Raw genomic sequence first — 560,181 nt, forward strand, 5'->3', positions numbered from 1 at the left:
TGTGACGGCATGCCTGCGCGGCCTGCGCGGCGTGTGCCGGCCTGCCCGCGCGGGCCTGCGCGGCGTGTGCCGGCCTGCCTGCGCGGCCTGCGCGGCCTCTGCCGGCATGGCCGAGCGGCCTGCGCGGCCTGTGCCGGCCTTCCTGCGCGGCCTGCGCGGCCTGTGCCGGCCTGCCTGCGCGACCTGCGCGGCGTTCGCCGGCCTGCCCACGCGCGCCTGCGCGGCCTGCACCGGCCTGCCCGCGCGCGCCTGCGCGGCCTGTGCCGGCCTGCGCGCGCGCGCCTGCGCGGTCTGTGCCGGCCTGCGCGCGCGCGCCTGCGCGGCCTGTGCCGGCATGTGCGCGCGCGCCTGCGCGGCCTGTGTTGGCCTGCGCGGACCGTGCCGGCCTGCGCGCGCGCCTGCGCGGCCTGTGCGGCCTGCGCGGCCCGTGCCGGCCTGCGCGCGCGCGCAGGCAGCCCGTGCCGACGCGCGCGCGGGCGCGCCTTGGCCGACCACTGCATGAAAATTTGCACGTCCCTCAAAATGACATGATTAATTCATTTTTGTTGAAATAATTAATTTTTGAGGTGTGAAAATTTTTATTTAATTATTTTAATTATTAAAAAAATAATAAATAAAAGGAAAAAAATGGGAAAAATATGAAGACACAATAGAATAATATTTTAATTTTTTACGCATCGTATTTGTATCGCGAAATATTTATTTTATTATATTCAGTTATATTCTGCGTCCCAAATGTTTGAAAAATAATTGAGAAAAAAACTGGAGAGTTCACGTTCGCGCGGACACTGCCGACGTGCGCGCGCAGGCAGCCACTGCCGACGTGCGCGCGCAGCAGCCACTGCCGACGGTCGCGCGCAGGCAGCCACTGCCGACGTGCGCGCGCGCGCCTGTACGGACAGTGCCGACGGCCGCGCGCGCGCCTGTGCGGGCACTGCCGACGTGCGCGCGCGCGCGCAGGCAGCCCGTGCCGACGTGCGCGCGCGCGCGCCTCGGGCGTCGCGTCACCTCAAAATCACATGATTAATTCATTTTTGTTGAAATAATTTATTTTTGAGTTATGAAAATTTTTATTTAATTATTTTAATTATTAAAAAAAAAAAAAAAAAACGCTTGCGCGGACGCCGGGCCTCGGGCGTCCACTGCATGAAAATTTTCGCGTCACCTCAAAATCACATGATTAATTCATTTTTGTTGAAATAATTTATTTTTGAGTTATGAAAATTTTTATTTAATTATTTTAATTATTAAAAAAAAAAAAAAAAAAACGCTTGCGCGGACGCAGCCGGCGCGCGCGCGCAGGCGGGCAATGCCGGGCGGGCGCGCGCCGCGCGCGCAGGCGGGCACTGCCGGGCGGGCGCGCGCAGCAGCCACTGCCGACGGCCGCGCGCAGGCAGCAACTGCCGACGTGCGCGCGCGCGCCTGTACGGACAGTGCCGACGGCCGCGCGCGCGCCTGTGCGGGCACTGTGCGCGCGCGCGCGCAGGCAGCCCGTGCCGACGTGCGCGCGCGCGCGCCTCGGGCGTCGCGTCACCTCAAAATCACATGATTAATTCATTTTTGTTGAAATAATTTACTTTTGAGTTATGAAAATTTTTATTTAATTATTTTAATTATTAAAAAAAAAAAAAAAAAAAAAATGCTTGCGCGGACGCCGGGCCTCGGGCGTCCACTGCATGAAAATTTTCGCGTCACCTCAAAATCACATGATTAATTCATTTTTTTTGAAATAATTTATTTTTGAGTTATGAAAATTTTTATTTAATTATTTTAATTATTAATAATAATAAAAAAAAAAAAAAAAAAACGCTTGCGCGGACGCTGCCGGCGCGCGCGCGCAGGCGGGCACTGCAGGGCGGGCGCGCGCGCGCCTGCGCGGGCACTGCCGGGCGGGCGCGCGCGCGCCTGCGCGGGCACAGCCGGGCGGGGCCGGGCGCGCCTGCGCGGGCACTGCCGGGCGGGGCCGCGCGCGCCTGCGCGGGCACTGCCGGGCGGGGCCGCGCGCGCCTGCGCTGGCACTGCCGGGCGGGCGCGCGCGCGCCTGCGCGGGCACTGCCGGGCGGGGCCGGGCGCGCCTGCGCGGGCACTGCCGGGCGGGCGCGCGCGCGCCAGCGCGGGCACTGCCGGGCGGGGCCGCGCGCGCCTGCGCGGGCACTGCCGGGCGGGCGCGCGCGCGCCTGCGCGGGCACTGCCGGGCGGGCGCGCGCGCGCCTGCGCGGGCACTGCCGGGCGGGCGCGCGCGCGCCTGCGCGGGCACTGCCGGGCGGGCGCGCGCGCGCCTGCGCGGGCACTGCCGGGCGGGCGCGCGCGCGCCTGCGCGGGCACTGCCGGGCGGGCGCGCGCGCGCCTGCGCGGGCACTGCCGGGCGGGGCCGGGCGCGCCTGCGCGGGCACAGCCGGGCGGGGCCGGGCGCGCCTGCGCGGGCACTGCCGGGCGGGGCCGCGCGCGCCTGCGCGGGCACTGCCGGGCGGGCGCGCGCGCGCCTGCGCGGGCACTGCCGGGCGGGGCCGCGCGCGCCTGCGCGGGCACTCGGGCGGGCGCGCGCGCGCCTGCGCGGACTGTGCCGGCCTGCGCGCGGGCGCCAGTGCGAGCACTGCCGGGCGCGCGGGCGCCTGCGCGCGCGCGCCTGCGCGGTCTGCGCGGCGTGTGCCGGCCTGCCCGCGCGCGCCTGCGCGGCCTGCGCGGCGTGTGCCGGCCTGCCCGCGCGCGCCTGCGCGGACTGTGCCGGCCTGCGTGCGCGCGCCTGCGCGGCCTGTGCGGCCTGCGCCGGCCTGCCCGCGCGCGCCTGCGCGGCCTGTGCCGGCATGCCTGCGCGGCCTGTGCCGGCATGCCTGCGCGGCCTGTGCCGGCATGCCTGCGCGGCCTGCGCGGCGTGTGCCGGCCTGCCCGCGCGGGCCTGCGCGGCGTGTGCCGGCCTGCCTGCGCGGCCTGCGCGGCCTCTGCCGGCATGCCCGCGCGGGCCTGCGCGGCCTGTGCCGGCCTGCCTGCGCGGCCTGCGCGGCCTGTGCCGGCCTGCCTGCGCGACCTGCGCGGCGTGCGCCGGCCTGCCCACGCGCGCCTGCGCGGCCTGCACCGGCCTGCCCGCGCGCGCCTGCGCGGCCTGTGCCGGCCTGCGCGCGCGCGCCTGCGCGGTCTGTGCCGGCCTGCGCGCGCGCGCCTGCGCGGCCTGTGCCGGCATGTGCGCGCGCGCCTGCGCGGCCTGTGTTGGCCTGCGCGGACCGTGCCGGCCTGCGCGCGCGCGCCTGCGCGGCCTGTGCGGCCTGCGCGGCCCGTGCCGGCCTGCGCGCGCGCGCAGGCAGCCCGTGCCGACGCGCGCGCGGGCGCGCCTTGGCCGACCACTGCATGAAAATTTGCACGTCCCTCAAAATGACATGATTAATTCATTTTTGTTGAAATAATTAATTTTTGAGGTGTGAAAATTTTTATTTAATTATTTTAATTATTAAAAAAATAATAAATAAAAGGAAAAAAATGGGAAAAATATGAAGACACAATAGAATAATATTTTAATTTTTTACGCATCGTATTTGTATCGCGAAATATTTATTTTATTATATTCAGTTATATTCTGCGTCCCAAATGTTTGAAAAATAATTGAGAAAAAAACTGGAGAGTTCACGTTCGCGCGGACACTGCCGACGTGCGCGCGCAGGCAGCCACTGCCGACGTGCGCGCGCAACAGCCACTGCCGACGGCCGCGCGCAGGCAGCCACTGCCGATGTGCGCGCGCGCGCCTGTACGGACAGTGCCGACGGCCGCGCGCGCGCCTGTGCGGGCACTGCCGACGTGCGCGCGCGCGCGCCTCGGGCGTCGCGTCACCTCAAAATCACATGATTAATTCATTTTTGTTGAAATAATTTATTTTTGAGTTATGAAAATTTTTATTTAATTATTTTATTTATTAAAAAAAAAAAAAAAAAACGCTTGCGCGGACGCCGGGCCTCGGGCGTCCACTGCATGAAAATTTTCGCGTCACCTCAAAATCACATGATTAATTCATTTTTGTTGAAATAATTTATTTTTGAGTTATGAAAATTTTTATTTAATTATTTTAATTATTAAAAAAAAAAAAAAAAAAACACGCTTGCGCGGACGCCGGGCCTCGGGCGTCCACTGCATGAAAATTTTCGCGTCACCTCAAAATCACATGATTAATTCATTTTTGTTGAAATAATTTATTTTTGAGTTATGAAAATTTTTATTTAATTATTTTAATTATTAAAAAAAAAAAAAAAAAACGCTTGCGCGGACGCAGCCGGCGCGCGCGCGCAGGCGGGCAATGCCGGGCGCGCGCGCGCGCGCAGGCGGGCACTGCCGGGCGGGCGCGCGCAGCAGCCACTGCCGACGGCCGCGCGCAGGCAGCAACTGCCGACGTGCGCGCGCGCGCCTGTACGGACAGTGCCGACGGCCGCGCGCGCGCCTGTGCGGGCACTGTGCGCGCGCGCGCGCAGGCAGCCCGTGCCGACGTGCGCGCGCGCGCCTCGGGCGTCGCGTCACCTCAAAATCACATGATTAATTCATTTTTGTTGAAATAATTTACTTTTGAGTTATGAAAATTTTTATTTAATTATTTTAATTATTAAAAAAAAAAAAAAAAAAAAAAACGCTTGCGCGGACGCCGGGCCTCGGGCGTCCACTGCATGAAAATTTTCGCGTCACCTCAAAATCACATGATTAATTCATTTTTTTTGAAATAATTTATTTTTGAGTTATGAAAATTTTTATTTAATTATTTTAATTATTAATAATAAAAAAAAAAAAAAAAAAAAAAAACGCTTGCGCGGACGCTGCCGGTGCGCGCGCGCAGGCGGGCACTGCAGGGCGGGCGCGCGCGCGCCTGCGCGTGCACAGCCGGGCGGGCGCGCGCGCGCCTGCGCGGGCACTGCCGGGCGGGGCCGCGCGCGCCTGCGCGGGCACTGCCGGGCGGGCGCGCGCGCGCCTGCGCGGGCACTGCCGGGCGGGCGCGCGCGCGCCTGCGCGGGCACTGCCGGGCGGGCGCGCGCGCGCCTGCGCGGGCACAGCCGGGCGGGGCCGGGCGCGCCTGCGCGGGCACTGCCGGGCGGGGCCGCGCGCGCCTGCGCGGGCACTGCCGGGCGGGGCCGCGCGCGCCTGCGCTGGCACTGCCGGGCGGGCGCGCGCGCGCCTGCGCGGGAACTGCCGGGCGGGGCCGGGCGCGCCTGCGCGGGCACTGCCGGGCGGGCGCGCGCGCGCCAGCGCGGGCACTGCCGGGCGGGGCCGGGCGCGCCTGCGCGGGCACTGCCGGGCGGGCGCGCGCGCGCCAGCGCGGGCACTGCCGGGCGGGCGCGCGCGCGCCTGCGCGGGCACTGCCGGGCGGGCGCGCGCGCGCCTGCGCGGGCACAGCCGGGCGGGGCCGGGCGCGCCTGCGCGGGCACTGCCGGGCGGGGCCGCGCGCGCCTGCGCGGGCACTGCCGGGCGGGGCCGCGCGCGCCTGCGCGGGCACTGCCGGGCGGGGCCGCGCGCGCCTGCGCGGGCACTGCCGGGCGGGCGCGCGCGCGCCTGCGTGGGCACTGCCGGGCGGGGCCGCGCGCGCCTGCGCGGGCACTCGGGCGGGCGCGCGCGCGCCTGCGCGGACTGTGCCGGCCTGCGCGCGGGCGCCAGTGCGGGCACAGCCGGGCGCGCGGGCGCCTGCGCGCGCGCGCCTGCGCGGCCTGCGCGGCGTGTGCCGGCCTGCCCGCGCGCGCCTGCGCGGCCTGCGCGGCGTGTGCCGGCCTGCCCGCGCGCGCCTGCGCGGACTGTGCCGGCCTGCGTGCGCGCGCCTGCGCGGCCTGTGCGGCCTGCGCCGACCTGCCCGCGCGCGCCTGCGCGGCCTGTGCCGGCATGCCTGCGCGGCCTGTGACGGCATGCCTGCGCGGCCTGCGCGGCGTGTGCCGGCCTGCCCGCGCGGGCCTGCGCGGCGTGTGCCGGCCTGCCTGCGCGGCCTGCGCGGCCTCTGCCGGCATGGCCGAGCGGCCTGCGCGGCCTGTGCCGGCCTTCCTGCGCGGCCTGCGCGGCCTGTGCCGGCCTGCCTGCGCGACCTGCGCGGCGTTCGCCGGCCTGCCCACGCGCGCCTGCGCGGCCTGCACCGGCCTGCCCGCGCGCGCCTGCGCGGCCTGTGCCGGCCTGCGCGCGCGCGCCTGCGCGGTCTGTGCCGGCCTGCGCGCGCGCGCCTGCGCGGCCTGTGCCGGCATGTGCGCGCGCGCCTGCGCGGCCTGTGTTGGCCTGCGCGGACCGTGCCGGCCTGCGCGCGCGCCTGCGCGGCCTGTGCGGCCTGCGCGGCCCGTGCCGGCCTGCGCGCGCGCGCAGGCAGCCCGTGCCGACGCGCGCGCGGGCGCGCCTTGGCCGACCACTGCATGAAAATTTGCACGTCCCTCAAAATGACATGATTAATTCATTTTTGTTGAAATAATTAATTTTTGAGGTGTGAAAATTTTTATTTAATTATTTTAATTATTAAAAAAATAATAAATAAAAGGAAAAAAATGGGAAAAATATGAAGACACAATAGAATAATATTTTAATTTTTTACGCATCGTATTTGTATCGCGAAATATTTATTTTATTATATTCAGTTATATTCTGCGTCCCAAATGTTTGAAAAATAATTGAGAAATTCTGCGTCCCAAATGTTTGAAAAATAATTGAGAAAAAAACTGGAGAGTTCACGTTCGCGCGGACACTGCCGACGTGCGCGCGCAGGCAGCCACTGCCGACGTGCGCGCGCAGCAGCCACTGCCGACGGTCGCGCGCAGGCAGCCACTGCCGACGTGCGCGCGCGCGCCTGTACGGACAGTGCCGACGGCCGCGCGCGCGCCTGTGCGGGCACTGCCGACGTGCGCGCGCGCGCGCAGGCAGCCCGTGCCGACGTGCGCGCGCGCGCGCCTCGGGCGTCGCGTCACCTCAAAATCACATGATTAATTCATTTTTGTTGAAATAATTTATTTTTGAGTTATGAAAATTTTTATTTAATTATTTTAATTATTAAAAAAAAAAACGCTTGCGCGGACGCCGGGCCTCGGGCGTCCACTGCATGAAAATTTTCGCGTCACCTCAAAATCACATGATTAATTCATTTTTGTTGAAATAATTTATTTTTGAGTTATGAAAATTTTTATTTAATTATTTTAATTATTAAAAAAAAAAAAAAAAAACGCTTGCGCGGACGCCGGGCCTCGGGCGTCCACTGCATGAAAATTTTCGCGTCACCTCAAAATCACATGATTAATTCATTTTTTTTGAAATAATTTATTTTTGAGTTATGAAAATTTTTATTTAATTATTTTAATTATTAATAATAAAAAATAAAAAAAAAAAAAAAAAACGCTTGCGCGGACGCTGCCGGCGCGCGCGCGCAGGCGGGCACTGCAGGGCGGGCGCGCGCGCGCACGCCTGCGCGGACTGTGCCGGCCTGCGCGCGGGCGCCAGTGCGGGCACTGCCGGGCGCGCGGGCGCCTGCGCGCGCGCGCCTGCGCGGCCTGCGCGGCGTGTGCCGGCCTGCCCGCGCGCGCCTGCATGGCCTGCGCGGCGTGTGCCGGCCTGCCCGCGCGCGCCTGCGCGGACTGTGCCGGCCTGCGTGCGCGCGCCTGCGCGGCCTGTGCGGCCTGCGCCGGCCTGCCCGCGCGCGCCTGCGCGGCCTGTGCCGGCATGCCTGCGCGGCCTGTGCCGGCATGCCTGCGCGGCCTGCGCGGCGTGTGCCGGCCTGCCCGCGCGGGCCTGCGCGGCGTGTGCCGGCCTGCCTGCGCGGCCTGCGCGGCCTCTGCCGGCATGCCCGCGCGGGCCTGCGCGGCCTGTGCCGGCCTGCCTGCGCGGCCTGCGCGGCCTGTGCCGGCCTGCCTGCGCGACCTGCGCGGCGTGCGCCGGCCTGCCCACGCGCGCCTGCGCGGCCTGCACCGGCCTGCCCGCGCGCGCCTGCGCGGCCTGTGCCGGCCTGCGCGCGCGCGCCTGCGCGGTCTGTGCCGGCCTGCGCGCGCGCGCCTGCGCGGCCTGTGCCGGCATGTGCGCGCGCGCCTGCGCGGCCTGTGTTGGCCTGCGCGGACCGTGCCGGCCTGCGCGCGCGCGCCTGCGCGGCCTGTGCGGCCTGCGCGGCCCGTGCCGGCCTGCGCGCGCGCAGGCAGCCCGTGCCGACGCGCGCGCGGGCGCGCCTTGGCCGACCACTGCATGAAAATTTGCACGTCCCTCAAAATGACATGATTAATTCATTTTTGTTGAAATAATTAATTTTTGAGGTGTGAAAATTTTTATTTAATTATTTTAATTATTAAAAAAATAATAAATAAAAGGAAAAAAATGGGAAAAATATGAAGACACAGTAGAATAATATTTTAATTTTTTACGCATCGTATTTGTATCACGAAATATTTATTTTATTATATTGAGTTATATTCTGCGTCCCAAATGTTTGAAAAATAATTGAGAAAAAAACTGGAGAGTTCACGTTCGCGCGGACACTGCCGACGTGCGCGCGCAGGCAGCCACTGCCGACGTGCGCGCGCAGCAGCCACTGCCGACGGCCGCGCGCAGGCAGCCACTGCCGACGTGCGCGCGCGCGCCTGTACGGACAGTGCCGACGGCCGCGCGCGCGCCTGTGCGGGCACTGCCGACGTGCGCGCGCGCGCGCAGGCAGCCCGTGCCGACGTGCGCGCGCGCGCGCCTCGGGCGTCGCGTCACCTCAAAATCACATGATTAATTCATTTTTGTTGAAATAATTTATTTTTGAGTTATGAAAATTTTTATTTAATTATTTTATTTATTAAAAAAAAAAAAAAAAAAACGCTTGCGCGGACGCCGGGCCTCGGGCGTCCACTGCATGAAAATTTTCGCGTCACCTCAAAATCACATGATTAATTCATTTTTGTTGAAATAATTTATTTTTGAGTTATGAAAATTTTTATTTAATTATTTTAATTATTAAAAAAAAAAAAAAAAAAACACGCTTGCGCGGACGCCGGGCCTCGGGCGTCCACTGCATGAAAATTTTCGCGTCACCTCAAAATCACATGATTAATTCATTTTTGTTGAAATAATTTATTTTTGAGTTATGAAAATTTTTATTTAATTATTTTAATTATTAAAAAAAAAAAAAAAAACGCTTGCGCGGACGCAGCCGGCGCGCGCGCGCAGGCGGGCAATGCCGGGCGCGCGCGCGCGCGCAGGCGGGCACTGCCGGGCGGGCGCGCGCAGCAGCCACTGCCGACGGCCGCGCGCAGGCAGCAACTGCCGACGTGCGCGCGCGCGCCTGTACGGACAGTGCCGACGGCCGCGCGCGCGCCTGTGCGGGCACTGTGCGCGCGCGCGCGCAGGCAGCCCGTGCCGACGTGCGCGCGCGCGCCTCGGGCGTCGCGTCACCTCAAAATCACATGATTAATTCATTTTTGTTGAAATAATTTACTTTTGAGTTATGAAAATTTTTATTTAATTATTTTAATTATTAAAAAAAAAAAAAAAAAAAAAAACGCTTGCGCGGACGCCGGGCCTCGGGCGTCCACTGCATGAAAATTTTCGCGTCACCTCAAAATCACATGATTAATTCATTTTTTTTGAAATAATTTATTTTTGAGTTATGAAAATTTTTATTTAATTATTTTAATTATTAATAATAAAAAAAAAAAAAAAAAAAAAAACGCTTGCGCGGACGCTGCCGGCGCGCGCGCGCAGGCGGGCACTGCAGGGCGGGCGCGCGCGCGCCTGCGCGTGCACAGCCGGGCGGGCGCGCGCGCGCCTGCGCGGGCACTGCCGGGCGGGGCCGCGCGCGCCTGCGCGGGCACTGCCGGGCGGGCGCGCGCGCGCCTGCGCGGGCACTGCCGGGCGGGCGCGCGCGCGCCTGCGCGGGCACTGCCGGGCGGGCGCGCGCGCGCCTGCGCGGGCACAGCCGGGCGGGGCCGGGCGCGCCTGCGCGGGCACTGCCGGGCGGGGCCGCGCGCGCCTGCGCGGGCACTGCCGGGCGGGGCCGCGCGCGCCTGCGCTGGCACTGCCGGGCGGGCGCGCGCGCGCCTGCGCGGGAACTGCCGGGCGGGGCCGGGCGCGCCTGCGCGGGCACTGCCGGGCGGGCGCGCGCGCGCCAGCGCGGGCACTGCCGGGCGGGGCCGGGCGCGCCTGCGCGGGCACTGCCGGGCGGGCGCGCGCGCGCCAGCGCGGGCACTGCCGGGCGGGCGCGCGCGCGCCTGCGCGGGCACTGCCGGGCGGGCGCGCGCGCGCCTGCGCGGGCACAGCCGGGCGGGGCCGGGCGCGCCTGCGCGGGCACTGCCGGGCGGGGCCGCGCGCGCCTGCGCGGGCACTGCCGGGCGGGGCCGCGCGCGCCTGCGCGGGCACTGCCGGGCGGGGCCGCGCGCGCCTGCGCGGGCACTGCCGGGCGGGCGCGCGCGCGCCTGCGTGGGCACTGCCGGGCGGGGCCGCGCGCGCCTGCGCGGGCACTCGGGCGGGCGCGCGCGCGCCTGCGCGGACTGTGCCGGCCTGCGCGCGGGCGCCAGTGCGGGCACAGCCGGGCGCGCGGGCGCCTGCGCGCGCGCGCCTGCGCGGCCTGCGCGGCGTGTGCCGGCCTGCCCGCGCGCGCCTGCGCGGCCTGCGCGGCGTGTGCCGGCCTGCCCGCGCGCGCCTGCGCGGACTGTGCCGGCCTGCGTGCGCGCGCCTGCGCGGCCTGTGCGGCCTGCGCCGACCTGCCCGCGCGCGCCTGCGCGGCCTGTGCCGGCATGCCTGCGCGGCCTGTGACGGCATGCCTGCGCGGCCTGCGCGGCGTGTGCCGGCCTGCCCGCGCGGGCCTGCGCGGCGTGTGCCGGCCTGCCTGCGCGGCCTGCGCGGCCTCTGCCGGCATGGCCGAGCGGCCTGCGCGGCCTGTGCCGGCCTTCCTGCGCGGCCTGCGCGGCCTGTGCCGGCCTGCCTGCGCGACCTGCGCGGCGTTCGCCGGCCTGCCCACGCGCGCCTGCGCGGCCTGCACCGGCCTGCCCGCGCGCGCCTGCGCGGCCTGTGCCGGCCTGCGCGCGCGCGCCTGCGCGGTCTGTGCCGGCCTGCGCGCGCGCGCCTGCGCGGCCTGTGCCGGCATGTGCGCGCGCGCCTGCGCGGCCTGTGTTGGCCTGCGCGGACCGTGCCGGCCTGCGCGCGCGCCTGCGCGGCCTGTGCGGCCTGCGCGGCCCGTGCCGGCCTGCGCGCGCGCGCAGGCAGCCCGTGCCGACGCGCGCGCGGGCGCGCCTTGGCCGACCACTGCATGAAAATTTGCACGTCCCTCAAAATGACATGATTAATTCATTTTTGTTGAAATAATTAATTTTTGAGGTGTGAAAATTTTTATTTAATTATTTTAATTATTAAAAAAATAATAAATAAAAGGAAAAAAATGGGAAAAATATGAAGACACAATAGAATAATATTTTAATTTTTTACGCATCGTATTTGTATCGCGAAATATTTATTTTATTATATTCAGTTATATTCTGCGTCCCAAATGTTTGAAAAATAATTGAGAAAAAAACTGGAGAGTTCACGTTCGCGCGGACACTGCCGACGTGCGCGCGCAGGCAGCCACTGCCGACGTGCGCGCGCAGCAGCCACTGCCGACGGTCGCGCGCAGGCAGCCACTGCCGACGTGCGCGCGCGCGCCTGTACGGACAGTGCCGACGGCCGCGCGCGCGCCTGTGCGGGCACTGCCGACGTGCGCGCGCGCGCGCAGGCAGCCCGTGCCGACGTGCGCGCGCGCGCGCCTCGGGCGTCGCGTCACCTCAAAATCACATGATTAATTCATTTTTGTTGAAATAATTTATTTTTGAGTTATGAAAATTTTTATTTAATTATTTTAATTATTAAAAAAAAAAACGCTTGCGCGGACGCCGGGCCTCGGGCGTCCACTGCATGAAAATTTTCGCGTCACCTCAAAATCACATGATTAATTCATTTTTGTTGAAATAATTTATTTTTGAGTTATGAAAATTTTTATTTAATTATTTTAATTATTAAAAAAAAAAAAAAAAAAACGCTTGCGCGGACGCCGGGCCTCGGGCGTCCACTGCATGAAAATTTTCGCGTCACCTCAAAATCACATGATTAATTCATTTTTTTTGAAATAATTTATTTTTGAGTTATGAAAATTTTTATTTAATTATTTTAATTATTAATAATAAAAAATAAAAAAAAAAAAAAAAAACGCTTGCGCGGACGCTGCCGGCGCGCGCGCGCAGGCGGGCACTGCAGGGCGGGCGCGCGCGCGCACGCCTGCGCGGACTGTGCCGGCCTGCGCGCGGGCGCCAGTGCGGGCACTGCCGGGCGCGCGGGCGCCTGCGCGCGCGCGCCTGCGCGGCCTGCGCGGCGTGTGCCGGCCTGCCCGCGCGCGCCTGCATGGCCTGCGCGGCGTGTGCCGGCCTGCCCGCGCGCGCCTGCGCGGACTGTGCCGGCCTGCGTGCGCGCGCCTGCGCGGCCTGTGCGGCCTGCGCCGGCCTGCCCGCGCGCGCCTGCGCGGCCTGTGCCGGCATGCCTGCGCGGCCTGTGCCGGCATGCCTGCGCGGCCTGCGCGGCGTGTGCCGGCCTGCCCGCGCGGGCCTGCGCGGCGTGTGCCGGCCTGCCTGCGCGGCCTGCGCGGCCTCTGCCGGCATGCCCGCGCGGGCCTGCGCGGCCTGTGCCGGCCTGCCTGCGCGGCCTGCGCGGCCTGTGCCGGCCTGCCTGCGCGACCTGCGCGGCGTGCGCCGGCCTGCCCACGCGCGCCTGCGCGGCCTGCACCGGCCTGCCCGCGCGCGCCTGCGCGGCCTGTGCCGGCCTGCGCGCGCGCGCCTGCGCGGTCTGTGCCGGCCTGCGCGCGCGCGCCTGCGCGGCCTGTGCCGGCATGTGCGCGCGCGCCTGCGCGGCCTGTGTTGGCCTGCGCGGACCGTGCCGGCCTGCGCGCGCGCGCCTGCGCGGCCTGTGCGGCCTGCGCGGCCCGTGCCGGCCTGCGCGCGCGCAGGCAGCCCGTGCCGACGCGCGCGCGGGCGCGCCTTGGCCGACCACTGCATGAAAATTTGCACGTCCCTCAAAATGACATGATTAATTCATTTTTGTTGAAATAATTAATTTTTGAGGTGTGAAAATTTTTATTTAATTATTTTAATTATTAAAAAAATAATAAATAAAAGGAAAAAAATGGGAAAAATATGAAGACACAATAGAATAATATTTTAATTTTTTACGCATCGTATTTGTATCGCGAAATATTTATTTTATTATATTCAGTTATATTCTGCGTCCCAAATGTTTGAAAAATAATTGAGAAAAAAACTGGAGAGTTCACGTTCGCGCGGACACTGCCGACGTGCGCGCGCAGGCAGCCACTGCCGACGTGCGCGCGCAACAGCCACTGCCGACGGCCGCGCGCAGGCAGCCACTGCCGACGTGCGCGCGCGCGCCTGTACGGACAGTGCCGACGGCCGCGCGCGCGCCTGTGCGGGCACTGCCGACGTGCGCGCGCGCGCGCCTCGGGCGTCGCGTCACCTCAAAATCACATGATTAATTCATTTTTGTTGAAATAATTTATTTTTGAGTTATGAAAATTTTTATTTAATTATTTTAATTATTAAAAAAAAAAAAAAAAAAACGCTTGCGCGGACGCCGGGCCTCGGGCGTCCACTGCATGAAAATTTACGCGTCACCTCAAAATCACATGATTAATTCATTTTTGTTGAAATAATTTATTTTTGAGTTATGAAAATTTTTATTTAATTATTTTAATTATTTAAAAAAAAAAAAAAAAACGCTTGCGCGGACGCAGCCGGCGCGCGCGCACAGGCGGGCAATGCCGGGCGCGCGCGCGCGCGCAGGCGGGCACTGCCGGGCGGACGCGCGCAGCAGCCACTGCCGACGGCCGCGCGCAGGCAGCAACTGCCGACGTGCGCGCGCGCGCCTGTACGGACAGTGCCGACGGCCGCGCGCGCGCCTGTGCGGGCACTGTGCGCGCGCGCGCGCAGGCAGCCCGTGCCGACGTGCGCGCGCGCGCCTCGGGCGTCGCGTCACCTCAAAATCACATGATTAATTCATTTTTGTTGAAATAATTTACTTTTGAGTTATGAAAATTTTTATTTAATTATTTTAATTATTAAAAAAAAAAAAAAACGCTTGCGCGGAAGCCGGGCCTCGGGCGTCCACTGCATGAAAATTTTCGCGTCACCTCAAAATCACATGATTAATTCATTTTTTTTGAAATAATTTATTTTTGAGTTATGAAAATTTTTATTTAATTATTTTAATTATTAATAATAAAAAAAAAAAAAAAAAAAAAAACGCTTGCGCGGACGCTGCCGGCGCGCGCGCGCAGGCGGGCACTGCAGGGCGGGCGCGCGCGCGCCTGCGCGGGCACTGCCGGGCGGGCGCGCGGGCGCCAGCGCGGGGACTGCCGGGCGGGGCCGCGCGCGCCTGCGCGGGCACTGCCGGGCGGGCGCGCGCGCGCCTGCGCGGGCACTGCCGGGCGGGCGCGCGCGCGCCTGCGCGGGCACTGCCGGGCGGGCGCGCGCGCGCCTGCGCGGGCACAGCCGGGCGGGGCCGCGCGCGCCTGCGCGGGCACTGCCGGGCGGGGCCGCGCGCGCCTGCGCGGGCACTGCCGGGCGGGCGCGCGCGCCTGCGCGGGCACTGCCGGGCGGGGCCGCGCGCGCCTGCGCGGGCACTCGGGCGGGCGCGCGCGCGCCTGCGCGGACTGTGCCGGTCTGCGCGCGGGCGCCAGTGCGGGCACTGCCGGGCGCGCGGGCGCCTGCGCGCGCGCGCCTGCGCGGCCTGCGCGGCGTGTGCCGGCCTGCCCGCGCGCGCCTGCGCGGCCTGCGCGGCGTGTGCCGGCCTGCCCGCGCGCGCCTGCGCGGACTGTGCCGGCCTGCGTGCGCGCGCCTGCGCGGCCTGTGCGGCCTGCGCCGGCCTGCCCGCGCGCGCCTGCGCGGCCTGTGCCGGCATGCCTGCGCGGCCTGTGCCGGCATGCCTGCGCGGCCTGCGCGGCGTGTGCCGGCCTGCCCGCGCGGGCCTGCGCGGCGTGTGCCGGCCTGCCTGCGCGGCCTGCGCGGCCTCTGCCGGCATGCCCGCGCGGGCCTGCGCGGCCTGTGCCGGCCTGCCTGCGCGGCCTGTGCCGGCCTGCCTGCGCGACATGCGCGGCGTGCGCCGGCCTGCCCACGCGCGCCTGCGCGGCCTGCACCGGCCTGCCCGCGCGCGCCTGCGCGGCCTGTGCCGGCCTGCGCGCGCGCGCCTGCGCGGTCTGTGCCGGCCTGCGCGCGCGCGCCTGCGCGGTCTGTGCCGGCCTGCGCGCGCGCGCCTGCGCGGCCGGTGCCGGCATGTGCGCGCGCGCCTGCGCGGCCTGTGTTGGCCTGCGCGGACCGTGCCGGCCTGCGCGCGCGCGCCTGCGCGGCCTGTGCGGCCTGCGCGGCCCGTGCCGGCCTGCGCGCGCGCGCAGGCAGCCCGTGCCGACGCGCGCGCGGGCGCGCCTTGGCCGACCACTGCATGAAAATTTGCACGTCCCTCAAAATGACATGATTAATTCATTTTTGTTGAAATAATTAATTTTTGAGGTGTGAAAATTTTTATTTAATTATTTTAATTATTAAAAAAATAATAAATAAAAGGAAAAAAATGGGAAAAATATGAAGACACAATAGAATAATATTTTAATTTTTTACGCATCGTATTTGTATCGCGAAATATTTATTTTATTATATTCAGTTATATTCTGCGTCCCAAATGTTTGAAAAATAATTGAGAAAAAAACTGGAGAGTTCACGTTCGCGCGGACACTGCCGACGTGCGCGCGCAGGCAGCCACTGCCGACGTGCGCGCGCAGCAGCCACTGCCGACGGCCGTGCGCAGGCAGCCACTGCCGACGTGCGCGCGCGCGCCTGTACGGACAGTGCCGACGGCCGCGCGCGCGCCTGTGCGGGCACTGCCGACGTGCGCGCGCGCGCGCAGGCAGCCCGTGCCGACGTGCGCGCGCGCGCGCCTCGGGCGTCGCGTCACCTCAAAATCACATGATTAATTCATTTTTGTTGAAATAATTTATTTTTGAGTTATGAAAATTTTTATTTAATTATTTTAATTATTAAAAAAAAAAAAAAAAAAAACGCTTGCGCGGACGCCGGGCCTCGGGCGTCCACTGCATGAAAATTTTCGCGTCACCTCAAAATCACATGATTAATTCATTTTTGTTGAAATAATTTATTTTTGAGTTATGAAAATTTTTATTTAATTATTTTAATTATTAAAAAAAAAAAAAAAACGCTTGCGCGGACGCAGCCGGCGCGCGCGCGCAGGCGGGCAATGCCGGGCGCGCGCGCGCGCAGGCGGGCACTGCCGGGCGGGCGCGCGCAGCAGCCACTGCCGACGGCCGCGCGCAGGCAGCAACTGCCGACGTGCGCGCGCGCGCCTGTACGGACAGTGCCGACGGCCGCGCGCGCGCGCCTCGGGCGTCGTGTCACCTCAAAATCACATGATTAATTCATTTTTGTTGAAATAATTTACTTTTGAGTTATGAAAATTTTTATTTAATTATTTTAATTATTAAAAAAAAAAAAAAAAAAAAAAAACGCTTGCGCGGACGCCGGGCCTCGGGCGTCCACTGCATGAAAATTTTCGCGTCACCTCAAAATCACATGATTAATTAATTTTTTTTGAAATAATTTATTTTTGAGTTATGAAAATTTTTATTTAATTATTTTAATTATTAATAATAAAAAAAAAAAAAAAAACGCTTGCGCGGACGCTGCCGGCGCGCGCGCGCAGGCGGGCACTGCAGGGCGGGCGCGCGCGCGCCTGCGCGGGCACTGCCGGGCGGGCGCGCGCGCGCCTGCGCGGGCACTGCCGGGCGGGGCCGCGCGCGCCTGCGCGGGCACTGCCGGGCGGGCGCGCGCGCGTCTGCGCGGGCACTGCCGGGCGGGGCCGCGCGCGCCTGCGCGGGCACAGCCGGGCGGGGCCGCGCGCGCCTGCGCGGGCACTGCCGGGCGGGGCCGCGCCCGCCTGCGCGGGCACTGCCGGGCGGGGCCGCGCGCGCCTGCGCTGGCACTGCCGGGCGGGCGCGCGCGCGCCTGCGCGGGCACTGCCGGGCGGGGCCGGGCGCGCCTGCGCGGGCACTGCGGGGCGGGCGCGCGCGCGCCAGCGCGGGCACTGCCAGGCCGGGCCGCGCGCGCCTGCGCGGGCACTGCCGGGCGGGCGCGCGCGCGCCTGCGCGGGCACTGCCGGGCGGGGCCGCGCGCGCCTGCGCGGGCACTCGGGCGGGCGCGCGCGCGCCTGCGCGGACTGTGCCGGCCTGCGCGCGGGCGCCAGTGCGGGCACTGCCGGGCGCGCGGGCGCCTGCGCGCGCGCGCCTGCGCGGCCTGCGCGGCGTGTGCCGGCCTGCCCGCGCGCGCCTGCGCGGACTGTGCCGGCCTGCGTGCGCGCGCCTGCGCGGCCTGTGCGGCCTGCGCCGGCCTGCCCGCGCGCGCCTGCGCGGCCTGTGCCGGCATGCCTGCGCGGCCTGTGCCGGCATGCCTGCGCGGCCTGCGCGGCGTGTGCCGGCCTGCCCGCGCGGGCCTGCGCGGCGTGTGCCGGCCTGCCTGCGCGGCCTGCACGGCCTGCCTGCGCGACCTGCGCGGCGTGCGCCGGCCTGCCCACGCGCGCCTGCGCGGCCTGCACCGGCCTGCCCGCGCGCGCCTGCGCGGCCTGTGCCGGCCTGCGCGCGCGCGCCTGCGCGGTCTGTGCCGGCCTGCGCGGCCTGTGCCGGCATGTGCGCGCGCGCCTGCGCGGCCTGTGGTGGCCTGCGCGGACCGTGCCGGCCTGCGCGCGCGCGCAGGCAGCCCGTGCCGACGCGCGCGCGGGCGCGCCTTGGCCGACCACTGCATGAAAATTTGCACGTCCCTCAAAATGACATGATTAATTCATTTTTGTTGAAATAATTAATTTTTGAGGTGTGAAAATTTTTATTTAATTATTTTAATTATTAAAAAAATAATAAATAAAAGGAAAAAAATGGGAAAAATATGAAGACACAATAGAATAATATTTTAATTTTTTACGCATCGTATTTGTATCGCGAAATATTTATTTTATTATATTCAGTTATATTCTGCGTCCCAAATGTTTGAAAAATAATTGAGAAAAAAACTGGAGAGTTCACGTTCGCGCGGACACTGCCGACGTGCGCGCGCAGGCAGCCACTGCCGACGTGCGCGCGCAGCAGCCACTGCCGACGGCCGCGCGCAGGCAGCCACTGCCGACGTGCGCGCGCGCGCCTGTACGGACAGTGCCGACGGCCGCGCGCGCGCCTGTGCGGGCACTGCCGACGTGCGCGCGCGCGCGCAGGCAGCCCGTGCCAACGTGCGCGCGCGCGCGCCTCGGGCGTCGCGTCACCTCAAAATCACATGATTAATTCATTTTTGTTGAAATAATTTATTTTTGAGTTATGAAAATTTTTATTTAATTATTTTAATTATTAAAAAAAAAAAAAAAAACGCTTGCGCGGACGCCGGGCCTCGGGCGTCCACTGCATGAAAATTTTCGCGTCACCTCAAAATCACATGATTAAATCATTTTTGTTGAAATAATTTATTTTTGAGTTATGAAAATTTTTATTTAATTATTTTAATTATTAAAAAAAAAAAAAAAAAAACGCTTGCGCGGACGCAGCCGGCGCGCGCGCGCAGGCGGGCAATGCCGGGCGCGCGCGCGCGCGCAGGCGGGCACTGCCGGGCGGGCGCGCGCAGCAGCCACTGCCGACGGCCGCGCGCAGGCAGCAACTGCCGACGTGCGCGCGCGCGCCTGTACGGACAGTGCCGACGGCCGCGCGCGCGCCTGTGCGGGCACTGTGCGCGCGCGCGCGCAGGCAGCCCGTGCCGACGTGCGCGCGCGCGCGCGCCTCGGGCGTCGCGTCACCTCAAAATCACATGATTAATTCATTTTTGTTGAAATAATTTACTTTTGAGTTATGAAAATTTTTATTTAATTATTTTAATTATTAAAAAAAAAAAAAGAAAAAAAAACGCTTGCGCGGACGCCGGGCCTCGGGCGTCCACTGCATGAAAATTTTCGCGTCACCTCAAAATCACATGATTAATTCATTTTTTTTGAAATAATTTATTTTTGAGTTATGAAAATTTTTATTTAATTATTTTAATTATTAATAATAAAAAAAAAAAAAAAAACGCTTGCGCGGACGCTGCCGGCGCGCGCGCGCAGGCGGGCACTGCAGGGCGGGCGCGCGCGCGCCTGCGCGGGCACAGCCGGGCGGGCGCGCGCGCGCCTGCGCGGGCACTGCCGGGCGGGGCCGCGCGCGCCTGCGCGGGCACTGCCGGGCGGGCGCGCGCGCGCCTGCGCGGGCACTGCCGGGCGGGCGCGCGCGCGCCTGCGCGGGCACTGCCGGGCGGGCGCGCGCGCGCCTGCGCGGGCACAGCCGGGCGGGGCCGGGCGCGCCTGCGCGGGCACTGCCGGGCGGGGCCGCGCCCGCCTGCGCGGGCACTGCCGGGCGGGGCCGCGCGCGCCTGCGCTGGCACTGCCGGGCGGGCGCGCGCGCGCCTGCGCGGGCACTGCCGGGCGGGGCCGGGCGCGCCTGCGCGGGCACTGCCGGGCGGGGCCGGGCGCGCCTGCGCGGGCACTGCCGGGCGGGCGCGCGCGCGCCAGCGCGGGCACTGCCGGGCGGGGCCGCGCGCGCCTGCGCGGGCACTGCCGGGCGGGCGCGCGCGCGCCTGCGCGGGCACTGCCGGGCGGGCGCGCGCGCGCCTGCGCGGGCACTGCCGGGCGGGCGCGCGCGCGCCTGCGCGGGCACTGCCGGGTGGGGCCGCGCGCGCCTGCGCGGGCACTCCCGGGCGGGCGCGCGCGCGCCTGCGCGGGCACTGCCGGGCGGGGCCGCGCGCGCCTGCGCGGGCACTCGGGCGGGCGCGCGCGCGCCTGCGCGGACTGTGCCGGCCTGCGCGCGGGCGCCAGTGCGGGCACTGCCGGGCGCGCGGGCGCCTGCGCGGCCTGCGCGGCGTGTGCCGGCCTGCCCGCGCGCGCCTGCGCGGACTGTGCCGGCCTGCGTGCGCGCGCCTGCGCGGCCTGTGCGGCCTGCGCCGGCCTGCCCGCGCGCGCCTGCGCGGCCTGTGCCGGCATGCCTGCGCGGCCTGTGCCGGCATGCCTGCGCGGCCTGTGCCGGCATGCCTCCGCGGCCTGCGCGGCGTGTGCCGGCCTGCCCGCGCGGGCCTGCGCGGCGTGTGCCGGCCTGCCTGCGCGGCCTGCGCGGCCTCTGCCGGCATGCCCGCGCGGGCCTGCGCGGCCTGTGCCGGCCTGCCTGCGCGGCCTGCGCGGCCTGTGCCGGCCTGCCTGCGCGACCTGCGCGGCGTGCGCCGGCCTGCCCACGCGCGCCTGCGCGGCCTGCACCGGCCTGCCCGCGCGCGCCTGCGCGGCCTGTGCCGGCCTGCGCGCGCGCGCCTGCGCGGTCTGTGCCGGCCTGCGCGCGCGCGCCTGCGCGGCCTGTGTTGGCCTGCGCGGACCGTGCCGGCCTGCGCGCGCGCGCCTGCGCGGCCTGTGCGGCCTGCGCGGCCCGTGCCGGCCTGCGCGCGCGCGCAGGCAGCCCGTGCCGACGCGCGCGCGGGCGCGCCTTGGCCGACCACTGCATGAAAATTTGCACGTCCCTCAAAATGACATGATTAATTCATTTTTGTTGAAATAATTAATTTTTGAGGTGTGAAAATTTTTATTTAATTATTTTAATTATTAAAAAAATAATAAATAAAAGGAAAACAATGGGAAAAATATGAAGACACAATAGAATAATATTTTAATTTTTTACGCATCGTATTTGTATCGCGAAATATTTATTTTATTATATTCAGTTATATTCTGCGTCCCAAATGTTTGAAAAATAATTGAGAAAAAAACTGGAGAGTTCACGTTCGCGCGGACACTGCCGACGTGCGCGCGCAGGCAGCCACTGCCGACGTGCGCGCGCAGCAGCCACTGCCGACGGCCGCGCGCAGGCAGCCACTGCCGACGTGCGCGCGCGCGCCTGTACGGACAGTGCCGACGGCCGCGCGCGCGCCTGTGCGGGCACTGCCGACGTGCGCGCGCGCGCGCAGGCAGCCCGTGCCAACGTGCGCGCGCGCGCGCCTCGGGCGTCGCGTCACCTCAAAATCACATGATTAATTCATTTTTGTTGAAATAATTTATTTTTGAGTTATGAAAATTTTTATTTAATTATTTTAATTATTAAAAAAAAAAAAAAAAACGCTTGCGCGGACGCCGGGCCTCGGGCGTCCACTGCATGAAAATTTTCGCGTCACCTCAAAATCACATGATTAAATCATTTTTGTTGAAATAATTTATTTTTGAGTTATGAAAATTTTTATTTAATTATTTTAATTATTAAAAAAAAAAAAAAAAAAAACGCTTGCGCGGACGCAGCCGGCGCGCGCGCGCAGGCGGGCACTGCAGGGCGGGCGCGCGCGCGCCTGCGCGGGCACAGCCGGGCGGGGCCGCGCGCGCCTGCGCGGGCACTGCCGGGCGGGGCCGCGCGCGCCTGCGCGGGCACTGCCGGGCGGGCGCGCGCGCGCCTGCGCGGGCACTGCCGGGCGGGGCCGCGCGCGCCTGCGCGGGCACTGCCGGGCGGGGCCGGGCGCGCCTGCGCGGGCACTGCCGGTTGGGCGCGCGCGCGCCAGCGCGGGCACTGCCGGGCGGGGCCGCGCGCGCCTGCGCGGGCACTGCCGGGCGGGCGCGCGCGCGCCTGCGCGGGCACTGCCGGGCGGGCGCGCGCGCGCCTGCGCGGGCACTGCCGGGCGGGCGCGCGCGCGCCTGCGCGGGCACAGCCGGGCGGGGCCGGGCGCGCCTGCGCGGGCACTGCCGGGCGGGGCCGCGCGCGCCTGCGCGGGCACTGCCGGGCGGGGCCGCGCGCGCCTGCGCGGGCACTGCCGGGCGGGCGCGCGCGCGCCTGCGCGGGCACTGCCGGGCGGGGCCGCGCGCGCCTGCGCGGGCACTCGGGCGGGCGCGCGCGCGCCTGCGCGGACTGTGCCGGCCTGCGCGCGGGCGCCAGTGCGGGCACTGCCGGGCGCGCGGGCGCCTGCGCGCGCGCGCCTGCGCGGCCTGCGCGGCGTGTGCCGGCCTGCCCGCGCGCGCCTGCGCGGCCTGCGCGGCGTGTGCCGGCCTGCCCGCGCGCGCCTGCGCGGCCTGCGCGGCGTGTGCCGGCCTGCCCGCGCGCGCCTGCGCGGACTGTGCCGGCCTGCGTGCGCGCGCCTGCGCGGCCTGTGCGGCCTGCGCCGGCCTGCCCGTGCGCGCCTGCGCGGCCTGTGCCGGCATGCCTGCGCGGCCTGTGCCGGCATGCCTGCGCGGCCTGCGCGGCGTGTGCCGGCCTGCCCGCGCGGGCCTGCGCGGCGTGTGCCGGCCTGCCTGCGCGGCCTGCGCGGCCTCTGCCGGCATGCCCGCGCGGGCCTGCGCGGCCTGTGCCGGCCTGCCTGCGCGGCCTGTGCCGGCCTGCCTGCGCGACATGCGCGGCGTGCGCCGGCCTGCCCGCGCGCGCCTGCGCGGCCTGCACCGGCCTGCCCGCGCGCGCCTGCGCGGTCTGTGCCGGCCTGCGCGCGCGCGCCTGCGCGGTCTGTGCCGGCCTGCGCGCGCGCGCCTGCGCGGCCGGTGCCGGCATGGGCGCGCGCGCCTGCGCGGCCTGTGTTGGCCTGCGCGGACCGTGCCGGCCTGCGCGCGCGCGCCTGCGCGGCCTGCGCGGCCCGTGCCGGCCTGCGCGCGCGCGCAGGCAGCCCGTGCCGACGCGCGCGCGGGCGCGCCTTGGCCGACCACTGCATGAAAATTTGCACGTCCCTCAAAATGACATGATTAATTCATTTTTGTTGAAATAATTAATTTTTGAGGTGTGAAAATTTTTATTTAATTATTTTAATTATTAAAAAAATAATAAATAAAAGGAAAAAAATGGGAAAAATATGAAGACACAATAGAATAATATTTTAATTTTTTACGCATCGTATTTGTATCGCGAAATATTTATTTTATTATATTCAGTTATATTCTGCGTCCCAAATGTTTGAAAAATAATTGAGAAAAAAACTGGAGAGTTCACGTTCGCGCGGACACTGCCGACGTGCGCGCGCAGGCAGCCACTGCCGACGTGCGCGCGCAGCAGCCACTGCCGACGGCCGTGCGCAGGCAGCCACTGCCGACGTGCGCGCGCGCGCCTGTACGGACAGTGCCGACGGCCGCGCGCGCGCCTGTGCGGGCACTGCCGACGTGCGCGCGCGCGCGCAGGCAGCCCGTGCCGACGTGCGCGCGCGCGCGCAGGCAGCCCGTGCCGACGTGCGCGCGCGCGCGCCTCGGGCGTCGCGTCACCTCAAAATCACATGATTAATTCATTTTTGTTGAAATAATTTATTTTTGAGTTATGAAAATTTTTATTTAATTATTTTAATTATTAAAAAAAAAAAAAAAAAAAACGCTTGCGCGGACGCCGGGCCTCGGGCGTCCACTGCATGAAAATTTTCGCGTCACCTCAAAATCACATGATTAATTCATTTTTGTTGAAATAATTTATTTTTGAGTTATGAAAATTTTTATTTAATTATTTTAATTATTAAAAAAAAAAAAAAAACGCTTGCGCGGACGCAGCCGGCGCGCGCGCGCGCAGGCGGGCACTGCCGGGCGGGCGCGCGCAGCAGCCACTGCCGACGGCCGCGCGCAGGCAGCAACTGCCGACGTGCGCGCGCGCGCCTGTACGGACAGTGCCGACGGCCGCGCGCAGCGCGCCTCGGGCGTCGCGTCACCTCAAAATCACATGATTAATTCATTTTTGTTGAAATAATTTACTTTTGAGTTATGAAAATTTTTATTTAATTATTTTAATTATTAAAAAAAAAAAAAAAAAAAAAAAAACGCTTGCGCGGACGCCGGGCCTCGGGCGTCCACTGCATGAAAATTTTCGCGTCACCTCAAAATCACATGATTAATTCATTTTTTTTGAAATAATTTATTTTTGAGTTATGAAAATTTTTATTTAATTATTTTAATTATTAATAATAAAAAAAAAAAAAAAAAAAAAAAAACGCTTGCGCGGACGCTGCCGGCGCGCGCGCGCAGGCGGGCACTGCAGGGCGGGCGCGCGCGCGCCTGCGCGGGCACAGCCGGGCGGGCGCGCGCGCGCCTGCGCGGGCACTGCCGGGCGGGGCCGCGCGCGCCTGCGCGGGCACTGCCGGGCGGGCGCGCGCGCGTCTGCGCGGGCACTGCCGGGCGGGGCCGCGCGCGCCTGCGCGGGCACAGCCGGGCGGGGCCGCGCGCGCCTGCGCGGGCACTGCCGGGCGGGGCCGCGCCCGCCTGCGCGGGCACTGCCGGGCGGGGCCGCGCGCGCCTGCGCTGGCACTGCCGGGCGGGCGCGCGCGCGCCTGCGCGGGCACTGCCGGGCGGGGCCGGGCGCGCCTGCGCGGGCACTGCCGGGCGGGCGCGCGCGCGCCAGCGCGGGCACTGCCGGGCGGGGCCGCGCGCGCCTGCGCGGGCACTGCCGGGCGGGCGCGCGCGCGCCTGCGCGGGCACTGCCGGGCGGGCGCGCGCGCGCCTGCGCGGGCACAGCCGGGCGGGGCCGGGCGCGCCTGCGCGGGCACTGCCGGGCGGGGCCGCGCGCGCCTGCGCGGGCACTGCCGGGCGGGGCCGCGCGCGCCTGCGCTGGCACTGCCGGGCGGGCGCGCGCGCGCCTGCGAAGGCACTGCCGGGCGGGGCCGGGCGCGCCTGCGCGGGCACTGCCGGGCGGGCGCGCGCGCGCCAGCGCGGGCACTGCCGGGCGGGGCCGCGCGCGCCTGCGCGGGCACTGCCGGGCGGGCACTGCCGGGCGGGGCCGCGCGCGCCTGCGCGGGCACAGCCGGGCGGGGCCGCGCGCGCCTGCGCGGGCACTGCCGGGCGGGGCCGCGCGCGCCTGCGCGGGCACTGCCGGGCGGGGCCGCGCGCGCCTGCGCGGGCACTGCCGGGCGGGCGCGCGCGCGCCTGCGCGGGCACTGCCGGGCGGGGCCGCGCGCGCCTGCGCGGGCACTCGGGCGGGCGCGCGCGCGCCTGCGCGGACTGTGCCGGCCTGCGCGCGGGCGCCAGTGCGGGCACTGCCGGGCGCGCGGGCGCCTGCGCGCGCGCGCCTGCGCGGCCTGCGCGGCGTGTGCCGGCCTGCCCGCGCGCGCCTGCGCGGCGTGTGCCGGCCTGCCCGCGCGCGCCTGCGCGGACTGTGCCGGCCTGCGTGCGCGCGCCTGCGCGGCCTGTGCGGCCTGCGCCGGCCTGCCCGCGCGCGCCTGCGCGGCCTGTGCCGGCATGCCTGCGCGGCCTGTGCCGGCATGCCTGCGCGGCCTGCGCGGCGTGTGCCGGCCTGCCCGCGCGGGCCTGCGCGGCGTGTGCCGGCCTGCCTGCGCGGCCTGCACGGCCTGCCTGCGCGACCTGCGCGGCGTGCGCCGGCCTGCCCACGCGCGCCTGCGCGGCCTGCACCGGCCTTCCCGCGCGCGCCTGCGCGGCCTGTGCCGGCCTGCGCGCGCGCGCCTGCGCGGTCTGTGCCGGCCTGCGCGCGCGCGCCTGCGCGCGCGCGCCTGCGCGGCCTGTGCCGGCATGTGCGCGCGCGCCTGCGCGGCCTGTGGTGGCCTGCGCGGACCGTGCCGGCCTGCGCGCTCGCGCAGGCAGCCCGTGCCGACGCGCGCGCGGGCGCGCCTTGGCCGACCACTGCATGAAAATTTGCACGTCCCTCAAAATGACATGATTAATTCATTTTTGTTGAAATAATTAATTTTTGAGGTGTGAAAATTTTTATTTAATTATTTTAATTATTAAAAAAATAATAAATAAAAGGAAAAAAATGGGAAAAATATGAAGACACAATAGAATAATATTTTAATTTTTTACGCATCGTATTTGTATCGCGAAATATTTATTTTATTATATTCAGTTATATTCTGCGTCCCAAATGTTTGAAAAATAATTGAGAAAAAAACTGGAGAGTTCACGTTCGCGCGGACACTGCCGACGTGCGCGCGCAGGCAGCCACTGCCGACGTGCGCGCGCAGCAGCCACTGCCGACGGCCGCGCGCAGGCAGCCACTGCCGACGTGCGCGCGCGCGCCTGTACGGACAGTGCCGACGGCCGCGCGCGCGCCTGTGCGGGCACTGCCGACGTGCGCGCGCGCGCGCAGGCAGCCCGTGCCAACGTGCGCGCGCGCGCGCCTCGGGCGTCGCGTCACCTCAAAATCACATGATTAATTCATTTTTGTTGAAATAATTTATTTTTGAGTTATGAAAATTTTTATTTAATTATTTTAATTATTAAAAAAAAAAAAAAAAAACGCTTGCGCGGACGCCGGGCCTCGGGCGTCCACTGCATGAAAATTTTCGCGTCACCTCAAAATCACATGATTAAATCATTTTTGTTGAAATAATTTATTTTTGAGTTATGAAAATTTTTATTTAATTATTTTAATTATTAAAAAAAAAAAAAAAAAAAACGCTTGCGCGGACGCAGCCGGCGCGCGCGCGCAGGCGGGCAATGCCGGGCGCGCGCGCGCTCGCGCAGGCGGGCACTGCCGGGCGGGCGCGCGCAGCAGCCACTGCCGACGGCCGCGCGCAGGCAGCAACTGCCGACGTGCGCGCGCGCGCCTGTACGGACAGTGCCGACGGCCGCGCGCGCGCCTGTGCGGGCACTGTGCGCGCGCGCGCGCAGGCAGCCCGTGCCGACGTGCGCGCGCGCGCGCCTCGGGCGTCGCGTCACCTCAAAATCACATGATTAATTCATTTTTGTTGAAATAATTTACTTTTGAGTTATGAAAATTTTTATTTAATTATTTTAATTATTAAAAAAAAAAAAAAAAAAAAAAACGCTTGCGCGGACGCCGGGCCTCGGGCGTCCACTGCATGAAAATTTTCGCGTCACCTCAAAATCACATGATTAATTCATTTTTTTTGAAATAATTTATTTTTGAGTTATGAAAATTTTTATTTAATTATTTTAATTATTAATAATAAAAAAAAAAAAAAAAACGCTTGCGCGGACGCTGCCGGCGCGCGCGCGCAGGCGGGCACTGCAGGGCGGGCGCGCGCGCGCCTGCGCGGGCACAGCCGGGCGGGCGCGCGCGCGCCTGCGCGGGCACTGCCGGGCGGGGCCGCGCGCGCCTGCGCGGGCACTGCCGGGCGGGCGCGCGCGCGCCTGCGCGGGCACTGCCGGGCGGGCGCGCGCGCGCCTGCGCGGGCACAGCCGGGCGGGGCCGGGCGCGCCTGCGCGGGCACTGCCGGGCGGGGCCGCGCCCGCCTGCGCGGGCACTGCCGGGCGGGGCCGCGCGCGCCTGCGCTGGCACTGCCGGGCGGGCGCGCGCGCGCCTGCGCGGGCACTGCCGGGCGGGGCCGGGCGCGCCTGCGCGGGCACTGCCGGGCGGGCGCGCGCGCGCCAGCGCGGGCACTGCCGGGCGGGGCCGCGCGCGCCTGCGCGGGCACTGCCGGGCGGGCGCGCGCGCTCCTGCGCGGGCACTGCCGGGCGGGCGCGCGCGCGCCTGCGCGGGCACTGCCGGGCGGGCGCGCGCGCGCCTGCGCGGGCACTGCCGGGCGGGGCCGCGCGCGCCTGCGCGGGCACTGCCGGGCGGGGCCGCGCGCGCCTGCGCGGGCACTGCCGGGCGGGGCCGCGCGCGCCTGCGCGGGCACTCCCGGGCGGGCGCGCGCGCGCCTGCGCGGGCACTGCCGGGCGGGGCCGCGCGCGCCTGCGCGGGCACTCGGGCGGGCGCGCGCGCGCCTGCGCGGACTGTGCCGGCCTGCGCGCGGGCGCCAGTGCGGGCACTGCCGGGCGCGCGGGCGCCTGCGCGGCCTGCGCGGCGTGTGCCGGCCTGCCCGCGCGCGCCTGCGCGGACTGTGCCGGCCTGCGTGCGCGCGCCTGCGCGGCCTGTGCGGCCTGCGCCGGCCTGCCCGCGCGCGCCTGCGCGGCCTGTGCCGGCATGCCTGCGCGGCCTGTGCCGGCATGCCTGCGCGGCCTGTGCCGGCATGCCTCCGCGGCCTGCGCGGCGTGTGCCGGCCTGCCCGCGCGGGCCTGCGCGGCGTGTGCCGGCCTGCCTGCGCGGCCTGCGCGGCCTCTGCCGGCATGCCCGCGCGGGCCTGCGCGGCCTGTGCCGGCCTGCCTGCGCGGCCTGCGCGGCCTGTGCCGGCCTGCCTGCGCGACCTGCGCGGCGTGCGCCGGCCTGCCCACGCGCGCCTGCGCGGCCTGCACCGGCCTGCCCGCGCGCGCCTGCGCGGCCTGTGCCGGCCTGCGCGCGCGCGCCTGCGCGGTCTGTGCCGGCCTGCGCGCGCGCGCCTGCGCGGCCTGTGTTGGCCTGCGCGGACCGTGCCGGCCTGCGCGCGCGCGCCTGCGCGGCCTGTGCGGCCTGCGCGGCCCGTGCCGGCCTGCGCGCGCGCGCAGGCAGCCCGTGCCGACGCGCGCGCGGGCGCGCCTTGGCCGACCACTGCATGAAAATTTGCACGTCCCTCAAAATGACATGATTAATTCATTTTTGTTGAAATAATTAATTTTTGAGGTGTGAAAATTTTTATTTAATTATTAAAAAAATAATAAATAAAAGGAAAACAATGGGAAAAATATGAAGACACAATAGAATAATATTTTAATTTTTTACGCATCGTATTTGTATCGCGAAATATTTATTTTATTATATTCAGTTATATTCTGCGTCCCAAATGTTTGAAAAATAATTGAGAAAAAAACTGGAGAGTTCACGTTCGCGCGGACACTGCCGACGTGCGCGCGCAGGCAGTTACTGCCGACGTGCGCGCGCAGCAGCCACTGCCGACGGCCGCGCGCAGGCAGCCACTGCCGACGTGCGCGCGCGCGCCTGTACGGACAGTGCCGACGGCCGCGCGCGCGCCTGTGCGGGCACTGCCGACGTGCGCGCGCGCGCGCAGGCAGCCCGTGCCAACGTGCGCGCGCGCGCGCCTCGGGCGTCGCGTCACCTCAAAATCACATGATTAATTCATTTTTGTTGAAATAATTTATTTTTGAGTTATGAAAATTTTTATTTAATTATTTTAATTATTAAAAAAAAAAAAAAAAAACGCTTGCGCGGACGCCGGGCCTCGGGCGTCCACTGCATGAAAATTTTCGCGTCACCTCAAAATCACATGATTAAATCATTTTTGTTGAAATAATTTATTTTTGAGTTATGAAAATTTTTATTTAATTATTTTAATTATTAAAAAAAAAAAAAAAAAAAACGCTTGCGCGGACGCAGCCGGCGCGCGCGCGCAGGCGGGCAATGCCGGGCGCGCGCGCCGCGCGCAGGCGGGCACTGCCGGGCGGGCGCGCGCAGCAGCCACTGCCGACGGCCGCGCGCAGGCAGCAACTGCCGACGTGCGCGCGCGCGCCTGTACGGACAGTGCCGACGGCCGCGCGCGCGCCTGTGCGGGCACTGTGCGCGCGCGCGCGCAGGCAGCCCGTGCCGACGTGCGCGCGCGCGCGCCTCGGGCGTCGCGTCACCTCAAAATCACATGATTAATTCATTTTTGTTGAAATAATTTACTTTTGAGTTATGAAAATTTTTATTTAATTATTTTAATTATTAAAAAAAAAAAAAAAAAAAAAAACGCTTGCGCGGACGCCGGGCCTCGGGCGTCCACTGCATGAAAATTTTCGCATCACCTCAAAATCACATGATTAATTCATTTTTTTTGAAATAATTTATTTTTGAGTTATGAAAATTTTTATTTAATTATTTTAATTATTAATAATAAAAAAAAAAAAAAAAACGCTTGCGCGGACGCTGCCGGCGCGCGCGCGCAGGCGGGCACTGCAGGGCGGGCGCGCGCGCGCCTGCGCGGGCACAGCCGGGCGGGCGCGCGCGCGCCTGCGCGGGCACTGCCGGGCGGGGCCGCGCGCGCCTGCGCGGGCACTGCCGGGCGGGCGCGCGCGCGCCTGCGCGGGCACTGCCGGGCGGGCGCGCGCGCGCCTGCGCGGGCACAGCCGGGCGGGGCCGGGCGCGCCTGCGCGGGCACTGCCGGGCGGGGCCGCGCCCGCCTGCGCGGGCACTGCCGGGCGGGGCCGCGCGCGCCTGCGCTGGCACTGCCGGGCGGGCGCGCGCGCGCCTGCGCGGGCACTGCCGGGCGGGGCCGGGCGCGCCTGCGCGGGCACTGCCGGGCGGGCGCGCGCGCGCCAGCGCGGGCACTGCCGGGCGGGGCCGCGCGCGCCTGCGCGGGCACTCGGGCGGGCGCGCGCGCGCCTGCGCGGACTGTGCCGGCCTGCGCGCGGGCGCCAGTGCGGGCACTGCCGGGCGCGCGGGCGCCTGCGCGGCCTGCGCGGCGTGTGCCGGCCTGCCCGCGCGCGCCTGCGCGGCATGCGCGGCGTGTGCCGGCCTGCCTGCGCGCGCCTGCGCGGACTGTGCCGGCCTGCGTGCGCGCGCCTGCGCGGCCTGTGCGGCCTGCGCCGGCCTGCCCGCGCGCGCCTGCGCGGCCTGTGCCGGCATGCCTGCGCGGCCTGTGCCGGCATGCCTCCGCGGCCTGCGCGGCGTGTGCCGGCCTGCCCGCGCGGGCCTGCGCGGCGTGTGCCGGCCTGCCTGCGCGGCCTGCGCGGCCTCTGCCGGCATGCCCGCGCGGGCCTGCGCGGCCTGTGCCGGCCTGCCTGCGCGGCCTGCGCGGCCTGTGCCGGCCTGCCTGCGCGACCTGCGCGGCGTGCGCCGGCCTGCCCACGCGCGCCTGCGCGGCCTGCACCGGCCTGCCCGCGCGCGCCTGCGCGGCCTGTGCCGGCCTGCGCGCGCGCGCCTGCGCGGTCTGTGCCGGCCTGCGCGCGCGCGCCTGCGCGGCCTGTGTTGGCCTGCGCGGACCGTGCCGGCCTGCGCGCGCGCGCCTGCGCGGCCTGTGCGGCCTGCGCGGCCCGTGCCGGCCTGCGCGCGCGCGCAGGCAGCCCGTGCCGACGCGCGCGCGGGCGCGCCTTGGCCGACCACTGCATGAAAATTTGCACGTCCCTCAAAATGACATGATTAATTCATTTTTGTTGAAATAATTAATTTTTGAGGTGTGAAAATTTTTATTTAATTATTTTAATTATTAAAAAAATAATAAATAAAAGGAAAACAATGGGAAAAATATGAAGACACAATAGAATAATATTTTAATTTTTTACGCATCGTATTTGTATCGCGAAATATTTATTTTATTATATTCAGTTATATTCTGCGTCCCAAATGTTTGAAAAATAATTGAGAAAAAAACTGGAGAGTTCACGTTCGCGCGGACACTGCCGACGTGCGCGCGCAGGCAGCCACTGCCGACGTGCGCGCGCAGCAGCCACTGCCGACGGCCGCGCGCAGGCAGCCACTGCCGACGTGCGCGCGCGCGCCTGTACGGACAGTGCCGACGGCCGCGCGCGCGCCTGTGCGGGCACTGCCGACGTGCGCGCGCGCGCGCAGGCAGCCCGTGCCAACGTGCGCGCGCGCGCGCGCCTCGGGCGTCGCGTCACCTCAAAATCACATGATTAATTCATTTTTGTTGAAATAATTTATTTTTGAGTTATGAAAATTTTTATTTAATTATTTTAATTATTAAAAAAAAAAAAAAAAACGCTTGCGCGGACGCCGGGCCTCGGGCGTCCACTGCATGAAAATTTTCGCGTCACCTCAAAATCACATGATTAATTCATTTTTTTTGAAATAATTTATTTTTGAGTTATGAAAATTTTTATTTAATTATTTTAATTATTAATAATAAAAAAAAAAAAAAAAAACGCTTGCGCGGACGCTGCCGGCGCGCGCGCGCAGGCGGGCACTGCAGGGCGGGCGCGCGCGCGCCTGCGCGGGCACAGCCGGGCGGGCGCGCGCGCGCCTGCGCGGGCACTGCCGGGCGGGGCCGCGCGCCTGCGCGGGCACTGCCGGGCGGGCGCGCGCGCGCCTGCGCGGGCACTGCCGGGCGGGCGCGCGCGCGCCTGCGCGGGCACTGCCGGGCGGGCGCGCGCGCGCCTGCGCGGGCACAGCCGGGCGGGGCCGGGCGCGCCTGCGCGGGCACTGCCGGGCGGGGCCGCGCCCGCCTGCGCGGGCACTGCCGGGCGGGGCCGCGCGCGCCTGCGCTGGCACTGCCGGGCGGGCGCGCGCGCGCCTGCGCGGGCACTGCCGGGCGGGGCCGGGCGCGCCTGCGCGGGCACTGCCGGGCGGGCGCGCGCGCGCCTGCGCGGGCACTGCCGGGCGGGCGCGCGCGCGCCTGCGCGGGCACTGCCGGGCGGGGCCGCGCGCGCCTGCGCTGGCACTGCCGGGCGGGCGCGCGCGCGCCTGCGCGGGCACTGCCGGGCGGGGCCGGGCGCGCCTGCGCGGGCACTGCCGGGCGGGCGCGCGCGCGCCAGCGCGGGCACTGCCGGGCGGGGCCGCGCGCGCCTGCGCGGGCACTGCCGGGCGGGCGCGCGCGCGCCTGCGCGGGCACTGCCGGGCGGGCGCGCGCGCGCCTGCGCGGGCACTGCCGGGCGGGCGCGCGCGCGCCTGCGCGGGCACTGCCGGGCGGGGCCGCGCGCGCCTGCGCGGGCACTGCCGGGCGGGGCCGCGCGCGCCTGCGCGGGCACTGCCGGGCGGGGCCGCGCGCGCCTGCGCGGGCACTCCCGGGCGGGCGCGCGCGCGCCTGCGCGGGCACTGCCGGGCGGGGCCGCGCGCGCCTGCGCGGGCACTCGGGCGGGCGCGCGCGCGCCTGCGCGGACTGTGCCGGCCTGCGCGCGGGCGCCAGTGCGGGCACTGCCGGGCGCGCGGGCGCCTGCGCGGCCTGCGCGGCGTGTGCCGGCCTGCCCGCTCGCGCCTGCGCGGCCTGCGCGGCGTGTGCCGGCCTGCCCGCGCGCGCCTGCGCGGACTGTGCCGGCCTGCGTGCGCGCGCCTGCGCGGCCTGTGCGGCCTGCGCCGGCCTGCCCGCGCGCGCCTGCGCGGCCTGTGCCGGCGCGCCTGCGCGGCCTGTGCCGGCATGCCTCCGCGGCCTGCGCGGCGTGTGCCGGCCTGCCCGCGCGGGCCTGCGCGGCGTGTGCCGGCCTGCCTGCGCGGCCTGCGCGGCCTCTGCCGGCATGCCCGCGCGGGCCTGCGCGGCCTGTGCCGGCCTGCCTGCGCGGCCTGCGCGGCCTGTGCCGGCCTGCCTGCGCGACCTGCGCGGCGTGCGCCGGCCTGCCCACGCGCGCCTGCGCGGCCTGCACCGGCCTGCCCGCGCGCGCCTGCGCGGCCTGTGCCGGCCTGCGCGCGCGCGCCTGCGCGGTCTGTGCCGGCCTGCGCGCGCGCGCCTGCGCGGCCTGTGTTGGCCTGCGCGGACCGTGCCGGCCTGCGCGCGCGCGCCTGCGCGGCCTGTGCGGCCTGCGCGGCCCGTGCCGGCCTGCGCGCGCGCGCAGGCAGCCCGTGCCGACGCGCGCGCGGGCGCGCCTTGGCCGACCACTGCATGAAAATTTGCACGTCCCTCAAAATGACATGATTAATTCATTTTTGTTGAAATAATTAATTTTTGAGGTGTGAAAATTTTTATTTAATTATTTTAATTATTAAAAAAATAATAAATAAAAGGAAAAAAATGGGAAAAATATGAAGACACAATAGAATAATATTTTAATTTTTTACGCATCGTATTTGTATCGCGAAATATTTATTTTATTATATTCAGTTATATTCTGCGTCCCAAATGTTTGAAAAATAATTGAGAAAAAAACTGGAGAGTTCACGTTCGCGCGGACACTGCCGACGTGCGCGCGCAGGCAGCCACTGCCGACGTGCGCGCGCAGCAGCCACTGCCGACGGCCGCGCGCAGGCAGCCACTGCCGACGTGCGCGCGCGCGCCTGTACGGACAGTGCCGACGGCCGCGCGCGCGCCTGTGCGGGCACTGCCGACGTGCGCGCGCGCGCGCAGGCAGCCCGTGCCGACGTGCGCGCGCGCGCGCCTCGGGCGTCGCGTCACCTCAAAATCACATGATTAATTCATTTTTGTTGAAATAATTTATTTTTGAGTTATGAAAATTTTTATTTAATTATTTTAATTATTAAAAAAAAAAAAAAAAAACGCTTGCGCGGACGCCGGGCCTCGGGCGTCCACTGCATGAAAATTTTCGCGTCACCTCAAAATCACATGATTAATTCATTTTTGTTGAAATAATTTATTTTTGAGTTATGAAAATTTTTATTTAATTATTTTAATTATTAAAAAAAAAAAAAAAAAAACGCTTGCGCGGACGCAGCCGGCGCGCGCGCACAGGCGGGCAATGCCGGGCGCGCGCGCGCGCGCGCAGGCGGGCACTGCCGGGCGGGCGCGCGCAGCAGCCACTGCCGACGGCCGCGCGCAGGCAGCAACTGCCGACGTGCGCGCGCGCGCCTGTACGGACAGTGCCGACGGCCGCGCGCAGCGCGCCTCGGGCGTCGCGTCACCTCAAAATCACATGATTAATTCATTTTTGTTGAAATAATTTACTTTTGAGTTATGAAAATTTTTATTTAATTATTTTAATTATTAAAAAAAAAAAAAAAAAAAAAAACGCTTGCGCGGACGCCGGGCCTCGGGCGTCCACTGCATGAAAATTTTCGCGTCACCTCAAAATCACATGATTAATTCATTTTTTTTGAAATAATTTATTTTTGAGTTATGAAAATTTTTATTTAATTATTTTAATTATTAATAATAAAAAAAAAAAAAAAAACGCTTGCGCGGACGCTGCCGGCGCGCGCGCGCAGGCGGGCACTGCAGGGCGGGCGCGCGCGCGCCTGCGCGGGCACAGCCGGGCGGGCGCGCGCGCGCCTGCGCGGGCACTGCCGGGCGGGGCCGCGCGCGCCTGCGCGGGCACTGCCGGGCGGGCGCGCGCGCGCCTGCGCGGGCACTGCCGGGCGGGCGCGCGCGCGCCTGCGCGGGCACAGCCGGGCGGGGCCGGGCGCGCCTGCGCGGGCACTGCCGGGCGGGGCCGCGCCCGCCTGCGCGGGCACTGCCGGGCGGGGCCGCGCGCGCCTGCGCTGGCACTGCCGGGCGGGCGCGCGCGCGCCTGCGCGGGCACTGCCGGGCGGGGCCGGGCGCGCCTGCGCGGGCACTGCCGGGCGGGCGCGCGCGCGCCAGCGCGGGCACTGCCGGGCGGGGCCGCGCGCGCCTGCGCGGGCACTCGGGCGGGCGCGCGCGCGCCTGCGCGGACTGTGCCGGCCTGCGCGCGGGCGCCAGTGCGGGCACTGCCGGGCGCGCGGGCGCCTGCGCGGCCTGCGCGGCGTGTGCCGGCCTGCCCGCGCGCGCCTGCGCGGCATGCGCGGCGTGTGCCGGCCTGCCTGCGCGCGCCTGCGCGGACTGTGCCGGCCTGCGTGCGCGCGCCTGCGCGGCCTGTGCGGCCTGCGCCGGCCTGCCCGCGCGCGCCTGCGCGGCCTGTGCCGGCATGCCTGCGCGGCCTGTGCCGGCATGCCTCCGCGGCCTGCGCGGCGTGTGCCGGCCTGCCCGCGCGGGCCTGCGCGGCGTGTGCCGGCCTGCCTGCGCGGCCTGCGCGGCCTCTGCCGGCATGCCCGCGCGGGCCTGCGCGGCCTGTGCCGGCCTGCCTGCGCGGCCTGCGCGGCCTGTGCCGGCCTGCCTGCGCGACCTGCGCGGCGTGCGCCGGCCTGCCCACGCGCGCCTGCGCGGCCTGCACCGGCCTGCCCGCGCGCGCCTGCGCGGCCTGTGCCGGCCTGCGCGCGCGCGCCTGTGCCGGCCTGCGCGCGCGCGCCTGCGCGGTCTGTGCCGGCCTGCGCGCGCGCGCCTGCGCGGCCTGTGTTGGCCTGCGCGGACCGTGCCGGCCTGCGCGCGCGCGCCTGCGCGGCCTGTGCGGCCTGCGCGGCCTGTGCGGCCTGCGCGGCCCGTGCCGGCCTGCGCGCGCGCGCAGGCAGCCCGTGCCGACGCGCGCGCGGGCGCGCCTTGGCCGACCACTGCATGAAAATTTGCACGTCCCTCAAAATGACATGATTAATTCATTTTTGTTGAAATAATTAATTTTTGAGGTGTGAAAATTTTTATTTAATTATTTTAATTATTAAAAAAATAATAAATAAAAGGAAAACAATGGGAAAAATATGAAGACACAATAGAATAATATTTTAATTTTTTACGCATCGTATTTGTATCGCGAAATATTTATTTTATTATATTCAGTTATATTCTGCGTCCCAAATGTTTGAAAAATAATTGAGAAAAAAACTGGAGAGTTCACGTTCGCGCGGACACTGCCGACGTGCGCGCGCAGGCAGCCACTGCCGACGTGCGCGCGCAGCAGCCACTGCCGACGGCCGCGCGCAGGCAGCCACTGCCGACGTGCGCGCGCGCGCCTGTACGGACAGTGCCGACGGCCGCGCGCGCGCCTGTGCGGGCACTGCCGACGTGCGCGCGCGCGCGCAGGCAGCCCGTGCCAACGTGCGCGCGCGCGCGCCTCGGGCGTCGCGTCACCTCAAAATCACATGATTAATTCATTTTTGTTGAAATAATTTATTTTTGAGTTATGAAAATTTTTATTTAATTATTTTAATTATTAAAAAAAAAAAAAAAAAACGCTTGCGCGGACGCCGGGCCTCGGGCGTCCACTGCATGAAAATTTTCGCGTCACCTCAAAATCACATGATTAATTCATTTTTTTTGAAATAATTTATTTTTGAGTTATGAAAATTTTTATTTAATTATTTTAATTATTAATAATAAAAAAAAAAAAAAAAAACGCTTGCGCGGACGCTGCCGGCGCGCGCGCGCAGGCGGGCACTGCAGGGCGGGCGCGCGCGCGCCTGCGCGGGCACAGCCGGGCGGGCGCGCGCGCGCCTGCGCGGGCACTGCCGGGCGGGGCCGCGCGCGCCTGCGCGGGCACTGCCGGGCGGGCGCGCGCGCGCCTGCGCGGGCACTGCCGGGCGGGCGCGCGCGCGCCTGCGCGGGCACTGCCGGGCGGGCGCGCGCGCGCCTGCGCGGGCACAGCCGGGCGGGGCCGGGCGCGCCTGCGCGGGCACTGCCGGGCGGGGCCGCGCCCGCCTGCGCGGGCACTGCCGGGCGGGGCCGCGCGCGCCTGCGCTGGCACTGCCGGGCGGGCGCGCGCGCGCCTGCGCGGGCACTGCCGGGCGGGGCCGGGCGCGCCTGCGCGGGCACTGCCGGGCGGGCGCGCGCGCGCCTGCGCGGGCACTGCCGGGCGGGGCCGCGCGCGCCTGCGCTGGCACTGCCGGGCGGGCGCGCGCGCGCCTGCGCGGGCACTGCCGGGCGGGGCCGGGCGCGCCTGCGCGGGCACTGCCGGGCGGGCGCGCGCGCGCCAGCGCGGGCACTGCCGGGCGGGGCCGCGCGCGCCTGCGCGGGCACTGCCGGGCGGGCGCGCGCGCGCCTGCGCGGGCACTGCCGGGCGGGCGCGCGCGCGCCTGCGCGGGCACTGCCGGGCGGGCGCGCGCGCGCCTGCGCGGGCACTGCCGGGCGGGGCCGCGCGCGCCTGCGCGGGCACTGCCGGGCGGGGCCGCGCGCGCCTGCGCGGGCACTGCCGGGCGGGGCCGCGCGCGCCTGCGCGGGCACTCCCGGGCGGGCGCGCGCGCGCCTGCGCGGGCACTGCCGGGCGGGGCCGCGCGCGCCTGCGCGGGCACTCGGGCGGGCGCGCGCGCGCCTGCGCGGACTGTGCCGGCCTGCGCGCGGGCGCCAGTGCGGGCACTGCCGGGCGCGCGGGCGCCTGCGCGGCCTGCGCGGCGTGTGCCGGCCTGCCCGCTCGCGCCTGCGCGGCCTGCGCGGCGTGTGCCGGCCTGCCCGCGCGCGCCTGCGCGGACTGTGCCGGCCTGCGTGCGCGCGCCTGCGCGGCCTGTGCGGCCTGCGCCGGCCTGCCCGCGCGCGCCTGCGCGGCCTGTGCCGGCATGCCTGCGCGGCCTGTGCCGGCATGCCTGCGCGGCCTGTGCCGGCATGCCTCCGCGGCCTGCGCGGCGTGTGCCGGCCTGCCCGCGCGGGCCTGCGCGGCGTGTGCCGGCCTGCCTGCGCGGCCTGCGCGGCCTCTGCCGGCATGCCCGCGCGGGCCTGCGCGGCCTGTGCCGGCCTGCCTGCGCGGCCTGCGCGGCCTGTGCCGGCCTGCCTGCGCGACCTGCGCGGCGTGCGCCGGCCTGCCCACGCGCGCCTGCGCGGCCTGCACCGGCCTGCCCGCGCGCGCCTGCGCGGCCTGTGCCGGCCTGCGCGCGCGCGCCTGCGCGGTCTGTGCCGGCCTGCGCGCGCGCGCCTGCGCGGCCTGTGTTGGCCTGCGCGGACCGTGCCGGCCTGCGCGCGCGCGCCTGCGCGGCCTGTGCGGCCTGCGCGGCCCGTGCCGGCCTGCGCGCGCGCGCAGGCAGCCCGTGCCGACGCGCGCGCGGGCGCGCCTTGGCCGACCACTGCATGAAAATTTGCACGTCCCTCAAAATGACATGATTAATTCATTTTTGTTGAAATAATTAATTTTTGAGGTGTGAAAATTTTTATTTAATTATTTTAATTATTAAAAAAATAATAAATAAAAGGAAAAAAATGGGAAAAATATGAAGACACAATAGAATAATATTTTAATTTTTTACGCATCGTATTTGTATCGCGAAATATTTATTTTATTATATTCAGTTATATTCTGCGTCCCAAATGTTTGAAAAATAATTGAGAAAAAAACTGGAGAGTTCACGTTCGCGCGGACACTGCCGACGTGCGCGCGCAGGCAGCCACTGCCGACGTGCGCGCGCAGCAGCCACTGCCGACGGCCGCGCGCAGGCAGCCACTGCCGACGTGCGCGCGCGCGCCTGTACGGACAGTGCCGACGGCCGCGCGCGCGCCTGTGCGGGCACTGCCGACGTGCGCGCGCGCGCGCAGGCAGCCCGTGCCGACGTGCGCGCGCGCGCGCCTCGGGCGTCGCGTCACCTCAAAATCACATGATTAATTCATTTTTGTTGAAATAATTTATTTTTGAGTTATGAAAATTTTTATTTAATTATTTTAATTATTAAAAAAAAAAAAAAAAACGCTTGCGCGGACGCCGGGCCTCGGGCGTCCACTGCATGAAAATTTTCGCGTCACCTCAAAATCACATGATTAATTCATTTTTGTTGAAATAATTTATTTTTGAGTTATGAAAATTTTTATTTAATTATTTTAATTATTAAAAAAAAAAAAAAAAAAACGCTTGCGCGGACGCAGCCGGCGCGCGCGCACAGGCGGGCAATGCCGGGCGCGCGCGCGCGCGCAGGCGGGCACTGCCGGGCGGGCGCGCGCAGCAGCCACTGCCGACGGCCGCGCGCAGGCAGCAACTGCCGACGTGCGCGCGCGCGCCTGTACGGACAGTGCCGACGGCCGCGCGCGCGCGCCTCGGGCGTCGCGTCACCTCAAAATCACATGATTAATTCATTTTTGTTGAAATAATTTACTTTTGAGTTATGAAAATTTTTATTTAATTATTTTAATTATTAAAAAAAAAAAAAAAAAAAAAAACGCTTGCGCGGACGCCGGGCCTCGGGCGTCCACTGCATGAAAATTTTCGCGTCACCTCAAAATCACATGATTAATTCATTTTTTTTGAAATAATTTATTTTTGAGTTATGAAAATTTTTATTTAATTATTTTAATTATTAATAATAAAAAAAAAAAAAAAAACGCTTGCGCGGACGCTGCCGGCGCGCGCGCGCAGGCGGGCACTGCAGGGCGGGCGCGCGCGCGCCTGCGCGGGCACAGCCGGGCGGGCGCGCGCGCGCCTGCGCGGGCACTGCCGGGCGGGGCCGCGCGCGCCTGCGCGGGCACTGCCGGGCGGGCGCGCGCGCGCCTGCGCGGGCACTGCCGGGCGGGCGCGCGCGCGCCTGCGCGGGCACAGCCGGGCGGGGCCGGGCGCGCCTGCGCGGGCACTGCCGGGCGGGGCCGCGCCCGCCTGCGCGGGCACTGCCGGGCGGGGCCGCGCGCGCCTGCGCTGGCACTGCCGGGCGGGCGCGCGCGCGCCTGCGCGGGCACTGCCGGGCGGGGCCGGGCGCGCCTGCGCGGGCACTGCCGGGCGGGCGCGCGCGCGCCAGCGCGGGCACTGCCGGGCGGGGCCGCGCGCGCCTGCGCGGGCACTCGGGCGGGCGCGCGCGCGCCTGCGCGGACTGTGCCGGCCTGCGCGCGGGCGCCAGTGCGGGCACTGCCGGGCGCGCGGGCGCCTGCGCGGCCTGCGCGGCGTGTGCCGGCCTGCCCGCGCGCGCCTGCGCGGCCTGCGCGGCGTGTGCCGGCCTGCCTGCGCGCGCCTGCGCGGACTGTGCCGGCCTGCGTGCGCGCGCCTGCGCGGCCTGTGCGGCCTGCGCCGGCCTGCCCGCGCGCGCCTGCGCGGCCTGTGCCGGCATGCCTGCGCGGCCTGTGCCGGCATGCCTCCGCGGCCTGCGCGGCGTGTGCCGGCCTGCCCGCGCGGGCCTGCGCGGCGTGTGCCGGCCTGCCTGCGCGGCCTGCGCGGCCTCTGCCGGCATGCCCGCGCGGGCCTGCGCGGCCTGTGCCGGCCTGCCTGCGCGGCCTGCGCGGCCTGTGCCGGCCTGCCTGCGCGACCTGCGCGGCGTGCGCCGGCCTGCCCACGCGCGCCTGCGCGGCCTGCACCGGCCTGCCCGCGCGCGCCTGCGCGGCCTGTGCCGGCCTGCGCGCGCGCGCCTGTGCCGGCCTGCGCGCGCGCGCCTGCGCGGTCTGTGCCGGCCTGCGCGCGCGCGCCTGCGCGGCCTGTGTTGGCCTGCGCGGACCGTGCCGGCCTGCGCGCGCGCGCCTGCGCGGCCTGTGCGGCCTGCGCGGCCTGTGCGGCCTGCGCGGCCCGTGCCGGCCTGCGCGCGCGCGCAGGCAGCCCGTGCCGACGCGCGCGCGGGCGCGCCTTGGCCGACCACTGCATGAAAATTTGCACGTCCCTCAAAATGACATGATTAATTCATTTTTGTTGAAATAATTAATTTTTGAGGTGTGAAAATTTTTATTTAATTATTTTAATTATTAAAAAAATAATAAATAAAAGGAAAACAATGGGAAAAATATGAAGACACAATAGAATAATATTTTAATTTTTTACGCATCGTATTTGTATCGCGAAATATTTATTTTATTATATTCAGTTATATTCTGCGTCCCAAATGTTTGAAAAATAATTGAGAAAAAAACTGGAGAGTTCACGTTCGCGCGGACACTGCCGACGTGCGCGCGCAGGCAGCCACTGCCGACGTGCGCGCGCAGCAGCCACTGCCGACGGCCGCGCGCAGGCAGCCACTGCCGACGTGCGCGCGCGCGCCTGTACGGACAGTGCCGACGGCCGCGCGCGCGCCTGTGCGGGCACTGCCGACGTGCGCGCGCGCGCGCAGGCAGCCCGTGCCAACGTGCGCGCGCGCGCGCCTCGGGCGTCGCGTCACCTCAAAATCACATGATTAATTCATTTTTGTTGAAATAATTTATTTTTGAGTTATGAAAATTTTTATTTAATTATTTTAATTATTAAAAAAAAAAAAAAAAAACGCTTGCGCGGACGCCGGGCCTCGGGCGTCCACTGCATGAAAATTTTCGCGTCACCTCAAAATCACATGATTAATTCATTTTTTTTGAAATAATTTATTTTTGAGTTATGAAAATTTTTATTTAATTATTTTAATTATTAATAATAAAAAAAAAAAAAAAAAACGCTTGCGCGGACGCTGCCGGCGCGCGCGCGCAGGCGGGCACTGCAGGGCGGGCGCGCGCGCGCCTGCGCGGGCACAGCCGGGCGGGCGCGCGCGCGCCTGCGCGGGCACTGCCGGGCGGGGCCGCGCGCGCCTGCGCGGGCACTGCCGGGCGGGCGCGCGCGCGCCTGCGCGGGCACTGCCGGGCGGGCGCGCGCGCGCCTGCGCGGGCACTGCCGGGCGGGCGCGCGCGCGCCTGCGCGGGCACAGCCGGGCGGGGCCGGGCGCGCCTGCGCGGGCACTGCCGGGCGGGGCCGCGCCCGCCTGCGCGGGCACTGCCGGGCGGGGCCGCGCGCGCCTGCGCTGGCACTGCCGGGCGGGCGCGCGCGCGCCTGCGCGGGCACTGCCGGGCGGGGCCGGGCGCGCCTGCGCGGGCACTGCCGGGCGGGCGCGCGCGCGCCTGCGCGGGCACTGCCGGGCGGGGCCGCGCGCGCCTGCGCTGGCACTGCCGGGCGGGCGCGCGCGCGCCTGCGCGGGCACTGCCGGGCGGGGCCGGGCGCGCCTGCGCGGGCACTGCCGGGCGGGCGCGCGCGCGCCAGCGCGGGCACTGCCGGGCGGGGCCGCGCGCGCCTGCGCGGGCACTGCCGGGCGGGCGCGCGCGCGCCTGCGCGGGCACTGCCGGGCGGGCGCGCGCGCGCCTGCGCGGGCACTGCCGGGCGGGCGCGCGCGCGCCTGCGCGGGCACTGCCGGGCGGGGCCGCGCGCGCCTGCGCGGGCACTGCCGGGCGGGGCCGCGCGCGCCTGCGCGGGCACTGCCGGGCGGGGCCGCGCGCGCCTGCGCGGGCACTCCCGGGCGGGCGCGCGCGCGCCTGCGCGGGCACTGCCGGGCGGGGCCGCGCGCGCCTGCGCGGGCACTCGGGCGGGCGCGCGCGCGCCTGCGCGGACTGTGCCGGCCTGCGCGCGGGCGCCAGTGCGGGCACTGCCGGGCGCGCGGGCGCCTGCGCGGCCTGCGCGGCGTGTGCCGGCCTGCCCGCTCGCGCCTGCGCGGCCTGCGCGGCGTGTGCCGGCCTGCCCGCGCGCGCCTGCGCGGACTGTGCCGGCCTGCGTGCGCGCGCCTGCGCGGCCTGTGCGGCCTGCGCCGGCCTGCCCGCGCGCGCCTGCGCGGCCTGTGCCGGCATGCCTGCGCGGCCTGTGCCGGCATGCCTCCGCGGCCTGCGCGGCGTGTGCCGGCCTGCCCGCGCGGGCCTGCGCGGCGTGTGCCGGCCTGCCTGCGCGGCCTGCGCGGCCTCTGCCGGCATGCCCGCGCGGGCCTGCGCGGCCTGTGCCGGCCTGCCTGCGCGGCCTGCGCGGCCTGTGCCGGCCTGCCTGCGCGACCTGCGCGGCGTGCGCCGGCCTGCCCACGCGCGCCTGCGCGGCCTGCACCGGCCTGCCCGCGCGCGCCTGCGCGGCCTGTGCCGGCCTGCGCGCGCGCGCCTGCGCGGTCTGTGCCGGCCTGCGCGCGCGCGCCTGCGCGGCCTGTGTTGGCCTGCGCGGACCGTGCCGGCCTGCGCGCGCGCGCCTGCGCGGCCTGTGCGGCCTGCGCGGCCCGTGCCGGCCTGCGCGCGCGCGCAGGCAGCCCGTGCCGACGCGCGCGCGGGCGCGCCTTGGCCGACCACTGCATGAAAATTTGCACGTCCCTCAAAATGACATGATTAATTCATTTTTGTTGAAATAATTAATTTTTGAGGTGTGAAAATTTTTATTTAATTATTTTAATTATTAAAAAAATAATAAATAAAAGGAAAAAAATGGGAAAAATATGAAGACACAATAGAATAATATTTTAATTTTTTACGCATCGTATTTGTATCGCGAAATATTTATTTTATTATATTCAGTTATATTCTGCGTCCCAAATGTTTGAAAAATAATTGAGAAAAAAACTGGAGAGTTCACGTTCGCGCGGACACTGCCGACGTGCGCGCGCAGGCAGCCACTGCCGACGTGCGCGCGCAGCAGCCACTGCCGACGGCCGCGCGCAGGCAGCCACTGCCGACGTGCGCGCGCGCGCCTGTACGGACAGTGCCGACGGCCGCGCGCGCGCCTGTGCGGGCACTGCCGACGTGCGCGCGCGCGCGCAGGCAGCCCGTGCCGACGTGCGCGCGCGCGCGCCTCGGGCGTCGCGTCACCTCAAAATCACATGATTAATTCATTTTTGTTGAAATAATTTATTTTTGAGTTATGAAAATTTTTATTTAATTATTTTAATTATTAAAAAAAAAAAAAAAAAACGCTTGCGCGGACGCCGGGCCTCGGGCGTCCACTGCATGAAAATTTTCGCGTCACCTCAAAATCACATGATTAATTCATTTTTGTTGAAATAATTTATTTTTGAGTTATGAAAATTTTTATTTAATTATTTTAATTATTAAAAAAAAAAAAAAAAAAAACGCTTGCGCGGACGCAGCCGGCGCGCGCGCACAGGCGGGCAATGCCGGGCGCGCGCGCGCGCGCAGGCGGGCACTGCCGGGCGGGCGCGCGCAGCAGCCACTGCCGACGGCCGCGCGCAGGCAGCAACTGCCGACGTGCGCGCGCGCGCCTGTACGGACAGTGCCGACGGCCGCGCGCGCGCGCCTCGGGCGTCGCGTCACCTCAAAATCACATGATTAATTCATTTTTGTTGAAATAATTTACTTTTGAGTTATGAAAATTTTTATTTAATTATTTTAATTATTAAAAAAAAAAAAAAAAAAAAAAACGCTTGCGCGGACGCCGGGCCTCGGGCGTCCACTGCATGAAAATTTTTGCGTCACCTCAAAATCACATGATTAATTCATTTTTTTTGAAATAATTTATTTTTGAGTTATGAAAATTTTTATTTAATTATTTTAATTATTAATAATAAAAAAAAAAAAAAAAACGCTTGCGCGGACGCTGCCGGCGCGCGCGCGCAGGCGGGCACTGCAGGGCGGGCGCGCGCGCGCCTGCGCGGGCACAGCCGGGCGGGCGCGCGCGCGCCTGCGCGGGCACTGCCGGGCGGGCGCGCGCGCGCCTGCGCGGGCACTGCCGGGCGGGCGCGCGCGCGCCTGCGCGGGCACTGCCGGGCGGGCGCGCGCGCGCCTGCGCGGGCACAGCCGGGCGGGGCCGGGCGCGCCTGCGCGGGCACTGCCGGGCGGGGCCGCGCCCGCCTGCGCGGGCACTGCCGGGCGGGGCGGCGCGCGCCTGCGCTGGCACTGACGGGCGGGCGCGCGCGCGCCTGCGCGGGCACTGCCGGGCGGGGCCGGGCGCGCCAGCGCGGGCACTGCCGGGCGGGGCCGCGCGCGCCTGCGCGGGCACTGCCGGGCGGGCGCGCGCGCGCCTGCGCGGGCACTGCCGGGCGGGCGCGCGCGAGCCTGCGCGGGCACAGCCGGGCGGGGCCGGGCGCGCCTGCGCGGGCACTGCCGGGCGGGGCCGCGCGCGCCTGCGCGGGCACTGCCGGGCGGGGCCGCGCGCGCCTGCGCGGGCACTGCCGGGCGGGGCCGCGCGCGCCTGCGCGGGCACTCGGGCGGGCGCGCGCGCGCCTGCGCGGACTGTGCCGGCCTGCGCGCGGGCGCCAGTGCGGGCACTGCCGGGCGCACTGGCGCCTGCGCGGCCTGCGCGGCGTGTGCCGGCCTGCCCGCGCGCGCCTGCGCGGCCTGCGCGGCGTGTGCCGGCCTGCCCGCGCGCGCCTGCGCGGACTGTGCCGGCCTGCGTGCGCGCGCCTGCGCGGCCTGTGCGGCCTGCGCCGGCCTGCCCGCGCGCGCCTGCGCGGCCTGTGCCGGCATGCCTGCGCGGCCTGTGCCGGCATGCCTGCGCGGCCTGCGCGGCGTGTGCCGGCCTGCCCGCGCGGGCCTGCGCGGCGTGTGCCGGCCTGCCTGCGCGGCCTCTGCCGGCATGCCCGCGCGGGCCTGCGCGGCGTGTGCCGGCCTGCCTGCGCGGCCTGCGCGACCTGTGCCGGCCTGCCTGCGCGACCTGCGCGGCGTGCGCCGGCCTGCCCACGCGCGCCTGCGCGGCCTGCACCGGCCTGCCCGCGCTCGCCTGCGCGGCGTGTGCCGGCCTGCGCGCGCGCGCCTGCGCGGTCTGTGCCGGCCTGCGCGCGCGCGCCTGCGCGGCCTGTGCCGGCATGTGCGCGCGCGCCTGCGCGGCCTGTGTTGGCCTGCGCGGACCGTGCCGGCCTGCGCGCGCGCGCCTGCGCGGCCTGTGCGGCCTGCGCGGCCCGTGCCGGCCTGCGCGCGCGCGCAGGCAGCCCGTGCCGACGCGCGCGCGGGCGCGCCTTGGCCGACCACTGCATGAAAATTTGCACGTCCCTCAAAATGACATGAATAATTCATTTTTGTTGAAATAATTAATTTTTGAGGTGTGAAAATTTTTATTTAATTATTTTAATTATTAAAAAAATAATAAATAAAAGGAAAAAAATGGGAAAAATATGAAGACACAATAGAATAATATTTTAATTTTTTACGCATCGTATTTGTATCGCGAAATATTTATTTTACTATATTCAGTTATATTCTGCGTCCCAAATGTTTGAAAAATAATTGAGAAAAAAACTGGAGAGTTCACGTTCGCGCGGACACTGCCGACGTGCGCGCGCAGGCAGCCACTGCCGACGTGCGCGCGCAGCAGCCACTGCCGACGGCCGCGCGCAGGCAGCCACTGCCGACGTGCGCGCGCGCGCCTGTACGGACAGTGCCGACGGCCGCGCGCGCGCCTGTGCGGGCACTGCCGACGTGCGCGCGCGCGCGCAGGCAGCCCGTGCCGACGTGCGCGCGCGCGCGCCTCGGGCGTCGCGTCACCTCAAAATCACATGATTAATTCATTTTTGTTGAAATAATTTATTTTTGAGTTATGAAAATTTTTATTTAATTATTTTAATTATTAAAAAAAAAAAAAAAAAAACGCTTGCGCGGACGCCGGGCCTCGGGCGTCCACTGCATGAAAATTTTCGCGTCACCTCAAAATCACATGATTAATTCATTTTTGTTGAAATAATTTATTTTTGAGTTATGAAAATTTTTATTTAATTATTTTAATTATTAAAAAAAAAAAAAAAAAACGCTTGCGCGGACGCAGCCGGCGCGCGCGCGCAGGCGGGCAATGCCGGGCGCGCGCGCGCGCAAGCGGGCACTGCCGGGCGGGCGCGCGCAGCAGCCACTGCCGACGGCCGCGCGCAGGCAGCAACTGCCGACGTGCGCGCGCGCGCCTGTACGGACAGTGCCGACGGCCGCGCGCGCGCCTGTGCGGGCACTGTGCGCGCGCGCGCGCAGGCAGCCCGTGCCGACGTGCGTCACCTCAAAATCACATGATTAATTCATTTTTGTTGAAATAATTTACTTTTGAGTTATGAAAATTTTTATTTAATTATTTTAATTATTAAAAAAAAAAAAAAAAAAAAACGCTTGCGCGGACGCCGGGCCTCGGGCGTCCACTGCATGAAAATTTTCGCGTCACCTCAAAATCACATGATTAATTCATTTTTTTTGAAATAATTTATTTTTGAGTTATGAAAATTTTTATTTAATTATTTTAATTATTAATAAAAAAAAAAAAAAAAAAAAAAAACGCTTGCGCGGATGCTGCCGGCGCGCGCGCGCAGGCGGGCACTGCAGGGCGGGCGCGCGCGCGCCTGCGCGGGCACAGCCGGGCGGGCGCGCGCGCGCCTGCGCGGGCACAGCCGGGCGGGCGCGCGCGCGCCTGCGCGGGCACTGCCGGGCGGGGCCGCGCGCGCCTGCGCGGGCACAGCCGGGCGGGGCCGGGCGCGCCTGCGCGGGCACTGCCGGGCGGGGCCGCGCGCGCCTGCGCGGGCACTGCCGGGCGGGGCCGCGCGCGCCTGCGCTGGCACTGCCGGGCGGGCGCGCGCGCGCCTGCGCGGGCACTGCCGGGCGGGGCCGGGCGCGCCTGCGCGGGCACTGCCGGGCGGGCGCGCGCGCGCCAGCGCGGGCACTGCCGGGCGGGGCCGCGCGCGCCTGCGCGGGCACTGCCGGGCGGGCGCGCGCGCGCCTGCGCGGGCACAGCCGGGCGGGGCCGGGCGCGCCTGCGCGGGCACTGCCGGGCGGGGCCGCGCGCGCCTGCGCGGGCACTGCCGGGCGGGTCCGCGCGCGCCTGCGCGGGCACTGCCGGGCGGGCGCGCGCGCGCCTGCGCGGGCACTGCCGGGCGGGGCCGCGCGCGCCTGCGCGGGCACTCGGGCGGGCGCGCGCGGCCTGCGCGGCCTGCGCGGCCTCTGCCGGCATGCCCGCGCGGGCCTGCGCGGCCTGTGCCGGCCTGCCTGCGCGGCCTGCGCGGCCTGTGCCGGCCTGCCTGCGCGACCTGCGCGGCGTGCGCCGGCCTGCCCACGCGCGCCTGCGCGGCCTGCACCGGCCTGCCCGCGCGCGCCTGCGCGGCCTGTGCCGGCCTGCGCGCGCGCGCCTGCGCGGTCTGTGCCGGCCTGCGCGGCCTGTGCCGGCATGTGCGCGCGCGCCTGCGCGGCCTGTGTTGGCCTGCGCGGACCGTGCCGGCCTGCGCGCGCGCGCCTGCGCGGCCTGTGCGGCCTGCGCGGCCCGTGCCGGCCTGCGCGCGCGCGCAAGCAGCCCGTGCCGACGCGCGCGCGGGCGCGCCTTGGCCGACCACTGCATGAAAATTTGCACGTCCCTCAAAATGACATGATTAATTCATTTTTGTTGAAATAATTAATTTTTGAGGTGTGAAAATTTTTATTTAATTATTTTAATTATTAAAAAAATAATAAATAAAAGGAAAAAAATGGGAAAAATATGAAGACACAATAGAATAATATTTTAATTTTTTACGCATCGTATTTGTATCGCGAAATATTTATTTTATTATATTCAGTTATATTCTGCGTCCCAAATGTTTGAAAAATAATTGAGAAAACAACTGGAGAGTTCACGTTCGCGCGGACACTGCCGACGTGCGCGCGCAGGCAGCCACTGCCGACGTGCGCGCGCAGCAGCCACTGCCGACGGCCGCGCGCAGGCAGCAACTGCCGACGTGCGCGCGCGCGCCTGTACGGACAGTGCCGACGGCCGCGCGCGCGCCTGTGCGGGCACTGCCGACGTGCGCGCGCGCGCGCCTCGGCTGTCGCGTCACCTCAAAATCACATGATTAATTCATTTTTTTTGAAATAATTTATTTTTGAGTTATGAAAATTTTTATTTAATTATTTTAATTATTAAAAAAAAAAAAAAAAAAACGCTTGCGCGGACGCTGCCGGCGCGCGCGCGCAGGCGGGCACTGCAGGGCGGGCGCGCGCGCGCCTGCGCGGGCACTGCCGGGCGGGCGCGCGCGCGCCTGCGCGGGCACAGCCGGGCGGGGCCGGGCGCGCCTGCGCGGGCACTGCCGGGCGGGGCCGCGCGCGCCTGCGCGGGCACTGCCGGGCGGGGCCGCGCGCGCCTGCGCGGGCACTGCCGGGCGGGGCCGCGCGCGCCTGCGCTGGCACTGCCGGGCGGGCGCGCGCGCGCCTGCGCGGGCACTGCCGGGCGGGGCCGGGCGCGCCTGCGCGGGCACTGCCGGGCGGGGCCGCGCGCGCCTGCGCGGGCACTGCCGGGCGGGCGCGCGCGCGCCTGCGCGGGCACAGCCGGGCGGGGCCGGGCGCGCCTGCGCGGGCACTGCCGGGCGGGGCCGCGCGCGCCTGCGCGGGCACTGCCGGGCGGGGCCGCGCGCGCCTGCGCGGGCACTGCCGGGCGGGGCCGCGCGCGCCTGCGCGGGCACTGCCGGGCGGGGCCGCGCGCGCCTGCGCGGGCACTGCCGGGCGGGGCCGCGCGCGCCTGCGCGGGCACTGCCGGGCGGGGCCGCGCGCGCCTGCGCGGGCACTGCCGGGCGGGGCCGCGCGCGCCTGCGCGGGCACTGCCGGGCGGGGCCGCGCGCGCCTGCGCGGGCACTGCCGGGCGGGGCCGCGCGCGCCTGCGCGGGCACTGCCGGGCGGGCGCGCCCGCGCCTGCGGGGGCACTGCCGGGCGGGGCCGCGCGCGCCTGCGCGGGCACTCGGGCGGGCGCGCGCGCGCCTGCGCGGACTGTGCCGGCCTGCGCGCGGGCGCCAGTGCGGGCACTGCCGGGCGCGCGGTCGACTGCGCGCGCGCGCCTGCGCGGCCTGCGCGGCGTGTGCCGGCCTGCCCGCGCGCGCCTGCGCGGCCTGCGCGGCGTGTGCCGGCCTGCCCGCGCGCGCCTGCGCGGACTGTGCCGGCCTGCGTGCGCGCGCCTGCGCGGCCTGTGCGGCCTGCGCCGGCCTGCCCGCGCGCGCCTGCGCGGCCTGTGCCGGCATGCCTGCGCGGCCTGTGCCGGCATGCCTGCGCGGCCTGTGCGGCCTGCGCGGCCCGTGCCGGCCTGCGCGCGCGCGCAGGCAGCCCGTGCCGACGCGCGCGCGGGCGCGCCTTGGCCGACCACTGCATGAAAATTTGCACGTCCCTCAAAATGACATTATTAATTCATTTTTGTTGAAATAATTAATTTTTGAGGTGTGAAAATTTTTATTTAATTATTTTAATTATTAAAAAAATAATAAATAAAAGGAAAAAAATGGGAAAAATATGAAGACACAATAGAATAATATTTTAATTTTTTACGCATCGTATTTGTATCGCGAAATATTTATTTTATTATATTCAGTTATATTCTGCGTCCCAAATGTTTGAAAAATAATTGAGAAAAAAACTGGAGAGTTCACGTTCGCGCGGACACTGCCGACGTGCGCGCGCAGCAGCCACTGCCGACGGCCGCGCGCAGGCAGCCACTGCCGACGTGCGCGCGCGCGCCTGTACGGACAGTGCCGACGGCCGCGCGCGCGCCTGTGCGGGCACTGCCGACGTGCGCGCGCGCGCGCAGGCAGCCCGTGCCGACGTGCGCGCGCGCGCGCCTCGGGCGTCGCGTCACCTCAAAATCACATGATTAATTCATTTTTGTTGAAATAATTTATTTTTGAGTTATGAAAATTTTTATTTAATTATTTTAATTATTAAAAAAAAAAAAAAAAAAAACGCTTGCGCGGACGCCGGGCCTCGGGCGTCCACTGCATGAAAATTTTCGCGTCACCTCAAAATCACATGATTAATTCATTTTTGTTGAAATAATTTATTTTTGAGTTATGAAAATTTTTATTTAATTATTTTAATTATTAAAAAAAAAAAAAAAAAACGCTTGCGCGGACGCAGCCGGCGCGCGCGCGCAGGCGGGCAATGCCGGGCGCGCGCGCGCGCGCAGGCGGGCACTGCCGGGCGGGCGCGCGCAGCAGCCACTGCCGACGGCCGCGCGCAGGCAGCAACTGCCGACGTGCGCGCGCGCGCCTGTACGGACAGTGCCGACGGCCGCGCGCGCGCCTGTGCGGGCACTGTGCGCGCGCGCGCGCAGGCAGCCCGTGCCGACGTGCGCGCGCGCGCGCCTCGGGCGTCGCGTCACCTCAAAATCACATGATTAATTCATTTTTGTTGAAATAATTTACTTTTGAGTTATGAAAATTTTTATTTAATTATTTTAATTATTAAAAAAAAAAAAAAAAAAAAAAAAAACGCTTGCGCGGACGCCGGGCCTCGGGCGTCCACTGCATGAAAATTTTCGCGTCACCTCAAAATCACATGATTAATTCATTTTTTTTGAAATAATTTATTTTTGAGTTATGAAAATTTTTATTTAATTATTTTAATTATTAATAAAAAAAAAAAAAAAAAAAAAACGCTTGCGCGGACGCTGCCGGCGCGCGCGCGAAGGCGGGCACTGCAGGGCGAGCGCGCGCGCGCCTGCGCGGGCACAGCCGGGCGGGCGCGCGCGCGCCTGCGCGGGCACTGCCGGGCGGGGCCGCGCGCGCCTGCGCGGGCACTGCCGGGCGGGCGCGCGCGCGCCTGCGCGGGCACTGCCGGGCGGGCGCGCGCGCGCCTGCGCGGGCACTGCCGGGCGGGCGCGCGCGCGCCTGCGCGGGCACAGCCGGGCGGGGCCGGGCGCGCCTGCGCGGGCACTGCCGGGCGGGGCCGCGCGCGCCTGCGCGGGCACTGCCGGGCGGGGCCGCGCGCGCCTGCGCTGGCACTGCCGGGCGGGCGCGCGCGCGCCTGCGCGGGCACTGCCGGGCGGGGCCGGGCGCGCCTGCGCGGGCACTGCCGGGCGGGCGCGCGCGCGCCAGCGCGGGCACTGCCGGGCGGGGCCGCGCGCGCCTGCGCGGGCACTGCCGGGCGGGCGCGCGCGCGCCTGCGCGGGCACTGCCGGGCGGGCGCGCGCGCGCCTGCGCGGGCACAGCCGGGCGGGGCCGGGCGCGCCTGCGCGGGCACTGCCGGGCGGGGCCGCGCGCGCCTGCGCGGGCACTGCCGGGCGGGGCCGCGCGCGCCTGCGCGGGCACGGCCGGGCGGGCGCGCGCGCGCCTGCGCGGGCACTGCCGGGCGGGGCCGCGCGCGCCTGCGCGGGCACTCGGGCGGGCGCGCGCGCGCCTGCGCGGACTGTGCCGGCCTGCGCGCGGGCGCCAGTGCGGGCACTGCCGGGCGCGCGGGCGCCTGCGCGGCCTGCGCGGCGTGTGCCGGCCTGCCCACGCGCGCCTGCGCGGCCTGCGCGGCGTGTGCCGGCCTGCCCGCGCGCGCCTGCGCGGACTGTGCCGGCCTGCGTGCGCGCGCCTGCGCGGCCTGTGCGGCCTGCGCCGGCCTGCCCGCGCGCGCCTGCGCGGCCTGTGCCGGCATGCCTGCGCGGCCTGTGCCGGCATGCCTGCGCGGCCTGCGCGGCGTGTGCCGGCCTGCCCGCGCGGGCCTGCGCGGCGTGTGCCGGCCTGCCTGCGCGGGCTGCGCGGCCTCTGCCGGCATGCCCGCGCGGGCCTGCGCGGCCTGTGCCGGCCTGCCTGCGCGGCCTGCGCGGCCTGTGCCGGCCTGCCTGCGCGACCTGCGCGGCGTGCGCCGGCCTGCCCACGCGCGCCTGCGCGGCCTGCACCGGCCTGCCCGCGCGCGCCTGCGCGGCCTGTGCCGGCCTGCGCGCGCGCGCCTGCGCGGCCTGTGCCGGCCTGCGCGCGCGCGCCTGCGCGGCCTGTGCCGGCATGTGCGCGCGCGCCTGCGCGGCCTGTGTTGGCCTGCGCGGACCGTGCCGGCCTGCGCGCGCGCGCCTGCGCGGCCTGTGCGGCCTGCGCGGCCCGTGCCGGCCTGCGCGCGCGCGCAGGCAGCCCGTGCCGACGCGCGCGCGGGCGCGCCTTGGCCTACCACTGCATGAAAATTTGCACGTCCCTCAAAATGACATGATTAATTCATTTTTGTTGAAATAATTAATTTTTGAGGTGTGAAAATTTTTATTTAATTATTTTAATTATTAAAAAAATAATAAATAAAAGGAAAAAAATGGGAAAAATATGAAGACACAATAGAATAATATTTTAATTTTTTACGCATCGTATTTGTATCGCGAAATATTTATTTTATTATATTCAGTTATATTCTGCGTCCCAAATGTTTGAAAAATAATTGAGAAAAAAACTGGAGAGTTCACGTTCGCGCGGACACTGCCGACGTGCGCGCGCAGGCAGCCACTGCCGACGTGCGCGCGCAGCAGCCACTGCCGACGGCCGCGCGCAGGCAGCCACTGCCGACGTGCGCGCGCGCGCCTGTACGGACAGTGCCGACGGCCGCGCGCGCGCCTGTGCGGGCACTGCCGACGTGCGCGCGCGCGCGCAGGTAGCCCGTGCCGACGTGCGCGCGCGCGCGCCTCGGGCGTCGCGTCACCTCAAAATCACATGATTAATTCATTTTTGTTGAAATAATTTATTTTTGAGTTATGAAAATTTTTATTTAATTATTTTAATTATTAAAAAAAAAAAAAAAAAAAACGCTTGCGCGGACGCCGGGCCTCGGGCGTCCACTGCATGAAAATTTTCGCGTCACCTCATAATCACATGATTAATAAATTTTTGTTGAAATAATTTATTTTTGAGTTATGAAAATTTTTATTTAATTATTTTAATTATTAAAAAAAAAAAAAAAAACGCTTGCGCGGACGCAGCCGGCGCGCGCGCGCAGGTGGGCACTGCAGGGCGGGCGCGCGCGCGCCTGCGCGGGCACTGCCGGGCGGGGCCGCGCGCGCCTGCGCGGGCACTGCCGGGCGGGCGCGCGCGCGCCTGCGCGGGCACAGCCGGGCGGGGCCGGGCGCGCCTGCGCGGGCACTGCCGGGCGGGGCCGCGCGCGCCTGCGCGGGCACTGCCGGGCGGGGCCGCGCGCGCCTGCGCTGGCACTGCCGGGCGGGCGCGCGCGCGCCTGCGCGGGCACTGCCGGGCGGGGCCGGGCGCGCCTGCGCGGGCACTGCCGGGCGGGGCCGCGCGCGCCTGCGCGGGCACTGCCGGGCGGGCGCGCGCGCGCCTGCGCGGGCACTGCCGGGCGGGCGCGCGCGCGCCTGCGCGGGCACAGCCGGGCGGGGCCGGGCGCGCCTGCGCGGGCACTGCCGGGCGGGGCCGCGCGCGCCTGCGCGGGCACTGCCGGGCGGGGCCGCGCGCGCCTGCGCGGGCACGGCCGGGCGGGCGCGCGCGCGCCTGCGCGGGCACTGCCGGGCGGAGCCGCGCGCGCCTGCGCGGGCACTCGGGCGGGCGCGCGCGCGCCTGCGCGGACTGTGCCGGCCTGCGCGCGGGCGCCAGTGCGGGCACTGCCGGGCGCGCGGGCGCCTGCGCGCGCGCGCCTGCGCGGCCTGCGCGGCGTGTGCCGGCCTGCCCACGCGCGCCTGCGCGGCCTGCGCGGCGTGTGCCGGCCTGCCCGCGCGCGCCTGCGCGGACTGTGCCGGCCTGCGTGCGCGCGCCTGCGCGGCCTGTGCGGCCTGCGCCGGCCTGCCCGCGCGCGCCTGCGCGGCCTGTGCCGGCATGCCTGCGCGGCCTGTGCCGGCATGCCTGCGCGGCCTGCGCGGCGTGTGCCGGCCTGCCCGCGCGGGCCTGCGCGGCGTGTGCCGGCCTGCCTGCGCGGCCTGCGCGGCCTCTGCCGGCATGCCCGCGCGGGCCTGCGCGGCCTGTGCCGGCCTGCCTGCGCGGCCTGTGCCGGCCTGCCTGCGCGACCTGCGCGGCGTGCGCCGGCCTGCCCACGCGCGCCTGCGCGGCCTGCACCGGCCTGCCCGCGCGCGCCTGCGCGGCCTGTGCCGGCCTGCGCGCGCGCGCCTGCGCGGCCTGTGCCGGCCTGCGCGCGCGCGCCTGCGCGGCCTGTGCCGGCCTGCGCGCGCGCGCCTGCGCGGCCTGTGCCGGCATGTGCGCGCGCGCCTGCGCGGCCTGTGTTGGCCTGCGCGGACCGTGCCGGCCTGCGCGCGCGCGCCTGCGCGGCCTGTGCGGCCTGCGCGGCCCGTGCCGGCCTGCGCGCGCGCGCAGGCAGCCCGTGCCGACGCGCGCGCGGGCGCGCCTTGGCCTACCACTGCATGAAAATTTGCACGTCCCTCAAAATGACATGATTAATTCATTTTTGTTGAAATAATTAATTTTTGAGGTGTGAAAATTTTTATTTAATTATTTTAATTATTAAAAAAATAATAAATAAAAGGAAAAAAATGGGAAAAATATGAAGACACAATAGAATAATATTTTAATTTTTTACGCATCGTATTTGTATCGCGAAATATTTATTTTATTATATTCAGTTATATTCTGCGTCCCAAATGTTTGAAAAATAATTGAGAAAAAAACTGGAGAGTTCACGTTCGCGCGGACACTGCCGACGTGCGCGCGCAGGCAGCCACTGCCGACGTGCGCGCGCAGCAGCCACTGCCGACGGCCGCGCGCAGGCAGCCACTGCCGACGTGCGCGCGCGCGCCTGTACGGACAGTGCCGACGGCCGCGCGCGCGCCTGTGCGGGCACTGCCGACGTGCGCGCGCGCGCGCAGGCAGCCCGTGCCGACGTGCGCGCGCGCGCGCCTCGGGCGTCGCGTCACCTCAAAATCACATGATTAATTCATTTTTGTTGAAATAATTTATTTTTGAGTTATGAAAATTTTTATTTAATTATTTTAATTATTAAAAAAAAAAAAAAAAAAAACGCTTGCGCGGACGCCGGGCCTCGGGCGTCCACTGCATGAAAATTTTCGCGTCACCTCATAATCACATGATTAATAAATTTTTGTTGAAATAATTTATTTTTGAGTTATGAAAATTTTTATTTAATTATTTTAATTATTAAAAAAAAAAAAAAAAAACGCTTGCGCGGACGCAGCCGGCGCGCGCGCGCAGGCGGGCAATGCCGGGCGCGCGCGCGCAGGCGGGCAATGCCGGGCGCGCGCGCGCGCGCAGGCGGGCACTGCCGGGCGGGCGCGCGCAGCAGCCACTGCCGACGGCCGCGCGCAGGCAGCAACTGCCGACGTGCGCGCGCGCGCCTGTACGGACAGTGCCGACGTCCGCGCGCGCGCCTGTGCGGGCACTGTGCGCGCGCGCGCGCAGGCAGCCCGTGCCGACGTGCGCGCGCGCGCGCAGGCAGCCCGTGCCGACGTGCGCGCGCGCGCGCCTCGGGCGTCGCGTCACCTCAAAATCACATGATTAATTCATTTTTGTTGAAATAATTTACTTTTGAGTTATGAAAATTTTTATTTAATTATTTTAATTATTAAAAAAAAAAAAAAAAAAAAAAACGCTTGCGCGGACGCCGGGCCTCGGGCGTCCACTGCATGAAAATTTTCGCGTCACCTCAAAATCACATGATTAATTCATTTTTTTTGAAATAATTTATTTTTGAGTTATGAAAATTTTTATTTAATTATTTTAATTATTAATTAAAAAAAAAAAAAAAAAAAAAAAAAAAACGCTTGCGCGGACGCTGCCGGCGCGCGCGCGCAGGCGGGCACTGCAGGGCGGGCGCGCGCGCGCCTGCGCGGGCACTGCCGGGCGGGCGCGCGCGCGCCTGCGCGGGCACTGCCGGGCGGGCGCGCGCGCGCCTGCGCGGGCACAGCCGGGCGGGGCCGGGCGCGCCTGCGCGGGCACTGCCGGGCGGGGCCGCGCGCGCCTGCGCGGGCACTGCCGGGCGGGGCCGCGCGCGCCTGCGCGGGCACTGCCGGGCGGGCGCGCGCGCGCCTGCGCGGGCACTGCCGGGCGGGGCCGCGCGCGCCTGCGCGGGCACTGCCGGGCGGGGCCGCGCGCGCCTGCGCGGGCACTGCCGGGCGGGCGCGCGCGCGCCTGCGCGGGCACTGCCGGGCGGGCGCGCGCGCGCCTGCGCGGGCACTGCCGGGCGGGGCCGCGCGCGCCTGCGCGGGCACTCGGGCGGGCGCGCGCGCGCCTGCGCGGACTGTGCCGGCCTGCGCGCGGGCGCCAGTGCGGGCACTGCCGGGCGCGCGCGCGCCTGCGCGGCCTGCGCGGCGTGTGCCGGCCTGCCCGCGCGCGCCTGCGCGGCCTGCGCGGCGTGTGCCGGCCTGCCCGCGCGCGCCTGCGCGGACTGTGCCGGCCTGCGTGCGCGCGCCTGCGCGGCCTGTGCGGCCTGCGCCGGCCTGCCCGCGCGCGCCTGCGCGGCCTGTGCCGGCATGCCTGCGCGGCCTGTGCCGGCATGCCTGCGCGGCCTGCGCGGCGTGTGCCGGCCTGCCCGCGCGGGCCTGCGCGGCGTGTGCCGGCCTGCCTGCGCGGCCTGCGCGGCCTCTGCCGGCATGCCCGCGCGGGCCTGCGCGGCCTGTGCCGGCCTGCCTGCGCGACCTGCGCGGCGTGCGCCGGCCTGCCCACGCGCGCCTGCGCGGCCTGCACCGGCCTGCCCGCGCGCGCCTGCGCGGCCTGTGCCGGCCTGCGCGCGCGCGCCTGCGCGGTCTGTGCCGGCCTGCGCGCGCGCGCCTGCGCGGCCTGTGCCGGCATGTGCGCGCGCGCCTGCGCGGCCTGTGTTGGCCTGCGCGGACCGTGCCGGCCTGCGCGCGCGCGCCTGCGCGGCCTGTGCGGCCTGCGCGGCCCGTGCCGGCCTGCGCGCGCGCGCAGGCAGCCCGTGCCGACGCGCGCGCGGGCGCGCCTTGGCCGACCACTGCATGAAAATTTGCACGTCCCTCAAAATGACATGATTAATTCATTTTTGTTGAAATAATTAATTTTTGAGGTGTGAAAATTTTTATTTAATTATTTTAATTATTAAAAAAATAATAAATAAAAAGAAAAAAATGGGAAAAATATGAAGACACAATAGAATAATATTTTAATTTTTTACGCATCGTATTTGTATCGCGAAATATTTATTTTATTATATTCAGTTATATTCTGCGTCCCAAATGTTTGAAAAATAATTGAGAAAAAAACTGGAGAGTTCACGTTCGCGCGGACACTGCCGACGTGCGCGCGCAGGCAGCCACTGCCGACGTGCGCGCGCAGCAGCCACTGCCGACGGCCGCGCGCAGGCAGCCACTGCCGACGTGCGCGCGCGCGCCTGTACGGACAGTGCCGACGGCCGCGCGCGCGCCTGTGCGGGCACTGCCGACGTGCGCGCGCGCGCGCAGGCAGCCCGTGCCGACGTGCGCGCGCGCGCGCCTCGGGCGTCGCGTCACCTCAAAATCACATGATTAATTCATTTTTGTTGAAATAATTTATTTTTGAGTTATGAAAATTTTTATTTAATTATTTTAATTATTAAAAAAAAAAAACGCTTGCGCGGACGCCGGGCCTCGGGCGTCCACTGCATGAAAATTTTCGCGTCACCTCAAAATCACATGATTAATTCATTTTTGTTGAAATAATTTATTTTTGAGTTATGAAAATTTTTATTTAATTATTTTAATTATTAAAAAAAAAAAAAAAACGCTTGCGCGGACGCAGCCGGCGCGCGGGCGCAGGCGGGCAATGCCGGGCGCGCGCGCGCGCGCAGGCGGGCACTGCCGGGCGGGCGCGCGCAGCAGCCACTGCCGACGGCCGCGCGCAGGCAGCAACTGCCGACGTGCGCGTGCGCGCCTGTACGGACAGTGCCGACGGACGCGCGCGCGCCTGTGCGGGCACTGTGCGCGCGCGCGCGCAGGCAGCCCGTGCCGACGTGCGCGCGCGCGCGCCTCGGGCGTCGCGTCACCTCAAAATCACATGATTAATTCATTTTTGTTGAAATAATTTACTTTTGAGTTATGAAAATTTTTATTTAATTATTTTAATTATTAAAAAAAAAAAAAAAAAAAAACGCTTGCGCGGACGCCGGGCCTCGAGCGTCCAATGCATGAAAATTTTCGCGTCACCTCAAAATCACATGATTAATTCATTTTTTTTGAAATAATTTATTTTTGAGTTATGAAAATTTTTATTTAATTATTTTAATTAGTAATAAAAAAAAAAAAAAAAAACGCTTGCGCGGACGCTGCCGGCGCGCGCGCGCAGGCGGGCACTGCAGGGCGGGCGCGCGCGCCTGCGCGGGCACTGCCGGGCGGGGCCGCGCGCGCCTGCGCGGGCACTGCCGGGCGGGCGAGCGCGCGCCTGCGCGGGCACAGCCGGGCGGGGCCGGGCGCGCCTGCGCGGGCACTGCCGGGCGGGGCCGCGCGCGCCTGCGCGGGCACTGCCGGGCGGGGCCGCGCGCGCCTGCGCTGGCACTGCCGGGCGGGCGCGCGCGCGCCTGCGCGGGCACTGCCGGGCGGGGCCGGGCGCGCCTGCGCGGGCACTGCCGGGCGGGCGCGCGCGCGCCAGCGCGGGCACTGCCGGGCGGGGCCGCGCGCGCCTGCGCGGGCACTGCCGGGCGGGGCCGCGCGCGCCTGCGCGGGCACTGCCGGGCGGGGCCGCGCGCGCCTGCGCGGGCACTGCCGGGCGGGGCCGCGCGCGCCTGCGCGGGCACTGCCGGGCGGGCGCGCGCGCGCCTGCGCGGGCACTGCCGGGCGGGGCCGCGCGCGCCTGCGCGGGCACTCGGGCGGGCGCGCGCGCGCCTGCGCGGACTGTGCCGGCCTGCGCGCGGGCGCCAGTGCGGGCACTGCCGGGCAAGCGGGCGCCTGCGCGCGCGCGCCTGCGCGGCCTGCGCGGCGTGTGCCGGCCTGCCCGCGCGCGCCTGCGCGGCCTGCGCGGCGTGTGCCGGCCTGCCCGCGCGCGCCTGCGCGGACTGTGCCGGCCTGCGTGCGCGCGCCTGCGCGGCCTGTGCGGCCTGCGCCGGCCTGCCCGCGCGCGCCTGCGCGGCCTGTGCCGGCATGCCTGCGCGGCCTGCGCGGCGTGTGCCGGCCTGCCCGCGCGGGCCTGCGCGGCGTGTGCCGGCCTGCCTGCGCGGCCTGCGCGGCCTCTGCCGGCATGCCCGCGCGGGCCTGCGCGGCCTGTGCCGGCCTGCCTGCGCGGCCTGCGCGGCCTGTGCCGGCCTGCCTGCGCGACCTGCGCGGCGTGCGCCGGCCTGCCCACGCGCGCCTGCGCGGCCTGCACCGGCCTGCCCGCGCGCGCCTGCGCGGCCTGTGCCGGCCTGCGCGGTCTGTGCCGGCCTGCGCGCGCGCGCCTGCGCGGCCTGTGCCGGCATGTGCGCGCGCGCCTGCGCGGCCTGTGTTGGCCTGCGCGGACCGTGCCGGCCTGCGCTCGCGCGCCTGCGCGGCCTGTGCGGCCCGTGCCGGCCTGCGCGCGCGCGCAGGCAGCCCGTGCCGACGCGCGCGCGGGCGCGCCTTGGCCGACCACTACATGAAAATTTGCACGTCCCTCAAAATGACATGATTAATTCATTTTTGTTGAAATAATTAATTTTTGAGGTGTGAAAATTTTTATTTAATTATTTTAATTATTAAAAAAATAATAAATAAAAGGAAAAAAATGGGAAAAATATGAAGACACAATAGAATAATATTTTAATTTTTTACGCATCGTATTTGTATCGCGAAATATTTATTTTATTATATTCAGTTATATTCTGCGTCCCAAATGTTTGAAAAATAATTGGAAAAAAACTGGAGAGTTCACGTTCGCGCGGACACTGCCGACGTGCGCGCGCAGGCAGCCACTGCCGACGTGCGCGCGCAGCAGCCACTGCCGACGGCCGCGCGCAGGCAGCCACTGCCGACGTGCGCGCGCGCGCCTGTACGGACAGTGCCGACGGCCGCGCGCGCGCCTGTGCGGGCACTGCCGACGTGCGCGCGCGCGCGCAGGCAGCTCGGGCGTCGCGTCACCTCAAAATCCCATGATTAATTCATTTTTGTTGAAATAATTTATTTTTGAGTTATGAAAATTTTTATTTAATTATTTTAATTATTAAAAAAAAAAAAAAAAAAACGCTTGCGCGGACGCCGGGCCTCGGGCTTCCACTGCATGAAAATTTTCGCGTCACCTCAAAATCACATGATTAATTCATTTTTGTTGAAATAATTTATTTTTGAGTTATGAAAATTTTTATTTAATTATTTTAATTATTAAAAAAAAAAAAAAAAAAAACGCTTGCGCGGACGCAGCCGGCGCGCGCGCAAAGGCGGGCAATGCCGAGCGCGCGCGCGCGCGCAGGCGGGCACTGCCGGGCGGGCGCGTGCAGCAGCCACTGCCGACGGCCGCGCGCAGGCAGCAACTGCCGACGTGCGCGCGCGCGCCTGTACGGACAGTGCCGACGGCCGCGCGCGCGCCTGTGCGGGCACTGTGCGCGCGCGCGCGCAGGCAGCCCGTGCCGCATGCGCGCGCGCGCGCCTCGGGCGTCGCGTCACCTCAAAATCACATGATTAATTCATTTTTGTTGAAATAATTTACTTTTGAGTTATGAAAATTTTTATTTAATTATTTTAATTATTAAAAAAAAAAAAAAAAAAAAAACGCTTGCGCGGACGCCGGGCCTCGGGCGTCCACTGCATGAAAATTTTCGCGTCACCTCAAAATCACATGATTAATTCATTTTTTTTGAAATAATTTATTTTTGAGTTATGAAAATTTTTATTTAATTATTTTAATTATTAATAAAAAAAAAAAAAAAAAACGGTTGCGCGGACGCTGCCGGCGCGCGCGCGCAGGCGGGCACTGCAGGGCGGGCGCGCGCGCGCCTGCGCGGGCACTGCCGGGCGGGCGCGCGCGCGCCTGCGCGGGCACTGCCGGGCGGGCGCGCGCGCGCCTGCGCGGGCACAGCCGGGCGGGGCCGGGCGCGCCTCCGCGGGCACTGCCGGTCGGGGCCGCGCGCGCCTGCGCGGGCACTGCCGGGCGGGGCCGCGCGCGCCTGCGCGGGCACTGCCGGGCGGGGCCGCGCGCGCCTGCGCTGGCACTGCCGGGCGGGCGCGCGCGCGCCTGCGCGGGCACTGCCGGGCGGGGCCGGGCGCGCCTGCGCGGGCACTGCCGGGCGGGCGCGCGCGCGCCAGCGCGGGCACTGCCGGGCGGGGCCGCGCGCGCCTGCGCGGGCACTGCCGGGCGGGCGCGCGCGCGCCTGCGCGGGCACAGCTGGGCGGGGCCGGGCGCGCCTGCGCGGGCACTGCCCCGCGGGAGCGCGCGCGCCTGCACGGGCACTGCCGGGCGGGGCCGCGCGCGCCTGCGCGGGCACTGCCGGGCGGGCGCGCGCGCGCCTGCGCGGACTGTGCCGGCCTGCGCGCGGGCGCCAGTGCGGGCACTGCCGGGCGCGCGGGCGCCTGCGCGCGCGCGCCTGCGCGGCCTGCGCGGCGTGTGCCGGCCTGCCCGCGCCCGCCTGCGCGGCCTGCGCGGCGTGTGCCGGCCTGCCCGCGCGCGCCTGCGCGGACTGTGCCGGCCTGCGTGCGCGCGCCTGCGCGGCCTGTGCGGCCTGCGCCGGCCTGCCCGCGCGCGCCTGCGCGGCCTGTGCCGGCATGCCTGCGCGGCCTGCGCGGCGTGTGCCGGCCTGCCCGCGCGGGCCTGCGCGGCGTGTGCCGGCCTGCCTGCGCGGCCTCTGCCGGCATGCCCGCGCGGGCCTGCGCGGCCTGTGCCGGCCTGCCTGCGCGGCCTGCGCGGCCTGTGCCGGCCTGCCTGCGCGACCTGCGCGGCGTGCGCCGGCCTGCCCACGCGCGCCTGCGCGGCCTGCACCGGCCTGCCCGCGCGCGCCTGCGCGGCCTGTGCCTGCCTGCGCGCGCGCGCCTGCGCGGTCTGTGCCGGCCTGCGCGCGCGCGCCTGCGCGGCCTGTGCCGGCATGTGCGCGCGCGCCTGCGCGGCCTGTGTTGGCCTGCGCGCGCGCGCCTGCGCGGCCTGTGCGGCCTGCGCGGCCCGTGCCGGCCTGCGCGCGCGCGCAGGCAGCCCGTGCCGACGCGCGCGCGGGCGCGCCTTGGCCGACCACTGCATGAAAATTTGCACGTCCCTCAAAATGACATGATTAATTCATTTTTGTTGAAATAATTAATTTTTGAGGTGTGAAAATTTTTATTTAATTATTTTAATTATTAAAAAAATAATAAATAAAAGGAAAAAAATGGGAAAAAGATGAAGACACAATAGAATAATATTTTAATTTTTTACGCATCGTATTTGTATCGCGAAATATTTATTTTATTATATTCAGTTATATTCTGCGTCCCAAATGTTTGAAAAATAATTGAGAAAAAAACTGGAGAGTTCACGTTCGCGCGGACACTGCCGACGTGCGCGCGCAGCAGCCACTGCCGACGGCCGCGCGCAGGCAGCCACTGCCGACGTGCGCTCGCGCGCCTGTACGGACAGTGCCGACGGCCGCGCGCGCGCGCCTCGGGCGTCGCGTCACCTCAAAATCACATGATTAATTCATTTTTGTTGAAATAATTTATTTTTGAGTTATGAAAATTTTTATTTAATTATTTTAATTATTAAAAAAAAAAAAAAAAAAAACGCTTGCGCGGACGCCGGGCCTCGGGCGTCCACTGCATGAAAATTTTCGCGTCACCTCAAAATCACATGATTAATTCATTTTTGTTGAAATAATTTATTTTTGAGTTATGAAAATTTTTATTTAATTATTTTAATTATTAAAAAAAAAAAAAAAAACGCTTGCGCGGACGCAGCCGGCGCGCGCGCGCAGGCGGGCAATGCCGGGCGCGCGCGCGCGCGCAGGCGGGCACTGCCGGGCGGGCGCGCGCAGCAGCCACTGCCGACGGCCGCGCGCAGGCAGCAACTGCCGACGTGCGCGCGCGCGCCTGTACGGACAGTGCCGACGGCCGCGCGCGCGCCTGTGCGGGCACTGTGCGCGCGCGCGCGCAGGCAGCCCGTGGCGACGTGCGCGCGCGCGCGCCTCGGGCGTCGCGTCACCTCAAAATCACATGATTAATTCATTTTTGTTGAAATAATTTACTTTTGAGTTATGAAAATTTTTATTTAATTATTTTAATTATTAAAAAAAAAAAAAAAAAAAAAAAAACGCTTGCGCGGACGCCGGGCCTCGGGCGTCCACTGCATGAAAATCTTCGCGTCACCTCAAAATCACATGATTAATTCATTTTTTTTGAAATAATTTATTTTTGAGTTATGAAAATTTTTATTTAATTATTTTAATTATTAATAAAAAAAAAAAAAAAAAAAAAAAAAAACGCTTGCGCGGACGCTGCCGGCGCGCGCGCGCAGGCGGGCACTGCAGGGCGGGCGCGCGCGCGCCTGCGCGGGCACAGCCGGGCGGGCGCGCGCGCGCCTGCGCGGGCACAGCCGGGCGGGGCCGCGCGCGCCTGCGCGGGCACTGCCGGGCGGGCGTGCGCGCGCCTGCGCGGGCACAGCCGGGCGGGGCCGGGCGCGCCTGCGCGGGCACTGCCGGGCGGGGCCGCGCGCGCCTGCGCGGGCACTGCCGGGCGGGGCCGCGCGCGCCTGCGCGGGCACTGCCGGGCGGGGGCGCGCGCGCCTGCGCGGGCACTGCCGGGCGGGCGCGCGCGCGCCTGCGCGGGCGGGGCCGGGCGCGCCTGCGCGGGCACTGCCGGGCGGGGCCGCGCGCGCCTGCGCGGGCACTGCCGGGCGGGGCCGCGCGCGCCTGCGCGGGCACTGCCGGGCGGGCGCGCGCGCGCCTGCGCGGGCACTGCCGGGCGGGGCCGCGCGCGCCTGCGCGGGCACTCGGGCGGGCGCGCGCGCGCCTGCGCGGACTGTGCCGGCCTGCGCGCGGGCGCCAGTGCGGGCACTGCCGGGCGCGCGGGCGCCAGTGCGGGCACTGCCGGGCGCGCGGGCGCCTGCGCGCGCGCGCCTGCGCGGCCTGCGCGGCGTGTGCCGGCCTGCCCGCGCGCGCCTGCGCGGGCTGCGCGGCGTGTGCCGGCCTGCCCGCGCGCGCCTGCGCGGACTGTGCCGGCCTGCGCGCGCGCGCCTGCGCGGCCTGTGCGGCCTGCGCCGGCCTGCCCGCGCGCGCCTGCGCGGCCTTTGCCGGCATGCCTGCGCGGCCTGCGCGGCGTGTGCCGGCCTGCCCGCGCGGGCCTGCGCGGCGTGTGCCGGCCTGCCTGCGCGGCCTGCGCGGCCTCTGCCGGCATGCCCGCGCGGGCCTGCGCGGCCTGTGCCGGCGTGCCTGCGCGGCCTGCGCGGCCTGTGCCGGCGTGCCTGCGCGGCCTGCGCGGCCTGCGCCGGCCTGCCCACGCGCGCCTGCGCGGCGTGCGCCGGCCTGCCCACGCGCGCCTGCGCGGCCTGTGCCGGCCTGCGCGCGCGCGCCTGCGCGGACTGTGCCGGCCTGCGCGCGCGCGCCTGCGCGGCCTGTGCGGCCTGCGCCGGCCTGTCCCCGCGCGCCTGCGCGGCCTGTGCCGGCATGTGCACGCGCGCCTGCGCGGCCTGTGTTGGCCTGCGCGGACCGTGCCGGCCTGCGCGCGCGCGCCTGCGCGGCCTGTGCGGCCTGCGCGGCCCGTGCCGGCCTGCGCGCGCGCGCAGGCAGCCCGTGCCGACGCGCGCGCGGGCGCGCCTTGGCCGACCACTGCATGAAAATTTGCACGTCCCTCAAAATGACATGATTAATTCATTTTTGTTGAAATAATTAATTTTTGAGGTGTGAAAATTTTTATTTAATTATTTTAATTATTAAAAAAATAATAAATAAAAGGAAAAAAATGGGAAAAATATGAAGACACAATAGAATAATATTTTAATTTTTTACGCATCGTATTTGTATCGCGAAATATTTATTTTATTATATTCAGTTATATTCTGCGTCCCAAATGTTTGAAAAATAATTGAGAAAAAAATTGGAGAGTTCACGTTCGCGCGGACACTGCCGACGTGCGCGCGCAGGCAGCCACTGCCGACGTGCGCGCGCAGCAGCCACTGCCGACGGCCGCGCGCAGGCAGCCACTGCCGACGTGCGCGCGCGCGCGCAGGCAGCCCGTGCCGACGTGCGCGCGCGCGCGCCTCGGGCGTCGCGTCACCTCAAAATCACATGATTAATTCATTTTTGTTGAAATAATTTATTTTTGAGTTATGAAAATTTTTATTTAATTATTTTAATTATTAAAAAAAAAAAAAAAAAAAAAACGCTTGCGCGGACGACGGGCCTCGGGCGTCCACTGCATGAAAATTTTCGCGTCACCTCAAAATCACATGATTAATTCATTTTTGTTGAAATAATTTATTTTTGAGTTATGAAAATTTTTATTTAATTATTTTAATTATTAAAAAAAAAAAAAAAAAAACGCTTGCGCGGACGCAGCCGGTGCGCGCGCGCAGGCTGGCAATGCCGGGCGCGCGCGCGCGCGCAGGCGGGCACTGCCGGGCGGGCGCGCGCAGCAGCCACTGCCGACGGCCGCGCGCAGGCAGCAACTGCCGACGTGCGCGCGCGCGCCTGTACGGACAGTGCCGACGGCCGCGCGCGCGCCTGTGCGGGCACTGTGCGCGCGCGCGCGCAGGCAGCCCGTGCCGACGTGCGCGCGCGCGCGCCTCGGGCGTCGCGTCACCTCAAAATCACATGATTAATTCATTTTTGTTGAAATAATTTATTTTTGAGTTATGAAAATTTTTATTTAATTATTTTAATTATTAAAAAAAAAAAAAAAAAAAAACGCTTGCGCGGACGCCGGGCCTCGGGCGTCCACTGCATGAAAATTTTCGCGTCACCTCAAAATCACATGATTAATTCATTTTTGTTGAAATAATTTATTTTTGAGTTATGAAAATTTTTATTTAATTATTTTAATTATTAATAAAAAAAAAAAAAAAAAAACGCTTGCGCGGACGCTGCCGGCGCGCGCGCGCAGGCGGGCACAACAGGGCGGGCGCGCGCGCGCCTGCGCGGGCACAGCCGGGCGGGCGCGCGCGCGCCTGCGCGGGCACAGCCGGGCGGGGCCGCGCGCGCCTGCGCGGGCACTGCCGGGCGGGCGCGCGCGCGCCTGCGCGGGCACTGCCGGGCGGGCGCGCGCGCGCCTGCGCGGGCACAGCCGGGCGGGGCCGGGCGCGCCTGCGCGGGCACTGCCGGGCGGGGCCGCGCGCGCCTGCGCGGGCACTGCCGGGCGGGGCCGCGCGCGCCTGCGCGGGCACTGCCGGGCGGGCGCGCGCGCGCCTGCGCGGGCACTGCCGGGCGGGCGCGCGCGCGCCTGCGCGGGCACTGCCGGGCGGGGCCGCGCGCGCCTGCGCGGGCACGCGGGCGGGCGCGCGCGCGCCTGCGCGGACTGTGCCGGCCTGCGCGCGGGCGCCAGTGCGGGAACTGCCGGGCGCGCGCGCGCCTGCGCGGCCTGCGCGGCGTGTGCCGGCCTGCCCGCGCGCGCCTGCGCGGCCTGCGCGGCGTGTGCCGGCCTGCCCGCGCGCGCCTGCGCGGACTGTGCCGGCCTGCGCGCGCGCGCCTGCGCGGCCTGTGCGGCCTGCGCCGGCCTGCCCGCGCGCGCCTGCGCGGCCTGTGCCGGCATGCCTGCGCGGCCTGCGCGGCGTGTGCCGGCCTGCCCGCGCGGGCCTGCGCGGCGTGTGCCGGCCAGCCTGCGCGGCCTGCGCGGCCTCTGCCGGCATGCCCGCGCGGGCCTGCGCGGCCTGTGCCGGCCTGCCTGCGCGGCCTGCGCGGCCTGTGCCGGCCTGCCTGCGCGACCTGCGCGGCGTGCGCCGGCCTGCCCACGCGCGCCTGCGCGGCCTGCACCGGCCTGCCCGCGCGCGCCTGCGCGGCCTGTGCCGGCCTGCGCGCGCGCGCCTGCGCGGTCTGTGCCGGCCTGCGCGCGCGCGCCTGCGCGGCCTGTGCGGCCTGCGCCGGCCTGTCCCCGCGCGCCTGCGCGGCCTGTGCCGGCATGTGCGCGCGCGCCTGCGCGGCCTGTGTTGGCCTGCGCGGACCGTGCCGGCCTGCGCGCGCGCGCCTGCGCGGCCTGTGCGGCCCGTGCCGGCCTGCGCGCGCGCGCAGGCAGCCCGTGCCGACGCGCGCGCGGGCGCGCCTTGGCCGACCACTGCATGAAAATTTGCACGTCCCTCAAAATGACATGATTAATTCATTTTTGTTGAAATAATTAATTTTTGAGGTGTGAAAATTTTTATTTAATTATTTTAATTATTAAAAAAATAATAAATAAAAGGAAAAAAATGGGAAAAATATGAAGACACAATAGAATAATATTTTAATTTTTTACGCATCGTATTTGTATCGCGAAATATTTATTTTATTATATTCAGTTATATTCTGCGTCCCAAATGTTTGAAAAATAATTGAGAAAAAAACTGGAGAGTTCACGTTCGCGCGGACACTGCCGACGTGCGCGCGCAGGCAGCCACTGCCGACGTGCGCGCGCAGCAGCCACTGCCGACGGCCGCGCGCAGGCAGCCACTGCCGACGTGCGCGCGCGCGCCTGTACGGACACTGCCGACGGCCGCGCGCGCGCCTGTGCGGGCACTGCCGACGTGCGCGCGCGCGCGCGCCTCGGGCGTCGCGTCACCTCAAAATCACATGATTAATTCATTTTTGTTGAAATAATTTATTTTTGAGTTATGAAAATTTTTATTTAATTATTTTAATTATTAAAAAAAAAAAAAAAAAAAAACGCTTGCGCGGACGCCGGGCCTCGGGCGTCCACTGCATGAAAATTTTCGCGTCACCTCAAAATCACATGATTAATTCATTTTTGTTGAAATAATTTATTTTTGAGTTATGAAAATTTTTATTTAATTATTTTAATTATTAAAAAAAAAAAAAAAAAAACGCTTGCGCGGACGCAGCCGGCGCGCGCGCGCAGGCGGGCAATGCCGGGCGCGCGCGCGCGCGCAGGCGGGCACTGCCGGGCGGGCGCGCGCAGCAGCCACTGCCGACGGCCGCGCGCAGGCAGCAACTGCCGACGTGCGCGCGCGCGCCTGTACGGACAGTGCCGACGGCCGCGCGCGCGCCTGTGCGGGCACTGTGCGCGCGCGCGCGCAGGCAGCCCGTGCCGACGTGCGCGCGCGCGCGCCTCGGGCGTCGCGTCACCTCAAAATCACATGATTAATTCATTTTGTTGAAATAATTTACTTTTGAGTTATGAAAATTTTTATTTAATTATTTTAATTATTAAAAAAAAAAAAAAAAAAAAAAAAACGCTTGCGCGGACGCCGGGCCTCGGGCGTCCACTGCATGAAAATTTTCGCGTCACCTCAAAATCACATGATTAATTCATTTTTTTTGAAATAATTTATTTTTGAGTTATGAAAATTTTTATTTAATTATTTTAATTATTAAAAAAAAAAAAAAAAAAAACGCTTGCGCGGACGCTGCCGGCGCGCGCGCGCAGGCGGGCACTGCAGGGCGGGCGCGCGCGCGCCTGCGCGGGCACAGCCGGGCGGGGCCGGGCGCGCCTGCGCGGGCACTGCCGGGCGGGGCCGCGCGCGCCTGCGCGGGCACTGCCGGGCGGGGCCGCGCGCGCCTGCGCGGGCACTGCCGGGCGGGCGCGCGCGCGCCTGCGCGGGCACTGCCGGGCGGGGCCGCGCGCGCGCCTGCGCGGACTGTGCCGGCCTGCGCGCGGGCGCCAGTGCGGGCACTGCCGGGCGCGCGGGCGCCTGCGCGCGCGCGCCTGCGCGGCCTGCGCGGCGTGTGCCGGCCTGCCCGCGCGCGCCTGCGCGGCCTGCGCGGCGTGTGCCGGCCTGCCCGCGCGCGCCTGCGCGGACTGTGCCGGCCTGCGCGCGCGCGCCTGCGCGGCCTGTGCGGCCTGCGCCGGCCTGCCCGCGCGCGCCTGCGCGGCCTGTGCCGGCATGCCTGCGCGGCCTGTGCCGGCATGCCTGCGCGGCCTGCGCGGCGTGTGCCGGCCTGCCCGCGCGGGCCTGCGCGGCGTGTGCCGGCATGCCCGCGCGGCCTGTGCCGGCCTGCCTGCGCGACCTGCGCGGCGTGCGCCGGCCTGCCCACGCGCGCCTGCGCGGCCTGCACCGGCCTGCCCGCGCGCGCCTGCGCGGCCTGTGCCGGCCTGCGCGCGCGCGCCTGCGCGGTCTGTGCCGGCCTGCGCGCGCGCGCCTGCGCGGCCTGTGCGGCCTGCGCGGCCCGTGCCGGCCTGCGCGCGCGCGCAGGCAGCCCGTGCCGACGCGCGCGCGGGCGCGCCTTGGCCGACCACTGCATGAAAATTTGCACGTCCCTCAAAATGACATGATTAATTCATTTTTGTTGAAATAATTAATTTTTGAGGTGTGAAAATTTTTATTTAATTATTTTAATTATTAAAAAAATAATAAATAAAAGGAAAAAAATGGGAAAAATATGAAGACACAATAGAATAATATTTTAATTTTTTACGCATCGTATTTGTATCGCGAAATATTTATTTTATTATATTCAGTTATATTCTGCGTCCCAAATGTTTGAAAAATAATTGAGAAAAAAACTGGAGAGTTCACGTTCGCGCGGACACTGCCGACGTGCGCGCGCAGGCAGCCACTGCCGACGTGCGCGCGCAGCAGCCACTGCCGACGGCCGCGCGCAGGCAGCCACTGCCGACGTGCGCGCGCGCGCCTGTACGGACAGTGCCGACGGCCGCGCGCGCGCCTGTGCGGGCACTGCCGACGTGCGCGCGCGCGCGCAGGCAGCCCGTGCCGACGTGCGCGCGCGCGCGCCTCGGGCGTCGCGTCACCTCAAAATCACATGATTAATTCATTTTTGTTGAAATAATTTATTTTTGAGTTATGAAAATTTTTATTTAATTATTTTAATTATTAAAAAAAAAAAAAAAAAAAACGCTTGCGCGGACGCCGGGCCTCGGGCGTCCACTGCATGAAAATTTTCGCGTCACCTCAAAATCACATGATTAATTCATTTTTGTTGAAATAATTTATTTTTGAGTTATGAAAATTTTTATTTAATTATTTTAATTATTAAAAAAAAAAAAAAAAAAACGCTTGCGCGGACGCAGCCGGCGCGCGCGCGCAGGCGGGCAATGCCGGGCGCGCGCGCGCGCGCAGGCGGGCACTGCCGGGCGGGCGCGCGCAGCAGCCACTGCCGACGGCCGCGCGCGCGCCTGTACGGACAGTGCCGACGGCCGCGCGCGCGCCTGTGCGGGCACTGTGCGCGCGCGCGCGCAGGCAGCCCGTGCCGACGTGCGCGCGCGCGCGCCTCGGGCGTCGCGTCACCTCAAAATCACATGATTAATTCATTTTTGTTGAAATAATTTACTTTTGAGTTATGAAAATTTTTATTTAATTATTTTAATTATTAAAAAAAAAAAAAAAAAAAAACGCTTGCGCGGACGCCGGGCCTCGGGCGTCCACTGCATGAAAATTTTCGCGTCACCTCAAAATCACATGATTAATTCATTTTTTTTGAAATAATTTATTTTTGAGTTATGAAAATTTTTATTTAATTATTTTAATTATTAATAAAAAAAAAAAAAAAAACGCTTGCGCGGACGCTGCCGGCGCGCGCGCGCAGGCGGGCACTGCAGGGCGGGCGCGCGCGCGCCTGCGCGGGCACAGCCGGGCGGGCGCGCGCGCGCCTGCGCGGGCACTGCCGGGCGGGGCGCGCGCGCGCCTGCGCGGGCACTGCCGGGCGGGGCCGCGCGCGCCTGCGCGGGCACTGCCGGGCGGGGCGCGCGCGCGCCTGCGCGGGCACTGCCGGGCGGGGCCGCGCGCGCCTGCGCCGGCACTGCCGGGAGGGCGCGCGCGCGCCTGCGCGGGCACAGCAGGGCGGGGCCGCGCGCGCCTGCGCGGGCACTGCCGGGCGGGGCCGCAGGCGCCTGCGCGGGCACTGCCGGGCGGGGCCGCGCGCGCCTGCGCTGGCACTGCCGGGCGGGCGCGCGCGCGCCTGCGCGGGCACAGCCGGGCGGGGCCGGGCGCGCCTGCGCGGGCACTGCCGGGCGGGGCCGCGCGCGCCTGCGCGGGCACTGCCGGGCGGGGCCGCGCGCGCCTGCGCGGGCACTGCCGGGCGGGCGCGCGCGCGCCTGAGCGGGCACTGCCGGGCGGGGCCGCGCGCGCCTGCGCGGGCACTCGGGCGGGCGCGCGCGCGCCTGCGCGGACTGTGCCGGCCTGCGCGCGGGCGCCAGTGCGGGCACTGCCGGGCGCGCGGGCGCCTGCGCGCGCGCGCCTGCGCGGCCTGCGCGGCGTGTGCCGGCCTGCCCGCGCGCGCCTGCGCGGCCTGCGCGGCGTGTGCCGGCCTGCCCGCGCGCGCCTGCGCGGACTGTGCCGGCCTGCGCGCGCGCGCCTGCGCGGCCTGTGCGGCCTGCGCCGGCCTGCCCGCGCGCGCCTGCGCGGCCTGTGCCGGCATGCCTGCGCGGCCTGTGCCGGCATGCCTGCGCGGCCTGCGCGGCGTGTGCCGGCCTGCCCGCGCGGGCCTGCGCGGCGTGTGCCGGCCTGCCTGCGCGGCCTGCGCGGCCTCTGCCGGCATGCCCGCGCGGGCCTGCGCGGCCTGTGCCGGCCTGCCTGCGCGGCCTGCGCGGCCTGTGCCGGCCTGCCTGCGCGACCTGCGCGGCGTGCGCCGGCCTGCCCACGCGCGCCTGCGCGGCCTGCACCGGCCTGCCCGCGCGCGCCTGCGCGGCCTGTGCGGCCTGCGCGGTCTGTGCCGGCCTGCGCGCGCGCGCCTGCGCGGCCTGTGCGGCCTGCGCCGGCCTGTCCCCGCGCGCCTGCGCGGCCTGTGCCGGCATGTGCGCGCGCGCCTGCGCGGCCTGTGTTGGCCTGCGCGGACCGTGCCGGCCTGCGCGCGCGCGCCTGCGCGGCCTGTCCGGCCTGCGCGGCCCGTGCCGGCCTGCGCGCGCGCGCAGGCAGCCCGTGCCGACGCGCGCGCGGGCGCGCCTTGGCCGACCACTGCATGAAAATTTGCACGTCCCTCAAAATGACATGATTAATTCATTTTTGTTGAAATAATTAATTTTTGAGGTGTGAAAATTTTTATTTAATTATTTTAATTATTAAAAAAATAATAAATAAAAGGAAAAAAATGGGAAAAATATGAAGACACAATAGAATAATATTTTAATTTTTTACGCATCGTATTTGTATCGCGAAATATTTATTTTATTATATTCAGTTATATTCTGCGTCCCAAATGTTTGAAAAATAATTGAGAAAAAAACTGGAGAGTTCACGTTCGCGCGGACACTGCCGACGTGCGCGCGCAGGCAGCCACTGCCGACGTGCGCGCGCAGCAGCCACTGCCGACGGCCGCGCGTAGGCAGCCACTGCCGACGTGCGCGCGCGCGCCTGTACGGACAGTGCCGACGGCCGCGCGCGCGCCTGTGCGGGCACTGCCGACGTGCGCGCGCGCGCGCCTCGGGCGTCGCGTCACCTCAAAATCACATGATTAATTCATTTTTGTTGAAATAATTTCTTTTTGAGTTATGAAAATTTTTATTTAATTATTTTAATTATTAAAAAAAAAAAAAAAAAAAACGCTTGCGCGGACGCCGGGCCTCGGGCGTCCACTGCATGAAAATTTTCGCGTCACCTCAAAATCACATGATTAATTCATTTTTGTTGAAATAATTTATTTTTGAGTTATGAAAATTTTTATTTAATTATTTTAATTATTAAAAAAAAAAAAAAAAAACGCTTGCGCGGACGCAGCCGGCGCGCGCGCGCAGGCGGGCAATGCCGGGCGCGCGCGCGCGCGCAGGCGGGCACTGCCGGGCGGGCGCGCGCAGCAGCCACTGCCGACGGCCGCGCGCAGGCAGCAACTGCCGACGGGCGCGCGCGCGCCTGTACGGACAGTGCCGACGGCCGCGCGCGCGCCTGTGCGGGCACTGTGCGCGCGCGCGCGCAGGCAACCCATGCCGACGTGCGCGCGCGCGCGCCTCGGGCGTCGCGTCACCTCAAAATCACATGATTAATTCATTTTTGTTGAAATAATTTACTTTTGAGTTATGAAAATTTTTATTTAATTATTTTAATTATTAAAAAAAAAAAAAAAAAAAAACGCTTGCGCGGACGCCGGGCCTCGGGCGTCCACTGCATGAAAATTTTCGCGTCACCTCAAAATCACATGATTAATTCATTTTTTTTGAAATAATTTATTTTTGAGTTATGAAAATTTTTATTTAATTATTTTAATTATTAATAAAAAAAAAAAAAAAAACGCTTGCGCGGACGCTGCCGGCGCGCCTGCGCGGGCACAGCCGGGCGGGCGCGCGCGCGCCTGCGCGGGCACTGCCGGGCGGGGCGCGCGCGCGCCTGCGCGGGCACTGCCGGGCGGGGCGCGCGCGCCTGCGCGGGCACTGCCGGGCGGGGCGCGCGCGCGCCTGCGCGGGCACTGCCGGGCGGGGCCGCGCGCGCCTGCGCGGGCACTGCCGGGCGGGCGCGCGCGCGCCTGCGCGGGCACTGCCGGGCGGGCGCGCGCGCGCCTGCGCGGGCACAGCAGGGCGGGGCCGCGCGCGCCTGCGCGGGCACTGCCGGGCGGGGCCGCAGGCGCCTGCGCGGGCACTGCCGGGCGGGGCCGCGCGCGCCTGCGCTGGCACTGCCGGGCGGGCGCGCGCGCGCCTGCGCGGGCACAGCCGGGCGGGGCCGGGCGCGCCTGCGCGGGCACTGCCGGGCGGGGCCGCGCGCGCCTGCGCGGGCACTGCCGGGCGGGGCCGCGCGCGCCTGCGCGGGCACTGCCGGGCGGGGCCGCGCGCGCCTGCGCGGGCACTGCCGGGCGGGCGCGCGCGCGCCTGCGCGGGCACTGCCGGGCGGGGCCGCGCGCGCCTGCGCGGACTGTGCCGGCCTGCGCGCGGGCGCCAGTGCGGGCACTGCCGGGCGCGCGGGCGCCTGCGCGCGCGCGCCTGCGCGGCCTGCGCGGCGTGTGCCGGCCTGCCCGCGCGCGCCTGCGCGGACTGTGCCGGCCTGCGCGCGCGCGCCTGCGCGGCCTGTGCGGCCTGCGCCGGCCTGCCCGCGCGCGCCTGCGCGGCCTGTGCCGGCATGCCTGCGCGGCCTGCGCGGCGTGTGCCGGCCTGCCCGCGCGGGCCTGCGCGGCGTGTGCCGGCCTGCCTGCGCGGCCTGCGCGGCCTCTGCCGGCATGCCCGCGCGGGCCTGCGCGGCCTGTGCCGGCCTGCCTGCGCGGCCTGCGCGGCCTGTGCCGGCCTGCCTGCGCGACCTGCGCGGCGTGCGCCGGCCTGCCCACGCACGCCTGCGCGGCCTGCACCGGCCTGCCCGCGCGCGCCTGCGCGGCCTGTGCCGGCCTGCGCGCGCGCGCCTGCGCGGTCTGTGCCGGCCTGCGCGCGCGCGCCTGCGCGGCCTGTGCGGCCTGCGCCGGCCTGTCCCCGCGCGCCTGCGCGGCCGGTGCCGGCATGTGCGCGCGCGCCTGCGCGGACCGTGCCGGCCTGCGCGCGCGCGCCTGCGCGGCCCGTGCCGGCCTGCGCGCGCGCGCAGGCAGCCCGTGCCGACGCGCGCGCGGGCGCGCCTTGGCCGACCACTGCATGAAAATTTGCACGTCCCTCAAAATGACATGATTAATTCATTTTTGTTGAAATAATTAATTTTTGAGGTGTGAAAATTTTTATTTAATTATTTTAATTATTAAAAAAATAATAAATAAAAGGAAAAAAATGGGAAAAATATGAAGACACAATAGAATAATATTTTAATTTTTTACGCATCGTATTTGTATCGCGAAATATTTATTTTATTATATTCAGTTATATTCTGCGTCCCAAATGTTTGAAAAATAATTGAGAAAAAAACTGGAGAGTTCACGTTCGCGCGGACACTGCCGACGTGCGCGCGCAGGCAGCCACTGCCGACGTGCGCGCGCAGCAGCCACTGCCGACGGCCGCGCGTAGGCAGCCACTGCCGACGTGCGCGCGCGCGCCTGTACGGACAGTGCCGACGGCCGCGCGCGCGCCTGTGCGGGCACTGCCGACGTGCGCGCGCGCGCGCGCCTCGGGCGTCGCGTCACCTCAAAATCACATGATTAATTCATTTTTGTTGAAATAATTTCTTTTTGAGTTATGAAAATTTTTATTTAATTATTTTAATTATTAAAAAAAAAAAAAAAAAAACGCTTGCGCGGACGCCGGGCCTCGGGCGTCCACTGCATGAAAATTTTCGCGTCACCTCAAAATCACATGATTAATTCATTTTTGTTGAAATAATTTATTTTTGAGTTATGAAAATTTTTATTTAATTATTTTAATTATTAAAAAAAAAAAAAAAAAAACGCTTGCGCGGACGCAGCCGGCGCGCGCGCGCAGGCGGGCAATGCCGGGCGCGCGCGCGCGCGCAGGCGGGCACTGCCGGGCGGGCGCGCGCAGCAGCCACTGCCGACGGCCGCGCGCAGGCAGCAACTGCCGACGGGCGCGCGCGCGCCTGTACGGACAGTGCCGACGGCCGCGCGCGCGCCTGTGCGGGCACTGTGCGCGCGCGCGCGCAGGCAGCCCGTGCCGACGTGCGCGCGCGCGCGCCTCGGGCGTCGCGTCACCTCAAAATCACATGATTAATTCATTTTTGTTGAAATAATTTACTTTTGAGTTATGAAAATTTTTATTTAATTATTTTAATTATTAAAAAAAAAAAAAAAAGAAAAAACGCTTGCGCGGACGCCGGGCCTGGGGCGTCCACTGCATGAAAATTTTCGCGTCACCTCAAAATCACATGATTAATTCATTTTTTTTGAAATAATTTATTTTTGAGTTATGAAAATTTTTATTTAATTATTTTAATTATTAATAAAAAAAAAAAAAAAAACGCTTGCGCGGACGCTGCCGGCGCGCGCGCGCAGGCGGGCACTGCAGGGCGGGCGCGCGCGCGCCTGCGCGGGCACAGCCGGGCGGGCGCGCGCGCGCCTGCGCGGGCACTGCCGGGCGGGGCGCGCGCGCGCCTGCGCGGGCACTGCCGGGCGGGGCCGCGCGCGCCTGCGCGGGCACTGCCGGGCGGGGCGCGCGCGCGCCTGCGCGGGCACTGCCGGGCGGGGCCGCGCGCGCCTGCGCGGGCACTGCCGGGCGGGCGCGCGCGCGCCTGCGCGGGCACTGCCGGGCGGGCGCGCGCGCGCCTGCGCGGGCACAGCAGGGCGGGGCTGCGCGCGCCTGCGCGGGCACTGCCGGGCGGGGCCGCAGGCGCCTGCGCGGGCACTGCCGGGCGGGGCCGCGCGCGCCTGCGCTGGCACTGCCGGGCGGGCGCGCGCGCGCCTGCGCGGGCACAGCCGGGCGGGGCCGGGCGCGCCTGCGCGGGCACTGCCGGGCGGGGCCGCGCGCGCCTGCGCGGGCACTGCCGGGCGGGGCCGCGCGCGCCTGCGCGGGCACTGCCGGGCGGGGCCGCGCGCGCCTGCGCGGGCACTGCCGGGCGGGCGCGCGCGCGCCTGCGCGGGCACTGCCGGGCGGGGCCGCGCGCGCCTGCGCGGGCACTCGGGCGGGCGCGCGCGCGCCTGCGCGGACTGTGCCGGCCTGCGCGCGGGCGCCAGTGCGGGCACTGCCGGGCGCGCGGGCGCCTGCGCGGCGTGTGCCGGCCTGCCCGCGCGCGCCTGCGCGGCCTGCGCGGCGTGTGCCGGCCTGCCCGCGCGCGCCTGCGCGGACTGCGCCGGCCTGCGCGCGCGCGCCTGCGCGGCCTGTGCGGCCTGCGCCGGCCTGCCCGCGCGCGCCTGCGCGGCCTGTGCCGGCATGCCTGCGCGGCCTGTGCCGGCATGCCTGCGCGGCCTGCGCGGCGTGTGCCGGCCTGCCCGCGCGGGGCTGCGCGGCGTGTGCCGGCCTGCCTGCGCGGCCTGCGCGGCCTCTGCCGGCATGCCCGCGCGGGCCTGCGCGGCCTGTGCCGGCCTGCCTGCGCGGCCTGCGCGGCCTGTGCCGGCCTGCCTGCGCGACCTGCGCGGCGTGCGCCGGCCTGCCCACGCGCGCCTGCGCGGCCTGCACCGGCCTGCCCGCGCGCGCCTGCGCGGCCTGTGCGGCCTGCGCGGTCTGTGCCGGCCTGCGCGCGCGCGCCTGCGCGGCCTGTGCGGCCTGCGCCGGCCTGTCCCCGCGCGCCTGCGCGGCCTGTGCCGGCATGTGCGCGCGCGCCTGCGCGGCCTGTGTTGGCCTGCGCGGACCGTGCCGGCCTGCGCGCGCGCGCCTGTGCGGCCTGTGCGGCCTGCGCGGCCCGTGCCGGCCTGCGCGCGCGCGCAGGCAGCCCGTGCCGACGCGCGCGCGGGCGCGCCTTGGCCGACCACTGCATGAAAATTTGCACGTCCCTCAAAATGACATGATTAATTCATTTTTGTTGAAATAATTAATTTTTGAGGTGTGAAAATTTTTATTTAATTATTTTAATTATTAAAAAAATAATAAATAAAAGGAAAAAAATGGGAAAAATATGAAGACACAATAGAATAATATTTTAATTTTTTACGCATCGTATTTGTATCGCGAAATATTTATTTTATTATATTCAGTTATATTCTGCGTCCCAAATGTTTGAAAAATAATTGAGAAAAAAACTGGAGAGTTCACGTTCGCGCGGACACTGCCGACGTGCGCGCGCAGCAGCCACTGCCGACGGCCGCGCGTAGGCAGCCACTGCCGACGTGCGCGCGCGCGCCTGTACGGAAAGTGCCGACGGCCGCGCGCGCGCCTGTGCGGGCACTGCCGACGTGCGCGCGCGCGCGCCTCGGGCGTCGCGTCACCTCAAAATCACATGATTAATTCATTTTTGTTGAAATAATTTCTTTTTGAGTTATCAAAATTTTTATTTAATTATTTTAATTATTAAAAAAAAAAAAAAAAAAAACGCTTGCGCGGACGCTGCCGGCGCGCGCGCGCAGGCGGGCACTGCAGGGCGGGCGCGCGCGCGCCTGCGCGGGCACAGCCGGGCGGGCGCGCGCGCGCCTGCGCGGGCACTGCCGGGCGGGGCGCGCGCGCGCCTGCGCGGGCACTGCCGGGCGGGGCCGCGCGCGCCTGCGCGGGCACCGCCGGGCGGGGCGCGCGCGCGCCTGCGCGGGCACTGCCGGGCGGGGCCGCGCGCGCCTGCGCGGGCACTGCCGGGCGGGCGCCCGCGCGCCTGCGCGGGCACTGCCGGGCGGGCGCGCGCGCGCCTGCGCGGGCACAGCAGGGCGGGGCCGCGCGCGCCTGCGCGGGCACTGCCGGGCGGGGCCGCAGGCGCCTGCGCGGGCACTGCCGGGCGGGGCCGCGCGCGCCTGCGCTGGCACTGCCGGGCGGGCGCGCGCGCGCCTGCGCGGGCACAGCCGGGCGGGGCCGGGCGCGCCTGCGCGGGCACTGCCGGGCGGGGCCGCGCGCGCCTGCGCGGGCACTGCCGGGCGGGGCCGCGCGCGCCTGCGCGGGCACTGCCGGGCGGGGCCGCGCGCGCCTGCGCGGGCACTGCCGGGCGGGCGCGCGCGCGCCTGCGCGGGCACTGCCGGGCGGGGCCGCGCGCGCGCGCCTGCGCGGACTGTGCCGGCCTGCGCGCGGGCGCCAGTGCGGGCACTGCCGGGCGCGCGGGCGCCTGCGCGCGCGCGCCTGCGCGGCCTGCGCGGCGTGTGCCGGCCTGCCCGCGCGCGCCTGCGCGGCCTGCGCGGCGTGTGCCGGCCTGCCCGCGCGCGCCTGCGCGGACTGCGCCGGCCTGCGCGCGCGCGCCTGCGCGGCCTGTGCGGCCTGCGCCGGCCTGCCCGCGCGCGCCTGCGCGGCCTGTGCCGGCATGCCTGCGCGGCCTGTGCCGGCATGCCTGCGCGGCCTGCGCGGCGTGTGCCGGCCTGCCCGCGCGGGGCTGCGCGGCGTGTGCCGGCCTGCCTGCGCGGCCTGCGCGGCCTCTGCCGGCATGCCCGCGCGGGCCTGCGCGGCCTGCGCGGCCTGTGCCGGCCTGCCTGCGCGACCTGCGCGACCTGCGCGGCGTGCGCCGGCCTGCCCACGCGCGCCTGCGCGGCCTGCACCGGCCTGCCCGCGCGCGCCTGCGCGGCCTGTGCGGCCTGCGCGGTCTGTGCCGGCCTGCGCGCGCGCGCCTGCGCGGCCTGTGCGGCCTGCGCCGGCCTGTCCCCGCGCGCCTGCGCGGCCTGTGCCGGCATGTGCGCGCGCGCCTGCGCGGCCTGTGTTGGCCTGCGCGGACCGTGCCGGCCTGCGCGCGCGCGCCTGCGCGGCCTGTGCGGCCTGCGCGGCCCGTGCCGGCCTGCGCGCGCGCGCAGGCAGCCCGTGCCGACGCGCGCGCGGGCGCGCCTTGGCCGACCACTGCATGAAAATTTGCACGTCCCTCAAAATGACATGATTAATTCATTTTTGTTGAAATAATTAATTTTTGAGGTGTGAAAATTTTTATTTAATTATTTTAATTATTAAAAAAATAATAAATAAAAGGAAAAAAATGGGAAAAATATGAAGACACAATAGAATAATATTTTAATTTTTTACGCATCGTATTTGTATCGCGAAATATTTATTTTATTATATTCAGTTATATTCTGCGTCCCAAATGTTTGAAAAATAATTGAGAAAAAAACTGGAGAGTTCACGTTCGCGCGGACACTGCCGACGTGCGCGCGCAGCAGCCACTGCCGACGGCCGCGCGTAGGCAGCCACTGCCGACGTGCGCGCGCGCGCCTGTACGGAAAGTGCCGACGGCCGCGCGCGCGCCTGTGCGGGCACTGCCGACGTGCGCGCGCGCGCGCCTCGGGCGTCGCGTCACCTCAAAATCACATGATTAATTCATTTTTGTTGAAATAATTTCTTTTTGAGTTATCAAAATTTTTATTTAATTATTTTAATTATTAAAAAAAAAAAAAAAAAAAACGCTTGCGCGGACGCTGCCGGCGCGCGCGCGCAGGCGGGCACTGCAGGGCGGGCGCGCGCGCGCCTGCGCGGGCACTGCCGGGCGGGGCCGCGCGCGCCTGCGCGGGCACCGCCGGGCGGGGCGCGCGCGCGCCTGCGCGGGCACTGCCGGGCGGGGCCGCGCGCGCCTGCGCGGGCACTGCCGGGCGGGCGCCCGCGCGCCTGCGCGGGCACTGCCGGGCGGGCGCGCGCGCGCCTGCGCGGGCACAGCAGGGCGGGGCCGCGCGCGCCTGCGCGGGCACTGCCGGGCGGGGCCGCAGGCGCCTGCGCGGGCACTGCCGGGCGGGGCCGCGCGCGCCTGCGCTGGCACTGCCGGGCGGGCGCGCGCGCGCCTGCGCGGGCACAGCCGGGCGGGGCCGGGCGCGCCTGCGCGGGCACTGCCGGGCGGGGCCGCGCGCGCCTGCGCGGGCACTGCCGGGCGGGGCCGCGCGCGCCTGCGCGGGCACTGCCGGGCGGGGCCGCGCGCGCCTGCGCGGGCACTGCCGGGCGGGCGCGCGCGCGCCTGCGCGGGCACTGCCGGGCGGGGCCGCGCGCGCCTGCGCGGGCACTCGGGCGGGCGCGCGCGCGCCTGCGCGGACTGTGCCGGCCTGCGCGCGGGCGCCAGTGCGGGCACTGCCGGGCGCGCGGGCGCCTGCGCGCGCGCGCCTGCGCGGCCTGCGCGGCGTGTGCCGGCCTGCCCGCGCGCGCCTGCGCGGCCTGCGCGGCGTGTGCCGGCCTGCCCGCGCGCGCCTGCGCGGACTGCGCCGGCCTGCGCGCGCGCGCCTGCGCGGCCTGTGCGGCCTGCGCCGGCCTGCCCGCGCGCGCCTGCGCGGCCTGTGCCGGCATGCCTGCGCGGCCTGTGCCGGCATGCCTGCGCGGCCTGCGCGGCGTGTGCCGGCCTGCCCGCGCGGGGCTGCGCGGCGTGTGCCGGCCTGCCTGCGCGGCCTGCGCGGCCTCTGCCGGCATGCCCGCGCGGGCCTGCGCGGCCTGTGCCGGCCTGCCTGCGCGGCCTGCGCGGCCTGTGCCGGCCTGCCTGCGCGACCTGCGCGGCGTGCGCCGGCCTGCCCACGCGCGCCTGCGCGGCCTGCACCGGCCTGCCCGCGCGCGCCTGCGCGGCCTGTGCGGCCTGCGCGGTCTGTGCCGGCCTGCGCGCGCGCGCCTGCGCGGCCTGTGCGGCCTGCGCCGGCCTGTCCCCGCGCGCCTGCGCGGCCTGTGCCGGCATGTGCGCGCGCGCCTGCGCGGCCTGTGTTGGCCTGCGCGGACCGTGCCGGCCTGCGCGCGCGCGCCTGCGCGGCCTGTGCGGCCTGCGCGGCCCGTGCCGGCCTGCGCGCGCGCGCAGGCAGCCCGTGCCGACGCGCGCGCGGGCGCGCCTTGGCCGACCACTGCATGAAAATTTGCACGTCCCTCAAAATGACATGATTAATTCATTTTTGTTGAAATAATTAATTTTTGAGGTGTGAAAATTTTTATTTAATTATTTTAATTATTAAAAAAATAATAAATAAAAGGAAAAAAATGGGAAAAATATGAAGACACAATAGAATAATATTTTAATTTTTTACGCATCGTATTTGTATCGCGAAATATTTATTTTATTATATTCAGTTATATTCTGCGTCCCAAATGTTTGAAAAATAATTGAGAAAAAAACTGGAGAGTTCACGTTCGCGCGGACACTGCCGACGTGCGCGCGCAGGCAGCCACTGCCGACGTGCGCGCGCAGCAGCCACTGCCGACGGCCGCGCGCAGGCAGCCACCGCCGACGTGCGCGCGCGCGCCTGTACGGACTGTGCCGACGGCCGCGCGCGCGCCTGTGCGGGCACTGCCGACGTGCGCGCGCGCGCGCAGGCAGCCCGTGCCGACGTGCGCGCGCGCGCGCCTCGGGCGTCGCGTCACCTCAAAATCACATGATTAATTCATTTTTGTTGAAATAATTTATTTTTGAGTTATGAAAATTTTTATTTAATTATTTTAATTATTAAAAAAAAAAAAAAAAAAAAACGCTTGCGCGGACGCCGGGCTTCGGGCGTCCACTGCATGAAAATTTTCGCGTCACCTCAAAATCACATGATTAATTCATTTTTGTTGAAATAATTTATTTTTGAGTTATGAAAATTTTTATTTAATTATTTTAATTATTAAAAAAAAAAAAAAAAACGCTTGCGCGGACGCAGCCGGCGCGCGCGCGCAGGCGGGCAATGCCGGGCGCGCGCGCGCGCGCAGGCGGGCACTGCCGGGCGGGCGCGCGCAGCAGCCACTGCCGACGGCCGCGCGCAGGCAGCAACTGCCGACGTGCGCGCGCGCGCCTGTACGGACAGTGCCGACGGCCGCGCGCGCGCCTGTGCGGGCACTGTGCGCGCGCTGCGCGCAGGCAGCCCGTGCCGACGTGCGCGCGCGCGCGCCTCGGGCGTCGCGTCACCTCAAAATCACATGATTAATTCATTTTTGTTGAAATAATTTATTTTTGAGTTATGAAAATTTTTATTTAATTATTTTAATTATTAAAAAAAAAAAAAAAAAAAAACGCTTGGGCGGACGCCGGGCCTCGGGCGTCCACTGCATGAAAATTTTCGCGTCACCTCAAAATCACATGATTAATTCATTTTTGTTGAAATAATTTATTTTTGAGTTATGAAAATTTTTATTTAATTATTTTAATTATTAAAAAAAAAAAAAAAAAACGCTTGCGCGGACGCAGCCGGCGCGCGCGCGCAGGCGGGCACTGCCGGGCGGGCGCGCGCAGCAGCCACTGCCGACGGCCGCGCGCAGTTAGCAACTGCCGACGTGCGCGCGCGCGCCTGTGCGGGCACTGTGCGCGCGCGCGCGCAGGCAGCCCGTGCCGACGTGCGCGCGCGCGCGCGACTCGGGCGTCGCGTCACCTCAAAATCACATGATTAATTCATTTTTGTTGAAATAATTTACTTTTGAGTTATGAAAATTTTTATTTAATTATTTTAATTATTAAAAAAAAAAAAAAAAAAAAAACGCTTGCGCGGACGCCGGGCCTCGGGCGTCCACTGCATGAAAATTTTCGCGTCACCTCAAAATCACATGATTAATTCATTTTTTTTGAAATAATTTATTTTTGAGTTATGAAAATTTTTATTTAATTATTTTAATTATTAATAATAAAAAAAAAAAAAAAAAAAAAACGCTTGCGCGGACGCTGCCGGCGCGCGCGCGCGGGCGGGCACTGCAGGGCGGGCGCGCGCGCGCCTGCGCGGGCACAGCCGGGCGGGCGCGCGCGCGCCTGCGCGGGCACAGCCGGGCGGGGCCGCGCGCGCCTGCGCGGGCACTGCCGGGCGGGCGCGCGCGCGCCTGCGCGGGCACTGCCGGGCGGGGCCGGGCGCGCCTGCGCGGGCACTGCCGGGCGGGCGCGCGCGCGCCTGCGCGGGCACAGCCGGGCGGGGCCGGGCGCGCCTGCGCGGGCACTGCCGGGCGGGGCCGCGCGCGCCTGCGCGGGCACTGCCGGGCGGGGCCGCGCGCGCCTGCGCTGGCACTGCCGGGCGGGCGCGCGCGCGCCTGCGCGGGCACTGCCGGGCGGGCGCGCGCGCGCCTGCGCGGGCACTGCCGGGCGGGCGCGCGCGCGCCTGCGCGGGCACAGCCGGGCGGGGCCGGGCGCGCCTGCGCGGGCACTGCCGGGCGGGGCCGCGCGCGCCTGCGCGGGCACTGCCGGGCGGGGCCGCGCGCGCCTGCGCGGGCACTGCCGGGCGGGGCCGCGCGCGCCTGCGCGGGCACTCGGGCGGGCGCGCGCGCGCCTGCGCGGACTGTGCCGGCCTGCGCGCGGGCGCCAGTGCGGGCACTGCCGGGCGCGCGAACGCCTGCGCGCGCGCGCCAGCGCGGCCTGTGCGGCCTGCGCCGGCCTGCCCGCGCGCGCCTGCGCGGCCTGTGCCGGCATGCCTGCGCGGCCTGTGCCGGCATGCCTGCGCGGCCTGTGCCGGCATGCCTGCGCGGCCTGCGCGGCGTGTGCCGGCCTGCCCGCGCGGGCCTGCGCGGCGTGTGCCGGCCTGCCTGCGCGGCCTGCGCGGCCTCTGCCGGCATGCCCGCGCGGGCCTGCGCGGCCTGTGCCGGCCTGCCTGCGCGGCCTGCGCGGCCTGTGCCGGCCTGCCTGCGCGACCTGCGCGGCGTGCGCCGGCCTGCCCACGCGCGCCTGCGCGGCCTGCGCCGGCCTGCCCGCGCGCGCCTGCGCGGCCTGTGCCGGCCTGCGCGCGCGCGCCTGCGCGGTCTGTGCCGGCCTGCGCGGCCTGTGCGGCCTGCGCCGGCCTGTCCCCGCGCGCCTGCGCGGCCTGTGCCGGCATGTGCGCGCGCGCCTGCGCGGCCTGTGTTGGCCTGCGCGGACCGTGCCGGCCTGCGCGCGCGCGCCTGCGCGGCCTGTGCGGCCTGCGCGGCCCGTGCCGGCCTGCGCGCGCGCGCAGGCAGCCCGTGCCGACGCGCGCGCGGGCGCGCCTTGGCCGACCACTGCATGAAAATTTGCACGTCCCTCAAAATGACATGATTAATTCATTTTTGTTGAAATAATTAATTTTTGAGGTGTGAAAATTTTTATTTAATTATTTTAATTATTAAAAAAATAATAAATAAAAGGAAAAAAATGGGAAAAATATGAAGACACAATAGAATAATATTTTAATTTTTTACGCATCGTATTTGTATCGCGAAATATTTATTTTATTATATTCAGTTATATTCTGCGTCCCAAATGTTTGAAAAATAATTGAGAAAAAAAACTGGAGAGTTCACGTTCGCGCGGACACTGCCGACGTGCGCGCGCAGGCAGCCACTGCCGACGTGCGCGCGCAGCAGCCACTGCCGACGGCCGCGCGCAGGCAGCCACTGCCGACGTGCGCGCGCGCGCCTGTACGGACAGTGCCGACGGCCGCGCGCGCGCCTGTGCGGGCACTGCCGACGTGCGCGCGCGCGCGCAGGCAGCCCGTGCCGACGTGCGCGCGCGCGCGCCTCGGGCGTCGCGTCACCTCAAAATCACAAGATTAATTCATTTTTGTTGAAATAATTTATTTTTGAGTTATGAAAATTTTTATTTAATTATTTTAATTATTAAAAAAAAAAAAAAAAAAACGCTTGCGCGGACGCCGGGCCTCGGGCGTCCACTGCATGAAAATTTTCGCGTCACCTCAAAATCACATGATTAATTCATTTTTGTTGAAATAATTTATTTTTGAGTTATGAAAATTTTTATTTAATTATTTTAATTATTAAAAAAAAAAAAAAAAAAACGCTTGCGCGGACGCAGCCGGCGCGCGCGCGCGCGCGCAGGCGGGCACTGCCGGGCGGGCGCGCGCAGCAGCCACTGCCGACGGCCGCGCGCAGGCAGCAACTGCCGACGTGCGCGCGCGCGCCTGTACGGACAGTGCCGACGGCCGCGCGCGCGCCTGTGCGGGCACTGTGCGCGCGCGCGCGCGCGCAGGCAGCCCGTGCCGACGTGCGCGCGGCGCGCGCCTCGGGCGTCGCGTCACCTCAAAATCACATGATTAATTTATTTTTGTTGAAATAATTTACTTTTGAGTTATGAAAATTTTTATTTAATTATTTTAATTATTAAAAAAAAAAAACGCTTGCGCGGACGCCGGGCCTCGGGCGTCCACTGCATGAAAATTTTCGCGTCACCTCAAAATCACATGATTAATTCATTTTTTTTGAAATAATTTATTTTTGAGTTATGAAAATTTTTATTTAATTATTTTAATTATTAAAAAAAAAAAAAAAAAAAAACGCTTGCGCGGACGTCGGGCCTCGGGCGTCCACTGCAGAAAATTTTCGCGTCACCTCAAAATCACATGATTAATTCATTTTTGTTGAAATAATTTATTTTTGAGTTATGAAAATTTTTATTTAATTATTTTAATTATTAAAAAAAAAAAAAAAAACGCTTGCGCGGACGCAGCCGGCGCGCGCGCGCAGGCGGGCACTGCCGGGCGCGCGCGCGCGCGCGCAGGCGGGTACTGCCGGGCGGGCGCGCGCAGCAGCCACTGCCGACGGCCGCGCGCAGGCAGCCACTGCCGACGTGCGCGCGCGCACCTGTACGGACAGTGCCGACGGCCGCGCGCGCGCCTGTGCGCGCACTGCCGACGTGCGCGCGCAGGCAGCCCGTGCCGACGTGCGCGCGCGCGCCTCGGGCGTCGCGTCACCTCAAAATCACATGATTAATTCATTTTTGTTGAAATAATTTACTTTTGAGTTATGAAAATTTTTATTTAATTATTTTAATTATTAAAAAAAAAAAAAAACGCTTGCGCGGACGCCGGGCCTCGGGCGTCCACTGCATGAAAATTTTCGCGTCACCTCAAAATCACATGATTAATTCATTTTTGTTGAAATAATTTATTTTTGAGTTATGAAAATTTTTATTTAATTATTTTAATTATTAAAAAAAAAAAAAAAAACGCATGCGCGGACGCTGCCGGCGCGCGCGCGCAGGCGGGCACTGCCGGGCGGGACCGCGCGCGCCTGCGCGGGCACTGCAGGGCGGGCGCGCGCGCGCCTGCGCGGGCACAGCCGGGCGGGCGCGCGCGCGCCTGCGCGGGCACAGCCGGGCGGGGCCGCGCGCGCCTGCGCGGGCACTGCCGGGCGGGCGCGCGCGCGCCTGCGCGGGCACTGCCGGGCGGGACCGCGCGCGCCTGCGCGGGCACTGCAGGGCGGGCGCGCGCGCGCCTGCGCGGGCACAGCCGGGCGGGGCCGCGCGCGCCTGCGCGGGCACTGCCGGGCGGGCGCGCGCGCGCCTGCGCGGGCACTGCCGGGCGGGTGCGCGCGCGCCTGCGCGGGCACTGCCGGGCGGGGCCGGGCGCGCCTGCGCGGGCACTGCCGGGCGGGCGCGCGCGCGCCAGCCCGGGCACTGCCGGGCGGGGCCGCGCGCGCCTGCGCGGGCACTGCCGGGCGGGCGCGCGCGCGCCTGCGCGGGCACTGCCGGGCGGGGCCGCGCGCGCCTGCGCGGGCACTCGGGCGGGCGCGCGCGCGCCTGCGCGGACTGTGCCGGCCTGCGCGCGGGCGCCAGTGCGGGCACTGCCGGGCGCGCGGGCGCCTGCGCGCGCGCGCCTGCGCGGCCTGCGCGGCGTGTGCCTGCCTGCCCGCGCGCGCCTGCGCGGCCTGCGCGGCGTGTGCCGGCCTGCCCGCGCGCGCCTGCGCGGCCTGTGCCGGCCTGCGCGCGCGCGCCTGCGCGGACTGTGCCGGCCTGCGCGCGCGCGCGTGCGCGGCCTGTGCGGCCTGCGCCGGCCTGCCCGCGCGCGCCTGCGCGGCCTGTGCCGGCATGCCTGCGCGGCCTGCGCGGCGTGTGCCGGCCTGCCCGCGCGGGCCTGCGCGGCGTGTGCCGGCCTGCCTGCGCGGCCTGTGCCGGCCTGCCCGCGCGCGCCTGCGCGGCCTGCGCCGGCCTGCGCGCGCGCGCCTGCGCGGTCTGTACCGGCCTGCGCGCGCGCGCCTGTGCGGCCTGTGCGGCCTGCGCCGGCCTGTCCCCGCGCGCCTGCGCGGCCTGTGTTGGCCTGCGCGGACCGTGCCGGCCTGCGCGCGCGCGCCTGCGCGGCCTGTGCGGCCTGCGCGGCCCGTGCCGGCATGCGCGCGCGCGCCTGCGCGGCCCGTGCCGGCCTGCGCGCGCGCGTAGGCAGCCCGTGCCGACGCGCGCGCGCGCGCCTTGGCCGACCACTGCATGAAAATTTGCACGTCACCTCAAAATGACATGATTAATTCATTTTTGTTGAAATAATTAATTTTTGAGGTGTGAAAATTTTTATTTAATTATTTTTATTATTAGAAAAATAATAAATAAAAGGAAAAAAATGGGAAAAATATGAAGACACAATAGAATAATATTTTAATTTTTTACGCATCGTATTTGTATCGCGAAATATTTATTTTATTATATTCAGTTATATTGTGCGTCCCAAATGTTTGAAAAATAATTGAGAAAAAAACTGGAGAGTTCACGTTCGCGCGGACACTGCCGACGTGCGCGCGCAGGCAGCCACTGCCGACGTGCGCGCGCAGCAGCCACTGCCGACGGCCGCGCGCAGGCAGCCACTGCCGACGTGCGCGCGCGCGCCTGTACGGACAGTGCCGACGGCCGCGCGCGCGCCTATGGGGCACTGCCGACGTGCGCGCGCGCGCGCAGGCAGCCCGTGCCGACGTGCGCCCGCGCGCGCCTCGGGCGTCGCGTCACCTCAAAATCACATGATTAATTCATTTTTGTTGAAATAATTTATTTTTGAGTTATGAAAATTTTTATTTAATTATTTTAATTATTAAAAAAAAAAAAAAAAAAAAACGCTTGCGCGGACGCCGGGCCTCGGGCGTCCACTGCATGAAAATTTTCGCGTCACCTCAAAATCACATGATTAATTCATTTTTGTTGAAATAATTTATTTTTGAGTTATGAAAATTTTTATTTAATTATTTTAATTATTAATAAAAAATAAAAAAAAAAAAAAAAACGCTTGCGCGGACGCTGCCGGCGCGGGCGCGCAGGCGGGCACTGCCGGGCGGGACCGCGCGCGCCTGCGCGGGCACTGCCGGGCGGGGCCGGGCGCGCCTGCGCGGGCACTGCCGGGCGGGCGCGCGCGCGCCTGCGCGGACTGTGCCGGCCTGCGCGCGGGCGCCAGTGCGGGCACTGCCGGGCGCGCGGGCGCCTGCGCGCGCGCGCCTGCGCGGCCTGCGCGGCGTGTGCCTGCCTGCCCGCGCGCGCCTGCGCGGCCTGCGCGGCGTGTGCCGGCCTGCCCGCGCGCGCCTGCGCGGCCTGTGCCGGCCTGCGCGCGCGCGCCTGCGCGGACTGTGCCGGCCTGCGCGCGCGCGCGTGCGCGGCCTGTGCGGCCTGCGCCGGCCTGCCCGCGCGCGCCTGCGCGGCCTGTGCCGGCATGCCTGCGCGGCCTGCGCGGCGTGTGCCGGCCTGCCCGCGCGGGCCTGCGCGGCGTGTGCCGGCCTGCCTGCGCGGCCTGTGCCGGCCTGCCCGCGCGCGCCTGCGCGGCCTGCGCCGGCCTGCGCGCGCGCGCCTGCGCGGTCTGTACCGGCCTGCGCGCGCGCGCCTGTGCGGCCTGTGCGGCCTGCGCCGGCCTGTCCCCGCGCGCCTGCGCGGCCTGTGTTGGCCTGCGCGGACCGTGCCGGCCTGCGCGCGCGCGCCTGCGCGGCCTGTGCGGCCTGCGCGGCCCGTGCCGGCATGCGCGCGCGCGCCTGCGCGGCCCGTGCCGGCCTGCGCGCGCGCGTAGGCAGCCCGTGCCGACGCGCGCGCGCGCGCCTTGGCCGACCACTGCATGAAAATTTGCACGTCACCTCAAAATGACATGATTAATTCATTTTTGTTGAAATAATTAATTTTTGAGGTGTGAAAATTTTTATTTAATTATTTTTATTATTAGAAAAATAATAAATAAAAGGAAAAAAATGGGAAAAATATGAAGACACAATAGAATAATATTTTAATTTTTTACGCATCGTATTTGTATCGCGAAATATTTATTTTATTATATTCAGTTATATTGTGCGTCCCAAATGTTTGAAAAATAATTGAGAAAAAAACTGGAGAGTTCACGTTCGCGCGGACACTGCCGACGTGCGCGCGCAGCAGCCACTGCCGACGGCCGCGCGCAGGCAGCCACTGCCGACGTGCGCGCGCGCGCCTGTACGGACAGTGCCGACGGCCGCGCGCGCGCCTATGGGGCACTGCCGACGTGCGCGCGCGCGCGCAGGCAGCCCGTGCCGACGTGCGCCCGCGCGCGCCTCGGGCGTCGCGTCACCTCAAAATCACATGATTAATTCATTTTTGTTGAAATAATTTATTTTTGAGTTATGAAAATTTTTATTTAATTATTTTAATTATTAAAAAAAAAAAAAAAAAAAAACGCTTGCGCGGACGCCGGGCCTCGGGCGTCCACTGCATGAAAATTTTCGCGTCACCTCAAAATCACATGATTAATTCATTTTTGTTGAAATAATTTATTTTTGAGTTATGAAAATTTTTATTTAATTATTTTAATTATTAATAAAAAATAAAAAAAAAAAAAAAAACGCTTGCGCGGACGCTGCCGGCGCGGGCGCGCAGGCGGGCACTGCCGGGCGGGACCGCGCGCGCCTGCGCGGGCACTGCCGGGCGGGGCCGGGCGCGCCTGCGCGGGCACTGCCGGGCGGGGCCGCGCGCGCCTGCGCGGGCACTGCCGGGCGGGCGCGCGCGCGCCTGCGCGGGCACTGCCGGGCGGGGACGCGCGCGCCTGCGCGGGCACTCGGGCGGGCGCGCGCGCGCCTGCGCGGACTGTGCCGGCCTGCGCGCGGGCGCCAGTGCGGGCACTGCCGGGCGCGCGGGCGCCTGCGCGCGCGCGCCTGCGCGGCCTGCGCGGCGTGTGCCTACCTGCCCGCGCGCGCCTGCGCGGCCTGCGCGGCGTGTGCCGGCCTGCCCGCGCGCGCCTGCGCGGCCTGTGCCGGCCTGCGCGCGCGCGCCTGCGCGGACTGTGCCGGCCTGCGCGCGCGCGCCTGCGCGGCCTGTGCGGCCTGCCCGCGCGCGCCTGCGCGGCCTGTGCCGGCATGCCTGCGCGGCCTGCGCGGCGTGTGCCGGCCTGCCCGCGCGGGCCTGCGCGGCGTGTGCCGGCCTGCCTGCGCGGCCTGTGCCGGCCTGCCCGCGCGCGCCTGCGCGGCCTGCGCCGGCCTGCGCGCGCGCGCCTGCGCGGTCTGTACCGGCCTGCGCGCGCGCGCCTGCGCGGCCTGTGCGGCCTGCGCCGGCCTGTCCCCGCGCGCCTGCGCGGCCTGTGTTGGCCTGCGCGGACCGTGCCGGCCTGCGCGCGCGCGCCTGCGCGGCCTGTGCGGCCTGCGCGGCCCGTGCCGGCATGCGCGCGCGCGCCTGCGCGGCACAGGCAGCCCGTGCCGACGCGCGCGCGCGCGCGCCTTGGCCGACCACTGCATGAAAATTTGCACGTCACCTCAAAATGACATGATTAATTCATTTTTGTTGAAATAATTAATTTTTGAGGTGTGAAAATTTTTATTTAATTATTTTTATTATTAAAAAAATAATAAATAAAAGGAAAAAAATGGGAAAAATATGAAGACACAATAGAATAATATTTTAATTTTTTACGCATCGTATTTGTATCGCGAAATATTTATTTTATTATATTCAGTTATATTGTGCGTACCAAATGTTTGAAAAATAATTGAGAAAAAAACTGGAGAGTTCACGTTCGCGCGGACACTGCCGACGTGCGCGCGCAGGCAGCCACTGCCGACGTGCGCGCGCAGCAGCCACTGCCGACGGCCGCGCGCAGGCAGCCACTGCCGACGTGCGCGCGCGCGCCTGTACGGACAGTGCCGACGGCCGCGCGCGCGCCTATGGGGCACTGCCGACGAGCGCGCGCGCGCGCAGGCAGCCCGTGCCGACGTGCGCCCGCGCGCGCCTCGGGCGTCGCGTCACCTCAAAATCACATGATTAATTCATTTTTGTTGAAATAATTTATTTTTGAGTTATGAAAATTTTTATTTAATTATTTTAATTATTAAAAAAAAAAAAAAAAAAAACGCTTGCGCGGACGCCGGGCCTCGGGCGTCCACTGCATGAAAATTTTCGCGTCACCTCAAAATCACATGATTAATTCATTTTTGTTGAAATAAATTATTTTGCAGTTATGAAAATATTTATTTAATTATTTTAATTATTAAAAAAAAAAAACGCTTGCGCGGACGCAGCCGGCGCGCGCGCGCAGGCGGGCACTGCCGGGCGGGCGCGCGCAGCAGCCACTGCCGACGGCCGCGCGCAGGCAGCCACTGCCGACGTGCGCGCGCGCGCCTGTACGGACAGTGCCGACGGCCGCGCGCGCGCCTGTGCGCGCACTGCCGACGTGCGCGCGCAGGCAGCCCGTGCCGACGTGCGCGCGCGCGCGCCTCGGGCGTCGCGTCACCTCAAAATCACATGATTAATTCATTTTTGTTGAAATAATTTACTTTTGAGTTATGAAAATTTTTATTTAATTATTTTAATTATTAAAAAAAAAAAAAAAAAAAACGCTTGTGCGGACGCCGGGCCTCGGGCGTCCACTGCATGAAAATTTTCGCGTCACCTCAAAATCACATGATTAATTCATTTTTGTTGAAATAATTTATTTTTGAGTTATGAAAATTTTTATTTAATTATTTTTATTATTAAAAAAATAATAAATAAAAGGAAAAAAATGGGAAAAATATGAAGACACAATAGAATAATATTTTAATTTTTTACGCATCGTATTTGTATCGCGAAATATTTATTTTATTATATTCAGTTATATTGTGCGTCCCAAATGTTTGAAAAATAATTGAGAAAAAAACTGGAGAGTTCACGTTCGCGCGGACACTGCCGACGTGCGCGCGCAGGCAGCCACTGCCGACGTGCGCGCGCAGCAGCCACTGCCGACGGCCGCGCGCAGGCAGCCACTGCCGACGTGCGCGCGCGCGCCTGTACGGACAGTGCCGACGGCCGCGCGCGCGCCTATGGGGCACTGCCGACGTGCGCGCGCGCGCGCAGGCAGCCCGTGCCGACGTGCGCCCGCGCGCGCCTCGGGCGTCGCGTCACCTCAAAATCACATGATTAATTCATTTTTGTTGAAATAATTTATTTTTGAGTTATGAAAATTTTTATTTAATTATTTTAATTATTAAAAAAAAAAAAAAAAAAAAACGCTTGCGCGGACGCCGGGCCTCGGGCGTCCACTGCATGAAAATTTTCGCGTCACCTCAAAATCACATGATTAATTCATTTTTGTTGAAATAATTTATTTTTGAGTTATGAAAATTTTTATTTAATTATTTTAATTATTAATAAAAAATAAAAAAAAAAAAAAACGCTTGCGCGGACGCTGCCGGCGCGGGCGCGCAGGCGGGCACTGCCGGGCACTGCCGGGCGGGACCGCGCGCGCCTGCGCGGGCACTGCAGGGCGGGCGCGCGCGCGCCTGCGCGGGCACAGCCGGGCGGGCGCGCGCGCGCCTGCGCGGGCACAGCCGGGCGGGGCCGCGCGCGCCTGCGCGGGCACTGCCGGGCGGGCGCGCGCGCGCCTGCGTGGGCACTGCCGGGCGGGACCGCGCGCGCCTGCGCGGGCACTGCAGGGCGGGCGCGCGCGCGCCTGCGCGGGCACAGCCGGGCGGGCGCGCGCGCGCCTGCGCGGGCACAGCCGGGCGGGGCCGCGCGCGCCTGCGCGGGCACTGCCGGGCGGGCGCGCGCGCGCCTGCGCGGGCACTGCCGGGCGGGGCCGGGCGCGCCTGCGCGGGCACTGCCGGGCGGGCGCGCGCGCGCCAGCCCGGGCACTGCCGGGCGGGGCCGCGCGCGCCTGCGCGGGCACTGCCGGGAGGGCGCGCGCGCGCCTGTGCGGGCACTGCCGGGCGGGCGCGCGCGCGCCTGCGCGGGCACTGCCGGGCGGGGCTGGGCGCGCCTGCGCGGGCACTGCCGGGCGGGGCCGCGCGCGCCTGCGCGGGCACTGCCGGGCGGGCGCGCGCGCGCCTGCGCGGGCACTGCCGGGCGGGGACGCGCGCGCCTGCGCGGGCACTCGGGCGGGCGCGCGCGCGCCTGCGCGGACTGTGCCGGCCTGCGCGCGGGCGCCAGTGCGGGCACTGCCGGGCGCGCGGGCGCCTGCGCGCGCGCGCCTGCGCGGCCTGCGCGGCGTGTGCCTGCCTGCCCGCGCGCGCCTGCGCGGCCTGCGCGGCGTGTGCCGGCCTGCCCGCGCGCGCCTGCGCGGCCTGTGCCGGCCTGCGCGCGCGCGCCTGCGCGGACTGTGCCGGCCTGCGCGCGCGCGCCTGCGCGGCCTGTGCGGCCTGCGCCGGCCTGCCCGCGCGCGCCTGCGCGGCCTGTGCCGGCATGCCTGCGCGGCCTGCGCGGCGTGTGCCGGCCTGCCCGCGCGGGCCTGCGCGGCGTGTGCCGGCCTGCCTGCGCGGCCTGTGCCGGCCTGCCCGCGCGCGCCTGCGCGGCCTGCGCCGGCCTGCGCGCGCGCGCCTGCGCGGTCTGTACCGGCCTGCGCGCGCGCGCCTGCGCGGCCTGTGCGGCCTGCGCCGGCCTGTCCCCGCGCGCCTGCGCGGCCTGTGTTGGCCTGCGCGGACCGTGCCGGCCTGCGCGCGCGCGCCTGCGCGGCCTGTGCGGCCTGCGCGGCCCGTGCCGGCATGCGCGCGCGCGCCTGCGCGGCACAAGCAGCCCGTGCCGACGCGCGCGCGCGCGCGCCTTGGCCGACCACTGCATGAAAATTTGCACGTCACCTCAAAATGACATGATTAATTCATTTTTGTTGAAATAATTAATTTTTGAGGTGTGAAAATTTTTATTTAATTATTTTTATTATTAAAAAAATAATAAATAAAAGGAAAAAAATGGGAAAAATATGAAGACACAATAGAATAATATTTTAATTTTTTACGCATCGTATTTGTATCGCGAAATATTTATTTTATTATATTCAGTTATATTGTGCGTCCCAAATGTTTGAAAAATAATTGAGAAAAAAACTGGAGAGTTCACGTTCGCGCGGACACTGCCGACGTGCGCGCGCAGGCAGCCACTGCCGACGTGCGCGCGCAGCAGCCACTGCCGACGGCCGCGTGCAGGCAGCCACTGCCGACGTGCGCGCGCGCGCCTGTACGGACAGTGCCGACGGCCGCGCGCGCGCCTATGGGGCACTGCCGACGTGCGCGCGCGCGCGCAGGCAGCCCGTGCCGACGTGCGCCCGCGCGCGCCTCGGGCGTCGCATCACCTCAAAATCACATGATTAATTCATTTTTGTTGAAATAATTTATTTTTGAGTTATGAAAATTTTTATTTAATTATTTTAATTATTAAAAAAAAAAAAAAAAAAAACGCTTGCGCGGACGCCGGGCCTCGGGCGTCCACTGCATGAAAATTTTCGCGTCACCTCAAAATCACATGATTAATTCATTTTTGTTGAAATAAATTATTTTGCAGTTATGAAAATATTTATTTAATTATTTTAATTATTAAAAAAAAAAAACGCTTGCGCGGACGCAGCCGGCGCGCGCGCGCAGGCGGGCACTGCCGGGCGGGCGCGCGCAGCAGCCACTGCCGACGGCCGCGCGCAGGCAGCCACTGCCGACGTGCGCGCGCGCGCCTGTACGGACAGTGCCGACGGCCGCGCGCGCGCCTGTACGGACAGTGCCGACGGCCGCGCGCGCGCCTGTGCGCGCACTGCCGACGTGCGCGCGCAGGCAGCCCGTGCCGACGTGCGCGCGCGCGCGCCTCGGGCGTCGCGTCACCTCAAAATCACATGATTAATTCATTTTTGTTGAAATAATTTACTTTTGAGTTATGAAAATTTTTATTTAATTATTTTAATTATTAAAAAAAAAAAAAAAAAAACGCTTGTGCGGACGCCGGGCCTCGGGCGTCCACTGCATGAAAATTTTCGCGTCACCTCAAAATCACATGATTAATTCATTTTTGTTGAAATAATTTATTTTTGAGTTATGAAAATTTTTATTTAATTATTTTAATTATTAATAAAAAAAAAAAAAAAAAAAAAAAAAACGCTTGCGCGGACGCTGCCGGCGCGCGCGCGCAGGCGGGCACTGCCGGGCGCGCGCGCGAGCGCAGGCAGGCACTGCCGGGCGGGCGCGCGCAGCAGCCACTGCCGACGGCCGCGCGCAGGCAGCCACTGCCGACGTGCGCGCGCGCGCCTGTACGGACAGTGCCGACGGCCGCGCGCGCGCCTGTGCGCGCACTGCCGACGTGCGCGCGCAAGCAGCCCGTGCCGACGTGCGCGCGCGCGCGCCTCGGGCGTCGCGTCACCTCAAAATCACATGATTAATTCATTTTTGTTGAAATAATTTACTTTTGAGTTATGAAAATTTTTATTTAATTATTTTAATTATTAAAAAAAAAAAAAAAACGCTTGCGCGGACGCCGGGCCTCGGGCGTCCACTGCATGAAAATTTTCGCGTCACCTCAAAATCACATGATTAATTCATTTTTGTTGAAATAATTTATTTTTGAGTTATGAAAACTTTTATTTAATTATTTTAATTATTAAGAAAAAAAAAAAAAAAAAATGCTTGCGCGGACGCTACCGGCGCGCGCGCGCAGGCCGGCACAGCCGGGCGGGCGCGCGCGCGCCTGCGCGGGCACAGCCGGGCGGGACCGGCCGCGCCTGCGCGGGCACTGCCGGGCGGGCGCGCGCGCGCCAGCGCGGGCACTGCCGGGCGGGGCCGCGCGCGCCTGCGCGGGCACTGCCGGGCGGGCGCGCGCGCGCCGTCGCGGGCACTGCCGGGCGGGGCCGCGCGCGCCTGCGCGGGCACTGCAGGGCGGGCGCGCGCGCGCCTGCGCGGGCACAGCCGGGCGGGCGCGCGCGCGCCTGCGCGGGCACAGCCGGGCGGGACCGCGCGCGCCTGCGCGGGCACTGCCGGGCGGGCGCGCGAGCGACCGCGCGCGCCTGCGCGGGCACTGCCGGGCGGGCGCGCGCGCGCCTGCGCGGGCACTGCCGGGCGGGCGCGCGCGCGCCTGCGCGGGCACTGCCGGGCGGGGCCGGCCGCGCCTGCGCGGGCACTGCCGGGCGGGCGCGCGCGCGCCTGCGCGGGCACTGCCGGGCGGGGCCGGCCGCGCCTGCGCGGGCACTGCCGGGCGGACGCGCGCGCGCCAGCGCGGGCACTGCCGGGCGGGGCCGCGCGCGCCTGCGCGGGCACTGCCGGGCGGGCGCGCGCGCGCCGTCGCGGGCACTGCCGGGCGGGCGCGCGCGCGCCTGCGCGGGCACTGCCGGGCGGGCGCGCGCCCGCCTGCGCGGGCACTGCCGGGCGGGCGCGCGCGCGCCTGCGCGGGCACTGCCGGGCGGGGCCGGGCGCGCCTGCGCGGGCACTGCCGGGCGGGGCCGCGCGCGCCTGCGCGGGCACTGCCGGGCTGGGCCGCGCGCGCCTGCGCGGGCACTGCCGGGCGGGCGCGCGCGCGCCTGCGCGGGCACTGCCGGGCGGGGCCGCGCGCGCCTGCGCGGACTGTGCCGGCCTGCGCGCGGGGGCCAGTGCGGGCACTGCCGGGCGCGCGGGCTCCTGCGCGCGCGCGCCTGCGCGGCCTGCGCGGCGTGTGCCTGCCTGCCCGCGCGCGCCTGCGCGGCCTGCGCGGCGTGTGCCGGCCTGCCCGCGCGCGCCTGCGCGGCCTGTGCCGGCCTGCGCGCGCGCGCCTGCGCGGACTGTGCCGGCCTGCGCGCGCGCGCCTGCGCGGCCTGTGCGGCCTGCGCCGGCCTGCGCGCGCGCGCCTGCGCGGCCTGTGCGGCCTGCGCCGGCCTGCCCGCGCGCGCCTGCGCGGCCTGTGCCGGCATGCCTGCGCGGCCTGCGCGGCGTGTGCCGGCCTGCCCGCGCGGGCCTGCGCGGCGTGTGCCGGCCTGCCTGCGCGGCCTGCGCGGCCTCTGCCGGCATGCCCGCGCGGGCCTGCGCGGCCTGTGCCGGCCTGCCTGCGCGGCCTGCGCGGCGTGCGCCGGCCTGCCCACGCGCGCCTGCGCGGCCTGCGCCGGCCTGCCCGCGCGCGCCTGCGCGGCCTGTGCCGGCCTGCGCGCGCGCGCCTGCGCGGTCTGTGCCGGCCTGCGCGCGCGCGCCTGCGCGGCCTGTGCGGCCTGCGCCGGCCTGTCCCCGCGCGCCTGCGCGGCCTGTGCCGGCATGCGCGCGCGCGCCTGCGCGGCCTGTGTTGGCCTCCGCGGACCGTGCCGGCCTGCGCGGCCTCAAAATCACATGATTAATTCATTTTTGTTGAAATAATTTATTTTTGAGTTATGAAAATTTTTATTTAATTATTTTAATTATTAATAAAAAAAAAAAAAAAAAAAAAAAAACGCTTGCGCGGACGCTGCCGGCGCGCGCGCGCAGGCGGGCACTGCCGGGCGGGCGCGCGCGCGCCTGCGCGGGCACTGCTGGGCGGGACCGCGCGCGCCTGCGCGGGCACTGCAGGGCGGGCGCGCGCGCGCCTGCGCGGGCACAGCCGGGAGGGCGCCTGCGCGGGCACAGCCGGGCGGGGCCGCGCGCGCCTGCGCGGGCACTGCCGGGCGGGGCCGGGCGCGCCTGCGCGGGCACTGCCGGGCGGGGCCGCGCGCGCCTGCGCGGGCACTGCCGGGCGGGCGCGCGCGCGCCTGCGCGGGCACTGCCGGGCGGGCGCGCGCGCGCCTGCGCGGGCACTGCCGGGCGGGGCCGGGCGCGCCTGCGCGGGCACTGCCGGGCGGGGCCGCGCGCGCCTGCGCGGGCACTCGGGCGGGCGCGCGCGCGCCTGCGCGGACTGTGCCGGCCTGCGCGCGGGCGCCAGTGCTGGCACTGCCGGGCGCGCGGGCGCCTGCGCGCGCGCGCGCGCCTGCGCGGCCTGCGCGGCGTGTGCCTGCCTGCTCGCGCGCGCCTGCGCGGCCTGCGCGGCGTGTGCCGGCCTGCCCGCGCGCGCCTGCGCGGCCTGTGCCGGCCTGCGCGCGCGCGCCTGCGCGGCCTGTGCCGGCATGCCTGCGGGGCCTGCGCGGCGTGTGCCGGCCTGCCCGCGCGGGCCTGCGCGGCGTGTGCCGGCCTGCCTGCGCGGCCTGCGCGGCCTCTGCCGGCATGCCCGCGCGGGCCTGCGCAGCCTGTGCCGGCCTGCCTGCGCGGCCTGCGCGGCCTGTGCCGGCCTGCCTGCGCGGCCTGCGCGGCCTGTGCCGGCCTGCCTGCGCGGCCTGCGCGGCGTGCGCCGGCCTGCCCACGCGCGCCTGCGCGGCCTGCGCCGGCCTGCCCGCGCGCGCCTGCGCGGCCTGTGCCGGCCTGCGCGCGCGCGCCTGCGCATTCTGTGCCGGCCTGCGCGCGCGCGCCTGCGCGGCCTGTGCGGCCTGCGCCGGCCTGTCCCTGCGCGCCTGCGCGGCCTGTGCCGGCATGCGCGCGCGCGCCTGCGCGGCCTGTGTTGGCCTGCGCGGACCGTGCCGGCCTGCGCGCGCGCGCCTGCGCAGCCTGTGCGGCCTGCGCGGCCCGTGCCGGCCTGCGCGCGCGCGCAGGCAGCCCGTGCCGACGCGCGCGCGCGCGCGCCTTGGCCGACCACTGCATGAAAATTTGCACGTCACCTCAAAATGACATGATTAATTCATTTTTGTTGAAATAATTAATTTTTGAGGTGTGAAAATTTTTATTTAATTATTTTAATTATTAAAAAAATAATAAATAAAAGGAAAAAAATGGGAAAAATATGAAGACACAATAGAATAATATTTTAATTTTTTACGCATCGTATTTGTATCGCGAAATATTTATTTTATTATATTCAGTTATATTGTGCGTCCCAAATGTTTGAAAAATAATTGAGAAAAAAACTGGAGAGTTCACGTTCGCGCGGACACTGCCGACGTGCGCGCGCAGGCAGCCACTGCCGACGTGCGCGCGCAGCAGCCACTGCCGACGGCCGCGCGCAGGCAGCCACTGCCGACGTGCGCGCGCGCGCCTGTACGGACAGTGCCGACGGCCGCGCGCGCGCCTGTGCGGGCACTGCCGACGTGCGCGCGCGCGCGCAGGCAGCCCGTGCCGACGTGCGCGCGCGCGCGCCTCGGGCGTCGCGTCACCTCAAAATCACATGATTAATTCATTTTTGTTGAAATAATTTATTTTTGAGTTATGAAAATTTTTATTTAATTATTTTAATTATTAAAAAAAAAAAAAAAAAAACGCTTGCGCGGACGCCGGGCCTCGGGCGTCCACTGCATGAAAATTTTCGCGTCACCTCAAAATCACATGATTAATTCATTTTTGTTGAAATAATTTATTTTTGAGTTATGAAAATTTTTATTTAATTATTTTAATTATTAAAAAAAAAAAAAAAAAAACGCTTGCGCGGACGCAGCCGGCGCGCGCGCGCAGGCGGGCACTGCCGGGCGCGCGCGCGCGCGCAGGCGGGCACTGCCGGGCGGGCGCGCGCAGCAGCCACTGCCGACGGCCGCGCGCAGGCAGCCACTGCCGACGTGCGCGCGCGCGACTGTACGGACAGTGCCGACGGCCGCGCGCGCGCCTGTGCGCGCACTGCCGACGTGCGCGCGCAGGCAGCCCGTGCCGACGTGCGCGCGCGCGCGCCTCGGGCGTCGCGTCACCTCAAAATCACATGATTAATTCATTTTTGTTGAAATAATTTACTTTTGAGTTATGAAAATTTTTATTTAATTATTTTAATTATTAAAAAAAAAAAAAAAAAAAAAACGCTTGCGCGGACGCCGGGCCTCGGGCGTCCACTGCATAAAAATTTTCGCGTCACCTCAAAATCACATGATTAATTCATTTTTGTTGAAATAATTTATTTTTGAGTTATGAAAATTTTTATTTAATTATTTTAATTATTAAAAGAAAAAAAAAAAAAAACGCTTGCGCGGACGCCGGGCCTCGGGCGTCCACTGCATGAAAATTTTCGCGTCACCTCAAAATCACATGATTAATTCATTTTTGTTGAAATAATTTATTTTTGAGTTATGAAAATTTTTATTTAATTATTTTAATTATTAAAAAAAAAAAAAAAAAAACGCTTGCGCGGACGCAGCCGGCGCGCGCGCGCAGGCGGGCACTGCCGGGCGGGCGCGCGCGCGCAGGCGGGCACTGCCGGGCGGGCGCGCGCAGCAGCCACTGCTGACGGCCGCGCGCAGGCAGCCACTGCCGACGTGCGCGCGCGCGCCTGTACGGACAGTGCCGACGGCCGCGCGCGCGCCTGTGCGCGCACTGCCGACGTGCGCGCGCGCGCGCCTCGGGCGTCGCGTCACCTCAAAATCACATGATTAATTCATTTTTGTTGAAATAATTTACTTTTGAGTTATGAAAATTTTTATTTAATCATTTTAATTATTAAAAAAAAAAAAAAAAAAAAAACGCTTGCGCGGACGCCGGGCCTCGGGCGTCCACTGCATGAAAATTTTCGCGTCACCTCAAAATCACATGATTAATTCATTTTTGTTGAAATAATTTATTTTTGAGTTATGAAAATTTTTATTTAATTATTTTAAATATTAATAAAAAAAAAAAAACGCTTGCGCGGACGCTGCCGGCGCGCGCGCGCAGGCGGGCACTGCCGGGCGGGACCGCGCGCGCCTGCGCGGGCACTGCAGGGCGGGCGCGCGCGCGCCTGCGCGGGAACTGCCGGGCGGGCGCGCGCGCGCCAGCGCGGGCACTGCCGGGCGGGGCCGCGCGCGCCTGCGCGGGCACTGCCGGGCGGGCGCGCGCGCGCCTGCGCGGGCACTGCCGGGCGGGGCCGGGCGCGCCTGCGCGGGCACTGCCGGGCGGGGCCGCGCGCGCCTGCGCGGGCACTGCCGGGCGGGGCCGCGCGCGCCTGCGCGGGCACTGCCGGGCGGGCGCGCGCGCGCCTGCGCGGGCACTGCCGGGCGGGGCCGCGCGCGCCTGCGCGGGCACTCGGGCGGGCGCGCGCGCGCCTGCGCGGACTGTGCCGGCCTGCGCGCGGGCGCCAGTGCGGGCACTGCCGGGCGCGCGGGCGCCTGCGCGGCCTGCGCGGCGTGTGCCTGCCTGCCCGCGCGCGCCTGCGCGGCCTGCGCGGCGTGTGCCGGCCTGCCCGCGCGCGCCTGCGCGCCTGCGCAGACTGTGCCGGCCTGCGCGCGCGCGCCTGCGCGGCCTGTGCGGCCTGCGCCGGCCTGCCCGCGCGCGCCTGCGCGGCCTGTGCCGGCATGCCTGCGCGGCCTGCGCGGCGTGTGCCGGCCTGCCCACGCGGGCCTGCGCGGCGTGTGCCGGCCTGCCCGCGCGGGCCTGCGCGGCGTGTGCCGGCCTGCCTGCGCGGCCTGCGCGGCCTCTGCCGGCATGCCCGCGCGGGCCTGCGCGGCCTGTGCCGGCCTGCCTGCGCGGCCTGCGCGGCCTGCGCGGCGTGCGCCGGCCTGCCCACGCGCGCCTGCGCGGCCTGCACCGGCCTGCCCGCGCGCGCCTGCGCGGCCTGTGCCGGCCTGCGCGCGCGCGCCTGCGCAGTCTGTGCCGGCCTGCGCGCGCGCGCCTGCGCGGCCTGTGCGGCCTGCGCCGGCCTGTCCCCGCGCGCCTGCGCGCCCTGTGCCGGCATGCGCGCGCGCGCCTGCGCGGCCTGTGTTGGCCTGCGCGGACCGTGCCGGCCTGCGCGCGCGCGCCTGCGCGGCCTGCGCGGCCCGTGCCGGCATGCGCGCGCGCGCCTGCGCGGCCCGTGCCGGCCTGCGCGCGCGCGCAGGCAGCCCGTGCCGACGCGCGCGCGCGCGCGCCTTGGCCGACCACTGCATGAAAATTTGCACGTCACCTCAAAATGACATGATTAATTCATTTTTGTTGAAATAATTAATTTTTGAGGTGTGAAAATTTTTATTTAATTATTTTAATTATTAAAAAAATAATAAATAAAAGGAAAAAAATGGGAAAAATATGAAGACACAATAGAATAATATTTTAATTTTTTACGCATCGTATTTGTATCGCGAAATATTTATTTTATTATATTCAGTTATATTGTGCGTCCCAAATGTTTGAAAAATAATTGAGAAAAAAACTGGAGAGTTCACGTTCGCGCGGACACTGCCGTCGTGCGCGCGCAGGCAGCCACTGCCGACGTGCGCGCGCAGCAGCCACTGCCGACGGCCGCGCGCAGGCAGCCACTGCCGACGTGCGCGCGCGCGCCTGTACGGACAGTGCCGACGGCCGCGCGCGCGCCTGTGCGGGCACTGCCGACGTGCGCGCGCGCGCGCAGGCAGCCCGTGCCGACGTGCGCGCGCGCGCGCCTCGGGCGTCGCGTCACCTCAAAATCACATGATTAATTCATTTTTGTTGAAATAATTTATTTTTGAGTTATGAAAATTTTTATTTAATTATTTTAATTATTAAAAAAAAAAAAAAACGCTTGCGCGGACGCCGGGCCTCGGGCGTCCACTGCATGAAAATTTTCGCGTCACCTCAAAATCACATGATTAATTCATTTTTGTTGAAATAATTTATTTTTGAGTTATGAAAATTTTTATTTAATTATTTTAATTATTAAAAAAAAAAAAAAACGCTTGCGCGGACGCAGCCGGCGCGCGCGCGCAGGCGGGCACTGCCGGGCGGGCGCGCGCAGCAGCCACTGCCGACGGCCGCGCGCAGGCAGCCACTGCCGACGTGCGCGCGCGCGCCTGTACGGACAATGCCGACGGCCGCGCGCGCGCACTGCCGACGTGCGCGCGCAGGCAGCCCGTGCCGACGTGCGCGTGCGCGCGCCTCGGGCGTCGCGTAACCTCAAAATCACATGATTAATTCATTTTTGTTGAAATAATTTACTTTTGAGTTATGAAAATTTTTATTTAATTATTTTAATTATTAAAAAAAAAAAAAAAAAAAAGCGCTTGCGCGGACGCCGGGCCTCGGGCGTCCACTGCATGAAAATTTTCGCGTCACCTCAAAATCACATGATTAATTCATTTTTGTTGAAATAATTTATTTTTGAGTTATGAAAATTTTTATTTAATTATTTTAATTATTAATAAAAAAATAAAAAAAAAAAAAAACGCTTGCGCGGACGCTGCCGGCGCGCGCGCGCAGGCGGGCACTGCCGGGCGGGCGCGCGCGCGCCTGCGCGGGCACTGCCGGGCGGGACCGCGCGCGCCTGCGCGGGCACAGCCGGGCGGGCGCGCGCGCGCCTGCGCGGGCACAGCCGGGCGGGGCCGCGCGCGCCTGCGCGGGCACTGCCGGGCGGGCGCGCGTGCGCGGGCACTGCCGGGCGGGCGCGCCTGCCGGGCGGGGCCGGGCGCGCCTTCGCGGGCACTGCCGGGCGGGCGCGCGCGCGCCTGTGCGGGCACTGCCGGGCGGGGCCGGGCGCGCCTGCGCGGGCACTGCCGGGCGGGGCCGCGCGCGCCTGCGCGGGCACTGCCGGGCGGGCGCGCGCGCGCCTGCGCCGGCACTGCCGGGCGTGCCCGCGCGCGCCTGCGCGGGCACTCGGGCGGGCGCGCGCGCGCCTGCGCGGCCTGCGCGGCGTGTGCCTGCCTGCCCGCGCGCGCCTGCGCGGCCTGCGCGGCGTGTGCCGGCCTGCCCGCGCGCGCCTGCGCGGCCTGTGCCGGCATGCCTGCGCGGCCTGCGCGGCGTGTGCCGGCCTGCCCGCGCGGGCCTGCGCGGCGTGTGCCGGCCTGCCTGCGCGGACTCTGCCGGCATGCCCGCGCGGGCCTGCGCGGCCTGTGCCGGCCTGCCTGCGCGGCCTGCGCGGCGTGCGCCGGCCTGCCCACGCGCGCCTGCGCGGCCTGCGCCGGCCTGCCCGCGCGCGCCTGCGCGGCCTGAGCCGGCCTGCGCGCGCGCGCCTGCGCGGTCTGTGCCGGCCTGCGCGCGCGCGCCTGCGCGGTCTGTGCCGGCCTGCGCGCGCGCGCCTGCGCGGCCTGTGCGGCCTGCGCCGGCCTGTCCCCGCGCGCCTGCGCGGCCTGTGCCGGCATGCGCGCGCGCGCCTGCGCGGCCTGTGTTGGCCTGCGCGGACCGTGCCGGCCTGCGCGCGCGCGCCTGCGCGGCCTGTGCGGCCTGCGCGGCCCGTGCCGGCCTGCGCGCGCGCGAAGGCAGCCCGTGCCGACGCGCGCGCGCGCGCGCCTTGGCCGACCACTGCATGAAAATTTGCACGTCACCTCAAAATGACATGATTAATTCATTTTTGTTGAAATAATTAATTTTTGAGGTGTGAAAATTTTTATTTAATTATTTTAATTATTAAAAAAATAATAAATAAAAGGAAAAAAATGGGAAAAATATGAAGACACAATAGAATAATATTTTAATTTTTTACGCATCGTATTTGTATCGCGAAATATTTATTTTATTATATTCAGTTATATTGTGCGTCCCAAATGTTTGAAAAATAATTGAGAAAAAAACTGGAGAGTTCACGTTCGCGCGGACACTGCCGACGTGCGCGCGCAGGCAGCCACAGCCGACGTGCGCGAGCAGCAGCCACTGCCGACGGCCGCGCGCAGGCAGCCACTGCCGACGTGCGCGCGCAGGCAGCCACTGCCGACGTGCGCGCGCAGGCAGCCACTGCCGACGTGCGCGCGCGCGCCTGTACGGACAGTGCCGACGGCCGCGCGCGCGCCTGTGCGGGCACTGCCGACGTGCGCGCGCGCGTGCAGGCAGCCCGTGCCGACGTGCCCGCGCGCGCGCCTCGGGCGTCGCGTCACCTCAAAATCACATGATTAATTCATTTTTGTTGAAATAATTTATTTTTGAGTTATGAAAATTTTTATTTAATTATTTTAATTATTAAAAAAAAAAAAAAAAAAAAAACGCTTGCGCGGACGCCGGGCCTCGGGCGTCCACTGCATGAAAATTTTCGCGTCACCTCAAAATCACATGATTAATTCATTTTTGTTGAAATAATTTATTTTTGAGTTATGAAAATTTTTATTTAATTATTTTAATTATTAAAAAAAAAAAAAAAAAAACGCTTGCGCGGACGCAGCCGGCGCGCGCGCGCAGGCAGGCACTGCCGGGCGCGCGCGCGCGCGCAGGCGGGCACTGCCGGGCGGGCGCGCGCAGCAGCCACTGCCGACGGCCGCGCGCAGGCAGCCACTGCCGACGTGCGCGCGCGCGCCTGTACGGACAGTGCCGACGGCCGCGCGCGCGCCTGTGCGCGCACTGCCGACGTGCGCGCTGCGCGCGCCTCGGGCGTCGCGTCACCTCAAAATCACATGATTAATTCATTTTTGTTGAAATAATTTACTTTTGAGTTATGAAAATTTTTATTTAATCATTTTAATTATTAAAAAAAAAAAAAAAAAAAAAAACGCTTGCGCGGACGCCGGGCCTCGGGCGTCCACTGCATGAAAATTTTCGCGTCACCTCAAAATCACATGATTAATTCATTTTTGTTGAAATAATTTATTTTTGAGTTATGAAAATTTTTATTTAATTATTAATAATAAAAAAAAAAAAAAAAAAAAAAAAAACGCTTGCGCGGACGCTGCCGGCGCGCGCGCGCAGGCGGGCACTGCCGGGCGGGACCGCGCGCGCCTGCGCGGGAACTGCAGGGCGGGCGCGCGCGCGCCTGCGCGGGCACAGCCGGGCGGGGCCGCGCGCGCCTGCGCGGGCACTGCCGGGCGGGCGCGCGAGCGCCTGCGCGGGCAATGCCGGGCGGGGCCGGGCGCGCCTGCGCGGGCACTGCCGGGCGGGCGCGCGCGCGCCAGCGCGGGCACTGCCGGGCGGGGCCGCGCGCGCCTGCGCGGGCACTGCCGGGCGGGCGCGCGCGCGCCTGCGCGGGCACTGCCGGGCGGGCGCGCGCGCGCCTGCGCGGGCACTGACGGGCGGGCGCGCGCGTGCCTGCGCGGGCACCGCCGGGCGGGGCCGGGCGCGCCTGCGCGGGCACTGCCGGGCGGGGCCGCGCGCGCCTGCGCGGGCACTGCCGGGCGGGGCCGCGCGCGCCTGCGCGGGCACTGCCGGGCGGGGCCGCGCGCGCCTGCGCGGGCACTGCCGGGCGGGGCCGCGCGCGCCTGCGCGGGCACTGCCGGGCGGGGCCGCGCGCGCCTGCGCGGGCACTGCCGGGCGGGCGCGCGCGCGCCTGCGCGGGCACTGCCGGGCGGGGCCGCGCGCGCCTGCGCGGGCACTCGGGCGGGCGCGCGCGCGCCTGCGCGGACTGTGCCGGCCTGCGCGCGGGCGCCAGTGCGGGCACTGCCGGGCGCGCGGGCGCCTGCGCGGCGTGTGCCTGCCTGCCCGCGCGCGCCTGCGCGGCCTGCGCGGCGTGTGCCGGCCTGCCCGCGCGCGCCTGCGCGCCTGCGCGGACTGTGCCGGCCTGCGCGCGCGCGCCTGCGCGGCCTGTGCGGCCTGCGCCGGCCTGCCCGCGCGCGCCTGCGCGGCCTGTGCCGGCATGCCTGCGCGGCCTGCGCGGCGTGTGCCGGCCTGCCCGCGCGGGCCTGCGCGGCGTGTGCCGGCCTGCCTCCGCGGCCTGCGCGGCCTCTGCCGGCATGCCCGCGCGGGCCTGCGCGGCCTGTGCCGGCCTGCCTGCGCTGCCTGCGCGGCCTGTGCCGGCCTGCCTGCGCGGCCTGCGCGGCGTGCGCCGGCCTGCCCACGCGCGCCTGCGCGGCCTGCGCCGGCCTGCCCGCGCGCGCCTGCGCGGCCTGTGCCGGCCTGCGCGCGCGCGCCTGCGCGGCCTGTGCCGGCCTGCGCGCGCGCGCCTGCGCGGTCTGTGCCGGCCTGCGCGCGCGCGCCTGCGCAGTCTGTGCCGGCCTGCGCGCGCGCGCCTGCGCGGCCTGTGCGGCCTGCGCCGGCCTGTCCCCGCGCGCCTGCGCGGCCTGTGCCGGCATGCGCGCGCGCGCCTGCGCGGCCTGTGTTGGCCTGCGCGGACCGTGCCGGCCTGCGCGCGCGCGCCTGCGCGGCCTGTGCGGCCTGCGCGGCCCGTGCCGGCATGCGCGCGCGCGCCTGCGCGGCCCGTGCCGGCCTGCGCGCGCGCGCAGGCAGCCCGTGCCGGCGCGCGCGCGCGCGCGCGCCTTGGCCGACCACTGCATGAAAATTTGCACGTCACCTCAAAATGACATGATTAATTCATTTTTGTTGAAATAATTAATTTTTGAGGTGTGAAAATTTTTATTTAATTATTTTAATTATTAAAAAAATAATAAATAAAAGGAAAAAAATGGGAAAAATATGAAGACACAATAGAATAATATTTTAATTTTTTACGCATCGTATTTGTATCGCGAAATATTTATTTTATTATATTCAGTTATATTGTGCGTCCCAAATGTTTGAAAAATAATTGAGAAAAAAACTGGAGAGTTCACGTTCGCGCGGACACTGCCGACGTGCGCGCGCAGGCAGCCACTGCCGACGTGCGCGCGCAGCAGCCACTGCCGACGGCCGCGCGCAGGCAGCCACTGCCGACGTGCGCGCGCGCGCCTGTACGGACAGTGCCGACGGCCGCTCGCGCGCCTGTGCGGGCACTGCCGACGTGCGCGCGCGCGCGCAGGCAGCCCGTGCCGACGTGCGCGCGCGCGCGCCTCGGGCGTCGCGTCACCTCAAAATCACATGATTAATTCATTTTTGTTGAAATAATTTATTTTTGAGTTATGAAAATTTTTATTTAATTATTTTAATTATTAAAAAAAAAAAAAAAAAAAACGCTTTTGCGGACGCCGGGCCTCGGGCGTCCACTGCATGAAAATTTTCGCGTCACCTCAAAATCACATGATTAATTCATTTTTGTTGAAATAATTTACTTTTGAGTTATGAAAATTTTTATTTAATTATTTTAATTATTAAAAAAAAAAAAAAAAAAAAAACGCTTGCGCGGACGCCGGGCCTCGGGCGTCCACTGCATGAAAATTTTCGCGTCACCTCAAAATCACATGATTAATTCATTTTTGTTGAAATAATTTATTTTTGAGTTATGAAAATTTTTATTTAATTATTTTAATTATTAATAAAATAATAAAAAAAAAAAAAAAACGCTTGCGTGGACGCTGCCGGCGCGCGCGCGCAGGCGGGCACTGCCGGGCGGGCGCGCGCGCGCCTGCGCGGGCACTGCCGGGCGGGACCGCGCGCGCCTGCGCGGGCACTGCAGGGCGGGCGCGCGCGCGCCAGCGCGGGCACAGCCGGGCGGGCGCGCGCGCGCCTGCGCGGGCACAGCCGGGCGGGGCCGCGCGCGCCTGCGCGGGCACTGCCGGGCGGGCGCGCGTGCGCGGGCACTGCCGGGCGGGCGCGCCTGCCGGGCGGGGCCGGGCGCGCCTGCGCGGGCACTGCCGGGCGGGGCCGCGCGCGCCTGCGCGGGCACTGCCGGGCGGGGCCGCGCGCGCCTGCGCGGGCACTGCCGGGCGGGGCCGCGCGCGCCTGCGCGGGCACTGCCGGGCGGGCGCGCGCGCGCCTGCGCGGGCCCTGCCGGGCGGGGCCGCGCGCGCGCGCCTGCGCGGGCACTGCCGGGCGGGGCCGCGCGCGCCTGCGCGGGCACTCGGGCGGGCGCGCGCGCGCCTGCGCGGCCTGCGCGGCGTGTGCCTGCCTGCCCGCGCGCGCCTGCGCGGCGTGTGCCGGCCTGCCCGCGCGCGCCTGCGCGGCCTGTGCCGGCCTGCGCGCGCGCGCCTGCGCGGACTGTGCCGGCCTGCGCCCGCGCGCCTGCGCGGCCTGTGCGGCCTGCGCCGGCCTGCCCGCGCGCGCCTGCGCGGCCTGTGCCGGCATGCCTGCGCGGCCTGCGCGGCGTGTGCCGGCCTGCCCGCGCGAGCCTGCGCGGCGTGTGCCGGCCTGCCTGCGCGGACTCTGCCGGCATGCCCGCGCGGGCCTGCGCGGCCTGTGCCGGCCTGCCTGCGCGGCCTGCGCGGCGTGCGCCGGCCTGCCCACGCGCGCCTGCGCGGCCTGCGCCGGCCTGCCCGCGCGCGCCTGCGCGGCCTGCGCCGGCCTGCCCGCGCGCGCCTGCGCGGCCTGTGCCGGCCTGCGCGCGCGCGCCTGCGCGGCCTGTGCGGCCTGCGCCGGCCTGCCCGCGCGCGCCTGCGCGACCTGTGCCGGCATGCCTGCGCGGCCTGCGCGGCGTGTGCCGGCCTGCCCGCGCGGGCCTGCGCGGCGTGTGCCGGCCTGCCTGCGCGGCCTCTGCCGGCATGCCCGCGCGGGCCTGCGCGGCCTCTGCCGGCATGCCCGCGCGGGCCTGCGCGGCCTGTGCCAGCCTGCCTGCGCGGCCTGTGCCGGCCTGCCTGCGCGGCCTGCGCGGCGTGCTCCGGCCTGCCCACGCGCGCCTGCGCGGCCTGCGCCGGCCTGCCCGCGCGCGCCTGCGCGGCCTGTGCCGGCCTGCGCGCGCGTGCCTGCGCGGCCTGCGCCGGCCTGTCCCCGCGCGCCTGCGCGGCCTGTGCCGGCATGCGCGCGCGCGCCTGCGCGGCCTGTGTTGGCCTGCGCGGACCGTGCCGGCCTGCGCGCGCGCGCCTGCGCGGCCTGTGCGGCCTGCGCGGCCCGTGCCGGCATGCGCGCGCGCGCCTGCGCGGCCCGTGCCGGCCTGCGCGCGCGCGCAGGCAGCCCGTGCCGACGCGCGCGCGCGCGCGCCTTGGCCGACCACTGCATGAAAATTTGCACGTCACCTCAAAATGACATGATTAATTCATTTTTGTTGAAATAATTAATTTTTGAGGTGTGAAAATTTTTATTTAATTATTTTAATTATTAAAAAAATAATAAATAAAAGGAAAAAAATGGGAAAAATATGAAGACACAATAGAATAATATTTTAATTTTTTACGCATCGTATTTGTATCGCGAAATATTTATTTTATTATATTCAGTTATATTGTGCGTCCCAAATGTTTGAAAAATAATTGAGAAAAAAACTGGAGAGTTCACGTTCGCGCGGACACTGCCGACGTGCGCGCGCAGGCAGCCACTGCTGACGTTCGCGCGCAGCAGCCACTGCCGACGTGCGCGCGCAGCAGCCACTGCCGACGGCCGCGCGCAGGCAGCTACTGCCGACGTGCGCGCGCGCGCCTGTACGGACAGTGCCGACGGCCGCGCGCGCGCCTGTGCGGGCACTGCCGACGTGCGCGCGCGCGCGCAGGTAGCCCGTGCCGACGTGCGCGCGCGCGCGCCTCGGGCGTCGCGTCACCTCAAAATCACATGATTAATTCATTTTTGTTGAAATAATTTATTTTTGAGTTATGAAAATTTTTATTTAATTATTTTAATTATTAAAAAAAAAAAAAAAAAAACGCTTGCGCGGACGCCGGGCCTCGGGCGTCCACTGCATGAAAATTTTCGCGTCACCTCAAAATCACATGATTAATTCATTTTTGTTGAAATAATTTATTTTTGAGTTATGAAAATTTTTATTTAATTATTTTAATTATTAAAAAAAAAAAAAAAAACGCTTGCGCGGACGCAGCCGGCGCGCGCGCGCAGGCGGGCACTGCCGGGCGGGCGCGCGCAGCAGCCACTGCCGACGGCCGCGCGCAGGCAGCCACTGCCGACGTGCGCGCGCGCGCCTGTACGGACAGTGCCGACGGCCGCGCGCGCGCCTGTACGGACAGTGCCGACGGCCGCGCGCGCGCCTGTGCGCGCACTGCCGACGTGCGCGCGCAGGCAGCCCGTGCCGACGTGCGCGTGCGCGCGCCTCGGGCGTCGCGTCACCTCAAAATCACATGATTAATTCATTTTTGTTGAAATAATTTACTTTTGAGTTATGAAAATTTTTATTTAATTATTTTAATTATTAAAAAAAAAAAAAAAAAAAAAACGCTTGCGCGGACGCCGGGCCTCGGGCGTCCACTGCATGAAAATTTTCGCGTCACCTCAAAATCACATGATTAATTCATTTTTGTTGAAATAATTTATTTTTGAGTTATGAAAATTTTTATTTAATTATTTTAATTATTAATAAAAAAAAAAAAAAAAAAAAACGCTTGCGCGGACGCTGCCGGCGCGCGCGCGCGCCTGCGCGGGCACTGCCGGGCGGGCGCGCGCGCGCCTGCGCGGGCACTGCCGGGCGGGCGCGCGCGCGCCTGCGCGGGCACTGCCGGGCGGGCGCGGGCGCGCCTGCGCGGCGCTGCCGGGCGGCGCCGGGCGCGCCTGCGCGGGCACTGCCGGGCGGGGCCGCGCGCGCCTGCGCGGGCACTGCCGGGCGGGCGCGCGCGCGCCTGCGCGGGCACTGCCGGGCGGGGCCGCGCGCGCCTGCGCGGGCACTCGGGCGGGCGCGCGCGCGCCTGCGCGGACTGTGCCGGCCTGCGCGCGGGCGCCAGTGCGGGCACTGCCGGGCTCGCGGGCGCCTGCGCGGCCTGCGCGGCGTGTGCCTGCCTGCCCGCGCGCGCCTGCGCGGCCTGCGCGGCGTGTGCCGGCCTGCCCGCGCGCGCCTGCGCGGCCTGTGCCGGCCTGCGCGCGCGCGCGCCTGCGCGGCCTGTGCGGCCTGCGCCGGCCTGCCCGCGCGCGCCTGCGCGACCTGTGCCGGCATGCCTGCGCGGCCTGCGCGGCGTGTGCCGGCCTGCCCGCGCGGGCCTGCGCGGCGTGTGCCGGCCTGCCTGCGCGGCCTGCGCGGCCTCTGCCGGCATGCCCGCGCGGGCCTGCGCGGCCTGTGCCGGCCTGCCTGCGCGGCCTGCGCCGGCCTGCCCGCGCGCGCCTGCGCGGCCTGTGCCGGCCTGCGCGCACGCGCCTGCGCGGCCTGTGCGGCCTGCGCCGGCCTGTCCCCGCGCGCCTGCGCGGCCTGTGCCGGCATGCGCGCGCGCGCCTGCGCGGCCTGTGTTGGCCTGCGCGGACTGTGCCGGCCTGCGCGCGCGCGCCTGCGCGGCCTGTGCGGCCTGCGCGGCCCGTGCCGGCATGCGCGCGCGCGCCTGCGCGGCCCGTGCCGGCCTGCGCGCGCGCGCAGGCAGCCCGTGCCGACGCGCGCGCGCGCGCGCCTTGGCCGACCACTGCATGAAAATTTGCACGTCACCTCAAAATGACATGATTAATTCATTTTTGTTGAAATAATTAATTTTTGAGGTGTGAAAATTTTTATTTAATTATTTTAATTATTAAAAAAATAATAAATAAAAGGAAAAAAATGGGAAAAATATGAAGACACAATAGAATAATATTTTAATTTTTTACGCATCGTATTTGTATCGCGAAATATTTATTTTATTATATTCAGTTATATTGTGCATCCCAAATGTTTGAAAAATAATTGAGAAAAAAACTGGAGAGTTCACGTTCGCGCGGACACTGCCGACGTGCGCGCGCAGGCAGCCACTGCCGACGTGCGCGCGCAGCAGCCACTGCCGACGGCCGCGCGCAGGCAGCCACTGCCGACGTGCGCGCGCGCGCCTGTACGGACAGTGCCGACGGCCGCGCGCGCGCCTGTGCGGGCACTGCCGACGTGCGCGCGCAGGCAGCCCGTGCCGACGTGCGCGCGCGCGCGCTTCGGGCGTCGCGTCACCTCAAAATCACATGATTAATTCATTTTTGTTGAAATAATTTATTTTTGAGTTATGAAAATTTTTATTTAATTATTTTAATTATTAAAAAAAAAAAAAAAAAAAAAACGCTTGCGCGGACGTCGGGCCTCGGGCGTCCACTGCATGAAAATTTTCACGTCACCTCAAAATCACATGATTAATTCATTTTTGTTGAAATAATTTATTTTTGAGTTATGAAAATTTTTATTTAATTATTTTAATTATTAAAAAAAAAAAAACGCTTGCGCGGACGCTGCCGGCGCGCGCGCGCAGGCGGGCACTGACGGGCGCGCGCGCGCGCGCAGGCGGGCACTGCCGGGCGGGCGCGCGCAGCAGCCACTGCCGACGGCCGCGCGCAGGCAGCCACTGCCGACGTGCGCGCGCGCGCCTGTACGGACAGTGCCGACGGCCGCGCGCGCGCCTGTGCGGGCACTGCCGACGTGCGCGCGCAGGCAGCCCGTGCCGACGTGCGCGCGCGCGCCTCGGGCGTCGCGTCACCTCAAAATCACATGATTAATTCATTTTTGTTGAAATAATTTACTTTTGAGTTATGAAAATTTTTATTTAATTATTTTAATTATTAAAAAAAAAAAAAAAAAAAACGCTTGCGCGGACGCCGGGCCTCGGGCGTCCACTGCATGAAAATTTTCGCGTCACCTCAAAATCACATGATTAATTCATTTTTGTTGAAATAATTTACCTTTGAGTATGAAAATTTTTATTTAATTATTTTAATTATTAAAAAAAAAAAAAAAACGCTTGCGCGGACGCTGCCGGCGCGCGCGCGCGTAGGCGGGCACTGCCGGGCGGGCGCGCGCGCGCCTGCGCGGGCACTGAAGATATGACTTACTTTAACCATAGCTGAAGATTTCCTTTGTAGTCTTAGTATTTCCTAGCTTTCAGATGGCAACATATCCTTCCATAAAAGGATTTATGGGAATTTTACATCAGTTTGTTGTTTCAATTAATGAACTGTAGATAGATCTTTAATGCTGGACTTGCACATGATGTTGTCCCAATAACATGTCCTGCGTAGCCAATCTATGCCAGCAGCAAGCTTTTGCGTCTTTCTTATCCAAAATTTGAAATGCAAAGGCTTCAATGTTATCTGATGTTTCCTCATTGTAAAACAATTTATTGGTATTTGCCTATACCATACCCAACTGGTTTCGATTTTTACAGTTGTCCAGCACTTTAACGTGGTTGCTGGCTTTTGTAATGTGTTTTGATTAGCTTTCACTTGTATAGCTAATTTTCTCACAGAATCTGATACTTCGTCCCAGAAAACTCAATGGCTTAAGTTTCTCCTTTCAGTTACAGTTCTTGCATGTTGTCGTCATTTTGATACAACTCCCAATAAATAATATTTGCTTCTTGTGGTTATGGTTATGTTTGTACAGCTCTTCCCATCCTTCCTGGAACTTGTTTGGATCCCTGCTATTACATGGATTGCATTATGAGCAAGCTTTTTTCTCTTGGATCTGTTAAAACGCCAATCACAGTTTAAAACTTTTCTACTTTGTTATTCTTACAATTTTAGAGTGTAATATGCAGCTTATACATACCATCTTCTTCAATCACTAAAGACTAAAGAATAATCATTTCATAGTTTCATAACCATGGAGCAGTTTTATCTTGCTGAAAATGTGGTTTTCTACAATTTGCCTTGCAACGGTTCTTCAAGTCATAAATATTATCATTTGTTTGTTTCCCAACTGCAGTTGATGTGGATGAGGACTTTTCAAGAGATTGCATCATCTTTCAGGCATCCAAGGATTCAGAATTGCCTTGACTTTTGTGTATGGTGTAAAGTTTCTTTCTTGAAATAGTAATTTTGTAACTAGAGAGAAGATGAAGCAGAAGTTATGAAAGGAGTTGGCAGAAGCAGAAGCAAGAAGGTGAAGTATACTTGAGATGATGTAATCAAACTTGTCATATCTCAGACAAATATATCTTTTGAGAACTTAATTCCTGCAGAGAGTGAATGATATTTATACAACTGATTTTTGTTTCATATTGGGCGACTGGAGAACATACCATAAACTCACCTGCTTCATGCATCATTAATATTATAAACCTAAGGCGTTGTTTTAGAAAGGATTTCTTATGTAGATATATGTCATGTTCTGTCGTTTGTACAATTATAAGTACATTAACGGGATGTCAATGTCTTGTGTAAGGATATTTTCCTTTCTGGAGTGTCAATGTAAATCAAAATTGAAATAGTAAATCCTCTCCCGTTTATAATAGTGTAGATGCAAGCCCTTCTTCAAACCGCAGTTCTAGTAACGAGCTGTAGCCTGCTTTGTCTAATTTTATAATTTTCTTCTAAATTGATGGTTTTGCTTCTTGAATTTGTCTTCTTTGAGGACCTATTTTTCATTGCAGTAAGTAGGGTGTTTTTTTCCTCTTTTTTCAATTTTTCTTTCTTTTTTTGGGTGAGAAAGTTGCACTTCTGGTACTCAACAAAGAATAAGACAACAAAAATACATTGTGGAGGCTCGAAGCCCGCCGGACCTCTATTCGCACTCCTATCTAACGTGAGATCAACTCTATTGGTCTCCCTATACACTAAGACCGTGTTTGCTGGATGGGACAGGATATCCCTACCTGGGATTGAGTTGGGACAACCAAATGGATTGTCTCAAATGGGACAGGCTACACATAAGTTTACTAGGGCATACAGAATCCATATTTATCCGCCAAAATATGTTTACAATCCTAGATTAAGTGCGATCATTTAACTGTGAAATTACTTTCTTGTTCCCTTGAATTTGAAATTCCACCTTGCCTAACATCCGTCCTAGTTCGTCTTTCCTCTGGTGTCCCCATTCTGTTTTTTGTTGTTCGACACAGAGAGGCAAAGCCAGAGCATTTGCAGGTTTGGATGAACAGCACGATGTCAACAACAATCTTCTGGGTAAGTTTCCGCAACACCTTCTCGTTCTCTGCAACCATTTATTAATGTGGTTTACTGGTTCTAATTTTTTTCAAAACCCCTTTTCTGGGTTCTAGGGTTAATCGACCGTAGTCCTTCTGCGGCGCACCAAGCCGATTATGTGGCATTCCAACAATTTTCGAACCAGTATAAGTCAGCTTATCACTGTTTCTCACTCGTAATTGCTACAATTGGTTGACATGTGCATTCTAATTTGTGCCGCAAATTATTTTACCGTACTTTGTTTTGTGCGCGATGTTCTACCTTACATTCTGCTTTGACATCGTAATACACCGTTATGCACTGCAGCATATACAATAACTTGGCACCCTGTTATTTGTAACTGTATCTGTTTCACAAGCTTTCTTGATTTCGATTGTGTTGTACTACACCGTAAATTAGGTATAATGGGTATTTTACACTGTCCAATAGCAGATTCCTACTCTGAATACATTTTAGTTTTTCCCTTATTCCCTTTACATTCATATGCTTGACAGTAATATATAGTAGAAATAACTAAGGGCCATCTAATATCGGACATTTGATGCTCGTAATATTGCATCCTTGCACTTAATATATAGGGAATACTACGCGGAGAACAATCAATTCACACACAATTTCAGTAGTACCAATTCTGGGGGTAGATCGACTAGTAGGCAGCATTCCTCTGGGTCATCTGACGCTGTAGTGCGGTTTTGCAGTTGCGGTAAGGATATCATTCTACGAACTTCATGGACTAGTCTTAATCCAGGTCGAAGATTTCGAGGTTGCCCTGGTAGTGAGGTTCATTTTACAAAAATATAATGATCTCCAAAGAATATTAGGTTGATAATTGTCATTGGTTAGCTTCAGCGTCAACGAATGATTTTTACATTTGTCGCGCTTGTATAATTGAGGATCAATACATACATCACATATCATTGTTTTGACTGCGGTACATTCGAATGGGTTGACCCCCCAAGTACCGTAGGTTTCAATGAACGTCTCGAAGCCGAGGAGACGCATTGGCGAACTTTACAGAAGTATTGTATCGTCTTACTAGTTGTTTGGCTATTGACCCTTTGTATTGCTCTCAAAGGTTAACTTTGTTGAAGCCGTCATTGTTAGTATATCTTATTGCTCAGATATTTGCTCCCTGTTGTAGTTTATGCACTTGTCTTTTTCATGTGCAGTACAATTGATAGTTTAGTCGTGTACAATTTTAATTGTGTATGAATCCAATTGCCTCGTTTATGCTTAAATATATATCCACTTCTTTCGCCTATTTGTGACCAATGTTATATTGTGTTGTGCGTACATTGAATGTTTCAGACAAGTTTAATATTCTTGTCATTTAATTATCAACCCTTAGGGCAACAACCAATACATTACATCTTCTTTGCACTCGGTACATTACTACATTGACCAATACTATTCTTAACACTTTCTATGGAGTGATTTTTTGGGTCGAATATAAGTTGTCTCATATAATTCTATGCTACAGTTTACAGTGCACCTTTCATTTTATTTCATTGGTGTTCCACTGTAATGTCTGTATGGATGATTTTTCCGAATGTTTGGTGTTTGCCTCATACACCAACTCATATATAAGAATATAATTAAGGCTGTAGTATATTCATTCCGTCCGTGTTTACCCTCATCCCCCAAAAAAACTTATATGACTCATTTATTATTTCGACTACACAATCTACAACTACTTCATTAATGTTCAACATTAATTCTAAAGCTGTCAGCGGTAATAAATGGTCTGATGGTGGACAAAATGGCGGCAGTATCCCACCCTGTCCATTTTCAGCCTATGCATTTACCACTTACAAATGTCCAATCCCAACCAACTGCCACAAATAAGGAATAATTCATCCCACCTATAACGCATCCCCTTTGCGTTAGATCCATTTAAAACCGCACAGATAGTAAGCTAATAACAATATAAAGAAAAAGAGTCATTTTGGTTTAAGGTAGTAAACACATAGCAGTTTTTATTTCATACCATCACGTAATCGTCTCAGGCATTATTGTCTTCCACCGTTACCATATTTCGGCTCTCATCCCAACCCAATCCCCGACATAGTCAGCATTGTGGTCAGCGTCAAGTAGTGCTTCTTCTAGACTTGCAATTTAGAAGTAAAATGTGGTTCGACTTTAATATCAGATTGTGGAAAATTTTTGGCCATATGAGCCTCCAACTATGCAAGATAACCATTCCTAAAGCCATTCTCACATTTCCAACCAGTTACAACCAAATTCTTAAGCTCTGCTATAAGACATTCCTCTTCCATAATCGTCCATGTTCGGCGACTAGAAGCCCTATCTTTGTTCCCTCCCCGCCGACGCGACCTGCTGCTACCATCATCAGGTCTGAGCTCCATCTTTCAATGGACGATCGATCAGCTTATCTGGGTAAAACCTGCACAAAAAACTATATGTGTTGGTTAAATAGGTAAATGCAAGTGTATAATTGACCAGGACACAACCTGTACAAACGATGTAAATATTGTGTATAGAATGATGTCAAACAAAAAATAAACTGCAATTGTACAAAGGGGATCATAGTAATGTCGTCTGCAACAATAGGACTTGTACATAGCAACAATTGAAACGATTGATTGTAAAACATGCGGCCTTTAGAAATCACACAAAGTGTTCACACGGGCGCCCGTGCAGGCAGCCCCTGCCGGTGTGTGCGCGCACACTTGTGCAAACAGGCATGCGAGCGCGCCTGTGCGGACATTGCTGACGGGCGCGCACAGGTAGACGGGCGCCCGTGCAGGAACCCCTGCCGATGTCCGCGCGCGCGCCTGGCCGACCATTGCCTACGTGCGCGCGCGCGCCTGTGCCCCGTCACCTCAAAATCATATGATTAATTCATTTTTGTTGAAATAATTTATTTATGAGTTATGAAAATATTTATTTAATTATTTTAATTATTAAAAAAATAATAAATAAAAGGGAAAAAAGAAAATAATATGAAGTCACATTGAACAAGTGAGAGAAATATGTGGAATAATATTTTAATTTTTTTATGCATCGTATTTGTATAGCAAAATATTTATTTTATTATATTCAGTCATATTATGCGTCCCAAATTTTGAAAAAGCATCGATAAAAAAGGGAGGGTTCACGTTTAAATCCCTTGTTCTCCAACAAAATCATTATGTATACATGAGCATTGCGTCTTCATGAGCACTTCCGTACGAGTTATCAGATGGAGCAACATCGATGTTTTCTGGGAACACCCTGTCAATTGTCCTCCCACAATCATCAAAATCGGACAAACAAGCTTCGGGATATTTCGAGACCCAACAAATATGCCGTGGGCAAGATGTCTTTGCATTCTAATTTCATCATTGGGATGAGTGTTGCAAAGGTTTCCGAAAAACGGCGTGATGGAAGACGACTGCCACGAGAGCAGTGCCGGACGACAGCATACGCCCCAGTGCTCACAGACCGACAGCAGCAGACGGTGCAGGCAGGCCCTATCGACGTGCGCGCGTGCAGGCGGACGGCAGCAGACGGTGCGGACAGCCCCTGCCGACGTGCGCGCGCGCAGGCAGACGGGCGCCCGTACAAGCAACCCCTGCCGGCCTGCGCGCGAGAGCCTGTGCAGACACTGCCGACCTGCGCGTGCGGGCCTGTGCGGACACCGACGACGGGCGCACGCAGGCAGAGGGCAGCAGACGGGCGCCCGTACAGGAACCCGTGGGCGAAGTGAGCGCGCGCGCCTGTGCAGACACTGCGGACGCGCGCGTGCAGGCAGCCCCTACCGGCGTGCGCGCGCGCGCCTGTGCAGATACTACCGACCTACGCACGCAGGCAGACGAGCGCCCGTGCAGGAACCCCTGCCAACGTGCGCACGCGCGCATGGCCGACCCCTGCCAACGTGCGCGCGCGCGCATGGCCGACCATTGCCTACGTGCACGCGCGCGCTTGTGCACATCACCTCAAAATCATACGAATAATTTATTTTTGTTGAAATAATTTATTTTTGAGTTATGAAAATATTTATTTATTTATTTTAATTATTAAAAAAATAATAAATAAAAGGGAAAAATGGGAATAATATGAAGACACATTGAACAAGTGAGAGAAATATGTGGAATAATATTTTAATTTTTTTACGCATCGTATTTGTATCATGAAATATTTATTTTATTATATTCAGTTATATTATGCGTCCCAAAATTTGAAAAAGCATCGGTAAAAAATGGAGGGTTCACGTTCAAATCTCTTGTTCCCCAACAAAATCATTATGTGTACATGAGCATTGCGTCTTCATGAGCACTTCCGCACGAGTTATCAGATGGAGCAACATCGATGTTTTCTGCACAGTGTTCGCACAGTCGCGCGCGCAGGTCGGCAGTTCCGCACAGGGGCGCGCGCGTAGGTCGGCAGGGGCTGCCTGCACGGGGGCCTGTCTTCCCACAATCATCAAAATCGGACAAAGAAGCTTCGGGATGTTTCGAGACCCGACAAATAAGCCGTGGGTAAGATGTCTTTGCATTCTAATGTCATCATTGGGATAAGTGTTGCAAAGGTTTCCGAAAAACAGCATTATGGAAGGCGACGACCATGAGAGCAGTGCCAGACGGCAGCAGACGGTGCAGGCAGCCCCTACCGACATGCGCGCGCACAGGCAGACGACAGTAGGCAGGCGCCCATGCAGGAAACCCCTGCCGACGCGCGCGCGCACGCCTGGATCCTCTGCTGCCTACGCGCGCGCGCAAGCAAACGGGCGCCCTTGCAGGCAACCCCTGCCGGCGTGCGCGCGCGCGCCTGTGCGGACACTGTCGGCCTGCGTGCGCGCCTATGCACACACTGCCGACGTGCGCGCATGCACCTGTGCGGACACTGCCGACCCGCGTGCACGCTGGCAGACGGGCGCCCATGCAGGAACCCCTTCCAATGTGCGCACACGCGCTTGGCCGACCACTGCTTACGTGCGCGCGCGCGCCTGTGCACGTCACCTCAAAATCATATGATTAATTCATTTTTGTTGAAATAGTTTATTTTTTAGTTATGAAAAATATTTATTTAATTATTTTAGTTCTTAAAAGAATAATAAATAAAAAGAAAAAAATGGGAATAAGATGAAGACACATTGAACAAGTGAGAGAAATTTGTGGAATAATATTTTAATTTTTTTACGCATTGTATTTGTATCGAAAAATATTTATTTTATTATATTCAGTTATATTATGCGTCCCAAAATTTGAAAAAGCATCGGTAAAAAATGGAGGGTTCACGTTCAAATCCTTTGTTCCCCAACAAAATCATTATGTATACATGAGCATTGCGTCTTCATGAGCACTTCCGCACGAGTTATCAGATGGAGCAACATCGATGTTTTCTGCGAACGCCCTATCAGCTGTCTTCCCACAATCATCAAAATCGGACAAACAAGCTTTGGGATGTTTCGAGACCCGACAAATAAGCCATGGGCAAGATGTCTTTGCATTCTAATATCATCATTGGGATGAGAGTTGCAAAGGTTTCCGAAAACAGCGTGATGGAAGGCGACTGCCAGAGAGCTGTGCCGGACGGCAGCAGACGCCCCAGCGCTCACAGACCGACGGCAGCAGACGGTGCAGGCAGGCCCTGCCGACGTGCGCGCGGGCAGGCGGATGGCAGCAGACGGTGCGGACATTCCCTACCGACGTGCGCGCGCAGGCGGACGGCAGCAGATGGGCGCCCGTGCAGGAAGCCCCTGCCGACGTGCACGCATGCAGGCAGACGGGCCCCCGTGCAGGCAGCCCCTGCCGACCTACGCGCGCGCCCCTGTGCGGAACTGCCGACCTGCGCGCGCAACTGTGCGAACACTGTGCAGAAAACATCGATGTTGCTCCCTCTGATAACTCGTACGGAAGTGCTCATGAAGACGCAATGCTCATGTATACGTAATGATTTTCTTGGAGAATAAGGAATTTGAACGTGAACCCTCCATTTTTTACCGATACTTTTTCAAATTTTGGAACGCATAGTATAACTGAACATAGTAAAATAAATATTTCCCGATACAAATAATATGCGTAAAAAAATTAAAATATTATTCCACATATTTCTCTCACTTGTTCAATGTGTCTTCATATTATTCCCATTTTTCCTTTTTATTTATTATTTTTTAATTATTTATTATTTATTATTCCACATATTTCGCGACACTGCCTGCACGGGCGCCCGTCTGCCTCCGTGCGCACAGGTCGGCAGTGACCGCACAGGCGCGCGCGTGCACGTCGGCAGTCGGCAGTGTCCGCACAGGGGCGCGCGGCAGGGGCTGCCTGCACGGGCGCCCGTCTGCCTGCGCGCGCACAGGTCGGAAGTGACTGCACAGGCGCGCGCGCGCGCACGTCGGTAGTCGGTAGTGTCCACACAGGCGCGCGTGGCAGGGGCTGCCTGCACGGGCGCCCGTCTGCTGCCGTCTGCCTGCGCGCTCGCAGGTCGGCAGTGACCGCACATGCGCGCGCGCGCCCGTCGGTAGTGTCCGCACAGGAACGCGTGCGCAGGTTGGCTGTGACCGCACAGGCGCGCGCGCACGTCGGCAGGGGCTGCCTGCACGGGCGCCCGTCTGCCTGCGCGCGCGTCGGCAGTGTCTGCACAGGCGCGCGCGCACACGTCGGCAGGTGTCCCTGCAAGGCCGCCCGTCTGCTGCCGTCTGCCTGCGCACGCCCGTCAGCAGTGTTCGCACAGGCGCGGGTGCGCACGTCCGCAGTCGGCAGTGTCCGCACAGGCGCACGCACACGTCGGCTGTCGGCAATGGTCGGCCAGGCGCGCGCGCGCAGGCTGGTAGGGTTTGCCTGCACGGGCGCCCGTTTGCTGCCGTCTGCCTGCGCGCACCCATGGTGTCATTGGCCGCTCCTTGGGCAAAACGGCCGGCAGTGACTTGCGAAGGATGTGCGGGCGGGTAGGGGATGCCGGCCGGCACGCAGGTGCGCAAACGGCCTTTGAGCAGAGACTCTTACTGATTGGGGATTGCAAAACTGTTTGTATGGGGACTTCCTTGATGAGTGAGGATGCTATCCGCCAAGTATGAAGTCATTCTGATGACGTTTGGGCAAGGAGATAGCGAAGATCAGGCGCCACCCTATGCGCGAGCAGGAGAGAAATGTGTGAAGCAGAGTGCTTTATCTTTGGAGATTTGCAAAACTGTTTCTATGGCGAGATCCTTGAGGTGTTGGGAACACCTCCAAGATGTTTCAGAGGTAGACGGTTCTGTTTGGGCAGGAAACGGCGACGATCTTCAGAGTCTGCCAATGCAATGGCGAGACTGTAATTTCAGAATATTGCGTGGGCAATTCATCAGCGATGGATGATAGGATGAGGCTGAAATTCAATAGTTATGATATAGAAGTCGTAGGCTACGCTACGGTTCAAGCGGCACGTGATTTGGACGTCGGTTGAGGGAGATGCCAAAAAAGTGCGCTCCTCAACCCCATTCAATGTCTACTGTTGGAAATAGGAAAAACATTCTTAAGCCTAGTATAAGGGGGGTATGATGCGGTGAGCTCCAGCTGGCCCTCCCCGTGCACAGCGGCAGGGGCGGTAGGCAACGTCGGCACTAAATGAGCATCTCTTGGGGGCATGTTGGGGGCCTCCAAGGGCCGTCTCTAGGCATCTAAAAGGAGTGTTTCTAGTCCCCGAAAGGCATGGGAACCGAACGGGCAGCGTAGGGCCAGGACGGCCTATGTTGGGCACAAAAGCGGCCGAGAGGTTCTGTGTGACGCGCAAGGTTGCTCCGCGGGCTGCGAGATATTTGGGGCATCACCTCTCGTGCGAATGGGTGATTGAGGCAAACACTCGAAGACCTCGTGATCTAACTCATGGCACGCGCTATCTGGGTTCTAGCCGTCCATGGGGGCCCATTGGCTAAGATGAGCGGTCATGGGGCGACACCGCACTGTAGGAAAATTATATAGCCACGCCGAAAGGCAAGAAGGCATGTCGGGCATGCCATGCGGGATCAAGGCAGGATGTCGGCATATCATGTGGGTCTCGGACTTAAGGCGCGGTCGTACTCGGGAGAGGCACGGCCACGACGAAGGCGTGCACCGAGGATGCCCCGAGTGTGCGTTGGACATGAGACGGGCGTTGCGGGCGCATGCGGAGCGTCGTAATGCCGAGGCGGAGCGAGGATGCTCCTTGCCATCGAGGGATGAGTCGGCGGGTTCCAAGATAGTGGGAGAGACGCATGGCGGCGGGCTAGCTAATCGGGGCCGGCCGCTAAGAGACGCTAAGGCGTGGGTGCCGACAGCCTCGGCGAACATGGGCATTTTGGATAGGCGAGCGCAACGGCGCGCGGTGCCGCGCAGGGATGCGTTCAGATGTCGTGCTATCGAGCTTTAGTGTCGAAGACACACGATGGACAGTCGGTAAACTCTGAGATATGCGAAGGCTGGTCGAAGGTTGGGTGAAACCTGAGACGCCGCACGGGCGAAAAATATATTCCGCTGCGTGACAAGAGAGTCCGCCCGTGACACATGGGCAGTGTCCGCACAGGCGTGCGCGCGCAGGCCGGTAGGGGCTTCCTAAACGGGCACCCGTCTGCCTGCGCGCGCGTCGGCAGTGTCTGCACAGAAGCGCGTGCATGCACGTCGACAGGGGTTCCTGCACAGGCGCCCGTCTGCTGCGGCTACCTGCGCGCGCACAGGTCGGCAGTGACCGCACAGGCGCGCGCGCGCACGTCGGCAGTCGGCAGTCGGCAGTGTCCGCACAGGCGCGCGCTCGCAGGTCGACAGTCGGCAGTGGTCGGCCAGGCGCGCACGTAGGTCGGCAGGGGCTGCCTGCACGGGCGCCCGTCTGCCTGCGCGCGTGCGTCTGCAGTGTCTGCACAGGCGCGCGCGCACGTCGGCAGCGGTCCCTCCACGGGCGCCTGTCTGCTGCCGTCTGCCTACGCGCGCCGGTTGGCAGTGTCCGCACAGGCGCGCGCGCGCAGGTCAGCAGCCAGCAGTGGTCGGCCAGGCGCGCGCGCGTAAGCCGGCAGGGGCTGCCTGCACGGGCGCCCGTAGGCAGCAGAGGATCCAGGCGCGCGCGTTGGTAGGGGCTTCCTGCATGGGCGCCGTCTGCTGTCGTCTGCCTGTGCGCGCACACGTCGGCAGTGGTCGGCCAGGCGGCGTCTGCTGCCGTTCGCCAGCACGCGCGCACGTCGGCAGGGGCTGTCCGCACCGTCTGCTGCCGTCCGCTTGCACGCACGCACGTCGGCTGGGGCTATCTGTGCCGTCTGTTGCCGTCCTCCTGCACGAGCGCATGTCGGCAGGGGCTGCATGCACCGTCTGCTGCCGTTCGGCACTGCTCTCGTGGCCGTCGCCTTCCATAACGTCGTTTTCCGAAAACCTTTGCAACATTTATCCCAATGATGACATTAGAATACAAAGACATCTTGCCCACGGCTTATTTGTCGGGTCTCGAAACATCCCGAAGCTTCTTTGTCCGATTTTGATGATTGTGGGAAGATAATTGACAGGGCGTTGTCAAAAAACATTGATATTGCTCCATCCGATAACTCGTACAGAAGTGCTCATGAAGACGCATGCTAATGTATACATAATGTTTTTGTTGGAGAACAAGGGATTTGAACGTGAACCCTCCAGTTTTTCCCGATGCTTTTTCAAACTTTTGGGACGCATAATATAACTGAATATAATAAAATAAATATTACGCGATACAAATACGATGCATAAAAAATAAAAATATTATTCCACATATTTCTCTCACTTGTTCAGTGTGTCTTCATATTTTTCCCATTTTTTTCCTTTTATTTATTATTTTTTTAATAATTAAATAAATATTTTCATAACTCAAAAATAAATTATTTTAAAAAAAATGAATTAACCATGTGATTTTGAGGCGACATGCAAATTTTCATGCAAAAATACGCTAAAATGCTTCAAAAATGGCTAAAAAGTGCCTTTCCTCAGCCTTTTCAATGTCTAGGCCTGTCACAAGGCTTTTTTTCTTTTTTAAAGCCTATTATAGGGGGAGGAGGGTGCTTGATGGGGGTTTAGGCGCTGGGGGCGGGCAGGGGCAAGGCGCCCCCCCCCCCAAGCCTCGGCCGCCCTTATGGCTTGGGCGTGGCTTGTGTTGGCCTTGTTTCGGCGGCAAGAGTCCGGCGAGCTTTTCCGGCGGGGCGCTTGAGCGGGGGTCTACGGTGTTGGGAGCGGCCGATTCCCATTCGCATCGTGTGCACCGAACGCCATCATAGCCGCAATGGCAAACCGTCGGCAGTGGTCGGCCAGGCGCGGTGTCACTGGCCGCTCCTTAGGCAAGACGGCGGGCAGTGACTTGCGGAGGACGTGCAGGCGGCTAGGGGATGCCAGCCGGCACGCAGGTGCGCAAACGTCCTTCGAGCAGAGACTTTTACCGATTGGGGATTGCAAAACTGTTCGTATGGGAACTTCCTTGATGTGTGGGGATGCTATCCGCCAAGTATGAAGTTATTCCGAGGACGTTGGGGCAAGGAGATATAAGGGCGACGATCAGGCGCCACCCTGCGCGCGAGCAGGAGAGAAATGCGTGAAGCAGAGTGCTTTATCTTTCGAGATTTGCAAACCTGTTTCTATGGCGAGATCCTTGTAGTGTTGGGAACACCTCCAAGATGTTTCAGAGGTAGGCGGTTCCATTTGGGTAGGAAACGACGACGATCTTCAGAGTCTGCCAGTGCAGTGGCGAGACTGTAATTTCAGAATATTGCGTGGGCAATTCCTCAGCGATGGATGATCGGATGGGGCTGAAATTCAAGGGTTATGATGTAGAAGTCGTAGGCTACGCTACGGTTCAAGCGGCACGTGATTTGGACGTCGGTTGAGGGAGATGCGAAAAAGGTGCGCTCCTCAACCCCTTTCAATGTCTACTGCTGAAAATAGGAAAAACTTTCTTAAGCCTATTATAAGGGGGGTATGATGCGGTGAGCTCCAGCCGGCCCTCCCCGTGCACGACGGCAGTGGCGGTAGGCAACGTCAGCACTAAATGAGCATCTCTTGGGGGCATGTTGGGGGCCTCCCAGGGCCAGCTCTAGGCATCTCAAAGGAGTGTTTAGAGTCCCCGAAAGGCATGGGAACCGGACGGGCAGCGTAGGGCCAGGACGGCCTACGTTGGGCACAAAACGGCCGAGAGGTTCCGTGTGACGCGCAAGGTTGCTCCGTGGGCTGTGAGATATTTGGGGCAACACCTCTCGTGCGAATGGGTGATCGAGGCAAGCACTCCAAGACCTCATGATCCAACTCATGGCACGCGCTATCGGGTTCTAGCCGTCCATGGGGGTCCGTTGGCTAAGATGAGCGGTCGTGGGGCGACGCCGCACTATGGGCAAATTATGTAGCCATGCCAAAAGGCAAGAAGGCATGTCGGGCATGCCAAGCGGGATCAAGGCAGGATGTCGGCATATCATATGGGCCTCGGACTTAAGGTGCGATCCTACTCGGCGAGGCATAGAAGACGGCCACGACGAAGGCGTGCGCCGAGGATGCCCCGAGTGTGCGTTGGACATGAGACGGGCCGACATGTGCGTGCGCGCCTGTGCAGACACTGCCGACGCACGCAGGCAGACGGGCGCCCGTTTAGGCAGCCCCTGTCGGCCTACGCACGCGCGGCTGTGCGGACACTGCCCACGGGCGCGCGCAGGTCGGCAGTCGGCAGTGGTCGGCCAGGCGCACGCACGCAGGCCTGCACAGGCGCCCGTCTGCCTGCGCGCGCGTCTACAGTGTCTGCACAGGCGTGCGCTCGCACTTCGGCAGGGGTCCTTGCATGGGCGCCCGTCTGCTGCCGTCAGCCTGCGCAAGCCCGTCGGCAGTGTCCGCACAAGGCGCGCGCGTGCAGGCCGGCATTCGTCATTCAACAAAATAATTTTTTTTAAAAAAAAAATTGTCACCGCGGTTTTGAACCGCAGTGACACATTAAAAAAAAATTTAAAAAAACAATGTCACCGCAGTGGATAACCGCGGTGACTTAAAGCAATTTTTTTTTTAAATTAAAATTGTTGCACCGCAGTGAGTAACTGCGGTGCCACTTGCTTTTCTAAAGTCTTTAATCTCACCCTACTTTACTAATTTATTTTTTTGGCATTTTTTAAATAAATTTCCCCCGAAGATATCTTTTATTACACCGATCTTCTCGTGTTGATATATATATATAAGTGGTCGTGTCATGCAGGAGTTTTGTGTACATAATAAATAATTTTTTTATATTTTAAAATATATTATAAATAAAAATAAAATATATAAATTAATGCATTATATTTTTTAAAAATAAAAATTTATTAATGAAACAAAAAAATAGTATCATGGTGAATAGAAATTTAATTATTATGTATTAATATAATGATATTAATTAATTAAAAAAGTTATATATATATATATATATCAGCCACTCGTTAACACAACATTAATATTTATATAATATAAAAATGCAATCAAATTTTACATAATTTATGACGTATAGATATCATAATTACATATGTCTATATATTATTACTTAATTAAAAAATACGTATCAATCTAATATAACATTAATACATTATGAAAATGTAACCAAATTTAGTGTGGAAATAAAACAAGCGAGAATATGAAAATGTAACCAAATTTAGTGTGGAAATAAAACAAGCGAGAATTTGAATGTTTGTAATAAAGTACGCTTTTTTATTATTTTTCGTGCGAGAAAAATGTGGGGCAGCGGCGCTTTATATTGATTTGAGTACAGGTTGTAGCATAAATGTCGGACTCCTGTTTTGGTGCATAGTAGGTTGAGTCAATTCAGAATCGACTAACTATTTTAGAATAGCTCGATTTAAGATCAGTTTAATATTTTCAAAATTTACCTATTATACATTATTAAAGAAAAATTGCTCAATTAAAAAAAAAAAAAAAACTAGGCCGGCCCAAGAACCAGCAGTCTTAAGCCACTGGATTGGATGGATCCTAAATATCAATACCCGGAACTGGTTTAGGACCAACCCAATCCCAATGGGGCTTGGCCAGACTAGCTCATTTTTGTATTGAGTTAATTCAGTCGTAGATGGAATTGATCTAATCTAGCCCATTATGCATTATATGTAGGTATTTATCTTACTTAATATAAATTTATTAATATTTATCTCGCTTAATATGAGTTTATTGTAATATTATTTTGTTGTACTCTGACTTTATTCATCAAATTATTATATTTGTCAGTTTATTAATTGATGTAACATATAACCATCTTTTAAAAAAATGAAACGAAGATGGCTATTTGGATTTTTTTGTTCCCAGAATAGAAGTATAAGATATATTTAAAAATAATAATAATTTAGATAGAAAAGGAAGAAATAACAGAAGAAACATTTTGTAATATTGAAGTATCCACTTTCTTCTAGTTTAACACATCTAAATCGTTACTACGTCTCATTTGCTAGGCTGTAAATGATTTGAATTGAATTGAATATAGTATTATTTAAATTTATTTCAATTGTTATAAAGTTTTGAAGACTGCGTTTTAATTTAGTTTGATTATTACAAATCAAATTAAGTTGAGCCTAAAAACTTATTATCAAAAAACTTTATTTAAGTTTGATTTATTAAACTTATCAAATAACGAGCTTTTATCAAGTCGAGCTGAAACTCGAACTTCCTCATGAGTTGAAAAATACGTTTTGTTCATATTTTTATTTATGATTAGGTCATAATAAATATTCTATTAACAGTAATAGTGACAAACGATAATAACATTATTGCCTAAAATAATACTATGAAATTATTAATAATAAGAGTATAGTTCAATTTAATAATCACATAATACAGTAAACTTGATTATATTTTGATTTTATTATGTACATTATTAATGAGGATAATTACTAAAAGATCAAATTGCCCTTGTTTTTTAAATAAATTTGCAATAGAGGACAGGATCCGTGCATAAAGGCGTGGGTCGGGTTGGGCTGCGGGTCCAATCGACCCGCCCACTTTGATCGTCGTTGGATCACCTGACACACATACACCCAGATGATGCCATGTGGTACGTTCCTATGCGGTACCGTACACTATAAATACCAATATTTATGGCAAGTGCATTTATCACGTTTTTTTATCTCACCAGCTCTCTTTAGATTGCTTTCGACCCTACTTTTTCTAACTTAAGCATCGGAGTGCCTTAACTGGGGGCTACCCAGCAAGCCTATCATGCGTTCTGTTATCATGATCTACTTGTAGGAAGCTCGAAGAAGGGTTCAGCGACCCGATCTCAGGGTACCAAGGTTTAGCGACCCGATCCGAATTGTGCGACATGCATCAATTATAACAATAAAAATACAAATAATAAAAACGTATAAGAGGAATATTATAAATAGTCAATCAAATGAGCTCGATAGTTTCAGATAAGTTCGAACTTGAGCCTAAATGTAAAAGCTCAAAGAGTGAGTTTGAGCTCAAATTTTTGTGATATGAGTCAGCTTGAGCTTTGAAATTTTCATAAGCTCAACTTGAGTTCGAATCGATTATATGTACTTTCAACTTCTATGGAAGAATAATAATAATTTTATAAAATTTTACTAAATATTTTCTTGAACAAAATTCTAAAATTTCAAATGATAACTTTAATTAATACTTCAAATAGACTTTAACAATTTACATTTTTCGTTGAATATAATTTAATAAAACATAATAGATAAAATAGGTGAATTACCTAGTTCATACATGACTACGACATACAATCACGCATATGATGGTGTTCAGAAACCTTAAATGTTTCAAATCAAGAATTATGAGATGGGAATCACTAATGTCAGCATTATTCGTCCAAACTTTAACGAAAGAAGTCTAGATGTAAACAATGAGTTTTTGGAGAGGGACGTAAGTGTAATTGTGGAACTATTACGGGGGAAGTGCAATTTTGTAATTTCAGAAGAGGTTTAAGTGTAATTAACCCTAATTTTAAAATGCTTCCAACCATTAGTAGAAAGCCACTGGAACAGAAAAGAGGACATTGTGCAAATAAAAAAATTTCAAAATCATAAAAAATAAGGGTAAAAACTCCTCGTAATTAATAAAATCGATTCTCATAGAGTAATCTTCCAAGAGAGGATCAACGCTTTAGCCACACAAACATCAGTACTAGACCTTATATCAGGCAATCATGCCAATAATAAAAGAAAAAATGGAAGACATTTAAATAAAGGTTAATTACACTTAAACTCCCCTTTGAAAATACAAAATTACACTTTTCCAAATAAAAATTTTGAAATTATACTTAACCTCCGAAAATTCTCTGTTTACAATTGACCCCCTTTCGTTAGGATTTGAACGAAAAATGCTGAAACTAGTAAAAAAAAAATACATAAAATTCAATTTTTGCCCTCATTTAACATTGCCATGTATATTTTTGAATTTGCAAAGGGATAAATGTAAATATATATATATATATATATATATAAGATCATTACCTTTTTCTCCTTAGAAGTGCAAAATTATTACATGGGAATATTAAATGAGGGGGTAAAATTAAAAATTTATGTAATTTTTTTACTAACATCATATTTTTTGTTTAAATTCTAACAAAAATGAGTCAGTTGTAAGAGTAATTTGAAAACTTTTTTGGGGAAAGTGTAACTTCACATTTTGAAAAGTGTCTTAATTGTAATTTAACCCTTTAAATAATTCAGAACCATCAATGATAAAACGTTATCATCATCATCATTTACATTATGAACTGGGAAGAAAAGAAGAAAGCAATATTAACAAAACATAGTAATCATTGCAACAAGAACCAAGTGCTCACATAATGCATTTTACTTACATAAGATTCTGAGAGCAGGATACGCAAAATGAGTTGACAAGATTACTCATGACTTCCTGTGAGGACATCTTCAGAAGTCCATGTCACGTTAATTGATAGATCAAACAGTTGTGCCGACAATAAGAAATCTGATAGTCTCAACCTTATCGCAAGCCCTTCAATAGGAACAAAGTTTTACAAATTAATGAAATCAGTAAATTTGCATGACAATGAGCAAGAATGATATGAACAAATTAGAATGAAGCAATCAACCTTTGCCCATCTTATCATTTTCAAATTGTCATTTGTATCTCAACTTTCCACCTCCTATTTGATGGTATAAATCTGCATCCTGACCTCACCACAGAAATCAGATATGGGTACACTAGTCGATTGTTTGAAATACAGAATTAACCCGAAAATCACAAATACCAACAGTTCCATATAAGCCTTTTCTAATCACTTTCTAATTGCAAGACCGCACTCCTAAGAGATTCCTATAGGAACAAAACAGTTCCATGGGACGAACTTAGCCACAAGAATCTGAATTTCAGAAACATACAACTAATATTCAAGGAATTGATACAAGGAAACCAAAGATAGATGACGTGATGATAGTAATACACAACACCAACATAAAGGATACAAGCAATATAAGAATACGTCCATGTACCTAAGCCCTAAGCCCGACTTACCTGAACACTCCATAATTCCATAGTATATTTGATGGTTGACAACTCGTCATGATGGTACTAAAATTTTAACAAGAAGTTGACAGCAATTCGTCGTGAAACAAAATAATTTTTTTTTTAAAAAAAATTATCACCGCGGTTCGGCACATTAAAAAAAAAAATTTTAAGAAACAATGTCACCGCGGTGACATAGAATTTTTTTTTTAAAATATCAATTGTGACACCCCGGTTAACCATCGCGATGTCACTTACTTTTCTAAAATTTTTTAAATCACTTCAAATTTTTAATTTTTTTTATCTGCATTTTTAAAATAATTCCCCCCAGATGGGGTTGTTTGTTTCTCTTTTTGTATGCATAAGCAATTTGCTGCCCGCCCTGCACTTTTCCAACCGCGTCTTTTACATATATCTATATTATATAAAAAATAATTTTATTTTCACTCACAAACAATAATTATTTACACCATATACTCATTTTTTAAAATATCAAAAATATTTTTATATATTTTCAGCCATGCCTACTTAAATTCTTCCTTTATCTATATATCTATACTATCTATATATCAATATTAATTCTACTCACAAACTACGATTTATAAAACAATTTATCTATTTATTTTTTTTAATGTGAAGTGTTGATTTATATATTTTATTTTTATTTATAATATATTTAAAGTATAAATAATTATTTATTATATTCATACATAAACATGTATGCCATAACGGCTAATATATATATTAGAGGTGTACGATTTTAATTAAAAATAATAATCATGATAAAATAAAATAAAATTTAGAATAGAATAAAGAAACTGACGGGTCAAAGTTCAGATGTTGGCGGGTAGGGTTGGTGGGTTACCGAGCCTTTTTAATTGGGCCTTTAATATTCGGCTAATTGCTTCTTCCTAGATGGTTAAGTTGGGCCTGTCCCATAGGTATTGCCGTTTTATTTAATTTAGACGATTTTTTTTTCAATTTATTATTTCATGGGGGTGGAGGATTGTAAAATGCTATTAATCCCTTTAAAAAAGGAATGTGATCCGGGTTGGCCACGCTTGATTTCGATCAAATATCTAGATCTCTTCACGTCACCACTCCGAATCTGATATTTGAAGATAAAACAAGAAAATTAAGCTAATCGAGTTCATCCCAACGACGACACTCCAATGCTTAAGTAAGTTTGGGGTCGAAGGAAAACTCAACGATCTAATATGCGAGTAAAAAGTAATGTTGCAAAAAGTACCTCTCATTGTCACGGCGTGGGTTATTTATATGGTACTTTTGTGGGTCCCATCCTTCAACGTGTGTCGTCTCACAAAGTGCTCATGCAATGACTAAGCATTTTCCCAGCACGCTACCTGTCTGGGTCCTTATGCGGGTCAGACATGAGTTATCCTGACCTGAAAGAAATGTCTATGATCCATAACGGACAAAGACCAATTAAGCTACCCCATCTAACGACCTCCGAAATGTCTTTTGGTCCATCCTGATTCGCGACCACACGTAACGACCTTCATATTTCAATAAAATTACTGACTAGTTAAAGAATGTAAAAAAGAAAAGGAAATAACTTCAATTTATGTCTATGTAGTGAGTGAAATAACGTTTGCAATAATAGATGTTAGGTAATACCATAATCATGGAAATTAACATTTTATTTATAATGGATTCGTTTAGATGTCCTTTTCTCTTCAAACTACTCCTCCACGTCCCAATGCATTAATTTCTCTCTTATACTCACTTTGCTCAATTCACCAATTTTTAAGTCATCGCAGCAGGTAAACAAGCACAATTAATTTTGCACCTCAAATTGAACTAGAGAAATAATATGCTTAAATTATAACGAGCTTTTATAACATTTGTTATAATTATAAATACTTCTTATTGTTTAAAAAATTACCATTATTATTCATATTTGATAAAATTATGTAATTATTGGACGGAGCCTGGAAATGCCTGCTTTCCCCTTCTTGTATCTTTTTCTTTCAAAAATTGGAAAATTGTAAAAAATGCTGACAATTTGAAATTTCCTTCTTGCCCTTTTAGTCCATTGGAAAAATTTAGAAAATTTAAAAAATAAATAAAACTATTTTATAGTCCATAAGGGTATTTTAGTCAAGTCACCTCAAAAGATGGATAGAAAGTTAACAAAGATGGACGAAATGGGCAAGTTGTTGGATAGACGTTAAAATCAAGAGTATTGATGATTTTTCAAATAATAAAGAAATATTAGTAATTATGCGAAATACCAAAAAGCTCATTGTGTTTTACCTAAATAATAATCCTTCTTTGTACTGCAAAAGAAGGCATGACTAGCAATAAAAAAATCAAGTAATAATATCAATATTATTACTATATATATATATATATAAGTGATAAAAATGTTTATTTTTTCATATAATGAATTTTTTATGATTTTAGTACTGATTATCATTGTGAAATAGTTTTACTTACAAGAATTAGTGATAAAAAGTTGTCGTTAAAAATAATTAGTGATGCATATATAATGTCCTAGTAATAACAGATAATTATTGTTATTATGATGTGTAACTAGTGATAATTTTATACGTAATATTCTTCACTAAACATTATATACTGACAAGATAAAAATTATTGTCGCTTAATTAATATATATTTATAGCGACTATTTTAAAATCATCGCTAGATAATTTTTACTAATATTATATTTTATTGTAGTATATTTAGTTTGGTTTATAAATAAAAGTCACTATATACATATATACAAAGAAATTCTGCAATTACGAAGATTCCACGTCTTCCTTAGTATCAAAATCTCAAAAAACCTTGATATTATATTTCAAGTAGCTCGTGATTTTTTTCAACAAAGACGAATGAGATTACGCATTCATATCAAAATATACTCATCAAGCTCTTGGATCGACATTCGAAATAAAAAATCAAGAACAATCTTCATTTCAAATATCGTAACACATTTTATTTAAATATATAAAATTTATCTGTCCATAATTTTTTCTACTCTCGTAATTGATTTATGCAAACTTAAAATTTGTGTGACTCATTTGTCGACCGACAACTTAGTTTAGATGATTTTCAAGCAACCCTTTGATCACTATGAAAAAATGGAAAAAGATTAAGACAGCAATAAATATAATTATTTTCCTTCTTTTAAAGTCTCTTTCACCTCACCATCTTAACTAGAAAAAGGCGGAGCAGGTTTTTGTTATCCATCCGCAGTTCATTTTAGTAGTATCCAGACCACCTTCCTACTCCAAGCCCCCACCTTACCCCACCTCTAGCTGGATTCTGGACCTGCCTCGCCTTGTTTCGAAACCCATGCACGTTTCTTGATTCTTGATCTAATGGGATTAACCAGCAAAATTGAATTATTATTTATCAATTAATCAAAAATATTATTTATTGTGTAAGTCAATAAAAGTTGAAGCTTTTAAATAAACTCAATATATTATTCGAAGTGAGTTCCAGATGGGTTTTGTCCGTCCCCAAATCGAGGAAATTTATAAAATAAAAATCTGTTCTCGCCCAAAAAGATCCATCAATGGATCGGGGAAGATCCCTGAAGCAATTAAGATCGTGGTTTTCTTCTTTGTAGTTATTTTTTTCCTTCAAAATGGTATTTTTCACAATCCTAAATTCTTAATTTTTGTTGAAACTATTTACATCATATAATATCACATACGTACTCAAAATTCTAGGGAATTTACAATATGTTAATCTCTTAATCGTAAGGAAGTCGCAATTTTAGTTATGTTGGAATTCAATTTTAATGATTAAACCCCATAAATCAAAATTGAGATATTAATGACAAAATTTGCCGTAAATTGCAATTTGGTCCAAACTTGGGGCTTGCTTGAGGGTGACATACCAAATTCTGCCAAATTTTGTCCTTAATGTGCTAATTTCTTAAAATTGTAGGATTTAATTGCTATATTCATCAAGACTAAAATTGCCACCTTCTAATAGTTGCCCTTACAACTTTCTCAATAACTCAGCCAAGATTTGGCTTTTTTAAAAATATTTCACACTTATAAATACTTTGGTGCCATACATTGTAAAAATTACAATTTTGACATATCGTAACTATAGGGGCGACAATCTTAGTCCTATTAGAATCCAAATCAGGGATTAAACCTTGCAACTCAAAAAAATTGACACATTAAACATAAAATCTACTGAAATTTCAAATCTAGGCATAATTTGGGGCTCGTGGGAGACGTACGTATCAAATTCCAGTCGTATTTGTAATTTTCAACAAAATTTTGTGCTTAATGTGGTAGTTTTTTTTAACTTGCAAGTATTAATTACCAAATTGAATTCCAATATGATTAAACTTGCTAGAAATCTATCAAGTTCATTAATAATTTCAAAATAAATGATAAAAAAATAGACACATATAGAATATACACGGGATTCAAACTGTCACATACATCAATAATTTCATAACAAATAAAATAACAAAATAAACAGACACCCACATTATATATATATATATATAGAATTTAAATAAAAAAATCTCTACTAAGCCAAGAGTTTTAGAATTGAAACCAGTGTGAGTGAGGCAAGAGCTGATAGAAGTTTAGAAGTATACATCATCCTCAAGTCCATGCACATTGACATTGTGATTCATGCTAGGGAAACTCTTTGCAATTGCTTCACTAGACATTTTTGTGATGTCTTTAATTAATTAGTTGAAACCATCCTTTCAATACCAATTAACAACAACCACTGCCACCTAATCATCATTATAAAACTAGACTAGAATCCTCATTTTCAACTTGTAATAATCATCACAAATCCCACAAAAATGTACACATCATTATTAACACCAATCATAGTCAACAAATCGCACAGTTTCTCATCACAGCAATAACAAAAGCGTGAATGATGATAGCTTCAATTAAGGGTCTTCTTCCTGTTGACTTTTTTCATTTCTTTAGTCGCTACTAATTAGTAGCACATACTAATCAAAGCAAAGTCGCCATTAGATTTGCAAGCAAAGATGTATGATCCCATCTTTGCAAAAAGTTTCAATCAGTACCAGCGCAGGAGGTTCGGCTGCTGCGCACTCGTTCTATGCTTCATTACTGCATTCAGCATTTCCTCCACGTTCAACTCTCATCGGCAGTCCGCCTCAGTGAGTACGTACGTCCTATTTGTGCGTCGCTCTAGTACTAGTACTGCGTCAAGACTCTCATCTCCCCTCATGTAATTTCAAATTCTTGGTCCTTGTTTCAGTTGGCGATACCGTCAGCTTGCAGCTGACGATCAATGCTGTTCACGACATGCGTGTAATTGAAGATACAAGTGAAAAGCACGAGAAAAGAGGTACTGATGATTATTTAAGGAAAGATTTCACACCATAATATGCATGTCTTCGTTAATTAAAATAGGATACGCAATAAGATTTGAAATAGAAAATTGAATTTCTTTTTTTTTACATGGGATGCTTATTGTGAATTTTGTTTATCTTTGGAGCAGGTGGGAATGCTGCTGGAGATTTGCACTTGCAAATTAATGCCACTGAAAGTAGTATGCTGGTAGTCAATAACACAAGTCTCATCTCGCAACTGTTAGGTATGCATGTCTATATATATACACCTTGCAAGTCCCAATATGCTAAAAACGGTAAATTATATTGACATTTCTGGACCTCAAGTCCAATTACAGGTACTTTTTGTATCCTTTGTAATTACAAGTATAATTTTTGAGGGATGCTTTCTCAAATGGTGTTGATATAATTTACCGTATTTAAAATTAGTGCCCATAATTTTTTTTGGTTTCATTTTTTAATTAATATTTGAAACATGCTAAAAATAATTCTAAACACACTGTATTATAGATTTTAATTTATTTAAAATTATGATTGCACCCCTCGAAGTTGTAATTATAACTAAAGCTGTACCTCTATTCAAGAGTAAAAGTTTACAAATATACCTCTGAATTAATTATGTTTACGTACCCCTGCAAGGGGTACACTTCAAATTTCACACACTACAAGAAAAATTATCAATATATAGTTACGAAAAATTTGATGCTAAAATCAACATCGAACTAATTAGCAAGTAAAATTTTTGTTACTAATATATATTATTTAATATATCTTTTAAATAGTTCTTTGCTAAACTCGTAGCAAATTAATTTCCCTTGCTAAATTCATTACCAAGTAATTTTTTTGTATTAGATAATATAAATTAGCAGCGAGAAAATTTTATTTGCTAATTTTCTTGATGCTAATTTTTTTTTTTACTATTGAATAATTTTCTTATAGTGACAAAGGTTAAGGGACGTCTGCATAATTAGACCTAACATCATAAATGTTAATGTAATTTATCGTATAATTTAACATTTAGTAATTTTTGTCCCGATTCGATAATTTTGGACGTCTCCAAATATATTATCAAACACTCGTCACATTCCCGATGCATACTTGAGATTTTCCAAATTTCAATTTCATATTCCCAAATCTTTAAAAAGTAAGCTAAAAACAACTCCAAACAAAGTGTCTTATGTTTCTATGATTACTTCTTGAACGCTAACTTTTTCCCACTAACACATTGCAGCATTGAACGAGACGAGGAAGGCGGTGTCCTTTCGCAGAATTTCAGAGTACTCACTTGCAAACTATTACGCAGTTGAAGGAGATATAAGGATTGAAGCCAATTCCTCCACAATCTTTGTTGTAAAACCTCTAGACATGGGCATCTCATCATCAAATTCAACCAATTCATGGAGCATACAGCCTTATCCTAGAAAGGGCTTGTCGGATGTCAAGAATTGGACAGTAAACATAGTAGGACACGATGACGACAACTACGGCACTGTCCCAAAATGTACTCAAAATCACAGGCGTCCAGCTATCCTTTTCTCAGTTGCTGGATTTTCGGGAAACTATTTCCATGATTTTGCAGATCTGTTGTTTCCGCTATACACTACTTCGTTTCGTTACGAAAAGGAGGTCCATTTTCTTGCAAGTGATTACAAGCGATGGTGGATAAGTAAATACAGACGAATTCTGGACCTGCTCACCAGACATGAAGTAGTAGACATAGACAATGAGAAAGTGCACGTCCATTGCTACAACAACATGGTTGCCGGCCTCAATTTTCACAAAGAGCTCATGATTGATCCGGCTTTGTCGAAACCTCCTTCCGGGCTGTCAATGCACCACTTCAAGCAGCTCCTCCGACGAGCCTACTCTCTGGAGAGAAAAAGGGCAGTCAGATCAAGAAAGGGGGACGGGACGGAGAAGCCCCGTCTCATGATCATATCCAGGAACCGAACACGAGCCATGACGAACGAAGTCCACGTCTCAAGGTTGGCAAGAAAGCTGGGATACGAGGTGGTCTCGGCAGAGGCTCGAGTGTCTACCAACGTGACAAGATTCGCACAAACCGTAAATTCTTGCGACGTGTTGATGGGAGTACACGGAGCCGGGCTAACAAACATGGTGTTCCTACCAGAGAATGCTGTCCTGATTCAAGTGGTTCCATTCGGAGAAATTGATGAATTTGCTAGACTTGATTTCAGGGACCCTGCAGCGGGTATGAACATTAGGTACTTGGAATACAAAGTAAGCATGAAAGAAAGCTCTCTGAGTCAACAGTACCCAGCCGATCATCCGGTTCTGAAAGATCCAAAGTCTTACCGGACAAGAGGATGGGATGCACTTTCCTCTATTTACTTGGAAAAACAGAATGTGACCATTGATTTGGATAGGTTTAGAGGCACATTAGCAAAGGCACTGAAGCTTTTACGCCATTGATCAACATTTTCATGTGTCTGTGGCCATTGATTTTCTCATTTTATTTCTTATGTTTACCACTTGTTTTTTATTTGATATTCCATCGTTATTTGATCATGGGTAAGTTAAATTGGTATCATTTAAGGTTACGTCTTTTTTGAATATTAATAAACGGGTAGAGGTTTCCAAACACAGGCTGTTTTACCTAGAAAACAGAAGAAAAGAAAACAAAATTGTGCAAGCATACTCCATGAAATGGTTCGAAATAAAATTGCACTTATAAATCATAGTCGCATAATGCAAATCAGAGGGTAAGTAAAGGTCAAAGAAAGGATAGAAAGGAAACGATATAGGCTACACTATAATACACCGCAACTCCCAAAAATTATTCCATACAATGTCGGACATAACACGAAGGGATATGCCTCGAACACGAGAATGACGTGTCCAAAAATTAAAAAAAAAAAAGACACGGCGCCCAACATGCCGGTTGGCGTGACAAACACGTTTTGGATTTTTTTTATAATTTCAAAAAACTTGTACTAATTCTTTTTTAAAAAAAATTGAGCGTAAGAAGAAATAAAAAGAATTAACTCACACATCTCAAACTAAAAATTTTGAGAAGAAATTAATTACTAAAAATTTTGGGAGATGATCATGATGATTTAATTAATTTAAATATTAAAATTTTTTCATTGTGTACTTTTAAGTTAAACTGATTATATATATTTTCTGAAGCCATATTTGATTAAAAATATAGATGTATAACACATGCTTATTTTATATTTTATCTTGATATTATTCTTATTGCATATTTTAATTTTATGAAAAATTGAGAATATATATAATAAATACACATTATATGTAGCCGTATTGTGTCCTAATTTTTTTTATATTTTTTATATCGTCATATTTGTGTCCATGCATTATAGAGATGCATGATTATGCTGGTGTTGTGGGACACCACGTTAACTGAAGTAGTTTCATTTGTTAATATATATCATAAATTTATTGGAAATATTTTGAAATTAGCATACACAACCAAATAATTAGTGAAATTTGCAATTTTAGTTATGTAATTTAAGGGATACTAGTTTTGATCTTGTATGAATTAATTTAGCAACTTACTCCTGTAACTTTATAATTTTGTCAATTTTAATCATTTTCGACTAATTTGGTTGGAAAATTGCATGTAATTTGCACAGAGTCCAATTAAATTACTATTTTAGTTAGTCTTTTAAATCAATTCGAATAGGATCAAAAATGTCAACTCTCCAGAAAATACCAACAGCCATAAGTTATAAAACTAAAGTTGTAATTTAATTAAGTCGTGTGTTAATTAGTCACGTGAAATTTTTCGGACAATTTGGCAAGAAAAGTATGAAATCTACCAAAGTGTTAAAGTTACAAAATTAAATTAGCAAAAAACAATTGACTGAAATGCCCACCATCATAAATTATAGAACTAAAATTTAAATCAATATTTACGTGTTGAAGGTCAACCCCAACGTCCTTATCATCTCCACCAGCAAAGAATGTGCAAAGATCGTGGGCCGCATCAACTCTACGGAAACAGTGTTTGGTATCAGCATTCCACAGAAAAGCAGAGATATCTCAGTCCGAATAACGCCGCCCGCCCGCCCCTTCTGCCTACCTACTTCTAAGACTCGCGCGCGCGTCGGACTCCCATTCCGAAACTCATCACTTCTTCAAATTGGATATTGCTCTAATCTAATGCAGCCATTCCCATTTCAGTTTGTTGCTGCTTCTTCTGATTCATCATTTTCTTAGAGAGAATTACCATGACATATAATAAGACGATATTCGACAGAAGTTTCAGCCGGCACGAGCAGAAGAAACTGGGATGTCCAGCATTCTTGACTTGCTTCGTTATCGCATTCACCCTTTGCACTGTTTTGAGGTCCTATGTCGGCCCTCCTCCCATTGGTACGTAACTTCTATGTTTTTCATGCATAAGGAAGCATGTAAGATTTTAGATGAGCCGGTCGTTTAACAGGCAAAACATTTCACAATGATTCTCATCTCCGACAGCAGTTTAACATTGAACGATCATGTTTTTACATTGTTATTTAAGAATAATAATGTCATATATATATGCTTTCGTAGCAGTTTGCACAATTGAGATCACAAGTTTTTGGTTCGTATACGCAGTGATTTTGGAGCAGTCAATGGATTGGGGCCTCAAAATGCTGATGAGCACAGAAGAAATCAGCAAACCACGACAATCATGTAAGATTTTACTACTAATGTAATATGTGATGTGTAGTATTACATATGGCTATGTTTTTTGTTTTGCGTTCATTGTCAATGATTAGTTTTTAATGGGAAACGTGTGTTTTTAATTATGTGTAGATTTTTGTAAGAAAATGAAATATATTTTGGTTAGTTTATGAATTGTATTTTATATTGTTAATGATGTGAAATACATAATAAATACTAATTAAGATGGAAATAATTACAAAATATATTTAGTTATAATACATATAAACATGCATGTTTTTACTTTTATCGATGTTTCAATAGCCAGTGGATGTGAGTTTTTGTAGCATCACAATTCACATGCAGTTGCCGTAACTCATTTATAAATTTCTTAATCTTAGGCTCCACGATTTAATTCCCATTAAATATGTGAATATTTGTCTCACTTAATATTAGTAATATAATATATATGTATCTCACTAAATATGAGTTTATTAATTAAAATTGATATATTTTAAAAATTTATTGATCTCAATGTAAAAAATAAATAAAAAAATATACGGGTTTCATGTAATAAAATTTTTATACAAATATTGTTAAAATAAAAATAATGTGTTTCATGTTTCATGTAGTATGTGATATATTTCATTGTTCACAAGATTAAAACTGTCAAATTCCATGTATATAGGACAAAAATTGTAATACGAAGGATCTCAATTTGTCTCCAATATTGATTTTTGTATTTAAGTCCACCAGTTATCAGCTTTTTATGAATTGAGGATTTTTTTTAATTCAAAATTTTAAAGTTTCTAATTTTATGCCCTCATACGACGTGCATATGAGAAGAGTCACCATGTTCCATGCACGTGACCCTTGGAAGGAGGGGTAATGCCAGTGTCACGTGTGTAACACATGATGATTTTTTGAAACGGTAAAAAAAGTGCTAGTTAAGGAATCAAACTTGTACGTGAAAATTGTTAGGAACTAAAAACAAAAAAGTTGTATTGTTGAGGAACCAAAATTGTAATTTCCCCTAAGTTACATGCTGCAATATTGGTACTTGATCATAACATTATAACTTGACCCAAATTACTGAGGTAAGTGTGGCGCTAATTCTTACATTTCTTTTGTTGTTTGTTCCGGATATTGATGCAGATGAGATCCCTCCAAACCCCATTCTTCGTAATTTGAGCAACTCAAGATCTCAAGTCTATGAAATGAGTGGTGACTTAAGAATCCATGGAAACTCATCCACCATCTTAATAGCTTCAACCCATGCACTGGACTGTACAACTTCTTGGACAATAAGACCTTATGCGCGGAAAGGCGATAAGGCAGTAATGGGGAAGGTGAGAACGTTCAAGATCGTTCCCCAACCCCCTCACGCCACCCCTCATTGCACTCAAAATTTCAGCGTTCCGGCGGTTGTTTTCTCCGCTGGAGGGTATGCCGGAAACCCCTTTCACGACTTCACCGACGTGCTCATTCCACTCTTCCTGACTTCCCGAGAATTCAATAGAACAGTGCTGTTTCTTGTAGCGAACAAGCGTTCTTGGTGGACTTCTAAGTACAAAGTTTTACTGGAGGGGCTCTCCAAGTTTGACGTGATCGACATTGACAATGAAAACCAAGTGCTGTGTTTTCCAAGAATGATTGTTGGCCTGAAAGCCAACAAGGAGTTGAGCATTGATCCTTCTGAATCCCCGCATAATTATTCACTCACAGATTTCACAAAGTTCCTTCGAAGCACGTACTCCTTGGAGAGAGAAACCACATATGATTGTATTCACAATCACAAGTACCGCAGCACAAGACGACGCCCTCGCTTGCTCATCGTTTCCAGGAAGAAAACCCGTCATCTGGTCAATGAAGGTGAAGTAGCCAACTTGGGTCGAAGCCTGGGATTTGACGTTGTTGTGAAAGAAATGGGGGGGCAGGTGTCGTCAGTTGCAAGATTAGTGAACTCTTTTGATGTGATGGTAGGGGTGCATGGAGCTGGACTTACCAACATGGTTTTTCTTCCTGAAAATGCAGTCGTAATTCAAATAGTACCCCTTGGAGTGGATTTCTTGGCTAAATATTACTTTCAGCTTCCGGCTAAAGACATGAAGTTGAAGTATCTGGAGTACAAGGTGCGGTTAAATGAAAGCTCATTGTGGGCGAAATATCGGGGGGCAGCTGGTGGGCACGGCGTTGTTGATTATGGGAAGGGATGGCATGATTTTCGTTCTGTTTATTTGGACAATCAAGATGTAAATGTTGATTTGGGTAGGTTTAGGGGGACCCTATTGAAAGCCTTGGAGCTTATTCGAAGTTAGGACTTCTAATAACTTCCACATGGCTTACATTGCATACTTATGTACACATTTTATGAAATAGGTATGTGTCATTGTTATTCTTTTTTGATGACTTGCTTGTTTGTAAGGTCTGCTGGGGATGTTGGTTGTAGCACGTAGTGGGTCTGGGTGTATGTAGATGATCATGTTTTGATAGCCAGCTCCTCACTTGAATTAGAAACTACATATATATATATATATATATATGGTTGTGAAGCAATTTTTGCATAACTATAGACGATGATGTATTCAACCCCTGCAGCTTCTCATACCTCTTCTTCCATGTTTTTCCCATTCTCGCATATAGCTAATCCACATTTTTCCGGCTGAAATTAACAAAGCATCTCAATATATATTGTCAACTACTTGGAGAGTACTTAAATTGGGGTGGGGGGGCATAAGGGAAGGAGAAGGGTTAGAAGAAGGCAAACCGGTAACAGAAGCAACAAGCAGCACAGTAGCTACGGACAATAATGACTTATAGCAGCGGCCAACAACTCCAGTCTCTGACCAAACTTCGCCAACATTGAAAAATGATGCAAGCTAGTGGGTAAACATTCAAAGTATATTTGGCAAAGGTAGTTAAAGCAGATAAATAAATAAATTTATTAGGATAAAAAAACAAAAAGGAGACGTGCAAAATTATTTTGAAAAAGTAAAGGCGCTTCAAATATTTCATATTACATGACAACCCTTAAAAAAGGCACTCGAAAGAACGAGGCGACTTTAAATGCCTGGTATAAATGTTTAGCACAGTGAAAAAGTAGTATCTAATGAAAAATAAATAATGTGTTTTCAATCTACTTTGACTATAACATGTACTTCACCGTAAATTATAATTTTTCTAAATGCCGTACCCACCATCACTAACTACAGAAACCTTCTTCCATATATTGATGGGTCCCTTGGTCAGTTGATATCACCCCTAAGTGTTGTTCATCATATAAGGAAATCCCTTATTGCCATCTAGAAAAGGATTAGAAAATCACATTCTCGAATGTGATTCTATAATCATCCACAGGACCACCAGATAGCATCCATCTCACCTCTACAAGATTCCAGAACACTAAAAACAGCTAAAAACCATCACAGACCGCCCCCAACAGAAGTAACAGCTGAACCCAGTTTAGAACTGTTGGAATGTAACTAGTCTTCTAATAAGTTAAAATGCTTAAAATGTTAAGCAATTGAAAGTGGCCCTCCTCCAGAACTTCTCATCATGAAATACATATGCTGAAGGATACTGGAGCATCGGACAGAATTACTGGCATCTGCAGCTAGACGAACAACCATCCGCGACCAAATCTGAATCCCTGCGAATTGGCAGTGCAAAGAACATACAACTCTGTTATTAGTTCATACTTGAGGCCAGTGTCCAAAACCAATCTTCTGACATATTCTCGTATCAAAGGTCAAAATCAGCAAGTACAACTCTATGATTGTAGCTATTAAGTTGCCAATTATAGATCAGCTAAATATTCTTGATTCTCTACACTTCACCCGTTACTCTTTTTCCAACTCTAGTAATATACAAAACAACCTCCATCACCCCAACTCCACTTTCCATAAGTTACGGACCTTGAGGTCTACAGAAAATATAGAAACCGCCAATCATGATCAGATAACCACAGAAAGATCCCACTTGAAATGCTTGAAATCAGCAGGCACTCCAAATTATTGATTTCAAGCAAGTGTCATGACTTCTCCTGGCATCAATGAGAGAAAGAACCTGTTTATGGTTTGGCAAAATCAACTACCGAAAAATTTCTTCCAACAGGCGAGTAATATATACAGACAATGATGGCAGCCTGCTGCAATAACAGATTGGAGCGATGAGCTGAGTACTGTGAATATGGAGAACAATAACCGTATACCAAACAAGTCTTCTGCCCCCAATAACACAAGACCATGGGGTCTGAATCTTATGAAATATAGAGTTGGAGCTCTCCAGACTTGAAGCATTTATCTACAGTCACCGGTCAACCAATAGAAATATGAACACCAACTGCTCATGTGGAGTACTGATCAATTATATAAAATATGCTTCTAAAAACAATTACTTCCACCTTGCAGTAGATTGTTGTTTCTTCTTGCTTTTCTTCAGAATTGCAGACATGTACTCAACGGTCTTTTCAGATGGTTGCCTCTCACCAGTCAACCACGTAAGAGCCTCTGCAGCTGCTGCTTTTTCTGCCTCTTTCTTGCTACCACAAGGTTGGCCAACAAAATTTAGTCCATTGAATACAACAGTGGATCTAAATTTGTTGTTTTTAAGTTGATTTGTCTTGTAGGAAGGTGGCTGATGCCCTGCCCTACCAAGCAAAGTTTGGAGGTGAGATTTTGCATTATCACCACCTTCATTAGCCAGACCTGAGCTTTTAGTTTTTTTGGATGATGTTGAGATCTGACGCCCAAAAACAAATCTGCCTTCACATTGGTCCTCTGAGACCAACAATCTCACTGCCCTGAGAAGATCCTCATGACACTGTATGTCCAACTTTGGATTTAAAAGCTGCATTCAATCAGATGGGATTAGAAGAAGAAAGAAAACAATGTCATGGAACATCCGCTAATCACGTACAAGATGGCAAATGGAAGACAGAATAAAAAAACACCAAAGTTGAACCATTGATCAATTTGCAGCAAAAGAACTAGTGTACACATTTGATAGTAAGGACTTGGGATATATATACCATAGATTTATTGGAGCCCAAACACATACCTTTCTCTGAACAAGTTCATCAAGCTCTCTCTTCATACTCAGATATGTAGCAGCCAACTCAGGTTTCATGAAAAATTCCAAATATCCACTCAGCATTTTCATGTGGCCGTCCTATACAATAATGTAAAATACATTTACTAGAAGCAAATGGACTTAAAACTGAAGGTAGGCAACTAATTAAATAGTGCCATCTGGGGTTTAAAAGGAATCCATAGACTTACTAATCCGCCTCTAGAAATGTGTCCTCCGAATAACAGAACCACAGAATCAGATACACCAGTTGAATCACGGAGAAAAACTGAATTAACCTTCATTTTTTCATTAAAAACAATCCATGGGAATGGAATTTTGGTTTCTTGGGCATTCACAGAACTCTGGTAAAAAAAATAAAGGGGCATCAATCCAAGGCGAACACAAAAAATAAAAACTTCAAAGCCATAAATCCACCTAAGCGTTTGAGGAAGTGTAGTCACTGCATTATCTTACCGAATGCAAAAGCACTGCACCATCCTCCATTGTCTTTAGTGATATAGACTTCTCCTTATTCTGTATATATATCTTCATATTAGTCCTTAACGTCCCATAACTAGTACCAAAGAGCTCAAATATTATCCAATTTAAAAGAACTTCCTCTAACTGAACATCTTGCATACAAAAGGAAACCACATAGAGAAAATCGTATAAAGATATTACCAACTTCTTAAATAATCATCAACTCACCACAACAGAGCATATCCCTGGGAACAGACCCGCACATATAACTGCACGAATGAGATGTTCATCGCGACTCCATCCATTGCAACTCTCAATATTTTCAACTAAACCAACATCTTTGAGCAGATAAAGGAACTGCTTCCGCAGGGAATCAATTGCTTTTAGAGTTTGCACTGAAAGAAAATTTCTCCAACAGTATTCATAACCAGATTGCCCCCTTTCAGCATCTTTCCAACCCTCAAAAGCCCTGACTAGAGCAAGATGGTCACTGAAGTCACGAGCAGAAAACTGGGCCTTTGCAGACTCAGCAAGCTGCAAGAAGTGAAAAGATAATACTGAATGTAGTTCTTCAACCATCTCTAACTAAAGTCTGTTGAATAACAGAAGCAAGAGTACACTAAGGACATCAACCTGAACAAAAACATAATGAAGTAGAACGACTCTAGGAAAACCATGAAAAAATTGGACAATATAAAGCCAATGTATCCACACGTCTTTTTATGTGGGATGGTTACAAGCTAAAATCACACATTTTATATTAGAGGCTTGCAAATCTATACACATTTAGATTAGATTAGATTTAGCTCAGTACTGGAAAGACTAGGCAGCAGGTACCTTAAAAACATGGACACAACATTTTGCCATCAGCTACTCGATATCCTCTTAAAAGAGACAAGATTTAACCACCAGTACCAACTCAAACTTGATCATAGAAAAACTAATTCGGGATAAATGCATTTTTGGTCCTCAAATATAGTCACTAATGCAATCTTGGTCCTCAAACAATTTAGGGTTGCAATTTTGGTCCTCAAATTTAACTTTTTCGGCACTTTCGGTCCTTCCGTTAACTTAACGGGAATTTCATTAAAAGTGGAAAAATTGCTTTTTTCCTCCCATTTTGTGGTGTTTTTCAAGTTGTAATCCAAATGCACCCATTTTTCAAAATTTTCTTCAAACTTCGAAAGAGAATAAACCCAAAAAAAAAATTAAGCAACAAATTTTTTAAATAATCTTAACAAAAAATTGCCAATAACTTTTAGAAAATTTGTTGATTAATTTTTTTTTTTTTTTGGTTTATTCTCTTTTGGAGTTTGAATAGAAACACGAAATATGGATGCATTGGATTACAACTTGAAAAACACTACAAAATTGGAGGAAAATAGCAGTTTTTTCCACTTTAAATGAAATTTCAGTTAAGTTAACGGAAGGATCAAAAGTGCCAAAAAAAAGTTGAAGTTTGAGGACCAAAATTGCAACCTTAAATTGTTTGAGGCCCAAAATCGCATTAGTGATTATATTTGAGGATTAAAAATGCATTTATCACTATTTTACACAAATTAAACCGAAAGGTACAATGCTTAAATTGACAGATATAATAGATTGTCCGTTTAGATGTATTCTAAGGTATATACATATGGTATTCAATTAGAAGCATTACTGAAAATTTCCCCTAACAAAATTAGAAGAGCATTGAGAAATCTTAAAATGCATAGAGGACATTTAAATGGTTAGTCAGTCAAATTAACCATCAAGGAACTTCAGATAATGAAATCAACATTTTAGTACCAATCACGACAAATATTCAGCACTTGCTCATTAAACTGAAAAGGGATACTTACAAATGGGAAGAATGTTGTGCATGTTTATGTAAAGTACAACTGATTTTTAAGTCTAAAGCAGTAGATGCTCACTTGAGTTAATTTCTTTTCTTTTCCTCTAACGATATTTTATTTTCATGCCCTACTAACTAACTGGAGAAGAAAACAAAGTACCCAATCAAAGATCTAACATTCTTACGCTACTTACATCCTTCTTGTCAAATGGCATCAAGAATGGATCTCTGACACTCAGGCCAGCAACAATGGTCATTACTGGATCCAAGCAGTTGAAAATAGCACCAAATATAAGCATCTTTCCAAGCTTTGGCTCAACTGGAAGCATTGATAAGTTGCGTCCTGGAAGCAAACAAGAACATCTTCATCATTCCTTGTGTTATGCAAAGGAACTTCCATGGCAACATATGTATAAGCTGTAAATCAAAAGTTAATAATTCAGTATCTACCCAGCAATGTAAGATTTTCACGTTCATCTAAAGCTCCAATCATCTTTAAGTACTCGATAGCATTCTGAACCTGAATAGCAGTTAAAATGTCAATCCATGAAGGCAAAAATTCCAAAAGCAGAAAACAAGTTGGATTTAATTGCAACCGGGAGGACTAAGGGGTGAGCTACATATGAATGCAATATGCAGGGAGCTCCATGCTTACTGATAGAGGTTCAGGAGCTTGTAGGGCCTTAGATAGGAACTCTGAAATGCTTCCGAGTTGTAGACTCTTGATTTGCAAACAGAGAGACTGTAAAGGTGTTCTCAGAAGTTCTGGCAATTGATAATCAGCAAATGCATCATGCACACACCTCGGGTACAGATGGTAACACTCGCCTGGTTGAACTCGCCCTGCTCTGCCTTTCCTCTGATAAAGAACATTACAGTTGTCCAAGTTGGCATGAGCTACTACTTAACTTCCTAAAGAAAGCTCCATAAACAAACTGCTAAAAGATTTAAAAAACTTTACTTGGCGAGCTGAGGCCTTTGAGATCCAGGAAGGAAGCAAACAAGGAGTGTTATTTAGAGCGTCATATGAAGTCTCTTTAGCCTTCCCACAATCAACCACAAACACTACATCATTAATGGTAATACTTGTTTCGGCCATATTTGTCGCAAGAACAATTTTCCTGACTCCATCTTCAGGTTTATCAAAAATCAATTTCTGTTTTCATAAAGAAAAACAAAAAGGTAAAGTTCGACAAAGATCAGATGTAACTAGGTGGAGCACGAAGAAAGCTGCGGCAGAGAGCCAAAAGAAAAGCGAGATAGATAAACTGGACGAACTAGCATGCAATATTCAGTGACAATTTGAGCAATAAATCTAATTCTAGTATATGCATGCTTTCAGATTGTATGTCCCAAATCATAAGAGAACATATATTCTAGAACTAGGAACAACATCTCACTACTTACAATAGCATGTCCTTATTGATCTTTTACCAACTGAAAGCTAAGAAAACTATCCACAAAGTACAGAGGTTCTCCATAAAATATGTAAAAAGTGAAAAAACAATTCAACAAGAAAGGAAAAAGGCAATTTGCAAGTCCGAAACCACTGTACTATGCAATGAAACTGCACTCACTTTCAAGTCTCATATCTGAACAACTTAGACTCGTCCAGCTAAATTACTGAAAAAAGTCTCAAAGAAAGCCGAGAGAGGACAGATCAATACCACCATGATAGCTAATTCTAAATCCACATATATTCAGGGTTTTAGGGGAAAGATCTAGAGCACATGAAAGTGACAAATTCATCATGTCACCCATTAACATTTCAAATCTTATCCCCCAATATCATCAAATACATCATGTGCCAGGAGTGTCTTCCAGATGTTGTTATCATGATAAGTCTCTGGCATCAGGGATGTAGCATGTTTCTTATGTGAATATTGTTTTTCCCAAGGACCTAAAAACTTTTGATCATCAGATGGATAAGAGCCGGAATTAATCCATATAGTCTGCCTCATGAATCATCATAGAGATACTCACTGTAAGCAAGTTAATCTCTATTTGTTTGTGATAAAATGCATAATATGCACCTTTTGAACGCTGACAGGAATAGATTCTTCACGGAGAGCAATAACATTGAAGTATGAAATAAAAAATGACCTAGTAAACATTAAGAATATAAAGAAAACTCATCCTTCACTGAACTGGAAATCATAGATGGCAACCGTATATCATACTTGGGGGTTATTGAGTAATTAGGAGGTGCCTATGGTAAAATCAACAACATATTTAAGGGGAGGGGAGCACGGCCAGGCAACACCTTAGGCCCTTCAGGACTTTGAGATTTAGTACCGATTACCACATGCATAACATGTAATACAAGTATAGAACATACTTTATATATTTTGAGATAGATCTATTTGAACCAATATCCCAAGGTAATAATTGAGTAATCAATATCCCATAAACCTACAATTAAGTGGTGTAATTAATAAAGCATATGATTTTGTTTGAAGGACAGTGCAAACTAGAGGGAAAAGATGCAGCTTTCAACTTAGCTTGACAATTTAGTGCTATAGTCATGTAATCGAAGACATTGACTTTTTATAGGGATGTATTATTGTCTACTAATGTGTAAATTGGATGTGAAATCATATGAAATACACAATCAAGTTTAATTATTTTCTACTATTACTCATGTGAATGTGAAATTAAACGTGCTTAAACTAATTGGTCAATCATTATTTGCTGAAATATTTCAAATACTTCCACTATTCCTGTCAGTAAATGTTTTCACTTTAGGAAAATGATTAACGAAATCATATAAAATACTGTTTTCAAATATTTTTACTAAAAGATTTAGAGTTCCATTTCCTATTAATATATATCCTTGCCAAGGAAATCAATGCAACAATGCCAGTTTAGCATATGATTTTCTTGTGCAATTTTATCATATAAGATGATGAAGATCGAGTGATACAACCAATTTATGAGAAACCAACTAAAGCTATACATTCTTCTGAGAGACATCCTAACCAGACATCAATTATTTTTACTTCTGAAAGATAATTGTTCTATTTTTCAACAAGTCTACTTTCCTACAATTCAAGTATGTTAAAAATCATATAGAAATGCTTGGAAATTTTCCTATAGAACGAGCAGGTTGTTGAGACTGACAATTGCTACTTGCCCCCAACTGCCACCCACAACCCTCAATCCCATATCCATCCCGGGTAAACTGACCCCACTGAGATAAGAATAAATTATTAGCAAGTGTAAATAATTATGCACATATTAGATGGTCCTGTCACATAATTTAACAACTATTAGAAAGAGCCATGCCAGGAATAAAATACATCAAAGCAACCTGCTCTGCACTGGGCATGGAACCATGGCATGCAAGCAATAGAACTCGGCTTGGATCTCCCAGCAGAGGATGAGCTTGAAGCTGATCTTTCAAAGAATTTATGTCATCCCAACCAGTCATAAACACCAACACAGCACCAGGCCTTTCTTTGCGACAAATATGACAGAGCACATGCTCAATGAGATTAAAGCCAATGGAATCAGGATTCCAACACATTAGTGAATCCCGAACTCGAGGGCTATAGTCCTTAAAATCAGCAGCCACAAGAGCTTCCTATTTCAAATCTCAAATATAAAGAACAACTAAGTTAAAACAGGTGTGGGTACAAGAAGCACAATCTGATCTTAGAGAACATATACCTCAACAGCTGAAGCAATCTGAGTCTTTCTTTTCCTTAGAGCCTGCTTCTGCATTTTCCACATCTTCTCTTGACCATAGTTATCAATTTGATTATATGGTGTCAACCTATAGCCAGTCATTTCTAGAATATTTTCCAGAAAATGACTCCGAACAGGGTATGTAAAACCCTGATAATAAAAGACAAAATAGAGAAAAAATGTAGAATTAGCAATTGGATCCAGATAGAGGGGACAAATAAAACCATCATAGATATGCGGGGAGGCAACCACAAAGAGAACAAAATAAGATTCAAAAGAAAAAGAAAAAGAATGGAAGCACATTTCCCCCTTTGGTAAACAAGAGGCCCCTTTAAAAGATTAAGAAATTCTAGCATTTCAAAGTTTCTTTTTGGCAGTATGAGAGTACTTCATATAATCGTCAAATGGTGTTAAACCTAACAATTTTGACATACAGGAATGTGGATCATTGGAGCACCACCAAAATAGGAAGAGAAAAGCTCAGCATTTAAGGTTGCACTCATCAAGATCAATCTCAATTCCGGTCGACGAGGAAGAAGATCCTTCAGCACAATTAGAAGAAAATCTGCCATGAAATGCAAATGAAAATAAGAAGAAGAAATGCAAGACTAGGAAAAAATAACAATTAACAAATACCTTCATTCATTCCACGCTCATGAATCTCATCAACGATGACATGAGTTGTGCCTTTTAAATTTCTGTCAACCAATAATCTCCTTAAAAGGATTCCAGTAGTACAAAAAAGGAGCCGTGTATCTCTCCCTTTCATTCCCTCTAGGCGAACTTTATAACCAACCTTCAAAGAACAAAACCCCAAAAAGTGAGAGATCATTTATCATATAACCATCAGAGAAATTTTTTTTAAGAGAATACTTTCAAGCAGAAACACGCAAGAGACTTACAGATTCTCCTATTTTCTCACCACGCTCCGCAGCAACCCTCTCAGCAACTGCCATAGCAGATATTCGTCTGGGTTGAGTGCAGATAATACTACATGCAGCTCCCCCATCGGCCTCAATTTCTGACTCTAAGATGTATTGAGGCAGTTGTGTTGTTTTTCCACATCCAGTTTCACCAGAAACAACCACCACCTACAAAACCCAATTTTAACCACAGTTATAGTAAGCTGTAGCAGATAAGTGGGGACTTGCCTTAAAATTCTTTCTCCAGATATTCCCTAGAGCTGATTAAATAAGATCGAGATAATATCAAGAAACTCACTTCATGCATCCTGAATTATAAAGAGATAAACAAGTTGCGAAGACCATATAAAATTGACACAGTCAATAATTAATTTAACTGCTGCTTCTTCCGTAAAACTGGGAACTCTGAACCACTTAGGCTTTGTAGGGAAAGAAGCAAATTCTCAGCATTGAGACCATACTGGGGAATGCAGAGCCATGGAACCCATCCTGTGAACAACATATACCCAGGATCTCTTCATACCGTCTTATCTAACTAAGTAGTGGTTGTACTCCCCTTGGACGTCCCACTCCTTGATAAAAGAAAAGCTGGACCTCAGTGCAATCTGGTGGTAAGATGAAATGGCATTTTCCCTTGTCATCCTCCAGTTTATGTTAGTGTCAAAGTTAACATTCACCATTATGAAGCCCCCCCCCCCCCCAAAAAAAAAAAAAAATTAAATAAATATATAAATAAAAAGGAATAGCGTTTAACCCTTTAAAATTAGCAACACTAAGGAACAGCAGTATTCTGCTTATACAGGAATCAAGGGCAGAAGAACCACTGCAAAGCACTATAAGAGAGGAAAAAAGTTTAGTATGTTAAGATTCGATTTGTAGGGCAGGCTTTTTATAATTCAAGAAGGAGAAGGGGATATAATGTGTAATGCACCAACTCACTAGGGAGGTTATTGTAATAAACCCTCAAAAATAACAGATTTCAGGTACAAAATTTTTCAATTACAAAAGCTTATAGTTCTATCGAATATAATAATTTCATCCAACTTCATTCTTTGCATCAAACACCGGTCCATTATCCAGTTTGAGTGGGTTAACCACTTACTCGGTCCAAGAGCAAAACCAAAAACTCACTTTCTGTAACCCCCCCCCCCAAAAAAAAAAAATAGAAGAAACATGCATACCTAACTCTCTTTTGTGGTCTTCCACCTCCTCGGGACGACCACACAACACTAATTACAGTGCCCCCCCCCCCCCCCCCGAAAAAAAGAAAATACCTCCACACCACCATAACACCCTCTTTGACGGGAAGGGCTAGAGAATGCAGGTTTAAATGGCACTTAACACTTAAGTTCCTAACTTCTTATATCAGTAGATGTATTAAGTGATCAAAGAAAAAGTAGTAACTTGCCTAAATATTTATATCCTAATTTGTTTGCATTGGTGTTCTCAAGCAGAACAATTTTTTGAATTAAGGCCATTTTAACAATTATCAATTCAGAAAACAATGTTTTTGTCCTTCACAAAGACCACTTTTCTGGTATTCCTCAATAATTTCAGGCTATGTCACTGTCTCTTTGCTAGAATATGGCGAATAAGAGAGAGAAAGTTAGTGCAAGAAATGAAAGAGGTTGCTGGAGAAGGGAAAACAAGAAAAAAAGCATTTACAGAGAGATTATGGATATGATTACAAGGGCGGACTGCAGTAAAGGGAAAATCATGAGAAAGTTGACAACAGTGGCGGTCACTGACTTACTGCTGCAGTGTTGGCAGCAACAGATCTGGTAATGTTGTTTCCTTTTCAAGGGCAGGGTTTTTATTTTTCCATATTTTGCTTAGAAACAACTTTCAAAATTTACATGGATACTTTACTTGCACAGATTTACCTTGAAACAATACTCACTCTAAAACCTCAAATTAAAGCCAAGTTTGTCCAAGACATTAAGTTTGAAAACACAGTTAAATAAATTCAAATTGGTCAAATAAGGAAATAACATGTATCAATATGACGCACAAACTGATTAACATTGCTAAATCCCTCTTGAATAACAGTCAAAGTGTACACAGGCATTTTAGCAATCAAACACCACAAAAGCACAAATAAGCTTCTGTAAGCATAAACCATAAAACAATCCAATAAGCACCTGATGCTGAGAAATTGCATTCAATAATGTGTCTCGCTCTTTATATGAGGGAAGACTTTTTCGAAATTCCAGCATCTTCTGGCCTTCTGGAGATTCCTACAAGTAGAAGGAATCAAAACGAATACCAATTACTACTTCAAATGCTTCAGATAAAATACTTCAGTCAGCAACCGACCAGAGAATATTTGCTAATATCCAAATTCCAAATATTTTGTTATGTTGGCTTTCATCAACCCCTAATGTTGCATTACTAGCTTAGAATTTTCTCTACATTGTTCTGCAATTTGGCATCATCACTGAAACCGCACAAATTTATCCTTTTAACAGATGGTGTTCCTCCCCCTCACAATAGGTCAAACAATATCTTATACAATATTCTAACATGACTGGGCCGTTCAGAAGCCAAAGGAAAATGTGAAATAAAATATACACCAGTTATACAGGGGCAGGAGTAGCATCCAACTATGAACATACCAATCCATATCTACAGTGAACACATGATGTAGAACAAGTATATAATAGTGAACATAAGATGTATAGATCACCTACAGAAAGATGTAACTAGAAAATCGTCCCTGTACTATTAGTATCTAGACAAATCTCGATGATACTAACTTGCCAATCTAGTTGTTTATTGCGCATATGTAAGCTCCTCCGCCTACGAATTCTCTCAGCAATAACACTTTGGGTTGAGGGCTCCTCTTGCTCATCAAATCCTTCATCAATCAACAGGCTCTGACCCGCGTTAGACATTGAAAAGGCATCACGCGCAAAGCTATCCTTATTCACAGCCTTTCTAGAGAAGTGTGCCCTGAGATGAGAATCTACCATCCTCTGCAACCCCATTGGTATCATCACCTGCAAATAAAAACTGGCCATTTTACCCACGTGAAACGTGCATATAACAACTGAAAATTAATCAATCCAGTGAGATGTAGTGAAAGCGTTTTATAGCCACAATTACTTCCATGATACTAAAGAAGTGTTCAGGAGAACTTCGTTTCTTTCTGAATTCCTAACATAAAGAGAAAAGGTGCTCAGTTAGAAATAGAAAAGGGTTCATATAATTATGTAATACCTCCCTTTGGGGGCGCTTGGTATCCAGATCTGATCTATAATTTGGCAACGGGACTTTACTAAACACAACTACTTTCTCATACTGACGGCTGCAATGAACGAGAGCTTTTTAGAAACAATCTCAAATCAAATAAATACAGGCCAGGTTCCCTTCAAGTACCTGTACAGTCCCATTCTTGTAGCAAGCACCGAAAGCTGCTCAAAATCACGCCGGTCCTTTTTCTCCCTTGACACAACCTCTTGCTCATCTTTGCGGCGCATAAGCATGGTCAACTTCCACCTCCACTCTTCAACATTATCAAGTGTCGAAGCACACTGGAAATTGTAAATAAGGAATTTTTGAGTTATTTGATATACAGTGTGGTCGAGTATAGGTAAACTATACCAGAAATGTGCTCCTCTACAAAAGGCTTCCACGCCCCAAGAATAATCTTTGACTGTGTTTCGATTGAAAGATTTGGGAGTAACAAGGCTTGTTTGAACAATTTCAAGTTAAAATGGTTCAAATCCTTCAGCACTGAACTGAACTATGTTCTCTATTACTAAAATTGGAGCCATTTTAAATCATTAGTTCTAAATCAATTCCTTAAAACAAAATACCCTCATTGAAAATGCAACCTTAATAAATAAGTAATGCCAAAGTTATAAACAAGTCCATGTCTACATAATAGACGTGTTAAAACTTTTTGGAAAAGTTATGGTTTTTAAATTTAAAAAGACACAGTACCTTTAACTAATTAAGAAGAATGAATTGCTCAGCAACCATTAAAATGTCGGTCTCAATACACAAAATAATACTTATATTACTTCTTTCATTTTTATTTATAAAAGTACTCATTCTCCGCCCAATAGTTTTCTTTTAGCATTAATCAAACTTTCTTTCACAAATCTATCCTTCAAATTTAAATTCAAAATGCAAATCATGTTTTTACCATGCTGAGAAAAATAGTAAAACACTTGACAGAAATTTAAGGCAAGTGAGGACATCAAATAATTTTTCAATCTTATAAATGACAACTTTTGATGAGGTTGTGATGCGCAATTCGTAGGAAAATTAAAAGGAATTGATGAATCAAAATAACATATTACTTGTCATACCAAACAATCTGATATTTATATTTACTTGTCATTCTTATGTCCTATTTATTTATCTGATATTATTCTATTGTTCCGATATTTCATAGAAAATTTATTTTGTACACCTCATACTACCATACTCCCACTATAAGGTATCATAAAGAAGAAAACTTATTTGAAGTAGTTCTCATTTGTCATAGAGTTTTGTCAAGTGTCATCTAATTTCGCCAATATATGAATACTATTTTTATTTTATTCAATGTAATAGGTAACTTTGAAAAATAAATGAATTCAGTGATAAAAGAAAAACTATTGAGTGGAGAATCAGTTCATTAGAAAAAATTGGAACGTATAACATAAATGTCATGTATTAAATTGGCATGTTAACAATTTTTAAAATTTTAGCAATTCCATGTCCTTAGAGTTATTATGTTTTTTACAATTCAAAAACATCATAATCCTTCAACCATGATTTTGACAGTCTTTTTTGCTAATTCCTACTTTGAAAATATTTTCGAAGAAGTTCGTCCACTAGGTGATTAATTTTTTCTTGCTCTTTTTTGGACTCAAACTAATGCTTGTCCCCTCTATGTTCAGATACTAATTTATGAACTTGATATAAGAATCAAGTAAAAACAAAAATTTTCAGCATTTCCAGCGGACGCAAGTACGAAACTTTAGTCAGTGCTAATCCCACCAATCCAACAAAGAGATTATGACTAAACCAACAAAAAAGAAACAAAACAAGCTTACCAATTGCTTAGAAGAAGACTGGAAGTCACTATCAGACTCCGCCTCCGACACGTACTCATCGTAAGCAAACCTTCCATACCCAAAACTCTGCTGGTAAATACGCGGCAAAGAAGACGTAGAAGAAGCATTTCTACTGCGCCTCACCACAACAGAAGAGGAGGACAAAGAAGAAGAAGAAGAAGCGCAAGCAAAAGCAAAACCCCTTACAGGGCACAACTTGTGGAGCCTTGGGTATGTTTTGGCAATGGAGAAGGACTTTGGTGGACACGTTAGATGGGCCAGAGACATGGCTCTGAGCTCCAATTTCAAATAATTGTGGACAAACATTGAAGAGAAAGGCATGGTTAATAATTCCTGAGTGGCGTGTCGAGTGTGCGAGAAGGCATGGCGCTGCTGGAATTAGAATTGTGGTTAGGGTTTAATGGAGGGGGAGATGGCGGAGGGAAAGAGACGGTTGCTTGCTGCAACTTCTCCATCTAATTTCATTTATCCTTTGTTTTTTATATTGAAATAATTACACTAGCCTCCCTCAAAGTTTTGTATAATTATAAATAGACCCACAATTTAAAAAATTCCTTTTAGCATTGTTGATATATTTATTTTTAAATAAAAGAAACATAAAAATAGAAATAAAGAAAGAAAAATTACGATAAGTGGGTGTATTTTGAAGATGGTTTGTATATTTGCACCTTTTTTTAAATTAAGTAAAATAGATTAATATATGTCTCGTATATTTAGCTTCGTTTTCTAGTGAATAAAAATTAAGATTTATTATCAAATTATAATTCTTTTATATGTATTTATAGTTATTTGTATCTAACTCTCTCGATATTAATCCTTGGCAAAGACCTATTGAAATTTGGCATCAAACACCCTTGCATTTACCCTCAAGTTACTTTTATTGACCAACCTGAACATTTCTTTATAGGAGTTGTGTAAGAAAAATATGGAAGTTAAGTATATTTTGGATCTACCTAGATTCCTTAAGGCCTATTTTTCCGAGATATGGTTGGTTCAGCTATACACCGTGTCATTGGTGTCTCGCCCGAGCAATAATAGAACCTCCACACGAACAATAAAAATGGCCTATTTTTAGGGGAAAGTCAATTCATGTTGGCTTCATCTACAGAGTTTCAAATAGTAAACTTATCCCTTGATAAGATAGATTGATATCTACTTTGTATTGACTTATTACTGATATAATAGATATAAAATATTTTTTTCTGATTAAACTACCTTATAACGGTAGATATACATCCTCCCATACATTTATGCGTGGAGAAGTATGAGGGTAATTTGAGTATAAGAATATTTATTTGATATGTAATAAATTAGTAACAAGTCAATTGATTTTTTTTCTTTTTCCTTTTTGTAATATAAAAATAAATTCGGTGAATTTTGATTAATAGAGGAATTTATATATTAGACAGAAGTAAACTTCAGGGGTGTTAAATGTAATTTTTCAAATTATAGGGAGTTTACGTATAATTACACCAAACCTTATGAGAGGGAGTGTAATTCCCTAGAATAAATTATAGTAAAACCTCTATAAATTAATAACCTTGGGACCATGAAATTTTATTAATTTAGAGAGATATTAATTTATCGATAAATTAATATTTTATTAATTAAAAGAGAGACTTTTTAAATTCAGCAAATTTAGTACATATGTACTGAAAATAAATGAATTCATATATGTTTCATTGATTATATTCATGCGTCAATCAATTTTTTGTAACTAATTAAATACATTCATGTATAATATCAATTTATTTTATACAATTAACTATTATATTCATAGACGCATGTATCAATTCATTGAAATTACTTAAACTTACATATTTACATTAATTCGTTGCACTTAAATAACTATTATAGCCAATTAAATATATTCATGTTATGATGAATGAAAACATATACTATATAAATCTTAATATAAAAATAAAATAATTCATAATACCCAACCATGTCTTCTTATCTAAAAGGCATCGCAAAATCATCCATGGATGATCCAATGCGTAAAACATTACAAACTTCATAATTGAGCAAATTACCATAATATTTATAATTATAATATTTATGAATTATTAATTTAGAGTTTTAATGGGACCTAATATTTATTAAGAAATTTTTCGAAAAATTATTATCTTATTATCTTATCGAATTTGATGATTTTTTACAAAGGCCCAAGTCGGGACCGAAAGATTTTATTATTTTAGAGAGTTTATTAATTTATAGAGGTTTTACTGTACAAGGAGCTTCTAAAAAATTTGCTATAATTATAAATACTTTTTCGTTATTTGAAAATTATAAATACTTCACAAATACACCTACATCTGGCTGTCACAAGGGGTATTTGTTAGACCGTAAATTTTAAAGAATATTTATAATTTTTAAATAGTAAAAAGATATTTGTAGTTATAACAAATTTAAATAGAGCTAAAAATACAATATGTATAAGTCATTTTTATATTATACTTTGCTATATAGTGCTCATATATTTACTTATAAGTTTGAAATTTTACATTATTATATATAAAGAATCATAATATTTTCGACTCTAATGGCCAAAAGGAAACAAATATTTGAAAAAAGAGAGAAGAAAAGACATTTTTTTAAAGTTTTAATCTAAAATATAAAGCATGGAGTGTAGGTTTCAATTTGTATAGTATCACACTGCGTTGCCAGTCATCTCTAGAAAACCCTACACACACACACACTCTCAATCTAGGGTTTTACATCTCAAATCTGTACCTTTTCTCCTAATTTCCGATCAATGGCAGCTCCGGCGGTGTCGAAGGGGAGGTCCACAGAGACGTTCGTGGACAACAAACGAAAAGACGACATCCGTATGGCGAACATAGCGGCGGCGCAGTCTGTGGCGAACGCCGTGCGAACCAGTCTCGGTCCCAAGGGTATGGACAAGATGATCTCTACCTCGTCCGGAGAGGTCATAATTACTAATGACGGCGCTACCATTCTCAACAAGATGGAAGTCCTCCAGCCTGCCGCCAAGTTTCTCGTCGAGCTGTCCAAATCTCAGGACGTCGTTGCGGGAGACGGCACTACCACTGTTGTCGTCATTGCTGGCTCGCTACTCAAGGCTTCCCTTGGTCTCTTGACTGCCGGCATTCATCCCACTATTGTTTCCGACTCCCTTCACAAGACCTCGATTAAAGCCGTTGAGATTTTGTCTGCAATGGCGGTTCCCGTGGAGTTGTCGGATCGTGATTCGCTTGTCAAATCTGCCTCCACTTCGCTCAACTCGAAGGTAGTCTCACAGTACTCTACTCTTTTAGCCCCTTTAGCTGTTGACGCCGTCCTCTCTGTGGTGGATCCGGAGAAGCCTGATTTAGTGGATTTGAAAGATATTAAAATTGTGAAGAAATTAGGCGGGACCGTTGATGATACTGAATTGATAAAAGGGCTGGTTTTTGATAAGAAGGTGAGTCATGCTGCTGGCGGGCCAACTAGGGTAGAAAATGCTAAGATAGGGGTCATACAGTTTCAGATTTCTCCCCCTAAAACTGACATAGAACAGAGCATTGTGGTGTCTGACTACTCACAGATGGATAGGATTTTGAAGGAGGAGAGAAACTACATCTTAGGGATGATTAAGAAGATTAAAGCCACAGGGTGTAATGTGTTGTTAATTCAGAAGAGTATCTTGAGGGATGCTGTCACAGACTTGTCTTTGCATTATTTGGCCAAAGCAAAGATTTTAGTCATTAAAGATGTTGAGAGGGATGAGATTGAGTTTATCACCAAGACTTTGAATTGCTTGCCCATTTCAAATATTGAACATTTCCGTGCTGAGAAGTTAGGGTATGCAGATTTGGTGGAAGAGGTGCCCCTGGGAGATGGTGGGAAAATTGTGAAGATTACGGGGATTAAGAACATGGGAAGGACTACTAGTGTACTGGTCCGTGGCTCAAACCAATTGGTGCTTGATGAGGCTGAGAGGAGTTTGCATGACGCTCTGTGTGTGGTGAGATGTTTGGTGAATAAGAAGTTTCTGATTGCGGGCGGTGGGGCACCTGAGATTGAGCTTTCGAGACAATTAGGTGCATGGGCAAAAGTGCTGCAGGGGATGGAAGGCTACTGTGTCAGAGCATTTGCTGAAGCTCTTGAGGTTATTCCTTACACTTTGGCCGAGAATGCAGGATTGAATCCAATTGCCATTGTCACTGAATTGAGGAATAGGCATGCACAAGGTGAGATCAATGCAGGGATCAATGTGAGGAAGGGACAAATCACTAACATTTTGGAGGAGAATGTCGTGCAGCCCTTGCTGGTGAGCACAAGTGCAATTTCCTTGGCTACGGAGTGTGTTCGCATGATCTTGAAGATTGACGACATTGTTACTGTGAGGTAGAGTAGTATGAAGCATTAAAATATTGGGTCCTGAGGAAACTGTTTGTTATCGTGTTGCCCCGTTTTTCTTGTGTGCTTTTTACTCAATTAGCAGCTTTTGGGATATTTTCAACTAGACTTTTATTTTGTTAATCAATGGTGGGTGTCATGATCTGTTGTGACTTTATTGCATATAGCATATTTAGGGATAAGAAGTCTTTGGTGAAATATGCAAGTGGGGCTTTGTGGAACGGGTAGATTTTGATGATTTTAAAGCCCTTCCTACTGTTCTTATTATCTTGCCAGTTTTGTGCTTCTTTTGTTTAATTGTGTTAATTATGGAAGTTATATTCATATGTTCCTCCTGTAACATTTTTGCTTCCTCCAAACAAATTAGTGCTGTTTTAGGCCCACGTGTGTAGGGTTTTCCCTGTCCAACCCATAGCCAATCAGGCCCGAATTAGGGCTGTTGGTTCCCTGTCTGACCCAATTGCTTGTCCCATTGACCTAGGAACCAGGTATGCCTGATCCAACCTACTGAATTTTATTCTTTACTGATGTTATATTGCGAACTAATGCCGACATCAAAGAGATTATGCATACAGTCTCACAAATTATAGGAAGAGCTAATAAATATCTCCTTGAAGTGTTTGGTGGAGATGATTTTATTGTTTATTCAATCAAACAGTCCATTATGAAAAGTTGCATAGTGGAACTTGCTAATCCATATCTGTAAAATTTACAGAATAGCTATGTGCTATTTAATATGAAAGGTGTTGAATAGCAATGTACAACTTGAGAGCTGCTTTGGCAAATTGCTTTCTTCTTTGATTTTGTCTTCCCTTTGTTGCTCTACAGGCCAAAGTAAGTGCGCTCCTCTCTAAGTTGAAAATTCAAGAAATTTTAAACAAATCCAGTGAAGATTTACATGTTAACATGCTAACCTTTTTGAGGCCCTGTTGGACATTCTATAGGAAATTGTCCTATGGTCTTTGGGCCTGTAAGCATGTGGAGACCCTGAACAAGGACAGATAGAACATTATGGAATATCAACTCCATCAGGGCAATCTTGATCGTTGTTGTCACCCTGTAATAGATGTTTTGTCAATGTCTCTTCAGTATCTTGGCTTTGATACCTTGTCTCTGTTGTTTTACCCCATAAGACTAGGTAAAGGCCAATCACAATTAGGACAGCTCCAATGACTCTGGAAGAGTGGACACAACTCAAAGAAATCAGAATGGAAAATTTCAATCCTGGTAGTTTAACTTCTTTCAAGTTGTTTTAACCGAATTTAATCAATTTAGTAAAGTATAACATACCCTCCAAAGTATAACTGATCACCAAGAATTATGAATGCCATGCCAGCAACTAATACTGTTTGAACTGGCTGGAAGCTGGCAACGAAAACTGGGCCTCCTTTCTGAATGCACCAGGTCTGTAGAGATATTACTAGACCTGAAGATATTATTCCCTGTAGCCAGTATCAAGGTAGCTGAGTTATGCCTTGGTGAGAGACAACTAGCAGTCTAGAAAAATATTGAAGTTAGTTTGAAATCTTACAGCATATAAGATTGTAAAAATCTCTTCCCCAGACTGGATTTGCCAACGCTTTGGATCTTTTTCTACAAAAGCTGCTATAGATAGGAACTGGATTAACCCAAAGAAGAATGTGAAGGATGTCAGTGAGAGCTTGGCTGGGTACTTCTTCACTATGGGGGCCTGCAAATTAAGAATTGAAGCTTAATAAGTTGATGCTTTGAGTTGATAATGGTGCTGGATTTGAACATTTATAAATCTGAACTTTCTTGAATCTTAATGGTGGCTGTGACCTTTTTTACCCCATTTTTAAGTATTTAGCTTGACTAGCCAAGAACTTGTAGGTAATAGCACAAATGTGAAAGTTTTAATCACTTGGTTTGGAGTTGTTTTTAGCTAAATTTAATAAGACTTGGGAAAAATGAGTTGGGTTTTGAAAAATTTGAAGTTTGGATGGGATAATATAATTAGTGTTTCGTTTGGTTTTCAGAAGGTTTAAGAATTGTTGGAATGGAATGATAATATGTCTTGCATTGTTACTAAATGGGACAAAGTTACCATAGGCGTCAAATTATGCATTTATTGTGTTCTCTCATTGAGGAGTCTTTGTGTAAGCGCCCCCCCCCCCCCCCTCTTGAGTTTGTGTTTATGTAAACTACAATTAGAATCTGAATGGGTCTACTTGTATTTTTGCAAAGAGGTAGAGGTGTTTGTATAATTAAACCTAAATTCAGGGGTGGCAATGTAATTTACGAAACTTTAATCCAAAGGCATTGTTAGCATTGGCTTACCTGAAGGACCATCCATCCAGCCCATGATAAGCAGTGACCAATAAGAAATATACAGCCCCATGTCCAGTTCTGCACTTTGGTTGAAGAGATAATGGCACTCTCACCATATGTATTAGCTACTTCCAGTGTTGATGCTTGGTGCAAAATGGGAGGTCCTTTATACAAAGTGATAATTGTAGCACCACCTACACTTGCTAAAGTCCCAAGAACTTTTGCCAGTCCATCTCTCCTCATGATATTAACTTGCTCGAGCCTTAACCAAAAAAAGAAAATAAAAAATTAAAGGATAAGTTGGATCAGTCTGCAGCAATTAACCGTTTTTCAGCAGACTATCTCTACGCCAAAGAGAAGTCCTCCACACGTACCCTAGAACGGATGCCATGACAAAAGTAATTGCGGGCACTGAGTTTTGCATTGCTGATGCAAAGGTTGGAGATGCATAGTACAAACCTAAGATGTAAAAGCCCTGGTTTGCAGTGATCCTGTGGAGCAAAGCATAGTTGTATTTAGCATGCTGAGTTAAATGTAACAGATCTCCCACAAAAACACTAAAAGACAAAAAAAACCTCCATAAAAAAAAAAGGGCGACGTGAGTCCCTGATGAAGGAGGGAGGGAGACCGTTTTCCTCAAAAAGTTCACTTATCACGTTAGCATTTCTTTTTGTTTAGAGAGATTTGTGCCTATTAGCGTAGCGTTTCACACAGGGATAAAGCGTAATTTAAGGCTTAAAAGAGAGAGAAAGATGAGAAGGTACAAAGAATATGATAATACTCATTGTTTAAATGTAAGCTTACCCCACTAGTGCTAGAAGGAAAAACTGGGCCAATAAAGAGAATGTGAGCGGTGGTCTTTCTTTCCTGTAAATGAGACACTTATTAGTGACTATTTGCTTTCAATTTGGTAAATAAATCCAAACACACAGATACACACACAGAGCCAAAACCTCACTTTTCTACGAAGTAGGCAAAGGGTCCCAACAACAGCAATGCAATGATATTTCTGTAGACAGGGTAGACAACTTTGCTAACACCAATGTTGAGTGCAACTCTGGACACAATGTGAAATCCTGCAAAGCAGAACTGCAGAACAAACAATGAAATCAGAAGCTTCACTCTCTCAGAAATGACCTTTTCTTGTGCCATATCTCTCTGTTTCTGTTATTTGTCAAAGTGCTGTAATTGCTCAGCAACACCAGCAACTCATGTTTATATATATATGGGTGTAGAGAGAGAGAGAGAGACAGGAATTTAATAGTGTGTGTGTGTTTATTAATTATTTGATGAGGAAGATGGTGTGGTTAGCATTGCAGAGTAATCAATCATACAGTCCCATTATGAGAGATGTGTAGAAATTATTAGTTGCAATGTATTAAGCTGTTTATCTATTCCCATTTGATTTGTTGACTTGAAAATTGAACTTTGTTAGGGAGACAAAGCCTCAGTTGTCCATGTTAGAGGCAGGTTGTTAAGACATGGAATGCAACCAATCTTCATTTTCTATTAAATTTTACCATTTTTGTCTGAATCACAATTTGGTTATTCAATCATTTGCAAAGATTTCAACTTTGTCAGAAGCTTTGTCCACCAAAACGACTCTATACTTTCTTATTTTATTCCCACCCACATCCTTTTTATACCTTTTTCTTTTAATAGATTTTTCACCTTTTCTTTTGGGTGTAATTTTCTTTTACTTCATTATGAAAATATTAATAAACACACAATCTATTTTTTAAAAAAATAATGCGACCCTTGAACTACAAGCTCACAAATATACTAAGAACTAATCGTAACTCTCGTTAGATCAAACACTATAAGTGACCCCTAATACATAATGCGCCTACATAAAACGATTAGTATTCTGTTTTCAATGATATTCAAGTTCATGAAAGGTAATGAAAATTTAATAATTCCAAATATCCGTCCAATTTAGGAAAACAAAATTAATAGATACGGACTTTTTTATTCTTAGAATAAAAAATTCGGAATATATTTTCACTCAAAGTAAATATGTGAGAACACTAACTTTCAATAATATCTTTCAGAATAATAAAATCAATTCAATTAAATATTTTTCGTCTTTCTCAGTCAAATAGAAAGCTTGAGAATAGATACCGGTAGCATGTGCGCCGTATGATGTAGGAATCTTACATAAAATCAATGATGAACACAATGGTACAAGGCCAACAATCAAATGATCAGAGACAAAAGAAATTTAATGATGAACACTCACATTTAATATAAGCCCATAAGTTTTATTATCATTCATGCATCTGCAAAGATGGCTCCATTAGTGTAATTTGAGTTTTTAATTCATAATATTTAAAAATAATACGATTCCATTTTGACGATTTTCTATTGAATCTTGTCAATCATGGGGGACGTCAATGAATTCTTGAATAGTAAATCAACGGATATCGGGCCAAAAATTTTCCGTATCAATCAATTCATCTATCTACATTATTATAATCTATAAATGACAATATCGATTGCTACGACATAATTTTGATCTAATGTTCATTCTTTTTCATTATTGGCTCTTGTAAAATGACGTTGTCGGGTTGGTACGCTGTCATTTGCGTTTGGGCGCTTGTTGTCAGTTTATTACAATGACCTTTCTATTGGACTAAAATGGTTAGGAAGGTAACTATTCCTAGATAATTGAAATTTTCTTCTTGCATGCTACGATGGTCTACACTTTTAGTTTTTTGTTGATATCAGTATTTTTTATTAAAATTTTAACGAAAGGGACAAAGTGTAAGTAAATAATTCTTGAAAGAGGTATAAGTATAATTTTAAATATTTTTAAAAATAAAAAATAATTTAATATTTTTCGTAAAAATCTAAATGTAATTATTAACTAATGCTAAAAGCTAGAAAGAAACTAAGTATAGAAGTGGGCTGGGCTAGGGAGGTGGAGACAAAACGGAAGAAGATATAAGGAGAGAAACAGCGGCAAGAAGGAAAAATGGGGAAGGTAGCAAGCATAGGGTGAGGGAAATAAAGTTTAAAAAAATAATTCAAAGTTAATTTTTTTGGACTTTTATTTGAAAATTTGAAACATAAGTTGTTTTAATATTAAACATTGGTACAAAATTGAGTTAATATGATTTATGTTTCCGAAAATTTTTATTTTTTGTACCAAATCTATTTTTTTTTTTTTACGGCAATTGGAATGTGATTGAGCTTTTAATTTTTCTTTTCTGTAGTAAGAGCGTGAACTATTATTAATTGAAATAAATTGATTATAATTATTTTTGTTGGCTATCAATCATTACGACAGTCATAAGCAATACATTATTATTCAATAGACACAACATCTCACGTATAAGGGGGTTCAAACTCATGACCTTTAAAATCATGGGGCCTCACTTTCATCAAATGAACTAGGCGTCATTGACGAGCTTCTAATTATGTGTTTGTTATCCCAACTTAACAAAATTATACTTTGGTTCCATTTGATTAGAAAGTTTTCATATATATATATATATATATATATTCTCAAACTTTAGAGAGTGTAGCATATTTAATCACAAAATAAAAAGAATATGCGTTCCTTTTTTCTTTTTTTTTTTTTTCAAATATTCCATTAAAAAAGAAAGGAAAAGTACATGTGTAAGGCACATGTTATCAGTTCATTACAATAAAGAGAAAATATATATGTATGTGGAAAACTTTCTATTCGGATCAGGTTTGGTTGAACCAAACTAAGTGTATCACACTTGTTATATGATTGGTCACTTTTTCTGAACTGTACATTAATCACACGACAAGTGTATTGCACTTACCATATAATTGGTTCAAATTCAACTCGGTGGGGTCCAAACTAAAATTTTGCATCTATATATGCCTAACACATGTTTGGTTCACTGCGGTATAGCGAAATATTTGGGATGAAATTTTGGTGCACTTCTTTGTTTAAGTGAAATTGTGGCAAAAGCAAAGCTAATAAAAGAAAAAGACAACGAAAAACGGAGAAAACTGAAATACCTCTAAAAAAGTTATTAATTATAATTAATTAATAATATTTTTTGAGTAAAACTAAAAAGAATAATTGAAAATTTTGATTTTTTCTTTTCAATTAACTTATACAACTAATCAATTAATTAATATATATAATAGTCTGCATTTTATTAAAAATATTTTAATAACTCGATTAATACTATAACTTTATTAGTACATGATTATTGAGTCGAAATATTAACAAAAAATTTATTTAAGGTATGATTATTTTTTTCAATAGTCAATTAAGATATCATTTATTATGAATGACATATATTTATTTAATAGTTAATTACATGTGTACTAGGCGATGGATTTATTATATATATATATATATATATATCTTATGTGCGTAATAATATACTATATATTTCAAAGTAAGTCATGTCTATAAATACAATGAAATTTTTTAGGGTAAATTATATTTTTAGTCTCATAAGTGGATTTGTTTTCAATTTTGGTCCCACATTCAGGTCAATTCGCACATTGGGTCCAATATGTGGTTTTTTTTTTTTTTTTTTCAATTTGAGGACCATTGAGGGATTTCTGTCCAATTGATAACAACAGCTGTCTCCGATAGTTAATACAAATCAAAATAAGGGGTAAATTACATTCTTGATCCCAAAAGTAGACCTGTTTCTAGTTTTGGTCCCACACTCAGGCCAATTCGCACATTTACGTTTCTCTCACGTGTAAATCACATGACTAATGGCCTGACGAAAAGAGCAGCTACCGTTATCAATTGGGTAGAAATCCTCCCTGGCTTAAATGTAATTTTTGTTACGTCTTTTTTGTAATTTGATGTTTTGATTTTTTATTTTTCTAGGGTCATAAATAAGTTCTGCAACTTGTATTTTTTGTGATTTGATTATTCAATTGTCAGAGTTTGCAAATATTGTCGAAAAAAGCATGTGACCACACGTGTTTTCTTTTCTTTTTAATTTGGGATTTTTTATTTTATCGGTCAATTTCTGCCAGCATGAAAGCAATATTTTAGTTATGTATTTTTTTGTATTTTGACGTTTAAGTTTTGGTCGGAAATACAAAAAAATAGAGGACAAATTTGGTCGGAAAAGCAATTGAGCAATTATTGTATATTTTCCTGGAAAGAAATCCTTTAGCGTATATGACAACATTCGAAAATCTGTGTCCTTCGTTTAATGGCTTGTTGGGAGTGTCGTCTACGCCTATGAAGTGACTGTGGAATTCGATTACCCAAACAGCAATAATTAGGGCAAAAGTGTATATATATGTATATATATGTCTAAATTAAAGGAGAAATTAGAGGGAGTGATGATGGACGTGTTTGGCAAGCGTGGTAAATGAGTCAATCCCCCCCGGCCTACTACAAGACCAAGTGCAGATGTACTGAGCAGCAAAGGCTACTGGCAGAACAATGCCTTTGATAATTATATGTATATATATATGCTTCAAACCCTTGTGATTCTTATCCTCATCAGCCCCCCCTCCCCGAAAGTTGTAGCTCAACTTACTTCAACACTTCCTTTGTCTACCTCTGCTTTACAGATGAGTCAAGTATAGAGTGCAATGTACAAGAATCTCCTGACAAAACCCAAAAAAGTTGGCTACAGTACTAGAAAATGCAACACGATTTGAAATAGAAAACTCGGTAATAGATCTGCATATATATATATATATATGTGTGTATAATGAGGTTGTTAATGGTAGATTTTTATGGTGGGGGGGGGGGGGTCTTGAAAAGAAAGCACTAATTATAATTTTCTTGAATTAGGGTTATGATCAGCTTTCAGCATCTTGCAGTACCCAACTTTGTGTATATGGTAGATGAATTATTCAATTTGGTTGATAGTTATCTGATCATAAAAAATTGAAAGCAACATGAGAACAACCTTTTGGTGTGTGGTCCTAATTCTAATATATATAGATATATATATATAATGGGTGGGCTAAGTACATATATAGGACAAGCTGGTCATGATCTAGGAATTGGAAATATGGAAGACAGTGAGGAGGAATGGGTGGAATTGCGGCATGCATATATGGAAAGGAAACAGTACTGGAGTGAGAGTGGAGAAGCTATGTATATGTGTGTGTATAGCTGCTATTTAATAGAGAGGGCTGGAGGAGCTTTCAATTCAATTGTGTGAGGAGACTATTGCCATTTACTTACCACAAACAGCAACGTTGTCTTTGAATATGATTGGCTACAAGCTAGGGCTTCCGGGCAGGTCATGTTCCAAATACAGTGGTGCCAAGTACAATTAAGCACATGAATCAAGTCCACTCTTTCTTGACTAATCAACCAACAATACTTTTTTTAATTTGCTGTATCATATATATATATATATATATCTCCAACCTACCTATACTGATTAAGGGATTAGGATGGATGAGGTTCTCTTTTTGATGAAAGGGACATATAGAGAGAGAGAGAGAGATGCCCAGTCAAAAGGAAATTAGACAGAGAGGGTGGTAAGCATGCAGGCCCTTCCTTTGCACATATAATTGTCCTTTGGGTATGTGGGCATACCCCACGTGTAAACTCATCAAACCTTATGGCATTTGGTGAAGCAGCATTAACCCTAGAGAGAGAGAGAGAGAGAGAGTGCAATTCCAATTCCAATTCCAACCCCATAGTTCTTTTTTCTCGAGTAGGTACTGTGGATTAATGAGAAACAGAGCAGGAAAAGTATGAATGAGCATGCACGTAGAATGAAGTGGGAATAAGGGGGGAAGGGAAAGGTTGTAGCCGTGTCAAGAATCAGAAGCCTCTCATCACGTGAAGTGGCACAATGGCAAGTGCTTCCTGTCCACTCAATTCCAATTCCACAGATATATATGGGCTACCTTCTGCTGCTGATGCTTTTCTTGCTTTCGCTTTCGTCCTCCCAACACTCTATGCTATGCTATCCTACATTGTTTGTTGAGAGTTGAGACCACTTACTTTGTGCGTACCATTTAAATCGGAATTTTTGCCGATGAAGCATCCAATCAGCCGCCTAACTATGTAAGCGATAACTAAATTGCATTTTATGCTCGGTATGTTAAAAGAATTACATTTTAAGTATTGCAGTTAAATACTGATAACTCATACCCCCCCCCCCCCCCCCAAAGGCTTATGTGTACAGTATTAGCATATTGTTTTCACTTGGTAGATGACTTGTAGGCATTTTGACTTATTTGTCACAACACAAGCTAACAACGTTGTATAAGAAATAGGAATTAGTAAGTGTCAAGATATATAATATGGTAATTTGAGAATAACGTTTGGAACAAAGTTGATACACAAAATAATGTAAAGTCATCAAATTCCGACTTTACAAAAAGAGACCAAGATATTGTTACAAACTGGACAACAAGTTAAAAAAACAACCAGCCAGCCTTAGTAATCGTAGTTCTTAAAAAGTGCCCCCCCCAATATACAGGATATAAAATGCACTTTAATCATCTCTTACGTGGTTGGAGGGGCTGATTGAATTATTGGTTAACGAAATCCCAATTTAAAAAACGTAATTTCCTCTACATCAACAACTTCCGATGAGTTAGAAAACTCCGATAACCAAAATTGCTCTACTGGCCACAAATTACAGAATTATAAGTTATAATTTGTCACCCCTTGGCCAGCATTTCTTAAAATGCTGCCATGCACCAAGATAAAAAAATACAAGCATTTTTTGGGATATTTTACAAGTAGAATTTTGATTTGTGTTTGAATTAATAAAGTCCACATGGGTTAATTTGATCCAATTACGGGAAAGGTCCATTCATGTTACTGTAATTTGTAAAATAAGAAATCGTAAAAAAAATATTGAAAAGACCTCGATTATCGTATTTCAATGCTTAAGTTAGCAAGATGGTAAAAAATAAAATAAAGATTGTAAGAGTATTATGGGTGTCCAAAGTTGGAAATGGGATATGCATGACGACTGTAGGATTTCATATAAACCATATCTTGGTCCATTTTATGATTAATAAAAGAATTGGGAGAGTGTAAATTCTGAAAACCTTTGAGGTAGTACCCAGATCAAACTTGATCAACTAAACCATTCTAACTTTTGGATTTTAAAGAATTAGGAATAGGATATATTTGAACAAGTTTCTATAACCTGGAAGGGGGACTGGAATTTTAATCCTATAATTACAGAAGGGGTAACACTTTGGTCCTCTTCGATTTTAAATTTATAATTGAGGATTATAGTTAAAAAAAAAAAGCTCATCTAGTACGAATCTCAACAGAAAATGCTGAATTCGCTAGAAACTGGCACATGTTTGACACGTGACCCCTTTAATTTGAAAAATATTAATTTTTTTTGTTGATATCGTATTTTTGCCAATATAATGACATTTGAATTAAATATACTAATTCTTTTTAATTATAATCCTCAAGTACAAATTCGAAATTGAAGGTGACTAAAACTGCCACATATAGTTATAAATACCAAATTTCATTTTCCCCTTATGTTCTTCACATAAGAATTAGGGCAAAAATGATACTGTAGCAAAATTAACTTGCTTAAAAAAATAAAAAAATTTCAAATTTAAAAGGTCACATGCCAAACATATCCTAATTTTCCTTTATAATTAAACCCCTCCCAACAACAAGTGTGACTTTAATTTGAGCTTTCAAACCCTTATTCATTTAGTAGCAAAGGACGTTCACCCATAAAGTAATTAATCACATCTCCCCCTAAGACATCTCTGCGCCTGTCTTTCTCAACGCACCAGCAGGTTGCTGATGGCACGCGCAATACGTCTCACACACGACACACATCCACCACCAGCCAGCCATGTCTGCACTACACATACATGACTACTACAAGAGAAAGTCACTTGAGCATACAATTCTAAGTATAAACTGTCATTCTCGACCAAAAGTTATCATCATATCAGCTAATGAGTGCTGGAGAACACTCAAATAGCTAGCACTAGTTGTGGGTATTCATCAACTTCAACACAACGATTCTCATCAACCCCTCAAACCACAAGTATCTATCTATATATCTGTTTTGTTTTGATATGCAAAAATAGGTGGAAATAGACCTCTTGTAAAACCACACAAGTTACACTAATTTAAGTATAGTATATCGCTAGTCCCACTCATAGAAGCTTCAAGAGTGAGAGTGAGAGTGAGAGTGTGTGTGTAATAAGATGCATTCCTATAACAGCCATTGTAATTACAATCCTATCATCACTTGCACTGATCAGGCGCCTTCGGTTCCCCACAGGCCTTTTCCCGACAACCTCATCAGTTCTTCTTCCAAATCCGAAGACTACCCTTGTTCCTCTTCCTTGTTTAACTTTCCTAATTCTCCACATCTGCCTTTGGAGTATGAGGATGTTTATCTCCAATTCCTCGAGCTTTTCTATCAGCAGCAATCAATGACTTCAGATCATGACGCCACCATCCTTCCCGAGCCGGATTCTAAAGAAAATCCATCGAAAGAAGCTGCAGCCGGCAATGGAAAAGCCAGCATCCCAGCAGTGGATCAAGAAGTGCTTGTAAGAAAGAGAAGCTCCAAGAAAGATCGGCACAGCAAGATTAATACTGCACGCGGCCCAAGAGACAGAAGGATGAGGCTGTCCCTCGACGTTGCGCGGAAATTCTTTGACCTCCAAGACATGCTGGGGTTCGACAAAGCAAGTCGAACTGTGGACTGGTTGCTGAAGAACTCGAGGGCCGCCATTAGGGAGCTCGGAAGAGTCTGCGGAGTAGCTCATGCGAATCAAACTAGCTGCAGCCATATGCGTGCAAACAGTGGATCCTCTATTTCTGACGACTGTGAAGTTGTGTCGTCGTCCAACCACTCCACCACCGTCAAGACGACGGAGGAACCATTACCTTCTTGTACCAAACAGAAAAGGACCAAGAAGATAAAGGTAGCTCGAGCAACTGTTGCAACGGAATCAAGGAGGAAAGCAAGAGAGAGGGCTAGAGAGAGAACAAGTCAAAAAAGACGGCTTGGTGAAAGTACTGCAGGCCCAAATCTATTTGCTGGCTCAGCAATTAGCCATAGCTTACAAGAATCAGCAGGCTCCCGAGTCTGGATCAATGATATGGGGGCTGTGCCGGAAGATTTGAGCTCTGATGAAGCACGTGCTTGTGTGGTAACAGAAGAAGTAGTAGCTAATACCTTCGTCTGTCGCCAATGGAACCCGCTTATCACCGTCTCCCATTGCCAGGACGATGCTGGATTATCGCATCAAGTAAGTTTCACATTGACTCACACACACGTATATATTACATAATTTCCAAAAACAGTTTAATAACTTGCTTAAATATTTATTTTTTGCACTTTTTCATATTGATTTTCTCTTTTTCTGGCCAAACTCTAAGTCCCAATAAACTGCATATTCAATCTTGATGACTAGTACTCTATTCGCGCAGCAAAAGCAGCTCGCAGATCAGCACCATTTTTGCGGCAAGCAGCCATGGGAAGCCTACCACAGTTCGTATCTATCTGGATAAGATACTCTACTTGATTTATATATTGGCATTTGATTGTTGGAATAATATATAGATCAATGATCTTAAGCAAGCTATGTATGTACGTGTAAGATATCCTTCAGTGAACTTTAATTTTCAGTTTCCTTTGATTGTATTGTGGCTAGCTATCGAGAAATACTGATTTGGAATGAGAAGGAATAGCTAATTTGTCACCACGAAGATTGATTTATCTTTTTGAGTTAGGGGATTATCAAGAATCTTTTCATTTGTTTTGGATCCTTCTCTAGTTCTATTTTGATTTATTCATTTCACTTATTTAATTAGTTCCGATCGAACCCATATAATTGAAGGTGGATCACTCTACTTAATTAGTTATAGTCTCTTAGGGTTCTTGTCCTCTGTCAAGTATATTTAACACATGATCAGTTTTTCTACCTTCAAGAACAAGGCCATTCCAGATATATACCATCTCTGATTATGAGAGCTGTTTACTAAGATGAATGAATAGTTTTTTCCGAATTTAACTGTACATGAGGCAGGCCTATGCAGTGTTTTTAATGTTAACAGTCATAAATGTTGAGAGAATACAACTACATATGTGAATGGACTCCTAAAATGTGACAGCCTGAGCTACAGTAGATTTGGTAAGGAGATAATGGATGGAGTAGAATGCCCAGAGAAGTCTAATCCATGTAGATAGTTTTGATGCATGGAAGAATTTTAGGGATGTGTTGTTGCTATAAATCCTTGACGATTTCTTTTTCAAAGTTCATATGCCCAAAAACTTGAAGGGGGGAATATTTTGTTCATATATATGAAAGCATAATATGTGTTTTGACATGTACTTTTCCAAGGAGACTAGCCAGCCACGGAGTACTTGAAGTAAAAAAGGACATCTTGGCTATAGAGGATATAAGTTAGAGTTCTTTATTCTAGTTTCAAATCTGGAAATAGACAACTATAGGTATTTAAGATGTGTTCATCTCCTTTGCTGGTGCAACATTCGAAACGGTTCCAAATAATAACCCTGTGACACTACTAAGGCTGAATTGATTCTAGTATATGATACTGCAATGAAGATTTTCTGGAAAGTTTGATGGAATTGCTTCTTCTTGTTGAATCTATGCCCAAGCAATAGTTCAATGTCTCATTGATGCTTTGGACATGATCGATATCATTCAATTTAAATAATTATTGGTACGTAGAAGAAGCAATGTTTTCTGTGGAAGTGTTGTTTTAGCAGAAAAATGGCATGTTTTCATCCATATCCGTGTTGTAAAGTCTTTAGGTCATACATAAAATATCCGTCCGTGGCCTTGTCCTTAAATGTTTAAGTTAAGGATCATTGAGATGGGAATACCAATGAACTCATGCCCATAAGGCACAATGCTTGTAAGGAGAATGTTTAGTTTTATGGACATTGGTGTGGAGGCATTAGTGTGTGTAAAGGGTGCTTTTTTAGAATAAGTGGGGAAAATAATATTTTTAGTCCCATAAGTTATATTACTTTTGGTACCATTTATTACGAGATTAATACTTTTAGTCCTATAACTTAAAAAATTAGTATTTTTGGTCTTCATGCACTTTTTCGTCTACAATTTAACAATGTAGTCATGTACCTAGCACGTTGCCACTAATTACTTTGGTTGGATGAAAAATTGGCCCTTGTTTCAATAGTAGCCTATGAGTGCTTCATTTGGCCTACTTGATTTATTGTGGAAGACATGATTCTTGTGTTGCTTCTACTTGTTTTTAACTTATAGAAATATAGAGAGTATAGTATTCAATTTTTGTGAGAGATGAGAGAAATTACTATTTTTTTTACTCTAATTAAGTTCCTTCAAGATTTATTTCCCCTCCTCAAATATAGTTATATTTTTCTCAAGAATTGGTCTCAAAATGAAAAACAGACCAATTTTCTCTCCAATCAAAGCTACTTAACGAACACATGCTATGCATGTGCTCTATACCTTGGTAGACGAAAAAGGTGAATGAAGACCAAAAGTGCTAAGTTTGTAAGTTACTTGACTAAAAGTGCTATGTCCGTAATGAATGTGACCAAAAGTAAAATGGGTCTAACTTATGGGACTAAAAATATTATTTTTCCAACTATATCGAACGACTTCGTAAGAAATTTACTGTTGCAATGTTGTCGAATTGAGAATTTCTTGATGTGATAGTGCAATATTAGCCATTTGACTTAAGACGTCATAGTGGCCGTCTATATGCGGTGACGGATTTGTCCATTGTTATTTATTTTTAACGATAGTAATTTTGATTTTAGAGACGGAAAAATCTGTCTCTAGGACCATGTTTTCATGTAATGGTATGAGATTTTATGTGGAATAACATCTAAATGGGTGTAGGAGAAGATGACTAACCTTTGGATAACGAGTATCATAAAAGTAATTAGGTCCTTTTATCAATTATTTCTCGATTGAATTCAATGAATAGAGAGTAAGTCGAACCTTATTGACTCAATAGTTATATATGTATAATTTTTTTCTTTTTCTTGATTAAGCGGTAGATATAGGAAATCCCACGCCTAGTCCCCGTGCCACTCTAGCCAAGCACTTTCTAATCAAGACACAATAGATAACATAGGAAATCTCCCATTCATCAAATTAGGTTGGTGATTCTTTCATGTGCCACTCATCTATCTTCATATTTAAATAGCACGTGCAAACTTATAATTGAATTTTAGAGACGGAATTTTTCATCTCTAATTCCGCGATGGCAAATTTCTGTAGGTAGTTCTATTCAAATTAATAATTAAGTTTAAGTATAACCTATCTTTGGTTTTAGTGCACAAACGGTCTCTGATTCTGATGATGATAATGTCTATGTATTTTTCATCTCTAAATCTATCTCAAAGTAGTTTCCTTATTTATTATTTTCATCTCTGATTCCATCTCTAAACCTTACAATATTTTCATCTCTAAACCATCGGTAATAAATTATTTATTTAAAAAAATTGAATTCTATATATCTAAATTAATAACCTGATCATTATAACAGAAACAATATAACATGATAATATCAACTTATAAACTCCATTAGTTACATCATCTGACAAATTATTTTTACAATCAACAACCATAGAAACCATGTCACAATTTCAACCAATAACATTTCAAGCTATTTCATAACATCAACCAACAACATTTCAAGCTATACCATAACATCAACCAACAGTCATTTCCACAACCAGTTACAATGCAAACCAACTGAACTTGCAAAGAAGGTTAACAATCCAACCAAGTTGTTAATTAGTTCAACTATGTGAGGCTCCAATAGTTAAAAGATAGCAAGTACTTAAGTGGTGTAAGTACCTAAGTCATTCATATAATTAGTAACAACAAAATAACTAATAGACATTGTTGTCCTTCAAGACCCACCGACAAATTAATCTATCACACATATTGGAGCAATTTATGGATTAATTCCTGCAGGTCTGCCTCCTTCTTAAAGCCCTTTCTCCCTCAGTCGAGCCTTTTTCAAGAGCATTTTTAAGTAGTTTTCTAGTTTCTGGTTCTCTTTTTGAATATTCTTCTTCAATCTTCCTAGCATTACAATGAAATCCTTAACTTTTTTTTTTAACTAATTAAATTTCTTCACGGGTGCTCTAAATGCAAAACTAATTGAACTTGCACTTTTAGACGTAGAATTATTCCCAAATTCATATAAGCGTCCCTCTAAAGCACCTCCAACTACATCATGTAACCTAGCTAGCCTCATACAACCTAGTTGACACACGAAACACCACCCTAACAATTACAACTGGATTTGGGATGTTTGATAGGTGCTTAACGGTTGGTGTAGAGACCAACTCGTTGTGGACCACTCATCTGGATGAACCTAGTGTGCTGAAATTGGGCACCTTATTATCACCAGCATCATGTGCTGGTGGGCAAAATGCTGGTGAGGACTATGCGGCTAAGTCGTGGATAGTTGCACTGGTAGCAACATCGATCATGCTATTTGAAAGGGCTCTGCTTAGAATGGAGTCATTCTTGGGAGTGAAATCAATAGGAACCTGCAGGGGGTGGAGTACTAACTGCTCCAAAATGTTGCGCCCTCTGCTCTCTGGCAGCCATCACACCAGTAAGGAGATGTGGACTCAATGAACGATTATCTCGACCACCTTTTAACTTCATCCAATCTTACCTCAAATTTCTCTAAGGTGGTGCCAATTATGCTTTTGGGAGTTTCAACCCTATAAAAATCGAAGGATCAAGCTAGAGATCCCAGGAAAATGGAAATAGGGACCAACCTATAAGAAACACTTTAGCATTTTGGTATTTAAAGTCAGCAACATTTTTAGGTGAATCCTTAATAAAAACAAATAGATGTTAGAAAACGAGTGCATGTATGATTCTTATAGGGAGTGCTAGAAAGCGTTAATAAGTGATTCAAACTGTCTCAAGAACACTTGTCTTACCTTGACCTACTTGGTACCCTTTTTATAGGAGGGGGCCATGCTCTGTACTAATAGGAATAATAGCCATGTCAGCAGGAACTATGCTCTGATTTGGAGGAGGTTGATTTGTTCCATTAGCTAAGTAGGCCATCATTTCTAGATTTTTGCTGGTTTCTCTAATTGCTTGTTTGACATGTCTCCACGCGGATGTATTCATCTAACGTGGGGACTTCATCATGTATGCTTTCATGATGGGCTGCAGGTGAATTAGGCTGGCCAGTGGGTCATTAGTACGCCTTAGCTAGACCGTGTATTGGAATTTTCAGGAATCCTAACCTTCTTCTTTTACCTAAAAACTTGGACGGGCCTTGCTGAGCTTGGGTCTTTATTTCAAAATTTATGCTCCACGCATCGTCAAGGTTAAAGATTCAAACTTCACCACCTTATTAAATGTCATAGAAACAAATCTTCAACTATTTTCTAACAAATAACATTATATTTTCTGACAATCCAAGTACTTGAAGTATATTTGGGCAATTCAGTTTCTTTTTGAAGGTTTGTTTACAATTTCCGAGTCAGCAAACAATAATGGGGTGTCTGATATTATACAAATATGAGACAGAGAGTTTGGGTGTAGTTATTCAACCAATGTGAAGTGAACGTGTTATCCCTAACAAGTGTAGGATTAAAAGTGATCAAGCATGCATCCCCTTCCACTGAATCCACAAGAAAACTCCCAGATAACTTAAACCTTTCTCATCATCTGCTGTTGCAATAGGAACATACAAGTCTTATTGATCAGAATGCTCAGAGATCCGATAGTATGTATCTTAAGTGTGCAGTAGTACAAGTTTCCTACACCAAATTACTAGGCTTAAGTATAAGAACTCTCCTTCATGCTGGGACCTTGTCCTCTTGCTTCTCTTCTTCACTGGCTGTTGTAATTTTCTCACTGGATGGCTCAGCAGAAGACTCCCCTTCCTTTTTCAGTTCTGACTCAAATTCTTTAGCCGCCTACAGTTGAGAAAGAAAGCATCACTACAGGCGATTGAACAGTCAAGTAACTTAAGTAAATCCATCAGGGACAAGGTGTATGCAGTTTGAACCTATGATCTGATTGATTTGCAGTCAATTACAAAATATAACCAATAAATAAATATTTGGCAAAACGTTGACTTCGTCCAAACTAATACAACAAGATTCTTCCTGAGCACATACTTGAATGTACAGGATAGACTAGACGGAGTGTAATATTATGTAGGAGTGTGCAGTTAGATCTTTTAAACCACACAAGCATGATGTGGCTTACATGATTATTAACTAGAGATATTAACACAAACAACAGTGGAGGCATTGCCACAGAATTTGCTGACCACAAGTTGCCAAGTAGCAGTAATCATAAATCCCAATAACCATGAAACAATAAAAAATGTATGTGGAGCAGATGTCAATTGATGGCTCTGTTCCACAAAACCTAGAACGGAGTATGGACCAAGCTAAAAGCACCAGAAGGTACTAACATGACTTGGTCCAACAACTGACGCAGCTTATTGAAGCTAAAAAACTGGCTGCAGAATGCAGTGGTGGAAAGAAGATTTAATTCATTACAGTTATCAAGAACTTTGAATAGGTAAGAGTCCATCTCTACAACTGTTAACGCTAAAAAAGTACTAGCCTTTGAGCTCATGATCACAGATATTAAAAGATTCAACTAAAAGCATAAGCGGGAATCAGCTAGCTTATACAAGTGAGAACATAAAGGATCAAACTGATTCCCAAAATTTTTCCTCCCAGTTTTATCATCATTGAGCACCATGATTTGTCTCTATTTCTAAAGCCAGCACCACTAGATAGAAATTTGGCAAGGCCTTATACAACAGTTGCATAATCCAATGTGAGACAGGGTGTTACAGACTTCCCAACTCAAATATCTGATGTCCTTATTGCCCCTAATCTCTACTCCATGGTCCTATTACAAGTCCAGCTTATCCAACTAGACAACTGAGCGTGACCCTATGATGTCTATGAAGGGTTTGGTTACTAATCATTGTTAACATATCGGAATCCAATGAATTGACCAAAGTGCATAAATCTGCTAAGAATTAGAATTACCAAAAGGTATATGCTTAAACCCTGAACCATAAACCCCAAAGCCTAAACCCTAAACCAATTGCAGGATGCAGGATATTAGTCACATGAAGTAAGATCATGGAGGTTTGTTTTTTGTCTAAGATTCAACCTAAGTGATAATCGTTGCACATAATTTCATTTGTCTTCCTCATAGAAGTACAGGATCAACCTACTCATGATCCCAGACATCATAAAGGTCATTTCACGAAAAAAATTTAGGGTGCTCATTCCATATATAACAGAGTCTACAAAATACAACATTGATATTTTCTGAAATGCAGAATGCCAGTTTTCAAGCAGCAGATGGACACAAATCCCGCCGGTCAACAACTCCAATCTATTACATATACGAAATTAGTAACAAATTCAGTCACTAACCAAGGGGAATCTATTACCCACTGTCAAATTTTAAGCAAAGGCCTCACCGGTGCACTACCCATAGTTGTCAATTCCAGTGTAATTTCTCTAGCCCTAAGCAACCGAAGTATTAAAGATGAAACAGCTCCAACAGGCCTCATTGTATGATATGTCTGCTAATTAGCAGTAGTACTTTTCCAAAATGTATTCCAGGATTGCTTGAACCTTCTCCATTTTCTATTCATAATTCCCTGAAAACCCTGACATGTGCTTGAGCAAATTCTTTTGACATAAATGTACTGAGAGTGTGAAGAGAGAAGTATAACAACCATGAAGGGATCCTAAGAGAGAAATGGAATCATGACTAACGTAGAAAATAACCATAAAAACATTTATCCTCTCCTTATCCCCAAACCTTAATGTTTGCACCACAACTTCCTACTAAAGTAGCATTCTAATGTATGCATTCAGGATTCCCTGGGAAACACTGTTAGGTATATTTACAAGCAAAATTGTTAAATATATGCATCTAGACCTGAGGATCTGCGTACATGAGACACCAGCACCATAACAATATCTATGAAGTGTTGTCAGCCGGAATATGAAAATTGGAGCAGAAATAACAGCACAAATTTGCATTATCCTAAGCTTTAACATCAATGTTTATACATTAACCTCCTCCTAAAATACACAGTAGCCGACGACACCGTAATGATTGTTCTGAAGGTTCTTAAACATTCATTTTCTAGATATCAAAGTTAACAATGAAGAAGATACAAAGTGAAACTACCAACAGTGCAAACAACCACAGAGCACATATTTTTTACCAACTAAGCCTTAGAAAAGCTATAATTTCTTCCAATCAATAGATATACCTAACATCTCTTAGAATGTGCTTTCACATTTTTCCACGATAAGAACACATAGATAAGCATTACTGGTCAGTGTAACAAAGCACGGGTTTATCCACAGCAAGAGGTCTAGAGATCATGCGCTCTTACCAAGCAAGATAACTGAGACCAAGATTTTGATTCCCCATCAAAGATTCTGAACATATTCTCTTGCAGAGAGACTGCAATTCTTTCACATACTTACGAGAACTCAACACTAGGCATTACACATCCGATAAAATCTTCTTGGCAAAAGACAAACAAGTCCCTGTTTCTTTTAATTTATGCCTAAATTTAAATCATCTCAAGTATAATTCAATTTGTCACTTTTGCTGATAATTCACTAAGGATTTCCTTGCTTTGCCCAAATATTTTTAAAATAATATAAAAAGATGTCCTGGTCGGATAATTTTCCTAAGAACAGAGGTTCTTGCCCTAAACATCAAACTAACCCTCTTTAGCCTTAAACGTCAAATTAGCCCTCTTTGCCCAATTTCAATTGAGCAACTGCGAAAATCAATCATCGAAGAGCAACAAAGAGATCAAAGCTACAAAAGAAATACAGTCTACTTTTTCCAACAAAAAGGATAAAAAGTAGGACCTGTTGGAAGCTCTTGACCGTCTTCCCAATGCTTCGACCCACTTCGGGCAATTTCTTCGGGCCGAATACGAGCGCCGTCACGCCCGCAATAACTACGAGCTCGGGGACTCCAAGCCCGAAAAGGCAGTTGCAGGAAAGCCCTCTCTTCTTGGCTGTCCTGGGCCGATCCGCATAAAGCACAAGGCCTGCCCGGTTACACACATTGTAGCTGAAGAAAACTGAGCTGGAAGAAGATAGAGAGGTGAATCTTGGTGATGGGTTTGGATTGTTGCACGCTGTAAGTGCAGCAGATGAGATGGCTGCCATTGATTCAGCTCCTCTTCTAAGATATTTGCTTGCTGTAGAGAGCTTTGATATGGAATGGAAGGTAGGTCAAGAAGTATGATCGATTGGTGGTGGGTGGGTGGAGTACTTGGATATTTTTTGGGTCTGTGTCTTGAATGGATATACAGTACATGAATGTATATATTAAAAACAAATCTATAAAGGGACTGTATGACCATATGTTTCACGTTTTGTCGCTTAGCAATAATTAAGAATGATCTCAACTTCAACTCTCTTAACAATCACTCCAATGGTGTTAGAAACGGGAAAAATATGCAATCCCTCGCCCAACCAAAACCAAATGTTTTACGGTTTAGCACGGAAGAAACACAGTTTATTGTTTAGTTACCAACGTGTGTCCCAAGTTTAAAAGTCCATATAAAGAACGGTTGGAACATGTTTTTGATAATCTTGAAATCTTGTCGCTCAACTTGTAAGGATAGAAACTGTAAAGATAGCGAAGAGGTATTGATTATAAACCTTTTATACCTATGTCAGCAGGCTGTGAATGAAAAATGTGAAGGTAAGAAGAATATTCAAGGTATTAAAAATTGTATTTGGAGCATAAAGAGGTAAATATTTTAAGTTGTATAATTTTACATGAATCATTAAACTAAGAATGAGCAGGTGATCATCACAAGTAGTATTGGATCCCGACGACAAAAATGTGAATTTTAACATGTTTTGTGATTAAAAGAAGAGTTGTGGACATTTATATAAATTTCCATGTTATTTATTGAGGATGTGGAATTTTAATGTCAACAAGTAGAAAGGGCAAGATTGAAAAGTCTATTGATAAACATCAAGATGCCATCACTTTTCAAAGTTCAAAATTGCAAGTTCTTCATCACGATTGTTGAGCGGTGGTTACCAATTAGCAAACGCTATGTCGCATAGTTTCCGGCCAATCAGTTCATCATTTTCTTTGGAGTTTCCCACACAACGAGCCGATAAATACTGAAGCTTTTTTCATGTTGACTTTTACTTTGTTTCAATTCCTTGATCCTCTTGTTAATTTAATATGCTGCTGAGAAGAATTTCAATAATTTAATCATTCTGCAAGAGAGTAAACGTGTCATCCCTAAGCAATAATAAAACAAGTGTAAGCAAGCATCCCTTTCCACAGACCGCACTCCCAAATGAAAACTTAAACCTTCGTGATCACCTGTTGTTGCAATAGGAACGTAAAAGATTCATTGATGACGATGCTCAGAGATCCAATAGCATGTATCTTAAGTGTGCAGTACATGTGGAGGGAGCAAACACCCACAACTAATTCCATACACTAAGTCACTGTGCTCAAGTATAAGAGCTCTCTTTCGTGCTTGGGACCTTACCCTCTTGCTTCTCTTCTTCACTGACTGTTGTAATTTTCTCGACCGATGGCTCAGCAGAAGTCTCCCCTTCCTTTTTAAGTTCAGACTCAAATTCTTTAGCTGCCTGCAGTTGAGAAAGCAAGCATCATTACAAGCGATCAAGTAGTCAAGTAACTTAATTATCGGTAAATCCAATCTGATTGATTTGCAGTCAAGTCAACTAAAACATATTACCGATAAAATAAATATTTGGCAAAACATTGACTTCGTCCAAACTAATACAACAAGATTCTTGCTGAGCATATACTTGAATCTACAGGATAGACTAGATGTGTGTAATATTATGTAGGGGGGGTGCAGTTAGATCTTTTAAAGCATATAAGCATAATATGGCTTCTAAGACCATTAACTAGATACCATTAACACAAACAACAGAGGAGGGATTGCCACAGAATTTACTGACCAAGTTGTCAATTGGCAGTAATCACAAGTCCCAATAACCATTTAAACAATAAAAAATTTTATGTGGAGCAGATGTCAATTGATGGCTCTTTTCCACAAACCCTGCATAGACCAAGCACCAGAAGGCAAGCTTTGGTACTAACATGCTTGGTCCAACCACTAACGCAGCTTATTGAAGCTCAAAAACTGGCAGCAGAATGCAGTGGCCAAAAGAAGATTTTATTCATTAGCGTTTTGAATAGGTTAAAGTCCATTGGCTACAATTGTTTACAGGCTAAAAAAGTATTAGCGTTTACATAATTTTGTACTACAGAGCAGTTATTGAACCAGTTAAAAAGAGATAATGAGAAACTGAAGATCCCCAAAATTGCTGTCCATAAATAATTAAAAGAATTACCACAGACAAACATACTATATATGCTAATTTCTTATTCATTAGAAGCAAGTATGACAACAAATTGTCCATATAAGTTCATCTAATAAAGAAGAAAGAGAAGAAACAATTTTCAGGAACTCAATGAGGTTGATGCCTTTGAGCTTATAATCACAGATATTAAAAGATTCAACTAAATGAGCATAAAGAAGCAGCTAGCATATATAAGTGAGAACATAAAGGATCAAATTTTGCTTCCCAAAAATTTTCACGTCCAGTTTTATCATCCTAATTGAGCACCAAAATTTGCCTCAATTTCTTAAGCCAGTACCACCAGATAGGGCTCTGCAAAGGGCTTATACAACAGTTGCATGATCCAATGGAGGTAGGGTGTCACGAATTCCCAACTGAAATATCTGATGTTCTTATTGCCCTCAATTAATGGTCCATGGTCCCTATTTAACTAGTCCAGCTTATCCAACTAGACAACACCATGAGCATGAGCCTATAATCTCTATGAAGGGTTTAGTTAGTAATCGATGTTAATAAAGGGAAATCCAATCAATTGATCCCAAGTGCTTAAATCTGCGAATAATCAGAATTACTAAAAGGTATATCCTTGATTCCTGAGCCATAAACCCTTAACCCTAAACCCTAAATCAATTGCAGGATAGGGTGGTCCAGATGAAGTAAGATCATGGAGATATATATTTTTCGTCCAAGATTTCAACCTAAGTGATTATCTTTGCACAGAATTCATTGGTCTTCCTCATAGAAGTACGGGGTCAACCTACTCTTGATCTCAGACATCATAAAGGTCATCAAACATTCCAAACATAACTCTCTTGCAGCGAGAATGCAGTTTTTATACAAACTTACAAAAATTAAACACTCAGGCATTACACATCCGTTTCAAATCTTCTTGGCAAAGGACAAACAAGTCTCTGGTTCTTTTAACTAATGCCAACGTTTGAACCATCTCAAACATAATTCAATAAGTCACTTCTGCTGATCATTCACTAAGAATTCCCTTGCTTTGCCCCAATATTTTTAAATACTATAAAAAGATTTCCTGGCCAGAAACTTATTTTCCTAAGATGTCCTGGTCAGAAACCTGTTTTCCTAAGAACAGAGGTTCTTGTCCTAAACGCAAACTACCCCTCTTTACCCAATTTCATTTGAACAACAGCGAGAATCAATCAACTAAGAGCAACAAGAGATCAAAGCTAAAAAGGAAATACAGCCCACTTTGCCCAGCAAAAAGGATAAAAAGTAAGACCTGCTGAAAGCTCTTGACCGTCTTCCCAATGCTTCGACCCACTTCAGGCAACTGCTTGGGCCCGAACACGAGCGCCGCCACGCCCGCAATAACTACGAGCTCGGGGACTCCAAGCCCGAAAAGGCAGTTGCAGGAAAGCCCTCTCTTCTTGGCTCTCCTGGGCCGATCCGCATAAAGCACGAGCCCTGCCCGGTTACACACATTGTAGCTGAAGAAAACTGAGCTGGAAGATGATAGAGAGGTGAATCTTGGTGATGGGTTTGGATTGGGGCACGCTGTGAGTGCAGCAAATGAGATGGCTGCCATTGATTCAGCTTCTATTCTAACTTCTAAGATATTTGCTTACTGTAGAGAGATTTGATATGGAATGGAAGGTAGGTCAAGAAGTATTATTGATAAGTGGTAGGTGGGTGGAGTACTTCGATATTTTTTTGGGTCTTGGTGTTTTTATTATTATTATTTTTTTTTTGGTGGGTCTGAGTCTGAGATAGATGTACATGTATGTATATGTATATATATATATATATATTAAAAACAAATCCAAATCCAAATCCATGTAACGGACTGTGTGAAAAACGAGACCAAATTTTTCACGTGTTGCCGATAATCAATAATTAATTAGGGTTGAAATGAAAATTTCTTTTTGTTTGGTGTTAACTACATTTGTATCCTACAAATATAAAATTATTTCCTTCTAAAAAGTTTTAAAATTATATTTAGAACTTTAAACTTTTTTTTGAGAAAAAATATAGTTTTTAGTTCTTAAAGGGGTTTAAGTGTAATTAACCTTTTTATTTATATAGGACCAAATCTAGGGTTCAGGAAGGGAATTTAGAACAACATTAGAGGAAAAAGATAGTTTTGAAGAGTAGAAATCCGTGGTTTCTAAAAGTTGAGTGGATTTTGGTGTTTCTGAGTCATTTTTTTCAAGATTTTAAAAATAGGGGTGCAAAATGAGTTTGATTTAAAGATTAACTCAAACTTGAGTTTTTTGTGCTCGAGCCTTCAATGCTTACACCTCAAGCTCAAATATTTTTGTTCACGAGCTTGTAAGCTTTCTTTTTGGTATTTTGTAGGGGTGGTCCGCACGTTCTTCACATATTTCTTTATTTATCATACTGATTTTTAACATATTTTTTTTAAGGTCATTACTAATTTAAACAACGGAGTGCTGGCTTTTATTTTACAGGTCCATTCTGCATGAATCCTTATAGGAATCTCAATCGATCCTTTGATATTTATGGTGCTCCCGAAAGACATTATATAGTACTGCTGGATTTTGACATTTATCATTGGTTGCACTAGTGGAAACATTTGAGTTAAGCTGGGAGTATGGCAAACCTAGTAATCGGGAGGAGACAACTATTCAGCAGGAGAAAATCCAGCCCATGGCACTATCATCATACATGTTGCTCACCTGGTAGGGCAGGCTAGCATTGTTGAAGCTCCCTTCTCGGCTGGTTGACAGCATGTAACATTCCCGAGTACGACACAGCTAGCCGCAGACTATCTGATCGCAGATGTTTCAGTGATATGCTCCCTGTCCTGGGGGATTCTATGAATCTTCCCTTTGATTTGTTTTCTCTTAACAAGCGAGTGGAAATATCAGGTATTCCGCTCACCCCGTGGAGCCCATTTAGATATCGGTTTCTGTATCCAGACACCTCCTGCACTTGGACATTTTACCAAATTTTCAACAAATTCCTAGGATCCATATCATACTCCACCTCTGCACGCTTAACCATCTGTGCTGCCAACCAGCGAATCTACGTTTGTCTCAATGTCGTCCCTTCCCTCTTCTAAATTCTCATGGCAATTATTCATATTGATACTGCATTCCGGGACTCAGATTGGTATTTGTATTTGACAGTGATGGAGAATTGAGCACTGTAATTGAAAATGATTTCCACCCTTTGGATCAGAATGTTTTATGTCACTTGTGTTCTCTTTCCTGAAAGTAGAATTGAGGTGTCTTGATGTCTCCTCTTTTCTTTTTTTGGGCGTCTATATACGTGGATGTCTTTGTTTTCTTACAAAACAAAAACAAAGGAATCAAATGTGTATTTAATCTTGCAATTGTTAATCGAATAGAAAACCTATTTGTATCAGGAACTTCACATAAGAAAAAATTAATCCAGGGATGAATCTTATCCAGAGAGCAACTTAGACCAAGAAAAAATGATACTACAAACTAAAATTTATGGACTCCTGTCAACGTATCCTTAAGGTTCACCGGCACCTTGTGTACCTGAGGAAACACGGATGCGCTTCTGCAGATGTTCCAAGCTGGCAACTCTTGGCATGGAAACAGTCCTTCCCTTCTCGTTCGACCCAACTGCTGTTGTTGCGTTAGATTGTACATTCTCTCCTGGAGCAATATCCATAATACCATTTTGAATTGTATGGTTTCCCACAGAGGTGTGACTATTAGATGGGGTGTGGTGGTAATACTGCTTCAGATCATCTTGCACTGGCATAGCTACGTCGGCTGATGTGTCGGGACTATTGACAAAGGATGCCATTGCAATTGTGGATATCTCGGACATGGCTTGGAAAAGTGGGTTCAGCCCAGTGACTCTCTTAACTGTTTCTTCAGCCATTTTGACCTATTGAAGAAACAACAGTAGTCAGCTATCTTCTGGTGAAATAATCATCAAAGCATCCCACAGATACTATGATCCACATGAGGCAAAACTACCACCTTAATCCAGGAAAATTGATGTATCATTAAATGACCAATGGAAAGAAAAGGATGAAGGACAGACACACATTTATCAGTCACTTGCTGCCTTAAAGAAACCCATGTAATAGTAGTCTGCCAAAGCACATCCGGTTCTTGCATAATACAAAAGGTTTAACCTATTCAATAATAGGTTGAGTATGTCATTTGGGCAGTTCCCCTCAAAGAGATTCTGAATGTGAGACTTAGCAAACCAAATTGTATCTGATCCACTCACACGAAATACCCATATTTGAAACTTTCAACACCAAATTATTTTTGTTAAGCAAAGATATTCATACTCAGAATGGGAATCAGGATCCGCCAACTTGTGAGAATAGTCTTCAAAGAGTCAAGAGAACAGTACTGGTCTCTCATTCTAAACATCTCATTTGAAATTTCAACATAACAATTGGTTCCATATATCCACTGGCTTTTAAAAGTTGTCCACAGTACTATTAATCATGGTGTTTAGAGGCAAAAGGCCATCCCAAATAGATGCATTCACCAACCCATTGTTTTCAGACTCGTACAAGGAGCCGATATTTTTATGACATTTTTTTTTTATTCTTCAGAACTATCTTTTCTACAGAACCAGTACTTCCGCGGACTAGTAGAACTTCAATAACAGTTCTTCAAAAATAAGTTCCGAAACATGGATCTCCAAATGCAAGTAATCCCATCTAAATCTATTTGATAGAAATTACCTTTGCTCTCAATGTCTCAACATCGGCTTTCAGAACTCTGTTGTCAACAGCTGCTTCATTGTACTTGTGGGTTATGTCTGTAAGGCGCTTGAGTAAAGAAGAGTTCTCAACTTTTAATTGAGTACCCTACAAAGCAGCATAATCAATATCCAGCTGGAGAGTTACTGGAAGGTAATCCAGATAAAAATGACCAGAGGTGAGAATAGACCTGTGTTTCAAGCTCAGTCAAATGGGCCTGCTTTCTTCTTCTAGACCGACGAGCTGATTCTCTATTTGAAAGCATTCTGAAAACCGTAAAGAAAATAATTAGAGAAAAGAACTGGACTTTGAGACTAGAGAACGCACTAAAATACCCTCAAAATAAAAAAATAAAAAAGAAGATAAACTTGGAATTTTGGCAATCCAAGGAGTGTAGTTGGCTGATTCATGATGTAAACTGCCATCTATAATGTTGACAGTCCAATATTTAGCATAGAATAACATAATTAACAAGTTACATTGTTTCAGATATTTTAAGGCTTAGAGAAAAGAAACAATGTAAATCATCTGTGCAAATATTTGCACTGGCCACTCTTTGCATTTAGCAAAAGCTCAAGGCCAATACACATGAGAAATATATTCTATTACTACTGCATTTCGCCAACTGATGAATATATGACACAACACTTCAGAAAGTCTCATTTCTGTTCTGTATCTGAATGCCGGTACATATCAGCAAGAATGTTCCTCAAGTAGGTAACAAATCAATTAAAACAACTATCTTCAACAATGAGATTTGCCCTTCTGTCAAAGAAATAGATAAGTGGCTTTAAAACAGAGAGATGAATTTCCATCATGTAAAATCTATTCGCAAAGACTAGTCTACATCTGCACTCATGTATTCGAGTTAACTTCCTGACATGATCACAGAACTCTCTATTATGTAAGACTATTGACAACTAAAAGATTCAGCTGAATACCTTCTCATGCGTTTTGCATCTGTAGCGTCCATATTTTGAGTCGCTTCATTTTCTCCCTCAGCTTCATCATCATCTGATTGTTCCACCGATGATCCACTTGTCACTGACTTTACCTGGGCTGCAGATTTCTTAAACACAGCTGGTAAGGGAGACAGAGAAACTGGTTCACCAGCATCTATCTCTTGTAGCTTTGATGAATCCTGTCCACTTGCTAAAAAGAAGAGGAAACCCAAACAATAACAATGTTAACATACAAGGTCAATGTCCAAAGACTTTATCATTTAAGCCATTTTTATTTATGCCCAAGTAAATACATTTGCACCCTAGTAAATTACACGCATAGCAAAATGTTGTGGGTTGCAGGGCAGTATTGAATCTAAGACCTTTTGTTCAGTTTCCAGGAGTTTTTTAACAGCAACACTAAAAACCAGAGATTTAAGGAAAAAGAGTAAATGCACGTGTACGCTGCATTAACTCCAAACAAGAACATTTCCAGTTGCTAACCTCTGTAATTGCCTTTGTCAGATACTAATACCTGGCTGAAAATTGTCCAACATCTAAACTGGCTAGATGACAAAAATGATGCAAACATGTTCCAAGTTTCACATATATGCAGATGGTTTTTATAGCTATGTCAAATGGAGACCTCATAGGGACTCTGGCACAAAATGTAGTACCAGGTACACTAAAAGTCCTCATAATCAACTTACTTGATTAATGTAGAGTTTTTAAAATATGACACACGCCTCTTAGCCAAGCAAGTGCCATATTGTCTCTGACAGATGTGACTTGACCAAAACAAAATGTGCATGCAATAAATGAAACCTATATTCATAGCCAGAGCAGATAGTGACATGTTAAGTTCATATAATATGTCAAGCTTAGTGTGCTTCATAACTGAAAGAAAAACACACCAGCGAAGAAAGTAATCAGATATGTGTAATTACATAACATGGTCAATATACAATTAAGGCAATGAGAAAATGAACAATGACATAAAACACAAATTCGTAAAAGGATCCTCCTTCCAAATAGAATCAAAAAATGGGGGGGGGGGGGTGTTCAACATTAGTACCTGCATTTCATCAACTAAAACCAACTACTGACATTGACTAATGCAACATTTTGTGAATATCTTAAACTTGGTAAGCGAGCTCTTTGCCAAGGCTGAAGAAGTTGACAAAATCTCAAGATGCTATTGGATCAAATAATGTCCCTCAAGTTGACATGGACGATGACTAAGGAGTAGTAAAGCAAGCAGGAACATTTATACAACTTTGAGGTACAATTGTGCAATCAAGCACACCCATTTTGTTTAAATATCAAGTTCAGAGAATATGCCAACTTCGTAAAATTTCATGATTAGAGTTAGCGAAATCAGTGGGAATGGGCATATTTCATCGTTTCCATTTCTTCCTATTTGCTCTTTCAAAATATATTTGGCCATCTCATTAACAGCGACTATGAAATGGTAAATTGATCCATTATTCCAATATCCATCTGTAAATATTTGAAGACATACTTAAAAGTTTTAACGATTTATATTCCTTAGCAGGTGGAAAATTCTCCAAAAACTCTAGAACGAAAGAGGTACCGCTAACCTTTATGATTAATGTGAGAGTTCAGCTGTGATGGATTAGAAGCCGGGGACACGGTAGCGGCAGACTCTTGGGCCTTGTGATTGCTTGCCTATATAAATTGCAGAGTTTAGTTTTTAGCATAAAAAGAAAACAACATATGAGTTAAAATATTAACATTGTAATCTCGTATTGATGCAATTAAAGTGAAAACGCGTGTGTTTATGTTTTCATTTTCAATTTTCAGTTGACAGTAATTAAAATTGAGTCAAACGAGAAGGTAAAATTCTAAAAGAGAGAGAAATCTATAAAGCAAAAGGCAGAATTAGTACACAATTGTTACAAATTGCTTCATCATTATCCGATGCTCCAAGCATCATCATCTGGATCAGCTTATTCCATTAACTACGGAAAAACCAAGTAACATCTTCTTTATTCATTGATCTTCCATTAAAAGTACTTTTTTCAACTTCCTAAAAAGAAAAGGAAAAATACCCAAGTCAAAGCGACGGCGGCGCAAGCCAGCTGAAGGCGGCTTTTAAGATAAGTCTGGTACTCCTTGGAATCTATCGGAATATCCGGCGGCGGGCCTGCCGCCGCCCCTGCTGCCTCCTCCGGCTGCTGCTGATTACTATTTGCACCGACCACCAAACTGTAATGATGGTTCTCTTTGATCTCCACGACTTCTTCGTTGTGGGGAGGATGCATCGACGACGATGGTGACTGCAGCGTGGTGGTAGTGCGATCAGGCTCCGCAGTCTCCTGGAGGAATCGCTGGAATGCCCATTCCGACGAACTACGGTTCATCCGCATCATCTTGGAAGCAGCAGTCGTGGTGATGGAGGAGGAAGACGGGTAGTCCGCCTCCTCCTCCTCCAGACTGAGCCGGATCGGGGAGTGGGGTGACCATAGCTGGTCAGGTATCTCATCCACTTGAAACATCCTATCCATCTCTCTCCTCTCTCTCTCTCCTCTCTCTCTCTCTCTCGTCTCTCTCCTAATAAGCCTCGCATGAAAATAAAAAAGTTTGTACGACTATTCGTTTTTGTCTTTGGCTTTGATAGTTTTTATATACCAAAATCGCACTTTCGATCCCAATGTATTGGATTGTTCTCTCTTTTAGTCCTAAATTTTACAAATTTAACATATTTAGTCCCAAACTTCTGAAAAATAGACATTTTTCATATTTAGACAAAATCACATATTGACCACGTGCCATTACTCAACAGCTGACGGAGGTTAAGGTTTTGGGACTATATATATCTAACTCTTGAATTAAGGAACCAAAAGTGAATATCCTCTATTTAGTGGGACCAAATGCCAATTTCAATACTTAGTTATACTAAGAAAATTTTACACTTTTTCATATTTTTTTTTCTAATAGTTATGTATTTATGAATATATTTCAAGAAACTTGTAACTTAAAATAATTATATAAAATAGATTATATTTTTCATTTAAGACATACATAAATAAAGTTACAAATAGTTTGGAAGTTTTAAATTTTCTAAGTCTGAAATGGGTGGATATAAATTAATTAAAAGATATTTTATTTTCAATAATATTATTTTTCATATTCAAGAAAGTTATTGTAACAATATATTTTAAAAGAATATATTTTTAATATTTTAAAAATTAAAATCAACTATAATGGGTTCAATCCCTCGAGTCTTGGGTTTAGTTTAGTCAGTTCGTCAGTCCAAAAAATTCTTTATGGGTCAAATCTTAAGTTTTAATATACTTGCTTTAGGATTTGTTTGGTCAGCGTGAAAAATGGGTATATAAAAAAAAATAAAAGTAAAAATAGATATATATAAAAACTTAGTGTTTTGTTAGAAAGAATAGTTGGAAAGAAAATAAAAGTGATTCTATATGAAATCACTCTGGAGTTCAACTTCTTTTTTTGTCAAAAATTGGGCGATAAAAGTAAAAGAATGAGGTCAAAAAAGTACATATTTTGTTTTTATTTATCCTATTATTCATATATAATTTTACTTCAATTCTTTTTTCCTTCCTACTAGTAATATCGATATATTCTAAATTTAATTGACTTATTACTAACTAATTGTAGGTCAAACAAAGATTTTTCTGACCAAATTACCCCTTATAAGAGTAAAAATATACCTACTCAAATTAGTGTGTGAAGATGTACAAATGTAGTTTGGTCAGAAAAAGTAATTTCTACCTATAATAAATCAATTATAGGGTAACGATGTACATATACTACAAAAAAATAAATAAATAAATAAAACAGGATTTGGCACGAATCACCCGACTGTTCCAAAGCCCGTGCCTATTTAGGAATAGGTTTAGCACTCAAGAGGAACAGTTGGGTGGTCGATGACGTCATGATCCTCATTTTTTATATGTTATTTTTTTTGGCACAGCAAAATCATTACTACATGTATTACAAAAAAACTATTACAATGTTCGTCCCAAATACCGGTCCAATTTTGGAATGATAGAATATTGGAATTGTATTTGGAATACTTTATTAAAGTTAGTAACGATCTTGAGATAACCGTTCCTAATTGTAAAACAAAGAATGTAAAAAAAAATGACAATTAGTAAATGTATTCCAAAATAAGGTGCAATTTGGAACGACTTTGTACTAGTATTATAACACCCATTCTTAAGTATGATTTCTACTAAAAAACCTGTTGTGTTACAAAAGTCGTGACTAAATTAGTTCTAAGTTGGCATGGTTTTGTGTAATTATAATAATGTATTTCTAAGGTCGTTCCAAAAACAGAAGAAACGAATATATTTCAACAAATAGAAAATCATTCCAATATGAGGTCCTAAGACCGTTACAAATACAGTATAGATCGTAAACAAACGACTAGTTTTAACTGCTATTTTTGTGTTCCAGGAATCGTTCCAAAACCGCTCCAAATTTTCCTATCTATATATATACCCCTCTTTCGATTTAATCTCACTATCTTCTTCCATTCTTCTTATATTCTCTTTATTTCTTCAATCTCCCTCGAATTTCTTGATCTCTTACTATCCCAGTAATACTTTTATACTCTCATTCTTAAATCTGTCTCAAATTTTGATAGATATTTAAAGTTATTTTCGTCAGGTAACAACTTTAACTCTTTATTTGTCAATTAATTATATTTGTTATACTTTTGTCAGTTAAATTTAATATTATAATATATACATATGTGTGTGTGTGTAGCACCCATCATGTTAAAACAGTTGAAAAGATGGATGTATGAGAAGAACCTACCTAGAAGGGCGGGTCTTACTCCAGAGTTTGATAATGGTGTTACTGCATTTAAAACCACAAGCATGATTTCCTTGCATCAAGAAAATTGAAACAATCCCCCTTCCTGTGTTTTATTACAACATTCATTGTAAAAATTTTGTTAACATATGGAGATTCCCACCTAGAATTATTGTCAATATCCATTTCTGTGAACCATTACATATATACTTTGGCAATTTAACAGAATCTTTAACATTTACTGCACATGCTTTGTAAGGCTATTAATCAGCAAAGAGAAAGTAAACAATTCTTGCATAAATATGCCCTCAAAACCTTAGTATCAACCCCAATGATCATGACAACAAATCTCTTTAGCTTCTCTCTCCTCATATTCTCTCTCACCCTCCTTTTCCTAACCATACTATACAGTGAAAAGCTTTACAAGATTGATAGACATGAAAATGAAATCATGTCTATAAACATAAACTTTGCCTCAAGATTAAGTAGAAGTACCCCTCGATGGTACCAAGTTGTGGCAAGAAAGATGAATAGAAAAAAGATCAAAATCGGTTTACTTCACGTTGCAAACGGATCATTCAGTGAAAAAATGGTATACGAAGAAGAAGTAGAGGTGGTGAACATACTCTTTGAACCTGTTTCTAAGGAAGTAAAGTGGAATGACCTATTCCCAGAGTGGGTTGATGAAACTTTACCATGGGACTCAACCAGGTGCCCGTATATCCCGATGCCACAGTTTGACAAGTACGATGACCTAGACGTGGTTGTGGCCAACGTTCCATGTGGAGAAGGAAGGAGAGGCCGCGGTAGAAATTACGATGATGTTCTAAGGTTACAAGTGAATTTGATGGTAGCTAACTTGTTGGTAAGAAGTGGGAGAAAGAATGTTAATGGGATTGATGACCACAAAGTATTTGCTGTGTTTGGAGGATCATGTGGTCCTATGTGGGAGATTTTTCGATGCGATGACCTGCTATGGCATGAAGGGAAGTCTTGGGTTTATAGGCCTGACTTGGGAAAACTGAAGCAGAAGGTGCTCATGCCTGTTGGCTCATGTCAGCTTGCCCCTCCCATTGCAGAACCAGGTTACATTTATATCATTTTTTGTCATATGTATGTACCCATTTTTGGTGCTTTTCAAATTAAATCATTGTTGATTTGAGTTATAAATTTTAGCATGTATGGCATGGTAGGGATCAATGTGACATCTTGTTCTTTTTGTAGATCATGTGCTCCTTTCTGTCAATATACTAACAAAAACTGACAAAATATGGGACGAAAAATGATATTTTTCCTATAACGGCCCGATTCATTATGTGGATCATTGATAAAAAACTGTCTGAGATTTAGACCAGAAAGAAAGGGAGACAAAATTGGTTTGTGGGGTTATTGTCTTTTTCAAGTAAAGTCTCATAAATATCTTAAAGGCCAATCATTCTTTGCTTCATGATCTTCTGGCAGGCCAAGACGGAAGGGACAAGGCAAAAGAAGCTTATGTTAGTGTACTTCATTCATCAGAAGATTACGTCTGCGGTGCAATAGCTTTGGCTCAAAGCATAATTAGATCAAACTCTACTAAAGACCTCATCCTGCTCGTAGACGATTCAATATCCACGAAATCCTTACAAGGGCTAAAAGCAGCAGGATGGAAAATCAAGCACATAACACGAATCCGCAGCCCTCATGCAAGAAGTGAAACGTATAATGAGTGGAACTACAGCAAACTCCGGATATGGCAACTCACAGAATACAGCAAGCTTATATTCATCGACTCTGACTTCATAGTTCTGCGAAACACAGATGAATTCTTCATTTACCCACAACTATCAGCAGCTGGGAACAGCCGGTACGTCTTCAACTCCGGATTCATGTTGGTTGAGCCATCAAACTGCACGTTTGAGACCCTCATGAGACAAAGAATCAAGGTGGCATCTTACAACGGGGGAGACCAGGGATTCCTTAACGAAATGTTCATGTGGTGGCATCGGTGGCCGACTAAGCTGAATTTTCTCAAGGATTTCAATCTCCTGCCTAATTACTCAATGCATGAACTCATCCCTCAAGATGTCTATGCTTTGCATTACTTAGGATTCAAGCCGTGGATGTGCCGTCAAGATCAGGACTACGATTGCAACTGGGATGTGCCTGAAAATAAGCGGTTTGCAAGTGATTCAGCTCATCGGATATGGAGGCAAGTGTACAATAGCATGCCCAGTATACTTAGAGTTCATTGTGTGTTGACTCCAGAAATGGAAGCTAGAAAAAGAATGCACATAGCAACAATGGATTTTAATGGCAGATTTGGTAGAAAGTTTGTCGACAATTTGTAACAACGAAATGGTAATAGAGGATCGAATTTTCTGTTGCAAAGTATATTTTATCATCTAGACATTCTTGTTTACTTTGACGTGTAGACGTGGATTTGCATTTTGCGCCCTTGGGTTATTAATCCATAGAAACATTTAACCAGATTAAATCTTCACCACAATTTGAAAAATATTTTTGACATTTCTATTAAATGAAAATGCCTTCTATTTGATCCTTACCCTTTAATTTCGTATGATTCTATATATTTTGGAATAAATTTGGTAGAAGTTGCAACTATAAAAAAAAATATGTTGAAACTAAAAAACCTACTATATTGTTAATTTGTTTATCGATTGACACACACACACATATATAAATGTATTACAAATCCTGAAATCTACAACAGATATCTGAAACCATTAACCAGATATTTGACAGTCCAAGAAATGGAAGACTGCAGCAGTGGACCAAACTAGCTGCGCAATTTTTCACAACAGCCCCCAAACTTGAGCTATATTACATTACAATATCGGAAACTCCAGAGACAAGCTGATACAAGCATTCAGTGCATGTAGGAGTCAGAAAACAGGTACAAACATGGACTGGTTTCCTTCTACCAGCAATGAGACAGATAAATACTATAAATATAAGCTGAATCTCATCATTAGCAACTCGTATCTGGCAAATTTACAAATGTGATCAGTAGTAGCCTCGAGAAAATAGAAGCTGCCTCTCTTTACTTTGGTATCTCTTACCTTAAGTGGACTATTTTTCCTTTGTAAAACTATGTGACAGAATTTGCAGTAAGATATTGTCTTTATGTAATTGCAGCCAATCCAATGGCATCCCCTTCATCAAGGCTGGAATCTGGAGCAGCATCTGAATTGCGATTCCTCACTAAAAAGTCAATGGTTATGACCAGTGGAAGCACAAAAATAGTATCATAAATGACTTAATCAACTTAGAAACATGGTCTGGTTATCAAGGGTGGGCACCAATGAAGAATAGGTCAGCTTCCTTATCTGAGTTTCTTAACCACTGAACTGAAATCAACATCGGCCAGCACTAAACTTGAAATGCCCACAGTAGAATAAGCTATCGTTTTTATACTGCTTCATTTATCAATTCGTAATACAATCATCGGTCATACTCGCAATCAAGTTTCAATCATACAAACAAACTAGAGATGCATTGCATGCCTTCAATGATTCTTATAAGGATTTCCTTATACACGAGGCAAAACTATGTTCATTCAGATACATCCGTTGATGCAGTTCCTGTAGTCTATGTTAAGGAAATTGGACATGTCGATATATAAAATTTTCAACCATCAAAATATAAAAAGGATTGATCTAATTTTCAAAACTTGAGGACCAAAATTGACACTGTTAAAAATGGCAGATTTAAATATACATATTTACATTCGTGTCAATTAAATTAGACAACAAATAGTTCAATATATAATTGCAAATGGGACAGTTTACAGTAAATCACGTTACACTAATAAATAAGTAAAATTAGCATCTGCATATAAAACACAAGAATTACTACCTACTATTTTCAACATGCCTTGCACATGACATAAATTTTGTTAAATTTGTTCAAAAGGTCCTTGTCCAATTGGTCTCAACTCTAAGCAGCAGCCCTATAAGATGTTGATTTATCACTCTACTAAGTCAGGGTCAGCCCTAGGCACAGGGGGCTTCTACTAAGAGGAGATGTTGATAACAAAATAATAAGATAATTACTTCCGCCTTTTTTCCCCCTCACTTGTTTACCCCATAATTTATTTCATGTCATAATTAAAATAGGAATATTTTAGTTGTTTCAAAGTAAAAGACCAACACTTAAACACCAAGTTATTCATACTGGTACACAAAAAAGATATGATACCAACAAAATTTGCACGATTATACGAATCAGGCAGAACTAGTTTCATAGCAGTCATTCAAAAGAGAAATTCCATAAGCATTGAGGAACAAAGGGAAGACTCAAATTCTGAAAATTTGAGACTTAGAAAGTATATAAATTTGCTCTAAAACATCTGTACCTTAAGCAAACCATCAGTGTTATATTTTTACTCTTAAACAAATTGGGTGTCTGTCCACAAATTTATTCGGCAGCCATTTAGGAGCTTCCGTAAATGCTTGCAACATATTGACGTTCATGAAATCTCAATTACGGTGCACTTATAGCATTGTTTGCCTTTTAGTAGTAACAGATAACATTAATACATGCTTAGCAATAGGCCTGGGTAAACCGATGCCCCAGCCCAAGCCAGCCCATTCAAGGCCAATTAAACAGGTGTTAGGGTTGGTTCAATGTGTAATTCTATGGACCTACCCAGGTTTGGGGTCTCCAGTTTTATGGTGAACCTGCCCTGTACATATTATTAATATCCATTAATATATTTGCTAGGTTTTAGGAATTTGACCTCTGATACTCACACACTTCCAAGACTAGTTAGAGCAAGAAAATATTGAGCTAGATGACATTATTCCCAACTATCAATAACTTATATATTCCAAAATTAAGGTGCTAATGCCACTTTTAATGTATTAATAAGGATAAATGATCTAAAAATTAACCTATGCTGTGGAATAAATATTTAGTGGTTGTGCAATTAGATCTAGCACAATCATTATGAAAAATCACATGAATTGGTGAACTAGAGAGCTTTGTTACTCTTAGTTATTTGATAGTTCATATGATGAATGTCATGTAATTTGAGTTAAGAAGGTACTTAAAAAAATATCACTTCTATGATTAACCAAGTCCAACAGGGTGGGAAGGATCGGGAAGGGTGACAACTAGGGCAGGTTGCAGATTTTGATGGGGGCGGACTTCACCCAATGTCAAGAATAAGTGGCCCAGGAATCAAGTCCGCTCCAACCTTGCCGCACAGCCATCCCCACACTAAAGGTCTAATATCATCACGGTATAGCTGGGATACTGAACAGGGCAAACTCCATAGCTCCTAATTAGGATTGAGATTCATCACAATCTAATTTGAATGACTAATCATTGATTCTACGCCAGCCTATGAGGTGGTGTGGCCTAATAAATCAGTTAATAGTCCCATCCCAGTAGTACAAACAATAAGTGGTTGAAATAAATAAATATATAGCACATTGACAATTTTGATTACAAGCTTTCTTCTATTAAAAATTAATGACTGGTAAAAAGTGTATCACCACCAAACAACTAATGCACGTCTTATGTAGTCCAATACTTAAGGATGTGTATCACAAGAATTCTAATCACCAATCCTATTCCATTTTCCATTTTTTCTATGTTTGTTCACTTTTGCTTTTCCTCTCTTTCTTTCTCTCTCTCTCTCTGTGGGCAGGTAAGTATGCAGTATTCACATGTAGATCACTTACTTGTGACATTTGTAATGATGTTTACCGCCTTCTGAGTTGCAAGAGCTTTCAACTTGTTTCCTGTTGCCATTATTAGAAGACTTTTCATATGTTGCTTTTGCTCCTTGGGGCTACCTGTCTTTGACAAAGCTTCTTCAAAGGCAAGTAGATCTTGTAGGGTGATGCATGGGAGAGAAAGCAGAATCTGCAATAAAGAACAGGAAGGATTATGTTGGATCAGCTGTGTAAGACATCATATAAGCAGTCAGCCATAATTTATCTCACATACAGTACAGTGGTAAAAGGGACTTGTCATACCTGCCTGGGTGATGGATCTCTATTGGACAAATAAATGAAGATCTCACGACAAAGACCAACTAACTCAGCACTTATAATAGCATTTGATTCGAGGGTTAAACCTTGGATGATAGCAGAAAACAGATCTTTGCATACAAATTCTCTAAGTTCCACATTATCTGTTGAAATTGCAAGGAGAATCACTAGTCCACAAAGAGAAGTAACTTTAGACATAGCTTCACTATCAGTCCATCCAAATGCTTCGATGCATATTTTCAAGATTGGAACTGCAAGATCTTTTTTATTCAATACAAATCTGCAAAGGAAATAGGTGACATGAAGGACCTTGTACATTAATCATTAATCATTAACCATACATAAGAAGTTGATTCCAAAGAAAAGGTTACAGTTTCAAGGAACATACCCAACCATAGAAGTAGAAGCAAAGGCCTCCAAGTCTCTCATAGAAGAATCGTCCATCTGGCTTACTTGACCAGCCTGTTCTAATGAAGGAAGCCCAGCATTCAGCCCAGGAGCAGCAAGAACAGAGCAAAGAGAACAAATCTCACGTGTTAGATCTCTAAGAAGCTTTTCCTCCATGACTTCCACTTTTAAGTCCAATCCAGCAAGTACCCCATGAAGGTCAGGAACTTTTGCTTTGCCTTCTCGTAAAAGACTAGACCATGAACAGGTAAGAGCTTGCCAAACATGAAGAAATAATGGATGCAGGAGTTTTTCCAGCCACGCATCCCACAGATCTGAGGGACAGAATTTAACCAGGGGAACTAAAGCCAAGTGTACCAGCTGTTTTATATGTCTGAACTCCATGTGCTGTATGTTTTCCATCAATGCCAAAATAATAGAATGAGGGTCCATGCATCTGAAAAAGGAATCTCCGAGGGTTGCAGATAAACCTAATATGCTATACCTACAGCACGAGAAATTTAATTAGATAAAATTCGCTGTCCACATTAACATAACTATTCGGGACAGGAGATTATAATAAAGCCATCTGCAACTGCTAACATAAGAGCTGACAAATGTTTATGGATGGGAATCATAGGATCACTCTTTTTCTATAAGTCCATGAGAGTTATTTCAGAAAAGAGTCCATAGACTCCATACGACTAGGGAGAAAGACCATGTCTTCCTACATTGTAATATTAACATCTACAAGAAGGAAGCTTTGACTGATGCTGTAAGAATTGACTTTTATCAACAGAAAGGACAGTAGGAGATAAAGTTAGAAAAAATATCACGAACAAACAAATTATAAAAATAAAAAGTAAAAAGACAGACTGTCAATATTATTCTGAATTTGAAGTAAGAACCAAGTGGAGATAAATGCATTTTTTATTCAAATATAGTCACTGATGCAATTTTGGTTCTCAAACAATTTAAGGTTGCAATTTTGGAACTCAAACTTTAACTTTTTTGGAACTTTTTGTCCTTCCGTTAACATTTCCATTAAACTTAGCGGAAATTTCATTTAAAGTGGAAAAAATTGCTATTGTCCTCCCATTTTGTGGTGTTCTTCAAGTTGTCCTCCGGTGCATTCCTTTTTCCTATTTTCAAACTTCAAAAGAGAATAAACCAAAAAAAAAAAAACTAGAGCAACAAATTTTCTAAAATTTATTGACAATTTTCCTATTATTGACGATTTTTTGTTAAGATTACTTACAAAATTTGTTGCTTAAATTTTATATTTTTTTTTTGTTTACCCCCTTTTGAAGTTTTGAAAAAAAATAAGAAAAATGGATGCATTAGAGTACTACATGAGAAACACCACTAGGAAAATAGCAATTTTTTTCATTTTAAATGAAATTTCCATTAAATTTAACGAAAAAGTTAATGTTTGAGGACTAAAAATGGATTTATCCCGAACCAAGTGAGAATGATTCAGGGGATAGACATCGGAGGAATTTTTTCTCTATAATATTTGATTCTATCAAATGGTAACTCAAATTTCAACAGAAATATTTTCTTGCTAGAACTCTGTGATTGTGATACCTACCAACTCACTGCCGGCCTGCTTTCAGTATACAACTACAATACCCACACTCTCTAAACCGTTGCAGGGAAAAGCTTACATGAATGCCAAACCAACATTCAACAACCTAAGCCCAACATCGTAAGCACCACTCTGGGCTGAGAGATCTTTGACAGAACCATAAGAATCACGTCAATCAGAATCTATTATTGCATCACTGTCAGAGATGCAGATAGAAAAAGAGTCAAGTAGGTTCCAAGTGATGAATCAAAATAATTTCCACCATCCTGGTTGGATGCAACTTGGATTGTGCCAAAGTTAATCCATTCCACGAAGTTCAACAACAGATCCATTCATCTTCCATTGGATCTGTCATATCTGACAGTGAAGAAAGTTTCAATTTGCATACGTAGTGATCAGAGATGGTCAGTAAGTTTGTGTTCCAGCAATAACTTGATAAAGCGATGGGGACAATGGAACTCAATGGTGAAGGAGGTGAGAAGTGAGTGAAGATCAGTGAAATTTTGTCATTGATAAGGATGCAGGTAAGTGGTACAACTAACATGATCAAGGTCTAGGAGGATAGATTCAGATGGCAGAATTTCATTACTTGATCTCCTTTCTGTTTCTCCCAACACTTATTTCTCATTCTTGTATTCTACAATAAGACCTACAATAGCTTGAGAAAGCAAATTTGAAGTTTAGGAAAACATTACTACCCTCAGTTCAATGAAAGAAACTCGCGATTTTATTTTGGATAAGAAAAGAAGAAAAAGGTAGACAAAGCTAGGAACTTCTAAATTTTACCCTAGCCTCAAACGGACTATATATATAACATGTATTCTCCCGGGATATCTTGAAAATGTCAACTCAAACCACAAACCAGCCTGAAAGTCAAACCACAGAGACAGTATGAGCATCATGTTTGTGCCTGTCAATTTTCTTTTTCTTCTATTCGATATTTTCTTAGATCAACAGGTGCAGAAGCAGAAACAAGGAATAGACTCTGAGCGAAAGAAGTTCAAACGTAGAAAGTATGTCATTTAAACTTTAATATAATTCATTGATATTTGGCCTGAAATGTTGCCATCAAAAGTAAAATCACGTACCCACTATCTCTTATTCCTCTCAACCAATTTCTTATATCAGCTTCATTAGGCTCTGAATAAGCTTCCCTGCTGATATCAAACTGAGATCCATCATGAAAAGTTAATGCACCCTTGGGCAGTTTAACCTTTCCTTCTCCAAGAAGACCGGCCTTTTCAACATCACTCATTAACATCGCCGCCCTCATTTCTCCATGAAGTGCTTGTGCAACAGAAGGAGACCAAAGAGCATGTATCGCACGAAGTAGCTGGTCATTACAAATGCACCATAATCATCGATTTGATGTATTAGAAGAAGATCATCCAATTTGGAAACGCTTATTACCAGAAATCAATAGAAAAGTTGCAATAGATATATCAAGCACCGCATCCTTACTTTAAGAAGAGGCGGCAGCATCCACGAGAGATGGGAAACCATTGGGTGCTCAGCAGGAGAATTTGTTTTTGAACTGTTCTCTGAACTCGGACTACCTTTCCTAAAACCACTCCTCTTAAGTGCCTTCTCAAAGAATGTTACTGTGTGGAAGACTGACCACATAAACTTTGTGTCGGCACAAAGGCGAACTAAGCTGGTTGAGTCAGTTAAGTATGCTTCTTGCCACTCTGATTGAGTCCATTGTTTGCTCAAAGGCTCTAGCAACCAGAGCAAAACTTCTTGTTGCTGTTGCACCCTGGAAGTTTAGCAATTCATAAAATCAGTTGGATTACACAAACCTCACAAGAAATGTACAAAAACTCTTTCTCCATCATGTGATTACCCAGCAGAAGAAGCCATAACAAGAAATGCTTCACCTAGAAGATTTTGCTCCGCACGTAGTAAAACACCTTCCGTTTGCAAATATGTCATAGTGCTCGCGATTCCCTGTAGACATTTACTAATATAAATGAAGAAATTGCATTGTTTTACCAAATTCTACCTATCTAAATTCATATGAGTAGGGAAACATTGTGTCTAGTATTACAGTATGTTCATTTGAATCCCAAATATCACTAACTACTAAGACATCAAGATTCACAAAAAGAAAGTAAAGTCCATATAATGCCAAGGATGATGGCTATAGATAAACCATCTTCAACCAGATTTCAACAATGTCTGCTGCTTGTGCAATCAGCAAACTTGAATGTTACCTAAAGTTGATTTAAGGACAGCCCCTCAAGTTCAGTTCATAGGTTCATCCATAGGCGTAACCCCAATAAAAATTGATTGCCATATCTATTATGATTAGTTAGAGACACAATACTAACAAGCTAGACCACACTCAGTTCATCCACGTCGCCATATGCATATAACTCTTCGGGGTTAGTGTCACAAGTTCGACTACAAGTCTATGATGGAATTAGAGCCAATCAATTTATGGGTACGGCTAAGCCCAGTAGATTGTACAATTAGTAACAACCGTTTCCAGCCCTGTGCTTGAGATTACGAGAAGGATCCAGAACACTATACCTGCCACATTTCAAAACATATCTGCCCTTATTCAAATGTCTAATTTCCAAAAATTGCAACAATATAGCAAGTGCAACTTTTCTCTCAACACCATGTGTCATCGGCTGATGATCTTCAACATTAGAGTGCCCACTAGCATGGTCATCACAGGTCAGCCAAGTCATTATCAGCATGCACCCTCTAAAACAGTGGGGGTGTGCAACTAAAAGCAAGGATGAGCAAAGCTTATAGTACAAGTTGATTAAACCTTAACAACAAAAAAGGTCTTTGAAACGATAAATATGGTACCAAGTCACTAGTTGTCTGCAGAGTATTTAAACATTTTCCTCCCCAGAGCTAACAAATTGTGCATTACAAAGTAACAGTAGAACCATTTCTTGAACTTTTAATTTAAGTTCAGCTAATCTGAAAGTCTAACTAATCTCAAGCCTACCATAGCTAAATAATAAAAAAAGCGTATTAAGTAATAGAGAAGGAATAGTTGAAAAGAGTAAGCCACAGCTAAAGGCACGGGAGACGCAGCCTCTGCACATATTCACAAAAAAGTGCACCTTGCTCACACAGCTGCATGGGGCACTGTGCTGGCCTTCAATGAGATATCCAGCACAAAATACAAAAGCACCCTAGGCTCCAGATAAGTTACCCCGTAAAGTCCTCAAGAATAGCTTCTTCTCCAAGTTCTTCTTGCTACTTACTCTCTTTCTTGTTTTCTCTACTCTCCCTTCTTCTCACATTTTTACATTCTCTTCTTTTACCCCAATCTAGCCTGCACCTTCTTCTATTCTTTCAGTTGCTGTTCATCAGTATCTTGTTTTTTCCTTCAATCTTTCTTTAACATTTATACTCCCTTTTTTTCTGAATTTGCTGAAATTTCTGTAGCAAGCATTTTTCCCTCATTTTTCCTTTCCTTTTAGATTAACTGTTGAATTCGCTTTTTTATAGTGAGTTACTCGTGCCACAGAAATTTGTTTCTTTCTTATCTTCATAATTTTTTCTTTGTCCGATATATTTGTTCAGAATACTTGTATTTTGGAGATATAATGAAAAGGATGTAATACTGATCCTTCCTTCAATAAGGCGTGCACTGTGCCATGCCCCAAGAATCCGGATAATGTTGCACCATGAGTCGTTAATGACAATTAGAGACCCATAATCATCATCTCAATGAAGAAAGTCATAAAACAAAAGTACTCATCATATACACTTAGTTTCAAGTAGAAGAAAAACAAAATTTCTTCACAAATATCAGGACTCAGACATGCTGTTCGTTATGCGTAATTGAGGGCTATCAGAACAGCGTGAACCCTACAAGATTAGGAGAATTATTTTCCTTTATGAGGGCTTCAACAGGAAGAAGTATTTAAAGGCAGGAAACATAAGTCTAGATAACAAGATGATTATTTTTAAAAAAAAAGATTTAACAAGATGATTAGAGAATTGCAACAGGACAACGACAGAAAAAACAATAGTCCAGAATAAGCCAAACAAATCTGGTACTATCCCGTAAGAATATAGCAGCACAATTTTACTTTATCAAACACAAAACCGAAATTTGCACATTTCCCAAACCAGCTATGAAACCACCTTTCTCCCAGAGTTTTAACACTTAAAACCCTCTCATTTGAAATTTGAGTTGATGGTGCAAAACGATGCAGGAAAATTATGATATACTACCAACAAAAAAGGAAAAAGCAGCTTCCAGCTCCCCAAAACCAATTAAATGAAAGAGGAAGTGAATCAGATTCAATCTTTACAATCTAGGACTATTCTTGCCCTCACTGCACTTTAAATAACCCATGAACTCATCCATCATGACCCTAGATACTTCACACCACAAATGCACCGAAAGCCTTAAGCCACATAAGAAAATTCCACCAACAAAAGTAATTTTTATATGTTTACTTGTGCTTTATCTGTTTATTCCCCACGATCTTTCAGTTATCAGCGATTCTCGAATCCAGAAAATATCTTGGAAAAGTGCCCTAGCTACTAGCTCGTGATCCCACATTAGCATATTCCTCACCATTGCCACAGAATGCGGACTTCTACAACATTTTCAGTCAGCTGTAAAGCATGCATCTCTTAACTTGTGTATTGTTTATGGTTTTCCCTTTCTAATAGTTGATTTCTATTAGACAGGCACCCAAGACGTGCAGAAGTGAGTCCATTCACTAATTGTGCCACAATTCCACAGAGCATTTCTCTTGTGTATTCTAGAGTAGGTCTAGGTAAGTAATGGTATTGCAAGTCAAGATTCCACACTAAAAGAAATGGGGAACTGAACAGATGAGACACATAATACAAATTAGATATTTTATTGCATTATTGAATTAATCAAAACTAAATGAGATCTTACGAAATAATGAGAGACATGTACCTTCATGTGAGGTAAGAGGCTCTCGCTAGCAGCCTTAGCAATTCGAATGAAGGATGTACATATCTGCAATCTTGCACGCCGAGCACTGCTTGTTGAAGGATCCTACAGACATTGATTGGGTTTTGAGCAAGTGTAAGGAACATGTTGTAAATTGTATTCAATACTCAAAAGAAGACAAGAAACAACCTTAACCATGAAGGGTAGCGATGTTAATAGTTCAAAAAGTTTATTGATTACGGCGCCAACAGCATCTGGGTAGTACCTCAAGAAAGGACCCAATGCATCTAAATAGTGGCCAAGAACTTCCACCAGTGTTGGTTCAGTCCATTTCAATGAAATAAGCTGTTGAAGCAGACCTTCAGGTGACAGTAACCAGATCAGCAGAAGTTAGACACCAAAAGAGAAGCTTCATATATATGGATGTGGCAGTCATCAAACCTTCAAATATTTGATGCAAGGAAAGCTGAATTTCAGTGCTGTTCTTGCCATATTCATTTGATCCATCAAAAATTGAGCTGACAACATTTTCTAAAGCCAAATGCATGCTTTCTATCATGGCCAAATCCTTGATTCCAAAGTCAATAAGAATCGGGACAAAGGAGATAGAAAATGTTAGCATGTGATCAAACAAGAATAAAGCTGCCAGTAAATTAAAGATGTTAAAGATCCAACACAGGGAAAAAGAAAGGTCTTGAAACTTACCTTTGTAGGTAGAAGCACAACCATAAAGCTCTTTATAACTTCAGTAATTCTCTCAGACACTTTAGCAGCAGCTACAAGGGGCTTGTGACATGCAATGAAACGGATCAATTCCAACTGCAAGGCCAAAGAGAGCCCTTCAATATTTGTATTCCATATAAAATCTTGCATCTGATATAATTTTCCACTACTTTACTTGCCATCATAAACCCCTTGTCAAACTTGCTCTTCACTATTAGGGGATAATTATGTAGACACTTCTGATCTTACGCACAATAGCAGAAGTAATTAATGATTGCGAAGTTACACCCCCTTGTCAGTGCAGGTTGAACCAAAAAAGTGGCAATTTTTCAGACAATTTATACCCATAAATATCCAAATCGAAAAAAGCCGGAGCTTCTGTATCAGAATCTCTTTTTTTCTTTCTTATGTTTATATCCCCAATAAGCATATGTGCATATACACACGCAGGCATAACGACAAAGACATACACATGTTATGCTGGGGATAGCTTTTGCAGGTTGGGGATGGGGGTGGCAGGTGGGTAATATAGGTGTATGCTGCTAGAGCAGGAGGTTGAGTATCAGGGACAGGGTCTTGCAGCAGTGGTGGGCTAGATTATAAATGAGCTTGGGGGGGGGGGGGTGTAGAGGAAGAAAACTGAAAGATAATGAGATGGGAAAAAATTCCAAAAAAGAGTCAAATAAGTACTGTATTTGATTATTACATTTGAACATAGTTGCACTACTCTTATAGACTAGTATAGTGATCTGATTATTAGGTAGTTAAAAATACTATATTACTCATTATTTCATCAATAATGACCTGACAAGTTAATAATTAAAGCTAAATGAGTAATTTTATACCCATTAAATACTTGTTAATTATTTGATTAGTTAAATTAATAGAGTATCTTTTTGTAAGTACAAAGACTAATCTTCAGCAAAGCGAGAGTAGTTTCTTCACCCAGAGTCAAGAAATGACCTTTCTATAATTTTCTTTCCCTTTCTTTCTTATTTCAGAAGTCAACAATATCATAGTGGATAGTGAAGATATTAAAACAAAAAAAAAAACTATTAAGTAAACAAAATGAGGAAAACCAATGATTTCAGACTATATTAATTCGCTGTCTGTCTTGCATAAGATCCAACAAGATGCTCCCTCTTGACCTTTCAAACCAATAACTCATTATTTTTTCACCCAAACAGACTTACTCGAAAACTAACTACATTAACATTTGTTTTTCTGCATTGGGGGTTGATTGTGTGCCTCCTTAACAATTAGTAACAAGAAAAATCATATTGTTCCTTACTCTTTGTAGTAAAACGTACTAACAAAATACTATTCTACTCTCTTCTTTTGAAACTATCCCACTTCCAAACATCAAGACTCATCCAGGATGTAGGTGAATGTACAAACAAAGGCCAGAAAGAAAGAAGTAGCAAACACTGATACACTTTTTTTTTAAAAGACCTATTAAGACTTATTTCATGTGCCCTTTTTTGTTGCAAGAACCAACAAACCATGACAAAGCAACTAATGGAAACCAGTTCAACAAAAACAAATAGTCATTTCAAGCATACCAGTCGTGAACGGTACTGACTGAAATCTACTTTGCTATCAAAACCATCACTCCACAGCTCTAAGGTTCCAACAGCTGGTGCAATTCCAGGATGAACTTTTTCTTTCATCAGCATCCGTTGGAAGGATGTGTCTAATATAGCACAGCAAACATCATCAGTTACCAAAGCTAGCATATTTCTCTTCTCATTGTCGGCCTGTCCAGTACCCGTGTTCAAGCCATCAGCCAAAGCATTCTTAGATTTGGACATTAGGTCACGCATCAGGGACTGTCACAGCAGGAAAGACAATTATCAACAACCTTAAGGCTATACTTCGTTATCCTTCACCAAGAAGCAATCTAATAACCATACCAGCCAAAAGAGTAGAGATTGGTAATGAAGTGCCAGCTTAGAGTGTTGGAAAAAGCCCAGCATCTGGGTCAAAGACTTCCACGTGTTAGAGACAAATTTCAATATAGCAATAACAAACACCACATAGTCGTATCTTTTCAAGGAGATATTTCAACTTATAGATTTGTGAAAATTATATATATATATATATATAAGTGCTTCCGACAAGTACAAACAACAGTCTCTTGCCACTTGTAAAACATATGACCTATGACGTAGTGGATGTAGCCATTTCTCAATATTCCTCATCTAAACTGTAATATGCATGGTAAATGGTAACATATAATAAACCGCTACTCCTGTAGCTGGAGCTTACATCACTAACATCTTGAATTATTGATCATCAATGCAAAAAGAAGAAAGTCCAACAAATAACCTGTTGAAGGTAAAATGAGAGAACCGTGCTATCAGCGGCAATACACTGCAAGTTTGTAGAACCCAATGAAACCAAACTTTCACATATGTATTCTGCAAACTCAAATTCACTATCACTGCTGCCACCACTAGAGCTGGACTTCATAAAGAAATCTTTGGTGACATTCATTAAGACCTCAAAAACACTCCTCATTGCAGAATCAAAGTCAGAAGAAGCATCCACAGGTCTTTTCCTACAGTAAAGAATACCCAGCGATAAGTTCTTAATCTTCTGGCAAATTATAGAAAGTAATTGATTAAGCAAGAATCTTATCACCTACCTTGGTGAGACAAGTTTGAAAAACTCACATGCGTGAACACGAAAATCAGGAGAAGTGAGTAAGAAACCACAACTGTTTGTTATAGAGAGGAGAGAGAAAGTTAACACTGAGTCAAGATTCAACTGAAGAGTATGTGGAATTTGAAACAACCATAGTACCATACCCATATATGATTCCATATCTTGCAAGGTCAGGTAACGGAGCCCACTCAGCATATGCATTAACAGCATTGACAGCGGCTACCACTGCTGCTCCATGCTGTTTTGCAATGTCCATTTGCTGTCTACTAGCTTCCATCATTGCAGCTCCATAGTGTCTCTCCAGCAACTAAGCAAGAAAGATACTTCACAAAATAATGCTAGAATAGATATACAACATAATGGTGGCAGCCAAAACTTACAGTGTACAAGAGAGGCAAAATTTCTGGCAAAGCCTGACTTAGCCCACGTAATAAAATCCGGCGCCTATCACCTTATCATAGACATATCAGTTAAGGAAATTAGAAATGAAAATGCATGGGAAAATTATATCATCTGACAAACATTAATCCTCAAAAGAAAATTGTAAATGCTGCACAAAATTTTTTTGGGGTTGCAAAATCAATTTGCACCTGAAACTTATTGAAAAAGACAACCTTAGAGCTATAAGAAAGGTAAGCTAATACTGAAACAAACAGAACTTCTAGAGCCTATATACAAGGGTCAACAGTGATAAAATCCTTAGGCATGCATCACAAACCTTCTAAATCCTCATTGTGAACAGTAATATCTTCTGGAAGCCACCTTAGCACCATTGCAACCAGCTCGGCCTGACAGGATTAAAGATCTGATCTTCACCAAATAGGATCAAGCAATCTTGTCCTTGTTTCGGAATCAACAAGGACTGTTTCTGTTACAAAATGCATGGTATATACATGCAAGCATACATGTAAATGTATTTGTTTATACCTATGAAGGTGTCTACAAACCAAACACATATATGTTTGTTTGCAGTTGAGACACAGTGTATGGAGCACATGTTCATCGAACCACACACATCACACATATATATATTAATGCACCACTGTATCTAGTAACGTAAAACAACTAAAACACAGAAGCACACCAGAAATGATGCAGTGCACCTGTATAGGACCCATGTTGGAAAGAGTGATTATGGACGGAAAAAGTTCCTGCCATAGATTTGGGCCTTCTTTCCTAACTATCTGCAAAAAGAAAAGTCAAATTGATACCAACCATTGAAAAAGGAGGCATGTGCTTCAGAAAAGTTTGGGGACAAAATGATGAAGAACCTCAGCAACAAGAGCAGCTGTCTGACTTTTCAAAGCCCATTCTTCAGAAGGGTTTGCAATTTCAGACATCAAATCAACTGCTAAATTCGCGAATTTCCTTCGCTCCACAGGACTTAACTGGTCCCACCGCAACCGCACCAGATGCTGAAAAGGACACGCTTGAGGAAATGTTATTATCCCTATAGATCATTCAAACTATAGCTACATATTGATTGCATGTATTTTACCTTGGCAAACATAAAATGTGCCATAAACACAAGAGATAAACAGACAAAAAGAGAAGTATCAACATACAGCAATTATAACACGAGAAGATACTTTGTGTTGCCAAGATCTTACATATGGTACCTAAGCTGCCCCATACTGCTACTTATTAAGTGAGACTAGCCCTCGGAAAGAAGCATGGACCACAAATTCCCTTTTATATAGGATGTGCTGCAATTGAAGTATGAGAATACTCCTTGTTCCACATCAGTTATGAAAGAACTATGTGGTTGGCTTTGTCAGCACCTGTGTTCCTTATTGACCAACTACTTTTGACAGTAATAAACTGACTTGGGGTCCTTGCACTCACAATTCATCTTTCATTAACTTGTAACCCATCATTGCAATTTGCAGGCAAATCACCTATTCATGTGCAGCAAAAGATTGGGCGCAAGCTATTCTCATCATTCCTGCTTCCCGTAAACACCGGATTTAAGAACTACTTTCCATAAATACGGCATTTGGAGAAATAAAAGGCTATGACAATGAACAAGTAAAGTTTCTTAGTTATTTGTTGCCACATCGGTGATATGAATCTTCGACCTAAGGAGTTCTTATAAGAAGCAGACTCTTATTATGATCCCATCTTAACCGTGAAATTATCATGTATGGCAAATAGGCCAGTAACTGAAAATTGTCAGTCAACTGACTTATTGCAGATTGAGGAGTTGTTGCACTGCGATATTAACTGTGTAAACTTCATCATTGTAAGAATAACCAATGAGCCTAGTTTTGGAATGCCGATTGAAGCAACACCTGGTTGAACCATGTTAACTTGTGGAGTCATCTCTTCTGGCATCCATAATTGGGTGCTTATATCAATTACCATCAACACCATGTCACCTTCGCAATTTACTCACCGTTTGCAACTTTCCATACTAAAGGAGCTACATATAGAAAAAGTACAACACAGATATGAGCTTTATTTACATAAAAGAAGTTGTTAACTGATTCCTTCTTTCCTATATCTTCCTAGATTGGAGGCACATGAAGATTAGTGCTAGATTCTGGTTATGTGACATGCATGTTGGCAGGAAATCATTGGTGGTGACGATCGGCGATTGCAATGGTAGGAGTTTAGCTACATTAGCTTTCCTCACATTTTTGGCTTAGGAAAGCTAAAGGTCAATTTATGTTCTGCAATTAATTGTAGATGTTAATTCAAAGCAAGGTTCTTAACTGCATCCGAGAGATGCAAATATAGTGGACAAGGCAAACTAACAGATCTCCGAGCAAGGTCATATTTAGGAGAATTTGCAACCTTGAAAGACCCATAAATTCTGAAGGAAGAATCTTGAGCTGAAATCAATGGAAGTAGTTTTTAAACAATCTTTCTACACATCGCTTCATAAGAGAATGAGAACAGCTTCTCCAGGTAGGTAACTTTTGATAGCACGGATCCAAGAAAAATACATTCAAACAATTTGAGAAGGCACTGAAGAGTCTGTGATAGATTCATGTGTTACAGACAGGGTGGGTTCCTTGCCACTTTACACAGAAAAGGTTAGAACAGTTGGTGTTTGGTGAGTAATATTTAACCCAATGGATATATCAATTTGCTCGCATTTAATAGTGTTTTTGTGGGGCTGGAAAAAGGGACAAACCCAGCCATTTCATAGTCTTGAAAGTTATCATCATAAGAAGCACGAAACAAGAACACCTTGAAGGGACAGATAATCCAATTTCTATGAATGAAATCCATCTTATCTGACATTTCTTCAAAGAACACTCGATTTGTCCAACCTCAGATACCTCATGGATGAAGCGTTTGGCAGTAGAAAGTAAGCAAGGTGTCTCCTTTATTCCGTTTGATTATAGAGTCATCAGAGATTGAAACAAACATGCAAAAATTTAGGGTGATGAATTTCCTAAATGCAATATCTTACAGATTCTCAAGTCATATATATACAAATATAGGTTGCATTTCCAACACTAAATCGGTATTAGCAACCCAATCGCATTTGATTAAGATTATAATAATAAATTAGATCAATTCAAATCACATTTACAGGACTTGAATATAATCAATTGTCATATTATTGGAGGGATTTTCTCCCTTTATTAATTATTGACATGTGTGTACTTCAATTATAAATAGGTGGCTATTGTAATCTCCAATAAGAGAGCATAATATGAATCAGCCCTTTGGGCATTCTCATGTGGATGTAGGCTGAATGGTCAAACCTCAGAATTCTTTTCTTTTCTTCTTCTTCTTAACTTTAGCTAATATTTGACAATTACATTTAAAAAGAAACAAATATATTATGAATCAAACAAAATCTTGTTTTTCATGAATAGGTCTATTATATGTAGGGAACTTAATCCATCATTAAACAATTCTAATTTTCACGCCAATTTAGTCCTATATTTTAAAAGATGCACAACGATTATTAAACTCTCAAAAGATCAATCTGCCCCCCCCCCCCAAATCCCAAAAGAATAAGAATGTTTAACTCATTGCCAGGTGGTTTTTGAAATTAGTTTAAAACGGAAGAGTCAAATCATTTTTCTCAGAAGAAACTGAATGTGAAGGACCATAAAATTCAAACGTACCTGGAGCATTTTAAAAGCATGTAAACGGATTTCAGAAGACCAATCTTTCTTTACCAAAAGAAATGATGTATTTGCCAGTACATGTGTATCTCCAGCTTTTATCTGCAAACATATAGAAAAAAATGTCTCAGATAAACTATTCACTCCATTTGTAGTAACAAGACTGGCACCACAATCTAAATAGACTTATTTCCAGATCATTCAAGAAGTCTGGCTTTGAATGCTCAAACAACTACATTAGGTCTAGGACCAAGGAAGGAATGGCTAGTGATTTAGGAAGAAATGACTAGTGATTACAAGGAACGGATGGCTAGTGATTTATGTGTATGTATTATGTAAAGAATATTTGATAGCCTAGAGGTCAATTGAAAGGACAAAGCTAACTTTCAATGACATATATCAAAGTATTAAAGCTGTGAACGAGGTGTCTCAATCAAATGATGGTGATGGAAGCTTAAAATTACAGAAACTATAATCTATTAAAACCGCCTTTTACATATGTTGATAGATTCTTCAGAACAGAATTGCATTCAGCAACAATCTGCTCTTGACCTTGTAAAGCATTATACATTCATTACAAAATGAACATAGAGATTCATTAGTTTGGTCCATCCAAACTACCATTGTAATCCTAGAGACAACTCATTAAGTATCATATCTCAACATGGGAACTTGAGAATTAGTTGGAAAAGCACAGAATTTATATGAGTTGGATATAGTTGCGTTATCTTGGTGGATCAGTAGATAGAAATAGCTATTTAGACCTACAAAACCTTCGGTGGTTTTAAGTTTGAGAAAAGTGCATATATTTGAACAACCTACCCCAAGAATTTTGCAAAAGATTTAAAACACAGGAATAACGAGAAAATCAAAACAACTACCTAAGGAACATTAACATTGCTAAGAAACTCAACAAAAGCAGTTAAAGACTTCAAACGAGAAAAAGAAAAATAAGAAAATAAAAGATACTTAATGTATTTTGTGCAGCTGAAAATTTTGGCTATGACAAGGACACAGTCTCAATTCTAGCAAGACTTCATGGTCACGGAACAGACCAACAAGTGGCGAAGCACAATTGAAATATATTAAACCAGAAAAAGACAGTCTTTTGATTCTTAAAGCCTACAAGGTGAATCAAACCAGCCTAACTAGAGCTCATCTAAAGCTCTAATGTAAATGAATAATCAATTATGTTGAAGTCATGTTTCAAATTTCTGTGTTATGTTATTAAATGCATAAAACTCCAATATATAGAAAATAAGTTAAATTAATGCATGCTTTGCGGCTCCCTCTAAGATTTTGTAAGTAACTAAAAACATAGGGTATTTAAAAATAACTATTCCCATATTCAACTCATTTTACTTTCGTAAACTTGCTAATTTATTTTGATATGCAAGTATTAACCTTTTTCAAGAATCAATTCAAAAGATCTTTTTTTTCCTTTTGGAAAATTGAATTTTTACATGAAGCTGAATGAAATTTCAAAATCTGAGACTTATGAACATAAAGGACTATGAAAGATGTATATTACCATCGTCTATACTTAATGCTTGGTTTTCTAACAAAATTCCCCTTCAGCCCTAGTTCCCTCAAAACACAATTCATAAAAGAATATCAACTATAACATCGCATTTGATCAAGAAAAGGAAAGGAAAAAGGTGAACAACTCTCTCTCTCTCTCTATCTAGTCCTTGAGTAATTTATGTCCAATTCCTTTTTACAGACACCCACTAAAACCTTGTTATGCAAATATATCTCTCTCTAGTCCTAGCGTAATTTGCATCCAGTTCCTATTCACAGACAACCACTAAAAGGCCTGTTATTCAGATATTCATGCCATCATCATCCTAAAAGAAAAAACCCACTACCAACGAAAAGATACTAAGAAACTTAGAAACTAATAACGGTTTCTACCACGAATACGGGAATTTGTGCTTAGGATAAAAGCTTACAGATTCTAAGTAGGAGTGCGCAGCAGCACGAGCATCCGGAGTGGAGGTCCAGTCGAGGGCAGCGGCTATCGCTCGCGCCACATTGGCTGCGATTCCACTCTCGTCCATTTCTTTATTCCAACGGCGAAAAAGAGAGAAATGGGAAGAGGAATTTGTTTCTCTTTCTTGTCAATGTGAAGAAGAGAAGAAGCAAGTGCAGCCCAGGGGCTTAAACTTTAAAGTTAAAGCTACTCTCTCTCTCTCTCTCTCTCTCTCTCTCTCTCTCTCTCTCTCTCTCTCTCTCTCTTGTACAGTTGTTGGAAGTACGAAGAAAAGAAAGAGCAATAACATTAACAAGTCTCTTTTACCGCTTGCCGAAATCGTCTGGTTTCTAGTCATATACATATGAATACGATGATGGCACTTGAAATTTCCAAGTCAAGTCTAAGTCATTTTTACGAGTATTCGAGCCTGCATATGTTTGTTCTTTATTTCGGTAAAAAATATATATTTTTTATATTTTTTATTAAAAATTGTTATATCAAATCAATATATTCGTACAAATAAATATATTTTCACTTTAATTTTTATTTTAAAAACTAAAAACTTAATAAAAAAGCGTTTAAGAAAAATTTTGAATATTTATAATTTTATCAATAACCTGCAAAAGTCAATGCGTATTAAAGTTTTGTTTGTAACTTTTGATTTAAATCAATCATCATTTAAGATGCAAAAAAAGCATAAACTATAAATGAATAACATTTTTTTTTCATTTTTTTTTGGTAATAAAGGTGTTATGCACTTATTTTGAATGTTAGCAAACACCCTTGTTATGCGGGTCACCTGTTGTGTGTATATATTAGTCGTTGTGGCACGTCGTTTTATACGTACATATAATAAGTAATATTTTACATTTTGAAACGTATTATAAACAAGATAAATATATAATCAGTACATTGCATTAATAAAAAGAACGAAAGAAGAAAACAATAATTTATCAATTAATGTAAATTTTGAAAAGTTGAATAAGTTAGTTATTTTATCATGAAGGGCATTTTTTACTTCACAAAAACTTGGTGTGGTGGTGTCATTAACCGCCGTTTGTGAGTGTGACATGACTTTTCTTTATAACTGTTGTTTGATACGATTGAAAAGGAAATAAACCTCAAATATTTTTATTTGTTTTGTACAAGAAAACATATCAAGAACAAAAAGCTATTTTTTATAAATTTTTATTGAATAACACTTTCTCTTCATTTTGTACTTAGAAAATAAACAAAATAATATTATAATAATATAATTTTAAAATATAAAAAATTTAAAAGCCTTATTAATAAAATATTTATTAAAAAAGATTATCTATACTATATAAAAGAAAATACCTTTTCATCTCACAAATTGCGGTTATGACACCTCAATACAAATTTTATTATCATGTCAATAATACCCCTAAGTTGATTTTCTTTATTGCTTTATTTCATTCTTTTTTTTAGAATATATTTAAAAAATATAAAATATTATTTATTATATGTATACAGGGACGGCGTGCAACGACGATTATTTTTATTGTTAACTTTGATACAATAATTTTTCAGCGAGTTTGTTATATTTTTTTTGACAATTATGTACAGTATTATCAGATGGGCAATAAAATAAGTATTTTTTATTTTTTTTTAACTTATACTTTAACTTTTGCGTTCAATTTCAAATTAAAATAAAATTAGAGTCCAAAAAATTTCACATGCAATGAGTTTCACTTGTGTTGAATTTGCTAAACCAAACCAAACACCAAACTATGAATTCTGCATTAATTTTGTGTTTTCAAGTAATAAACAACAAAAGTTGCTGTGGACAAATCTAGACACGATTAGAGAATTGTGCGTGACCCCCTTCTCCTCTGCGAATCTGTGTCCTCCCCTCTCTTTCTCTCTCTCTCAAAGACATTTGAAATTTAGCATCGAGAGCCATGTCCGCTGAATCGGCTTCTGCAATCCACAGAAATCAAGTAATTCTCCAATCTCAACCCTCTCTCCATCTATTAGTCTTTTCGACAACTTCTCACTGAGTATCGTTTGATCAAACTTTTGCATACGCAATTAGGTTGATTTACTGGACTTTGTCGACTGGTCTAGCGTGGAATGTTTGAATCAGAAGAACAGTCACTCTCTTCCGAATGCTCTCAAACAGGTAACTCATTTTATTGAAATCCATCGGAGACATTATTACGTAGGGTCTCTTTGTTGGACTTCTTTACTGTTTTCTCAAGTTAGTTGGTACGAGCTTTGAGTCAATTTAAGCTTTCTGAATAGCCAAAAACAACTATACTTGAAAGGGGTATTAAGGGGCTTGCCCTTTCTGTTGGAGTGTATGTGGTTTTACTTAGTTACTGGAATTATCTATTCGGAATGCATATGTTAATTGGTATGAGATTGGGAAAACAATTACAAATTTGAAATCCTGCCTAATCGTGTCTGCCATCTTAGAACCTTTCATTGATACATCCGTTACAACTACCACTTCTATCATGGCTGCCAAAGTGACCTTGTGAACCTTGAACTCTCCACCCCCAATTCCTTACATTCTGACCATCTCAAGTGTCGTACTTTTTTCTTTTCTGTGTTTCTTATTGACATGAGGAACAATATGTAGGGATTTTGAATGATTATTTAGAGGAGCATCTCCTCCATTTTTTAATTTGCCAAGTTTTCATCAGTTTGATGGATTGTTCAATCTTATATTTGGAGTCTGAGGCTGCAGTGTAGTTCTGATCATCCGATGTAGGCAGTAACAGGATGTACCAGAAAATGAGAGAAGTTTTGAAATGTTGAAAGCTGTTTAAAAATCTATTGGATGGTGCTATGCAATTTTAAGCCCTCAGTTTTATGTCCACCTGTTTCCTCTTTCCCCGTAATTGAGTACTTTTCTTTATGTATTTTTCTTTTTAGTGTTTTATCAAAATTTATTTGAATATCAAGATATTCAGGTAATTACTTGCTACAAATCACTCTAATATTATCAAGGTTGTCCTACATTGCTTCACATTTCTACCCCTCTTTGTCCTTTTTCTTCTTTGTTGATCTCAAATATTTTCTTTGGTTTGTGTATAAAGTGGGTAGATTATATGGTGATGCTGGTTGGAATTTATATGTGTTGCGTTTCTAGATTATAATTCATTTCATTGTTTGAAATCAGGGGTACAGAGAGGATGAGGGTTTGATTTTGGAAAGTGATGCGGATGAGCAGCTATTGATTTATATTCCTTTCAATCAAGTTGTTAAATTGCATTCTATTGTAATTCAAGGACCAGAGGAGGAAGGCAAGTAACTAATTCCTATCCTTTAAGCTCATTTACATTTTTTTAATAAATGTGTATTAATACGGCAATCGCTTGTTTTCCTGTTAAGCTTCTGATGCTGCTCTAAATTTTTATCTGAAACATATTTTGTTAATTTACTACTGAACTTTTATATTATAATATGACAACTCTGGTTAATTGCTTCTAATCTTTCAAACTTTTAGTCCCTCTCCTCCACCTATTCATTGTTCTCATCCCCTTGGATTGTAACAGCACCACGGAGAGTGAGGATGCTATAGATGTGGACCAGGATTAAAGATAACATGAGTTGCTATTGCTGTAAATTTGTAGGAATGGAGATGCTGTACAACATGAACTAATAAAATTAAATGGATAAGATATATAGAGAGACGATATCACACATAAACATCAGAGAGCGGGAAAATTTAAATCTCAAGACTTTTTAAAGGAATGCATAGGACCATCTGGAGTCCAATGGTTTCATTTTGAAAAGATTAACATTTACATCGTCAAAAAGCTTACTGGTTCAGTGTTGCTCCAACTTTGAATGCAATTTTCAAATTTCCAGGTCCAAAGTCTGTGAAGTTGTTTGCTAATAGGGAGCACATGGGGTTCAGGTAATATCTGGAGATTTTATTGTTTATGGGAGACTGATGCTTTAGCAGATAAATTTTGAACTATTTTTTATGATAATAATTTACACAGTAACGTCAATGATTTCCCCCCAAGCGACACTGTCATTTTATCTACTGAGAACCTTAAGGTAAACATTGGTGCTTCTGGTTGCCATCTGGTTTGTATGAATGAAGCATTACCTAGATGCTTGTGGTTGTAAATTTCGACATTATTTTGGTATGATGCTTGATATGCTGAATCTCTGCAGGGAAAACCAGTAATCGTCAAGTATGTGAAGTTTCAAAATGTCCGCAGGTGACTGTTATCTTTGAGCTATTATACTGTTTGGCATATGTGTCTTGTATTTAAAAATGCGGAGTGTCTCACTACTTATTCTGAATCAGCTTGACAATTTTCATCGAGGACAATCAATCTGGTTCTGACATTACAAAAGTTCAAAAAATTGTTCTCTATGGAACAACGTAAGTTTGTCATTGCATTTCTCTCTCAACCTTATTAGTTATTTCAGTTAGTAACTCCACACATTTATCAATGTCAAGATTCAGTTAGATGATTCAGCTCAAGTTGTGCAGTACCTATATCAATAAGAATCTGTATAACTTACCCTCCTTGATCTTGTATCTCTTTGTGATGTAATAGAATTGTTTGTCCCTCCTTGTTCTATTTAACAGAATGTACTAATTGAAAGATATTTGATGAACTCAATTTAGCTGTGAAGGTTCATTTAAGTGATAATATTGATTTGTATATTATGTCATATTTTAAAGTCATTTGATAGGATTGGATAATTGGTGATGGGTATATAGAGGTTTAGTAGAACTGTCCATTTATGGTAAGGGTTGAAAGGTGTCTAATGTTTAGATGTTTGGGCTCAGCCAAAACTGTCCAAAATTCAGTATCCACTCTATGGAGATCCTATCACAAATTCACATTATGTATGATACCTCCACAAAATTGACATTGGAATTAGTGAACTTTCAAAGTTTCAATTCTGTATGTTTTTCACACATGAAGTGGAGGATATTCTTAAACAGAGTTTAAATACTTATTACTAGAGATGGAGTAGTTTAACACTTTAACAAAAAAAGTATGTTACTCTTATGAGTTATGATAAGAACTTCTGAAATACTGATCGACTGTAACACCTTGTGTTGATACAGAAGGATAATACTTGTCTAGCAGAGGTTTTGGTAGAAAGAATTTGAATCAATTGGCTGATCTCAAGTTTAGTATAATACCGACTCCAAATTAAGTTGTGGAAGGGAACTGTAAACAATTGCAAGACATTGGTTACCTCCTAATTATTGACGTATGCTTAAGCATTTGAGGTCAGTTAGCTCGTTCTGAGATGATGATGGCAAGCCAAGAGCCTAAGTTGGGTCCTAATAGATCCTAAAGAGCCACTCTTTTGGTCGAATGCGGACTGCTAGGGAAAGCTGTTGATCATGAGCATGTGCGTTGAGAAGATTTTTGTAATACCCCATCTCACATTGGTCATGGAAAGAAAATGTGAAGAAAATACTCTCAGACATTTTGCAGCTGTTAATCAGTCCCCTAACAAGTTGGCAGGACCAAGAGACCAAGCACTAAACGTGCAAAATCTTGTAAACATCCTTACTTTAAGAGAGTGTAGAAAGACAAAGAAAAATAAATATAAGATCAATTGCTTAAAGTTTAAGTACTGATAGTTAACAAAATCAGAAATTTGTTTTAATTAGCATTTTACCGAGTACCAAGGAAGTTTAACAGGATTCTTTTCCTGTCAGTCTCAGCTAAAAACCTGTCACCGTACTCAAGTGGAAGATACTATGTTTTACATGTTAGATTTTCGGTCCTCCATGTGTTTGGGCATATATTTTGTTATCCTGATGTGGAGCTGCTTATGTTTTCACTTTCCAAATTATACTATAACTGGCATATGCTTTTGGTCCTTTATTCTTTTATAAACACATTATTTCTCCTTGAGAAGAAATTCGAATATCAGAAGACAGCTAGGCATGCATCCTTTTTCGCCATGGGTAGCTAGGGAAATACCTGTCATGTTCTTAGATGAGCTGTTCTTATAGGTCAAGGTTTACTTACTAGGTTGATTAATCTTGGTATGTGTTACATCCAGCTTTCTTAGAAATGTATGCATGTTTTGTTTGTAGGTTGCATGATTTCGATAATTTGTGCTATTCTTACACTGTTTTAATGCTACAGGGTGGAAACAACGGATATGAAAAGTCTCAAGAAAATTGAGGATCACTGACCCCAAAACGAGCGCAAGAGACAATCAGAATTTGTTACATTGGAATCATTTTCAATATCTTCTTCTTTAACTAGGAAATGAGATGTTGATCTGTTTTTCCTTTCCATAGAACTCTGATGACAACTTCCGCGAAGAGAGACGTACATGGTCTTATAGTTGTTACCTCTTTACATTTTCCAATTTGGGGCAAGTGCCTTCATGTGGAAGAAGATGGCAAGTATTTCTGTAGCTGCGTCATCCAAGCAATCTCAGGCATGGTGTTTCAATATATGGACAGAAGTTACCCCGGTTGTTGCCCTTTAGCTGTTTAAGGTGTGGTGTTGAAAGTGGGAGTAAAATTGAATATGACTATTTTGTGTGAAATTTGGTTCTAGAATCTCTATAGACTTGCTTTGGGTTCTGTCTTATTACAAACTTAAAAGTGCAGATCTGAAGATACTTGCACATTTTTGGGTTATTCTTCCGATGATTAGTTGTTGCTCATCAGTAAAAGCCCCTATTGATAGTACGCTGACTGTCGTCTATACAGTTCACCATGTCTAGTTCTAGTTAGAAGGGTTCTTCACGCATGCCTAATCACAAGTAGTCTTTTGAGTTATTGCTGCATCTCTCTGCGTTGGAAATAGTCGTTGGAGGGACCCCAGCCTGTTCATTTATGTTTTCATTTTCAATTTTCAGCTTTTGAAACAAGTAATTAAAATGAAAATACATATGTATTTTTATTGAAAACATATTGATTTAACACCACAATTAAATATAAAATACAATCTTATTAACTAATTTAAACATATTCTTATCTCACAAGAATCTATTCATACAGAAGAAAGAACACAGAGAGGAGTAGAAATTGGGATTAGAGATGAGAGAGAAGCAGAAGAGGGAAAAAAATTTTGAACTAAAATTTGAAGGATAGTTTTTTTAATACAATGTACTACTTTTTTGGTATCTTTAGGCTAGGCTACCTTTTCCCGGCATAAAATCAACAATTTGTAAATTCCAGCCAATTTTTGAGTCGGCAAAGACCGACAAGAAGTCTACATATAATTTCGCAAAACCAAAGAGGCATGCTTGTAATAGACTAAACTTTAATGGATCTGTATATAAAAATTTAACCATCTTCTCAGTTTTATTCCAAGATGAGTATCGCATTTCTATCTTGTCAGATTCCATTATACTATTTTATCATGTTCGTCACATGAAGCATTCATCTGCTATTTCTTCAGCTTCAGCATTTCTTTACAGTTAAAAGGGAGTATCTCCAATAGATCCAGAGACAAGAGGCAGGGCATTGGATACATTTATCTCAAACAAGTAGATGCACAGCAGAAGTGGCATGTTTCATTTAGCAAGAAATTCAGACAACCTACGATACTGATAGTACCAGGTTTCGAAAGCGCTTTGAGGTGAATGTCAAAAACAATCTTTGATAAATCAATCTCTAGTAGTGCATTCATGCTATTCTCAAAACTAATGTTGCAAAAAGAAGTGAACCTAGTAACAAGCTATTGCCTCTTCTTCGATTTCTTCACCGGAGGCTTTGGAGATATTTCATCTTCGTCTTCCGAAGAGATTTCCTCTGGTTCATCAGGAACATCATTTGGAATGTTATGCTTTGTAATGAAGTCCTTCAGAATGCTCATGCTCTGCTCCTTGACTGAAATCAGTTGCTCAGATACAAGGCCCTTGTTCGCTTGAGCCATATATGTCTCTGATCCAAGGTGAATGGTTGCTTTAACAAGTGTACTAGGACTATCAGCATTGAGCATTTGAGTTTCCATTATGCAAGTCTTACGGCTCCTGCACCATGGAAACCATCATTCAGCTTATATTTGCAATAAAGCACCATCAGGCTTACTCTTCCGGTATGCTAGCTCTCTGAACACTCAATAAAAGAATTCCGATCCTTACAAGCAGAAAGTATATTTCTCCCGGGCATTTATTACTAGGATCAAATGCAACATACCCCCTTGTAAAAACACTAATAAGAAAAAGATCCATGTGAACAAAAAATGGAAAAAAAAAAAAAAAGGAAATACGACCCCCTTAAACTTTCAGAAAAAAGAAAAGGCAACCTCTTGACACAAGAAGCAATAAGCTCTTTTTAAAAGTCCAAGGAGTCCAGTTGTCCTTTCAATCAGGGAAATATATTGTCCGGACTCTATTAACTCATTTATTACATGGTGTGCTAACAGAAAAAACAACCAACTGGTTTGACTTCTTTGAAACACCTACTCTAACCACACTCATCAGTATAGACTAGCCACAGAAGGGTCTTGTAGATGTAAAAGAACAACTCAAGCCTCACATTCACTATGGTAAGGACATTCCTTTTAAATATATCTTAATGTTTAAGTTAGTACCTGGATCAATCTACAGAAGTCCTGTTGTGGGCAATCAAGAGTAACCGAACATATCTTCGTAACCAGATATGACTCACATGATATGGAGTTCAATAGTTAAGCAGCTAATTATATATTACCTCCTATAAAAGCACTAACAAACACAAAACCTGCTAAACAAAAAAGTGGCAGTACGACCCCTGGCCTGCACTGCCCCTTTCTTTCTCAGGGGATGTTTTTTGCTTACGAGTGTTTTTCACAGAGGAGGCCTATTGCACTTGACACGCAATTTATGACACACTACATCTTCATTTCTTTGCAAAAAATAATTCCCCACAGTTTTATGCTAAAACTCAGCAGAACTGCAAGGGATAGAGTTACAAGAGGATGAATTGAGATCTAACTTCTGTATGTACGAAGAAGAATAATATGGTTGATACCGCATTTTATTGGTAACGAAGACCAAACCATTAACTACATAGCACCTTGAATACAGAGTAGCCCAAGCTTGGTGCTTCCGTCAACCCCATACAACCAATTATTACAGTCACCGTGAAAAGATAATTCAAAGCTTATGGAAGTAAGTACAGAGGAAGCTAACAGAAGACAATACAAATTACGTCGACAATTACACATAGAATTCACCTACCAATTAGCAACAATCTGCTCAGTTTAATAACAGTTTGAAGTGATAGATATGCAACTGATTCTAAGCTCCAAAATTCTCTATCCTTCTCAAACCACCCCCCCCCCCCCCCAAAAAAAAAAAGAAAAAATAGAAAAACCCTAACTGGATTCCTGGAATACCTTAATTCCACGTTTAAATGGGCAGTAATTTCCTAAACTTTTCGATCCAGACCGAATATTTGCATAGAAATAGGGCAAAAATTACCTGAACACAAAGCAGAAACAAATAAAGAAATCTCTAACGATAAAAGAATTCAACAGAAAATTAACACACAGAAATTTAATACTAACCAGGTGAGATGATGTAGCTGATGTTGCAGAATCTTGCCAGCGAGTGAAGGATGTGCGGAAAAGCAGCAAATATCTAAAACCTCAGCACGAACCCTACAATTTATTTTGCAGGCACTACATCCTAGCCATACAAGTTTGTCTACAAACAAAAAATAAGTAAATTACAATTATTTTTTATTTGGAATTGATATGGCTATATATTAATTCAAACATCTTAATTTTGGAGGAGTATATATATATATATATATATATATTTTAAGTAAGAGCGATCAACTATTATTAATGAAAATAAATTGATTATAATTGTTTTTGTCTATTAATATACAACAAAGAACAGTACAACAATCATACTTTGATTGATAATTTCGAATAAACTAAATTCGGTCAACATTTACTATTCAGTAGAACAACACAACTACTATTTAATGGAACCAACATCCCACGCGTAAGACGGGGTTAGAACCAATGACCTCTAAGGTCAAAGAGCCTCAACTTCGCCAACTAAGTTCGGCCTCATTAATATAGGATGAATACACTTAAGGACATGATGTGAAAATTTTCGATAAATTTCTTAATCACGTGATAATGGAAGAATTACAACAGAATTGAACAAAAAAATAAAATCTCACTGAACATAAACTACTATAAAGATTTCTATCTAAATAGATAATATTTTTATTAATTTATATTATTCATATTCTGTTTCTTCTCGATCTCCACATTAGTATAATACCGAAAATATTCAAATTTAACAACAAAAAAGAAACTTAATTATATATGGCATCAGACTAGCTAGAAAAAGTAAAATTTATTTGGACTTGGACACGAATGAGATTTTCTATTATAAATTTCATTCTATTTTCTACTCCATTCAACACGAAACAACGTACGTGGCAAGTGAAGTTTAATAATGTTGCCACGAGCATTGCATAGATGCCAAATGTACTTGTTTACAAAGAGGATAACCATTGCTGTTCCAACCCTCTTTAGCTAAAATTGGCTTCCCACCATATAATTCAAACGTCATTTACAACCAACACACATTTCTCAACTGCGCCCTAACACGAGAATTCACAATCACCACATTATTTGTCATACACCTTTTAGTACTTTGACATATGCTTTTCTATTACCATTCGTGTTGCATCATTTATTTTGTTTTATATGTATATAATTACAATAAAAAATTCAGTCCGTATTACATAGCGCCTGATAGCGCCTGATTCTAGAAGCTATCGGACCCGACTTCTTATGCTTAAAGACATTAAAATGAATACGGAATTTATAATTATATAAATGTCGGTTTTAATTTTTGAAACATGCAAATTCATAAATTTCAACTCTTCCCTCGTTGTCGCAATAATAGCTGTAGGTGCATTTGTATCATTGTAGTATCTAATTTACGATGATTGTTATACTAATTTAAAATTTTAATAAATTTAATATTTAATTCGAAAAACTAATTAATTAATTTTTTTGACAGCACTAATCCAATTTTGTGCCTTGGCCAAAAGTCTATAAATGCTGCCTGCAATACCATTCCATTTGATACCACCACTCATCTCAACCTTTGAATTCAAACATTTCCCCAAATGGCTTCAACCTTCAACATCTTTCTTCCCCTCATCTTCCATGCTTTGATTTGCATTACATCTGCAGTCCCTAACGTTCGAGCTCCCTTCAACCCTAATTCACTCATCCTGCCGGTGCGCAAAGACCCCGCAACCAACCTCCATGTGACCAGCCTCCGCAAGAGAACTCCTTCCGTGCTGGTGCCACTTCTTCTTGATCTAGACAGCCGATTCTTGTGGGTCACTTGCGACCAAAACTACTCGTCGTCAACCTATCATGCTCCCTTCTGCCACTCCACTCAGTGCGACCGGGCAGGCGTGCACTACTGCCATAAATGCAGGCTCGCTTCCGCTAGGCCCGGCTGCCATAACAACACATGCGGTGTACTCGTCACCAACCCCTTCACTGAAAAGCAAACGATCAGTGAAGTTGCACTAGATGTGGTCTCAATTCAGGCAATCGATCAAGCCTCCAATCGTAGCCAATGGGTCACCATTCCTCACTTCCTGTTTGCTTGTGCACCTTCATCACTTCTGCAAGGACAATACCCGCAAGCTGTTCAGGGAGTAGCTGGACTTGGTCATACAGCAGTTGCTTTGCCGATACAGTTGGCTTCTAATTTCGGCTTCCGGCCTCAATTTTCCTTGTGCCTCTCTTCCTCCACGACAGAAGATGGTGGGGTCTTTTTCGGAAACCTACCGTCCAAAGTACAGCCAAGAACTCTAACTTACACCCCAGTAACCATCGGTGCGCAAGGAGAGTACTATATACTGGTAAAATCAGTGAGGATCAACAACCAAACTGTCCCATTCAATACTTCTTTGCTCTCAACAACCAGAGGCTTTGAAGGGACACTGATAAGCACAACTACGCCTTACACAACGCTGGAGCACTCAGTTTTCAAGACCTTCACCAAGTTCTTTGCCGACCAACTAGCGGGAGTGCCGCAAGTGAAAGCAATACCGCCTTTCGGCCTATGCTTCAATGCAAACATCCTTCCACCAACAAGGGTGGGTACTCCCAACATTGATTTTGTCATGCAGAACAAGAATGTCACCTGGACATTTTTGGGAGTGGATGCGTTGGTGAGAGTAAGACCAAACGTATCTTGTTTGGCGTTTGTCGATGGTGGGTCAGATCCCAGAGCAGCAATCACCATTGGTGCATATCAGCTGGAGGGTAACTTTGTTCACTTTGATCTATTGAGATCTCGAGTGGGTTTTTATCCTTCGCGGCTCTCCCAGCTGTTTCGTTGTTCTAGCTTCAACTTCACCGGTGCCAGTCCCGCACTGGAGGTGGACGCGACGGGAGAGTAGAGCTTTTCTGCTGTGCCGGAGTTCGACGTCTACACATATATATAAATATGTATGTATGTATGTGTGTGTACATACAAGAGTTTATATGAACCTTGCTAGCTAGCTTTCCTTGGTGAGTGATATGGAGATAGCTTTACTTGTAAATTTCAACCACTCATCATTTGTAACATATATACTTATTAGCATCTAAATTTATGGCTCATAGTTTCATTTGGCTTTCAAAATAAGGGTATATTAGTTTTTATTTAATAAATAAATTTTTAATTAATTAAAATTTATAAAATTTGCTAATATTAATAAAAAAATAAATATAAATTTATAATTGACCTATTACAAATAAGAAATTTTTTTAATTAAACTATCACTTTTTTATTTTAATGCGATGAATTGTTATTAATTAAAATAAAAATAATTATAATAATCTTACTAAATAAATAAAATTTAAACTAACACCTATTATTAATTAAATATGTTCACATTATGTGAGAGGAAAAACAAAATTTCACTAAAGGGCGATACCTTTTTTGAGGCTAAATTTCATTATATCCCTATATTTTGTTAAATTAGTAAAAAAGCCCCTTATATTTTAGAAATAGGCAAAAAAAACTTTTCATATTTTCAAAAGCGCAGCAAAAAAACCTCATTACGTAACAATTGACGGAATGTGGCATGGACGGGCGGGTGGTGCGTTTTGTTGTTGGTTTCTACCGTTTTGGTCAATATTTTATGCCATTTTGGACTAAAATACCCTATATATATCTATATAAGATACTAAGGTTTTTTGGCTTGTTTTGTGTGCATTTGTTTTGCCAGTATGACTGAACTATTAAATGAATTATATTTGAATTTATTGCATTATAAAAATTATACATTATACATTATTATTTTTTATTTTAATTTTTTTTAAAAATACCAAAAAGATAAAAATATATTTTACTATACATATTTATATACATTATTTAAAAAAATTACATTATAAAAAATAATATACTAAATTTTATTTTTCAAATTTAGGTTAAATATTTTTAATGGGGGTAGTTAAAAGAAAAAATAATATTTTAAATAATGTACTAAATTTAATAAAAAATACTTTATATACTAATTATAAAAAATATTTTAAATAATAAAGTAAAATTTTAAATTATTATTTAGGTTAAATATTTTATTAGTTATGCTATTTTTATAAATAATATTTATTTTAAATTAGTTATTGTATATACTTAAAATAAAAAAGAAATGCAATATATATATATCAAACAAAATAATAATTAGTTAATTAAAAAAATTAAAACTAAATTTAATTAAGTTAATTAAAAATTAAAACTAACTATATCTAATAAAATTAATTAAAACTAACTATAATTAAGTTAATTAAAAAAATTAAGAAAAAATTGGGGGCGATGGTGTCAAATTACGTTATTTTCCCATATCTCCACCATCCGACCACCTCTCGATGTAAGTCTATCATTGTTGGAAAACTCATTTAATGACGAGCATTTTAACACCTCACCCACATTCAATTTACAAGATATTAGTGAGTTATCTCTATTTTTTCGTTCAAAAAATTCTAATCTGCGCGTTTATCTTCTATCGCTCTTTTTTTTGCCGTCCGACCACCTCGCAACTCGAGCCTACCACTGTTGGAAAACTCGTTCGGAAGGTAAACAATTTGACACTCCACCCACCACTAATATTCTAGCCTTCGACGAGTTATCTGCATTTTATCATTCCAAAAATTCTAAAACCACGCCCCCGTCTTCTCTCTCTTTTTTTTGTCTGATGTTGCTATCATCAGATCGTTAGATGGCCGGGGTTGGGGGGAGGTGGGCAGTAAGCAACAGGGTGGGGGTGGTAGTAGGATTTTTTTTAAAAAAATCTTTATATATATAATAATTTATTTATTTTATAATTTTTAATTATTATAAGGGATATAATGACCAGACGATGTTAAAATTTAACGCCATTAAACATCAGTTAGAAAAAAGAGAGAGTGAGCTGAATAAAAAAAAAAAAACAGAGAGCGTTATGCTTTTTTTTTTTTTTAAAAAAAAAAGAATTTTTTGTTGAATTTTTAAAATATAGAAGGGTTTTATGGAATTTATCCTTTTTTTTTTAATTGAAAAACCGGTAACATAAAAGTCCAATATGGAATGTGGACCGGAATCTGATAAGTCCCCAGCAGGAGACCGGAGGCGGAGTAGAAGAAAAAACCCAATTCACAGTCCAGATTTACTCTTCATCTGGCTGAAAGGTGTGAAAACTTTTAGCAGAAAAACACAATGCACTCGTTTGGGTATAGAGCCAATGCGTTTCTCACGTTCGCCATCACCATTCTTGCACTCATATGCGCCATGGCTTCTCTCTCCGACAACTTCAATTCGCCGTCTCCCACCTCCCAAGTCCAAGTAACCTTATTTCTATGTTCCGGTTTATTTTTATGTATATATATGCATATGTGTGTCTGTTGTGCGTGAGCTGTACTTGATTATTTTCGTCATTTTTTTTTTCCTCAATGAATTTGGTATGATCTTGTTTATTTAAACCCTAACTTGTTTAACATTTAGTTATTTTCCTTTTTTTTTGTGGGTTTTAGGTGTTGAATATTAATTGGTTCCAGAAGAAACCCGATGGCGATGATGAGGTAATTCGTTTGTGCCTATTTATTCATAGATGGTGATGATGCGTTTGTCACCGGGTGCAAGTTAGGTTTAGCTTGATGGAACGGTTATCGTTCTTTTGAGTTGTGCTGGCCTGGTATGTGTGAAATATGTTTCAATAGTTTTGGTCACACATGCTGTACATGATAACTGAACTTGGAGATGTTGTTCCTTCCATTTTTCATCTAAATCTGTTTCTGATGTGAACTGATTTTTCGGAGATTAATGAACTTTTATATTTTTCTACATAGTTTATTCAGCAGCTGCAGTTAGGAATGTATGAGTATTCAATTAATCAGTTGTTCTTCCAGTAATATATTTAGGAGATGTATTGACGTAATATATACATCTGTCTTGATCTATGAATTCATTTTTTGTGCACCTGAACTTTATTGCTTCAATTTCTGTGATGACATATTCTTTGATTTTCGAATTCCCAGTTCAATCGCTAAAGCACTTGCATACAAACACTTCTTTCTTCTACATTCTCATCTAGTAGCTGATCGTTTCCTTTCTAAAAGCTAGTTGTTTACTATATGAAATCACCCCTGTTCAGAATAGTAGGTGAAGTTTGGGTTTTTAGGAGAGCAGATATAACTGGCCTCCAAGCTGCTTTATTGAAACCATCTTTGCATGGGTGGGTGGATTGGGTGTTTGAAATAAACTCTTATCAGTCCATTCGTCCTTGCAAAATAAAAGGGAGAGGGAGATGGCCAGATCTCCAAAAACTACTGGAGAAGATGTAGTATTTTACAAATCATTCGAACCCAAAAAATAAGGTACATCTATCTGAGAGAAGTAACCCTCAGATACATCATCTCAAATACTGCTTTTTGAGAGGCAACCCTCTGTAGCTATGAAATCAGCAATATGATTCTTTGAGATTTACTTTTTTAATGGACAAATTAAGGGCATTTGTAAGTTCTTCCATTTCCATCAACAGATACAACAAATGCCAATGGCCTGAATAAGCGGATTTCAACCTGTGCATCCTCTATAAACCAAATTCTGCCACATCACATATAGCTGTTAGTTCAGCTTCTACGTCAATTGCGATACCAGATAATAGGATTTACCAAGAATACTTCCCTGTCTCCCTTTTGGCCTGAAAGCGATTCCTTCTTGATACCAGGATTCACTTTTCCATAACTATCCATCTCTGTGGGTCTTCTCTCCAGTTCTTGTCCACCACACTGCAGTCTTGATGGTTGTATTGCCAACATGACTTAAATCACATAAGCTCATTGATGCTTTAGAGGGAAAGTAGGATGTGAGGCATTTTGTTTGTACTAATTTCTAAATTCTCTCAGAAAATGCCAGTAATGATGCATCTGTGCATGCTATTGATTATTGAATGTAAACCAAGACTTGTATTGTTAGCTAACCAATGGATATGAGGATATTGTCAATTGGATTTTTCTGCTAATTTTCTTATCAGTTATTGGTTCATGATTACTTCCAGATGCAAAATAACCTCTGAGGCTTTCCTCACTTCCACCCCTACTAAGCCAGTAAGAAGGGGAGAAGAAAATAAGAACATAGGAAAACTATTTTGTTCTCTTTATGTAAAACCTCTTTTGGTTTTCCTCCTTTCTTTTCCTTCCCCATTTTGGTTGGGTCTTTGTGGGCTGACAATAGAGTTAAATTAGCAAAAACAAATTGACCCTTTATATATAGTTAAATGTTACTGCCTTCTAACTGATGTAATAAATATTAAAATTTTGTGATGTTGGTTTGCCCCTATATTAGGATATTTCTCTGTGATTAACAAACTTGCATCTTATTCTTCTAGAGCAAAGTTTGTGTGTGCGTTTTTTTTTTCCAAAAAGTTAGAATTTCCTGTCTAACATGGATCCATCTTCTAGTTTTCCAATTTTGAAAAATTTTAAAGATAAGCTGACAGCATGTCCTCTTATACTAGGAAGTAAGTTCAGAATGAGACAGTTGTTTAATGAAAATTTCTACGTTATGCAGGTGAGCCTGACACTGAATATATCAGCAAACTTGCAGTCATTGTTTACATGGAATACAAAGCAGGTTCGTCAGTATGTAGAATATTCTGTTGAACCATTTGTTCTGTGATTATTCTTCAATATGTTGTCTGTATGTTTCAGGTGATTTTTCAGTTGTAAGAGGAGGACTTCTGTTTTCTGTGAAATGAACCCATGGGCCATGGCTTTTGTTGGTTTTATTTATGCCGATCTGCTATTCGTGATAATAGGTCCAGTAATTGCATAGGATCCAAAATGCAAACATAAAAAAAGAAATTGAGTTTTCATGCGCAAAATCGAGTTGTTGGGTGGGAACTGAAGTGGTGAATTAGAGAATTTATTCTGTATTTATTTGTTTAAGCATTGGTTCAATAAGGCTATGCAACTAAAAACTAAACTCTAAGGACAACAAAAAATTGCCACCATCTATTTCTTTGAACTTTGGTTAGGTTTATGCTTTGGATCCTTTTATTTACATGTCGTCCAGACCCTGTTTGGTGGGGCCGGAGAGTTAAAATGAACTCAATATCAAATGCCTGCCACTTGTTCTCTTAATATGGTTGGATGTTCCTGAATAAGATGTAAGATGTCTCACTTTCTGCCATTAAAATTATTTGGATGTGATAAACTATAAATCTTGAATTTGCAGGTGTTTGTATTTTTAGCTGCTGAATACGAAACTCCAAAAAACTCGCTTAATCAGGTATGCTAATACTTGAGGCCTTTTTATGCATATATTATTGTTCTCTAATACAATGTACATGTGTTTTAGCATTGTAGAGCCTGTATGTTAGCACCTTTGTGGCTATTAATCTTTATTCTCTAATATACACTTAATCATTCTTGCTCTGGATATGCTGATACTATTATGATGATGCTCCCAGTATATTCTCTATGCTTGATGCAAGCACGATCTTCCTGCTTATGGTTTGATTGTTGTGAAAATGCTGCTATAATCAAAACTATGCAGCTTCAACTTCTATTGTTAGCCGAAAAAAGTTTCTTGAAGTCCGAAATATGATTTCCAGATATATTTACAAATTTGTTCAGTTATTTTCTCCTGAATAAGAAATGGTATTAAAAATTATTTAATATTGAAGAAGCAACCTAGTCTAGAAATCTAAGTTAACATCTTTGGGGAACCAATTTAACCAAGTATCCAACCCATCCCTAAACATTATTAAAATTGGAAGCTTGAACATTAACAAAAATTATTATAATCTGGAAAAGTTATAAAAAAAATTGTATTGAGAGGTCTTTCATCTAGTTCACGATGCATGAAGTGCCACCCGAGTTTTTTTTTATCCTTGATTCCTTGTTGCTTCTAGGGTCAGTGGTTAGCAGCAGAACTATTTGGATACCTTCATGGGCCCGGCTCTACCTGAAAGCCTGTGCCCTACTTTGGATATGTGGTAGGCATACTTTAATTATAGAGATGGAGGCCCCCTAATGCTGTAGTATATATGTGGCTGGAAATTACTCTTGTCCTTTCAGTTCGAGACCTTTATTTCACTAAAGACATGGCAGTCTTAGCTGTTGGCTTAACATATGTTCATGGGCATGGTTTGGTCGTGGAAGTCTCTTGGACCACTGACCTTTTCAAAATCATATAATGCTGTAGTCCAGTAATGGATTATTTATATTTGATTTGATGTGATCTTTCATTTGACCTTATCCTTTTGCAGTAGATTCTAAGACTTATTTTAGTTCCCACTGAAAACTTTAAAGCCACTCCTCAACCAAGCATTCTTATTTAATTTGTTTACCTTGTTCCTTAACCAAATTTGGACTACTCTTTTGACGTATAACACAGCTCATTAATTTGAAAGCTTCCAAGCTTGGTTTTAATTCATTTGAGTGCATTTTTTGGCAGGTGTCCTTGTGGGACGGTATCATACCTTCCAAAGAACATGCACAGTTTTGGATTCACACAACTAACAAATATCGCTTTATTGACCAAGTGAGAGATTATATACTGGCACGTTTTCTTTACTCTTGTGGACGTTAGATTTCATCTTTTGTTTCTTTGTGTCCTTCCAGGGGAGCAATCTACGCGGTAAAAACTTTAACTTAACATTGCACTGGCACGTCATGCCAAAGACTGGTAAGATGTTTGCTGACAAAATAGTGATGAGTGGCTACCGCTTGCCGGAGGCATATAGGTAACATTACAATCCTTTGTTGGAGGTATAAGCACCTAATGGAGAAAGTACGCAGCAAATATGGCAGCGGGTTGTTTTCACTTTTTCTTCTTTCACTTGGGGAGGAAGTGAAAAACTCATTGATGTTGAATATTTATGAAATAACATGTTTTATATAATCGTCGCTTGACAACAGACTTAAATCAAATGAATGGTCATGCAATCGTGCTCGTGCTTTCTTGATTTACTCTGAGTAGAGTTTTCTGGAAATAAGTTTTGCTATAGCTTTGAGTTTGCATCCTATACACTACCAACTGGCGGAGAAGTAGCGAATAATGTTGAATGTGCTCCTTTTGATTCGATTATCTTGCCCGCAACTGTTTCGGCAGTTTAAAGGGCTTGGCTTTAGAGCTGAGTTCATTTCCAAAGTGGCCATTAATGTGTTGTATAAAATTCAAAAACAGTCCCATGCTTTAAAAGGTGAATAGGTATTTTATTTTCATTTTCAATTTTCGGTTTTTGATCTTCGAAACAGTAACGAAGTGAATGTATTTGTTTATATATATATATATATAATCATAAAAAATGCATATTATCTTCATTTTAAGCTCAATCATTACTTTACAAATATGTATATTTTTATTTTTTAATTATTAACTTAATGAAAAGAATAGTATATTTTCGTTATCGATTGATGTGACTTTGCTAATAATTTTGAAATCAATAAAGAATATAACTATCGATTTTATTCAAATAAAAAAATATGTTGATTGGACGCTACTAATAACAAAAATATTGATTTGGCATTGCAGCATTATAAATTACAGTTTGTCAACTAATTCAAATATATTTTATGTCATACAACTCAAATTAAATGATTTTTGATAAATTGAAAAACTCCAGTACAGTATATTATACTAAGACATCTCATTTTGGTGAGAAGTTAATTTGTTGGTTCTGAGGGTCAAATTGAAGCAAATACTTTATTGCGTTGTTTCCTGTACAGCCAAATACTACTGTATTGAACGTTATAACTCAATTTCCACTTATTCTCTTTGGAGATGAAATTAAGAGACATAAAAAGAATATGTATGAAATTAGTTTTGTGGAGAGTTTTGAAGTTGCTAGGAAAACGTTGTCTAGTATACCTGAATTTGTGGTTTCATGGGTTGGAAATGTGAGTTTTGAAGTCACCCCCCTTCTCCAACCTTATTAAGATTCTTGTCTATGTTATGTAAAATTGCTGTTGTGGTCTGGGAATGATCATCTATTGAGAATACTTGATTGGTGTGATGATTCGATTTAATCGAATGTGATGTGAATATAAAATGAGAAATGTTTTTGTTATGTCCAATAAATCAAATGATATCATAAGCATTTCGTTATGACTGATATACGTATTGATATTTAACCTTGAATACTTGCTCACAAGAAATGTGATAAGTAGGATGAGGATGATGAAATCATGAAAATTAAATGTGCATAGAAAGTCGAATATCCCCTTAACCGGCCTAAGGACTCTGTGTGGTTTCTAAACGACCGAAGAGGCTATGTAGCTTAGATGCTCTCTGTGGACTATAGATTAGTGTTGATGCCTTCTTTTTATGGATGGTAATTGGTAGTTGAAAAAATGTATATAAAAAAATGTTTGGAAAAGAAATTAAAAACCTTCCGACCTGCCGGATTCGAACCAGCGACCTAAGGATTGCTATGAGACCACTACAGTCCTCCGCTCTACCAACTGAGCTAAGGTCGGTCTTGAAATCTAAATTATACCATTCAGTTTTCTTACATTCGGTCACAACTTTTTTGCCATATAATTATTCTGTTCATTTTTAATGTATATATATATATGTATATTGTTTTAAAAATGATTGTTTTTATATTTTAGTAAAAATTAATTTCTAATCCGAATTACATCAAATAAATATATTATAAATGTCAACTTGAATTTCAAGTCGAATATAATTTTTTCTTCTAAGATTTTTGTAAAATCGTAATTATTCCAAAACTTTATCACCAAAATATAAACTACAAAATTAAACACACATATTTTCCTCAAAACTAAAAATTAAAAGCGATAACAAAATCACACATGGCATAATATCATCTGACTCATTTATCAACAATGCCACATTATAATTACTAGTGACAAAAGTATATCGAAAATAAAAACTTCTTATAGACATTGTGAAATAGCTGGTTGAATTTTTTATTTCTAAATTTATTGTATTTTTTATTTGACTTAAAATATATAGACTATTACACGTACAAAAATAATTTAAATAAAATTAATAACATAATTTTTGTACATGAAATGTGTGTATATTAAAAATGTAACAAAAAATTTGAAATAAAAAAATTAATGTACAGTATGTATTTCAACGATCATAATTCTGACAACGTGAAAACCCAAACAAAAATCATCTACACAAATTTCAAACTAGTGTGGGCCCCAGTTGAGTATGGAAGTCTCCTATCAAAGTCAACTCTCTCCGCCCAATAGGGAACAACGCTCTCACTTTGGACCGGAAAATTTAAACCGGAGGCCTACCAGGGTTATCCGAGATTAGACTGGTTTCATCCGCAGCCTTAGGTTCCAAACACTTGAAAGATGGCATTTTGACCGGTGTCCGACTGCTCCCCACACCATCACCGGTTTCGGCCACCACTTTCGGTGATTTCAGGGATAAACCTCTGGTGAAGAGAACCCACCGGTCCGACTTTGTTTCTCGGTCGGACCTCTCAATGCGCCTGTAAAACCTTCCGGCCCAGTTGCTTCCCTCTCCCCCATTGGTTCTGTACCCCCTTCTCGAACTGCCTTCCCTTGGCAACGTAACGGCGCAGCTTCTGGTACGGTTTAACATAGCCCGGTCCATGACCTCCTTCCTCACTTCTTGAGGCAATCTCAGAGTGAAGCGCTCGAGGTTTTCGCCTGGTTGTACTAATGAGTGGCCAGTGGAGTGCGATCTAAACTTGCCAAAACCAAACGATTTTATAGACCAAGATCTTGGCGGCCGGTTTCGGTATTCAAAGCTCAGGTTCCGGGTCAGCCCCGGCTGCTGATTTTCATCAACCTGCAGCACAATTTCATCGTTTCTTGAATTGCTTCTTTCCACGTTATGATCATTGCCGGTTGACTCCTGGGCGTCAGCCTGAACCTGCTCATCGCCGGGCTGCGGGACCAAATTAGCTCTGCAAACTGGGCAGGTGACGTGGGACTCGAGCCAAGCATCGATGCACTCGGGATGGAACACATGATCGCACTTGGGCAGCAGACGCAGTCTCTCATCCTCCTGAAATTCGTTCAAACACACCGCACACTCCAACGTCCCCTTCCCGATCTTGTGGTCTTTCACCTCCGAGTACGAGAAAGTGGGGAAGGTTTCTATGACTGATGCATCCAGACCACGCCCAGCTGCCGCCCTGCGGGAGCGCAAAGAGAGTGCTCGGCGGACGCTGCCCGCGGCGCCTGAGGACTCAGAGCATTGGCGGATGTAAATAGAGAAGAAGCCCATGAAGAAGAGCGCTGCTATCAGGACAACTATGATTATAGCCATGGAAGGGCTGAACCTTGCATAAGGATACTGATTGCCGTTGTTGTCCGGCGGACTCTGAGCTCCAACAAGAACGATTCCCGGCGATAGTAACATGGAGACGAGGAAAACAAAGCCCATGATCCCATGATGTTCTGCAACACAAATCTTCATCGCATGAAGTTGGAAACCTTAACTCGCAGCCAAATTTCCACACGAATAATCGTTGTGTGTGGCGGAAACGGCGTAATAAAGAAGGTTGGTGGGTGGAGAGATAGATATAAGAAATAGGGGGCAGTAGAGTAGGGTGGGAAGGCATCGTGATATTCAAGGGGAAGAGAGAGGAAGTGTCAAGTCTGAGTTGCTTGGATGTGATGGAACGTTCGGACAAATTTCCATTTTTTCTTGTTTGACGGGTTCGGTCTTTCTTTTGCTCTTGCTGAATGATTCGTCACTGATAAGGTAATAAATAGAAAAATGGGCAATGGTGTAAGAAGTGGTGGGAGGGGCAGCCACGTGGGCTTCTAAGAGTTGAAATTTTTGTGTTGACGTGATTGGTGTGTACTGCATTTTTCTTGATGTCCAAGCACCCTACTATTAATAAGTTTGGTGCTTTTGGCTATTCCACTTTTTAATTTCAAATTATGTTGCAAATTTTTTATTTTATTTAATATATACATTTTATATGTATCAAAATGATATTATTATATATGTGGTTTATTCAGAATAATATTTTATATACGTAGCATGTACATATTTTTTAAATGAAAGATTTAATTCAGTATTTTTATGACTTTGATTGGTATAGATATAAAATCTTGGGCTGCATTTGAATTTGTTGACCAATGACTTTGGAGAAGAAACAAGGAGTCTAGTTTCCTTCTAGAACGCAAATAATTAGTGAGTTTTATATGTGTTTGAATTATTTGTTGGAATTGTAGAGAATAGGGGCAGTCATTTTCAAGAACAGAGGTGGGGAGGATGCCTTATCAAATTATGGAGACCGGCACCACTTATCATATATTATCCCTTCCAATATAAATTATTATTAATTCTAATTTCTTTCAATTTTAATTACAACTGTGTTTGTTTGATTTCGTGTTACGTTGATTGTTTAATAATGTGATTAAATCTATTTTTTTTTAAACTTCAACTGATAAAATAGATAGGAATTGAATTTTACTCTTATTTAATTGTTGGGGGCTACATCCAATTGTCTGAAGATATAATTAGTCTAGTGCGTGCAGCAAGCATGCACGTAGTAAGTCTTTTATCCTAACCCTTCCCTCACTCTATCAGGGCTATCAATTCTATCTCACATCCTCAATTCATTGAATTTTGCATTCAGATTTATCGGTCAGGAATCTTGCACTTTCATGAACGTGATCTAGCTACAAGCCTTATCGTCTTTGCTCCTAAACCCTACGACTCGTATGACAGTGAGATAGATAAAAAGTGTGGTAAAATCTTGTATTGCTCAGCTCCATTCCATTACAAGTCCTTCTGATCCTACACGCAATCATGTATGTAACATAGAAGTGATATAGAAACTTAGTGTCGGAGTTTGGTTTGAAAAGATATTAGTTGGCTTTTCGCCTTGATGGACGAAGCATCATTAGACTTTTGGACATTAAAGTAAGTTGGATCGGTTCATGGTACGAGCAATGTCCAAGAAAAGTTCATTCATGATTCAAATAGTATAATTAGTTTGCTGTAGCTCCTCCAGTTTGCTGCTAGTGGTGATGTAGCTAGCATGGCCACTGTCACTCAACGTTTGAAATTTTTCTTTTACTTACAGATCAAGTTTAATACATTTGACATGTGATTGGTCATTTTTCCTTAATGGTACACCAATTACACAATAAGTGTATTGTATTTATCATGTAATTGGTTCAAGTATGACAAACACAATCCGAATTAGGATTTTGTTTATCTAGTTCCATACCTAGTTTGATACACGAATGCTTAACTGGATTTCAATAAACAGGTAACTTGGGTACCTTGTTTGAGGTGGTCTTAATCCGTAACTTATTTGTTCAATGAATACAATGCAAGGCCGATTATGACATCTGTCTGTTGGATTTCTTTGGTATTTGATCTGTTTCATGTTCTTCAGAGTTAGACAGCTTTAGGCTCTGGGGCTTGGACTGTGGCCGAATCTAAGTGAATTGGATGAGGCGGCCACAGGGTTCTTCTTTACCAAAGGCATCAAGGATTGGACGACATCGGTAATCAAAGGTCTGTAGTCTGCTTCCGGCTGCACGCACATAGCCGTGATTGCAGCCACCTATGTACAAGGAATATTGATGAGCGGATCATAAGCAGAAGTTGTAAAGCATTTCGTTAACATGAGCTAGCAATCTCACTTGAATAAGATCTTTCTTGGAGTACTGGCCGTCTAGAGCTGGATCAATCATTTCCATCACTTTATCTCTGTTTGTTAAACGGGGAAGGGCCTGAGAATCATGCACAGTGAACTCACAGGAGTTAGAAGAACAAGAATGGATCAATATTCCTACTAACTTCAATGACAAATGGATAAAAATAGATGATGATACCGACCCAAGAAACTAGGACGTGCTCTCCAGGAGGCCGGGTGGTGTCAAAAGGTACACGGCCCGTCAAAAGCTCTAAAAGAATCACACCGTAACTGTATACATCCGATTTCGTTGTAAGCTTTCCTGTTGATGCGTACCTGTATTATAAAATCTTCAACGTGTTAGTAGTGGGACATGAAAACAAAAGAGGCAACGGGACTCTCTAAACTTTTAAAAAAGGAGCCACTGTCCCTTTTTTTAAAAATTAACAGTAATACAAGAATGTATTATAATAACTCACTCGGGGGCTAAATATCCAGTTGTTCCTAAAACACGGGTCGAGATGAGGCCATTGAGCTTGTCGGAGCCAATCTTGGCCAACCCGAAACCCGAGAGTTTGGGTCTGAAGTTATGGTCTAAAAGGATGTTGGTGGATTTGAGATTTCGATGAATAACAGCAGGGGTTGTGTGCTCGTGGAGGTATTCCAAGGCTCTGGCAGAATCGAGGGCTATCTTCAAGCGAATTGCCCAGTTCAAGGGAGATTGGGTGCGACGCAGATGGCTGTGAAGAGAACCATTTGGCATGTACTCGAATACAAGCAGCCTGTGATGTTGATCTGCGCAGTAGCCCAAGAGTTCAGATATGTAAGGAGACCTCAACCGGCTCAACAGATCTACCTGTCAACCCAAATTCCAAATTCATACTAATTCGTCATATATCACAAGGATGTAATGTATATACTTGCTTGTTCTAAGACCCCATAATTATATTATTACATCAACTATGATCAATGAATTAATCATAATTAAATGTTATAATTCCCCTAGTGTAATTAGAAAGTATGATGTAGGTTGGAGTTGTAAGAGGATGAGTATATATGTTTATATTGTTTGATCATTAATTATTATATGCAACTGATGACAATTCTCAATATTTGGATTCTAATTCTATTAATATATGTTGATATTTTTCAATCATTAATATATACAACTTGACTTATGAATAATATTGACTTGCCAAAAATACGTCCTAGTGTGTGAATTATGTTGCATCTTCTATTTCAATTAAAACGAATGAAAGTAAATGAATTGACTAATCTAAGAGTTAAGAAAGAAGAGATGAGGGGAATGAGAAACCAACCTCCAACCGGAACGCACGTTCACCATAGCGGCCGTGGGAGCGGAACATCTTAATGGCCGCGGCAGTGCCATCCCTCAGCACCCCTCTGTACACTGCGCCCGACGCCCCATTTCCTATGATATTAGCTTCACTAAATTTGTTGGTAGCGGTCTCCACCTCTTTGAGACTAAAAACTTGGACTTGAACTTGTTGGGCTCCTCTCAATTTAGGCTGCGGTGTGCCGCTCAGACCACTTCCACGCAGGCAACCTCCGTCTGTTCACACACACACAAATGGAGGCAGCAGCACATTAATTACCTGAACTAGACCTGATGTTAACGGTGCTATGAGCAATGAACATGCAGTTGGTGTTGTTGATTATGCTCTTACTTGTGGCGACAGTGGTACTGGTGGTGGTGGTGTCTCTGGAGAGTTGCAAGCGACGGAGCATGAGTGTGAGTAAGAGTATAGCAAGGAGCAAGATTACAATGATGATGGGAATGACTACTATGAGAAGGGAAGATGAGGGGATGATTTCATGGTGGTGTCCATGAGTTTGAGGTACGTGTTCCAAGTGATGGTGATGGCTATGGATAATGCCATTGCTCGGAGGAGGAGAAGTAGCCGGGAGGTTTTCCATCAGCAGCAGCAACAAAGCATAACAATCATGAGAGAGAGAGAGAGAGAGATTGATATTAAAGGTATGTATGGCTCCGGAAAGTTTTTATCCAAATCAAGTCAGTCATATAGTAAATATTTTACACTTAATATATGATTGATTATTTTTGTTGAATTTACAGCAATGTGAATGAGGGGAGCATATGGGGTGTAATGTGGTTTTTGGGTTGTGGGCTGACTCTTCCCCCAATCTATTGTTTGTTTGAGGGTGAGGAATGAGGAATGAGGATATATATCCCGTGAGCAACTAAAGTTAGTGTACTTTATTGTGTCTCCTCTTTTGTACCATGCAAGGTCTAGTCTTTGTCTTCCCATTGGGAAATTTTGGAAGTTATTGTCTGCACCACTTCCAATTATTGTTTCTTACCATTCTTCTCCCACATAAATTTTATCACCCAAGATTTTGTAATTTTGAGCTGCTGATATATTGATGGGAAAGGGGACCAAACTGGATACTGTTATTACCAACATATATATATATATATATATATTATTTATCCATATCTATAGATAAATTTCACTTGGGCGTTGGATAATATATATATTATTCATAATTTGAATTGCACAAAAGATCCTATTAGGTTGATATGTTGTTGATTGTGTTTTAATTGCATGACGGTGTCTAATTTGCCTACAACAGTATAGTATCAGGACCAAATGGCTTGCTTTTGTAAATCTGATATACTTACACTAATAATAATAATAATTGCGATGAAAACTGCAATAATTTCCAAGAAGATCGGTCGCAACAAAAAGCTGCAACGTAATTTCAGCGGAGGGAAGGAAATTGCAATGAGGGAAGGAAGGTTAGTGATGAGTATTCAAATATCACACCTACAAAAGGACCAAAACACCCCTCATTAAGGGCATTATAGTCATTTTGCGATCAGGATCCGCGTATTTTGTAGCAGGCGGGTCGCATTTGACCCGACCCGGATCGCGTACACCGACCGAAGACCCGGATAATGACCACCGTTCGATCAGAACGCGCACCGATGAGATAAGGCCACGTGGCCCAGTACTTGACGTACAACTGTGTTCTATAAATAGACCCCGATGCACCATAAATGAGGTAATTGATACACATTAATTGAGACCGAAATTTCTAGATCGCACTTATTTCTCTCGATCAACCTAACTTGAGCGTCGGAGGGTCATTGTCGGGGACGTGCCCGACGAGCTCACGATTCGTGTTTTTATTCTCAGGGAATCCAAAATCTGGTCCTAGACGAATTGGCATTCTAAGTTGAGATCGAGTCTCGAGATCGCATTATTCGACCCGGATCAGTTAGGTGGACACTGCAAACATTTTGTGACTAAAATTGTAGTCCGTCACAAAATGCGTCACTTTAGGAATATAGGAAATACAGAATTTACAAAGAAAATTATGATTATACATTCTCATAAAAAAAATGACCACTTGCGATGGATTGTACAAAGATACATCCATCAGAAAATTCTACCCAATGCTGGAAAGAAAAGTTGTGACCACATAGATGTCATTGCAAAACTTTCAATAGTATTTTATGTGATTGCGATGAAATAGAGTGTTGCAAAATACCGATGGACTTGTGGTGTCATCCTACTAGTTTTTTCATCAACATCATTATCATGGTAGCCGTCCCATGGATTTCCCAAATCAATCAGGCATTGCAAATAATTTAGCTATCCCAAATCAATTAGGCATTGCAAACAATTAGTTACTATTTTTGGCAACCTATTGCGACAAAGTGCAGCTGATGTTGCTGTGTCTCTATAATGGATTTTGTGACAGAATTTGTGACGATGGCTTATGTTTTTCCATATAATTGGAATAAATATTTAAATATAAAATCTAGTAATAATGTAAAGAAAAGGAATTTAATTGAAAACAAAATATTAAAAATAAATATCACAATCATTTAACTACATAAAATAATGAAATGAAAGTCTTAAGTTAAGTTCGTTGCCTCCTAATCTGCAAGAACCTGGCATGCATTGGTGGTTAGTTGGTAAGTCGGTAGAGGAGTCCACTGGTGGGGAGGAGGAGGGTCGGCAAGGGCCAACTGCGTTGTCCCCCCAACCGACACCCAGCACCTGGAGCATTTCAAGCATCATGCTCCAGGTATCGTCCACTCCTGGTATCTCCTAGTGCAATTCATACACTGCTTGTTCTAATTGCTCCATACGGTTGTTATTTGTTGGTGGCGGTGCAACAGAGGTTCTAGGGCCGACTAGTGATGAACGCAGAATCAGCCTCTAACCCCATCATGATCTTTTTTTATCATTTCAAACTTATATTTCTACATTACTTTTTGTCCAACAATTCCTCCAAAGCGAGATTGTCGATATAAATACATATATTAACGAGCTGAAGTGTAAATCAAACAAGCTTACGGCCGCTTGAGACAGGCTAGAATTTAAAATCATATCATAACCTTCAAATCCGATTTCAAGTCAAAAGAACTTTAATATAGTAGAGATCTCTAAGGCCAATATCCTAGATTGCGATAGAGTGGTCTATACAGCTAAAGACTATTTCATCTAATGGACAGTGAAACAGGAGAAAGTAAATTAAATACAGAAGATAAAATGATTCTCAGTTCTTATGCACATCTCCATCTTCATTTCCTGTTCAATCCAAGACTATTCTAGGTCAATAAAAGATGTCAAACAGCATGTCGACAAATAAACAATTAAGAATCATAAAGGGGTGCCACAATCACAGGACTCTACGTTGTCACCATCTTCACTCTCTGCAAACTGGTCGAAGAACGTATCAAGATACCATGGACATTTTTCATTCCAATCACCCCTGGCAGCATGAGCTCGCCAACGTTGGTCTGCTATCATGTCAGGTGATAGTCCCCATTGTTGCATTTCTTCATCTGTATGATGGACTGCTAAACTATAATCACCCCCAATACCTAACTGCATCACCCGAAACTCAGAATTTCCAAGGTTATTCAAGTACTCAAATTGCTCAACTGTCCATTTAAACCATTTCGTAAGAAACACGCGTATTGCAAGTCCATGTGATACAATTATAAGATTAAGCTCATCAGATGGGTCCTGGTGCAGCCTGTTCATATCTATGTCCCTCCATAAGGATTCAAGAAAACCTGCACATTATGAGTCACTCTTGAATATTCACACATTAATCTTGAATTGCTGACAAAATAATCACAATATTTCATTACAGCAGATTATCCTAAAAATGACAATAACTAGATATGACAGAAATGGCAATTATTTTCTTTGATTCAAAAGATGTAAGGAGAAGGCCAATATCTTTCCAGTCAACTTAAATTCAGGAACTTCGGTGGATTGCCCCGTTTCAACTGGCTGTGGCCGGTGGTTTGAGCCTTTGTGAAGAATCAGGAGATTGCTACCAGGAGAGAAATGGCAAAAAACAGAAACATTTCACCTGCATTTTCTCTGTGACCTTATCTATATCTAGCACAAACTTAAGAATTGTTTCTGAATTCTAATTTCTGCATATCCATATGGGAAACAATGTCACTGACACAGTAAAAAACATTCTTTAAAGGATTTGTAAGTGAGGCATCAGGACCACAATGAAATCGCTTGACACAATTTTCAAAGTCCTAATTTTTCAAGAGATTTTCAAAAATCTGTCTGCTCCTCTGGCATTGATCTGCCAGCTGGACGCGAAAGAACCTACCTTTCTTGCTCAGGAGCCTTGAGCTTCAGCAATAATTAAGTTCTGGACAAATGAAGGCAAAAGTAAGTTGTAACGCCCATTATCCAATTCAACTAGCTTCTCGAGTAACTTCTCCCCTTCCCAACACATTTCTATCAGTTTTCTAGAGTTTCAGTTCACACTGGAACATACATCTGCTTCTACAAGTTGCTCCTTATGTATTGCTTCAGTATTGTGTTTCAAAATTGTACAAGGTGCATTCACAATAAGGGCATTCCTTCGTCACCTCTAGCAACATCAGGCCATTTGATGCAGAACACATTTTAAAGCCACTTGTGGATCAAGGTTTGACGATTACAATAAGGCAAAAGGGAATCAATTTAAAAGCTGAAAGTCCGGTGTACTTATTGCACCACATTCCATCAAACCAAGCTACGGATTGGATTTGATAAACCCTATCAAACCCTATCACACATATGAAAGCCTTCTTTTAGAGATAATCCTTTGTGTCTGAAAATACGATATATCATAAATCAGAAAGGGAAATGCTTTCATTAATGAAGTACTTTCCAATAAGTTAAAAGTTTTACAAAAATATCCTTCACATTGAAAAAAAAAAAGAAAACATTTAGCATATCAAGATTCCAGGAAGGCAACCAAGATGGTGGGCTATTGACAAACAAATCCATATTAGATCAAGCCGTTGAAGGACATTTCCCAGCCTTCATAAACTTTTACTGAGTGAAGCAATCCATTATACTCCATGGTATAAAACACCACCTCTATGTGCTATTCGTTAAGAAGTCAAACCTCAAAATCAAACTCTTTATCTTCTCTTGTTGATAGCATTTACCTCCCCCCCCCCTCCCTTCCTTTTTATAGTTACCAAAACCTCCCCTCTACCACATTTACCCAGTATCATCTACCATTAGCATTAAAAAGGAAAAAATGTAATACATCACTACTCCAAATATATTAGTCAATAGGAAAAAAAGATGGTCGTTTGAGACTAAAACTAGTCGTTCAACGTTCTCTTCTGCCCGTCCCAGATATCTTGTCGACTAAAAATCATTTTTGTGCTTATCAAAGAAAATTAATCAGAAGTACTCTTTGGCATTGCAACATTAAAATGCAATTATTATTGTAATAACAAAATTCAAATCCTTTCTACTTGATATATGTAAACAATTAAAACTTTTATATTGCCACTTAATACAAGGTAAGCGCACTTTGCACCCCTAAACTACCCCTTGTAACAGAGATCACTCCTAACAAATTTTTGTATCACTTATCCCTTTAACTATACCATATAACACTTACCCTCTCCAAATCATATGAGTAGATATTAATACCCATACAGTTTTCAATTTAATTTTTCTTTTCTTTTCTTATCTTAGAAAATTTTAGTAAAGAAAATTGTTACTTCAAAATTCTTTCAAATAGGACCCGATTTAAGTGAGGAAAATTAGAAACAAATGAAATTTAAACGAACAAATGTGTAACTTTTCTATACGATTTTGTCACATACAAATTTCAAAAGCAGAAAAGGAAATAAAACAGTCATGATGATGATTGTGCGCTCAAAGGACATTTAGGTTCAAGATAATATTGATAAACTTATGTCGAATGTTTAATAGTAGTACTAATTCAGGGCAGCACTGAAGCTTCAATAATGGAAGCATGCATTGTTGGCGAGATATCAATACAAGTATCTCCTGGGTGTCCGGCAAAGCATAAATGTAGATCTTCAATTTCTATTGCCCGTTTTAGGAAACCCCAGTATCTAATATAGAGCAAGCAAGCGCGCTTGAGAGAGAGAGAAATGGGGAGCAAGAAGATGGCAGAGCAACAGAATGGAGCAAACTATAGATCCAGGCACAGAGAGAATATCATTGAGCAAATTTTCAGGGAATCTAGAAAAAGACCACTTGGTATGAGAAGTTTATCCATAATCTTTTTATGGTTGAAACAGTGTGGAGCTCTTTAGGCAAAGGTTTCTCAGTGCTAAAGCATCTAATCTTCATCATTCCTCGAAAACTTAATTGCCAGTCGATAAACAAATGCATTTCCTGACGCAACTACTCTAGTAAGAATGTACGATAACTCAAGCTCCATCAGAATTTCAGGCTTTAAGTGTTATTGTTAAACTAGACCAGTAATCCACTTAATAGGATTTTTATCTCTACTAGTAGCAAAACTATTAAGGACTTCACGATGAATATTTTAGATGTATAGGATGTCTACTTTCAAATTCAAATCGAAAGAGAGCTTTATAATAATCCCACTTTCAAGTTCATGATGAAAAGAAAGCTTTCATAATAGTAACAATACCATTTTACATTTCAACTAACAAAGAAAATATGCTAATCACAACCACTAGAGGACTGCCACAATATTAACTTGATAATGTCAAAGCTTATAACGGAAAGAAAGCTTGCACAATGGTAATAATACCATGACTGCTGTGCAAACAAGATATTTACAACCTAACTAACAAAAATATATGGCTATGCCAAACAGTTAGAGGATCACAAAAATATTAACTTGATTATTCCACTTGCAAAAACTAACTTTGTTATAAATCTACAACATTTTTTACCTAGTGGGTTAATCACAGTCAATGCCTGTTCATTTTCTTTTTCAAAATTTGCAAAAACATTCATATATTTGTTTAATTATGGTTTTTCATTAATTTATGTGACCATATAAAGTCACTGTGGGTTAAAAATAACAAAAATCCTACTCAGGGAATACAATACATAAAGTACAGGAAAAGGACCTCACAGAGAGAAAAAGAGGCAGAAGATAATAAAGAGAGGGGAGAGATTAAGTGGAGCTACATGCATAAACTCGTAAAAAGTTGCTCTTGGACAGATGAACAGGCCTCCAAGGTACTTGAGAATAAAAGAGAGAGGAGAGTCAGGAGACAGCACTAGAGTAGTGGAACATCCACACCCCTAACAGGTTGTTACTCGACATGCCAAAAAGTTTGACAGACAAAGTTACTCTCAAACATCCTAATTGCTAGATAGTATAGATTCAAGCACCACGCAAAGCCCAACATTGAGTTTCAAAAGACAATAGGTAATATTACATGATTCTGACTATTGGAGATCTTAGTTAAACTAGAGTCACTACACTTTCTTTCTTAGAGACCACTTTAAGGAACTTACAGCCACATAGAACATAAAGAATCTGTATGGTTAGACACGTCGGCAGAATCTTGAGGAATTATATTTACAGACTGTAATGGTACTAAACTATGGCCTTAAGACATGGAAAGATCCCTCCTGCTCTTATCCTATTTACCAACATGGTTATTCATGTGGGCACAAGAATATATTCCCTTAGTTATATGCCACAATTTATTATGCTTATTCCTGCAGATATTAAGAGAGCACAATATATAAGAAACGAATTCCATTTACATCCTTTCTATAAATATTACCCCTCTTTGCGAAGGTAGTTATTATAACTGCTACAGTGCTCAAGTAGGAAGAAATTTTACTTGATTTATTAACCAATATTGGATTGTATCATGCATAATCCATGAACCAATGAGACCTCAAACCATTGACCAAAAAAGGAAGGTTTTTAGCCTTCAAATAAGCTAACTGAGTTGACTTCAACATACAAACCCACTTACACCAAACAAATGACTTACAAGGGGGAAAGAGACAAAGGTGGTAGATCTCACAAGCCATTTGCTCTAAGAAAAGCATCTCGTGAGCCAAGATATTACAAAGCAAGAAAGATACATTTGGAATGGAAAATATTGAAAGAGGAAATGAAGGAGATATTAGGTGATAATAACAAAAGGAAACAAAAATAGAAATATGATGCAAAGTACAGGTTCTTTTGCCTGTTGCACCATGCAATGAAAATATCCAATTATGATGTGCATGCTCAAAGTTAGAGATACAAGACCATTTTTAGGAGATTGTCAAGAAGAGGAAAGGTGTACCTTCCAGAGACAAATCATCTAGACATGCGAGTATCAGAAAATGAAAGAGAAATAGGGAACAGAAATATGAAAGAGCCTTGGGGGTTAAGGACATGACAACAAAAAAAAAGAAGGGGGGTAGAACCAAAACAAGTGACATCTTTACTTGTAAAGAGCTTGACACATATGGATCATAATAAGACAACATTTTTTGAGAGAGATCAATCAAAAAAGTTAAACTTGATAACTCGAAGACCAGCTTCTCAACACAAAGAGTCAACTGATGAACCACACAGATAAGACTTAATTATGCATGGAGGTACATGAAACAGGGCTCCCTTGAGAAATTAATGGGTAGCTTGATCCTGCATTAAAGAAAGAGGAGGGCATTCGACTACTCTAACAACTGACAAATCCTCCTATCTACCAAACAGTTTCTCTTGCCAGGAAAGACACGAAAGCTGGTGAATGATGCAAGAGTAGGCACAGAAGTGAAATGAATGAGACAAGTATTCCTTATCACCATCACTAAGAGTCAAATAGACGAGCCAAATTGAGTTTTAAAAATGCAATCGAGAAGACTGTGTTTGGTTTAATTGTTGGGACAACTTTAAGTGAGCCAAAATTAATTTACATGTTTGGATGCCAAGATTCAAACCAAAATTAACCTAAATCATAACCTGTGCTATTCAGACAAGACTCAGCCACTCTCCCTCATTTTTACATACTCATAGACAATTTTATGCACAAAAATATATACATCGATTCGCATATACATAAAAATAATTGTATGTATAGTTGCATATATTAAAATGAAGAAATATATTACATTTTTATATATATGTACCCTAATAAAGAAAATTATATAATATTTTCTAATATTCACTTTAATGCATTCATATTTAACATACATATTAACTTCCAATATAAATATATAGGTATACTACACATTTATAGAAAATATTCCTCAAATATGTATATTCATAGATGTAAATGAATAATATATCACATAATAATGTTTATTTATTACTACAAGCACCCTATTAAAATAACTTTCTATTATTTATGTTAATAGACATATATATATACATGTCTATATATATATATATATTTATGTATACATTCCAACAGGCATCTTCAAATCTCAATGGACATGATGTGACCTTTACAGTAATTTTGCCTCCTATTAGTTCACATACCCAAAATTTCATTCAAGAAACACCTAAATCACATCAAGATCCCATCCCAAGACAAGAAAAAGGAGGTCAAAGCCTATTCGTCTAACAAAAACAACAGCGACAATCACCTTCCTGACAAGGATAATACGACGTCCATAGTTACCATGTGACAAGACAACTTCTGAGAGTCACTAATTCAAGAATGAGCAGAAGAGATGCATGACTGCAGACTCCAAAGCAATGAGGCAAAGGTCAAATAGACATAGATGGGTGATAGATTATAGATCTGTGGGATGAAGTAAATGAACATGTCCAAAGCAGATAGAAATTGAAACAATGCCAAACTACCAAGGGTTATGAACATCAATTGAGGGATGGTGTTTTGTACGAGCCACTGAACAACATGAAGTTTATGCATTTCCAGGGGGTCCAGTGAATATATCAAAGAATTAGAAAATCAGACAGGAAATCTTCAAATCCTCGTTGCTAGAAACAGACAGTGAAACAAACTATTGTAGTATGGATACCCTATACTCGAATAGTCAACATCACTAGAACATGTGGCAGTGAGCCCCTTTGCAACCCAATACATATTGCACAACAAATTCATGGAAGAAGAGAACTACGGTACATTAAAAGCCAAAGCAGTCAGATAAAAGAAGAGAGAAATAGTACAAAGAAAAACTTTATATACTCTACTTGTTCTCGTCATTCCTGCAACAGCAGCTTAACTCCAAACAAAGGGGGGGGAAACACACCTAAGTAAATCGAATTAATGCACATAATAACAAAGAAGAAGACAATTGAGTGTACAAAAGTTGGCAGGAATATGAAGGTGAAAAAGACATACTTGAAACCCGATCATAAACATCGGCGGCAGATTCTCCTTCTGGAAAGCGATAAAAGAACCTGCCAAACCGCTCTCTGGTCTCCTTAATGACTTTCATTCGTTCGGCAACCTGAAAATTGCCGAAATCCTGTTCTCTGATCCGACATTCTTCCCTAGCCCCAATAACTCTGTTCTTAGGGAAGGCTCTCCCGATTTCGCGCAGAGTGGTACGCGTCCTAAGGTAGGGCGATACATAGAAGTAGACCTTCCAGTTGGAAGAAGCGCCGCCGTCGGAGACAACGTGGCAGATCCGGGAACCAGCCCGCTTGGCCTGGTCGATGCCTTGCGGAGTTAGAGGTATCTTGTTGTCGGGGGTGGTGGTGTAAGCAGTTCCGTCAATGTTGCCGGCGCTCTCGCCGTGGCGGACAAGAATTATGCGCTTGGGAAGAAGTCTCTCCCTGGGTCTGGGGCTGGGTTGATGATGAGAGTAGTCCACCATTATTCGCCAGTTGGATTTCTAAACAAAACATAGAAGAGTAGTGATATGTGTTGGAGGAGGAGGATCCATTTATTTGTTTGTTCGTCGGCGGTGTTGGCTGACGCGTCTCGGCGTCTGCGTGGAAGATAATACGGAGCTGTCACTCTGCAAATCCAACCAGAAAATCAAATCAAACCATCGCTCACCTTTGACCAATGGTTGATGCTATAATCACAATTTCCATGTCAAATGCATTTAAATTAATATAATGAGTAAATTATAATAAATTTTAATGAATTTTGGTATAATTATAAATATTTTTTATTTTTAAAAAAATTATAAATACTCCTTATGATGTTTTATATAATATTAGAATAAAAGTATGACATTATTTATTTTATCCTTTTGGTATTTTTTAAAAAATAAAAAATTATAAAATTATCGAATAGGTTCAATAATTTTTTTTTTTAAAAGTTATTTGACTTCTTATAAATTTCGTTATCCAAATACTGTCATTATCGATAAACTTTAACCTTTTCTTTTTTCACCTTAATTACAAAACTATCATTATCGATCAATTTGACTTCTTGTAAGTTTTGTTATCCAAATACTTCAACAACTTTTAAATAAATATACACCGAAAACACGCTTAGTTGTTTTAGCTGAATATTTATTCTTTTTCAATTTTAATATATGAGTTTTCACTAGTGTAGATACTAGTCTACTATGAAAGTAATCTCGTGTATCTTTTGTTTGTTTTCTTTGATGTATATCTCAACTAAAAATTATAAATGAACTTTGATTTGAGTTTTTCTGACCGAGTTAAGATTGTGTTTGTGTTTTATTTTAATTGTTGAATATATCCAAGGGAAAAGTATTAGTTTAGTCCGCTAAGTATGCCTAATTTTGAACTATGTTTATTTTTGTTTAGGTCCAGCAACTTACGAAATTGCTTACTTTAAGTCCTCTGACTGATTTTCGGACAATTTTACCCCTATGCAACTTTTGAAAGACAATTTTAGTCTATATGCACCCAAAGAGGTAAAATTGTTCAAAAATCAGCCAGAGGACTAAAAGTAAGCAATTTCGTAAGTTGCTGGACCTAAATAAAAATGAACATAATTTAAAATTAGGCTTACTTAGCGGACTAAAATAATACTTTTCTCTATATCCAATAAATTGAATTTTAAGCTAATCAGCCCAAATAATTTGATTATATTTACAATTAAGTTTTACCTAATCTAATTTTATCCGATATACATTACATTCAATTAAATATAGGAATTTCAAATCTCTAACAATAAGTTCATTAAATTTGTTGAGATGATTCCACTTTACAATGAATTCATTAGATGGATTTCAGTGTTGTTAATTGATACATAGATTTTGATTCTTTAGGAAAATGTGTAATTGGATTAGGCATGTGAAAAAGCATCCTGAATGTAGCAAGAAGCAGAGCAGGCTGAGAGAATTTAACAAATTCCAATATCTGAAAATCCAAATGTCTCAACATATACCAAAAGAGCAATTGAATTAGCATTGTAGTTAAATGAGAAGAGCTATTGAACATGTGGGTAGGGAAGTGTTGAAACAACATGTGAATAATATCCCTTAATACAGTTGAAATTTGGCCTTTGTTTTCTCGAATACCTGCTCTGCAATAATGGCCTGTTTACCATCAGCTCTTTTGATTTCCAAATTAGCCTTCTGGTAAAACCCAGTTCCTCTTAATGCATCCGCGATGAAGTCATCGAACCCAATGGCAATAGCAGCTTCCGCTTTCGCTCCATACACCAATCTCTGAACAAGAGGAAAGGGGGTTCAGAGTGCTTAGGCAGACAAGGCCAAAATCGATGAAAATAAACCTTTTGTTATAAAAACATTGTAAATCAGCCTAAAACTTTTACTATAAGAAAAACCAAAATCAACCCAAAACCTACCGCACCTGCTCTTCCTATATTATTTATTTATAGAACCTATCCCACATGCTCTTCCTATATTTTATATATATAGACTTACTGAACACACACTATAAAGCTCGATTTAATATCTGGAGAAATTTTTGTCAACTTAAAATACAACATCCGACATAATTTAATCCATGTTAAATCACCATCAAGAAATGATTTGATATTTTCATTAGCTTTTTATAACCTTTAAAGATAATACCAAAAACACTATCATCCATTTTTAACAATTTTAAGATCTCTGCAAAAATAACACGTAGCACTTGCACATTCCTCAATACTAATTTCATTTTCCCATAACTGAAACTCATTTTTCCAAACCTTTCAAAACCTACAGATTACCAACTCCAAATGAAGTGAAAATGTTTAATCTACAGTACACAAAGGGAGTTGAGTCCGAGAGAGGATAAATTGAGCATTAAACCTTAATTCTGGAAAGATGGATAGCACCAAAGCACATAGGACATGGCTCGCAGGAGGCATAAATCTCACAGTCTGAGAGCTCAATCTTGTTGAGCTTCTTGCAAGCCTGAAAGTACATGGTAAGTAATGTGAAACCCGGATAGACAGTATATTAATGTTAAACCAAAAGAGCCAAAGTAGAAACTTTCACAAAAAAGATTCTCCTTTCATAACTTATGTCGCTCCACAAATTCTGGTTATGTGTCTTCTTTCATTCTATCTTTTTCTGGTGCTGTAGCACTTCACTCTATCCCGAAAACTTCACAAAATTAAGTCATTCATAGAAATCATAATAGTACTCCTTCCATCCCAACGAATATCAATAATTTACATGGGATGTGGTTTCTACAAGATTACTGTTCTCTCCTCTTGCTACTTGTTACAATTCATCATTCAATTTTCCTATCTATTTCAATGCTAATTCTCGCTCCTGTCAGACTTACATCACAGTAAACCACGTGTATTAATAATATGATCTATTAAGACAGCCTAAATGGTTTTGTACCTTAAATACCACCAAAGAATAATTTTCCTGACTCATTCTGATTTATGATTTTACCCAAGTGTTCACAATTATTACACAACTCTGATTTTCCTTGATCAACTCGGCAGGCACAATAATTATTAAGGCAAAAACTGTAAACAAAAATTCAAATATTGAGTGAAAAATGTTGCTTAGAATTTTTAATATAGATGTGTCAGCATTTAGGACACTACACTTTGAGAAAGTGGAAAGTTCAAATAAGATTCTGCCGTCTCTGCAATATGAAGTTTTCATTCTGGTGTACTACGAGAATAGGTGAAGCATATGCAACTGCCTTTCAAACATGGAAGATAATATATTAGTTTGCCAACCAAGAGTGTTTAACAAACTCACAGAAACAGAGACATGGAAAAGAAAACCCAACCACCTCGAGTATGTCGACATCTAAGGAATTTTAAAATAATATCGGCACTAAAGTTACTGATAGCAAGCATGATCAGGACAAAATATAAAGTATTCCAACCTCATTATGCTGCAATACTGACCTCTCTTATTGCCGTAACCTCTGCATGGGCAGTAGGGTCTGTTTGCTTGAGAACCAGATTATGACAACTTACAACCACTTCATCGTTGCGCACAACGACAGCACCAAAAGGACCTCCATCTCCACATTCCACACCTCTATAAGCTTCTTCAACTGCTCTTGTCAAGAATTTGTGATCTCTATCCTGAACAGCTGGGGCCATTACAAACTAGTATTATTAATAACATTAATGATTTACAGGTTCTTGCTTTCCCCAACAATTCAGACAAGCAGGCCAAACAAATAACTGCTCAACATATGCAGTTATCAGGAAATGAAAATTTCCTGCATGATGTTTCATTCTTTACCAAAGAACTTAGTCTTGTGCCCATGGATGCGGGCCAATAATTATTCGGAAAACAATCACCCAAACCCACTAGGTCATTAGAAAGAGGCATGGACCGAACACATCATTAGCTTTGACATGATCCTCCCAGGGGTGGCATTCCAGACAAGGAAAGCAAGAGGATGAATTTCTTGCTGGCTCCACCATCTTTTCATTTTGGACTGAGAAAATGGTTCTTCCAGTATCTTGTTAATAAACTTTTTCATTTATTGCAATCCCTGTAATTCGTAGAAGACCCGACTAAGCCTATCTAGATCTAATAGAGATGAAGCCACATGAAGTGTAAAAAAGTATATCTGTTAGACATGAATACATCCAACAGCAGCCACATTCAGTAACAAAGCCATTCTACTTTATAAGAAACAGCAACACAATTAGTAGCAAAAAGTCAATGTTTGAAACACAAAAATGCAACTAAATTAGTCAACTCAAATCAACAAAATGTTATAAGAACTTTATCCCAGATTAGTTATACACAATGCATTTCTCCATTCTACTTGCTTGAGCGCCAAACTCTTGTGTAACAGGAAGTTGCTCAGTCTATGACAACTGCTCAGTCAGCAACCCTTTATATTATCTTTCTTTCATTCTTTCTGCCTATGCATCAATCAAATGTCGATCTTTACAAAGTGCTTCATTAGTTAACCCTACAGTTAGATTATCTTTGACCTCAGTAACCACGATGTATATATACCAAAAAACTATGTATAACTTGACCATTTATAAGGCTTCCAAAGAGAAATCTATTCTAATAAAGAGAACAAAGCTGATGGTACTAACAATTTAGTGTAGTCCAGTTAGACAAAAGGAAAAGGAAACATTGGTTAAAAGTGAGGTAAGGAGTACCTTCTTGATGACCAGCAAATGCAGAAGCGACTGAGATCGTTCCATCTTTAGCTTCAACAACTAATAAAAAGAGGTGAGAGAGTTAGCACGTGACCGAAGGAAGCAAACCTAAAGCTTAAAGTACTACTTTTAGCGGGCATGTAGCAGCCAAGAAAAAGAAAACCATGCAAGTGTAAGATCTAAATTGTCTAACAATAGCTTGTCGTGCAGGAAACATTCTCATGATCTACTATACAAAAGGTGAATCTCTTTTATTTTATTGGTATTGTTAATGAAGTTACAGTGGTAATCTGATACATACAGACACACAAGTATCAAACAGAAAATACAGACGTCAAAATTTAGAGGACAGGAAATTAACAAGCAAATCAACTCAATCAATTTCATACTAGAACTTTATCTCAGGCTACTAATATAAAATGCATTCACTCAGTCAATTGAGCACCAACTTGTTGTGTAATCAAGTTGCTAAGTCTTTTTTCAGCTGTTCAATTGGCATGCCATTTTTTAAATTCTTTTACCATCAGTAAATATTATATGAGTTCTGCTTATGGGTACTCTATTATGTATATCTTCCACATTATCACTGCCCTTACAATCTAAATCATCTTCAGACCAGAATCATATATACAGCAAAATACATATAACTTATAATGTATAAAGAATTATTATAGCATCACATTGTTCTTGTATGAAAAAATAAAGTTCCTAGTAAAGAATTGAGTCAACCCAACAAGGGAAGATAAGAGGAAAGACACTGATGAAAAGTGAGGATCTTTATTACCTTCTTGATGACCAGAATATCCAGAAGCAACAGGGATAGTTCCATCTTTAGCTTCAATAACTGATAACAGATGAAGGACAGTCAGGAAATAGCGTCAAATAGCAGAAATCATAGTAGTGAGTGGCACATGGCGCACAATGGTGCCAAGGGCTCCTGGTGCGCGGCGCACGCGCGGCGCCTGCCTTTTCGAAGGATGGCAAATATAAGAAATAATATATATATTTATATAATTAGTATTATTTTGACTAAATTAATGCATTAATAGTGGCAATCAGTCTACAATAACTATAGACATAAACATACAATAAAGTACTGCAATTAATCATCCCAAAAAGAAAACACTAACAGAACAACTAAACCATTCAAAGATTAATAAAATCACATCAATTTCAAAGATCCAATCGGCATAATTAGACAAAAGATTTACACTTCATAAATTTAAAAAAAAAGTCATACCGGTGAACAACAACAGCACATACTATGGAAGAAAGAAAAAGCGAAGAATTGAGAAGATGCGTTGAAAGAGGAAGAAGAGAGAACTGAATAAATAAGACTCAAGAATGAAAGTTACCCATACATGAAAACTTTCTAATTTGCTAAAATTCCTTATATAACCCCTAAATTCCGTTTATATTTAGGGTTAATTAACCTAATATTTTGTTTTAACTCACGGGCCTGGGCAGCCCAGCCAAAACTCAGGCTGCCCAGGCCATCTTCTCCATGGCACGCCTGGCGCGCGCCTGGGCAGCGCCGAAAAGGCGCCAGGGCGAAGGCGCACGGCGCCATTGACTAACTGAGAGTAGTGTAAAGCTCATACCGCCACTTTTATATATGGCAGAATCCAATGTATATCCAACCACAGGCAAGAATATGGCGGCCATAGAAGATGAAAACATGCAAGGGATAACTTCCAAATCCTTTAAGCAATTGTTAATCATGCAGTCCGGAACATGTAATTTGGACGACTAAAACACGTTGGAAAAAAATGCATATGATATTCTCAACAGAACGTAAGCCTGTTGTAGATCATTGGCATGGATAGCTTCAGTTGGCACTCTAGCAGTAGCAAACAGAATGTATAAAATGTAGTACATACAAGGTAAGCCAAGTAACTAGACGAGTTCAATCATATCGAGAAAACCTCATTAGGAGAAAGCACTAAACAGGCAAGTAAAGGTAATTCTCATAATACTACTTTTATATGGCAATATCTAGCTAGCTTCTCCCTCATAGCACGTGGCAGTTACAGACAGTACAACCACGCAAGGAGTCATTTTCAAACTGTCCGAACAATAGTTGCTCATGCGGTTTGAAGCATGTACCTTTTGCAACTAGAAAATGATGAAGCAAATGCATATGATATGCTAAACAAAAAGGTAGGTGGCATGTAGCACAAGGCATGAATACTGTAGGTAAGGTTGGCACTCAGATGGCTTCGGGAGCCAACTTAATAATCTAACTCTCCTAATACCCATCAGGACCAACCTATGATCCTGGACATGCAATCGAGTCCATGACACAATTCATTGTGCACAACTTCTTTTACAGGTAGCTACTACTGAAAATAACATATTCAGGACAGATAAATCTAAATGCAGGAGCAGAAGCTTTTTTACAGTGAATCGTTAGAGCTTTCAACTGTGTAACAGGATAGAGCAGTCAAATTTTTCAGAAGACTTGAAGATGAATGCAACATTCCGTAAATTCCACAAACTTATCACTATCCCCACATCAGAAACTTAGTCAGGACTCAAAAAATCCACAGAATTCTGCAGCAAACTGAATCTCTTCAATCAAAAACACCCAATCAAGCCGAACAAACACCAGATTCGCACACCAATTAAAATTATACTCCCACGGAAAAAAACGATCCATCTAGCTCATCACCGTCCCCTACAATTACTCACCCTCATCACTCAAACCAGCCATAAAATAAAATAAAATAAAAAAAAAACAGAACAACAACGATTATAACAACCACCGACTGAAGAAAACTCGTAGACGATCAGCAAATAAAAGAGAAATCACAGTCATGCGACCAACCTTTAGCTTCTTCCATGGGTGAGAATAAGTGGATTTTGGGAAAAGAATGGGGTTAGCGTACAAATGGATCTGATTGTGATGGGAGAAGGTAAATCGGAAAGGCGTAATCAAGCGTAGGCTGTAGTCTAGCAGCAACAAAATTGGAATCTTCACGCTTTAATTTGTTAATTCACAAAAGTGTCCTGCCACACACTCCCACTTTTTCTCTATTATTATATAGGGGCTGCGCTGGCGTTCCATACTCGACACCAACCCATCCTGTGGCCCAAAATTGCACATCCTATCAGTTAAAAAGGAAAACTACATTACGACTCTCTTTCCTTTTCTTTCTTTCTCTTTTACATACAATGCAATAATTACCCAAACTTACCCTCCATGTCGGGGGATCCTTGGCCCCAATGGGATGGATGAGGATGGATTTGATTCAGTTTTGGATTTTGTCCAGAATTTAGTCTCATTTAAAATTCGTTTGGAATAAAATTTTACAAAAATATTATTCTATTTAATTTTTTATCAGGTGGGATTGTTTTGCAAAATAAATTATATAGTGGGTCTTTTAATTGAACAAAAACCAAATAAAAAATTAATAATCCCACATAAAGTGAAATTTGCCGCTACTATATAGTTGGTGACGGGTTAAGCAAACTCACTTCTAGATATAACAAAAATCAAGCATAATGTTTGGATTTGTTTTCTGAGTGTTTTGTTGTATTTTGTGGAGATAGAGAGAGAAAAACAAAGACAAATAAGTGTGTGTTAGAGATAGTATGTATGTTTGGATTTGTTTTTTAAGATAATTTAAAATAAGTATTGTATGTTTAGTGTTGTGTTTTGGGAAACAAAAATTACTATTCGTTGTCAAATCACTGTCAAATTATATCTTTTTTATATATTTTTATGTATATGTATGTGTATATATATATGTATTTATGCTAAAACAGTTTAAAACACCTAGATAAAGTGTTTCTAAATGATGGCAAACATTGGATATGTTTTGACTCGTTCCGAAGATAATTTGAAAATGAAAACAAACATAGTGAAGGTTTGCCGAACAACAATTGCAGAAGCCTCCTCTTAATAACAATTCGAAAAATTAAAATATGAAGTGAAAAAGCTTATCGTTTGTTTTTTCACTTTTAAAGTTGCATCTTTAAATTTTTACATTTTCAAAAAAGTCATCTTATTTTAGCAAAATGCTTTTATTATTTGCAACTTTCTATAAGAGAGTGGAATAATTATAAAGCATCATTTTCAAAAATGAAATCTTGTTTTATTTTGTAGGATAAATGTGCCAAGTGCCAAGTAAATTTATATATATTATATTTCCTCTTTTTTTTTTCCCAATTATTCACTCTATTTTTCATTTTAATTTTTTTATTTCGATAACTCTTTAATGAATATTTAATATTGAATTAATCATAAAAATTATATGTGCGAAATATTATATATACATATAATACATGGATTTGTTATCATTATATAAAATATTTATATGTACTATCAATAATTTATATATTTATAGTTGAAAGTATGAAATAAATATTTCGTTCAGAAATTAAAGAAATATACTAAATAACTTTGAAACTAGACATACTTTAATTTTTATAAAGTCGAAAATGGAAATCTTTTCATATTTAGAGAAAGGGTAACTTAATTATGAATATCACTTCGTTTTTCGAAAATTACCAATATCCCATAATTTTAACGGACGTCTAACAATTAACTAATTTCATTAGTTCTCGTTAGGTTTTCATTCATTTTTTGTTATGAACTAACCAAAATGTTCTTGCGGATTAAAATATATAATTTTATTTTTATTTTATTTTTTCTTGAATTTTTTTATTGACTAAGTGCATAATATTTTTTATAATTTTTCAAAATTTTTTTATTTATTCCATTTGGTTGTTTTTACAAATTTTTATTTTTTTTAAAAAAGAAAAAATACGTAAAAGTTTAATTGATAAGTTTATATTTCTATTAAAAAATTATTTAATTTTATTAAATATTAAAAAAATATTTATAATTTTTTAAATAATAATAAAGTATTTATAATTATGTCGAAATTTAGTGGAGGTATCTTGTAATTTACAATTATTAAAATTCTAAACGATGTTAGTAGGAGAGAGGGAAGTAATGACGAGTGGCTCACAGCGAACTCAGACAGACATCTTTAATATAACACACCGGCACTGGCACTGGGGCGGCAGACGCATACGCATACGACGAGACACTAACCGTCGTCAAAATGGCGGGACTCCGGAGCTGCATATGCCCACGCCCATTACACATCTTGCCACTCAGAAAAAGGGTCTCCTACTCTCGCTCTCTGTCTCTCTCTCACACACACATAGACATGTTTGTGGATTTATCCAATTGTATTCATTCCACAGTGAACTTTTGTCAATTCACTTGTATGTTTTAGAGAGTTGTGGGGTTCCGTTGCTGCTCAAGTGCTTCCAAAGGCAATTCTGAAGGATCCCAAACGCCACAGCTGTTGAGGATTGCTGTCGGGGCCCTGACGGAATTCCTTAGGCTCTTTACTCCCGCTGGCCGAGACAGGCATGTTTGTGTGTGTTTTCTGCCTTCTTTTCTTGGTTCCATGGTTCTGCTGTTGTTGCTGTTATTTTCTGCTTTAACATGATGACTATCCTTTTTCTGTTTTGATCAATGCGGTTGAGTTCTTTTACTGACCAAGGATTTTGCTTCGAAAGTCTTGTGGATATGTTAAACTAGTAATAAGAGCACGTTCGATAATAATGTTCCAAAGAAATATTACTTTTGCAAATTAAATGCATATTATCACAAAAAATAATTTACAACACATAGCCTAGTAAAATTGTACTTTGAAGTATTTTAACTTTAAAGTAGGCTAGGGTAATTAAAAGATAGTATTTTATTGCTGGTTAAGTATTATACAACTGGTGTTAATAGTTCAATTTTTGCTTATGAAGTTCTTGAAGCACTCTGATCCTATTGGTAGAGAGTGATTGAAACTTTATCATAGGCATCTTATCTTAGTGTATTGTCACGCTTATGATCATTATTCTTGACAAGCCATGGTATGGAAACCATGTTTCAGGACAGCTTTAGTTGATGATGAGTGGAAAGACAAAATTTCGCTTTCCAATGTGGATGATGTTCTTTCCATTATCAGATCTGACTACGAGCAAGCATACTTTGTCACAGGTATCGCTTTGTATTTCCTTATTTTATATTTGCAATCTGAATATTGTGAAAGTGAAAATATAATTGAGAGATTAATTGAAAGTTCAAGACAGACAAAATGCTAGTAAATTGTTTTGCTTTATTACCATGAGGTTGAATGAAGGAACTATACTTAAGGTGTTTGAGGTCGTAGGACTCTTCACTTCTGCCATTTATGCTGATGAATGCACATTTGAAGATCCAACTATCAAATTTCAAGGTAAGAAAAAAGTACTTTATTTCAATTGGAATTTCCTTTATTGAAACTTGCATTTGCAGTTGGTTGTTTTGTCAAAGCATTCATTGCAGCTTTAACTTTTGTCCATCTGCGCTTGAAAGCAGGAGAAAATGTTCAGTTTATATCAACCTATCAAAATGTCTTCATTTTACATTGTCTATTTCACATTGAACTTGTGCTAAAGATGCAAGAACGTCCCCATTTCTTGACCCTCCCTTAATTATTATGTGTTCATTGACCTTTGACATATATGGGCGTTTGTATCACGTAGCGGAGAGTAGTAAAGCTTCGCAAGGTTTTCTAGTACCAATTAATTGGAAATTCACTTTTAGGTAAATCTTTCAATAGTAGTAATAATGCGGTAGAAAGCCCTAAACATACGAAATCTAAACGTTGGTCTTATAATTATCTAGAGGAGTAATGCTGAATCTAAGGAAGTCTTGAAACTGATAAACTTTCATTTGAAGCGTGAAATTGAATAGACCCAAATGCATGTGTTAACAATAGGTGAAGATAATTATAAATGGCTTACAAATGAGAGACTCCTTGCATGACTAAATTTAAACAAAAAAATCAATGATGTGGCATGATGACAAATCACGACCAATTCGCGAGCAAGAGGGAGAAGAGTAAGTTGTAAGATTGTCGTAAGTCAATTCAACATATTCCTGCTTTACAATGTTCTAGCAGAAGCAACCCTTAGTATATTAGCTGTTCAGGTGGACCAAGTCATATCAACAACTAACCAAACAGGTAGTGTTCATACAAGATGTTGGATTGCACTCGACTGCATACATTTTATGAGATATTTTTTTGACCTTGAGGATTTCATGGAAGATATTTTAAACAATTTAGCTCTCAGGATTACCAAAACACTATTTTCAGGAATAGCACTGCTGGATTTTTGTTGAAAGAAGTAGTGCTTTATTTTTGCTGAAAGAAGAGAATGGTGTGGTTGTTATTTAGTTACGCTTGGTAAAAAAATGCTTCTTTTGTTTCGAAGAGTTACCATGAGAAAATATAGGACTAAATTGCATGAAGTTAATCCATCAATGATTGTACCAGAAAAAGTTAAACTTTTAAGTTCTTTCTTAATAGGAAATACATATTAACTTGAAGCTACACTAACACATTTAACACATTGGGAGGGGGATTTTAGTAAATAACCAAATCTGTTCGACATAGATGTAAAAGCAAATTATGCTCAACATAAGAGATAAAGTGTGTTAAAAATACTGCAAATTATGCTCAACATAAGAGATAAAGTGTGTTAAAAATACTGCAGAGTTTCATAAAACATGATCGATATATTATTGGTTTACCATTTATGCTCTTTTTTGTTAATTTGCTATTTGTTAAATGTTGGTGTATTTATAAAATTTCTGAAGATTGTTTCTTATAGTTGCTTTCTCTTGGTATTAAGTTTGTCTTAGTATTTTGAGATAATTCATTCATTTATTTATGGTTAAAGATCAGCGCTAGCTTTTCTTTTGAAGACTAATAGTGGTTTGGCTAATGGAAATAAGCTTTGCAGTTACCATCTTTTTCATTCAATAGGAAGGTAATAAGATTACCAAAGATAAAAATTGTAAGAGAATAAAGCAGAAGAAAAAATGTAAGATTTAAATGAAAACTTTCCAAGAGTAGGCAAAGCCGCCCATTACTAGTTAAGTTAGTTGTTCAAGGAAAAAGAAAAAAGTAAATCAAATTCTGGATTTTACTTTGTTACTTCAACTCGATGAATGCCCATTGAGCTTAGCGGTGAGAAAAGACATGGAGTTGATTTTGAAGAATTATGGGTTAAGACTATCTTTATTTAGTTTAACTTGAGCTTTGCTCCATATTAGTTTTTGATTTGAAGAATAGCTTATATCATGATAAGGATAATTCTTTACATGTGCTATCCATATTAACTTGCTCCACTCTATTTGTGGGGTCTAAGTTGACCTAGTATGGAGTTTTAGATGATAAACAGAAAATGAAACTTAGTATTTCTATTTAACATTATTATCCTTAAAAGTGTTAGTTGAGAGTTGATGTGTTATCATGAATTCAAGTGAGAGGGTATTAGTGGAAAAAGAATTTCACTTTTAGGAAGTAGAATCTTATGTGGGTCATTGAAAAAGATGGAAAAACATGTTCAATAATTTTGGCACAGAGGGTGTGTGATATGGCAATACAAACCAGTGCACTGAAGAATATTTTCTGTTTTCCCTTATTGAATATCGAGTACTTTCTTCGTTTATTAAGCTTTCTAAATTTACTTCTATCTTTTGCAAATCTGTAGCAGTTTCTGATTAAGAGTTTTTCTTTACCTTACCCTCCCTCCCTTGTATGCTACATCATTGTATATGATGGAGAATAGAAATGCAGTAATTTCATATTTTTCTTTACCAGGTAAGGATTTATATGCACGGAACTTGAGTCTACTTCTACCTTTCCTTCTCAACCCATCAATCCGGCTAAAAAAATTAGAGAAGGTTTTCTTTTTATATTTGATAATGTTGAATCTTGCAAAAACTTGTTCACATGAGATATCTTAATTACGTGAAAGTGAAAAGCATCAATTTTTGAACTTTTTACTATTATATTTAAACCCATTTCTCTTGAACATACATGAAAGATGCAAACAATATATCAAAGGAATCATCCTTTGCATCATTTTCAAAGTTTTGGCTCCAATAGTTTCGTCATAGGAAATGTATTGGAAAACCTTACAAGAAATTCCAGTGAGTCTTGCAAAAATGTGAAATATGCTTAGCTGGTTGATAGAGAATTAGATGTGACATATTTCCATATAAAATGTTTAAGGTTAACTTGTTTTCAATCTCAAGAATGATAATTTCAAGCCCATAAGATTTGATATGATGTGGTTAATAATATAAAGCTTGATAATGATTGTGGTTTATGCGAGAAATGTTCTGGAATTGTTCGTTGTAACTTTGCTACTTTATCCTACATATGACTTTGGAAAATGGAAAGATGCTGCTTTTATCCTAGATATGACTTGAGAAATGCGAAATTCAAAAATAAGTTGTGAGATTTAAATTGTGATTTGAACATACATGGTAAAAGCAATTTGGTGCCCAAAATATTACTGTAGGAAAATCAGAAATTGTTCAAAAAGTGTTCTCGATGAAATAACAGATGATCGGGACAAATAGATGTAGCAAATTGGATATTATGTCAATTCCATCCAATATATGGAATTAACATACGCATATATGAAGAACATTGTATATAGAAACTTAATCCTTTATCTTTATTCTAGATTACACCCTTATAGACTATGTAGACTAAGAGATAGTATGCTAGAAAGAAATAGACTCCTTTCTTGTGTCGAAAGAGTAATGATTTTTGATCCTGTTCGTCAAAAATTCCTAGTCTTGGTTTCGGTTTTCCAGATGTATCAGAACTTCTTTTCGATTTATTACGTACAATAAAGTAGTGGACAAACAAAAAATAGAACTTTTAAAAAATTGACATTTTCCTGAGATACTAACATACTTTCTTACTATCTATTATTTCTGTGAACCACCACAGTGTGCTTGAAGTATTCAAATATCAAATGTAGGAGGAGGTGTATATCACTGAACTTTGATAGAAACTCTAATGACCTGATTTTAGGATGAAGGTGCGCCTTGTGATTAATGTACCCGAATGAGTAAGTTACTTAACCTTGTTAACAATATAATATTAACTATCATATTTTTGTTTCATAAATTATTAATATTTGTTTTAAATTTTCAAAAGTAGAATATCCAATTTGTTCTTCAATTTTAGAGCATATATTTTACATATAGATAGTAAAACACAGACATATTATATATGTATATTTATTTGCTTGACATTCACACCTAACAGTTTTACACCCATAATGTATACAAGAATGAACGACTTTTCCATTGTGCAAATGCAAAAAGAACAAGGCTCTTGCATCTTTGGTCTTGTTCTCTTTATGCTCTTTGTCCTGTGTTGCTAGCAACACAGCTTCTTTTTTGGGCTACATGTTTCATATCCCTGAATGATATCTCAGGGTTCACTGGATACAGTTAACATCCACATCAAGAACTCAACAACTCATAATCTTGACCAACAGAAATAGGACCTCGTAGTTGGGAATATCTGAAGGCAACCTCACTATTACTGATTGAAGCCATTTTTGTGTATGGAGGAATTATTAGGCCAAGGGTTGATCTAATACCACAAATATATATCTAAGTAAAGACAGATTTAGTAAATGGGATGCTAAAATAAACTTTTGAATGCTATGTTACAGATTCTTTTACAAAGCTCATGCATTATAACTTCAGAACAATATGATTAGAGAATTCTTCCTTTTACCTTGACTTTGTTATACACAAATCTTACAAATTGGTAATATACAATTGAAGTGAACTTTAGTGCCTTACTTAACTACTGATTGGTTAGTAGGATATGTTGGTACCATGTTTTCAATCTACAAGCTCTTGAGTAGGAATGCACAGTCACACTTCACTTTGAAGAATGATATTGTTGTTATTATATTCTTCACAACAACTGCATTCCTGTTTGAAGAAATGATATTGTTGCCATTATATCATAAAAGGAGATTTTTTGTTAATTACAAATTATAACTTTAACAAAGACATGCAGATGAAAATACATATAAAATATGCTTGATTGAGTATAAAGTTAACTTGTCATGACATCTCTAAAATGGCATACATTATGATTCACACTCAGCTAAATGGTCTTTCATACTTAAAGAAAGACAACTGTACAAGACTAAAAGGTCAGGTTACTTGCTAAGAATAAAATGATATACAGTTTATATGTTACATGACATTAGTTTCTTGATAATTATAAAGAACATGAAATTCACTGTGGAGATGTCTTCTTTTTCTCTCTGTACCTCTATTAATAGTCCTGCTTTAATCTGGAAAAAGTTTACGACTTTCTGTACTAATGTTGTCCATGTGCTGTTTGCTTCCTCTGTATGCAGGGTCTTGATTCTGGAAAAGAATTCATAGTTGCTTCATGGAAACTAAGGTGCTCAACTTGATATTGATATTATAATAAAAACATCATGTGGAATGATCCTTCATGGCATACTTTTCTCCATTGCGATAAAAGGTTTCCCTCTTGGAGAAGAATATATTGGACTTTTTCTTGGTTCATTTGTAGCTTGGCTATCCTTTTTGCTGGTCTGATCCCTGGCTGAAACTTGTATTGAGGAACAACTATGTTTTTTTCACTGATATTTCTTAAGATGGAAAAGCAGTTTGTACCATACACTCAAGTATATGTGTACGAGTCAATGCACGGTTCTAGGTATGCGAACAATCTGAGGTGAGGAAAATTGAGAGTTCTCTTCCAGACGTCCCACTTTTCTAAGTGCAGATGTTTGAGGCTCAAGTATAACAATACTTTAAGTGAAAGCTTAATAATTTTGAAAATGATGAAACACACGAGGACACACTTTTTTGCTAGCCGGTTTACATATAACAAATTGAAGTGCTTAGATATTACACTGTAAGATAGGAACTTAAAAATTCAAAAGAGGAACTCACCAAGTTAATGCTGTGTTGTTTTGGGAAAGAATAAAATATATGACAAAATTACTAGAAGCTGCTACTTGAATGGATACTGTGTTATTATTTTAAGCTTTCTTATGTTGTGCTCAATGTCTTCTGCAGAACATACCTTAGACTTCCATGGAAACCACTCATTTCCGTTGATGGAAGAACTATATATGATTTAGATGAAGAATTTAGAGTAAGTAGAAGTGGTTTGATTGGTCTGGGACCAAGTTATCTAGGACTGATTTGACTTGTACATGTTGCCTTCATCAACTTTTCTTGATTATTTCTCTTAACAGATTGTTCGGCATGTTGAGAGATGGAACATTTCTGCACTTGAAGCAATTATTCAGATATTTACTCCTAGTTCTGAAAGGCCAGACCAGTGAAGAGTTCACAGTACCCGATGGGAGGGTGATTATTCTTCATCTGAGAGATCCAATCAAATGTGCAGTGTTGGAGGTTTGGTGTGATCATTCTATACTGGGAGATACGGCAAGATCCAGCTATATATATATAAATATATGGTGAATCTAAGCTATATGATAACAACTGAAGTTTCACATGCATTACCATTATATGGAAAATGAAATTTGTGCATATTCCGTATATAAAGTGGCTTTTACGAGTATTTGTTCCTATTGGTGAAAAAAATATTTATATCGTTTGTTGCTTGCTCTCCTTAATAACAGATTGGAACAAAGTTCTTTTTGGAAAATAGCAGTTCTAAATTCTCTCAACTATTCAGATATATTTTTAGATATATCATATTAGCAAAAGCAGAAGATGAAAGGTACATAATATTATGCAAGCAATGCTAGACTAGATTTTATTTATTTATTTTTTTTAAATTTAATGCAATAGGTTTGTATACAGTAAAACTTTTTGAAAAAATAAATTTTAAGGAGTTGTAAAAAGATTACAATTTGATAAAATTGGAAATGCTTCTGAAAAATTCAGATTATGGGATTCCTTGAATAATCGACTTATATTCTCAACACGGAAAAATATTTGTAATCTAATATTTTTTATGTTTTTGCCAATTGTTTCTTATTTTGGTGTGGTGGTAGAATATCAAATGATACATGTAAGATCTAAATTTTTTAAAAAGGTGGAGATATACTATTACTAATGGAAAATAGAGTATCAATTTGACTCGTATGAATAAAATATTATGAAGCAAATGAAGAATAAATTTGCAATACCAAAGGCCAAATAAAGTCTAAAGTTTGGGTAAAGTAGTTGGTACTAATTGTGTTAATAAAAGGGGTTTCTTTTGACCCAAGTTATATTAGTAGGCCTAGTTTTGATTCATTTTCTTATTAGAGGCTGTAACATACCTACATCTCCAATACTAATCTTAATTCACCCGCTTTGTCAAACTAAACTTTGAACAAATCGCTAATACTTCAAATTTCTTTCCTAAATATAATTAAAAAGGCCATGATCGTCACTACGCCTATACACATGCATACATTTATTTATTTATTTTCAGATTATTATATATTTATAGGGACAATTGTATTGTACTTTCATAAAAATTGGTGTATACATATAGATTTTATGTGATTTGAAAAATTACATTTAGATACTAATGATGTTTGTTTTAGTCTAACAGATAGATTCTCCTGTTAGTCAAAATTTATCGAGTTGCTAATATTAGTAAAAGAGTTGAATGAAAATTCATATTTATCCCACTCATATGAAGAAATACTGGATCACACATATTAACATGTGAAGATATAAAAGGATAGTTTGGTGATTGATGAAGAGGTCTCTTTATTAGACAAAAATAAATATTATGAGTATTAGATGTAATTTTTCAAACCTTAGAAGTCTATGTATTGTAGTTACACCGCACATCAAGTGAGGACAATGTAATTATTCCATATTATATTATTTCATTAACAAAAACACATTAAAATTTTTGTATTTTCAATTATTGAATAATTTGACATGACATACTAATAATTAACCAGAATTAATTTCTTAAAGCATGCAACTTAAAACATAAAGCGTAAAACACATTTTGATACTTTTTTCAGAATCAAACGTCCAAAAATCCACCAGAAGAAGCAAAGAACACCGAGAATACATCCCAGGCACATGGTCAATGCAATTCTACAACCAGACAACACCTCTTCATCAGTCCAAACCTAAATCTATGATCATAACAAAGTAATTACCAACACAAGAAGAAAAAGTTTGGTAGAAGCGCAAAAGTAAATACTTATCGGGGATTTGCACGCCGAACGGCCCCCATAAGCATGCTATCTTCCTGAAGAATAATGCATATGGGCGAATTACCAATCCCCCGAGCTTTGGCGAGCATGATCTCCTTCATCAGGGCTCTAAATTGATCTGGATTGATGCTTCCACTTCTATCGACATCGAACTTGTCGAACAGGAGGTCGTAGAGGCCCTTGATCTCGTCCATGGACTGCAACTCGAATTCCATGGATGAGAACTTCCCCGCCCGTTTCTGGAGTTTGTCGCGGCTTAGCACCCCATCGCCATTGGCATCCAGCGATTTGAACTTCTCATTTGCCCATTTCTCAAACATTTGCGAATCGTTGACGAATTCCGTCACTGTTGGTCCATCAAGGAATTCGACACTCATTCTTTTTCCTTTTAATTCTTTGATCTGTGAATGAGGAAGAAGATGGAAGAAGGAAGAAGATTTGGAATGATGGAAAAGGAATATATATATATATGGTGTAGGGATGGATGGAATGTGAGTGATTGGTAAAACTTGATTCGCGTTGTTTGATGCGTCTCTGAGCCATTAATTTATAGCAAAAGTTTGAAGCGTCTTTATAGGTGGCCATGTGGAGCTTCTTTCCCATCCTTGTTGAGGAACCAGCTACTGCCTACTTCCTCCATCATTCCTTTAAGCATAAATCACTGCACACTTTTTTCTCCTATTTCATTTAATTACAATTACTTCCTTATTATTTGGGAAATAATCAATATCTGTTAATATTTGATAAAATTATGTAAGGCATTTAATCAATTTATCACAAAATATTGACTGAAACCTAAGGAATATTAACAGATTTTGTTAGTTGTTGAACGAACACTAAGATTAGAGGGTATTTGATTTTGTAAACAGCGAGGGAGATTTGTGATGAATTTTCCGATGGCTATCCATCAATTGCAATAGATTGCATTGGAAAGAATTTGCGATTGTTTCTAATGGAAAAAACAATCTGTTGCAAGACTTTCACGGAAAATCAAATGTGTGGGAACAAAATGTTTCCACAATTTGTATCTTCCACTATTTTTGCGAGGATATTTGCAATGGATGATGCCAAGTTCACCATTTTCATAATTTGAAATGGGCTTTGCAACGGCCTACCATTGTAAAAAAAGCTATTTTTTGTTGGAAGATTTGCGATGAAAAATATAATAGCTAGGGTTGCAATTCTAAACGACCGTCGCAAATCTTTCACTGATTTTTTGCGATGGTGTGTAAATCTGCGACAGTTCTGTTAATGACTGGCTAACTTTTTGTGTAAATATTTAATTATTTATAAAATTTAATAATATTATTTATATGTAATTTTTTAGATCATATCAATAATTAATATTAATTTAAAAATAAAGAAAACTAAAGAATAATAAACTTAAAAGATGGATTTGTAACAATGGATTCATACCAATAATCCAGAAAGTCCTAATTTAATCATGTGGCCACCTGATCATCCTTAAAAGGCCGAGTCTCGGCATCGCCAACCGACTGTTCATCAACCAGGACGTCTTCCGCCGGGGTCTTGTGGGAAATTGGAATTGTTATCGTCTGGTGGGAGGACGGGAATTCCATGTAATCTTATATTTTCAGAGGAAAGTTAAGTCTAATTAACCATATTTTTTAATGTGCAATGCATGTCGTTTATATTAGCAAAGGAAGAGTTTCAATTCAAAACACTCCCATGCATGTTTCTGACAAGCTCCTCTATACAAGCACTAGTTCATTTACAAAATTTAGACTTCATTTCTGGGAGTAAAGAAAAAAAGAAAAAAGATAATACTTTTCTTTTAATTAAATGTGGTGAAAAGAAAAATAAATTCTAAATACTTTTACTTATTTAGTACTAACAAAATAAACTATAAAGAATAGACCAATTTTATAATTTTACCAAATAACCATTTTCTCATCATTTTATATTAGAAAACAAATAATTTAATATGAACACAAATACAGACTATTAAAAATATTAAAATTAAACTTAAAAGCATTAATAAGAACATACACGAAAAAAAGAGAATGTAATGTTTTTTAGATGCCAATTAATATCTCAAATAAAAGGACTCTTTTGTTTTATAAATAAATTATGTATATAGGTATATAATAGATAAAAATAAAATTGGTAACGTTTTAGCCTCATGTGTGTCCAATTTTACTTTCCAAACCAAATAAACAGTTTCCAAATCTCTACTATTTGGCCATGTTTCCATTTCGAATTTTCAATCAGAGACGCACATTAATACAATCTTGCGTTTTACTTTATAGTACTTTCCAAATTCTGTCAGTCACTCAATTAAAAAAATCCAGATACATATATACATGCTTCTTGTGGGCATGCATCAATCTGTTGTGCGCACAATGTAATTACATACTTTACTTAAGAAGGAACAAAGAAAATATTGAACAGGCAGAAAGAGAGTATGTATTATTCTCGTATTTGGATACCACTTGTTCTTAATCAGTTCAACGAGCAAAAGTTGAGACCCTGTTCTTAACACACCCCAACGCTACTGCCGAAATCCAACAAGAAGCAAATGAGAATTCACCTATACCAAAATCCGCCCCCAAAGAAAAGAACCCATCCTTACCTCTTTAATCTTGAGCTCTAAAGGACCATGGAACTTTGTGTGGTGGTTGAACCATAGCGTATTGATCAAAGTGATTACAGCACCTCTATTATGGTCCTAAGCCATTGGAGTAGTAGAGGATTATTCTAACTCGACTCAGGTTTGGCTGGTACCATCTTGCATCTGACTCAGAAACTTTAAAAGATAAATAAATACGTAAAGCACCCTTACAATATAAAGTCTGTGGTCAACTACAAAAACCTCGTGGAAGTTACTTTCGCTATGAATAGTGAGCAAGAAAATGACAATCCACAGTGAGAATTAGGTAGAAATTGCTAAAAGTTGTAAGTAAATAATATATATCTTTTGTGTAGTTGAATACAACAGGAGAAAAGAATGTCCCTTAGATATCATTCCTCTGTTCCGTACATGTAACATTTGATGTGGAGGAAGACAGAAAATTTCCTCATCTATAACCTATCTAAATGTCCACAAGCAGACTTATAACAAACAGAAGTTCGTCACTGTTTGCTAACCAGGGCAAACCTGATTGCTAACCATTGAAGTCAAGCTTTTGCAAACCCAATTCTGCTGTGATGAGCCGAAGCAATACTTGAACAAGCTCTCTAACCCTCAATTCCCTGTCAAAAGAGAGGTCAGGAAGATCTAAAAAGGTCCATGTAGGCTACATAAACAAAGAAATTATCTTCATCAGAGCAAAACAAACCCAATCATGATACACATTTACCTAATCCACCAGATAGAATCAAGACCTGATTGTACGTTCATGTAAATCAAACCTGCTTCAATTTCTTGGGTCTAGTCCCTTTTTTCCAAGTATACTTAGGGTGCTTTACTTACGTTACACAAACTGGATAAAATGTCCCCGATTACAACTACAAGAATGTAAGTTGGAATGCATAACAATCCACGCTACATGCTGTAAAAGCTTGTTGGAAAAGTTCGATTAAATGATGTGCAGTAAATAAGAATGCAGTTTGTTCAAGAAAAGACTAATCAATTTTTGCATCAAAGATTTGTGTGTTTAGGCTCAGTATTTAGCTACATCTGCAAATAAGCACGTATAGATATGCTTATTATTATGAGATTACACAGACACACACACAACAGTCACAAAAGCACAGAGCATGCACTATGTATGACCCGTTAGTTATGCTATAGAAAAAAATCCTTGAAAAACAAAAAAGCCTTGTTGATTCGTGAAAGTAACAAAAAATCAAAAAGGAAAAACCCAAAGAAAAAAAATTAAAACAAGATGCTCTTCTTTTGACTTTTCTGTAGGGCTGGAAAGTGATCCCAGATAGAGGAGGCTCGGGGATAAGGGGGAAAAGGTCTAGAAAGTAACTTTGGGAACCTAATAGTGTCAGGCACAGTTTGGTAAACCGCCCGAACGGTGCGGAAATACCGAACTCTCAGTTGTACTCAATACCGAACCAAAATTTCCATTCAGCAATAGGGACAACTTTTTCTGAAATTTCAGTATTCAGTTGGTTTCAGTTTTATTTATCATATCGAGTTATTGTTTTTAAAACATATATATATATATATGTATATATATATATATATATAATAGTTTAAAGATTTGGAAAGTGTTAATACATGTTAACACTTCAATTGGAAGTCTTACTTTGATAAAAACCTGGGAAAATTGCATGTGATTATCATTTTCAGCTTATGTTATTAAACTTTAACATGATTCAAATAAGACTCTTGAATTTTGTTATGAATGAGATACTGGTGAATTTTTAAATGTTCAATTTGATTGGAATTAGATTATTTGACTTTTCAAGTTCTTTTTCTTTTTTTTTTTAATTTTAAATTTCAGTTAATTCGATTATTTACCATGGCAAACCAAGAAAATTCACTTATTACGCAATTTGCTCTACCACATTTTCAGTTTGATCAGTAAGGTAACACCGAATGCACACCCCTAGAATCTAATATTAGTTCTATTCTGGACTGCTCCTAAAATGTGAGCGACAGTGAATCAAACACAGTCGTTGGAAATTTGCACTCTGCTTGGTAATATTTCGAGATTTGTTAGGATCAACATGACTGGTTAAGCATTGGCTAAAGTTCTGTATAGTTTTGGCAAATTAAATTATTACTGACAGACAGTGCTGGTTGTAGTTGGCTTTTGGGTTTGGTCAGTTATGATGTCGGGTTTGGACACAGCAGATGAATGCTGATAATGAAGTGAACTCATGTTTCAGTTTCCTATAAAATAGCAACTGGATTACTGGACAGGGGCCTCCCAGTAACTCTAGAAATAAACATGATCATAAAACTAAAGTAACATTAACAGAAAAGCACAGAATGCTAAAGTGAGAGAAAAGAACTAGTACAACCTATATGCATCAATTATTTCCGCAATTTAAATCATCATCAGAAAAGCAGAAAGCGTTCAACATCTAACAGCAGCAGCAGACAGTTAATGTATTTAGAATGTCCAACTAACGGAAACTACAGCATTTTTACTTTCCCTTCTCGTCTGCAATTTATTCTCACTTGATTAAGAATTCAGTTAGCCTCAGTAAAAAGGTCCTTTTTCTTTTTTTCTTTACAGGTAGTAAAAGACTTCATTAGAAAGTACTGGGAAAGAAAATGATGTCAGACAGGGAGGATTACACAAATAAAACAAAAGCCATAACCAAATTCACTTTCTTACCTTGATACAACAAGTTCACAAAATGATGGAAATAAAACCAGCAAATGCGAACGCCTTCTCAGGTTCTCCAAAGTGACACCCTCCTGCAAGTAAGGATGCAAAGGAAGAGAGGATGCTGTTTCTGGATGAATAACAAGATTGGCAAGCTCTTGGAGTACAAATATAACTTCGTCCAGCCTTGCTGTAGGCAAGGAATGCTTACCTGCACATGGAATGCAATGATTCAAACAGCACAAAAATGGAGCAGAAAAATGTAAACAGAGAGACGTTATTTGACCACAAACCCATGTCATTCTCATCTGCCAAGAATTTTCTTAATATGAAGTCACATCTGGACATGAGTGTCCTAATTGAAATTTTGCTAACTTCAGATCTGGCCGAATTCCAATCACTTACTTCATAGCTGCAAGTAAGATCTTCAGGTGAGACTTTTCACATAGAAATCATTTATCAGAATAGTATCAATTCAGAGATTACCCGCTCAGAGAAAATAACTTCTGCAAGCATGTCAAAGAGAATCTGCTGCAATGAGGAGGCATAAGCTCAACAGTTTCGAGGGGCAAACAACAAGTACGGGATGCACATCGATCGAGCGTAGAAATCAGCCTTTGCAGAATCTGTGAATCAAATTGTATTAGCATGCAATAGTGCACAAAAGAATATAGGAAATACAAATTACTAAAATGTTCATCTATTGGATTATATTTCCCAAACAGCCAAGTGTGAATCAGTTAAACGGAAGATAAATAAGCAGCAATGGCAACAGGTGACATAAAAAGAAAGAAATGGAAAACTATAGATGTTAACAAAAACATATGAGTAAAGTACATTCAGTAATGCAGACTATTGCAAACTAAATAGCATGTACCCTTAAGGCGACAACTGAAGCCACCAAATACATCCCTCAACAATTATCTTATCTTCTCATGCCCCACTCCACTGCTAAACCGAGAGATGATACCAATTGAAAATAGTAGGAATGAGAACATGAAACAACTCTACAGTATTCCATGTAGCAACCAAGCATAAACTGAAAAAGTTACAAAGCATATCCAAATAAAAATATAGAGCACCATCAAGTAGATGAGAATTACATCTGGAGGTATATCACTCTCTGATCTAAGAATCTTGTCCCCCAGAACCTCTAGGATGTTCATCTCAAGAGACTCATCAGTCTGTTGAGCCGTTGCTGAGAGTGTGTTGGAAGGTAGCGCACGACCACAGTGCCCCACTAAGAATAATTCATAGACATCAGCTACTTCTTTCCATACATGTATTCTCGAAGATCTAGTAATAGTTAGATCTGTTCCAGGAGTTGGTTTAAGTTTTCTAACATCATCAATCAGAATGCGGTGAAAGCCATCAACAGCTTGTTTCCAAAGTGTGCCGTCAGGATCATCTCTTCTTGTTGTCATACACCTAGGAAGACCCAAAATTGAAAATCCAAATTTATGGTAGAAACAAATAAGAAATACATTAGTTATAAATAAAAAATCAATGTTCCATCAACATTGCGCATTACTAACAATAAGCCTGGCTCACATGGAATGTATTGAGGATGAGAAATAGAGGAATTCATTCAGAAGGGAAAACAAAGTAATGTCATAGATTTCTAACTAGGATAGTTCATTCCTCCACCAAAACTGTCCTAAAAAATAATAAGGACGTTGCAAAGGAAGATGTGGTGTGGTGGGGGTGATGATGGGCTATGCTATTTCAAGTTATTAAAGAAAATGTTTAAGTAATAGTATGGATTACCTGAAAGCAATACCAGCAAGCAGAATTACCAATTATTAGTAAGAACATAAACTAACCATTCCTAAATGATATAACAATAGTATGTATAACACACCTTCAACAGGTATGAATAAAAGAAATTGGGTGAAAAGCTAACATAGAATGTGTGGAACATCCAAATGTATGGAAAGTGAAGGCAAACATGTGAAATACAGAAGCCGACGCTGTGAATTGTGTAAGAAAATATAACAGCAAGCAATGGTGCATATCATTTCAATGGCCTGGGACAAAATTGCAAAAAGCAAGAAGATATTTTGAAATGGGACATATGGAGCATAAGCAACCAAAAGTTTGTGCAACCCATGACGAAATAAACAGAATAATCACATGCAATTTTCCCAAAACTCAACAAGCTCCAAAAAATAGCAAGCCATTACTCTAACCAATCTAAGCCACCTTATAAGAACATAGAAGATAGTACCAATATTCTGATTAAAAGGGCAATAAGCATCTGTAAATCAACCTAATCTAATGAAATCCAAACAGAACAACATCCAACAGAAAGAATCAATCAAAAAACCACAACAAATTGCACAAAATTAACAACAGAATCAACAACAATACCTAATCGAACCACCATCTCCACAAATAAACCAGATCACTCACAAAAGGTTAGAGGTTGCATCACAAAAAAGAAAGATTACCAAATTGAAGAAGGAAACCCCTAATTTTATATCAAAACCCTAACAAGATCCCATCTACAAACTCAAGAAAATGGGTGTCAATCAATATCTTTGCTCAGTTGGGAGTGGCGAAGGTGATGGCGCACAAGACGACCGGGAAAATTCACCACTAAAGGCCATTTTTTAGTTGGGTAAACATCCATCTGAGAGAAATTGCGGTGTAGGAGCATGAGAAGAAGTGAAAGAAAAGTACACATATCACATACAATTAATGCATCCACAGTGCCTTTTGCATTGCAAATAGATGAGATTCAACTTTTGACACAAAATCTCAAGAAAGAGACCGAGTTAAAATGAAAGGCCTATCTCCCAACCATACAGAGCTTTGACCAAGTTAGATGGGATGAAGTGAGAAATGTGTCACAAGCAAGCACACCTAATTATCTCACAGATGCTATAGATGTGTCTATTCATAAGCTTGAAAAAGCGTTTCTGAAACCTTATGAAAAGAATATTGACAACGAAAATTTTCAGTTCTCAAAATCTCTCTTTAAGGGGAATGAAACTGAATAACAATACACTATGCCATACACTAGTTCAAGTCCACAAATTACATCATCAATTTTCATCCTAAATTTCTTTCCTTTCTACGTCAAAGACATTTCACTCCAACCAAAGAAGTATAAATATTTCTAGCCTTGTTTAACTAAGCATTCTATGTCTATATATAATAATAGAAGTCCTTATCAGATGAAATTCAAAAGGTATGGCTTTTCAGAAAGAACTATTGGAAACTTAAGCATTTCCAACTTAAAAGAAATCCTCACCTTCCCAGACTTTGAATTACACCTGGAAAAATGTTATACTTTTCTGTAACTGGAGCTTGTACAAAAAGATCAACAAGCACAGGTACAAGCCTCTCTGCGAACAATTTATATGTGTTGTAACCCATTGTAGGTGATGCCAATTTAACCTTAAGGATTGACCCTTCTCTTTTCTTCTCTGTGGTTTAGGAAATCACATAAGGTAAGTTATGTCATATATAATGTATTGAGATTTTAAAGCTGCCAACTAAGTAATCAAGGTAAGTAGCAGGTTTTACCAGGAATATGATTGCTGTTACCCGCTGGTTTGGCATCATCTCCATTTTCATCCAACAAGGCATCAGCTGCTGGAAGATATTGCAGTAAATTTGTGAGGAGGAGCATCCACATTGAACTAAGGTGAGCTGCTGGACGTAATTGCGGTAAGATTTCGAGTATAATCCGTAGCACTGGTGGTACATGACCCTATGGGATGAAATCGTGTGTCATTTGGTCTAACATATAAAGATGCACATAATAATATAGAAAGGAGTTCGAAACAGGCTTCCCAGAAAATGGATAAACCAAAATGTTTAGTTTTGGGAAAAAGGATATCTGGTTAATTTTCATTCACTGAGGGGAAAAAGAAGAGAGGTATAAATAGGAGCAAGTTCATAGATATTTACATATTCTGCTTCAAAGTTACTATTCGTGGTTCTGGCTTCTTTAACTGCTGAATCTATGACCAATATCAACTGTTTATACATGTCATTGTCGAACATCCCTTGAGCTTGTGCATATACTTCTCCTGTCAAAGATTAGGATTGTCGCAAAAGAATAATGTTAGTAACAAGTAAAACATTCCCCAGTTTTTTAGTGGAAATGTTATGTAATATAACAAGTGGATATATGGTAACAATATAATTTTGAGATATTAAGGAAATATATATAAAAGAAAATTAGGTATTGATTTAATACCAAGCCCATGTAAAATCTCCTGCTTCACTTTGCCAACATAATGATCACTACTCTTGTGTGACTGCTGAAGAACATCCTCATAAATATCAAGTATGGACCTAATGTATGTTACTGGCAGATTTCCCTGATTGAAAAGGATGGGCAAAACATCACATTTACAAGTGTAGAAGCAATTATATCGACAAACAAAAGGCCCAAAGTAGGTGGCAGACAAAGGATAATGAATTAAGTCATTACCTTTGGAGAATGAGAAACTACGGTTGACTGTAAACAATTTATTGCAGCAAGAGCAACTTCTTTACTACCATTTAAAATGCTGTTCTTGACGAAGACAAGCAAAGACTCCCATCCTGATATGCAGAAGAAACTTCTCACATTCACAGTTTAGATGATTTAATAATGACCAAAAAGTTCAAAAAAATATTAAAACACACCAGACTGAAAGTTCCTTAAACTTCTAAGGAAAGGAAAAAAGGATCGTAGAATCCGGGTAATTCCACCAAGCACCAGCACAAGTGTCTCATCCCATTGCTTCTGAGCTGTATTTCGACTGCAAATTTATTCATCAAGACAGTGTCTTGTATAGTGCTTTGCAAATGGGCATTCTTGGAATAAAGCAAGCCATCTATAATACCTATGATGTATAAGCATGTGCACTGCTTTTCCTTTGCGAGTTCCAAGTTCTTTACCTTGCCATTCATCTTTTGACGAGGTCGCAGCCTAAAAGCAGGAAACTTTATTGACAAGCAAAGAAAGCAGGAAGTGTATCTAATTTCGAGACGTTTCCACCTTACCAAGTGAGACGCATGATCTAATGTAGGGAAAACATAATTCCAAAGACAATCTTCCCACATGCTCTTTGAAAGCTTCTGCCCGTGACTTCCAAGAGTTTGGAAAAGCATCCTTATAGCTGAGTTCCTAACCTAAAGATAGTATGTCAGCCGTAGGGGGACAATATATCCATAGATTAGTAATATGAGCAGACTGATTATTTCTTTCCATGATGTCAAAAATGTCAGAAGATCTGTTTCAATTTGCATATATCTTTTCCTTTTTGTTTGGATAGTTATCTTTGGTAGGTTACCACTTATCTGTATTTATCACTTACTTCCATCTCTATATATTAGAGATTGGAAGAATAAAAAATACGCACAACAATTCCCCTCTCTACAAAAACCAAACAGAGCTGTCTAACCACGCTAGCAGTCACTTTTTACCAAGCATTGGTAGATGTGGAAGCTACCAAGTGCTGGTATAAGTGATATATCAACCAACAAAAGTTTCGTACTAGAAGTTTAACTGAGAATTGTCATATAAAACTAGGAAAAGAGCAATCAAAGTGAGAAGAAATAAAAGCAACCAACAAAATGTTCAGCAACATAGTCATAGAACTAGAGATGCATTCATCTGATTACTAGGGGTTTGAATCGGAAGCTAGATAACCTCATTGAAGTTCTAACCACCTTGAGATATACTACCACAAACAGAACTGGTCCTCAATCTCAACTGTAGCTTAAATATCAAGCAGATATACAGACATCTAACAAGGAAAAGACAAAACAATTAGGATGATGTGGAGTACAGAAATGTGGGCATCCAATGTAAAGATGTGCTTCTAGAAGATAAACAATAACTATATCAGAGACAACATGTCACAGTACAAAGAACTCAAGTTAGATTATAACTTGTTTACCAAGCAGACAAAACCCAAGCAAAGAAAGAAAGCATATCAATCAGGACAAAGTTTACTTTTGACTTGTGGGTATGATCCTAATGTCTCAGTAGAAGTATTGGAATACCTCTGGTCTCTCATCAGCTCCCAGCTTATGAAGTAACGAAAATACAGAAAAAAGCAACTTGTCACGTTCAACAGTATTAGCCAGGTACGTCGCATCAGTAACTTTCTCATGAGACTCAGGAGTTGCCTCTTCTTTCTTTACATAATTTCTTTGATCTGCAAGCCAAAGCAAGAAATCATATTAGTCAAAAACTAAGCTGTACAACAACTAAGATAAACTAAGTTATGTACAGATGCCTAACCTGTTACAAATCCTTCTTCACTCGAACGTGTAAGCCCTTTCACAATGAAGTCAGTAGCCGTCCATAATAGACCTATAGCTGTCAGACTTATATTCAACTCAGTCTTCTGAGCACTGTATGCCCCAGCTACATCAATACATCTGCAAAACCAGATTGAATTAGGGCATGTGTAAAACAAGTATGGAGGTGATAATTAATAACTAAACACCACATCACAGGAGTAACATTTATTTAAAATATTCTTCTAAAGTCTCAAAGAGTCTCCTCCTAGGAAGTGGAAAATGGATTCACATTAAAGCATCATGATTGTCGCGACTCCCATCAAGTCTTTCTAGAAACTGGTCACAGCATAGATGTAAGACAACTTCATAAGGTAGTATCGAAAACATTAATTAAGTATCATTATTGGAACAGATTTAAAGTTATTAAAAACTCATTATTAAATAGCTTATGTTAATGGTGAAGTCCACTCAAGGAATAGATTTAACTAGAAACATTGTTCTAATATAATAAATATTTAGGACTTCAATATTTGTTCATTGTTAATGGTACTTTTGCATTTAATCGAGATATTAAAGTTTGATTGCAATAGCTTAAACTTAGATTCAAAAGTTTAAATATTGGATTACGATTTTCAAAAATAAATGCAAATTAAATTTCTGTGAGGTTGCAATGAATTTTGGATTTTACTGTTAATATAATTAATTAATAGCTAATGAGTTATCTTATTGATAAATAATGTCAGTAGAAAATAACAAAATAATAAAATTATTATAAAAAGTACCACTCAAATGGTTCAAACAAAGACAAAATATATGGATTGAAAGTTATTCAAATTTTTCTTTAGTATATTTATTCTTTCTTATTTATTATCTAAAGGTAAACGGACGTTACATTAAAAAAAATGATACAAAAAATAAATGAAAAGCATCTTGGATCCCTAAATGATAATAATCATTAAATTCGGGTACCAATTGGTCATTTTTAACGCAAAACTCAGGTACCAAAACTCGGGTACCAATATAATTTACTCGACTAACATTTATGCTCCAGTTCTGAAAATATAGGGAGAGTATATACTAAATTTTATGGCTGATTTGTGATTGTAGGATGATTCTTTGAATCGCCTGGTTGTGGAAGTTTAAGATTTCATACGCTGATTCCAAAGATTGCGTCATCTAGGGATTTAAATCTTGATTTTTTGCTAGACCTAGACTTTATATATATAGTGTTCCCTTATACTAAAAATTATGAGAACCTAGAATATTCTCTTCTTTTTACAAAAACTTTTCACTAAAACATATGCCTTAGCTCCTGGAATTAGTGTACTGAAAACATCAATCACCAAGGTCTATGAGAAAAGGTAACAAAAACTCTCCTTGTTTTCACCCTACAAAACCTTGAAACTAAGCTTTAGAATCCACTATCTATTGTTAGGGAGAAGGAATAGGATATGAAGCAGCTCTAATCCATTTCACTATCTATAGCCACGCCTTTTCTTGCCAAACCTTGTCCAAGAAAGACCATTTTTTCTAAACAGGCCAGCAGCTTTTGCCGAGCTATACATGTGAATATTGATAAAACCATTCACTTTTTTCTAAAGGAGGTTATACACATAAGAACATACACCATGGCCACACATAAAATCATGCCATGCAAGTTTCCCTGCATGTGCTCATCTGTGCTTTTCAAGGTGCTCACTCTGTGATCCAAAATATGATAAGGGGCCAAACACTACATTTTCGTGTACAGAGAATCGTCCAAGTGAACAGCCAGATCCTACCAAGCAAAGGTGTAGGTCCACAATCACTATAAGTTTGCTTTTGTTTGTGGAAACAGGAAGAATGAAAGGCATATTGTTCTTTGAACTGAATATAATAAAGTTTTCAATATTGGTGGGTTTTGAACAAATTTGAGAGGACCTTATTACTAAGGAGGATTAAATTTCGTAGGGCTTCTAGACAAATAGTTACAAATAAGATTGCCTTTACAATATCATACTAAACAAACAATCAGGCAAATGATATCATATTGAACAAAAGAATGATGAAAGCTCTTACTCCTGGACGCATTGAGCAGGTATAGTGGGCAGCCCATCATTCATTATCACACGAAGGCTCTACACAGAAGGAACTCTAATTAGTTTGAATTGAAGACACAGGTTGGAGGCTTGGGCATCTAGAGTTAACATCAAAAGCAAGAACTAAACGAAATGTAGAGAACTCTAAACAACATGTATACCTACCAATAAATGCGTTCATCATCACAAATAACGGTCTACTAGAAGTGAGCTTCAGCTAATCTGATACTCATCAGATCATGGTTCAAAGTAATATCGATGATACTATCACTCTTTTCATCGCGTAATGGGGTAAACATGGGCACTTATCAACACAAGATGAGAAACCAAAAAACTTACTTACGGGCAAGACGACTTGTTCTGTAAAGTCTTGTTCAAAAGCAAAACAAAAACATGCTGGTGCATCAAAAACTCAGAAGCGAGATACATGATATCCAGCTTTACACAAATCACTTCAATAATAACCCGATTTCCTTCATTTACCAGTTATGTAGCTATACAATTAATTATTTTAATCATTTACTTCTACAATGTTAATTCAAAACCACCTGGTAAGAGAAAAAAGCAGCAAGGCAATTCATATTAAATAGAATAGAGCCATGATTTTCCATAACCAACTTGAGATTTCTCGAAACTCATTATGTACTTCCATCCCATTTCAACTTTGCCCATCTCTTCCTCTCATGCTACTTGGAGGCAAAACCTCGCACATTTTTGGTGACAAGCAACTGATATCTAAATTTCTTCATCGAGAATAACTTTACAAAAAAATCAATGCAATAGAAACTTTTGTTTTGGATGAAGCTAATTTCTGCTATTATCTTTTTCACAAATTTTAAAAATTTGTTTAGACCTTTTTGAGCATTGTAAAATACAGTCGTTGTGTAACTCCAGCAAATATCACAAATGCAGCGTGAGAGGATGTTGCGACACTAGACCATGCAAAAAAAATTTAACCAGTTCAAAATCAAACTCCAATATCCAACAAGTAAAGAACACTCAGACATATTGGTGGGCAATCGCCAACAATCAGGCCTTTAATTGTTCTCAACTAATTAGAGAATTTATGTGCCCATAAGTGCACATTCGCATATAAGTATAACATTCTCATTACTTGGTGGAAAACTGACCCAAGATAAACAAGTGAATGACAAAATCAAAGCATACAGAAGAAGTGTACTAAAAGCTCTTGATACTTGCTTCTCTCACCTGGAATCCGAGTGCAATCAGATCCTTCTCTGATGCAAGAGCTACAGACCTAGAAATGCAATAGAACATTAGTACTTAGTATTTTAAATCACCAGTAAAAGAGAAAATGACAAAGCAGAGAAGCACCTTAACATTTCAAGAATATTTGGCCAACTGTAGCGTAACTTCTCACCATGCCTCTGACAAGTCAAATCAGTCAGATAAAGAAATGCATAGTGAACCATGAGAGGGAAAGCTTAATCAAATGGATGATTGAGAATTACCTCCAAAACATGCACAAGAATCTTCAGAGATCCGGCACGAACATCAAAATTTTGTGATAGAGAATAAAGATCATTTAATGGAGAGATGACAGCACATTCCATTCTGAACATTGATTGGTCATGTAGCTTCCAGAGGATTTAGAATGACATCATATGTTAAGTACCATAACCAAAAACCAATAGGATGCCAAAGGAAAGCGACGACAAAAGAGGAAAGAGATTAAATTCTCACATCATTTGATGCATCAAGAGATTTTGATGAAGTATTCTGAAACTGATCAGAACCTAAGACAGCACATATGGCTTTATCCAATGCATCAAGAGCCATACTTTGTAGTTGTGGATTTGAACTATCAGCAAGCTGCAAAGCATGTTGTGGTTGTCATGAAGGATCCAGGTGCACATATGAACAAAAGACCAATATTAGGATTACCTCAAGGAAATGACCAACTACCTCATCCCATAATGGTTCCACCCCTGTCAAGAGTACAGAGATATACAATACTTCAGATGGCCAACGACCCATGATCTATTCAGATTGTAAGATTCTCAAAAGGGCTAACTTTAACGAGGGTTTCCAAGGAGCTAAAATGAGTAAAAGTTACAAAAGATTTTCAAGTTCAATCCAGGTTATAGCTCAAGCAAAAGTATATTGAATTCAGTTTGAGCTCTAGCTTAGGATTCTGAGCAGAAATTTATGCTTTTCCTGTTTCACTGCTTCAGTTTAAATAAAAACAAAGAATCTTTTTTTTCCCCTTTAATTAAATACATTATAGATAGCTAACACGTTCCATCTCTCAGCCTGCTAGAAATTCAGTTAAGCTGATGCATTTAGCTGGATCAGATTGCTCGCAAGCCTAATTAATTTTGATAGTTTTGATATTCTAAAAACTAAAATGTGATTATCTGCAAAAGAAATAAAGAGAGAGTTTACTACACAGTATATTATAGAAGTTCTGGTCAGTAATGGCGGTATGCACAGGATATTGTTATGTTGTGACATTGTTAGGTAGCTGAATAATGTTAATTATTAATTAATCCACACAAACCCTGCAGAGAAACTATATATTAGGAGTCCCAATGACTATAAGTACCAGCCAAGAAGTATTATATATGTGTACTCATTCAAGACCAGTTAAATTCAGTAATAACGGAAGACAATCTTTTAGATGATCAAGATAGCTTTTACAGACATTTTGTTTTGGCTTTATTGTCTCTTCTTACAAATATATACAATCCGTGGATGTTGACAATTTACTCAACCAAAACCTATTTAATCAACATGCTTTTAGAATTAGAAGAATAAAATACACAAGGATACTAGATAAGGGCATGAGAAATGAAGATGCACTCTATTAACATTCAAACTGTCAAGATCAGAAGGCAAATCAAACTTCACCATTCTACTTTCTGAAGAGTATTTCTATCCTGACTGTGGGATACAATGCAAAACAAGAACAAAAGATATTTCCCCCATTACAACTAGGCAAACAATAATTAAATCAAGTTAGACAGAGAGAACTATAACTTCAGAGAAAGTACAGCAATTAGTTTGTTAGCATCTTTATATAAGATGAATGAAAGATCAAGAAAGAACCACATCATCTCAGGGAAACTGGTTTACGAACGTACGATGAAGATTACTGATGAGGATACATAGCATTCTCTCCACAGAAAAACTAATGCTTCCGACTTTCTGATTTGATGTCTGCCCAATGCTACTCAAAGTTGTTGCCATAGATTGACGCGACAACTGACGCAGAGCAGAAAGAAGCGATTGAACAGCTGCCACATGCATCAAAGCCGAGCTCTCGAAAAGCTATACAAAGTTGGGAGAAAAGGAGCAACAGATGTGGAAAATCAGTATAATGTTATCCATGCAACACAGGATAAAATAAGAAGAAATAAAACTACCTGAGAATTCAGTGACGAGAGAACATTAAAATCACTATATTGCCCAGATGAATCTCTAGATAGTTTAGGGACTGTGGGAACCTCCTACACAATGAAGAGTCCGATTTGGTGAATAACTATTGACTAGGCAGCAAAAATGACTTCAAAACAGCTTAACAGAGTACAATAACTGCAGTATCTCGGTTTCTCGCTGAAGATTATGAAGCATCAGTTGTTAAAGCCGATTCATTTACTTCATGCCGAGTCCAACAACTTTTGATGGCCACTAGATACTAAAGAAATCCTAATAAATCCAATAAGTTGATGAAGGTGAAAAAAATATTTGTACCATATTTTTGTGTAGTAGTTAAATGGTTAGAAGAAATAATTGCAAATTATAAGCCAGAAAAGCAATTAAAATTTCCCAAAGGAAGGATGAGAAAGGTTGAAAGCGAAATTCATAAACTTGTAACAGAAAAGTGGGATATGCCAACTGCCAGATTCTCTCCTCGCATGCAGCTAATGGCATCAAACATGTACCTAGGAGTTGGTTCCATTTGGCCATATACTAGCATGGAAGGCAATTTATTCAGCTTTCAGATTAGAAAAATCCGAAAAAGATTTTACGCCGTTCATCTATTGGAAAGTGATACATCTAGAGGTTCTCTGAAGCATTAAGGAACTATGTGTTTTAAAACTTAGCTGCAACAGAAGTTACAAAAGATCTCATATCAACAACATTGGAGTAAAAGATTGCAATAGGGTTCATGCTCCTTTTCGAAAATAACTCTATATTGGATTGTACTCCAATTTTTATGAACATCCAAAGTGCAAACATGAGTTCTCAAGTAACTTCATCCAGAGAGAGCTAGGCATAAATCAAAGATCAATTCAGATAGAATGACCAATTTTATTTTATTAGCAACAAGTGATCAGATGGAGAAGGGAATGCAGAACGCAAAATGCGCCAAAAGGTATGGATTGGCTAATTGAAACCACTAAGAGCAAAGGAACTCAAATTGTTGTAGGTTAGGTAGACCACTCATGACTGAAGAAGTATAATATGATACTTGAATATTTACAGTGATCTGTCCATAGAGCAAGGAATTGGCTTTAGTTATTGACCCAAAAAACCAAGTTTGTAAATTGCAATTGTTGACTGAGCACCTCATCTAGAAGCTCTACTAAGAGCAAAGGAACTCAATTTGTTGTAAGGTAGGCTGTCTGTAGGAAGTCCACTCATAACCGAAGAAGCATAATATGATACATGAATGTAGTGGCTATCAGAGCGAAGGGAGTTGGCTTTAGTTATCTATGCTATATAAAAAAAAAGGCCTTTTACACTCACAAGCAGAGGTTAATGGCACCGCTGCACCAACGTTTTGTGAAGCCAAAAGTACCTTCAACCGATAAAATAACTAACTTTAACTTTCCAAATTTTACGTTTGATTGATAAATTAGTTTTTTTCCTTTCTTTCTTCTTTTTTATTTTTAATGTAATGTATTGAGTTATATATGTTATTTGTATTTATAATATTTCTAATATATTTTAAAATATGCAAAAAGTTTATTCATTATATGCAAGCAGGAAGTCGATTAAAAAACCAAGTTTGTAAAATGCAATTGTTGAGTGACCACCTCATCTAAAAAGCTTAACTTGTTAAAAATGAAAATCATTTCATGTTTAATATATGTAATACGCCTCTTCATATGCCAGAAGTATTCTTTTTCATGAAATCTTGCATGGGAAACTCTTTTAGTGGTAAGAATTGAACTTAGAATCACTTACTTGACCTAGCTCTGTCACCATGTTCGTTTGACCACCTCATCTAAAAGTTTAAATTGCTAGAGAGGAGAATTATTTAATATTTAATATCTCTAATAACAACAAAATTAAAGTGACTGCAAGGAGATTCAAAAAGAAGTTTAGCCAACTTAACATTGTATTCTTAGCTCAACTTTGGATATTACCTGTGTTGTTGCATGTAAAGAATGAATTGCTCGGTCAAGAGCAGATAGAGTGTCCAAAACCTTCAAAGTATGAAGCAAAAACAATTATTAGGATCTCAAAGTCAATGATCTTATAAATTATTGAAATCTTAACATACCAAAACCCAAGAAGGACCCAATACATTCTGTAATCTATGAGCTATATTGAAGAGAGTCCTGAGAGCCTGTACATACAAGCATAACCATGAATTCTTTACAATAGAGTGAACTGTTCAAAAAAGAGGGTACACTGAATGAAATTCGTCACAACACCAAGAACAGAACTGATCTACAGCATGTTAAAAATTAGAAACTGAAACAAAAGAAAACAGACCTGCACATTTTTTGGAGTAAGAACAATGCCTTCTCTCTGGTCAACTAATTGTTCAGCCCGTTTTGAACTAGGAGATAGTATTATGCTGCACATAAGAGATTGCTAAGTCCTTACTCAATTATATGATGTGAACACAAAATTGTTAAAAGGTAGAGCGCGCAGAAAACAGATGGGGATACTATACATAAAACATAGCATGCAGTTTCTGCTTTTGAATGTCTCCTAACAATTGTCATCAATAAAACAAACAATGTTTCTCAAGCTGCCCTTTGGGAGTGGGGAATCGAAAACTGATGCAGGTAAAGGCTAGACTAAGATGTGGCAATTGGTAATGAGTGAAAGGTAAATGAAGTTCATTGGAAATGTTCGGAGTCATCTAGTTACTTTCCTTAGCATTTGTCAAAGGACAGCCTGCAAATGACAAAAAATGAGATGGGGGGAATATTAATAATCAAAAATACACCCCTCTCCCAAGTAATGTAGAGTCACTCATGATCCTTCCTCAGATGAATTATATGCTAAAAATAGAACAGAAAGGGGTCCCTAGGAATCAATATGCAGGCACTCATATCCTCCAAACCAGAGTAACCTCAGTGATGGGTTAACCTGGTTTAAATGTGGCAATGGAACAATATGATAAGGGCCAACAATCGTACGGGTTCAGATGCTACAACAGCCAGTATAGGCTAGAACTTGGAAGAACTTTTAACGTCATTCATGCCTCGGTGGGATGCTATGAAAATGTCTCTTTTTCAACAACCAGGAGGATGAAACATGTTTTATTAGAAAAAGGCTCATGACGTACAACTAAGTTCCAGTGAACCAATATATAAGCAGCCATAGCATAAGACGTCCATCACAACTCTCTCTTCTTAAGCGGATTACTGCTAGGTGTCGCCTTGCACAACCAAAGTAAGATTATGCCCTTTTACTTCTATGACTTCCTTATGTAGAAACAGTTTTTTTAGGACGGTATAAATGCAGGCCATGGTTCGTCAGTTTGACTATAACTTTTAAAGCTAAGAAAACTGGCAATACAGATCTACTCACAATCCCATTCCAGAGCATAAAGGTCTGTAATAAACTTGATTGCCAAACACCAAGAACAGTATCTACCAATGTACACTTGTTGAGAAAATCACCTTAATTAATATATAAAGGAAAAGATATAAAAGTGAACTCAAATGCTTCCACCATTTTTATAGATCAGCTCCTAGAAAATAAAAGTCATGTTAGTTGCTTGTATAAAAGATGTTAGTCCCACATCATTTGTAAGACAAAACCTTTCTTCTTTTGAAAACTCTTCCAGGATATCAAGGTCAAGCTGTTTCCCTGATGATATTTCAGGATGCAGTCTAGCATAAAATGTATTTCTTCTCAAGGATTACTAGAAGTAATTCTAAGAGGGGGCAAGCGAGAATTATCGGATTATCCATTGCCTTCTGGTTAATTTCAGAATATGGTATCTAGTGTTGTCACTAATAGGTAATGCCTGAGTCCAGGTCGTTATATCATGAACTGAGATCTATGAGCACATTGAAGGTGGGTGACCCTGGAACATCTCAGAAGTAGGTTGATGTAAAATCTTCCCATGAACTGAAAGGAATTTGAAATATGTGGCGCAAGACGGTAGAGTCACCAAGGAGATACTCTTGAACTTGGAAACAAATAAACATATAGTCCATAGAACACATAGCACGTACATTAGAATGTTACAGCAACAATATAAAATTGGTGGCAACATATTTCTGAGTCAACAATCATGATGCTATGGACATGATATCTGGGGTTAATAAAATACAACCAGAAGAAATTCATCAATACCTCCTCTTTTCAGCTTCATTGGGGATATAAATTGTGAACTTGCAAAGGGACGCAAGAAAAGAATTTAAAGGTTCTACAGCATGAAGAACTCCACATGCCTGTACAATAACAAGCAACATTTCAGCATCATATCACACGACATTACACAAAGAAGTTTGGTAACTAGGAAACCTGTTGCCCCAAACCATTAGAGTCAGGGGGGAGCATGCAGAATTGACTCGGAAAACTAAAAGGAAAGATTTAGCATAAGAACCATAAAAGATACATTTAGCAAATAATATAATTACCTGCGTAAATGCTTGGTAACCTTTCAATATCTCCAATATAATAGCCTCACCCTGTGACCTACAACAACAAATACACATCAGAAGACATAAATTGTAAGTTATTAATACTAATTGATAGAGAAAATTCTTTCAACCTACTTCATTAGTATCAGGGACAAAGCATCTAGTATTGTTAACCACATCGAATCAACCATCGACATACAAAGTGTTGCAGTTGTCCCAGTATAGTTTCTGGTTGGATCAGTATCACACCTGGGGGACTCAAGCTGATTCTCCAAGGTAAAAGAAAACACAAAAAGCAGCAGGGTGATAAAACAATCTTCTAAGATTCAAATTAAATGAAGCCAGAAAACTGAATGAGAAATTGGCTTTATTATCTTACTTCGCCATCATCCACTGCCTCATCAGTCAAAGTGGCAACAGCAAAAACAACTCCCAGTATACCCTCAATTGCCAAAGTAATAGCATGAGCTTCACTTGCAACCAAGACAGTAGCATTTGATGCATCATTATCCAAGCTCCACTCAATACCTAACATGATAACAAGCTCGTGTCACCTAAATGCTATTCACAACAATGGTAATTGATTGACCAAAACCACCAGCCCAGAAACTGCAGATGGAGTAACAGATAGATAGCATATCTACAAACTTCAATATTTAAGAGTAACATCAGATTCACCAATGAAATATCACGAAATGGATATACTACAAGTACCTACCTCCAATTCTCTAAACTCTTCTTTAAGAAAGTAGAGAGTGAAGTTCCTTTGCATTTTAAATAAAGTATTAAATCTGATGCTTGCTGCGACCATCTAAAAGTTTGTTAGCCATCTTATTACTTTATCAAGTCTAAAAGCTAAAGTAAAAGGTATAGTAAGTCAAGGAGCCACCTTCCTTATAGTGGAGAGTGAAAGAGCATCAAGCAGAATTATTCCAGAAAAGATAAAATATTGATAAAAAATCAGTACTCATGTTGACATCTCTTGTCATCATATGCTGGTCGCAGCACACATAAAACAAGTAAACCAATAGTCCAGGCACATAATCCCACTACAGAAACCATACATTGAGGATGTCTAGTACATATTCCAAATGATATTGCGGAACTTTCAATAACCTGATTCTGCTTCTCAGCCAATCAATTGGTGATCATGCATTTCACTAAAAGTTGTAATCTAAAGTGATCTCAAAGACTTGGAATCATCTAGACGTCAGTATAGATATCATGAAATCAGATTACAAACTTAAACATCCAAGTAAAATGCACAAACACTTGTGCCCCTATATACTTGTTACTTCATATTTGTTTCCTTTTAGTCTGTGATTCTGGATTACAATTGTTCTTTCTTGCATGGATCTCAAAGCATATATTACCTTTGGCTTTACTGCTAAACATGCCTGCAACAGCTGCAAGGCTCTCCTCACCAGTTTCTAGGTACTGCAACATTTACCAAGCAATCATCACTCATGATTTTGCTGCATGATATCATTGATATTGGGAGGAAACAGAGAAAGCAGCATCTATGAGGAAACAAAAGCAAATAGCATAGATAAACAATATAGAAAATGGAAGCCATCTTGGATAAGAGACCTTTATCTTCTAAAGTATTTAAATACCAGCTTGACAAAAAATACCTGGATTTGTGATAACAACGGGAAAAAAAAAGCTTCTTAAATATGTCGCATGAAGAAAGGTAGAACTTCGTGTGACAGTAGTGCCCAACAAATCAATTAGATTGGCAACAGAAATTTTGTTCATTTGACATCATTAGAAAAACAAATACTCACTTCAAGTATTTTATTTACATTACATGAAGTCTTTGGATTATGGGGGCTATGGAATATGGTCAGACATGGAGATGGTCATCATGAAACATATGCCCAAAACAGTCATCATGAAGGTCCCAACCCAGAGAATCATTTAAAAGAAAATAGCATCATTTGGATATCCTTACAGATATGCATGCGTGCTTGGTCGAGGGAACATCTCATTTAATAAACATGTTTGGTTAAAATAATGCATAATTTCTAGCTGCTTGTTAGAAACAGGTTCCCTAAACAAACAAACCAAGAAGTTCCTTGTTAATAGAATTAATGTTGAAATGTGTTACAATACTGTAAGATAAGTCTTTATACTTGAAAATATCATGGCAACACTAGCATGAACAACTTTACTTAATTTATGCATTAATTTAATGCAAAACACAAAAGAATAGATACTGGATGCGAACATAAAGAACTTAGTGAATATAAAGATTCAGCACCCATCAAGATGACTTGGTGATACCTTTTGTTTTCCAAAAAATGCATGACTTTAGAAATTCTGCGACAAGGTGAAATAAATTGGATTTCGTAGTTTCATTAAGTAAAAGACTTGGAGTAGATACATAGATAATGGGCTATTAGGGTTTCAACTATTACTCCTTGCCACTGTGCAGCTTTGCCATACTACCACCAACAATTCTCTCAATTAGATTTTAGTTCAGCCAGTTAGCTAAAAATAAATCCTAATTTCCCGAAGTTCAATTCATAATCAGATTCAATATCGCAACATTTGCAGATAGAGACAGACAGAGATAGTGGAACATTGCTGCTCCCACAACTTTTTGAGCTTTCACAAATTTCAACCTTAACCTCAAGTCAACTACAATTCTTCCAATAAAGACTTATAACTCAAAGCTCAATTCAAAATCACAATAGTAATTGTGCATCTAGTTGGCTCCCAAATAGTTCAGTTCCAAATGAAACATAAATTAATTTACATATATTTTAGGAGAAAGAATGAGAACTAAAGTAAGAATATAATGCACATTTTAGGTTAGTATTTTAAAAACCATGATTGATTGTGCGTTTTTTGTTTTTTGAGGATGGTTTAGGAAATAAGTATTAGTAGTAGGCATATGTCGGTCATGTGAGTTTCAGAAAAATGCATTTGGACAAAAAATTATGAAGACTTCAAAAGATTATGTAGTTTTTATAAGTTAACGAATGTATCTTGAACAAAATTGGATCGGATAGTTCTAATAACTTTTAAAATTTAAATTATCTTTTATTCTGTTGCTTTGTCCAGTCTTCTACTATCTATTTCCATTTCTCCTTTTCTCTTTATTGCTTCATTCACACCAATGGGATTCTCCAGCAACAGTGGCTACAAGTGGTGGCAGTGAGAGCTTAGATGGAGATTGGTCGAGGCATCGGTGCAAGAGCAGCGAAGGGGACAAAGATGAAAGAAGAAAACAGGAGAGTGATGACAGAGGAAAGAGACGACGATGCAGGGAAACAAGAAAAGAGAAGAGGATGGTGGCAAAGGAAAAAGGAGGGGGCCAGTTCATCATTGGGAAGATGATATCATATTTTGATCTTTTGTTGGCAAAAGGTGTTGATGCATGATTAAATGTAGAATGAATCTAAATGTCATAAAATTCCTTAGTGGATGCTTTTGAAATGGCCAGGTTTTTTGGAAACAATTGCAGAAAAAAGATCCAAAACAACACCGACACCTTTGGTAGAAGGGGGCATGACACCCCACCTCTGGCCCGTAAACCATACAACTGAAAACAAAATGATTTGAAAAATAAAACCATTCAAGGGGGCCCTTAGTTTTTCTACTCATCTCACCAACATATAATATTTTGGTGAGATGTGGAAGACAAGGGCAAGTTCCGGAGTGAAATTGGATTTGGTTGCGGAAGACAAAATATGCAAATCTTTCCAAGATTTAGGTTGCTAATTACTCCTCAAAGAGCCAAGAACATTGATGTTCCAAATAGACAGCCAACTCTGTCTTAAACTTTTAAAGTGACAAAAATGGAAAATGGAAAAAGGAAAAAGTGCAGCAAGTGATGGTGGATATGGGTATTTGGTGAGCTTGAGAAATTAGGGGTGAAAACAATAAGTGGTTGCAATCATCCCGTGCCCCTTTTATCTTTCTTAATGTAAAATACTTCCCTCTAGTGTCTATTAAAGTTATATCATATTGTCGCACTTGAATTTGAAACAGAATTTTCTAATTATTACGTCTCATATTAAGTTTGTGGCCCCATAAGCAATTATGACAAACATAAAAGATTATATTTATTTAATCAGAGTATTACTCTACAAATAGTATTCAAATGATATTCATTAAGTTTCAGAATCTAGCAAAAGTACCAATAGCTAAAAATATATGCGAATATTGACACCTTAAGAGCTGACAAATTCACATTATTGCTACGAGATAATGTTTTTTTGACCGACTTAAATTTAAATGAGATTTTTTAAGCTAACTTATTTAAATTTATTTGGAAACATGATGGTTTAATAGAACATTTCCACGTGTTACAGTTAGGTTGAGCGAGCTCTCTAGCCTCAAAAGCAAGCTTGGTAGGAGCTGGAGTAGCACTCAGCTCTTTCATGAACCAAGCTTCAGCTTTCATATCGAAGTCTTGGGATCTTCTTATTTATTATCCTTTTATTAAATAAGACATAGTAGATATAGATAAATATAAATATAGAGATACTCCAACACTATTCTAATGCTTTGCTTCTTATCATTCTAGAGTAATCCAAAATTTCTCTCTTTCCCAACCCTAGCCCCCAAAATCCCGCAACCCACATGCTGCACCTCCAGTCACCTACCCTGTCCTCTCAAGTTGGTTGAACCATCATAATACTAACCTTGAGTTTAGACGAAATACTTTCTAAATAGACTAGCAACCATCAAAGAGGAAATCCAAAACCATCCCGCCAAGCCCAACTTTCTCCTTTTTCATTGCTTTCACTTCTGAGTCAACCCTCGAGGTATTTTCAACTTCTTTTTACTTCACTTTTGTAGGGCCTAGTATGCATAAAAAGCAGATGTCAGATTGTGTCTTAAGAATGATAAAATTGAATTGGATTCGTGGCGGTAGAGAATCCCATTTGTGTATTTATTCTGATGGAAGTTGAATTAAATAAAAGTGAAGATCGGGTAAGTTTGGATTAAAGAGGCAACAATATCTAGTTTCTTCTAAGGGTAAATTACAACAGGCTCACGAGGTTTGTCATAATTACAATTACGCCCTTGTTGTTTGAAGATCACAAATCCCCTTTTTTATTAACCATCGTCTAACACATACCCACTCGTGACAACCTAGGGGTATTTGTTAGATAGTCGTTAATTCTAGCGGATACTTGTATTTCCAAATTAGGAGAGAATTGTAATTATGACAAACCTCAGGGAAGCTCGTTGTAATCAACCCTTCTTTTAAAAGAAACAGCATCAAACATTCAAGCTAAACTTAAATCAGCCTCCATTTGCGTTTGGTTTGACTTTAAATGTGCCAAACTTCGAGTGCTCACTTTGCAACCTCAAGAACTCAATTTTCATCAAGCTCAACCCACCTGCACCTCCTAATCGTAGCTACCATAAAAGTTCTCATGAACATAACGGCCCACAACTTCCTTAAAGAAGAGGCGAACATTGAGTATAATTAAATTACATACAACGAAATAGGAACTCTCACCTGGACACTGGAAACAACCCGAGCAAGAGCCTTTACCATGCCTTCAACTATATTTGAGTTGTTGGGATGCCTGAAACACAAATTTAAACAGCTTATATATATATATATAACTATATATATATGTTAAGAAACAGAAAATTAACTAAAAAACCCAGGAAGAACTTTATTTTTTTTCTCTAAGGAACAAATTGGGAGGTATAACACAAGAGAACCAGTTTAAACCAACCAAATAATTCAAGCTAAACCCAGTTGTTTGACAAACTATACCAACTACATTAGAAGCACACTAAAACCAAGAAAAAGAAAAGGAAAAGGTAAAAAAGAACCAAAATAGAGATGATTAAGAGCTTATATGATATGATACATTAGAAGAAAGGAAATATCAAAGTATATCCAAGATAGTACTAAAAGAACAAATGACAGAAATTAAGAAGAATGTTAAATGACAAGTAGATCAGTTTGTACTTCACAAGTGCCATGGAAGGAAAACTACAATCAATGTATATGCAAATCCAAACAGGAAGGGGCAAGGGCTGACCAGAAATATCCGATGATTGAAAAGAGTTCAGTCCAATGGATAGAAAATAATTGGTGTTATTGGTTTGAAAGAATCCACATCAACATATATAAGTATGTGTGTTCTCGTGATGAAATTTAACCCTTTGACCCCACTCAAAATTTTAAAAGATAATGACAAGCAGTGTAGTCAATGGCGCATGGCGTGCACCTTCTCTATGGCGTCGCCATAGCGCATGCCTGGGCGCCATTTCAGCGCTGCCCAGGCGCGCCATAACAAAGAGGGCCTGGGCGGCCTAGCTGCTGGCTGGGCTGCCCAGGCCCATGAATTATAAAAAAAAAAAAAAGAAGAACCTAAATATAAAAGGAATTTTAGCAAATTAAGTGCTTTGCATGCAAGGGTAACTTCATTCTTGACTCTTCTTTATTGAGTTCTCTCTTCTTCCTCTGCCAACGCATCTTCTTCTGCGTTCTTCTCTTCTTCTTCTCTTCCATTGAGAGTGTGACTTTTTTCTAAATTCATGAAGTGTAAATCTTTGGCGTGTACAACAGTACAAGCTCTAATTATGCCGATTGAATCATTAAAATTGATGTGATTTTATTAATCTTTGAGTGCTTTAGTTGTTCTGTAAGTGTTTTCTTTTTGGGATGATTAATTAAAGTATTTTATTGTATGTTTATGTCGGTATTTAGTATTTACAGCTTAAAGTCTTAAACTTTCTTACTATAAGGCAATGGTTCAAAATTGGTCGTTTTAATTATATGAAGTCTTGTTATGTTGAATTTGTTGTTTTATGTCTTATTTGAATCCTTATACATTAATCTAATCAAAATAATACTAATTATATAAATATATAGATTATTTATTATATTTGCGCCATCCTTCGGAAAGTCACGCGCCGTGCCGTGCGCCATGCGCCATGGTTCCAGGAGCCCTTGGCGCCATTGTGCGCCGTGCACCACTCACTACTGATGACATGTCATTGGAGTCAAAACATAACTTATGTGAAAGAAAAAAAGTCAGGTAAATAAAAATTAGGAAAAACTACTACAAAATTAAAAAAAAAAACATAAAAATAATTTCTGTATTCAAAAACCCATGAAATTATTTTTCAGTCCTCATCCTAGAAAACTCAAGTAATAACTTTTACCCTATCTTTAAAAAAAATTTCCCTCAAAAATCTTGCATCAAGAAATGCTTTATCTCAATTCCAAAATCAATTTTCTTTAGTTGTACTCATTTATTTATAAAAACAACTTCTACAAAACTTAATTCAAGAACTTGGACAAATTTTAATCATTTTGTTTTCTCCATTCTATTTTAAAAACTAATATACTATAATTTATACATCCAAAACAAAAGAAATATTTTTCTCCAAAAAACTTAGTTTATTAATAGTAAAATCATGATTGGTATAAATGAACTTGACAACCTAAGGAAAAAGTTTATACTAAGAAATAAATTCATCAAGATTTCTCAATCTAAGAAGTCAACAATAAGTTAGTGAAAAGATTTCACTATTGGAATGAAAAAATTGAAGGAATAAGACTATTTAATTAAAAAAAATGTATATATATATGTCTGTTTTATGGGTTTCTTGGTGTAATGCTTAAGAAGAATGCTGTAATTTTCCCTAAAATTAATTTAGCGGTCTGAAACGTTTAGAAAAGGGAGCAAAATCCCACATTTAAGATGTCCTTGCAAAAGAGAACCTTTGAGCCCATGGTCATGATACAAACTGGCCAAGACACGTCCGCTCTATGCCTAAAGTTTCTCTGGCAAGATTACGAACTTCCCTAATTCAAATACATTACCTTCCTCGGTTTTCACACTTATGAACCCAAGCTCACCCAAGGTGGATAGCGCAGTGATGACTCCAATCCCATATGTAAGAACCTTGTGTTAGAAGCCTAGAATGGCCCAAAATGCTTAAGTCATGAGCCAATCTCCATATATACTATCATTCAACTATCCCCATCCAATAGGGGCTAGGTTGCAGCAAACCCCCTCCCTCAGATATGTCATGCCACCAACACATTTAATTAATGACATGCTACCCACCCACAAGTCTAGTCCAAGTCAAGAAGATAGTGATTCCAGTACCATAATGAATCATGGTTAGTTCAAGGAACTTGTGAATACAATTGAGAGTGCTTGGTTAGCTCAAAATGCTCAAGCCTATATCGAGAGGAAAGATTTAATTAAGGCACTTTACACTAATTGTTGGGCCTTAACACTAATTGCCACATTCTCCCACAACCAATGAGGGACAGGGTGTTACAACTCTGAATTCTGCATGAGAATGAAGGACGGCAAATCACTTCAACAGCACAAAAACAAACCAAAAACATCTGATTAAGTGAACATGATAACAGTGTGATAGGGGAAGTGCATAGTAAAGATATGAACAACAAAAGGGATGCAATCAAAATGACATTGTTACAATCAGCAGGAAAAAATTAAGAGGAAATGAGATAAGAAGAGAAATTGGGAATTGGAGAAATCATGTAGAGTGGATTTTGCTCTAAGAAGCTTGACGAAATCAACCTCAAGAAAAAACACTAACAGTATACCTACTTACTGTTCTTTTATATTAATTAACAGGGTTTCACTGACTGAAGTTCTCAATAACACCTCTTAACAAACCAGACTATCACTCCAAACTTGGTTATTGTGAACAAGTATATGCATTTTCTACATGGGTATTATTATAACTGCTGTTAAACCAACGTGAATAAGGAACATACTTTTTCTTCTTGACAATATCCTAGAACACATTTTTAAGTACAAGATAAAGATAAAAGCATTGACCAGATATTATTACTTACAGGTCAAAATTCTGAAAAAGAATACGCAAGGTGCGTGCTTCCACACAGAACCCCTGTCAAATGGCAAACCTCCAAAAATTAGCTTTAGAATGCAGTTACCGGAGAAGCAAAACTATTTGCTTTAAGTTGTTGGATTCGCTGGCATTACCCTCAAGATTTCAAGGACCAGAATCCGATGCCACAGTGGTAAATCCATAGCTATAACTCGCACTAGCATACTGAGAAACACCTATTTTATTCAAGAAAAATGTACTTATATTAGCAGATAAATAGTAAACAGGATAAGTTTGTCGAAATGAGCACATAGGTTAATATAATTTCTTTGTTGAGCTTGGAGATTTCTTTGTGGAAATCTTGGTCAGTAAGTACAGATCAACATCAACCAGATGATGGGCATGAAAGTGTTCATGTTTTAAGTGGTTGATGACAAACATCAAGTAGCCAAGATAGGTTAATGTGACTTAGTATTATTCAAGAAAATGGATCTTTTCTTTCCAACCACTTACTCTTCTGCTTGTCTATACATACAATGTTACAGATATATGCAGAAACATGCAAATCATCGGCTTAAGGTATGGGGATTCTGCAATTACCTCCCCATAGACATGCAACTCTTTCTCCTAGCAATTTCCACAACTCCTATTACCCTCCTCCTTTTGAATTGGTTCAAAGGTGTTGGTAGTCTAGAAAAATCACAAGTAAGCTCAATTCAAACGAGTACTCTGTCAAGGTTTCAGATAAAAAGCAGCATGGGCTTGTATTTTCATGTTTACAGACCAAGGGGCCAATCTGCAGATCCCCATACCTTATAAAAGGATTGTTTACATCTTGTCGCATTTTTATTCGACATGAAATATCCTAAATATTAGAATATATGTTGGAATTTCTGGTGTTTCCTTACAGCTGATAATACAAACAGTATTTTTCCAACTTCCATAACTCTAACATACCCTTGCTAAAAAGATAAAGCACTGATTTGTATCTCATCAGTGGTTATGGTGATCTGGTGTTAGTTTTCCAGCGCTGGTCCCAAGATTTGATGTCTTGCCTTTTGGGGGTATCAATTATGTTAGTATAGCTCCCACAGCACCACCTTGTCGCAGATGGCAAAATAAGGTGGTAGTAAAAATGAAGCTAATATTGACTCAAGGTAGACATACAGGAACAAGGCTACAACACTGTGAATAGGTGCCAATCTCTATTTGATAAGAGATGCTTTAGATAATAGATGATTCTATCCCCTTAATAAAGATGGATAGCACCACCAAAACAATATCAGGCAGGATCTTTGATTAATTCCATGTCCATGTGCTTCTCCCATATTCTATCTCTTCTTCGCCCATCTCCTCACCTTCTTCCTCTTCCATTTCTTTCACAATTCTTCTTCTTCTTCTCCCTCAGTATGCACAAACATATTCTTGGTCCAACCTTCTTCATTTGTTGATAATTCTATAGCATATAGGAGACTGGAAGTTCTTTGTGAATTTTCAATGCCAAATATTTGTTTTTGGAAAACCATGTAATCAAAGTTTTCTGAAAACAAGAAAGAATATACCTCAGATTCAGTAGTCAGGGATGAACTATAAAGTCTGATGATATGAGCTACAGATCGCAAAACCAGGCGGCGGAAATAAGGCTCTCCTAGTTCCCCTTCAATCTAATAGCAACAAATTTGGGAAAAGAAAAAATAAAGATATATGTATGAGGGGACCTTTCTAAGGACATAAAAATTGTTCATAACTATATGAATTGCAAATGCATTTTATTAACTAGAAAACGACCTCAGAGTTTGTACGAAGTGATGTCATGAGAAGTGAACATATTTGGTGGCGCAGAACCTGTAATTTTCAACTATCTATTAGACAAGAATAATTGGGATATGTAATTTTCAACAATCTATTAGACAAGGACAGTTACAATTGAAATTTAAAATGTCAGCCCAACAAAGTTTCACAAGTACCTGTTCGAAAGGAATCAAAGTCCTGAAGAGTACCACATAATTAGATAATACGAACCTGAAAATTTGCAATTAAGACAAGCTATTAATTATTTATACATTTGTCATGAGAAACAATTAAACATCCTTTAAGAAGTCATTTCTCCTAACATTAAGATTAGAATAACAACGAAAAGTTCATAGATGGGGTTAATCATGCATTTTAGATTATATAAGAAATTGAACCACTAGTTTTGTTAAAACTAGGCACAAAATAGAGTCTCCTGAAGGAAAGAGAGCAATTATTAGAAGTGGTAGAACTGATAGCACCTACTAAAACCTATATATGCATGTGTGTGCAAATAAACAATAATGATAAAACCCCTTACTCAAGTAAGTCAAGTGCAAATGACCGCTGAATGGAACCAACACGTAACCAAATAGCCTGGAAAAAGAGAAACAAACAAAAGTTACCACTGGATTTATTGCTGATGACATGCACTCTGAAGAAAACTGTGACACTTTTGGCTGACTCTAAACAACATCAATGATTAAAATTCAAAAAATGCTGTCTAATAATGTAAATCTAGCACATACAGATCCACCTGCAGCAAGAGTTGTCAAGTCCTCGAGTAAGCAAAGCCCAAGTTTCCCAGGTTTAGTAAGTGTCTCCCTCATTAATGATGGCTCTCCAGAAATAACTTCCAACTCCAGCAACCTACTGGTGCATGGTTCAATCAGTCTATAAGGAGACCTTGAACAATGTCATTCTAATCAAACATGCACATCTAAGAGAATATATCTCCATATCCAAAGAAGAATGCCAAAGTAAATCTGAAGAGCACATAGGGTGCTATAAAAGTATTAGTTGACAAGATAGACAGTATTTTTCTATGGTCATAAGTAAGAATATACTCAATGACTTTCACATACTCTAAGCGCTTTATGTTGCGACTAACATCACTAGTAACGGAATTGGTTCGAGAGACGTATCCTCCAGAACCAAATTTGCCAGCAGGCAGTGACTCTGCGCAAACCACATGATCAAATATCAACGCTACTGCTTGCCTGAATGTTGCTGCAGCCGTACTGGATAAGTTCCCAAAAACACAATAATAGACATTTCTCAGTGTACATGCATTAGCAAGTTTGTAGAATAAGAAACTGAAGAGTGCCCAAGGAAAAGAAAAGGCTACACATGCATAAATATGATGCCAAAGCTACTTACTTCCTCACACTGTCAGATGACCTATTGTTTTCAAGGAGTCGGAGACAGATACCGAGCGCATGAGCCATGTTCTCCTGCCAATAAAGTCAAGTCAAAACAATGCACTAAATCAGACATATCCATAAACCCATGCTAACTAGTTTCCCATTAAAACATAATGTCCATATTGACTAAACTGAATGAGCTATTTGTGTTCTCAACAAAAATAGGCTCTTTTAGAAGTAAAAGCTCATGACAAAGGAAAATAAATTTTTAAGCCCACCAAATTAATAGATCACTGTAATCTAACACGTCCATTATTGGACAACAAGAAAAGTCAGTTAATGCAAAAAAATAATAGCAAATTCAAAATACATCAAAGACAAGATGCAATACCCCATCAGTCAAGCCGAGTGACCGGAGTCTGCTCAAAACACACTCACCTTGGTATTATACAATATTTCCTCAAAGCTTGAACATGTTCAAGTCTTTTAGCACAAAAATCGGGCTTGGTTTAGAAACTAAAGCGAGTTCAAGCCAAGCTCAAGCATATTCAAAGTTGTTTTGTGTTTTCAGATTTTTAGTACAACCACTAATTAACAATGTAAAAAGAAAGAAAAATATGCTTGTGTATTTTATTGAATTACCCAACCTCTATATAGGATGGGGATTTTGAGATAACTAGAAATAAATCATCTACTTATCCAAAGAGATAGAAGAAGATATACACAAATAATGCTAACACAAATCTTAAAGCTCCCCGTCAAGCTGGAGCATGATATCAATCATGTCCAGCTTGTGAGACAAGCCCCTGAACAACTTTGCTCCTAAAGCTTTTGTAAAAAGATCTGCTCTCAGTACAAATTGTCTGATTCATAACCGCCTCATGGACAAAATAACAATCAACTTCAATGTGCTTCTTTCTCTCATGAAAACGGATTACAAGCAACGTGAATGGTTGTTTGATTGTCACAATATATAGGCACAAGGTCGTTATTTGAGAAACCCAACTCTCCCAACAAATTTTTAACCAAAAAATTTAACTAGTAGCGTGAGCCATCGCAGTCTACTCACTTCTGCACTCGATCTTTCTATGTAGTGTGTTTCTTGCTGCTCCAAGTTACAAGATCTCCCCCAACATAGATGCAATATCCAATATCCGGAACTAGATTTCATGTCATCTTCAGACCCAACATAGTCCGCATCCATGTCGTTCTAACAACAAGCCTTTACCAAGAGCCCCATTTATGTAATCCTAGAAGCAGTTTCCCAGTAAATAACTCGTGGTTATCCACAAACTGACTTACTCAACTTTACTAGAATCGTTTGTATTGGTCTTATCTTCCAAATAGTCACTATCATCTTTCCATAAGTAAATCCATAGGTGTGTCCACACGCTCAGTGCCAAGCAAACTAGCTTTGTGAAAGAGTTCACAAAGCATACTTCCTTTGGGACAGAGCTATCCCATTTTTGCTATGAGCAACTTCAATGCCCAAGAAGTATCTTGGTTGTCCCAAATCTTTAGTGACAAAGTGTGCTCGTTAGTATGCCTTGGTGTCTTCTATGCCTCCACTATCAGTCCCATTAATCACAATGTGGTAAACATACACTACTAGAATAACCATACCTGACTCTCTCAGTCGCTCTTTAGTACAAAAAGATGACCTGCATGGAGAAACTAAATTTTTCAAACCAAGCTTTACAACTTTGCTTAAGGCCATAAATTGCCTTCTTCAATTTGCACAAGAGGTAGCCTCCCACCCCCCTTTTCCTTTTCCTACAGAACTTGCTCTGGTACCATGTACAAAGGAAGAAAAATATGTTTGTGTATTTTATTAACTGCCTCATGGGAATTTTTTAGATAACTACAAATAAATCATCTACTTATCTCTAATAGATAGAAGAAGATATACACAAATCTCAACAAACATTCAACTATTATTTTTATAAATCTATATATGCATATTTTAGTTTATAAAAGTTTACAAGTTTCAAATATCCATACTTTTATTATACACTAATAAAAAGTATACTTATATATACCATTATTTAGTATAAAGTAAATTTGTGTATTACATGAAAGTATATATGAAATAAACACATTTTTTATGTGTGTAATTATGCATCATATAAATATATATACATACAATTGACAAAAGATATAAGTGCTATTAAAGGGACCGAGTCCACATAGAGCCAAGCTCCAAAATACCAACACCTGAGATCCATCTAGAGCCGTGATTGTAGCTTTAAAACTCGTCCCAAATGGGGCGAGTCTAGTTTCATTGCCATCCCTACCTCACACTCAGTTGCTTGAACTAACCCGAACCCATTGACACCCCTACCTCGTGCACTTGGTTGCATTTTAGTTCAAGCTTTGACCCTGTGCTCGGGCTCAGCCTTGTTTGACGTTGTACAAAGCATAATTTGATAAGAATCAAGTCGAGCTCGAAGCCTCAAGCCAGCTTGGGCTCATTGAAAATTCTAGCAATAGCATGGCTACCATGTCACACGAGGCAAATGAAAGAAGTAATATGTTTTTCAATACCTTATTTGTATAATTTTGTGTTTGCTAGGCATGCATTGTTAGTTTAGCTTATATAGCAAGACACAAGCAATAAACATGCATGCTTAAACACCATGCCAGCTTAGGTCCACCAAGCACCATACTATTGTACATTAATTCTTAATTAATCTTATTTTGTTACATAGATGTAAAACATCATAAGAATGACATGCAGTTTTCTCTGAACCCATGAATATATTTAATATTGCATTTCTAACCATGCCTTTGCCTATGGACTATTAAACAATATAAGGTTCCATATAATCCTTTGAATATGGAGTATCAAAAAACATAAGATTATAAAATCCAAACAAAAGTACTGTGAACTTAATTTGGAAGCAAGCACACATGTTTTCATCCAAAGTAACCCAAATTGTATAGTCTGGTAGCTATAGATGACTACTGGAACTTAATATTTCCCATCACCTATAGATGACTACTTTATTAGGAGTTACAAGAATAAAGGTGCATATGTGAAAAAATGATATCAAAGCAGTCCAAACTCCAAAGAGAAAAAGAGAACTAGCAATTAAGCATGGATTTCAGTCTTTTGCCAAAATATAACCTAATAATATAGTGTTACCATCTCATACTCCATACAAGAAAATGTTCAATATTTCTGGTTAACCTCTGTATCAAAGAATCAGTTTACTAGCATGTGTGGTACTTTTTTTCCATAAACATTAAATCAGGGACAAAACTTAATAATTGGCATATTGAAATACAAGAAGAGGCAATTTCTCTATGTCTCATAAGAAGGGATTCACAACCATATCAACCAAATTTAACACGGAAGTCCAATAACAATCTTAATAAATTTCATCCTAAACTTCCAGGTAAGAAATTTCTGCTAAAGATACTACATCAAGGTATTCCCATTATGGGCTGTGTCCACCAATATCATTCATAAGAATACATGGGATAGTTAAACTAACATGGAATATGTAAATCAATAACAAAGAATCATAGATTTAATATTACCTCATTATCAGGTCGTAGACGGGATTGAAATATTACGAGTATAGTTTGCAAGGTCTTGAGTTGAATGCTCTCATCTGCCATCTCACCATGCTGGAAAAGGAGAAAAGGGGGAAATGAGGGAATGTAAGATAGCAATATTTAGAAGCACACCGTCCATTTAAACGACAAGGAAAAACTAATAAAAAATGACTACTGAAAACATCCCGATGAAAGAACAAAAAAATGGTAAATGAACAAGAAAAATCTCTATTTTATTAGAACTAAAACAAGAACAATACTCAGTATTGGAAAACAATGCTGCACAATGGAGGGGTTCTCTCTTAGGCTAAAAACCTTGACCAGCATCTATATGATAATTTCGTTTTAAAATTTATCTACCATATCTCCATTGGTTGTCAGGGAGGGGAAATCAGAGCTGTCAAAGATCATATAATGAGGATAAAAATGGAAGAATTAGGATGAAATTAACTTATTTAATAGAGGCATCAAACAGAACCAGTTCAAAAGTTTGGATGAAAATTACCTTATTTAGTAGAGGCAACAACTATAAACAGTTCACATTTGATACACCATATAGCACGTCACAAGTACATATGCGTACATATTCCATTTGTAAATATTTTAGCATATTTGATTGGGTGGGGGCCAATTGAGGAGAGGAACTTAAAGACTCTGAAGATTATGAGGATAAAAACTGAAAGTTCACTTAAAAGTGATCTAGTCTAATTAACCAACAGTTATAAGCAGTTAGGATTCATAACACCAATTAGCTTCTTGCAAGCACATATGAATAGGAATATACAAAGAAATGTGCTTAACATGAGTAGACATTATGTTTTAGAAGTTATCTAGCATACTTGTTTAGGTGGGGGTAGGTTGGAAGGGTAACTCAAAGATCTAACAGATCTTGATGAGAATAGAAGTACCAATATCATGATGAAATGTTTTTATTTAATAGAGGCAACAGCTATAAACAATTCACATTTCGAAACACCATTTAGCATGTTCAAGCACATATGACAACGTATATATATCATGGAAATATGCTTTACATGTTCAAAAGATAGTGTTCAATCCAATACTTGTACCAAGCTTGCATCTATTGTGTCTTAACAGCATTTCCAAATTCTCCCAGCATATACAGTAAGATTCCCTGACGGGAAGAGGTAAGCTTGGACCACATTGTGTAGTAGCTAATAATGTTCAAAAGACAGTGTTCCACTCATAATAGTTATACGCATATATTACCCACTTCTCGAGCAGTAATTGTTCTATTTGGCTAAAACAAGAAAGAACCATAAATATTTTCTGTTACTAAAACCACAAACTTCATTGCCAACCCTCCCGCACGACAACACCACTGCCAAATACATATTTTCATGTAGAGTAAAAATGATTTTATGTTAAGATAAAGAAAGATTACAAGGAAGAACTAGAATAAATAACATAAAAAAAAAGAAAAAGGCTTGACAATCTCTGTAGAGGTCCACTAAAAGTATAATGTTTAACAAACCTAGTGCTTTGTGCCAACGAGTATCAACTTGTATGGCTTTTGTGAAAGAGCGACTATTAATTAAGTACTAATCTCCAAAATTATATGCATTTCCTTTTTGATTAAATATACTAAGTCACAGGGACACAGAAAAAAGAAAAGGAAAGAAACCAGATGAGTCCAATAATATCTTATCTATGTGCTTCCTCACATCCTCTAAACCACATAAAAAAGATAAGACTGTAGAACCTGATCATCTCTCCAGTAAATCAAAAGAAGCCCCTTTATGAAAGGACAACACAAAGATCAGCAAAACATAGTGGTGCATCATCTGTCAGATATCCTCTTATAGCTTACATTTGCTCCATTATCTATTCCATATACAATCCACCAGCAAAAAAATATTGTACACCTGAGACTTTGTTTCTGAAGGACTAGATAAGAGGCAGCTGAACATCAATGCTGTCATACTTGCTCTTGGTGTGGAGTTAGATTCTCTAGGGAACCTCAACAACTACTTCCCCGTTAAGGCAATATTTTCTAGCCAAACCCTATTACACGCACTCCCAAAGTCTACTTCAAAACTACAGCTTTCTATTTTTTGACTTTGGCAACATCTTACGTAGTGATAGCCCTTTGAGCATGGGAATGATGTTATCTAATATTTTCTGCAACCCCAACGATAGAATCATCTTTAAAATCTTACAAACAAAATTCTTTCCAGCTTATAGGATCAGAATCTTCACCCTTAATTTAATTATTCTTGCTAGTGATTGAAGTTGTAAAAGTAGAATCAACACTTTATGCTAGAACCCATCTGGAAAAAATTAGCAAGCATATCCACAAGGTTTTTCCGTAAAGCTACCCAATCAAGAAGGCTTGGAGATAATCTCCTGCTCATCCAAAGGCCTCTGTGACCACAAACATTGATCACTAGCAACTGAATAATAAAGAATAACTGATTTGCAAGTGCTAATCAGATAACAAGGAAACTTGCAGTATTATTAAACATAGGAAACAGTATAATTCCTTGAGTAACACAGTGATGTAAACTTCATTGCTAATTTCCGGCATCAGTATTAGCAACATTGAATCTAATGGCAAATATGCAATGAAATTGTCTATCTAGCTGACAATCAAAGTAACAGAAATTAGAGACCAAAAATGAGATAGATAAAGCACAGATTTGATGTGGGTGACAAAAGACTTAAAAAAACAGGGGAAACCTGAAATGTAATATAAAGGCTAGACAACAATAAGAAACTACAATAAGGGTCATTAAGGAACAGTGGGCCAAAAGCAATCCTGAGCTGCATCTAACTTCAACTTAGAGGTCAAAATTTTTCTCTCTTTGGGCATGGGGACGTGCTTTATATAAGCCACTAATAACGCCATGGTGCCTTCATGTTGACCAAAAAGCATCAGGTACAGCATATGGCACTTCAAGTAACATCGAGTTCCAAACATGTTTGGTATTCAAGTGTGCAGATAAGTGCATTTAACTTCTCACTTACTTCCTTGAGAGTGAAAAGGATTTCCTTCAAAGCAGAAGGGGCAATGGCATCGTGAGAAATGAGCTTTTGCAGACATGACAGACCAATCACACTTAGCTTAACATTTTTAACTTCACAAGCCATCAAAAATATCCTCAAAATATCCTCATTGTGGGCAATCTCATCCGGGCTGGCCATCGATCTCAGCTGAATTTTCAAATAAAGTTACTCGTCAGTTAAAATTATAAAGCTCGAACCCCAGTGTTCACTTTTGGGGTCAAACTTATCATGCCGCAGGCAGCACCCACTGATCATCAAAAGATTAGAAAAATGACGAAGCTAAAATCAATCGAAGACAACAACAAGAGAGAGAGATGGACCTTCAAGATTGCATGTTCAGCGGCGTCTTTGACGGAGGGATAACGGCGGCGAGCCTCCGCCGAAAGAGCCCTTAGATCAGACTCTAGAACCGTCATGAAGGCCGCCATCTCCAAATTGCTACCACAGCGAGTTCTTCGTCTTCTCTATTTCTACCCCCCCTTCGCAGTATGTATGGGATCCGCAGACCACCTTCAGTTTCTGTAACTTTGGGAGAAAGAGAGACTGAGACGACAGATCTGCATCTGCTGCTGTGCCCTGTTCGTTTGACAACAATGGAGAACACGTGCGCCCCACGTGAGACTACACACATTCATATACACAAATATTACAGATGTTTTTTATACCTCTACTACTCAATTACACATCTTCTATTAAATTTGTACATAAAAATTCATTCTTGCAATTTCATGTGTACAGTTTCCATTAAGGCTTCATTTATTTTGTAAGGTTGGATCCCATATTTCACATTATTCACACCAATATATTTGATGGGATTACCCTTATTACATGCTAAAAGAACAAAAAAGTCCCTTCATTAAGATAAAATGGATATTACATCAGGATCTGCGTGTAAGGTCATGGATCGGGTTGCCGGGCCCGTCCAACACTTTTAACCTGTAGACCGACCTGAGAAGGCAGGAAGAATTGTGCACTGCTTCATTAAGACTGAGAGATTCCCAAATTGCTACACGTGACCCTATCGACAGTATCAAATTGGACCCTATAAATACTCAAATACAATTCACTTGAGGTAACTAGCATTAACTATTTTTTACCGTTCACCTTCTAATCGCATATTTCTATCTCGATCCAAACTAACTTGAGCGTCAAAGAGTTTTAATCGGGAACGACCCTAACGATCCTAACGTAAGTGTTTCAATCCTTAGGACCCATCACCGATTTGGGGTGATTATATGACCAAATCTAAGGTTGTTCCATGAGGTCGCATATTCAAGCCGCATCAATATTACTTACTTCAAAATGAGTCAATCAATTAAAAATATATAAAAAATTGGATTGTAACTTAAAAAAAACCTTAATTAGAACCCAATTTGTTCCAACCCAAGGGTGTTAGATAAATTTTTGACCCTATGTTTGTCATCAATATTTTATAATTATTTACTTGTTTGTCTTTTAATATTACATAAATAACTAAAAAAAAAATCATCAGTCACGACTTAACACATTTGACACATTTCAGCACACTCCTGCATTTGCTCGTACGTGCAAATATTTATGTCATGCAAACAAGTAAAAGTTGTTCTCCATATTAACAACATTCATCCTTTACAACATTTTTTTACCTTTATATTAAATTTTTGAAAACTACAACTCGAGAGGATTTTTGGCTGAACATATAAACTTTCTAAAAATATCTTATAAAATATTACATAGTGTTTGATAATTATTTTTTATTTAAAAAAAACTTATAAAATCAAAAAATAAGATGGTGAGGTGCTTATAAACTAGTATATAAACAAATAAGGAATTCCGATATTAACAAATTCCTTCATTTTTTGTTAATATTAATTACAAAAGTATCAATATTAATATTTTATAAGTTTTATAATTTTATTTTATCCAAGTATTATTTTATAAGCTTCATGTTGTAAGATATAAGAGCTTAACCAAACACACTCTCAAGATAAAGTAAACTTTTCTGTAAGGACATAACCAGGGAAATTGCTTCAATTTTCAAAAGAGTAACTTAAAACCATAAATTACACGAGGCTGATTCTTTGGTTCCGATTAATCAGTAGTATGAACAATTATTCAGAGCAGATACTTGCAGAAACTTTTGGCCTTTGGGGATCTTCAATGGAAGTATACATAACCTCAGCCCACATGCTGGCTTTCTACCTCAACTACATTAGATCAACTTCCTTGGCGCCCCCTCGACAAACCGCATGGAACCGTATCCTGCACGTATTGATAAAGCCTTGCTGAATTTGTGTTATATATCGGACAAAGGGTCAGCTCATAGCTGCTCCTGCTGTTTGTTTCAGTTCAGTGACAGTAAGAGCTTTTCGTAATGCGACTAAATCTTCTCCTGCATCGCATATGTAGGCAGAAGCTTGCCTGCCAGACAGAGTTGCTCCTTCCATGCTGTCTATGTAATCCTGGTAAAAACAGAACATTTGATAGTTATAAACCAACACAGCACATATTCCTTGACAAGGTTGTACACTACTTCTATCCACGTTCCACCAAATGATGCTAATTGACCTGTTGAAGAAAAGTTGAATGATGGGATGCAAAATCTTTCGAATGACGCAACAATCGAAGTTAATACCCAAAACTCACAGCAACCAGTGAGTGTAGCTGGTATTGTATCACATATAAGAATAATGGGCCCCTCTCGTGCAATTGTATTTCATCTTTTATATGTGACTCAATATAGTAAGCAATAAGATGGTAGCTTCAGGATTAAAATGCTCGACATAGTTGTGTAAGATTGATCATATACCATGGGTATAACTGTAGAACTTTTCTAATAATAATCAAACACATTATCACCTGTTTAGTGTAAGAGCCGGCGAGGAAGAAGTTCTTCACTGGCGTCTTCTGGTCGGGTCTGAATGGATCTTTACCAGGTCCTTCACGATATAAAGACTGTCCAATTTTGACAACTGAGGACCATGTAACTTCCAAACCTTGGGAAGATGGAAACAGATCCAAAACCTGATATCAAGAACTCATAGTTAGCAAGACAAAGTTAGATTTGACAATGAGAAATGAGCAGACCTCCCAAACCACCCTGGCCCAGCCTTAGCTTCAGCACCAACCCCAAAAGGTAATAATAAGCTTGTAAATTTTCTCAGGTGTTGTAATATTAAATCCAACCACATAAAACAATAGGAGTTGAAAAATAAACAACTTTCTGTAACTAGCTTCAATAGCTGACAGAAACTCAACTCCACAAATGATAGACCAATATGAGTGGAGTAATGTTACCCTCCAAAACTTAATTGTCAATGCATCCCTATATCAAATTAATCCTCACTCTATAATTTCTTGTTACCACGATCATCAATAGTTTATAATTTCTACCGCAATCTTGTTCCACCTCGTCAGTTCCCCTCAACACCTGCTGCCCACACCAACCTTCCTACCGCACCACCTGCTCCCTCGTATCCATTGCCCCCTACCAACATGCATCCTCCATCTGCCGCAATTCCTCTAACCACCCTCCAGTCCACCAGCCTTAGCACCCACTGTGGGAGATCCATGACCAGCATAGCCAAATAGTATCATACAAAGATTTGAGTTGTGAGGATTTCATTTTTTCTTCTTGTCTCTTGCAGGCATTGGCTTCTAAGTGGCTCTAGTGTCCCTACACAAGGGTTATCGAGATGTCCATACAAGACGGACCAATTCCTTTCCTTCTTTCAATTCCAATCAATGTTCCATGTGTTCCCATCCCCATCAACCTGTCATGGAATTCCCTAAACTCTACTTTCAGCTTCGCTTGCTGGGCACATTGCTTGTGTCACTCCTCTAGTTGCTATGGGTCAAGTGGTTGCACCAATAAAATTCCTCAAAACGTTTTGCAATTTTGTGGCCTAGACTTATTCATTCCTTCATTTCCATCCACCCATTCTCCATACCATGGAATATATGGAACCTGAGTGCATGAAAGAGTCCATGGCTACATGAACTCAATCACACAGAGGCAAGAGAGTTAACAGTTTGAGGAGAAGGCCCAGGGCAAAGGAGATGGGGTTTTGATTTTTAAAGTTTAGACTACTATGCTTCAGAGATTCTCTGAAGAGCTAATGAATTGCCAAGAATCACCAACCTGCTTTGAAACTCTCTCTACAATTTCTTCATTTGGGAGAGGCATGTAAGGGTCCCCGGGTGTAAGTACACATCTGTAAGACCACCAAATAACAAGGTTTGAGCAGAAAACAACCACAACAAAATAGACTGCTTATATTAGCCTGTACCTCACAATCACAGGAATTGTTAGTGGTCTTTCCTATATAAACAAAAAATGGATGTAACATAAAAATTTTGAAATGTTTCTTACTGAAGCAAAGAGCCTTGGCCTTCAAGATAATAATCTTCAGGGGATGTGAGTGCAAGGTCTGCAAAGCATGAAAAATCTGCATCTGGAGTGTAAAGGAGATTATCCAACCCAGCAGCTTGCCTCAATTGCCTGACCATCTCAGAGTAACAAATTTTAAGTGCAAAGCTCAAGTTGCTTGAACTAAATATTGAAACTACTGCCAATAAAGTTTTAACTATGATAAAAGTTGGCAGTACCGTGCACGTTCCAAGTCCCTTAACTCAGTAACCCAGCCATTATATCGCAGCTGCACTGTGACAACAGGCACGCCAACCAGTTTATAGATGTTATCAAAGAATTCAGATTCCCTCCAATTCTGCGGTAGTAATCTTTTAATTCCAGGGACATCACATGCTGCAATCACATATAAATTTTCTATAACCTCGAGTTCACCCCACTGGAGAGTAGAAGAGAAAATATTCAGCTAAGATTATATACAAACCTGCCACATATGCATCAGCCTGCACAATTTTTTTTTGAGTAGCCTGAACAAAGCGGTAGAGTCATTAGTCCTCATGCCTGGACAAAAACTATCATAGACACTCACACCAACAGAAATATATGAATCAGCCTACATAGTAACAGTTTTTCAGTCACTGCCTGTCTGTCCAATTTTAGCCTTTCAATTTAAAGCGTCTGCAATTGTCATGCAATTCACTATCAATTTGAATGGCAAAAATTGTGGTTTTCTCATAATCTGATTGTTTAAATACTAATAAAGACATATCCTGAAATCCAGAAAGCAATAATCTATGTTATGATATTTCTCTTATTTTCATTTTCCTAACACAGGAGAATCAGAGAAAGATCCTTGTCGAATCTACTAATGGAATGACACTAACAGAGATAACAAATATAATGTCAGTTCTCTGCCAATAGTGCTTTCTTCTTGGATCAATACATTTACAATTCATGAAGAGAAATATCCATAGGATTGTCTATGCATCTGTGAAAATAATAAGTTGTCTTCAAACAGCAATACATATTAACATTGGGGGGGCTAAATTTACATGGAGGAATCAACTGAGGGTAAAACCTTAAAGATTTGGGAGTTCCTCAATCTTAAATGACGTAGATGGAATTGTTTCCTTCAAAACCAATTGCAGTATGAAAATGGAGGATGCTAAGAATTCAGATAGTACACTGCCGAATCAAAAGGGCTGAGTTGGAAGGCCAAGTCACTTAAACATCAATAGCAGAAGGTAAATATTGAAAGAGTTTAAATAAGGATCATCTACCTTGGACATGGCAAGCCCTTTTACATATATGTCTCCATCAGAAGATCTATCATAAAGAATTTCTCTGCATCCCCACCTTAAATGGAACCTGCACAAACAAAGAGTTAAGGACAGAGTCAAAATTAATTGATACACCAAATAAAGAATCAACAACACTTGCAGATAAAGTTTCTTCATATATTTCAGTTGTACCTGCCTCCCCTGTCCATGATATACTTTCTGATGGGACCACTCAAATAAACATCTGGAGAACCTTTAAGCATACGTAGAAGGGAAGCTTCGGTCTTAGTAGCAAAAAGTGTAAATATTGTGAGCATACAGCGAGCGCTAATATTGTCACAGTCAATGAATCCTAGTGCATAAGCAACAGGATCCCACAGCCTCTGGATACTTGTTCGAGTCCCTCCTCTGGACAAGAACCAGTCAGAGAAGCTTACCTGCTTGCAAAGACATAGCCAAGTTAACAATGGAAATGAAAAGTAAATAAATAAAATATAAATCAAAAGATAAAAGTGCATGCTCTTTTGATTGTAAATGCATGGTCCAACCTTTTTATGTCACATAATATGTGGACCAAAGAAGTAGCTCAAATGTTAAATACATAATATCTTAAAGGCAGAGGATCAAGGCTCTCTGATCATATTTTTATTTTTCTGTTACACTAGCATATATGAAGCAACATCTATGAGATGAAAAAGCAGAAGCTTTGATAGGAGGCAGAGAGACCTGGTAAAAGAGAAGGCTCTGCAATGAATCTACTGAAGAAACACAAACTATTGGTCCCAATATAAGGTAACAGCGGAATGTGGTAGTGAAATTGTGCAGCATGAAGAAAACAAGAAGGAAAAAGGAAAATGAAATGCAAGGACAATTTTTCGGATGATTGGATTCTGGGCAGCTGTAGTAATGAGTGCAGAGTTGTGGCATTTAGCATACAGTTTTTTCTCATATTCAAATTAGGTAAGCAGAGCCGTCCCACTTAATCAGTGTGGACAAAAAATAGCATAAAAGGATATCTAAAACTTTTGAATCCCAGACCTAATATTGAAACTGCAACAAATGGAGACAGGAGCTGATTAATGTGCAATGTGGCCAACACTGAATATATCATTTTTACTTTATGTATGCTGTTACACATGCACTAAGGCTGTCTTGACGCTCTCTTTTTGGAACATCTGAATTGCAGTACAGCCAACTTCTGTGGCTTAGCACATGAAACTGAGAGGAAAGAAAAAAAGATGGAACTAGATGATGAGAGGGGTACCCACACTATCAAGATCTCTTACATCCCCCATTGCGCCATCTGGATCAACAAGAGCCCTTACAACTGGACTAAGGGCAAGAGCAACAGCATTTCTTGCTATATCATAAGTCTGCGAAATTATAGCAATCAGAACATTTAGGAAATTCCACCCAATAAGTAGGTTTAGACAGTTTTGTTTCATTCTTTCTTCTTCTCTTCAACTTGTTTAAACAATACTAATAAAGTGAACGCGTAACGCTTCTCTATTATCTGATGTATAAAGAAAGCACAAATTAGAGTTATGAAAATACACTAGTGTGGTAATTCTGCACAAAAATTAGGAACACATGACCTGATGTGACATTGTGAACTTGACAGCGATAGTGGAAGATAAACAATTAGAACAAAGAGGGCCAAAAAGCAGTAACACCATATTTCTCAGGCTGGATTAGAAAGCGGAGTAAGAAACAGGGCAGGATAAACAAAAGGTAGCTTTCTGGCTCTAACCCCATTGTTCTCAGGCTGGATAGAAAGGGTAGGGGTAGGGAAAAGCAATAACTAATTATTAAGACCAGTTTCAAACTGAAGTGAAGGAGGTAGGGAAGTAATTGATAATATAAAATGGTTATGGACTAAAAAGAAACATATGACTCGTGCCTTGGAAAAGGTACGTCTGAAATTCGATGACTGAAGCAGTAGAGGTGAATCTACACATTACAGCACATGGAGATTCAGCTGAATTTCAAATACCTAAGCGTGCATAATGGAAAATTTGCAAGATAGGATATTCTGGGAAAAAACAAGTTCTCTGAATAATCCTGAGTATCATGAAACTGCAGGAACATGCAGAATAGCAAGTACCTTGAGCTGATTTGTCGTCAAAAATGCCCTAATTCCGTGTAGTGGCGCTCCAACTGGGAAACGAAAATTAAGTTCTGCAGATAGATATGGACTTCAATTAGACAAGCAATGTCTAACATTCTTCCCCCTCGAAACTTATTTGTTCCAATGGACAATTGCATTGGAAAAAATGATAGATTATATTTGCATTAAATAAGTATTCATTGTACCTCCGATGTGGCCCCCTTTGTTAACAAAACTATGAGTATGATCCTTCACAATCAGATTTTTATCAGCACCTACCTATGTTAAGTAAATTTAAAAAATAATTAGAGACCATTTAGACTTAATAGGAGTTGATCTAACTACTAATGCAACAAGATGCATAATTATTGACTTCAGTATGCTTATATAATCTGGGCAAACAGATGCGGACTGCAAACACTCGCCATTGCGCTTAAAGCAGCCACTAGACAATGATCTACTTGATGAATCCCATACGAATAAGTCCAAGATAAATTTATTAATGATCTTCCTCCTATGAACCATAATTCAGCAATTTCTGCTGGTAAGCTATAAGGGAGAACCAAAAGAAGTGCACAGATATTATGTTCTAATACCTGCAAGCTAAACAGGAATCTCACAGCACGAATTCCATTAATAACTTCCAGCACTATAAGATACAAGTATGTCTAGTTTTAATATTATTAAGTATTGGCAAGGAACAGTTTCTGAAATGTAAGAGGCACGTTCATGCAAGTGACCTAGTGACCCTGAAGATCAGGCATCGGAGCAGCTATGAAACATAGCAAAAATAACAGCACAACTACAATTCTGCTCTAGTAGAAAGAGAGCCTATAGGAACTTTATCAACTGTACACTATTAGCAATAGGCAGAGGCATTTGCAAAAGTTTATTTTACATTTTCATTTAATATGGTAACTGTTTCTTTCTTATTCTTCAAGATAATTGTCCCCTTCACCTTCAGGATATTCACTCTAACATGAGAAACAGAGGTTACAACTGGATGGATGAGAACAAGCAGCAGATCAGATGTTAAATGGCATTGTCTGCTGTTTTCCACATAATAGAAAAGGCGTATACACGAAAATCTTTACAACAGTCTTTCTGGAGATAGCAGAGTCAAATGTTAGTATCTAACTTAGATTATTTGGCCTGCAAAATTGACAACTCATATGCGAGCCAGCAAGGAAGAAAAAGTTGATTTTACCTTTTTCATCAAGCGAAATAAATTATTATAGCATCCAAAGAAAACATGCAATCCCATCTCAATGTGGTTTCCTTGTTTGTCGACATATGAACCCACTTTTCCACCAACAAAGGATCTTGATTCATATATATCCACCTGCAAATATCAAAGTGTTCCATGTCACGCAAACCTACCAAGAAAATAATCCAATACCTAATTAGAAATAATGAGGAGCGAAACCTCAAGTAAAAAATTTAGCCTCCAGATATATTTATCAATTAAGTTTCAGAAGAGAGAGAGTCAATAAATTACTCCTATGTTCCTGTCAAATTGAGAATAGATGGAAAATGACATAATAACATGAATAACAGATCTGTCAAACTATTATATTTTTTTCCCAACTTCTTGTACTTGTTGGGGGTGGAGTGGAGGAGTAGACAAAGCTGGCGTAAAAACCTCATGGCCTTGATCCAAAAGCTCGACCGCAGTTGACATACCAGCAAGCCCGGCTCCGATGATCGCCACTTTGAGCTTTGGACCCTTGTAATGTTCAGGTTCCGGTGGAAATAAACCTTTTGGAGCTGCAGGGGAGGAATTCATTTTATTCAGAGAAGTAGAAAACTGAAACATGATAGAGAAACATCATAACTGCAGCAACAAAAACAGCAGAAGCACAAAACGAATTCAATCAGGAAAAAAAAAAAAATCCGGAATCATACTAGCAACAAAGCTAAACCACGAAGCTCATCATCAAAAATAAAAACAGAACTCGATGAAGCTCGAAACTGGGGGTTCCCAAAAATCATAAATTTTACCGTTGACTCTCATGTCAGATACGTTAGACTCCAAATCCGAGCGAATACTGAGCCTCCGAGGCCCCTTAAACTGAGAGGAGTAGTGGCGGTTGCAGAATCCGGCAGACCGAATTCGGAAATTTCCATTGGGTGGGAAGCAAAGACAAGCAGCAGTAGTAGGAGTAGCAGCAGCCGCCATGCCCAGAACCTCGTCTTATGTCCGTCTGCAAATTGAGCGTGAGAATCAGGACATGAGCAAGAGAATCAGAGTTGGGTAGTATTAGGCAGAGTGGTATTGGTAGGTAAGTTGATCCTCAGAGTGGAATTTGTCAGCATCTCAATGTCAATCAACTCTACAGCATCTATTGCGCCGTTTGGTGCTAAGTATTTCTACTTGCCAGTTAATGCTGCTGAGTGCTGACATGTTTGTCTAGCTGGTCTTCTAATCATGTTTGACTAATAAATTAACCTTATAGCGTTAACTGTAATCTTTTTTGTTTTTTTATTAAGTTTTATGTTTGGTTTTATTTATGGACATATGTTAAATTAATTTCAATGTACGCTTTTTTGAGTGTTTTGTTGACTATGTTTGTTTTCATTTTCAAGTTATTTTCGGAAAAAGTCAAAACATACTCAATGTTTGCCATCATTCAAAAACACCTTATCAAGGTGTTTTAAAGTGTTTTAGCATAAATACATACATATATATATACACACACATGTACATAAATATATATAAAAAAGACATGATTTGACAATGAATAGTAATTTTTGTCTCCCAAATCACAACATTAAACAAACAATACTTATTTTAAATTATCTTCAAAAACAAATTCAAATATACATACTATCTCTAACACACACTTATTTATCTTTGTTTTTCTCTCTCTATCTCCACAAATCACAACAAAATACTTAGAAAACGAATCCAAACATTAAGGTTGTGTTTTGTGGAGATAGAGAGAGAAAAACAAAGATAAATAAGTGTGTGTTAGAGATAGTATGTATATTTAGATTTATTTTTGAAGATAATTTAAAATAAGTATTGTTTGTTTAATGTTGTGATTTGAGAGACAAAAACTACTATTCATTGTCAAATCATGTATTTTTTATATATATTTATGTATATGTATATATATATGTATGTATTTATACTAAAATAATTAAAAACATCCAGATAAGATATTTTTGAATGACGGCAAACATTTAGTATGTTTTAACTGATTTTAAAGATAATTTATATAAATACCCATCCATATATATAAATATATATAGAAGAGACATGCTTTGACAATGAACAATAGTTTTTTTCTCCCATTAAACAACATTAAACATATCATACTTATTTTATATTATATCTAAAAACAAATCCAAACATACACACTATCTCTAACACATACTTATTTATTTTTATTTTTCTCTTTCTATCTCCACAAAATACACCAAAACAAGTTAAAAGTAAAACCAAACATAATAACAAATTTTGAACCACTTACCAATAACTCCATTAGCAAATTAAAGTGAATCCAGGAGAGGACATTTCAATCACTTTCATGGGCAGAAAGTGGAGGATTTAATTATGTGAACTATAAATGCAGGTAGCCCCATGTCTATCATATTTTATTTTTATGTGCCCATTTTCCAACATTTAGAGCTATAATTATTAGAAAAGGTTTAACTTTTTCGTTCTCGCTCCAAACATAATCACTATGTTTGTTTTCATTTCCAACTTATTTTCGATATAAGTCAAAACATATTCAATATTTGCCATCATTCAAAAACACCTTATTTAGGTGTTTTTAACTGTTTTAGTATAAAAACATACATATATATACACACATATATATATATATATATATAAATATATATAAAAAAGGCATGATTTGACAATGAATAGTAATTTTTGTCTCCCAAAACATAATATTAAATATATAATACTTATTTTAAATTATCTCCAAAAACAAATTCAAACATACATACTATCTCTAACACACACTTATTTATCTTTGTTTCTCTCTCTCTATTTCTACAAAACACAACAAAACACTCAAAAAACGAATCCAAACATTATGAATTAGTTTCATTTTTTATGTGGGATAGGGATAGCTGTAGTAAAAATAAAAAATAAAAAAACATTAATGATGCCTGCACCATTTGTGCAAGAGCTCGGTGCATACAATCTGCGTCTTTATATTATATATTAAGGTTCAAAATTGTAAAAAAATTACTCTGAACGGACAATATCTGGATTGTTCTTCACAAATTACTATCTCCTTAATTATTTAGTCATATTAACAAATTTTACACCCCCTACATTTAAATGATTAGTCACTCATTACATTTTTCATCTATTTAATATAATTAAATATTTAATTTATGCACACATGTCGAGTGTGCACTAATTATTTATATACAAAGTGTTGACCATCCACTTCATTGAATAACAATGGTGGCTCCATTGGGTCAGATGTCTGCCGAGAGATCCGCTTTTTGGTTATCGTTACATTTTCTCAATTGATCAATAAAACTTAATTTAGTTGGCAAATTAATGAGTGTGGCCCCATGATTAAAAATAAAACCTTGAATAATATATTTTAATAATAATTATTGGTTTATTATAATATAGTAGCTATCAATTAATTATATATATTATATTAATAATTATTTTGTTTGAATTATTGATAATAAAAAATTATGTAAATGAGATGATTTATTAAAAAAACAAGAGTAAATTATAACGACTTTTTTTTAGGTTTGACATAATTATGAATATTCCCTTATTGTTTGAAAAAATTATTAATACCCCCCTGATTTTAACGGTCGTTTAACAATTAATCCATTCCATTAGTTTTCATCAGGTTTCCTTCTATTTTTTGTAGTGAACCGACTAAAATGTTCTTGTGAACTAAAAAATATAATTTTATTGACTAATTGGATATTTTTTTTTTATAATTTTTAAATTTTTTCATTCTCTCCGTCTGATTTTTTTTTAATTTTTTATTTTTATTAAAAAAAGAGAAAAATACAATAAGGGTATAATTGACAATTTCATACATTTGTCAAGGATTACATAATTTTATCAAATATTATGGGGTATTTATAATTTTTTAAATAATAAAAAAATATTTATAATTATGTCAAATTTCGTTGAAGATCGTTGTAATTTACTTATAAAAAAACCTAAAATAAAAATGCATTATTCCCAATTGAAAAACGCGCTAAATATAAAATCCTCTGTTAAACCAACTTACACTTCCCAAGACTTTCATGTGCCAAAGCACGTTTCTTGAAGGTGTCAAAGTCAACGATCTAAATTAAAGAGCACGCAGGCATTGTGCTGTAGTAAAATATAAGCACATGCGTCCCTCGACCGGCTACCTATTAAAACACTGATTTACAGATTTAGGGATCGTTTACTTTTTTAAATTAAATAAATAATTTACAGAGTCCAATTAAATTATTTGTAAGATAAAATAATCTTGATAAACTTTATTAAAAAATATTTATTTTAACGTAAGAAATGATGAAAAAAGATTATGTTTACTTTATATGATAAATCTTTTGATAAATAATTTATGTAAATTTTTTGTGATTTGAAAAATTATATTTAGTACTCTCGACATTTATTTTCATCTAATAAATAAATTTTTTAATTGATTAACATTCACAGAATTGATTAGTATTAATAAAATTTTTGATTAAAAAATTATATTTTTTTAATTAATTTATTACAAATCAAATAAATATTTTTTAATTGAAAAAGAGAAAGGAAGAAGACGACGACGTGTTCTGACATATGGGCTCCTCAGACATTTCCACATGTGTCCTGAAGTGGGATGGATCCGACCCCCCTGAGGTTGGATACATACATATATATATATGGGCCGATCCATAATTTTCTGGGCCAGCGGAAAGTCGCAAGATTCCATATCAATACGTTGCAAGATTCAATACTGTTGTAATGAAACCAAAGGCGCTAGAGCTATGGATACAAGTCGTGTAATATTTAATACTGTAATGTTTGAAAATATGTATGAAAATGGAATTCAGTAAATTAAGTTTTTCAGGGATTAATTTAGGTCAATTATTCTATACTTTTAAGTTGAAAATTAATTATATAAAGAGGCGACAAATTCTTGAAATTAGAGAAGTAAAAATAATAAATTTTTTAAAAAATAATTATTTTTTGGCATTTTGCCCTTAATTAATAACTAATTAAATTGCATTGTTTTTCGCTGGTCGCATTTTAATTTGTATCAAATTTGCTCAAATCAAAATCAATTATATTAATAAATATAATATATTTAATTACTGTACCGTTTAAACTTAATTTTGGTAAGAATTTTTTCAAAGAAAAGCATATGGAGGAAATTCTAGGCTACACGACAAGTACAATAAACTTGTCGTGTAATTAGTGTATAATTGAAAAAAAATGATTATTCACATAATAAATGTAATTGATTTAATCCGATCAAATTTAATTTAAATAAGAATTTTGGAGCGTATGGACTGCTTTTACAACACCAAAAATAAAATGCCCTTCTTTTCTATTGTCGTTTCCATAAACATTTTCCCTCCAGAAGCAGAGAAATACACATTCTAGCCGGCGCCACTGACAATGTCACCAACATCCTACGAGAATAGACAGAAAATACATCAAAATTAGAGCACATCTATGCCATTTGCCTGCACTCCTTATAATCCTCAAAGCTTTACAGACTAATGCATAGTGAAAGCAACCCAATCATAGTCGAAACATAAGCAATAATGGATCCTCAGCTCCCTCCCAATCTACGACCAGATGAGTCGAGCCCTGAGTGGATGAACAAAGGCGACAACGCATGGCAGCTCACCGCCGCCACTCTGGTGGCGCTGCAGTCTGTGCCGGGACTGGTGATCCTTTACGGCGGCATGGTTAAGAAGAAATGGGCTATCAACTCCTCCCTCATGGCAGTCTACGCGGTTGCAGCAACCTTAATCTGTTGGATGGGGTGGGGTTATCGCATGGCCTTCGGCGATAAGCTAGTTGCCTTCTGGGGAAAGCCCGCAGTGGCTCTGGACGACAGTTTCCTTCTCGGGCAGGCGTTTATCGGCTACTTTCCCACGGCGACAATGGTGTGGTTTCAGTTCGGTTTTGCTGCCATTACGCCGGTTCTGATAGGTGGGGCGTTGCTCGGGAGGATGAATTTTGTGGCGTGGATGGTGTTTGTGCCGTTATGGCATACGTTTTGTTATACGGTAGGGGCGTTCAGTGTGTGGAGCCCCAAGGGGTGGCTGGCTAAGATGGGAGTCATTGATTTTGCTGGAGGGTTCGTCATTCATCTCTCTTCTGGTGTTGCTGGATTCACTGCCGCATATTGGGTACGTAGAGTCTTCATTTCGTCAAATAGACTCCTAATCCTTAAATTATGCTTGGCTGAATCCAATTATTTATAGTATGATCGATCACTTTTTTAAATTAATAGTATGTCCAATTATTAGACGTAATTGGTTCAGATGTGACGTGGCTGTTGTAATTTGAATTAAATTACATATTAAAATTCATAGATTAAGATGTAAGAAATTGATAGAAATGCATATACTATATAAGAATATGATGGGAAATAAAGGGATGTGGGGGTGAGTGTTTTTCACTCAAGGTTGTCCCACGTTGGAAGTTAATATTCAAAATAAACTCCTTATATTAAATTCAAGTCTAAATTATTTTTGAAATGTTATGAAAACTAAAGCTATCATGGGGTTCTTTCTACTGAACAAATTATAACTGTCTTTGTCCTGAAAGAAAGAAATTGCATAGTACCCGGTCCACTTTAGACTTAGGTTACAGCTCTTTTTGTAAGTCATCCTTTAATTTTATCATTAAACAACATATATAATTGTTGTCTCTGTTATCGTTCCAAGTATTTTGTGTTTGATTTCATAAACTGATAATATATTGGATTGTCAACTTCAAAACTAAATTATAATTGTTTACACAATTTTCCCAACAGTGACTTGATGCAGATTAGATTTTCCGTTAGTATAAAAACATTTAATGTAATATATATGTGTATATATAGGTGGGTCCAAGGAGTGTCAAGGACAGAGAAAGATTTCCTCCAAACAACATAGTAATGATGCTGGCGGGTGTAGGCCTGGTATGGATGGGATGGACTGGGTTCAACGGCGGAGCGCCATATGCCACCAGCACCATTGCGTCTCTTGCAGTGATTAACACACACGTTTGCGCGGCCACCAGTCTGGTGACTTGGTTGCTGCTGGATATTTATATCTCTGGCAAGCCTTCTGCCCTCGGAGTTGTGAATGGCTTGATCACTGGCCTTGTCTGCATCACCCCTGCTGCAGGTACACTCGCTCACTCATTCCATCCTCAATGAAACATGTAGCTCAATTTCCAATCAATACAAACATAAATTCTAGCAGTCTTTAGTCCAAATGTCTGCCAGAAAATTTGGAATTCATAGAAAATAAGCACATACTTGCGACCCCTTTAATAAGAGAGGTTTGGCTGCCGTGGCATTTCTTGATTCTCACTAAAATCCAAAGCCTCGGACAAGCAATTTCTTTTCTTTATCCCTGTTAAACTTATATGCCTGCAGGAGTAGTGCAGTGCTGGGCAGCCATCTTGATGGGGTTAATCTCAGGAAGCTTGCCTTGGTACACTCTGATGGTGCTGAACAACAAGATGAGGCTATTGAGACATGTAGATGACACTTTTGCCATCTTTCACACACACGCAGTTGCGGGCAGCCTTGGTGGCATCCTCACCGGTTTATTCGCGGTGCCTAAACTCAGCAGGCTGTTCTACATGGTGCCTGACTGGGACAAGTACATTGGCCTGGCTTACGCCCTGCAGATGGGACGAACGTCAGCTGGACTAAGACAAATGGGGATTCAACTTATAGCGATTGTCTTCATAGTGTGTCTCAACATTGTGGCCACCACCTTGATTTGTTTGTTCATCAAGTTGTTTGTTCCACTGAGGTTGAGTGAGGAAGAACTGCAAGTTGGAGATGAGGAGGTCCATGGAGCGGTGGCGTACGCATTGTCGTCTAGTGATGGTACTGATCATCATATTTTGAGAAACGCTAAGGTTAATTCCATGTATGATCATGAGGGCGATGAGTACCCTTCAGTCATGTTGAAAACCTCTAGCTATGAACTGCACAGGGTATGATTTTACTTTCTTCGCCTTCTCTTTCTTTTCTCTTAATTTGTAACATTTGAAACCTTTGGAAAGAAATACTAAAAATATATATATATATATATATATATATATATATATCAGTTTGTGGCTGTTGGGATTCAAGCCCGCGACTTGAAATTCTTACCACTAAACCACAACCACTTTGTTGGCCATTTGTTTGACATTTTTGTTAAGACCTAGTTAATTCTAATCTATACAAGATTAGGTGTAAGAATTCAGATAATGACAAACCATACATTGTTTATCTACAACTTTTCTTTATTTATATAGTATGTTCAAATCATCCATATCAATCGAATATATATAAATTATATATAATTTAATATGATTAAATAGCATGAAAATTCACTTTTATGTTAAATTATTTAGTGTGTTGAGACTAATTTTTTGGCCTATTCTGAGATCGAAAACTATTTTCTATTTTTTGTTCTGATTTGAAAAAGGTATATACAAGAAAAGTTACAAAAAATGGAAATCGGCTACATGCACATATAGCATGAGTGCTCGTTTTTGGGCACACATTGGATGTAAGGGTGCCCTATTGGGTGCAGTAGCCCTTGTGCGCCCAACCGATTGTCAAAAAACGTTGTGGTAATTTTCACTTTGATTAGAATTAATAGTTTTTTATTTGATTAAATTAGAAATTTTGGTTATGTCTAGATACAAGTTGTTGAAAGAATCCCTGTTTTTCAATTTGACTAGGACTCTAGACTAGAGAGTTTAAATTAAGTGATTTTTTTTAAATTTATTATTTAATTAATAATTGTGAAAAATAAAAATTATTTTATGAACATTCTTGAGGGAATTATCCCTTGCGTTCAATGGACATTCCGCTTTACTATTCCTTGCACATTCATGATGAGGCCGACATTAACATCCACACTTGGCAACAACACCAACAGAGTATTACCCTTCCTAAAGAGGTGCTAGAGGAAGTTCTAGTACAAGTAGGAATAAGAGGAAAGGAGGAGTCTCGCCGATAGTTGGGACGACCCATTGTGTTCCAATTTGTTGCATACACTCGATATTCCTACATTCTTAATGATGAAAGCATAATGCTCGAGTCTAATCTATTGCATCAAAGCCTTTGAGCTTTTGCAATTTTCGAGTGGAAAAGACTTGCAAATTAAATATTAGGACTGTGGCACTTAATTTAGTAAGAGAAGGAGAATAAAATATGCAAAATTGGGTACAAGTTACAATTTTTTCAGAATTTAACTTGCTATATTCAATGAATAATAAGTATGATAAAGATGAAGTAACAAAAGTAGGGATTTTGTTGGGACAGAGCATTCACAACTTCAACAGCTTGATTCATGCTTCCTTTCCGAGGGGTGGTTGTTATTTGGTTCTTTGTCTCCCTCAGCTTCTGCCACATTGGAGAGAAATGCTCTCTGTCTTCCACCTAAATTGTACATGTTACGCCAAATGTTATCCCTTCCATGCTTGGGTTGGGTCTTTTCAATTGGGCTGGTCTCACATATGACAGTTTTGGTGTTCAGCATACAGCAAATGTTATCAAATCATCGTCAGTACAACATTAAAATTTTATCAGATTCGAATATTCAATTTGGTCTTTCAAAATTTTTTTGAAGGCCAATCGGAAAACTCTCCTATCAACAAAGAAAACCTCTTTACAACTGTTGGCCACATACCCCGACACAACAGGCCAAAATACTAAACTCAACCACCACCCCATCAGCCCAAGCGAGAGGCAAACCAGTAATAGCAGCAGATCAGGCAGGAGAGGATCACACATCCTCAATCCCACTCCCACCTACCATGGCCGCCACCTTATCCCTCCTCTCACCAACCTCCCTCTCCTCCCTCCGCCGCCATAATGCCACCCCAACTCACATCCACCTGCGTAGCACCCCCTCCAAGTTCTCAATCAGGGCTTTCTCCGCCCCAGTTCTCACCCAAGACGACCTCAAGAAACTTGCTGCCGACAAGGCCGTCGAGTACGTTAAAAGCGGCATGGTCCTCGGGCTTGGAACCGGCTCCACCGCCGCATTTGTGGTGGATAAGATCGGGGCCCTCATCAAATCCGGCGGACTCACGGATATAGTGGGCGTGCCTACATCCAAGCGCACACAAGAACAGGCCGCCTCCCTCGGCATCCCGCTATCTACCCTTGACGCCCACCCGCATCTTGACCTTGCAATTGACGGAGCTGACGAGGTGGACCCAAATCTTGACCTGGTGAAGGGCCGCGGTGGAGCCCTTTTGCGTGAGAAAATGGTCGAAGCTGCGTCTGACAAATTTGTGGTGGTGGTTGATGACTCAAAATTGGTATCTGGGCTCGGCGGATCAGGTCTCGCCATGCCCGTGGAGGTGGTGCAATTTTGCTGGAATTATAATTTGGTCAGGCTGCAAGAATTGTTCAAGGAAGAAGGGTGCGAGGCGAAGCTGAGATTGGACGGCAGTGGGAAGCCTTATGTTACTGATAATTCTAATTACATAGTGGACTTGTACTTCAAAACTCCCATAAAGGACTCAGGCGCGGCCGGGAAGGAGATTGCGGCACTGGAAGGGGTCGTGGAGCACGGGTTGTTCTTGGATATGGCGACTGCTGTGATCATTGCTGGTGGAGATGGAGTGAGTATCAAGAGCAAGTGAAGAGAAAGGTCAGAATTGCGAATTTTTGCTGCCTTTTCTTGAACTCGATTTTCAGTACATTGTTGTGCAACCATTTTGTTGTAACACTAGCACGAACGAGCTGCAAAAGTGTAGATGAAAATAATTGAAAGGATTGGTTATAATGCTGTGTCTTTTATTACTTGGGCTATAACTTGATCAAGAGTGTAAAGATTAATGGTTTTCATGGAATTTTATTTGTTTTCTTATGCAGTCAACACTTTGATCCTTCTATGCTTAATTTTTGTGTTGGATGCTTTGGACAAATCTTCTGCTTTAGTCTTGATAACTATTCCAATCATGCTGAAACTGTTGAATGAGTTCTTTCATTCAGCATACTGTGCCCGGAAAACTGCAATTGTCATGCGAAATGGTGTTAGCCATTTGCACGTTTGGCTCTCTGTTCTTGGAGTTTCTTCCAGGCGAGGTTCATTATAACGAGTTTGAGTTCTGAGTCCGGCCATGGAGTCCTTGAGAATAAATGTGGTGGTTCTGACCTTTGCCTCTCCAGGCATTAGATTGCTTGAGAGAAGGCTACAGATGTAAGGAAGGGTAAAATCTTGGCCATAGGGAATGAAGTCTACTTGGAATGCTGTTGATCCGACTAATCTTTGGCAGCAAATTGAAAGGGATTATATGAATATATAAAATGATCCTCCACAGGTATAAATATACCATACAAGTGACACTGAAATCGTTCCTTCTTCCTTTACTGCTTGTTATGCAATATACTAACGTCGAGGGGAGAATCGATATATATCACTATCCAGAAAAGCTCCACAGCTATCCCATGTTTGCTTCTTTTGGGGCAGTATGGATATGTTCATGTGTATGGTTCTGAAGGTCCCGGAACTTGGTGCTTATTTCTTGAGTTTTTGTTGAGATTTCCTAATTCGACATTCTTGGTTCCAAAGGTCCAGGAACATGCAAAATTATATTTTTTTTAAAAAAAAGAAATTAAAAATACACTTGCACTGTTTGTACTTTGTAGTCATGCTCTTTTTCATTAAGATTTGAACGAAAAAATGACCACAAAAACAAAAAAACAAAAAAAAAATACATAAAAAAATTCTAATTTTTACAGGTCATTCAAGATTTTGTAAATGATATACATCTAAAAGTACACATGGGAAAAATGAAAAAAGGAAGTAAAAACTGCAGTGGCCGTTCCAACTTGCAACCCACAAACGAATCTTTTTGGACAAAAACAAAAGTTGGTAAAATATGATAAATGAAGGGGGTGTGTCAGCTCCATTTTGTCGTTCTTCTTCCAAATGTAACGCTTATGATTAATTTTAACAACGTGAGATGAGAAGTGATTACATCAAATAATATTAATGAAAGGAAGGGAGAGTACATTCCTAATTTATTATAATTACAATATATAGTTGATGAAGGGGTGGGGTAGCGTGATATTCCATGTGCTTTCATGGTCTTGATCAATTTATAAAGAAACCTGTTTGTAGCTACCACTTCACACACACCACACACACTGAGGGTCTTAAAGAGAAGATGAGCGGAGCAGGAAAGGTTGTGTGCGTGACGGGAGCCTCGGGCTTCATAGCCTCATGGCTGGTGAAGCTATTGCTCCAGCGTGGTTACATTGTTAAAGCAACTGTTCGCAACCTCAGTCAGTTCTCTCTCTCTCTCTCTCTCTCTGTCTCTGCGCTCTATTTGTTTCTTGGGATCAGACGAAACTACATTTGGGATTCGCATTCATACCACATCCCAGAATTGATAAATTCATCCCATCATGTTTGGTATTAGTTGTGTGCAATTTCAATACATTGCTCGCCGGAGAAGATTCTCAATGTGGTTAGAATTTGATTGAGTGCTGCTCATGTGACTAAAATTGAGGATTTTGCAACTTTTGAGGAAATTCCCACATTTTGTGCTTGCGAAAATAGAAATTGCTAATCATTAAACTGATTAGCACCACTTCTTAATTCCTTTGCCCTAACATCTCTCTAGCAGTGTGTGTAATTGCTTATCCCAGTAAAACTGTCAACTTTCTAATGAGATGGGAGGAAGAACAAGTGAAAGTATACATCTCTATTCTTGTAATCACATTTTCAACTCTGTAGCTCAAAAGGTAGTATGAATCAGTGTTCTACAATTAATGTTGTATGATCTTGGGTGAATGTGTCCTTACACTTGCAGATGATCCAAAGAAAGTAGTCCACCTAAAGGGACTCGAAGGAGCGGACGAGAGGTTACACTTGGTACAAGCCAACTTAACTGAAGATGGATCGTTTGATTCGGTGGTTGATGGTTGTGAAGGTGTATTTCATACGGCTTCACCTGTTTTGTTTTCAACATCAGACCCACAGGTTTGCAGTTTTACTTGTTTCTTTGGCAAATTACATTTTTCGTTCCATAACTTAGGGGTGGTACATTTTCAGTCACATTGCTATAGTATCATAACTTGTATAAGATCTCATTTCACCTCTGTGCACAATTCAGGCAGAACTGATAGAACCAGCAGTGAAAGGAACACTTAACATCCTTAGATCGTGCAGCAAAGTAACATCTGTTAGGCGAGTGGTGGTGACATCCTCTATGGCTGCGGTTTCGCTCAATGATAAGCCCAAAGGTCCTGATGTTGTTATTGATGAAACATGGTTTTCAGATCCGGCATTCTGTGAAGAAACCAAGGTTTGACCCTTCTAAAGTACTAAACGTGCGTTATGTTTCTAAATTCATGGAGTTGATGGTAGTAAACTCAAAATGCTTCCAGCTATGGTATCCCCTTTCAAAGACGTTGGCAGAGAAAGCTGCTTGGAGATTTGCTGAAGAAAATGGCATTGACTTGGTAGTAATGCATCCTGGTCTTGTGCTTGGTCCTCTCCTTCAGCCAACTCTCAATTGGAGTTCTGAGGCTTTCTTGGACATGATCAAAGGTATCACATCAAATCTATATCTCGTGCTGAATTAAATGACTAAAATATTTTTATGTGTTTTAATTGTTAAAGAAAATCACTTTAGACACATATTCTAATTGCGAAACATCTTCCAAATATGCTGCATTTTGGATGGAAGAATTAGGATCTGAGAGAATGCATATTTGGAGTATGGTTTTCGAATGGCTCCATACAAGTCGAACATTATAATTTCACAAAATATAGTTTAAAATGAAAATTCAAAAATTTAAAATCCTTTATAGCATGGATATATCCAAATACGTCTGTTGGATTTGTTATTATGGATTCCTGTTGGGTTATTTTCTGTGTAATTTTCTACCTCGTGTAGAGGCAAAAATGCTAATAATCTCCAAAATTTTCCACACAAACAGAATGATCTTATAAAGCCAGTCAAGTTGTTACCACTTAACGATCATACATAGATCATCACTATATTATAGAACTTGAAATCACCAATTTTCATTTCACAGGGAAGGAAGTGTTTCCAGTGTATCGATTCGTTGATGTTAGAGATGTTGCTTATGCTCATATAATGGCTTTTGAGAATCCTTCAGCTAGCGGCAGATACTGTTTGGTTGGAAATATATTAAATCATCCGAAAACTCTGCAGATGCTGGATAAGCTCTATCCTTCCCTCAACATTCCTGTAACGTAAGTATGTTCTTACTGTTCATAGTCTTCGTGTTCAATCTTTTTGATTATTTTTCAATGGAACTATGCATTATTAACCTATGAGAATGTACATTGTTGAAGGGAGAATTACACTTTTGGTCCGTAAACTGTACCACTTATTCGATTTAATTCCTACACAATCACCACTTACAATTTGGTGTATAAACATACGCAATTTCTGTAACCGTTTGTCATTTCTGTCGATTTTGGTCCATACCTGATAAAATCGTATTTTCAAGTTATGCATGTGTTTCAATCTCCAAATATTTTCATGAGATTCCTTATGGAAATTGCAGAAATGCAACAGACAACCCAACCTACCAGGTCTCAAAGAAGAAAGCAGAAAGCTTGGGCATCAATTTCATGCCTTTGGAGGTGAGCTTCAAGGATACTTTTGAAAGCTTCAAGGACAAAAGCTTCCTCACTTTATAAGACCATTGTGGCATTATGTGGGCAAATGTAATACCCATTGTGTCCACTTTTTGTGTCTTTAAATGACATTCACTATGTTTTAGCTTAGAGAAGTTGAAATTGACAATAAGATGCAATTTCATTGTCTCTTGAATTATTCCATTATTTCATAAATTTGTCGCAAGAATTTGCACTTGTGTGTTTTTTTGCAACCGTTGTATCACTTTACACGTCCCAAAATCAGGGCAAAATCATGAAATATGCCCAAGAAATGAGGAAACGGGACATTTCCAACATATAGAGGCCAAGCAAAAAATGGCTGATTTCCCTCCGAAAGTGGCCTCACGTGATTTCCTTTATTAAATGAGATGGCCAAACTAACAGAAAGATCAATTTTGCCAAAAAAAAACAAAAAAACGACATAATTTTTGGGGACTAATACCAAAAAAGAGAAAAACTATGGACAAAAATCAGTATTAAATAGAAGAAGAAAGGGGAGATTTTTACACTTTTTGCTTCCTAAATAATATGATTTATTTGCTTTTTGTCATCATTACTTACATATTTTGCGGGCACTAAATTGACATTTGTTTTTCGCATTTTGCATTTTTGTGAAAAGGGTTGTTAAGTTATTAGGAGGGAAAATAAAAATAGTCTTCTTCTTCTTTTTTTTAAATATAGTTTGGTAATAATATTTATATTTTTCTTTATGTTATGTCTTACAAACCTGTTTAAAATAAGAATTTCATCTCTTTTATAATCGAAAAGCGTTATTTTGTTGGCTTTGACAATTTAATCGATTTATATTCTTTTTATTTATTTATTTATTTTGTTTAAAATTATTTTAATCCCTCATTTTTATTTATGAACTTCTCATCCTTAAATTTCACATTTAGTATCATTCCAATTCCTGGGTCAGATTTTTGGCCAAAAAATTTGGTTAGGAGATGGAAACATGCAAAATTTTTTATTTAAGGGACAATGGATAAAAATGATTGAGAATTGTTTACTTGAATGAAGGTATATTTCATTGTTGAACAATTGAATAATATAAAGTTGTAAATTGATGGCATCCAGAATATGATTTACAGCTTATCTTGTTGAGATCACATAAGCGTTATTGTATACGGCCGGCCACAATGGACAAACTTCATCTCAATGCTACTCCTATAATTTCAACGGAGGAGACCAGAGAGACAAAGAGACAGAGAAGATGAGCGGAGGGGGAAGAGTGGTGTGCGTGACGGGAGCCTCCGGCTTCATAGCCTCATGGCTGGTGAAGCTATTGCTGCAGCGTGGTTATACTGTTAAAGCAACTGTTCGCAACCTCAGTCGGTTCTCTTTCTCTCTCTCTCTGCGCTATTTGTTTCTTGGGATCAGACAAAACTGCATTTTAGGTCTTATGACTTGGGATTCGCATTCATACCACATCCAACAATTGACAAATTCATCCCATCATTTTTGTTATTAGTTTTGTGCAATAAAATTGACACTATGTTTGTTTTTATTTTCAAGTTATATCCGGGTTTTGCAAATTTTGAGGGGAAATTCCCATTATTTTGTGCATGGGTAAAATTGAAAACGCTAATCGTTAGACTGATTAGCACCACCTCTCAATTCCACATCTCTGTAGCAGTATGTGTAATTGCTTATCCCAGTATATCTGTCAACTTTCTTATGAGATGGGAGAAAGAACAAGTGGAAGCATACATCTCTACTCTTGTAATCACATTTTCAACTCTGTAGCTCAAAAGGTAGTACGAATCAGTGTTGTACAATTAATCTTGTATGATCTTGGGTGAATGTATCTTGCACTTACAGATGATCCAAAGAAAGTAGTCCACCTAAAGGCACTCGAAGGAGCAGACGAAAGGTTACACTTGGTCCAGGCCGACTTAATTGAAGATGGATCGTTTGATTCGGTGGTTGATGGTTGTGAAGGTGTATTTCATACAGCTTCACCTGTTTTGTTTTCAACATCAGACCCACAGGTTTGCAGTTTTACTTGTTCTTTGGCAAATTACATTTTTCGTTCCATAACTTAGGGGTGGTACATTTTCAGTCACATTGCTATAGTATCATAACTTATATAAGATCTCATTTCACCTCTGTGCACAATTCAGGCAGAACTGATAGAACCAGCAGTGAAAGGAACACTTAACATCCTTAGATCGTGCAGCAAAGTAACATCTGTTAGGCGAGTGGTGGTGACATCCTCTATGGCTTCAGTTTTGTTCAATGATATACCCAAAGGTCCTGATGTTGTTGTTGATGAAACATGGTTTTCAGATCCGGCGTTCTGTGAAGAAACCAAGGTTTGATCCTTCTAAAGTACTAAACATGTGTTATGTTTCTAAATTCATGGAGTTGATGTTAGTAAACTGAAATTGCTTCCAGTATTGGTATCCCCTTTCAAAGACCTTGGCAGAGAAAGCTGCTTGGAAATTTGCTGAAGAAAATGGCATTGACTTGGTAGTAATGCAGCCTGGCCTTGTGCTTGGTCCTCTGCTTCAGCCAACACTCAATTGGAGTTCTGAGGCTATCTTGGACATGATCAAAGGTATCACATCAAATCTATATCTCTAGGTTGCTTTTTTCATACTTAATTAGAATTAAGGAGCTGAATTAAGTGATTAAAATATTTTATGTGTTTTCATTGTTAAAGAAAATCGCTTCAGACACATATCCTAATTGCAAAACATTTTCCAAATTGTTCTTTTAGGCTGATTATGGATGGAATAGGATTTGAGGGAATGCATATTTGGAGTATGGATTCAAATGACTCCATATAATTCAAACGTGATAATTTCACAAAATGTAGTTCAGAACAAAAACTCAAAATCCTTTTTTAGCATGGACATATCCAAATAAGTTTGTTGAATTTCTTATTATGGATTTCAAAATCCTTAGGTTCGAATCCTTTGATCCAAATACAACATTAGTTCCTCTTGGAGTATTTTCTCTTCAATGTTTGACGTCGTGTGAAGACAGACAGAGATGTTTATAATGATCTTATAATGCTATTCAAGTTGTTACTACTTAAAGATTCATAAATTACTATCTTTTTTATAGAACTTGAAAGGACCAAGTTTCATTTTGCAGGAAAGGAAGTGTTTCCATCGTATCGATTCGTCGATGTTAGAGATGTTGCTTATGCTCATATAATGGCTTTTGAAAATCCTTCAGCTAGCGGCAGATACTGTTTGGTTGGAAATACATTAAGTCATCCGAAAACTCTGCAGGTTCTGGATAAGCTCTATCCTTCCCTCAACATTCCTGTGATGTAAGTTTCTCGGATGTTTTCCATATTCAATCTTTTTTATTCTTTTTCAACAGAACTACGCATTACTTACCTAGGAGGATTTACATTGTTGAAGAGAGAATTACACTTTTGGTTCCCAAACAATCGATTTCAGTCCCTAAATAATCATCACTTACAATCTTGGTCCATGAACATACACTTTTTTAACTGTTTTAGTGATCATTTCCTTCAATTTGGTCAATTACATGCTAAAATCCTATTTTCATGTTTTGCATGTTTCAATATCCAAATGTTTTCATTGTATTCTTTATAAAATTGCAGCAATGCAACAGACAATCCAATTTACCAGGTCTCAAAGAAGAAAGCAGAGAGCTTGGGCATCAAGTTCATGCCTTTGGAGGTGAGCTTCAAGGATACTTTTGAAAGCTTGAAGGAGAAAAACTTCCTCACTTTGTAAGACCAGAGTGGCCTTATGTGGGCAAATGTAATACCCATTGGCCCCATTTATATTAAACTGTGAGATGATAATTTAAGATGTGGTTTACATTGTGGAATAAAAATACTGGTGCATGTGTGATAAATTTGTGATGTATTTATTTCTTTTATTAGTTGTTTTTAGAATTATGGAGTGAATTTAGCATAATGTCCTGTAACAGGACAAAATGTCAATGTCAATGTCAACCTGAAGTTTGTTCTAGTTGGTAAACATAGCCAATTTATGAGTTCAATTTTTAGATCAACAAACTTGAAGTTGCCATTTGATTGTTTATTGAATCAAAGGAAAAAATGATATTTAAATTTTTTATTTTTTTCCAGCCGCACATGGACACATATATGGTATGTGGTTTTTCCTATTTGATTTAACAGAGAATGGATGAAAATGGGTAAAACAGTAGAAAATCATTTACCAAATTCTTTACTTGAATTGAGCAGGTTTTTGAGGTATATTAGCAATTTGATTCTCCAACAATTTCTAAAATCAGGATAACCTAATCCCACCTCATGGATTGCAACCTGGAATTCACTGGGTAGTTTAATTTGGATGAGTCTGAATAATATCAAGTAGAAGAAGTTGAATTTGTGAATTCATGGCACCGATGAGATCATTTACAATCATCTTGATATTTTCCTAAAATTAAAATGATTTTGCATAATACAATCTTAAATCATAAAAATAGCACTTTGCACACCCATTGCTGCTAACGATTAGAATTTCTGAAATGGGTAAAAGGCGGTGTATATTGCCAATAAATATACAACAAAAATGGTATAAAATACTATTTTTAGTACTTAGGATTGCAAGCATCCACGCTTGTCGTTATTCTACACGGCCGGCCTCAATGCACAAATTCATCTCAATGCTACGGAGACACAGAGACATCGAAGATGAGCGGAGGCGGAAGAGTTGTGTGCGTCACGGGAGCTTCAGGCTACGTAGCCTCATGGCTGGTGAAGCTATTGCTGCAGCGTGGTTATACTGTCAAAGCAACTGTTCGCAACCTCTGTCAGTTCTCTCACTCTCTCTCTCTCTCACAGACACAGATACACAAATTGTATGTATAAATGAATGAGTTTGTACGAGGCAGATGATCCAAAGAAAATACTTCACCTAAAGGCACTTGAAGACGCAGAGGAAAGGTTACAGTTGCTCCAAGCCGACTTAATTGAAGATGGATCATTTGATTCCGTGGTTGATGGTTGTGAAGCTGTCTTTCATACAGCTTCCCCTGTTCTCTTTTCAACAACTCACCCACAGGTTCCCTTTCCAATCTACTTTCCTTTTTTTATCTCTTCTCCCCACTATCCTTTCTTCAAATACTTTTCTCTCTTCTTGTGTTTTTAGTCTTTTTAATTCAAACTTACTCCATCTTCATAACCCTTTCGTTGCACCTTCAAACTGGATTGCATGTACATATAAAAGCAACTATGTTTAGTACATCATCTCTTGTTGAAGCATTGGGAAACTGTGAATGTGCTTAAAATACACATTAGTTGTTGGGATTTCCAAATTGGTTTTTAGATGTATTTGTCATCATTTCTTATCCAGGCTTATTTTTATTTAGAGATTCATACCAACACTTCTGTTTGCCTCTATGCACAATTCAGGCACAACTGATAGAGCCGGCAGTGAAAGGAACACTTAACATCCTTAGATCCTGCAGCAAAGTAACATCCGTTAAGCGAGTGGTGGTGACATCCTCTACTGCGTCACTCGTTTTCAACAGAAAAACAAAAGGACCTGATGTTCTAATTGACGAAACTTGGTTTTCAGACCCAGATTTTTGTGAAGAAAACAAGGTTTAACCCTTTTAAAATACTGTCTATATATATATATATAAGTTGGTAGACTTGATACTAGTAAACTCAAAATGCTTCCAGCTATGGTATCCCCTTTCAAAGACGTTGGCAGAGAAAGCTGCTTGGAAATTTGCTGAAGAAAATGGCATTGACTTGGTAGTAATGCATCCTGGCTTTGTGCTTGGTCCTCTCCTTCAGCCAACTCTCAATGCCACTTCTGAGTTTTTCTTGGACCTGATCAAAGGTATCATATGAAATTTCTATTTCTAGGTTACTATAAAGTTTTCCAGAAACCAAGGATCATGCTAAGAAAGGTGCATATACGATTTTGATACCTCAATGTTATCATTGAAATGGATTTGGTTTCCCATGTTCCACGGCTTTTATGTATTTGGTCCTTCAAGCTGTCAATTCTAAATAGGATGGTTCCTCTCCATTAATTATCATGTATCAGAAATTAATGGAAGAATGCAGTGTTGCTCGCATCATGTTGTATTTGTGGGAAAAACGGGTAGAATTCTGGTCATATGCTTCATACCCCCCAAATTATGCCCTAAAACTCCTCTAATACAGCACAGTTTGGATTTGTGAAGCAAATGATCAAAAGTCCACGCCTTTTCCCCTCAAATGCAGCAACATGTGAGCTGTACGTGCATTCTTTGTTAATTTCTGACAGAGAGTTAATGGAGAGGATCAGTATGTTCATAATTGACAACTTAAAGGATCAAATTTGTCATTCTGGAACATGGGCAACCAAATCCATTTCATTATTGATAAAGTTAGGAAATCAGAAACATATTTTTTTGCTCTAAGAAATTAATCAAAATTACAAAGAAATGATTAAGAAATATTATTTGTTTTAATTGTTAAAGCAAAATAACCTTAGACCCATATTCTAATTGCAAAACATTCTTTTAGTTTCTGCTGGAGTATTTTCTCTCTCATTTTCTACCTAGTGCAAGAGATGGGAATTTCGGATAATCTATCACGTTTTTCTTACAGATATACTCTGTTAAGGATTTTCCAACTGTTACTGCTTGAAGGTTACAAACCACTATCTCCTAGAACTATCATTGACCACATTTTAATATCACAGGGAAGGAACTGTTCCCATGGTATCCTTTCGTGGACGTTAGAGATGTTGCTTATGCTCACATTATGGCTTTCGAGAATCCTTCAGCTGCTGGCAGATACTGTCTAGTTGAAAGAGTATTACATCATTCTGGATTTCTGCAAATTTTGAAGAAGCTTTATCCTTCCCTCAACATTCCGACAATGTAAGTTGTTCTCTGCATTGTTTAGGTTGTCCATGTTCAAACTCTTTTATTATGTGTCAAAATCCTATTTTCAAGTTATGCATGTCAAATATTTTCATTAATTATATTCTTTTTTGAAATTGCAGAAGTGCAGCAGAGAATCCAACCCATCAGGTCTCCAAGGAGAAAGCAGAAAGCTTGGGCATCAAGTTCATGCCTATGGAGGTCAGCTTCAAGGATACTGTTGAGAGCTTGAAGGAGAAAAACTTTCTCACTTTATAAAAATCACATTGCTATGTATAATTGATTCAGATCTACAGCCCAAACACTCAGTGGCTTCACTTTTGCATCATTAGATGATGTAATTTGACTATATTTTAGCTCAGCAAACTTGAAACTCACAATAAAATGCAAGCAAATATATATCACAATTTTAGTTGGCTTCATGATTTCTCTGAGTATGCAGTATATGCGAAAGTGGTTCGTATGACTTAAAACTCATAAATTTGATCTAATAAATCTTTTAAATTATTTCAATATCATAAAATCAATATTTTGAATATGTTTACTTTGTTGAGTAAATATAATTTAAATTTTTATCATTTCAAAATCTGAAGTTTTTAATTGGAATATATTGCTTTCTTGTATTATAATCAAAACCAAGCAATTTGATCATTATGAACTGTGGTCCATTAGATTATTCTAAAAAAGAAAGGATGGCACGTTTAGTAAATCACTTTGTAGCTCTTCCATAATCGTTTGAAGTTTTATCATTAAATTATGAATTTTGAATATTTCAGGTCAAAGTCATAGAATAATCGCCATCATACGCGTGGTCATACTCCATAATCACCTACAGGGTAGGAGTTTCATCTAATTTGATGACTTTTAATAAAAGTGTGAATGAAAAATATCCTTATATTGATGTGGATGCAAAATAAGATACAAGAGAAAATTTAAAATACAAAGTAAGCTAATATCATTCAAACTATACCTATGAACAAAATACAGGTGCCTAATTTTTTTCACGGGGGATTTTTGCTCATGTACCACTCTACAGGGGTGCTTACATTTTCCTCCTTTTTTTTATTTTTTTAGTGAATTTAATTAATATTTTATATCATTCAAACTATACTTATGAACAAAATACTCATAAAAAATAGAAAAAAACATAACAATATTTATTTTATATTCTATATATTTATGGGAAGGACTAGTTTTCATAAAGGGACATATTGCAATTAATCCTTCTTTCTCCAGTAACACATTCAACAAACAAAACTGGGCACAGCCGGAAGAATAGACATGCGGCAAATGGCAGCTCAAAGGGAAATCACTGCACTGCAGGCCTTCTTATGTTATTGTTAAATTTCTAGAAAAGAAAAGGAAGCTTAGTCAAAGAAGGAAATCAACTACTCTTAAGATTCCTGCACCAAAGCCCTATACATATATATATATTTGTTTCATTAGGTGTTTGTTCTATTTCCATTTTGTTGTTTAGTCTGAAGCAATTGCATTAGTTGTCAACTGTTAACCCATGGGTAAGGCAAGCAAATGGATCAGAAACTTCTTGATGGGGAAAAGAGAAGACGGGGCCAAGAAAACAGGCCCTTCACTACCACCAGAGACTAGCACGTCGGGCACGTTGGCCGTGACTTCACCGTTGAATACTCCTAAAGTAAGGAGGAGATGGAGTTTTAGAAGATCGACCAGCACGAAAGTGGTCACTTCTCATCAAAGTAGTAGATCTCTTGACTTAATCCTTACACCAAATCAAACCTTACTGGAATACCAGACTGATCGGCAAAACTACACAACTTCTTTAAGTGCACATGCAGCTGCTACCAAAATCCAAGCAGTCTATCGTTCTTATTTGGTAAATGGATATGCACTCAAACCTCTGCATTTAAGTTTCAGTTCAACTTTCTTTGTTATGAGAAAAGAATTAGTTCAGGGATGAACTAATGAATGTACATGCAGGCAAAGAAAGCGTTGCGTGCTCTGAGAGGGTTAGTCAAACTGCAAGCCTTGGCTAGGGGTCATTTGGTAAGAAAAAGAATGAATATTGTTTTAAGGTCGATGCAGGCCGTCTTGGCGATTCAAGTTAGAGCCCGGATTCAAAGGATCCAAATGGCAGAGGAACCACCAGTTATGGTGGGAAGAAGAAAGTCTTACAGGGAATCATCAGCTTCTGATACACAACTACGAAAGGAAATTAGTGTAGGTACTCATTGTATTCTTCTACTTGAAGAAAAGACAACTCCAAAAGTCTTTTGCGCATTTATCATTTCACAGGGGTTTTAACCCTCAGCAATCGGTATGCATTCGTATCTTAATTTCCTTCTAATGCAGGTTGCTACTGGGAATAGGTTTTCAACCTGTGGAGGTTCAAGGAACAGAAGTGGAAACGCAGATCGCTCACCATATGAGAGAGTGGAATATGGTTCAAGAATATACAATTCAGGTCATTTTTCAGTCTCGCATAGAGAATACCAACTACACATGTGCCCCAGTCCATCAACATTGTCCTTCACTGATTCGAGCTCTACAACCTACGATGGGCAACTGGAGGAATTTTCATTAGAAATGGCAAGAAGAAATTCCAGAAAGTACTCTGCTTGCCCGGAAAACAAGCATCCCTTCATCCATTTACTAGCACAGCGCCCGGACCACACAACCTCGGACTCCCATTTCACGCCGAATTACATGATCAATACGAAATCATCAAGAGCAAAAGCCAGATCACATAGCGAACCAAGACAGCGACCTAAAGAGGACACCAAGCAGAAAAACAGACGATCATCGTCAATGGATGAAAACAATGAGAATCCTTATCTAGTGAAGCTGTATCGTTCCGGCAAGTCCACTATTGATGGAAACCATGATTCCAATATCAGAAGTTCATTAATCCCATTTGAGGTAAGTTTTGGGACTACCCCTTGTCACTTGCTTTACTTGCATGAGTTCATCACAACTTAGCTTTGGCTTCATTCATGCAACTGCAGCCTCCCATAAATTTGTATTGATTCTTCATGAGCCACCTGGACAAAGATCAGCAGAAACTCAGACATGTAAGTCAGCAACCGGCCGGATGATGATGCCTCTGTTGTGAATCAATACAGCTCTATTTAGTTGTTCTTTGCTATCACATCCACCAGCGGAGGCCTCAGATGCTGCTGATAACAGTGAGGATGAGGGGACCTCACCACCAGATCAGATCAGGCGTTTTCTTGTTTCTTTTTAGTTAATTATCATTGCTCCATTGCTGCATTTATCTTTTCATTTAAATAATTTCAGAACTATTGAAGAGTTATGACCCACAAAAATTCTATCGCAAAATTAATAAAAAGTTATGTTTGAATATGAAAATTCTATCACAAATTAGATCTGGGCGCGAATGATTTTTTTACTTTATGGTCGCAATATCGCCATAAGTAATATTAATTGTTTATGAATAGTTTAATATAAACTATTAACAAAATTATGTTTTAAAAAAATAAATTAGTTAACATTTTGGGTAAATTGCATAAAAGCCTCTTATGTTTTGGTGAAATAGCACGAGATCTCATTTTGTTATTTTGATTTTTTACAATGGTCGCCCATCACAAACATTGTTCCAAATAGTCATAATAGACGACCATTATATCCATCGCAAATTTTGTTGCAAAAATCATTATAATTTACTTATTTCAGTGCTCATCACATTGTCGAGTATTCTGACCAAGTCAACTACCAATTGCAAATACTTGTGATGGAATTTATGTTTTGTCACAAAATATTTGCAACAAGATCGTCAAAAAACTCGTGTAAATCTTAAATCATGATGAATTTCTTAAAAAATCCATAGCAAAAAAGTTTTTTTTTTTTTTTTATAGAATGTGGTGTATACCAATTTAAAAGAAGAATGCAAATAAATTTGTGACAAATTAATAACTAGTTTAAAATATATGTAGCGAAATGTTAATTAATAGTGGAATATTCTCAATTATATTATTTTTTTTAGTAATAGTAATTAGTAAAAAATTAATTGAACATGACTAGGAAAAAGAAATTTAAAAATAAAGACATTATTAATGAATAATCTTTAAAGAAAAAATGTAATATCAGAAAATTCAAAAGAAAGACATGCAAATGAAAAATGAAAAATTTTCTTAAATAGGAATACTTGTAAAATATTGGAAATTTGTGTTTATGCAACAATGACATGGATCACTATTTTCACTTGCACATTATTATATTAATTGTTCTTAACACAACACTAATTAAATATAACTAATAATCATTGAACACAACATAAATTAAAACTTTCAATTTAAGGACTACATCAGTTTCCATTTGATACCTCCAATTAAATTCAGAAAGTGATTAAATTACTTGTTTCGCACCAACTAATTAATCATCATTTTTTTAAACATGTCAATGATTAATAATACAACATTCATATAATAAATTGTCAACATATTATTTTTACCTCCAAATATATACACTTTTAAAACTTATTTTTAATAGCTCAATAAATAGTAATTAGACAATTAATATATATTAATATATATTGCATGTTGTTTTAATTTAGTGTTTGCATCCCGCAAATGCATGCACTGACCAGACTGAAACCCCATTTAAATACACAAATAATGACAGAAAACTGAATCCAGTACCCGAATAAATGCTTGGAGTTACAAATTAGCAGATGGGGCCGGCCGCTCCGAGTCTCTCTCATTCTCTGCCGATTTTTATCACCTACTGACACTACTGAAACCCAGAATTCGCCATCCATCGCTGCGCTAACTTCATCAAAAACCAGCTTCCACTATCAGATACATCATTAATTCAGCTTTCTTCTACTTAACTTAAACAAAAACCCCAAGGAAATCATCTCATGTGCAGACTTGAAATATATGTTTAAGGTGAAGTGTGGTGGCTGTGTTTTTCCGGGCTATAGTGATCCGGCAGGGTGGTGGACGTCGGTGCCACAAGAGTTCCTTCACTGTATAAACAGCTGAGCTGATGGAAGTAAGGGCATGTTCTTGAGTCAATAGACCTCTTCTTGTTGCTATCTTTGGTTTTCCTGAAGTATTTGTTGATGTTCTCCCACTTCTCTTTGCATCTTTTAGCACTCCTTTTGTACCCCAATTCCAACATTCCTTGTGAGATTCTTTCCCATAGAGGGGCCGCCTTTGCAATTGCACCCTCCTTGCTGCTGCTGCTGCTGTCATCATGATCAGTACTACTGTTGCTACTCAGCTTGCACCTCAGGTTTATCAGAGCCTGGATTTCTTCTCTTGGCCATCTCTTGCCTGTGTCGTAATTTGCTGCTAATGAGGTAATTTCTGTGGTTACTGCAGATGTTGAGGTTCTTGATTTTGAATCTTTTGTGGCTGGAGTTGAAGTAGGGCTTGAATTAGGAGATGGGGTTTTAGTTTTATAAGTGGCTGTTATTGGGTAGTCTTGAGAAGGAAATGAACTAGGGTTTTGGTGGGCTTGGATCTTGGTTGATGAGGAGATGGATGGTTCTGCTTTGCTTTGGGATGTTTGGAAGTGATGGGTTTCGAGAATTTTACCAAGTGAAGTGGAAGAATTGGATGGCATGTTATAGTTTACCTTGATAAGCTCTTCAATCTTGTTTGCCAAGTGTTGGTCTTCATCAGATGTGAATTTTTTCAAGAACTCAATGATTCTTGCCTGTCTCTCCCCAGAACTGGCTTGCTCCTTTGCCCTCATCTCTATCTCCATTTTAAACCTATCCATCTCTTGGTTCTTCCAAGCTTCTTCTCTGGAGATCTTCTCCTCATCCCTCTTCACAATGTCCTCAATCAGCTTGTTGTGAAGCTCTTCTTGTCTAGCCATCATCTTGCTCACAACACTCTCACAGAAACCCTTGAACATTTCAAATTTATCTCTCCTTTTCCTCTTCTTACTTGATTTTTCTGGTTTTCTCATCGCTTCTTCACACGGATCTGCAGCTGCTGCTGCTTCTCCCACGTTCTCTGAATTCGCTTCCGCACTCTTGTTTATAGCTTTCTCTTGATCCTCCTTCTCAGGATTAATCTCCATGTTCTGACTGATCCTTTCAGCTGAAACCCGAGCTGTTTGTTGATCATCAGCAGGATAGAGTTCATCAAGTTCACTGAAAATCCTGTAGTTCTTGTTGTAGCTTACATTGTTCAAGTTCCTGCTTTCTTCATCAAATTTCTCCTTGCACTGTTCTGCGCTTCTCCTGAAACCAAGCTCCACAAGTTTCCTGGACGATCATCATCAATTAACAAGTAAATCCATAACTACTCCATCAAAATTCATATGACTTCCTGTTGAAGAAAAGATCTGGCAGAAAAAAAGTACGAAAAATGCAGCACAGAAAGAAACTCTCTCTAATCAAGACTCTACAAAAAGTAACTGCGACTTTTTGAGTAGCTAGTACGACATATAATATATACTATAAATCTTACTTCACTTTGATCACAAGTCTCCCTAGCTAAGAAAGAACATTAGAAGCAGCACTGAAACCCAAGGCTTTTTGCTTGTAGAGTTTAAAAGTAAAATTAAAAACACCTTGAAACATGTTCCCAAGTGAAATCAGGGAACCACATTTCCATGCTGGATCTGAGTCTGAGCAGCGCAAGAACTTCATCATTGGACCAGCTGCTGGGCCTGGGATCCATCGATCTGGATCTCTCTCTTTCAAGGCCTAAACTAGTGGAGATCATTAAGGCCGCAGTGGGGTTCTCCACATGCTTCCCGTCATGAATAAACTTCTTGTGGGGGGATTCTTGATGATGTTGATGGTGCTGTTGCTGAAGCGTTGGACTGTGGAGAGAAGCGTAGGGATCATAAGCAGCAGCAGCGAAAGACAGAGGAATGGGAAGTGATGAAGTTCTTGAAACTAAGAATTGGTGGAACTGATCACTCGGGACACCATCAAACATGGTTCTTTCTTTCTTTCTTTCTTTCTCTCTTACCTTCTTCTATTCTCCACCCTTTTCCTTTGTCTTGATCATCAACTTAAATTTGCAAAAAGAAACACAAAATATATATCAAGAGATACAAATTAACAGAAAAGCAACAAAAAACTCTCTCTCTCTCTCTCACTCATCAGAGCAGTTTGTCTTGTATCGCAGGACAGTAATAAAGAGATGGGCATGCGCCTAAGATCGATTGTCTTTTGTTTTTCTTTTTTCTTTCTTGTGAGGAAAAATGACATTGGGGAGGGACACTAGCTAGCTAGAGTCCAATGAGTGGACACGGACAGGACTAGGTGTTGACGGTGATTGGAGGTTGGATGGCACGTGTCATAGACACACGTGGGGTGTGCAGTGACAATGGGATATATATATCATAATAAGGTCAGAAGGGGAGTGAGAGCATTTCGAATCCAATGTCAAATATATGCAGCGGGCGGGAGGGGGTGATGGCGACGGTGCTGTAATTTAACGGCAATAAGGTAGCAAGAGCACGTGAATGCATGCAGAGCAATGGGACCAGTTATTTATACAACCTACGCCCATTTTCACCCAACTACATACTACATACGACTTCCACGCTAACCGAAACTCGTATGTGTTTGCACAATTAATTTATTTTTTTAAAAAAAATATTATTATTTTAAAAATATGCTGATTAGATTAATGAAATATTAAAATGTATAAAAATGAGAAAATAATAAAGAAATGAGAGAAGAAAAAGAGATGTGGAAGTTGAGAAAAGAGAAAATGAAAAGTTAAGAAGATTGAGAAAAATAGAAAGTTGAGAAAAGAAAAATAAATTAATTAAATATTAAAAAAATAAAAATTGACATATCAAAATTAAGTAACATACTAAAACAGTGCTCTCACTTTATATATAGTAGATATGTTACAACAATAATATATTTTGCCTTTCACAAATTCATTACAAATTATATAAATTTGTTTGTATTTACACTCTTTGTTAATTGAGTAACCATTAGCGATGGCAACGGGGCGAGTCTAATCGGACCCGAGGCCCATCCCGCCCCGCCTCACACCTCATCCTGCCCCGCCCTAGGTGCAGAGAAATTTTGAATTTTGACTTTTAAGTCTTTTCTTTTAACTACAAATAATTGTAGTGTTATTTTAGTTAACTACTATTATTTATAGTTAAATATTTTAAATTAATTATTTAATTAGACTTAAATAAACTCGTGATCCAATTAAAAATTATTTTTTTAATTAGTAATATTAGTTTAAATTTAAATACATTAACATAGTTTTCACTCTAAAATGAACTATATAATACAAAGTATACATTCATATAAATTATTAATTTTCTCATTAAATAATATTATTTTACAATCTACAATGAATTGTATAAAACAAAGTATACGTTTATCTAAATTATTAATTTTTTCATCGAGTTTATGTTTTGTATTTCTTATATAGAGTTGGATATATGCAAAAATTGTTTAAGAATTTACATATAATATTATAAATTTATTAATAATAAATAATAAAATATATATAAAACTTGGGACGGAATGGGTCCTGGACCCGCCAAATGCCATTCCAAACCCGCCCCGTTGAACCCACTCCGAACACACCAAATTCTATCCCCAAACTCAAACGGGCTGGATTCGGGTCGGGGCACTAATTTTTCGAGGGGAATTGCCATCTCTATTCACCATCAATCAGCTTTTATTAGTGTACATTGCATCGCATCACGCTCAATCAACATAAAATGAACCGCTGGATCGGTGCATCTTTAATCACGTAATAATTTAATTATATTTTATATTTTTATATTATGTTTGAATTTAAATAAATGTGTTACCGTGATAATTATAAATTTTATTTTCTCAAAATTATATATTATCTTTAATTAAATTGTGGTTAAAATTAAATATTATATATGTATTTGCAAAGTTGTACTTTTAATTTGGTATTAATAATACGCAATTACATATGTTGTACCGTAAATATATCGCGTACTTATTTAAATAATAAATATTATAATAGTTGGTTGTTTAAGTTTGCGTTTAGAATTATTATATTAATCCCTTAAATTTACTCTTTCACGTTGTTATAGTTTTAGTCTCGAATGGTCCCTCCAACCATTTTTCGATGAAAATATGTTTATTTTTTATTTTTTGGAGGTCAAAACAATTTAATTTGAATGTATTTTTTTATTTTAGTCTCTTAAATTTAATAAATTCTCAAATTAGTCATTTTTTAGAGAAAAAAAAATATTATAGTTTCCTGCCCTAGATATTGACCTTTATGTAAGAGTTGTTCCTTTAGTGGTTGTCAACACAGAGTATTTTGGTATAAGTGGTATGAGACCCACCTTTTTGTATTTACTAGCTGTCATGACACGTTGTCTCTGCGTGGATATAATAAATAATTGTTGACGCTTTAAAATTTATTATAAATAAGAATAAGATTATAAACCAACACATCACATTTAATAATTAAATAAGTAAATAAATAAAATAAAACTAATTTAAAAATATTATCTACACAAAAAAAATAATAATAATGTGAGTGAAATTTTTTCATATTAGTATGTATAGATAATATAAATCATATAGATGAGAAAAAGAATTTGAGTAGGGGTGGTTGAAAGTATATAAGGACATTTTTTGGTAATTTAAAAAATTGGTGTAGCAGTGTAAGTAACCGTTACCTGTGAGTGAGAATGGAGTTTTTTTCTTATATAGTATAGAAGTATAGATAAGACTCGTTCGCTTTATAATAGTATAGGATTATAAAAGATTTATACCGATATAATTATTTAATTATTTCAAATGCTCCATATCATGTTTCAACCTTCAATATATTATTATATTTATCCCATACTTTTACTCACGTTAATCACTAGATTTACTTTTAATCAATATTAATTTTTATTTTTAAAATCAATATCATATCGATTTAATTATATGTTCGCAAATACTGTGTGTCATGTTGGTTCCTATTTATCCATCATTTATTTTTAATAACTTTAAATTAATTAATTATTTTTAACTCTGCACGTATTAATTTTTTTTTTTTTTGATAAATGTAATTTTCATAAATAGAAAAAATATATTACAACAATAATGAATTAAGTAGTGTTTTCCTCGACAGGCCAAGGATATGTCACAATCTATAAAGTGCATGTGTACTAACAGAGCTAGCTAAGGTAATACAAAGCATACGCTGTCTAACATCCTCCACAATTAAGCTAGCTACAATATTCGGGTTCCGCTCAGTATGCTCGAATCGCCTAAGATTTCTCTCTCTCCATATATGGTAGATACACGCACCCAATAATGTGCGATAGGCCACATTGATGATATGTTTACCCCTCCACTTCCTTGCAGTCCACTTGACATCTGTCCTCCAATCTCTATTAGGCCACGTAAAGCATACAATCGTCTAATAGCATGAAGGCATTGGCTATTGTATCGACATCGGAAGAATATGTGTATGTGTCTCCACCTCATCCTCATCACATAATACACATCTACCTAAGTGGGATAACCATGGTTTGTCCGTCGTAGGTAGTTTCTCCAATATAGCAAGCTATAAGATAAACATGTGACGAGGTATCTTTAAAAAGCCCGAAAGTAGTGAAGCCCAACCTACTTTCGGGCCTAGTGGATCAAATAATCGATATAGAGCCTGGATCGTAGGAATTCCACCGGCAAATCTCCAAATAATTCGATCATTATCTCCATGAATCGGTGGAAGCGTGTGAGTAATCTCCAAGTACTCTATGTGAGTAATGAGAGGTCACTGCCACTGACCTCCCTGGATGACAGAGCTAAGTCTGATGGATTCATGAAGACCAAGGGTGATCGGCTCCCTCGGGAATCTCTCCATAAAAGGACCGAGATGATGCCATAGGTACTTCCAGAGATAAAAGTCACCTCCATCTTCAATATGGTATTCCACCATTGATCGCAGCCACGTTCGCAGCCGGACCACTTTCTTCCAACCCCACGAGCCTCTATAATCAGGGATAGTCCATATTGAAGCATCACGTAGTCATCCCTGGTATAGCTAATCAACTCAAATGGAAGTCCTATCACACCGGATGACATCACATAATTTTGTGCATATGAGAGCACGGTTCATTGTGCTAATATCCCTCAGTCCTTGTCCTCCCTCAACTAGTGGTTTACAAACCTCCATCCACGCCACTTTGGCGTAACCACTCCTCCCCGTTCCTTTCCATAAGAAAGTCCGCAGGCGCTTCTCAATGTTATTAATAACCCCTTTTGGTAGTATGAATGCCGAAGCCCAGTAAACACTCAGAGCTGTGAGTACAAATTTAATAATTTGTACCATCCCCGCATATGAGAGTGTCAAGCCCTCCCAACCAGCAATACGTTCATCGATTATTTTCAGTAAATTGGCAATCAGAAATAGACAGTATAGAAGAGATCAAGGGAAGACCTAAGTACCTCATCGGTAGAAGCCCCTCTTGAAATCAAGCACCACTAACATCTGCTCTTTTAGCTCTTGTGCAAGTTGGGAGATAATAAGATGAATATTCTCCACATTAAGTCGTAGTCCTGACCACATCCCAAACCGATCCAATCCGTCTTTAAATACTCTAATGGAGTCAATGTCAGCACGACAGAACAATAAGAGATCATCAGCGAACCTCAGATGAAAAATACGAGAAGGTAAAACCCCCGTCCTAGTCGATCATCTGTAAGAATACCAAGTGCATCACCTCCATCACAAGTACAAATAGGTATGGCGAGAGTGGATCGCCCTGTCGAAGGCCCCGAGCACCTGCGAAAAAATCATGCGGCTTTCCGTTCATCTCCATCGAGAATGACGTAGTGGTGACACACTCCTCAATCCATTTCATGGATATCATTGGAAATCCAAAGAATTTCAACATAGCTTCCAAAAAATTCCATTCTACTGTATCGTAGGCCTTGCGAATATCCACTTTTAAAGCACACTCCATGGTAACCGCATTTGATTGTAGCCGGTAAAGAGTTCCTGCACTTATCATTTCTTTTATAACTATCGTCTGATAGTTTTTTCTAATATATTTTTTTTATCTCTTCAATTTATGTATTATCTAATTTTATCAATTTTTATTTATATTAACTTATTATTTTATATACATATTTTTAGATACTTTTTACTCTACAGAAATTAGACGATTTAATTTATATAAATATTTTTTGTAATTTTTTTAAAAAATTATGGTAGTTGGGATATATAGAAGATATTTTTTTTATTAATTTTTCATTTATTTATCTAAAATATAATATAAAAATTGGCGCTGCAGAGAAATCCGCACATGGCTCTAAATGTTGACAAGGCAATTGACGCTCTCACTGAAAAGGATTAACCGAATCGAACTAAAACCCTATGCCAACCTCTTCGCCTCTGTAAAACCCTTCTCGTGCCGTTCGGAGGGAAACATGACTTCCGTTGAAGAATCCGATGTTGGGATTGTCTGCTACATTTCTCATCTCCCAGGCTTCCGTGGTATTCTCAAGCAGAGGTATTTTCGCTCTACACATGTTGCGTGTTTACCGTGTACATGCATTTTAGTCTCACATTTCATGTCGGGTTATTCTGTATAGAGGAATTTGGGGCATGCTTATTATTGGGTATTGGTATCTTTGACTTGGGTTTTTGTGCCGCTAATAATTTTGGAAGTATTTGCCTGATCTAATTGTGGGCGTTCATGCAGTTTAACGGGGAAAATTATCTCCATTGCCATTTGTGGTTGTTTTTTGGTTTATTGAGTAGCTTTCGGGGACTGAGGTGTTGTCAGAATTCCAAAAACTGCTGACCACTGAAGCATAAGTATATATTTGAATAAGGAAAAGAATGTTGTTTATATTTGATGCAATAGTTACCTTGCATCAACTGCCCATGCACCTTTGACCAACTTACTTTAAGCTATTGCAAGGCAGCCCAGACAAGTAGCTCTACAGAACTTCATTATGTAGTTAGTTTTAAAAGAAATACATGATATATTGGCAAGTATTTAGCATTTGATACGATGTCAAGCTGGAACCTCAATTGGGCAAAGAAGTGAATGGTAAAAGAAATGCAAGCAATAATCTGATCTGCTGAAATTGAAACCATACTAAACATAATGGTTTAAAATATGACAACAATGCTAATTATACAGTAGAGTATTTTTGTCTTTCTCTAATATGCGAATGTGTTAGTGGAAACGGAAAATGTTATATAGTTATGTTTAAACATACCAGGTCTTCTGAAAGCAAGTGGAGAATATAGAGGTGAGCAGTTGAATTTCTAACCCCAACATCAAGATTATGCTTATAGTGGAAGAATTAGTGAGAATGGAGTAAGAAACTGAGCTCTAGGGGAGGTGGGAGAGAGAGATCTTCTTTTCCATTAACACACGTAAGAACCTTCAACATATTTTGATCGCATAACCAAGGATGGCCTGCAACATTTGATTACAAGAATCATCTTTTTTTATTTTAACACTCCTACTGGAATCAAGTAACAGAGGTTTTTGGATAGCATTATCGGTATCATGCCTAAATGTTGCATACTATTGCCAAAATTTTATTTTGAAGAATGTGATCACATAATTCCAATCATGGTACTTTGTGGCGTGGCCTTTTGCTTTGCATACAAAAGAAAAATAATAATTGAGTTAGAGCTATTTAGACGGTTAATGTAGCTAAGTTGTATATGCATTTGCTTAAGGAAGTTTGAGAAAATTGGTAATAGCAAAGCTTCACATATCTCCGTCATTCGTCATCCATGATTAATGAATTTATTAATTATTATTCAGGATGTACTTATGATTTATGCGCTTAGTGTGACCGGTTAACCCATAACTACTAAATAGTGGAGTAATTAGGGGGAAATAAAGTACAAGGATTTCATGTAAGCAGTTATGATTACAACTACAATTTGTTGCATCTTACATCTTTCTATTAAGTTACTATGGTAGAGCTTTATGTCGGTGCTTTGAGAAAAGAGCATAAGCCTTTATCTTATTCATTCATTTTTAGATATTCGGATTTTATTGTAAATGAAGTGGATTTGGATGGAAATGTTGTCCATTTAACCTCGCTGGAGGCTCCATCAGAGGTATGCAGCTACATCTTAGTTATTATAGGATCAGTTTGGTCTATTTTCTTTAAACTGGAATATTTTGCACTCATACTAACTCGTAATATGATCTGTTAGATTGCAGAGGAAAAAAAAGACAGCCTAGTTGATCTACTGGATAAGGATTACTCCCCTACCATAGAATCTTTTAGAGCTCTTGCTGGTGAATCTGATGCGGAGAAGTTGAAAGATTTCATAAATCAAATTGCTTCAGGAGTTAACAACCATGACGAGTTTATTCTTCTTTCTCCGTGCTCTGATAAGTCCCATCGAGCGGTAGCCTGAACAAATTCTGCTGAATAGTAGTATGCATTAGGTTTTACATAGTAGTCCTTACTGTTCATGGAAACTTGATTGGTTTTCAGGCTGTTCATAACTTCTTCAAGGAGAGACTGAAACTCTTTGTCACTGACACAATTGATGGGCCAGATTCCGTATCAAAGTCGGTTCGCGTGCGATTGAATTCAGGAAGTCATAGTGGTAGCAGAAGGAACTCCAAGAAAAGAAAAGAACGAGGTGATAAACCATATGATTCTAGGGGCTCAGATAATTGGCCAGAAAACATTGGCAAGTTTCTCAGGTGATGTCTCCTTTATCTATTTTCTTTTATTTTTTATTGCTCATAATAGCTTTGCTATTAATTGTTCAATGACTTTCAACTGCTAGAAAAGTGAATTGTTTAGTACTTAGTAACTCTGAGATTTATTGACAAAAATTGTCCCATCCCCACTTTGTGAGATCACAAAATACCGCATGGGAACTGGATAATTAGGTAGCATGAGAGAATAAGTTTAAAAGAAAAGATATCTGTCTTTTGATCTTAACGGATAATGATGTGTAGAATAATTATATGAAAATTATGTGTTAAAAAAAATAATTATGACATATTGAGAAAGACTCTTAAGGCACCTTTTGTGCTTAAAGGAATATGAGGCCCGGATGCCTGTATTTTGATCTTTTATTACTGTTTTGGAGAGGCATGCACTGATGGGATATAGGGAGAGAGGACATACCACTACACATGTTGAAGATGTGAATGGTATTATTACTTCATCCTTGTCTATGCTAAATGTGGAGTAAGTGGATCATGCTCTCCATGTAGTTCAATCAGGCGTGAAGATACAATTGAAAGGGGAGGCTGTAGGGTTTAGTGATCTATGCAGAAGAAAGCAGTCAGATTTTAAGTTATTGTTCTTATTCTTGTGTAATTAAATTTTTTGTTTTCTTGCTCTTCATCTTGTTTTATATGCTACTTCTGAACTAATAGCATTCACCCTACGTACACGCTTCTAGCAAATCCATATCTATATGTACTTATCCTGCAAACTTATCATCTGCAAATGATGATATTTGTTCTTCTGTATACTTTTATGATAACTAGTTGATTTTCTTTAGATATCTTTCTTCCTAAAGCTCATAGTGCCTCCTCTTTTTGGTCAATCCCATGCTCAGGTAGTTAAGTGTCCGAAACAACTAATAAGGATTGTAATCTGTAGGTTTCATCTTTACAAAGAGAACAAAGATACACAAGAGGCTCTTGGGCTCCTTGGGAAGATGCTTGGCATTCAGGTATGTCACATTTATTCAGTCGTCTTCATTCTTAATAAAAGTGCCAACTAATATGTTTATGTGAAAATAGTGCTGTCTGGTAGTTGTGTTTGATTGCTTATTCTTGGTATGACTGATTACACGTTGAAGCAAAATCTTGTTACAACCTATTGATTTCCTATCATATGTGCTCTTGAATAGTCTTCTGCTCTTTTATTTTCAGTGTTGTCTCCTAAGTTGTTTCATTTCTTGATGTATGGGCTTGAAGTTGATAATTTTTCCACAATATCTCATTTGGCAGCCAAGGTCCTTTGGGTTTGCTGGCACAAAAGATAAACGCTCTGTATCCACTCAAAGGGTAATTTCATATGTTGTTCCAAACAAGTTCTTAATTCTTTATGAGCATTGAAAGATTAAGTTTTTTCAGATCAATTATCTATATTACTTGACTAAAGTTTGAATACTCTTGAGATGTTTTAGTTGGATTTATGAGTTTATGCCTTTTCTTTTGTAGATATTATCATTTTCATTTTTCTTTTGAGATGATTAATGATAGTTGACTTTGGTGGGTAAGTCAGACTTTATAAAATTAGTGATTTCTGACAATGTTATGAAGAATACCACATTGTGGAAGCCTGGCAGAAAATGTTCATCTTGAATATATTTTGATGGGAATTAGTAAAATCAAGAATTTTATGAAGATGGGAAAACTAGTTTGGACATAATTCTTCATTGTGCTTGCTTTGAAATCATTCATAATTTATTATAGAGCAATGGCTAGGAAAGCAATCTAAAATTTAGAATTCTACAGGTGACACTAGCTATGCATGTCTAGGATTGGGGCGCCCTTTTTTTGCTTCAAGGTTTGGGGCTAGGGAAAAAGCTTATCTTTTACCATTATTACAAATGCTACTCGTTATACAGGAAACTTATGTATTAGAGTCTTCTTACCCAAATGTGAGCCTTTTTCGCCTAAAAAGGAGGGGGGGGGGGGGGAACAAAAGAAAACAGTCAATTTGACCATTTGGAATTAAGAATCCTATTTTATAAGATCATATCAATTTTTTATTTCTGTAAAGACTATAATTGCATCCTGTTTATAGACACTATCTCAAAAAGTGCTGACTTCTATATGTCTATGTTAAGTATATTGCTTACTGAGTGGTATGCATAGTAATTTGCTGGTTTTATCTCTTGTTATCATACAATTCATTAACTTAGTTCATCTTTGTGTTAGGTTACCGTTTTTAAGCAGCGGGCAAGTAGATTAGCAGCACTTAATGAAAAATTAATTGGTATTAAAGTCGGAAACTTCTGGTAAGAGCATGGCCAAGCAATTGGTGTCTACATGCATATTATGATTCTACGCTATTCTGCTTGACTGAATTTTTTTTATTTTGCAGCCATGTGAACGACGGACTTGTTCTTGGCCAACTCCAAGGAAACCGATTCACAATCACATTAAGGTCTAGTCAAATGCAACATTCCCATATAAAAGCATTGATTTACTATTACACTATGCTTTCATGCATATTGAATCTGTAGTTGGACTTTTCCATATTTGCAGAAGTGTTAGTGCTGAAACTGAAGATATTGTTAAAGCATCTGCAACTGCCTTAGGGGAGAATGGATTTATCAACTATTTTGGTTTACAGGTTATTTTACGGATCTAAATAGTTTCTGCTGCTCTATGTTTACCTCTGCCCCTATTGTTGATTGTTTATGCTTAACAAGAGTTTTGGGAACTAGGTAGGAATTTGTGTTCCTGATTTTACTCTCTTTAACTTGGGTAGCTGATTTAACATGGAGATAAACAAATGAATATTGTCTTAGGTGACAGTGGAAACCAACTCTCAATTATCTGAACAGACCAAAAGTCTGAACTTAATGTGATGAATAGCAGGTTTTAATGTAAAACACCAAGTGGAATTAATCTGAAAGTAATATAAGTTTCTATTAGTCTATATAAGCATATTGTTCGTCCAAAGATAGATGAAATCATTGCTGATATGTCCACAGATTCTTAGGTTATTAGGACTTTGCATAAATTGAGTGAAGTTTCTGAAATCAGAATAGTTGTTCATAAATCTTTCTAGATTAAAAGTTACCTATTTCCTTAATGTTTAAGGAACTGAGAGAGTAGGCTGGAGCAACTCAAGGTATGCTAACTTGAAGGTAGCTAAACAAAATGACGAAACCGGAGAGATGGATGTTTGATTGATGCATATGTGATCATTGTTCTCTGTTATGTCCTACATAGTGTGTTATCATTAGGGGCTGATAACTAATGGTGTTTTCTAATTATATTGGTTGGCTGTCTTGTGCTGCCATGTAGATTGGAGTCCAGTACATGGACATAAAAGGTACATATGGTGGTTAAGTACTTAGGTTGGTAACTACATATCACATGGAGATGAAAGGTTGTTTGGTTTGCACTTTGATCAGCTGGTATGTTCATTTTAACAGATGACATTGCTCCGACAGAATGAACCAGAAATGGAATGACATTGCTCCGACATACGTGGTTTGGCTAATAAGAAGCATACAGAGGGGACTTGATTTTATTGTGACAGATTACGTTTACAAACTCGTACATTCTACAAATTGGTGAAAATGCTAATATATCCTTGGAGATAGGAAATAAATTCTCAGCCAAATTACGCATATACATGTAGAAGTTGGTAGTTATTTTTTAGATTTATCCCATTTTCGTTGGATGTTATAAAAGTTGAACACCTTCTTATAATGTGTATAACTTATACTTCATAAAAATGTAGACTAACATGCAAATAATATTAACAGTATCTGAAATTGCACTATTGCAGTATATTTTCGTAGTCAACCTGCTTATTGTTTAAAGTTTTTTGCATGTTTATGGTGCATAAGGAAAAGTTTGGAAGCAATCTTGGATATCCATCTACAGTCCAAAAAATACAGTATTGCTCTGTTGTATGATGCTTTTGATAGCTAATAGTTAATGTCATATGCAAAAGAAATCATTATGTGGATAACAGAGATATTTAAATTTCAAATTGGTATCTGCTAAATTTCTAACTTAAGCTATTAACCTTCTGTCAAGGATCAGTATTTACTAATCTATGCATTTGTTTTTATATTTTGGGCACTAACTATCACTTTTTGCATGATACTTTCAGCGGTTCGGAAGCAGTTCTATACCAACTCATCTCATAGGAGCTGCATTACTGCGTGGAGAATGGAAAGCTGCTGTCAGCTTGATTCTCGACCCAAGAGAAGGGGATATCCTTTTCCATTTCTGTTCACATGTTTAGGTATTTGGAATAAGAATGGCATCGTTATATATATGATTTTCTTAACTAAGATGTTTGATTACAGAAGGATGTCACAAGAAAGATAAGGGAATACTTCAAGGAGAGTGGTGATGTTGAAGGGACTCTAAGACAGTTACCACGCCATCTAGTTGCAGAACGTGCTATTGTAAGTCTTAGAATCAGCATCACTACACCCCCTTTTTTCATAGCAGTATGTTATGCAACTTCTTGTCAAAGTTCAAAATGTCCAACTTTTGAGCCTTTTTTGAATGGGGTGAGAATTAGGAGTGTGACAAACAAGTAATTACATAAGCTTGTTTGGTTGGAGTGGAGAGAAGACAAGGAAGTGAAATATGAATGAAGTTATACCCTAAACTCATGTTTACTTCCCTTTTGAAATTGGCAGAGGAGCTCAAGCAGTGAGAAGCTTGCGCTAACCTTAAGATGATTTGGTCTCTCCCCTCATAATTTCTAGTTTGTGTCTTCTCGCATTGTTTCTTTGAAGTCCCTTATGTTACTCCGCAATGCATGGACCATGCTGCAAGCTCTTGAAGCATCCCAAAATTCAACACAGCTAAATTGAAATTCTCCATGTAGTCTAACATTTAACACTTTATAAAGCATCTGTACCTAAAATATTTTTTAAATTCATAAATTGATGTACTCCACCAATCAAATAAACTCTAGTGCAGTGACGTCATCAGTGTTTGAAAAGCCATTTTCGTCCTATGTCCTGGGCCGGGGTATAATCAGAATAGCATAGGTAATGAGGGCGAGCATTTAGCCGCTTGGTTGTACTCCTGATGGCATGGGACCTTCCCAAGAACCTTGGGACATGCCTTTGCCAGATAGAATCTTGTTCAAGTTCCTAATTGTTTAAAGCTTTAAACACTTTCTGGCCCATATTTGGACCATTTTGAAAAATACATGGTGCATCACAAATCTGGGTATTTAGTACATGCATTGAAATTCTAAATTAAATTAGTGTCCCACAATTAATTAAGGCTTTTAAATGAAAGAGCCCATCCGTAAATGAATTCTTGAAGAAAGTACCAAATGATAGGCATTAAGATCCTTCTTTAACTTAGCTCCAGAATTTGTTGCATATCCAGTTTCTTTTTTAAAGAATATATTCATCTTATTTTTTAATAGGTTTGCTGTTCATAAACGATTTTGTATTCCTTTACTATAATCTCTTACAAACAAGAATAATGATTAAAGCTCAAATACTTCTTCTTGTTCTTAATGTTTCTCCTAAGGTTAAGTAAATGAAGTTCTTCTGCGTAAGGTTCCTACATTTCGAGTTTTCTGGTTAACATTGTTTTATAAGCCTACCCCCTTGTGGATCATGCCCTGACCCAAGAAACATGGAACATCTTGTGTTCTTCACCTTAAAGCTTTGATGTTTGTGTCTCATTCACGGGCTCTTCCAATTTGGCCAATACCACATTATTATGAGTTAGAACAGTTGAAATAATTGTAATATACGCGTATTACTAGCATGTAAACTTGAAAAGCAACTTGCCGAACAGCATAAGGCTTTTGAATTCCTGTCAGCTTTCTATTTTCAAGTTATCTAAACCATATTTAAGGCTCTTACCTTGTGTTGAAGAGCTCAGGCTCTTGGCGGAGAGAGTTTCCTTAACTACCAAGACTGCTGCTTTCAACTCAGAGAAAAGCTGTGACTAAAATCATTACTAAAAATAGTTAACACTATAAACAAGAGAAATGGAAGCAAGAACTTATGCATCTTGTCATTGCTTGAAATTCAGTCTTTCTCATCTGCTATTTTTCTTAAACTATCATATCTTTTTCACTTGATTTGGAGCATTGCTTCGACATGTTTATGCGTAGCTCTTGTTCATGACAAACAATTTCTTTTTTTATTTCCAGCTGCATTGTTTCCGGAAATGTCCTGGAAATTACTTACAAGCTTTGCTGGCTATACCTCGGACATTGAGAATGATGTAAGTATTTGATGTAGGCTTGATATTATTTCATACTTATGTGCATTTGCTTTTCTTCACTGTCAAGTACCTGAATTTAGTATTCTGTACCTTACAAGGTACTTAGATGCGTGCTTATTAGTATAAAGAGTGGACATTCTTTTCGTAGAACCCATTCGTTTGTGGAAGACAAAAATACCTCACTGGATATGGTTTGCAAGATACCAATTTCATACCCCATTGTATCAATTAGTTGGTATACTTGGGACTGTTTTGCCTATATATAGCTCATCTTTGGGGAATGGGATGCACAAGTACATGTTTCACGAAATTTTAAAACTCAACTATGTTTTCAGAAAACTTAAATAACAATTAATTGTATGAGTGAGTTGCAATTAGCTTCAATAGAAGCATGGACTCCTTGCGTCTTTGGTTATGCATAAGTTGATGAAACATCTTGCTTACAGTTTAAGTATTTACGTGAAAGAACCATAGTCGAAGAAATTGGAATAATCCTTTGTATTATAAAAAATAGGGTTTCACTTGAATGAAAAGTGTCGTACAAAACCCAACAAGACTTACATTTAGATTGACGAACCAATCCTGAGTGTGATTCTAACATATAAAGAAATCATTTCATCCCAATTGTTGTCCTATGTGCGAGAAATTATGAGACTAATTTAGAAAGCAGCAAATAATGTTTGAACTAGATGAGTATATAGAGCTGAAAGGTATGCATGTCATATTATTTGATGTCAGATCAGAAGTAAGGTTGAATGTCATGGGTGAGTGGGAAACAAAGATGTAGGAGGTGTCACACACTCGGTCTTCAGATGGAGGGTTAGCTGGTCAACAGTATTCTACCATGTGTTAGAAGGGAAAACAGGACATCAACAGACATAGTAATTGGAAAGACACAAGTTTCTTTTCTAGGTTGGCGCAAAGAGTAGAGAGGATACATCTAGACCAACATTGGCACCACTGCAACAAGATTGTGCAATGATGTGGAGTGTACTTAGAGAAACTGGCATTTACTATGAATGATTGTCAAGGATCTGACTATGGCATCTATTTTTATGACAAGCGTTTCTTGGAAAAAATATTTAACGGAACTATAATCAATCATTTCCTGAAGTGTAAAGAAACTACAGTTGCATGCTAGATGGGTAACAAAAAATTTTCATCTTGGAGTATCATGAATCATGATGGCAGGGGGAGTTAGCACTTAGTATTAATGAGGGACTACCAATTATTTGTAGGGAAACTATGTTTTTACACCCCTCAGTTGTTAAGTTATAGAAACACCACTATTGTTAAAATAATTACACATGCACTCTTGTCAATGATGTTATCATTATAGTGACGCCCCCTTTTGGTAATAATTTCATTATGCGGTACCTCCTTAGTATTGTTTTCACTGCACTGACAATCCCCTTTGGATATTGAAAGCATCAATGGGAAGTGGAGTCACTGTAATTATCTAAACAGTAGGGCCGTGGGGCTGGTCTCTATATCTTCATCATATTGAGAGGGTGTTAGTGTAATTTGCTTTATATAGGGATAGTTATGCCATATAGTCTATGAGTTAGCCTAATGTAGCTTTAAAACAGTGTGTGGCTGAGAACTGACAGCTTAAGAAGAACAACAGTGGAATTAGGAGACTGAAAGCTAATAGCAATTGCTGTACTCATCAAGAACCAGGTCGAAGAAGATCCACAGAAAAATATAAGATGGACGGAAGTTGAAAACACAATTGTTAGATGAAAGATAGGTCATTGGCAAAGCTGGCAACAATTGTGGTGGTTGTAATAGGTGCTATCAGACTGAGGGGTCAATCAGATGAATGCAAACAAGAAAACTGTATTGGTGGTGTTTTTCCTCTGTCATAAGATGGGGATGGGTTGGTCTACAAACGATGGCTCTGGTGGGTAAGGACTTGGTATTTGTGGTTTGGTGGAGTATTTCTTATGCTACTCAGTAATTTGATTCTAGTACCACATTGAAGGTGAAAAACAGATAGAATGTCTAGAGTCAACTATTATTCTTCAATATATCATTTTTAGATCGCTTCTCTTTTATGTTTATACAGAATATTGAGATTGATAAATATTTGCTTTGGTTCTGTATGCAACATTATGGTACAGAAAGTTTTAAAGAATATTGCTATATGTTGCTGCCGGCCATCATAGTGTAGTGTCATTTTTGTATTGTGGTACAAAACCTTGCAAACTATGAACTATGTTGGTACCTGATCCTGCAAATGTGACGTCAAATTGCTGGGTAGTTATTTTCTTTTTGTTAAACAAAATCGCATATGAAGGCATGAGCATTCTCTGTTGGCTGGTAATTACTCCACAAAGTTATCATGTAGCTATCAGAGATTTGGTAAACCCCGTTTCTTTCAAGACCTTGAGTAGGATTCAGTCATCTGAAGTTAGTTGTTACTTAAAGTTTGGTTCTGTATGTTAAAATTTGTAGGAAAAATATGATTAGATAAAATTTTGATCCTTCTCTTACTTTTTCCTATTACTTATTTTGAAATTGTGAAATGCTTTAATGGTTTCTCTTCTTCTTATCTGGATCACTCAAAACTCTATCTTTGAGTCTTTACAATAAATTGGCCCTTTATTACTGCTTCTTGTGACACCTGTCTCCTTTTTGGGTCGGTAGAGTCCTTGGTTCAAAATTCTGATTTTCTATTGGACATACTATATGTTTATTCCCAGCCAACTTATACATGAAACTCAGTTGATACCCAAATGTGGCTTAAAATTTTTATATGCTGTGGCTAAACTTTGAAGTTAAAACTTTTTCCTGTTATTGTTTGTTCATTGTAACCTGTATCATGAATTTTTTATGCGCACAAATCTGCTTCACTGTTTCTTAAAGTAATGGTGATCTCTAATTTAGTATGAGATGCAAATGATTGTCAATCAACAATGATGTTTGAAGTATAAAATCTGATGGTCAGTTAATGTGTATGCATTTATGTGCATATCTTTGTATGTGAATGAGTCTGCATGAGATTGTTATCAGAAGGTTTAAAGGAAGTAGAGTTATCCAAGCATTTGTTGAACTCTTACTTTTTCAAATTTAAAAATCTTACTCTTTCACACTTTAATAATGTCATCCATGTTCAACTTTCAGGTTTGTGCATAGTTACCAGAGCTATTTATGGAACCATGCCGCAAGTATGAGAGTGCAAAAATATGGTACTTTAATTTTAGGGTTTATGGTCCTCTGCTTTGGCCCTAAATAAAAGAAGTTGTTCTTGGTTTTCAGCTGGAAAGATTCTTGGTCAAAGTTTAGTGAAAATAATAGTTTGCTGACTTAAGGTTCTATAATGATTGGTTTTGGTAAATTAATAATCTTCCTCATCTAATGAAACTAAAGGAGATATTGATTCCAAGGGAAATATGACTTTTTGTAGTACCCAGTAATATATTTTGTTTCTGTAAATTGGATAAGAGTAATTACAAGATGAACTATTCGAACAGAATAATAATGTATGGGTTTTAGCTTATGTGTGCAGACATGCATGTCTTGATACAAAAGAATGCTAAAGGGCGTAACCAATATTTGAAGCCACTTACTACTATGGTGTTTGGGCTGAAAATTAGCATATAGCATGAGTCATGTTTGTCCATTTACTGATTTAAACTTATGACCTCAATCTCTCAATGAATGACTTTATTTTTTAACTCAGATTTGCAGTCATCCTCACTAAGGATGTGTATATTTAGAGTAATATAGTTATTTCATTTTTTTCTTTTGACAATACCAACTATGCCTACGCGGGGGATTCGGTTGATCTCCATCAGTTCATTTTTATCACTAGACCTCACAAAATTATTTAACAAATATATTGCCATGCTCTTCTATTATGTCTGTTGGGCATTAGTGCTGTACTTGGTTTGGCGATAAATAAGAAATAATATCAAGTTAAGCATTGAAATTGCAAATCGTCTCAGTCCATGGTGCTTAGCATATTATTGTAATTTAACTCCAATAAGAAATAATAATTGTTTGTCGTCATCAAGCTAAAGTTGCAGGTAATAGTTTCAGAGGAAAGTTGGACTTGTTAGCGGATGTAGCTTAAAGAAAATAAAAATGCATATGTTATCAACTCTCACATATTTCAGGATTTTCTAAGACACACTGAAAATATGTGTTTTGGCATTTGTGTGGTTCCTTCTTTTGGTATACTTTTGAAGAGAGAAGGTACTTGCTTTGCTTTTGAAAAAAAGTTTATGTTGGTCTCGTGTGTCCTTTTTGAGCAAATAATGTCATAGAATCTCTTTGTCCTTTTGAGCAAACAACCTCATGGAACTTCACACATGCGCGCACAAGTACATATATATATATATGTATATCTCACTCTTTTAATTGATATGTCTGAACATTATTGCATGTCAATGTGCTAATTTACCTGAGATTTGACTTAGTTCTCCAATGCTATAAAATAATGTAGGGTTTCACCAGGTTGTGTTGGGTGATTTGGTGTACTGCAAAGAACAGGAGGCTGAGAAAGAACTGCCATCTTCTCATTTGGAATGCAAAGATGGCAGCGGGTGTGATACAGATGTCAATTACCATTTGGATGACATATCTCTCACTGATCTTTCAGAATTAAGAAATACATCTGTGAAGGTAATGTTCTCAAAGTTCATAAAACCAACTTTTCCACGACATTTTTCAAACAAAAATTCAGGAAGATCTATTTGTTTAAATTTCATTTTTAATCTTTTCAGGATCAGTGGCCTTGCTGCTATCCCTCACACTCTACATTGAGTTTATGTGAACTTGTTCGTGTGAATGATTTAGGTTTAGATTTGAACCATAGAGTATCATAAAATAAACAGGTATAGCCTAGAAAATGAAAAATAGTTCATAGTTACCTTTCTCAAGTCATGCATCGTTAATTCAGTACTAAGCAGACATAGAAAAAGAAATGTAAAGTTCCCTTTGTTAAGTCATCCAACTCATTAATCATTTGGAATATCATTTTCATCTAGCCCTAGGGGTTGATTTTCCAAATACCTTTTCTTTTATGGTGATTATCAGTTTCTCATCTGCACCAGAAACCTCTGGGAAGAGGTGCGAAATATTAAAAACTGAAAACCCACTGCAGAACCTCAGATGGATTTTCTAGTTATAGCTTGGCGGGAGCAGGGTTGGTGGAGGGTGCAAAGGTAAGTTCTGAGTGGATTTGTGTGCAGATCTGACTTGATATTAGGGTGCTCCGATTTGGATCTGATGTCCTCTTATGTTCAGAAACAAAAAATTTGTCATTGGTATAGACTTTTAAGCTGATTTATTATCAAAGACAGACACACTACAAGAAACTTGCTGATAAATGATCATCTATGACAGGTCATGCAATTTGGATATCTGTCTTACCTATCATCATGACAAACACAGTGCTAATTCCTGCTTATAAACAGGTGATCACCGAGGAGGATATAGTTGCTGGAAAATACACAATCTATGATATCATCCTTCCTTTACCTGGGTAAGTTAGCTGGAGCTAGGCATCGGCACTGTTCCTTTTCTCAATCCCACTCCCTAATTTAATGAGGTCAATGTCCAGCTGCCTTTTTACTTTATTCAACACAAATGTTGTGACCAGGTCGAGGATAATCTATCCAATGAATGATATCGGGGAAGTCTATCATGAATTAGCAAAAAAGGTGAAGCTTTTTACTACTGATCCAGCTAATTTTATATTGGTCTTCATACATGGAATGTATATTACAGGCGAGCATGTGAGATAAAAGAATGACGAACCCCTAATTGTCTTTCCTATTTCCAGTTGTGAGCTTTGTGATTCTTGTCTTAAGTTCTTTTATGGTCCAATATAACAATACTCATGGACCCTCATGAACAGCACCAAATACTTTTGGGATAAGAATTTAGTCATATTATAAAACCATGATGCATGGGGCCACTCAGCCACAGATAAAATCAAGGTGTGGTATAGTCAAAGGAAAATAAATTCCCATAAAAATAATAGAAGTTCGGAGTGTCTAAAATCACCATACAGAAAATTGCAAACTTATAAAGCCAAAGTTTTTTTCAAAAATTCCAATGAAAAAAATCCTTCTTGATTTAAGCTCGTATCTTCCAGATTGCCAAGTTACCAAGTATTTTAAAATGATTGGTGGAGAGTGAGCTATAACACTTGGTAGAAAATTATTATTGTTCTCTATTAAAATTGACATTGAGAAGACATATATCATGACAGTAAAATTTAATTATCATATCAGAATGTAAAAACTCATGGATGAGACACCACGCATGAGGCAAGTTGAAAAGGCCAAGCAATCATCACCCACTGGTGGGAGGAATGAAAGTCGAGCTTCCTACCAAGGGAAATGGATCCTTGGTCATATGGTGTGTAAGGATGGATATGAAGAAGTACGTACTGTTGAAATCAGAGTAGTTTAATATGATTTAAGCTTTACCTGTTTCAGATCTAGAAAACGTTTTCTTGTTCTTGTGTCAAAATCCCCATAATGCTTATAATACCACTCATGCCCTTTCTCTAAATAAGATAGAGTAATACTTGTGTTTAGCTATAGACCTCCATGCACATGCTTGTGGGTTACCTTTATTTGTGTTCTGATCAATATTTACAGAAAACAATGTTTTTCTGCTGCATGTTTGTCTGTCTCTCTCTCTCTCTCTCTCTCTCTCTATATATATATATATACTGTTCACCTCTGATGAATTTAGATGTGTTTACTTGTCAGGATGATATCAGCTTGATAGACAGTCTGCATAACACCAAGTGAGTTGTTGACTTTATCCTTCCGAGTTGGATTTTATTTAAATCATCTTTTTGGAAAGAGTACACGTTCCGTAAAGGGTGAGCATTTAAGCTCACATAGGTGATGATATTGGGGGCAAGAGGGTTCCTCGAAAAGCAGCATTTGATGCTCAAGAGTCTTTGGGCATAATAAAGGGCGCAGAATCTTAACCCACCTTGGGATAAGGGAAAGAGAATTCTAGATATAGGTGGGATAAGGGAAAGAGAGAATTCTAGATATAGGTATTTTGATGTGCTTTTGAACTCATGCTAAAGGATCTCGCTGTTGGCTGGATCCTCTTTGCATTGTCTTTCTGCACCTGATGAAAGATCACCAGGATTGTTATTTAAGGGAAATAGTGAGCTACCACTTTGATGCTCTTTTATCCTTACCACAACCTACCTAACTACAAATTGAAATCCTTCATCTTCCGATTTACTTCTTTGATTTCAGAATATTTTCTCTAATTGCCAGCTAATCCTCTGGTTCCTTGCCTGGCTACCATCGTTGTGTTTGCTTTTATTTGTTTATCAGTTATGTTATCGTTGCAAGCATCTCTTTATCTAACAACAATGACTGCAACATGTAGAGAATTTTCATTAACCAACATGACTGGAGCATACAGGCAGGTGTTTCAAAAGCCCAAGGATTTCCAGTGGTATGCTTGGCTCTTTTATATTCTCTTATAATTGTTCTATTGAATGTTTCTTGAAATTTTATTTTGCTTACTTTGCAGGGAATTGCTCAACTACACGGATGGAAATAAACCACTGGCAGAGACAGATTGGGACATTATTTCCAAGTCATGTGCAGCTAGTTTTGGTAGAGACTCAGATGAGAAGGAACAGATCAAGCTCCAAACTGGCTGTAGGTCGGAGGCAAATAAGTTCAAGAATGAGGTTGTGCTGTCCCCAGACACTAGAGAAACTAAAAGTGATAGAGAAGAAGATATACAAATAGACGAACCTATAGGTGCCTCTAAGACACCAGAAAGCCAGATGGCTCTCAAGTTGAGCTTTACCCTCCCAGCTTCTTCTTATGCAACTATGGCCATAAGGGAGCTGCTAAAGACATCAACCTCTGTGAGCATCTAACACTAAACTTCGATTATCTCGATATCTGATTGCTTGGTGGAACTTTTCATGCTTGTTACAATTATCAAGTATCTGCAACAAATTTCTAGAAAATAAAATTCTTTATATAGGTTTCTCTTGCTTGAGGATTTTGTGGCCTATCTTTTGTTATCTATGAATATTTGTTTAGCGTTAATTACAATGTACTCCTCTGAAAATGTTAAATTACATTTTCCCTAGAAAAACTATAGAAATTATACTTACACCTTTTCTAAAATTGTTGTTTGTTATCCCCAGTGGAAGTGGTGAAATTTTAATATTACCCTAAATTTAAAAGACTAAAAAGAATCATGAAATAATAAAATTTGTTAAATGACTATTATGCCTTAGATGATTTGTAATGTTTATACTTTAAAATGGATTAATTTGTTATATTTATACATTTGAATGATGTCTCTTTTGAGTTCTTTTTACCAATATTTTGAAATAACACTTCAATATTATATTAGGCAAATCTCGAGACTTATTTCTAGTTGACTAAAATGAAATGCAAAAAAGGCTTCCTCACGTGTGTGGTAGCAATACCAAACAAAGTATGACTAGCAGTTGGCTCCTGAGCTAACCCCCTGCTAAACCTTGAAATTCATAATGCCATAATAGATTTCAGATCCATATAATCATCATTCTAGTGTTAAAATTCTTGCTAAGAATAATGACCATGTTATGCACATTCTACCAAAAAGGTAATGGGTTGCTCTAATATTTTCTCGGACAATGCTTAATGAACATACAAATTGACCATCTATTAGGAACTTTAAGATGGATTGGTGAAATGAACCATTTTTAAGTTTTGTTTTTTCATTTACTCATGTTTTTGGTGTAATTGCAATTATTAGTATATATCTAAGTAATTATGATGTGATTTGCCTATGTAATACTAAAAGGTGATTATATAATATTTATATATTGTTCTAACTTCTAAGAGGATGTTTGTGATATTGAAAATGGTGATAAATGTAAATGTATATGTAATATTTATAATTATGAAAATATATATATTCTTATTTCTAGAAAGAGAATAATTGAAACATAATCAATGAATTGCTTCATATTGTGGTTAGAATACTGAATGTTTTACCTTGAAAATAATCTTTTACATATTGGCACTATCATTAAATTTCTACTGGTATTTGGTTTATTACCAATAATTTATAGAGCATATGTGAAAGAACCTTTTAAAATTTGAGATTTAAAATTTATTATTATATTAGAGATCATAACGCTGATTTATTTTTCATATTACTTTCATAGATAATCTTTTTATAGTTACTAACCTAAACACTGGCAATGTGATTGAATAAAATAACTTTAGGTGATACTTGTAAGAGTAGCAATAACATCTTTCCACATCGATAAACAGATAAGAAAACCTTCCATAGTATTTTATACATTTACCCCCTTTTAACAATTTGACATTACACTTGCACCCCTATAAGTTTCAAAACATCATGAAAATCCACTTATTTCTTTTTCTTGACGCCAGCATTTTTTGTGCAGAAAGTGGATCTCAGGGGTGTGATTGTAAGCAGATTATTTATTTCAGAAGGGATGTAAATATAATTTCCAAAGTTCTTTTGGTGAAAGCGTAATTTTGCTTTTTGGTGTAATTAATCCTCTATGTGTTTACTGCAAATATAAGTAACTTTAGCAGTTGTCTTTAGATTTACTTGACCCCAGTTTATTGTGAAAGGCATATCCTCAATTATTTGATGGCATTCATACTTAATTCATTTTATCTAAAAGTTTCATATTAAATCTATTGAGAATCAAAGTGGATAACTTGAAATAATTGTAAGATCACATCAATTAGATAATTAACTATTGTGATACCTAGAGTTTGTATGATTTTCTCAAACTTTTATTCCTAAGTTGTGTAGTTCACTTGTATAAATACATGTTTATTGTTATTTAGTCTTTTGAGCACTTATGTATGGACATAGGTATTGAATAACCAAATCATATGATATATTAGAATTAAAATGATATCAAAAGCCAAGCCAACAAGCGGTTTCGAAAAGAATCTTATAGTCAACTGTGTAAAAGAAGAGTTCATAATGTGGACTTTACTAATAGAATATCGGATATATGTCAACAGGTGTGCTTTAGTTATTCAATATTCTCCTTTCTAATAGTTTAATCTTTTAGATGGGTTATCAATTATCATATAAAAAGATCTACCATGCAGTAATGTCATGACTCCAGAGCACCATGCAGTAATGTCATGACTGCAGAGCAACTAACTTTTATATGAGGTTATCATTTAGAAAGATCTACCATGCTCAAATGTCATTACTGCAAAGCAACAACTTTACGTACGTCAAGCCATGCCAGAAAGATGATGTGTCCCTTTCTTTGCTGAGCAGGTTGCCTTCCACAAGGCATTGAACTGATTGCAATCCTGGAACATAGAGAAATTCATTCATGTCATGATGGAAGTTCCACCAATATACATACATACTGGACCAAAGGTAACAATGATCATCTCATGCCTGCATTACTGTAATGCATCTGGAGTCTCAAATGATTAGATTTTCTGTTCTTGTTTTTCCCCAGGATTAAGAGATTATGATCATTCATGATGAGTCCATTCGAAACTTGTTTAATTTTCCAGTATATACATCTGGAGTTAGTATCATGCAATATATCACCAACTTCTTACTCATAGGTGCTTGCCGCCAGGACAGAATGTGGAGTGGGAATTAATAGGTGAATTTTCGTGTTGAAATTGGTAAAAGATTTTGTCCTTTTCAACTTTGCTCTCGTAGTTGCTTGTCCAATTAGTGTTTCTTATGTATCCATCTGGTTGAAGTTCTGATATATATGTTAAATGCAAATTCTCGCTTGGTTGCAGGAATTATTGTTTATTTTATCTCGTGTTAACTTGCATTGAAGAAATCCATTCAGATAGCCTAGCCCATCTTTTTTCTGGTTGTTTGATCTGTTGATGAAACTTATTTTGTGTGTATATATTTTGATAGAAGTATTGCTCTGTGTTTCGTCTCAAGTATAGGAGTCGATACCTATCCTGAGATGACTTATGTTTCTGAATATTTCTGTAGTTTACAAGGATGATATTCCTAGACTGATTTAAATGAGTGTTTGGATGAGCGTATAAACCTCGATGGAGTAAAGCTCAGTGCTATATGTTCTCAAAATCGTGCTCCAAAATTCGGCATCTGCAGATATTTCCTCAACACCTAGATTGAGCCTGACACTCCCCAGAAATCCGCCGTTGTTAATACTTCCCCCCTCTTCGCCACTCGTTGTTCTTCAATTGTTTCAAACACTTTAATCAGTAGAACTCAAGAATTAAAAAGTATCACAACTTTATGATCATTAATTCTAAGCTAGTATTATCATGATTGTACATTTTATTTAATCAAATACTTTTCATAAAAAATAAATGGATATTTGAAATTAAATTAAAATTTAAAGGGTGTCCATCATCATTAGTGAAAAGCAATGGATAGACTTTAAGTATTGATTAGTGAATCAAAAGCCATGCATCTATAATTTGAAGAAAATAAAATTCTAAGCTAGTATTATCATGATTGTACATTTTATTTAATCAAATACTTTTCATAAAAAATAAATGGATATTTGAAATTAAATTAAAATTTAAAGGGTGTCCATCATAATTAGTGAAAAGCAATGGATAGACTTTAAGTATTGATTAGTGAATCAAAAGCCACGCATCTATAATTTGAAGAAAATAAAAAAAAATTAAGTACCAAAACTATTTCCACCCTAACTTTCATACTACTATTTTATCTCCATTTAGTATGAAAATGTGTACATTAAGACTTGTATTTTGTTTATTGCTATTTAAATATATGCCCCCCCCCCCCCCCCAAGAATTATAGTATAAATTGGATAATTAGTGACAAAGATGTTTTGAATTCTAAAATTTCAATTTTCTATGAGCTTAAATATGTATTTGATCAGCCTGCAACTGCAACATACTGCCGAGCAGCTAAAATCCAGTTCTTAAGAGAAATCATTGTGTCCTAACATGAATATCAATCAAAATACATAAAATTTCGGAATGGATTGGGTACTGCCCATCTACTTCTTCATGGATGAAAAACAGTTGAACGGTGAAAACTGTTTCATGGACATCGAAATCCACTACATCCAGTCTACTACAAACAACTCACAGGGGAACGAATTACTATAGCCATATGGGAGCTGATACGAACAAGACCTAGTGCTGAACAGGCATCATAACTGCATTACTCAAAAATTCTATATAGGAGTTTCTCCCATTGAAGTTTATTTTTCATAATGCAGAAGACACTATCAAATCCTGCAGAGTCTTCGGCATCCTTAATTCACCAAAGATCTAGCCAATAAAGAAACAAATTGATGTTGAGATTGCTTCACCTTCTCTGTAAGCAGCAGCTTTTTCCTTGAGAACAAAGAAGCCTAATAACTGAGTGGGATCTTACGTTCTTATCACCGATTAACTTAACCATAGCAAAACTGTCAAGGAAATGTGAGCAATGTGAGCAGAAGCAAAGATAAATCGTCTCAATTTTTTGCTGGCAGACTACAGAGACCATCAGTAGAGCATTTTTCACTTGATCCGGTAGGTAGATGATTCTGTTTGGAAAAAGTTCTCATGTATAAGGGATAATGCCACATCTTCCTGAATTCAAAGAGGTGATGAAAGCAAATGTGTGAGCACTCTTCTCTCTAGGTACATCTTCGATCTGTATGACAACAACAGAGATGGGACGTTGGCATGAGACGAATCAATCAGGGCTTTTTTTTCCGGTCCCAAATATTTGTAACAGTTTCACATTCTAAGTTCTAGTTGATCGTTCCCCCTGCAGTTTTGTGTAACATTCACCAAATCTCCGAAGGTAGAGCCAAGTGCTTATACACTGCCAGAAGTAATCAGGTCACTTCTATGTTAAGCTGTCAAGTTTACTATAACAAACCGAACCATTTCTTGCAACTAGAGAAATGTAGAATCAGGTCATCAGGAAGCATACTGGTATTATTTCATTCCATAATTTGTTAAAATACAGAAAAAAATAAACATGATGAAGAACCACTCTACGACGAATCCATAAAGCAAAACTCAGAATTATCCTTGACTTATGGTAAGCGGGATTTACAATCAACTCTCTACAATCTTGCTTACATGGAAGCTACAGCACACGGCACCTATCCACTACAAAAGTTAGAGAAGTAAAAGGTTCTGATGGTTGTCAAGATGAATGAACACCTTGGATACTTGCTGATATATAATGGTCAAATTCAGATCTTTTCCTGCCAAAGATCTTTTTTGTCACTTCTAACAACTCCAGCTGATGTAAATCAAGCAACTCCTAATAACTGCAGCTGATTTAAACAAGCTCGCCGTACAAAGTAAATATTTTGTAGGGTATTCACATCAATGAAGAGGAATAAGCTATCCACAAAAAAAGCTGACAGAAGCTTATGGAATGCAAATAAGAAGACATAAGCAACACGTAAAGGGCACGAATCTAAATGCAAAAGCAATTTTGAGAGATAAAACATCTAGAAAGTTAGACCCTGAATTTTGTACATACATTAGGAAAAAAAAGCAAGACAGAAACAAATACCATTGGATATTATTAGTACTCCATAACCAGAATGTATGTATTGTTTTTTGGATGATTTTGAATGGTTCGGAAAATGAATTTGAGTTTGGATTGAAGAGTTATTGGAGAATGTGATTGGTGTTCACTATGTTCTTGGAGATGATTGAACTACTAAAAGTGGATGAAAATATGTTCAGTATTACTCTTGGAGTTGACAAAAGTTACTTTAGTAGGGGAAAATATGTTGGAAATGGATAAAGATATATTTAGTATTGTTCTTTCAGAAGACAAATTATATAGAGTATAGATGGTTAAACCATGTATAGTGTTTTATAATTTTGTAGAAGATAAATAATATAAGAAGAGGGAGTACGGTAGGTTTTCTTCTGATCTTGAGTATTTTTAATAGTGGGAGTTTCTGGACTTGCCAAAACTGGAACGAAATAAAGCAAACATGTTCAGAAAATTCTCCATCCCAATCACGAATGTGGGTAAGGGAGAAAAGTATGAGACTATAACAAAGTTGAACTCCCATCTAAATGAACCCAAAAGGGGAAAGATCTTTCATGAATATCAATCACATTCTATCCACTGGTCCGAATTGGCCAATATGTAGCAGGAGAATAATATTGGGTAGTTCTCCTGCAGTTGGCATAGATTGCTTTGCACAGTAACTCGCTGTCATGATTTACTTCTCGTAGAAATCCTTATTCCTAAAATTATTTCCTTAACCCCACCTTAAAATACTGCTATCTACTTGCTAAAAATTTCTTTCCTACTACTAAATTAGATGATACCAAATAAGAAGTTCAAACTCGACTTCCCCATAGAAACACTTGACACATATAACTCCACTACTTCATCCAACCAACCCTTACATCCACAGATGCCCACAAGAAAAGAAAAAATTTCTTTTCCAGTTAAGAGAATCGCAAATGCCAGTACTAGATGGATTGACAAAAAGGAAAAAGGAATATTAACTACATGATTCATTGAGCTTTAACAATGAAAAGTACTACTCACATTCAAATGCCATTGTAAACATAATCGGAATAAGCAAGCAACTTAAAGAAACAAAACCAAATCGAAGAGAGAAAACCTTTACGCATTCCAATTGCAGCAAGCACACAAAGCAAAACAATTTGACTAAGACATTACTACCACACAGCATCATGGAGAGAACGGGAAATGCTAAAAGTTCTGAGAGCTTAATAACCCTCAAAATTCCTCCGTGGGACAGATGCACTATTAAAACTCACAGATGCTGCGATGCATAACAATTTTGACTGCACTGATGTGGAATCACGATTTGCTTGTTAAAATTTTAATCAAAAGCTTGATTTAGGCATAAAGATATTTCCGTTTTGTGAAATGCTCGAGACTTGAAGAAAATAAGAACGTAGAACCAACTTCATGACCAAATGCTTTACTTCCACTGAAAAGATGAACTTTAATTTCAACTATGTAAAATAAGTGCCCAGCACGCACACATACATAGGCCAAAAGAAAGATGTGCAAACTGTTCATAACTGTTAAACTTACACAATTTTGCAACTCCATTATCATATGAAGGTGGCAATCCACAACAGCTTAAAGCTACTACATCTAAGTCAACAATACTTTGATAATCATCATGATTCATATTAATTGAATCAATGTGGAAAATGGGTCCTTAACTAAACCCCTGCATGGTGCATGAGGCCACTCAAGCACGGAACATACAAGAACCAGATGTCATGATTATAGCATATCAAAGTACTGAGATATTGTTCTTTATTTAGCTTTCATTTGAAAAAAATTCATCTAGGACCACAATAAATTCAAGAATGCTTCTGTGAGGAACAAAGACAGTGGTTCAAGTCTAAAAATTGGATGTTCATTCAATACATTCCTAGCTCCATTATTCTCACCTCTCTTGAAATAGATTCAGCTCAATAGGACGAACAATTATAATTTATTTAGTAGTAGTAGCAATATAAGCAACCAGGCATATTCTATCTCAAGCAAAAGAATTGGACATCTCACTTTTCACAGAAAGTAATCACACCAAAAAGAGTAAAAGTCAAAAGAGAAAGAGACGGCTTACATCAGAGTTGCTCCCTAATATAAGCCATTGACCTTAACATTGAAGCTAAAGTATCTCTTGACACCTGAAATTTCACCTCTGCTTCTCCACTTGTTGTCTTAGTGTCCTGGAGCTGACAAGCAAAATGAGATTGTTAGTTTAAATCAGAACACTGGCTCGGCTAATGAAGAGCTAAAGATGCAGGATTAGGTTAAAAGCAAACCACAAAGAGAGAAACAGAGGCAAAAGCGCTTCCATGTTACCGAATTACTGATGGTTCAATGTTATGCACAGAATCAAGTGGAGGGTCCATTCTTTAAGATATCTCTGAATGTCATCAGGAAGTTGATTAACAGTTCATTATCTTCTGTACATGGTACAGCTACCAGTCAAAGTGATTCCCTTTGTGATTAGAATATATCTTTTAAGGTCTAAGAAAAGGCTCCCAATGGGCATTCTAAACACATTCCATTTACACCCCAGCAACCTCTTGTGCTCCTGGGAAGAATCAAATAGGAGTGCACTGTTAATCTTACAGAAAAACTTCAACTGCTTTGAGTCAATTCCATAGGCAAGCAACAACCTTGCTTTCTGTTACACTCTTTCCATCCCCAACTGAAGAAATGAAATACCAACATGCAAATGTTGTGTAATCAGTGAGCATTTAATTTGTCTAACTCATACTATTTAGCATTACATCTACCAGTTGGTTGTGAAAACTTGTAAAAGCAATTTTTTCCCTCAGTTTTGGGAAAATTCAGCAGACCATAGGGTCCTTTCCATCATGATTATCTGTTTCCAGACAACCGATTTAAGTACCCAATATTATGTGAGCTATATAGCAGTTCTGCTACTATATGTTCTTAATTTCAGAACCCATACCTCTGCCACTACAGTTTACTACCGAATTTTGGAGAAGCAGTAATTACAGATCAGAGATATCTTTTATCATGAGAAGGCAAAAATCACTATGAATTCCCGATTGACATTGATAGAAACTTTCAGCAAGCTTCCTATAAAACAGTGATAACAAACTACCATTCAACAACCTTAGCCAGCTATCTGCAGCCCTTAAGAAACATTCGCTGAAGCTTCTATTTTGGACAATTGATCACTCAGTTATGGTATGAAAGTCATCTCCAGTCTTGGTTAGGATGTCAGTGGCGAAGGTCGTTCTGCTTGGCTCCTCCATGAAACAGATCGCAGACATGATTATAGATAGGAGCCCATTCATATTTCATATTTTACATGCTCTGGTGCTGACTATTTCAAACAGATGAAAGCCTATGTTTTTATCACAATATTTCTGAAAAAGAGATTTCTGTTCTAAATAGAAAATAGAACACCTTTAGATTAATAACAGCAACCCTGTTAGCTGGTGTTGAGAGCTGCTGACTTATGTACGCCATGGATTTCAACATTGGCTCCAGCGTCACTCTTGTAAGTCTAAACTGCACCTCTGTTTCTCCTGACGGAGTCTTGCCATAATCATGGAGCTGCCTTGGGCAAAGAAAACTGTAGATATTAGTAGAACTTACAGAAATACACAAATACAAGGGCACATCATTCTCACAGTTGTCTAAGGTATTATCAAATGATATGAAAAACATAAAAAGTCTTCCGTATTACAGAGAAGTTAAGCCAAAGCTTCAGATTTGACATGATTATATTTACTTTTGCATCGCCATCCTGAAACAAGGCAAGACTTTTTATCAAAAGCAAATATCTATTACATAAAGCCATATGTACCTTCAAATTAATAACTGCCACTTTACTCGCTGAATTCTTATTCTCTATAACCCATGTCATGGATTTAAAACAAGTGAGAACCACCTAAAACGGAAAGTAAACATTAGTAAGAAACAACAAAGTGTTCATAAGTACTGTTTTATGAACTATGCTATATTCTTAGAGCCCGCTCAACATAATGTTCGGGTAAGAAGTAAACATATATACCGAATTATCAGCAAGTGAACCATCACGGTTTATAGCTATGGGGGCCATAGTTGGATGATTCAAATCAGCAACTGGAGGTCCAGCATCATTGATGTTAAAACGATTTTGTGCAGCATCCTGCCAAGGCCATAATGATGGAACCGTATCAGGTATTGACACAGAGGCTTTCTTGCTACCGTTATCCTGGAAACTTCCACTTCCCTGAGAGCTAGGAGATTTAATTTTAGTTACATTTTTCTTCACCATCGAAATCTTCCTTGCACCCTCTTGCAGAACATCCATAGCTGCATTGTATGTCTCCGCAGCAACCGCACCAACCTCCGCAAACTTTAGTGCTTCCCGACAAAGATTATTGAAACGCACCGTCAGAGACTCCATACATTGCATATCTATTTCTTGCTCATCTGACAGGCTAGCCCTTGCATTACGTGTCCATCTCTTTAGTATGTAATGTGATGGGATGGTAAGAACATTTGTTACAGTAAAGACAGTTAAAATGTGTCTACAGAGAACCCCCGAGTACTCAAACATCTGACAGCTGCAACTTGCATTCATCCCGGAAACATCTAACATGACAATGTATGCCTTATGATCATGTTCATATTTTGCAACCCTAAATTTACTAACTGTACCATCACCATCGATTTTATTGGCAGTGTATACAAAAGTTTCAACCAGTTCTTCTTGAAACTTCGCAAAAACCTTTCTTGTATAGAGATTAGCTGCCTGTTGTTCCATTGGTGATGGTGTCTTCAGTACAGGTGTGGTACACATTGTATCATAATCTGCCTCTATTTCATTTTCCAATGAATTTTCCAAAGCCCTTTCATACTGCTTAAAGAACATGGGAATGGTCGTCTGCTGGTTCACGTAGCCATCAAAGAAGGAGCTTACTCCATGGTTTGATGAAAGTGCAGCGAAAAATGTGTCACGAAAATAAACAGGAGCCCACTGCTTCCTGGCATTATATACAGCTTGAAGCCACTCATTTTTCCACAGATCATATTTATCCAGAACAGAACTCCATGATGATTCAAAATCCTCAATTGTCTCAGAAAAGTTGATGCAACTATAAAGCTCACCATAAAAAGATGGATGAGCAAGATATATATGTGACAACCTTTCTTGGCCTTCTCTTAAGATGTGCCATTTGCAAATGCAGTGGCGAGTTTCTGGGAATACCTGATGGACTGCTGCCTTAATGGCCCTATCTTGGTCAGTTGTAATGGAAACAGGGGGCTGATCATTCATAGCAGAGAGCCAAGTTTTGAAGACCCACGCAAAGGAAGCTTCTGACTCATCCAAAAGTAGCGCACATCCAAATAGAACCATTTGTCCATGATTGTTCACTCCAGTAAAGGGAGCAAACGGCACCTGAAACTGATTGGGTCTGTACATTGTGTCAAAAACAACTGCATCTCCAAAGTGACTATATGCTATCCTTGATCTTGCATCAGCCCAGAAAACATTGCTCAATCGATTTTCATCATCAAGCTGTATGGCATAATAGAAACCAGGATTTTCAGCCTGCATCTTCCGAAAATAGGTCAAGAGATTCTGTGCATCTCTTCCGAGAGTTCTTCTTCTGCTAGAAGGCTGAATAAACTGCACAGGCATCAATGGGATAGTATTTGTAGTTGCACGGTTAGTTTCAAAGGAAGACAGATTCCTAACAACAGGAATTTTTTCTGCAGGAGATGCATTTCTTACAGTACGATTTATTTCTATAGGAGATGTGTCACCAACAACAGGAATAGGATCATAAAATACATGGTTTCCATCTACAGAGACCATAATATCATTTTGGTTATCAGCTGTCTCTGGCACACTCTTTGTAGTTCCAGCAAAATGCCTTCGAGGTCGGAGGTAATGCACCTTGCTCGGACTCACAGTCGAATGGTTATGATCCTCAACAAATTTTGTTACAACCCAAATGTCTGGATCCTTTCTATCTATGCGAAGCATGGCATTGCAGCTTTCGACGTTCTTTCGTTTGAAAACCTCTCTGGAACAAGCAAACTCCCAAGAAACAATTGGACCATCAGGCTTGGTACGAATATATTGACCAACATGAGTGCTAAAACCTACTCGTCTAGCATATGCATCATACAAATTCTTGGCAGCTTCTTCAGATTCAAACTCCATACCAACATATGGTTTCTCACTCCTATCGTCAACTTCATTGCTCATTCCTCCCACAGAAGAATTTTCGGTTAAATTTTCTTCCCCATCCTCACTACAATGAGTATAGGATGCCCGATTTCTTTGCCTTCTTCCCATGTCTACCTCAATCACTTCAGCATCCATCTTGTCCAGAAAATAACATCAATGGAGGTGCCTTACTGGATTTTCTCCACCTTGACACAAGATACACCCAAAAGCGGGGAGTCACTAACTTGCACCAGTGCAACAAATTGCAACAAACATTATAAAGCAACTAAATTTCATAGGAATGGGACAAACACCTATTCATAAGAGCTCATAGAAAAAGTACAGAAATGTTTGTAGGAACCAAATCGCCAGCAAACTTCTGTTGTTGCTGCTTCTAAAATGTCATTAGAACATATAAGTTTGTGAAGTGGTCACAAATTTCAAAAAAGGAAGCATAAACAAATAATATACGGTGCCAAACCTTCAAGTTATCATGGAAGCAACGGCTATTTATACAGAGCAATGCGAGAACCCTTGCAGGCTAATTACTACTCAAGGGAAGGGAATCGTCTTCTTATAGAAGATATCATAACTGAGCAAGTTATGAACTTAGTATGATCTCCCAGCATCTGCAACTATTTTAGAACAATCTTAAACATAACTTACACACTCTCTCATATTAAAATCTTAACTGAAAAATAATTATCTAATAGAAAATAAGATATTGAATAATCTCTGAAACTAAAATACCTTATAATATGTATGAAAATATAAAGTACCCAAGAAGCCAGATAAATACATCAAGGGTCAATTGTGTTGTTTTTTTCCTAAAAAGATATCATAACGACTGAGCAAGGTATAAAATTAGTATGAATCTCCCAGAATGTTTAACCCTTTCCCAACATTCTCAAAACATAATTTACACAATCTCTCAGACTAAAACTTCAGCTCAAAAACACAATTATCTTATAGAACTACACATGCCCACCCAAAAAGAAAAATAGAAACAATCCTTGTCAGTTCCTTCACCTACTTATCTAATATTCACTGATCGCAAAACAGGAAAGGAACTTGGCAGAACAGTGAACCGTAAAACCCAAACATGGTCTTCCAATCTGCTTCCCTTTTACGCTTCCTTTCCAGTGCGAAAATGCAAATTGTCGAACAAAGAGGTATGAAACGGTAAAAATAATAATAATAGTACATCCTGATGTGCAATACAGAGGTATATACGTAATTCTCACCTGGGTTTTCAGTTCCGGGAATGTCATCATCACAACTATTCTTCGCGCACTCAAATTTTATTGCTCTCTTCCCTGCTATGTGTGTGTGTACCTTAGCGGCAACTTTCGTGCAAATTGCATTCGACCAATTCTATGGAGTTAGGAGGAGACTGCCCCCACACCCACACCCACACCCCACCCCAGTCTTCTTTTGCTATTTTTTTTTTTTTTTTCTGTGTGTGTTTGTTTGTTTTTTCCCTGTTCTAAGTATTAGTCTTTTATTTTATTTTTACTTTAAACCTTTCTCACCTTCTCTATAGTTTTTTCCGTCGTCTCTCTTTGGGACCATTTACATCTATGTGAGATTAAGCGTTGATACTTGATAGGCCACCATCCCATAAAATGTAGAATAGATAAAAAAAAACTAAATTACTTTACTTTAAAAAATATAAAAATATATTTTTTTTTATAAAAATAATTTATTTATTTATATTTTATAATATCACAAGGGAGTTACTTGCATTTTTTCAATAATATATAATCTCATCTCTTATATTATCACATCCCCAAAATAAATAAAAAATAAAGCTTAAGGCGTTAGGACCAGGTTCATTTAATTTGATGGGATTAAGGTGGGATAGATATGTCTATCTATATATTGTTTACTAAATATGCAAAAACTAATTATTAGTTATTGATAGGTTAGTTGAATATTTACTTTGTTGACTTTCTTTTCCTTTTGCTGTTATAAGTCTAAGGTACAAAGCAGAAGAGATAGTAAGAAGAAAGCTGACTCAACTCATTTAGAAGCAATCCTAGTGACAAACATGACAACTATCTCTTGACAGTCTAATCTTAGGGAAAGACAAAAGGCCAAAGGCATTTAGCTTGTGCAGAAGCACTGCATGCATGCTTCACCTATCCTCTACAGCTAATAATTTCCTCACCTAAACATAGGGTAAGGCTGAGATCACCAAAACTTTGAACTAAGTTACATGTTGCTGCAAACTGATGTGCTTGTCGACAACGATGATGACGAAGAAGGAGAAGGCGAGGCGTTGTCCCCATTCAAGTCCTGACCCACTGAACTATCCGCCTCTGTCTTGCGTCCGTCGTTGCCCGACATTGCATCCGGGAGGAACTCATTATCACCGAAAGGTGTATCAAAGATACATTCAATGTCATCCTCGAAGCCCTTGTAATCGAATACCTCCGAAGCCTTTTCCAGTGGAATGTCGGGTATCTCGAGGACATTGAAACCAATATCTAAGCAGAGATCCCAAGGGTGCTCGTGGTCCTCAGTCGGGTCCATGACGACTATGGCTTGTGAGTCGATGGCGTCTATCGATTCTGTCTTGGGGATACTTGGTTGAACATCTTGGTTTGCGTCCTCATGATGATCATGTGCTTCATCTGTTTGTACCTTGTTGAGGAGTTCCGGAGTCGTTTCCTCCTTCACTTGGGCCTCTTCTTGTATTACTTGTATCTCCGGCAAGGCTTTCTTTAACTTATTCGTGTAATTGCTGATGTCGAAGTTTGTCACTGCATTAGGACCTCTGAATTCTATCGCTGCCATGTCGTATGCTGCTGCTGCTTCCTCTTGGGTGCCTGCGTAAAGAAACAAAACTCATTAAAAACTACACATCCTTATTACACCAGCTAATCAACATTGATCGTCGCTTTTGCAAAGATTATAAAAGTTGATTCTGTAATATACAACTTAAAATCAATCGCAGACATACTCAAAATTTTATAGATGATAAGTATGTAAAAATACACATTTTCGTAGAATACGCTCTCGCTTTAGACGTGTGGAAGTGATCAAGACATGACACGTTCAATTTGATGCTAAGATAAAATGTATCACGGTCGTTTCAAGAACAACGTAATGCCTCATCTCTTCTGATAAAAGCATAGAGAATCTGTATGTTAGGATCATTAGCTCGAATAGTCAACCTATAATTTCTGTTCAATATCATTTTTATTTCTTACATTTTAGCAGAAGTACTATGGTAGTGGGCTTATCATGTTCTTGTGCTTTGTTATAATGCATGTTTTCCTTGCAGAACATGGAAAAGTTTAATGTGACTAGAAAGTCTTAAAGATGGTGTTGATGTCAACTTCTGTATTCTGAACTGCCACACTAAGTGTAAGTGGATTTGGATACAACGGCACAATATAAATGCGGCTATGAGCACGATATTGAGCTATCCTCGGAAAAACTAAGTGCTAAATGTCAAGCCACTAACGCTACCTAATGAGCGTAAGAGTGAGGAAAAGGTGGAAAACAACCTTAGCAAATTAACTTGATCGCTTCGTGCAAAAAATGTCAACTTTATCGAACATTTTAGTGGTTACATTTCAATTAACCACAGGACAGAGTAGCTTTTAGCTTATATTTAAAAATGTGGGTTTGTGTTGTAGCTTGTGAAAATCTAAGTCTTACGACGAATGTTACTATCTAATCAGAAGGTATGTAGTAATAACTGTTCGAGGAAAGAAAACATTTTTTTATGTGGAGACTACACTTAGGCGGACAAAACTATCCCCAAGCATCATCAGATTGGCCAAAGAAACCCCACGATCTATGCATTTTTTCCTAGGTTGATCTGACCCGAACACAATTGATAATGTACTTGATCTCCATGACCGTCCAAGACTAGATCAAGGTAGTCCATGAAAAAATGTCAAGTACATTCATTTAATACGTTTCATACTCTCGAGCTTTACCTCATAATGAGATCACTAATCTAAAAATCGGAGAGCTATAGTCAGGGCTATCTGGTGTTGTTTTTTCAGACCTTTGTATGCGCAGGAAAACCAGAAAGAATTACGACTTGAGACCGACTCGAGGACTTCTTATGTGCCAACATCAAGAGTCACGTGCCTATACTCATATACTCGGTAGTGATTATCTCTACGCGATCTCACCACTGACCAACACCATTAATTTAGACCACACAAACACCCATCAACAAATAGACACAAGACAGCCAAAAAGGTGAGGTGGTACGCCTCATAACGAGTATAGGAAAGTACTTGGATTTGGAGTTGTTGCTACTTAATTAGCTAGATAATTGAAGATTGTATACTGAAATAATACTAAAATAGGCAGTGAAAATAAAGGTTTAGTGGGCTTAATCAACTGGAAATCTGACACTATCACGAGCTTGGAGATTGAGGAGAAGTATTAATCTAAGATGAAATCTGCAGGGCATATTAATCTATTCAAGTTCTCAGAGTATATGAAGTAATTAATAGTAATTATCACTAGCAACTCAGTTGGCTATCAGGAATATGGTGCATTGCGGCTTTATACTATCACTAGGCCAGCTAACGTATATTATACACCTTTTCTCCAAAACCAACTCAAAAATTAGTAATCACACAAGTACTATATGCTCATGCGCAATCTTTCGTCTAATATCTCCCCGTCGTTATCTCTTCAGTTCGTCTATTTTCAACATGGCCTGTCCCGATTTCTCAGCTCTTATGACTAACTACTGTCTAGCAAGGAAGGTAATTTCAATGGACGGCCTATAGAAATATTAATTGCATTTTACCCCATGTGAAAACACTAATAAACACAAATACCACTAAACTTCCGAAAAGAAGCTCACTAACAGGACAGAAAGTCGTGCCGTCCTTTTCTTGATCTTGAAAGTTCAACAAGCCGTGTTGCGTTTTTTTCTTTTCCGTTTTAAGGGAATTTTTGATGCATTATTCAAACCAACTCTTCAAATTTTGAAGTAGAGTTTGCTTGAGAGCAAAAATGCCAAGAATCAGGCCTGTTCTCCTGATCTGTCTTGAGCTGCACACTACTTGGATCCATTCAAATAAACTTAATAATAGTCAAATATATAGGGAATATAATAAAAATGGTCTCCAGAACCCCCCCCCCCCACCCACCCACCCACCCCACCAAGGGAATATTTTTGAGTTTTTATAAAAGTTGAAACATAAAGTCTACTTTGTAAGGGATGCAGAGATTGTCTTAATGCTTTTTTAAGGTCTTAAACCAGTCATCAATATGCCATGTCAGCTTTTTCTATCCCTAATAAATTATTTGATCTTGTTTGCAAACCCACAGACGGATTTTCAATATTAGATCTCTACAACCAATTAGGTAGGCTTTGTATTTAAAAATTTCATTTTTCTGATGCTTTCTTTATCCCGTCAATTTACTATTCACCGTCCAATCCAAACCACTGGACCGCATTTTCTACTATAAGTCCTATTGTATCTTCTATTCCATTAATATATACAAGCCACAAGCATAACTTTTTTCCTTCAATAAAAGAAATGATTTTAACTCTGGCGTGTATATGTTCAATGGAATAAAATATTCAATAGGATTTGAAATGGAAAATTCACTCCATCCAATTCCGATGACAGGATCTAATCCTCCCGGGATTCGATTTCTCTATTCCAATTCCTATTGTATCTTCTATTCCATTTAACATAAACACACCACCCCGTGCATAAAGTCTTTTCATTTTTTTGCGGGCGACGTGTATATGTGTAGACATGGTGTTTGACGACGTATTCGAATGACTTAATTTTGAAAAACAAGAATATATATTAATCATCCACTTAATATTTTTGTTATCATATTTATCTTTGTTTAATTAAATGGAATATGGTAAATCAAGAATTAAAAAATATATGTGTGTGTATATAAATATAAGGAGAAAAAGGAATGTAAAGGAGTGGAACATAGCATACTGTAGGTTCCGAGATAGAGATACTTGTTGCCACAAACACGCCCAATCCGAGCCTCCCACCGCCCGTTATGATGGTGCCTGTCATTTGTCAAAATCCAACACAACCTGGTCAAACAACTTGTTTTTTCGGCTTCAGTTAAAAGCGCATCGGCAATTTCACACAAAAACGCTATGCACGCACTGATTTAGTCACACACGTTTTCTCACACCTAAACGTAGCCCACGGGAAAAAATGAAACCACGAGTGGGTCCCCCCCAGTCAACTGATTTGTGTTAGAAAAGCATGAAAACATTCACAACATATTCTAAGAATCTATTTGTACTTGAAAAGGTCAGTGAAAATGGCATGATTCTCTTTCCTTTTTTTTTTTTAATTTTGAAATTTGATTAAATACAATCGATCTATCTGAGTGTATTTTTTATTTTATTTAATATATACTCATTGTGTATATAAAAATTACGTTATTTATTTTATTTAAGAAAAAATTTTATTCACGTAACGTGCGCATATTAATTTAAAAAATTAAAAATTCAATATGATTTTGAATAGAGAATCCAATCTGTTCTGTCGCGAACACCACAAACCGACAAAAATTAGTTCCATTGAGAAAAGCCGCAGCCCTGGAAACCAGCAGAAAACAATGAGTTTCTTTTTTAAAAACTCAGGATTCGCGTTACCTTTTTTCGGGTTAAAGTTTCCGTCTGGACCACAGGATTTAAACGTATGGATTTGTTTGGATTCAAGCGTTTAATTTTCATTTTGAATTTAAAATTCTTTTAATACCAAGTCATTTCAAATGCTTTCTTTATCTAAAATGCAATATACCTTGCAACGCCGCGGTACTTTGAAACTCCCCGAGAAAAGCCGCTGCTCCGCCGCCGCAGCGAAGCTAGATACTCTTCCTTACTCAGCTTCTGCATTTCTTCCAACTCTTTGGTGTACGTCTCTACCTGCACCAGTTGAGTCAAACTCCCATCAATGCCCTTAATTGGTTAGCCCCTTGGCTATCACCACAAGATCATTTAGCATTAACCCCCGAGATCGCCTATCGCCTATTTGGACGGCAACCTAATTACGCCTTAATTAACATATGCTAACACTGCAAATTATTAATTATACAAATTTCAACACTAACCTTATATTTATTATTAATAGACAACTTGAATAATATTTCATGAACAATAGATATTAGATTAAATATAATGGTAATGTGATTAAAAATTAAAAAAACATAACGTTACCAACATATTGACGAAAATAAGTTGAAAATAATGTTTTCGATCTACAACTTGTGCTTATATATGAACTGATTAAACTATACTGATTTAAACCAAATGCTATAAGCCGCGACCTACCCGTTTCTGCAGCTACAAATCCTAATTTAATTTTCTCAAACACTCCCAATTAAACTTAGAGCGTTTTTCATAATTTATTTTCAACACAAAAGTAAAAGCTATTGCAAACGTGTAAAACGAAAAAAGAAAAAAGAAATCGATGTAACAGTAACACTCAAGCACGAAACACAGACGTTACCGGAAAATTGAGTATAGTGGCCGGGCCCCAATATTTAAGGGCTGCTAAATCGTAGGTCCGGGCAGCATCTTCCTCGTTATCATAAGCTCCTACATTCACACATTATAATTAAATTTGACACAATTACCAATTATTTTATTTTTCTTGCCTAAACCTCTGCATGCAGACATAAATTAAAAAAATAAAAATAAAAAATTGTCAACTTACCTAAATAGACTGCGGCAGCGATAAATGCGTTTGTGAAGGGTGTAATGCACCGGGATGATGATGATGATCATCCAAGAATAAAACACACAGAGTCAGAACTAATTAATTAACTATGACTAATTACTGCACCAAAAATATAATAATTAACCGGTGTTGGACCACTTAATTTTTAATTAATTAAATTAAGATCAGATCTCCTTGATTTCAAATCATTTTTTTAAGAAAATTAAACAAAAAAAAAAAAGGAAAAAGGAAAAATCACTTTGTCTTCCTCTCTTGTTCTGAATGCTGTTCCATGTAGTCTTGTCCCAGAGGTGAGCCTCATACCTCCCGGTCCACCTATGCCTGCACCTCGACATAATTACATATATAATTAGAATTAAATTTCATGCATGCAAGCACTCTAAATTCAGCTTCAGCAATCGCTTCATGCTTTGGTGTGTATGTACAGGAGAGTGTGTGTACTGTGTGTTTTTCTGTATATGTGTGTTGGCAAACAGTACCTGGTGACGCCTCTGTAAATGGAGCTTCGTGATTTGGAGGAGGTGGCGGAGTTATCAGCAGCAGTAGTCAGAATTTTCTTGGGTCTGAGACGTTTAGGTGGGTTGGGGTGGAGGGGGTGTTTGGGTTGGTCATTTTCTGTGATTGGTGACTCAATGCAGGAAGAAGATGAGGAAGAGGAGGAAGAAGAAGAAAGACATCTCTTCTTCATTTCTAATTTTGTGCTCTTTCTCTCTCTCTTGTTTTCTCTCTCTAGAGGAGAGAGGAGTGATGACAGAGAGAGTAGAAAGAAATGGGGTGGGTTGGTGTGGAATCAAAGAAGAAAGGAGAAGGAGGAGAAAAAGGCTTCTTTTCTGGTGAACTAAAGTTGTTTACCCAAATTAAGTGCTGAGGCAGAGAGATACCAAGCCTGGAAGAATCCTATTGCTATTGCTATGTTATCACACATTGCTAGCTCAAAGGATATAACAATATATATATATATATATATATATATATTGGTCTTGTATGAACATATCTATTAATCGTAGTTACACGTTATTCCTACATACATATAATAAATATCATAAATAAAAATAGAATATATAAAAAGAAAGAAATATCGACACAAGAAAAAATCAGAATCGTGTCACAAATCGTTGTTTCTAAACGTCTTTCTTTTTTATTAGTATAGGTATAGAAAATGTGATTAATTTGAATTCGATTGCTTAATAATTGAAAGCGTAAATTTTTTCGTGTTGTTGGCCATTTTTTTTCTTTTATAATTGATAATAGATTCGACATCTTCTGTTTTTGCTAGGATTATTTAATCACATCAATCAATTAATTGATCAATACATCAATTCGATCAATAAACACATATTAAAGGAGACAAATATCAATTATAATAAACTCACATTAAGTGAAACAAACACCCACCCGTTTGGTGGGATTCAAACACATTACATCTACTCAGTACCTAATTGTTTCAAGCTACATTCGATTGAAATAATTTAAATTTGAGAGAAAAATTTAAACGACTCCCTGTTAAAAAAAATCGAGATGTATCAATCCCATAAAATACAGTCGAAGGATTTGAGATATTTTGTAATATAGAATTATACAAATAAATTCAAAAAAATTGTTATTAAGGGTTGGAATTTCTATTTTCAAAGTCATCAATACAGTGTGAAGCAACCACGTGTGCCCAATATTTGAGTTGAAAATAGAAAGAAAAATAATATGCCTCACATTATATAAATTAAATTTGAGATAAAATTCCAATAAATATTTAAAAAGAATTTAAATTTTTATATAAATTAAAGACTATTGTATCGTCTTATTATTATTATTTAATATAGTATAATTTTTATGAAAAAATCATTTAAAAAATTGGACCTCATATATATATATATATATATATATGTAAAAATTATTATTATAAATATTAAAATTGTGTAGGGAGGAGGTTGATATGCTGCAGATGGTAGTGTGTGTATGTATATATAGTAGGAGGAGATAAATTGGTGGTTTTGATTGATTGGTGCATAATCAATCATGTGGACCGTCCCGCATACTATACTATACCATTCTTATAGCTAGTTAGCTTTATAATTAATTGCCAAAATTATTTCAATAATAATTTTTAAGTGTGTTTATTAAAATTAAAAAAAAAAAGAAATATATTGTATAGTTAGTAGAGTAGTTAGAAAAGGAAGAAGTAGATGAGAGTTTGAATTAAACCAGGAGTTAAGGTGAAAGAAATAGGTTGGGTTAATTATTTAACCAGAGTTAGTTGGTAAAAGATTTTCAACACTTGGCCTAAATAAAACACACACTCAGCCATGCTACCAATGCCCATTATACCCCACCCCTGCCTGCCTTTCTCTGCATCTCGTCGGGAATCTCTCTCTCTCTCTTTCTCTCCCTCTCTCGATATATATATATATATATACATACATATACAAATACGCATCTCTCTCTCCTCTCTCTCTCTAGATTTTGAAATTATTATATATAAAAAATAAGGAAGAGTAAAGAGATTAGTGAATTTTGTCAGTAGATATCTGTCTCTAAGTAGATGCATGCATGCATGCATGTATGATTACATGTACATTATCAATATTCAATATATGTATTGATCGAAATTACCATTCTAACCCCAATATTTTGGTAAATTCACTGCTCAAACCCACTAGCTAGGCGCTATGCAATGTGTCACGCACTTGTCTTTTGCATCAGGTAGCCATATGTCCACCTCTGCAACTGCATACAATACATACACACCTTTTAATTGGGGTAATTATTAAAGCACGGTGCAGTGCACACATTTTGTATTTTCCTTTTCTTTTTTCTTTATAAATTGAGTCGAGTCCAGTCAATTTTTAAATATTTATTTAAATTTAATCTGAAAATTTTGTATTTGAATTCGATGAGTTTTATAAAATTAGTCTGGAGCCCAATTTGAGCAATATGAATTATGTCATATTTTTCAAGAACCGTATTGAGCAAAAATTGAGTTTGAAATTAAACTTTGGGTGATCTGACAAATGCAGTGGTAAAATATATAAATATAGATGTGGTGGAAATGAAGGTGTAGTTGATGGACGCATAGTGCGCATGCACACCTACTTTGCTTCCCTTTTTCATACACTACTACCAGTTAGATGTTTGGTCCACGTCAAACATTGTCATTCAAAATTGCAACATTATTTTCATTTAGAGGAAATTGTAGAAACATTAATTTCATTATCTTTTAAAATAAGCAATATTAGTTCCACACTTTATAAGAATGTTACAAAATTAATCCCGCCATTGTACTATTAATCCTACATTTTAGAAAAATATTACAAAATTAGTTCAAAAGTTGCAAATTTTTCACGTAGGACTAATTTTCCAATATTTTTTTAAAATGTGGGATTAATATTAACTATTTTAGAAAGTATGAAACGAATATTGCAAACCAACCTATACTTTGGGATTAGGATTGTAATTTTGTCATTCATTCATGATGTAGGTTCGAATTCTTGTTTAGGCACTTGGTGAGGTTAAATGTATGTCTCATCGTTTGTGTTGATTTCCCATGCTATTAGATTTTGAATTTTGGCAATAAATGAGTTATAGGGACTCTGGTCGACATATATGATACATACTGTAATTTTTTTAATTGCATTACTGTGTTTTGATCTTTAAAAAGCATCACTTAGTAGCTTATCTCTTGCATGCTAAGATGATCTTTCAGTGATCCACAGTTTCTTGCACCTATCTCTCACATACTCACTTGCAGAGATGTCAGTCGGGCCCATCCCCAGGGAGATGCCCAAACACCATGCAACATATACAAAAATAGACAAGATTCTTATATGCACTGAGTTTGAGAATATCGAACCGTGTGGATAATGCGGCCACGTCACAAGAATGTAGGTCGGTCCGGCTGCTGGAGTGACATAATCCTTATAAGCAGTTCCCGCCGCATGGCTTATTACAACTACAGAGAAGACTGATAGAAAACACTTACCAAAACACATGCGCTCCTTCATATCACATTACTGAAGCAAAAGGCAGAAATGGGACGGCACCACCGCATAAAATCAACCCCCCCGACTCGATTCTGCTGCTATACAACACCCTGTCGATTAACACGCTCTCCCTACGTCCATGAGCACTATATTCCCCAGCATCGTAGTATGATCGCGTCTCCTCAAAGTCAAGGTCTTTCTTGGCCCCTCTCTCGAAATTCCTGATGTAATTCCGGATATCTTCTTTGGGTCCAACAGTTTCTGACTTTTTATCGGCAAATGAGAACTGGTAAAGTTGAGTGCTTCCTGGCTCAGCGCTGCTGCAGTTAGCTGTTGGTCCAGAGTCCTCACACCTATAGAACTGCACTTGCCCACCAAATATCTGATATTAATACACAACCCGAACCCCAAAACACAAGACCAGGTATTCACGGCAGATAAACGACAATTTTTACAATAGCAAACTGCATTTGCACCTTAATGAGTTAAAATTATAGTTTCTCTTATTTTAAGGACTTGCTGCAGTAACTTCTAGGCCAATCAAACAGGTGTAAAAAGAGATGACAAATAATAGGGGATACACTGTGGACAAGCAGCATTGTTGATGTTCAATGATGAAGACGTCAGATTCAACTAATTAAGAATACAGTAACTAATCATGGTTCTCAACATAGATCATATATCATAAAACACACATCCATGAAATGTTTTTAATGCATTTACTGTCTCGTCATTCATATGAAACTGAAAGTATGAACCATGGACAACAGAGAGTTGTCTCAATTTCAATTGCACTAGCATGTCAAATCAGTATAAATGATGAAATATCCTTAAATGAATAAGTTAAACTACCATTCAGTGAAGAGAAGAACCTGTTTCTGGTGAAGGTCACTTCCTTGGTCATAACAGCATGAGGTGCTTAGACTGGCTCTTACTAGAGATGAAGCACCTGCAGATTCAGCCCCTCCAACTGAACTGTAAGGTGGGTCATCTGATGCAGAGAAGTCCGAACTATCAAAAGTTGACAAGGACACACATTCATCAAAATATGCCATGGCTTCGTCAGTGAGACGCTTCGACATCCGCTTCCTTTCATTGCTTGTCTAACACCAAATGAAGTCAAGATCATCTTCAGCTGGATACAAGTATTGTGCACATTTTCTAAGAAAATGAAAACGAACATGCAAATGACTAAATCTACTTTTATTGCTTGGACCAATTACAGATGCAATATTTTGTCTTACCAGCCATAGGACAAATAAATAAAGTAGCTTTTATTACAGAGAATTCCAGAAGTTCCATATGGTGGCAGGATATTAAGAAAATTGACTCCTACTAATTCAAAAAGATAAATACTGATCTAACATGGTTCCAAACATAAGTAACTAAAAGAAAGTTCAGCAACCAGAGGAGACAGATAGGACACACAGAGAGAAATTGTTGCATGCACATAAGATCCTACATGAGAAATGTAAACTGAAGCTCACTCGTCATTCTCACTCCAAAAAGAAACATTATGATATACAGTTCTGAACCATAAATGAAGTGTGTGAATGAAAGCAACTGGATGCTAGACCCACATTCTTCACTTTAACTAGTCAACAAATGTAGGTAGCAATTTTCTTTCTGAATATGTATCTAAAAGTGCAATAAATGAAGAGTAACATAGCATACCCTTCTTCCCCGACGAGATCTCTGAACACCACTAGTCTTTGGATCCGGAAGTATCTCCTTGAGTATTCTATCCAGCTCCTGGCCACGATGCTCTTCAATAGCAAGATCTGCTCGAAGTTTTCTAGCACGTTCTTCAGACTGCATCAATGTATTTTAATAAACTCTGTAACATTTATAAGGAGAATGATTCTCAAACACGGAGAGGAACAGTTATCTGAGTTTTCTAAGTGTTCACCTCTTCAAGTTTTATGGCATATTCCCTTCTGATGTCTGAGATCAATTCAACAGGCTCAGGGTTTACTAAATCCGAGGGCATAACAGCAACACTTGTAGCTCCAACAATGTTGGCCTTATTTCTTTGACAAGCCTGTATTCAAATCACAGAAAGGAGCACCTGATTACATGTCTTATGAAAGAAGAAACACACATAATGTAGCTATGTATGTGATAAGTGAGCCCAGTGGCTCCTGATATTACTTGTGTAGATAAGAAAAGATGTTCAAGGCAAAGTACAGTTAGCATAGAAGTTCTTTGTAATTTGGCTGCCAGAATTTGGCTCAAATTGAAGCAGCAGCAAAAAACAGCATTCACATGCCATTCGAGAAGCTATAGGTGAAATAAGATACAACCACCATGACCGAAATAAATCGTAATTGTTTACATTGTTGTCTTGAGATAAATTATTCTACATATAATTGATATATTACTTATCAATTTAATTTTCTATTTATATTTTGAAATTGACCAAATTCAATTCCAAATTAAATAACTATTGAATTGATATTCTAGTATTCATCTTTATCGACATATCGAATGCCGCATGTCAAGTTGAACTATGCTATTGGCTTTGTATTGAATTTGAACCGGTACATTAACAGTTGGGGGAAATAGAAGCAAAATTATCAACTGGTTCTGTTGCCTTTGACAAACTGCCAGCATGTTGGAGCTATGCATGATGAACACGTCATGGTTATACAAACAGATGGAGAAATCAATGTCTCAACTGCAAAGATCAATTTGTGAGACATCAATTACAGAAATGTGCATCCAAAGCATGTGCGAGCTTTACTAATTCTTCAAGCAATAAAGCCACAGAGCTTCAGGAATTGGTGACCCATGCACATGATATGGAACTTAGCATTGCTACACACGAGCAAAAAATATCCATGTTTATGAGAGCCATGAAGATGAGGAGTGCAACTTCCCATCATCTCCATGTCAACAATGCTCCTATATATGACTTGATGACCACCAGGTCGAAAGTCAATAATGAAAGCATTATCTGCAGCTATGCTTTGGATGCAAATCAAAACTTATGTCTAGCAATTTCAAATCACCTGCAGAGGCCAACAAGCATTTATCCCATTCCTGATAACAATTATATAGAGCATAAACAACTCACTTTAAATATAGGATACAAGCAATGAGAAGGAAATAACAGAATCTTTTCACATTTATAAGCCAATGAAGAAAAATGGCTTAAAGATTCAAAAGACAGCACTTTTACGTACGAGACAAGTTGTTATAAAATACGGAAGAAGCTACTACAATACAAGCCTTCCAAGTGAAACATCTTACAGAGAATATGTAACTGTAATATAATCAAGGAATGGAGTCATGGTTTAAGATTTATTCAAATAAAGATAGCCAAAACAAGAAGCTCTATAATTGAGGAAAAAACCCTATAAATTAAGATCTGATTCAATATATAAATTTTGGGCATTCTTTCTTTAAATATTCTTTTGCTTGATGAACTAATGAGCATTAAAATTGCAATTTTCTACCATATCTTAGAATGGGACTAACAAGTCAGATCTATAGACAGCAATAATATTTCACCATAAGAAAACAGCATTTATCACCGAAATAAGTAGAACAGTTGTATAAGAACTAGCAACACCATGAAACTTACACTCTCAAGGTCATTTTGGATATCAGATATAGCACGTCTCACTTCAGATCGAACAGTTGCATATATTTCACCAGGTGGCATATCACCTCCCCGTTTCTCCCCCATTAACTGTGCAAGATAGAAAAACATGAAAATAAAACATAGACAGAAACATATCAAAGTACAATCCATCACTTTTTTTATGAAACAAATCTAAAGATTCAACAAGTAATCATAAATAGTCAGAGTACAACAGATCTTACTTTCAAATCTTCACATACAGCTTTAATAGTTTTCTCTTCAGCTTCTGATAAGGAACCAATTGAAATTCCATCCTCCAAGTTTGATATTTGAAAACTATACTGAAAAAAACGTATAGACCTTGATATTACATTGACGATCAATATCCCTAACCATGAGTTGATCAAATAATATAGTACGTGTCATACTCACAGCAGAATCATCTTCAGACCACTCAGTTGCTTGAATCTGAGTCACTGTTGTTCCTGCATTGTTTCTGCAGCCCCGTAGATCTGACGTATTTCTGACTGAATTAGTTCTATTTATTCCGTTATCAATCTTTTTTATCTCATTTCTGCTCCGAGCAACTGTAGATGTAACCACCACCTGCTCTTTTCCGTCCTGTCACAAAACAAAATATCATAACATACATAACTGAATTGCTGCAGGAGAGATTCCATATTTGTCGTAATTACACTTCCAAGGCACAACTACATTATTTATTTTACCATTTTTTATACAGAAAAACACTCTCTGATGATTAACAATGCCATCCAAAAATCCATACGAGTTCTGGTCTAGGTCCAAGTCTAAACCTTTTTGCAGATGACGAACTTGAAGTCAAATTTAGTCAATATCATCATCAATCATATGTAACAAAGCACATCAGTCATGGATCTCAAACTTCAGTATTTCAGATAAATTTAAGAATCAAGATCTGATCTTGAAATCAAACATTCGACAGATTCCCACCATGCTATTAAACTGTCATTCACAATTCAACAAGCAACCAAATAAATACTCACTAAACTAAGAGCATTCTAAATCACAACCTCGTAAGCTCCTTTACAGGGGGCTCTAGACACAGACCGGCCTCGAACCCTTGACAAACTGCGGCCAATTCCATTCTTGTCACTGGAACTCCGTGTAGCGGAACGCCCCCTCTGTTCCCTACCAGAATTGTTACTATTATTACCGTTTCTTGCATTTCTTGTACTCAAAGAAGAAGATTGTTTATTATTACTAGTAGCTATTTCACTGATCTTTCCACTTTCTTCTTTGTCGGGTGATGAAGAAGATGTAGCCCAGAAAAGAGGGTTATCTCTGCTGTTGGAAAATTCGGTGGAAATCAGAGTGTTGTCATCAAATGGCAAGTGGGTTCTCCGAGAAACCGCGCTGACGCTGTGGGATCGCCTCCGTGAGGTGGCGGCTGGCGGAGGGGCATTGTGTTCTGCCGCTGTAGCCCTTCTGGAGGTGGACTTGAAGGCGGAAGTTACCATTTTCACGAACTTTGGAAAGATGGAAAACTGTGTCTTAATCTAAGGAAGACGAAATGAATCTTTGTACTGATTGGTTTTGGATTCATTTCTTGCTTCAAACTCATTAATATCATCTTTCTCCTCATTTTCCCCACAAATATGATTTCTCTTATCTATTTCATTCTATTCTACTACAGTTTTTTCCATTTATTTTAACGGATACTTAATAGGGAAAAAAAACAGCAAATTTCATTGATAAAATTAAACTTTAGAGATTAAAAATGTAACTCAATTTGTGTTTGAGAACTAAAATTAAATTACTGGTATTATTTATGAATAAAAATATAATTCATTTTTTGTGAAAAGTTGGTGATAATTAAATTTTCTAACCAAATGTGCTCTTTTAACCTTCTTCTTTGATGCAAATAAATAATTTACAATGTCCAAAAGAAGCTAGCAAATGAAAATTAATTCAATTGGCGAGGTTGAGATATCTGACTATAATGTTATGAGTTTGAAACTCATCAATGTCTGAAATATTATTATGTTTTAATAGTATTTGTCGTTTTATTTTAAAAATAATTATTGATTAAATATAGCAAGTATATGATTATTATAAGTAGCTGTTAAATATAAATATTCAATATTGATGGTTATGATCGATTTGCTCAAAAAATAATAATTCACTACGATAAAAAAAATTGCAAACCCAATTTAAAATAAAAATAAAAAACAAGAAATAATGAAAAATGTTGAAATAAAAAACAGTGAACCTAATCGGATTTTGTGCCACCTCATGGCGTGCACCGGTATTGCTTGAGGCATGTTCAACAGTCGTTTCAAAAATATTGTATTGAATGATTTTTATTGAAGAGCTGGCTCTGAATATCAAATCAGAAAATTCAATCGAATTATGGAAGAGATAAAGAGCTAGAAAATAACCGCGTTTGAATTTTTAGACCAGATTAACAAGGAAAAATAGACAGCATCTCATGACGGTGGATGACGATGTGGTATTTTGACGACAAACATGTCGGAATGCATTAATGGAGTATTGAAAGGTGCTCGTCGCCTACCGTTGACAACAATAGTTGAGACGACGCGTCAACGAACTATTCATTATTTTCGTAAGAGGTTAGCGAAAGTAATGTAATATTGGCGAACAACAAATTGCGGATGGATTTTACATATAAGATGTTCACACATTGGCAACAAAAATTTGTTGAGCATACCGTCACCAAATACCATCAGTTCTAACAGACGGTCTCATTTGTTATAAGGCGTCAGAATGGACATTGACTCAATACCCATATTGTCGAAATTGCGAACCGATAATGTTTTTGTGGCAAGTGGACTCAATTTGGTATTTATTGCAGTTACGCTCAAAATGTATGCGCTGCATACATGATTAATGCTGCATTAATGGTGAAGGATTATTGTGATTTAATGACTGAGAGTAATACATATTCCAAGTCATATGAACATGTGAATTCCAAAGATTACTGGGATGTCATGGTATTTGAGTTTATCCACGATACTACTATTCGTATCTATTCATCTCCTGATCGAAAACCAAACATCACATACTCACAATGAGATGGATTGGACGCAAACGCGTGAAAGGCAACAAGCCCAACAAAGAGATTCTTCTACACAATCAAATGTGCTGGTGCATGATTGTCAAGAATAATTGTATAATTTATTATATTTTTTACAACTGTACAAAAAAATATACACTATTACATTTGTATACTTAATTGTAATTTTTTAAATTAATATAATTTTTATATTATGATTTTTTCACTTTAATATATTGTTAAAAATAAATTTTAAAAATCTTTAATTATAAATTATATAATTAATCTATAAAAAAATTAATTAAATGAAATTTTAAAAAATAAATAAAGTAAGTCGTGTTTTAATCCACGACATGGTGATTTAAAAATAAATTACTTTTTCTTCAGCATATTAATATATACTATTTATTTAAATTATATTTATATAATTTATTTATTTTTTATTAATAAAAAATAATTAACCCCGTAGCAAAGAGCAATAAGCCACGCGCTACCCACCCGCACACTCTTTCATACACAAAAAGGAGATTGGCGCGCAACACCACCTCTATTAAACCCCCACCCCCTTTTTAGGGTTTTACAATTTTGCAGATTATTTATACCTAAACTCCTCCTCCGACAGAATCCCTACTCTTTCGTCCATGGCATGAAACCGTATTGCATTGCACCCCGGACCCATTTCGGACCCCTGAATCCCAGACCCGAACCCGCGACATCACCCATGGCTTTCTCCACCGGACTTCGTTTGCTCCGCTGTCACCCGCACTCCCTCTCATTCTGCCGTCCGTCCCCACCACGTCTGCTGCTAGCTAGACGGGTCTCGGAGCTCCGGTTTCTCTACGCCGTGGCCCCACACCACCGCAGTAGGTTCTTTTCCGTCCAAGCTTCTGCGAGGGCTGAGGAGGAGGATGTAGAGGAAAATGGGAGTGTTGTTGCTGTGAGGGATGGAGGCGGAAATGGTGGGGAAGGAGGCGAGGGTAGAATTGTTATATCTGAGCTGCACAAGGAGGCCACCGAGGCTTACATGGCGTACGCAATGTCAGTGCTCTTGGGCCGAGCGCTGCCGGATGTCCGAGACGGGCTTAAGCCAGTTCACCGGAGAATACTGTGAGTTGTTTTGTAATTCTTGCAATGTCTGATCTATTGCGGGACTATTAGTAATTATACTGTGAAAAGAAGAAGATAACTTTGTACTTTTTTTTTTTTATATCTCAAGTTTTGAGATAATGTTATTTTTTTAGTGGGCTTGAAACAATAGTATGCTTGATTTGATCATTTGGTTGAACAAATACGAGTAAGTACTGCCACATTTTTCATGTAAGTTGAATGTGTTTTCTTGTATTCATATCTTAAATATACCAGTCGCACTTTTTATTTCTTGCACTTCCTGGTGAATCATATTTTTCAACTTTTGAATAATGAATTTTATGAAATTATCAATGACATTAAAATGAAACCAAATGTAGCCTAATAACTACTGGGGTTATCAGTGTATGGGTGTGTCTAAAGAGAGTGCTAATGGGAATTATTCTTGACATTTGTTTTTCTTTTCTATGATACTTCGTGCCTTGTATGTCATAACAATAATAAATTGAGTATGAGATGAGGATATCTAGTTTTTTCTGTGACAATTCTGTGAGTTTGTATTTAAAAAGAAGCTTAACTGAACAACATTTGTTGGTTACAAGTGAAAATGAAGACAATTTTTTTTTGTTTTTAACAAACTTCTCGAATCACAACATTGCAAGTAAATTTTATACCCATTATTTTGAAACTCCCACTTTGAATGTAATTGAGGCAATATGGAACAAACAAGCATTTTTTCATGCTTGGCATACCTACCCATGGTAGCATGGCCACAACATTTATTGATTGGGCTAATACAGCAAAAATCTCAAGTATCTTGTTACTCATCTGTGCAACTACTTTGGTCCTAGCTTTGAACTTCCCTTGATTAATTAAAATGATAAACATGCTTCATTCTTGGCTTGTTGTGCTAGGAAATTGACTACTCTAGTCTAGCTGACATTTGATTGTCCCCATAATCCTTTAAGTTTTATTTCGTTTTTGAATTATCTCGTATGCAGCTAGTCACCATCAATAATTTGAGTTTTTATTTATTTTCTAATTCTTATAAATTTGACGGGCTTATTCTCCCATATATTATGTTCCTTCTTCATGCATTACTTGCTGACATGAGATCATTTTGCAATGAATGTAAAATTTCACATCTAACCATCTTTTGCCTCATTTATTCATTGCAGTTTCAGTGATTTTTCTGTACAGTATTATGTTGCTTGACAAAACAGCTCTGTGACATCAATGTTTTCTATCTGTTTAAACAGATATGCAATGCATGAGTTAGGCCTATCGTCAAGGAAACCTTATAAGAAGTGTGCAAGAGTAGTTGGTGAGGTTGTATTTGATCCATATTGACTACTTTCTCATGCTACATGAAAATGCCACTGTGATGTCATGAATATCATCTTTGTTCATATGCAATTCTACATTCACTATGCTTTTGTTTTCACTCATGAATTTTCTATTATTTTTGTTTGATTTGTCGCAGGTTCTTGGTAAGTTCCATCCACATGGAGACAATGCTGTCTATGATTCATTGGTTCGGATGGCTCAGGTATCCGTCTAATTTGAGGGCTTTTATAATCCTTTCAATGGAATACGTAACTGGAAAATGAATGAGATGTTTATGCAAGAGGCTACCATCAAGCTTGGTCTTTCACTAGTGAAACAGTAATAACTTCCCTATCCCATTGGGAAATTTGTTCAGCACTTCTAAGGAAGGACATAATATTAGAACTGCACAAAATCATTTTTGTTGTGCTGGCATGAAATGCTCTACCGAAGTAAACAAATGCTACCCTATTAAACATTTGGGTCTGATTTCATCTGGAATGACTGTTTACTTAGACAAAGAAGCATGAATTTCCAGAACATCATACGCCATGCTTTTGGATTATGAAACTTTCCACTTACCTAAGTTAATAAATACAATTCCCAACCACTTGATTATAATAAGAATACCGTTTGCCTTGGGATCAAATTATCTTTAGTCTTTTTAAGCATCTAAGTATGCTCTCTACTTGAACGCCAGATTGATGAAGTGTCAATATTAAGAATTAGTACATTAAGCCATGTTGCAAAAGATCAGATCCAGTTGTTATTTTTTTCATTATTGAAGTTTCATTTAAAATCATACTATTCAGGATTTCTCCTTGCGTTCTCCACTCATTCGTGGGCATGGGAATTTTGGCTCTATAGATGCAGATCCTCCTGCAGCAATGCGCTACACGGAGTGCAGACTGGAGGTAGACTAATATGAATTCTTTCTATAGCCCTACCAGAACATCAGTAACTGGATATTGTTAAATAAAATAAAGTACAGCATGTTTTTAGTTGATGGGCATTTATATATTACTCTTCTTCCTTCAGGCACTCGCTGAGGCAATGTTGTTGGCAGATCTGGAACAAGATACAGTCAGTGCCCTTCCTTCCACTTGTTTTTAGTTAATTGTATCACATTTAAATCATTGTTTCTTGAACAACACATTTTTCATGTTGTAGGTGGACTTTGTTCCAAACTTTGACAACTCACAAAAAGAACCATCTTTGCTTCCTGCTCGCATTCCAAACTTGTTGCTGAATGGTGCTTCGGGGATCGCGGTATTTGCCTGACTCGCTAGTGTGCCTAAAATGTTTCTCCTGACTGACATTATTACTACATGGTTGCTTGGGGTCTATTATCTCGTCACCTATCTATGTTTACATCTTATGTTTGCTTGCTGCTCTCAGGTTGGAATGGCAACAAATATTCCGCCACATAATCTTGGGGAGTTGGTAGATGCACTCTCTGTGTTGATTCACAATCCTGACGCAACGGTATCATTTTAATCAATCAAGCATCATTATCTTATGGAGTCTTCTAGAATATTCTGAGTGAATGAAAATTTAAAACTAGTTTCTGAGCTTGTAATCTGGTGATCTTCCCTCCCTTTAAGCTCGATCTTCAACTGCAGTGGTTCTTTCTTCCTTGCTAAGTGTGGTAGTTAAAGTGGCTATTAGTCATTGTGAGACTCTTTCCATTTCTTTGTGAAGATGGATGATAAACTTTATCGTTCTGCTTATTGCTATCCACTTGGAGCATGGCATCGAGAACAAGGTCTTCACGAAGTTTTAGGAGAAGTAAACTGCATAACTGCTTTTTGTAAGATGACCAGAAATCAATTTTTGAAATTAAATTGTACAATACTAAATTTATTATACAATTCAATGTCTGAATTGCGTCCTTGGCAAAGGAAAAAGAAAATAAAGACAAAAGAAATATCAGGATGCAAAAATAGACTTCATTTGCAGATATCAGGAGGTCCATAAGTTACCAGACTTCCCAATGTTAGCTATCCACTAAAGAAATTAAGAGGTTCATCAACTATCAGATCTGTAATTATTGTTCATGTTTAAAATTTTGCTAAAGAAATCAGCAGCACAAATGGATGATCATATACATTATGTTATGATGGCTGTATTAACATAATGACACCCCTTTCCTTGGGTTGCAAATTGGCCTATTTGTTTCCAAATATGCTGCATTAACTGAGGCAGCAAACTGCTACGGGACTTCCCCATTTGACCATAAACTTTCTTGTACCTCTTCAGCTTGAGATCTAATCTATTTCTTTGCTTTAAGTAGAACTTTAAGCTTGAGACAATTGCACTTTTTGACATGATTACAGATATTGAGAAGTGGATGACTGTGTATTTATGTTGTGGTATTGATCATGGCATCAGTTTTCTCATTATTCTTGTTATCTGTGTATCAATTGTTGGATTAAAGTACTTAAAGAAGACAACATTATAACTTATAGAGAAGTAAGTTTATGAATCAGTTTCTCATGCTGCTCACATGAATTTGTGTTGTAACAGTTGCAAGAATTGCTTGAGTACATGCCTGGACCTGACTTCCCAACTGGAGGAATAGTCATGGGCAATATTGGGTGAGTTTCTGTGCCACCTTCTCTCAACTTATTAGGGCGACCTTTAAAGTCTTCGACCTGCCTTTTATGAGATACACATGCTTTTAGGAAATACGTGAACTCTGCAATCATGATTATAATGGAGGCTTTATTAATGAAAATGTTGACTTGGTAATGAAGTCATCTTGTAAATTTTGCTACAAGGCTCTGCTTCCAGATATGAGAGGCTAATTGAATTCTTTAGCAATTAGCGTTAAGTTAGTGAAACCTTAAATTGGACAAGGTTCCCCCTTCTTCGATGTTTCTTTCTTTCCTTTAGGGCCATTGTCATGAACACGGCACTTGATCTATGCATGCAATAGACATCATCATTGGGTCTCTGTTTGCATGTAGATAGCATGATTAACCCTCAGCTGGAATGTATAAATACATTGATCACATAGTAGTTGCACCTTTCCCCTACAAATGCATGTGTATCTGTAAAAGGTTGCTATCTTTTATAACAAAAAAAGCTGGTCTTGTTAAAGTAATGTAACCAGATCTTTGTTGGATCTCTCTCTTTTCTGTCTGTCATAGGTCCTGGGGATTTGGTATTGAGATGGTTGTTGACCACTACCAAATTAACCAGAAAAAGTTCATTGTCTCATGATGCGATGATGTATTTTTGACATCTTGTTCACTCTGTCAAGTATTTTAGAGGCATACCGAACTGGACGAGGGCGTGTGGTAATCAGAGGGAAGACGGATGTTGAGTTACTGGATTCCAAAAGCAAGCGTTCAGCAATTATCATAAAAGAGGTTTAATCCACCTTATATTCTGATTAGCAACTATCACATATTTCCAACTTGGTCAAAGAAGCATTTACTTTAACGCAGAATTTGTTCTGCAATTGAACAGATTCCATATCAGACCAACAAAGCGTCCCTTGTTGAGAAAATTGCTGAGCTTGTGGAAAATAAGGTATCCTTTTGATGAACGTTTGTCGTGATAGTCTTTTCTTCAGCCTTCATGATGCTGCATGTTCTCTTAAAAATAATGAAATTGAGTTGTTCCGTCATGTCCCATCCTTCAAAGAAGAATATTGGCCTTGTCCCATGCATGGATACATGCACATACACAACTTTATATACAGGCTTGCATGTATGTGAAACTTGGTGCGCTTTGTAATCACCTCTTTGATGGATATATTTCTCCCATTAACTTTCATTTTCTTTTTCTTTCAGTGCTGTTCAGCCTTTTTATTTCATTAGCATCATCTGGCTAATTTCTCTTAACATTTATATCCACCTTTAAATTATGACTTGAAACTATTAGGGGGATCTTGTTGTATTTCCCTATAGTAGATAAGCGTTTGTGAACCATTATTAAGTGATGTATATCCTATGGGTGAGTCAGCATTCTTTTCAGTCAGATTTCAGAAGATCTTGCTTTTGATCTTAAGTAAGAAGCAGAAGGAAAATGTCATTAGTTGTGTATGATTTTTCTGTTGGATTCTAATGCTCAAAGAGTACTACAAGTTCAGGTGTTTGATAACTACTATATTTTGAATCATTATATATACATGAATTATAGAAGGTGGAAGTAATTGCTAGGCTCAGGATAGTCACAGAAGTAAAATCAACTTCCTGTTGAAATTATTTTATTGAAAGCTCGATGTATTGCAGAAACTCTTGTAATGACGTGTCTTGTTGTTATATATGTTCCGCACTGTTTTGTTCTGAATATGTTACTTTAAACATGATTTTCTCCATTCTGCAACTTCCAAATCTTGGACATGATATCTTCTGATTCAGTCGTGCTGCTCTGGAGTTTTCCATTCTCTTTCATTATTCGTTGATTTATTGGTTTTAACAACTTATATCTTGTCCTTGATATTCTTGATTTCAATCCTGTGAGTTGCCGTTAGAGTTTGGAAGGAATAAGTGATATACGTGATGAGAGTGATCGATCTGGAATGCGCATAGTCATTGAGGTAAAATTCTGTGTAAATTGGTGATCCTGAATTCTCTTTCCATTCTTGAAGACACTGAGTCTGACCTAATTTCCAGCTGGGTTTTTAGATTTTTTTGTTCATCATTCATCTGTTCTTTGTTTTGATTTTTCTTTTCTCCACCTTTTCCAGCTTAAGAGGGGTTCAGATCCATCCATTGTCTTGAATAATCTATATCGTCTGACAGCTCTGCAATCCACATTTAGCTGCAACATGGTGGGGTATGTATCTTCAGAACCATAGCAATTCTTATAATTTTCATTTTCAGACAGAGCAAGTACCCATGGAATTCATATGTTTAAGCATTTTATCATGAATGGTAGGAGAGGTCAAGTTATTAATTACTCTGCTAACTGTTTTGATGCAGAAAGCCTGCTACTTGCTAATATATATTGGGCTGTCATGTTACTTCTACTATTTTCACATTTTTAACACGTTCCTCATTTCCTTTTGATTATTTATCACGGTGTGCCGATGGTACATTTCATTTGTACTATCAAAGAGCTTGATCAGGACTTGACAAATGATTTGGCATCTTGGACTTGGCTTGTTATATTCCTCAATTTTCATTTTAATTGGAAACAGTGGTGGCTATTTCTTGTTTGATACCACACAAGCACAAGATATATTCTTTTTGTTGGTGGCCACCTTAGATAATTTATAACATGAACTAACTCTCAAGTTCAAGTATTATTTTCCAAATTCACATTGAATTATGCTTGGAATGTCGCTTGATTAAAATGCATCTCATTTTATGCTGATGATAAGGAGGTTTATTGTCACAATCATTAGTAATTAGAGATTCAAGTCAGATGGATATACATAAGTTGTGTATGTTTTGGTGGTTGATGTGATGAACGAGGGCAGAATTGCTGAATTTTACATTTAAAATGCGTTTACTCCATATTTGTGTGACACCATTTTGACATGGTTATGTTCTATTGATGTTAATTTCTAATGTGATTCAATTTTCTTAATTGGTGCCTTAAGGGAAGAAGCAATGTGCTCATAGTTTTGTCCTCTATGACAGTTTATATTTCTAGTTTAGTAGCGGAAAGCCCTTCGATAATATACCAAGCCCTGACTGTTTCCTGTCCAGGATTCTCAATGGCCAACCGAAACAAATGGGATTGAAGGAACTGCTTCAGGTGACAAGCTCATACCATACTTTTGATGACATTGCTCACAATGGGGCGATATCTTTAATCAGATATGTGATTATATACTTCATTTGGGAAATTAAGTTCATAGATGAACTTGATACAAATATCCACTGCCGGTCCACTATTGGGTCCAATGTTCTATAATGGCATCTTTGAGCCTAAGGATTAAGCTGTTTAGAAAATTTGCTAAAGAAATAAATTAAGTAATTTCATGAGGAGGACAAGATGATGAGTTTATTTTTGCGAAGACCTATATACTAAATAATAGAGCTGTTGCGAGTATCCGGTTACATAGATGTCTTTTTTCTGGTGATGTTATTCTTTTTTATTCTTATCCCTTTTTCTTTGTGCAGGCATTTTTGGATTTTCGATGCTCTGTGGTCGAAAGGCGTGCTAAATTTAAACTATCTCAAGCTCAAGATCGCTATCATATTGTTGAGGTAGGTTAACATTACAGAATGTCATTAGCTTCCATTATCCATAAAAGGCTTATATTATTGCTTAACATGAACAAGATCCACTTTCTGAAATCTTAAAAAGTGAATGTGATACATGGAATAATCTTGCAAATTGCAACTTCACCTTTGTCCTGCTGTAATGAAGCTATACCATACGATCTACTGTAATTTTTATTGCTGATATATTTTCCTCTTCTTTTATGGTTTGCGGGATATAAGGGCATTATAGCAGGACTTGATAATCTGGACAGGGTAATTGACATAATCAGGAAAGCTTCTAGTCATGTCGTGGCAGCAACTAATTTAAGAGAAGGCAAGTTGTTAATTTCTACATTATCGTTTATCATTTTCAATTCTGCAGCTTTCTTGCTCTACAATACCATAGAATAACAAAATAAGTATGACACCAAGAATTGCTATCTCTGCGCCTTTTAAGTTTCATATGCTTCTTGATATGCTGTATTTTGGAAGATAATGATTGTTGTCCTTGGAATCACTCTGAGCCATGTCTGATTCCTGTGGACTAGACATGCCCACTTCATTTGTCAGTTGTCTTTAGTAGAGATTGCGGACTTGTTAGAGTATCACAGAAGGCTATTTTATTGCTTAAGCAAGAGGACTTAAAATCTTAGTCTTACCTCATGTTTTATTTTTTTTGGGACTATTACCCCTTTTTTCCATACTCTTATTCCTAAAACCTGGAGAACATTGCAAAACTTGGGTGCTGAGAAATATTCAATCTACTAACTGAGGGCATTTCAAAGTAGTAGACAAGCTGAGAAACTTTTATCTTGACTTTTGAGGAGAGGTAAGATAAGGTATGATTTCCAATGTGTTGGGAAAATCTTGCGGTAGACATGCTGTCATTTAAGAAGGGGTTGGAGATCAAATAGCTCTATTATTTCTTGACTTGCATGTTTTTGTTCTCTTTCCCTACTCCTGGTACTTTTAAGGAATGCGAGGGATCCCATTGTTAGTAGATATCTCATTGGATCTGACTTCATTGTTAGCAAGGAAGCCATATCTCTGTAGGACTATGCAAAATTCTCTTTCAACATACTGTCCTTTGATATTGATAGAAACTTGGGGCACAAGAGCTTCCGTTTTAGAGAAAGGAGGACGACAAAGGTTGAAAGGATAGATGATACTGGAACATGTGAAATTTGCATGAAGCAGAAACAAATGGGAAAACTGGGGTGGAGAAGCAACCAAGCTAGGCTAGAGAAAAGCAAGAGTTACTGGTGGCTGAAGATCTGCAATTGAGAGATTGTTGTATGACTATTGACTAAACTTGATGCAGGATCACCATCTCATTCATTCTAATTACAGTATTAACAAATACTCCTAGCATTTAATATGCGAATCAGTAATAAATTGGAACTTCTAATAGGAATAAGGTTAGGCGCTTCAGTTTGGCCTCTGTTACTCGGACACTTTCAACATATATTTACTTCTGTTTGTTGTGTCTGATCCCCTAAGGGTGCGTTTACATTCCATGATTAGGGTGTATAAGATAATTTGTGCAACTTAATCCATTGTTTCCTTTACTATATGAGGGCCCGGGTTTGAGAGCTTGGCCCAGTGCAAATCACTGTTGCAGTTGCACAACTCATCCCACCCTTGGAGGTGGGTTGAGTTATATGGGCCAGCAGCCCACAATGGATAAGATGTTAAAATTACCATCTTGTCCACCGTCTTCTTCGCCAAGGCCCCTCCCCCACCACCATCTTCTTCTTCTTCCCCCACCCCGCAACCGTCTTCTTCCCTCCGCTGCCCCCTGTCTTCTTCTCTCCACTGCCCACCTGCTTCTCCCCAATTCTTCTCTTGCCGCGTCCTCCCTATTCCGTCTTCTCCCCTACTGCGGGCACCCTCCATCCCCCCCCCCCCCCCCCCTTGTTTTCTTCCTTCCCCCTCATCTTCCTCTTTCCCCAGCCAAAGCAGATGAGGGTTTCTTGAGGGGTCTTCTTCCTTCCCCAGCTAAAACGATGGTATCTTGATTTAATTCATGGAATTTTTATTTTGCTTCTATTTAATACATGTTATAAAATGAAGTAAACATGAGATTGGGCTTAATCCCACCTGTACAATCAACAAAAGTAAACTCCCTACAATTCAATCCCGGGTTTTTTTATCACACATATTAATAATTAATCCTGTAACCCAAATATTACTTAAAGTAAAAGCAACCTAATGCATAACCTCTTATGTCATCTTCCCATTTGAACGGAAACTGACAAATTGTGCATCTCTGTCAGACCAAATCAGAGAAGTGATTACCATTAAATTGAACTGATTCAACCCTCCTCATTGTGATAGCTTCTGAAAAGTAATATATAAATTGTAGTGTTTTGTAGAACAAGTTTTCCAGCAGTGACTAATGTTCATATGTGAACGGAATCTTGTAAATTTTTTATCCAATTCATTTATCAAATATTTTATCCTTTGTTGCAGAGTTCAACTTGTCTGACAAGCAAGCGGAAGCGATACTGGATATAAGCCTCCGAAAGCTAACGTCTCTTGAGGTATTTTAGTATATTGTCACATCTATGGTTCATATCACATTTGTAGAGTTTTCTTGTTTTATTGAAGGCAATCTCGTTTTCTTCAGAAAAACAAGTTTATTGATGAAGGAAAATCTTTATCAGAACAAATTTCCAAGCTGCAGGAGCTTCTTTCAAGTAAAGAATTGATACTTGAGGTATTTTGGTGGCGCTTCATTATTAATCTGTTTCTTGTACCTATTTGAATGTGCATCCTCTCAATTACATTATGGTGCTCACCAGACCACAGAAGTTGATTAAAAATTATAATTTATAAATCTTCAACCAACTATTTTCTTTACTCTGCTATTTATAATTGTCATTTGTATGACGGACATATTCAATTTGTATGCTTAATAATATTATTTTTTTGTATTGGATTTTGAAAATAAATGTTAAACTGACTTCGGTAGTTCAGTATCCTGTAAGCTACAACTTATATTTTTCAGTATCATGTTCAATCTTGTTTTAATCTAACCTTAAATGAGTTTTGCCAGTGTACTGTTTAAATTGGTCCCTTCCATGGGCCTTAATATGGGGTGTATATAACTGATGGCAGCACATTGATTGTCTCTGAGTATTTCATTGATTTAATACCTAGTTGATAGAAGACGAAGCAAAGGAAATAAAGAACAAGTTTTCTACTCCAAGGCGTTCAGTGCTGGAGGACACTGATAGTGGGCAACTTGAAGATATAGATGTTATCCCAAATGAAGAAATGCTACTGGTAGATAATTTTGCATTGTTGATTTCCAGAAACAAAAATATCTGCAATGTCTTCGCTCAGAAATGTTTTACTTTCAGGCACTTAGTGGAAAAGGCTATCTGAAAAGAATGAGGCCTGATACTTTCAATCTCCAAAACCGTGGGACTATTGGAAAATCTGTAGGGAAATTGAGAGTAAATGACACCATGTCTGATTTCCTTGTATGTCGTACCCACGACCACGTTCTGTACTTCAGGTACTTCCCACTTTCGTCTTGTTTGATTTTCTTTTTAGTGGTTGATATCCTTGGAAGTCTCTGCAAAGAATCTGTTTGTTTGTCAAACCAATTCTGTATTTTTCTTCCAAATTCTGCTCCTAAAATTGTAGCAAGAAGGATATTCAGCTAGAGTTCTTTAACATCATTGAAGAACTTAGTTATTTATCTTGTGCCACACACACACCCCCACACCCCCCCACACACACATATATATATATATATGTATTTATATGCATTCATGCTGTTTAGTTAGTCATGGTTTGATGTTTGAGGACATTGAAACACTTAACAAACAGACATACTTGAGGAACCTCTTGAAGAAAAGACTAGTAGGCCCCCTTAAGGCTTTCTGATGCTTCACAGTAGTTGAAATCTGACTATGTGGTAACTACGAGCTGAGTGTTTATTTGCAATGTGATAATAAAATGGTAAGAACAATGGAAGGTATCCTTTTCGTCAAAATCAATACAAGAACTCAATCTCAATATATACAATACTGACATTGAGGTAAAGTACAAAATCAATGGTAAAAATCATGGTAAGGAATATTCTGTCTGCCATTGTCTGTTTGTCATTGTATGTACACAAGTGATGGAGGAATATTGTAGAATATATTGTAACATTCCCCTTCAAGTTGAAACATATACATCAAGCACTTGAAGCTAGTAATACCCCCTACGGACTTGGTGAAAACAGCTGCTGTCTGGTTCGAAAAAGGAGTGAATGAGGGTACTAATCTTCTGGTTAATTATTGCTTCTTGAATAAAGTGGCAATCAACTTCTATATGTTGAGGTCTCGCAGAAAAAGTGGATTATCAGTGATATGATTAGCTGCTTAATTCTAACAACATAAAGACAATAACTCATTATAAGTGAATCCCAGTTATAGTAGATTCTTTACCATAGCATCTGGCTAACAGTACTTGGCCAAAGCCCTATACTCAGCTTTAGCATTTGTTGCACCAACTGTAGTTTGCTTCTTACTGCACCAAGATAACAAGATTTCCTGCAATATAGGTCAATAACTTTAGGTTGATTTGATTTTCTGTTATTTCTAGATTCAACCTAGCACCAGAGTAAGCTTCAATATTCAAGTGTCCGTGCTTCTGGCTTAGTAAGCCTTTACTAGGAGCAGTCTTAATATACTCCAAAATCCTGAGAGCAGCCAAAGGACTAATTAGTAGCTTTAATTTTAGTTGACACTCGATACCAATATAACGCACGGATGTAATAATGTGTCCCTAGTTAGACGACTTTTTACTCCATAGAAAGTGTCTGAATAAGAGATCTAGTATAAATGTTGGATACAAGTGTCGGATCGATCCTGGCTTGGCTATCACATTTTTTGAGTTGCTGGCCTCCCACTGTTACTAATCTATTTTCAGGTAATTTTCCATCTCACAATAACATCAATTTCTTTAAGATGATAAGTCTTGGATATTTTAGTTTCTGGATATGCTAACTTGAAAGATAAAAGTGTCCAAGAAAATTCTTCACTATTTTTGGATTCACGTTTTTGCATTTTCCGAGACAAGATAAAACACACTCAATGTTTGTTTTTGGTTTTTTACACCTTATCTGTGTGTTTTTTTTTGTTTTTCAACTTTCTATATATAATATATATAATATAAAAGAGACATGATTTGACAATAAACAGTTTTTTTGTCTTCAAAATGTACAAATTAAACATACAATATTTATATATATACATGTTTATATATAAAAATATATATAAAAGAAATATGATTTGTCAATCAATAGTGATTTTTGTCTCCCAAATCCCAAAATCAAACCTAAACTTATTTTAAATATTTTAAATTACCTCAGAACACAAATCCAAACATACCACTTGTTTCTTGGTGAGATTTAAATGAAAGCATATTGACAAGACCTAACTCAAGGAGAAGGGAACCATGCCTCCTAGCTTATTCAGTTCCGAGTAAGAGGCATATACCAAAGAACGTACTCTCCTTTTGTGATGGCACTGGAGCTGTACGCTGTGTTTCTTTCCAATGCATGCTATTATGTGGATAATGGTGCTTTTTCTCCTCTCGCCTGCTCTACTGGGAATCCATCAGTAGATCCAGTCTTGATCTACTATTTGATATATACACTCACCATCAATCGCTCAAGTCCAAAGTTTTATTGACAAAATTTTAGATGTGGAAGAGAGAAATAAAAGATGAGGGTTTACGTGGTTCAGCCGTAAAACCTACGGAGACAAATGCCCAAGGGGGTCAAATTATGTTATTCTCTGTTGGTTTGAGATTGTAATGTTCACCTTTTTGTCACGTCAAAAATGAAAAAATGGAGGAAATCACTTAAAATCAAACTATATAAGTATCACAAGAATCACTTAGATATTACACTGATTTCTTGTGATTTTACAATTAGTTGAAGAATCTTCTTGGTTCCCTCAACAATTATGTTTCTCTAACTATATCTTAATCAGATGTCTGGTTGTTTAAAATTTGAATATCGAAGTGCTGGTTTGAAGGATCAATGTCCAATCAATTATTTAGGTATAGGGAAAGAGAGGAGTTAGTTGGTGGTGCGTTTAGCTGCAGATTTTACTATGCTTATGTTATCTTAGTAGTTATTATTATAAGGTGCACTGAGAATTGTCTATTTGACTGTGAAAAGACAAAACTCCAAAATCCAGATTCTTGCACGAGCAGATGAATCTTTTGGTTTCTCTTCCCCCAGCCCAACACGGATGATATTAACATACCTTTAACACCATGGCAGTGTACAGTTGCTCTGACGAAAAGCTGTACCTGATGCTGGTTGCTTCTTTCATTCTACTAGTGTATAGTGATAAGAGATGCTCCACCATTCCTGATGGACGTATCGTATATGCATTCAATGGATGCTTCATTTCTCCCTGTAATTTTTTCTTTCCATTTAGAGACGTATGTGGTGCTGATGAGTATCTGCTCTGGTGTGTCAATGGCATTTCCATTCATCTACAATCACTGCCACCAATACTTTCCGTTTCTGATTTGGGCATCTGTAGTCTTGGTTTTATCTTGAAGTTCAACCTGATTAACTAATGTGTACTTTTTTCTTGTACTTCTTTTTGCAGTGATAAGGGAATAGTTTACTCTGCTCGTGCCTATAAAATTCCTGAATGCAGCAGGGCTGGGGCTGGCACACCTTTAGTCCAAGTACTGTCCTACCTTTGACCAAAGTTCTTGGCTTGTAATCTTCTACAAGTTTATTAAACAGTCATTGAATTTTGCTTGGACCCAGATCTTGTCCCTATCTGATGGTGAGAGAATTACTTCAATAATTCCAGTCAGCGAATTTGAAGGAGACCAATATCTTATGATGCTAACAATGAAGGGATATATTAAGAAAGTTTCTTTGAATTATTTCTCATCAATAAGGTCGACCGGAATCATAGCAATTCAACTGGTTCGTCCACTTCCTTTTTGCTTGGGATTTCCCTATAATGCTATCTTGAAGCTTAATCAACAAACTTTAACTGACAGGTACCTGGTGATGAACTGAAATGGGTGAGGCGTTGTACAAATGATGATTATGTGGCCATGGCCTCACATAATGGGATGGTGATTTTGAGCCCTTGTGAGAATGTAAGTACACTTTTCGTCCTTGCTTCATCTCAAATTGAAGATGGCAATTGTTCTACCTTTTAGTTCTACATTCAGATATTACTCCATTGGTCTAGCTAAGAGTATGCTACAGGCCTTACAGTAAGTGTTCCCTTTTTATATTACTCCTAATACTATTGTTTCTATTGTTGGCTTGTTTGTTCATTCAGATTCGGGCACTTGGAAGGAATACTAGAGGTGGAGTTGCCATGAGATTGAAACAAGGGGATAAAATGGCAAGCATGGACCTAATACCTGCATCTCTGGGCAAAATGTTGGAGAAATGCTCAGAAACACAGCATACCCAGTAATTTCTCGATCATTTAGATGAATATTTCTGTTTGCAGCTTGATGACTAGCATATCTATGTGATATAATCTTGTTTGAGGTTTCAAAATTTTAATAAGCTTCCAATTCTTGCTTTCTGGGAATGTAACCATAATGGTTGCGTTGTATGAGTGTTTTGGCCATGAGGTAATGGACTTTTGGTCGTTTTATTTTTACTGCTGCTTGGAGTTTTCTAAGCTGATAGACAACAAATTCAAAATTAGCATAATGGGTGTATTATACTTCATTCTGGGACTGGAAAAATATTTGACTTGACATATTTGGGTAGATATCATCAATTTAGATTTAGTCACAGTTTTTCCTATTACTTTTTTTCTGAAACACTCACTTTTCAGAAGGAACTTTATCAGACTGGTTCATAGAACTATTAGCTGGCAAACTCTTCTATGGTTCCCATAGTATTTTATATCAATTTTACTCTAGGATGAGTTGTACTCAAAAAAAATGTTCCATCTACTAAATATTTTTGTGTTAAATTATTGCTCTTGCATGATTTCAATTAATTACAGTTGGTTAGCAACTCATCCAGTTACTCTTCTGGTGTATTTGTGATCCCATACCGTCATGAACAGTGTGATTATGCAATGTTAATGTGTTCCTTGAGATGTAATTTCTCCCATCTACAGTAGGTACTTAATACATGACATGTCATTTTCTTACTCTGTTGACTCCTGATAATGACTTCCTTTTTCTGTCGTTGTCATAGTGTCCAAGTGTGGGAAGTTAACTGTTTGGGTGAAATAAATCCAGCTTTTAAGTCCTTTTCCCCTCTAATTCTCACTCCACTTCTGAAGCTAACACGTAAATGGCATATGCTTCTTTTGTTGATTGCTATGTCATTGTCCCAGTTTTTGCAGTCATGTTCTTTTTTTCTTTATGCTGCTTAGACAGTATTTTTCTTGTGTAACTATAAAAAACTGTCGTTGGTTTATTGTGCAGTGGCAGGGGCTCCACTGGTCCTTGGCTATTGTTCATATCTGAGAGTGGCTATGGGAAACGAGTTCCTCTTGCTAGTTTCCGGATGTCACGACTAAATAGGGTTGGTTTGAAAGGTTACAAGGTAGGCTATCTTCTTTTGCTCACCTGATTGAATGGGAAAGAATATTGAATAGAACAATGGAATTTGAGAAAATGGGTGGGGCTCTGGTTGATGGATTAGTATAACTCTAAAATTGCTTCTATTTCATAATAATCATCAATTTATGAAATTATGTAGTTTTCTTTGGAAGATCGCCTGGCAGCTGTATTTGTTGTAGGGTTCTCTGTAGGAGGTAATGTTTCCTATAACTTCACATTTCAATTTATTTAAGCAACAGAATCTTAGTAGCTAGAGATGATATTGTCGATGGTCTCAACAGAGGATGGAGAAAGTGATGAACAAGTGGTGCTGGTCAGCCAAAGTGGAACAGTGAACAGGATTAAAGTACGGGACATCTCCATTCAGTCTCGCTTCGCAAGGTACTTAAAGTTTTGATACTTTATAGTGCTTCTATATTTGAATTGCCAAGGTGTATCACACTCCTAACTGAATGAGAATATTTTTGGGACAAGTACTTTTTTTATTTGTTCTAGAATTAAATAGTTGACACCATAAGTCTTATTTTGCTTTGTTAGTGAGAAGTGGCCAAACTAGTTTAGATTTGATTATTAAGTGATTTATGTATTGGTATTCTATCATTTCTCCTATCTTGGCAGGATATTAGTTATTCTTTTCTTTGGCATTTGGATTGTTACAAGTACAAACTTGATGCTCTTTTACCCAAATAATTGAAGGTGATGTAAACATCGCAAGTTCGTTACTTTATGTAGGGTTACCTTGTTGCCCTGTGTAGTATCAGAGCGCATGAAATGCCGAAGTTGCGCATGACAATTCCTACTTCGTGTATGGGTGGAAATGTCAATAACCCACTGTGAAATAGGAACATAAGTACTAGCGCTTCCACAATGAAAGCAGGAGCAGCTCATATTTCTGTACTTGTAGGCTAAGACTACTGACCTTTTCACTTGACCTCAAAGGCTAATCATGAGTTGCCCTTTCAATTTTGTTTTTGCAGAGGGGTGATTCTGATGCGCCTTGAGCATGCTGGAAAAATTCAATCGGCTTCGTTAATATCAGAAACAGAAAAAGAATCTGAGGAACTTCAGGAGGTTGCAGCGTGACTCAACACAGGTATCCGAATTCAGTTCTTCTCTGAGACTGCATAGAATATGTCTGTACCTTTTGTTGAGCTTTGCATATAAACTTGTAAAGTCGCCTGAGATTTTGCGATAACTTTTACGAGTTGTAGATATCCTTGGGTCCCTTGTTTCCTTCTCTATATTCTGTAGCTAGGTTGTTCTTGTAATGGTCTGTCTCCAGCTAACTTTTGCAGTGCGGCCTTTTGAAATTGTTGCTAAACCACTCTTAGACTGCAGTAATGGGAAAGATTCTTTTGCTTCTACTTCTCCTTCTGCAATTAATACGTGTATTCTACATTACTTCATTAGTTTTCTCAGTCTAAATTTTCACGCCCCTATGTTATATTTTCTATTTTCAATGGGTTCCAAGTTGATAGTTCGACCATTGTTTGATAAAATTATCCCTTTGACTTGACACAAAAAAAAAAAGAAAAAGAAAAAGCTTATCCAGGTTTATGAAGAACATTTTGCCAAGATTCCTAGACTACTCAAGTTTAGAGAAGAGATTAACCCCTGAAACTATTACCTGTTGTAGTTTGCTTCAAGATAATATCATAATTTCACCTTCGGTTACTTAATAAATGTAGAATGGAGCTTATGTGGATGGGTAATGTTGTATACAGGATTGAGAACAATGGATCGGTAGTAGATGTACTTTCATAATTAAGGATCTTCAACATCAGGTACCATACATGTTTAACCTATAGCAGCAGGCTATACTTATGAGCTGATCTGCTCTTTCTCATCAATCTTGCACCAAGATTCTTTGTAACTATTAGTCCTGGAATCAGAGGCAAAGATAACCCTCAAATGAATCGAGCACCTGTAATGCAGGATTTGCTCCCAACTCAGCTCCAAGATGGTGGATCAATACTTTGCAACATCAGTTTAGCGAATTTACAGACATATGCATTACAGAAGTGTCAATGAGACAGCAGCAGAGCGGAGCCGCACACCATCATCATCCCATTTATTCTGGGGTGCCGTAGCTCCAGCAATAATTGCCTAAACATAAAATGGAAAGAAAAGTTTTGAATGCATTCTCATAACGAATGGCATAAAATAAGTTCTGAATGAGTTTTGTGCAACAAGGGATAAAGATTTTCCAGGGATGTTGATGAGTTTGCTTTTGACAAAATTGAACCGCAGAACGAATTCATTCTGTTCCTGTGCAATCGAGGTCATGCAGATCAGAAACACAGTAGAAACTGAAAAGGTGCAACAGGATACAGGCGCACCTTTCCACTATTAACAGCAGCTACTAGTGCAACATGTTGTTCATCTCTACCAAACTCGTAAAAGTAATAATTCCTGAAATAAGTACATGCATAAAAGATTACGTTAGAAATTATATTTACATTCTTGGGAGTTGCAAATGCTAATACTTGCTATTGACATTCTAGCCCTGACAAACCTTGAGATTCACAAATAAGTTCTGTAAATGGGAAAAGAAAGGATTCGCCTATTTATTACTCCGAGTGGCTTACTCTTGATATTCTGGAAACGCAGTTGGTCCTGCTACTATTTCATATAGCTGGATAAAACTGTGTTGCCTTTGGGCCAAGATTACTATCCAAAATTTGCATTATAGTTTGGTTTGATGGCTGGTACAGTGGAAATGGTAATGATATAGCGGATAAACTGCAGCTAATTTCACATAAAGATACCTGTAACCTTCCTCTTCCTTAATTTTGAATGTGCGGGCAGAATACAAAGTCGCGCCACCTGCATATATAATTTGAATAATCAAATTAGAGCAGTGTGAGCGCAAGTTATATGAACAAAACAATGCTAAGGTTTTTCTTAAGGCAAAACAGCATTCATGGCAAAATACCTGGAACAAATATTCGAGCAGCCTGCTTCAGTGAACCAAAATCAGCAATGTCTTTGGCCTGCCCAAAAAATAGAATAAGCACTCTCATAACATGAAAATGAAACAAAAACACTTTCAATATAGTTATGATTCAGGTCCATATATTTTTTTCTTTTCAAGGCAGTAATGTAATGAATACAGTAAAATTCTTTTGGTAAAAAGGACATGCTATTCTAGCTGCTTCGCAATAGGCAAGATGATCTCATGAACCAAAACCACGAACCAAGTAGATGTTCACTGATGGAAGCCTATATCCATTATATATAACCATGAATTCACGGTCATACAACATTAGATCTATCTAATGAGGGAAGTTCTCTCATAAAACCTTCATGGAAGGTAAAAGGAATACTTTTCAGATCTAGAAAGAAACATTAGTGGCAGACTTTTCAGGAATCTTACTTTCAGTTATTCAGCTTAGTAGGAAGGGGAATCCCAGTGAGCATAGTCTTCGACTGATTTGTGAATAACAGGTATGAAGTGCTCGACTGTTAAGGAGAGGCTCGGTGTAATTGAGGCTTATAGGCATTCATGCTAACAATTCGTCATATAGGGTATTTATTTTTGTGGTGAAGAACCTTAAAGAATCATCACATCAACCAGTGAAAACACAGAAACTAAATTAAGAATCTGAAATATGGAAGACGACCTGAGAATGCTCGATCACATAAACTGAAGATATCAGATAAACATTCTCTTTCTAATAGCTGAAGGTTTTGTCAGAAAGTCAAGCAATATGATTTTGGAGCAGCCAATGGTCATGAGGTTGGAGTTTTGACTCTCCCAACCTTTAAAAATTTCACATGCTGGGCCTCATAAATGTACATCTGGTTGATAAATAAAAAGAATTCCTTTATTCTAACAATTTTTAGATGAAGTGTTCATTCAATTGTAAATCACATGGGTTAAGCATATGTAATTTGACCACCATCTCATAAAACTCAAAAGAGAGAAGTAATAACATCGCTAGCAATGTTGCATTAGAACTTTGCAGTTATCATACTCTAATCAGCTTACAAAGGTGTACAGCCAGAAAGAGAAAATATATTACAAATCTTTTATTCTACCAAAAAAGGGTTTGACAAGCACCAACTGCGTGGACTAATAAGGTTGGCATCCCATCCATGGATTTATAAAAAGACATTCCTGCAGCAATAATCTTCGAATTAATGAACAATAATTTCAGCCTCACCTTCGTCTTCTATACAAAATCCAACGTGAATGAGAATAAAAAATGCACTTGGCACCCATTTTCTGAAGTTTTTCATGAATGGAAGTATAATGAGATAAGCTATTAGTTCAAATTAGGAACAATCAGAACACCTTTTAAGAAACATTATTTTGTTGGCAATAGTCTGAAACAAAGAAGCACACTAACTAAAAGTTTTAAACATAGAAGCAAATAGAATTAGTTTGTGTCTTAAGTTTCTGATAGGTCAAAGAAGAAGAACTACATTCACAGACCTCTAAGAATGTGATCTTAAGTTGGTTAGACGGCCGAACGACAACACTTAGAACTTCAGATCTGTATGACATTGAAACCATGTAGACACACTGTCAAGGCTCAGGAATCAAGAAATGCAAATAAAGTTCAAGTATCATCTTCGTTCATGGTACAGCGTGTTGAACAACAACAAATTAATATTGTGAGAGGATAGTAGTTTTTACCCATCAGGAGATGCGAAGCGTGCAGCATAAGTCTTTGGTTTAGCTTTATCTCCATAGAGAGATAATCCAGCATTGTAGTCCTACAAAGTTCAACAAAATTGTCTTTTAATTCAAAGAACTAAAGGTGAGACGTGATTCCAGACATATTATTTCAGATATGCTCCAATAGGATTGAATTTGCTACTTTAATTACGACCAAGGACCAACAGACCCATTTATAACGAGAGATGGATAATATCTATGAGAAACATGAGAAGAGAAGGTCAAAGACCTCGAGAATTACAAAAGAAAAAAAATCAATTCTTGAATCCCAAGAAAAAAATTGATACAGAGGAATATATGCACAAGATGAAACTCTTGAAGTCAGGCACTAGTTGAATTTAGACCATATGCAGATCACTAGTTGAATTTAGAACAAATATTGGCTTATTTAATATTGGAAGTCCTTAAAATCGTGCAAAGTATGGACACAGAATCAGAAACAATCAAAGCATAAAAAAATTTCACTTTCAATGATATGCTTGAAGAAAGCTATAAAAATGTGGAAGCAACAAGAAGAAGCAATGGAATTACAGCACAGACCTCAGGTTCCATGATGTCCTCAAAGTTGGGCGGCACACGAATCGCAAAGCCATCGCCATAGAACTGGAACCAAGACTTGGTATTGGCAATGCCCGAGAGAAAAGACTTTGACGAACTCGATGACGATGATGGTGGTGGGGGTGGGGATATTTCTTCAGCTAGCGCAACAGCAGAAGATAAGGTTACGAGTGAACAAGTTGTAAAAGCTGTGTGGATCAAAGTTCTCCTGGAGACAAGAATCCTAGTAGTATCAAATGAGATGGGTTCAAGGAAGAGGGGGCAGGTGGGCGGTGCGTGAGATTTTGGGATTGTTGGGGGTGGGGTGGAAGAGAGAGAGAGTAGGATTTTGGAGATGGCCATGAGAGAGAGACCTGCTGCTGCAAGTAATTCATGGCTGCTATTTCGTGTGTTAAAAACACTTTTAAAAGATATACTTAAGCCAACTTATTTATTTCTTAGGAATAACGGATGAAAACTTCATATTTATCCTAATTAATTTATTACATGTCAAATAAATTTTTTATTATTAAATCATCTTTTTGCATCTTTACATATTAATGAATGTACGGAGCTATATTTTCATCGTTATAAGATTAATTTAGCAAGAAAAGGTTTATCTGACATACAATAAGTCAGTCCTGGGTAAATATTATTTTTTTGTAAATATCAACAAATTTTGTGAATTTTGACTAACAAAAAGACCTATTTGTTAGATAGAAGCAAACTTTAAGGGTATTAAATATAATTTTTCAAATTACATGTAATTTACATGTAATTTGATCAAATATTAAGAGAATGGCTTATAATTATCCCTATTTGTCAATGTCTGTAATTATCTATACTAATATATACAGTGGTTAATAATACCACCGCACTAATTTTTTGTAAAGTCGAAAATGCCCTTCAACTGATAAAGTAACTAACTTATTCACTTTTCAAATTTTACATTAACTGATAATTTAGTTTTCTTTTCTTTATTTGTTTGTTTTTTTTAAATGAAATGTATTAATTTATATAATTTACTCTTAGAATAAAAAAAATATTTATTATATGTATGCAGAAATAGTGTACACATTAGCTAGTAAATAAAAAAAAGAAGAAGAAGAAGGAGAAATGTGATAGTTAGTCCTTTAGGTTTGTGTTTAAAGTAACTTCAATTCATCATCTTTACTTTATTACACCAACCTCCCTAAATTTTTTATTTTGCTTGAAATTATGAATTTTTTTAATCTAAATCAGATTTATTCAAATTAAATCAATTTTATAGAGTAAGTATAATACACTTGCTATGTATTGGTTAAGTCTAATCAATCACGATTTTGGTTAGAATTTCCGTGCTTAACACTTTTTCAGCAAAAGAATTAATGAAATTTGATTTTTTTTTTTTCATTTCATTTGAAAGACACGTGCATCAAACATAAGTTATCACCAAGTGGATAAAAACAGGGTAAGTTGTCAAAACTTCCTAGATCCGAATCCGGGGTCGGACGGTTTTATTTGGTTTATTTTACTATTATACATTGTGATAATTTATTATATTGATATTATATATTAAAGAAGATTATGAGATATTTTAAACATAAATTACACAGTATCCACAATAACTAGTAAGGATAAAATTGGCAATTAATTGAAAAAAAGAATGGTATTAAGATTTTGGACCAATCTAATTATAGCCCAACGGACACTCTTAACTGAAATAAAATAGGGGAAAAAAGAGATAATTATACATCTCTCCCCCGATGTTTGATAATTACACGTAGAATCTTTTTGATTTGAAAAATTACATCTAACGTTTCTGATGTTTTCTTTTGTTTAACAAATAGGTTACCCGTCAGTCAAAATTCACTAATTTTATTGCTATATTAATAAAAAATATTGATTGACTTGTTATTGAATTATTATAGGTTAAAAAAATATTTTTGTGACTGAACTATCATTATAATGATGAAAATATATCCTCTAACATGCATTAATGTGAAAAGATGTATAAAGGGATTTGGCAATAAAAATATTTATCTGACCTGCAAGAAATTAATAATAAGTCCATCAAAGGTACAAATAAACATTAATCTATTTTTTCTTTAATATCATCAAATTTGGTGAGTTTTGGCTAACGAGTGGACTTATTTGTTAAATAATAGTAAAATTCAGAGATATTAAATGTAAATTTTCAAACTACATAGAGTTTACTTGTAATTATATAAAATTTTAGGAAAAGAAGGTGTAATTATTTAAAAAAAAAGACAAAAGGGTCTTAATCATTATCAGTATTAATTATAGTAAGAAATAGTGTTTTAATGTTAATGACAACAATAATGATGGAGAACAAGTTGCATAAGATGCTGTGGCCATGTCCAAACTATAAACGCATTCATAGTTGAATATTGCAGCCCTGTCTTGTCTTGTGCTTCTAGAAACTACACCTAAACCAAGAAAAATTCAAACTACTACTGCAACTACCACTCACGACAACTTTTCTTACATTTCATTCAATGTTTTGTAATAATTCATTTTTAATAATAAATAAAAAATAATTTAACTGAATCAAGAATTGATATTCTGATCCGAAAAAATACTTTATTTTTTGATGGGTTGTCGCCACCCATTACTACTCGTCTCATTGATTTCCCAGTTTCTTGCAATCTTCGTCTCCTCTTGTTTATTTCTTGATTCAAGAATTATGCCTTTGACCTTTGAATTTTCTCTGTCTTTTCTCAAATATTTTTACGAGAATGCTGATGCATCTTCGTTTTCATATCGCATCAGACCAAGTTACACGCCAGCAAGAAAGAAAATCTGCTTCTCTTCATCGTTTCTGTGCGATCGCTTTGTTTGTTGTGCAATTTCATAGAAGCAAGCGCTTGTGTACCAGCTTGAATCAGTGCTATACTTACCTTAGCTTTACGTAACTGTATTCTTCTGTGTGATCCTTCTTTTGTTGTAATCATCAGGGATTTTTCTTTACTCCTAAAATTTTAGTCATAGAGAATACAAGAATGAGATAGAATTGGTACTCCATTCTAGCCTTTTGTGCTTGTGTTTTAAGTTGGTTCCTGCTTAGTGTGAGTTGACAGTGGTGTAATTTCGTTTTGGCGTGTGATTTTTATTTGAAATTCTAATCTGGGTTGTTCTTGAGTTTGTGATTTTTGGTGGTTTTGGGTGAGATCGGCATCTGGGTTGTGCCTGAATTTCCGAGTTTTGGTGGTTTTGTTGTGGTCTGGTGATATTTGGTTGGGGAGCAGGGTTGTGGTGTTTGTATATGAACGTTGTGGCTTTTGATTGTGAGCTGCTGAAGGGGTCCCTGATCTTGAGATCATGGCCTCACCACGGCCATTGTGCTTGCACCTTGTTAAGGAAGAGCTTCTCCTAGTCTCGTTGATAGTTTGAAACCAATTTGCGCTGGCCTTGAACCTTCTTCTAGGATGGATTCAAATTCCCAGTTTGAAATTAGTGAAAGTGCAAGTCAAGTTCCTGACTTTATACGGAATTCATCGTCCCAGCGAAGTATTTCTCCGGTTCAGTCGATTTGGTCAAAGACCTCTGGTGGGCGCTCTATTAGGGAGGTGAGCTTTAGTGAGCTGGAATCAAAACCTGTGAGGCATGGGTCGAGGGGTGCTGATTCTGAAGGTTTCAGCGCCTCTTATAAAGAGATAAATGATGATGATGCAAGGTTAATCTATATAAATGACCCTGATAGAACAGACGAGAAGTTTGAATTTGCTGGTAACTCGATCAGGACTGGGAAATATTCCATCTTGACATTCTTGCCCCGTAATTTATTTGAACAGTTCCACAGGGTTGCCTATGTATACTTTCTTGTTATTGCTATCCTCAATCAGCTGCCCCAGCTGGCTGTATTTGGTCGGGGAGCTTCCATTATGCCATTGGCCTTTGTGCTGTTAGTCACGGCCATTAAGGATGGATATGAGGACTATAGGCGGCACCGGTCTGACAAGATTGAGAACAGCCGGTTGGCGTGGGTTTTGGTAAATGAGCAGTTTCAACAGATAAGATGGAAGGATATACGTGTTGGTCAGATCATTAAAGTTTCTGCAAATGAAACTCTTCCTTGTGACATGGTGCTGCTCTCTACAAGTGACACCACTGGAGTTGCTTATGTGCAGACTACCAATTTGGACGGTGAATCGAATTTGAAAACTCGATATGCCAAGCAAGAGACACAGACCAAAAATCCAGAGAATGAGAAGATTAGTGGTTTAATCAAGTGTGAGAAACCGAATAGGAACATTTATGGTTTCCAGGCAAATATGGATATTGATAAAAAGCGTATTTCTCTTGGACCTTCTAATATAATTCTTCGTGGTTGTGAGCTGAAGAACACTGAGTGGGCAGTCGGAGTTGCGGTTTATGCGGGCAGGGAGACCAAAGCAATGCTCAACAACTCTGGAGCTCCATCCAAGAGAAGCCATCTCGAGACACGTATGAACCGGGAGATCATTTTCCTCTCAATATTCCTTGTTGCACTGTGTACAATAGTATCCGCTTGTCATGGTGTTTGGTTGAGACGCCACAAAGATGAACTGGATTTGATGCAATTTTATAGGAAAAAGGACTACTCAGAGAATGAAGTTAAAGATTATAATTATTACGGGTGGGGCCTGGAAATATTCTTTGTGTTTCTTATGTCGGTTATTGTTTTCCAGATTATGATTCCCATATCATTATACATATCTATGGAGCTTGTTCGTGTCGGCCAGGCTTTTTTTATGATCCAAGATAACAGGATGTATGATAGAGCCTCAAACTCAAGATTTCAGTGTAGGGCCTTGAATATAAATGAAGATCTGGGACAGATAAAATATGTTTTCTCTGATAAAACTGGTACCCTTACTGAGAACAAGATGGAATTTAAATGCGCAAGCATTGGAGGCATAGACTACAGCAATGCACAGGACAGTACTGAAGATGGACAAATTGGAAACTCAGCTCAAGGTACTCTGTCTGCAATCCCTCTACCCTATCTCTCATTTATGATGTTCCTTGACGAGATTCTTGTCATATTAGCATGTTCTAATTCTACATTCTGAGCATATACTTTATATGTCTTGTTTGGTGTCAGGTGGTGGGCAGGTTTTGAGACCAAGGATGAAGGTTAAGGTTGACCCCGAGCTTCTTGATTTATCGAAAAGAAAACACACGGGTGAAGGCAAACATGTTTGTGATTTTTTCATAGCATTGGCTGCTTGCAACACCATTGTGCCTATAACTGTGGAGACACCAGATCCTGCTGTGAACTTGATAGATTATCAGGGGGAATCTCCAGATGAACAGGCATTAGTCTATGCTGCTGCAGCATATGGTTTTATGCTTATTGAAAGAACTTCAGGTCACATAGTTCTTGACATCCATGGGGAAAGACAAAGGTAACTTCAATTGCTTTCTTCACCTGTTGTGACCATGTTAGTTTGCTCTACTTCCTGGTTCATCCTATAAGGAGCACCGGTTGGTTTTGAGCCACACCATCTGTGGCATATGGTTACATACTTAGTCATACTGTTGGAAACTATGAGTCTTTTAGATTGGAATTCTGCATTTAATATTTGAATTAGCTAAATAAATATTTTTGTCAAACATATGGCAACATATCCAAAAATAGTTTGAATAAAAGGGGAAAAGATGGGATCACCAACAAGTAGCATACTTTCATTGGTTAAATAGTCTACTATGAAAGTTATAGTTGCAGTGGTAAAATGAGCTATACCCTTGTTCTTGTTCCTATTGTTCCCGCTTAAGTCTCTAGAAGAGGGCTTCTACTAATTTATTGAGTACTATAGTTGCCCTTTTTCTTGTTCTATTCTTTTTTTCATTTTTTCTCTTCTGTTGTTTTTGGTTTCCTTTTCTTTCTTTTGCTTCCCAAATGTCTCCAGCAAGTTTTATGTTTTTTTAAGTACCAATTAATGGACAGTGCAGGTTTAACGTCTTGGGTTTGCATGAGTTTGATAGTGACCGGAAGAGGATGTCAGTTATATTAGGATGCCCTGATAAGACAGTAAAGGTTTTCGTAAAAGGGGCTGATACATCCATGTTTAGTGTCATAAATAGATCACTGCACCTGAATATGCTAAACGTAACTGAAACTCATCTTCATACTTACTCCTCAAAGGGCTTGAGAACACTTGTCGTTGGTATGCGGGAGCTGAGTCCATCTGAATTTGAACAGTGGCAATCATCTTATGAGTTGGCAAGTACTGCTTTGATGGGAAGGGCAGCTTTACTTCGTAAAGTTGCAAGCAATATTGAAAATCATCTCACCATATTGGGTGCATCTGGGATAGAAGACAAATTGCAGCAAGGCGTCCCAGAGGCAATTGAGTCTTTAAGAACGGCAGGTATCAAGGTCTGGGTTTTGACTGGGGACAAGCAAGAAACAGCAATTTCAATTGGCTACTCATCTAAGCTCTTAACAAGCAAGATGACCCAAATAGTAATAAACAACAACTCCAAGGACTCGTGTAGGAAGAGTTTACAAGATGCTTTATTAATGTGGAAGAAGCTCACAGCTGACTCTAATGCTACACCTGGAGGTTCTCGAACTGGATTAAATGAAGTTGCCTTAATTATTGATGGAACAAGCCTTGTTTACATCTTGGACACTGACCTTGAAGAACAGGTACGCTGCTGGTCTCTCTCTCTCCTGCAGACAGAGAACTCTTCCACAAACTTTACACGTTTTCTATTAATTCACTGTTGATTTCTTGCAGCTTTTTGAATTAGCAAGCAAATGTGATGTGGTATTGTGTTGTCGGGTGGCGCCATTGCAAAAAGCTGGCATAGTTGCCTTAATTAAAAATAGAACTGATGACATGACCCTTGCCATTGGAGATGGTAAGCATCACGATTTTTGTCTGTTATAGTGAAAGGAGGAAAAATGAAGTTTGCCCAGAAGGAAAAGCGATTAACAGTTTATCACTAGGTTAATTTGTCTGATAAAGTTTAATTTCCTGTATGACTTTCAGGTGCAAATGATGTTTCAATGATTCAAATGGCTGATGTGGGCATAGGTATCAGCGGACAAGAAGGTCGGCAAGCTGTCATGGCATCAGATTTTGCAATGGGTCAATTTAGATTTTTGGTCCCATTGTTATTGGTTCATGGACATTGGAATTATCAGCGGATGAGCTACATGATATTGTACAACTTCTACAGGAATGCCGTTTTCGTTCTTGTTTTGTTCTGGTAAGTATGCTTTGGGTGGTCCATGGAACAAGAACTCTTATTCCTTCATATCTTGTTATAATGATGAAAGAAGGCTGAGACATCAGTTATCTGGATACATGGCTTTTCCTGTGCTCGAATTCAGTTTCTGAACTTGAGCTTGGAAACGGGATTAAGAACCTTAGCGTGAAGATTAGACTCCTTGACAAGAAAGATGTATTTGGTTAAGAGGACTATCCCCTTTGTGATTTTAGAGTATTTTCTTAAACGTCAGACTTCAATTTGAGGATAGTTTCTCCATTTTCAGGAGTTTAGGTTATGGCCCTCTAATCATTATTAAAAACATGCTGCCCTTGGTGGCGATGATGACCGTTATGTCCCAAAGATTAACAAAGGATGCTACTGTTTCAGTTTTTACTGTGAGTAGAAAAATTATAAGTACGTGACATGATTCTGGAAACACTTGCAGGGAGACGTGTGCAGAGATAATTAAAAATGGTCAAAGTAACAACATTTTCAACTCTAATGAAATTAAATACATGGATAAGACAATAATCCAATATGGAAACTATTTGGATTGGATTGTAAATATGAGAAACTTGTGGTAATTTGCCATTTCTGTGTCATCATCTTCTTTCTACAGGTACGTGCTCTTTACAAGCTTCACGTTGACAACGGCCATCACCGATTGGAGTAGCGTACTTTTTTCAGTAATATACACATCGTTTCCTACAATTGTAGTAGGAATTCTTGATAAGGATTTAAGTAGAACTTCTCTGATGGAGCATCCTCAACTTTATGGAGCTGGACAAAGGCAAGAAAGTTACAACAGAAAACTGTTCTGGGTAACAATGTTGGACACATTGTGGCAAAGCATAGCCTCCTTCTTTGTACCTCTCCTTGCTTACTGGGGAAGTGATGTTGACGGTTCAAGCTTAGGAGATCTTTGGACGCTTGCTGTTGTAATAATGGTTAACATACATTTAGCTATGGACGTAATCCGGTGGTATTGGATAACACATGCAGCCATCTGGGGATCTATAATTGCTACTTTTATTTGTGTCATGATTATTGACGTGCTGCCCTTCCTGCCTGGTTACTGGTACGGCTTCTCTACCTAATCAATTATCTTTCTTACTTTATTATTTAAGAAGTCGCATGTTGTTCTTTACTTACTCATGTTTCGTTAGTAAAAGTTCTCCTTTGAGCAATATCGGAGACCTCATGTCTGACATGGCTTTGGTTATATACTAGTTTGCAATCGGCATTATGCATGTCATTTGGTCTTTAGGTTTGGCTTACACAAAGGTATCATCTGTAGAGGATAACTGTAGTTGCTTTAAAGAAAAACTCATTGAATAATAGAGAAAAGAGCAAATGATTTTGCACACACTGGAGTTAGAACGATGAAGTCAACCAAGTTCATATCTCACGCTACCGCCTACCTGAAAATTGCCCTGAGCTTTTGTGGAGAGTTCCAATAGGCATTTTGCTACCGATTTCCCATCCATTTAAACATACCCCATCTCCATTGATATTTCAGAACTCCACAGAAAAATATCGTAACGGAGCTTATCCTTCATTGAAGTATTACTTGACATGACTTCGAGTCTTCATATATTTTCATTTACGTGACAAAGTCTTAAGCCTTAAACGGCTTTGTTTTTTCTGGAAACTGAAACAAAGACTGATCTCAAAGTCAATACTTCTGCAGGGCCTTCTTTCATATTGCCAAGACAGCACTGTTCTGGTTGTGTTTGCTCTGTATCATGATTGGAGCACTCCTTCCTCGTTTTCTCGTAAAAGTTTTCGTGCATTACTATAAACCGACAGACATTCAGATTGCAAGAGAAGCAGAGAAATTCAACACTTCAAGGGCGTCGCAAGGTGCCCAAATAGAGATGAACGAAATTTTTGATCCTCCACGGAGATGACTAAGTTAGCTCCATTTTCCCTTCACGTCTTTACATCTTTTTGTAAAAAAATGTCCATTTGTTTGGTTAAGAAATCTATACGTCTGGGGGCATCCTCGTTTGTGTGTCGGGGCATCCTCGTTTATTACCTCCAAACGGATGGTGGTAGTTAGATTGCATTCTTTCCACTGAGGCTGTAATTGTACATTAGTGATGTTTGCAGCACAGAAAAGCACATATACTTCTTACAGGTTTACATAAATTGGGGAGCGTGAATGGTAAAACACAATTTTAGCTGCTTCTTGATTATTTCCGCAGTTTGAAAAGTATGTAGTTAGCAGCAATGGCTTTTGAGCTACATTGGTGCCAATATGCAGCCAATAGCAATCTGAACATACATTGCACGGACACGGATACACGGACACTTTTTGGGACCAAAATGAGACAGCATCGTGGCAAAAGGCACCAATTTTTGGGAACCAAGTAACAAAAAAGGATTCTTCAAAGAGATCAGATTGGGGGGGAGTGCTTCACAACCAAAACCGAGCGAAGGGTTTCATCTGAGCAACACCGAAAGGCCTTCAGACAAGGAGACTCATGCCCTGTGCCAAAGAAAAGGAGAAGACGACGATGTCGGTCCAACTAAGAGCATGATAGAAATCCTAAGTGGGTGGGCGGAATTTGAATGTAGGTCAGAATGGGGACCTGTACTGGGCCGCCCATGTATTCACGGGCCAACAGAAGATTTTGTTAGCAGCCCACAGGACTAGTAAACGGCTGATATCCAAATCGGTAAATAAGGCCTATATATATATATATATGTTGATAACTGAAAAATATTATTACAATATATTTTGTGGGGCAAATTCATAATTATTTTAACGTGTCCTGTAGCTGCCCACTTGCAGTCGCCTCTCTTTCGTCTCCATTCCTAAGGTGAGGTCAAAATCCGCCCCAATGATTCACGCTTGAATATAGAATCATTGATCTTACTGTATAATTTTTGATTTTAATTTGTAAAGAAAAACTCGAATTAATCAGTCAGTTTTATTGAAGGTTTTGGGGTTAATGGACTGTAGACTTCTTTCTTTCAATCGGGTCAGTGATTTATTTGCTGCCACAAGAATTACTCATCAACAACTACCCTCAAATTCTCGGCGAAGTAAGTTTGGGACTTTAAGTTCGTGGTCGGAAGAATGATTGACATTTTCTTTTCTTTATTTTGTTTGAGCCGTGTTTTTGATCCTTCATGGTTTGGTCTTAGTAGAAGCGCAGAAGGGTGCATTTTCTGCGTCTTGGTGGTTTATATATCCCGCTGGGATGTAGGAATGTGGTGAATTTGGGCTGAGATAGTTGTTTTACTGTGAGGAGGAAGGTGTTATTATCTTTTATGAGTGGATTGTGATAGTACATTAACTTGTTTATGTGAGCTGTGCCTAATGTTAGAGCTAGTAAGTTCAAATCAAACAAGACTAAACTGTGGTGCCATTTTATGAATGCGGCTAACCTTTGCTTGACACCCTTCTAGATTTGCCATCGGTTTCAACTTTTATACGGGTGTAACTGGTTGCTTGGTTGGGAAGATAGATACAGACAATGCAATTATCATTCACTTATTTTCCCCAAAAGTTCTTTCCAAATTCTGGCTTAGTTCAATCAATCAGTTTTTTCAATTTGAGAACCTTTTTTAATGTCATTTTTCTTTTATTTTCTTTCTTCCGGGGTGGGCGCTTGAAATAGCCTATGATTTTGGATTATGGAATGACTCTCTTATATATACGTTAGTCTTCTTTTTTTCCCTCTCTCTTTTCACTTTGTCCTAATTAAAACTAGAAAGGTTGTCACTTATATGTCCAACACTATGATTATAAGATGTTTCCACTGTGTATGCATGGTTTCAGAGAGATGGCATAAGATAATAAAAGATGTACAAATGTCTAGATTTCTATCGCTTGATGAGTGAATTTTGGTGTTTTAACTGTAGAAACTGAGGGTTTTCAGCTGGCTTTGTTTTTTCAGGATAATATCAACTCTTAGAATTGGTTATATATGTGGCTCTGGTGGAACTTATGCTTCTCTTGTTACATCTGTTCATGTTTTTATATTATGATATTACTAAAAGAAGAATACCATCTTGTATTTAATGAATTTAGTTTTAGTTCCTCTTGCTTATCTTATGTCTTGTTATTTATTATAGGATCATTTCTCTGCAGTCCAAATTGTTCAATGAAGTCCTATAAGCTGTCAGATCTTACTAGTACTGAGGTTGAGAGCCTCAAAGCTCGTCCTCGAATTGATTTTTCATCTATTTTCAATGTGGTGAGCCTGGATCTGCCTAGAAACTTATTGAGATATCTTCTCTGTTCTCTGGACTTGTGAAGCGAATTGATTATTATATCATGGCAAACTTTGGAGTTATTGGACATTGACTTTATAAGCAACAACGTGTGCTCAGGTTCAGCCAATTGTTGATGACATTCGGAGTAGAGGTGATGCTGCTGTTAAGGAGTAGGCATTTCTTTACCCTTTCATTCTGATTCAATATCATTTTTTTGTGCCTGAGAAGCGTGGATAAGTGTTATACCATCATAAAAGTCTATATCAAAGTATTATTATTGTTTAATCAACAGCTAACAGAATTTATGAAAGTGGTAGAAAAGATTTGTGCCGCTGGAAAAGTACATAAAAGCAATTGGAGTCTAAGATTTGAATTAGGTTAAGAAAGGAAATATTCTTAAGGTCCAGCAAGAATGCAGTTTTTTGATTATGCTTGTCTTTTTATGGAGCCAAGGGCTGGTTAGGTCTAGTAAATCAGGATGTGTCAAGTTGTCAAGAGTTGGATCAATTTCTGATACAGTTATGAAATTCTGAATATAAGAACAGGAAAGGTTTTGAAAAACCAACCTGTTAACTTGGGTATTATTCTTGTACACAGTTGCATCAAAGTGGGTGTTGTCTTAACTTGCAAGAGCTTATTTTAGGTTACTTCCGGATTTTATCAATCTAAAAGGAGTGATAAATAATGTTAATGCCAAGTATCTCCTGAATTTACTTGGACAAAGGACCAAATTTGGCCTTAAAGTTTGGGTTGTTTTTGAAGTCCCAAATGAGCTCTGGCATCATGGTTGAACGAATATCACATAAAACCATGTTGGCCTGAAATTGGTATGGTGTTCTTGCACTTGTTTGGTTCTCTTCTTAATTGCTATGGTGTGATTAATGTGATATATTCTTGGCTTTTGTTTCTGGGAACAGCTATACTATGCGGTTTGACAAAGTTGAGCTAGACATCATAGTTGAGAATGTCAATGATCTGCCAGATCCAGTGGTATATTCTCATAGAAAATGTCATTTATTTGTGTGATTGTATTGGATCATGTTGCTTGTATTTGTTGCCAAGTGTGAAAAGATTTACTTTCTGTCTTCTGACCATAGAATTCTAACTAGGTTTTATTGCATGATTAGCTCGATCCAGCTGTTCAAAAAGCATTTGATGTGGCTTACGATAACATTTTCGCTTTTCACTTTGCGCAAAAGCCAGTTGAGAAAATTGTTGAGAACATGGAGGTAAGCAGTGGCATGGAATTGTAGTTTCCAAATCCAGCTTACCTGATTCATTTTGACTGACCCCCGTGTTGAATTTTCCAGGGTGTTAGATGTAAAAGAGTGGCACGAAGTATTTCATCTGTGGGTCTTTATGTTCCTGGTGGCACTGCTGTATTACCTTCAACTGCTCTGATGCTTTCAGTTGTACGGTGACTTAATCAACTACATCTGTTGTTTTTTTAGATAATGGAACCGTGACTAAAAAATTCACCTTATTCACTGATATGGGTTTTCCTAAATCAGCCTGCCCAGATTGCTGGCTGCAAAACGATTGTACTTGCTACTCCCCCTGCTGAAGATGGCAGCATTTGTAAGGTAGCTGTTTTCATCATGACACAGTACAATATTATTGGTATGTGGCTCACCTTCCACTATCTGATTGTAGGAGGTCCTTTATTGTGCTAAGAAAGCTGGTGTGACTCACATCCTTAAAGCTGGAGGTGCTCAGGTCAGAAATGCAGTATACTCTCCTTATATATTTTGTCTGTGAGGGTACTCTAAATGTTACTAAATTTGACTCATCATTTTCAGGCGATTTCGGCTATGGCATGGGGAACTGAATCCTGCCCTAAGGTATGATCTCTACATCATTGTGAACTTACCATAGCCATATCATTTGATAGCAACCGAGGCTCTGTTTTAGTAGGTAGGAACATAAGTTTTCCTGTGACCTCTTATATTATGAACTTGATTTGTATAATGCCATACTTTTTTTACTATCTCTGCCGATTTTGTGTTGCTGGTACTGCAGGTTGAGAAGATATATGGGCCTGGAAATCAGTATGTCACTGCCGCAAAAATGATTCTCCAGGTATTTTTCACCGTATAAAATATTATGGGTAAATTGCATTTTGTCATCCGAACTATGCCCGTTTTTACACTTCACCATCGAAACTTTTTTTTGTGTCAACTTACCATATCAATTTTGCGAAATTTTTCTTTGCCATATATTATCGTCTTTTTATGGATTTTTTTCGGAAAAACATCAAATGCTGTCCATATGTGAAAATTTCACATCACATAACTCTTAACCATCACATGTGCACTACATATGATGTTTTTCGACAAAAAACTTGGTTAAAAAACAGATATAAATGGCAAAGTGTAAAATTTTGTAAAGTTGAGTAGTAAGTTGACACAAAAAAAAAAGTTTAAATGCCAAAGTGTAAAAACAGTCATAGTTTGGATGGCAAAATGTAATCAACCCAATTATTATTGATTGAACCTATGTTTTTGTTATGCCTTACTATGTGTTGCTAAATTGTTACCTTTTCTCAATAGAACAGTGAAGCTATGATTTCAATAGACATGCCCGCTGGACCATCAGAAGTGCTTGTCATAGCTGATAAGCATGCCAACCCTGTTCATATAGCAGCAGATTTGCTTTCACAGGTGTCTGCTCCTTTTGGAATCCCTGCTACCTTTTTATATGTTATTTATTTATCATATGTAATTGTTGTATTTTCCATTGTTTATGAAATAAGGGTAGAAACTCCCTTTATCTAGAAAAAAGAGTTTCAGATATATGGGAGAAGTTGATTGAAGCATAAGATAACCCCAGGTGGCAAGTTACACAGACACACAGTTCTACCAATAGTTGGACTATAGAGAAAGCAAAACCAAATCTTTGTCATTTTAATTTAGGGTAAATTAGAAGGACTTCCCCTCACGTTTGGCATAATTACAAATACCCCCTCGTTGTTTGAAAAATTACAATTACCCCCCTAATGTTTGATGAAATTATGTAATCCTTGGATGGAGGTATGAAATTGTCAACTTTGCCCTTACTGTATTTTTATTTTTTTTTAAAAACTTAATAATTTATTAAAAAATATCAGACGGGGTGTATGGAAAAATTTTAAAAATTATAAAAAATTATCCACTTAATCCATAAAAAATTAAAAAATTTTAAAAAAAATAAATAAAATTATAATTTTTAATCCACAAGGGCATTTTGGTCCCTTCACCATAAAAAATAGATGAAAACCTAATAAATTGGGTTAATTGTTAGACAACTATTAAAATTAGGGGAATATTGGTAATTTTTCAAATAACGAGGGGGTATTCGTAATTATGCTAAACCTCATGGGAGGTGGTTGTAATTTACCCTTTAATTTATGGTGTGGTTGTCAACTGCCAACTTATGTAAGCTTTATGTAACTTGCTTTCTGTTATGCTGTTCTGTTTCTTGTCTGATAGTGCAAAAGATTATGTTCTCCATTTCAGGCTGAGCATGGCCCTGATAGCCAAGTTGTTCTTGTGGTTGCTGGAGAGGGTGTGAATATAACTGCAATTGAGGATGAAATCAGCAAGCAGTGCAATAGCCTTCCTCGGGGAAGCTTTGCTTCAAAAGCACTAAGTCACAGCTTTACTGTTTATGCACGTGATATGCTTGAGGTTCGCATATTTGTTCAGTATCAAATTTGCACAGAATAATATGAAAATGTTATGTTTCCAAGGAAGATATTTTTTTGCAGGCTTCTGTCTGTGCCTGGGGCTATTTGTTTGGCATGATTTACAGTTTCACAGACTAAAAGGTTAAATGTTTTTGGTCTCTGTCCCAAGAACATACATTTGGAGTCATGGATATAGTCTGTCTATTTCATAAATCTAAATGAAATTGTCAAAATCTCTAATTTCCCATGTGTCATCCTTTGCCTTTGATGAGTGACACTGAGCCTATTAATATATAGATGGTGGTGACATCATAGTCTTAGGTGGCTCAGAGCCTCAGAGACCTGATACAGTTGTGAGTTTTCGGTGCTATTAAACAAATTAGCCCCATATCTTATTAAATCAAATTGTCAAGATCTCTAATTTTCCACATGATTGCCATCCTTTGCCTCTGATGACCAACAGCGAACTCTTCTACCATGTACGCACTGTTGACATCATTATGTTAGGTGGCTAAGAGACCTATCCACCTTTCTTTTGAAACTTGTTGCATTGACACGATTGGGATAAGTTTGAGTGGAGGTGTCTGTACATGGTGAGAGTTTGCTGGCGCAATCAATCAGGGTATGTCTTTAATAATGTGGCTTATGGTGGCTGTCACATGAAGGTGGTAATATTAGTATTAATGGCAGATCCAGGATACTGTTGGGTGGAGGGGTCCTGGGTAGCAGGAATGGGTTATTTTAGAATATCTCTTTGTGCTTTTTGGGTTAACAAATGGTTGTAAGCAGGGAGGTTAAATGACTCATGTAAATCCATTTAAATTAATAGTGCACCGTAACCCACTGATTGCCGTTGGTTTAAACCGTTTATTATTGGTGGATTCTTGCCCCCTTTTGTTGACATGTCTTTATAATTTGTCCTTCTTAACTTCTTGTTACATCTCTTATCTAATAACATGAAAATATAGCTGTCTGTGTAAGCTGGGATATGAGATGGCACTGATGTGGTGCTGAAAATTAGAGTGGCTGCCTCTTGTCTAAAATTGTTTATTGGTGGAAGCAACACCTGTGAAAATATAATTTTCCAGGTAGTCTTGTGGCAGACAAGGGTGGCTATCAGGGATGCTTGACCAAATTGCCCGTTCTAGTACCATAATTCAGATGCATAACCACATAGTTGATTCTTGCTCACAAGTAGCCAAATCAATATATAAAGGAAAGAAATTTACACCTTACAATCTAGTCAATATCATTTATAAGAATAATGCAGCTTCAAGGGATACCATTTACTTTAACTGCTGGTATGAAGTCCATTTGTAATCTATACATAGTAATAGTGTTAAACTTCTATGCTTTTGTGCTGTATTAAAAGGTTTATTTTGGTGTAGATTTTAATAATTGATATAATACGTACAGGTGAAGTAGTTTGAAAACATTGCAAATAGAATATGACTTGCAGTGATCATCATTTTTGTGTTTCAGATAGCCAAATTCATATAGAGATCACAGTTTTATTTGTACTGGTGGATCATGATTTATGTATGAGTCCATTGTCACCGATATGAGAGCCAATATTATAAAAACTGGTGAGAATTAAGTGTTGGTGTGGGGGAGATTTGATCTTTTAACTAAAGTACTATGGGGTTGTTTTCACTTTGCAATTTGAATTACAACAGAGTGGGAAGGTGGAGTGTGATTGTTTTGCTGCCTATTCATCAAATGCAACTCATGAGTATTTAAAGGGCTAAAGTGGTTGACAACTGCAAGAATTTGTAGGACATGCATGGACGATGCTGTGTTGATTTCTTGCTTGATTATTTGTTCTCTTTACATTTTCCCAAAATTACACCCATCTTTGGAATTTGCAGGCTATTAGTTTTTCCAACTTGTATGCACCTGAACATTTAATAATCAATGTTAAAGATGCTGAGAAGTGGGAACCTTTCGTTGAGAATGCAGGTAATGATTATGCATGTGCTTTGTACTTCTGGGCCTTGCTCATTGATATCCTTTCGACTTGCATAATATTTGTGCATCTTATTTGCTGGTATAGCTGCAAATCGTCACCCTATCTAAGTGAAGGCACATCTTATAAGGTTAATGGCAAACTTCAGTACATCAACTTGCATTCACTGAGTCATAGTCAAAGTGGTTTATCCATTTTCCCTTACAAGTGTTCTTTGTCCTTTGCCAATTGAATTAATGTACCTTTATGAAGTTCACATGAATTAACATGTGGAACCTGGCTGTAGTTATTCACATCCTTAAGTCACTTTTGGCAGGTGGACATGCATGTGCAAATAAAATTTTACAATTAGGAACTACATCAAATTATTTCATAACTTTTACAATGTTTGATGTTGACCAATTTTTCTGCTTACCATGATATTTTTGTTACATTGTGCATTTCTATTTAGTGGTTGCAAGTGCTTCAACATGATATTTTCTCGGGCTTATATATCCTGATGAAATCATTAGACATGTAAATGCTATTGCCACTTAATTGATATGCAAACTTTTGATGATAGCATTTTGGCTTAAATTACATGCAGGCTCTGTATTTTTGGGTCAGTGGACACCTGAGAGTGTAGGAGATTATGCAAGTGGCACCAATCATGTTCTTCCAACTTATGGTTACGCAAGAATGTATGGTGGAGTGTCTTTAGATTCCTTCTTGAAGTATATCACAGTTCAGTCGTTGACTGAAGAAGGATTGAGGAATCTTGGGCCGTACGTAGCGACTATGGCTGAAGTTGAGGGTCTGGACGCCCACAAGAGAGCTGTAACTCTCAGACTGCAGGACATTGAAGCTGGACAAGTATCCAATCTGAGATAAGTATGGACCCGTCTTGATTCTTCTATCTCTTTGTCGAACAAGAACCCCTTAAATGATTGTCCAATTTGTTGCTTTTCTAAGGGTTGCTGTTGTACAACTTTGATCTTGAGACTGGACTGCGATTGGGTACTTGAGCTTTATGACCTTTATTTATAATTCAACATGAAACAAATTGTGGACAATTTTCACGAATATTGCCTTAATCTTAAGGGTCCAAAGTATTAGAAAATCATGTGATTTGCTGTTGCCAACTTGAACAGAGGCATAAAAGGGCTGATATTTTTCTCACCCAACATGCCTACGTCCTTACGTGAAGTTGTCAATAATTGGTTCTTGAAGTATGGTTGGGTTTATTATGCATAGGCACAAACCTTCACTGAGAAGTTGCCAATCTCGGTAGATTATAGATACTGTACTTAGTTTGTCATAAAAGCCGTGAAAATTAGTTGCAGATACTGTTGAAGTTGAAGTTGCTAACTGTGTGGGAAAACCTTTCAGATTATCACTCTAAATAAAAGTTGCCTATAATCATCAGAAACTCAACACAGCATTACTCCTTTACATACACTTATGCCCGTAACAATTACAAAATGCTTGTGGAACAGGCTTCTGCTTATCTTCAAGCTGGATTGTGTTGACATCTGTCAAAAGCCATCACTTTGGCCCGGCACTGACGGCAACAAAAAGCTTGATCACTGCAGAAAAAGCAGTCTTGGCTAATTATGTGGGATTGTTGTTGTTTAGATAATACAGTAACACACTTGTTCATTTTATGCAGAACTAGAAGATTTATGAGAGTTTATGCTCAAACCCAGGTTCTAGTAACTGCGTTGTATCAGGAAAAAATGGAAAAAACAATAATAATTAATCATAGGTTGTATTTAAGAATTGCAAGGCTAGTAATACCTACTTATACATGTAAACTTTTTGATTGCCATGCATTCGATCCTTGCACTCTGCACACTGAAGAATATAGTTTCCACTCTCCCCTTCATACTTGTGCATGGATCGATCCTCTTTTCCCTCCTCAAGTGGAGGCGAATTCGATATAGAAACACACTTTTCAAGCATCTCAGGTGGCTTAGAACAATTCATGCTGGATGAATTGGTTGATGTTTTAGTTTGCAGTAGAAGAAAGTTCTGAATATATTAGAGATATGAACTTTAGGGAAAGAAGTTCTGTTCAGAAACTTGCAGAGAAAGAGAGAGAGAAGGATTATGTTGAAGGAGAAGGAATGAGGTAATGGCCGGAAGCATATATTTTGTGATGGATTTTATAATACAGTTCGGATTTTTTCATTTTTATTTTTTGGGTTTATTTTTGGGTTTGTTAATGAACTGAAGAAGAACAAAGGTGGCTTGAGAATCTTTTGATTTTGTTTTCAGTAGGCCGTTGAATGGTGCATATTTGGAAAGTTTCTGTATCTCTTTTTCTTGTTCTTCTCATTGAATGTTTTTGTTAAAAATGGCAAGAGATTGCTTTTGGAATGATTTGATTTCCTTTTATATGGGTGTTCCGTATTCTTCCTGGATTCCACTTTGGAAATCTCTCATACAATCAATACACATCTAGGTCTTAGGAGTTTAGATATATTAGAAAAATTCTCATACAATTTGCTTGATTCATCAACTTCATTCCCAAAAGGAAATTGCTAAACCTCATCCTGTTAGTTCTTAATACTACCCTTTACAATAATTTTATAAAGCAACTTTTCGAAAATTCAAAGTTTCCTTTGCATATTTCAATATTCTCTCCTATTTTTTTTTTTTAAAATAGACACATGATATACTACATTGTTCATCCCTCAAGTTGCAAGCATAGTTTAAAAAGAAGTTAAACTAAGGGTTATTTGCACCATGCTTTCCTGTTATTATAAGAATTATAACTTGTGTTTTTTTTTAATAATCAAAATTACATTAGTTTTCTTATTAATTTTGTACCCATTACGAATTGGGCTGTAGTCAAATAACTCTGATGCTAGCCAAGCTATATTATGTAGAATTCCTATCAATCTTTATGGTATGATATTTGTAATTTTTGCAAACCAAAATAACAATGAGGATGAATTTATAAGTTTTTGATGACCAAAAATGATGGTGATCTTTAACACACGTAGACCTAGTTTGACTATACATATGTTTTTAGTAACTTCACACGCCTGCCCTGCCTCCTTTTTGGCATTGCAATGTGATAGCAGCGCATGATCCGCCGTATGATAGTGCCACTGCCAGATAATCTCATCCTAAGTATTTGCACTACATGTAGCAGAATCAATGCAATCTACATCGGCGACAGGACCTGTAAACAGTTAATTCCAACGCCCACATCATCATGGCATCCACCTTTACGTTCTTGCCCACTATTCATGGCCTGGTAAGTACCTTAGGTTGGTTGACGCCATCCATCTGCCCAAACAAATACAAGACAGGCAGCACCTTGAACCTGCTTCCGCTGCCTCATGAGCCTCCATTATGCTTCTCCAAGTGAACGAAGCCAAGCTACCTACCCGTGCAACGAAAATACTTTGGTTTGGGAAGTATTTTTCCTTTAGAATTCGGTTATCAAGGTAGTCTGGTTCTATCAAATATCAGGGGAGCTCGTTGTAATTTACCCTAATCATGATAACAATAATAATGGGAATTTACTACATCCAGTTTCAGTTCCCACTTAGAAATGAAGTCTAAAAACAAAGTCCTGACAACGTAGCTATCTCTACATGCCTTCCTCTTGTACATTGTACCACTACGTACATTCATGTAACATAGCCTAAATAATAGTTTATTCTGTTAAATTTACTGAGGGTGCATGGACTGGGGAGTCCCGGTTACTGCTTGACTCACGATGCCACATTTCCTGAATTTGAGCTGCAAACAGCAAATTCCAGAGGACATCCTCGACAGAAGGCCTCTCAGATGGCACGCTCGATAGACACCTAATGCAAAGCTCAATTAGAGTCTTGAGTGAATCATCCGAGTATTCCTTGTGAATTGCTGGGTCGACAATACTCCTCCGAGCTATACTGTCCGCTGTTAGGCTCACAGATAGCTGTCAAATAACCAATAAACACACATCACGTAGTGCTTGGTATCAAGAAAGTGAAGACTTGAAGTTGGAGCAACAAAAATGTCTGCTTGCTTCAAATACAGAAGGTATTTTGATGAGCTTATAAATGCTTTACAACATCTTATAAGAGCTTATAAGCTGTTATAAGAACGGTAAATAGTTTCTAACTTATTTTTAAAGTTTTAACAAGCTCCTTTAGAGTAACTACAAAATTGTCGTTATTGACATTTTATAAGTTCTATCTTTGTTCAAACATTTGAAAAACTACTTTTAAAATAAAAGCTAACATGTTACAAGATGCATGGCATTCTACTTACTATATCTTTGGAGACACTAATATCACTGAAAGAGACGATTGTCCTCCCGACTATGATTTCAAGTAAAATTACTCCAAAGTCATAGACATCGTCTTTCTCCTCACTGCCCAACCTGTGTGCAAAAGGATAAAGAGGGAAATTGTTTCAAGCGACAGAACATTTTAGAAAAAGAAAAAGTAGAAGCTGCATCAACAGAACTGTGTGCTAGTGAAATACAGTGAAAATTGAAGGGACTTAAAAGCATAAATAGAAGGTAAATTGGTTTTGATAAGGCTGAATCTTTTTTGGATGCTGTCATTTGTCAGTTTCGAACAAAACATAAATACTGCAATTGTGCAACTCTTTTCCCTTGTAGATACTTTTTTGGATCCATAATATAAATGCTACGTGATATGCAGTTGCATGCTCATTCTCATGCAAAGTCTGTACATTGTCAAGTGCTTCGTTATACCAAGAACGATATGTTTTAGTGGGACATGTATGAGAACAAGGTTTCAAATTTCGATCATTTATCCCATGTGAAATTCCAGGTAGACTCCACTTCTAAAACATGGATGGAAAATCATGTGAAATTAGTATAACGATGAAGCCTAGTGGGCTTAATGTGCTTGAAAATGGAGTACTAAAAGGAGTCAGTGTAATGATGTAAATGTAATTCCAAATAAAGTGAAGAAAGACCTACGACCCTGTTCATAAATTCAGGATAAAGGAAACAGAAAGCAAGAAGAAAAGCACTTACATTGAAACAAAATCTTGTTTTGGTCCACGGGTTGACACTTCAACTTCATCCTAATAAAGTCACAAAATGGAGAAACCTCAGGCAACCCTTTATATATTAATGCACTCTAGAAATAGATTCACAATGCTATCGTATAAAGAAAACAAGATATGAGAGCCTTCCATGCATTAAAGAAACACTTGTCACTCACCAATCTCCTATGCTCTGCCAACAGAGGTAAATTGTATTTGCTAATCTTAACGTGCAGGTCGGTGTCCAGCAGAACGTCTGTTATTTTCAGGCGATTCGAGTATACACCTGGCACTATCCCCGTATGAAGAAACTGGATACCCCTTGCGACTCCAACAGCTGCACCTATTCTTTGTTTCCAAGTGAACTTTTGTCCTTGTTGTCCATCTGTTGAACCCAATATTGGTCAATTACCAAAACTGAGGTCTCAGACTTTTAGCAGGAAACTCAATCTCTTATAGGTAAAGTATTTTTTTACACTAATTTCATCATTCTGTACCTAATATATAGAATGGAAAAGCCCAAGATCCCAAAAGATAATGTATTTATGTTAATCAGGTCTTGGAAGTATTGACTATGTTTGACAACAGCTAGCAGATAGAATTTTGCTTCATTTTGTACCTGACACAAAAGATCGAAGTGTCCCGTTTGGCACGTACTCAAACACAAGAAAAATTCTGCTGACACTTGAATCATCTTGGCACTCAAAGCAGTGCCCAATTGCACTAACTAGGTGGCAGTGTCTGAGTTTTGCAACCAGCTCAAGTTGATGAGTGTAAGTGTGGATGCCGTGTCTTCTTTTCACTTTCATGCTTCTTATGGCAACCACAGTCCCATCAATGAGCCATCCCTTATATACCTGAACCCGGCAAAGTGGCAAGAAATTATTTAACTCTTACCACTTAAGTTAACAAGCGTGCAAAGTACAAGTTATTTCCTCAAGAACGAATACATGGTTATAGCCAGCTGCATGGAACAAGATTTAATTCATTGATGTCAAAGAATTTGTTAAGAAGACACAACAGCAAAGAAAAAGAGAGCTATAGTGTAGTAAGAAGTAAAGGATTGAACTATATAGATACCTGACCATAAGAACCTTCACCAATAAGATTCAATGCATTGAAGTTATTAGTGGCCTCCTTAAGCTCATCCAGAACAAACGTTCTATACAGTGGAATCCCAAGTGCTCCCAGCTTCATTGTTTCAGAAATATACCCTGTCAAAGAGTCGGGTTCAGATTGCTTCCCGTATGTTGAGTTAATTTATCATCATGAGGCAAAGAGTTCGACAAACTTTGTAGCTGAATTGAATTTGTTTTATCATTTTTCAGTTAGATACATTCTGAGTTGAAAATTTGAAAGTAACTGAGATGAGCAAAGTGCTTCGATAACAGAAGAAAAGACGTTTGTGCTTAAAGAAAAATATATAAACAATTTACTTGCATCCTTGAGCAGCTGAAGTGTGTTTGCAGGTGATATCTTATCCACTATCAATCTTGTGTGAGGATCTTTGTTCACATGCCGATGCTGCTTTGAAAATTCCCTCTTCACAAACAGGAAGGCCAGTCCAAGAAGTGCCATTGCCCCAACGATCCCCCCCACCATACTTGATGCAAGAACTGCTTTATCATATCCCCTTTTTTCATCCTCTTTGTGGGGTGAAATTCCTACAGCAAGAGCTTCACTATGACAGAAAGACAAAGGATGCTGATCCTGATATATCCTAGATAAACAATTTCCATTGTACAGAACAACCCTGCTCCTGGAACTGGACTGCAGACAATCAGGCAACTCTCCGGTCAACCGGTTTTCAGATAAATTGACAAATGCAAGCTGTGCATTGCAAGAAATGTTCTCTGAGAGCTTCCCGGTGAATTTGTTCCCACCAATGTCCAAATAAGTGAGTGAAGGCAGCAACAGAAGCGACTGCGAAAACAGGCCAACAAGTTCATTCAAGGAAATGTCCAGCTTCTTGAGTTGATAACAAGAACTCAATTCATCTGATACTGCAGAGTGGAACTTATTCTTCCTGAGCACTAAAGAAACCAATTTTGTAGGCAGACTAGGAAACTGAGGTCCAAGATTGTTGTTTTCAAGATCAAGAACTTGAAGATTTGTCAAGTTATGCAGTCCAGGCACTTGCCCTGATAGATTATTGCCAGACAGCACCAGAGCCCTGAGGGCTGTCATTGTAGACAATGCATCAGGTAACGAACCACTAAAAGAATTGTTCTTTAGACTCAAGACACTTAGACCTGGCAAAGAACTTAGCCAATCAGGAACTTCACCAGTGAAACTGTTATGGTCCAGTATAAGAGTTTGAAGGTTTCTCATAGATGAAATTTCTCTAGGAATGGAACCATTAAAAGAGTTAGAGCTGATGTTGAGTATTTCCAGGGAAGACAACTCCCCAATTCCTGAAGGCAATGGCCCCTTCAGGCCTATGGACACTAAGGACAACACTTTCAAGTAAGGGAGAGCAGCAATGTTTGAAAACAAGGCAGCAGTTGAGAAATCTTGACTCAAATGGGGAAACCAATAGGTACCAGTCACATGGAGCTGAGTGATGTTCTCTTCATAGCAAGCAAGAGTGAGGATTTGTGTTGGCTCAGAGTTGCAAAAGTCTTGATTTTCACTCCAGCTGCTGAGCTCTTCTGGGAACTTGAGCAGCTGCTTTATTCTCACAAGGGCTTCATACTGAGAAGGCTGCAGCTGGTTTGAGCAACGGGGAAGCAGAAAAACCAGCAAGAAGAAGAAATTCAAGGTGAAAACTGCTGGTTTAGCCATTGATGATGCTCTTCAATGAACCAGGGCTTTTCACATGCTCAGTGAATCCAGACATCAATGAAACAAGTCCAATCAATGGAGCTTATAAATTCCATCACCCTGATTTTCTTTTAATTTTTTATTTAGTTAAATAGTTGGCACATATAACATGATAAAGGGCTGAAGCATTTTCATAGTACGTTTCTATTATCAGGGAATAAAAATACTGAGCAAGAGACAAATTAAATTCTAGCAAAACTATTGATTTCAGTGGTGGCAGAAGCATTCAAGTTGCACTAAAAATGTGAGGCTTTATTATATGTGCAAACTGCAAAGCAAAACAGTCCATTGATTTAGAAGTACAGGAGAAATAGCATTTTTGGATTGCAAATAATTTGGATTTTCATCATACTTTTTTCTGTTTGTTTTATAATCTTTGGACGAGTGGTTTTATTATGAATTGAGCACACTGAAAAGCAGGCAGCCAATACTTTTTCCCAAGAAAATGTGGCAAACAAACTTTGGGGCCACTGATGACTTTTTTTCCTGGGGAAATACAACAAAGAAAAAGAGTATTATTATTGGGAAGGAGTGAAGAATAGGAGTGAAGTGTCCAAAATAAGTTCACATGATGCTCTGTTGCATTAACACGTCCTCAATGACTCATTCAGAAGAGATATTTTGTCCTTTTCGAGGAAAAAAAGGAAGCAGAAAAGTTTCTTACATCAGAAAAAGGACCGCTGCGTCTTTCTCGTCACGGATGCGCCACCCACACACGAGATCATCTCACTGTTCTTCTCACAATACAATACATTCCACCCCCATCTCATTATTATTATTATTATTATTATTTTATGTAAGTTATTGCCTCATGTTGGTTGCCGATCAAGAATTTTAAACTGTATATAAATTTTAAAGTCTCCTTTCTCCGATGAAGTTGTGAATCTTATGAAATTTAGAGTGGACAATATTTCAAATAACATGGGTTGGTGTGGGGTGGTTGATTATGATTCTTGTTGATACTACGAGAATGTAATAAATGGTTGAAGCTGATTCTCATGATTTCTTCAGCTTGAGAGGTGGGGTGGGGAAGGCGCCACAATAAAGGTTGGATTATGTCCGTTTTTCAATTTTGTTCTTTTATGAAAGTAATAATTGTATCATAATATCAAAACAAAAATAATAATGATATTGCAGTTTCAAGTATGAATTTATGGTATTTGACGTTTTTTTTTTTTGGAGTCTGATTGTGTCATAAATACATATATATATATATATATCATTCTAGGCAACCATGTCTTGTCCTGCAATCATGTCTTGTCCTGCAAACATGTCTTGTCCTGGGTATTTAATCTTCATGTTGGATCAAGTTAGTGACTTATCCCATAATTCTAGCATAAGAATATATATATATATATATGTATATATTTCCTTTTTAAGAGAGATATACTAACATAATAAGTATAGACACGATATATACTAACATAATAAATTCTAATATACAATACATCTTGTCTAATAAACACTTAATTGAAAGTTAAATTTCATTGAACGATATTTTTTGCTCAATTGGTGTAATATGTGGCATGATTGATGATTGATGGCATCCAACCACCGTTGATGTAATATGTGTCCTAATAGAGAAAGGTGGTCGGAAGAAAAGGTGTGGTTGTTCAATCGAAAAGCCACCACACACCCTTTTTGCCGTCCCTTTTCCGTCCTATATAGACACCGATCTCCTATTACATTATTCATTCGTTCAAAAGTAAAAAAGCATATTGCATTTAGAATTGCTTTTCTTCTTTCCTTCGAGTTGAGAGAGTTCAAATATTTTTTGTTTGTCGTTTTTTAATATTTGTACTGCTATTATGTCGAAAACAATAGGTTTTGATATCTAGGGAGATAATTGCTGTTCTCATTTACTAGTCGTTTATCCCCACTATTCCTTGTAACTCATCACATTATTGTCCATTAATTTATATTAAAATAGTAAGTGATTTCTATATCTATAATATGGGCTATCATTTGACTTGTTTTGATACGACATAGACAGATATACAAAATTTCTCCATGCAATTATCCTATACAAGAGTTATATTAGTTTAGGAAGGTGTCATTTTTTGTAGAATTTTGGACTTTACTACTTGTTCAGAGTCGTGATATTATATCTTGAAGGAAACAAGTCAAAAGTGATACTATTGGACCAACGGAAAAAATAATTTAAGAGAAATTATATATATGAATAATAAAGTAAATAAAAATAAAATATGTATTTTTTTTAATTTTATCTGTTTTGGCTTATACTTTCACTTCCGCGCAAAACAAAAATGGATTGTTGATGGGATTCATATAAATCCGGTGAAATCACACTTTTAGTTCCATATAATATGAGCTTAATAATTTTAGTACTCTACTTTACAGAACTTTTGAAATGATCTTAAAATTGAAAAAACTCTATATATTTTACCTTATACTTTATGAAATTTTTTAAAAAATAGTTAAAAATTTGAAAACTCAACACATTTAGTATCATAAATTCTGTAAAATAGAGGATTATATGTATCGAGTTTTCTTAATTTTAAAATAATTTTAAAAATTCATAAAATAGATGATTAAATGTATTAAACCGCTTATGTTGTGAGGGTAAAAGTATAATTTTGTCTAGTAAATCAAATTTTACTTTTAGAGGGTCTTTAGCTAAATTTATAAGATCTAAATATTTGTTTGGCTATTTTCTTTGTAAAGAGATTATAAGCTCTTTATAAAAAAGTTAACTTTCTTAACTTTTTTTTTATAACATCTTATAAGCTACATAATATTAATACGTAAGATAAAACTATCTTCATTTATACACACACACTCTCTCTCTCTCTCTCTCTATATATATATATATATATATATCTGTCTCTCACACACACACCACTCTCAATTGTATATCTATATTAATATTCGACTAGCATGAAAATACATATATGTACAATTTTTATTCAAAAGTATAGGTAATAATTCATGATTTTTTTGTTATTGTAAAAAGATTATCTATTAAATGTTTTTTTGGAATTGAAGTAATATATACTATTTTTGAGGTGTTTTAAAATAAAATATGTCAAAAAATAACAACTTATTTAATTCTAATAGTATGATGTTCATTTTAATTATTTTATCAATTAAAGATCATAATATTCCAAACACGCTAACATCGTCTTATAAGCTTTAAAATCATAATTTATTCAAATATTTTAAAATTTTATTTTTAAAATAAATTCTAATATTTATAAACTCCTAAAAAATGTTATAAGTTGACACCAGTTCGAATGACTCCCCCATCTCGCGCCAACCTTCCTGTTCATTTTTGTCCTTTATTCGTTGACTACTCGGGAGTTCAATCTCCTCATAATTCATCCCATTTCAATCCCACCTTCTTCTTTCGCTACATACCATTGTTTCTCTACTAGATTTCTGAATTATTCAATCTGGGATCTATTTAAAAAATGGGTAGAGCTGGGTTTTCAAAGAATTCAAGAATGATTTGTGCCCCGTTAATGGCTGAATCGGTGGAGCAAATGTTGAGTGACATGCATCAGGCAAAGATGGAGGGTGCGGATGTGGTTGAGATCAGGCTGGGCTGTATCAGTAATTTCCAGCCTCACAGAGACCTCAAACTCCTCCTGGAAAACAAGCCACTTCCGGTTGTCGTCGTGTATGGGTATGCTCCTTTCTCTTCATTTCAATACTATGAGCGGTTTCTGGCTGCTGTGTTAGCCAATTGAATGGAGATTTAATTTTTCATTCTATATGCGAATGATCAATGTAGGTTCTTAAGTCATGGGATGAACTGAATTGGTCTTATGTCTGTGCAAGAATATTGATGTGTGTTCATATCTAATCCACAAATATCACGGGTTAAATGCAACAGGGCGACATGGGAAGGTGGTCAGTACGAAGGTGATGAACAGGAGCGACTACAAGCTCTTCTTTTGGCTAAAGATTTGGGGGCTGATTACATAGAATTGGAACTCAAGGTAGGTTGGTATTCTTTAGAATTCAACCACAGTGCATCAAAATGCAAATTGGATACTTCAGACGTATCCTTTTACTTACTATGGAAGGAGATACAGATCATTAGCAAGAACTGCTTTGTCATTAGCGTAGAAAATCACTTTTTTTAAGACATAGTAGGATTTTGATTTAATTTTCTTTCTTCATTAACTGAATTGGTATTTCCAAAAGCATTAATAGATTAAGGAAATGGTTGTGTTGCTGCCAAATTATATGTGGATGCATTGAGATGCTGTTGCCATAAAATGCAAATTGGTGATGTGGATAGTAGTTTTATAGGAACACAGTTATTGGGGTGGTGATTTTTATGTTCACTCAGACTTCCTATCACTTTCAGAAAATTTTGTTCTTGGTGGATAGCCACTTTATGCTGTCATTCGTAGTATAACGAATATTTTAGTTAAACCACTGTTTGCAGATATCACATATAACATTAACATAATAGTGTGTTCAGAGTAACAAATAATATGAGAAATGTCATTAGTAACAAGTTTTGACAGTTTTGAGGATTTGGATAGTTTCCATTATCATCAGAAATTGCTTACAATAAAAGAGAAGGATCGATAGCAATAAATATGTTTAGATGGCAGTCTGTCTAGGTAACAAACTCCATTGGTTTCTGCATTGAGTGCTTACAATTTTACTAGAAGTAAGTAAAAGGGTGATTCCAATAAGACTTTGAATTTCATATGTATCCATGCTCATTTCTTTGAAGTTACCTCCAGTTCATGATAGAAAATATATCAAGACCAAGTTCAGGAATTAAATATGCAACAAAAGACAGATGTATTTTTCGGAAATTTTCTCCTACTTAGCTATGCTCATTACTATCATTTCACCTCATTTTCAAGAAAGAATATTTATTTCCACATTTCCATTTTTATTTCAATAAATGATTATCCAATTTCTACACCTTTGTTATACAGGTAGCATCTGCTTTCATGAAAGAAGATAAATTGGGTCGGCTTAAGAGCAGTAAGATAATAGTATCTTGCTACCTGGACAGTCCGGCCTCTTTACGGGAAGATCTTGGCCGTCTTGTTGCAGAGATGCAATCCATGAACGCCGACATCATTAAGTTTGTTTCAGGTGCAGCTAATATCACAGAAATAATGGAAGTTTTTGAACTGCTTTCACATAGCCAGGTATAATAAAAGATTTGATTTTTATCTGGTATTATACTGCTAGTATTCATTGATATGATAAAGCTTGTGTTCTATGATCTTATAGGCCAGTAATGGAACGTAAGTTTATAAGAGCAAGATTCAGATAACAAGCCTCAAATGCCAAGTGCATCTGAGGTAACAACTGTAAGCAATGTTGTGTATTGTTCCTAGTGGGTGTTTGCAATAGCTTTTACCTTCGTGGTGGGAATAAGATGTAAAAGAAGTTGTAAGTTGAGATGTAGTGAAAGTTGGGAGTGTTTAAAAAAAAAGTAACAAGTGCAAAAAAGCTGAAGTTGGAGCGTTTTGGGGAAAAAAGGCTTATTAGTTACAATTTTACTGTTAAGCTACAAAATTTGGGTGGGAGAAGCCCAACAAAAAACTGAAAAACACTTGAATTATTGCAACATCCCTTTAATTAGATAACAGTTGCGTGATAAGAAATTCTTGCTAACTTCTTGCAGGTACCCATGATAGCTTACTGTACAGGGGAAAGAGGCCTTATAAGTCAGTTACTAACTTTCAAATTTGGTGGTGTTTTTACTTACGGATCTCTTCAAGGAACCTCAATTTGTGGTCTTCCTAGTATAAATAGTTTGAGACAAGCCTATGGAGTGAAGAATATAGATAAGAATACTGTAGTTTTTGGGCTTATCTCGAAACCAGTAAGTCATAGTAAGGGCCCTATTCTGCACAACCCCGCATTTAGGCATGTGTATTACAATGGGATATATGTGCCAATGCTAGTTGATGATCTGAAGGCATTCTTTACCGTCTACACAAGTGCTGACTTTGCTGGTTTCAGGTATGACATTGTTAAGCTTGCAGTTCGTTAAGGCCTAAATAGATTTTATCATTTTAACCACCATTTAAAAAGAAAATCTTTCCCATCATGCTTCCCAAATTGCATATATTTGTTGAAGTTATAACAATAGTCCTATATTGTTTCAAAATTTTCTTTTCTTTTCCTTTTTTCAGGTATAAACATTGAGTTTAAATTGTATTTTTCTGGCTTAAATTTCAGTGTTGGGATCCCATACAAGGAAGCAGTAATTGATTTCTGTGATGAAGTCCATCCTCTTGCTCAGGTACTCCCAAATTCAGTATGAGTTTGTGATGGAGCAGTTGAAATGGGGTACATTTAATGATTCTGCTAAAATTATACAAAGATTATGATATCCAAAATATTTAAAGCATTGCAGAAGGCCTTTTTTCTACGACATCAGTTTAGTTCATATCCACATTGAAGAAGGTAGCATCAGCAGCTTTCACTTTATCTTGACATGGTCCCCTCTAAGTTATTGAACAGTTGAATTGGCATTAAGACTGTTCCCAAAACATGAAACTGTACTTTTAAGTTTGAGACCTGCTGCATACTGTATGAGTACTTGCTTTATTTTCTTGCCAAATCTGGGCAGGTTGCTATGTCATTAATCTGTAAAACATCTCTTTCTGAAACAGTCCATTGGTGCTGTCAATACTATTGTGAGGAGGCCTGATGATGGAAAGCTAGTTGGTCATAATACAGATTGTGAGGCTGGTATAACAGCAATAGAAGATGCTTTAAAGGTCTGAATTTAGTGATTGTTTATGGTTTTATGAGAGACTGCCTTCTACAAATCTTGCATTAGGATTTCGGTTAATGCTATTTTCATGGATGCTTTGAGTCAATCTTCACCTTTGTTAAGGGATTAAATGCAACAGACCCCATATGAAAATACTAATAGGCAAAAACCTCTAGAAACATTAAAAAGAAAAAAGGAAAAAAGAGCAACAAAACCCCTGAATTTTTAAGGAGGCAACATGACCCCTGACCGGGAGACAGTGAGGCTTCCTTTTAAGAAGCTCAGGGGATCGCATCGCTTTTTTTCTGGTTTAAGGCGGCCTTTGCCTATTAGCATTGGCACGGTGGGTGAATTGCAGGTAACCCTTCTTAGGGATATAACTTCTTACACTTTGATAGCACAGGAATGCACGGTTTTGGAACCGTTAATTCCTTCTCCACTTACAAGGAAGTTGTTTGTGCTTGTGGGTGCTGGAGGTGCAGGAAGAGCTCTTGCCTTTGGTGCTAAAACCAGGGGGGCACGGGTTGTCATCTTTGACATTGATTTTGGTAGAATTCTACTACTCGGAAAGCTTTTCAAATTCTCATTTTACTATGTACGATTTTTGTAGTCAAATTTCTGATGGATTTTACAGTCAACCAATTTATATGAATGTACGGTTTAATAGGTCTGCACAATCATGAGTTCCTGACTAAGATTTTTTTTCTTTTAAATATTATAATGTAAAGATAGAGCAAAATCTTTAGCTGCTGCAGTGTCGGGTATAGCTCTTCCTTTTGAAGACTTAATTGGTTTCCGCCCAGAGAAAGATGCAATCCTTGCAAATGCAACCCCTTTAGGCATGCATCCGAATACGGACCGCATTCACGTGGCAGAGGTTTCTCTTTTATTTTATGTTAGAATTAGAACATTCTCCATCTCTGAGAAATATTACAATCTTTCCTTTCCTTTTTTCAGGAAACTTTGAGGGACTACAAACTTGTGTTTGATGCTGTTTACACCCCTAGGAAGACTAGATTACTAAAAGAAGCCGAGGCTGCTGGAGCTATTGTCGTTAGCGGAGTTGAAATGTTCCTTCGGCAGGCTGCGGCCCAATTCAGTCTTTTCACTGGCCACAAAGGTTTTAAAATTTTCACTTGCACTATCCTTAAATTCTTTTGGTTAGCTACTCACACTTTCTTTGATGTGGAGTGAACACCCCTGATAGAGAGATGTCTGAAATAGAGCCCGCAATGTAGATTTTCTTGACGAATACTTTTCAAAGTATAGGTGAAGTAAAAGGAGACCTAGAACTCTGTGAGTTACAAATAGATCCTCAGGGGTGCAAGGATGAGACGTTACAGTCTTTACCAATAATTGACAGGAATAACGAAAGCGACCCTAAAGTCGGTAGGAGTGGTCCAATGGGGGAATGAGACTCTCACAATCCTCATATGTGAAAAAGTAAATATGGAGCAGTACCCCGCCCTCGATAGAGGGGGAATCTCCATGTGTGCTTCTATACACATTGATGAGCCTTCTACTTATGAAGAATCCATAACTTCACCGACCTACTGGTTTTGTTCTAGTTGTCAATATCTGAATACAAAAATTATAATATAATTTGTGTTTTAGCAATCTGTATAACTTATTCCTTTCTTCTGTATTGCAGCACCAGAAGAGTTCATGAGAGGGATTATTTTGGAAAAATTCTGAAACTCGAATAATGTGGTCGGCCGAGCAGCGACTTTCTAAGCTAAATGCGTGCGGCGTGCCGAGAAAAAAAATGATAAAATGAAGAACACAGAACTGAGTTTTGAGCATCAAGAATTTTCTCACAACTTCAAATTCCAGAGTTGCATGTTTTTATATATAGAATACTTGGAATAATGTTTAAGGTTTTTGCATTATTATGGAATTATATATGTTTATGAAGCTCACACAGAAAGATACATATTGGCTAGCTTAAATGATGGTGAGAGTTGCTTGCTGCACTGAGACTTCAACAATAGCAATGACAATAATGGTTGGGGGGTTTTTTATTGAGAACTTTGCAGAAACCTCCTTTAGAGCAACCCTCTTTGCACATCTCATTGCACTTTTTGTCATCCATTCCAGGATCACAACGACCAATGTGGTTGTCGCGGCAACATGTCAATGCCCCCTCAACACAAACATGATTACTGCCTGCAAAGTATGGAAACAAAAAATTGTTAAAACGCGCTAGGTGGCAATTTCAGTTTTGCACAGAATCTTTGACAATATTGTTTGGTAATTATAAGGATTTCTCAGGTTGAGGATAAAAATGATCAAAATTTGTTAAAATGGTTGGAAAAGTACATATTGCCAGCTTATTAGGGGATTTTCGGCCAATGTCGTATGTACTTTTCCGACTATTTTACAAATTTCAAATTATAGGATAATACTATCAGAATAGAATAGTATATGACTAAAACTATCATCTCTCCATACTTATATATATATATATATATGTGTGTGTGTGTGTGTGTGTGTGTGTATTGGTGTGTGTACAAACATACATGTTTGTTTGTATGTACATTCCAATGCCGGCATATTTATAATATGCTACAAGACTAATTTTATTATATATTTTATATCGAGGATGCAAATATTGCAAAAGCCAAAAAATAAGATTGAAGTGACTATAGTGCATCAATACTTTTAAATTTGTGGAATTTGTGTTGTGTTATTTTTTTCTTAAAAAAAAACAAACATACATATACCTGTTGACAATATGAAAAGTACAATGAGAAATGGCAAAAGTTTGGAGGCAGCCATGATTTATTGTTTCTGTGTGCATATGACAACATAAGGGCAGGTGTTTATATAGCAAATTGGATGTTTTAAGTTTGAACAACATTCTCCAATAAACTCTTAACTGTGAGTTTCCGGTCTATAGTAAATGAAATTCCTACATTATCTCCACACCTTTTGATCAAAATTTAAGGCCAAAATATGTGGTCCACCACTATTGTTGAATTCTGAAGGCTTAGAAATTCAAAGAATATATTTAGTTTGTAGGTAGTAATTTATTTTCTAAATGTTGTAATAAAAGTAGTGTGTAGACCTTCTAATATTAGAGTGGGATAGTGTATAAAATAGGGATGGGTCATAACATGAGAAAGTTGTGCTTTCGACTAACTATACGGTGTGTGGTCATAATTAAAGAAGACAACTACATAGTATATATATATAGATAGTTTCATTGGGATGAACTTAGATAAAAAGTTCGATAAACATTTGATTTGACTGAAGTAGACAACTCCATGACCAAGCAGATCAAAATGCAAAACACTAGAACCATATCATAGAAGGGCAATTGAGTATTTACCTTTCCACCAATCCGAAAGAGTTCCGCAAGATCATGGAACTGCCCATGAATATCACCACATATGGTCACTGGGCTTTTCACAGGCTGTAATAAAGAAATAAATAGCTTTATGGGCTTTTATCACCACGAAAGGAAATAAAAAAATTATTGTTTGCAGGGCCAACTCATGATAACCACCACATTGGCTGTTGAAATGTTTATAAGGGAAAAATAGCTACTTAATTTTACTAAGCACCAAGCCTTCATGCCATGTAGGCAGTGTTGAAAATGGTGCGAACCACCCACTTTGGTAGTAAATAGATCTGTCATAGTTGAGAAACCTAAATTAAGTGAACACATAATACTAGCATTTGAGTAAGACTTATCATTGAAAAGTTATTAGTCTCCATTGAGAGTTGCAAACTTGTAAGAAATATATCAACCTAGATAACAGAAAAGCTCCAAAGTGAGAAGTATGTACATTGTGTGATATCTCCTCCTACTGAGGAGGATAAGCTTCATCATCAACAAATTCTTAGGTTGCCAATAATATGGAGCAAAATGTTATCATGATTGCAGCTTTTACATTAAGGAAAAGAACCAAAAATAAACCCAAGCAAGTAATCGTATCTATAATCTGCCATAACAGCCAAAACGAAGAAAAGAAACCTGCAGATTGCTTTCATCAGAATCTCCTTGGCCTTCTGGCACAACACCCTTATCTACGCAAATAAACAGAGGCAGCTGGTATAAAAAAAAAAAAAACCTCACACAGTAGGAGAACATATAAAAGCTACAGGAACAAAAATATTCTTAAAAATCATATACACCCTAAGCTGTGAAACAAAGCATGCCAGAAAAGGGCTCAAATTAAAGGAGGAGAAGAAAAAAAAAAAAATTGGATGGGAAAAGATAGTGAACCCTTCACTATCTCACAGTCGTTTCTGGAAGAACATTTCGGCAAAATCAAAGGAACAACTCAAAACATGAGAAACTGTGAATTTCCAAATGGATCCGACATTAGAAACACTAGATCAAGTCCATCAACACTTCAACAACCCCATACACCAAAGCCCGAATTCTACGAGAAAAAATCACCATGCGAGACCCGAAAATCCACGAATCTTACCAAGACTCCAAGTAATAAATGATTTATCGAAGGAAAAAGGAAAGAAACCTCTTGCTCCGACAAGGGCTTGCACTGCATCAGCTGAGCAATTTGGTCGTCCAGGTTCCCATTACCTCGATTGCCACCGGCTGTTGAGAGTACGACCTCCCAGCCTTCACACCATGAGGTCGTCGTTCACTCTGAAGTTGCTCAAACTACAAGTGTCCTGAGGTCGCATATGGATGTCGCTACTCGAGTCACTAGTGAGGTTGCTAATAACGGGCAGATAGTTGTCCTAGATACAGGATAGATTCTGTATAACTGTACTAGATACAGGAGACATTCTGTATAACTGTTTTCTGTAACCTTTTTTATTAGATTAGTTGGGGCGGTTACGTCCATTTATGTATATAATACCCTTGATTTCACCTTTGTAAAGAGAGAGAACATATAGAGAAATTGAAGAGGATTCTTTTTTCTTCCTGAAACGATGTCCTTTATACTTTTCCAATTTTCCACAGATTTTAACACCCATCCATCATCAGATACGGTGGAAACCTCGAAATTTGGACTCATATGCTCGATTGATTCTTCTCACGCATCGTTTTCTATTGCTTTTCTTGTTCGGCTAAACAGTAAGGAGTTATGTGGAGAGTGGAGAGACAAATGAGATTAGTGGCCAGGAAATCGAGGTGCGAATGAAGTGTGAAATCACCCAAAAGTCCTCCTCTTTTTCTCCCATCACATGACGACAGTGGAAAGGGTAGAATAGTAATGTTGGGAGCATACATAGAAACCAACCATATTAGGAGGGAAAAACGTGTTTTTTTTTCCCTTGGAACCAAATTCAGATAGAAAAGTCTTTTTCCTTTCTATTATTTAGCAATTAATTAATAGCTTTAAATTTAATTATTTGGCAATTAATGAGTTCGTTCAGTTTTAATATCACAACTAGTCAAAGTATTTTGGCTTTAAAAAAACAAAGTCAAAGTATTATTTACAAATATATAACTTTTTTTTGAAGAGACAAAAAATAATATCTTATTATTTAGTTCGTATACATATGTATCTAATAATTTGCCCAAAAATAAATTGGTCAACATATCCTTAAAAACGCATCTAAATCGTTAATGTGTGATGCAAATGAGCAAAAGTCGCATTTGGTTCCTAAAAAGATAATGAACAAGAATAATACTGTTTCACCTTTCATTTCGAGAGTATTTGCGATCGCTTTTCGTACAAAAAAAAAATACTTTTCACCTTCTAGTTTTAAAAAAATTACTTTTAAAATGTTTAGAACACCAATTTTTGCTTACAAAATATTTAAAAAATTATTTTTTAAGCCAAAAGCTATAAGTATTTCGCGGATGCTTCTAAGTGCTTTGTCTTTTTGTAAATAAATTCAAATTTATTTTTTTAAAATAATTATATTTACACCCTTGGTCTATAGTCTGTTTATACAAACTCACCCTATTTTTCTCATAATACATATACACTCACCAAAATATCATTTTCACTTACACAAACCACCCATTATTTTTTTTAAAAAAAGTAAACACACACCCCCTAAATGTTGGTATCATTACACAAACTACCCATATTTTTGGCTATCAAGGGTTGTTTCTATACTTATATAAAAGATCGGGGTGGTTTGTATAAATAGAGCATATGTCAAGGGGTGTAAATGTAATTCTTCCATTTACTTTTTACTACTTTACTGTTATCATAATAATTTTAATTCAATTTTATTATTTTTTATTTATTTTTAGAATTATATAATCAAAGTCGATGTTGGAGTTTTTAAATAATTTGCATAATTTAACAATAATCAAATTTATACTTTCACATATTTAATATTTTAAAATTTATATTTTATTTATTGTATCATCTAATTATATTATTCCTTTGACATATTATTATTTTATTTTAATTAATAGATTTTTTTTGCATTCATGCAAGTTTAATTTTTGTGTATGAATCAACAATTATACTACTTAGTGGGAGTATTATTAAAGTAAACCTACTTTTTAAATATTTTTAAAAATAAATATAAAATAGACTAATTGAAATAAAATGTATTATTTTTGTGAAAAATTAATTATTATTGACAAACAACAAGTGAACTAATAAGCATGTAGTAATATATTTATAACATATACGGACAAAACTGTCTTTAATTGATTTATTTCATTTTAGAAGTGATTTTTCTCCGACCTTTATCCAATCCATCTTTTACGTTCTTTTCAATATTTTTTTTACAAATACTATCTATTTTATTCAGCTACAAGTTTTAACTTTTTATATAAAAACCATTTATAAAAGAAATAAATTGTTTTGCAAATACTCCCTCCATCTAACAAAAAGAAAAACAAATAAAATGTAGATGAAATTTTTAAATTTCTTTTTTGTGATTGATTGTAAGATAAGAATACAATTATGATAATTATTGTGATATGTAAAAGGTGTTATGTAATAAATAGTATTTAATAATTATAGTTGAATTGATATGTATTTTATAAAGTAACGAAGTGTGTTTGAAATATATATACATATATATTTATAAATGAAATGTAATTTTGTACCCGATCGAAATGAATTCGGATGGGATGAAGTAAAAATGAGCCCACAAATAAGCACAGCCTGCATATTTTATTGGAGATTTGATGAATGAATGAATTAATTGTGAAATATTTTTAATATAATAATTGCATAATTGATACAATAAATTTTGATTCTGACCCTATCTTACCATGAAACAAGCTATAAATCCTAGTAAAACAAATGTTTGAGTATTTCAAGATGATGTGGGATCCGAGTGCATGCAAAAATATTACATTAAGACTGTCAATTTATATTTTATTTTTGTAAAAAACAAAAGTTATTAATTACTTGGATAATGTGAATGCACCGCAAAGGTTCTAAAAGTAGTATAGATACAAATATTTAATTTAATTTTCAAATGAGTTGCACCAAAATATGAAATTGTTAAATATAATTTTGAATATTGTGTTGAAATTGATTTATTCAACTTCAACACAAAAAATATAGTCAAAATTTACTGGAAGGACACACTAGCTTTAACTTTTTGGAAGAGAGGTAAGTTTCATGAAGTAATCAAAATTCATTACAAGCATTTATGCTAACTTTGTTAAAGGTTGAGGCGTCTTGTGTGATTTATGTTTCTTGTCACTTGGGTTTTGTTGAAATGCCTTAGTAACAAAGCTATCCCAGTGCTAATTGCTTCCAGTTAACCATCCCATGTATTCATAGTATTTTGGATTTTGGTTTACTTTCTGATTTCATGTTGCTTTTGAGCATTATGGGTAGTTGGATTACCTTGAAGGTACTTTTCTATTTCTTTCTTGTTTTTCTTTTTAAGGAATTTAAGGCACTTTTCTGAATTAGGTAAATTGCAGTTATAAATTGCAAGAATTGAAGCGCGGGCGAAGAAAGAGGAAGAATAGGAAGGAAAAGAGAAGGAGGAGGAGTCACCATCATTCAGACGATGATTCTTCTGATGATTCTGCTGATCTGCGGCATAAAAGGAGGACCAGAAAGGCATATTCAAACTCTGACTCCGACGTCAGTTCTTTAGATGATTCGTGAGTGGGTTGGGGCAAGAAGCGGTCTGAGAAGAAGAGCATGAAACATCGCCATGAAGAGGACTAGCTTCTACAGTGGATGATATGTCATGTGCTTTTGAGGTTCCTCTAAACTGCTGCTAAGTGTGCCCTATTCAATCTTTAATCTAGTGGTTGATGAGCTTCTTGATGAAAACAACTTTAGTTTAGTGGACAATGCATTAGTTTGGTGCATTTGTTGTTTTTCACTTGATGTAATGTATCATTTTAATTGCTTTTTTTTTTTTTTTCTGGTTGTAAGAACTCTGATATTTACTGAGTATGATATGTGTGATTCCGACATGTGATCGGTCCTGTTAGTGAAATATTGCAGTAATGCTTTGAAATTTTTATTGAGTTTAAAGTTGTTTTACTTCTTGGTTGCTATTCAATGCTTTGGGGGAAGTCTGCCTGTGGGCATCCAGAAGAGCTTAACTATTGCTGCTCTTTTGAACCCAGTGCTATTATTGGAGCAAAGAAGATTGCAGTATTTCCCAGTGTGTTTTATATTGTAATTGTAATAAGGCAATGATTTTGTCATTAATATTATCTAGTTTTTGGATCAACCTCTTTGAAAATCATGATCTACTGTAGTAGTTTTCTGTTGAGATCATGATTTCAACGAATATATTTTTATAAGTTCTAATCAGCTACGTTATTTTTTTTTTCAATTTTATCGACCACAAACTTGAGAAGTTTTGCTGAATGATGCCCCCTCATTGTTCCAATATTTCTATTTTCTTGTCTGCGTCTTTTTTTCTGGGTGTGTTTGTGTGTGGGCGAGGGTGTGGGTGTGTGTGTGTGTGTAGGGTGTGTGTGTGTGTGTGGGTGTGTAGGTGTGTGCGTGTGTGTGTGTGTGTGAGTGTGTGTGTCACGGTAGAACATATTTTAGTTCCATTTTGAACATAGAAGAAGTGAGGTGTTGCTTTTATCTTCTGCGCCAACGAATGTCATTTGTGTCTTGTTACATTTGACATTCTCCTTCAATTTCCAAGTCTTCATTTCTATCTTCACAACCCTTTTTCTCGTGCAGTATGTCACCATAGTTTCGAATATTTTATGCTCATTGCGTGTATTGTATGTCTTTGTGGTCTATTTATGTCCTTTGTAACATTTTTGTATGCTTGCATAGATGTATATTTTCATTTTTGTTTACCTGGTATGAAAGAGAATTTATTGAAATGAAGAGCAATAACACGACAGGAGAGAGTGCATTGTCCCTCTTCTTTTTTTCCTTCAATATATCTTGTTAGCAAGAGTGGTCTTGGATTGATTTACATTACTAGAGGAGATATAGAGAGAGAAAACGAGTGGTGGATTGATAAAATCTGATAAATGACTTGGGTGGTTATGATCTGCTATCCAATTCTTAAATTGGTTGCCAGCGACCACTACAAAATCCTGTAGTTTTGAATCCCGACTTTGGTGTGTTTAGCCATTTTGATTTCCTTCCTTCTAATAGCGGTCTCTATAATTTTCACGATTGAATCACATGTGCGTGTGGGGTATGTCTGTCGGGTATGTGGTGTGTGTGTGTGTGCGTGTGGGTGTGTGGGGGGGTGTGTCACGTCAGATCATGTTTTACTTTCATTTTGAACATAGAAGAAGTGAGGTGTTGCTTTTATCTTCTGCGCCAATGAATGCCTTCTACGTCTTGTTACATTTGTCATTCTCCTTCAATTTCTAAGTCTTCATTTCTATCTTGACAATCCTTTTTCACGTGCAAGATGTCACTATAGTTTCGCAGCATTATATACTCATTACGGGTATTGTTTGTCTTTGTGGTCTATTTAAATCTTTTGTAACATTTTTGTGTGCTTGCATAAATGTGTATTCTCATTTTTGTTTACCTGATATGAAAGAGTATTTATTGAAATAAAGAACAATAACAGGACAGGAGAGAGTGCATTGTCCCTCTTCTTTTTTTTCCCATTCAATATATCTCGTTAGCAAGAGTGGTCTTAGATTGATTTACTTCACTAGAGGGGATATATTGAGGGAAAATGAGTGGTGAATTGATAAAATCTGATAAATGCCTTGGGTGGTTATTATCTTCTAACCAATTGGTGTAGCAGGTTTCTGTTAGGCTCACGATGTCAACAAATATATTTTTATATGTTCTAATCAGCTACTGCATTTCTTTTTCAATTTTATCGACCACAAACTTAAAAAGTTTTGTTGAATGATGCCGCCCCTTTTTCCGGCTTTTACATTTCCTTGTCTATGCGTCTTTTTTCTTTTTTTGTGTGTGTGTGTTTGTGGTGTATGTGTGTGGGGTGTGTGGGGGGGGGGTGTGTGTCTGGGTGGGGTGTGTGCGTGGGTGTGTGTGTGTGTGTGTGTGTGTGTGTGTGTGTGTGTGTGTGTGTGTGTGTGTGTGTGGTGTGTGTGTGTGTGCGTGTGGGGGTGTCATGGTAGAACATGTTTTACTTCCATTTTAAACATAAAAGAAGTGAGGTGTTGCTTTTATCTTCTGCGCCAACGAATGCCTTCTACGTCTTGTTATGTTTGCCATTCTACTTCAATTTCTATGTCTTCATTTCTATCTTGACAACCCTTTTTTCACGTGCAAGATGTCACTATAGTTTCGCAGCATTATATATTCATTACGGGTATTGTATGTCTTTATGGTCTATTTATGTCTTTTCTAACATTTTTGTGTGCTTGCATAAATGTGTAATCTCATTTTTGTTTACCTGATATGAAAGAGTATTTATTGAAATGAAGAACAATAACAGGACAAGTGAGAGTGCATTGTCCCTCTTCTTTTTTTTCCTTTCAATATATCTCGTTAGCAAGAGTGGTCTTGGATTGATTTACTTCACTAGAGGACATATAGTGAGGGAAAATGAGTGGTGAAATCTGATAAATGCATTGGGTGGTTATGATCTTCTAACCAATTGGTGTAGCAGGTTTCTGTTAGGATCACGATGTCAACAAATATATTTTTATATGTTCTAATCAGCTACTGCATTTCTTTTACAATTTTATCGACCACAAACTTAAGAAGTTTTTTGTTGAATGATGCTGCCCCTTGTTTCAGCTTTTACATTTCCTTGTCTATGCGTCTTTTTTCTTTTTTTTTTTGTGTGTGTATGTGTGTGTCGGTGTGTGTGTGTGTGTGTGGGTGTGTGTGTGCGTGTGGGGTGTGTGTGAGTGTGTGTGTGTGTGTGCGTGTGGTGTGTGTGTGTGTGTGTGTGTGCGTGTGGGGGTGTCATGGTAGAACATGTTTTACTTCCATTTTGAAATAAAAGAAATGAGGTGTTGTTTTTATCTTCTGCGCCAAGGAATGCCTTTTACGTCTTGTTATGTTTGCCATTCTACTTCAATTTCTAAGTCTTCATTTCTATCTTGACAACCCTTTTTCACGTGCAAGATATCACTATAGTTTCGCAGCATTATATATTCATTACGGGTATTGTTTGTCTTTGTGGTCTATTTATGTCTTTTGTAATATTTTTGTGTGCTTGCATAAATGTGTATTCTCATTTTTGTTTACCTGATATGAAAGAGTATTTATTGAAATGAAGAACAATAACAGGACAGGAGAGAGTGCATTGTCCCTCTTCTTTTTTTTCCTTTTAATATATCTCGTTAGCAAGAGTGGTCTTGGATTGATTTACTTCACTAGAGGGATATAGTGAGGGAAAATGAGTGGTGAATTGATAAAATCTGATAAATGCCTTGGGTGGTTATTATCTTCTAACCAATTGGTGTAGCAGGTTTCTGTTAGGATCACGATGTCAACAAATATATTTTTATATGTTCCAATCAGCTACTGTATTTCTTTTTCAATTTTATCGACCCAAACTTAAGAAGTTTTGATTAATGATGCCGCCCCTTGTTCCGGCTTTTACATTTCCTTGTCTATGCGTCTTTTTTCTTTTTTTTTGTGTGTGTATGTGTGTGTCGGTTTGTGTGTGTGGGGTGTGTGGGGGGGGTGTGTGTCTGGGTGGGGTGTGTGCGTGTGTGTGTATGCGTGTGGGGTGTGTGTGTGTGTGTGTGTGTGGTGTGTGTGTGTGTGTGCATGTGGGGGTGTCATGGTAGAATATGTTTTACTTCCATTTTGAACATAAAAGAAGTGAGGTGTTGCTTTTATCTTCTGCGCCAACGAATGCCTTCTACGTCTTGTTATGTTTGCCATTCTACTTCAATTTCTAAGTCTTCATTTCTATCTTGACAACCCTTTTTCACGTGCAAGATGTCACTATAGTTTTGCAGCATTATATATTCATTATGGGTATGGTTTGTCTTTATGGTCTATTTATGTCTTTTCTAACATTTTTGTGTGCTTGTATAAATGTGTATTCTTATTTTTGTTTACCTGATATGAAAGAGTATTTATTGAAATGAAAAATAATAACAGGACAGGTGAGAGTGAATTGTCCCTCTTCTTTTTTTTCCTTTCAATATATCTCGTTAGCAAGAGTCGTCTTGGATTGATTTACTTCACTAAAGGGGATATAGTGAGGGAAAATGAGTGGCGAATTGATAAAATCTGAGAAATGCCTTGGGTGGTTATTATCTTCTAACCAATTGGTGTAGCAGGTTTCTGTTAGGATCACGATGTCAACAAATATATTTTTATATGTTCTAATCAGCTACTGCATTTCTTTTTCAATTTTATTGACCACAAACTTAAGAAGTTTTGTTGAATGATGTCGCCCCTTGTTCCAGCTTTTACATTTCCTTGTCTATGCGTCTTTTTTCTTTGTTTTTGTGTGTGTGTATGTATGTGTCGGTGTGTGTGTGTGGGGTGTGTGGGTTTGTGTGTGGGGGGGGATGTGTGTCTGGGTGGGGTGTGTGCGTGTGTGTGTGTGTGTGTGTGTGTGTGTGTGTGTGTGTGTGTGTGTGTGTGTGTGTGGTGTGTGTGTGTGTGCGTGTGGGGTGTCATGGTAGAACATGTTTTACTTTCATTTTGACAATAAAAGAAGTGAGGTGTTGCTTTTATTTTCTGCGCCAACGAATGCCTTCTACGTCTTGTTATGTTTGCCATTCTACTTCAATTTCTAAGTCTTCATTTCTATCTTGACAATCCTTTTTCACGTGCAAGATGTCGCTATAGTTTCGCAGCATTATATATTCATTACTGGTATTTTTTGTCTTTGTGGTCTATTTATGTCTTTTGTAATATTTTTATGTGCTTGCATAAATGTGTATTCTCATTTTTGTTTACCTGATATGAAAGAGTATTTATTGAAATGAAGAACAATAACAGGACAGGAGAAAGTGCGTTGTCCCTCTTCTTTGTTTTCCTTTCAATATATCTCGTTAGCAAGAGTGGTCTTGAATTGATTTACTTCACTAAAGGGGATATAATGAGGGAAAATGAGTCGTGAATTGATAAAATCTGATAAATGCCTTGGGTGGTTATTATCTTCTAACCAATTGGTGTCGCAGGTTTCTGTTAGGCTCACGATGTCAACAAATATATTTTTATATGTTCTAATCAGCTATTGCATTTCTTTTTCAATTTTATCGACCACAAACTTAAAAAGTTTTGTTGAATGATGCCGCCCCTTTTTCCGGCTTTTACATTTCTTTGTCTATGCGTCTTTTTTCTTTTTCTGTGTGTGTGTGTTTGTGGTGTATGTGTGTGGGGTGTGTGGGGGGGGGTGTGTGTCTGGGTGGGGTGTGTGCGTGGGTGTGTGTGTGTGTGTGTGTGTGTGTGTGTGTGGTGTGTGTGTGTGTGCGTGTGGGGGTGTCATGGTAGAACATGTTTTACTTCCATTTTGAACATAAAAGAAGTGAGGTGTTGCTTTTATCTTCTGCGCCAACGAATGCCTTCTACGTCTTGTTATGTTTGCCATTCTACTTCAATTTCTAAGTCTTCATTTCTATCTTGACAACCCTTTTTTCACGTGCAAGATGTCACTATAGTTTCGCAGCATTATATATTCATTACGGGTATTGTATGTCTTTATGGTCTATTTATGTCTTTTCTAACATTTTTGTGTGCTTGCATAAACGTGTAATCTCATTTTTGTCTACCTGATATGAAAGAGTATTTATTGAAATGAAGAACAATAACAGGACAAGTGAGAGTGCATTGTCCCTCTTCTTTTTTTTCCTTTCAATATATCTCGTTAGCAAGAGTGGTCTTGGATTGATTTACTTCACTAGAGGACATATAGTGAGGGAAAATGAGTGGTGAAATCTGATAAATGCATTGGGTGGTTATGATCTTCTAACCAATTGGTGTAGCAGGTTTCTGTTAGGATCACGATGTCAACAAATATATTTTTATATGTTCTAATCAGCTACTGTATTTCTTTTACAATTTTATCGACCACAAACTTAAGAAGTTTTTTGTTGAATGATGCCGCCCCTTGTTTCAGCTTTTACATTTCCTTGTCTATGCGTCTTTTTTCTTTTTTTTTTGTGTGTGTATGTGTGTGTCGGTGTGTGTGTGTGTGTTTGTGGGTGTGTGTGTGCGTGTGGGGTGTGTGTGTGTGTGTGTGTGTGTGTGTGTGTGTGGTGTGTGTGTGTGTGTGTGTGCGTGTGGGGGTGTCATGGTAGAACATGTTTTACTTCCATTTTGAAATAAAAGAAGTGAGGTGTTGTTTTTATCTTCTGCGCCAAGGAATGCCTTTTACGTCTTGTTATGTTTGCCATTCTACTTCAATTTCTAAGTCTTCATTTCTATCTTGACAACCCTTTTTCACGTGCAAGATATCACTATAGTTTCGTAGCATTATATATTCATTACGGGTATTGTTTGTCTTTGTGGTCTATTTATGTCTTTTGTAATATTTTTGTGTGCTTGCATAAATGTGTATTCTCATTTTTGTTTACCTGATATGAAAGAGTATTTATTGAAATGAAGAACAATAACAGGACAGGAGAGAGTGCATTGTCCCTCTTCTTTGTTTTTCTTTCAATATATCTCGTTAGCAAGAGTGGTCTTGAATTGATTTACTTCACTAAAGGGGATATAATGAGGGAAAATAAGTCGTGAATTGATAAAATCTGATAAATGCCTTGGGTGGTTATTATCTTCTAACCAATTGGTGTAACAGGTTTCTGTTAGGATCACGATGTCAACAAATATAATTTTATATGTTCTAATCAGCTACTGTATTTATTTTTCAATTTTATCGACCCCAAACTTAAGAAGTTTTGATTAATGATGCAGCCCCTTGTTCCGGCTTTTACATTTCCTTGTCTATGCGTCTTTTTTCTTTTTTTTGTGTGTGTATGTCTGTGTCGGTGTGTGTGTGTGGGGTGTGTGGGGGGGGGGGGGTGTGTGTGTCTGGGTGGGGTGTGTGCGTGTGTGTGTGTGCGTGTGGGGTGTGTGTGTGTGTGTGTGTGGTGTGTGTGTGTGTGTATGCGTGTGGGGGTGTCATGGTAGAACATGTTTTACTTCCATTTTGAACATAAAAGAAGTGAGGTGTTGCTTTTATCTTCTGCGCCAACGAATGCCTTCTACGTCTTGTTATGTTTGCCATTCTACTTCAATTTCTATGTTTTCATTTCTATCTTGACAACCCTTTTTCACGTGCAGGATGTCACTATAGTTTCGCAGAATTATATATTCATTACGGTTACTTTTTGTCTTTGTGGTCTATTTATGTCTTTTGTAATATTTTTGTGTGCTTGCATAAATGTGTATTCTCATTTTTGTTTACCTGATATGATAGAGTATTTATTGAAATGAAGAACAATAACAGGACAGGAGAGAGTGCATTGTCGCTCTTCTTTGTTTTCCTTTCAATATATCTCGTTAGCTAGAGTGGTCTTGGATTGATTTACTTCACTAAAGGGGATATAATGAGAGAAAATGAGTGGTGAATTGATAAAATCTGATAAATGCCTTGGGTGGTTATTATCTTCTAACCAATTGGTGTAGCAGGTTTCTGTTAGGATCGCGATGTCAACAAATATGTTTTTATATGTTCTAATCAGCTACTGCATTTCTTTTTCAATTTTATCGACCACAAACTTAAGAAGTTTTTTGTTGAATGATGCCGCCCCTTGTTCCGGATTTTACATTTCCTTGTCTATGCGTCTTTTTTCTTTTTTTTTTTATGTGTGTATGTGTGTGTCGGTGTGTGTGTGGGGTGTGTGGGGGGGGGGGGGTTTGTGTCTGGGTGGGGTGTGTGCGTGTGTGTGTGTGCGTGTGGGGGGTGTGTGTGTGTGTGTGTGGTGTGTGTGTGTGTGTGCGTGTGGGGGTGTCATGGTAGAACATGTTTTACATCCATTTTGAATATAAAAGAAGTGAGGTGTTGCTTTTATCTTCTGCGCCAACGAATGCCTTCTACGTCTTGTTATGTTTGCCATTCTACTTCAATTTCTAAGTCTTCATTTCTGTCTTGACAACCCTTTTTCACGTGCAAGATGTCACTATAGTTTTGCAGCATTATATATTCATTACGGGTATGGTTTGTCTTTATGGTCTATTTATGTCTTTTCTAACATTTTTGTGTGCTTGTATAAATGTGTATTCTTATTTTTGTTTACCTGATATGAAAGAGTATTTATTGAAATGAAGAATAATAACAGGACAGGTGAGAGTGCATTGTCCCTCTTCTTTTTTTTCCTTTCAATATATCTCGTTAGCAAGAGTGGTCTTGGATTGATTTACTTCACTAAAGGGGATATAGTGAGGGAAAATGAGTGGTGAATTGATAAAATCTGATAAATTCCTTGGGTAGTTATTATCTTCTAACCAATTGGTGTAGCAGGTTTCTGTTAGGATCACGATGTCAACAAATATATTTTTATATGTTCTAATCAGCTACTGCATTTCTTTTTCAATTTTATCTACCCCAAACTTAAGAAGTTTTGATTAATGATGCAACCCCTTGTTCCGGATTTTACATTTCCTTGTCTATGCGTCTTTTTTCTTTTTTTTTTTTGTGTGTGTATGTGTGTGTCGGTGTGTGTGTGGGGTGTGTGGGGGGGGGGGTGGGGTGTGTGTCTGGGTGGGGTGTGTGCGTGTGTGTGTGTGCGTGTGGGGTGTGTGTGTGTGTGTGTGTGTGTGTGTGTGTGGTGTGTGTGTGTGTGCGTGTGGGGGTGTCATGGTAGAACATGTTTTACATCCATTTTGAACATAAAAGAAGTGAGGTGTTGCTTTTATCTTCTGCGCCAACGAATGCCTTCTACGTCTTGTTATGTTTGCCATTCTACTTCAATTTCTAAGTCTTCATTTCTATCTTGACAACCCTTTTTCACGTGCAAGATGTCACTATAGTTTCGTAGCATTATATATTTATTACGGGTATTGTTTGTCTTTGTGGTCTATTTATGTCTTTTGTAATATTTTTGTGTGCTTGCATAAATGTGTATTCTCATATTTTATTTACCTGATATGAAAGAGTATTTATTGAAATGAAGAATAATAACAGGACAGGTGAGAGTGCATTATCCCTCTTCTTTTTTTTCCTTTCAATATATCTCGTTAGCAAGAGTGGTCTTGGATTGATTTACTTCACTAAAGGGGATATAGTGAGGGAAAATGAGTGGTGAATTGATAAAATCTGATAAATGCCTTGGGTGGTTATTATCTTCTAACCAATTGGTGTAGCAGGTTTCTGTTAGGATCACGATGTCAACAAATATATTTTTATATGTTCTAATCAGCTACTGCATTTCTTTTTCAATTTTATCGACCACAAACTTAAGAAATTTTTTGTTGAACGATGCCGCCCCTTGTTCCGGCTTTTACATTTCCTTGTCTATGCGTGTTTTTTCTTTTTTTTTGTGTGTATGTGTGTGTCGGTGTGTGTGTGTGAGGTGTGCGTGTGTGTGTGTGTGTGCGTGTGGGGTGTGTGTGTGTTTTTGTGTGTGTGCGTGTGTGTGTGTGTGGTGTGTGTGTGTGTGTGTGTGTGTGTGTGGTGTGTGTGTATGTGTGTGTGTGTGGGGGGGGGGGGGTGTCATGGTGGAACATGTTTTACTTCCATTTTGAACATAAAAGAAGTGAGGTGTTGCTTTTATCTTCTGCGCCAACGAATGCCTTTTACGTCTTGTTATGTTTGCCATTCTACTTCAATTTCTAAGTCTTCATTTCTATCTTGACAACCCTTTTTCACGTGCAAGATGTCACTATAGTTTCGCAGCATTATATATTCATTACGGGTATTGTTTGTCTTTGTGGTCTATTTATGTCTTTTGTAACATTTTTGTATGCTTGCATAAATGTGTATTCTCATTTTTGTTTACCTGATATGAAAGAGTATTTATTGAAATGAAGAACAATAACAGGACAGGTGAGAGTGCATTGTCCCTATTCTTTTTTTTCCTTTCAATATATCTCGTTAGCATGAGTGGTCTTGGATTGATTTACTTCACTAAAGGGGATATAATGAGAGAAAATGACTGGTGAATTGATAAAATCTGATAAATGCCTTGGGTGGTTATTATCTTCTAACCAATTGGTGTAGCAGGTTTCTGTTAGGATCACGATGTCAACAAATATATTTTTATATGTTCTAATCAGCTACTGCATTTCTTTTTCAATTTTATCGACCCCAAACTTAAGAAGTTTTGATTAATGATGCCGCCCCTTGTTCCGGCTTTTACATTTCCTTGTCTGTGCGTCTTTTTTCTTTTTTTTTTTTGTGTGTGTATGTGTGTGTCGGTGTGTGTGTGTGGGGTGTGTGGGGGGGGGGTGTGTGTCTGGGTGGGGTGTGTGCGTGTGTGTGTGTGTGTGCGTGTGGGGTGTGTGTGTGTGTGTGGTGTGTGTGTGTGTGTGTGCGTGTGGGGGTGTCATGGTAGAACATGTTTTACTTCCATTTTGAACATAAAAGAATTGAGGTGTTGCTTTTATCTTCTACGCCAACGAATGCCTTCTACGTCTTGTTATGTTTGCCATTCTACTTCAATTTCTAAGTCTTCATTTCTATCTTGACAACCCTTTTTCACGTGCAAGATGTCACTATAGTTTCGCAGCATTATATATTCATTACGGGTATTGTTTGTCTTTGTGGTCTATTTATGTCTTTTGTAATATTTTTGTGTGCTTTCATAAATGTGTATTCTCATTTTTGTTTAAATGATATGAAAGAGTATTTATTGAAATGAAGAACAATAACAGGACAGGTGAGAGTGCATTGTCCCTATTCTTTTTTTTCCTTTCAATATATCTCGTTAGCAAGAGTGGTCTTGGATTGATTTACTTCACTAAAGGGGATATAATGAGAGAAAATGACTGGTGAATTGATAAAATCTGATAAATGCCTTGGGTGGTTATTATCTTCTAACCAATTGGTGTAGCAGGTTTCTGTTAGGATCACGATGTCAACAAATATATTTTTATATGTTCTAATCAGCTACTGCATTTCTTTTTCAATTTTATCTACCCCAAACTTAAGAAGTTTTGATTAATGATGCAGCCCCTTGTTCCGGATTTTACATTTCCTTGTCTATGCGTCTTTTTTCTTTTTTTTTGTGTGTGTATGTGTGTGTCGGTGTGTGTGTGGGGTGTGTGTGGGGGGGGGGGGGTGTGTGTCTGGGTGGGGTGTGTGCGTGTGTGTGTGTGCGTGTGGGGTGTGTGTGTGTGTGTGTATGTGTGTGTGTGTGTGTGTGTGGTGTGTGTGTGTGTGTGCGTGTGGGGGTGTCATGGTAGAACATGTTTTACATCCATTTTGAACATAAAAGAAGTGAGGTGTTGCTTTTATCTTCTGCGCCAACGAATGCCTTCTACGTCTTGTTATGTTTGCCATTCTACTTCAATTTCTAAGTCTTCATTTCTATCTTGACAACCCTCTTTCACGTGCAAGATGTCACTATAGTTTCGCAGCATTATATATTTATTACGGGTATTGTTTGTCTTTGTGGTCTATTTATGTCTTTTGTAATATTTTTGTGTGCTTGCATAAATGTGTATTCTCATTTTTGTTTACCTGATATGAAAGAGTATTTATTGAAATGAAGAATAATAACAGGACAGGTGAGAGTGCATTGCCCCTCTTCTTTTTTTTCCTTTCAATATATCTCGTTAGCAAGAGTGGTTTTGGATTGATTTACTTCACTAAAGGGGATATAGTGAGGGAAAATGAGTGGTGAATTGATAAAATCTGATAAATGTCTTGGGTGGTTATTATCTTCTAACCAATTGGTGTAGCAGGTTTCTGTTAGGATCACGATGTCAACAAATATATTTTTATATGTTCTAATCAGCGACTGTATTTCTTTTTCAATTTTATCGACCACAAAATTAAGAAGTTTTTTGTTGAACGATGCCGCCCCTTGTTCCGGCTTTTACATTTCCTTGTCTATGCGTTTTTTTTCTTTTGTTTTGTGTGTATGTGTGTGTCGGTGTGTGTGTGTGAGGTGTGCGTGTGTGTGTGTGTGTGTGTGTGCGTGTGGGGTGTGTGTGTGTTTTTGTGTGTGTGTGTGTGTGTGTGTGGTGTGTGTGTGTGTGTGTGTGTGTGTGTGTGTGTGTGTGTGTGTGTGTGTGTTTGTGTGTGTGTGTGTGTGTGTCATGGTGCAAATGTTTTACTTCCATTTTGAACATAAAAGAAGTGAGGTGTTGCTTTTATCTTCTGCGCCAACGAATGCCTTTTACGTCTTGTTATGTTTGCCATTCTACTTCAATTTCTAAGTCTTCATTTCTATCTTGACAACCCTTTTTCACGTGCAAGATGTCACTATAGTTTCGCAGCATTATATATTCATTACGGGTATTGTTTGTCTTTGTGGTCTATTTATGTCTTTTGTAACATTTTTGTATGCTTGCATAAATGTGTATTCTCATTTTTGTTTACATGATATGAAAGAGTATTTATTGAAATGAAGAACAATAACAGGTCAGAAGAGAGTGCATTGTCCCTCTTCTTTTTTTTCCTTTCAATATATCTCGTTAGCAAGAGCGGTCTTGGATTGATTTACTTCACTAGAGGGATATAGTGAGGGAAAATGAGTGGTGAATTGATAAAATCTGATAAATGCCTTGGGTGGTTATTATCTTCTAACCAATTGGTGTAGCAGGTTTCTGTTAGGATCACGATGTCAACAAATATATTTTTAAATGTTCTAATCAGCTACTGCATTTCTTTTTCAATTTTATCGACCCCAAACTTAAGAAGTTTTGATTAATGATGCCGCCCCTTGTTCCGGCTTTTACATTTCCTTGTCTGTGCGTCTTTTTTCTTTTTTTTTTTGTGTGTGTATGTGTGTGTCGGTGTGTGTGTGTGGGGTGTGTGGGGGGGGGGGGTGTGTGTCTGGGAGGGGTGTGTGCGTGTGTGTGTGTGTGCGTGTGGGGTGTGTGTGTGTGTGTGGTGTGTGTGTGTGTGTGTGTGTGCGTGTGGGGGTGTCATGGTAGAACATGTTTTACTTCCATTTTGAACATAAAAGAAGTGAGGTGTTGCTTTTATCTTCTACGCCAACGAATGCCTTCTACGTCTTGTTATGTTTGCCATTCTACTTCAATTTCTAAGTCTTCATTTCTATCTTGACAACCCCTTTTCACGTGCAAGATGTCACTATAGTTTCGCAGCATTATATATTCATTACGGGTATTGTTTGTCTTTGTGGTCTATTTATGTCTTTTGTAATATTTTTGTGTGCTTGCATAAATGTGTATTCTCATTTTTGTTTACCTGATATGAAAGAGTATTTATTGAAATGAAGAACAATAACAGGACAGGTGAGAGTGCATTGTCCCTATTCTTTTTTTTCCTTTCAATATATCTCGTTAGCAAGAGTGGTCTTGGATTGATTTACTTCACTAAAGGGGATATAATGAGAGAAAATGACTGGTGAATTGATAAAATCTGATAAATGCCTTGGGTGGTTATTATCTTCTAACCAATTGGTGTAGCAGGTTTCTGTTAGGATCACGATGTCAACAAATATATTTTTATATGTTCTAATCAGCTACTGCATTTCTTTTTCAATTTTATCTACCCCAAACTTAAGAAGTTTTGATTAATGATGCAGCCCCTTGTTCCGGATTTTACATTTCCTTGTCTATGCGTCTTTTTTCTTTTTTTTTTTTGTGTGTGTATGTGTGTGTCGGTGTGTGTGTGGGGTGTGTGGGGGGGGGGTGTGTGTCTGGGTGGGGTGTGTGCGTGTGTGTGTGTGCGTGTGGGGTGTGTGTGTGTGTGTGTGTGTGTGTGGTGTGTGTGTGTGTGCGTGTGGGGGTGTCATGGTAGAACATGTTTTACATCCATTTTGAACATAAAAGAAGTGAGGTGTTGCTTTTATCTTCTGCGCCAACGAATGCCTTCTACGTCTTGTTATGTTTGCCATTCTACTTCAATTTCTAAGTCTTCATTTCTATCTTGACAACCCTTTTTCACGTGCAAGATGTCACTATAGTTTCGTAGCATTATATATTTATTACGGGTATTGTTTGTCTTTGTGGTCTATTTATGTCTTTTGTAATATTTTTGTGTGCTTGCATAAATGTGTATTCTCATTTTTGTTTACCTGATATGAAAGAGTATTTATTGAAATGAAGAATAATAACAGGACAGGTGAGAGTGCATTATCCCTCTTCTTTTTTTTCCTTTCAATATATCTCGTTAGCAAGAGTGGTCTTGGATTGATTTACTTCACTAAAGGGGATATAATGAGAGAAAATGACTGGTGAATTGATAAAATCTGATAAGTGCCTTGGGTGGTTATTATCTTCTAACCAATTGGTGTAGCAGGTTTCTAATAGGATCACGATGTCAACAAATATATTTTTATATGTTCTAATCAGCTACTGCATTTCTTTTTCAATTTTATCCACCCCAAACTTAAGAAGTTTTGATTAATGATGCAACCCCTTGTTCCGGATTTTACATTTTCTTGTCTATGCGTCTTTTTTCTTTTTTTTTTTGTGTGTGTATGTGTGTGTCGGTGTGTGTGTGGGGTGTGTGGGGGGGGGTGTGTGTCTGGGTGGGGTGTGTGCGTGTGTGTGTGTGCGTGTGGGGTGTGTGTGTGTGTGTGTATGTGTGTGTGTGTGTGTGTGTGTGGTGTGTGTGTGTGTGTGCGTGTGGGGGTGTCATGGTAGAACATGTTTTACATTCATTTTGAACATAAAAGAAGTGAGGTGTTGCTTTTATCTTCTGCGCCAACGAATGCCTTCTACGTCTTGTTATGTTTGCCATTCTACTTCAATTTCTAAGTCTTCATTTCTATCTTGACAACCCTTTTTCACGTGCAAGATGTCACTATAGTTTCGCAGCATTATATATTCATTACGGGTATTGTTTGTCTTTGTGGTCTATTTATGTCTTTTGTAATATTTTTGTGTGCTTGCATAAATGTGTATTCTCATTTTTGTTTACCTGATATGAAAGAGTATTTATTGAAATGAAGAACAATAACAGGACAGGTGAGAGTGCATTGTCCCTATTCTTTTTTTTCCTTTCAATATATCTCGTTAGCAAGAGTGGTCTTGGATTGATTTACTTCACTAAAGGGGATATAATGAGAGAAAATGACTGGTGAATTGATAAAATCTGATAAATGCCTTGGGTGGTTATTATCTTCTAACCAATTGGTGTAGCAGGTTTCTGTTAGGATCACGATGTCAACTAATATATTTTTATATGTTCTAATCAGCTACTGCATTTCTTTTTCAATTTTATCTACCCCAAACTTAAGAAGTTTTGATTAATGATGCAACCCCTTGTTCCGGATTTTACATTTCCTTGTCTATGCGTCTTTTTTCTTTTTTTTTTGTGTGTGTATGTGTGTGTCGGTGTGTGTGTGGGGTGTGTGGGGGGGGTGTGTGTCTGGGTGGGGTGTGTGCGTGTGTGTGTGTGCGTGTGGGTTGTGTGTGTGTGTGTGTATGTGTGTGTGTGTGTGTGGTGTGTGTGTGTGTGTGCGTGTGGGGGTGTCATGGTAGAACATGTTTTACATCCATTTTGAACATAAAAGAAGTGAGGTGTTGCTTTTATCTTCTGCGCCAACGAATGCCTTCTACGTCTTGTTATGTTTGCCATTCTACTTCAATTTCTAAGTCTTCATTTCTATCATGACAACCCTTTTTCACGTGCAAGATGTCACTATAGTTTCGTAGCATTATATATTTATTACGGGTATTGTTTGTCTTTGTGGTCTATTTATGTCTTTTGTAATATTTTTGTGTGCTTGCATAAATGTGTATTCTCATTTTTATTTATCTGATATGAAAGAGTATTTATTGAAATGAAAAATAATAACAGGACAGGTGAGAGTGCATTATCCCTCTTCTTTTTTTTCCTTTCAATATATCTCGTTAGCAAGAGTGGTCTTGGATTGATTTACTTCACTAAAGGGGATATAGTGAGGGAAAATGAGTGGTGAATTGATAAAATCTGATAAATGCCTTGGGTGGTTATTATCTTCTAACCAATTGGTGTAGCAGGTTTCTGTTAGGATCACGATGTCAACAAATATATTTTTATATGTTCTAATCAGCTACTGCATTTCTTTTTCAATTTTATCGACCACAAACTTAAGAAATTTTTTGTTGAACGATGCCGCCCCTTGTTCCGGCTTTTACATTTCCTTGTCTATGCGTTTTTTTTCTTTTTTTTTTGTGTGTATGTGTGTATCGGTGTGTGTGTGTGAGGTGTGCGTGTGTGTGTGTGTGTGCGTGTGGGGTGTGTGTGTGTTTTTGTGTGTGTGTGTGTGTGTGTGTGGTGTGTGTGTGTGTGTGTGTGTGTGTGTGTGTGTGTGTGTGGTGTGTGTGTGTGTGGGGGGGGGGTGTCATGGTGGAACATGTTTTACTTCCATTTTGAACATAAAAGAAGTGAGGTGTTGCTTTTATCTTCTGCGCCAACGAATGCCTTTTACGTCTTGTTATGTTTGCCATTCTACTTCAATTTCTAAGTCTTCATTTCTATCTTGACAACCCTTTTTCACGTGCAAGATGTCACTATAGTTTAGCAGCATTATATATTCATTACGGGTATTGTTTGTCTTTGTGGTCTATTTATGTCTTTTGTAACATTTTTGTATGCTTGCATAAATGTGTATTCTCATTTTTGTTTACATGATATGAAAGAGTATTTATTGAAATGAAGAACAATAACAGGACAGGAGAGAGTGCATTGTCCCTCTTCTTTTTTTTCCTTTCAATATATCTCGTTAGCAAGAGCGGTCTTGGATTGATTTACTTCACTAGAGGGATATAGTGAGGGAAAATGATTGGTGAATTGATAAAATCTGATAAATGCCTTGGGTGGTTATTATCTTCTAACCAATTGGTGTAGCAGGTTTCTGTTAGGATCACGATGTCAACAAATATATTTTTATATGTTCTAATCAGCTACTGCATTTCTTTTTCAATTTTATCGACCCCAAACTTAAGAAGTTTTGATTAATGATGCCGCCCCTTGTTCCGGCTTTTACATTTCCTTGTCTGTGCGTCTTTTTTCTTTTTTTTTTTTGTGTGTGTATGTGTGTGTCGGTGTGTGTGTGTGGGGTGTGTGGGGGGGGGTGTGTGTCTGGGTGGGGTGTGTGCGTGTGTGTGTGTGTGTGCGTGTGGGGGTGTCATGGTAGAACATGTTTTACTTCCATTTTGAACATAAAAGAAGTGAGGTGTTGCTTTTATCTTCTACGCCAACGAATGCCTTCTACGTCTTGTTATGTTTGCCAATCTACTTCAATTTCTAAGTCTTCATTTCTATCTTGACAACCCTTTTTCACGTGCAAGATGTCACTATAGTTTCGCAGCATTATATATTCATTACGGGTATTGTTTGTCTTTGTGGTCTATTTATGTCTTTTGTAATATTTTTGTGTGCTTGCATAAATGTGTATTCTCATTTTTGTTTACCTGATATGAAAGAGTATTTATTGGAATGAAGAACAATAACAGGACAGGTGAGAGTGCATTGTCCCTATTCTTTTTTTTCCTTTCAGTATATCTCGTTAGCAAGAGTGGTCTTGGATTGATTTACTTCACTAAAGGGGATATAATGAGAGAAAATGACTGGTGAATTGATAGATCTGATAAATGCCTTGGGTGGTTATTATCTTCTAACCAATTGGTGTAGCAGGTTTCTGTTAGGATCACGATGTCAACAAATATATTTTTATATGTTCTAATCAGCTACTGCATTTCTTTTTCAATTTTATCTACCCCAAACTTAAGAAGTTTTGATTAATGATGCAGCCCCTTGTTCCGGATTTTACATTTCCTTGTCTATGCGTCTTTTTTCTTTTTTTTTTTTGTGTGTGTATGTGTGTGTCGGTGTGTGTGTGTGGGGTGTGTGGGGGGGGGGTGTGTGTCTGGGTGGGGTGTGTGCGTGTGTATGTGTGTGTGCGTGTGGGGTGTGTGTGTGTGTGTGGTGTGTGTGTGTGTGTGTGTGCGTGTGGGGGTGTCATGGTAGAACATGTTTTACTTCCATTTTGAACATAAAAGAAGTGAGGTGTTGCTTTTATCTTCTGCGCCAACGAATGCCTTCTACGTCTTGTTATGTTTGCCATTCTACTTCAATTTCTAAGTCTTCATTTGTATCTTGACAACCCTTTTTCACGTGCAAGATGTCACTATAGTTTCGCAGCATTATATATTCATTACGGGTATTGTTTGTCTTTGTGGTCTATTTATGTCTTTTGTAATATTTTTGTGTGTTTGCATAAATGTGTATTCTCATTTTTGTTTACCTGATATGAAAGAGTATTTATAGAAATGAAGAACAATATAACAGGACAGGTGAGAGTGCATTGTCCCTATTCTTTTTTTCCTTTCAATATATCTCGTTAGCAAGAGTGGTCTTGGATTGATTACTTCACTAAAGGGGATATAATGAGAGAAAATGACTGGTGAATTGATAAAATCTGATAAATGCCTTGGGTGGTTATTATCTTCTAACCAATTGGTGTAGCAGGTTTCTGTTAGGATCACGATGTCAACAAATATATTTTTATATGTTCTAATCAGCTACTGCATTTCTTTTTCAATTTTATCTACCCCAAACTTAAGAAGTTTTGATTAATGATGCAGCCCCTTGTTCCGGATTTTACATTTCCTTGTCTATTCGTCTTTTTTCTTTTTTTTTTTGTGTGTATGTGTGTGTCGGTGTGTGTGTGGGGTGTGTGGGGGGGGGGTGTGTCTGGGTGGGGTGTGTGCGTGTGTGTGTGTGCGTGTGGGGTGTGTGTGTGTGTGTGTGTGTGTGTGTGTGTGTGTGTGTGTGGTGTGTGTGTGTGTGTGTGTGTGCGTGTTGGGGTGTCATGGTAGAACATGTTTTACATCCATTTTGAACATAAAAGAAGTGAGGTGTTGCTTTTATCTTCTGCACCAACGAATGCCTTCTACGTCTTGTTATGTTTGCCATTCTACTTCAATTTCTAAGTCTTCATTTCTATCTTGACAACCCTTTTTCACGTGCAAGATGTCACTATAGTTTCGTAGCATTATATATTTATTACGGGTATTGTTTGTCTTTGTGGTCTATTTATGTCTTTTGTAATATTTTTGTGTGCTTGCATAAATGTGTATTCTCATTTTTGTTTACCTGATATGAAAGAGTATTTATTGAAATGAAGAATAATAACAGGACAGGTGAGAGTGCATTGTCCCTCTTCTTTTTTTTCCTTTCAATATATGTCGTTAGCAAGAGCGGTCTTGGATTGATTTACTTCACTAGAGGGATATAGTGAGGGAAAATGAGTGGTGAATTGATAAAATCTGATAAATGCCTTGGGTGGTTATTATCTTCTAACCAATTGGTGTAGCAGGTTTCTGTTAGGATCACGATGTCAACAAATATATTTTTATATGTTCTAATCAGCTACTGCATTTCTTTTTCAATTTTATCGACCACAAACTTAAGAAGTTTTTTGTTGAACGATGCCGCCCCTTGTTCCGGCTTTTACATTTCCTTGTCTATGCGTTTTTTTTTTTTTGTGTGTATGTGTGTGTCGGTGTGTGTGTGTGAGGTGTGCGTGTGTGTGTGTGTGCGTGTGGGGTGTGTGTGTGTGTGTGTGTGTGTGTGGTGTGTCTGTGTGTGTGTGTGTGTGTGTGTGTGTGTGTGTGGGGGTGTCATGGTGGAACATGTTTTACTTCCATTTTGAACATAAAATAAGTGAGGTGTTGCTTTTATCTTCTGCGCCAACGAATGCCTTTTACGTCTTGTTATGTTTGCCATTCTACTTCAATTTCTAAGTCTTCATTTCTATCTTGACAACCCTTTTTCACGTGCAAGATGTCACTATAGTTTCGCAGCATTATATATTCATTACGGGTATTGTTTGTCTTTGTGGTCTATTTATGTCTTTTGTAACATTTTTGTATGCTTTCATAAATGTGTATTCTCATTTTTGTTTACATGATATGAAAGAGTATTTATTGAAATGAAGAACAATAACAGGTCAGAAGAGAGTGCATTGTCCCTCTTCTTTTTTTTCCTTTCAATATATCTCGTTAGCAAGAGCGGTCTTGAATTGATTTACTTCACTAGAGGGATATAGTGAGGGAAAATGAGTGGTGAATTGATAAAATCTGATAAAAGCCTTGGGTGGTTATTATCTTCTAACCAATTGGTGTAGCAGGTTTCTGTTAGGATCACGATGTCAACAAATATATTTTTATATGTTCTAATCAGCTACTGCATTTCTTTTTCAATTTTATCGACCCCAAACTTAAGAAGTTTTGATTAATGATGCCGCCCCTTGTTCCGGCTTTTACATTTCCTTGTCTGTGCGTCTTTTTTCTTTTTTTTTTTGTGTGTGTATGTGTGTGTCGGTGTGTGTGTGTGGGGTGTGTGGGGGGGGGTGTGTGTCTGGGTGGGGTGTGTGCGTGTGTGTGTGTGTGTGCGTGTGGGGTGTGTGTGTGTGTGTGGTGTGTGTGTGTGTGTGTGTGTGTGTGTGCGTGTGGGGGTGTCATGGTAGAACATGTTTTACTTCCATTTTGAACATAAAAGAAGTGAGGTGTTGCTTTTATCTTCTACGCCAACGAATGCCTTCTACGTCTTGTTATGTTTGCCATTCTACTTCAATTTCTAAGTCTTCATTTCTATCTTGACAACCCTTTTTCACGTGCAAGATGTCACTATAGTTTCGCAGCATTATATATTCATTACGGGTATTGTTTGTCTTTGTGGTCTATTTATGTCTTTTGCAATATTTTTGTGTGCTTGCATAAATGTGTATTCTCATTTTTGTTTACATGATATGAAAGAGTATATATTGAAATGAAGAACAATAACAGGACAGGTGAGAGTGCATTGTCCCTATTCTTTTTTTTCCTTTCAATATATCTCGTTAGCAAGAGTGGTCTTGGATTGATTTACTTAACTAAAGGGGATATAATGAGAGAAAATGACTGGTGAATTGATAAAATCTGATAAATGCCTTGGGTGGTTATTATCTTCTAACCAATTGGTGTAGCAGGTTTCTGTTAGGATCACGATGTCAACAAATATATTTTTATATGTTCTAATCAGCTACTGCATTTCTTTTTCAATTTTATCTACCCCAAACTTAAGAAGTTTTGATTAATGATGCAGCCCCTTGTTCCGGATTTTACATTTCCTTGTCTATGCATCTTTTTTCTTTTTTTTTGTGTGTGTATGTGTGTGTCGGTGTGTGTGTGGGGTGTGTGTGTGGGGGGGGGTGTGTGTCTGGGTGGGGTGTGTGCGTGTGTGTGTGTGCGTGTGGGGTGTGTGTGTGTGTGTGTATGTGTGTGTGTGTGTGTGTGTGTGGTGTGTGTGTGTGTGTGCGTGTGGGGGTGTCATGGTAGAACATGTTTAACATCCATTTTGAACATAAAAGAAGTGAGGTGTTGCTTTTATCTCCTGCGCCAACGAATGCCTTCTACGTCTTGTTATGTTTGCCATTCTACTTCAATTTCTAAGTCTTCATTTCTATCTTGACAACCCTCTTTCACGTGCAAGATGTCACTATAGTTTCGCAGCATTATATATTTATTACGGGTATTGTTTGTCTTTGTGGTCTATTTATGTCTTTTGTAATATTTTTGTGCTTGCATAAATGTGTATTCTCATTTTTGTTTACCTGATATGAAAGAGTATTTATTGAAATGAAGAATAATAACAGGACAGGTGAGAGTGCATTGCCCCTCTTCTTTTTTTTCCTTTCAATATATCTCGTTAGCAAGAGTGGTTTTGGATTGATTTACTTCACTAAAGGGGATATAGTGAGGGAAAATGAGTGGTGAATTGATAAAATCTTATAAATGCCTTGGGTGGTTATTATCTTCTAACCAATTGGTGTAGCAGGTTTCTGTTAGGATCACGATGTCAACAAATATATTTTTATATGTTCTAATCAGCTACTGCATTTCTTTTTCAATTTTATCGACCACAAAATTAAGAAGTTTTTTGTTGAACGATGCCGCCCCTTGTTCCGGCTTTTACATTTCCTTGTCTATGCATTTTTTTTCTTTTGTTTTGTGTGTATGTGTGTGTCGGTGTGTGTGTGTGAGGTGTGCGTGTGTGTGTGTGTGCGTGTGGGGTGTGTGTGTGTTTTTGTGTGTGTGTGTGTGTGTGTGTGGTGTGTGTGTGTGTGTGTGTGTGTGTGTGTGTGTGTGTGTGTGTGTGTGTGTGTGCGGGTGGGGGTGTCATGATGGAACATGTTTTACTTCCATTTTGAACATAAAAGAAGTGAGGTGTTACTTTTATCTACTGCGCCAACGAATGCCTTTTACGTCTTGTTATGTTTGACATTCTACTTCAATTTCTAAGTCTTCATTTCTATCTTGACAACCCTTTTTCACGTGCAAGATGTCACTATAGTTTCGCAGCATTATATATTCATTACGGGTATTGTTTGTCTTTGTGGTCTATTTATGTCTTTTGTAACATTTTTGTATGCTTGCATAAATGTGTATTCTCATTTTTGTTTACATGATATGAAAGAGTATTTATTGAAATGAAGAACAATAACAGGTCAGAAGAGAGTGCATTGTCCCTCTTCTTTTTTTTCCTTTCAATATATGTCGTTAGCAAGAGCGGTCTTGGATTGATTTACTTCACTAGAGGGATATAGTGAGGGAAAATGAGTGGTGAATTGATAAAATCTGATAAATGCCTTGGGTGGTTATTATCTTCTAACCAATTGGTGTAGCAGGTTTCTGTTAGGATCACGATGTCAACAAATATATTTTTATATGTTCTAATCAGCTACTGCATTTCTTTTTCAATTTTATCGACCCCAAACTTAAGAAGTTTTGATTAATGATGCCGCCCCTTGTTCCGGCTTTTACATTTCCTTGTCTGTGCGTATTTTTTCTTTTTTTTTTTGTGTGTGTATGTGTGTGTCGGTGTGTGTGTGTGGGGTGTGTGGGGGGGGGGTGTGTGTCTGGGTGGGGTGTGTGCGTGCGTGTGTGTGTGTGCGTGTGGGGTGTGTGTGTGTGTGTGGTGTGTGTGTGTGTGTGTGCGTGTGGGGGTGTCATGGTAGAACATGTTTTACTTCCATTTTGAACATAAAAGAAGTGAGGTGTTGCTTTTATCTTCTACGCCAACGAATGCCTTCTACGTCTTGTTATGTTTGCCATTCTACTTCAATTTCTAAGTCTTCATTTCTATCTTGACAACCCTTTTTCACGTGCAAGATGTCACTATAGTTTCGCAGCATTATATATTCATTACGAGTATTGTTTGTCTTTGTGGTCTATTTATGTCTTTTGTAATATTTTTGTGTGCTTGCATAAATGTGTATTCTCATTTTTGTTTACCTGATATGAAAGAGTATTTATTGAAATGAAGAACAATAACAGGACAGGTGAGAGTGCATTGTCCCTATTCTTTTTTTTCCTTTCAATATATCTCGTTAGCAAGAGTGATCTCGGATTGACTTACTTCACTAAAGGGGATATAATGAGAGAAAATGACTGGTGAATTGATAAAATATGATAAATGCCTTGGGTGGTTATTATCTTCTAACCAATTGGTGTAGCAGGTTTCTGTTAGGATCACGATGTCAACAAATATATTTTTATATGTTCTATTCAGCTACTGCATTTCTTTTTCAATTTTATCTACCCCAAACTTAAGAAGTTTTGATTAATGATGCAGCCCCTTGTTCCGGATTTTACATTTCCTTGTCTATGCGTCTTTTTTCTTTTTTTTTTGTGTGTGTATGTGTGTGTCGGTGTGTGTGTGGGGTGTGTGGGGGGGGGGTGTGTGTCTGGGTGGGGTGTGTGCGTGTGTGTGTGTGCGTGTGGGGTGTGTGTGTGTGTGTGTATGTGTGTGTGTGTGTGTGTGTGGTGTGTGTGTGTGTGTGCGTGTGGGGGTGTCATGGTAGAACATGTTTTACATCCATTTTGAACATAAAAGAAGTGAGGTGTTGCTTTTATCTTCTGCGCCAACGAATGCCTTCTACGTCTTGTTATGTTTGCCATTGTACTTCAATTTCTAAGTCTTCATTTCTATCTTGACAACCCTTTTTCACGTGCAAGATGTCACTATAGTTTCGCAGCATTATATATTTATTACGGGTATTGTTTGTCTTTGTGGTCTATTTATGTCTTTTGTAATATTTTTGTGTGCTTGCATAAATGTGTATTCTCATTTTTGTTTACCTGATATGAAAGAGTATTTATTGAAATGAAGAATAATAACAGGACAGGTGAGAGTGCATTGCCCCTCTTCTTTTTTTTCCTTTCAATATATCTCGTTAGCAAGAGTGGTCTTGGATTGATTTACTTCACTAAAGGGGATATAGTGAGGGAAAATGAGTGGTGAATTGATAAAATCTGATAAATGCCTTGGGTGGTTATTATCTTCTAACCAATTGGTGTAGCAGGTTTCTGTTAGGATCACGATGTCAACAAATATATTTTTATATGTTCTAATCAGCTACTGCATTACTTTTTCAATTTTATCGACCACAAACTTAAGAAGTTTTTTGTTGAACGATGCCGCCCCTTGTTCCGGCTTTTACATTTCCTTGTCTATGCGTTTTTTTTCTTTTGTTTTGTGTGTATGTGTGTGTCGGTGTGTGTGTGTGAGGTGTGCGTGTGTGTGTGTGTGTGCGTGTGGGGTGTGTGTGTGTTTTTGTGTGTGTGTGTGTGTGTGTGTGGTGTGTGTGTGTGTGTGTGTGTGTGTGTGTGTGTGTGCGGGTGGGGGTGTCATGGTGGAACATGTTTTATTTCCATTTTGAACATAAAAGAAGTGAGGTGTTACTTTTATCTTCTGCGCCAACGAATGCCTTTTACGTCTTGTTATGTTTGCCATTCTACTTCAATTTCTAAGTCTTCATTTCTATCTTGACAACCCTTTTTCACGTGCAAGATGTCACTATAGTTTCGCAGCATTATATATTCATTACGGGTATTGTTTGTCTTTGTGGACTATTTATGTCTTTTGTAACATTTTTGTATGCTTGCATAAATGTGTATTCTCATTTTTGTTTACATGATATGAAAGAGTATTTATTGAAATGAAGAACAATAACAGGTCAGAAGAGAGTGCATTGTCCCTCTTCTTTTTTTTCCTTTCAATATATCTCGTTAGCAAGAGCGGTCTTGGATTGATTTACTTCACTAGAGGGATATAGTGAGGGAAAATGAGTGGTGAATTGATAAAATCTGATAAATGCCTTGGGTGGTTATTATCTTCTAACCAATTGGTGTAGCAGGTTTCTGTTAGGATCACGATGTCAACAAATATATTTTTATATGTTCTAATCAGCTACTGCATTTCTTTTTCAATTTTATCGACCCCAAACTTAAGAAGTTTTGATTAATGATGCCGCCCCTTGTTCCGACTTTTACATTTCCTTGTCTGTGCGTCTTTTTTCTTTTTTTTTTTGTGTGTGTATGTGTGTGTCGGTGTGTGTGTGTGGGGTGTGTGGGGGGGGTGTGTGTCTGGGTGGGGTGTGTGCGTGTGTGTGTGTGTGTGTGCGTGTGGGGTGTGTGTGTGTGTGGTGTGTGTGTGTGTGTGTGTGTGTGCGTGTGGGGGTGTCATGGTAGAACATGTTTTACTTCCATTTTGAACATAAAAGAAGTGAGGTGTTGCTTTTATCTTCTACGCCAACGAATGCCTTCTACGTCTTGTTATGTTTGCCATTCTACTTCAATTTCTATGTCTTCATTTCTATCTTGACAACCCTTTTTCACGTGCAAGATATCACTATAGTTTCGCAGCATTATATATTCATTACGGGTATTGTTTGTCTTTGTGGTCTATTTATGTCTTTTGTAATATTTTTGTGTGCTTGCATAAATGTGTATTCTCATTTTTGTTTACCTGATATGAAAGAGTATTTATTGAAATGAAGAATAATAACAGGACAGGTGAGAGTGCATTGCCCCTCTTCTTTTTTTTCCTTTCAATATATATCGTTAGCAAGAGTGGTCTTGGATTGATTTACTTCACTAAAGGGGATATAGTGAGGGAAAATGAGTGGTGAATTGATAAAATCTGATAAATGCCTTGGGTGGTTATTAAATTCTAACCAATTGGTGTAGCAGGTTTCTGTTAGGATCACGATGTCAACAAATATATTTTTATATGTTCTAATCAGCTACTGCATTTCTTTTTCAATTTTATCGACCACAAACTTAAGAAGTTTTTTGTTGAACGATGCCGCCCCTTGTTCCGGCTTTTACATTTTTTTGTCTATGCGTCTTTTTTCTTTTTTTTTGTGTGTATGTTTGTGTCGGTGTGTGTGTGTGGGGTGTGCGTGTGTGTGTGTGGGTGTGTGTGTGTGTGTGCGTGTGGGGTGTGTGTGTGTTTGTGTGTGTGTGTGTGTGTGTGTGTGTGTGCGTGTGGGGTGTGTGTGTGTGTGGTGTGTGCGTGTGTGTGTGCGTGTGGGGTGTCATGGTAGAACATGTTTTACTTCCATTTGATAATAAAAGAAGTGAGGTGTTGCTTTTATCTTCTGCGCCAACGAATGCCTTCTACGTCTTGTTATCTTTACCATTCTACTTCAATTTCTAAGTCTTCATTTCTATCTTGACAACCCTTTTTCACGTGCAAGATGTCACCATAGTTTCGCAGCATTATATATCCATTACGGGTATTGTTTGTCTTTGTGGTCTATTTATGTCTTTTGTAACATTTTTGTGTGCTTGCATAAATGTGTATTCTCATTTTTGTTTACCTGATATGAAAGAGTATTTATTGAAATGAAGAACAATAACAGGACAGGAGAGAGTGCATTGTCCCTCTTCTTTTTTTCCTTTCAATATATCTCGTTAGCAAGAGCGGTCTTGGATTGATTTACTTCACTAGAGGGATATAGTGAGGGAAAATGAGTGGTGAATTGATAAAATCTGATAAATACCTTGGGTGGTTATTATCTTCTAACCAATTGGTGTAGCAGGTTTCTGTTAGGATCACGATGTCAACAAATATATTTTTATATGTTCTAATCAGCTACTGCATTTCTTTTTCAATTTTATCGACCCCAAACTTAAGAAGTTTTGATTAATGATGCCGCCCCTTGTTCCGGCTTTTACATTTCCTGGTCTATGCGTCTTTTTTCTTTTTTTTTTTGTGTGTGTATGTGTGTGTCGGTGTGTGTATGTGGGGTGTGTGGGGGGGGGTGTGTGTCTGGGTGGGGTGTGTGCGTGTGTGTGTGTGCGTGTCGGGTGTGTGTGTGTGTGTGTGTGTGTGGTGTGTGTGTGTGTGTGCGTGTGGGGGTGTCATGGTAGAACATGTTTTACTTCCATTTTGAACATAAAATAAGTGAGGTGTTGCTTTTATCGTCTGCGCCAACGAATGCCTTCTACGTCTTGTTATGTTTGCTATTCTACTTCAATTTCTAAGTCTTCATTTCTATCTTGACAACCCTTTTTCACGTGCAAGATGTCACTATAGTTTCGCAGCATTATATATTCATTACGGGTATTGTTTGTCTTAGTGGTCTATTTATGTCTTTTGTAATATTTTTGTGTGCTTGCATAAATGTGTATTCTCTTTTTTGTTTACCTGATATGAAAGAGTATTTATTGAAATGAAGAACAATAGCAGGACAGAAGAGAGTGCATTGTCCCTCTTCTTTTTTTTCCTTGCAACATATCTCGTTAGCAAGAGCGGTCTTGGATTGATTTACTTCACTAGAGGGATATAGTGAGGGAAAATGAGTGGTGAATTGATAAAATCTGATAAATGCCTTGGGTGGTTATTATCTTCTAACCAATTGGTGTAGCAGGTTTCTGTTAGGATCACGATGTCAACAAATATATTTTTATATGTTCGAATCAACTACTGCATTTCTTTTTCAATTTTATCGACCACAAACTTAAGAAGTTTTTTGTTGAACGATGCCGCCCCTTGTTCCGGCTTTTACATTTCCTTGTCTATGCGTCTTTTTTCTTTTTTTTTGTGTGTATGTGTGTGTCGGTGTGTGTGTGTGTGTGCGTGTGGGGTGTGTGCGTGTGTGTGTGTGTGTGCGTGTGGGGTGTGTGTGTGTGTGGTGTGTGCGTGTGTGTGTGCGTGTGGGGTGTCATGGTAGAACATGTTTTACTTCCATTTGATAATAAAAGAAGTGAGGTGTTGCTTTTATCTTCTGCGCCAACGAATGCCTTCTACGTCTTGTTATCTTTACCATTCTACTTCAATTTCTAAGTCTTCATTTCTACCTTGACAACCCTTTTTCACGTGCAAGATGTCACTATAGTTTCACAGCATTATATATTCATTACGGGTATTGTTTGTCTTTGTGGTCTATTTATGTCTTTTGTAATATTTTTGTGTGCTTGCATAAATGTGTATTCTCAATTTTGTTTACCTGATATGAAAGAGTATTTATTGAAATGAAGAATAATAACAGGACAGGTGAGAGTGCATTGTCCCTCTTCTTTTTTTTCCTTTCAATATATCTCGTTAGCAAAAGTTGTCTTGGATTGATTTACTTCACTAAAGGGGATATAGCTAGGGAAAATGAGTAGTGAATTGATAAAATCTGATAAATGCCTTGGGTGGTTATTATCTTCTATCAATTGGTGTAGCAGGTTTCTTTTAGGATCACGATGTCAACAAATTTATTTTTATATGTTCTAATCAGCTACTGCATTTCTTTTTCAATTTTATCGACCCCAAACTTAAGAAGTTTTGATTAATGATGCCGCCCCTTGTTCCGGCTTTTACATTTCCTTGTCTATGCGTCTTTTTTCTTTTTTTTTGTGTGTGTATGTGTGTGTCAGTGTGTGTGTGTGGGGTGTGTGGGGGGAGGTGTGTGTCTGGGTGGGGTGTGTGCGTGTGTGTGGGTGCGTGTGGGGTGTGTGTGTGTGTGTGTGTGTGTGTGTGGTGTGTGTGTGTGTGTGTGCGTGTGGGGGTGTCATGGTAGAACATGTTTTACTTCCATTTTGAATATAAAATAAGTGAGGTGTTGCTTTTATCTTCTGCGCCAACGAATGCCTTTTACGTCTTGTTATGTTTGCCATTCTACTTCAATTTCTAAGTCTTCATTTCTATCTTGACAACCCTTTTTCACGTGCAAGATGTCACTATAGTTTCGCAGCATTATATATTTATTATGGGTATTGTTTGTCTTTGTGGTCTATTTATGTCTTTTGTAACATTTTTGTGTGCTTGCATAAATGTGTATTGTCATTTTTGTTTACCTGATATGAAAGAGTATTTATTGAAATGAAGAACAATAACAGGACAGGAGAGAGTGCATTGTCCCTCTTCTTTCTTTTCCTTTCAATATATCTCGTTAGCAAGAGTGGTCTTGGATTGATTTACTTCACTAGAGGGATATAGTGAGGGAAAATGAGTGGTGAATTGATAAAATCTGATAAATGCCTTGGGTGGTTATTATCTTCTAACCAATTGGTGTAGCAGGTTTCTGTTAGGATCACGACGTCAACAAATATATTTTTATATGTTCTTATCAGCTACTGCATTTCTTTTTCAATTTTATCGACCCCAAACTTAAGAAGTTTTGATTAATGATGCCGCCCCTTGTTCCGGCTTTTACATTTCCTTGTCTATGCGTCTTTTTTCTTTTTCTTTTTGTGTGTGTATGTGTGTGTCGGTGTGTGTGTGTGGGGTGTGTGGGGGGGGTGTGTGTCTGGGTGGGGTGTGTGCGTGTGTGTGTGTGTGTGTGTGTGTGTGTGTGTGTGGTGTGTGTGTGTGTGTGCGTGTGGGGGTGTCATGGTAGAACATGTTTTACTTCCATTTTGAACATAAAAGAAGTGAGGTGTTGCTTTTATCTTCTGCGCCAACGAATGCCTTCTACGTCTTGTTATGTTTGCCATTCTACTTCAATTTCTAAGTCTTCATTTCTATCTTGACAACCCTTTTTCACGTGCAATATGTCACTATAGTTTCGCAGCATTATATATTCATTACGGGTATTGTTTGTCTTTGTGGTCTATTTATGTCTTTTGTAACATTTTTGTGTGCTTGCATAAATGTGTATTCTCATTTTTGTTTACCTGATATGAAAGAGTATTTATTGAAATGAAGAACAATAACAGGACAGGAGAGAGTGCATTGTCCCTCTTCTTTTTTTTCCTTTCAATATATCTCGTTAGCAAGAGCGGTCTTGGATTGATTTACTTCACTAGAGGGATATAGTGAGGGAAAATGAGTGGTGAATTGATAAAATCTGATAAATGCCTTGGGTGGTTATTATCTTCTAACCAATTGGTGTAGCAGGTTTCTGTTAGGATCACGATGTCAACAAATATATTTTTATATGTACTAATTAGCTACTGCATTTCTCTTTCAATTTTATCGACCACAAACTTAAGAAGTTTTGTTGAATGATGCCGCCCCTTGTTCCAGCTTTTACATTTCCTTGTCTATGCGTCTTTTTTCTTTTTTTTTTGTGTGTATGTATGTGTCGGTATTTGTGTGTTGGGTGTGTGGGTTTGTGTCTGGGTGGGGTGTGTGCGTGTGTGTGTGTGGGTGTGTGTGTGTGTGTGCGTGTGGGGTGTGTGTGTGTGTGGTGTGTGTGTGTGTGTGTGCGTGTGGGGTTGTCATGGTAGAACATGTTTTACTTCCATTTTGAACATAAAAGAAGTGAGGTGTTGCTTTTATCTTCCGCGCCAACGAATGCCTTCTACGTCTTGTTATATTTGCCATTCTACTTCAATTTCTAAGTCTTCATTTCTATCTTGACAACCCTTTTTCACGTGCAAGATGTCACTATAGTTTCGCAGCATTATATATTCATTACGGGTATTGTTTGTCTTTGTGGTCTATTTATGTCTTTTGTAATATTTTTGTGTGCTTGCATAAATGTGTATTCTCATTTTTGTTTACCTGATATGAAAGAGTATTTATTGAAACGAAGAACAATAACAGGACAGGTGAGAGTGCATTGTCCCTCTTCTTTTTTTTCCTTTCAATATATCTCGTTAGCAAGAGTGGTCTTGGATTGATTTACACCACTAAAGGGGATATATTGAGGGAAAATGAGTGGTGAATTGATAAAATCTGATAAATGCCTTGGGTGGTTATTATCTTCTAACCAATTGGTGTAGCAGGTTTCTGTTAGGATCACGATGTCAACAAATATATTTTTATATGTTCTAATCAGCTACTGCATTTTTTTTCAATTTTATCGACCACAAACTTAAGAAGTTTTGTTGAATGATGCCGCCCCTTGTTCCGGCTTTTACATTTCCTTGTCTATGCGTCTTTTTCTATTTTTTTTGTGTGTGTATGTATGTGTCGGTGTGTGTGTGTGGGGTGTGTGGGTTTGTGTGTGGGGGGGGGGGTGTGTGTCTGGGTGGGGTGTGTGGGTGTGTGTGTGTGTGTGTGTGCGTGTGGGGTGTGTGCATGTTTGTGTGTGTGTTTGTGTGTGTGGTGTGTGTGTGTGTGTGTGTGTGTGTGTGTGTGTGTGTTTGTGTGCGTGCGTGTGGGGGTGTCATGGTAGAACATGTTTTACTTCCATTTTGAACATAAAAGAAGTGAGGTGTTGCTTTTATATTCTGCGCCAACGAATTTCTTTTACGTCTTGTTATGTTTGCCATTCTACTTCAATTTCTAAGTCTTCATTTCTATCTTGACAACCCTTTTTCACGTGCAAGATGTCACTATAGTTTCGCAGCATTATATATTCATTACGGGTATTGTTTGTCTTTGTGGTCTATTTATGTCTTTTGTAACATTTTTGTGTGCTTGCATAAATGTGTATTCTCATTTTTGTTTACCTGATATGAAAGAGTATTTATTGAAATGAAGAACAATAATAGGACAGGAGAGAGTGCATTGTCCCTCTTCTTTTTTTTCCTTTCAATATATCTCGTTAGCAAGAGTGGTCTTGGATTGATTTACTTCACTAGAGGGATATAGTGAGGGAAAATGAGTAGTGAATTGATAAAATCTGATAAATGCCTTGGGTGGTTATTATCTTCTAACCAATTGGTGTAGCAGGTTTCTGTAAGGATCACGATGTCAACAAATATATTTTTATATGTTCTAATCAGCTACTGCATTTCTTTTTCAATTTTATCGACCCCAAACTTAAGAAGTTTTGATTAATGATGCCGCCCCTTGTTCCGGCTTTTACATTTCCTTGTCTATGCGTCTTTTTTCTTTTTTTTTTTGTGTGTGTATGTGTGTGTCGGTGTGTGTGTGTGGGCTGTGTGTCTGGGTGGGGTGTGTGCGTGTGTGTGTGTGCGTGTGGGATGTGTGTGTGTGTGTGTGCGTGTGGGGGTGTCATGGTAGAACATGTTTTACTTCCATTTTGAACATAAAAGAAGTGAGGTGTTGCTTTTATCTTCTGCGTCAACGAATGCCTTTTACGTCTTGTTATGTTTGCCATTCTATTTCAATTTCTAAGTCTTCATTTCTATCTTGACAATCCTTTTTCACGTGCAAGATGTCACTACAGTTTCGCAGCATTATATATTCATTACGGGTATTGTTTGTCTTTGTGGTCTATTTATGTCTTTTGTAAAATTTTTGTGTGCTTGCATAAATGTGTATTCTCATTTTTGTTTACCTGATATGAAAGAGTATTTATTGAAATGAAGAACAATAACAGGACAGGTGAGAGTGCATTGTCCCTCTTCTTTTTTTCCTTTCAATATATCTCGTTAGCAAAAGTGGTCTTGGATTGATTTACTTCACTAAAGGGGATATAGTGAGGGAAAATGAGTGGTGAATTGATAAAATCTGATAAATGCCTTGGGCGGTTATTATCTTCTAACCAATTGGTGTAGCAGGTTTTTGTTAGGATCACGATGTCAACAAATATATTTTTATATGTTCTAATCAGCTACTGTATTTCTTTTTCAATTTTATCGACCACAAACTTAAGAAGTTTTGTTGAATGATGCCGCCCCTTGTTCTGGCTTTTACATTTCCTTGTCTATGCGTCTTTTTTCTTTTTTTTTTTGTGTGTGTATGTATGTGTGGGGTGTGTGGGTTTGTGTGTGGGGGGGGGTGTGTTTGGGTGGGGTGTGTGCGTGTGTGTGTGTGTGTGCGTGTGGGGTGTGTGTGTGTGTGGTGTGTGCGTGTGTGTGTGTGTGTGGGGTGTCATGGTAGAACATGTTTTACTTCCATTTGATAATAAAAGAAGTGAGGTGTTGCTTTTATCTTCTGCGCCAACGAATGCGTTCTACGTCTTGTTATCTTTGCCATTCTATTTCAATTTCTAAGTCTTCATTTCTATCTTGACAACCCTTTTTCACGTGCAAGATGTCACTATAGTTTCACAGCATTACATATTCATTACGGGTATTGTTTGTCTTTGTGGTCTATTTATGTCTTTTGTAATATTTTTGTGTGCTTGCATAAATGTGTATTCTCAATTTTGTTTACCTGATATGAAAGAGTAATTATTGAAATGAAGAATAATAACAGGACAGGTGAGAGTGCATTGTCCCTCTTCTTTTTTTTCCTTTCAATATATCTCGTTAGCAAGAGTGGTCTTGGATTGATTTACTTCACTAAAGGGGATATAGTGAGGGAAAATGAGTAGTGAATTGATAAAATCTGATAAATGCCTTGGTTGGTTATTATCTTCTATCAATTGGTGTAGCAGGTTTCTTTTAGGATCACGATGTCAACAAATTTATTTTTATATGTTCTAATCAGCTACTGCATTTCTTTTTCAATTTTATCGACCCCAAACTTAAGAAGTTTTGATTAATGATGCCGCCCCTTGTTCCGGCTTTTACATTTCCTTGTCTATGCGTCTTTTTTCTTTTTTTTTGTGTGTCGGTGTGTGTGTGGCGTGTGTGGGGGGGAGGGTGTGTGTCTGGGTGGGGTGTGTGTGTGTGCGTGTGGGGTGTGTGTGTGTGTATGTGTGTGTGGTGTGTGTGCGTGTCGGGGTGTCATGGTAGAACATGTTTTACTTCCATTTTGAACATAAAAGAAGTGAGGTGTTGCTTTTATCTTCTGCGCCAACGAATGCCTTCTACGTCTTGTTATTATTGCCATTCTACTTCAATTTCTAAGTCTTCATTTCTATCTTGACAATCCTTTTTTATGTGCAAGATGTCACTATAGTTTCGCAGCATTATATATTCATTACGGGTATTGTTTGTCATTGTGGTCTATTTATGTCTTTTGTAACATTTGTGTGTGCTTGCATAAATGTGTATTCTCAATTTTGTTTACCTGATATGAAAGAGTATTTATTGAAATGAAGAACAATAACAGGACAGGTGAGAGTGCATTGTCCCTCTTCTTTTTTTCCTTTCAATATATTTCGTTAGCAAGAGTGGTCTTGGATTGATTTACTTCACTAAAGGGTATATAGTGAGGAAAAATGAGTGGTGAATTGATATCTGATAAATGCCTTGGGTGGTTATTATCTTCTAACCAATTGGTGTAGCAGGTTTCTGTTAGGATCACGATGTCAACAAATATATTTTTATATGTTCTAATCAGCTACTGCATTTCTTTTTCAATTTTATCGACCACAAACTTAAGAAGTTTTTTGTTGAATGATGCCGCCCCTTGTTCTGGCTTTTACATTTCCTTGTCTAGGCGTCTTTTTTCTTTTTTTTTTGTGTGTGTATGTGTGTGTGGGGTGTGCGTGTGTGTTTGGGTGTGTGTGTGTGTGTGTGTGTGTGTGCGTGTGGGGCGTGTGTGTGTGTGTGTGTGTGTGTGGTGTGTGTGTGTGTGTGTGTGTGGGGGGGGGGGGTGTCATGGTAGAACATGTTTTACTTCCATTTTGAACATAAAAGAAGTGAGGTGTTGCTTTTATCTTCTGCGCCAACGAATGCCTTTTACGTCTTGTTATATTTGACATTCTACTTCAATTTCTAAGTTTTCATTTCTATCTTGACAACCCTTTTTCACGTGCAAGATGTCACTATAGTTTCGCAGCATTATATATTCATTACGGGTATTGTTTGTCTTTGTGGTCTATTTATGTCTTTTGTAACATTTTTGTGTGCTTGCATAAATGTGTATTCTCATTTTTGTTTACCTGATATGAAAGAGTATTTATTGAAATGAAGAACAATAACAGGACAGGAGAGAGTGCATTGTCCCTCTTCTTTTTTTTCCTTTCAATATATCTCGTTAGCAAGAGTGGTATTGGATTGATTTACTTCACTAGAGGGATATAGTGAGGGAAAATGAGTGGTGAATTGATAAAATCTGATAAATGCCTTGGGTGGTTATTATCTTCTAACCAATTGGTGTAGCAGGTTTCTGTTAGGATCACGATGTCAACAAATATATTTTTATATGTTCTAATCAACTACTGCATTTCTTTTTCAATTTTATCGACCCCAAACTTAAGAAGTTTTGATTAATGATGCCGCCCCTTGTTCCGGCTTTTACATTTCCTTGTCTATGCGTCTTTTTTCTTTTTTTTTGTGTGTCGGTGTGTGTGTGGGGTGTGTGGGGGGGAGGGTGTGTGTCTGGGTGGGGTGTGTGTGTGTGCATGTGGGGTGTGTGTGTGTGTGTATGTGTGTGTGGTGTGTGTGTGTGTGTGCGTGTGGGGGTGTCATGGTAGAACATGTTTTACTTCCATTTTGAACATAATAGAAGTGAGGTGTTGCTTTTATCTTCTGCGACAACGAATGCCTTCTACGTCTTGTTATGATTGCCATTCTACTTCAATTTCTATGTCTTCATTTATATCTTGACAATCCTTTTTCATGTGCAAGATGTCACTATAGTTTCGCAGCATTATATATTCATTACGGGTATTGTTTGTCATTGTGGTCTATTTATGTCTTTTGTAACATTTTTGTGTGCTTGCATAAATGTGTATTCTCAATTTTGTTTACCTGATATGAAAGAGTATTTATTGAAATGAAGAACAATAACAGGACAGGTGAGAGTGCATTGTCCCTCTTCTTTTTTTTCCTTTCAATATATTTCGTTAGCAAGAGTGGTCTTGGATTGATTTACTTCACTAAAGGGTATATAGTGAGGAAAAATGAGTGGTGAATTGATAAAATCTGATAAATGCCTTGGGTGGTTATTATCTTCTAACCAATTGGTGTAGCAGGTTTCTGTTAGGATCACGATGTCAACAAATATATTTTTATATGTTCTAATCAGCTACTGCATTTCTTTTTCAATTTTATCGACCACAAACTTAAGAAGTTTTGATTAATGATGCCGCCCCTTGTTCCGGCTTTTACATTTCCTTGTCTATGCGTCTTTTTTCTTTTTTTTTTTGTGTGTGTATGTGTGCGTCGGCGTGTGTGCGTGGGGTGTGTGGGGGGGGGGGTGTCTGGGTGGGGTGTGTGTGTGTGTGTGGTGTGTGTGTGTGTGTGCGTGTCGGGGTGTCATGGTAGAACATGTTTTACTTCCATTTTGAAAATAAAAGAAGTGAGGTGTTGCTTTTATCTTCTGCGCCCACGAATGCCTTTTACGTCTTGTTATGTTTGCCATTCTACTTCAATTTCTAAGTCTTCATTTCTATCTTGACAACCCTTTTTCACGTGCAAGATGTCACTATAGTTTCGCAGCATTATATATTCATTACGGGTATTGTTTGTCTTTGTGGTCTATTTATGTCTTTTGTAACATTTTTGTGTGCTTGCATAAATGTGTATTCTCATTTTTGTTTACCTGATATTAAAGAGTATTTATTGAAATGAAGAACAATAACAGGACATGAGAGAGTGCATTGTCCCTCTTCTTTTTTTTCCTTTCAATATATCTCGTTAGCAAGAGTGGTCTTGGATTGATTTACTTCACTAGAGGGATATAGTGAGGGAAAATGAGTGGTGAATTGATAAAATCTGATAAATGCCTTGGGTGGTTATTATCTTCTAACCAATTGGTGTAGCAGGTTTCTGTTAGGATCACGATGTCAACAAATATATTTTTATATGTTCTAATAAGCTACTGCATTTATTTTTCAATTTTATCGACCCCAAACTTAAGAAGTTTTGATTAATGATGCCGCCCCTTGTTCCGGCTTTTACATTTCCTTGTCTATGCGTCTTTTTTCTTTTTTTTTGTGTGTGTGTATGTGTGCGTCGGCGTGTGTGTGTGGGGTGTGTGGGGGGGGGTGTGTGTCTGGGTGGGGTGTGTGTGTGTGTGTGGTGTGTGTGTGTGTGTGCGTGTCGGGGTGTCATGGTAGAACATGTTTTACTTCCATTTTGAAAATAAAAGAAGTGAGGTGTTGCTTTTATCTTCTGCGCCAACGAATGCCTTTTACGTCTTGTTATGTTTGCCATTCTACTTCAATTTCTAAGTCTTCATTTCTATCTTGACAACCCTTTTTCACGTGCAAGATGTCACTATAGTTTCGCAGCATTATATATTCATTACGGGTATTGTTTGTCTTTGTGGTCTATTTATGTCTTTTGTAACATTTTTGTGTGCTTGCATAAATGTGTATTCTCAATTTTGTTTACCTGATATGAAAGAGTATTTATTGAAATGAAGAACAATAACAGGACAGGAGAGAGTGCATTGTCCCTCTTCTTTTTTTTCCTTTCAATATATTTCGTTAGCAAGAGTGGTCTTGGATTGATTTACTTCACTAAAGGGTATATAGTGAGGAAAAATGAGTGGTGAATTGATAAAATCTGATAAATGCCTTGGGTGGTTATTATCTTCTAACCAATTGGTGTAGCAGGTTTCTGTTAGGATCACGATGTCAACAAATATATTTTTATATGTTCTAATCAGCTACTGCATTTCTTTTTCAATTTTATCGACCACAAACTTAAGAAGTTTTGATTAATGATGCCGCCCCTTGTTCCGGCTTTTACATTTCCTTGTCTATGCGTCTTTTTTCTTTTTTTTTTTGTGTGTGTATGTGTGCGTCGGCGTGTGTGTGTGGGGTGTGTGGGGGGGGGGGGGTGTGTCTGGGTGGGGTGTGTGTGTGTGTGTGGTGTGTGTGTGTGTGTGCGTGTCGGGGTGTCATGGTAGAACATGTTTTACTTCCATTTTGAAAATAAAAGAAGTGAGGTGTTGCTTTTATCTTCTGCGCCCACGAATGCCTTCTACGTCTTGTTATGTTTGCCATTCGACTTCAATTTCTAAGTCTTCATTTCTATCTTGACAACCCTTTTTCACGTGCAAGATGTCAATATAGTTTCGCATCATTATATATTCATCACGGGTATTCTTTGTCTTTGTGGTCTATTTATGTCTTTTGTAATATTTTTGTGTGCTTGCATATATGTGTATTCTCATTTTTGTATACCTGATATAAAAGAGTATTTATTGAAATGAACAACAATAACAGGACAGGTGAGAGTGCATTGTCCCTCTTCTTTTTTTTCCTTTCAATATATCTCGTTAGCAAGAGTGGTTTTGGATTGATTTACTTCACTAAAGGGGATATAGTGAGGGAAAATGAGTGGTGAATTGATAAAATCTGATAAATGCCTTGGGTGGTTATTATCTTCTAACCAATTGGTGTAGCAGGTTTCTGTTAGGTTCACGATGTCAACAAATTTATTTTTATATGTTCTAATCAGCTACTGCATTTCTTTTTCAATTTTATCGACCCCAAACTTAAGAAGTTTTGATTAATGATGCAGCCCCTTGTTCCGGCTTTTACATTTCCTTGTCTATGCGTCTTTTTTCTTTTTTTTTGTGTGTCGGTGTGTGTGTGGGGTGTGTGGGGGGGGGTGTGTGTCTGGGTGGGGTGTGTGTGTGTGCGTGTGGGGTGTGTGTGTGTGTGCGTGTCGGGGTGTCATGGTAGAACATGTTTTACTTCCATTTTGAAAATAAAAGAAGTGAGGTGTTGCTTTTATCTTCTGCGCCAACGAATGCCTTTTACGTCTTGTTATGTTTGCCATTCTACTTCAATTTCTAAGTCTTCATTTCTATCTTGACAACCCTTTTTCACGTGCAAGATGTCACTATAGTTTCGCAGCATTATATATTCATTACGGGTATTGTTTGTCTTTGTGGTCTATTTATGTCTTTTGTAACATTTTTGTGTGCTTGCATAAATGTGTATTCTCATTTTTGTTTACCTGATATGAAAGAGTATTTATTGAAATGAAGAACAATAACAGGACATGAGAGAGTGCATTGTCCCTCTTCTTTTTTTTCCTTTCAATATATCTCGTTAGCAAGAGTGGTCTTGGATTGATTTACTTCACTAGAGGGATATAGTGAGGGAAAATGAGTGGTGAATTGATAAAATCTGATAAATGCCTTGGGTGGTTATTATCTTCTAACCAATTGGTGTAGCAGGTTTCTGTTAGGATCACGATGTCAACAAATATATTTTTATATGTTCTAATAAGCTACTGCATTTATTTTTCAATTTTATCGACCCCAAACTTAAGAAGTTTTGATTAATGATGCCGCCCCTTGTTCCGGCTTTTACATTTCCTTGTCTATGCGTCTTTTTTCTTTTTTTTTTGTGTGTGTGTATGTGTGCGTCGGCGTGTGTGTGTGGGGTGTGTGGGGGGGGGGGGGTGTGTCTGGGTGGGGTGTGTGTGTGTGTGTGGTGTGTGTGTGTGTGTGCGTGTCGGGGTGTCATGGTAGAACATGTTTTACTTCCATTTTGAAAATAAAAGAAGTGAGGTGTTGCTTTTATCTTCTGCGCCAACGAATGCCTTTTACGTCTTGTTATGTTTGCCATTCTACTTCAATTTCTAAGTCTTCATTTCTATCTTGACAACCCTTTTTCACGTGCAAGATGTCACTATAGTTTCGCAGCATTATATATTCATTACGGGTATTGTTTGTCTTTGTGGTCTATTTATGTCTTTTGTAACATTTTTGTGTGCTTGCATAAATGTGTATTCTCATTTTTGTTTACCTGATATGAAAGAGTATTTATTGAAATGAAGAACAATAACAGGACAGGAGAGAGTGCATTGTCCCTCTTCTTTTTTTTCCTTTCAATATATCTCGTTAGCAAGAGTGGTCTTGGATTGATTTACTTCACTAGAGGGATATAGTGAGGGAAAATGAGTGGTGAATTGATAAAATCTGATAAATGCCTTGGGTGGTTATTATCTTCTAACCAATTGGTGTAGCAGGTTTCTGTTAGGTTCACGATGTCAACAAATTTATTTTTATATGTTCTAATCAGCTACTGCATTTCTTTTTCAATTTTATCGACCCCAAACTTAAGAAGTTTTGATTAATGATGCAGCCCCTTGTTCCGGCTTTTACATTTCCTTGTCTATGAGTCTTTTTTCTTTTTTTTTGTGTGTCGGTGTGTGTGTGGGGTGTGGGGGGGGGGCTGTGTGTCTGGGTGGGGTGTGTGTGTGTGCGTGTGGGGTGTGTGTGTGTGTGTGTATGTGTGTGTGGGGTGTGTGTGTGTGTGCGTGTGGGGGTGTCATGGTAGAACATGTTTTACTTCCATTTTGAACATAAAATAAGTGAGGTGTTGCTTTTATCTTTTGCGCCAACGAATGCCTTTTACGTCTTGTTATGTTTGCCATTCTACTTCAATTTCTAAGTCTTCATTTCTATCTTGACAACCCTTTTTCACGTGCAAGATGTCACTATAGTTTCGCAGCATTATATATTCATTACGGGTATTGTTTGTCTTTGTGGTCTATTTATGTCTTTTGTAACATTTTTGTGTGCTTGCATAAATGTGTATTCCCATTTTTGTTTACCTGATATGAAAGAATATTTATTGAAACGAAGAACAATAACAGGACAGGTGAGAATGCATTGTCCCTCTTCTTTTTTTTCCTTTCAATATATCTCGTTAGCAAGAGTGGTCTTGGATTGATTTTTACTTCGCTAAAGGGGATATAGTGAGGGAAAATGAGTGGTGAATTGATAAAATCTGATAAATGCCTTGGGTGGTTATTATCTTCTAACCAATTGGTGTAGCAGGTTGCTGTTAGGATCATGATGTCAACAAATATATTTTTATATGTTCTAATCAGCTACTGTATTTCTTTTTCAATTTTATCGACCACAAACTTAAGAAGTTTTTTGTTGAATGATGCCGCCCCTTGTTCCGGCTTTCACATTTCCTTGTCTATGCGTCTTTTTTCTTTTTTTTTTGTGTGTGTATGTGGGTGTCGGTGTGTGTGTGTGGGGTGTGCGTGTGTGTTTGGGTGTGTGTGTGTGTGTGTGTGTGTGTGTGTGTGTGTGGTGTGTGTGTGTGTGTGTGTGTGTGTGTGTGTGTGTGTGTGTGTGTGTGTGTGGTGTGTGTGTGTGTGTGTGTGTGTGTGTGTGTTGTGTGTGTGTGTGTGTGTGTGTGTGTGGTGTGTGTGTGTGTGTGCGTGTGAGGGTGTCATGGTAGAATATGTTTTACTTCCATTTTGAACATAAAAGAAGTGAGGTGTTGCTTTTATCTTCTGCGACAACGAATGCCTTCTACATCTTGTTATGTTTGCCATTCTACTTCAATTTCTAAGTCTTCATTTCTGTCATGACAACCCTTTTTCACGTGCAAGATGTCACTATAGTTTCGCAGCATTATATATTCATTACGGGTATTGTTTGTCTTTGTGGTCTATTTATGTCTTTTGTAATATATTTGTGTGCTTGCATAAATGTGTATTCTCATTTTTGTTTACCTGATATAAAAGAGTATTTATTGAAATGAAGATTAATAACAAGACAGGTGAGAGTGCATTGTCCCTCTTCTTTTTTTTCCTTCAATATATCTCGTTAGCAAGAGCGGTCTTGGATTGATTTACTTCACTAGAGGGATATAGTGAGGGAAAATGAGTGGTGAATTGATAAAATCTGATAAATGCCTGGGGTGGTTATTATCTTCTAACCAATTGGTGTAGCAGGTTTCTGTTAGGATCACGATGTCAACAAATATATTTTTATATGTTGTAATCAGCTACTGCATTTATTTTTCAATTTTATCGACCCCAAACTTAAGAAGTTTTAATTAATGACGCCGCCCCTTGTTCCGGCTTTTACATTTCCTTGTCTATGCGTCTTTTTTCTTTTTTTTTTGTGTGTGTATGTGTGTGTCGGCGTGTGTGTGTGGGGTGTGTGGGGGGGGGGGTGTGTGTCTGGGTGGGGTGTGTGTGTGTGTGTGTGTGTGTGTGTGTGGTGTGTGTGTGTGTGTGCGTGTCGGGGTGTCATGGTAGAACATGTTTTACTTCCATTTTGAACATAAAAGAAGTGAGGTGTTGCTTTTATCTTCTGCGCCCACGAATGCCTTCTACGTCTTGTTATGTTTGCCATTCTACTTCAAATTCTGAGTCTTCATTTCTATCTTGACAACCCTTTTTCACGTGCAAGATGTCACTATAGTTTCGCAGCATTATATATTCATTACGGGTACTTTTTGTCTTTGTGGTCTATTTATGTCTTTTGTAATATTTTTGTGTGCTTGCATAAATGTGTATTCTCATTTTTGTTTACCTGATATGAAACAGTATTTATTGAAATTAAGAACAATAACAGGACAGGAGAGAGTGCATTGTCCCTCTTCTTTGTTTTCCTTTCAATATATTTCGTTAGCAAGAGTGGTCTTGGATTGATTTACTTCACTAAAGGGGATATAATGAGGGAAAATGAGTGGTGAATTGATAAAATCTGATAAATGCCTTGGATGGTTATTATCTTCTAACCAATTGGTGTAGCAGGTTTATGTTAGGATCACGATGTCAACAAATATATTTTTATATGTTCTAATTAGCTACTGCATTTCTTTTTACATTTTATCGACCCCAAACTTAAGAAGTTTTGATTAATGATGCCGCCCCTTGTTCCGGCTTTTAAATTTCCTTGTCTATGCGTCTTTTTTCTTTTTTTTTGTGTGTGTATGTGTGTGTCGGTGTGTGTGTGTGGGGTGTGTGGGGGGGGGTGTGTGTCTGGGTGGGGTGTGTGCGTGTGGGGGGTGTGTGTGTGTGTGTGTGTGTGCGTGTGAGGGTGTCATGGTAGAATATGTTTTACTTCCATTTTGAACATAAAAGAAGTGAGGTGTTGCTTTTATCTTCTGCGCCAACGAATGCCTTCTACGTCTTGTTATGTTTGCCATTCTACTTCAATTTCTAAGTCTTCATTTCTATCTTGACAACCCTTTTTCACGTGCAAGATGTCACTATAGTTTCGCAGCATTATATATTCATTACGGGTATTGTTTTTCTTTGTGGTCTATTTATGTCTTTTGTAATATTTTTGTGTGCTTGCATAAATGTGTATTCTCATTTTTGTTAACTAATATGAAAGAGTATTTATTGAAATGAAGAACAATAACAGGACAGGAGAGAGTGCATTGTCCCTCTTCTTTGTTTTCCTTTCAATATATCTCGTTAGCAAGAGTGGTCTTGGATTGATTTACTTCACTAAAGGGGATATAATGAGGGAAAATGAGTGGTGAATTGATAAAATCAGATCAATGCCTTGGATGGTTATTATGTTCTAACCAATTGGTGTAGCAGGTTTCTGTTAGGATCACGATGTCAACAAATATATTTTTATATGTTCTAATCAGCTACTGCATTTCTTTTTCAATTTTATCGACCCCAAACTTAAGAAGTTTTGATTAATGATGCCGCCCCTTGTTCCGGCTTTTACATTTCCTTGTCTATGCGTCTTTTTTCTTTTTTTTTTTTGTGTGTGTATGTGTGTGTCGTTCTGTGTGTGTGGGGTGTGTGGGGGGGGTGTGTGTCTGGGTGGGGTGTGTGCGTGTGGGGTGTGTGTGTGTGTGTGTGTGTGTTTGTGTGTGTGGTGTGTGTGTGTGTGTGCGTGTTTGGTGTCATGGTAGAATATGTTTTACTTCCATTTTGAACATAAAAGAAGTGAGGTGTTGCTTTTATCTTCTGCGCCAACGAATGCCTTCTACGTCTTGTTATGTTTGCCATTCTACTTCAATTTCTAAGTCTTCATTTCTATCTTGACAATCCTTTTTCACGTGCAAGATGTCGCTATAGTTTCGCAGCATTATATATTCATTACGGGTATTGTTTGTCTTTGTGGTCTATTTATGTCTTTTGTAATATTTTTGTGTGCTTGCATAAATGTGTATTCTCATTTTTGTTTACCTGATATGAAAGAGTATTTATTGAAATGAAGAACAATAACAGGACAGGAGAGAGTGCATTGTCCCTCTTCTTTGTTTTCCTTTCAATATATCTCGTTAGCAAGAGTGGTCTTGGATTGATTTACTTCACTAAAGGGGATATAATGAGGGAAAATGAGTGGTGAATTGATAAAATCTGATCAATGCCTTGGATGGTTATTATGTTCTAACCAATTGGTGTAGCAGGTTTCTATTAGGATCACGATGTCAACAAATATATTTTTATATGTTCTAATCAGCTACTGCATTTCTTTTTCAATTTTATCGACCCCAAACTTAAGAAGTTTTGATTAATGATGCCGCCCCTTGTTCCGGCTTTTACATTTCCTTGTCTATGCGTCTTTTTTCCTTTTTTTTGTGTGTGTATGTGTGTGTCGGTGTGTGTGTGTGGGGTGTGTGGGGGGGTGTGTGTCTGGGTGGGGTGTGTGCGTGTGGGGTGTGTGTGTGTGTGTGGTGTGTGTGTGTGTGTGCGTGCGAGGGTGTCATGGTAGAATATGTTTTACTTCCATTTTGAACATAAAGGAAGTGAGTTGTTGCTTTTATCTTCTGCGCCAACGAATGCCTTCTACGTCTTGTTATGTTTGCCATTCTACTTCAATTTCTAAGTCTTCATTTCTATCATGACAACCCTTTTTCACGTGCAAGATGTCACTATAGTTTCGCAGCATTATATATTCATTACGGGTATTGTTTGTCTTTGTGGTCTATTTATGTCTTTTGTAATATTTTTGTGTGCTTGCATAAATGTGTATTCTCATTTTTGTTTACCTGATATAAAAGAGTATTTATTGAAATGAAGAACAATAACAGGACAGGTGAGAGTGCATTGTCCCTCTTCTTTTTTTTCCTTTCAATATATCTCGTTAGCAAGAGCGGTCTTGGATTGATTTACTTCACTAAAGGGGATATAGCGAGGGAAAATGAGTGGTGAATTGATAAAATCTGATAAATGCCTTGGGTGGTTATTATCTTCTAACCAATTGGTGTAGCAGGTTTCTGTTAGGTTCACGATGTCAACAAATATATTTTTATATGTTCTAATCAGCTACTGCATTTCTTTTTCAATTTTATCGACCACAAACTTAAGAAGTTTTGTTGATTGATGCCGCCCCTTGTTCCGGCTTTTACATTTCCTTGTCTATGCATCTTTTTTCTTTTTTTTTTGTGTGTGTATGTATGTGTCGGTGTGTGTGTGTGGGGTGTGTGGGTTTGTGTGTGGGGGGGGTGTGTGTCTGGGTGGGGTGTGTGTGTGTGTGTGCGTGTGGGGTGTGTGTGTGTGTGTGTGTGTGTGTGTGTGTGGTGTGTGTGTGTGTGTGCGTGTGGGGGTGTCATGGTAGAACATGTTTTACTTCCATTTTGAACATAAAAGAAGTGATGTGTTGCTTTTATCTTCTGCGCTAACGAATGCCTTCTACGTCTTGTTATGTTTGCCATTCTACTTCAATTTCTATGTCTTCATTTCTATCTTGACAACCCTTTTTCACGTGCAAGATGTCACTATAGTTTCGCAGCATTATATATTCATTACGGGTATTTTTTGTCTTTGTGGTCTAGTTATGTCTTTTGTAATATTTGTGTGCTTGCATAAATGTGTATTCTCATTTTTGTTTACCTGATATGAAAGAGTATTTATTGAAATGAAGAACAATAACAGGACAGGAGAGAGTGCATTGTCCCTCTTCTTTGTTTTCCTTTCAATATATCTCGTTAGCAAGAGTGGTTTTGGATTGATTTACTTCACTAAAGGGGATATAATGAGGGAAAATGAGTGGTGAATTGATAAAATCTGATGTAGCACCCCCTACTCGCTACGTCTAATCATTTCTATTTCATTCTTTCTTTAATCAACATTCATTCTATAAGTAATTCTATTTCAATCAGTAAAATAAATTCTAATTTATCAATATAATATTATATGTCACAAAAGATAATATATACCACCAAAAGTAATATTTACCCTCACTACATGTTCTCGTGTACATAACCTCAAGAAAAATCATACCACAACTTTTAAACACAAATCCCGACAAAAGACCAGAATATTTACAACCCAATAATAAAAAACTTTGGCTTCAGAAGTCACGGCTGACCCACCTAATAAAGACGACGGCACCGCTCAAAGTCAATGTGGCTAGTCAGTGTGACCTATCTCCTGAAAAGTACGTGGCAAGGAATGAGCTGCCTACTCAATAAGTATAGCTGATCAGTTTATATATACACACAGGCAACAATTTCACGTACATGCAGTCACATCGACTAACAGTCATTATCAATAGCAACAACAAATATAAGCAGTAATACCTATTCACAATTATAAATCAAGCTACGACACAATATTCAACATTATCGTTTATTAGTTAAGGGCCCACTTACTCTAATTGGTATACATCAGTCAATGGTTTCGCCGGCCATCATCATATCATATACAGCACAAGATACCCGTTGTGTGATATCCCCACACTCTTTTACTTCAACTGTGTAGCAATATAGCACAGGACATCACAACAAACATGGTACCCCCACACCACCCCAGTGTGTAGCTAACAAGCACAGGATATTCCCTGCTGCCCCGGAATACCCCGGTACCCTACGCGCCATGGTACCTAGCTTAATTCACATATTTTTCATATCTCAATATCAATCACATTTTCATAAACCATTGACTGTGTTTCCAACTAGGTAAGCGTCATCTTTTATTTCCATTCACAATCGTCATTCTATTCTTTATAATAATCACTTTCTCAATAACAACTCCCAATTAGATTTCATCAACAATCAATTATATGATTATCACATAATTATATCCCGCATATCCCTACATTACCATTACATATCACATAGTAATAATTTCACCAATAAGATGGTAATCTAACAAATAATCCACAACTAATTACATAAATAATCAATATACGAGAGCCACGCATAATAATATTAAGCCAAATTCACGTTTGCATCCAAGAAACCAATATACATAATATATACAATAATACACATATAGATATATATAAATCCAATTAGCTATACTTACCTTAAATCCCAAAATACTTCGATTCACGAGGAACTGCTCAACCCTCTACTTTGTCGTCACGTCCTATAACAAAATGTTATACGTATAATCAACATATATATAGAATATCATAAACTCTAAATAACCTATTATATAATGTTCGTACATTTCTATCAATCTTTTAATGTTCTATTTATATTAAAGTCCAACCCCCTGTTCCATTTCTTTCAAATAACTACCTTTTCTAAGCTCCTAAAATATATATTTAATTTATCAATAAATTCATAAGAATTCATTTAATCAAACCCCTTATATATCCATAACTATCATTTTTAATAACATTCGTAAATTATATTACCATTGAAACCTCATTTACCACTTTAATAACATAATATTCCTGAAATATAACTTCCGAAGTATTTCTATGAATTTCCTGTCAATTTACCGTTGCTATACAATTTAATTAACCAATAATACATAGAATTACATATTTGGTTAATCATTCCGATGGAATTGTGTAAATTAGTTATAGTAATAATTAAATCTAACAAATCTAATAGTTTAATTACCCAACTATATCATTTTTATAGCAATTGTGATATTTAATTTGACACTAATATAAATAGCCAAAATCATAAAATACTCCGATTAAATAGTTCACCGCTCAATATAATCAACATTTAATAAACGGATAAATTAAATAATATAATTATATAAATTAATAAAAATTAAAATATAAAATCTTACCTCAGTTTCTTCCGTAATTGTGTGTGCAAAGGTGTGTGTATAGATATGAGTGTGTGTGTGTGTGTGTGTTTAAAGTGTAGAGTGTGTGTGTGTTTAAAGTGTAAAGTGTGTGTGAGGGTTACATTTAAAAATGAGGAAGTGTAAAAGAGAGGCCCCACCGCCTCACCCTCAAACTCTCTCTCTCTCCTCACTCATTACATATATATATGTATATTGTTTATATATATAAAAATATTATTATTATTTTATTTATTTGATTAAACTTTTCTCAAAATACCCATTACATCCTTTTAAATTTCTTATTTACTATAATTTGCCCCCAAATATTATAACGAACCCCAATTTAATCCGTTCAAGTTTTATTATATCCCAAATTCAATCTATAATTTTATTTACTAATTACATCTAGATTTCTAATAATTACCAATTAGTCTCCCAATTACATAAAAAATTCTACGGACGTCACATTTGATAAATGCCTTGGGTTGTTATTATCTTCTAACCAATTGGTGTAGCAGGTTTCTGTTAGGATCACGATGTCAACAAATATATTTTTATATGTTCTAATCAGCTACTACATTTCTTTTTCAATTTTATCGACCACAAACTTAAGAAGTTTTTTGTTGAATGATGCCGCCCCTTGTTCCAGCTTTTACATATCCTTGTCTATACGTCTTTTTTCTTTTTTTTTTTTTGTGTGTATATGTGTGTCGGTGTGTGTGTGTGGGGTGTGCGAGTGTGTTTGGTTGTGTGTGTGTGTGTGCGTGTGGTGTGTGTGTGTGTGGTTGTATGTGTGTGTGTCGTTGTGTGTGTGTGTGGTGGGTGTGTGTGTGTGTGCGTGTGGGGGTGTCATGGTAGAACATGTTTTACTTCCATTTTGAACATAAAAGAAGTGAGGTGTTGCTTTTATCTTCTGCGCCAACGAATGCCTTTTACCTTTTGTTATGTTTGTCATTCTACTTCAATTTCTAAGTCTTCATTTCTATCTTGACAACCCTTTTTCACATGCAAGATGTCACTATAGTTTCGCAGCATTATATATTCATTACAGGTATTATTTGTCTTTGTGGTCTATTTATGTCTTTTGTAAAATTTTTGTGTGCTTGCATAAATGTGTATTCTCATTTTTGTTTACGTGATATGAAAGAGTATTTATTGAAATGAAGAACAATAACAGGACAGGTGAGAGTGCATTGTCCCTCTTCTTTTTTTTCCTTTCAAAATATCTCGTTAGCAAGAGTGGTCTTGGATTGATTTACTTCACTAAAGGGGATATAGTGAGGGAAAATGAGTGGTGAATTGATAAAATCTGATAAATTTCTTGGGTGGTTATTATCTTCTAACCAATTGGTGTAGCAGGTTTCTGTTAGGATCACGATGTCAACAAATATATTTTTATATGTTCTAATCAGCTACTGCATTTCTTTTTCAATTTTATCGACCACAAACTTAAGAAGTTTTGTTGAATGATGCCGCCCCTTGTTCCGGCTTTTACATTTCCTTGTCTATGCGTCTTTTTTCTTTTTTTTTGTGTGTATGTATGTGTCGGTGTGTGTGTGTGGGGTGTGTGGGTTTGTGTGTGGGGGGGGTGTGTGACTGGGTAGGGTGTGTGCGTGTGTGTGTGTGGGTGTGTGTGTGTGTGTGCGTGTGGGGTGTGTGTGTGTGTGTGTGTGTGTATGTGTGTGGTGTGTGTGTGTGCGTGTGCGTGTGGGAGTGTCATGGTAGAACATGTTTTACTTCCATTTTGAACATAAAAGAAGTGAGGTGTTGCTTTTATCTTCTGCGCCAACGAATGCCTTCTACGTCTTGTTATGTTTGCCATTCTACTTCACTTTCTAAGTCTTCATTTCTATCTTGACAACCCTTTTTCACGTGCAAGATGTCACTATAGTTTCGCAGCATTATATATTCATTACGGGTATTTTTTGTCTTTGTGGTCTATTTATGTCTTTTGTAATATTTTTGTGTGCTTGCATAAATGTGTATTCTCATTTTTGTTTACCTGATATGAAAGAGTATTTATTGAAATGAAGAACAATAACAGGACAGGAGAGAGTGCATTGTCCCTCTTCTTTGTTTTCCTTTCAATATATCTCATTAGCAAGAGTGGTCTTGGATTGATTCACTTCACTAATGGGGATATAATGAGGGAAAATGAGTGGTGAATTGATAAAATCTGATAAATGACTTGGGTGGTTATTATCTTCTAACCAATTGGTGTAGCAGGTTTCTGTTAGGATCACGATGTCAACAAATATATTTTTATATGTTCTAATCAGCTACTGCATTTCTTTTTCAATTTTATCGACCACAAACTTAAGAAGTTTTTTGTTGAATGATGCAGCCCCTTGTTCCGGCTTTTACATTTCCTTGTCTATGCGTCTTTTTTCTTTTTTTTTTGTGTGTGTATGTGTGTGTCGGTGTGTGTGTGTGTGGGGTGTGGGGGGGGGTGTGTGTCTGGGTGGGGTATGTGCGTGTGTGTGTGTGTGTGGGGTGTGTGTGTGTGTGTGTGTGTGTGTGTGTGTGGTGTGTGTGTGTGTGTGCGTGTGGGGGTGTCATGGTAGAACATGTTTTACTTCCATTTTGAACATAAAAGAAGTGAGGTGTTGCTTTTATCTTCTGCGCGAACGAATTGCCTTCTACGTCTTGTTATGTTTGCCATTCTACTTCAATTTCTAAGTCTTCATTTCTATCTTGACAACCCTTTTTCACGTGCAAGATGTCACTATAGTTTCGCAGCATTATATATTGATTACGGGTATTGTTTGTCTTTGTGGTCTATTTATGTCTTTTGTAATATGTTTGTGTGCTTGCATAAATGTGTATTCTCATTTTTGTTTACCTGATATGAAAGAGTATTTATTGAAATGAAGAACAATAACAGGACAGGAGAGAGTGCATTGTCCCTCTTCTTTGTTTTCCTTTCAATATATCTGGTTAGCAAGAGTGGTCTGGGATTGATTTACTTCACTAAAGGGGATATAATGAGGGAAAATGAGTGGTGAATTGATAAAATCTGATAAATGCCTTGGATGGTTATTATCTTCTAACCAATTGGTGTAGCAGGTTTTATGTTAGGATCACGATGTCAACAAATATATTTTTATATGTTCTAATCAGCTACTGCATTTCATTTTCAATTTTATCGACCCCAAACTTAAGAAGTTTTGATTAATGATGCCGCCCCTTGTTCCGGCTTTTACATTTCCTTGTCTATGCGTCTTTTTTCTTTTTTTTTGTGTGTGTATGTGTGTGTCGGTGTGTGTGTGGGGTGTGTGGAGGGGTGTGTGTGTCAGGGTAGGGTGTGTGCGCGTGTGTGTGTGTGGGTGTGTGTGTGTGTGCATGTGGGGTGTGTGTGTGTGTGTGTGTGTGTGGTGCGTGTGTGTGTGTGCGTGTGGGGGTGTCATGGTAGAACATGTTTTACTTCCATTTGGGACATAAAAGAAGTGAGGTGTTGCTTTTATCTTCTGCGCCAACGAATGCCTTCTACGTCTAATTATGTTTGCCATTCTACTTCAATTTCTAAGTCTTCATTTCTATTTTGACAACCCTTTTTCACGTGCAAGATGTCACTATAGTTTCGCAGCATTATATATTCATTACGGGTATTTTTTGTCTTTGTGGTCTATTTATGACTTTTGTAATATTTTTGTGTGCTTGCATAAATGTGTATTCTCATTTTTGTTCACCTGATATGAAAGAGTATTTATTGAAATGAAGAACAATAACAGGACAAGAGAGAGTGCATTGTCCCTCTTCTTTGTTTTCCTTTCACTATATCTCGTTAGCAAGAGTGATCTTGGATTGATTTACTTCACTAAAGGGGATATAATGAGGGAAAATGAGTGGTGAATTGATAAAATCTGATAAATGCCTTGGGTGGTTATTATCTTCTAACCAATTGGTGTAGCAGGTTTCTGTTAGGATCACGATGTCAACAAATATATTTTTATATGTTCTATTCAGCTACTACATTTCTTTTTCAATTTTATCGACCACAAACTTAAGAAGTTTTGTTGATTGATGCCGCCCCTTGTTTCGGCTTTTACATTTCCTTGTCTATGCGTCTTTTTTCTTTTTTTTTGTGTGTATGTGTGTGTCGGTGTGTGTGTGTGTGTGTGTGCGTGTGGGGTGTGTGTGTGTGTGTGTGCGTGTGGGGTGTGTGTGTGTGGTTGTGTGTGTGTGTGTGCCTGTTGTGTGTGTGTGTGTGGTGTGTGTGTGTGTGTGCGTGTGGGGGTGTCATGGTAGAACATGTTTTACTTCAATTTTAAACATAAAAGAAGTGAGGTGTTGCTTTTATCTTCTGCGCCAACGAATGCCTTTTACGTTTTGTTATGTTTGTCATTCTACTTCAATTTCTAAGTCTTCATTTCTATCTTGACAACCCTTTTTCACGTGCAAGATGTCACTATAGTTTCGCAGCATTATATATTCATTACGGGTATTGTTTGTCTTTGTGGTCTATTTATGTCTTTTGTAACATTTTTGTGTGCTTGCATAAATGTGTATTCTCATTTTTGTTTATCTTATATGAAAGAGTATTTATTGAAATGAAGAACAATAACAGAACAGGAGAGAGTGCATTGTCCCTCTTCTTTTTTTTCCTTTCAATATATCTCGTTAGCAAGAGTGGTCTTGGATTGATTTACTTCACTAGAGGGATATAGTGAGGAAAATGAGTGGTGAATTGATAAAATCGGATAAATGCCTTGTGTGGTTATTATCTTCTAACCAATTGGTGTAGCAGGTTTCTGTTACGATCATGATGTCAACAAATATATTTTTATATGTTCTAATCAGCTACTGCATTTCTTTTTCAATTTTATCGACCCCTAACTTAAGAAGTTTTGATTAATGATGCCGCCCCTTGTTCCGGCTTTTACATTTCCTTGTCTATACGTCTTTTTTCTTTTTTTTTGTGTGTATGTGTGTGTCGGTGTGTGTGTGTGTGTGTGTGTGCGTGTGGGGTGTGTGTGTGTGTGTGTGCGTGTGGGGTGTGTGTGTGTGGTTGTGTGTGTGTGTGTGGTGTGTGTGTGTGTGTGTGCCTGTTGTGTGTGTGTCTGTGGTGTGTGCGTGTGTGTGCGTGTGGGGGTGTCATGGTAGAACATGTTTTACTTCCATTTTGAACATAAAAGAAGTGAGGTGTTGCTTTTATCTTCTGCGCCAACGAATGCCTTCTACGTCTTGTTATGTTTCCCATTCTACTTCAATTTCTAAGTCTTCATTTCTATCTTGACAACCCTTTTTCACGTGCAAGATGTCACTGTAGTTTCGCAACATTATATATTCATTACGGGTACTTTTTGTCTTTGTGGTCTATTTATGTCTTTTATAATATTTTTGTGTGCTTGCATAAATGTGTATTCTCATTTTTGTTTACCTGATATGAAAGAGTATTTATTGAAATGAAGAACAATAACAGGACAGGAGAGAGTGCATTGTCCCTCTTCTTTGTTTTCCTTTCAATATATCTCGTTAGCAAGAGTGGTCTTGGATTGATTTACTTCACTAAAGGGGATATAATGAGGGAAAATGAGTGGTGAATTGATAAAATCTGATAAATGACTTGGGTGGTTATTATCTTCTAACCAATTGGTGTAGCAGGTTTCTGTTAGGATAACGATGTCAACAAATATATTTTTATATGTTCTAATCAGCTACTGTATTTCTTTTTCAATTTTATCGACCACAAACTTAAGAAGTTCTTTGTTGAATGATGCCGCCCCTTGTTCCGGCTTTTACATTTCCTTGTCTATGCGTCTTTTTTCTTTTGTTTTTTGTGTGTGTATGTGTGTGTCGGTGTGTGTGTGTGGGGTGTGTGTCTGGGTGGGGTGTGTGCGTGTGTGTGTGTGCGTGTGGGGTGTGTGTGTGTGTGTGTGTGTGTGTGTGCGTGTGAGGGTGTCATGGTAGAATATGTTTTACTTCCATTTTGAACAAAAAGGAAGTGAGGTGTTGCTTTTATCTTCTGCGCCAACGAATGCCTTCTACGTCTTGTTATGTTTGCCATTCTACTTCAATTTCTAAGTCTTCATTTCTATCTTGACAACCCTTTTTCACGTGCAAGATGTCACTATAGTTTCGCAACATTATATATTCATTACGGGTACTTTTTGTCTTTGTGGTCTATTTATGTCTTTTGTAATATTTTTGTGTGCTTGCATAAATGTGTATTCTCATTTTTGTTTACCTGATATGAAAGAGTATTTATTGAAATGAAGAACAATAACAGGACAGGAGAGAGTGTATTGTCCCTCTTCTTTGTTTTCCTTTCAATACATCTCGTTAGCAAGACCGGTCTTGGATTGATTTACTTTACTAAAGGGGATATAATGAGGAAAAATGAGTGGTGAATTGATAAAATCTGATAAATGCCTTGGATGGTTATTATCTTCTAACCAATTGGTGTAGTAGGTTTCTGTTAGGATCACGATGTCAACAAATATATTTTTATATGTTCTAATCAGCTACTGCATTTCTTTTTCAATTTTATCGACCCCAAATTTAAGAAGTTTTGATTAATGTTGCCTCCCCTTGTTCCGGCTTTTACATTTCCTTGTCTATGCGACTTTTTTCTTTTTTTTTGTGTGTGTATTTGTGTGTCGGTGTGTGTGTGTGGGGTGTGTGGGGGGGTGTGTGTCTGGGTGGGGTGTGTGCGTGCGTGTGTGTGCGTGTTGGGTGTGTGTGTGCGTGTGAGAGTGTCATGGTAGAATATGTTTTACTTCCATTTTGAACATAAAAGAAGTGAGGTGTTGCTTTTATCTTCTGCGCCAACGAATGCCTTCTACGTCTTGTTATGTTTGCCATTCTACTTCAATTTCTAAGTCTTCATTTCTATCTTGACAACCCTTTTTCACGTGCAAGATGTCACTATAGTTTCGCAGCATTATATATTCATTACGGGTATTCTTTGTCTTTGTGGTCTATTTATGTCTTTTGTAATATTTTTGTGTGCTTGCATAAATGTGTATTGTCATTTTTGTTTACCTGATATAAAAGAGTATTTATTGAAATGAAGAACAATAACAGGACAGGTGTGAGTGCATTGTCCCTCTTCTTTTTTTTCCTTTCAATATATCTCGTTAGCAAGAGTGGTCTTGTATTGATTTACTTCAGTAAAGGGGATATAGTGAGGGAAAATGAGTGGTGAATTGATAAAATCTGATAAATGCCTTGGATGGTTATTATCTTCTAACCAATTGGTGTAGCAGGTTTCTGTTAGGTTCACGATGTCAACAAATATATTTTTATATGTTCTAATCAGCTACTGCATTTCTATTTCAATTTTATCGACCACAAACTTAAGAAGTTTTGTTGAATGATGCCGCCCCTTGTTCCGGCTTTTACATTTTCTTGTCTATGCGTCTTTTTTCTTTTTTTTTTCTTTTTGTGTATGTATGTGTCGGTGTGTGTGTGTGGGGTGTGTGGGTTTGTGTGTGGGGGGGGTGTGTGTCTGGGTGGGGTCTGTGCGTGTGTGTGTGTGGGTGTGTGTGTGTGTGTGCGTGTGGGGTGTGTGTGTGTGTGTGTGTGTGGTGTGTGTGTGTGTGTGCGTGTGGGGGTGTCATGGTAGAACATGTTTTACTTCCATTTTGAACATAAAAGAAGTGATGTGTTGCTTTTATCTTCTGCGCCAACGAATGCCTTCTACGTCTTGTTATGTTTGTCATTCTACTTCAATTTCTATGTCTTCATTTCTATCTGGACAACCCTTTTTCACGTGCATGATGTCACTATAGTTTCGCAGCATTATATATTCATTACGGGTATTTTTTGTCTTTGTGGTCTATTTATGTCTTTGGTAATATTTTTGTGTGCTTACATAAATGTGTATTCTCATTTTTGTTTACTTGATATCAAAGAGTATTTATTGAAATGAAGAACAATAACAGGACAGGAGAGAGTGTATTGTCCCTCTTCTTTGTTTTCCTTTCAATATATCTCGTTAGCAAGAGTGGTCTTGGATTGATTTACCTCACTAAAGGGGATATAATGAGGGAAAATGAGTGGTGAATTGATAAAATCTGATAAATACCTTGGGTGGTTATTATCTTCTAACCAATTGGTGTAGTAGGTTTCTGTTAGGATCACGATGTCAACAAATATATTTTTATATGTTCTAATCAGCTACTGCATTTCTTATTCAATTTTATCAACCACAAACTTAAGAAGTTTTTTGTTGAATGATGCCGCCCCTTGTTCCGGCTTTTACATTTCCTTGTCTATGCGTCTGTTTTCTTTTTTTTTTTTTTGTGTATGTGTGTGTCGGTGTGTGTGTGTGGGGTGTGCGTGTGTGTTTGGGTGTGTGTGTATGTGTGTGTGCGTGTGGGGTGTGTGTGTGTGGTTGTGTGTGTGTGTGTGGTGTGTGTGTGTGTGTGTGCGTGTGGGGTGTCATGGTAGAACATGTTTTACTTCCATTTTGAAAATAAAAGAAGTGAGGTGTTGCTTTTATCTTCTGCGCCAACGAATGCCTTTTACGTCTTGTTATGTTTGTCATTCTACTTCAATTTCTAAGTTTTCATTTCTATCTTGACAACCCTTTTTCACATGCAAGATGTCACTATAGTTTCGCAGCATTATATATTCATTACGGGTATTGTTTGTCTTTGTGGTCTATTTATGTCTTTTGTAATATTTTTGTGTGCTTGCATAAATGTGTATTCTCATTTTTGTTTTCCTGATATGAAAGAGTATTTATTGAAATGAAGAACAATAACAGGACAGGAGAGAGTGCATTGTCCCTCTTCTTTGTTTTCCTTTCAATATATCTCGTTAGCAAGAGTGGTCTTGGATTGATTTACTTCACTAAAGGGGATATAATGAGGGAAAATGAGTGGTGAATTGATAAAATCTGATAAATGCCTTGGGTGGTTATTATCTTCTAACCAATTGGTGTAGTAGGTTTCTGTTAGGATCACGATGTCAACAAATATGTTTTTATATGTTCTAATCAGCTACTGCATTTCTTATTCAATTTTATCGACCACAAACTTAAGAAGTTTTTTGTTGAATGATGCCGCCCCTTGTTCCGGCTTTTACATTTCCTTGTCTATGGTTCTTTTTTCTTTTTTTTTTTTGTGTGTGTATGTGTGTGTCGGTGTGTGTGTGTGGGGTGTGCGTGTGTGTTTGTGTGTGTGTGTGTGTGTGTGTGCGTGTGGGGTGTGTGTGTGTGGTTGTGTGTGTGTGTGTGGTGTGTGTGTGTGTGTGCGTGTGGGGGTGTCATGGTAGAACATGTTTTACTTCCATTTTGTACATAAAAGAAGTGAGGTGTTGCTTTTATCTTCTGCGCCAACGAATGCCTTTTACATCTTGTTATGTTTGTCATTCTACTTCAATTTCTATGTCTTCATTTCTATCTTGACAACCCTTTTTCACATGCAAGATGTCACTATAGTTTCGCAGCATTATATATTCATTACGGGTATTGTTTGTCTTTGTGGTCTATTTATGTCTTTTGTAATATTTTTGTGTGCTTGCATAAATGTGTATTCTCATTTTTATTTTCCTGATATGAAAGAGTATTTATTGAAATGAAGAACAATAACAGGACAGGAGAGAGTGCATTGTCCCTCTTCTTTGTTTTCCTTTCAATATATCTCGTTAGCAAGAGTGGTCTTGGATTGATTTACTTCACTAAAGGGGATATAATGAGGGAAAATGAGTGGTGAATTGATAAAATCTGATAAATGCCTTGGGTGGTTATTATCTTCTAACCAATTGGTGTAGCAGGTTTCTGTTAGGATCACGATGTCAACAAATAGATTTTTATATGTTCTAATCAGCTACTGCATTTCTTTTTCAATTTTAACGACCATAAACTTAAGAAGTTTTTTTGTTGAATGATGCCGCCCCTTGTTCCGGCTTTTACATTTCCTTGTCTATGCGTCTTTTTTCTTTTTTTTTTTTGTGTGTGTATGTGTGTGTCGGCGTTTGTGTGTGGGGTGTGCGTGTGTGTGTGTGGGTGTGTGTGTGTGTGTGCGTGTGTGTGCGTGTGTGTGCGTGTGGGGTGTGTGTGTGTGTGTGTGCGTGTGGGGTGTGTGTGTGTGGTTGTGTGTGTGTGTGTGTGTGTGGTGTGTGTGTGTGTCTGCGTGTGGGGGTGTCATGATAGAACATGTTTTACTTCCATTTTGAACATAAAAGAAGTGAGGTGTTGCTTTTATCTTCTGCGCCAACGAATGCCTTCTACGTCTTGTTATGTTTGCCATTCTACTTCAATTTCTAAGTCTTCATTTCTATCTTGACACCCCTTTTTCACGTGCAAGATGTCACTATAGTTTCGCAGCATTATATATTCATTACGGGTATTCTTTGTCTTTGTGGTCTATTTATGTCTTTTGTAATATTTTTTTGTGCTTGCATAAATGTGTATTCTCATTTTTGTTTACCTGATATTAAAGAGTATTTATTGAAAAGAAGAACAATAACAGGACAGGATGGAGTGCATTGTCCCTCTTCTTTGTTTTCCTTTCAATATATCTCGTTAGCAACAATGGTCTTGGATTGATTTACTTCACTAAAGGGGATATAATGAGGGAAAATGAGTGATGAATTGATAAAATCTGATAAAGGCCTTGGATGGTTATTATCTTCTAACCAATTGGTGTAGCAGGTTTCTGTTAGGAACACGATGTCAACAAATATATATTTATATGTTCTAATCAGCTACTGCATTTCTTTTTCAATTTTATCGACCCCAAACTTAAGAAGTTTTGATTAATGATGCCGCCCCTTGTTCCGGCTTTTACATTTCCATGTCTATGCGTCTTTTTTCTTTTTTTTTGTGTGTGTATGTGTGTGTCGGTGTGTGTGTGTGGGGTGTGGGGGGGGGGGGGGTGTGTGTCTGGGTGGGGTGTGTGCGTGTGTGTGTGTGTGCGTGTGGGGTGTGTGTGTGTGTGTGTGTGTGTGTGTGTGGTGTGTGTGTGTGTGTGTGCGTGTGGGGGTGTTATGGTAGAACATGTTTTACTTCCATTTTGAACATAAAAGAAGTGAGGTGTTGCTTTTATCTTCTGCGCCAACGAATGCCTTCTACGTCTTGTTATATTTGCCATTCTACTTCAATTTCTAAGTCTTCATTTCTATCTTGACAACCCTTTTTCACGTGCAAGATGTCACTATAGTTTCGCAGCATTATATATTCATTACGGGTACTTTTTGTCTTTGTGGTCTATTTATGTCTTTTGTAATATTTTTGTGCGCTTGCATAAATGTGTATTCTCATTTTTGTTTACCTGATATGAAAGAGTATTTATTGAAATGAAGAACAATAACAGGACAGGAGCGAGTGCATTGTCCCTCTTCTTTGTTTTCCTTTCAATATATCTCGTTAGCAAGAGTGGTATTGGATTGATTTACTTCACTATAGGGGATATAATGAGGGAAAATGAGTGGTGAATTGATAAAATCTGATAAATGCCTTGGATGGTTATTATCTTCTAACCAATTGGTGTAGCAGGTTTCTGTTAGGATCACGATGTCAACAAATATATTTTTATATGTTCTAATCAGCTACTGCATTTCTTTTTCAATTTTATAGACCCCAAACTTAAGAAGTTTTGATTAATGATGTCGCCCCTTGTTCCGGCTTTTACATTTCCTTGTCTATGCATCTTTTTTCTTTTTTTTTGTGTGTGTATGTGTGTGTCGGTGTGTGTGTGTGGGGTGTGTGGGGGGGGTGTGTCTGGGTGGGGTGTGTGCGTGTTGTGTGTGTGTGTGTGTGTGTGTGGTGTGTGTGTGTGTGTGTGCGTGTGGGGGTGTCATGGTAGAACATGTTTTACTTCCATTTTGAACATAAAAGAAGTGAGGTGTTGCTTTTATCTTCTGCTCCAACGAATGCCTTCTACGTCTTGTTATGTTTGCCATTCTACTTCAATTTGTAAGTTTTCGTTTCTATCTTGACAACCCTTTTTCACGTGCAAGATGTCACTATAGTTTCGCAGCATTATATATTCATTACGGGTGTTTTTTGTCTTTGTGGTCTATTTATGTCTTTTGTAATATTTTTGTGTACTTGCATAAATGTGTTTTCTCATTTTTGTTTACCTGATATGAAAGAGTATTTATTGACATGAAAAACAATAACAGGACAGGAGAAAGTGCATTGTCCCTCTTCTTTGTTTTCCTTTCAATATATCTCGTTAGCAAGAGTGGTCTTGGATTGATTTACTTCACTAAAGGGGAAATAATGAGGGAAAATGAGTGGTGAATTGATAAAATCTGATGAATGCCTTGGATGGTTATTATCTTCGAACCAATTGGTGTAGCAGGTTTCTGTTAGGATCACGATGTCAACAAATATATTTTTATATGTTCTAATCAGCTACTGCATTGCTTTTTCAATTTTATCGACCCCAAACTTAAAAAGTTTTGATTAATGATGCCGCCCCTTGTTCCGGCTTTTACATTTCCTTGTCTATGCGTGTATGTGTGTGTCGGTGTGTGTGTGTGGGGTGTGTGGGGGGGGTGTGTGTCTGGGTGGGGTGTGTGCGTGTGTGTGTGTGAGCGTGTGGGGTGTGTGTGTGTGTGTGTGTGTGGTGTGTGTGTGTGTATGCGTGTGGGGGTGTCATGGTAGAACATGTTTTACTTCCATTTTGAACATAAAAGAAGTGAGATGTTGCTTTTATCTTCTGCGCCAACGAATGCCTTCTACGTCTTGTTATGTTTACCATTCTACTTCAATTTCTAAGTCTTCATTTCTATCTTGACAACCCTTTTTCACGTGCAAGATGTCACTATAGTTTCGCAGCATTATATATTCATTACGGGTACTTTTTGTCTTTGTGGTCTATTTATGTTTTTTGTAATATTTTTGTGTGTTTAGATAAATGTGTATTCTCATTTTAGTTTACCTAATATGAAAGAGTATTTATTGAAATGAAGAACAATAACAGGACAGGAGAAAGTGCATTGTCCTTCTTCTTTGTTTTCCTTTCAATATATCTCGTTAGCAAGAATGGTTTTGGATTGATTTACTTCACTAAAGGGGATATAATGAGGGAAAATGAGTGGTGAATTGATAAAATCTGATAAATGCCTTGGATGGTTATTATCTTCTAACCAATTGGTGTAGTAGGTTTCTGTTAGGATCACGATGTCAACAAATATATTTTTATATGTTCTAATCAGCTACTGCATTTCTTTTTCAATTTTATCGACCCCAAACTTAAGAAGTTTTGATTAATGATGCCGCCCCTTGCTACGGCTTTTACATTTCCTTGTCTATGCGTCTTTTTTCTTTTTTTTTTGTGTGTATTTGTGTGTCGGTGTGTGTGTGTGGGGTGTGTGGGGGGGGTGTGTGTCTGGGTGGGGTGTGTGCGTGTGTGTGTGTGTGCGTGTGAGGTGTGTGTGTGTGTGTGTGTGTGGTGTGTGTGTGTGTGTGCGTGTGTGGGGGTGTAATGGTAGAACGTGTTTTACTTCCATTTTGAACATAAAAGAAGTGAGGTGTTGCTTTTATCTTCTGCTCCAACGAATGCCTTCTACGTCTTGTTATGTTTGCCATTCTACTTCAATTTCTAAGTTTTCATTTCTATCTTGACAACCCTTTTTCACGTGCAAGATGTCACTATAGTTTCGCAGCATTATATATTCATTACGGGTATTGTTTGTCTTTGTGGTCTATTTATGTCTTTTGTAATATTTTTGTGTGCTTGCATAAATGTGTATTCTCATTTTTGTATACCTGATATGAAAGAGTATTTATTGAAATGAAAAACAATAACAGGACTGGTGAGAGTGCATTGTCCCTCTTCTTTTTTTTCCTTTCAATATATCTCGTTAGCAAGAGTGGTCTTGGATTGATTTACTTCACTAAAGGGGATATAGTGAGGGAAAATGAGTGGTGAATTGATAAAATCTGATAAATGGCTTGGATGGTTATTATCTTCTAACCAATTGGTGTAGCAGGTTTCTGTTAGGATCACGATGTCAACAAATATATTTTTATATGTTCTAATCAGCTACTGCATTTTTTTTTCAATTTTATCGACCACAAACTTAAAAAGTTTTGTTGAATGATGCCGCCCCTTGTTCCGGCTTTTACATTTCCTTGTCTATGCGTCTTTTTTCTTTTTTTTTTTTTGTGTGTATGTATGTGTCGGTGTGTGTGTGTGGGAGGGGTGTGTGTCTGGGTGGGGTGTGTGCGTGTGTGTGTGTGTGTGTGTGTGTGGGTGTGGGGTGTGTGTGTGTGTGTGTGTGTGTGTGGTGAGTGTGTGTGTGTGTGCGTGTGGGGGTGTCATGGTAGAACATGTTTTACTTCCATTTTGAACATAAAAGAAGTGAGGTGTTGCTTTTATCTTCTGCGCCAACGAATGCCTTCTACGTCTTGTTATGTTTGTCATTCTACTTCAATTACTAAGTCTTCATTTCTATCTTGACAACCCTTTTTCACGTGCATGATGTCACTATAGTTTCGCAGCATTATATATTCATTACGGGTATTTTTTGTCTTTGTGGTCTATTTATGTCTTTGGTAATATTTTTGTGTGCTTGCATAAATGTGTTTTCTCATTTTTGTTTACTTGATATGAAAGAGTATTTATTGAAATGAAGAACAATAACAGGACAGGAGAGAGTGTATTGTCCCTCTTCTTTGTTTTCCTTTCAATATATCTCGTTAGCAAGAGTGGTCTTGGATTGATTTACTTCACTAAAGGGGATATAATGAGGGAAAATGAGTGGTGAATTGATAAAATCTGATAAATACCTTGGGTGGTTATTATCTTCTAACCAATTGGTGTAGTAGGTTTCTGTTAGGATCACGATGTCAACAAATATATTTTTATATGTTCTAATCAGCTACTGCATTTCTTATTCAATTTTATCGACCACAAACTTAAGAAGTTTTTTGTTGAATGATGCCGCCCCTTGTTCCGGCTTTTACATTTCCTTGTCTATGCGTCTTTTTTCTTTTTTTTTTTTTTTGTGTGTGTATGTGTGTGTCGGTGTGTGTGTGTGGGGTGTGCGTGTGTGTTTGGGTGTGTGTGTGTGTGTGTGTGCGTGTGGGGTGTGTGTGTGTGGTTGTGTGTGTGTGTGTGGTGTGTGTGTGTGTGTGTGCGTGTGGGGGTGTCATGGTAGAACATGTTTTACTTCCATTTTGAACATAAAAGAAGTGAGGTGTTGCTTTTATCTTCTGCGCCAACGAATGCCTTTTACGTCTTGTTATGTTTGTCATTCTACTTCAATTTCTAAGTCTTCATTTCTATCTTGACAACCCTTTTTCACATGCAAGATGTCACTATAGTTTCGCAGCATTATATATTCATTACGGGTATTGTTTGTCTTTGTGGTCTATTTATGTCTTTTGTAATATTTTTGTGTGCTTGCATAAATGTGTATTCTCATTTTTGTTTTCCTGATATGAAAGAGTATTTATTGAAATGAAGAACAATAACAGGACAGGAGAGAGTGCATTGTCCCTCTTCTTTGTTTTCCTTTCAATATATCTCATTAGCAAGAGTGGTCTTGGATTGATTTACTTCACTAAAGGGGATATAATGAGGTAAAATGAGTGGTGAATTGATAAAATCTGATAAATGCCTTGGGTGGTTATTATCTTCTAACCAATTGGTGTAGCAGGTTTCTGTTAGGATCACGATGTCAACAAATATATTTTTATATGTTCTAATCAGCTACTGCATTTCTTTTTCAATTTTAACGACCACAAACTTAAGAAGTTTTTTTGTTGAATGATGTCGCCCCTTGTTCCGGCTTTTACATTTCCTTGTCTATGCGTCTTTTTTCTTTTTTTTTTGTGTGTGTATGTGTGTGTCGGTGTGTGTGTGTGGGGTGTGTGTGTGTGTGTGCGTGTGCGTGTGGGGTGTGTGTGTGTGGTTGTGTGTGTGTGTGTGTGTGGTGTGTGTGTGTGTGTGCGTGTGGGGGTGTCATGGTAGAACATGTTTTACTTCCATTTTGAACATAAAAGAAGTGAGGTGTTGCTTTTATCTTCTGCGCCAACGAATGCCTTCTACGTCTTGTTATGTTTGCCATTCTACTTCAATTTCTAAGTCTTCATTTCTATCTTGACAACCCTTTTTCACGTGCAAGATGTCACTATAGTTTCGCAGCATTATATATTCATTACGGGTATTCTTTGTCTTTGTGGTCTATTTATGTCTTTTGTAATATTTTTGTGTGCTTGCATAAATGTGTATTCTCATTTTTGTTTACCTGATATTAAAGAGTATTTATTGAAATGAAGAACAATAACAGGACAGGAGAGAGTGCATTGTCCCTCTTCTTTGTTTTCCTTTCAATATATCTCGTTAGCAAGAGTGGTCTTGGATTGATTTACTTCACTAAAGGGGACATAATGAGGGAAAATGAGTGGTGAATTGATAAAATCTGATAAATGTCTTGGATGGTTATTATCTTCTAACCAATTGGTGTAGCAGGTTTCTGTTAGGATCACGATGTCAACAAATATATTTTTATATGTTCTAATCAGCTACTGCATTTCTTTTTCAATTTTATCGACCCCAAACTTAAGAAGTTTTGATTAATGATGTCGCCCCTTGTTCCGGCTTTTACATTTCCTTGTCTATGCGTCTTTTTTCTTTTTTTTTTTGTGTGTGTATGTGTGTGTCGGTGTGTGTGTGTGGGGTGTGTGGGGGGGGTGTGTCTGGGTGGGGTGTGTGCGTGTTGTGTGTGTGTGTGTGTGTGGTGTGTGTGTGTGTGTGCGTGTGGGGGTGTTATGGTAGAACATGTTTTACTTCCATTTTGAACATAAAAGAAGTGAGGTGTTGCTTTTATCTTCTGCGCCAACGAATGCCTTCTACGTCTTGTTATGTTTGTCATTCTACTTCAATTACTAAGTCTTCATTTCTATCTTGACAACCCTTTTTCACGTGCATGATGTCACTATAGTTTCGCAGCATTATATATTCATTACGGGTATTTTTTGTCTTTGTGGTCTATTTATGTCTTTGGTAATATTTTTGTGTGCTTGCATAAATGTGTTTTCTCATTTTTGTTTACTTGATATGAAAGAGTATTTATTGTAATGAAGAACAATAACAGGACAGGAGAGAGTGTATTGTCCCTCTTCTTTGTTTTCCTTTCAATATATCTCGTTAGCAAGAGTGGTCTTGGATTGATTTACTTCACTAAAGGGGATATAATGAGGGAAAATGAGTGGTGAATTGATAAAATCTGATAAATACCTTGGGTGGTTATTATCTTCTAACCAATTGGTGTAGTAGGTTTCTGTTAGGATCACGATGTCAACAAATATATTTTTATATGTTCTAATCAGCTACTGCATTTCTTATTCAATTTTATCGACCACAAACTTAAGAAGTTTTTTGTTGAATGATGCCGCCCCTTGTTCCGGCTTTTACATTTCCTTGTCTATGCGTCTTTTTTCTTTTTTTTTTTTTTTGTGTGTGTATGTGTGTGTCGGTGTGTGTGTGTGGGGTGTGCGTGTGTGTTTGGGTGTGTGTGTGTGTGTGTGTGTGCGTGTGGGGTGTGTGTGTGTGGTTGTGTGTGTGTGTGTGGTGTGTGTGTGTGTGTGTGTGCGTGTGGGGGTGTCATGGTAGAACATGTTTTACTTCCATTTTGAACATAAAAGAAGTGAGGTGTTGCTTTTATCTTCTGCGCCAACGAATGCCTTTTACGTCTTGTTATGTTTGTCATTCTACTTCAATTTCTAAGTCTTCATTTCTATCTTGACAACCCTTTTTCACATGCAAGATGTCACTATAGTTTCGCAGCATTATATATTCATTACAGGTATTGTTTGTCTTTGTGGTCTATTTATGTCTTTTGTAATATTTTTGTGTGCTTGCATAAATGTGTATTCTCATTTTTGTTTTCCTGATATGAAAGAGTATTTATTGAAATGAAGAACAATAACAGGACAGGAGAGAGTGCATTGTCCCTCTTCTTTGTTTTCCTTTCAATATATCTCGTTAGCAAGAGTGGTCTTGGATTGATTTACTTCACTAAAGGGGATATAATGAGGGAAAATGAGTGGTGAATTGATAAAATCTGATAAATGCCTTGGGTGGTTATTATCTTCTAACCAATTGGTGTAGCAGGTTTCTGTTAGGATCACGATGTCAACAAATATATTTTTATATGTTCTAATCAGCTACTGCATTTCTTTTTCAATTTTAACGACCACAAACTTAAGAAGTTTTGATTAATGATGTCGCCCCTTGTTCCGGCTTTTACATTTCCTTGTCTATGCGTCTTTTTTCTTTTTTTTTTTGTGTGTGTATGTGTGTGTCGGTGTGTGTGTGTGGGGTGTGTGGGGGGGGTGTGTCTGGGTGGGGTGTGTGCGTGTTGTGTGTGTGTGTGTGTATGGTGTGTGTGTGTGTGTGCGTGTGGGGGTGTTATGGTTGAACATGTTTTACTTCCATTTTGAACATAAAAGAAGTGAGGTGTTGCTTTTATCTTCTGCGCCAACGAATGCCTTCTACGTCTTGTTATATTTGCCATTCTACTTCAATTTCTAAGTCTTCATTTCTATCTTGACAACCCTTTTTCACGTGCAAGATGTCACTATAGTTTCGCAGCATTATATATTCATTACGGGTATTCTTTGTCTTTGTGGTCTATTTATGTCTTTTGTAATATTTTTGTGTGCTTGCATAAATGTGTATTCTCATTTTTGTTTACCTGATATTAAAGAGTATTTATTGAAATGAAGAACAATAACAGGACAGGAGAGAGTGCATTGTCCCTCTTCTTTGTTTTCCTTTCAATATATCTCGTTAGCAAGAGTGGTCTTGGATTGATTTACTTCACTAAAGGGGACATAATGAGGGAAAATGAGTGGTGAATTGATAAAATCTGATAAATGTCTTGGATGGTTATTATCTTCTAACCAATTGGTGTAGCAGGTTTCTGTTAGGATCACGATGTCAACAAATATATTTTTATATGTTCTAATCAGCTACTGCATTTCTTTTTCAATTTTATCGACCCCAAACTTAAGAAGTTTTGATTAATGATGTCGCCCCTTGTTCCGGCTTTTACATTTCCTTGTCTATGCGTCTTTTTCCTTTTTTTTTTTTGTGTGTGTATGTGTGTGTCGGTGTGTGTGTGTGGGGTGTGTGGGGGGGGTGTGTCTGGGTGGGGTGTGTGCGTGTTGTGTGTGTGTGTGTGTATGGTGTGTGTGTGTGTGTGCGTGTGGGGGTGTTATGGTTGAACATGTTTTACTTCCATTTTGAACATAAAAGAAGTGAGGTGTTGCTTTTATCTTCTGCGCCAACGAATGCCTTCTACGTCTTGTTATATTTGCCATTCTACTTCAATTTCTAAGTCTTCATTTCTATCTTGACAACCCTTTTTCACGTGCAAGATGTCACTATAGTTTCGCAGCATTATATATTCATTACGGGTACTTTTTGTCTTTGTGGTCTATTTATGTCTTTTGTAATATTTTTGTGTGCTTGCATAAATGTGTATTCTCATTTTTGTTTACCTGATATGAAAGAGTATTTATTGAAATGAAGAACAATAACAGGACAGGAGAGAGTGCATTGTCCCTCTTCTTTTTTTTCCTTTCAATATATCTCGTTAGCAAGAGTGGTATTGGATTGATTTACTTCACTAAAGGGGACATAATGAGGGAAAATGAGTGGTGAATTGATAAAATCTGATAAATGTCTTGAATGGTTATTATCTTCTAACCAATTGGTGTAGCAGGTTTCTGTTAGGATCACGATGTCAACAAATATATTTTTATATGTTCTAATCAGCTATTGCATTTCTTTTTCAATTTTATCGACCCCAAACTTAAGAAGTTTTGATTAATGATGTCGCCCCTTGTTCCGGCTTTTACATTTCCTTGTCTATGCGTCTCTTTTCTTTTTTTTTTGTGTGTGTATGTGTGTGTCGGTGTGTGTGTGTGGGGTGTGTGGGGGGGGTGTGTCTGGGTGGGGTGTGTGCGTGTTGTGTGTGTGTGTGTGTGTGTGGTGTGTGTGTGTGTGTGTGCGTGTGTGGGTGTCATGGTAGAACATGTTTAACTTCCATTTTGAACATAAAAGAAGCGAGGTGTTGCTTTTATCTTCTGCTCCAACGAATGCCTTCTACGTCATGTTATGTTTGCCATTCTACTTCAATTTGTAAGTTTTCATTTCTATCTTGACAACCCTTTTTCACGTGCAAGATGTCACTATAGTTTCGCAGCATTATATATTCAGTACGGGTGTTTTTTGTCTTTGTGGTCTATTTATGTCTTTTGTAATATTTTTGTGTGCTTGCATAAATGTGTATTCTCATTTTTGTTTACCTGATATGAAAGAGTATTTATTGAAATGAAGAACAATAACAGCACAGGAGAGAGTGCATTGTCCCTCTTCTTTGTTTTCCTTTCAATATATCTCGTTAGCAAGAGTGGTCTTGGATTGATTTACTTCACTAAAGGGGATATAATGAGGGAAAATGAGTGGAGAATTGATAAAATCTGATAAATGCCTTGGGTGGTTATTATCTTCTAACCAATTGGTGTAGCAGGTTTCTGTTAGGATCACGATGTCAACAAATATATTTTTATATGTTCTAATCAGCTACTGCATTTCTTTTTCAATTTTATCGACCCCAAACTTAAGAAGTTTTGATTAATGATGCCGCCCCTTGCTCCGGCTTTTACATTTCCTTGTCTATGCGTCTTTTTTCTTTTTTTTGTGTGTGTATTTGTGTGTCGGTGTGTGTGTGTCGGGTGTGTGGGGGGGGTGCGTGTCTGGGTGGGGTGTGTGCGTGTGTGTGTGTGCGTGTGAGGTGTGTGTGTGTGTGTGTGTGTGTGTGTGTGTGTGCGTGCGTGTGTAAGGGTGTAATGGTAGAACGTGTTTTACTTCCATTTTGAACATAAAAGAAGTGAGGTGTTGCTTTTATCTTCTGCGCCAACGAATGCCTTCTACGTCATGTTATGTTTGCCATTCTACTTCAATTTCTAAGTCTTCATTTCTATCTTGACAACCCTTTTTCACGTGCAAGATGTCACCATAGTTTCCCAACATTATATATTCATTACGGGTATTGTTTGTCTTTGTGGTCTAATTATGTCTTTTGTAATATTTTTGTGCGCTTGCATAAATGTGTATTCTCATTTTTGTTTACCTGATATGAAAGAGTCTTTATTGAAATGAAAAACAATAACAGGACAGGTGAGAGTGCATTGTCCCTCTTCTTTTTTTTCCATTCAATATATCTCGTTAGCAAGAGTGGTCTTGGATTGATTTACTTCACTAAAGGGGATATAGTGAGAGAAAATGAGTGGTGAATTGATAAAATCTGATAAATGCCTTGGGTGGTTATTATCTTCTAACCAATTGGTGTAACAGGTTTCTGTTAGGATCACGATGTCAACAAATATATTTTTATATGTTCTAATCAGCTACTGCATTTCTTTTTCAATTTTATCGACCACAAACTTAAGAAGTTTTGTTGAATGATGCCGCACCTTGTTCCGGCTTTTACATTTCCTTGTCTATGCGTGTTTTTTCTTTTTTTTTTGTGTATGTATGTGTCGGTGTGTGTGGGGAGGGGGGTGTGTGTGTGGGTGGGGTGTGTGCGTGCGTGTGTGTGTGTGTGTGTGGGTGTGTGTGTGTGCGTGTGAGGTGTGTGTGTGTGTGTGTGTGCGTGTGGGGTGTGTGTGTGTGTGTGTGTGTGTGTGTGGTGTGTGTGTGTGTGTGTGTGTGTGCGTGTGGGGGTGTCATGGTAGAACATGTTTTACTTTCATTTTGAACATAAAAGAAGTGAGGTGTTGCTTTTATCTTCTGCGCCAACGAATGCCTTCTACGCCTTGTTATGTTGGCCATTCTACTTCAATTTCTAAGTCTTCATTTCTATCTTGACAACTCTTTTTGACGTGCAAGATGTCACTATAGTTTCGCAGCATTATATATTCATTACGGGTATTTTTTGTCTTTGTGGTTTATTTATGTCTTTTGTGATATTTTTGTCTGCTTGCATAAATGTGTATTCTCATTTTTGTTTACCTGATATGAAAGATTATTTATTGAAATGAAGAACAATAACAGGACAGGTGAGAGTGCATTGTCCCTCTTCTTTGTTTTCCTTTCAATATATCTCTTTAGCAAGAGTGGTCTTGGATTGATTTACTTCACTAAAGGGGATATAATGAGGGAAAATGAGTGGTGAATTGATAAAATCTGATAAATGCCTAGAGTGGTTATTATCTTCTAACCAATTGGTGTAGCAGGTTTATGTTAGGATCACGATGTCAACAAATATATTTTTATATTTTCTAATCAGCTACTGCATTTCTTTTTCAATTTTATCGACCACAAACTTAAGAAGTTTTTTTGTTGAATGATGCCGCCCCTTGTTCCGGCTTTTACATTTCCTTGTCTATGCGTCTTTTTTCTTTTTTTTTTGTGTGTGTATGTGTGTGTCGGTGTGTGTGTGTGGGGTGTGCGTGTGTGTTTGGGTGTGTGTGTGTGTGTGTGCGTGTGGGGTGTGTGTGTGTGGTTGTGTGTGTGTGTGTGTGGTGTGTGTGTGTGTGTGTGTGCGTGTGGGGGTGTCATGGTAGAACATGTTTTACTTCCATTTTGAACATAAAAGTAGTGAGGTGTTGCTTTTATCTTCTGCACCAACATGCCTTCTACGTCTTGTTATGTTTGCCATTCTACTTCAATTTCTAAGTCTTCATTTCTATCTTGACAACCCTTTTTCACGTGCAAGATATCACTATAGTTTCGCAGCATTATATATTCATTACGGCTATTCTTTGTCTTTGTGGCGTATTTATGTCTTTTGTAATATTTTTGTGTGCTTGCATAAATGTGTATTCTCATTTTTGTTTACCTGATATTAAAGAGTATTTATTGAAATGAAGAACAATAACAGGACAGGAGAGAGTGCATTGTCCCTCTTCTTTGTTTTCCTTTCAATATATCTCGTTAGCAAGAATGCTCTTGGATTGATTTACTTCACTAAAGGGGATATAAAGAGGGAAAATGAGTGGTGAATTGATAAAATCTGATAAATGCCTTGGATGGTTATTATCTTCTAACCAATTGGTGTAGCAGGTTTCTGTTAGGATCACGATGTCAACAAATATATATTTATATGTTCTAATCAGCTACTGCATTTCTTTTTCAATTTTATCGACCCCAAACTTAAGAAGTTTTGATTAATGATGCCGCCCCTTGTTCCGGCTTTTACATTTCCTTGTCTATGCGTCTTTTTTCTTTTTTTTTGTGTGTGTATGTATGTGTCGGTGTGTGTGTGTGGGGTGTGTGGGGGGGGTGTGTGTCTGGGTGGGGTGTGTGCGTGTGTGTGTGTGTGCATGTGGGGTGTGTGTGTGTGTGTGTGTGTGTGTGTGTGTGGTGTGTGTGTGTGTGTGCGTGTGGCGGTGTTATGGTAGAACATGTTTTACTTCCATTTTGAACATAAAAGAAGTGAGGTGTTGCTTTTATCTTCTGCGCCAACAAATGCCTTCTACGTCTTGTTATATTTGTCATTCTACTTCAATTTCTAAGTCTTCATTTCTATCTTGACAACCCTTTTTCACGTGAAAGATGTCACTATAGTTTCGCAGCATTATATATTCATTACGGGTACTTTTGGTCTTTGTGGTCTATTTATGTCTTTTGTAATATTTTTGTGTGCTTGCATAAATGTGTATTCTCATTTTTGTTTACCTGATATGAAAGAGTATTTATTGAAATGAAGAACAATAACAGGACAGGAGAGAGTGCATTGTCCCTCTTCTTTGTTTTCCTTTCAATATATCTCGTTAGCAAGAGTGGTATTGGATTGATTTACTTCACTAAAGGGGATATAATGAGGGAAAATGAGTGGTGAATTGATAAAATCTGATAAATGCCTTGGGTGGTTATTATCTTCTAACCAATTGGTGTAGCAGGTTTCTGTTAGGATCACGATGTCAACAAATATATTTTTATATGTTCTAATCAGCTACTGCATTTTTTTTTCAATTTTATCGACCCCAAACTTAAGAAGTTTTGATTAATGATGTCGCCCCTTGCTCCAGCTTTTACATTTCCTTGTCTATGCGTCTTTTTTCTTTTTTTTGTGTGTGTATTTGTGTGTCGGTGTGTGTGTGTGGGGTGTGTGGGGGGGGTGTGTGTCTGGGTGGGGTGTGTGCGTGTGTGTGTGTGCGTGTGAGGTGTGTGTGTGTGTGTGTGTGTGTGTGTGGTGTGTGTGTGTGTGGGGGGGGGGGGTGTAATGGTAGAACGTGTTTTACTTCCATTTTGAACATAAAAGAAGTGAGGTGTTGCTTTTATCTTCTGCGCCAACGAATGCCTTCTACGTTATGTTATGTTTGCCATTCTACTTCAATTTCTAAGTCTTCATTTCTATTTTGACAACCCTTTTTCACGTGCAAGATGTCACTATAGTTTCGCAGCATTATATATTCATTACGGGTACTTTTGGTCTTTGTGGTCTATTTATGTCTTTTGTAATATTTTTGTGTGCTTGCATAAATGTGTATTCTCATTTTTGTTTACCTGATATGAAAGAGTATTTATTGAAATGAAGAACAATAACAGGACAGGTGAGAGTGCATTGTCCCTCTTCTTTTTTTTCCTTTCAATATATCTCGTTAGCAAGAGTAGTCTTGGATTGATTTACTTCACTAAAGGGGATATAGTGAGGGAAAATGAGTGGTGAATTGATAAAATCTGATAAATGCCTTGGGTGGTTATTATCTTCTAACCAATTGGTGTAGCAGGTTTCTGTTAGGATCACGATGTCAACAAATATATTTTTATATGTTCTAATCAGCTACTGCATTTCTTTTTCAATTTTATCGACCACAAACTTAAGAAGTTTTGTTGAATGATGCCGCCCCTTGTTCCGGCTTTTACATTTCCTTGTCTATGCGTCTTTTTTCTTTTTTTTGTGTGTATGTATGTGTCGGTGTGTGTGTGGGGGGGGGGGTGTGTGTGTGGGTGGGGTGTGTGCGTGTGTGTGTGTGGGGGGGGGGGTGTATGTGTACGTGTAAGGTGTGTGTGTGTGTGTGCGTGTGGGGTGTGTGTGTGTGTGTGTGTGTGTGTGTGTGTGCGTGTGGGGGTGTCATGGTAGAACATGTTTTACTTCCATTTTGAACATAAAAGAAGTGAGGTGTTGCTTTTATCTTCTGCGCCAACGAATGCCTTCTACGTTATGTTATGTTGGCCATTCTACTTCAATTTCTAAGTCTTCATTTCTATCTTGACAACTCTTTTTGACGTGCAAGATGTCACTATAGTTTCGCAGCATTACATATTCATTACGGGTATTTTTTGTCTTTGTGGTTTATTTATGTCTTTTGTGATATTTTTGTGTGCTTGCATAAATGTGTATTCTCATTTTTGTTTACCTGATATGAAAGAGTATTTATTGAAATAAAAAACAATAACAGGACAGGTGAGAGTGCATTGTCCCTCTTCTTTGTTTTCCTTTCAATATATCTCTTTAGCAAGAGTGGTCTTGGATTGATTTACTTCACTAAAGGGGATATAATGAGGGAAAATGAGTGGTGAATTGATAAAATCTGATAAATGCCTTGAGTGGTTATTATCTTCTAACCAATTGGTGTAGCAAGTTTCTGTTAGGATCACGATGTCAACAAATATATTTCTATTTTTTCTAATCAACTACTGCAATTCTTTTTCAATTTTATCGACCACAAACTTAAGAAGTTTTTTTGTTGAGTGATGCCGCCCCTTGTTCCGGCTTTTACATTTCCTTGTCTATGCGTCTTTTTTCTTTTTTTTATTGTGTGTGTATGTGTGTGTCGGTGTGTGTGTGTGGGGTGTGCGTGTGTGTTTGGGTGTGCGTGTGTGTGTGTGCGTGTGGGGTGTGTGTGTGTGGTTGTGTGAGTGTGTGTGTGGTGTGTGTGTCCGTGTGCGTGTGGGGGTGTCATGGTAGAACATGTTTTACTTCCATTTTGAACATAAAAGAAGTGAGGTGTTGCTTTTATCTTCTGCGCCAACGAATGCCTTCTACGTCTTGTTATGTTTGCCATTCTACTTCAATTTCTAAGTCTTCATTTCTATCTTGACAACCCTTTTTCACGTGCAAGATGTCACTATAGTTTCGCAGCATTATATATTCATTACGGGTATTGTTTGTCTTTGTGGTCTATTTATGTCTTTTGTAATATTTTTGTGTGCTTCCATAAATGTGTATTCTCATTTTTGTTTACCTGTTATAAAAGAGTATTTATTGAAATGAAGAACAATAACAGGACAGGTGAGAGTGCATTGTCCCTCTTCTTTGTTTTCCTTTCAATATATCTCGTTAGCAAGAGTGGTCTTGGATTGATTTACTTCACTAAAGGGGATATAGTGAGGGAAAATGAGTGGTGAATTGATAAAATCTGATAAATGCCTTGGGTGATTATTATCTTCTAACCAATTGGTGTAGCAGGTTTCTGTTAGGTTCACGATGTCAACAAATATATTTTTATATGTTCTAATCAGCTACTGCATTTTTTTTTCAATTTTATCGACCACAAACTTAAGAAGTTTTGTTGAATGATGCCGCCCCTTGTTCCGGCTTTTACATTTTCTTGTCTATGCGTCTTTTTTCTTTTTTTTTTTTGTGTGTATGTATGTGTCGGTGTGTGTGTGTGGGGTGTATGGGTTTGTGTGTGGGGGGGGGGGTGTTTGGGTGGGGTGTGTGCGTGTGTGTGTGTGGGTGTGTGTGTGTGTGCGTGTGGGGTGTGTGTGTGTCTGTGTGTGTGGTTTGTGTGTGTGTGTGTGTGCGTGTGGGGGTGTCATGGTAGAACATGTTTTACTTCCATTTTGAACATAAAAGAAGTGATGAGTTGCTTTTATCTTCTGCGCCATTGAATGCCTTCTACGTCTTGTTATGTTTGCCATTCTAGTTCAATTTCTAAGTCTTCATTTCTATCTTGACAACCTTTTTCACGTGCAAGATGTCACTATAGTTTCACAGCATTATATATTCATTACGGGTATTGCTTGTCTTCGCGGTCTATTTATGTCTTTTGTAATATTTTTGTGTGCTTGCATAAATGTATATTCTCATTTTTGTTTACCTGATATGAAAGAGTATTTATTGAAATGAAGAACAATAACAGGACAGGAGAGAGTGCATTGTCCCTCTTCTTTGTTTTCCTTTCAATATATCTCGTTAGCAAGAGTGGTCTTGGATTGATTACTTCACTAAAGGGGATATAATGAGGGAAAATGAGTGGTGAATTGATAAAATCTGATAAATGCCTTGGATGGTTATTATCTTCTAACCTATTGGTGTTGCAGGTTTCTGTTAGCATCACGATGTCAACAAATATATTTTTATATGTTCTAATCAGCTACTGCATTTGTTTTTCAATTTTATCGACCACAAACTTAAGAAGTTTTGTTGAATAATGTCGCCCCTTGTTCCGGCTTTTACATTTCCTTGTCTATGCGTCTTTTTTCTTTTTTTTTTTTTTGTGTGTATGTATGTGTCGGTGTGTGTGTGTGGGGTGTGTGGGTTTGTATGTGTGTGGGGGGGGGTGTCTGGGTGGGGTGTGTGCATGTGTGTGTGTGGGTGTGTGTGTGTGTGTGCGTGTGGGGTGTGTGTGTGTGTGTGTGGTGTGTGTGTGTGTGTGTGTCCGTGTGGGGGTGTCATTGTAGAACATGTTTTACTTCCATTTTGAATATAAAAGAAGTGATGTGTTGCTTTTATCTTCTGCGCCAACGAATGCCTTCTACGTCTTGTTATGTTTGCCATTCTACTTCAATTTCTAAGTCTTCATTTCTATCTTGACAACCCTTTTTCACGTGCAAGATGTCACTATAGTTTTGCAACATTATATATTCATTACGGGTATTGTTTGTCTTTGTGGTCTATTTATCTCTTTTGTAATATTTTTGTGTGCTTGCATAAATGTGTATTCTCATTTTTGTTTACCTGATATAAAAGAGTATTTATTGAAATAAAGAACAATAACAGGACAGGTGAGAGTGCATTGTCCCTCTTCTTTTATTTCCTTTCAATATATCTCGTTAGCAAGAGTGGTCTTGGATTAATTTACTTCACTAAAGGGGATATAGTGAGGGAAAATGAGTGGTGAATTGATAAAATCTGATAAATGCCTTAGGTGGTTATTATCTTCTAACCAATTGGTGTAGTAGGTTTCTGTTAGGTTCACGATGTCAACAAATACATTTTTATATGTTCTAATCAGCTACTGCATTTGTTTTTCAATTTTATCGACCACAAACTTAAGAAGTTTTGTTGAATGATGTCGCCCCTTGTTCCGGCTTTTACATTTCCTTGTCTATGCGTCTTTTTTCTTTTTTTTTTTTTGTGTGTATGTATGTGTCGGTGTGTGTGTGTGGGGTGTGTGGGTTTGTGTGTGGGGGGGGTCTGTGTCTTGGTGGGGTGTGTGCGTGTGTGTGTGTGGGTGTGTGTGTGTGTGTGCGTGTGGGGTGTGTGTGTGTGTGTGTGTGTGGTGTGTGTGTGTGTGTGTGTGTGTGGTGTGTGTGTGTGTGTGTGCGTGTGGGGGTGTCATGGTAGAACATGTTTTACTTCCATTTTGAACATAAAAGAAGTGATGTGTTGCTTTTATCTTCTGCGCCAACGAATGCCTTCTACGTCTTGTTATGTTTGCCATTCTACTTCAATTTTTAAGTCTTCATTTCTATCTTGACAACCCTTTTTCACGTGCAAGATGTCACTATAGTTTCGCAGCATTATATATTCATTACGGGTATTGTTTGTCTTTGTGGTCTATTTATGTCTTTTGTAATATTTTTGTGTGCTTGCATAAATGTGTATTCTCATTTTTTTTTACCTGATATGAAAGAGTATTTATTGAAATGAAAAACAATAACAGGACAGATGAAAGTGCATTGTCCCTCTTCATTTTTTTCCTTTCAATATATCTCGTTAGCAAGAGTGGTCTTGGATTGATTTACTTCACTAAAGGGGATATAGTGACGGAAAATGAGTGGTGAATTGATAAAATTTGATAAATGCCTTGGGTGGTTATTATCTTCTAACCAATTGGTGTAGCAGGTTTCTGTTAGGATCACGATGTCAACAAAAATATTTTTATATGTTCTAATCAGCTACTGCATTTCTTTTTCAATTCTATCGACCATAAACTTAAGAAGTTTTTTGTTGAATGATGCCGCCCCTTGTTCCGGCTTTTACATTTCCTTGTCTATGCGTCTTTTTTCTTTTTTTATTTTGTGTGTATGTATGTGTCGGTGTGTGTGTGGGGGGGGGGTGTGTCTGGGTGGGGTGTGTGTGTGTGTGTGTGGGTGGGTGTGTGTGTGGGGTGTGTGTGTGTGTGGTGTGTGTGTGTGTGTTTGTGCGTGTGGGGTGTGTGTGTGTGTGTGTGTGTGTGTGTGTGGTGTGTGTGTGTGTGTGTATGTGTGTGCGTGTGGGGGTGTCATGGTAGAACATGTTTTACTTCCATTTTGAACATAAAAAAAGTGAGGTGTTGCTTTTATCTTCTGCGCCAACGAATGCCTTCTACGTCTTGTTATGTTGGCCATTCTACTTCAATTTCTAAGTCTTCATTTCTATCTTGACAACCCTTTTTGACGTGCAAGATGTCACTATAGTTTCGCAGCATTATATATTCATTACGGGTATTTTTTGTCTTTGTGGTCTATTTATGTCTTTTGTGATATTTTTGTGTGCTTGCATAAATATGTATTCTCATTTTTGTTTACCTGATATGAAAGAGTATTTATTGAAATGAAGAACAATAACAGGACAGGAGAGAGTGCATTGTCCCTCTTCTTTGTTTTCCTTTCAATATATCTCGTTAGCAAGAGTGGTCTTGGATTGATTTACTTCACTAAAGGGGATATAATGAGGGAAAATGAGTGGTGAATTGATAAAATCTGATAAATGCCTTGCATGGTTATTATCTTCTAACCAATTGGTGTAGCAGGTTTCTGTTAGGATCACGATTTCAACAAATATATTTTATATGTTCTAATCAGCTACTGCATTTTTTTTTCAATTTTATCGACCACAAACTTAAAAAGTTTTTTTGTTGAATGATGCCGCCCCTCGTTCCGGCTTTTACATTCCTTGTCTATGCGTCTTTTTTCTTTTTTTTGTGTGTGTGTCGGTGTGTGTGTGTGGGGTGTGCGTGTGTGTTTGGGTGTGTGTGTGTGTGTGTGCGTGTGGGGTGTGTGAGTGTGGTTGTGTGTGTGTGTGTGTGGTGTGTGTGTGTGTGTGTGCGTGTGGGGTGTCATGGTAGAACATTTTTACTTCCATTTTTAAAATAAAAGAAGTGAGGTGTTGCTTTTATCTTCTGCGCCAACGAATGTCTTCTACGTCTTGTTATGTTTGCCATTCTACTTCAATTTCTAAGTCTTCATTTCTATCTTGACAACCCTTTTTCACGTGCAAGATGTCACTATAGTTTCGCAGCATTATATACTCATTACGGGTATTCTTTGTCTTCGTGGTCTATTTATGTCTTTTGTAATATTTTTGTGTGCTTGCATAAATGTGTATTCTCATTTTTGTTTACCTGATATGAAAAAGTATTTTTTGAAATGAAGAACAATAACAGGACAGGAGAGAGTGCATTGTCCCTCTTCTTTGCTTTCCTTTCAATATATCTCGTTAGCAAGAGTGGTCTTGGATTGATTTACTTCACTAAAGGGGATATAATGAGGGAAAATGAGTGGTGAATTGATAAAATCTGATAAATGCCTTGGGTGGTTATTATCTTCTAACCAATTGGTGTAGCAGGTTTCTGTTAGGATCACGATGTCAACAAATATATTTTTATAATCAGCTACTGCATTTCTTTTTCAATTTTATCGACCACAAACTTAAGAAGTTTTTTGTTGAATGATGCCGCCCCTTGTTCCGGCTTTTACATTTCCTTGTCTATGCGTCTTTTTTCTTTTTTTTTTTTGTGTGTGTATGTGTGTGTCGGCGTTTGTGTGTGGGGTGTGCGTGTGTGTGTGTGGGTGTGTGTGTGTGTGTGCGTGTGGGGTGTGTGTGTGTGTGTGTGTGGTGTGTGTGTGTGTGTGTGCGTGTGGGGGTGTCATGGTAGAACATGTTTTACTTCCATTTTGAACATAAAAGAAGTGAGGTGTTGCTTTTATCTTCTGCGCCAACGAATGCCTTTTACGTCTTGTTATGTTTGCCATTCTACTTCAATTTCTAAGTCTTCATTTCTATCTTGACAACCCTTTTTCACGTGCAAGATGTCACTATAGTTTCGCAGCATTATATATTCATTACGGGTATTGTTTGTCTTTGTGGTCTATTTATGTCTTTTGTAACATTTTTGTTTGCTTGCATAAATGTGTATTCTCATTTTTGTTTACCTGATATTAAAAAGAGTATTTATTGAAATGAAGAACAATAACAGGACAGGAGAGAGTGTATTGTCCCTCTTCTTTTTTTTCCTTTCAATATATCTCGTTAGCAAGAGTGGTCTTGGATTGATTTACTTCACTAGAGGGATATAGTGAGGGAAAATGAGTGGTGAATTGATAAAATCTGATAAATGCCTTGGGTGGTTATTATCTTCGAACCAATTGGTGTAGCAGGTTTCTGTTAGGATCACGATGTCAACAAATATATTTTTATATGTTATAATCAGCTACTGCATTTCTTTTTCAATTTTATCGACCACAAACTTAAAAAGTTTTGTTGAATGATGCCGCCACTTTTTCCGGCTTTTACATTTCCTTGTCTATGCGTCTTTTTTCTTCTTTTTTTTGTGTGTATGTGTGTGTCGGTGTGTGTGTGTGTGTGTGTGTGTGTGTGGTGTGTGTGTGTGTGTGCGTGTGGGGGTGTCATGGTAGAACATGTTTTACTTCCATTTTGAACATAAAAGAAGTGAGGTGTTGCTTTTATCTTCTGCGCCAATGAATGCCTTTTACGTCTTGTTATGTTTGTCATTCTATTTCAATTTCTAAGTCTTCATTTCTATCTTGACAACCCTTTTTCACGTGCAAGATGTCACAATAGTTTCGCAGCATTATATATTCATTGCGGGTATTGTTTGTCTTTGTGGTCTATTTATGTCTTTTGTAACATTTTTGTGTGCTTGCATAAATGTGTATTCTCATTTTTTTTTACCTGATATGAAAGAGTATTTATTGAAATGAAGAACAATAACAGGACAGGAGAGAGTGCATTGTCCCTCTTCTTTGTTTTCCTTTCGATATATCTCGTTAGCAAGAGTGGTCTTGGATTGATTTACTTCACTAAAGGGGATATAATGAGGGAAAATGAGTGGTGAATTGATAAAATCTGATAAATGCCTTGGATGGTTATTATCTTCTAACCAATTGGTGTAGCAGGTTTCTGTTAGGATCACGATGTCAACAAATATATTTTTATATGTTCTAATCAGCTACTGCATTTCTTTTTCAATTTTATCGACCCCAAACTTAAGAAGTTTTGATTAATGATGCCGCCCCTTGTTCCGGCTTTTACAGTTCCTTGTCTATGCGTCTTTTTTCTTTTTTTTTTTGTGTGTATTTGTGTGTCGTTGTGTGTGTGTGGGGTGTGTGGGGGGGGTGTGTCTGGGTGGGGTGTGTGCGTGTGTGTGTGTGTGTGGGGTGTGTGTGTGTGTGTGTGTGTGTGTGTGTGTGTGTGTGTGTGGTGTGTGTGTGTGTGTGCGTGTGAGGGTGTCATGGTAAAATATGTTTTACTTCCATTTTGAACATAAAAAAAGTGAGGTGTTGCTTTTATCTTCTGCACCAACGAATGCCTTCTACGTCTTGTTATGTTTGCCATTCTACTTCAATTTCTAAGTCGTCATTTCTATCTTGACAACCCTTTTTCACGTGCAAGATGTCACTATAGTTTCGCAGCATTATATATTCATTACGGATATTGTTTGTCTTTGTGGTCTATTTATGTCTTTTGTAATATTTTTGTGTGCTTGCATAAATGTGTATTCTCATTTTTGTTTACCGGATATAAAATAGTATTTATTGAAATGAAATACAATAACAGGACAGGTGAGAGTGCATTGTCCCTCTTCTTTTTTTTCCTTTCAATATATCTCGTTAGCAAGAGTGGTCTTGGATTGATTTACTTCACTAAAGGGGATATAGTGATGGGAAATGAGTGGTGAATTGATAAAATCTGATAAATGCCTTGGGTGGTTATTATCTTCTAACCAATTGGTGTAGCAAGTTTCTGTTAGGTTCACGATGTCAACAAATATATTTTTATATGTTCTAATCAGCTACTGCATTTTTTTTTCAATTTTATCGACCACAAACTTTAGAAGTTTTGTTGAATGATGCCGCCCCTTGTTCCGGCTTTTACATTTCCTTGTCTATGCGTCTTTTTTTTTTTTTTGTGTATGTATGTGTCGGTGTGTGTGTGTGGGGTGTGTGGGTTTGTGTCGGGGGGGGGGGGGGGGGTGTCTGGGTGGGGTGTGTGCGTGTGTGTGTGTGTATGGGTGTGTGTGTGTGTGTGTGCGTGTGGGGTGTGTGTGTGTGTGTGCGTGTGGGGGTGTCATGGTAGAACATGTTTTACTTCCATTTTGAACATAAAAGAAGTGAGGTGTTGCTTTTATCTTCTGCGCCAACGAATGCCTTCTACGTCTTGTTATGTTTGTCATTCTACTTCAATTTCTAAGTCTTCATTTCTATCTTGACAACCCTTTTTCACGTGCAAGATGTCACTATAGTTTCGCAGCATTATATATTCATTACGGGTATTTTTTGTCTTTGTGGTCTATTTATGTCTTTTGCAATATTTTTGTGTGCTTGCATAAATGTGTATTCTCATTTTTGTTTACCTAATATGAAAGAGTATTTATTGAAATGAAGAACAATAACAGGACAGGAGAGAGTGCATTGTCCCTCTTCTTTTTTTTCCTTTCAATATATCTCGTTAGCAAGAGTGGTATTGGATTGATTTACTTCACTAGAGGGACATAGTGAGGGAAAATGAGTGGTGAATTGATAAAATCTGATAAATGCCTTGGGTGGTTATTATCTTCTAACCAATTGGTGTAGCAGGTTTCTGTTAGGATCACGATGCCAACAAATATATTTTTGTATGTTCTAATCAGCTACTGCATTTCTTTTTCAATTTTATCGACCCCAAACTTAAGAAGTTTTGATTAATGATGTCGCCCCTTGTTCCGGCTTTTACATTTCCTTGTCTATGCGTCTTTTTTCTTTTTTTTTTGTGTGTGTATGTGTGTGTCGGTGTCTGTGTGTGGGGTGTGTAGGGGGGGTGTGTCTGGGAGGGGTGTGTGCGTGTGGGGTGTGTGTGTGTGTGTGCGTGTGTGTGTGCATGTGGGGTGTCATGGTAGAACATGATTTACTTCCATTTTGAATATAAAAGAAGTGAGGTGTTGTTTTTATCTTCTGCGCCAACGAATGCCTTCTACGTCTTGTTATGTTTGCCATTCTACTTCAATTTCTAAGTCTTCATTTCTATCTTGACAACCCTTTTTCATGTGCAAGATGTCACTATAGTTTCGCAGCATTATATATTCATTACGGGTATTTTTTGTCTTTGTGGTCTATTTATGTATTTTGTAATATTTTTGTGTGCTTGCATAAATGTGTATTCTCATTTTTGTTTACCTAATATTAAAGAATTTTATTGAAATGAAGAACAATAACAGGACAGGAGAGAATGCATTGTCCCTCTTCTTTGTTTTCCTTTCAATATATCTCGTTAGCAAGAGTAGTCTTGGATTGATTTACTTCACTAAAGGGGATATAGTGAGGGAAAATGAGTGGTGAATTGATAAAATCTGATAAATGCCTGAGGTGGTTATTATCTTCTAACCAATTGGTGTAGAAGGTTTCTGTTAGGTTCACGATGTCAACAAATACATTTTTATATGTTCTAATCAGCTACTGCATTTGTTTTTCAATTTTATCGACCACAAACTTAAGAAGTTTTATTGAATGATGTCGCCCCTTGTTCCGGCTTTTACATTTCCTTGTCTATGCGTCTTTTTTCTTTTTTTTTTGTGTGTGTATGTATGTGTCGGTGTGTGTGTGTGGGGTGTGTGGGTTTGTGTGTGGGGGGGGTGTGTGTCTTGGTGGGGTGTGTGCGTGTGTGTGTGTGGGTGTGTGTGTGTGTGTGCGTGTGGGGTGTGTGTGTGTGTGTGTGTGTGTGTGGTGTGTGTGTGTGTGTGTGCGTGTGGGGGTGTCATGGTAGAACATGTTTTACTTCCATTTTGAACATAAAAGAAGTGATGTGTTGCTTTTATCTTCTGCGCCAACGAATGCCTTCTACGTCTTGTTATGTTTGCCATTCTACTTCAATTTCTAAGTCTTCATTTCTATCTTGACAACCCTTTTTCACGTGCAAGATGTCACTATAGTTTCGCAGCATTATATATTCATTACGGGTATTGTTTGTCTTTGTGGTCTATTTATGTCTTTTGTAATATTTTTGTGTGCTTGCATAAATGTGTATTCTCATTTTTTTTTACCTGAAATGAAAGAGTATTTATTGAAATGAAAAACAATAACAGGACAGGTGAGAGTACATTGTCCCTCTTCATTTTTTTCCTTTCAATATATCTCGTTAGCAAGAGTGGTCTTGGATTGATTAATTACTTCACTAAAGGGGATATAGTGACGGAAAATGAGTGGTGAATTGATAAAATCTGATAAATGCCTTGGGTGGTTATTATCTTCTAACCAATTGGTGTAGCAGGTTTCTGTTAGGATCACGATGTCAACAAAAATATTTTTATATGTTCTAATCAGCTACTGCATTTCTTTTTCAATTCTATCGACCATAAACTTAAGAAGTTTTTTGTTGAATGATGCCGCCCCTTGTTCCGGCTTTTACATTTCCTTGTCTATGCGTCTTTTTTCTTTTTTTATTTTGTGTGTATGTATGTGTCGGTGTGTGTGGGGGGGGTGTGTGTCTGGGTGGGGTGTGTGTGTGTGTGTGTGGGTGGGTGTGTGTGTGGGGTGTGTGTGTGTGTGGTGTGTGTGTGTGTTTGTGCGTGTGGGGTGTGTGTGTGTGTGTGTGTGTGTGTGTGTGTGTGGTGTGTGTGTGTGTGTGTGTATGTGTGTGCGTGTGGGGGTGTCATGGTAGAACATGTTTTACTTCCATTTTGAACATAAAAAAAGTGAGGTGTTGCTTTTATCTTCTGCGCCAACGAATGCCTTCTACGTCTTGTTATGTTGGCCATTCTACTTCAATTTCTAAGTCTTCATTTCTATCTTGACAACCCTTTTTGACGTGCAAGATGTCACTATAGTTTCGCAGCATTATATATTCATTACGGGTATTTTTTGTCTTTGTGGTCTATTTATGTCTTTTGTGATATTTTTGTGTGCTTGCATAAATATGTATTCTCATTTTTGTTTACCTGATATGAAAGAGTATTTATTGAAATGAAGAACAATAACAGGACAGGAGAGAGTGCATTGTCCCTCTTCTTTGTTTTCCTTTCAATATATCTCGTTAGCAAGAGTGGTCTTGGATTGATTTACTTCACTAAAGGGGATATAATGAGGGAAAATGAGTGGTGAATTGATAAAATCTGATAAATGCCTTGCATGGTTATTATCTTCTAACCAATTGGTGTAGCAGGTTTCTGTTAGGATCACGATTTCAACAAATATATTTTATATGTTCTAATCAGCTACTGCATTTTTTTTTCAATTTTATCGACCACAAACTTAAAAAGTTTTTTTGTTGAATGATGCCGCCCCTCGTTCCGGCTTTTACATTCCTTGTCTATGCGTCTTTTTTCTTTTTTTTGTGTGTGTGTCGGTGTGTGTGTGTGGGGTGTGCGTGTGTGTTTGGGTCTGTGTGTGTGTGTGTGCGTGTGGGGTGTGTGAGTGTGGTTGTGTGTGTGTGTGTGTGGTGTGTGTGTGTGTGTGCGTGTGGGGTGTCATGGTAGAACATTTTTACTTCCATTTTGAACATAAAAGAAGTGAGATGTTGCTTTTATCTTCTGCGCCAACGAATGTCTTCTACGTCTTGTTATGTTTGCCATTCTACTTCAATTTCTAAGTCTTCATTTCTATCTTGACAACCCTTTTTCACGTGCAAGATGTCACTATAGTTTCGCAGCATTATATATTCACTACGGGTATTTTTTGTCTTTGTGGTCTATTTATGTCTTTTGTAATATTTTTGTGTGCTTGCATAAATGTGTATTCTCATTTTTGTTTACCTAATATGAAAGAGTATTTATTGAAATGAAGAACAATAACAGGACAGGAGAGAGTGCATTGTCCCTCTTCTTTGCTTTCCTTTCAATATATCTCGTTAGCAAGAGTGGTCTTGGATTGATTTACTTCACTAAAGGGGATATAATGAGGGAAAATGAGTGGTGAATTGATAAAATCTGATAAATGCCTTGGGTGGTTATTATCTTCTAACCAATTGGTGTAGCAGGTTTCTGTTAGGATCACGATGTCAACAAATATATTTTTATAATCAGCTACTGCATTTCTTTTTCAATTTTATCGACCACAAACTTAAGAAGTTTTTTGTTGAATGATGCCGCCCCTTGTTCCGGCTTTTACATTTCCTTGTCTATGCGTCTTTTTTCTTTTTTTTTTTGTGTGTGTATGTGTGTGTCGGCGTTTGTGTGTGGGGTGTGCGTGTGTGTGTGTGGGTGTGTGTGTGTGTGTGCGTGTGGGGTGTGTGTGTGTGTGTGTGTGGTGTGTGTGTGTGTGTGTGCGTGTGGGGGTGTCATGGTAGAACATGTTTTACTTCCATTTTGAACATAAAAGAAGTGAGGTGTTGCTTTTATCTTCTGCGCCAACGAATGCCTTTTACGTCTTGTTATGTTTGCCATTCTACTTCAATTTCTAAGTCTTCATTTCTATCTTGACAACCCTTTTTCACGTGCAAGATGTCACTATAGTTTCGCAGCATTATATATTCATTACGGGTATTGTTTGTCTTTGTGGTCTATTTATGTCTTTTGTAACATTTTTGTTTGCTTGCATAAATGTGTATTCTCATTTTTGTTTACCTGATATTAAAAAGAGTATTTATTGAAATGAAGAACAATAACAGGACAGGAGAGAGTGTATTGTCCCTCTTCTTTTCTTTCCTTTCAATATATCTCGTTAGCAAGAGTGGTCTTGGATTGATTTACTTCACTAGAGGGATATAGTGAGGGAAAATGAGTGGTGAATTGATAAAATCTGATAAATGCCTTGGCTGGTTATTATCTTCGAACCAATTGGTGTAGCAGGTTTCTGTTAGGATCACGATGTCAACAAATATATTTTTATATGTTCTAATCAGCTACTGCATTTCTTTTTCAATTTTAACGACCACAAACTTAAGAAGTTTTGTTGAATGATGCCGCCCCTTGTTCCGGCTTTTACATTTCCTTGTCTATGCGTCTTTTTTCTTTTTTTTTGTGTGTGTATGTGTGTGTCGGCGTGTGTGTGTGAGGTGTGCTGTGTGTGTGTGGGTGTGGGTGTGTGTGTGTGTGTGTGCGTGTGGGTGTGTGTGTGTGTGTGTGCGTGTGGGGTGTGTGTGTGTGTGTGTGTGTGTGCTGTGTGTCTGTGTGCGTGCGTGTGGGGGTGTCATGGTAGAACATCTTTTACTTCCATTTTGAACATAAAAGAAGTGAGGTGTTGCTTTTATCTTCTGCGCCAACGAATGCCTTTTACGTATTGTTATGTTTGCCATTCTACTTCAATTTCTATGTCTTCATTTCTATCTTGACAACCCTTTTTCACGTGCAAGATGTCACTATAGTTTCGCAGCATTATATATTCATTACGGGTATTGTTTGTCTTTGTGGTCTATTTATGTCTTTTGTAACATTTTTGTGCGCATGCATAAATGTGTATTCTCATTTTTGTTTACCTGATATGAAAGAGTATTTATTGAAATGAATAACAATAACAGGACAGGAGAGAGTGCATTGTCCCTCTTCTTTTTTTTCCTTTCAATATATCTCGTTAGCAAGAGTGGTCTTGGATTGATTTAATTCACTAGAGGGATATAGTGAGGGAAAATGAGTGGTGAATTGATAAAATCTGATAAATGCCTTGGGTGGTTATTATCTTCTAACCAATTGGTGTAGCAGGTTTCTTTTAGGATCACGATGTCAACAAATATATTTTTATATGTTATAATCAGCTACTGCATTTCTTTTTCAATTTTATCGACCAAAAACTTAAGAAGTTTTGTTGAATGATGCCGCCACTTTTTCCGGCTTTTACATTTCCTTGTCTATGCGTTTTTTTTCTTTTTTTTTGTGTGTGTATGTGTGTGTCGGTGTGTGTGTGTGGGGTGTGTGGGTTTGTGTGTCGGGGGGGTGTGTGTCTGGGTGGGGTGTGTGCGTGTGTGTGTGTGTGTGTGTGGTGTGTGTGTGTGTGCGTGTGGGGGTGTCATGGTAGTAACATGTTTTACTTCCATTTTGAACATAAAAGAAGTGAGTTATTGTTTTTATCTTCTGTGCCAACGAATGCCTTCTACGTCTTGTTTTGTTTGCCATTCTACATCAATTTCTAAGTCTTCATTTCTATCTTGACAACCCTTTTTCACGTGCAAGATGTCACTATAGTTTCGCAGCATTATATATTCATTACGGGTATTTTTTGTCTTTGTGGTCTATTTATGTCTTTTGTAACATTTTTGTGTGCTTGCATAAATGTGTATTCTCATTTTTGTTTACATGATATGAAAGAGTATTTATTGAAATGAATAACAATAACAGGACAGGAGAGAGTGCATTGTCCCTCTTCTTTTTTTTCCTTTCAATATATCTCGTTAGCAAGAGTGGTCTTGGATTGATTTACTTCACTAGAGGGATATAGTGAGGGAAAATGAGTGGTGAATTGATAAAATCTGATAAATGCCTTGTGTGGTTATTATCTTCGAACCAATTGGTGTAGCAGGTTTCTGTTAGGATCACGATGTCAACAAATATATTTTTATATGTTATAATCAGCTATTGCATTTCTTTTTCAATTTTATCGACCACAAACTTAAGAAGTTTTGATTAATGATGCCGCCACTTTTTTCGGCTTTTACATTTCCTTGTCTATGCGTCTTTTTTCTTTTTTTTTTTTTGTTTGTGTATGTGTGTGTCGGTGTGTGTGTGTGGGGTGTGTGGGTTTGTGTGTGGGGGGGGGTGTGTGTGTGGGTGGGGTGTGCGCGTGTGTGTGTGTGGGTGTGTTGGGGTGTGTGTGTGTGTGTGTGTGTGTGTGGTGTGTGTGTGTGCGTGTGGGGGTGTCATGGTAGAACATGTTTTACTTCTATTTTGAACATAAAAGAAGTGAGGTGTTGCTTTTATCTTCTGCGCCAACGAATGCCTTCTACGTCTTGTTATGTTTGCCATTCTACTTCAATTTCTAAGTCTTCATTTCTATCTTGACAACCCTTTTTCACGTGCAAGATGTCACTATAGTTTCGCAGCATTATATATTCATTACGGGTAGTTTTTGTCTTTGTGCTCTATTTATGTCTTTTGTAAAATTTTTGTGTGCTTGCATAAATGTGTATTCTCATTTTTGTTTACCTGATATGAAAGAGTATTTATTGAAATGAAGAACAATAACAGGACAGGAGAGAGTGCATTGTCCCTCTTCTTTTTTTTCCTTTCAATATATCTCGTTAGCAAGAGTGGTCTTGGACTGATTTACTTCACTAGAAGGATATATTGACGAAAAATGAATGGTGAATTGATAAAATCTGATAAATGCCTTGGGTGGTTATTATCTTCTAACCAATTGGTGTAGCAGGTTTCTGTTAGCATCACGATGTCAACAAATATATTTTTATATGTTCCAATCAGCTACTGCATTTCTTTTTCAATTTTATCGACCACAAACATAAGAAGTTTTGTTGTATGATGCCGCCCCTTGTTCCGGCTTTTACATTTCCTTGTCTATATGTCTTTTTTCTTTTTTTTTTGTGTGCGTGCATGTGGTGTGTGTATTTGTATGTATGTGTGTGGGTGTGTGTGCGTGTGGTGTGTGTGAGTGTCGGTGTGTGTGTGTGTGTGTTGGTGTGTGTGTGTGTGCGTGCGTATGGGGGTGGGTGTGGGTGTGGGTGTGTGTGTGTGTGTGCGTGTGGAAGTGTGTGGGGGGGGTGTGGGTGTGGGTGTGGGTGTGTGTGTGCGTGCGTGTGGATGTGTGTGGGGGGGGGGGTTGTCATGGTAGAACATGTTTTACTTCCATTTTGAACATAAAAGAAGTGAGGTGTTGCTTTTATTTTCTGCGTCAACGAATGCCTTCTACGTCTTGTTATATTTGCAATTCTACTTCAATTTCTAAGTCTTCATTTCTATCTTGACAACCCTTTTTCACGTGCAAGATGTCTCTCATTTTTGTTTACCTCATATGAAAGATTATTTGTTGAAATGAAGTACAATAACAGGACAGGAGAGAGTGCATTGTCCCTCTTCTTTTTTTTCCTTTCAATATATATCGTTAGCAAGAGTGGTCTGGAATTGATTTACTTCACTAGAGGGGATATAGTGAGGGAAAATGAGTGGTGAATTGATAAAATCTGGTAAATGCCTTGGGTGGTTATGATCTTCTAACCAATTGGTGTAGCAGGTCTCTATTAGGATCACGATGACAACAAATATATTTTTATATGTTCTAATCAGCTACTGCACTTCTTTTTCAATTTTATCGACCACAAACTTATGAAGTTTTGTTGGTGATGCCGCCCCTTGTTCCGGCTTTTACATTTCCTTGTCTATGCATCTTTTTTCTTTTTTTTTATGTGTGTGTGTGGTGTGTGTATTCGTGTGTATGTGTGTGGGTGTGTGTGCGTGTGGTGTGTGTGCGTGTGGGGTGTGTGGGTTTGTGTGTGTGGGGGGGAGGGGGGGTGTCTGGGTGGGGTGTGTGCGTGTATGTGTGTGGGTGTGTGTGCGTGTGGTGTGTGTGTGTGTCGGTGAGTGTGTGTGTGGGGTGTGTGGGTTTGTGTGGGGGGGGGGTGTGTGTGTGTCTGGGTGGGGTGTGTGCGTGTATGTGTGTGGGTGTGTGTGTGTGTGGAGTGTGTGGGTTTGTGTGTGGGGGGGGTGTGTGTGTCTGGGTGGGGTGTGTGCGTGTATGTGTGTGGGTGTGTGGGGGGTGGGTGTGGATGTGTGTGTGTGTGTGTGTTGTGTGTGTGTTTGTGCGTGTGGGGGTGGGTGTGGGTGTGGGCGTGTGTGTGTGAGCGTGTGGATGTGTGTGTGGGGGGGGGGGGAGTATCATGGTAGAACATGTTTTACTTCCATTTTGAACATAGAAGAAGTGAGGTGTTGCTTTTATGTTCTGCGCCAACGAATGCCTTCTACGTCTTGTTACATTTGTCATTCTCCTTCAATTTCTAAGTCTTCATTTCTATATTGACAACCCTATTTCACGTGGAAGATGTCACTATAGTTTCGCAGCATTATATACTCATTACGGGTATTGTCTGTCTTTGTAGTCTATTTATGTCTTTTGTAACATTTTTGTGTGCTTGCATAAATGTGTATTCTCATTTTTGTTTACCTGATATGAAAGAATATTTTTTGAAATGAAGAACAATAACAGGACAGGAGAGAGTGCATTGTCCCTCTTCTTTTTTTTCCTTTCAATATATCTCGTTAGCAAGAGTGGTTTTGGATTGATTTACTTCACTAAAGGGGATATAGTGAGGGAAAATGAGTGGTGAATTGATAAAATCTGATAAATGCCTTGGGTGGTTATTATCTTCTAACCAATTGGTGTAGCAGGTTTCTGTTAGGATCACGATGTTAATAAATATATTTTTATATGTTCTAATCAGCTACTGCATTTCTTTTTCAATTTTATCGATCAAACTTAAGAAGTTTTGTTGAATGATGTCGCCCCTTGTTCCGGCTTTTACATTTCCTTGTCTATGCGTCCTTTTTCTTTTTTTTTTTTTGTGTATGTGTGTGTCGGTGTGTGTGTGTGTGGGGTGTGTGGGTTTGTGTGTGTGGGGGGGGTGTGTGGGTTTGTGTGTGGGGGGGGTGTGTCTGGGTGGGGTGTGTGCGTGTGTGTGTGTGGGTGTGTGTGTGTGTGTGTGTGTGTGTGGTGTGTGTGTGTGTGCGTGTGGGGGTGTCATGGTAGAACATGTTTTACTTCCATTTTGAATATAAAAGAAGTGAGGTGTTGTTTTTATCTTCTGCGCCAACGAATGCCTTCTACGTCTTGTTATGTTTGTCATTCTACTTCAATTTCTATGTCTTCATTTCTATCTTGACAACTCTTTTTCACGTGCAAGATGTCACTATAGTTTCGCAGCATTATATATTCATTATGGGTACTTTTTATCTTTGTGGTCTATTTATGTCTTTTGTAATATTTTTGTGTGCTTGCATAAATGTGTATTCTCATTTTTGTTTACCTGATATGAAAGAGTATTTATTGAAATAAAGAACAATAACAGGACAGGAGAGAGTGCATTGTCCCTCTTCTTTGCTTTCCTTTCAATATATCTCGTTAGCAAGATGTGGTCTTGGATTGATTTACTTCACTAAAGAGGATATAATGAGGAAAAATGAGTGGTGAATTGATAAAATCTGATAAATGCCTTGCATGGTTATTATCTTCTAACCAATTGGTGTAGCAGGTTTCTGTTAGGATCACGATGTCAACAAATATATTTTTATAATCAGCTACTGCAATTCTTATTCAATTTTATCGACCACAAACTTAAGAAGTTTTTTGTTGAATGATGCCGCCCCTTGTTCCGGCTTTTACATTTCCTTGTCTATGCGTCTTTTTTCTTTTTTTTTTTTGTGTGTGTATGTGTGTGTCGGCGTTTGTGTGTGGGGTGTGCATGTGTGTGTGTGGGTGTGTGTGTGTGTGTGCGTGTGGGGTGTGTGTGTGTGTGTGTGTGGTGTGTGTGTGTGTGTGTGCGTGTGGGGGTGTCATGGTAGAACATGTTTTACTTCCATTTTGAACATAAAAGAAGTGAGGTGTTGCTTTTATCTTCTGCGCCAACGAATGCCTTTTACGTCTTGTTATGTTTGCCATTCTACTTCAATTTCTAAGTCTTCATTTCTATCTTGACAACCCTTTTTCACGTGCAAGATGTCACTATAGTTTCGCAGCATTATATATTCATTACGGGTATTTTTTGTCTTTGTGGTCTATTTATGTCTTTTGTAACATTTTTGTGTGCTTGCATAAATGTGTATTCTCATTTTTGTTTACCTGATATTAAAAAGAGTATTTATTGAAATGAAGAACAATAACAGGACAGGAGAGAGTATATTGTCCCTCTTCTTTTTTTTCCTTTCAATATATCTCGTTAGCAAGAGTGGTCTTGGATTGATTTACTTCACTAGAGGGATATAGTGAGGGAAAATGAGTGGTGAATTAATAAAATATGATAAATGCCTTAGGTGGTTATTATCTTCGAACCAATTGGTGTAGCAGGTTTCTGTTAGGATCACGATGTCAACAAATATATTTTTATATGTTATAATCAGCTACTGCATTTCTTTTTCAATTTTATCGACCACAAACTTAAAAAGTTTTGTTGAATGATGCCGCCACTTTTTCCGGCTTTTACATTTCCTTGTCTATGCGTCTTTTTTCTTTTTTTTTTGTGTGTGTATGTGTGTGTCGGTGTGTGTGTGTGGGGTGTGTGGATTTGTGTGTGGGGGTGTCATGTTAGAACATGTTTTACTTCCATTTTGAACATAAAAGAAGTGAGGTGTGGCTTTTATCTTCTGCGCCAACGAATGCCTTCTACGACTTGTTATGTTTGTCATTCTACTTCAATTTCTAAGTCTTCATTTCTATCTTGACAATCCTTTTTCACGTGCAAGATGTCTCTCATTTTTGTTTACCTCATATGAAAGAGTATTTGTTGAAATGAAGAACAATAACAGGACAGGAGAGAGTGCATTGTCCCTCTTCTTTTTTTTCCTTTCAATATATCTCGTTAACAAGAGTGGTCTGGAATTGATTTACTTTACTAGAGGGGATATAGTGAGGGAAAATGAGTGGTGAATTGATAAAATCTGGTAAATGCCTTGGGTGGTTATGATCTTCTAATCAATTGGTGTAGCAGGTCTCTATTAGGATCACGATGACAACAAATATATTTTTATATGTTCTAATCAGCTACTGCACTTCTTTTTCAATTTTATCGACCACAAACTTAAAAAGATTTGTTGATGATGCCGCCCCTTGTTCCGGCTTTTACATTTCCTTGTCTATGCATCTTTTTTCTTTTTTTGTGTGTGTGTGTGTGGTGTGTGTATTTGTGTGTATGTGTGTGGGTGTGTGTGCGTGTGGTGTGTGTGTGTGTGTGGGGTGTGTGGGTTTGTGTGTGGGGGGGGGAGGTGGGGTGTGTGCGTGTATGTGTGTGGGTGTGTGTGCGTGTGGTGTGTGTGTGTGTCGGTGAGTGTGTGT

At 42.4% G+C, this 560,181-nt stretch overlaps 40 protein-coding genes, 3 long non-coding RNA genes and 1 other non-coding gene across 77 annotated transcripts; 20 read left to right on the plus strand and 24 right to left on the minus strand.

Moving 5' to 3' along the window:
- The first annotated feature begins 136,959 nt into the window (after positions 1–136,959).
- LOC105162450 (alpha-1,3-arabinosyltransferase XAT2) lies at positions 136,960–140,062 on the plus strand. Of its 3 annotated transcripts, none has more exons than XM_011080460.2 (4): positions 136,960–137,329; positions 137,427–137,516; positions 137,670–137,765; positions 138,752–140,062. In XM_011080460.2, the coding sequence occupies exons 1-4, from the start codon at positions 137,191–137,193 to the stop codon at positions 139,951–139,953; spliced, it is 1,527 nt and encodes a 508-aa protein (XP_011078762.1). In that variant the 5' UTR covers positions 136,960–137,190; the 3' UTR covers positions 139,954–140,062. The 3 variants fall into 3 exon arrangements, with proteins under 3 accessions (XP_011078762.1, XP_088739806.1, XP_011078764.1); XM_088883680.1 differs by having other exon boundaries at positions 136,961–137,325; XM_011080462.3 differs by having other exon boundaries at positions 137,193–137,333.
- A 1,512-nt stretch (positions 140,063–141,574) lies between these two features.
- Positions 141,575–144,668, plus strand: LOC105162449 (alpha-1,3-arabinosyltransferase XAT2-like). The gene is made up of 3 exons (XM_088879033.1): positions 141,575–141,879; positions 142,105–142,182; positions 143,308–144,668. The coding sequence occupies exons 1-3, from the start codon at positions 141,735–141,737 to the stop codon at positions 144,468–144,470; spliced, it is 1,386 nt and encodes a 461-aa protein (XP_088735159.1). The 5' UTR covers positions 141,575–141,734; the 3' UTR covers positions 144,471–144,668.
- Positions 144,669–145,117: 449 nt separating this feature from the next.
- Positions 145,118–159,675, minus strand: LOC105162448 (DEA(D/H)-box RNA helicase family protein). 3 transcript variants are annotated; one of them, XM_011080458.3, is made up of 20 exons: positions 159,195–159,675; positions 157,525–157,679; positions 157,366–157,453; positions 156,903–157,145; positions 156,288–156,383; positions 154,126–154,314; positions 153,860–154,019; positions 153,658–153,788; positions 153,206–153,373; positions 152,847–153,119; positions 150,498–150,692; positions 150,192–150,395; positions 149,987–150,056; positions 149,731–149,879; positions 147,931–148,236; positions 147,697–147,756; positions 147,432–147,584; positions 147,211–147,321; positions 146,555–147,000; positions 145,118–146,454 (listed from the first exon to the last, which is right to left on the minus strand). In XM_011080458.3, exons 1-20 carry the CDS (start codon positions 159,534–159,536, stop codon positions 146,451–146,453), a joined length of 3,543 nt encoding a protein of 1,180 aa, XP_011078760.1. In that variant the 5' UTR covers positions 159,537–159,675; the 3' UTR covers positions 145,118–146,450. The 3 variants fall into 3 exon arrangements, with proteins under 3 accessions (XP_011078760.1, XP_020549438.1, XP_020549439.1); XM_020693779.2 differs by having other exon boundaries at positions 145,118–147,000; XM_020693780.2 differs by lacking the exons at positions 157,366–157,453; positions 159,195–159,675 and having other exon boundaries at positions 145,118–147,000; positions 157,525–157,664.
- Positions 159,676–161,847: 2,172 nt separating this feature from the next.
- Positions 161,848–163,844, plus strand: LOC105162447 (TCP-1/cpn60 chaperonin family protein). Its single transcript, XM_011080457.3, has one exon. The coding sequence runs from the start codon at positions 161,971–161,973 to the stop codon at positions 163,567–163,569; it is 1,599 nt and encodes a 532-aa protein (XP_011078759.2). The 5' UTR covers positions 161,848–161,970; the 3' UTR covers positions 163,570–163,844.
- A 337-nt stretch (positions 163,845–164,181) lies between these two features.
- UMAMIT4 (nodulin MtN21 /EamA-like transporter family protein) lies at positions 164,182–167,042 on the minus strand. Its single transcript, XM_011080677.3, has 7 exons — positions 166,825–167,042; positions 166,671–166,733; positions 166,241–166,357; positions 165,876–166,128; positions 165,109–165,267; positions 164,868–165,019; positions 164,182–164,752 (listed from the first exon to the last, which is right to left on the minus strand). The coding sequence occupies exons 1-7, from the start codon at positions 167,016–167,018 to the stop codon at positions 164,587–164,589; spliced, it is 1,104 nt and encodes a 367-aa protein (XP_011078979.1). The 5' UTR covers positions 167,019–167,042; the 3' UTR covers positions 164,182–164,586.
- A 7,518-nt stretch (positions 167,043–174,560) lies between these two features.
- LOC105162602 (uncharacterized) lies at positions 174,561–176,577 on the plus strand. The gene is made up of 2 exons (XM_011080676.3): positions 174,561–176,060; positions 176,242–176,577. Exons 1-2 carry the CDS (start codon positions 175,005–175,007, stop codon positions 176,320–176,322), a joined length of 1,137 nt encoding a protein of 378 aa, XP_011078978.2. The 5' UTR covers positions 174,561–175,004; the 3' UTR covers positions 176,323–176,577.
- A 4,885-nt stretch (positions 176,578–181,462) lies between these two features.
- On the minus strand, positions 181,463–185,150 carry LOC105162445 (sec-independent protein translocase protein TATA, chloroplastic). Its single transcript, XM_011080456.3, has 2 exons — positions 184,700–185,150; positions 181,463–181,735 (listed from the first exon to the last, which is right to left on the minus strand). The coding sequence occupies exons 1-2, from the start codon at positions 185,003–185,005 to the stop codon at positions 181,616–181,618; spliced, it is 426 nt and encodes a 141-aa protein (XP_011078758.1). The 5' UTR covers positions 185,006–185,150; the 3' UTR covers positions 181,463–181,615.
- Positions 185,151–186,191: 1,041 nt separating this feature from the next.
- On the minus strand, positions 186,192–188,890 carry LOC148789505 (sec-independent protein translocase protein TATA, chloroplastic-like). Its single transcript, XM_011080455.3, has 2 exons — positions 188,454–188,890; positions 186,192–186,463 (listed from the first exon to the last, which is right to left on the minus strand). The coding sequence occupies exons 1-2, from the start codon at positions 188,757–188,759 to the stop codon at positions 186,323–186,325; spliced, it is 447 nt and encodes a 148-aa protein (XP_011078757.1). The 5' UTR covers positions 188,760–188,890; the 3' UTR covers positions 186,192–186,322.
- A 1,603-nt stretch (positions 188,891–190,493) lies between these two features.
- Positions 190,494–195,444, minus strand: LOC105162444 (light-inducible protein CPRF2-like). The gene is made up of 6 exons (XM_020694012.2): positions 194,911–195,444; positions 194,440–194,527; positions 192,839–193,049; positions 192,088–192,163; positions 191,880–192,005; positions 190,494–191,059 (listed from the first exon to the last, which is right to left on the minus strand). Exons 1-6 carry the CDS (start codon positions 195,364–195,366, stop codon positions 190,676–190,678), a joined length of 1,341 nt encoding a protein of 446 aa, XP_020549671.1. The 5' UTR covers positions 195,367–195,444; the 3' UTR covers positions 190,494–190,675.
- A 1,090-nt stretch (positions 195,445–196,534) lies between these two features.
- LOC105162601 (putative UDP-glucuronate:xylan alpha-glucuronosyltransferase 5) lies at positions 196,535–200,054 on the plus strand. The gene is made up of 2 exons (XM_088883248.1): positions 196,535–198,760; positions 199,056–200,054. The coding sequence occupies exons 1-2, from the start codon at positions 197,895–197,897 to the stop codon at positions 199,975–199,977; spliced, it is 1,788 nt and encodes a 595-aa protein (XP_088739374.1). The 5' UTR covers positions 196,535–197,894; the 3' UTR covers positions 199,978–200,054.
- Positions 199,775–220,309, minus strand: LOC105162443 (ARM repeat superfamily protein). 4 transcript variants are annotated; one of them, XR_016065127.1, is made up of 23 exons: positions 219,961–220,309; positions 218,009–218,110; positions 215,192–215,335; positions 215,024–215,104; positions 214,639–214,708; positions 214,301–214,371; positions 214,064–214,227; positions 213,901–213,972; positions 213,582–213,813; positions 213,167–213,229; positions 212,816–213,082; positions 211,236–211,349; positions 210,972–211,098; positions 210,720–210,889; positions 210,534–210,635; positions 207,468–207,571; positions 207,086–207,380; positions 206,713–206,957; positions 204,038–204,541; positions 203,635–203,929; positions 203,338–203,521; positions 200,710–200,851; positions 199,775–199,792 (listed from the first exon to the last, which is right to left on the minus strand). XR_016065127.1 is itself a non-coding variant. In XM_088879497.1 (22 exons), exons 1-22 carry the CDS (start codon positions 220,066–220,068, stop codon positions 200,772–200,774), a joined length of 3,594 nt encoding a protein of 1,197 aa, XP_088735623.1. In that variant the 5' UTR covers positions 220,069–220,309; the 3' UTR covers positions 200,366–200,771. The 4 variants fall into 4 exon arrangements, 2 of the variants coding, with proteins under 2 accessions (XP_088735623.1, XP_088735627.1); XR_016065126.1 differs by lacking the exon at positions 199,775–199,792 and adding an exon at positions 200,366–200,632; XM_088879497.1 differs by lacking the exon at positions 199,775–199,792 and having other exon boundaries at positions 200,366–200,851.
- A 1,462-nt stretch (positions 220,310–221,771) lies between these two features.
- LOC105162442 (PITH domain protein (DUF1000)) lies at positions 221,772–226,650 on the plus strand. Its single transcript, XM_011080451.3, has 8 exons — positions 221,772–221,944; positions 222,040–222,126; positions 223,132–223,255; positions 223,824–223,872; positions 223,961–224,018; positions 224,139–224,185; positions 224,275–224,352; positions 226,094–226,650. Exons 1-8 carry the CDS (start codon positions 221,906–221,908, stop codon positions 226,140–226,142), a joined length of 531 nt encoding a protein of 176 aa, XP_011078753.1. The 5' UTR covers positions 221,772–221,905; the 3' UTR covers positions 226,143–226,650.
- An 808-nt stretch (positions 226,651–227,458) lies between these two features.
- On the minus strand, positions 227,459–229,631 carry LOC105162439 (uncharacterized). Of its 2 annotated transcripts, XM_088883932.1 has the most exons (3): positions 229,460–229,631; positions 229,289–229,373; positions 227,459–227,939 (listed from the first exon to the last, which is right to left on the minus strand). In XM_088883932.1, the coding sequence occupies exon 3, from the start codon at positions 227,918–227,920 to the stop codon at positions 227,645–227,647; it is 276 nt and encodes a 91-aa protein (XP_088740058.1). In that variant the 5' UTR covers positions 227,921–227,939; positions 229,289–229,373; positions 229,460–229,631; the 3' UTR covers positions 227,459–227,644. The 2 variants fall into 2 exon arrangements, with proteins under 2 accessions (XP_088740058.1, XP_011078751.1); XM_011080449.3 differs by lacking the exon at positions 229,289–229,373 and having other exon boundaries at positions 229,460–229,619.
- Positions 229,632–230,992: 1,361 nt separating this feature from the next.
- On the plus strand, positions 230,993–232,574 carry LOC105162438 (gamma conglutin 1-like). The gene has a single exon (XM_011080448.3). The coding sequence runs from the start codon at positions 231,052–231,054 to the stop codon at positions 232,345–232,347; it is 1,296 nt and encodes a 431-aa protein (XP_011078750.2). The 5' UTR covers positions 230,993–231,051; the 3' UTR covers positions 232,348–232,574.
- Positions 232,575–234,508: 1,934 nt separating this feature from the next.
- On the plus strand, positions 234,509–239,383 carry LOC105162437 (signal peptidase complex subunit 3B). The gene is made up of 6 exons (XM_011080447.3): positions 234,509–234,752; positions 234,941–234,988; positions 236,979–237,041; positions 237,645–237,698; positions 238,869–238,955; positions 239,036–239,383. Exons 1-6 carry the CDS (start codon positions 234,627–234,629, stop codon positions 239,159–239,161), a joined length of 504 nt encoding a protein of 167 aa, XP_011078749.1. The 5' UTR covers positions 234,509–234,626; the 3' UTR covers positions 239,162–239,383.
- A 1,423-nt stretch (positions 239,384–240,806) lies between these two features.
- Positions 240,807–240,892, minus strand: TRNAY-GUA (transfer RNA tyrosine (anticodon GUA)). The gene is given in 2 exon segments: positions 240,807–240,842; positions 240,856–240,892. It is a non-coding gene; the product is annotated as a tRNA-Tyr (tRNA).
- Positions 240,893–241,464: 572 nt separating this feature from the next.
- Positions 241,465–243,092, minus strand: LOC105162436 (E3 ubiquitin-protein ligase ATL6). Its single transcript, XM_011080446.3, has one exon. The coding sequence runs from the start codon at positions 242,844–242,846 to the stop codon at positions 241,674–241,676; it is 1,173 nt and encodes a 390-aa protein (XP_011078748.1). The 5' UTR covers positions 242,847–243,092; the 3' UTR covers positions 241,465–241,673.
- A 1,434-nt stretch (positions 243,093–244,526) lies between these two features.
- LOC105162435 (putative serine/threonine-protein kinase PBL7) lies at positions 244,527–247,246 on the minus strand. The gene is made up of 6 exons (XM_011080445.3): positions 246,720–247,246; positions 246,351–246,604; positions 245,511–245,887; positions 245,235–245,367; positions 245,039–245,128; positions 244,527–244,959 (listed from the first exon to the last, which is right to left on the minus strand). The coding sequence occupies exons 1-6, from the start codon at positions 246,967–246,969 to the stop codon at positions 244,801–244,803; spliced, it is 1,263 nt and encodes a 420-aa protein (XP_011078747.1). The 5' UTR covers positions 246,970–247,246; the 3' UTR covers positions 244,527–244,800.
- Positions 247,247–249,400: 2,154 nt separating this feature from the next.
- On the minus strand, positions 249,401–257,291 carry LOC105162434 (phosphoglycerate mutase-like protein AT74). The gene is made up of 2 exons (XM_011080444.3): positions 256,622–257,291; positions 249,401–250,108 (listed from the first exon to the last, which is right to left on the minus strand). The coding sequence occupies exons 1-2, from the start codon at positions 257,097–257,099 to the stop codon at positions 249,690–249,692; spliced, it is 897 nt and encodes a 298-aa protein (XP_011078746.1). The 5' UTR covers positions 257,100–257,291; the 3' UTR covers positions 249,401–249,689.
- A 1,250-nt stretch (positions 257,292–258,541) lies between these two features.
- LOC105162433 (Cytidine/deoxycytidylate deaminase family protein) lies at positions 258,542–264,842 on the minus strand. 2 transcript variants are annotated; one of them, XM_011080441.3, is made up of 6 exons: positions 264,594–264,842; positions 262,551–262,610; positions 261,767–261,826; positions 260,537–260,727; positions 259,470–259,574; positions 258,542–258,878 (listed from the first exon to the last, which is right to left on the minus strand). In XM_011080441.3, the coding sequence occupies exons 1-6, from the start codon at positions 264,607–264,609 to the stop codon at positions 258,690–258,692; spliced, it is 621 nt and encodes a 206-aa protein (XP_011078743.1). In that variant the 5' UTR covers positions 264,610–264,842; the 3' UTR covers positions 258,542–258,689. The 2 variants fall into 2 exon arrangements, with proteins under 2 accessions (XP_011078743.1, XP_011078742.1); XM_011080440.2 differs by lacking the exon at positions 264,594–264,842 and adding an exon at positions 264,458–264,494.
- A 1,878-nt stretch (positions 264,843–266,720) lies between these two features.
- LOC105162432 (adenine phosphoribosyltransferase-like protein, putative (DUF2358)) lies at positions 266,721–274,196 on the plus strand. Of its 2 annotated transcripts, none has more exons than XM_011080438.3 (8): positions 266,721–266,901; positions 267,016–267,152; positions 267,673–267,779; positions 267,922–268,017; positions 270,433–270,515; positions 273,020–273,066; positions 273,714–273,792; positions 273,896–274,196. In XM_011080438.3, exons 1-8 carry the CDS (start codon positions 266,839–266,841, stop codon positions 273,983–273,985), a joined length of 702 nt encoding a protein of 233 aa, XP_011078740.1. In that variant the 5' UTR covers positions 266,721–266,838; the 3' UTR covers positions 273,986–274,196. The 2 variants fall into 2 exon arrangements, with proteins under 2 accessions (XP_011078740.1, XP_011078741.1); XM_011080439.3 differs by having other exon boundaries at positions 266,723–266,901; positions 267,952–268,017.
- Positions 274,197–275,564: 1,368 nt separating this feature from the next.
- LOC105162600 (uncharacterized) lies at positions 275,565–276,470 on the minus strand. The gene has a single exon (XM_088877776.1). The coding sequence runs from the start codon at positions 276,214–276,216 to the stop codon at positions 275,827–275,829; it is 390 nt and encodes a 129-aa protein (XP_088733902.1). The 5' UTR covers positions 276,217–276,470; the 3' UTR covers positions 275,565–275,826.
- A 2,273-nt stretch (positions 276,471–278,743) lies between these two features.
- Positions 278,744–316,399, minus strand: LOC105162431 (ARM repeat superfamily protein). Of its 2 annotated transcripts, none has more exons than XM_011080437.3 (44): positions 316,107–316,399; positions 315,748–315,933; positions 312,742–312,831; positions 309,215–309,288; positions 308,920–309,075; positions 308,584–308,704; positions 308,376–308,431; positions 308,011–308,065; positions 307,832–307,888; positions 307,606–307,707; positions 306,199–306,279; positions 306,051–306,103; positions 302,706–302,775; positions 298,597–298,660; positions 297,603–297,751; positions 297,359–297,486; positions 297,221–297,278; positions 296,934–297,031; positions 295,110–295,194; positions 294,895–294,960; positions 294,758–294,817; positions 292,808–292,891; positions 292,526–292,712; positions 291,327–291,370; positions 291,126–291,254; positions 290,894–291,019; positions 290,757–290,809; positions 290,631–290,679; positions 289,402–289,460; positions 287,342–287,481; positions 287,101–287,255; positions 286,096–286,224; positions 285,936–286,021; positions 285,736–285,851; positions 285,539–285,651; positions 285,302–285,425; positions 285,010–285,131; positions 284,623–284,809; positions 284,348–284,522; positions 282,195–282,519; positions 281,578–281,717; positions 281,385–281,503; positions 281,101–281,302; positions 278,744–279,052 (listed from the first exon to the last, which is right to left on the minus strand). In XM_011080437.3, the coding sequence occupies exons 1-44, from the start codon at positions 316,212–316,214 to the stop codon at positions 278,965–278,967; spliced, it is 4,869 nt and encodes a 1,622-aa protein (XP_011078739.2). In that variant the 5' UTR covers positions 316,215–316,399; the 3' UTR covers positions 278,744–278,964. The 2 variants fall into 2 exon arrangements, with proteins under 2 accessions (XP_011078739.2, XP_011078738.2); XM_011080436.3 differs by having other exon boundaries at positions 308,584–308,707.
- A 1,354-nt stretch (positions 316,400–317,753) lies between these two features.
- On the minus strand, positions 317,754–325,878 carry ZDS (zeta-carotene desaturase). The gene is made up of 14 exons (XM_011080435.3): positions 325,523–325,878; positions 325,164–325,288; positions 324,729–324,863; positions 323,728–323,800; positions 323,519–323,592; positions 322,683–322,787; positions 321,607–321,851; positions 321,415–321,502; positions 320,619–320,661; positions 320,374–320,530; positions 320,138–320,266; positions 319,907–319,979; positions 318,625–318,789; positions 317,754–318,227 (listed from the first exon to the last, which is right to left on the minus strand). The coding sequence occupies exons 1-14, from the start codon at positions 325,698–325,700 to the stop codon at positions 318,081–318,083; spliced, it is 1,737 nt and encodes a 578-aa protein (XP_011078737.2). The 5' UTR covers positions 325,701–325,878; the 3' UTR covers positions 317,754–318,080.
- A 4,243-nt stretch (positions 325,879–330,121) lies between these two features.
- LOC105162599 (ammonium transporter 2 member 4-like) lies at positions 330,122–332,678 on the plus strand. Its single transcript, XM_011080672.3, has 3 exons — positions 330,122–330,862; positions 331,561–331,846; positions 332,101–332,678. The coding sequence occupies exons 1-3, from the start codon at positions 330,269–330,271 to the stop codon at positions 332,676–332,678; spliced, it is 1,458 nt and encodes a 485-aa protein (XP_011078974.1). The 5' UTR covers positions 330,122–330,268.
- A 1,602-nt stretch (positions 332,679–334,280) lies between these two features.
- EMB3119 (Ribose 5-phosphate isomerase, type A protein) lies at positions 334,281–337,618 on the plus strand. Of its 3 annotated transcripts, none has more exons than XM_020693707.2 (2): positions 334,281–335,335; positions 337,506–337,618. In XM_020693707.2, exon 1 carries the CDS (start codon positions 334,491–334,493, stop codon positions 335,325–335,327), a length of 837 nt encoding a protein of 278 aa, XP_020549366.1. In that variant the 5' UTR covers positions 334,281–334,490; the 3' UTR covers positions 335,328–335,335; positions 337,506–337,618. The 3 variants fall into 3 exon arrangements, with proteins under 3 accessions (XP_020549366.1, XP_020549365.1, XP_011078736.1); XM_020693706.2 differs by lacking the exon at positions 337,506–337,618 and adding an exon at positions 335,560–336,259; XM_011080434.3 differs by lacking the exon at positions 337,506–337,618 and adding an exon at positions 335,680–336,259.
- On the plus strand, positions 336,565–339,544 carry LOC105162427 (phenylacetaldehyde reductase-like). The gene is made up of 6 exons (XM_020693704.2): positions 336,565–336,975; positions 337,506–337,675; positions 337,809–338,000; positions 338,083–338,245; positions 338,737–338,917; positions 339,235–339,544. Exons 1-6 carry the CDS (start codon positions 336,765–336,767, stop codon positions 339,368–339,370), a joined length of 1,053 nt encoding a protein of 350 aa, XP_020549363.1. The 5' UTR covers positions 336,565–336,764; the 3' UTR covers positions 339,371–339,544.
- Positions 339,545–340,440: 896 nt separating this feature from the next.
- On the plus strand, positions 340,441–343,339 carry LOC105162428 (phenylacetaldehyde reductase). The gene is made up of 6 exons (XM_011080432.3): positions 340,441–340,680; positions 341,171–341,340; positions 341,473–341,664; positions 341,747–341,909; positions 342,452–342,632; positions 342,933–343,339. Exons 1-6 carry the CDS (start codon positions 340,563–340,565, stop codon positions 343,066–343,068), a joined length of 960 nt encoding a protein of 319 aa, XP_011078734.1. The 5' UTR covers positions 340,441–340,562; the 3' UTR covers positions 343,069–343,339.
- A 472-nt stretch (positions 343,340–343,811) lies between these two features.
- LOC105162426 (phenylacetaldehyde reductase) lies at positions 343,812–346,611 on the plus strand. The gene is made up of 6 exons (XM_011080430.3): positions 343,812–344,115; positions 344,198–344,367; positions 344,718–344,909; positions 344,991–345,153; positions 346,006–346,186; positions 346,312–346,611. Exons 1-6 carry the CDS (start codon positions 343,998–344,000, stop codon positions 346,445–346,447), a joined length of 960 nt encoding a protein of 319 aa, XP_011078732.1. The 5' UTR covers positions 343,812–343,997; the 3' UTR covers positions 346,448–346,611.
- An 872-nt stretch (positions 346,612–347,483) lies between these two features.
- On the plus strand, positions 347,484–350,023 carry LOC105162424 (protein IQ-DOMAIN 19). Its single transcript, XM_011080429.3, has 4 exons — positions 347,484–348,041; positions 348,146–348,385; positions 348,518–349,084; positions 349,171–350,023. Exons 1-4 carry the CDS (start codon positions 347,703–347,705, stop codon positions 349,189–349,191), a joined length of 1,167 nt encoding a protein of 388 aa, XP_011078731.1. The 5' UTR covers positions 347,484–347,702; the 3' UTR covers positions 349,192–350,023.
- Positions 350,024–350,764: 741 nt separating this feature from the next.
- Positions 350,765–353,088, minus strand: LOC105162423 (trihelix transcription factor GTL2). Its single transcript, XM_011080428.3, has 2 exons — positions 352,715–353,088; positions 350,765–352,406 (listed from the first exon to the last, which is right to left on the minus strand). The coding sequence occupies exons 1-2, from the start codon at positions 353,086–353,088 to the stop codon at positions 351,068–351,070; spliced, it is 1,713 nt and encodes a 570-aa protein (XP_011078730.1). The 3' UTR covers positions 350,765–351,067.
- Positions 353,089–358,411: 5,323 nt separating this feature from the next.
- Positions 358,412–378,049, plus strand: LOC105162422 (Pseudouridine synthase family protein). 7 transcript variants are annotated; one of them, XM_020694025.2, is made up of 22 exons: positions 358,412–358,630; positions 360,132–360,210; positions 360,310–360,507; positions 360,597–360,811; positions 361,728–361,800; positions 362,081–362,137; positions 363,017–363,096; positions 363,183–363,245; positions 363,347–363,434; positions 364,935–365,037; positions 365,132–365,235; positions 366,963–367,036; positions 370,163–370,227; positions 371,487–371,665; positions 372,460–372,527; positions 372,645–372,705; positions 373,768–373,805; positions 374,414–374,482; positions 374,561–374,906; positions 377,321–377,425; positions 377,511–377,685; positions 377,809–378,049. In XM_020694025.2, exons 1-20 carry the CDS (start codon positions 358,434–358,436, stop codon positions 377,345–377,347), a joined length of 2,184 nt encoding a protein of 727 aa, XP_020549684.1. In that variant the 5' UTR covers positions 358,412–358,433; the 3' UTR covers positions 377,348–377,425; positions 377,511–377,685; positions 377,809–378,049. The 7 variants fall into 7 exon arrangements, with proteins under 7 accessions (XP_020549684.1, XP_020549685.1, XP_020549687.1 ...); XM_020694026.2 differs by having other exon boundaries at positions 377,511–377,663; XM_020694028.2 differs by having other exon boundaries at positions 377,623–377,685.
- Positions 378,050–378,995: 946 nt separating this feature from the next.
- LOC105162420 (protein FAR1-RELATED SEQUENCE 3) lies at positions 378,996–388,132 on the minus strand. Of its 10 annotated transcripts, none has more exons than XM_088880653.1 (6): positions 387,947–388,131; positions 384,552–386,908; positions 384,345–384,428; positions 383,942–384,091; positions 382,617–382,728; positions 378,996–379,669 (listed from the first exon to the last, which is right to left on the minus strand). In XM_088880653.1, exons 2-5 carry the CDS (start codon positions 386,856–386,858, stop codon positions 382,618–382,620), a joined length of 2,652 nt encoding a protein of 883 aa, XP_088736779.1. In that variant the 5' UTR covers positions 386,859–386,908; positions 387,947–388,131; the 3' UTR covers positions 378,996–379,669; position 382,617. The 10 variants fall into 10 exon arrangements, with proteins under 10 accessions (XP_088736779.1, XP_011078717.1, XP_011078720.1 ...); XM_011080415.3 differs by having other exon boundaries at positions 378,996–379,843; positions 387,947–388,130; XM_011080418.3 differs by lacking the exon at positions 378,996–379,669 and adding an exon at positions 379,942–380,293.
- Positions 388,133–388,782: 650 nt separating this feature from the next.
- Positions 388,783–395,247, minus strand: LOC105162419 (ethylene-responsive transcription factor WRI1). The gene is made up of 7 exons (XM_011080414.3): positions 394,894–395,247; positions 394,653–394,735; positions 394,391–394,399; positions 394,184–394,272; positions 393,476–393,600; positions 392,651–392,727; positions 388,783–389,533 (listed from the first exon to the last, which is right to left on the minus strand). Exons 1-7 carry the CDS (start codon positions 395,100–395,102, stop codon positions 388,917–388,919), a joined length of 1,209 nt encoding a protein of 402 aa, XP_011078716.1. The 5' UTR covers positions 395,103–395,247; the 3' UTR covers positions 388,783–388,916.
- A 2,959-nt stretch (positions 395,248–398,206) lies between these two features.
- Positions 398,207–403,634, minus strand: LOC105162418 (uncharacterized). The gene is made up of 8 exons (XM_011080413.3): positions 403,027–403,634; positions 402,407–402,595; positions 402,217–402,315; positions 401,975–402,082; positions 400,298–400,429; positions 400,063–400,200; positions 399,261–399,491; positions 398,207–398,749 (listed from the first exon to the last, which is right to left on the minus strand). The coding sequence occupies exons 1-8, from the start codon at positions 403,471–403,473 to the stop codon at positions 398,411–398,413; spliced, it is 1,683 nt and encodes a 560-aa protein (XP_011078715.1). The 5' UTR covers positions 403,474–403,634; the 3' UTR covers positions 398,207–398,410.
- Positions 403,635–405,550: 1,916 nt separating this feature from the next.
- GYRA (DNA GYRASE A) lies at positions 405,551–423,555 on the plus strand. Its single transcript, XM_088878540.1, has 27 exons — positions 405,551–406,136; positions 407,375–407,444; positions 407,599–407,664; positions 408,254–408,355; positions 408,480–408,524; positions 408,612–408,710; positions 408,840–408,926; positions 409,968–410,038; positions 410,707–410,815; positions 410,916–410,978; positions 411,925–411,990; positions 412,141–412,229; positions 413,108–413,156; positions 413,525–413,611; positions 413,849–413,942; positions 416,081–416,151; positions 416,238–416,327; positions 416,771–416,896; positions 416,974–417,131; positions 420,238–420,319; positions 420,405–420,569; positions 420,647–420,748; positions 420,937–421,073; positions 422,054–422,174; positions 422,331–422,385; positions 422,473–422,572; positions 423,169–423,555. Exons 1-27 carry the CDS (start codon positions 405,676–405,678, stop codon positions 423,272–423,274), a joined length of 2,871 nt encoding a protein of 956 aa, XP_088734666.1. The 5' UTR covers positions 405,551–405,675; the 3' UTR covers positions 423,275–423,555.
- On the minus strand, positions 417,664–423,202 carry LOC110011991 (uncharacterized). Its single transcript, XR_002287093.2, has 3 exons — positions 423,111–423,202; positions 422,930–423,022; positions 417,664–418,158 (listed from the first exon to the last, which is right to left on the minus strand). It is a non-coding gene; the product is annotated as an uncharacterized LOC110011991 (long non-coding RNA).
- A 287-nt stretch (positions 423,556–423,842) lies between the features above and the next one.
- LOC105162417 (tagatose-6-phosphate ketose/aldose isomerase, putative (Mog1/PsbP/DUF1795-like photosystem II reaction center PsbP family protein)) lies at positions 423,843–427,818 on the minus strand. Of its 3 annotated transcripts, none has more exons than XM_011080411.3 (7): positions 427,416–427,818; positions 426,834–426,913; positions 426,630–426,690; positions 425,127–425,184; positions 424,960–425,017; positions 424,531–424,603; positions 423,843–424,297 (listed from the first exon to the last, which is right to left on the minus strand). In XM_011080411.3, exons 1-7 carry the CDS (start codon positions 427,773–427,775, stop codon positions 424,205–424,207), a joined length of 783 nt encoding a protein of 260 aa, XP_011078713.1. In that variant the 5' UTR covers positions 427,776–427,818; the 3' UTR covers positions 423,843–424,204. The 3 variants fall into 3 exon arrangements, with proteins under 3 accessions (XP_011078713.1, XP_088734673.1, XP_088734669.1); XM_088878547.1 differs by having other exon boundaries at positions 423,843–424,453; XM_088878543.1 differs by having other exon boundaries at positions 423,843–424,459.
- Positions 427,819–429,908: 2,090 nt separating this feature from the next.
- LOC105162414 (phospholipid-transporting ATPase 1) lies at positions 429,909–436,816 on the plus strand. Its single transcript, XM_088882419.1, has 7 exons — positions 429,909–432,371; positions 432,499–432,802; positions 433,350–434,049; positions 434,141–434,264; positions 434,396–434,615; positions 435,238–435,696; positions 436,309–436,816. The coding sequence occupies exons 1-7, from the start codon at positions 430,841–430,843 to the stop codon at positions 436,526–436,528; spliced, it is 3,558 nt and encodes a 1,185-aa protein (XP_088738545.1). The 5' UTR covers positions 429,909–430,840; the 3' UTR covers positions 436,529–436,816.
- A 156-nt stretch (positions 436,817–436,972) lies between these two features.
- HDH (histidinol dehydrogenase) lies at positions 436,973–446,286 on the plus strand. Of its 3 annotated transcripts, XM_020693864.2 has the most exons (17): positions 436,973–437,299; positions 437,402–437,443; positions 437,564–437,669; positions 438,705–438,826; positions 438,963–439,015; positions 439,763–439,835; positions 439,973–440,074; positions 440,156–440,257; positions 440,357–440,428; positions 440,499–440,561; positions 440,645–440,686; positions 440,865–440,924; positions 441,395–441,505; positions 442,340–442,510; positions 444,378–444,468; positions 445,062–445,345; positions 445,951–446,286. In XM_020693864.2, the coding sequence occupies exons 3-16, from the start codon at positions 437,576–437,578 to the stop codon at positions 445,343–445,345; spliced, it is 1,440 nt and encodes a 479-aa protein (XP_020549523.1). In that variant the 5' UTR covers positions 436,973–437,299; positions 437,402–437,443; positions 437,564–437,575; the 3' UTR covers positions 445,951–446,286. The 3 variants fall into 3 exon arrangements, with proteins under 3 accessions (XP_020549523.1, XP_011078712.1, XP_088738555.1); XM_011080410.3 differs by lacking the exons at positions 436,973–437,299; positions 437,564–437,669 and having other exon boundaries at positions 437,354–437,443; XM_088882429.1 differs by lacking the exons at positions 436,973–437,299; positions 437,402–437,443 and having other exon boundaries at positions 438,721–438,826.
- Positions 446,287–447,943: 1,657 nt separating this feature from the next.
- LOC105162413 (putative inactive leucine-rich repeat receptor-like protein kinase At3g03770) lies at positions 447,944–452,664 on the minus strand. The gene is made up of 7 exons (XM_011080407.3): positions 450,913–452,664; positions 450,557–450,690; positions 450,096–450,333; positions 449,656–449,861; positions 449,466–449,515; positions 448,727–448,838; positions 447,944–448,391 (listed from the first exon to the last, which is right to left on the minus strand). Exons 1-7 carry the CDS (start codon positions 452,258–452,260, stop codon positions 448,125–448,127), a joined length of 2,355 nt encoding a protein of 784 aa, XP_011078709.1. The 5' UTR covers positions 452,261–452,664; the 3' UTR covers positions 447,944–448,124.
- A 2,891-nt stretch (positions 452,665–455,555) lies between these two features.
- Positions 455,556–460,940, plus strand: LOC105162411 (bifunctional 3-dehydroquinate dehydratase/shikimate dehydrogenase, chloroplastic). 2 transcript variants are annotated; one of them, XM_088885456.1, is made up of 10 exons: positions 455,556–455,945; positions 456,156–456,261; positions 457,225–457,443; positions 457,926–458,266; positions 458,486–458,549; positions 458,923–459,030; positions 459,385–459,574; positions 459,755–459,903; positions 459,984–460,146; positions 460,678–460,940. In XM_088885456.1, exons 1-10 carry the CDS (start codon positions 455,731–455,733, stop codon positions 460,719–460,721), a joined length of 1,599 nt encoding a protein of 532 aa, XP_088741582.1. In that variant the 5' UTR covers positions 455,556–455,730; the 3' UTR covers positions 460,722–460,940. The 2 variants fall into 2 exon arrangements, with proteins under 2 accessions (XP_088741582.1, XP_011078708.1); XM_011080406.3 differs by having other exon boundaries at positions 459,430–459,574.
- A 92-nt stretch (positions 460,941–461,032) lies between these two features.
- LOC105162412 (uncharacterized) lies at positions 461,033–464,085 on the minus strand. The gene is made up of 4 exons (XR_847852.3): positions 463,514–464,085; positions 463,006–463,058; positions 462,358–462,441; positions 461,033–461,192 (listed from the first exon to the last, which is right to left on the minus strand). It is a non-coding gene; the product is annotated as an uncharacterized LOC105162412 (long non-coding RNA).
- Positions 464,086–513,101: 49,016 nt separating this feature from the next.
- Positions 513,102–514,373, minus strand: LOC148789506 (uncharacterized). Its single transcript, XR_016062505.1, has 2 exons — positions 514,244–514,373; positions 513,102–513,367 (listed from the first exon to the last, which is right to left on the minus strand). It is a non-coding gene; the product is annotated as an uncharacterized LOC148789506 (long non-coding RNA).
- Positions 514,374–560,181: the final 45,808 nt, after the last annotated feature.

Source organism: Sesamum indicum, linkage group LG1 (genome assembly GCF_026168435.1).
Source record: "Sesamum indicum cultivar Baizhima isolate 11 linkage group LG1, ASM2616843v1, whole genome shotgun sequence".
Lineage (NCBI taxonomy): Eukaryota > Viridiplantae > Streptophyta > Magnoliopsida > Lamiales > Pedaliaceae > Sesamum > Sesamum indicum.

Coding starts and splice junctions, on each gene's coding strand:
- LOC105162450 (XM_011080460.2), top strand. CDS start 137,191: ATGTATGATCCCATCTTTGCAAAAAGTTTCAATCAGTACCAGCGCAGG. Junction 137,330..137,426: donor TCGGCAGTCCGCCTCAGTGA/GTACGTACGTCC, acceptor TCCTTGTTTCAG/TTGGCGATACCGTCAGCTTG. Junction 137,766..138,751: donor TCTCATCTCGCAACTGTTAG/GTATGCATGTCT, acceptor AACACATTGCAG/CATTGAACGAGACGAGGAAG.
- LOC105162449 (XM_088879033.1), top strand. CDS start 141,735: ATGACATATAATAAGACGATATTCGACAGAAGTTTCAGCCGGCACGAG. Junction 141,880..142,104: donor TGTCGGCCCTCCTCCCATTG/GTACGTAACTTC, acceptor TCGTATACGCAG/TGATTTTGGAGCAGTCAATG. Junction 142,183..143,307: donor CAGCAAACCACGACAATCAT/GTAAGATTTTAC, acceptor ATATTGATGCAG/ATGAGATCCCTCCAAACCCC.
- LOC105162448 (XM_020693779.2), bottom strand. CDS start 159,536: ATGCCTTTCTCTTCAATGTTTGTCCACAATTATTTGAAATTGGAGCTC. Junction 154,020..154,125: donor GTGAGAAAATAGGAGAATCT/GTAAGTCTCTTG, acceptor TGTTCTTTGAAG/GTTGGTTATAAAGTTCGCCT. Junction 147,757..147,930: donor CAGGGATATGCTCTGTTGTG/GTGAGTTGATGA, acceptor ATATATATACAG/AATAAGGAGAAGTCTATATC.
- LOC105162447 (XM_011080457.3), top strand. CDS start 161,971: ATGGCAGCTCCGGCGGTGTCGAAGGGGAGGTCCACAGAGACGTTCGTG.
- UMAMIT4 (XM_011080677.3), bottom strand. CDS start 167,018: ATGGCACAAGAAAAGGTCATTTCTGAGAGAGTGAAGCTTCTGATTTCA. Junction 166,358..166,670: donor TTCCTTCTAGCACTAGTGGG/GTAAGCTTACAT, acceptor TTTGCTCCACAG/GATCACTGCAAACCAGGGCT. Junction 164,753..164,867: donor GATCAGTTATACTTTGGAGG/GTATGTTATACT, acceptor CCACTCTTCCAG/AGTCATTGGAGCTGTCCTAA.
- LOC105162602 (XM_011080676.3), top strand. CDS start 175,005: ATGCATTCCTATAACAGCCATTGTAATTACAATCCTATCATCACTTGC. Junction 176,061..176,241: donor ATGCTGGATTATCGCATCAA/GTAAGTTTCACA, acceptor CTATTCGCGCAG/CAAAAGCAGCTCGCAGATCA.
- LOC105162445 (XM_011080456.3), bottom strand. CDS start 185,005: ATGGCAGCCATCTCATCTGCTGCACTTACAGCGTGCAACAATCCAAAC. Junction 181,736..184,699: donor CGGTCAAGAGCTTCCAACAG/GTCCTACTTTTT, acceptor TCTCAACTGTAG/GCGGCTAAAGAATTTGAGTC.
- LOC148789505 (XM_011080455.3), bottom strand. CDS start 188,759: ATGGCAGCCATCTCATTTGCTGCACTCACAGCGTGCCCCAATCCAAAC. Junction 186,464..188,453: donor CGGTCAAGAGCTTTCAGCAG/GTCTTACTTTTT, acceptor TCTCAACTGCAG/GCAGCTAAAGAATTTGAGTC.
- LOC105162444 (XM_020694012.2), bottom strand. CDS start 195,366: ATGGATAGGATGTTTCAAGTGGATGAGATACCTGACCAGCTATGGTCA. Junction 192,164..192,838: donor GATGCAAAACGCATGAGAAG/GTATTCAGCTGA, acceptor TACGGTTTTCAG/AATGCTTTCAAATAGAGAAT. Junction 191,060..191,879: donor TTGAGACATTGAGAGCAAAG/GTAATTTCTATC, acceptor TTTCTTCAATAG/GTCAAAATGGCTGAAGAAAC.
- LOC105162601 (XM_088883248.1), top strand. CDS start 197,895: ATGCTTTGTAAGGCTATTAATCAGCAAAGAGAAAGTAAACAATTCTTG. Junction 198,761..199,055: donor TATATCATTTTTTGTCATAT/GTATGTACCCAT, acceptor TTTCAAGTAAAG/TCTCATAAATATCTTAAAGG.
- LOC105162443 (XM_088879497.1), bottom strand. CDS start 220,068: ATGGACGAGAGTGGAATCGCAGCCAATGTGGCGCGAGCGATAGCCGCT. Junction 214,372..214,638: donor TCACAATGAGGATTTAGAAG/GTTTGTGATGCA, acceptor GTCTATGATAAG/GTGATAGGCGCCGGATTTTA. Junction 200,852..203,337: donor CATCATTACAAATGTCACAA/GTAAGTGATCTA, acceptor TTGACTTTTTAG/TGAGGAATCGCAATTCAGAT.
- LOC105162442 (XM_011080451.3), top strand. CDS start 221,906: ATGTCCGCTGAATCGGCTTCTGCAATCCACAGAAATCAA. Junction 221,945..222,039: donor CTGCAATCCACAGAAATCAA/GTAATTCTCCAA, acceptor ATACGCAATTAG/GTTGATTTACTGGACTTTGT. Junction 223,873..223,960: donor AGGGAGCACATGGGGTTCAG/GTAATATCTGGA, acceptor TAATTTACACAG/TAACGTCAATGATTTCCCCC.
- LOC105162439 (XM_088883932.1), bottom strand. CDS start 227,920: ATGGAAACTCAAATGCTCAATGCTGATAGTCCTAGTACACTTGTTAAA.
- LOC105162438 (XM_011080448.3), top strand. CDS start 231,052: ATGGCTTCAACCTTCAACATCTTTCTTCCCCTCATCTTCCATGCTTTG.
- LOC105162437 (XM_011080447.3), top strand. CDS start 234,627: ATGCACTCGTTTGGGTATAGAGCCAATGCGTTTCTCACGTTCGCCATC. Junction 234,753..234,940: donor CTCCCACCTCCCAAGTCCAA/GTAACCTTATTT, acceptor TGTGGGTTTTAG/GTGTTGAATATTAATTGGTT. Junction 237,042..237,644: donor TTACATGGAATACAAAGCAG/GTTCGTCAGTAT, acceptor TTGAATTTGCAG/GTGTTTGTATTTTTAGCTGC.
- LOC105162436 (XM_011080446.3), bottom strand. CDS start 242,846: ATGAAGATTTGTGTTGCAGAACATCATGGGATCATGGGCTTTGTTTTC.
- LOC105162435 (XM_011080445.3), bottom strand. CDS start 246,969: ATGGAAAACCTCCCGGCTACTTCTCCTCCTCCGAGCAATGGCATTATC. Junction 246,605..246,719: donor CAGTACCACTGTCGCCACAA/GTAAGAGCATAA, acceptor GTGTGTGAACAG/ACGGAGGTTGCCTGCGTGGA. Junction 244,960..245,038: donor CCAAGAAAGATCTTATTCAA/GTGAGATTGCTA, acceptor CCTTGTACATAG/GTGGCTGCAATCACGGCTAT.
- LOC105162434 (XM_011080444.3), bottom strand. CDS start 257,099: ATGGTGGACTACTCTCATCATCAACCCAGCCCCAGACCCAGGGAGAGA. Junction 250,109..256,621: donor TGTTTATGATCGGGTTTCAA/GTATGTCTTTTT, acceptor CATAATGTGCAG/GTTTTCTTGAATCCTTATGG.
- LOC105162433 (XM_011080440.2), bottom strand. CDS start 264,479: ATGGCTGGTTTGAGTGATGAGG. Junction 261,827..262,550: donor ATATTCTGGTCATCAAGAAG/GTAATAAAGATC, acceptor TCTTTTTATTAG/TTGTTGAAGCTAAAGATGGA. Junction 258,879..259,469: donor TCCATCTTTCCAGAATTAAG/GTTTAATGCTCA, acceptor CCTCTTGTTCAG/AGATTGGTGTATGGAGCGAA.
- LOC105162432 (XM_011080438.3), top strand. CDS start 266,839: ATGGCGGGACTCCGGAGCTGCATATGCCCACGCCCATTACACATCTTG. Junction 267,153..267,672: donor ACTCCCGCTGGCCGAGACAG/GCATGTTTGTGT, acceptor ACCATGTTTCAG/GACAGCTTTAGTTGATGATG. Junction 273,067..273,713: donor GTTGCTTCATGGAAACTAAG/GTGCTCAACTTG, acceptor TGTCTTCTGCAG/AACATACCTTAGACTTCCAT.
- LOC105162600 (XM_088877776.1), bottom strand. CDS start 276,216: ATGAGTGTCGAATTCCTTGATGGACCAACAGTGACGGAATTCGTCAAC.
- LOC105162431 (XM_011080436.3), bottom strand. CDS start 316,214: ATGGCGGCCTTCATGACGGTTCTAGAGTCTGATCTAAGGGCTCTTTCG. Junction 297,752..298,596: donor GTTTAGCAGTAAAGCCAAAG/GTAATATATGCT, acceptor TTATCATGTTAG/GTATTGAGTGGAGCTTGGAT. Junction 281,303..281,384: donor GGCAGATGAGAATGACATGG/GTTTGTGGTCAA, acceptor TTCCATGTGCAG/GTAAGCATTCCTTGCCTACA.
- ZDS (XM_011080435.3), bottom strand. CDS start 325,700: ATGGCGGCTGCTGCTACTCCTACTACTGCTGCTTGTCTTTGCTTCCCA. Junction 319,980..320,137: donor GGCCAAGGCTCTTTGCTTCA/GTAAGAAACATT, acceptor GTGGTCTTACAG/ATGTGTACTTACACCCGGGG. Junction 318,228..318,624: donor CCGGCTCTTACACTAAACAG/GTGATAATGTGT, acceptor TGTTTTTACCAG/GATTACATAGACAGCATGGA.
- LOC105162599 (XM_011080672.3), top strand. CDS start 330,269: ATGGATCCTCAGCTCCCTCCCAATCTACGACCAGATGAGTCGAGCCCT. Junction 330,863..331,560: donor GATTCACTGCCGCATATTGG/GTACGTAGAGTC, acceptor GTGTATATATAG/GTGGGTCCAAGGAGTGTCAA. Junction 331,847..332,100: donor CTGCATCACCCCTGCTGCAG/GTACACTCGCTC, acceptor ATATGCCTGCAG/GAGTAGTGCAGTGCTGGGCA.
- EMB3119 (XM_020693707.2), top strand. CDS start 334,491: ATGGCCGCCACCTTATCCCTCCTCTCACCAACCTCCCTCTCCTCCCTC.
- LOC105162427 (XM_020693704.2), top strand. CDS start 336,765: ATGTGCTTTCATGGTCTTGATCAATTTATAAAGAAACCTGTTTGTAGC. Junction 338,001..338,082: donor CATTCTGTGAAGAAACCAAG/GTTTGACCCTTC, acceptor AAATGCTTCCAG/CTATGGTATCCCCTTTCAAA. Junction 338,918..339,234: donor TCCCTCAACATTCCTGTAAC/GTAAGTATGTTC, acceptor TGGAAATTGCAG/AAATGCAACAGACAACCCAA.
- LOC105162428 (XM_011080432.3), top strand. CDS start 340,563: ATGAGCGGAGGGGGAAGAGTGGTGTGCGTGACGGGAGCCTCCGGCTTC. Junction 341,665..341,746: donor CGTTCTGTGAAGAAACCAAG/GTTTGATCCTTC, acceptor AATTGCTTCCAG/TATTGGTATCCCCTTTCAAA. Junction 341,910..342,451: donor TATCTTGGACATGATCAAAG/GTATCACATCAA, acceptor TTCATTTTGCAG/GAAAGGAAGTGTTTCCATCG.
- LOC105162426 (XM_011080430.3), top strand. CDS start 343,998: ATGAGCGGAGGCGGAAGAGTTGTGTGCGTCACGGGAGCTTCAGGCTAC. Junction 344,910..344,990: donor ATTTTTGTGAAGAAAACAAG/GTTTAACCCTTT, acceptor AAATGCTTCCAG/CTATGGTATCCCCTTTCAAA. Junction 345,154..346,005: donor TTTCTTGGACCTGATCAAAG/GTATCATATGAA, acceptor TTAATATCACAG/GGAAGGAACTGTTCCCATGG.
- LOC105162424 (XM_011080429.3), top strand. CDS start 347,703: ATGGGTAAGGCAAGCAAATGGATCAGAAACTTCTTGATGGGGAAAAGA. Junction 348,386..348,517: donor AACTACGAAAGGAAATTAGT/GTAGGTACTCAT, acceptor CTTCTAATGCAG/GTTGCTACTGGGAATAGGTT. Junction 349,085..349,170: donor GTTCATTAATCCCATTTGAG/GTAAGTTTTGGG, acceptor ATGCAACTGCAG/CCTCCCATAAATTTGTATTG.
- LOC105162423 (XM_011080428.3), bottom strand. CDS start 353,088: ATGTTTGATGGTGTCCCGAGTGATCAGTTCCACCAATTCTTAGTTTCA. Junction 352,407..352,714: donor ACTTGGGAACATGTTTCAAG/GTGTTTTTAATT, acceptor ATGATCGTCCAG/GAAACTTGTGGAGCTTGGTT.
- LOC105162422 (XM_020694023.2), top strand. CDS start 358,434: ATGTTGACAAGGCAATTGACGCTCTCACTGAAAAGGATTAACCGAATC. Junction 363,246..363,346: donor CGATTCACAATCACATTAAG/GTCTAGTCAAAT, acceptor CCATATTTGCAG/AAGTGTTAGTGCTGAAACTG. Junction 374,907..376,454: donor TGCTAAAGACATCAACCTCT/GTGAGCATCTAA, acceptor TTTTTTGTGCAG/AAAGTGGATCTCAGGGGTGT.
- LOC105162420 (XM_088880653.1), bottom strand. CDS start 386,858: ATGGATGCTGAAGTGATTGAGGTAGACATGGGAAGAAGGCAAAGAAAT. Junction 384,429..384,551: donor GTTCACTTGCTGATAATTCG/GTATATATGTTT, acceptor TTTCCGTTTTAG/GTGGTTCTCACTTGTTTTAA. Junction 384,092..384,344: donor TGGCAGTTATTAATTTGAAG/GTACATATGGCT, acceptor TGCCCAAGGCAG/CTCCATGATTATGGCAAGAC.
- LOC105162419 (XM_011080414.3), bottom strand. CDS start 395,102: ATGAAGAAGAGATGTCTTTCTTCTTCTTCCTCCTCTTCCTCATCTTCT. Junction 393,601..394,183: donor CCACTATACTCAATTTTCCG/GTAACGTCTGTG, acceptor CAACTGGTGCAG/GTAGAGACGTACACCAAAGA. Junction 392,728..393,475: donor AAGTACCGCGGCGTTGCAAG/GTATATTGCATT, acceptor GACAAATGACAG/GCACCATCATAACGGGCGGT.
- LOC105162418 (XM_011080413.3), bottom strand. CDS start 403,473: ATGGTAACTTCCGCCTTCAAGTCCACCTCCAGAAGGGCTACAGCGGCA. Junction 402,316..402,406: donor GGTCTGAAGATGATTCTGCT/GTGAGTATGACA, acceptor CGTTTTTTTCAG/TATAGTTTTCAAATATCAAA. Junction 400,201..400,297: donor ATGCCATAAAACTTGAAGAG/GTGAACACTTAG, acceptor ACATTGATGCAG/TCTGAAGAACGTGCTAGAAA.
- GYRA (XM_088878540.1), top strand. CDS start 405,676: ATGAAACCGTATTGCATTGCACCCCGGACCCATTTCGGACCCCTGAAT. Junction 420,749..420,936: donor TTTTGAGCCCTTGTGAGAAT/GTAAGTACACTT, acceptor TTGTTCATTCAG/ATTCGGGCACTTGGAAGGAA. Junction 422,175..422,330: donor TTGGTTTGAAAGGTTACAAG/GTAGGCTATCTT, acceptor GAAATTATGTAG/TTTTCTTTGGAAGATCGCCT.
- LOC105162417 (XM_088878543.1), bottom strand. CDS start 427,775: ATGGCCATCTCCAAAATCCTACTCTCTCTCTCTTCCACCCCACCCCCA. Junction 426,914..427,415: donor AGGACATCATGGAACCTGAG/GTCTGTGCTGTA, acceptor TGAACTTTGTAG/GACTACAATGCTGGATTATC. Junction 424,460..424,530: donor CTGCTGTTAATAGTGGAAAG/GTGCGCCTGTAT, acceptor TCGATTGCACAG/GAACAGAATGAATTCGTTCT.
- LOC105162414 (XM_088882419.1), top strand. CDS start 430,841: ATGGATTCAAATTCCCAGTTTGAAATTAGTGAAAGTGCAAGTCAAGTT. Junction 432,803..433,349: donor ATCCATGGGGAAAGACAAAG/GTAACTTCAATT, acceptor TGGACAGTGCAG/GTTTAACGTCTTGGGTTTGC. Junction 434,616..435,237: donor TTCGTTCTTGTTTTGTTCTG/GTAAGTATGCTT, acceptor TTCTTTCTACAG/GTACGTGCTCTTTACAAGCT.
- HDH (XM_020693864.2), top strand. CDS start 437,576: ATGGACTGTAGACTTCTTTCTTTCAATCGGGTCAGTGATTTATTTGCT. Junction 439,016..439,762: donor GGTGATGCTGCTGTTAAGGA/GTAGGCATTTCT, acceptor TTCTGGGAACAG/CTATACTATGCGGTTTGACA. Junction 440,687..440,864: donor GAACTGAATCCTGCCCTAAG/GTATGATCTCTA, acceptor CTGGTACTGCAG/GTTGAGAAGATATATGGGCC.
- LOC105162413 (XM_011080407.3), bottom strand. CDS start 452,260: ATGGCTAAACCAGCAGTTTTCACCTTGAATTTCTTCTTCTTGCTGGTT. Junction 450,691..450,912: donor TCAGCTGCTCAAGGATGCAA/GTAAATTGTTTA, acceptor ACTCTTTGACAG/GGTATATTTCTGAAACAATG. Junction 450,334..450,556: donor GTGAAGGTTCTTATGGTCAG/GTATCTATATAG, acceptor TGCCGGGTTCAG/GTATATAAGGGATGGCTCAT.
- LOC105162411 (XM_088885456.1), top strand. CDS start 455,731: ATGGGTAGAGCTGGGTTTTCAAAGAATTCAAGAATGATTTGTGCCCCG. Junction 456,262..457,224: donor ACATAGAATTGGAACTCAAG/GTAGGTTGGTAT, acceptor TTTGTTATACAG/GTAGCATCTGCTTTCATGAA. Junction 459,031..459,384: donor CAATAGAAGATGCTTTAAAG/GTCTGAATTTAG, acceptor GGTGAATTGCAG/GTAACCCTTCTTAGGGATAT.